Raw genomic sequence first — 576716 nt, forward strand, 5'->3', positions numbered from 1 at the left:
GCCTCGAGGTCTGACTGCACAAATTATTATCTATAAAGCCTATTAAGTAAACCTTTAATTTTAGCTGCAGGAAACCCAGGTCGTTGTTTTATACATCTTTATGCCTTCTAAACTTTAAACCTTGTGCCTTTAAAAAAAAAAATACTACTGCATTACTACATGGTGGGTGTTTGATTTAAAGTGACTCAACTATAAACAAATATGAGGTAATGGCTGGAAAGGTTAGCTGGCTCCATACGTTCCAGCATCGTGGTAGGTCCCAACACACATATGCCAACTCCTAAACCCTGAGCGTTCTGGAATAAATATATGCATTAACCATGATCATGCCTGGCAATGGTTCCAGATGGTCAATTAGATGCTAATAATTCAGGCTTACATGCAGGGCCGGAATTCTGGAAAAGCCACAAAGGCCATGGCCTTAGGCGGCTACGGTTTAAGGGGGCGGCTGGAGAAAAGGGGTTGCTCAATGTGGAAAAATGGAAGGCTGCAAATGGGCAGTAATAAATGGTAGAGGGATGCTGCTGCCCAAAGAATTTATACATGAGGGAGGGGCTGCTGCACAGGAATCTTACACATAGAAGAGGGGGCTGCCCATGGAAAGGTAGAGGGGCTGCTGCAAATGGGTGGATGAAAAGATCAAGGGCCTAGTGGCCTCCCTGCAGTCCTTTGTACAGGACTCATGGGACGTTCTACGCCTCCTGGATGGCCTAAAGATTGACCCTGGAGATCTCCTTGTGGGAATCAATGTGGAGAGTCTCTACACGTCGATTTCCCCATGGGTTGGGTGTGGAAGCAATGGAATTCTTTTTGTTTGACACTAGCCCAGACACCCCGGTACACAATGAGTTTGTTGTGAGGGCTATGAAATTCATCCTTGAGCACAACAGTTTCTTGTTCAGTGATACCCACTATAGGCAGGTGTGCGCACCTGCCTATGCCTGCCTCCATTTGGGCAAGTGGGAGCCGTGTGATGTATACCCGAGGCGCAACTTTGAGAAGTTTGTTCGATTGTGGCTATGTTTTATTGACGATGTGCTGGTGGTGTGGAGGGGGAGTGAAGCGGAACTGGACCAGCTAAACTTAAATCAGAGGAATATTCACCTTACCTATATGCACAGTACAAGTGAGATTTCTTTTCTCAATTTGCGTATAGCTAAGTGTGACGATGGGATGCACATGACTACCTTTCGCAAACCGACTACTGAGAACATCCTCCTCCACGCCACCAGCCGTCATCCACGGTACCTCAAGAATGGAATTCCGACGGGACAGTTCCTGCGAATTTGCAGGAACTGTTCTAGAGAAGCGGATTTTGTACAATCAATGTACAACAGATTTCGCGATCGGGGCTACCGACATGAAACCCTGTGCTCGAGTGCTGAGAGGGCGTTACAGACCACCCGCAGTTAACTGTTACATGAGGGAGAGAGAGGCACAAGAAAACAAAGCGGAAATGGCCAGGCCAGATATGTCTCCCCCTTTAACTCAAACTGGCAGAAAATTTATGAAGTGTTACGCCATTGGTCGGTGTTATCAATTGACTCGCGGATTGTGCCAATCGTTGGAAAATTTCCACGGATGGTGGCACGACGGGCGCCCAATCTGCGGGATCACTTGGTACACTCAGACTTGGCCCCAAAACCAACTTTGTTGCAAAATAGAATACCAAATGGAATGCATAAGTGCCGTGGCTGCTCTGTGTGTAAAACTTTCAGTACTCCCAATGTAAAAGAATGGGAGATCCGCAGCTTCATAAACTGCAACTCTGAATGGACAGTGTATGTTATCCAATGCCCATGTCCACTACTATATGTGGGGATGACAACGAGAAAGTTAAAGCTCCCATTGGTGAACACATAAGCAACACAATTGTGGAGCAAAACCAAATGGCGAATATCGCAGTGCACTAGCAGAACACTTTTGCGTAAACCATAATGGGTCAACAAGGGAACTAAGCTTCAAAGGCATCTATAAATTGAGTGGAAATAGGAGGGCAGGAGACAAGGAGAAAGTATTGCTGCAGCAAGAATGCAGATGGATTTATCTGCTGGACTCAGTAACTCCAAATGGTCTAAATCAAGAAATTGATTACACACCGTTTCTCTGAATGAAGATACAGGTGGCGAGGGGAGAGAGGAGAAAGCATCTTGAACACTCGGAAAAATAGTTTTTGTGCTGTGGAATTAATTGTCTGCATTTGACTTATTCATTTATGAATGCTGTGCATAGAGGTGGATAACCATATGACGAACACACATAGCAAACAGCAAGGCTGAGTGACTAACCAACCAGGAAGTGCAGCTACCGTGCATTCAGTGCCGCAATGAAAAAGGTATGCAGGAAGCCCTCAGAGTGCATAATAAATAGGAGGCGGGTCTGAATCCTGGTGTAAGGCGTGTTGACATGGCAACCGAGGAGGGACCTGAGCTTAGCAAAAAGCCTACCGAAGCTGTATAAAGGAGAATCCTACCCCCCTGTCATTCATCCTGACGAAGCTCACGGTGGGAGGGCACAACACGTCGATGGGCGAGGTCATGTCCCGTCCTGTGTTCTAAGCTTCTCACTCCACGCTGATCTGTGCTGGGGAGGATCGGGAAGTTGCTAAATTGCCGCTTCCCGCTATTGCCTTTAGCGTGGTAGAGCCTAGCGATCCTAAGCAGCATTGGGCATCCAGCTGAAAACGGAGAGCGGAGGAAAACACTGTGCACCCTTGGATTGGTGAGATTACTGGACTGCCAGCGCTGTCTCTGTGTACCTCCGGTTTGGGCAGCATAATATGGGCCTATCGGAAACTCTCATCACTGCAATATCAGTATACCACCATATATGTTACCTGCATCACTCTCCTCCCCTGTCACTCTGAAGAAAATCCGGAGTATGTGGTACCGGTACCAGTGTGGGTGAGTTATGGGTGATGTGTGTTAGGTCATGTATGAGGAGCGCTCCACAGGCTGTTTTTAAGTGGTTTTATGGTAAAAGGAATATCTTTTTGCAGCGAAAATTTTGATACTGAATAAAGGCTAATTTAATTGGGTAATCCTTGAGCAATTGCTTTATTTTTGTAATTGCTAATCAGCGTTGCACCGCAACATCCCGACGACACGCCGCAGGCCATTCAACGCGTGCAGGAGATAGTCTCCTGCGCGCATTTCCTGATGTGAAAGAAGCCTTAGCTTAACCAATGTTTTGCTGGGCAGGCCCACTGTCTTTAAGTTACATCGCTGCTAGATTCATGTACATTTGACCACGACCACTTTTCCCACTACTTGGCCACGCCCATGGCCTGGTGCCATGAATCTCCCAGGATCCTAGCAACGCCCCTGCACCAGACAGTGTAAACTCCAACAGAAGTGCATAGAACAAGCAACATAGAACAAGTATTCACCATGTTGTGCCGTCAAATCTGAAACATAGGATAACGATCCTAAAGGAGCACTGTTCCAAGTCTCAAATTAATAGACCTCCCAGCACTGTGCAAAAAAAAAAAAAAGACACTGACTGATGAGATTGAATGAAGCCCACGTGCAGCACCTTGTGGCCTGCTCTGAGATTGCACATTTAGCAGTGTAATCTGTTCTGGATATTTTTGCCAGAGATTTTTCCAAAATGCTTTGCTTCCTAGCTACGCTAGAGTTTTGGGTGCTTTACTAATAGGGGTTATCTTTATACTAAACCTGTGGGGGATGGAAAGTCAGATATTGGCCTTGAGAGAGCTTCCTCCTCCAAGCCATTCAGCCACAACAAAGCACAATTTCGCAGTAGCTTATGCTGGGCATACACGGCGCAATAGTTCTTATCAATCGAGCCGCTGATGGCGCGATTGATAATATCCGACGTGCCCGATCACCGCGGCGGATCGATACCGCACTCGATCCCCGCGGGCGGACAATGCAGAAAAGGAAGCGCGAGCGGCCGGGGACGCGCCAGCACCGAGCTCGATTCCGGCGCATTCTCTCACCGTGTATGCCCAGCATTAGACTCACTTAGGCTTTATCAGTAAAGGCAAGCCTGATTGCTACTGCACAAGTGGATCACACCTGCACAGTAGCATGGACCGACCAGGCTCAGCTTTTGCCACCAAAGACTAAGTGGGTCCTTGCTAATGCGCACGCATTCAACAAACTGTTTTGCAAAGGGGACAACCACTGTGTGACAGAGGTGCAAGCAGAGGAAAAGGAATGGTTTTGTTAATGATTACCAATATTGAAAACAAATATAGAGGTGGCTATTACCACTATAGTACCAATAAAGAGCTAAAGCCTGGTACACCCATCCAATTTTGATTGGCCAGTGAGTGGCCAATTTTAGCACTTTGATATAGTATGAGATTTGATCATAGTATTGTCAATATGTTGACCGTCATACCACATGGTGGTGGTAAAATTTGGTCAGCGATTGGCCAAACAAAACTGGATGTATGTACACCCTAATGCAGTGACTGGTGCAATTTGAACCTTAGCATCCCCTACTGCTATGCCTGTGTATCATAGCTGATAGAAGCTGCAGAAGTACAGGCATAGTCACATTTATGGTCTCCAGCAGGAAGCTCTGTTTGATGGTCTTTATTGGTAGAGGCGCAATTCAGTAGAAAACACACATATATTTTACAGGTGGTTTTTTTTTATACATTTGAATTGTCCTTCAAAACTAAGTTCTCAATATGTCATTCAGTTCTGTAAGAACAGCCTTGAAATACCAGTGCAGCTAAAGGATAACGTCAGACCTGCCACATATATGTATTTGCTTTGTTTTCCAAGGCCACTTATCATCATGCTTATCCAAGTGCCTTTTGTGTAACAATATGCATTATATCCATTTTAATACACAACCCGAAGAGCTGTCATCTGTGATATAACTCGTATGCAGAGCGCAGGTGGATGTGCCCCAGCTAACTAACAGCATTTCCGTTAAGTAAAATCTACCGCATTTCACGTGTGCTATTAGAATGTAATTATTTTTTAATTCATTGACCCAAACTGACCCACTGGAGAGACAGATTGCAAAAGGGGCATTTCTAATATGTCAGATGATCCCAGAGCACCTTAAAGGACCACTATAGTTAAAACCGTAATCAGATGAAATCTAACAGAACCGACAGGTTTTGGACTAGTCCATCTCTTCTTGGGGGATTCTAAGGGTTTTCTTTGTTTTCAAAAGCATTACCTGAACGACAGTTGCTATATCTAACTGCCAAAATAGCAAGATACCGGCCAGCCTTTTTACTCGCTTGTGCACTATTTTGGCAGTTAGATTTAGCAACTGCTGTTCAGGAAACACTTTTGAAAACAAAGGAAACCTTGAGAATCCCCCAGGAGGAGATGGACTCGTCCAAAGCCTGTTGGTTCTGTCAGATTTTAACTGATATATTTGCTGTAGTGGTGCTTTAATGACTTAAAGGGAACCTGAAGCGAGGGAAATTATTTAAAATAAACACATGACGTAGCTTCAAATGAATATTACATACTAACCTCACTGTCAGTTCCTCTCAGAAGCTCGCCATTTTCTTCTTACAGTGATCCCTTCCAGCTCTGACAATATTTTGTCAAAACTGAAATATACCAGTTGCTATCAGTTATATATCAGCAGCTGTCAGTTACAACAGAATGTGCAAGGTAATGTCCATGTTTCCCTATGGCTCAAGTGGGTGATATTACAGTTTAATAGTGTGCTGACCAGGAAGCTGTTAAGGGGTAATAGCCATTTTTGAAATAGAGGACAGAGAATTCCATTGATCACAGTGGACAAATGGGACGCAGGAGAGGAGAAAGAGATTGAGTCGTAGACTACTCAGGAGGTAAGACTTTATTTACTTTACTTATTTTCAGTTCAGGTTCTCTTTAAGGAAAGGTCTGAGCCACTGCTACCAGTAACAACTGATCAGTGGCTCCTTCTAAACTTCGTATATTTTCTGCAGAAGTCATGTAAACTGTAGCCTTGGACTGGTGTTGTACGGGGTGGGGTGGGTGGGGGGGGGGCATGCTGCAGATGAATGGGGGCTGCTGATTAGATGTGTGGGCAGGGACAGGCTTTTGCCACATCTCCATATATTTTGTAATGGATCCAAAATAAAAGAGGGGGGGGGGGGAGGGGGAATCTAAGGCTAGACTTATACTTTTGGTGCCCCTAAGCCAGTGGTATGCAAACTTGGCTCTCCAGCTGTTAAGCAACTACAAGTCCCACAATGCTTTTGCCTTTATGAATTATGACTGTGGCTGTCAGACTCCCGCAATGCATTGTAGGACTTTTAGTTCATTAACAGCTGGAGAGCCAAGTTTATAAATCACTGGCCTAAGCCAACTTTCTTGTGGTGGTTCCCTAAACATTTGCAGCAGCCCCCCAATTCCTTGTGCAGCTCCCTCATCAATATGTAACATCCATGCACAGCCGTCCCTGTCTTTCATGTTCAGCTCTCCTGGACAGCAGAATCCTTCTTCTATGTGTTGTTCCCCTTTTGCAAACTCAAATTTCAATTTGCTGCTTCCTCCTATCTATGCAGTAACCTCTCTTCCTGCTCTTCTTTAATTTCCAGCCAGCCCCTAGGGCTTCAGCCACCCAAGGCTCGGGCCCTTGTGGCCTTTCCAGAAATCCGTCCCTGGGGAGGGCAGGATGGTGCAATTCCCTGTCCCTGGGCACACCTCTACTGCATATGGTTTGGGAAGCATGTGCATGCAGAAGGGATGCTGCTGCACATGGAGAAATGAAGTTACTGTACACATAGCTCCCTCCCAACTGTCCCTCTTTTGGAGGAACAGTCCCTCTTTGGGAGCCCTGTCCCTCTGTCCCTCTTTCCTCCTCCTTTGTCCCTCTTTCAGGACTTTGTCCCTCTTTCTATGTAAATATATATATTTATCTACTAAAAATGTGTTTGATTGACTCTAAACCTTATTCCCATCCTTTAAATTGATATATATTACACATTTTAAACTGTTAATTTGAAGGAAAATGAACCAGGATAGAGAGGACCAGTGTGGTTTGAATTATAAAATAACATTTCTTTCTTATGGAATCCTTACGGTATGCGTGACTAGGGTTGTGATGGGGCGTGGTAAGGGGTGTGGCAGGGGTGTGGCTTAAGTGTCCCTCTTTCTCATCTCAAAATGTTGGGAGGTATGACTGTACAGCCAATGGAGGAGGGGTATACAAGAAAGCTGGTCTGGGGGGAATATATCCAACTCTGCTACTGTCATGAAAGGAATAAGCTGATTGGCTGCTTTGTAGATGACAATGTGCTCTTCTTATGATGAAGCCCAGTGACAGACATGGACTGCTTTCTACTGTACTGAGGGCAAACGATAGAGCTGAAAGAAATACTTTCAAAGTCACACATAGAAAATATCAGTAACGGCTATCTTTCACCTGTGTAAGCTGCTGTGTGCAGGTGAAATTTACGTGCCACACTGTGCTTAAAGAGAACCTGTACTGAGTAAAATTAAAATAAACACGTGAGGTAACTTCAAATGAACATTACATAGTCACCTTGCCATCAATTCCTCTCAGAAGCTCACCATTTTCTTCTTACAGTTATCCCTTCCAGTTCTGACAACATTTTGTCAGAACTGAAATATATCAGTTGCTGTCAGATATATATCAGTTGCTGTCAGTTACAGCTGAGAGGAGAACTGATGTGTCGATGTTTCCCTATGGCTCAAGCAGGCTATGTTATGCTAGGTACACACCATACAATTTTCTGTTAGATTTTCTCTTATGCTGGGTACACACAATGAGATTTCCCGTTCGATTCCCGGATCGATTCGATTAAATCAAACATGTTCGATTGGATTTCGATCGTTTTTTCCGTCGATTTTGCATACCTATCATGAAAAAATCGATCGAAATCCAATCGAACATGTTTGATTTAATCGAATCGATCCGGGAATCGAACGGGAAATCTCATCGTGTGTACCCAGCATAAGATTTACCTGACATATGGCTTTTTTCCATGTTGTAAGTATATCTAACAGAAGAATCTAACAGAAAATTGTATGGTGTGTACCTAGCATTACAGTTTAACAGTGTGCTGATCAGGAAGCTGTTATGGGGTAATAGCCATTTTCAAAATGGAGGACGGAGAATTCCATTGATCACAGTGTACAAACAGGATGCAGGAGAGGAAATATAGATTGATGAGTAGACTACACAGGAGTAGTGTTGGGCGAACAGTGTTCGCCACTGTTCGGGTTCTGCAGAACATCACCCTGTTCGGGTGATGTTCGAGTTCGGCCACATGGCCGAACTAAGAGCGCATGGCCGAACGTTCGGCTAGCGCTGTGATTGGCCGAACGGGTCACATGGTTCGGACCCGAATGCGCTCTGATTGGCCGAACTGTCACGTGGTTCGGGTAAATAAATACCCGAACCACGTCATATCTCCGCCATTTGTCTGTGGGTTTAGCTTTGGGTAGGCAGGCAGGGTAGTTCACGCTCCAGCCACGCTAGCCAGGGTCCCCCCAGTCATTGTGTCGCTGCTGGGAATAGTAGTACACCGCTCGTTCAGCCACACTATATAGCATTGTGTTTACTGCCACTCTGTGTACCTCGCTCAGCCACACTATATAGCATTTTGTTTACTGCCACTCTGTGTCTGCTAGGAATAGTAGTACACCGCTCGCTCAGCCACACTATATAGCATTGTGTTTACTGCCACTCTGTGTACCTCGCTCAGCCACACTATATAGCATTCTGTTTACTGCCACTCTGTGTCTGCTGGGAATAGTAGTACACCGCTCGCTCAGCCACACTATATAGCATTGTGTTTACTGCCACTCTGTGTACCTCGCTCAGCCACACTATATAGCATTCTGTTTACTGCCACTCTGTGTCTGCTGGGAATAGTAGTACACCGCTCGCTCAGCCACACTATATACCATTCTGTTTACTGCCACTCTGTGTACCTCGCTCAGCCACACTATATAGCATTCTGTTTACTGCCACTCTGTGTCTGCTGGGAATAGTAGTACACCGCTCGTTCAGCCACACTATATAGCATTGTGTTTACTGCCACTCTGTGTACCTCGCTCAGCCACACTATATAGCATTTTGTTTACTGCCACTCTGTGTCTGCTAGGAATAGTAGTACACCGCTCGCTCAGCCACACTATATAGCATTGTGTTTACTGCCACTCTGTGTACCTCGCTCAGCCACACTATATAGCATTCTGTTTACTGCCACTCTGTGTCTGCTGGGAATAGTAGTACACCGCTCGCTCAGCCACACTATATAGCATTGTGTTTACTGCCACTCTGTGTACCTCGCTCAGCCACACTATATAGCATTCTGTTTACTGCCACTCTGTGTCTGCTGGGAATAGTAGTACACCGCTCGCTCAGCCACACTATATAGCATTCTGTTTACTGCCACTCTGTGTACCTCGCTCAGCCACACTATATAGCATTCTGTTTACTGCCACTCTGTGTCTGCTGGGAATAGTAGTACACTGCTCGCTCAACCACACTATATAGCATTGTGTTTACTGCCACTCTGTGTACCTCGCTCAGCCACACTATATAGCATTCTGTTTACTGCCACTCTGTGTCTGCTGGGAATAGTAGTACACCGCTCGCTCAGCCACACTATATAGCATTGTGTTTACTGCCACTCTGTGTCTGCTGGGAATAGTAGTACACCGCTCGCTCAGCCACACTATATAGCATTGTGTTTACTGCCACTCTGTGTACCTCGCTCAGCCACACTATATAGCATTCTGTTTACTGCCACTCTGTGTCTGCTGGGAATAGTAGTACACCGCTCGCTCAGCCACACTATATACCATTCTGTTTACTGCCACTCTGTGTACCTCGCTCAGCCACACTATATAGCATTCTGTTTACTGCCACTCTGTGTCTGCTGGGAATAGTAGTACACCGCTCGTTCAGCCACACTATATAGCATTGTGTTTACTGCCACTCTGTGTACCTCGCTCAGCCACACTATATAGCATTTTGTTTACTGCCACTCTGTGTCTGCTAGGAATAGTAGTACACCGCTCGCTCAGCCACACTATATAGCATTGTGTTTACTGCCACTCTGTGTACCTCGCTCAGCCACACTATATAGCATTCTGTTTACTGCCACTCTGTGTCTGCTGGGAATAGTAGTACACCGCTCGCTCAGCCACACTATATAGCATTGTGTTTACTGCCACTCTGTGTACCTCGCTCAGCCACACTATATAGCATTCTGTTTACTGCCACTCTGTGTCTGCTGGGAATAGTAGTACACCGCTCGCTCAGCCACACTATATAGCATTCTGTTTACTGCCACTCTGTGTACCTCGCTCAGCCACACTATATAGCATTCTGTTTACTGCCACTCTGTGTCTGCTGGGAATAGTAGTACACTGCTCGCTCAACCACACTATATAGCATTGTGTTTACTGCCACTCTGTGTACCTCGCTCAGCCACACTATATAGCATTCTGTTTACTGCCACTCTGTGTCTGCTGGGAATAGTAGTACACCGCTCGCTCAGCCACACTATATAGCATTGTGTTTACTGCCACTCTGTGTACCTCGCTCAGCCACACTATATAGCATTCTGTTTACTGCCACTCTGTGTCTGCTGGGAATAGTAGTACACCGCTCGCTCAGCCACACTATATACCATTCTGTTTACTGCCACTCTGTCTACCTCGCTCAGCCACACTATATAGCATTCTGTTTACTGCCACTCTGTGTCTGCTGGGAATAGTAGTACACCGCTCGCTCAGCCACACTATATAGCATTCTGTTTACTGCCACTCTGTGTACCTCGCTCAGCCACACTATATAGCATTGTGTTTACTGCCACTCTGTGTACCTTGCTCAGCCACACTATATAGCATTGTGTTTACTGCCACTCTGTGTCTGCTGGGAACAGTAGTACACCGCTCGCTCAGCCACACTATATCGCATTGTGTTTACTGCCACTCTGTGTCTGCTGGGAACAGTAGTACACTGCCGCTCACTCAGTCACCCCATTACTATATAGCATTGCTGGGATCTGTAGTACTCTGCTCACCCACCCATACCATTGTACTGCCAGTCACTGTGTATATTGCTGGGATCTGTAGTACTTCACTCACCGTCAACCACTATATAGCATTGCGTACTCTGCCAGTCAGTGTGTATATTGCTGGGATCAGTAATACTCCACTCAACGTCAACCACTATATGAGCTCACCATGAGTTCCTCAGAGACCTCCGCTGTGAGCAGCACTCCCAACAACAGCAACAGCCAACGCCCCACGCAAGCTATAACATCCACCCCAGCAGCCAGTGGTCAGCAGCAGCCCTCCCCGGAGGAGAACGTTGTGTCCATCGGTCCGGCGCCAGAGCGATTATTGAGGGCTGCCATTGAGGAGATGATGGGGCTTGATGTGGAGGAGGAGGTCGGGCTCAGGCCAGCATCCCAAGTTAATGTTGAGGACGATGAGGGGTCTGTGTCTGGGGATGTTGGGGTGGCAGAGGTGGTGGGTGGGTCAGACTCAGGAGAAGAGTTGTATGATGAGGATGATGATCGGGACCATCTGTATGTGCCTCAGAGTCCGACGCCGGAAAACATGTTGTATCGTGTGTTTAGGTACTAAAATCTGCGTTCCCACTTCCCAGTACTGCCCGGGTCCACGGATCCATATCATTTTTTGGGCAGCACTATCAAACTGTGGTACTATGAGTGAGTTGCCATGGTCCTTCTGTGCTGTCACACTCACCGTCTGTCTGCAGATGGATTGTTCAACACAGCTACGCCATCTGACATGTAGTCCTTGACCATCTTCTACAGGCGATTGGTGTTGGAGGACGTGGAACTGCCCGATTGCTGTTCTGTGGGCTGCTGCATGGGTGTCAGAAAATGTTCCCACTCCAAGGACACTGCCAATACCATTCCCTTTTGGGCACTAGCAGCAGCTTGTGTTCTTTGCTGCCCTCCTGGTCCTCCTGGGTTTGCTGAAGTCAGTCTGTTGGCGTACAACTGGCTAGAGAAGGAGGAGGATGTGTCAATCTCCTCTCTAAAGTCTCCATCCTCAAGGGCCTGCTGGAATTGTTCCATTTTTGACGTGTCTGACACTTTCTTCAATCAGTTTTTTAACATTGTGTTTGTATAAACTGGGTATAAACCCAGTAATTGGTGTTGTCCAGAATAATGAATAATAATGAATAGTGAATAATGCGCGGGCCGCGTTCAATGCAGTCTAGCATGAATTGAGCCATGTGTGCCAGAGAATCCTGCCAGACTCCTCTGTCTTCATGTTCTTGTGAGCGTTGTGATTGTTGTGATGCACCATATTCGTCACCACTCACCAGCATCACTTTATTCCTCTTCTGCTGTCCATTCCCGCTAAATTGTGGAAGTCCAACGTGCACCGCTCTGTCCCTCGGCAGTGGGGGCATCCAATTCCTGCTCCAACTCCAGCTGTTCCTCGTCCTGTTCTTTGTCATAGCTGGGACCAGCGTTTCCTGAGGCAGGTTGCCTGATGTTGGTATCATCACGCTGATCGTTTTCATCTTCAGATTCCCCCACTTGCATCATGCCAGCGGTTTCCATCTTCAACATTGATTTCTTCAGTAAACACAGCAGTGGTATTGTAATGCTGACTGTAGAGTTGTCACTGCTCAGTCACAAGCAACGTGGATTGCTCAAAATTTTGGAGGACTTGGCAGAGATCCAACATGGTGGCCCAATCAGATCCACAGAAGCTTGGTAGCTAGCTGCTGGAATGCGCCTCGGCACTGCGCAAAAGCGTGCTAGCATGTGCAGCGTAGAATTCCAGCGCGTAGGGAGGGACATCACCCAGCGAGCGATGGTGCGCTAGATTGAAGCGCTCCTGCATCTCTTGGTGAGTCCTTCAGAAGCGGTACTGGACTTTAAAAAATGTTTTTTTTTTTTCCTTCAACAGAAGATCTGCCACGTTGGAGTGAGGAGGACGCCGTCGACCCCGACACCAAGCTGAAACCCGGCGAACTCCAAGCAGAGGATCTTCAGGAACCCTCAAGGCTTTGAGCAAGCTGAGGAGGATCAGCAGTCCCGACGAGACCTCTCCTCATATGTGACTGTGTGCAGTGCAGTGGAGTAGAGCTCCCCAGAACAACCTCTCACTTGTCACTTTGTCACTGGTCACTTTGTCACTTTGTCATTTTGTCACTGGTCACTTTGTCACTTTGTCACTGTCACTGGTCACTTTGTCACTTTTCACTTTGTCACTTGGTCACTTGTCCAGATGATCTTGGTACACCTCCTGCGATTCAAATTCCTGCACACATTGCTCTGGGATTTGGGTGTGATGAATGATGCATCTAACTGGCCACCGGAGGCAATTAAGGCCTTCAAAACATTGAAAGCAGCTTTCTGTTCCGCCCCCATTTTGCGTCATGTTGAGTTGTTGACGTCATGTTCATCCTCGGCCTCGCCTTGCATTTCAGTGCGAGGTGCATTTTCCACAGAAAAAGGTTGTGAATCCGGGCACAAAATTTGTGGATGTTCCATTGACCTGTCACAGGTAGAAGATTGTGGGGGTGGGAATAGCTCCTCCGAATAGCCCATTGTGTCCTGAAAACTACTCCTTGCATTGCTTTGCGCACGCATTTTTTTGTCCTCATGCAAGGCCTGAGTTGCGCCTGAAAGCGTGGCCTTCTCCTCCTGCGCCTCCTCCTGTTCCATCACGTCTGCTGCTGCTGGGTTAGCGTTGCCGCCCGGTCCCTGTTTATTGAACCTCTTATCTTTATTACATTTATGACTGCATGGCGGTACAAAGCATGCTATCCGCACGCTTCTTGTCCTCAGGCAAGGCCTGGGTTGTTGTGTCTCAAAGCGTGGCCTTCTCCTCCTGCGCCTCCTCCTGTTCCATTACGTGTGCTGCTGCTGCTGGGTTAGCGTTGCCGGTCCCTGTTTATGGAACCTCTCATCTTTATTACATTTATGACTGCATGGCGGTAAAAAGCATGCTATCCGCACGCTTCTTGTCCTCATGCAAGGCCTGGGTTGTTGTGTCTCAAAAAGCGTGGCCTTCTCCTCCTGCGCCTCCTCCTCCTGTTCCATCACGTGTGCTGCTGCTGGTGCTGGGTTAGCATTACCGGTCCCTTTTCCTGGAACCTCTTCTCTGTATTACATTTATGACTGCATGGCGACAAAAAGCATGTTACCTGTGCAAAGAAACATGACATTTTCCACATTTAAAAGACAGTTTTTCCTTTGAAACTTTACAATCAATTTTCTCAAAAACTATAAGCTCTTTTTCAAATATTTTTTTTCCTCTTGTACCCACTCCCAAGGTGCACATACCCTGCAAAGTTGGGGTATGTAGCATGTAAGGAAGCTTTACAAAGCACGAAAGTTCAGGTCCCCATTGACTTCCAGTATGTTCGGAGTTCGGCGCGAACATCGCGGCGATGTTCGGCGAACGTTTGCGAACCCGAACATCTAGGTGTTCGCCCAACACTACACAGGAGGCAAGTATGACTTGTGTATGTTTATTTTGACTTTTAATGTTCAGTTCAGATTTTCTTTAAATGTCAGGATGTGCTGATGACAGTGACAGTTATGATGTTTGTCAGGTATATATCTCCGTGTCTGCAGAAGAAATGACTGACTCTTTGACCCACACCAGGCGGGAAGCTTTGTCTAGACTGATAAAAACACACATTCATCAGAAGGTTAATGCTAATTCTGCAGATTATTGCACTGTTTGTATAAAGAGTCATAGCGAGTGCACGCTAAGCAAAATTGTTGAACCTCTTACCAGGGTCATTGTCATAAAAGGTTACAAGAAACAGGTTCATGTGAAGGACACCAATGGGACAAATGTAAAAAAGACAGTTGTATGTGACCATGGAAATCTTTAAAGGAAAACTGAAGCGCGAGGGATATTGAGGCTGCCATATTTGTTTCCTTTTAAATATTACCAGTTGCCTGGCAGTCCATAATTTCAATGTTTTGTTATTTATTATTATTTCCTCTCTTTAAGTAATGAGAAAAGCTGTGAACAGTACACAGGATGTTTAGCGTGTGTGCTTTCACTTTAATTTTATTTCTGATCACCAGCATCTCATTGATGCCAATGATCATTGATCACTGGCATCAATGAGATGCCATTGCGTGGTGGTAACATCAAACAATATTGGGACAAGCGACGAAACCTCTGGTGCTGTATCCTTTAGTGTTTAAATGTGCCCCCCGTGTGTGCATTTATACATTACCTGTCCTATGTCACCCACCGCGGAGTACCCATCTGTCTTGGAATGCCTCTCCTCCACTAGCGATATACACGCTTCCGGCGTATAGCAAGTGCCGCATGTGTAACGTCATACACGTGCCACACATGCTATACGCCGGCTGCGTGTATAGCGCTAATGGAGGATCTGGATTATGAAGATGGATGGGCGACATAGGACAGGTAATGCATAAATGCTTACACGGGGGGGCACATTTATACAGTAAAGGGCAGCAGCGAGGCGGCGGACTTGGCCAATTCCCGAGACATTTCAGATTGAAATCGATTGGGAATTGGCATGCAGTTTGTAGGCAGCCGACCGTTTTCTCTTTAATCAGATTCAATCAGAGAGAGATTTGTCTCTTGGTCGATCTCCATATCATCATTAGATATATGGGAACTTTTAGGCTAAAAGTATTAGAGGCAGTGGATCAGGTGGACAGCTAAAAGAAAATAATGTCAGCTTCCATATGTCACCCACCTCAGGTTCTCTGTAACCTACAACAGGATAGATCAGAGATTTTCCAGTCCAATCAATTGTAATGGTGACACAGTGGTTAATGCTCATCTGCTGGGTGACATCCACCCAATCTGATGAACAGAACTTGGTACAGACAGCAGCTAATGAGTTAACTGCTTAAATGGAAACTTTCCAGCCTCTGCGCCCTCTTCATTACGTTCTATATTGTGTCAAATAATCGTCACCTTCCATTGTTCTGTATGCAAGCAGAAATCTTCAGTATCTATGGAGAGCTTTGAAGAAGGATTGTGCAAAGCAAACTGAATGCATTAACTGATGCCTCGGAGTTTATGACTCACAGAACGCATTAACGAGGCAAAATACAACATGATACGTCAAGTCCGGCTCTTCGAAATGAGGCTTAAAGTTTATTTGTTCTGTGTTTTATTGCATGCATGAAAGGTTTTCACTGCTCAAATATTCCTTTGTGCTGAATACAAAGTAAAGGAAAATTGTGAAAAGTCAAACGAATTACTTGGTGAAATAGTTACTCTATGTGGAGGATTGGACCTTTACTCCCATTGATTGGAATCTAGTAGGACTACACTACCCAGTACAGCTCCTGCCAAAAAAAAGAGATATAATCCTGGCTAAGACTCAGACCATTGTCTCAAGTGCAAAGCATGATTCCTCAACCATTATGGCTCGAATACCATATGAAAATGCTGCGTAGCCTGAACAAGCATGCTGGTCCCTCTGTATGGAAAGCGGAGGGAGGAGGCCAGGAACCTATCACTGCAGGGGTTCCTTGCCTGCCCTGTCTCCCCCCCCCCCCCACACACACACACACACCCCATGCAACCATCTCTACCCCACTGAAACCCAGAATGATAGGAGAATTGCTTCCTCTACAGCAGGGGACATTTCTAGGACCTGAGACAATCCGGGGACACACACACACCACACCACACACACACACACCCCTCTGGCCTTATTGCTCCCACGTCACGGTCCTCTGCCCTCTCAGTAAAAGTCTTGTAAGTTTGGCGAGTACTACTGCACAGAGATGGGGGTGCGCGCAGCCGCACTGCACATGCACTAACTGCCCAAACCTACAGGACTTATTTACCGATGATCCAGAAGGCGGAGGACAGCGGCGTGGGAGCGATCAGGATAGAGGGGGCTGAAGGAAGCCCCAGGTATGTATAAATCTTTTATAATATTTAGTCTCTGGTACACTTTAAGTGTCAGGCAGCCCCTACTTTAAAGTGTACCAGAGCTGACAAAAGGAAAAAGATTTATATATAACTGGGGCTTCCTCCAGCCCCATCCGCTTGAATCGCTCCCACCCCACCGTCCTCCGCTTCCCGCAGCTTCTGAAACCTGGTCCCATTTGTGGAGAGATATTGGGGTGCTGATGATGTTAGGAATAAAGGAATATATTCTTTCATTTTTCTGCCTGTGTTCCGTGTAAGTCTGCCAGAAGGGAGCTGTTACCTTGAGTTGCTTGGGGCCAGGAAATGGGTGATTGTCTTGACCATGAGGTGCTTTGAGTCTGTATGCAGTTCCTCTGAGAGTGCTAATGGGATTATCTGCCTGGCTGTTTGAACTCAGGAGATGGCCCATTGTCTCAATACACTAAGCCAGAGGACCAGTGTCTGGAGACTAACACAGGAACCTCTGAAATGTACATGACAGGCTATTAGAAATGGGTGAAGTCCTTTTGATACCATTTTTTACCTGTGGAAATTGAATATCTCTGGAAGCAGGGGGCTGGGACATTAGCATACAGTTCCTCTGGACAGCCAGAAAACAGGTAATTAGGAAACACTTAATCAGACAGTTGCTTTGAAGCAGATCACACAGGACATCCTGCTGCAATGTGAAAGCCTTAATCAATTGTCACCTGTAACCTGGGGAGATGGGAGGTTAACAAAGTCTTTTGTTGTATAGGACACTGTTCACATGTGGATGTCAGATCTCTGGGAAATCAAATTATGTCTGAGGATGTTATTAAATCTAGCTTCCCCCCGTCCACACAGGCTTACAGCCTCCAGGCGTATTTCATAGTATAAAACCGCAGCTAGGATAGCCACAACTTGTAGTTCTTGGAGGTAGCTCACACGGCTAGAACTAACCTGGTTCCTGACCAGAAGTGCGTACCGCCCGCAACAACACCAGATCGATACGCTGGTACGTTTATTTCCCGTTTATTTTGGTAAGCAAAATCGCTTTGTGTGTTATCTTTGTACATTTTATCTTGTAACTATTTTTACTTTGTTTTTTTGTAATCTTTTTGTATATATTCAGTTCTGCACTGTTTTATGTTTTTTCTGAAATATTAAATTATTATTTAATAAGTTTGACTTCTGCCGTACTAAACTAACACTCATAGCCTAGAAGAGACTGAAGTGTAACCGTGTATAAGTTCATGCCTAATTGTACGCTTGAGCAACACTACCGTAGGAAATTGTAATTGCATTGTGTGTGGGGGCGTTTGTCATACGTTGGCCTAAGCGCGCAGCTGACCCAACGTACGAACAACGCCAGTGCGAGTAGCTAACAGTATCGTTCGGAACGACTGTTAGTGGGTCTTTGCTTCACGACAGTGTAAGATTGCAACTGTGTGTGTGTGTGGGTGCGTGGCGTTCCCGTATTTGGCCTAAGCGCAAAGCTGACCCAAATACGAAAACGCAGAGTGCGCGCTGAGGACTCGACAGCAGAGTGGAAGTGTCTAGCAACGCTAGTGGTGGCAGTGAGAGGTGTTTTGAGGGGTTCCAGCCTTGTTTGTAGCTTAAATAAGGCTGTTCCCCGCTTAATCTGGTCAAACCCGCAGTCGGGAACCGTATACGCAGGCGTGCCGCGGGCCGGTTCTTGACATAATTGGCTGGCAGTGGTGGCATCGTTTAGTACATTAGTACGCAGTTTAGCTCGCTATTCTGAGTACTAAAGGCTGGAAGCTTGCTAGAAGCAACTAGCCTACAGAAGTCTACTCAGTGCAGAATATATATACGTTTTTTTTTTTTGTTCAAAGATACACACTTGGTGTTTGCTTTCCCTCCCCCCCTTTTTTTTTCTTTTTATTTTGTGCAACACGATGGCTCAGAAAGCATCCAGCTATGCAAGGCAAAACAAAGAGATACTACTCAACCTGTGTGAGCACAAAGGCATCGAGACGGTGAGCGGCCAGACTAAGGAGCAGTTAGTTCGTGCGCTCGAGGAGCATGATGAGGCAGAACGAGCCCGTGCTTCAACGTCAGCAGATGCAGCTCACGACACGCCAGAGGAGGAATCGCTCCCGCCACAGGATGCGAGTGGAGACGATGTCCTGGATGATCCACCTAACACGGAGATGACATCTCTGGAAGCCGACCTACAGCTACTAGGTTCGGCTGAGCCCGAACTGCGCCTAAAGCTGATTCTGGAACATCGGCAAGCAGAGAGGGAACAAGCTGCCCAGCGACTCCAGGCCGAGAGGGACAGACTCCGGGCAGAGGAGGGAAGAGCTGAACGGCAACACCAGCTGGAGCTGGCTAAACTTCAGCAGCAGAACCGGTCTGCTGGACCCGCAGAACGCGAAGGTGAGCGAGTCCACAGAATCCCCCTGGATAAGTTCCCCGCTATGGACAAGGACTCTGACATAGACACTTTCCTACAGGGGTTTGAAAGGACTTGTCGGCAGTATGGGGTGCCCCGTGAGCAGTGGGCAAGATACCTCACCCCAGGGCTGAGAGGCAAGGCCCTGGAGGCGTTTGTGAGTCTCCCCCAGGAGGAAGAAACAGACTTTGAGGCAATTAAGAAAGCCATCATTGCACGATACCACCTCACGCCAGAGGTGTATCGAAAACGTTTCAGGACAGTGCAGCGAGGTCCTAATGACAGTTACCTGGATCACGCGTGCAACCTGCGCACTGCCTTCCAGCAGTGGCTAAAAGGACTGTCAGTTGAAACCTTGGATGCCCTGAAGGAGCTGATGATAAAAGACCAGTTCCTACACACCTGTCCTGTTGAGGTCCGGCTGTTTGTGCTGGATCGAGAACCAAAGACAGTGGATGAGGCTGCGGAAATGGCCGATGCCTACACCGCCCATAGAGCACCTGAGTCCCGGAGGACTACTACACCCAGCTGGAGAGGAGAACAGATGGCTAAACCGGTTTCACCCAGCACCCAGAGGAGGCAAGCACCGCTGTCTCCTGGATTCAAGCAACCTGACACTCGGAAATGCTTTGTATGTGACAGGGTGGGTCATATCCGCACGACTTGCCCAGAGAGGAAGAGGGAGGCCCCAAAATCCAGTGAGGCCTCAAACCCCAGTGAAGTCCCAACGGCTTTGTGTGCTACCAGGAATGCTACTGGCTATGCAGAGAATCTGCAGCTTGTCACGGTTGGGGGTACAGTTGCCACTGGGCTGAGAGACACTGGAGCAGAAGTGACTCTCATACATCCCCAGCTTGTGAACCCGGAGCAGTACATACCTGGGAAAATGATTGCTGTCAGAGGAATTGGGGGTGTCACCCCAGCCATACCCACCGCCTTGGTCCACCTGAATTGGGGGGCCGGCAGCGGACTGAAAGAAGTTGGGGTAACTGACAAAATCCCCACCAACGTTTTGCTGGGTACTGACCTGGGACGGTTAGTGGCCCGGTATGAGCCTACTCCAAACCCTGTGGAGCCTGCATCCCCAGCAGAAGTTCTGGACTCTTGCAAGGTACTGTTTGATAATGCTGTGCAAGTGGGGAGTGCTGGAGAGGCCCCAGGGGCTATGGACTGTGTACTAGGAGCCAGCCCTAGTGAGTCTCCAGTGCCTAGGCCTGGAGTGGGACCTGTTGACACAGAGAATGCAGAAACTGATGATGTCATTTATGACGCACGGACTATCGAGGCGATCGATGCAGGAACTGTTGATGATAATTGTGAAGTGCTGAGTAGCAATGTGTGTAATGATACAGATAATGTGGAGGTTTTATGTGATGTCCCAAATGACAATATATGTAGGGATGATAATGCTGATGGCATATGTGTTGTGCTACATAATGCTGTGTGTCATGTGGACACTCCGTCAGCTGCCGGAGTAACCAGCGGCGCTCGCTGGGCTGCAGCAGATGGACTGTCCACTGAAGGGGCAGACGGCACCAGGCCAGATCTTTCCCCTTCAGATGGTTTTAAGACAAAATGTGACGTGATTTATGATGTGTGTAAGGTGGGCACTCCCTCAGCTGCAGTGGTAACCCGCAGTGCTAGCGGGTCTACAGCAGAGGGACTGTCCACCGAAGTGGCAAATGTTGCTGGGTCAGCCACATCCAATTCGGAACCTGGCCCGGATGGCCCAGGAGCCTCTCCGTCTGCAGCCTTCCTAGAATGTGTGACAGGCAGCACTGAGCTCTCTGGGGCTGTTCGATTTGACAGCAGCCTGGAAGAGCTCAGGGGGCTAGCCAGCAGGTCACCAGCTGGGAGGGGCAGGTTGAGAGGGTTCTGGGAAGTTATTCCCTCGGAGCTGTCCGAAGTGGAGGAGGCAGACCGGCAGATACTCGTTCCCCAAAGGGACCGAGAGATAGCTCCTGCCACTATAGAGAGAGTGCGTGTAGCGACGGTTGGAACCCTTCCCCAGTTGCAGCACAGTCTCTATGGTTGCGAATTCACGGTCGCCACTGACCCACATTCCCCTGGTTGGTTACGTCAGGTTGCCAAGGGCAACGACACATTGCAGCAACCTGACCTAGCTTTCCAGTCGTGTAGCTTGGAGCTAACTGACAGGTGGGGAACCCTCCTGAGGATGCTAAAGGGTTTCCCCACCCGGCCAGGCCGTCAATGTAGGCTTTGGCAGGATGATGCGTTAGATTCACCTGCCAGCGCCATCTGGAAGGGGAGCAATCATGGGAATGCGGACGGGCTGTCCCGTCAAGCAGAACCAACAGTGTAGGTGCTGGCAGGATGATCTGGGAAGATCGTCTGCCTTGCACCAAGTTAACGGCGGAGGTGTGGAGAGATATTGGGGTGCTGATGATGTTAGGAATAAAGGAATATATTCTTTCATTTTTCTGCCTGTGTTCCGTGTAAGTCTGCCAGAAGGGAGCTGTTACCTTGAGTTGCTTGGGGCCAGGAAATGGGTGATTGTCTTGACCATGAGGTGCTTTGAGTCTGTATGCAGTTCCTCTGAGAGTGCTAATGGGATTATCTGCCTGGCTGTTTGAACTCAGGAGATGGCCCATTGTCTCAATACACTAAGCCAGAGGACCAGTGTCTGGAGACTAACACAGGAACCTCTGAAATGTACATGCCAGGCTATTAGAAATGGGTGAAGTCCTTTTGATACCATTTTTTACCTGTGGAAATTGAATATCTCTGGAAGCAGGGGGCTGGGACATTAGCATACAGTTCCTCTGGACAGCCAGAAAACAGGTAATTAGGAAACACTTAATCAGACAGTTGCTTTGAAGCAGATCACACAGGACATCCTGCTGCAATGTGAAAGCCTTAATCAATTGTCACCTGTAACCTGGGGAGATGGGAGGTTAACAAAGTCTTTTGTTGTATAGGACACTGTTCACATGTGGATGTCAGATCTCTGGGAAATCAAATTATGTCTGAGGATGTTATTAAATCTAGCTTCCCCCCGTCCACACAGGCTTACAGCCTCCAGGCGTATTTCATAGTATAAAACCGCAGCTAGGATAGCCACAACTTGTAGTTCTTGGAGGTAGCTCACACGGCTAGAACTAACCTGGTTCCTGACCAGAAGTGCGTACCGCCCGCAACAACACCAGATCGATACGCTGGTACGTTTATTTCCCGTTTATTTTGGTAAGCAAAATCGCTTTGTGTGTTATCTTTGTACATTTTATCTTGTAACTATTTTTACTTTGTTTTTTTTGTAATCTTTTTGTATATATTCAGTTCTGCACTGTTTTATGTTTTTTCTGAAATATTAAATTATTATTTAATAAGTTTGACTTCTGCCGTACTAAACTAACACTCATAGCCTAGAAGAGACTGAAGTGTAACCGTGTATAAGTTCATGCCTAATTGTACGCTTGAGCAACACTACCGTAGGAAATTGTAATTGCATTGTGTGTGGGGGCGTTTGTCATACGTTGGCCTAAGCGCGCAGCTGACCCAACGTACGAACAACGCCAGTGCGAGTAGCTAACAGTATCGTTCGGAACGACTGTTAGTGGGTCTTTGCTTCACGACAGTGTAAGATTGCAACTGTGTGTGTGTGTGGGTGCGTGGCGTTCCCGTATTTGGCCTAAGCGCAAAGCTGACCCAAATACGAAAACGCGGAGTGCGCGCTGAGGACTCGACAGCAGAGTGGAAGTGTCTAGCAATGCTAGTGGTGGCAGTGAGAGGTGTTTTGAGGGGTTCCAGCCTTGTTTGTAGCTTAAATAAGGCTGTTCCCCGCTTAATCTGGTCAAACCCGCAGTCGGGAACCGTATACGCAGGCGTGCCGCGGGCCGGTTCTTGACACCATTACTTATGTCAGTCGGCTCTAGTCTACACAGGAGAAGTGCGCCCTCTACGTAGAGATGGAGCTGTCCTGATCTGCAGAGGGAAGGAGTTCCATAATGTAGGAGTGGCATGACAGAAGGCTCTGGGACCAAAAGTTTTCAGGTGTACTCTTGCTATGACTAGATTATTAGAACCTGTGGATCTGAGATTGCAGGGATTGACATGCAGCTGCAACATTACCTTCATGTATCCAGGGCCCTAATTATGTAGTGATTTATGTGTCAGTAGGCCGATCTTGAATAGGATCCTCCTTTTTTTAACCACTTAACGACCGCCTAACGGCGATAGGCGTCGGCGAGTCGTTAGTGGTTTCCCATGGAAACGGCCGCTCGATCGAGCGGCCTTTCCATGCTAGTTCACGGAGGGTGTCTCCGTGAACAGTGTGCGAGCCGCCGATCGCGGCTCGCACGCGTAATGTAAACACGCGGGGAAGAAATCCCCGCTGTTTACATCATACGGCGCTGCTGCGCAGCAGCGCCGTAAAGGAGATCGGCGATCCCCGGCCTCTGATTGGCCGGGGATCGCCGCATTCTGATAGGCTGAAGCCTATACTACACGGCGCAGGACGGATATCCGTCCTGCGCAGCCCACAAGCCACGGGAGAGGTAGGGAAGTAGAGGGAGGGCGGAAATCGCTGCGGAGGGGGGCTTTGAGGAGCCCCCCCGCTGAACCATAATAGCCGGCGGTGATCAGACCCCCCCTGCAGGACATCCCCCTAGTGGGGAAAAAAGGGGGGAAGTCTGGTCGCCCTGGCTCAATTACGATCTGTGCTGTGGGCTGTAGAGTCCACTCAGCACAGAAAGCTGAAAGTGAGCCCGGTCCTTAAGTGGGTTAAGGTAACCCATGAAGGGAGTGCAGGACTGGTATGTGGCAGTGCTGGGGTTGGTTAGTCTGGCAGCAGTATTCTGTATCAGCTGTAAGCGGTACAAGTTTTTTTTTTTTTGGAAGGCCGGTGTAGAGAGCATTACAGTAGTCCAGTCGGGATGTAAAGAAGGTATGGACTAAGGTTGGCAGATCTGGGGAGATGAGGTGCTTGATTTTTGCGATGTTCTTCAGGTGAACATAGCATGATTTCCCCACAGCAGAGATGTGAGTTCTGAAGTTTAAATCCCCATCAATTAGAACTCCCAAGCTATGCTCATGCTCAGAGCTGTGTAGATCTGTGCCTCCTATTCCCAGTGGTGAAGACTGCAGGTGAAGTTGTTTTGTTGTAACGCGCTGCCGTCCGATCAGAAGGACTTCAGTTTAATCTGCATTTAGTCTCAGCCAGCTGTCACTTATCCATTGCTGTAGTTTTCCTAAGCAGATGTTAATAGTTGGAGTTGGGTCTGTCACGCCAGACTTGAAGGAAAGATATTTTTGGGTGTCGTCAGCATATCAGTGCTATGCCAGGCAGTAATATGTAAATTGTAAAAACCAGGGGAGAAAGTATTGAGCCCTGGGGCACTCCATACTAGGTGGACAGGAAGGGCCCAATTGACACTTTTTGGGGTTTGCCACTAAAGTAGGATTGGAACCACTGGATAATAATGCAATCAATGCCACAGTATTCATGTAGCCTGCTTATCAAGATGTCATGGTCAACTGTATCAATGGTCTAGCAGTAAGAGGATGGAGCACTCTCCTTTGTCTCTAGCCATGAGCAGGTGGTTGCAGATTTGGATGAGGGCAGTTTCAGTGCTGTGGTGTTTCCTGAAGCCAGACTGGAATGGGTCATAAATGTTGTTTTGTAAGATTTTGGCTTCTATCTGGAGGTACATATCTTTTTCAATTACGTTCCCCAGAAAGAGAAGGTTAGAGACATGTCTGTAGCTGGTCATTGCATCTGGGTCCAGGGAAGGTTTTTTTTTTTTTAGCAGAGTTCTGATGAATGCTTCCTTCAGTAAAGCAGGATATATCCCTGATTGTAATGAATCCAGCGCAGGAGACTTGGGCACACAGGGAGTAACTTCGGCGCCTTCAGAAGACGGAGCTGAAGTTACTTTAAAAACACAATAATTCGGCTTCCAGCAATTGCTGAAAGTCAAATTATTTCATTCCCCACCATCCATGGCAGCCTGGAGGGGGAATAGTATTTAACACGGCCGGGACTGGTGCAGCAGCAGGATCAGCCATATACCGGCTGTATCCTGCGCCCAAGTCTTCCGCACCAATTCCTCTTGTACGCAATTGTAAGCAACAGTTTATAATTTTGAGGAATGCATTCCTTTAAACATCTACAACAGCAAATCCAAGATAACTGCCTCTGTACACCCCTTTTCCCACCCTCAGAAGTCCTAACACCTTACACCCAAAACCGAGGAGAACTTCCTCTGTGTCTCCCTCCTTCACCTCTTTCACACATGCAATCCTGAATATCCTCTCTGCACATCAGCCCTTGTTAGTCTTCTGTCTCAGTAAATCCATGTTAGTAACACACAAGGTAAATCAATATCAAACCATGTCTTAAACATCTTTGACTGATGTCGCCCATCAGGGATCGAGACCCAATCCTCTTGGGTGACATTGCATGGCCAAGCTGCACACACGCGTGAGTAGCTGATGACACGTACTGCTGTTATGCAGAGGGATGGCACGTTTGTGACGTCACGTGGTGGGCGGGGGAGTGATGTGAATAATGGGATTGGCAGTCGCTGGGGGTGTGTTCATCTGACGGACAGATTGCTTGCAGATTGGGGTCGGGGGTCACGAGCTTGAGTACACATGCCTGATTATTGGCTGAGGTGGTCATTGTCGGCTGCCTCAGCTGACTTAAGTCAGGCGTGTGTACGAGCCTTTACACTTTGTACATCAGGCCCTCAATTTATATAACCCAGGAGCCATATTCGCTAATCACCGTCAGTAAAAGAACTACATAGGTGGTCTCCCGGTAACTGCTGCCAAGCTGATATTGTTTTAACAACCATGTCATATTAATGACTGGAAGTATGTAATCACCGGATATACACTATAGATTCCCTAGTGAACACCACAATGCAGGTAACTTCTACAAGTACTAGCACAGAGGAAAGAGGGTTTGTAGAAAATAACAAATGGACCTTTTTACTCAATAAATAATTGTAGCTTGACTAGTATTCTGCTGCCTTGATAATGAATGTAACTGAATGCTCTCTTGCGGCTCAGTATAGTTTAGTGGGAGACCCTTGGAAGTACAGCTAATGGAATGAATACAAAGCCCCCAGCAGAAGGGAAGTGTGCGGCTCCCACTGCCATTGTATCGGACAAGCTATTTTTTTATATGTCCCTTCTTGTTATATGGTGCACATGGGCAGCGGCGCAGCGTGGTGGGAGGGGAACTTAATGAAGGCCCTGCGGCTAACTGCTGTTTTAATTTAAGAAACAGCCACAACAAAATCTCATTGTTTAGAGCAAGAGCCGTGCAGCCAAAAAAACATCTGCTGCGGTGTATTTAATTAAATGGTTCTTTGTTCTTTACCCCCCTTTAATCCTCACAAATGCATTTAAATGATATGCATACATAAATACCGGGGTAATGGGGCACTAAAAAAGCGAGAGTGTCTGTGAAATCACTCCCCAGCTGAAGAGCTTGGCATTGTCCTGACAGCCTTCAGCTTAAAGGGACTCCGAGCAGTGCAGAAACTATGGAAAGATGCACATCATTTTAAAGCTCTCTTTCTCCTCTTTCCAATGATATATAAACCGCCACCCTACGCCTTTTAGTTTTCGCTATTTTCGCGATTGAAATTGCCGCGGCCGCGATTTCGATCGCAAAAATAGAGAAAACTAAAAGGCGTAGGGCAACGATTTAGGTGTCGTCAGAAAGAGGAGAAAGAGAGCTTTAAAATGATATCCATCAAGCCATAGTTATATTGTATTACACAGGGCGACTTTTTGTCAAAGTCAGCAGCTGCATTCAGCAAAATGGAGCTGCTGACACTGGGGAAAGTGTCGTCCTGTGTAATACAATATAACTATGGCTTGATGGATATCATTTTAAAGCTCTCTTTCTCCTCTTTCTGACGACACCTAAATCGTTGCCCTACGCCTTTTAGTTTTCTCTATTTTCGTGATCGAAATCGCAGCCGCGGCAATTTCAATCGCGAAAATAGCGAAAACTAAAAGACGTAGGGTGGTGGTTTATATATCATTGGAAAGAGGAGAAAGAGCGCTTTAAAATGATATGCATCTTTCCATAGTTTCTGCACTGCTCGGAGTCCCTTTAAGTGGGTTTAAGGGGAACTGCTGTGTGCAGCCAATAAGTCCAGATAGCCATCAGAAGACAGGGGATAGATTAGGACTTATTGTGATGGTGCCAACGCCTCCTGGCACTTACAGCTTGACTGCAATAGTGTGTTTCTGCCCTTCCCTGATTGTGGATGGGACAAATGTTGTGTGACAGACAAATTCCCAATCCTGCGGTATACTGGTTTTTAGTGTTGTGTGAACTTTGTGCAAGATATCACCATTCAACAGTTAGGCCTCTTTTCCACAGACTGTTGATCTGTGTGCTCAGCAAGCAGTTACCAGGCAGCAATAAGCAGTTAGTAGGCAGCAGTGAGAAGTTGTGAGCGTTTGAGAGGTATTTCTCTGCCTATCAGCAGTCTGTGGAAATGAGGCCTAAACCAACCAATATGATGACATTCCACTACCTCTGTAGCTTTTTCATATACAGTATACCAACAGCAGGAGAATAAAATCCTCAGTATATACTTGGTGACTTTTAACCTACCAGCAGCTTCAAAATAATTATCTCATTTAAGATAAGTGCAGTGCTATGTTGGCCAGCAGAAGTCGTGCTGTAAATTCTTGGACTGCTTTGATGTCTCTCTGCTAGCAGAGGATATAGAAACTGAACGCAGAAGTCCTCTGCTATTGTCTCACACTGCCCCCTAGTGACAAATGGCTATAAATACACATTACAGCAGTACTAATTAGTAACAAGGAAAAGTAACAACAAATAAATAAGAAATTTGCTAAAATAAATTGGCCTGGAGTACTTCCTAGCCTCTTAATAAATTGGCTGCTAAAAGGTTAAGTCAGGTGGAAGAAACCAAGGTTCTGATTCAATATTAAGTGCAAAAAAGTGAATAAAAAGTCATATACATGATTAAAAAAAACATTCTTTCCTTCAATTACTCTTCCATAAAAATGTTGAGAACATGATGCGATGTTACAGGTAAAGAAAGTGTGAATGTACAGCAACCTGGCTGTATATACATCTGACTGTTAGTATGTATGTAGGAAAAACATTGAAACTGGGCCCAAGGTGATGTGAGGATAAGGATGCGCATCATTTAAACATTTTATGGTATACTTTCAACTTGAACTAGGTGTGTCCAAGTTAAAGTGAAACACACCTGTGAGAATGAAGTATGGCAAATCGTCAGAATATGCATGTTCCCAAATGACAACTATGTAACTTGCCCCCAAAAAATGTAAACCGGCAGCAGCACGTCCCTGAAATAACCAGGAAGCAGCATGGCAACATAATAACAAGATTGGCAGGTTTTTCTCACAGATAACATAATTAGGCAGAATGCATGTCCCCAGTAAAGGACTAGGGTCCATATGAAATTCACTTTTTCTTCTGCGTTCTGTCCTAGGTGGTATTTCAAAAACTTTAAACCACCAGCAAGCGGGAAAGCAAAAACATTTTTTCACCTGTTTTTGGTACTTTTTCAATTGCAAAAAGTTGTAAAAAACATGAAAAAAATATCTCCTAAGAGAACTCATGAGAAAAAGTGAATTGAATAAGGGCTAGATCTCTTAATTGCCCTAGTAACAGATAGTGCCTGTGACAGACAGGGTCTGGCATGGGCACGTTATGTTACAACAAAAATACCAAATGAACACTCCACTAAGTTTTAGTGAACAGTGTATAGCCAGAAGTCAGGCCAGCATCAGTAACAAGCAGAGTAGGTAAGCAGGGCCGGATTTACCATAAAGCACTGTAGGCATGTGCTTACAGGCGCCTGATGATGGAAAGGTGGCCCATTCCCCTCCCCGATCGCCTCCCTCTCTCCTTCCCTATGCAGATCCTGCTGAGAGTATAAATGAGAGGTTACTCATCCTGCTTTTTCCACTGATGGGATCTCCCTTCTGTCAGTGGCATCTCTAACTAGTTAACACTGAGGTTCCTCTATCTACCTTATACTTTGGGGCACCTCTTGCAACCTAATATACAGGGCCGGAGCTACCATAGGAAAAAATAGGCAACTGCCCCAGGGCCCCAGAGCCTGTAGGGGCCCCCAAGTTGTTCATCCCCATGTTAACTGTTGCTCCCCAGGGTCTCTGCAGAGTCTGTTAAGTTGGGAGGTGATTGGGGGAGGGTCAGCAGCCAGCTCAGGGGCCCAGGAGGGAAGTTTGGCTGCAACAAAGGGCCTCTAATGACGCTTTTTGGTCGGGGGGTGTCTGTTGGGGGGCCCCCAGGCTAATTTTGCCCTAGGGCCCAACTGTTACTTGAACCGGCCCTGCTAATATAGAGGGTACTCTGGGTGCCTAATACTAAGAGGCACAGTCCCTATGACAGGCTAGGGAAGTGAGGGAGAAGTGACAGCACACTTGAAGGGCAGTTTGGTGGGGTTTGTAGGGCGAAGTCTAAGGTGCCAGAACATCTGTGCCTATAGGCTCCTGTGAGGTACATCTGGGCCTGTAGAATAAGTAGAGTAATTAACATAAGCCTTGACAGAAACTATACACACATTTGGAAGTGATCTGAGCTTCTTTATTTATATAAAGCATATATCCAGGTGAAAGGGCAGAGCAGGCATCTCTGACTGCAGTTCTAATAAGTCACCACTAGATAGGACACACACCTCCTGTGGGATAGAATGGGTTGGAAGATATAAAGGTAGCCAGATCAGAAAGATGCGAGGACTTGGAGGCAGGCTCTGGATGAGATAATGATTGGGCTCTGCAGGGAAAAAATGGGCAAAGACAGTTAGATAGCTCTATCTAACCAGAGAAGCTGGAATTGGAACTGCAGCAGGAAGAGGGTCGTTGGACCAAGTTGCACAGTCAGAGGTTGGTCCATGAGTCAATATATCATAAATTGTCACTCACTAGCAGAAATTATCCATTTTTTCCAATCATCTCATGTCAGTGGCCAGGTTTAGACAGCTCAAGCAAAAGAATCCTATTATTGAAATTATTGCTAAATTAATAAAATAAATTGATCCAACAAATATCTTTTTTTTTAATCCAGTCAGGATCAGAAAATGTAATTTGGAGTCTTTGTCTTCTCTGAGCTGTTTGCGTGACAGGTAATTTATTCTGAAATGCAATATATTTCACAGCTGAGACATAATTCATTTTCTTGGCAAAACTTCAATTGTGTCAGTGCTAATATTAAAATCCATTAACAAATCTTTTGCTCTGGCATCAGTCGTCATCCCTCACATTTCTGCAGCTTACTCACTGCAGAGCGCTTGGACAATGCCAGCCAAGAAAGCAGTGTATCGAGTTACCCAACCACTAGTGTTCCGCATGCTAGCAATATGAGCTTGCGCCAATATACAAGTCCAACTCAGGTCCTTCACGGCTTCAGGTGGAACTTATGGCACTGGGCCATGCATCTCCAGTCATCTAAGGTGAAACTACATTTCAGTGGACCATGGGGGATGGTAATGGAGGACCATACATATCCACAGGTAGGAGGAACACAAGGAAATAGCAATCATGAAAGTCTCAGCAGATCTAGTAGTTCTCATATAAAAAATATTACAAATGAGAAGAGGAGAAAATGGGACCTTTGAAGAAAGTCAAACCTCATTTATCGAAAATAATACAATATTATACAGTAGAATAACAATTGTAAAGCGCTTTTCTCCCATAGGACTCAACATGCATAGATATGTCTCAGATCAATACAGGGTTGCAGGCTGGACTGTGTTACAGAGGAAATAGTGTTCATAAATACCAGACTAAACAAATGGCGTCTTTCAGTTTGGAATTCAATAATTCCAGGGATGGTGATGTCCTGATTGGGTGTGGCAGGCAGTTCCAAAGGGTAGGGGCAGCATGACAGAAGACTCTGTCTCCAAAGGTTTTGAGGTGGACTCTGGGGGTGACCAAGTTATTAGATCCCTTTGATCTAAGATTGTGGGGAGGATGATGCAGTTGCAACAAGTCCTTCAGGTATCCAGTGCCCAGATTGTACAAGGATTTGAATGTCAGAAAATAGAACCTGAGACTAGGCTTTGTTTAAATAATGAAGGTGGCCATACACAATTCAACCAAAATATTCGATTCCTGCATCTTTTTTTAATCAGTTGTGAAGTTTTCAATGACTAGCAAGAATGTAGAAAAATGGATATACAGTAGTATATGGTGGATTAGTTTGACCTTTCAGCCAATAAAATCAATCAAAAGGCTGATTTGAATTTAAAGGATTTAAAGAAAGGGAAAATATGTATGGTGACCTTCAGAGTACAAAAATCTATACAGCGTATATTTTCACTACACAAGCCATTTTGTAATTCAATGTTATCTTTCAACTTCACTTTACATCTGTAATAACATTTTTAGGAAACTTGCTGGAAACCATGGCAACAGTATATGGCTTAATGTAAAAAATAACCAGAATTCTTCTCTGTTTGTCTCTTTGGAGTTGTAAAAACCTTGATGTACAGTAACAGTGGCTATATCCTTACAAATGTAGCTAAAACCATTATTCCTAGAAGCTGGAGGGACACAGAAGCTGCTGGGTTAGCAAAATGGTTCAGAGAGATGGATTTTATGAAGGATATGGAAGATCTCGCACTCCCGTTTCAAGGATGGGATGAGTAACTCTGTAGAGGATGAAACACTTGAATGGACTCTAGATTCAAATGAGTAGAAAGGCATTATAAATAAAATATTAAGCCACATTGACAGAACTTTCAAGCTGTTTAATCTCATAAAAATGTAAAGCTTCTCGGTTAGATTCTGGATTCAGGAGATTATCTCGCGTTTTCTCCTTGGAAAACTTTCAGCAATCGGAGACGGTTTCCCTGGTCACGCCTCTTCCCATCAATTCTTTCTGCTCTTATTTTCTTATTTCTCCTCCATGCCAGTCTAGAACAACTTCCCACTTTAATGTGAATGTCAATAAGCATCGTTTAGGAGTTGGACTTTTAGGGTCCTTCCTGAACCTTTCGGACCCTAAAACTCGGAAAAAATCATGCTGCCAGAAAGCCAGGAGCAGCCCCTGCACTTACCTCCCTGGGCTCCAGCGCTGCAGTTTTCCCTCCGTCCTCCAGGTAGTGCTGTAACTCTGTAGTGAGATCACTGATAGCGATCTCACCAGAGTGATTCAGAGCCTCTGTGGAGAGGAAGTAGAATGGCTTCCTGCATCTGGATCCCCCGGGAGGTGAGTAGAAACCGCCTGCTGCGCTCCGTTTGATCTGCATTGAGCTCTCGGGGGCTAGACTAAGCGCTCAGGGTTACCGCCAGGGAGGTTAAAGGGAACCTAAAGTCAATATAAAAAAGTGTTTCACTTACCTGAGGCTTCTATCAGACCTCTGTGCCTGCGCCATGACAGAATGATCCTCCGGCCCGCCGCAGTGACTACGTTTCTATTTCCGCGACAGAGCCAGTCGCTAGTCTCTGCACCTGTGTGGCCCTGATCACGCTTCTGTCATCAGGAGCGTTCTGTGCATACACAGTACGATATTTTCTTGCTCCCGGCGCTGATATATTTTGTAACTAAAGGTGGCCACACACACCATACAATTTTTAAAAATTTATTTTCAATTCAAGAATTATAAAGTTATAAAAAAAAATATTGAAAACTACCCTACACCATTCAATTTCATAAAAATTGCTTAGAATAGTCCACCTCTCCCAATGGACTTATATAGAAAAAAAGTGAAATTCAATCAGATTTCTTGAACAAATTTAAAAAAAAGAGCGTTTGATTTTTTTTCTGTACAACTGATAATTTTTATCGAATAGAAATTGGATAATTTTATTGTACCGTGTGTGGCCATCTTTAGGGAGCTTTTTCCTCCCTCTCTCTCCACATCCGCAAGTTCAGCCAATTAGCAAAAAAACCCTCTCCGTTCGCTGACAGAAACTGTCTATTGCTGCTTCACACAGCAGAACACACTCTCTGCCATTTGCTGGCTCTTGATCACATGACCCGCATAGGGTTTGATGACCAAGGGAGCCCCATGCTATCATTTTTACAGGGGACCCTGTTAAGTCTAGTTACAGCTCTGCATTGCCGGATTGCTGGGATGTACTGTATATTCCTGCGTACAAGACTACTTTTTAACCCTTGAAAATCTTCTGAAAAGTTGGGGGTCGTCTTATACGCCGGGTATCATTGATGCTGGGTGATACCCCCTATCCTGTTACCGTCTCTCAGATCTTGCTGCTGAGGACTGTAGTGAAGCGGCGCAGGCACACATGTGTGAGATCTGAGAGGCAGAGAAGGAGGTAAATAGGATACAAGGGTGGGCCAGAGGTGTGAAAGAGGCATATTTTATGGGCACAGCGCGATCTATTCTTCCATACCGCTCTGATAAACAGGTAGACAAGGAGAGTTGACCAATCCAACCAGTCAATTGACTATATACTGTTATATACTGGGTACCACATACAGTACAGCACCAGTATAAGATTATTATTTTTTTTATTTGGTGTACGTTGGAAGAGGGGTAGTCTTATACGGTGAGTATATCACAAACTCTATATTTTAACTGAAAAAGTTGGGGGGTCGTCTTATACACCCAGTCGTCTTATACGCCGGAATATACGGTATGTTTAATAAAATACATTTTCTCTAGAGAAGCTTTTTTTACAAAATCTTTTTACAGATTTTTTTTCCCTTTGTTTCAACATTCTATCAAAATGTCATAACATTACAATTTCTCAAGGAGAAGCTAAGCCTTTATACACTGTCATTATCTTTACAATTATAATTCTACAGTAATAATATTTATTAATACAATAAAAATGCAATCTAACTGATGATTATCAGAGCCTGTTCTCAATGCTGTTCAATGCTTAGTTTCACTACACATTATGTATTGGCCAATAAGGTAGCTATTTAAATGCTGTGTGGGAGGATATGAAAGAATTGACATAACAATGTAAGCTGTTAAAGAGACTCCGTAACAAAAATTGCATCCTGTTTTTTATCATCCTACAAGTTCCAAAAGCTATTCTAATGTGTTCTGGCTTACTGCAGCACGTTCTACTATCACAGTCTCTAATAAATCAATGTATCTTTCACCTGTCAGACTTGTCGGCCTGTGTCTGGAAGGCTGCCAAGTTCTTCAGTGTTGTGGTTCTGCTATGAACTCCCCCTTCCAGGCCCCTCTATGCACACTGCCTGTGTGTTATTTAGATTAGAGCAGCTTCTCTCTTCTCTCTTATCTTTTACAAGCTGGATAAATCGTCCTCTGAGCTGGCTGGGCTTTCACATACTGAAGAATTACAGACACAGGCAGAGCTGTTTGCAGGAAGAAACGAGCAGCCTGAAACTTCAGTGCATGAGAACAGGGGGAAAGAAACACACAAATGATCTCTTGAAATTCAAAAGGAAGGCTGTATACAGCCTGATTGTGTATGGATGTATTTTCTATGTGTGGACATACTGTACATCAACCTACTTCCTGTTTTGGTGGCCATTTTGTTTGTTTATAAACAAACTTTTTAAAACTGTTTTTAACCACTTTTAATGTGGCGGGGAGCGGCGAAATTGTGTCAGAGGGGAATAGGAGATGTCCCCTAACGCACTGGTATGTTTACTTTTGTGCGATTTTAACAATACAGATTCTCTTTAATACTTAAAGAGGAACTTTAACCAAAGATTAAACTTCATTCCAATCAGTAGCTGAGTGATACCCCCTTTCCCATGAGAAATCTTTTCCTTTTCTTGAATACATCATAAGGGTGTTCTGTGTGGCTGATATTGACGTGGAACCTCTCCCACAGTGTGATGTTATGACAGTTTGCTGTCAGTGAACTTCATTGCATTGTGGGAAATAATGGCTTTTTCCAACTGCTAAGCAAGCAATATCACTGTGCACAGAGTTCTCACTAACAAACATTCTGCACAGATCACCCGGCAGAATTAAGGCTGTGACCACCTGTGGTAAATTTCAGAAAGTAAATCAGGGAGAGGAAAGGTTTTACAATGGGCAAATACTGACTAAATCTGTAAATGAATATTGTAAAAAAGAAGCTATTTTATTTGTTATTTTCACTACAGTTCCTCTTTAAGTATTTTTTTCTTTCTAATTTGATAGTTACCATATGCCCAGGCCCGGATTTACCTCACAGCAGCCTATAGGCTCAGATGTCCCTGCACCCTAGACTTTGCCCTCCATGAACCTACAAACACCTGCCGAACTGCAACACAAGTGTGCTGGTTGGCCCAGCTGTCACTTCTCCCTTACTTCCCTTGCACATCATAGGTAGCTACAGATGTCTCTTAGCATTAGGTAGCCAGAAGTACCCTCAGTATTAGGTAGCTAGAGGTTTCCCCAACTGAAGGGAGCTCTGGTCAGTAGAGACCCGGGTGAATAACCTTTCATTTACACTCCGCTCAAGACTGCATAGGTAAGGCAGCAGGCAGGCATTTTAAGAGGGAAGTGAGCCACCTTTCCATCATCAGCCGCCTGTAGGCACGTGCATTGTGTTGTAAATATTGCATTATGGTAATGCACTGTTGCAGTACAATACCTCTAAACACACATGTTAATATATACAGGTAAACATACTTTTCATTGCCTGTATGCTTCACTGTATCTACCTTATGCGACATTGACAGAGTGTTAATGTGCATTACTACTTTCTTGTTGTATTGCATTGTAATTTTGTGTTGCAACTTTAACATCGCATCACAACGCAATGTCTCACTGTGAACTTAGCCTTAATGTTTTAGAATGTATTAGTGTCACCTCAGTGTTAATATGCCTGTATTCCTGTTTTAGGAGATTCTGTGCTGCCAGTGTCCATTCTTTGGTTTTAAGTTATACTCAGGGTCAATTCTAACATTTTTGCTGCCTGATGCCACCCCACTTCAAAGCCGCCATCCCCCTCCCTGCCAGACAAGAAGTAAAGAAGAGCGGCCAGTATCTGTTTGTCCCCCCATCTGTGTTAGGAAGGAGAATCTGACACCCCCCCCCCCCCACCCCCCTTCCTAACTACATATGCTGAGCGGCCACAGCAAAAGTACAATTACCTGGTCCATCGCCGGTTCCTCTCCTCTTCCACAGTGTACCTCTCCTTTCACAGTGCAACAGCATCTCCCCATATAGGCACTCAATGTCACATGACCTGCATCGGGAGCCTACAGGGAGATGTTGCTGCATGGTGATAGGAGAAATAACATGCATAAGAGGAGAGCAGGTAATTGTGCTTCTGCTGTAGCTGCTCTGCATATTGACGTTTCTGGTGCCACTCCCTAGATTTTTCCATCTGAATTTCGTTGTTGTAGAGATAATTAATCATAACTATAGATGGTCAATGAAGTGCAAATAATTACAAGCTGATGCAGACCTATGCAAAATTAATATGCAAATTTATGAACATTGAAAATGGACCAATTAAATGAAACCCAGGTGAAATCCAACTGGTCAATTTTCAAGCTGCAATCATTTGCATTAAAAATGACATAATTTTGCATCAATTCAGAATTATTTGCATCTCATTGACCATCCCTAATCATAACATAATCCACTATCTAACCTGACATGAATCTCTTATTGCGTTTTTTGTTTTTTTTTAACAATTTGAACAGTAGCAAGGCGTTTAGTACAGCAGTTCATACATCTCAGAGGCAAAATACCATTGGCATTAGAACACAGGTTCAGCATCAAATTTGTGAAAATATGGTATTTTAACAAAGCCATCTATGAACTGTAATTTAGAGAAGAACACTCTGACCATTTTGGAAGCATTATTCGGTCTATATAATCTCAAGCTAGTTTCTCCCCTGCGCTTTGCGTTCCGGCTCCGATGATTGGTTTTTATGGAACGTTTATAGAGGAGTGACTCCATTAGCTCTAAGCACCTTTTCCATGTCTCATCCTCAACTGATCATCAAGGTAGGATGGTGGAGTACTACATTTGAACTTGCTAGGTCGTCGTGCCTCGGTCTATCTGGCAGCACTGCAGACAATAGCATGCAAGACTTGAGCCTGGTACACACACCAAATATTGATTGGTCAATTATTTACCAATTTTAACACCTCCGTGTACTATGAGAGTTTACCTACACAATCTGTTCAAAGTATACAAAATCTGTTAGTCCTCATGTTTCATAGAGGTGTTAAAATTGGCCACTTGGATGTGTGTACCAGGCATCAGACTGGCACCATCTAAAATAATGCTCAGTTTGGAGCATTGCACTCCTTTTTTAAGCTTTGCTGCGTAACACAAGCTAGATCAGTATAAAATAGTGTAACTTGAGGTATAAGGAGGATGATTAAAAATCTTTTTCAATTTTTTTTTTTTATGGGAGTCTAAAACTGTGCTAGTCATTTTCTCTTGGATCCCATTCTAGATGTGTAACACATAAAACATGAATCAGGTAAAAAGGGTGCCTCCATAGGAGCCTATGATATAAGTGCGGCAGAAAAGGGAAATGCGGGTGCATGGCGGCCGCCGTAATCAGACACCTGCCGGCGCTGAAATTACGTTGTTTGCCGCAAATCACGGCTTTTACTTTGCGGCTAAGATTTTGAATTTAGGAGCCGGGAAGCGCCCAATCAGCAACAAGCCTTGAAAATGTCTGCACCTGGAGGCACCCAGTAGAGCACTGGGGGTTTGTGGAAATGCAAATTGTGCCATTGCGCTTACATTGGGGAGGTTATGGGCTAGGAGAAGGGGTAGGCTTAGGTACTGGGGGGAGGGGGGTTAGGGTGGGGCACCACCAGCAGTGGGTCTAAGGGTTAGGCACCATGGAGGGGTCTTAGGGTTAGGCACCATGGAGGGATCTTAGGGTTAGGCACCACCAGGGGGAACCTTAGTGTTAGTAATCACCAGGGGGGATCTTAGGGTTAGGCACCACCGTGTGTGGGGAGGTAGGGTTAGGTACCACCAGGGCAGGGTTCTGTGTGGCGAGTAGGGTTAGGTTTAGCTATAGTAAAATATCATTAAACAGTACCAATATTTTACTATGGAATTCAGCAGTAGAATATTGCTAATTGTAGCGATATTCTGCTAGCGGCAATCTCCTGCACCCTTTTTTCCAGGCGCCTTTATTTCATGCATGCCATCAAATATGGCCATGTCACATCAAACACTCTAACACTGAAACAAAGCAATGAAACAACAAATATCAGTGATACAGAGATATCTTTGGAGGGTAACAGATTTGAGTGCCAATCCATAAACTGCTGTTCCAATCAGACATAAAAATTCCTTATATTTTAAGATATGTTTTTACTACTTTACAGTTAAAAAGCCACAAGAACAATACAAAAAAAATTAACAACCAAATTTTCCAAACTCAGATTTGAATAGCACAGTACAATATGCTCATTAGGGTATGTAAAACGTGGTACAAATTAGGTTTTTAGAACATTCATTGACGCATTCTAGGTTTTATTACATTTGTTGAGACCACCTCTTGCTTCACAGGTGATTTTCAAACCAAGGTATATTTTTATTGATCATTTCAGACTATACATTTAGGGTGGGAGGGCCATGCAAAGCAGGTCATCTGGGCGCACTCACGGAGGTGAGTAGCGCAGCTATAGCTGCAATGCTGTAATCTGCGGTCCGCGTAAGGGTAATTCTGGGTTCCGGCAATCCCCAGACCCCAAAGATCCAGGTTGCTACGACGTACAGCGTATTAATACGTATGTGGTCCATGGTCTGTCCACACATTATAATTCCTAGTGTGCTGTGATATTATATGGCCATTCAGCACAATGGGCACAGAAGAACAACTGTACAGCAAGCATTCTAGTGTACTAAATGCAGTATGTCATTGCTTGCTGATAACTATTCACATGTTTCACCAAGTTGAATCAGCAGAAATCCCATCTAATCTCAGTTGCACTATTGCTGGCATCTTTGTATTCCCTGATTCAGTGCAAAGATATGCAGCTGTCAATTCCATAATGCCCTCAGCCATACAGGATTAGGGGCACCCTTATTTTTAATAGCTTTTTGTTAGATTTGATTTTTTTTTTATTGAAACAGTAAATATTGTACAGTCTGCCTAAAGATATAAATTTACACACTAGCCAAAGGAGGAGTATAGAGCATAGAGCTTCTAACTGTTTGTTAATTGATAATGAACTTTATCAGTGTTTGCCCATTTTAAAATTATTCCTCTCCCTGATTTACATAATTCAGTTTATAACTGTTGGTGACATCTTTACTGCTGGTGCATCGCTGTGGATTGTTTGTTTACTGTGTGTTCTGAAGTCAGTAGAAACAACACCTGGTCTTCCAGTATGCTCTTGTAGGGAAATTCTGCATAATAAACAGCCTAGGTTGTCACGGGAAGGGTGGGGCTACATACCAATATACAGCTACTGTATCTAGAGATATAGGAAGGGTCTCTAAAGCTCACAACAGGATAATTTATGTATACGTGGGTAATGCAGAATTTACTACATTTTACTATACAGTATCACACAATATGGAGTATACCTCTCACTTTTTTGTAACTATTTAATATATGTTTTCATAGAACAACACTGAAGATATGACATTCTGACATAATGTAAAGAAGTCAGTGTACTGCTTGTATAACAGTATACATATTCTGTCCCATCAAAATAACACATAGCCATTAATGTCCAAATCATTGGCAACAATATTGAGTACACCCCTAAGTAAAGAAATTCAAAATTATGCCCAAAGTGTCAATATTTTTTATGCCCACCATTATTTTCCAGCACTAACTTTCTTGGGTATGATCACAGGTGGCCACTGAAACAGCAAATTTACACTGTTAACCACTTCAGCCTTCAGTCATTTTCACTTTATGCATCCTAGCAATGTTCACCTCCCATTCATTAGCCGATAACTTTATCACTACTTATCACAATGAACTGATCTACAGTATATCTTGTTTGTTTTTTCCACCACCAATTAGGCTTTCTTTGGGTGGTACATTTTGCTAAGAGCCACTTTACTGTAAATGCATTTTAACAGGAAAAAATTCATTATTTCTCAGTTTTCAGACATTATAGTTTTAAAATAATACATGCCTCCATAATTAAAACTTACGTATTGTATTTGCCCATTTGTCCCGGTTATTACACCATTCAAATTATGTCCCTATCACCATGTATGGCGACAATATTTTATTTGGAAATAAAGGTGCATTTTTTTCCATGTTGCATCCATCACTATTTACAAGCTTATAATTAAAAAAAAATAGAAATATTTCATTGATATTTAAAAAGTTTAGACCCTTAGGTAAATATTTACGTGTTTTTTTTTTTATTGGAATTTTTTTTTTTATTAAACTTTTTTGGGGGTATTTTTGGGAGGGTGGGATGTAAATAATATTTTTTTTAGGTAAATATGTGTTGATTTGTATTTTTTTTTACATTTAGATTTAGTTTTACTTTTTGTCCACAAGATGGCAGCCGTGAGTTTGTTTACATGACGTTACTCTAAGCGTAACATGTACGCAAGAGACAGAAAAAAAGCGAGGCTTCCAAGAGAAGCCGTCGCTTTTTCTGCAGGGGAGAGGAATCAATCATCGGGCTTCATGGCCGATTGATTGATTCCTGGCCTAACGATCCGCGGCCGGGAGTGCGCGTGCACGCGTGTGATCAGCCGCGGGAGCGCACATGGCCTCCTGGACGTAGCTGCTACATCATCCAGGAAGCTTAAATGGTTAAAGGATACCCGAAGTGACATATGACATGATGAGATACAGGAAGTGACTACAGTGTGACCCTCACTGATAAGAAATTCCCCTTTTTATCTCTTTCTTGCTCTCAGAAGCCATTTTCTGCTAGGAAAGTGTTTTATAGTTGGAATTTCTTATCAGTGAAGGTCACACTGTAGTCACTTCCTGTATCTCTGAGTCAGCCACTTATATAACGGATATTTAACTCTTTCAGACAGAGGAAGAAAAAAAGGAACACAGGATAGTTATTTGTGTGCTATGCACTGTACATACACATCTATCTTATCATGTCACATGTCACTTCGGGTATGCTTTAAGCTGTATACTGGCTACTTTACATTGGGCCAAAGTGTCATATCTTCAGTAAGAGCTGTCACAGCCGGACACTTCTGTGCCTGATTATCTTGACCAGCCCTGCTGAATGCTGCACAGGAGTTTGGACCCACCACAGAAATTAACAGTATTGCACCTTTTGAACTGGAACACCTTGGCAAGCACTGCCAGATGTCAGCAGTCGGTATCCTCAGCAGGGTCAGCCATCACCGCCGGGTTTCTTTCATGAAGAACTGGACCATCACTGCGGAACCTTCACCCTCCTCTGTTCCCCCCCTTCTTGATGTCTCCTTAGGGATAACAGATGATTGCAAAGTTCGACTGGTGGCGCCGTAGCATGGCAGCGTCAGCTCTTGGCTTTTGGGCATTGTACCCCTTACTCTCACCATCCATCCCCCTCTCTATCCACAACCAGTATGAGCCAAAACTATTTCTGGGTAAAAGTCCTTTGTACTTTGCAAAATAAATGGTCCCGACCCAATTCTATTATATTGTAGCTCTACCCATAATATCGCATGGATATACCCACTTAACATCAGGGGCATTACTTTGTTACTAGACAATCTTTAAATAAGAAGGACCTGACTTGGTGGCCACCATGCAATAAACTAGTCCACCACCCACTAGGCGTGACCACCTATGATCCTTTGTGGGATGTTATGGTGAAGATCCATTGTCGCTTTGACTCCACACCCTGGCAACGCCCACATTAACCATCAATGCCAAAATCAACAAGGCCGTGACTGACAAGATTCCTCAGCTGAGGAAATACTCTTATTTACAGCATTGCCAGCTAATGTGAGCCCCTGAGGATGGTGAGAGGGCGTCATGAAAGGTACAGCTCTGAGCTGAGTGCTCACTCTCTCATCTTCTCTATGTCATTTGAAATATCTTAATCCAGCAGTTCATTAACTAGTTATCTTTTAGCAGCAATGTTTACCTTTGCCACTAATTTATTAGAATATGTAAAATCATTTCTGTTGTTAACAATGTGACTTTTCATCAGGAGATGTATGGCCGCCCACTGAAGAGACAACATTATGGCTTCTCCGTGTCATCACCGTCTTCTGCTGTCTTACATAATTCAGCTTTTTCCATCCTAGAAAGAGTGACATGCATTCGTTTGAGGATTATGCCTGACATGTTTAGCAGGAGCCAAAGTCTTTCACAATAGAGTAAATTCCACCAATAGGCTGGATAAATTGGAGGATTTAAATTCATATTAGCTTGACGTCAACTTCATGTGAGACTTGAATGAATTGCAGGCAGGAGATTTACGGTCAATCTCTAGGCACCGATGTGTATTATACCTCCTCTCATAGCTAAGGCTGCACTCATGCTTGTTAACATGTTCACGTATGTGTTTTCTGACACAACATCTGCATCCCCTATTGCTACGCCACGGGATGTGAGCGAGCCCATTGATTATTACTGACTATCAGTTTTTAAAGGAATCTGAGGTGAGAGACATATGGAGGCTGCCATATTTATGTCCTTTAAATATGTTAATATCAGTTGCCTAGCAGTTCTGCCTATCTTTCTGGCTCCAGTAATGGCAGAATTACACACCTGGAATATGCATGTGCCTAATCTAGTCAGACTTCAGTTGAAAACACATGATCAGCATGCTTGTTCAGGGTCTATGGCTGAAAGGCAGTGGATTAGCAAGACAGCCAGGCAATCTGCATTGTTTAAAAGGAAATACTTATATCAGCCTCTGTATCATACCTCCCAACGTTTTGAGATATGAAAGACGGACACTTTAAGATACACCCCTGCCAAACCCTAGTTACTAATACCAGGAAGAATTCAGAACAGAACAGTTCAATTGGAAATCAGTTCATTTCAGCAACCGGCACTGGTCGCCAAAGCTAGACGCCGTCATAATAGCAATGCAATGCAGCAAGCCCCACGTAAGAGTAATTTGGGGGTCCGGCAATCGCCAGACTCCAAATTACATCTCCCTCTGAATTGCTACAACTCGGAGGGTAAATAGTGTTTAACCACTTGACGACCGCAGTGTTAACCCCCCTAACGACCAGGCTCTGTTTGGCTGCACTGGGCTATGCAGGCTTTTCAGCCTCCTGACGGGGACCGCAGCACTGTACGCTTGTATCAAAGGCCATTTCTTTCCCCTTTCGTTTACAAACAGCCTGCTAGCCACGATCAGCGGCTAGCAGGCTGATCACGGAACTACGTTCCATGACGTGGCCGGGAACAATTGCGCATGCGCGCGGCCATTCCCTGGGAAACTGCAACCCCAGGACTTGATGCCAATTGGCGTTAGGTGGTCCTGGGGCTGCCGCCGCGTTCACGCCCATTGGCGTGACGCGGTCGTTAGATAGTTAATGTGGCTGGGGAGTTTAGCGGCAGCAGAGAGAGCCGTAATTCGGCTCGCTCTGTGCCCAACTGTTCGGCGCCGAGATAATATGCACCTGTTAAATTGGGCGCAAGACTCGTCATATTTAAGAGTATGCCCGCTATAATAGCGGCAGCAGGGGCAGTCTGTTATGCGAACTGTGGCTACAAAGGTGCGTGGGAGGGGGTTAAGGTTAGTTGTTGAGGTTAAGGTTAGTTGCAGGATGTTAAGGTTAGGCACCAATGTGCTATCCCCACAGCTAAAGGTAAAAGCCGGGGTCTTTGTTACAAGGATACAGTCTCTTGTGTAGTCACATACACCGCATAGAGGTTTCCCATGTTAGTATTTCGAATTTCAACTTGGCCGAAGAGATAGCGTTGGTTCGTGCATAACTCATGTGAAACAATTTGCATGTGGGTGTGCGGAGGGTTAATTGCCACACAAGTAAGCATTAAAGCATGACAGCAAACTAGTCAAGTACTGGTGAGTCGAAACTGGGCACCCCATAGCAGCAATGCTATGCCACGTGGGGCGCGTAGCGGTAATTCGGGGCTCTGGCGGCTGGCAGACCCCGAATTACATCTCCCTCCGAGTTGCGACAACTCAGAGAGGGAAAAGTATTTAACGCCGCCTTAGAGTTTAGCGGCAGCGGTGAGAGCCGCCATTCAGCTCTCACTTTGCCAAACTGAGCGGCGCGGAATTAATATGCACCCCTAGTGAGTAGCTCTGCAATTTAGTGAATATCAGCTTCAACAGAAGCTTTATAAAACAGGATATACTAAGGAGGGGGCGGGACATGGGACGAGGTAATGGAGTCCAGGACTGTCCTAACCAAATCAGGACTGTTGGGCCCTATGTCTATATGTCTCTCACCAGGGGTTCCCTTTAATGTGCTTCCGCATTACATAAATAAATACAATATATCGATGTAAATGATAGAAATATTATTTAGAGTATATTAGACACTTTTGTTTTCAATAGAAAAAACAACAACATATATTTCCATAAATCTGTATGAGTTCTGAAAGAGAGACAGAGAAAGAAAGAAGGACCATCCCCCTAAAAAGGGATAGCTGGGAGCTATGCCATTTGTGATAATTATCATCACTTCCTGTCCAGACAGGAAGTTGAGAAACCTGTCCAGCAAAGAGAAAGACAGCATCCAATAAAGTACAGATCGGTTAGAAACCCCGACTTTCTTTTTGGGGGCCAGCCTTCATTTTCTGTTCCTGGGACTAAGAGTTTTTTTTTTTAAACCCTCAAAATTCTACAGAGATCAAAAGTTAAGTGAAGGAAAATCTCTCAATGAAAATACAGAATAGCAATAAAAACTGGAAAACCCTCCTTTGCACTCAACTCTAAAGCAATTAGAACTTAGCTAGCAGAGGTATCTATACTTCTCATGCTCCTTCAGGAACACCTGCACGGTAATGTTCATTGTTTGTGCGTCTTCAAATAAGAACAAGAGGATTGGTAAACATTAAGTCTAGGCAGGAGGTCACATTTCAGGTTACCGTGCAAATAACACCACTCATAGGACTCAATGATGCAACTTGTCAGCCTGGGAATGCTTTGTCATAACTCAACTTTCTCACATGACAGAGAGGGAAAGTTTGTAGTACAAATATACCTGAGCTAAAGACATGCCCCCAGCACACCTTCTGCCACACCTTCCTCCACCTCCAATCAGGCACGCCACAGAGAACACATGAGAAAATTACATTTTGCTATTTCCAGCATTATGCTGGTCCTTTCTTCCATCGCTTATCTTTCTGTACTATTTGAAGATAAGCAAGGCAATCATTCACAGATTAGACATTACATTTAGCACAATGGGCCTGATGCACTAAAAGTAGCCATACAGCTAACGATGATGGGCAGATTTGACCAAGAGACAAATATCTCTCTAATCAAATCTGATTAGATTTCCCATAGCTTCTCACCTCAGGGACAGCCATAGAGCTTTGCAGCATTAATATATAAATTGGCAGACTTGGGGATGGGAAATGAGGTACAGCAGTGAAAAACTATTTGTGAATTCCATCTCTGCACCTCTACACATTTTTTTTAAATTTCCTGTCTGTGCCACAATTTTAGAGAGTTATATACTTTTGTCACCAGGCGCTGATGGGCTCCTATCTATATATGCAGCGTAGTAAGACAAGGGATCCCTTAAAAACCCAAAAAGTGTATTACAATGGTATATTCAGTCTAACACGCGCTAAAAAGTATAAGCAATATTTTATTTGAATATATTCAATGTTACTTCATTCCCCACTCAATAAAACTCACCTCACACTTCATCCAATTCATTCCATATACATATAACCTAATAGAAGGGCCCTTCTCCCTATGCTCCTCTCTATGTGTGCACACAAGAGTTAAAAAGAAAGAAAAAAGCTAAAAAACATATGTAAAATGTGTAAAAATTCTCACATCAATAGAGATAATGTGGATTATAATATATGCAGACAGGGTAATATCTACCAGCGTCCATAGGGTGCAATCCTCACACACTCAAGGTTCCAACCTACGGTACCGTAGAGTCTATATCACCAGTGTATTTCCACATTAGACACCGCTGTCAATCTCCCCAGAACTTCCTGGCAGTCTAAGTTACCGCCACAAGGTCCGGCGTGTTTCCACGTTAGAGGCAGCTCTCAATCTCCCCGTCCTTCCTAGCGGTGATACCGCTTCAGCGCGTGTTAGACTGAATATACCAATTTTAGAGAGTTCCCCACATCCTGTGTGGACAGGAAGTGATGGAAATTCTTGTAGACACCACATACTGTATATTGCACCTGTCTAATGTAAGAAAGTGGCACACTGTGTAGTAAACATATATGGGTAAAATATGTATTCCCATCACACCTCTATCATACCAGCAGTCACAACTCTATCACACCTTCATCACACCTCTCACCCTCCAGTCACACCTCTAGTCACACCTTCATCACACCTCTCACCCTCCAGTTACACCCCCAATCACACCTCTATCAACCGCCAGTCACACCTCTACCACACCTCCACTCACACCTCCATTACACCTTTAGGCCCACCTCTATCACACCTCTCACCCTCCAGTCACACCACCAATTACACCTTTAGGCCCACCACTATCACACCTCTCACCCTCCAGTCACACCTCCAATCACACCTTTATTAACTGCCAGTCACACTTCTAGTCACACCTCTACCACACCTCCAGTCACACCACTGCCATACCTCCAGTCTCACCTCTATCACACCTCTAGTGACACCTTCAGTCACACCTCTACTACACATCCAGTCTCACCTCTATCATACCTCCAGTCACACTTTTAGTCACACCTCTACCACACCTCCAGTCTCACCTCTATCACACCTCCAATCTCACCTCAATCACACCTCCAGTCACACTTCTAATCACACTTCTACCACACCTCCAGTCACACCTTTATCACACCTCCATCACACCTTCAGGCCCACCTCTGTCACACCTCTAGTCACCCCTCTATCACACCTCTAGTGACACCTCCAGTCACACCTCTACCACACCTCCAGTCTCACCTCTATCACACCTCTAGTGACACCTCCAGTCACACCTCTACCACACATCCAGTCTCACCTCTATCATACCTCCAGTCACACTTTTAGTCACACCTCTACCACACCTCCAGTCTCACCTCTATCGCACCTCCAATCTCACCTCTATCGCACATCCAGTCACACTTCTAATCGCACTTCTACCACACCTCCAGTCAGATCTTTATCACACCTCCATCACACATTTAGGCCCACCTCTGTCACACCTCCAGTCACACCTCCAGTGTCGCTTCTGTCACACCTCCAGTCACACCTCTACCACACCCCCAGTTTCACCTCAATCACACCTCCAGTCACACCTCTATCACACCTTCAGGCCCACCTCTGTCACACCTCCAGTAACACCTCTACCACACCTCCAGTCTCACCTCTATCACACCTCCAGTCACACCTCTACCACACCTTTAGTCTCACCTCTACCACACCTCCAGTCACACTTATACCACGCCTCCAGTCACACCTTTATCACAGCTCTATCACACCTTCAGGCCCACCTCTGTCTCACCTCCAGTCACACCTCTACCACACCACCAGTCTCACTTCTATCACACCTCCAGTTACACCTCTATCACACCTCTATCACACCTTCAGTCCCACCTCTACCACACCTCCAGTCTCAACTCTATCACACCTCCAGTCACACCTCAAGCACACCGCCAGTCAAACCTGGATGTTACACCTAATCACATGTTAATGTGATTTAACATGTGAGTTAACATGTTAAATCACATGTTAATGTTACACCTCTATCACATTTTTACCACACCTCCAACCAGCACTGATTAGATAAAAAAATATTGCTGCATCCTGCCTTCTTGGTGCATTGCAGAGATTTCTCATATCTTCTCACCTCGGGGACAACCATGGAGCTTTGCAGCATTAATATATAAATTGGCAGACTTGGGGATGGGAAATGAGGTACAGCAATGAAAACTATTTGTGAGTTCCATCTCTGCACCTCTACATATTTTTTTAATTTGCTGTTTGTGCCACACTTTGAGAGAGTTCCCCACATCCTGTGTGGACAGGATGTGATGGAAATTCTTATGGACAACACACACTTTATCTTCCTCCAATCCACCTGTCTAATGTAAGAAAGTGGGACACTGTGTAGTAAACATATATAGGTAAAAAATGTATTCCCAGCACACCTCTATCATTCCATCAGTCACACCTTTATCATACCTCTAGTCACACCTTCATCACACCTCTCACCTTCCAATCACACCTCTATCACACCTTCATCACACCTCTCACCCTCCAGTCACACCTACAATCACACCTCTATCAACCTCCAGTCACACTTCCAGTCGCACCTCTACCACACCTCCCGTCACAGTCACACTTCCGTCACTCCTTCAGGCCCACCTCTATCACACCTCTCACCCTCCAGTCACACCTCTATCACACCTGCATCACACCTTCAGGCCCACCTCCATCACACCTCTATCACCAGGTCCGGTCTACCCATGATGCCAAGTGAGGCGACTTCCTCAGGCAGCAGAAGTCTGGGGACAGCACCAGGCAGAAAGAAGAAGTGAAGAGAGTGCCTGGCCAACCTATACTGGGGGCAACTGTACCTTGCTAACCTATACCGGGGGCAATTGTATCTAGCTACCAATACTGGGGGCACCTATACCTGGCTACCTGCCTATACTGAGGGTGTTTTTTTGGGGGGGCTCACCACAGTTATAACGTGCGGTGCAAATTGTCAGGTGCTGTGTGATCATTCCAATTCGGGGGGGGCTGCATCTTCACAGTCTCTATCACTATCACACCTCCAGTCACACCTCTATCACACCTTTACTACACCTCCAGTCACACTTACGGTACGTACACACGCACAATGGCCGTCAACGATGGGTCCGTCAGACCCTCCCGCTTGGCGGACTTTCAGCCGACAGTAGCGCATGTGTATGCGCTGTCGACGGACTGATAAGGCTGTTTCTGAGCGATCCAAAGCGGATCGCTCAGAAACAGCCTTATCAGTCCGCCGGCAGCGCGTACACACGCGCTACTGTCACTTGAAAGTCCGCCAATCGGGAGGTTCTGACAGACCCATCGTTTGCGGCTGTTGTGCGTGTGTGCGCACCTTTATATCACTCCTCCAGTCTCGCCTCTATCACACCTCCATTCTTACCTCTATCACACCTCTACCACACCTCCAGTCACACCTCTACCACACCTCCAATCACACCTCTATCACACCTCCAGTCACACCTCCAATCTCACCTCTACCACACCTCCAGTCACACCTCTATCACACCTTTACACACATCCAGTCACACCTCCTACCACACCTCTAGTCACACCTCTACTCACACCTCCAGTCACACCTCTACACACATCCAGTCACACCTCCTAACACATCTCTATCACACCTTTGCAACACCTCTAGTCACACCTCTACCACACCTCCAGTCACACATCTACCACACCTCCAGTCACACCTCTATCACACCTTTACCACACCTCAGTGGCGTAGCTAAGGTGCTGTGGGCCCTGATGCAAGTTTTACAGTGGGGCCCCCCAAGCACTCTATACATAACAATTGCCACTGCGCACCAAAACCTGCCAATGGCAACTACAGTGTCAGAGGTGCAAGAAGGGGATGGGGAGCAGTTTGTTAGCGATTACCACCATTCAAAGTATCTAGAGAAGTGATAATTATGAGAACAGGACTAATAGAGAGCTAATACTGTAGTTGAGGGGGGGCCCCTCTGGCCCAAGGGCCCCGATGCGGTCGCTACCTCTGCACCCCCTATTGCTACGCCCCTGCCACACCTCTATCACACCTTTACTTTACCACACCTCCAGTCACACCTCTACAGACCTTTACCACACCTCCAGTCACACCTCTATCACAGGACACTTATTCACACATTCGAATTAAAATGTAGCACACCCTAACCATTTTTTTTTAGGTAAATACATTATTGTGTACATATCTAACATGGGGTTAAAAAGAGGGACATCTGAGGAAGATAGAGGGACAGTAATATTTGCTTATAAAATAATAACAATTGGCAGTTATGGATGTGGATAAAGGACGCGGATAAAATCCTTCCCAGTGCACTGACTATTCAGTACTATGACTAGGATCTTCCACTTCCAGTAACGTTGCGTTTTATCCTCCACATTATGACAGTGTAGTGTTGCACTTTTGTCCTGCGGCCACTAGAAGGCGCCGTAAATAACATGATAAAGATCCTCTATCTATTTATATTAGTGATGATTTCCATTCTACAAATAACACGTGAAATGCGCGCCCAGCGTAGGCTCGGCTGCGTTATAACAATTTGCGTTGTGTTCCTTGAATACAATTTAACAACTGCTGGCGTATCAATAACCCTATAGTGGCCAGAGGACTGGAAGCACAGTGCAGCTGCGTGTAGTACCGCAGGGCGCCACTAGGCGACCGCTACCTGTATGCAGCTGCCGTGCGCCGTTCTCTGCTCGGTCGGAGCTAAGCACTTCCCAGCAGCGGGCTGTCCTTGTGAGTCCGGAGGAACCTGCGTACATCCTAATAGTCAGGCGGCATCTGCCAGGCGTTGTTAGGGGGCACAGGCAGGATTACTGGCATCCAGTGACCGGGGCATATCTGTGCTGAGGACGTAGCTGGGAGCTTCCTGCACCGCACGGTAAGGACAGGTTACTCTGGCCAGGTGGAACATAGGGGGAGGGGTATGACTGACTTGTGCTATTAGCATACTCCTGTGCCCATTGCATCCTGTGCCCCACATTCCCTGGCCACTCACTGCTTCTTACAGAGAGAGATAGAGGGGTGTACCTGGCTGTGCTGTAACCCATTGCTGGCTGTGAGCATGTGAATGATCAGGCTCTGGGGTTACCTGCTGTACATACATATGTATATTGTATATAGGCATTGTGCTAAGCACTCTCTATCTCAGACCTGTATGTGGGTAAGCTGAGCACAAATGAGTGATGTGTTCTCCTGCCTTGCATCATTCCCCAGTGCTGCACAGGTGACCCTTATGGGGGCTGTGGAATATATTATCTGTTCTCTTTCACTTCAGCAATGGATGGTAGAGGCATACATGACTATGATAAATGTAAAATGTTTCTGTAGTATATTCCCACAAGATGCATTGCACAACTCGGTGAAAGTTAACCCCGCTAAAGCGATGTATTGGCTTGTGACACACTGTGCAACCTTTCCTCCTTAACCCCTCACTCTCCAGGAACGACTGTGCGTTCTAACAGTGGTGATAGTGATATCTGTAGTCAGAGACTCTTTTTATTTGGAGTACTTCTTCTCAAGTGTGTTGAAGATTAGTTAATGGGGCGCTCATCAATAATGCAAACATTAATTATTGCATTTTTTAAAGCTGTGGCTAGTTTTTGCGTATTTTGTGGTGCGCACCTTGTTAACACGGAATCGCAGCGGAGGGGAAAAGTTAAATTGTGCGTTATGCAACGCATGTTGTGCATACAATGTATGATTCACTGAAACTGCTAGCGTGCATGTTATGCGTTACCACACAGCATGCATCGCATTACTTCAACAGGTTTTGTCACAACGCACTGTAACGCATCAATGTGAACGTACCGTTACAATAGCATTGCATCGCGTTGGCATGTGATTATATTATCCAATGTGACGCACTGCAGCGTGTCGCTGTGAGCGTAGCCTTAGGGCCTGTACACACTGAAAATCGCATGCACTATTGTGTTTTAATCAAATTTCTACTTATGATTTTTGTGCACTTATGATTTTGCTGAGGCTATTTTTTCCTGGTTTCTTGGTTGTTACCTTTTATAAAGCAATGAAATTGCATTTTTCGTGCATTTTTTTTTCAAACGCTGAGCTTAAAATGCATTTTTTCATAATGCATAGCCCAAAAAGTGCAGGCAAAACTATTAATGTTATAACATTGCCCTACTCAAATCGCATGCAGGGAAACACTGCATATTCCACATCAGTGTAAATGAGCCCTTAAAGGACAGGTGCAAACAAAAACAAACAAACCAAGATCTACTTACCTGGGGCTTCCTCCAGCCCCTGGCAGGGCAGCCTATCTGTCCCTCGCCGCAGCTCCGGTGTACCGGGATCTCCGCCATTGCAGATGCCAACTTCGATGGGCATTTTCTATGCCTGCACAAAAGATGTATGTTTTTTTTTTTTTTTGCTTGCACCTGTCCTTTAAAGTACAGGCAAGCCATCTAAAATATGCACAGTATAAGCGGTTACACTGTACCTGTACTGGTAGAAAATAAGCTTCAATCTCTTCAGTAATTTGCTTTGGAGCTATTCTATCTGCTTCTACAGGGTAAAACTGATGCTGTAAACTCAATAACATAACTCTCATAGATGATGTCGTCAGAAAACAGGAGTGCACTGGCTGCTAATTTTTGTAATGCCAGAATTGGAAGAGAGAAGTTTGTATTTTAGCACCTAAAGCAAAATGCATAATAAAATACATTGTATTATTGATCAGAGCTTCATTGAACATTATGTGAAGTACAGCCTACCTCCTTGCATTGATATCAGATCTAATATTGATCCCTCCATCACTATTAGCTTTGTACTACTCAATGCAGTTGAAAATTTTGCATCCGATGATTAAACGCCCGTGTTTCCTCCACATTCTGTCTGTGTTTGATCAATAATCGATCAAGAGTGCCTTTGTTTAACTTTTCAACTTTTCAAAATGTACCTGAGATGGGGCCACAGCAATAAAATACACATACTTGGGGCATCCTCCAGCCCCCTCTTGCCTGATTGATCCCACGGCTTCCTCTTCTGACTTCCTGTTCGTCCTGCAACTGTCCCTGGAGCGTCCTCCAGTCGTCCCAGGCGCAGTCCGGCCAGGTGCACTCCCCTGTCTCACTCCCAACGCTGGGAACATTCTGTGCCTGTGCAATAGTACTGCGCAGGCCCAGAACGCTCCCGGTGACGTGAGCGTGGCGGGAGCGTGCGCCTACTGTGCTGCACATGCTTAGTTGGCCCCAGACCGGAAAACCTTCCAGGGCCAATTGCAGGCAAACGGGGAGTCAGAAGAGGAAGGCGTGGGAGTGATTAGGCTGGAGGTAGCCCCAGGTATGTAGATTTTATTGCTGTGGCCCCATCTCAGGTTCCCTTTAAATCAAATCTAGAATCGAATCTAATAAAGATGTGGAATAGTGTTGAGGTACTTTACATAATTTAGCCAATAAGATGGTATAGTGAGGAAAAACATCAGAGTTGATAGAGGCCCTATGGGTGTGTACAGTTGTACACCCATTCAATTTTCATTGACCAATGAGTAGCCAAACTTACCACCTCCATGTAGTAAGAGGGTCAACAAATTTGGAATACTATGAATAGATCTTGTAGATACGCTCCCAGCTACAAGGACGTGATACAATTATTCAATTAAAATTGGATGTGTGTTCACATGCTAAAGCCTGGTACACACCTTCAACTTTGGCCAATCACTGACTCATTTTGACACCTCTTATCGTAGTATTCAAAATCTGTTGTCCCTCATACTACATAGAGGTGGTAAAACTTGTCATTGATTGACCAATGGCCATTCACATTTCAAGGAACGTACCAGGCATAAATGCACGTTAAAAACAAAAATCATCTGCAGAAACCCACACCCATTTCCGTAAACCCAAGTGTGATCTCTCCCTGAGTTCATTGGGCCCCGGTCCGTTTTGAGTATTTATGGGCTCAGAGCTGACATCCTTTTGAGGCCATTGAGAAGTAAGAAGAAGGAATCCTATTCATGGCTATTCATCTTTCTGTTACTTGCTAGGACCAAAAAGCATCACTTGATGCTGAGAATAATTGTGTATCCCATAATGGTTGGAGAGTACAGATGAGCAGTCATTGTCAGTATTGCATCCATTGGACAGTTAAAAAAATCACCTTAATGCCTGAGTATTCACTTTGAGTCCTTTTGTAGAAAAGGGCTTTACAAATGTTTTGTTGCAGCTGATTGGTGGTGGATGCCTCAGTCAAAATGCTTCTTGGTATTTTAATTCTCAATATTTGGTGTTCTTGCAAAGTAGTACTACTTCCTGCCCCTTCTTCAGGCAAAGGAAAAATTGGTGGTTGTTCAACATTTAGAAAGTGTAATAACTTATGTGAATGCTGTGATATAATGTGCCAAAGTTGCGAGCCATTGGTGAAGGTGGTTTTGATGAATGGGGGATTCCATGTTGAATGAGCCCTAAGCCTTGCTACTCTGTAACTGTACTGTACAGTCTGTACAGGCATGCAGAACTGCAATGTACAGTCTGCATGCCTAGCTTCCAAGGGGTTAGAGCCCAGTGCTGTTATAGGTGGGTTGTGAATTAACATTAGTCATTGTATGAAAGGACTCCGGCGTTTGCTTTATGCTAGTCTAGTAATTATAGTACATGTATTCACACCTCCTAATTTTCATTTACTATAAACAGTTATTATGAATTGTGTTCTGATCTGTTTCATAGAGGTGTAATTGCTTGGTTATTTGCTGCAGCGTACTTAAGCTGTTGTTAAAGAGACTCTGTAACAAAAATTGCATCCTGTTTTTTATCATCCTACAAGTTCCAAAAGCTATTCTAATGTGTTCTGGCTTACTGCAGCACTTTGTACTATCACAGTCTCTGTAATAAATCAACTTATCTCTCTCTTGTCAGACTTGTCAGCCTGTGTCTGGAAGGCTGCCAAGTTCTTCAGTGTTGTGGTTCTGCTATGAACTCCCCCTTCCAGGCCCCTCTATGCACACTGCCTGTGTATTATTTAGATTGGGGCAGCTTCTCTCTTCTCTCTTATCTTTTACAAGCTGGATAAATCGTCCTCTGAGCTGGCTGGGCTTTCACATAGTGAGGAATTACAGACAAGGGCAAAGCTGTTTGCAGGAAGAAAAGAGCAGCCTGAAACTTCAGTGCATGAGAGATGCAAGGGGAAAGAAACACACAAATGATCTCTTGAGATTCAAAAGGAAGGCTGTATACAGCCTGCTTGTGTATGGATGTATTTTCTATGTGTGGACATACTGTACATCAACCTACTTCCTGTTTTGGTGGCCATTTTGTTTGTTTATAAACAAACTTTTTAAAACTGTTTTTAACCACTTTTAACCACTTCTCTACCACGGGGTTTTTCACCTAAAAACCACAGCAATTTTCACATTTAAAGGAGGCAAGGGTTTATGGGCTTAATGGGGGTATAATTTATTTAAAAAAAAACTCACTGATGCTGATCAGTCATAATGCTGTGTTAGTTATCTGAGATCCTCTCACGAGTGATCTCAGTAACTGTAACAGCATAGTGACTGATACAATGTTTACACACATTCTGCATGAATAAGCACTGTCATTGGCTTTGTGAACACATGTTCACATCAGCCAATCACAGACCAGCGGGTGCCCGACGCTTATGCACGTCCGCGTGCATGCGGACGCGAACGCGATCGCGCACAGCAGGAAAATAAACAGGAGTTGCCTATCTACGCCCCTGTGACTCAGGTGAATTTTAAAGGGGCGTAGATAAGCGTGGCAGAGGTTGTTAAGTGGTTAATGTGGCGGGGAGCGGCGAAATTGTGACAGAGGGTAATAGGAGATGTCCCCTAACGCACTGGTATGTTTACTTTTGTGCGATTTTTAACAATACAGATTCTCTTTAAAGGACAATTGTAGTGAGATGAATATGGAGGCTGCCATATTTATTTCCTTTTAAACAATATCAGTTGCCCGGTAGCCTTTGCTGATCTATTTGGCTGCAGTAGTGTTTGAATAGCACCAGAAACAAGCATGCATCTAATCTTGTCATATCTGACACTATTGTCAGAAACACCTGATCTGCTGCATGCTTGTTCAGGGTCTATGGCTAAAAGTATTAGAGGCAGAGGATCAGCAGTATAACCCAGTGCTGGGCTGAAATTACGCATTAGCGTAATTACGCATCGTAATTCACGACAAATGCACCGTAAGCGTTACGTGTAAGGTTACGGTATTACGCGTAATTAATTACGCGTAGACCGTAGGGTTACGTTTTACGCGTAACAAATTACGCGTAAGACAGTAAACTCCCATTGAAATTACACAGTCTGCCGTAATCGCGTAATATTACGCTCCCGTATAATATAAAAAAGCCGCCGACTTTAAGGGTTAATAGCAAAGCCCCCTTAAGTGCTAAGAGCCTCAAATTTGGAGAATATATTAAGGAGATCAGAAGGAATAAGAGGAAAAAATTTTTTTTCAAAAAGACCTTATAGTTTTTGAGAAAATCGATGTTAAAATTTCAAAGGAAAAATATATACATTTAAAAACCCGCCGACTTTAACGGTTAATAGCAAAGCCTGCTTAAAATTTAGGAACACCAAATTCACAGGGTATATTAAGGGGATCAGTGGGAATAAGAGGAAATTTTTTTTTTCAAAAAGACCTTATAGTTTTTGAGAAAATCGATTTTTAAGTTTCAAGGGCGAAAATGTCTTTTAAATGCGGAAAATGTCAGTTTTTTTTGCACAGGTAACAATAGTGTTTTATTTTCATACATTCCCCCAAGTGGGAAGAGTTTTACTTACTTCGTTCTGAGTGTGGGAAATATAAAAAAAAAACGACGTGGGGTCCCCCCTCCCAGACCTCTTTAACCCCTTGTCCCCCATGCAGACTGGGATAGCCAGAATGCGGAGCACCGGCCGCGTGGGGCTCCGCACCCTGACTATACCAGCCCGCATGGTCCATGGATTGGGGGGTCTCGGAAGGGGAGGGGCAGCCAAGCTTTCCCCTCCCCCTCCGAGCCCTTGTCCAATCCAAGGACAAGGGGCTCTTCTCCACCTCCGATGGGCGGTGGAGGTGGAGGCCGCGATTTCCTGGGGAGGGGTTCATGGTGGCATCTGGGAGTCCCCTTTAAAAAGGGGTCCCCCAGATGCCCACCCCCCTCCCAGGAGAAATGAGTATAGAGGTACTTGTACCCCTTACCCATTTCCTTTAAGAGTTAAAAGTAAATAAACACACAAACACATAGAAAAAGTATTTTAATTGAACAAAAAACATAACCACGAAAAAAGTCCTTTAATATTCTTAATTAACCATTAATACTTACCTGTCCCTTTAAAAGCCAGTTCCCACGCAATATCCTCGGAAATATACTAATCAGTTACAATGTAACAAAGTTATTACAATGTAACAACTTTGTTACATTGTAACTACGCCGCACCCGACGTCACTCGCCGCTCACCCGCCGGCCGCTACATGATTTAAAAAATTAAAAAAATTAGTGCTGCGCCACCTCCTGCCCAGGGCTCGCTACATGATAGCCGCTGCTCAGCGGCATCCCCCCGCCCGCTTCGATCGCCTTCGGCGATCTCCGATCAGGAAATCCCGTTCAAAGAACGGGATTTCCTGGAGGGCTTCCCCTGTTGCCATGGCGACGGGGCAGGATGACGTCACTGATGTCGGGACGTCATTGGGAGTCCCGATCCACCCCTCAGCGCTGCCTGGCACTGATTGGCCAGGCAGCGCACGGGGTCTGGAAGGGGGCCGCCCGGCGCGACGGATAGCGGTGATCGAGCGCGGGGCGGCGGCGATCGAGCGCGGGGAGGCGGCGATCGGTGTGCTGACGCAACTAGCAAAGTGCTAGCTGCGTGCAGCAAAAAAAAAATTAAATCGGCTGAGCAGGGCCAGAGAAAACCTCCTGCGCGGCTTACCCCGAACTACGTTCGGGGTTACCGACAAGGTTGAAAATGAAGGCTAGAACCTTTCAGGAATATTAATAAAAACAATCAGTGGGACAGTTAGCTTCCCCCCCCTCCCCCCTCCCCATTTAGAATGATAGCACAGCACCGACAATTCGTACCACGCATTATAGCCGCAGTGCACCCCCCAAAAATAGTGCCCTCAAACTCAGTATAGGTAGGTAGCCAGGTATAGGTGCCCCCAGTATAGGATCTCATGTGTAGGTGCCCTCAGTATAGGAAGTCAGTTGAAGGTCTCGATTCCCCCCCCCCCCCCATAGGTAGCCAGGCGTAGGTGCCTCCAGTATAGGTAGCCAGTTGTTGGTGCCCTCAGTAAAGGTAGTCAGCTATAGGTGCCCCCAATATAGGAAATCAGGTGTAGGTGCCCTCAGTATAGGCAACCAGCTATAGGCGCCCCCTAGGAAGCTGGCGTCCTGAGCGACCGCTCCGGTCACTCAGGTCAAAGGCCAGCTATGCAGCCTCATATACCTCTCACTTCACTACTCTAAGACCGCTCCACGCCAATGGGCGTGGCTGTGGCGGCAGCCCCAGGAACTCCTAATTGGCGTCAGGTCCTGGAGCCGGCTAATGAAGGAGATCGCGTACAGGGTGCATGCACATCTCCTTCTTGGGGGGTGGGGCTCCGCCCCCTCTTCAGTCTCCGAGCGGCTATAACCGCTCGGGAGACTGTTAGACGACGTGATCGCCGTCTATTTACATAGTACAGCGTTGCGATCAGCAGCAACGCTGTGACACGGCTGTCCCTCTGGGGCACAAAAGAGTGATAGGCTGAAGCCTATCACAGCCGATCGCTGTGATAGGCTGGCTGGGGGAGGGAGGGAGGCTGGCTGGGGGAGGCATGAAAAACTTTTTTTTTTTTATTATTAAATAACCAGGCTGTATAAATATTTATATAAAAAAACAACAACTTGGGGGCGATCAGACCCCACCAACAGAGAGCTCTGTTGTTGTGGAGAAAGGGGGGGGGGATCACTAGTGTGCTCTTTTGTGCGGCCCTGCAGCTTGGCCTTAAAGCTGCAGTGGCCCTTTTAGTAAAAAATAGCCTGGTCTTTAGGGGAGTTTAGCACTGTGGTCCTGAAGTGGTTAAAGTGAACCAGAGATGAAGCGCCCTCATGTATTTTACCATATATATCAGTGGGAACATTAGAGAAAACACCTACCCTGCTTTCTGTTTTATTCTTCACTGCTCAGCCTGCTTGTTTTCAGTCCCGATAAAATCCCTGACTGAGCATTCAGTCTGGCTTTGCTCAGGAATCATTATAGCTGAGTCATTATAGCAGAGCCAGAAGGGGGCAGGCTTGGGCTTGAAAAGACATCAGAGAAGACAGACCCAGCTATAATGATTCCAGAACAAAGCCAGACTGAATGCTCAGTCAGGGATTTTATCGGGACTGAAAACAAGCAGGCTGAGCAGTGAAGAATAAAACAGAAAGCAGGGTAGGTGTTTTCTCTAATGTTCCCACTGATATATCTGGTAAAATACATGAGGGTGCTTATCTCTGGTTCACTTTAAGTTGTCCTTTTAACATATGATTTTGTTACTTTCTCACATAGCACAGCAGTCCGTTTGCTCCCATTGTTTTAATAGATTCCTTTTTGACTCTGCTGTAGAGTATGTTCAGATTTCCAGCTCTCTCAAGCAATATACCGTACATAGGAGCTTGTACATCAACTCATTTATATTTAATGTTGTTTGTCAGTAAGGTCAGAAACGCCTGATCTGCATATGCTCGTTCAGGGTCTATGGCTAAAGGATTAGAGGCAGAGGATGATCAGCAGGACAGCCAGGCGACTGGAAACAAATATGACAGCTTACACATCCTTCTTGTTACAGTTGTCCTTTAATGCCCCAAGGTATCAGATATCCCATCATTTCTCTGCCACTGAAAAGAGGAAATGGCAGTTTATTGTAAAAGCCAAAGTTTTGTTAGGTCAGCACCATAAGATGGGAAGGTCAGTGTTAATTCCTACTGCTAGTTTAGCCATAGAAGATCTAAGGGTCTGTGGTCCAATTACAATGCAGAGAAGTGTCAGCTTCTATCCTCCCCTCTGCACAGAGCACTGTATTTGGGAGGACTGTCAGAACACAGCCGTCAGATGGACTTTAACTTCCTCCAGCAGTGAAAGCGTTACGCTTCACACACGCTCGCATCCTGAATAGGCCTTATAATTAGATCCTGGATTTCATGGTATAATTAGATTGGTGGAAATTGGAGGGATTTATTTTAATTTCCCCCCCCCTGATGAAGATATCCTTTGGAGAAGGATTTATGCTTTTCAATCGAAGGACAGTAAATGTTTGGGGTAGGTGAGGTTATCCAGATATCTTGTCTGTCATTCCTTTTCAGGTTATGTATTATGCTAGTTCTATGTTATACTGGACTGGTAAAATGCATAATTTGTGCTAGGATGCCATCCTATATACAAGTCTCTTTTGCACTGTTACACTGTACATGTATGTTTTGTCTTGTGCCGGACAGTGCTTTAGTTTTCTGTACAGAGAGGGAGTTCACAGTTTCTGTAATGATTGTGTTCTGAAACATATAGAGTACTGATGGGGATCAGCTGATGCTTGATAACTGTGCTTTCTGGTTGTTTGAGGCTCAATGTTAAAGGACAACTGAACTGAGAGGAATATGGAGGCTGCCATGTTTTTTTGTTTTGTTTTTTAACAATAAACATTACCTGGCATACCTGCTGATCCTCTGCCTATAGTGATTTTAGCCATAGAATCCCGAACAAGCATGCAGATATGTTTTTGACTGGATTAGGCCTCTTTCACAGTAGGACGTTAAAGTCGCACATTAGAAAATGTTTTAACGTGGACTAACGCACAGCAATAGTAAGTCTGTGCGACATTCACAGTGCACACGATGTGTTGTGTGTAATGTGTAGCAATATTTAGAAAGTGCTGCATGCTGTGTGTTTAGCAATAAATCTGCTGCGTTGTGTGTGTTGCACATGCTCAGTAATGTTTTTTTTTTTTTTTTTTTAATGTAAAGCATGCGCCGTTTTTGTTCCATCACTGTGCGACGAATACTGCGCACCAGACGCAGGGCTCAAGAATGTACTATAACGTCCAAGCTATAGTCTTTCAATGCGTTGCATTAGGGGCACGTTATGCGACCTTAACGTCTCATCAAACACACCGTCCCACTGTGAAAGAGGTCTTAGTCACGTTTGTTTCAGGTGTGTGATTCAGCCACTACTGTTGCATGGAAGATCAGCAGGTCTGCCAGGCAACTGGTGTTATTTACAAGGAAATACATATGGCAGTCTCCATATCCCTTGGTTTTCTTTAAAAATAGGCCTAGATAATACAGATATATATTGTGAACTCTGTATTAAATGTTAACAATAATTAAAATATATTAACCTTGGTAATTAAAGTGATACTTAAGCCTAGAATTCAAAGTCAGTTTTTCTCACCTTGGGCTTCTACCAGCCCCCTGCAGCCATCCCATGCCCTCGCAGTCACTCTCGGATCCTCCTGTCACCCGCTGCCAGCTAGTTTTGTTTCACCGACAGACCTGGCCACGCGTAGCCTTCTTCACGTTCCCTTCCTCAATATTGACCTGTGCCTGCGCAGGACGCTATTGTGAATGGGAACGTGAAAAAGGAGACGCGTGGCCAGGCCCGCGCAGGAGCAGTGAGCCTGTCGGCCAAAAACAACACTGGCGGCGGGGGACTGGAGGATCCGCGAGTGACTGCGAGGGCACGTGACGGCTGCAGGAGGCTGGTAGACGCCCCAGGTGAGTAAAACTGATTTTTTTTTTTATGTAAAGCTTAAAGAAAACCTAAACTGAACTTTAAAAGTCAAAATAAACATACACAAGTCATACTTCCCTCCTGTGTAGTCTACTCCTCAATCTATTTTTCCTCTCCTGCGTCCTGTGTGTCCACTGTGATCAATGGAATTCTCTGTCCTCCATTTTGAAAATGGCTATTACTCCATAACAGCTTCCTGGTCAGCACACTGTTAAACTGTAACATCGCCCACTTGAGCCATAGGGAAACATGGACACATCAGTTCTCCTTTCAGCTGTAACTGACAGCAACTGATATATAATTGACAGCAACTGATATATTTCAGTTCTGACAAAATGTTGTCAGAACTGGAAGGGATCACTGTAAGAAGAAAATGGTGAGCTTCTGAGAGGAACTGATGGCAAGGTAACTATGTAATGTTCATTTGAAGTTACCTCATGTGTTTATTTTAAATAATTTTACTCAGTACAGGTTCTCTTTAAGTATCCCTTTAAGCACAGCAGAGCCCACAAGCAGCCTAAGAAGTTGGTCTTCACCGCTCTGAGTACTGCTGGTGGCGATTTGTGCTGGTTGGATGAGACTGCTGATTAGTTGAATTCCGGATAACCTGCACTCTACTGTATGTAATTCGGAGTTTACATAATTAAAAACAAAACATTTCCATTGCAGTCAATGGACACATCTAAAAGTTTTGCTCCATGTTCAAAGTGAATGATGAGTTTTTTACACCAGTTACATAGGCCACTTTATCACAACCAATGATTTCAGGTTACAATCTGTTGTTGGAGCCGATGTCTACTGATGTCAGCGGACCCCCTTCGTGGATCCAGAGTCAGTACATCCTCATCAAAGCATTGTTTTAGTTCCCTCTGAGAACTGCAGGTGGACACCTTCTGCTTATTCTTCCTCTCCAAGAAAAGAATGAGCTGCTCATATGTTCACTGAAACCGTCACCCAGAGAAATCATGAAATATTGTTTTGTACAACATTTCCCACATGTGTTTAGATGACAAATGACAGTATTGTGCTAACAATACAGGCCTAACTAGAGGGCAGATCTCAGTAGAGTACTAAATCTCAGGGAATCTCTGTGAGCTGTGCTTCTTTCATGGATGTATAAATGCTTTGTACCCTAATCTATAAATTGATCTTCCTCCCTGGTGTTCCTTGGTTGCAGCATGTTGTGCATCCTGGCACTCTCCTCCTCTCCAATAATGTTGCACAACATATCAACATATTTTTTAATTAGTCAAATAACCAAAGATTTTGTAAACAGCAGTTATAGGTTTATGTAGTGTACTTGTGCTTTAGCGAGGTTAAAACTTTTTTTTTAAAATATGTCTCTGATGACGGATGTAATATACAGTAGAGTCCCAGTTAACCAGAACTGGGGCATTTTGCATTTTCAACTAACCACAATGCCTGGTTGAGGAGAATGTTCCTACCTCAGTTTGCAGAGTATTGCACAATGGTAGCAACTTAGAGAGAAACCGTAACCAAGAATTGCACTTCATCCCAATCAGTAGCTGATACCCACTTTCCCACAAAAAATCTTTTCCATTTCTCAAACGGATCATCAGGGGGCTCTGTATGGCTGATATTGTGGTGAAACCCCTCCCACAGTGTGATGTCAGGACCTTGGTCCTCACATTACACTGTGTGAGCCTTGTTGCATTGTGGGAAATAACAGCTGTTTCCACCTGCCAAAAAAGCAAGCAGCATCTCCTTCAGCTGACATCACCTGCCAGCAGTATAAATGTCACCATGTAGTACATTTTAGAATGTAAATTAGGGAGAGGGAAGATTTTACAATGGGCAAAACAATGGGCAAACACTGACTAAATCATTTTATACATAATTATTGTACAAATTAAGCACTTTTTTCATTATGTTATTTTCACTGGAATTCCTCTTTAAGAATTCTCCCGGCACTGGTCGTCTTCTCTCCTGTAGCTCCCAGAGGCTTTGCAATGTTCTCTGGTCACGTGATGCATTGGAGCTGTGCATGGAGGATGCCGCAAAGCCTATGGGAGAGAAGACAGGTCCCCAGAGCATTTGTAAGTCACTGCCGCTGAGCAATACTAGTCAACGGAGGGGAAGTTAGTGTATTTAACGCCAGCTGATTATCTTTTCAAGCAACAGGCAAGCTTGCATATCCGGCATCAGGCAATCAGGCCTGTACCGGATAAATAAGACTCTACTGTACTTGCATTACTGATTTTAGTCCTGTTTAAAATACTAGCATGATGCATTGCTAGTCTGTATTATGTACTGTATGTTCAAGTGCTGGTAAGAACTGCACAAGGATGATGAACAGTGTAGACAGTAGAAATGGAGAAAAGAAAGGAGAAGTAGAGTGTTTGCTATCAATGTAAGCACAGAGTAACCACTTGTACATGTTGGAAGTGACACGCCAGTTTTTTTTAAACAGAGCTTAATGCTGGGAATACACCGGGAGTTTTTTTTTTTTTGGGCAGATAGATGGCACGATAATTTCCGTCAGATCCGATTTGATTTTGATAGTTTTTCTGATGGATTTTCTCATAGAAGTGAATGAAAATCAATCGGAAAACGGATCGGAAAATCGATTGGCGGTAGATCTGCTGAAAAAAACTGTGTATTCCTAGCATTAAGGACACCTGAACTGAGAGGGCTGTTGAGGCTGCAATTGAGGCTGCAATTTATTTATTTCCTCTTAAACAATATTGGTTGCCTGGCTGTAGGTGTCCTTTAATTTAGTAATGTAAGTATATTGCCTTCTTGATCAGATCCTCATTTGAAGACATATTTAGGATATGAATTTTGTAAAAAGATATACTGTCACACCTTATCAATAAAATACCCTTGTACCCAAGCAAAAAACTTCTCTAAACGAATTGTCCTAAATTCTCTTGAGTTTGATATGGCTGGTCTTGCCTCGTCTTTTAGCACTTGTTCACTTGCTAATCCTGAAAAGGTTTGTTGTAGATATGATGAAAAATTCATCCCTTTGAGAAAATGGGGAGATGAGCTTATTGAATTTGGGCCAAAGAGATGCTCTACTTTAGTACTGGCAACCCTGGTACAAAAATCTATAAGAACTATATGTCATTGCTCCTGAGCCGCTTTGTAACTGAATGCCATTAAGTATTAAATTCAATCTACAACTGCTAAAATTTCTGTATTAGGCTAGAAGCACACTGGGCAGAAAAATGTAGACACACAAAATGCAGAAACCGCACTGAGAACCATGACAACAGTATGTGGCGTGCTGCTACAGATGCCCAGAATCTGTTTGCATCATAATAACGATAATTCTAGCATTTGTATACAGTGAGTACAAGTATACCTCAAGTTCTATTAAAGATCCAGGATGGTGACTCATTAAACAATATTGAACCCAACACACATTATTTCCTCCCTTGCCCCTCCTGCCAAAAGTCGACCTCTGTGTTTTGTCCCTCTCCCCCCCCCCCCCCTCCTTATCAACAGACAGCAGATCGACACGTGTACAGGACTTAAAGAGAAACCGAGGTGTGTATGAAGAATGTGATCTGAATACAGAGGCTGGATCTGCCTATACAGCCCAGCCTCTGTTGGTATTCCAAACCCCCCTAATGTCCCCCTGCACTCTGATATCAGACATAGATCACAGCCGCGCTGTGCGGCTGTGTTTACATTTGTAGTGTCAGTCTCGGCTGCTCCCCCGCCTCCTGCAGAGCTCCGGTCCCTGCCCCCTCCTCCCTTCCCTCTAATCAGCGAGGAGGGAAGGGAGGCAGGCGGGGACCGAAGTTCTGCAAGAGGTGGGGAGAGCAGCAGACTGACACTATAGAGAAAAACACAGCCGCTGCGACACGCTGTGTGTCGACAGCACGGCTGTGATTTTATGAGGGATAGCAGAGTGCAGGGGGACCTTAGGGGGGTTTGGAATACCAACAGAGGCTGGGCTGTATAGGCAGATCCAGCCTCACTATGCAGATCACATTCTTCAAACCCACCTCGGGTTCTCTTTAAGTCCCCAAACTGTTGCCTGAGGGATCAAGTTTGGACTCCCTTTGGCCAACAAGCAATGAAGGTGCGTACACACCTTGAGTGTAATAAAGCTTGTTAAAATACTAGAGATGTTTAGATAAGATGTGTTTTTCTTTTTAGGAAAGTGTATATACGCTTTACGACCTTTTGCACAATGCTCCTGGATTTCATATACTAGTCACAAGATCTACACACGCTATCAGATGGTACTTCCTAGAACAGCAGGAAATGTAGCTCCTCACTAAACTTTTAAGATCAAAGTGACATCAGCAAATCTCATTTTTTATTTTGTGAAAAACACTTCCTTGTGAATTAAAACGTTTCTCGTAAGTTCTGACCTTCTCTGTATACAGGCATAAGATCAGTGGTATGAGGACTCTCAGGACCGGTGTATTTCTCAATACTGGGGAGTGAAGTGACCCCTCCTACTTAAAATTTGTTGTTATTAAACCAACTTTTAGGAATTAAAACCTGGACATAAGATGATAAATGTATGTTTGCTTTCAGTGAAAACTGTAAGACAAACACCATATTTTATCTACAGGGATATACACAAGTGCAGTGCTACATTTCTTAGGAGTGTCGGGATGAAGTACTTCAGTGTCAGGAGAAAGTCCCTCCTCCTTTTAACTTTCTCTCTTAAATGGATCGTTGTTATTGACCAATATGGAAACTCAGTGGTTGAGCTCATTTTGTTCAGTGCCCCTTGCATGTGCTCACATCTCTTGAACTGCTTGAAGTGAGATTATACGCTCAAAGCTAAAATTTCAGTAACTACCCTTAGGACCCATTCACACTCGTAACCACGAATCGTGATTGCAATCACTAGGCTGTGTTCCGCAATTTTTCAGTGATTACGTTTTGCGATTATCATTCCAGTGGCTGAGAATTATGAGACATTTGCTGGGGAAATGCTACATGCAGCAAGTTTGGGTTCATCGGAAATCACAAATGCCCCCCAATCCCTGCAGTGTGAGTAATCCCATAGAATTACTTGTGCTGCAGCAGCGATCAGCAAAGGACAAGTGCCCAAGTATGAATGAGGCCTAAGTTACAGAAAAGAACATTTAAAAGCATTCCCACAAATTCCTTGGGGGAGAGCAGTACAAGCTTATCACTTCTTGTGCCGGTGCCCATGACTTCACTCCACCCCCTCTTTTTCTGCTGAATAGTGTTATTGCCCTGGCAACAGCTGAGCCACTTTAGCAGAGGGAGGGGAGCAGAGTGAAGACACAAGCATAGGAAAATTCTTGCCTTTGCCGATGGCCAGAGCAATTTTCTACTGCTTTCTGCAGTGAGGGTAAGTGATTGTACACATGGAATACTTAGGAATGCTTTCAAATGTTCTTTATGTAACTAAGAGTAGTTACTGCAACTGTTTATGAGCAAGGTCGCACTGTGCACACGCGGGTACGGCCATGCTTGCGCAGTACCACAAATCATAATGCTACAGTGGGGTCAACCTTAGAGGGTTACTCTGTAGTAGTACTTTGCCGATAGCTGGCTTATCACTGTTGATCAGCAAGCACCCTGAAAGCACTACTAGTGTCAACTAACCTTATATGTTGTTCCAACTTACCGTAAAGAGCGTAGCTACTCTTAAAGGACACCCGAAGCGAAAATAAACGAATGAAATAAACAATTGTATCTATCTTAAAAATGACTTTTTAAGATGTTCCACAGTTATTTTTTATGTTTAAATCTACTTTTTAAGTTTTTACTGTTGTTTTTGCTCAATGACACATTCATTAAAGTATGCCAAAGCTAAAATCTATGAACTATTGACCTTTTTTATCTCTTTCCTGCTCTCAGAAACCATTTTCTGCTAGGAAAGTGTTTTATAGTTGGAATTTCTTATCAGTGAAGGCCACACTGTAGCTACTTCCTGTCTGAGTCAGGACTGCGTCAGCCACTTACATACCTGATATTTAACTCTTTCAGGCAGAGAAAGAAAAAAAGGAACCCAGCATAGTTATTAGTGTGCTTGGAACTACACATACCCATGTCTATCTCATCTTGTTACACGTCACTTCGGTTATCCTTCAAGGTTACATTAGTTGATCTACCATCAGATCGATCACTAGATAGATTCATTTCTGATCAGAGATCGATTTGTTTTGCCTGCCCATACACTGCACACCAATTTCCAACAGATTTCAGCATGACATATATAGATCAATCTCCAATCCAAAATCGATTGATTATATGGGCACGCTTAGAGTCAATTTTAGAATTATGGGTAACATTTAAAACAAAAGAAACGTAACTGGACTTGAATAGGTTGAATGGCCATAATGTCTTTACTAAACTTTTTTTCATTTTTTTTTTTGTAGTTTTGAGAAAGCTTTTACTTTATTTAAAGGACAACTGCAGTGAGAGGGATATGGATATTTATTTATTTTTAGGCTATACTAGTTGCCTGGCAGTCCTGCTTGTCAATTTATCTGTTCAGCTAATCAGCTAATCTTATCAGATCTGACAATGAAGTCAAAAACACCTGATCTGCTTGCATGCTTGTTCAGGGTCTACAGCTAGAAGTACAATAGTCAGAGGATCAGCAGGATAACCAGTCCACTTGCGTTGCTTAAAAGAACTTAGGGAGTTAAATAAGTGGCTGAGAAATTGGTGTAGGAAGGAAGGGTTTGGGTTCCTGGAGAACTGGGCAGACTTTGCAGTCGGCTACAGGTTCTACAGCAGGGATGGGCTGCACCTTAATGGGGAGGGTGCAGCTGCATTGGGGGAGAAGATGGCTAAACGGTTGGAGGAGATTTTAAACTAGGATCTGGGGGGAGGCGGGAGGATAAAGTCTCAATATGTAGACAAGATAAGGTAAAAAGACAGTGGGAGCCTAACATTATGGGGGGTGGAGAGGGGGGTGGGGACAGTGTAAAGATTAAGGAGGTTGGTAAAACTTCAAGTAGCCCATTTCGTGTAAACAAAATTGGTAAATGTGTTGGTAAAAATATAAAGTGCATGGTAACCAATGCTCGGAGCCTTGCAAATAAAATAGACGAACTAGAGCTCATTCTGAATGACAAAGGCTATGACATTGTGGGAATAACCGAGACATGGATGGATGAAAGCCATGACTGGATAGTAGTGTTGGGCGAACAGTGTTCGCCACTGTTCGGGTTCTGCAGAACATCACCCTGTTCGGGTGATGTTCGAGTTCGGCCGAACACCTGACGGTGCTCGGCCAAACCGTTCGGCCATATGGCCGAACTAAGAGCGCATGGCCGAACGTTCCCCGAACGTTCGGCTAGCGCTGTGATTGGCCGAACGGGTCACGTGGTTCGGACCCGAACGCGCTCTGATTGGCCGAACTGTCACGTGGTTCGGGTAAATAAATACCCGAACCACGTCATATCTCCGCCATTTGTCTGTGGGTTTAGCTTTGGGTAGGCAGGCAGGGTAGTTCGCGCTCCAGCCACGCTAGCCAGGGTCCCCCCCAGTCATTGTGTGTCGCTGCTGGGAATAGTAGTACACCGCTCGCTCAGCATTCTGTTTACTGCCACTCTGTGTACCTCGCTCAGCCACACTATATAGCATTCTGTTTACTGCCACTCTGTGTCTGCTGGGAATAGTAGTACACCGCTTGCACAGCCACACTATATAGCATTCTGTTTACTGCCACTCTGTGTACCTCGCTCAGCCACACTATATAGCATTCTGTTTACTGCCACTCTGTGTCTGCTGGGAATAGTGGTACACCGCTCGCTCAGCCACACTATATAGCATTCTGTTCACTGTTCTGTGTCTGCTTGGAATAGTGGTACACCGCTCGTTCAGCCACACTATATAGCATTCTGTGTACTGTTCTGTGTCTGCTGGGAACAGTAGTACACCGCTCGTTCAGCCACACTATATAGCATTCTGTGTACTGTTCTGTGTCTGCTGGGAACAGTAGTACACCGCTCGCTCAGCCACACTATATAGCATTCTGTTCACTGTTCTGTGTCTGCTGGGAATAGTGGTACACCGCTCGCTCAGCCACACTATATAGCATTCTGTTCACTGTTCTGTGTCTGCTGGGAATAGTGGTACACCGCTCGCTCAGCCACACTATATAGCATTCTGTTCACTGTTCTGTGTCTGCTGGGAATAGTGGTACACCGCTCGCTCAGCCACACTATATAGCATTCTGTTCACTGTTCTGTGTCTGCTGGGAATAGTGGTACACCGCTCGCTCAGCCACACTATATAGCATTCTGTTTACTGTTCTGTGTCTGCTGGGAATAGTGGTACACCGCTCGCTCAGCCACACTATATAGCATTCTGTTCACTGTTCTGTGTCTGCTGGGAATAGTGGTACACCGCTCGCTCAGCCACACTATATAGCATTCTGTTCACTGTTCTGTGTCTGCTGGGAACAGTAGTACACCGCTCGTTCAGCCACACTATATAGCATTCTGTGTACTGTTCTGTGTCTGCTGGGAACAGTAGTACACCGCTCGTTCAGCCACACTATATAGCATTCTGTGTACTGTTCTGTGTCTGCTGGGAACAGTAGTACACCGCTCGTTCAGCCACACTATATAGCATTCTGTTCACTGTTCTGTGTCTGCTGGGAATAGTGGTACACCGCTCGCTCAGCCACACTATATAGCATTCTGTTCACTGTTCTGTGTCTGCTGGGAATAGTGGTACACCGCTCACCCGTCACTGTATAGCATTGTGCTCTGTGTCGCTGCTGGGAATAGTGGTACTGTATAGCATTTCTGTACTGCCACTGTACTGCTGCCAGTCAGCGTGTACTGTAAGGATAAGTGAAATGAGGAAGAAATCCGGTGAAAGAGGGAGGGGCAAGGGAAGAGGTGTTTCCCCTGACGGTTCACGTACAGGCCACAGGGGAGCACCCAAGAAAACCCACTCAATACCACCCATGTTGTCCAGGACAACAACCCTCACAAATCCAAAAGAACAGGACCAGATAATTACTTGGATGACCTCTCAAGCGTCCAGCAGTGGGTTAAGCAGCACCAGCACATCACGCACGAGGTCCGAGTCCTCAGCCAGTTACAAGGAGCCAGTGGGCACAAAGCTGACACAACCGGCAGCGACACCACGCACACAACTGCCAGATAACCAGTCCGATGAATTACCTCAGGACACAATGGGGTATTCGCAGGAGCTATTCCCAGCCCAACAAACTTCCACCTTTCAAAGGTCAATGGAGGAACAGCCAGAAATGTTGTGCCTGGATTCACAACCGTTAACTGTGGGAAATGTACCGCGCACTGAAATACGAGGCGAGTCCGAAGAGGACTCGGAAACCCAAATCCCAGAGCAATTTGGGCAGGAGGGGTTGCAATTGCAGGAGGTCGGCCGACAAGATCTGGAAGACGACGTTGGAGTGTGCTGCGCAGAGGTTGTTGTGGGGAGCTCTACTCCACGGCGGTGGCCCACAATGACATATGACGAGTTTGAGGAGATGGAAGAGGAGGGTATGGACAATGTGGACAGAGACCCAGATTTTGTTTGTGAACGAGAACATCGCCGTCGTAGCAGCAGCACAGATGAGTCTGTTGAAGAACACACTGCTGCACGAGTTCGCCTTGTGCCACAAGGTAGGCGGCGCGCAATTTCAGGCACCACAAGCGTGGAAGTTCAAGTGAGAGGCAAAAGAGGAGCAAACAGAAATCGCCAGCAAGGAGGCAGGTGCTCCAAAGTCTGGGCTTTCTTTGAAGACTGCACTGAGGATGTTACCATGGCGATTTGCAAGGTGTGCAAGACCCGCCTGAGCAGGGGGAAAAATATTAACAACCTCTCCACCACCAGCATGAGCCGTCACATGCTATCCAAACATCCCACTCTTTGGGCAAACGCGTCAGGACAGGGTACCAGAAACAACACTGCCTCCCTTGGGTTCACCAGACCCGCCTCAGCAGCAGCAGTAGCCCAGCCATTGCGTGGTTCACAACATTCACAAACATCAGACGACGCTGACACTGTCACTTTCCGGAGTAGTGCTCTTGAGGTCTCCCAGTGTTCATCAAACACAACAACCAACAGCCCTTCCGTGTGCAGCGCTACGGTTCAGTTGTCTGTGTCGGAGATGTTTGAGCGCAAGAGGAAATTGCCAGCAAATGACCCCCGGGCCGTGGCAGTAACAGCCAGCATAGCCAAGCTTCTGGCCTGCGAAATGCTGCCATATCGATTGGTGGAGACAAACAGCTTCAAGGGCATGATGTCAGTGGCCATCCCACGTTACGTGGTTCCCAGCCGCTACCACTTTGCACGCTCTGCAGTGCCTGAGTTGCATGAGCACGTGGTCAGCAAAATAACCCGAAGCTTGAAGAATGCCGTTGCCTGCAAGGTTCACCTCACCACTGACACCTGGACGAGTGCGTTCGGCCAGGGTCGATACATCTCCCTTACCGCGCACTGGGTGAACCTTGTGGAGCCTGGCAGCGATTCCTCACCTGCTACGGCACGGGTGTTGCCCACGCCACAAACAGCTGCACCGCCGTCCCTCCCACTGGATAACAGCAGCACCTACCTCTCTGACTCCTTCTCCTCCAACGCATCTCAAAGCTGTACCTCATCCGGAAACGCTAACCCAGCAGCAGTAGGATCGTGGAAGCAGTGCAGCACAGCTGTTGGCATGCGTCAGCAAGCGTTGCTGAAGCTAATCTGCCTTGGGGATAAGCAGCACACAGGGGAGGAAATTTGGAGGGGAATAAAGGAACAGACGGATTTGTGGCTGGCACCGCTGGACCTGAAACCGGGCATGGTTGTGTGTGATAATGGGAGTAATCTCATTCGCGCTTTAAGGTTGGCTAAGCTGACACACATCCCTTGCCTGGCGCACGTGATGAACCTAGTAGTTCAGCGGTTCCTGAGGACATACCCAGGCGTGCCCGATCTGCTGTTGAAGGTGCGTCGAGTGTCCAAACATTGTAGAAATTCCAGTACTGCTTCGGGGGCACTCGCCAAGATGCAGGAGCGCTTCAATCTCCCCCACCATCGCTTGCTGTGTGATGTCCCTACGCGCTGGAATTCTACGCTGCACATGCTAGCCCGCTTTTGCGAGCAGAAGAGTGCAGTGGTCCAGTACATGACGGCGCAGTACCGAGGCGCATCCGGCCAGCTGCCAAGCTTCTGTGGATCCGATTGGGCCAACATGTTGGACCTCTGCCAAGTCCTCCAAAATTTTGAGCAATCCACGTTGCTTGTGAGCAGTGACAACTCTTCAGTCAGCATTACCATACCACTGCTGTGTTTACTGAAGAGGTCGATGTTAAAAATCAAGGAAACAGCTGTCATGATGCAACTGGGGGAATCTGAAGGAGAAAACGATCAGCGTGATGGTACCAACATCAGGCCATCCGCCTCAGGGAACGCTGGCCCCAGCAGCTATGACGAAGAAGAGGAGGAGGAACAGCTGGAGTTGGAGCAGGAATTTCATGCCACCACTGACGAGGGCCAGAGCGGTGCACGTTGGACTTCCACAATTCAACGCGAATGGTCAGCAGAAGCAGACCAGGAGGAAGGTGACGACTATGATGCATCACAACAACTATCACAACGCTCACAAGAGGATGATGAGGATTCTGGTAGGACTCTGGCACACATGGCTCAATTCATGCTAGACTGCATTGAACGTGACCCACGCATTGTGCGCATTCTGGACAACACCAATTACTGGGTTTATACCCTTCTGGATCCACGGTACAAACACAATGTTCCAAAACTGCTTGAAGAAAGAGTCAGACAGGTCAAAATGGAAGAATACCAGCAGGCCCTTGTGGAGACTTTAGAGAGGAGATTGACATCCTCCCCCTCCTCTAGCCAGTTGTACGCAGACAGACTGACTTCCGCAAACCCAGGACGACCAGGAGGGCAGCAAACAACGCAAGCCGCAGCTAGTACCCAAAAGGGAATGGTATCGGCAGTGTCCTTGGAGTGGGAAAATTTTCTGACACCCATGCAGCCGCAGCCCACTGAACAGCAAGCGTGCAGATCCACCTCCAACACCGATCGCCTGGAGAAGATGGTCAAGGACTACATGTCAGATGGCGTAGCTGTGTCGAACCATCCATCTGCACCCTTCAACTATTGGGTATCGAAGCTAGACACCTGGCACGAACTGGCAATGTACGCAATAGAGGTGCTGGCTTGCCCGGCAGCCAGCGTTATGTCGGAACGCTGTTTCAGTGCTGCCGGAGGCATCGTCACAGATCGGCGTATCCGCCTCTCTACAGACAATGCAGACCGTCTGACTCAAATTAAAATGAATCAATCCTGGATTGGAAATGACTACGCAACACTCCAGGACCCCAACCAAGTAACATGACCAATCAACATCTGGGATGGTGTTGCGTTTCCGGGCCCTGTTTATTGAACCTCTCATCTGTATTACATTTATGACTGCATGGCGGCAAAAAGCATTGCTGCTATATCCGCACGCTTTTTGTCCACATGCAAGGCCTGGGTTGTTGTGTCTCACAAAGCGTGGCCTTCTCCTCCTGCGCCTGCTCCTGTTCCATCACGTCTGCTGCTGCTGGGTTAGCGTTGCCGCGTGGTCCCTGTTTATTGAACCACTTATCTTTATTACATTTATGACTGCATGGCGGTACAAAGCATGCTATCCGCACGCTTCTTGCCCTCATGCAAGGCCTGGGTTGTTGTGTCTCACAAAGCGTGGCCTTCTCCTCCTGCGCCTCCTCCTGTTCCATCACGTCTGCTGCTGCTGGGTTAGCGTTGCCGCGTGGTCCCTGTTTATTGAACCACTTATCTTTATTACATTTATGACTGCATGGCCGTACAAAGCCTGCTATCCGCACGCTTCTTGCCCTCATGCAAGGCCTGGGTTGTTGTGTCTCACAAAGCGTGGCCTTCTCCTCCTGCGCCTGCTCCTGTTCCATCAAGTCTGCTGCTGCTGGGTTAGCGTTGCCGCGTGGTCCCTGTTTATTGAACCACTTATCTTTATTACATTTATGACTGCATGGCGGTACAAAGCCTGCTATCCGCACGCTTCTTGCCCTCATGCAAGGCCTGGGTTGTTGTGTCTCACAAAGCGTGGCCTTCTCCTCCTGCGCCTGCTCCTGTTCCATCACGTCTGCTGCTGCTGGGTTAGCGTTGCCGCGTGGTCCCTGTTTATTGAACCACTTATCTTTATTACATTTATGACTGCATGGCGGTACAAAGCCTGCTATCCGCACGCTTCTTGCCCTCATGCAAGGCCGGGGTTGTTGTGTCTCACAAAGCGTGGCCTTCTTCTCCTCCTGCGCCACCCTCCTCCTGTTCCATCACGTGTGCTGCTGCTGGGTTAGCGTTACCGGTCCCTTTTCCTGGAACCTCTTATATGTATTACATTTATGACTGCATGCCGACAAAAAACATGTTACCTGTGCAAAGAAAACAGACATTTCCCGCATTTAAAAGACAGTTTTCCCTTTGAAACTTTAAAATCGATTTTCTCAAAAACTATAAGCTCTTTTTGCTAATTTTTTTTTCCTCTTGTACCCACTCCCAAGGTGCACATACCCTGCAAATTTGGGGTATGTAGCATGTAAGGAGGCTTTACAAACCACAAAAGTTCGGGTCCCCATTGACTTCCATTATGTTCGGAGTTCGGGTCGAACACCCGAACATCGCGGCCATGTTCGGCCTGTTCGGCCCGAACCCGAACATCTAGATGTTCGCCCAACACTACTGGATAGCTAATTTAAAAGGATACAATGTGTTTAGGAGGGATAGAACAGGGAAAAAAGGTGGAGGGGTTTGTCTCTTTGTTAAGAATTCTTTTACAGCTGTCCTCAACGATGAGATGGAGGAAGATTGCCAAGATGTGGAGTCCGTTTGGGTAAATATTCATGGTGGAAATAAAAGTTGCCAATTGCTTATTGGGGTATGCTACAGACCACCTCTTATTAATGAAGCTGCAGAACTGCGATTACTACAGCAGATTGAAAAAGCTGCAAGTAAAAACGAGGTCATAATTATGGGCGACTTCAACTTTCCAGACATTGACTGGGGTATTGAGGCTACCCATTCTGGTAAAAGCAGCAGATTTCTGGCAGCACTACAGGACAATTACTTGACTCAAATGGTAACGGAACCAACTAGGGGGAATGCGTTACTGGATCTGATCATTTCTAATAGACCAGATAATGTATCAAATGTGCAGGTTCAAGAACATTTGGGAAATAGTGATCACAACATGATAACGTTTGATCTGGTGACTGATAGGCCACGGGGCAGCGGGACCACTAAAACTATGAATTTTAGAAAAGCAAAGTTCAATCAAATTAGGCAGGCACTAAGTTTGGTGAACTGGGATAATGTACTACAAGGGGACGACACTGAAGGGAAATGGCAAGCTTTTAAACGTATTCTCAATCAATATTGTAGTATGTATATCCCATATGGAAACAAAATGTCTAGGAATAAAAAAAGGCCTCTATGGATGAATAGAAAGGTTAGGGATAAAATGAAGAGGAAAAAGAATGCCTATAAGGTCCTAAAACAGGAGGGGACTGAGGCTGCACTAAGCAATTATAAGGAGTGCAATAAAAATTGTAAAAAAGAAATTAGGCTGGCAAAGATCGAAGCTGAAAATCAAATCGCTAGGGATATCAAATCTAACCCAAAAAAGTTTTACAAGTACATCAACTCTAAAAAAAGAAAGGTTGACTGTATAGGAATCCTAAAGGATGAGGGTGGGAACTCAATGGTGGATGACCAAGGTAAGGCAGAGTTATTAAATGCTTTCCTTGCTTCTGTCTTCACAAAGGAAACAGCACTGTTGCAAATTACAGAGGCAGAAGAGTCTCAATCTTCTAACTGTAATATTAAATACTTAACGCAGGAAGAAGTAAAGGCAAGACTAAATAAATTAAAAATAGACAAGGCACCTGGCCCGGATGGCATGCATCCTCGGGTCCTAAGAGAATTAAGTTCAGTTATAGCTAAGCCCCTTTATCTTATCTTTTGTGACTCTCTTGCAACTAGCAGAGTCCCAGTGGATTGGCGTACAGCCCACGTTTTCCCATTATTTAAGAAGGGCAAAAAATCTGATCCAGGAAATTATAGACCTGTAAGCTTAACATCAGTTGTATGCAAACTATTTGAGGGGTTACTAAGAGATACTATACATGACTTCATAGTAGAAAATAATCTTATTTCTCAGCATCAACATGGGTTTACTAAAGACAGGTCCTGTTTGACTAACATGCTCAGCTTTTATGAGGTAGTGAATGCTAATATGGATATTGGGAATGCTGTAGATGTGATATACTTGGACTTTGCAAAGGCCTTCGACACTGTTCCCCACAGAAGTCTGGTGCAAAAGTTGAGGATGCAAGGACTGGGGAAGAGTTTGTGTGCATGGATAGGGAACTGGCTAATGGACAGAAAACAAAGAGTTGTGGTCAATGGATCGTACTCAAAATGGGAGACTGTTAGCAGTGGGGTCCCACAGGGGTCTGTACTGGGTCCAGTGCTCTTCAATTTATTTATTAATGACCTAGTAGATGCAGTAGTGAGCAATGTTGCTATTTTTGCAGATGATACAAAATTGTGCAGAATCATCAACTCTCAGGAAGATAGTGTCATATTGCAACAGGATCTGGATAGGATGGCTATATGGGCACATACATGGCAGATGAAATTCAATGTTGAAAAATGTAAAGTCATGCATTTTGGTCGTACCAATGGTCTAGCACCATACAAAATAAATGGGATACAGTTGGGAACATCAAACTTGGAGAAGGACTTAGGAGTACTCATCGACAACAAGTTAAATAATCGTACTCAATGCCAAGCCGCTGCAGCTAAAGCGAACAAAATTTTGGGATGCATTAAAAGGGAAATAAAAACTCGAGATGCTAGCATAATATTGCCCCTGTTTAACTCTCTAGTAAGGCCACATCTGGAATATGGAATTCAGTTCTGGGCACCACATTACAAAAAAGATATTGCAGTTTTAGAGCAGGTGCAGAGACGAGCTACAAAATTGATACGTGGGATGGAAGGTCTCGCTTACCAAGAAAGGTTAGATAAACTGGGTTTATTTAGTCTAGAGAAAAGACGCCTTAGAGGAGATCTAATTAACATGTATAAATACATTAGAGGGCAATATAATAGCTTGGCGGATGAGCTTTTTGTCCCTAGGCCTTCTCAAAGGACTAGAGGACATGAGCTGCGCATGGAGGAAAAACGTTTTAGTCATTTATTTAGGAAAGGGTTCTTTACAGTAAGAGTGGTTAAGATGTGGAATGCATTGCCACAGGAAGTCGTTATGGCAAACTCTATACCTGCATTTAAAGGGGGCTTAGATGCTTTCCTTGCGTTGAAAGACATCCATGGCTACAATTACTAGGTTATGCCTAATGATGTTGATCCAGGGATTTTATCTGATTGCCATCTGGAGTCAGGAAGGAATTTTTCCCATTTGGGGCTAATTGGACCATGCCTGGTGGGGGTTTTTTCGCCTTCCTCTGGATCAACAGGGGTATGTGGGGGACGGGCTGGAGTTGTACTTTGTACTGGTTGAACTCGATGGACGTATGTCTTTTTTCAACCAAAATAACTATGTAACTATGTAACTATGGCAGCCTCCATATTCCTCTCACTTAAGTTGTCCTTTAACATAAGGATTTTGTTACTTTCTCACATAGCACAGCAGGCTTTTTGCTTCTGTTGTTTGATTAGATTCCATCCTGACTCTGCTGTGTATACTGTTGTGCATGTTCAGATTTCCAGCGCTTTCAAGCAATATACCGTACATAGGAGTTGTACACTTCATCACTCATTTATATTTAATGTTGTTTGTCATCTGATCTTGTAATGTGACTCACCAAGGTTTCCATGCATGATATTTACTTGACTCCTTTAAAGTGTACCTGTGTTTATGCTATACCCTCACACACTAGAATTCTGCAGTTTGACACCATTTTATTTTATTTTTTTTAAATTGTGGGTGTAATTCCAGCTCTGCACGTGCATGTGTGGTGCAGAAAAATGTTGCGCTGAAACATAAGTAGCCCCTAGTCACTTAGTGCTGATTGTTTTGTGAGCTTATGCATGTGTTGCCTGTTTGGCCTGCCCTTCTGTGCCTGACTGTTACTTCTGCCCTTAACTCTCTTGTCTGACTATTCTTTATTTGCTCCTCTGATTTGACCTTGGCCTGTGACTTTGACCTGTCTGTTTGCTTCCTGCCCTGACGTGGACTTATGATTTTTGCCGAAGAAAGTTCTCCGCTTGCACCGACTTTGGCTTGTGACTCTGAATACGCCTGCCTTCCTCCTAGCCAGACTTGACCTGTACTTGGACTGCATCTTCACAAAGTTATCCATATCTTGGTGTCACCTGTTTTCCCTGCCACCAGTGGGGTGACTTCAGGCCACAACCTGGTGGTTACCATTAGGGATGGTCAATGAGATGCAAATAATTTTGAGTTGATGCGGCATTATGCAATGTTTGTAAGCAAATTTATGCAGCTTGAACATGAACCAATAAAATCCTGCTGAGGTGAAATTAGATTAGTCCATTTTCAAGCTGCATACATTTGCATTGAAAAATGTACATAATCCTGCATCAACTTAAAATTATTTGCATGTCATTGACCATCCATAGTCACCAGCAGAAAATGATTTGTTGCCACTAAGGCCACAGTCTATTATTCTTTATAGAGAGTGGGTAAAAACTTAGATTTCATACCTTGAGGAAGTCCTCACCAACTGCTGGTGGGAAAGTCAACAGTGCTCCATGCAACAGAAGCCAGTAGCCTAATACAGTGGGTAAAGGGTAGTGATGTTCATGTCTAAGAGAACTCATGGAGAAGCATCTGATTTGCAGTGATCACATCTTGACATGCATACCGCTCACCTGACCAAACTGATCACATGCTTCTCCATGAGTTCTCCTAGACCTGACCATCACTAGTGAAAGGTCATCAATCATGAGAAAAAAAAGTTTTCTAACAAACATTTCCAATTATACATAAAGGAAGGGAACTGAGCCTATCAAAACCAGTGGTTACTGATAATTTAGCTGGCAGCTGGATATTTTTTTTATTATTATTATTTGATTGGCTTAGTTTTATTTATTCTGTGGATCGGTGGAGAATTCCATGTTTGGAGAACTTTTGCTCATCAGTACTGAGTCACGATCACCCAAAAGGCAAGCTGGATAAGATCCCAACAACTTGTACAAACAAACCTGTATATTTGCTGGTTGATCATTAAGGTGACATTTCTGGGAATGAGAACTGTACAGGTATGCTGTTTGGCTATACTCTAGCATCATGTTCTGTGCTATATAGAAGGGAGGCGGAATGATGAGTGGCACACAAGCCAGCCATTTGGTGCATGTTTAGTGATCTATTGTAGCCACTCTTCCTACCTAAATAGCAACTCAGGTAGGGTATTGATTGGTTTCTGCATATTATATATGAATATATACTTTTAGGAACCCTGTGGTGTGATGAATATGTCTGTTGTATTGATCCACCACCTCGTATTTAATCAATCACTGGCCCAAAACAATTGAGCAGATTCAGATTTCTCTGATTGCATGCCAGATGGTCATAAGAGCCAAGCAGTTATGAATGAAGATGGCTCCCTCCTCAGTACTCTTTTTACAGTTTTCCTTTAACCTAACAGACTTCTTTTTCTCAGCACAACACAAGGAGGTTTCCAGAAGGAAAGCAGTTTTTAATTGATAATTTCCTGTTGACATTGCAACTTTATAAATTAAAAAGGCACTTTGTTGGCTATGCTTTTTGTGCAGTAAGCAGATAACAAAGAGTGACTTGGCCCTGGGTCAGCAAATCACTGATTACAGATCACTTTTAATAACCGTTTATTCTGCATACAATTGAAATAGACTGTGCGGGTGCGGTTTGCCTCTGGCTGCAAAACACGCTAGAGGATGACTCCTTTTTGAGGATGACTGGTCTTACACTACATAATATAGACATATGGCAATGGTAGGGATTAGATTGTGAGCTCCTTTGAGGGACAGTTAGTGACAAGATATATATATACACTGAACAGCGCTGCGTAATATGTCGGCGCTATATAAATAATAATCATAACATTTTATGAGCTCTCCAAGTCATTTATTCTGCACCTCCAACCAGCAGCTCTTGGGCTCGTTCCCCCTGTTGCGACGCGATTTCGGCCGCATTCCGACGCTTGTAAAAACGCATGCGGATGCGTTTCCGCATGCGTTTTTACCCGCGATTTCGCATGCGATTTCGCATGGCAGGGTGCCATGCGAAATTAACCATGACACTGCCAGGGCAAAATAAAATTGAAAAAGGTGCGAAATCGCACGCGAAATCGCGGGTAAAAACGCATGTAACAAACGCATGCGTTTTTACTATTAAATACATTAGCGGCGATTCGCACAGATTCCCGACGCAGGCGAAATCGTTGGCTCTTTTGTGCGTTTTTTTACCGCTGAAAAAAACGCACCTCAACAACGCTACAGTGGAAACAGGCCCATCCACTTGCATTACATGTGCAGATCTGCATGCGTTGGACGCATGCAGATTCGCGATAGTGGGAACGAGCCCTTTTACTTTTTTCTTGGGGGGGGGGGGATGTTAATACCGTATATTCCGGCGTATAAGACGACTGGGCGTATAAGACGACTGGGCATATATGACGACCCCCAACTTTTACAGTTAAAATATAAAATTTGGGATATACTCGCCATATACTACCCCTCTTCCAACGCACACCACATTAAAATAAAAAAAAAACATATTCTGGTGCTGTACTGTATGTGGTACCCAGTATATAACAGTATAAAGTCAATTGACTGGTTGGATTGGTCAATTCTCCCTCTCCATAAGTGGATTGGTCAGCTCTCCTTGTCTACTGGTTTATCAGAGCGGTATGGAAGAATAGATCGCGCTGTGCCCATAAAACACACCTCTTTCACCTGTCTGGCCCACCCTTGTATCCTATTTACCTCCTTCTCTGCCTCTTAGATCTCGCATATATGCGCCTGCGCCGCTTCACTACAGTCCTCAGCAGCGAGATCTGAGAGGCGGTAACAGGATAGGGCGTATTACCCGGCATCACTGACACCCGGCGTATAAGACGACCCCTGACTTTTCAGAAGATTTTCAAGTGTTAAAAAGTAGTCTTATACGCAGGAATATACAGTACTTCTCCTTACCTGGCATGAAATAATACTGTGTGGAAACAAGATGCATGTGGGCTAAATAATCAACCCCTTAGGCCCCATTCACACTTGCGTTTTGGCAAGTAAACGGACCGGATCCTGATCGGATCCTGACCTGATCCTGATCAGAACCGTACGGTTCCGATCCGGATCCGATCCGTTTGCATCAGGCATGCATCAGGGTGCCATCCGGATCCGTGGGCAAAAAATAGCGAAATTTAAGAAAAAAATGTTGGGGTCAGCAGACGGTGCACCTGGTGCACCTGTAGAATCAGGTTCCTCCGCTGTAGGCCTCACCTCTGACATTCTGCCAAACAGCTCCAGCACGTCTGTCACTGCTGCTCCACTCCACATATGCTGGGCCCATGTGTCCCCATCCGAAATGGCCGCTTGGATACGCATAGGAAGTGGGGTAGAACGTCAGGTTTCTGTAGGCAGTGTGTTCTGTGCCTTCCGTTTCCCATTGGTTTCTGTGTTCTGGATGGTGCTGTCAGGCTCAGGTCCGGCTCCGGTCCGGGTGCGTGGGCCGGAGACCTGGACCCAAAAAATAGCGCATGTTGGAAAAGAGTCCGGAGTCCGGATCCGATCCGGCTCCGGTACGGAACGGAAGCGTGTGAACGTCCGCATAGACTTTACATTGCTATGCGGAACGTACGTTCCATTTGTACAGTATGCGGTCCGGATCAGAACCGGAAAATCCGGATAGCGAACGTTAATGTGAACCGGGCCTTATTCTACCCTAATTCATTAGGTATTGACTATTATTATTGATTTATAAAGTGCTAACCTGTTCTGTGGTGTTGTGCAAAGTAAGAAACAAACATGGGGTACTTACGGTGATAATTCAGACAATAGTTTACACCAACATACAAAATACAGAGTTGGTCATTACAATAACAAAAGTAACATGATGTATTAAAATAATAATAAATAAAATTCAAAGAAACAAAAGGGTGAGAGAGCTCTGCCCTTGCAAGCTTAAAATCTAAAGGAGTAAGGAGAGGGGGAACAAGAGGTGGAGTAGTATTCAATATTTATACCTAAAGGAAATGTGTTTTTAGGTTATTTAGTCAGGAGTACAACTTGGAAAAAGTGAGTTTCGAGGAAGCACCTAAATATATCAAAGGTTGGAGAGTGAGAGATATATTGTGGAAGGGGATTCCAGAGGAAGGGTGAAGCATGTGAGAAATGTTGTCTACATCAGTACGAAGAGGTAATTCTAGAGGAGGACAAAATAAGATCACGTGCAGATCTCAAATTGCTGTTGGGTTGGTATCTAGAAACTAGAGAGTAGATGTACAGGGGGGAGAGAGATTGTAGAGAGCTTTGTAGGTTAGGATTAAGGGTTTAAAAGGGATCCTCTGGTTATTTGGCAGCCAGTGAAGAGCTTGACACAGAGGAGCAGCAGAGGAAGAGCGTGAAGAAAGATGAATGAGATGAGCAGCTGAGTTCAGTGCAGATTAGAGCGGTACAGTTGTGTATCATCTGCATATAAGTGGTATTGAAACCCAAAATAAGTTGCCAAGACCGTGCATGTAGATGGGGGGAAAAAAAGGTCAGAGCCTTGAGGCACCCCACAGACAAAGGATATGGAAAAGATATCTGATCCGAGTAAGAGACTGTAAAAGACCTTCCAAAGAGTTAGCAAGATAACCAGGAGACAGCGAGGCCCTTTAAACCTACAGATGGAAGTATCTATAGGATTAAGGTGTGGTCAACAGTATCAAATGCTGATGCGAGATCAAGAAGGATGATGAGTATGGAATAATGGCCTTTGGATTTAGCTGTAAGGCCCAGTGCACACCAAAACCACTAGCAGATCCGCAATTCTCTCTCCATACAGCAGAATGCACTTCTCATCACTTAGCAAAGGAAAATTTAACCATGGGTATAATAAAGGATAAAATAACAGTTTTACCTCTAAAAGAAGGGGTAAGCCAATAATCAAAAATAAGGTTTATTAGTCAGTGATTATTTTCGATTATTGGCCTTGCCCCTTCTTTTAGTAGTAAGCCTGTTATTTTATCCTTTATTTATTATACCCATGGTTAAATTGAACTTTGGGGCACCTTCTTCCTCTATTGTTGCTCACATAGCCAGTGTCGTAACTAAGGAGCTGTGGGCCCTGATGCAAGTTTTAAATTTGGGGCCCCCCAAACACTCTATACTTAACAATTGATACGGCACAACAAAACCTGCCAATGGCAACTACAGTGTCAGAGGTGCAAGTAGAGGATGGGGAGCAGTTTGTTAATGATTACCACTATTCAAAGGCTCTATAGAAGTAATTATTATGAGCACAAGACCAATATAGAGCTAATACTGTGGTTGAAAGGGGGCCCCTCTGGCCCAAGAGCCCCGATGCGGTCGCAACCTCTGCACCCCCTATTGCCCCTGCACATAGCCCCCCATTTCTGTGTGTGTGGGGGAGGGGTGGATCTCGTTTTCATTCTTTTGAGTCGGAACAATTGTCTTCATTGGAGTGCGACTCATTCTTTTGAAGAACATAGAGAACTTGAGTGGGGACTGGATTTCCTCCCCTGTTTTTACACTGTAGTTTCTGTTTTTGCAACCCACACTTGTGAGTACCTTCTCGCTATTCTAATTTACTTCAAGAATTGATCCTACTACACCATAGGGGGCTCCTGGTTTCTTTGTGTTTTTTCTTCTGTCTTCCACTAGAATGTCCTTTGGATTCCTCTTGGATAATGATCCCCCTTTCTACTTGGCAGAGCATCATGTTTTCATGGGAAAAAAAGCCACCTGTAATGATAAATGATAGTTTGCACAATTGTTGTGCCGATGTGTACGGGCCTATATTCTCTTGGTGCTGGATATCTGAAATTAAGGCTTTCGTTTATGTCTGGAGATGCATTAATGCTTAGAAACCCAGTGGTGGAAGGTGTGCAGGGAAGAGGGGGAGGTAAGGAAAGCTGGCAGCAGCCACAGCATGGGGCACAGCAGACTACACTATTACCACTGTAGTGAGAGGTATACAGAGGCTGCCATATTTATTTCCTTTTAAACAAAACCAGTTGCCTGGCAGGCCTGCTGATCTATTTGGCTTCAGTACTGTCTGAATAACACCAGAAACAAGCTTGTTCAGGGTCTATGGCTTAATTTATTAGAGGCAGATGATCAGCTTGATAGCCAGGCAACTGGTATTGATTAAAAGGAAGTAAATATGGCAGGGTACATATACTTCTCACTACAGTTGTCCTTTAATCTCTTCGGAGAAACAAAATGGGTAATGGATTATCACTATATTTATTGATCAGAGGAGTGTGGTGTTGTGTGGAATTAGTACATATTCTTTACATTTTCAACTAAAATATATACTCTTATCAGAATGGATATGATTGCATGGAAGATAGATACAGTGTGTGTGTGTATATGTATATATATATATATATATATATATATATATATATATATATATATATATATATATATATATATATATATATATATATATATATATATATATATATATATATAATTTTTTTTTTTTTTTTTTCAGTAGACCGCCACAAAGGTCACTCGGCCATGCGTCTCTGGGGATCCATAGGCGAGTCTGTGTGGTGCTGCTCGGTCAGGATGCAGCATGCTTGCTTATGCTGTAATTATGGAGAGTGCAGGATTTATTGGGTAATGTTAATTTGCTGGAAGCAGAGACACCAGTAACTTCTCTTATAAACTGTGACTGTTTATTACGAGGACTTGCAGCATGCGGAATAACCTGAAAAACCAGCCCGTTTGCCCTCTTTTTCTACGTTTATATTTGATCTGCCTTGTGAGTTACAATTTACAAGCTTTTTTGCAAGTGTAACAGAATTATTGCTTACAGAAGTCTACTGCAGGCAATTTAAGCCGAGTGTGATATTTGAAGTCGTTAGCTGTGCTTTGAGCCTTGTGCATGGTATAGGAAATGCAGCTGAAGCCTCTGTTTGGCACCATCTTGGCTGAGAATCTAGCATGTGTGTAGGTGACGATTAAAGAAACACTGGCGAACAAGCAATGGGCAAGTGCATTGTTCTATCCCTATCCCGACCTACAGGATGCCGCTTTATCATGCACTGCCCCATTGTCCCTCCTCTCTCCATTGTTCAGTACATGATGCCCAGCTAGACCCAAGCAGTGTGTGTGTAGCACCCACTCCCTGTGCATAGTCATATTAAGAGAACTTCTACTGCTCTTTATAGTGAAAGTAAAAGTTTTTACACACAGTGATTGCTTGGGAATGCTTTCACGTGTTCTTTTATGTACCTGAAATTTTAGTTTTGGGAGTATAATCACACTTTGTATTAAAAACTCACTTCAAGCAAATGTGCTTTGTCTGAGCTTGAATAAACAATTATTCTACCACAGTATGTTTCACAGTTAGTTTGAGTGCTTAGCAACTGCCATCTTGCCGGTCGTGTCAGTACTGTGCACACAAGAAGAATTCACAACATTTTTTAACCCTGCTGTGCATGGTCTCCTCAGCCCGTCATCTAAAGTTTAGGCCTGGAACCCACTAGAAAGCGCGAAACGCTATTGCAATCGCTAGAGACTTGTGATAGTGTATTGCAAGCGATTTTGGGGGCAATTTCCCTGCTCCTATGCAATTCATTACAATTGAAACGCTTCCAAAATGCTGCATGTCCTGCGATTGCGATTTGCTTAATTGCAATCGCTGTGGTGGAATCTGCTCCATCCATTTACATTGGCAGAGCGTTTAGAGGAATTGCTAGTGATTGAAAGCGCTCCCTAAACATTCAAAAAAAGGTCTAGTGGGTTCCAGGCTTTAAACTATTGTTTTAAAAAATGATATAATGTATTGGTGCTACATAAGGCATTTTAAAGTAAGATTTATTAAAAAAAAAGTCCCATATTTCAGTAAGCATTGCAAATTATTCATAATATGATTCTTGCAATTTTGTTTCCATTGTTTGTGGTGTATATATATATATAAAGATTGAGCTGTGGTAAGTTTGGGGGTGTGGTTGGTGGTAACGATCACTCCCTGTAGAGGAATTATTGACCATTTTCAGAACCAGTTACTATTGACCCGTATATAGCAAGGTTTAAACTTAAAAATATGTCATTACAACAGTCTGCTATAAGCTTTGGGTGCTTACATTTCATATTTGCATTAAATGTTCAGAGGTTTACATTGTTTGTAATTTGCACTCAGCCGTAGCAGATTTGTTTAATCCAATTTTTCTTTGGAGATCTATTGTGTACTTAGGGTTTGTTCCCAGCATAAAACAAGTGGCTGTACCTTATACCATTATATACGACCATCGCATGTTGCTATTTCATAGCATTGTTTACCACTTATAATTACAATGGTGCAACAGCACTGTGCTACATGCAGAAATGGGTACAGCTTTGCCGTAATGCATCACACAGCAAAACGTGGTGTCTTGTTGGTAACATCAGAATAGCCCATCTATGTTTAATGTCCTTGCAGATCGCAGTGTAATGTACTGTCTTGGACAGCTCTGCACATGGTGTGAACAAGCTCCTAATCTCAGTTCCTGTCTGTTTGTGATCAGTTAGATTTGCCAGCCTTCTGTGCTGAGTATCTGTAAATCCTATTGGTTACAGACTGCTGGAAGTCGGCAGAGGAGGATTGAGACAGGTTACATGCTAGGAGATGGCAGCAAGCAGCAAGAAATCAAAACTCTTCACATGGGGTTTGTGTTTATCCTCTCTAGATGGGCTGACTGTAGTTGCTGGATGAAAACTGTCAAGTGATATTTATACTGACTTCTACAAGCGATGGGAGCGCTTTTGAAACACTGTACAGTTGGTAGATTATTGTAAAAAAATTAAATCCGATTGTGTGTAATTTATTCTTCCAATAGCCATTATTGCAGTTTTTGAAAGGACTTCATTTACAAAGGTTGGACAATCTGTGGTGCAGCAAACCTGGATCAGGTTCTCTTAAAATGTTTGTGGTTACATAGCCCAGCTTGCAGTACTCACTTGGGTCAAATCGGATCACAGTAAAGATCGCTACAGGATAAGTGGTAATTGAGCACTACATAGTATATTGGCAGTAGCGTAACTAAGGAGCTGTGTGCCCCGATGCAAGTTTTACAATGGGGCCCTCCAAGCACGCTATACATAACAATTGATACAGCGCACCAAAACCTGCCAATGGCAACTACAGTGTCAGAGCTGCAAGAAGGGGATGGGGAACCGTTTGTTAATGATTACCACTATTCAAAGTATCTACTGTATAAAAGTGATTATTACCAGCACAGGGCCAATAGAGAGCTAATACTGCAGTTGAGGGAGGGCCCCGATGCAGTTGCAACCTTTGCAACCCCTATTGCTACACCCCTGTTATTGGTGAACTATTGGTGCTGCCTGGACTACGGGGAAGAACACGAGACACTTGGAGTAGGTAAATATTACACTGATCTGCCACACTATGTGTATATGTGTGTGTGTGTGTGTGTGTGTGTGTGTGTGTGTGTGTGTGTGTCTGGAGGGGGGGTTGTTTGTGTTTTGTCAGCCACCAGGAGGGTTGGGAGTTTGGATCCCAGGAAGGGACCCCATACTAATTTTATTGGGGGGGTGCCCCATGGGTTATTGCTGCACCTCGGCTCAAATTGACAATGACCTCAATTCACTAAGCTCATCTTTAATAATGTTTCTATAGTTAACACCATGGTGATGAGGCATGTAGTATTTCGGAAACCTTTTACCTCAGGCAAACCTAAAGTTAACTCTTCTGTCTTTAAGTTAACACTTCAATCGCTGGTGTGCTCCTCTGGATGGGGCGGCAGTGTGTTGCCAATCAGTTACTGCTTACAGTGATGGACATTTGAAGCTCTTGAGGATGGCAAAGGAGGGACACATTTAGAACACAGGCCTTAAAGGGGAACTGAAGAGAGAGGTATATGGAGGCTGTCATGTTTATTTCCTTTTAGACAATACCAGTTGCCTGGCAGCCCTGCTGATCCTCTGCCTCTAATACTATTAGCCATAGCCCCTGAACAAGCATGCAGCAGATCAGGTGTTTCAGTGGTTCAGACTTATAAGTCTGATCTGACAAGACTAGCTGCATGCTTGTTTCTGGTTTTAATCAGATACTACTGCAGAGAAATAGACCAGCAGGGCTGCCAGGCAACTGGTATTGATTAAAAGGAAATAAACATGACAGCCTCCATATACCTCTCTCTTCAGTTCCCCTTTAAGTTTGACACCTGTACTCCAGAGTATTAAACTTTATACGGTATAGTTCAGGTTGGCGGCTTGGAATAATTTTAGCCTGAAGTGTGGGCAGCATTAAAATACTAGACTGGTCTGTGATGAAGAAAACATTTGCTAACACAACCCATAAACAACAGCTTGTGTTGAGTGAAAATTCAAATGTGAAGTTTTTTTTTTTTATCCAACTGGCTGTGTTGTCTGACAGACTCCATGTGGCCGAGTAACCAGAAGCACTAAACGATTGTGTCAGGGGCTAAAAGAAACATAAACTCCTTTCTACTAAAGAAAAGCTATATTAAATATAAACAGATGGTATTTACAATCATTCAGCTTAATGCAAGTGAGATCTCCCATGATGCCTCAGTGAGTGAATATAGAAATCATTCCTTTATGTCCATGAAACTTCAAGCATGCAGCCAAAACTGCTGGTGTCTAGTGTGGTTATAGCCTATTAATGTCACAGAGCCATCCTAATATAATTTGCAGGCAGCTGTTTCAAGCAGAAACTGGCCTTCATCAGGGCAAATAATGGATCAGTATGGCTTTATGGGCAGGACTTGAAGACATAGGAGTCTTACAGTGTACTCAGTTCAGTTATGGTGAAACACTCCCTTACAAAGTCCCTACTGTGGCTTATGGCCCACAGTAGGATATGAAAAACTCTTGCTAATGTACTGCTATGGGGGATTTAAAAAAAAAAATCACATTCCTCAAGTGGCATCACACACATAGCATTAACAAGAGCTTTTCAAATCACAAGCACTTAGAAAAGCGCTGCTAGTGGGTCCCAGGCCTGTTTCTGATTTCTGATTCACCATGACTTAACTTTCTATTCTGTAAAACTCCTAAAAATGCCCATTTCCCAGTTCATGCCCATAGAGTCTTATTAAATCCATGTCTTTAGCCTGAGGTCACGGTGACCATATAGGGCAGGAGTTAATCTTGCAGCTGGCACTCACCGCAGGATTTTTAGAACTGGCATACCATCAGGTGGATACATCAGGGTCTCTGCCAATGGCGCCACTACCCTAGAACCTCCAAGTATAAACCATTATACAGAAACTCATTTCTTCCAGAGTTTCTCTTTAATGCAGCATAATAAAAACAAACTTGGCACTTTTCTTAAATTACTTTTTGATAAGCTTAACTTGCGTTTAACAACGGCTTGTTTACTTTCATTTAATATTTATGATTATAGTGATACAGACTGCGCCCACCGTTAAATGACAACCACAAAAACCTTTTAAAACGTCCTCTATCATCCGCATCCAGAGTATTCGCTATCAAAAAATCCACCAAATTGTCTTTATAAGATATGTATGCAGTGACAGCGCTCCTCTTCCTTCATAATACAACCTGCAGGGTTAAAACGCTCAACATAGTGCATTACTGTTAATTTAAACAATTTTCACACAAACACCCAGTGCAAATCGTGTGTCACTCGTGTTACAATTCTTGTGCGACCAATCATGCGACTCTTTTAAAATACAGGCTCACCAGATGTTAACAACCTCAGTTTCCAGGTGGGTCTTGCGCATAATTCAATGTTACCACTCAGGCACTTGTAAATTTTCCAATGGCTTTAATCCGCTTTTCCACTTAAAAAATCACAATAAAACACACATAGTGTAAATCCATAAAAACAATTGCCAGTGCCCTGCGCTATATAGCACTCACATCAGTATATAGTTAAAAGGCATGTCAGGCTTAGAAAGCCTTGCGGTGTCACCTCCACTGTGGTTCCGGCGTCCCGTCTCCACTACGGCGCATCCGCTATATACGATACTCCCGGCCGACTGTTTAAATGCTAGACTCTGCTGCAGCATACAGAGAAGTGGGAGCAATTCACTCTGCTTTCTGTTATGTCATTCCAAACAACACTATGAGCGATTGCGCTCAGTTTGATGATTTGCCAAAATCAAAAACCTGCTGCCTGTAACATTTTTAGTGCGGTTTTTCTTAAAGAAATGTGCAAAAATGTGAAAATCGCTTTGCAAAATCACATTCGCTAAGTGCTTAGCAGTTGCATTTGGTATTGTGAACTAGGCCTTAGAGAGCACCCAAATGGAGTAGAATGGTGTCCCCCTCCCCAACACCACCACATGACCACACTTATGCCTGTTGATTGACTAAGTCACTCATTGAGGGATGTAGGTCTTTGATAGAGGGGAATTATTGTGGTGGCTAGAAGAAACCTGAAGTGAAATGAATGTGGAGGATGTTATTGCTGAGTAACAGGGACCCTGTAGTGTCTAGATTCTCATGGAAGGCATGGAACATTAGTTCTCTGCTGCTTTATAGATAGCCCCCTATACTAGCCATACACTGCACACTGTTTGTTTTTAATTACATTCCTGCAGAAATCTGTAGGAAAATCTATGATGGCAAGTTGGCAACAGAAGCGTTGCACCAGTCATTGGTAAATTAAGCTATGCGGTCTTTGGACCTCCCTTTCTATTATATAATTTAGAAAACCAAAATAGTGCTTTTCCACATTGACAGTACTTGTTTTATGGACCCTTGTTATAAAGAGATCACCAATCCTGTATGTGTATCGCGGATACTCTTTTGTGTGTGTATCGCGGATACTCTTGTATGTGTATCGCGGATACTCTTGTATGTGTATCACGGATACTCTTGTATGTGTATCGCGGATACTCCTGTGTGTGTATTGTGGAAACTCCTGTGTGTGTATCGCGGATACTCCTGTGTGTGTATCGCGGATACTCCTGTGTGTGTATCGCGGATACTCCTGTGTGTGTATCGCGGATACTCCTGTGTGTGTATCGCGGATACTCCTGTGTGTGTATCGCGGATACTCCTGTGTGTGTATCGCGGATACTCCTGTGTGTGTATCGCGGATACTCCTGTGTGTGTATCGCGGATACTCCTGTGTGTGTATCGCGGATACTCCTGTGTGTGTATCGCGGATACTCCTGTGTGTGTATCGCGGATACTCCTGTGTGTGTATCGCGGATACTCCTGTGTGTGTATCGCGGATACTCCTGTGTGTGTATCGCGGATACTCCTGTGTGTGTATCGCGGATACTCCTGTGTGTGTATCGCGGATACTCCTGTACGTGTATCGCGGCAGGTTACCTTTGAGTCTATTTTAGCCACACATAACCAGTCATCCCAGCTTGTTGCAGAAGGTTTGTAGCTGTTTTATATGAAATGAGTGTCTAGCTATAAAACGACAGTGCGTAGCCTGAATAAACCCATAAAGCGACTATTTCCATTACTCAGCATTATTATTATTATTATTATATATTATAGTTACCTTCCCAAGCAAACAACTGTTGGAAATGGAATTTGAGGATAATAAATGCCTGTAACTTTTCCCAACTTAGCAGGAGATAATGGTGTGGTTGTGGAGGAAGACCTTTTACTGCACACAGGCCATTTCTTGTTCATCATCCAGAACATTTAATACAAAGTTGGTGCAGTTTTTGTATAAGTATGTAGTATGAAAACCCCCGCTAACACAAAAGTGTCATGTTTAATTGTTTGTTCAAACCCCCAAAACTGCAGAAAATTGGCTGGCACTTTTCATGTTACCTGTATTTTGCCAAAGGACGTTTCCCAAGATTTGCCTATCCCTGCCTCCATCCTTCACTCCAAAGGGCAAGCCCCATACATCTCAAATAAAAAATGCATTTAAATTCTCATTTTGTAGCTCCAAAATCTGAAATTTATTGCCATTGACACCAAGCAGTTTCTTATGCATTTTGGAGCAATTTTTATGTGAATGTTTGGATTCCCATTGTGATTGCATGTATGTTTTTCCAACGATTTCGTCTAAAAAAAACAAAACAAAAATGAAACAGGAAAAATGCACAAAACTTGCTTAACAATCTTTTTGTATGTGATTTTTCTTGTGCTACTTTTTATTTAAATCCAAACACAAATGCGAGAGATTGCAACATGCACTGTGATTGGATAAAAGTCACATGGGCCCATATTCAATTAACCTTTTCTCCTGAGTTTTCTCCTAGGAGATAATTTTTCATATTCTCTTTTTTCAGCATTTTCCAATTTTTAAAAAAAGCACCAAAAATAAGTGGAAAAGTACTATGGAAATTATTTTGAGTATTTTCTTGATTGTTGGTGGTTCAGAATGCATTTAATTGAGAATGTGTGAAAATATCCCCAAGTAGAAACCTCGGGTGAAAAAGTGAATTTCATATAGCCCAGACAAATAACATGCAATCTATTTTTGGGTTAGAAATGTGGTCAGTGGAAAAGGGCCCTAAAGCCCCATCTACACGATACGATTCTTTGTACGATTCAATTACGATTCTATTTACGATCCGATTAAATCCGACATGTCCGATCATGATTCGATTCGATTCAATTCGATTTGCCTTTGCAAAACAATGGCAAATCGAATTGAATCGAATCGAATCATGATCGGACATGTCGGATTTAATCGGATCGTAAATAGAATCGTAATTGAATCGTACAAAGAATCGTATCGTGTAGATGGGGCTTTAGACAATCAGTAAAGTTAGGTGTGCATCTCTCTGACACAGTCTTTTCGACAGAGAAGAATGGTGTCGCCCACAAGGAAAGCGGACATTCATACAGTGTGAGGACCCAAAGTTCCAGGATATAATAAACACTGTATTTAGTAATGATAGACTGCTTGGATTTTAGTCTGGCCACATGGAAAGCAATGCTTCCTTATGGCTGTGCCCAGAGATACCACTTCATGTATTATTTGCAGTTTGTTATATAGTATAGCTCATGTTGTTCAGGGATTGTGTGTATTACAGTGATCTGATCCAAGCAGCAGTTCCGCAAAATAGAAATGCTACTTATAAAATGGAAGTATAAAAGCTGATATCGTTTCATAATTGTTATTGGACATCTACTCAAGTAGACTGAAAGCCGCATGTTACTCGATGCACTATTTAAATGCAAATTTCCTTTTGCTGGGTCTCGCAGGGCCTCTGGAATAGAGCATGGAACTGTTGGCTGAGTCCCAGCATCTAATGCGGAGTCATTCTGTGTGTCAGCCTTCTGCAGGATGCACTTCTGTATGGTAAAACCTGTTAGGCTACTTTTGGATTTTATTTTTCAGGGTGTTTATACAACCATCCAGTGTTTATTAAACATGTACAGTCTTTTCACAGGATTTCAGAGTATCTTTTCCACTAGCCTGCTGGATAAACTGTGAGACAAGCTCCATACACAGTTTATTAGTTACATTACAAATTACTACAATTTCAGCCCTGTGAACTATGCAGGAATTGCCACTGCCACATTACTGTATTTTTTAAAGGGAAGATCCTTATTTAATTTAACAGGAAGCTCCCAGTTTCATTTAAAAAAATGTCCATGAGCACTATGCATGCTAGTCTGAAGTTAAGTATTTACAGACAGCTATGATATTCTAAAAGTGACAGGATGTTCAGTTTTCCTTTATTTGAATCCATAATTAAAGCAAACTTTTTGGACTTCCTTTTGCTCTTTTTGGAGTACAGATTGGCCACAAATTACCATCTTACTGCAGAAATGGTTTGTTACAAAGAGAAGAACGTAAATTCTTAAAGCACACTTGCAGTGAGAGGGCTATAGAGGCTGACATATTTATTTCTTTTAAATAGCGCAAATTGCCTAGCTGTCCCACTGTTCATCTGCAATACTGTTATCCATGGACCCCGAACAAGCATACAGAACACGTGCTTTGAGCCAAGTCTGACCAGATGAGCCGTATATTCCGGCGTATAAGACGACTGGGCGTATAAGACGACCCCCCAACTTCTCCAGTTAAAATATAGAGTTTGGGATATACTCGCCGTATAAGACTACCCCTCTTCCAATGCACACCAAATGAAAAAATCATGTACTGGTGCTGTGTATGAACAGATACTGGTGCTGTACTGTATGTCTTACCCAGTATATAACAGTATATAGTCAATTGACTTGTTGCATTGGTCAACTCTCGTTAAGTAGACTGGTCAGCTCTCCTTGTCTACCTGTTTGTCAGAGCGGTATGGAAGAAAAGATTGTGCTCCCTTAGCAGGGAGATCTGAGAGGCGGTAACAGGATAGGGTGTATCACCCGGCGTATAAGACGACCCCCAACTTTTCAGAAGATTTTGAAGGGTTAAAAAGTAGTCTTATACGCAGGAATATACAGTATATGTTTCTTTCAGGTGTGTGATTCAGACACTTGTGCATCCAAAGAGATCAGCAGGACAGCCAGGCAACTGGTATTGTTTAAAAGGAAACCATTATGGCTGCAATCACATGCCTGTGAAAGTGGAGTTTGACATGCATTCATAAATGGCCATTGATGTGGAATGAGCCACTGTTTACATACAAAAATGCATATTCGGTTTACCATAAATCTCTTCTTACCATTCTTCCTCCACCTACATGCTGCCATAGAAGTCCTTGATCATGGTTGTCTGCTTGGCCTCACCCACATCCCATCACATAGAAAGCTCCTCCCTCATAACTGTGCCCCACCCACTTTATTTAATTCCTCCTTCTTCCCCTTTGTTCCCCATGTTGTTGCATGAACATGAAGGAGGATTCAAGCAGACATAGAGAATGCTGAGGAAGGGGGATGGGGGGGGGGGGGGGGTGTTGTTGGGTTCTCCATAACACTGTTCTAATGCCCCCTTTCGCATCATTTGTAGGTTCAGTTCCATTTCAAGGTAGCTGCACATGGGCCAAATGTATTTATTTTTATTTTGGGGGCAGCATTAATCATTTTGAAATGTATTCCTTCTCACCTCTCCAACCAGTTAGTAGCTTTGTCTCAGTTTTGAACAGTTTGATTGAAACTGTCATAGGAAACATCAGTAGATTTTTGACAGGTGAATGAGGGTTGAAAGACCACATTAGTATCACAGTTGGCATTAACTTTGTACTTTATCAGGCAGTGGAACAGCCACAGCAGTGCAAATAATATTACATCAAAGTGAGGACTCCACGTACCAGAAGACCTCAAAAGGGCACTTTTACTTTTTTTTAAATGTACTGTATAATTCTGCGTATAAGACTAGTTTTTAACCCTTGAAAATCTTCTGAAAAGTTGGGGGTCGTCTTATACGCCAGGTGTCATTGATGCGGGGTGATACGCCCTATCCTGTTACCGCCTCTCAGATCTCCCTGCTGAGGGAGCGCAATCTATTCTTCCATACCGCTCTGATAAACCGGTAGACAAGGAGAGCTGACCAGTCTACTTAAGGAGAGTTGACCAATGCAACAAGTCAATTGACTATATACTGTTATATACTGGGAAACCCATACAGTACAGCACCAGTATCTGTTCATACACAGCACCAGTACATGATTTTTTAAATTTGTATTTTAATTTGGTGTGCGTTGGAAGAGGGGTAGTCTTATACGGCGAGTATATCCCAAACTCTATATTTTAACTGGAAAAGTTGGGGGGTCGTCTTATACGCCCAGTCGTCTTATACGCTGGAATATACGGTATTATCATATACATTTTATTATATTTTACAGAAGATATGAAAGATAATCTGTTTTAACAAGCATACTTGCTTTGGCCACGTATCAGGTTCACGTCTTGGGAGAGGAGCAGTTAAACCCCCACAATGGCTGCGTTTTCTTATTACTGCAAGAGGGCTCTGTAGAGATGGTTTGTTAGATGCCAATGCCAATTTTGATTGGTCATTCCAAGGAGTTCCAAGCTTGATACAGGTGTATTCAATTTGCACACAAATCAGAATTATTAGCATCCTGTTGACCATCTCTTCCTTAGTTGGGCCAGTCCAACTAGGCTGACTATCCTCTTCCTTCCCATTTCTTCAACTCCACAAAAGGGTTAGAGGAGAGAATGGGCTTGATTCACAAAATGGTGCTAACTGTTAGCACGGCTTTTTGCGCGTTTTAGCGCGTTTTTGCATGAAAAAACTTTTCGTGCAAAAATTCACGTTTGTGTGTTAATGCAAATTTATCATGCAATAAAGCGAATTTATTGCGCGAACGTTAACGTGTGACAAATTCCGTTAAGGCGGGAACGCATTTTTTTTGCGAGCGAAAACCGTTATCACACGAAATTTTGCACAAACCACTTTTCACAGCGTGCTAAGTGAATCAAGCCCACTGTCTGCTTTCATGTTTTGAGACCGTAGCAACACCCTTCATATAATCTGCTGCTTGTCTGCAGGAGATATTATTTTTGAAACTAAAGATTTAAAAAGAGAAGGCTTTGAGCAAGGAGGTCACTTCTGGTTGATACTTTAGATTTTGTGTTTTGCTTCCTGTATTTCCTTATTGAACTGAAAAAACCTCTTCAAGTCTGCAGATAAGATATAAATGCTCTCACTTACTTTACCTCTAATCAAAGAGCAGTTGAATCCCCCCAAAAAAGTTCTTTACACACTTTCTTTACTTAGCATCTCTTCATGATGTTGCCTGGTAGCACAGTTAAGTGGACCTGAACTCTTGCACAGAAAAATAGAAATGCACCCTGTAGGAATTTAGAGAGTTTAGCCCTATGTAATTCCCACTCATTTGTGTCTAATCACAAGCTGCAATTTGATCTCTCCCCATGTCACATGACTGCCATGGCAGAGATGGTAGATGAGCTCATTTAAAATCACCGGATGTTAACAATATGTCTGCTTCCATGAAAACAGGAAGTAGAAACAGCGCAGATTTATTGCAGGATTTGAATCAGCTGCAGCAAAGAAATGTTTTTCTTTAAAGGTTATTATGCTGTTGTGTATCTTTTAGAGCAAAGAGGAAGTTCTGCGTTCAGATCTGCTTTAAACGCACACTTGAATTGGGGGAAAAGTTGAGTTTTACTTACCTGGGGCTTCCTCCAGCTACCCGTAGTATTTGAGGCCCCTTTGTCCTCCGGATCCCCTGCATTGTGCCATTGCCATTCTAATTAAAGTCTCTGACCCGTCTGGTTTGCGTTCTATAGCAAATGTGATGTCCCAGCCACACGCCTCCTAGATAGCACTCCTGTAGCCATGAGTGTTCTGCGTATGCACGCTTCATAAAGACTTGTAACCAGCAAATGCCCCTGGCAAACCTGAACTAAAAATAAACTAGCTATGCACAGGTGCGTTCTGCACAAAAATGCAGCCGGTATAATTGCACCTCTGAGCAGAGATGTACATTTAGAAAAATAAATTAGTGTTCTTGAATCTGTTTAGATGAATATTAATATGCCTTTGCTACCCAAAAGTACAGCATTGTCATCACAGCTTTGAACTGGTATTGCACCACCTGCAAACTTGGGACGTTGTATTAAGCAAAAGGCAGCGCTTTCTGATCATTTTAAAAACAGTCTGCTAATTTTGGACTTTTGGAGAAAGCAATGTGTGTTCTGAAAAAAAAAATCATTAGAATTCCAGCTCATACTGTGAACTGTTACCTGTTGCGTTAAGCCTGACCTTCCCTCTTACTGACAGCAGGGTGGAGGAGATTCTTTACTTGTGATTGGTCAGCGGTTTGTATCACATGATGTAACTTTTGGCACTGCTGAACAAAAAACAGCTTTAGAAATATAATTTGGCCTTCATATGTTTGATTTTTCACCATAGGCCTTTACTCGTAACTAGTCGAAAGGAAAGCTTAGTGTGAGGTGATCTAAGTTTGTTGTTGTTTTTTTTTTGTTTGTTTTTTTCATAAAGTTTTATCTTTATGTAGGTGTTTAAGGTTGTTGTTGTTCTGCTGTGTAAGTGCTACGTGTTTTTTTGCACACAGCAAAGGTTAACCATTGAGGTGGAGATTATTATGTACATTGTTTTGCCTACAGACAGGTGTTTAAACTGTGAAAGTGAAAATAAGTTTAGCTATACAAAATACATTCCGGTATGTCTTCTAAAAGTAATATGTACCGTATATTAAACCTTGAGGGTTTAAGCCTTATTCTCCTCGGAATAAATATTTTTTTTTCCCTGGTTGGAAGCCCTTTCCCACATCTGCTGTACTCACCCTGGTGCTGGGTAGGCCAGATTTTCTGCCCTCAGCTTCAGCTGCTCCACACCAACATCACCTGTTTTGTTTCTGTATCCCCCAATTGTTTTTGCTGAAGTACAGTATATGTACAACTTACCATGTGTTTTCCACTTCTGCCTTCCTCCTCTCTGCATACATTAAGTAGAATACATCATAGAAATGGTACAGATTTCAAATCTATGTTTTGATCATCCAAAATCATCTATTTCATGAAGCCTCCTGTCTTCTGTGGCCTCCTCTCCCATCTCAGCAAAGGCTTCATTTGAGACACCACTCCTTACCGGTGCTCCAGAAATTGTTTACTTTTTTCAGTTTGCCCTTTTGTAGCAGGTAATTTTTTAAACAGGCTCCGCGGACTTAAAATGCTCAAATGGAATAAGAATACGCAGACGTGAATTTAACTGGATTTTTTTCTCCAATGACAATTCAGAAAGGATTCTCACAGGAATTGGGGTAAAGCAGTGTTGGCTTGGAACTATGTGTTAAAGATGCAATGAAAACAATTTCTAATACTAATTAAGACACTCATTTTACACTAGTCTCGTAGGGAATGGTACAGTTTCACTTCTGTTACTGGAATTACACTTTAAAGCCTACCTGAGCTGACATGATGAGGTGAACATGGACAAATATAGCACCAGTCCTACCTAGAACTTGTTTTCCATCATATTTTGAATTTCAAAAATAAGGATGTGAGACTCTCTAGGGAAGTTCTATATACTATTATTACTAAACATTCAATTCATTGTCTTGTATACGGTAAGTTTACGGTATTGTCAATTCAAGTTTGCTTTTAAACAGCAAAATCACTTTATTCAGTCATAGAACATGTCCTTTCAAGTGACATGATGCTGTGGCTGCATATGGCATACCTGAGGCCATTAAAGTCGCAAAAAGAAGTCGGCACACCATCCACTTGTTTATGGGTGCTTGACGAGGTGACATGGGCAGTGTCACAATCAAAGTCCAAAATTGCAAAAATCGTCAGCACACCATTAGTCAAAAGCACATCAAATTTATTGTGCCAGTTTCCACAAGATGGACCAACAATTGTTTCGGGGCCACGCAGGGTCCCCCTTTATCAACCACATGCCTTGATAAAGGGGGACCCTGCGTGGCCCCGAAACAAATGTTGGTCCATCTTGTGGAAACTGGCACAATAAATTTGATGTGCTTTTGACTAATGGTGTACTGACGATTTTTGCAATTGAGGCCATTAAAGGTCTCCTCACCGGTCTGCCTACTATGGGGTAGTATAAACAGCAAGTAATTTATACATAAATTGAGGGTTTAGCAGGTCTGTGGCAGATCCAATACAGTGCGATTTGTAAAATGTAACTTTTAATCGTCCGCTTAAAATAGGTCAATGTATTTAACAAATATCATAAAAAGTCCATATGTGAACACATTGGATATCAAAATTGTGCCTAACATGCATTTTGCGGCCTTTAAACCAGTTGCTTCTGTAGAGGCAAAGCATTGAAATTTCAATAGTTGTGACAGGTTGATATAAACATAGTATTGCACATCCAAGTTAGACATGCATCGACGAGCATCCTTTTCGTCTACTCTAACCAGTAGACAGACTGATAAATCCTGGACCAGTGCTGGTCACTGGGTAAGTGCTGAACCAATCTCTCAAATGAGCATGTGTTTAGAATGGTTGGGGGTGACAGTCAGTAAAAGGACATTGTGACCTGTCTCCATGTCTGGCTTGGCTAGAAAAGTACCATGCCTACTATGGGGTAGGAAGGAACAGTGCAAGAAATAGGGAATCTGGGCAGCTTACCAGCAGGGCCCACTCAAACCATGTTTTGTGGAAGCACTGCCTCAGACTAAGATGCATGTATAGTATAATCTCTGAGGAGCATTCCCTTTACTGATATTGCTATGGAACCTCAGTGCACATTGTTACTTCCTTGTAGTGATGTCTTTTCTGTATGAACAAGGAGAAACTGTGATGCAGTGTTCCTCAAGCCTGTTCTCATTTCTCCCATATGGTGCATATTTTGCAGGCAACCTCACCTATGCTCAGTGGGGTAATTAGTGTCTCAGCTGCGTGGATTCCATATAGCTGAGACACTAATTACCCCACCTGTGCATAGGTGAGACTGCCTGCAAAACATGCACCGTTGGTGAGTAACAAGGACAGGCTTGAGAAACACTGCTGTAATGCATCAGTGTCCAATAGGATTTCACCTTTCAGCAGGTTAATGTTTTAGCTGATATGAAGGGTGACCAGTTTATACACTGGCGTTCCCAAATGAAATGAGTACGTTTGTGTTTATAAATATGGCTGTTCGAGAAATGAGAAATGAGGAAGCCCATGCATTATTGATGCAGTAATATCTGTGTGCTGTACACAGGTGGGGGGAGGGGTGTTCACCTGTAACTATTGCTGTGAAATTGAATTGTCTGATAGTTAAAGTCTTACCGTTGGAACACTAAGAAGATTAGAGTCATGAAAGTTTGATTGGCATGCTGCATGCAGCGGCCGGCTCTGTTGACGCAATCTAGATGTTAAAATCTGTTTATTAGCAGCACAGAGTGTGAAGCTGCGTGTTGCTTGCTCAGTCAGTGGAAAATCTTCATTTTACTTGCAGATTATTATTCAATTACATATGTCCAGCTACCGCTTTCCCGAAGAAGGCGGTAATCTCTTATTAATTCATTCCTCTCATTGACCCCTGTTATACCTTTGGATGGCAATAAAGGTTGTTACCATTAAGATCATTAAAGCTTCAAGTGGTCTTTAGAATATGAATTGATAGCTCATCCGTTCAGTTGTGTATCTGGACTCAGCTAATTGACCTTCTGGTAAAGACTGTTACTGCTAGAATACATTGGCAGAACAATAGCGCTTTGTGTTGGTACACTACGCCATTGATCACAGTTCATTAACGCAGGTGATTGCTGCTTCCATTTTTTTTATTTTTTTTTTAGGATTATTACCTCCATTGTTATAGTAATTGCAGATGACCACTTACCAGATATTACTGTTGTCTCTCAGTGGTGTAAAAAGCATCCCCTCACATTTATTTCATATAGTACAAATCCGTAACTATAAGAGATTTGTTGTCGTCTTCCATCAGGGCAGTCTGGCCCACAGCCCAACTTCTGTGTAATTCCATTACTTATAAGATGTGACCTGAATAGCATATCTGTGATCTGTTATCTGCTTGTTTGGTCTGAGAGGACAGGAAGAGGTGATCAGACCAGCTATGCAGATAACATATCACTGATACAGAAGTCAGATTAGGTTACAATAAAGCCATGGGCAGAAGTGAGGGAAGCGGATTACAGAAACAATGCAGATTACTTGGCTGTTCTGCTGATCCTCTACCTCTAATGCCTTTAGCCATAGCCCCTGAACAAGCATGCAGATCAGATGTTTCTGACTGGATTAGCCATCGCAGGGGGGCCCAGAGGCTTTGTGGGCCCCTCCGCCATCTCCCCAACCGCAAGTGCAGCCAATTAGCAAAAAAAACCCTCCCCATTCACTTACATAAACTGTATGCAGGAGCGTGTGTAATTATTTTCCTGCTTCCAGACGCTGCATCACAGCAGAACACTCTCTACTGCCATTAATCAGATCCCGATCACATGACCCGCATGGTGTTTGGGGAGCAAGGGGGCCCCATACTATCATTTTTGCAGGGGGGCCCAATTATATCTAGTTATGCCCCTGGTTCTATTCATTATCTGTATACAAGTACAATTCATTATATCCTACTTTTTTTCGCCTTAGGTTTGCTTTTTAGACCGGGTTTTGGGAAAGTAGAGCCCACAGCAAAGCTACAGGAAAGTAAAGCCAAAACACAGCTTGTAGTGCTCAACTCTGTCTCTACCGGTCTTCTTAGCTGAGCTATAGGTGTCACCAGAGTTCCCCTACATACCTTTGGTTGATTCTGCTCCACATTATCAAACCTTGCACTGGTAGTTGGTGTTGCTATTTTAATAAACTGATCATGTGCCTTCAAAAATTCTCTGGGTTTCTAATTAAATTAGAAAAACGATTAAAGATGTTTGCTCCTTGCTCCACTTCACTAATCTTCTCATTAAACATGGGAGATGATGTATAAAGAAAATGTTACATCTAATTGCATTATAAAGACAATTTAATGACTGAAACGTGTATTATGTTCCCAAATTCGACTTAAATAAGAATATACAAAATGAAAATTCAGATTCTGCTTCAACATTCTGGCATTTAAAATTTAGCTTGGCTGAGATTTAAGGCTGAAACCCACTAGAGCGATTTCCCTAACGCTCTGCCAATGTAAATGGATGGAGCAGATTCCACTAGACTAGAGCGATTGGGATTAAAGGGAAATCGCAATCGCAGGACATGCAGCATTTTGGAAGCTTTTTCATTCTAATGAATTGTGCACTAGATTGTTACTAAAAATGACCATAAACACAATCATTTGGTACTTCAAAAATGTAGCATCTATGTGTAGTGTTCTGCTACTTCTGAAAGGTTCTTTCTGCCAGTAATTCTTGACAGTCAGCAGTATTTGCCCTTCCCTAATTATCAGTGGGCGAGCTGTTCACAGGCTGTTTCCATGCTGTGTAGTTTGGGGCTTTCCAGTAGTATTTTACGTGTGACAGAAATGATGGCAGTTGTAGTGTAATGATAGCATATTAGGTTTCCAAAATCCAGGTAACAGATATTGCGCTATAAAAAGAAACCTCAAAAAAAGTATCAAACAATATACCGGTACAATAGACTGCTAGGTTTAATAATCGTCAGCTTCGAAAGCCACAAATCAAATAAATGTCTCGATTGACTGATTTTAATGATTTGATTCATTTAATTTTTATGTTGTATGTTATGGTGTATACTCGTGTCACCCACAACTTACAGGTGTACACATGGCCAGTACTTAATTAACCCCGCCCCCTCCAGCATAATGTTTTTTCCATATGGAAGATTTGCTACATTAATTATACCAATTGTGCAAAATGTGTTACTGAAGATTCTGAAATAAGTTGCAATTTGGAGTGTTTTAGGCTAAGTTCACAGTGGGACGTTAAAGTTGCGCGTTAAAACAGCATTTAACGCAGAATAACTCACTGCAATGAAAAATCAATGCCCTGTTCACAGTGCACACGTTGCGTTGGTGACTAAAGCTGCACGTTAAGTAAAAGTACTGCATGCAGTGCGTTATACATGTTATTAGCTGCGTTGGACTGTTTGCACATGCTCAGTAATGACTTGGAAGCATACTTTTCATTGCCTGTATTTTTTACTGTATTTGCTGTATGCGACGGTAATGCTGCGTTGCCACTTTTTGGGCGCGTTGCGTTGTAAGCTTGCGGTGCGACTTTAACGTGGCATCAAAACGCAACGGCCCACTGTGAATCTAGCCTTATAGCTAAATTGAGGCCTGGGGCACACTAGAGCGCTTTTTCTTTGAGTGATTTTGGGGTTTTGAGAATCGCCAGCGCTTTTAAAAACTCTTTGCTAATGAAAGTGTATGGAGGAGAGCCCACTAGTGCGATTGCAATTTTGAAAATAGCAGGACATGCAGCATTTTGTGAGCACTTTTGCTCCAATGCATAGTATAGGAGTGCTGGCAAAGTGCACATAAATTGTAAATGTAAGCGATTTGCATGTGATTTTTTTTTTTTTTAAAGTGCTGAAACTACCCAGAAGCACAGTGCATTTGAATCCACCAATCAAATTGAGAATCATTAATTGCAAACCCTATGAAATCGCTGACAAGTCACTGATACTCTTTACATATACACTACCTTAATCGCCGGAAATCGCAGTTTCAATCACCTGCAAAGCGCTTACACAAAGCGCTAGCAATTACGGCAGCGTTTTGTGATATCTAGTATGGCCCAGCCCTCAAGATGTTTTAAAATTGACTATGGGCTCTTTCACACTAGAGGCTGCGGTAGCAAAGGCTGAAAGTCAGCCTTTTTCTTAACGCCAATACATAGCGCTTTCAAAACGTTTTCAAAGCGTTTTGAAAGCGTTTTACAGCTCATATGAAAACGTCCTTTTTTTTTTTTTCTATAAAAAGCTGTAAAACGCTTTGAAAACGCTGAAGTTGGCGTTTTCCATTGACTATCATTGAAACGCCAACAGCCAATTTCGGCTGTAAACAGCCCTGAAAAAGCTCCTGGGAGCGTTGAAACACAACGCTCCAAAACGCAGAGTTAGATGTGAAAGGTAAAATGAAAGTCTATGGACTTTCATTTTACCTTAGAAAACGCCAACTTCGGCTGTGGCGTTTAAAACGCCGAAAAAGTCCTCTGGTGTGAAAGGGCCCTATCTGAGTCTCATTCCTGGAGGTAAGTCCATCACTACACCCATTTGTAACCGGATTCTAGTGTATTATATTCTGTTGGTGCCTCGGTTTACCTGCAAGTTAGCATAGTGTTCCTGTACGCCTTTCCTCATATCTTTTGGCCTGATTTACCAGTGTATCTGTAGAGATCCCTGATATTCCCTGTTGGAGGGATCCTGGTAGTCATGCAACAAACGTGGACTAGAATGGCTGCTATTGCAGTGGTATCACTGCTCTCCATATCCCCTGTCAGTGCATCAATGTAAAGTAAAGATAACCTGCAGCACTACAAGATGACTAGTCGGCCTGGAGACTGTCCACGCTTGCCTTTGTGTCTTTTCCATGGGAAAGTGCTCCATACAGGACGTAGAGCCATGTTATGCTCCATGTGAGACTCTTCCAGTTTAAGTATCATTTCAGCTGCCAGAGGTGTAAGAGAAAGTTGCCTTCTGCTACAACATAAATGTTTTCTTTTTTTATTTACAGGCTGATATTTATGGAGGATTGACTACCTTGGGATCAGTCTCCCGTGGGAGGTTTAGCTCTGCATGAAGTTCTGCTGAGAACATGGGGAACCTGTAGGCCTCCTGGTCATCCTCTGCTGCTGTTAATGGGTTTCTGCATGATTTTCTGGTCATCTACCAAGTAAAGATCATTTTGGTGTCTTGGTATGTATCCGTTGCATTTTTCATTTGACAGCTGTTTATGCTGTTCATGTATTACTTTGTACGTAGATGTATGTTATAGATTTCATGCTGCTGATTTGGTGTTGGATTTTGTGAGCTGCCACAAGTCAGGGTGACCTGTCAGTGTCTTTCAGTGCTTTCATTTGCATGTGTGTATTGTGCTTCTTAATGGTAACATTAGAAGTCAGGTCACAATGACCTAATCTGATGCCATACTTAAATCGGTTTCATCTCTGCAAGCACAAAAAACAAAATACGTAGTCAGCATGAAATTTAGACACAAACAATTGCTGGACATCAACTGTGGAAAGTTTTATCAGAACTTTCTGCACTGCCTGGTAATACGCTGCGAGTTTCATTCCAGTGCAGTGAATGAGAATTGGAGATTGCAGGTTGGGTTTAATACAGCTAAGTAATTGAACATACACAAAAAAAAAAAAAAAAAAAAACCCGACAAACTATAAATGGCCAGATGACATACATAAATGCATGTTTAACTTTTGTAACTTTCTTCTCTGCGCAGAGCTTTATTGGGTACAGAGCAACTAGGTTATACATAAGAAAGCTTTCAGCAGGCACCACAGTCATCATTTGTGTTGTTTTATTTATGTTTTGCTTTTTTTTTTATTGTGCTATTGTTGCACTAAAACAAAACAAGTTTATTGCATATGGCTCATACCATTGTGTGAATTTGATTTCAACTTTACAAGAGGGACACTTTGGTGGTGTAATGGTCTCTTTTTAATTTATGTTGGCACTAGCACTTAGATTGTAAACACTTTTAGTGTCAAAACACCAATGTCAGTCCCTGTACTATCTTAATTAACTTACTATACTGTACTCGTTTTATGATGGTTGGTTATAATGTTTTGGCTTGTTTTCTGTGACTGGCCTGCAAAAAACGTCCAGCCAGTGGGGTCGCTTGTTATAGGTCAGTAATTCAGATGGTATTTAATGCCGGGCATAAGTACAAAAGCCAGCTAAGTTGCAATTTCAAAAGGCAACGATGCACTTACCGTAGTTCCCACAATTCCGAGTTTATTGACAGTTCATAGACAGTTAACACGTTTTTACTACTACTGGTTAACCACAATCTACATTTATGAGATGTTAAAAAAGTGGAGAGAAAAAATGCAGAGCTGTTTTGATTTCTCCTATCTGTCATTTCATGGTTTCACAAAGGCCTCAATTCACTAAACTTATCTCCTGTCTTTAATAACTCTTCTAGAGTTGTTACCATGGTGATAAGGCGTGTATTATTCAGGAAACATTTTACCTCAGGCAAGCCTAAAGTTAACTCTTCTGTCTTTAAATTAACTCTCCAATCCTTAAAATAACTCCAGAGTTAAAGACAGGCTGTTAATTAGCTGCATGTGAAAATAACTACAGAGGAGGTAAATTAACTACAGAGGAGGTAAATTAACTACAGAGGAGGTAAATTAACTACAGGAGAGGTAACTTAAGGAATGAAGAGGTAAGATAACTCTCTCACGTGTGGAGGTAAGTTTTCTCTTGCCTTATTATCTCTAGCATGATCTTAGTGAATTGAGGCCATTAAGTCAGCACAACTGTGTGAGAACTGCCATACCAGACACTGAACACTACGGACGTTCAGGGGCAGCTGGAAGGCAAGTCCAGCACCAGCTTCAACATGGGCTTGACACGCACGCACTCTCACACACACACACACACACACACACACACTTTTTATTTTTATAACCAGCACAATTGTTCATGATTGTCTGAAGTAAAAATATGCAGTGTGTACAGATGTCCCCTGACATTGTTGACAAGGTCATTAGTGGTCCATGGTGTTGGGTCCTAATGACAACCTCTTGCGGGAGCTTCTATTTATGTACATGTGGTGAGTTGTCTCCTGCTCACCCCCCTCTACTTTACATAGAATAGATAGAACACCTTACTAATGCTGGGCATACACAGCTCGATTTTGCTGCTTGATTCTCCCGCTCGATTACGCAGGTATACTCTTATCTTCGCTTGTTTTTCCTATCTTTTTGCATTGTGTTCATTGAGGAATCGAGTGGCGAAACAATCGGGCGGGAGATCGAACATGCTGGAAATTATCTATCGAGCCATCGAAATGGCTCAGAATCAAGCTGTTTATTCCCAGAATTAGATAGGAGTCAAGTTTTATGTCTGTACAGTGTTCATTGCTAAAGAATCATGACTGTTTAGGAAAGTAAGGTGGTGCCGCTAGTTAGGCCGAACTATTCTGCTACATGGGGTCACCATCTCTTCTTGCTGACATACAGTATAAGTGAATCACTGTGTTAGGCACATGCTGTACTCTCAGTATATTCCACACCTGATTACATTTTACCCTGGTGTGGAGCTGACACTTTCTTCCCTGCTTGATGGAATGCTTCATGCTAGAATCCCTTCATCAGTGCATTCCTCAGCTAATCCTCTGTCAGAGCGGCCATGTCTATGGGATGGAGATCTGAGAATTGTCATCACAGCGGGGAGAGGGGGGACTGCGCAATGTTTTGTATTTGTCTGGTCTTGCTCTTCATGGGGAAGCGTCAGCTTTGGCAAGATGAAATGTAATTACAGCCGCACCGGGTGCTTAGACATTACTACATGACCTTTTACGCTGTGCGCTTTTATATGTGCTTGTGGCAGTCCTGCTGGGCAGAACAGATTGCGCAGTATTGTCTGTTCCATAACAATGTTGATATGTGATAATGATGTGTAACATTGGAAGTGAAGCACACCATTGGTGATTGCTCTTCTGCAACTTGGAGAAGGTTGTTAGACTCAGTGACTCGGTGGGAACTGTAACGGAAGACAATCTGTAAGAGGTTTTAAGTGGATGCGATGAGAGGGCATTGGATTGTCTCTACACTGCTTCAGGTAAGTAGAGCATTTCCTCATGCTCTCAGGGGATGATGATCTAAGGTTAGATAATAGTGAGGAACTGCAAACCTGCACTGGATTTTTATTTAAAAGTTGTCTCTTTTAAGCCCCATACTTACATGCTCAACGGCAGTCTTTTATGCAGCACAATTATTGAATAACTTTTGTTGTGAAACAAGTTGAACAACCAAAAAAAGTTGCTTGCTATTGTTCAAGGAACTGATAAGACTGATAAGCCGTCAATCCAACAGTTGGATTGACGTCTTTTTTGGCTGTTTAACTTGTTCCACAGCAAAAGTTGTTCAATAATTGTGCTGCATAAAAGACCGCTGTTGGGTGTGTTTGGGGCTTTACTTGGGTCATCAGAATTTACTGGATCTGCAGAAACTTGAGCAGTTCTTGAGTAGTCATGTCTGTTTTCAAAGGGTTATCTGATTTTGCTGTTTTGTTGGCCATGCCCCATTTGGCACCTCCCTAATAACTTACTTAAATGCCCTAACTTGAGGAGATAAGCCTGGATTCTGTGTTTTGTTTTACATGTAACTTATCGTGGCCAGGGTTGAATCCAGTGCTCTACCTTTCCCTGTCTGTGACCATTGTTTGTCCGCTTGCACACAGCTTATGCGGGTGTATGTATGGTGCAATGCACACGGATGTATTTTGTTAGCTCCCTTTTGGTCTTAAGGCGCCCATACACTGGTCGATTTCAGCCATCAATCAATCGATTGATCGATTCTATAGAATCGATCGATGAGAAATCGATTCTTTTAAATTCCCAAATCGATTGACTGGCAGGGTGGAAAATCTAGGTCGATCTGTTGAGATTGCTTATCATTTTGCATTGGCCCTAATGGAAATCTGATGGCAAAAAATGCCATCAGATCGATTTTCAATAGATTTCAAACTGAAATCTATTGGAAATTTGTTCCTATTAAAAAAATGTTCCTAAACACATCAGATAGATCAAAAATCTATCTGATGATCTATCTGCTGCTAATCTAGGAGTGTATGGCCACCTTTAGTTTGATGCACTATCTGTCCCAAGAGAGGACATTAAGATATCTGCTGCTAATATTTAGATATGTTGCATTGCATGCATGCTTGCACTAAGCATGTTATAGGGCCAGAGTTAGGACCCATATGAATTATGGGAAACCTCTGACTATGTGACTGTGCAAAAGCATGTATTCTTTTGTAACAAAGACCCTGGCTTTTACCTTAGCTACAGGGATAACTGTGGTTCCTGGATTATTTATTTGCAGGAAAGTATCTGCATGTGAGTGTGCAAAGGGTTAACTGATTTTCATATTTTGATATGGCCTGGGCAATGGTTGTCAAGTTTTGCAAATTTGTTGCAAACACATTTTTTAAAAATCCAGTTCAGATTTGTTCAGTAAAGCAATCTCAGCCGGACTTCACAAGTTGATTGAGAGCTTTGGGTATAGGCTTTAAAGTAGACCTGAACACTTGCACAGGGCAAAAGAGAAATAGAGAAAGGCACGTTGTATGTATTTAGAGTTTAGCCTGTATAATTTCCCCTTATCTGTGATTAATCACAAGTTGTAATTTGGTCCATCAGCTGACTGCCACAATAGTCTAATTTGAAAGCACATGATGTTAACAATATGTCTGCTTCCATGAAAGCAGGAAGTATAAGCACTGCAGATTTACTGCAGGATTTGTATCAGCTGTAACAAAGAAATGTTTTTCTTTAAAGGTTAGTATGCTGTTGCGTCTCTTTTAGAGCAGAGAGGAAGTTCTGAGTTAAAGTCCCGACTAATGCTACGTACACACATGCGACAACGATCGTTCGTTGAGAACGACAAACGAACTTTTAATTGATGAAAGAACGACCTAAGTAAAGTTAGTTTTAAAAGGTGTGTAACGATCTGATCGTTAGAACGAACGTTACATCACGTAAAGCAACTATTGCGCCTGCGCATACAAATGAGAAGTTCCATGGAGAAATAGTGAAATGCGCATGTCAAGCCTAGTACGAACGACCGTTTCCAACGATGTACTACTTTTGCAAACGATCGTCGTTGGTTAAAATCCGCCGAGACAGAACTTTCTTTTGTAGCGATTTGGCTCGTTCGTCGTTTGCCTTAATAGTCGGTGGTTCGTTTTTTGTAACGATCGTCGTTGGTAAAGATCGGGGTGTGTTTGCACCTTAAGGTGACCCTGACATGAGTGATGTATGCAAACTGCCATTCCTGCCTTTTTAAAAAAAAAAAAATGCTGCTTGCCCGGCTATTGCGCTGATCAACCTCCTCTAATGCTCCCTGGGTCACTGAACCAGAATGAGAGCGCAGATCACACCTGTAACTCCACCCTGCCTCTAGTGGATCGCTTGTTCCAGGTGTGTCACTGAGAAACGATTACAGGTGTATTTCCACTTTCTCTAGGGAGAAAATACAAACATCAAATCAGCTCAATATATATGATATACCTTGACAAGCTTTATTACCCAGACATACCTGTGTGCTGGAGTTCTCCATGTGCTGGAGTTCTCCATGCTCCAATTCGAAAACTGCTTTACATAGTTCTTGGCTGTTACTGAGATGGGTCTGATTACATCCAGCTGTCGCTTACGTGTGCAGAGCCATTGTTGGTGTGAGTGCTTGTTTTGCGCACCCGTTTGTAACTACTGTCCAAATTTTTTTTTGTAAACATACATTTTATTGATTTTTAGCACTGTACAAACCATACACATATACAATTTATACAACACATTACCCTACAAATCCTCCCCCCCCCCCCCATGCCCACCACCCTAACCTTCATGGTCTGTCTCCTCCCAGTGGAGCATATACAACAAATCTGGACAATGATCAATACAAGTACATTCCATTCTTTTTAGATGGTGGCGGGTTTACAAGCTCACTTTGATGCTCCATTTCATACTTCTACATGCTTTTAATTGGATATTATTTCAAAATAATTATGCATGCAAGTGTTTTTTTTAAAGTTTTTTTTAATCAACCCTCCCCCCCCCCCCCCCCCCCCCAAAAAAAAGAGTATACATGCCGCAACAGTTCACAGATCCTCATTTCCTCCTTCTCCCCAGCCACTCTGAAGCGATGTTTCCCTATTAGAAGCTGATAGCCATGATAGGCCATCAGTCAGCGAGGGGGAATGACTTTAGCTGACAGAGCAATGGTTATATTGCCCTGCATGACCATGTGACCACAGGAGGAGACTAACTGGGAGTGAGCAGGCAGCTGACGGTCGCTGAAAAAGAGATGAGGATTGGTAATATAGCACTTCAGTACCACCTTTCCCCAGGCTCGCTGCCTAGGTGTAATACTGGACTCCAGTCTCTCATTCAAACCACACATTGACAAACTATACTCCTCTTGTCAACTACACCTAAAAAACATCTACTGCATCCACCCTTTTCTCACACAAGACACTACCAAACTTCTGGTGCATGCCCTGATTTCGCCACTAGACTATTGTAAATTTCTGCTGTGCATCCTCCCAGCCAACTGCCTAGCCCCGCTACAGTCCATCATGAACTCTGCTGCATGACTCATCCACCTCTCCTCCAGCTTCTCCAGCCCAATCCCCCCTCTGTCAGTCCCTTCACTGGCTGCCAGTCACACAAAGGACACAATATAAAACCCTTACCCTCATCTACAAAGCTCTCCACAACCTAGCTCCTTCCTATCTAAATAAACTTTTTTCCAGATACTATCCTACACGCAGTCTCTGTTCTACTACCGTCTGTAACAATATTCTCCTGTCTTCTTCACTGGTCACCTCTTCTCACTCCAGCTTACACGACTTCTCTCCTCCTCTCCCTTTCTCTTGAACACTCTCCCTCAACACATCATTAACATTGCCACTCACCCACACTTACCCTTTTTAGGCACAATCTGAAAACTCACCTCTTCAGGCAAGCATACACGCCTACCTAGGACACTTCGGCCACTGACCACTATTTCTACCATCCTATACATTCCTTTACCTACTCTCGTATCCTTTAAACCGTTATGCCTGGTAGAACACATGCAATTTCCCATGAGATTGACGGTCAAATTGATTTCCAAGAGGTCTGATCTGATTTCCGATCATTTTTCTGATCACCTAAATCAGATTGGAACTGTTGGAAATAATCTATTTTACTGTGTGTGTGTGTGTCTGTGTCTGGGTCTGTATCCATATATCTATATCTCTCATATGAGTGATTATTTACTAGTAATATTCAGTCGAATGCAGGCTGCATCGGGGCTTTGATTTAAAAGGACAGGGTTTTTGTTGTCCTGAACATTTCATCAGGGACCACAATCCCACTTAACCCCCCCCCCCCCAGTTTCAAATTTGTGCCTGATTGTGGCCATAAGGAAGCTGAGCCATTCCTTTACCTTTCCCTGAATGAGCTGGTTGTTTGTGAGATTTTTCTTTCTCACTTTAAGTAGATAGGTAACTGTATCTTCTCCAGCTGCCCCCATTCCATGTAGGACAGGTGATACTGGCCCTCTGTGGCTAACTATCATGTTTTATCTGCTTAATCCTCCGGTTAAGCCGCATACTACACGAGTAGATGCGGCTCGATTGATAAGATCTGACAGGACGGATCTCCGCACCGCCGATTCCCTGCTCGCTCCCCGCGAGGGGACAATGGCAGGGAATCGAGCGGAAGATAAGCGGCGCCGGCGGGGATGAGCGGGGAATCGAATGTGGCACGCGAGCGGGGACGCGGCGGGCACGCGGAAGAGGCGATCCGGCGGCTAATCGAGCCGCCGGATCGCTGCAATGTCCCATAGTGTAGATGGGGCTTAAAATGTATTGAGAAATGTAATTTGTTGTGGCATTGGGATTCAGAACTCAGCCTTTTTTCTTTCTCACATCAACACGATTTTAATTAAAACTTGTCTAGACTATTGCAGAAGGTGAGACCTTTGTGTTTCATAACATGCTTCCAGTAAATACAGTGAGAGGAATCTTTGACAAGGGTTTTATGAATTAGGTGCTCTCATTGGCACTTTAATAAAGGACTGATGTTTCTTCAGAGGAACGGTCATCAAAGCATGCTAGTGTATTAAACAATACCCCTTAAAGTGTAATGCAATGAAAGATGTAGATTGACATATAGAGAGTTATTGATTGTGTAGCAGAAGCCTTTATATTTGCTGCATGGGCTACTTCTGGGCACTCCTGTTTCCTCCCACATACCCAAAACATACAGATAAGTTATTTGGCTTCCCCCTAAATTGGCCCTAGACTACAATAGATAAACTACATGATATAGACATGTGACTATGGTAGGGATTAGCTTGTGAGCCCCTCTGAGGGACAGTTAGTGACAACACAATATACTCTGTACAGAGCTGTGGAAGGTGTTGGTGCTATATAAATACTAATAATAATTATTTGCTAGGATTTCAGTTCTTTCCCTGAGATGTTGGGGATTGTTGAGTTTCTTTGCAAATCAGCCCTTTTTATTTTTAAGACCTTATTTATAAAGCTGTATCTGTGCAGAATTGTGTGCATTGGCTTCTTCCATGGCTTCCATTTCTGTCTCAGAGAAACAACACAGTAACCAAGCAGCTCGGGGTGACCCATACCACTAGGAAAGTATAGGGACTAAACGAGACCAAAAAGTCCTCCTACTAAAGAGCAATGCTTTGTGTGATTTGCCTTCTTAAAACAGAAGGTACTTGCAATAATTCAGCTTTAAGTGAACATCTATGGTTACCCACAATGCACCGCTACTGAATATGCAAATGATCTCTTTTTGCCCCTTGAGCCAGGCTTACATCCAGAACCGCTAGTGTACAGCACACTCAGAAAACAAATATCAGCAAATAGAAAAGAAAGTGCTGAATGTATCTGAAGGTGTAACAATCTTCAACTAGACATTTAAGGTTTACAAAGGATGAAAGTAATTACAATATAAAAACAGTAATCCAATATCTGCTAAAACTTAACTTTTACTTGATTTTCAATAAGCCTGTAAATGGGTCCAGGTGAATTTACAATCCATATACCTCATTAAAAACTACATAGCTTATTGTTCCAGGATACAATAATGTGATCTTTTTCTTATGCCTAACGTGTTTCGTGGCTCACAGGCTGCTTCTTTCGAGGCAAAACAGTGGTACAAATACAGTGAAAAGGCATACACAGTAGACATTGGACTGGTAAAGATGATGAACCAGACCCTCTAATAAACATGCACCAGTATTGGTGATGTCTCCAACCACACATCAATTACCAGTATGTATGTATTTGTATTGCTGGATGTCCTGATTGTACACAGCTTTTAACGTCTTGTGTGCCTATGCTACTCACTATTCGTTTTGTACGATATACAGCGCTATGGAAGATGTTGGCACTATATAAATAAAAAAATAAGGGAAATAGTTTGTGAAGGGTAGAGGGCAAGGTTAAGTGAATGACAGGGAGACACCTGGCCTAAACATCACACGAACCTGATCTATAGCATAAATGATGCTGGCGATTAAACAATTAGTGCTTAATCCAGACGTATGTCGGTGAATTACCCTTCATAGTTTTGCTTCCAAGAAAGGTTTTGGTAACACCCAAAATACATTGTTCGGTACTTATCCGTTAGCCGGGCGCATCCGGCAGGTGGCGCTGTTGTTGCTAATTTCAATCACAAAACTGAATGTAAACGCCGGATGCGCCCGGAGCACCGGCTAACTGAATGTAATACGCCCGGCTAACTGAATGTAAACGCCGTAGGTGGTAACAATATGTATATTAAAGAAGAGAGTTAATTAAATGACAAATAAGCCGGCGGCAATGTGACAGATCAAGCTGCCGGGTTGCTTCGTGTCTCGCTCTCCTCCCCCCTTGCCCTTTCTCGTATAGAGCCCTGGGGGGCGGGGACATGCGTGTCCCCCCAGAGTCGTTCGTCGCGGCAGGGAATCCTGCTTTTTTTTATTGCGACGAACGACTCTGGGGGGACACGAGTCCCCTCCCCAGGGCTCTATACGAGAGAGGGCAAGGGGGGAGGAGAGCGAGACACGAAGCAAGCCGGAGGCTTGACCTGTCACATTGCCGCCGGCTTATTTGTCATTTAATTAACTCTCTTCTTTAATATACATATTGTTACCACCTACGGCGTTTACATTCAGTTAGCCGGGCGCATTACATACAGTTTAGCCGGGCGCATCCGACGTTTACATTCACAGTTCTGTGATTGAAATTAGCAACAACAGCGCCACCTGCCGGATGCGCCCGGCTAACGGATAAGTACCCCTTGTTCTTACTGCTGATAGCTTTCGGGTTGTATTTATGTTCTGTTGTTTGTTTTTTATTATTTTTATTATTATTGTGTTTTTGTTTTGTTTTTTGTTTAAATTTGATCAGTGTCTTTTTGTAGCTTGGAAGTTCTGAACTGATGATTCTGACTTTTTTTTTTTTTCATCCTGTGGCAAAGAGATTGTGCCTCAGCGCTGATTAGATATGTGTGAACGCTATTATTTGTGTTGATGTGCAGGCTAAACATTTGTACAAATGGCGGATACGATCATCACTGATGCAGAAATTCTTCCACACAGATGCAGAAGAAAAAAAAAACAGGAGGATCAGCAGCTGAAAACGTGCTATTAGACTGAAAGAAAAAAACACAGGATACTGCCAGTGGCAAACCATTACAGTAAAAACAGAGGGGTTTTTCCTGCAGCGCCCAGGGCCAGATTTAACTCTATTTTAAACCGCTTATATGGCAGCTGCGACACTGCACACAGTTTAGCTTTCGGATATCGCTTCTGTGATCATCTACGAAGACCTTTTCCTTTTTTCCCCTTTCTTACGACCTAATTATTTACATATTAACCCAATTAGCTTAATTTGCATCCATCAGAAATCTTGGTCCTGTGAAACCCTCACCTGGTGCCGTTATAAATGCCAGCACCTTTTTCCTGGCAGTGCTAGACTTTATAAATAGAGCCCTTTTATCTGCGTAGAAGGAAAGTAAACTTGTAAATGTGGCAGGATTGTTCATTAGGCAGCCTGTTCTTGTGACGACTGACCTAGAACAGACACGGGTTATTAAGCCTGAACTGGAAAATGTTCACCATCAAAGCCAAGGCTTAAAATGGTCTCTGAACTCACCAGTGTTGTAGCAACCAACTCCATCCCTGTTTTATATCTTAACCTTCATAATGTGTATGAGAAAGTTGGCCTAAATCCAAACTGACAGATAAATGTCACTGATCTCATTTCATCTTGTTTATATTTTTACTAAAATTAATGTCCTGATTGGCCAGCAAATTGCTTTGTTCTCCTTTTCTCTTGATATGAAATGCCGTGGAACTCACCTGCCATTTTCATTGTGTTTCATTATTGACATAAGGGTTCAATAGGGGTGCAAAATGAATGAACAGAGACTGTGAAGACCAATTCCATAGGTTTCCCACTCCTGGTTAATTTTTTTTCCCCCAAATTTCATTATGGCATCAAGATTACCAACTTGCACGGCAGTAATGGCATTCAATATTGCGACTACTGACTTACAAGACAAACCCCCGGCCAGTGTCCCCCCACCCCCCCCCACCCCCACCCCCATGCCCATGTGTAGTGTAAAAGTGTATGCAGCTGTGACTTCACACCTCCTCCACTGCATGTGTGACGCCAGTACATGCGCCTGTTGCCATACGGTACTGGCACTCACCGTGACAGCCAAGACTGGAGATGGCTAGGAGTCCAGCTAGTGGACAGGTGAGACTTTACTGAGCACTGGCACCTGGGATCAGCGGATCTTTCAGAAACAGTCTTATCAGTCTGCCGACAGCATGTACACACGTGCTGCTGTCGGCAGAAAGTCCGCCCAGCGGGAGGGTCTCATGGACCCATCGTTTGCTACAGTATGGCATGTGTACGTGCCTTAAGGGCAGGCAACAGATCACTCTCTGATCAGATTCCACTAAAGAGGGATCTATTTAATTGTCGATCTGCCCATAATGTCCTGTGGGCGATGTTGTCTTTTCTATATTTAAGTCTCATAACCATGCCTGGCAACTTTTAACTTTACATTTTAATTTTTAATAGTTTGGACATTGCATTCTGTAAAAATCTAATCTAATACATTGAAAATCTATTGAAATCTAATGTTCTTTTGATTGATTTTTGATCAGAAACAAATGTGGATGGGGAGAATTGTCATGTGACATGACATGTTAATGATCATGTGATCAAAATCCGTTGAGGTCAGCAAAAAGAGGAAGATCACTTTTCTAATCGCAATATAAACTACAGCCTTTTGTAAATCGGGCAGAGTTTACATTTCACACGATAGTAATAGCCATGGATTTCCACTACTTTTTTTAAAATTAAATAGGCACCTTTGCTTTTATTATAAATAGTAAATGTTTGTTATATCAGTAGCTAACCTCTTAAGCACACAGAACTTTACCGGCCAAACCAAAAGGTGATGTACCAAAAAAGTAATATTTCATTTTTTGCAAACAAAAGTTATAGGTGAGTTTCACTTCAGAAAGATGCTGTGACGTGTATTTTGTGATTGCACCTGTGACACTGTTTTCAGATAATGCCTGTGTAGGGAAAAGCCGTGGCTGTGGCTTACTACTTCCTCTTGCGCACTCTAGCCGAAACACTTAGGTTAGAGGCTGAGATAACGCTTTAGTGCCTCAAGCAAGTGTCAAATATTAGTTGGAATTATGAGCTCCTCCGATTATTTTTTTTAAATTTTCAGGAAGTACAATGGCAGCCGCCATGAAACCGGACATTATGCAGCTGGTTTAAGCATGGTGAGATGACACTGCACACTGATAACATTTAATGTACATGATATTAATAATGTGAATATTATTGAGGTATGTAGATGGCAGAGATGAGTTGAAGTGAAGGGAATGCTTTGCGTTCAGTGTTGCTTATCTTATGGCGGTTATCATATTATACCCAGAAGTCTCCGTGAAGAAGATTTGTGACTTGTTCACTTCTCTTCTATGGAAAGATAATAATCTCATACCCCAGAGGAAAACATGCTGTGTCTTGAGAAAATGTATTAGTAGGAAGTATATCTTTTATCTCACCAGACACATAATCATAAGCTACATTCTGAGCCCCTTTTTTACCCTCCCCATCTGATCACTCTGAAATCTGCAAGCTCTGCTGAAGGGGAGCTGCAGCTAAACATTTGACTGGCTCTGAAAAGTGTAGTGTCTGGGCTTCTGTCAAATGTTATCGCTGTTTAAGTAACTTTAAAGTGGGCCTGAACTCTTGCACAGGACACAGGGAAACCAGAGCGAAATACACCCTGTGTATTTTTAGAGAGAAGAGCCTGTCTGATTCCTCCTCATCTGTAAGTAATCACAAGTGTCATTTTATCTCTCAGCTGTCTGCACAGACTGTGTCGGCAGTCCTTGGCAGACACAGCTGCTATGTAAACACAGGATATTAACCATTGGTCTGCCTACATGAAAGCAGGAAAGAGACACACCGCAGATTTATTTTAGGATTTGTATCAGCTGTAACATAGAAATGCATTTCTTTAAAGGTTATTATGCGGTTGCGTATCTTTTAGAGCAGAGAGGACGTTCCTTCAAAATAAATGGGCTACTAACATTTTCCTGCTGGCTCTTGTATTGGGCAGACTGGTACTTGAATTCCATTTCAATTTATCCACTTCAGCTTTAAATGGTTAAGTAAGCTCTGCACCTTCCTGAGGAAGTGGGATGCGCCACTGAAACGCTTTGTATTTGAGTCAAATGAAGTCTAGCTACAGCAAATTGCGTGTTTGTCGTGTTTCATCTCCAGTGGTGAGAGCTTTCCCCCGGGAATTAGTGTATTCACTGTAAATCTTTTATCGGTTTGATGCTTCTGAACGGCGTTAGATAGGAATAAGAATGTTCTTTTCATAACGCAGATGACATCCATATTTGATAGGTTAAACTATATTTTTGCCTAGAGTTCCAGGTTAATGATCTGTCAGCGCTAGCTGCAAACATTTTGTAACCAGGTGATGCTGAATAGAGCGAGAAGCATTCTATAATGGTAGAGCCGCATGAATACTGATGTGACAGCCACAGAATCAGGCGCTGGCAGGATGACATTACATGTCCCATGTTAACACAAGTTCACCTTGGATCTCTGTAGATCAAAATACATCTACCAGATAAAAGGCCTCAGTCTCTGTTTGTGTGTCTTTCACAGCAGGGTTTTGTCATAATAACCTTTGGTAGCGTTACCTGGCTACACTCCACACAAAATAGATAGAATTAACCAGTTCAGTTCTAGAATCACTAGTGACAATTAGTGTATGGATTATGCTGCATTCAGACCTGTGGTTGGCCGTGAATTGCTTGAAATTATCTGATGAATAATGTTCAGCTGGGCCAATTTTTTAGAGCAGAAGCAGAGAATACTGCAGCAAAAGCATCCCTGTTTTGTTTGATGACTGAAAATGGATTGGTTTCTCTTGGCAACGGTGGCAACTTGCTGCGATTGTCTTTGTACCTGTCTCAGTGAATTTGTGTGTTCCATTTTCTGCACACAAAAAAAAACAAACATTTGCATCATGCAGGCTTTACTTTTAATATTGGCATTTATTTGTAAGAGTTAAAGCACACCTGACCTGAGGCAAAGCTACCTAAGGTAGGCACAACGGTATGTTCATGCTAGTTTTACTTACCCTCTGTTTCAGACAGGAAGAGGCCGGCTTGCTGCAATGTTCCCTCCTATCATCCGTCCATTTCCTCTTCAAGACCACTCTGCTCACTCCCCTTAAAGGGAATCTTAAGTCAAATAAAAAAAAAAGATTTTAACTTACCTGGGGCTTCTTCCAGTCCCCTGGACTCCTACTTTGCCCACGATATCTTCCTGATCCCCTCCGGCCAGCGGCAGTGACCCTCGCAAATCTGGGCTGTCGCTACCAGTCGGGCGCCTGAGAGAGTTCTGCGCATGCACAGTAGCAAATTGCATGTACCGTGCAGGTATGTAGATCCAGCATGAATGTGCATACCTTACATAGATTTTCTTTGGGTCAGCTATCCTTTAACCTGTTCCAATCCTGTTTTCAGATCACAGATATGTCTCTCCACCACTTACTTTTACAACCGAGATGTGTGTGTGTGTGGGAATCTGCCTGTGCTGGTGGGGTATCAACCTCCTCGCACTAGAGGGTACCCGTCCATCTGCGGGGGCTGCACCAGCTCTTGCTGTTGCTCTATCCTGCATTGCACGTGCGCCAGTCTAATATGTAATTATGCAGCAAAGCGTGATGCCAAAGGGGAGCAAGGTGTCGGACTTAGCTGTAGTCTGATGCTGGCACAACCATCTGGGAGCCCACACGCACCCACCTATTATTTATATTATGCGGTGCAGCAGGGGGCCAGCAGTGATCAAAATGTTTGACTCAGTCCGACACTTTGATCTGATGGGGCTAATGCCGTATTGGATTAATTACAACAGCAGCACCCCTAGCGACGGCTTTTCTGCTCTTTGTCAGACTATGTCCAGTGTCGGAGTTGGAGAGAACCAACCCAATGTCGTACTAAGTACAACATTGGATTGGAAAGGGTTGAGGTTATTGGGGTATGGCTAGTATTCTTATATGTGCACATGTTAGACTAGTGTTGCTCGGCAGAATTGAGCTCTCTCCTGCTAGTCATACTGCGGTGTATGGGTTTCATACAGACGCATCGTGCTGCTACTTCCAAGTAACATGTTTCTATGGATGCTTGGTAGGTGATGATATAAGCTCTGAACTAGATAAACAGCTGCCTGAGGTTAGCACTCCACAATGGATAAACACCACAGAATATGTGGCCACCACCAATGTACAAAAACCACAGTCAGGCTATACGTAATTGCACAGGGAGGTATGCGTTAATAAAACCACATAACATAAATTAAAACAACAGTTCACATTGAGGGTCCATGCACACTGGACCTTGTTGCATGAACTCGCATATAAGGTATTGCACTAACCAAAGTGAAGTGCACCTTGAAGTGCACCTTAAAACCACTGCCACTATTGGCATATCAGGATAGATTGCCCACTCTCCATCTCCAACCAAGGTTTCGGCCTTCCGCCGTCATCGGGGAATGTTTCTATCGTTGAGGTGCACGATGGAGCGGCTTCCTGCACAAATCGTAAGGAGGGAAACTACACTCTTGGAGATTGCTATCATTTCAAGATCCAGCATGTCAAATTGAGCAACTTTGAGAAACACTTGTACGTATGTTAGATTATAGGCTGAGATGGTCTGAACAGGAGCCTGAGTTTAGTCTCTTACACTTGTACATATGTTAAATTATAGGCTGAGATGGTCTGAACAGGAGCCTGAGTTTAGTCTCTTATCTGTTTGTAGCTCTAGTGTTAGTTTGATGCCTGTTTTTTAATTTACTTTTCACAATAATGTCATATGTGCTCAGCACTCATATTTCTATGCTGCAAGTTACTGTGCTATGATTACCACAACATGGTAAGGCTGGGTTCAAACTGCTATTGAAATTGTTCAGTATATCGGATCGATAGTAAGCGGATCAGCATACCTGTAAACAGATCCCATGCTAAGCAACAGGATCTGTCCATATATGTGTGTTGTGAATGGATCAGTTCCTTCAATTCCGATGAGCTGAACTGAAGACTGTGGTAGACAACAATTGTAGACATGGAGATGGATCATCAAATGTAGTGGATGCCGACGGAATCAATCAAAGACTGAGGACAGACAGTGTCCTGTCTCACTAGGCTTTCTTCTGCCTTCTTTTGTCACCTTTTCATGTCACCTTTAGCCTTCTTCTGTCAGCTTTAGCCCTCTTCTATCATCTTCTGCCTCCATCTTTTCACTTGAGTCGCTGCTTCCGCTGGGGGCAAGAGCCTCAATTTTGATGGGAGCCCCGGCAGAAGCATACTGCTGGGGATCCTCATTGGACTGAAAGAAACCAATAAAAATCCTACCTCCTTAGGGAGGATTCTATTTGGTCCACCTGAGAGGTGGCAGAGAAACCTGAGCCGTGTGGGACAATAGTTCTAGTCTGACCTTCTGCGATGGACCCAGCATATCATTGGGTTCAGTTTCTCATCCTCTTGAGTGGTGTCTGTCTATTCAAAACGTAGAATCAAGCAATAAACCGCATTGTGCATCACTTCAGTTAGCTTTCTGTGGCTGTTATGACTTTGGGCTTGCTACAGAGAAAGGAAATGGAGACAGAATCTGTAGCCTGTCAGTTTATATACTACTGTACTACAAACAAGTCAGACGAGGATGTAACGTTTATGGTTTTGTTTTCTTTGTAATCAGAGAAGGCTTACTTAAAGTTAGAGTTACACAAGAAGATCAGACCAGCTCTGTCATCCCTCTATAGGTTCAAATAAAATATTGCTCTTATTAAATAGCTTTCAGAAAGGAACTGATGTTGTGCAATTAATTCTTCAGTACTGCCAAGTCACATAATAAGCTATTTGGCCACAGCATTGTTTATGCTGCATGGATATGATTTTATCTGCTGGTTTTCTGTGTGCATACAGAGTACGCAGGGGAGCAGAGGAGGACATGTGCAGGGACAGCCAGGAGGCCTATGCACACAGGCTGCAGATGCTGCTCTGGGGCATCACTGAGCACCATGGGGAGATGCTGTTGCCATGGCAGCCTGCATCCAGAGCATGACATCAGTGGGATTCTATATTCGGAACTTTGGCACAGCCATTACTTTTCTCCCGAGATTGCAGGCCTTTAAATTGTCATTAAAACATTATTAAAAAAAAAAAATGAACTGCAGGCTTCTGTTTTGTTCTCAAAAATGAAAAGTGCCTTGTTGCAGCATCTGAATGACTCCTCCCAGCTAATAAGATATGATTCCTTATATGTGCCTTGAGCTCCATCTGGGCATACACCTCATATGTGTTACAGCAAAATCTGTATCTGTACGTACAAGTGGCTCATGAGATACACATTAACCTGCTTTGCTGCAATGTGTGCCTTTCTTCTGTTGTCAACAGTTTCTTTCTTTTTTTTTTTTTTTTTAAGTTAATTAAATTTAGACCTAAAGATTTTTTCATAGATACTAACTAATGGACTGGCACAGTGGATGGGACACCTCACACCCTGGGACCAGGTAGGCTTCATCCCTGACAGAGAAGCCAGGGATAACACCAGTAGGACCTGAATGTAGTTCAGTCTGCCCGGTCTTGTGGCGTAACTTGTATTTATTATTATTATTATTATTATTTAGTATTTTATATAGTGCCGGCCTCTTCTACAGCGCTGTGCATAGTATATTGTCTTGTCACTTAACTGTCCCTCAAAGAGGCTCACAGTCTAATCCCTCCCATAGTAACATGTCTATGTATGTATCATGTAGTGCATATATCATAGTCTATACTCGATCCTCTCCCCTCCTCTCCTCTGGAATACTCTCCCTCAACACATCCGCCACTTATCTACACTTACTATTTTTAGGCGCAATCTGAAAACTCACCTCTTCAGACAAGCATACTCTCCTACCCAGGACACTTCGCCCACTGACCACTATTTCTACCACTCCACCCACAGCTTCCCTCACCCACTGTCCTATACCTTAAACATTTAGACTGCAAGGCCTTTTGACAAGGGCTCTCTTCCCCTTTTGTCTCACAATGCTGTGTAATGGGTGTACATACCTCCCACCCCTTGTAAAATTTGTAGTTCATTTGTTCACTGCTTTAGCTGTTACACCCTCTTGCCTTGTATCAACTGTTATGTTGTATACTTTGTATTGTTATACCCTGTGTGCTATTGTACAGCACCACGGAAGATGCTGGCGCTATATAAATCAATAATAACAATAATAATTATAGTCTAGGGTCAATTTAGGGGAAGCCAATTAACGTATCTGTATGGTTTTGGAAGCCAGGAGAAAACCCACACAGACACAAGGAGAACATACAAACTCTGTGCCAGTGCCTTGGATGGTAATTGAACCAGGGACCCAGCGCTGCAAGGCTAACCACTACTCCACCGTGCTACCCACCTTGTATTCCTCTCTCCACAGACTTGGAGAAGGCCTTTGACCTGGTAGACTGGAGCTGGTTAATGGTAGTTCTGGCGCATGTGGGACTGGGCCACAGAATGATGTCATGTGTTGGGGCCTTATACTGCGGTGTGCATCAGGGTGAACGAATTTAGAAGTTTTACAGATTTCTAACAACACTTGCCAAGAATGCCCAAATGAACTGATCATTGGCAGATTTGGTCCTGTATTTAGCCACTAGATATGCAAATGATTGCAACTTCTGCCACTGGTCCAAGCTGCAAATCATATGCAGCTTGGATCTGGCAGTCTAAGGGCCTTTTTCCACTAGCCTGCGATTTGCGATTTGCTTCTGATCGCAAATCGCAAGGTACATTAAACGAATGGAAACTGCAGCAGCATTTTCCATTAGTGCGATCCGATTGCGATGCGATTTTGGTCAAAGCGCAATCGTCGTCCTGCCGCGTTTTGTATGCGATTGAGCTGGACTATAATGAATATAGTAGCTCAATCGCAATCGCATGGTGGAAATTGCCCTAAGGGTCCTTTTACACTTAATCAGTTGCTCTCAGTTATAACTGAAAGAAAACTGATTTTCAAAGTAATGCCCATGTTTTCCTATGGCCTCTTTTACACTTAACGCATTTTAACTAAAATCTTCTTCCCAAAGCACTGCTATAGAAAAAACGTGCACCAACGCGCACTAACGCGTACTAACGCGCACTAACGCATACCAACTGATTAAGTGTAAACGGGGCCTAATGCATCCTTTCCTGCCATTTATGAGTGGCCCGGTTCAAAGCTGCCAACAATTTGTTTGCATGCAAGCTAGAGTTAGCTGGAATAACATTGCTTATCTCTAAAGCCTCATCTACACGGTACAATTTTCTTTCAGATTGGATCCATTAGATAATTTCCAACCGGTTCAATTGGATTGCGTTAGATTTTGCAATAGATTTTGGGTACTTATGAAAGCAAAATCTATTGCAAAATTGATCTGAAAAAATGTGAATGTCTACACACGATGCAATTTCTTATTAAATCTATCTAAATCTATCTAATAGATACGTCTATCTGATGGAAAATTGTACAGTGTAGATCAGGCTTAATAGTCACTTTGCTTTGTGCCACCTCCACCTGTCCACAGGAAAGCATAATCTGTCTGTAATGACTGCTTTGTATTTCTAGTCTACACAGGAAGTGCCCATCAAACTGATTCATTCTTCACATCCGCACAGACTGTACATTAATGAGATAATGGCCAAATGTGAATTTAGTGTATTGGGTTATTTAAAAGTTTGTATTTTTCCCGGGCACAAGATATACTGTAACTGAGAAATAGTCCTGGTATTGGGCTTCAGGTGCAGAAGAGCCAGATCCTACTTTTGGGCACCAAGGTGGCACACATTATTTTTTTTCTTTCCGATTCACCCAATTTGATCCAATTTTTCAGTGGATTGGACGTTTTGAAGAATTTGCTCAATGAAACATTCGCGTACTCCAAATTTGACGCAATTTCATAAACGGCGTAAATATTTAGTTGGATTGAAAAAGATTTAACTCATCAACTTTTGATATTTTTGATTTAATTGATTAGTATAAATACGTTGTTTTTTTTATATGGATTTTCGAAATGCAACATCTCTTTACATCTATATCAATTTCTCATGCCCTCGTCTTTCTCTGTTTAGCATTACAATGGCCTCTGAACACCACATTGCTACTTAAATAAATCAAGTACAATGCAGCAAGGCTACGTTTACAGTGTTGCATTACGATGCGGTATAATGGGTGCATTGTAAAGCGGCTTTCCTCACTGCAATGCACCACCTATAATGATGTTCACAGTACCATGGGGGCAGTATAATGGCGTGCTGAACCCAAACACACTACATGCAGCGCATTAACGCAAAACCTGTCAAGTGACAGTGAAGCATACTTTTCCTTGACTGTATGCTTCACTGTCTGCAACGGGTGTATAATGTGCCGCTCAATCTTCCTGATCCGTCACATTGTGTCCCTGCTGCCACAACGCAAAGGCCACTGTGAACATGGCACTACATTCTATTATAATTCTACCTGACAATCACGTGTGTGTGTGTGTATATATATATATATATATATATATATATATATATATATATATATATATATATATATATATATATATATATTTCTTTAGACATATCCACCCACTTCTTTTTTTATTACTACATTTCCATCCTTTTTGTTGTTTATACAGCAATACATACAATTTGGTATGTACTGAATAGTTACATACCATTTATTCAGGTTGAATACAATTTGACAATCTTTCACATAACATACAATTGGTCTGAATTTTCCAACAAGTCCAATCTCAGAAAATAAAAAAGGGGGAATTAAGATTAGATTTCTTGGTCAAATTTAAAAAAAATTGGGATTTTTCTGTGCAACCAAACATTTTCCTCTGACTGCAGTAAAATAGTAACGTGGGCGGCTGCCTTAAGAATACTGAGGTGACATGTAACATGATGAGATAGCCATGTGTATGTACAGTGCCAAGCATACAAATAAATATGCTGTGTCCCTTTTTTTTTTTCTTTCTTTGCCTGAAAGAGTTAAAAATTAGGTATGCAAATGACAGTTTGAGTCCAGTCAGGACCTGGTCGGACTGTGGTGTAACTGTCACTCATAAGGAATTACAGCCATAAAATACTTTCCTTGCAGAAAATGGCTTCTGAGAGCAGGAAAGAAATAAAAAAGGGTCAATAATTCATCAATTTTAGCTCTTGCATACTTCAATGAATGTGTCATTGTGCAGAGACAATGAAACAGTAAAAACGTAAAATGTAGATTCAAATATAAAATAAAACTGTGGGATGTTTTAACAACTTAAGGACCGGCTGAATTTTCAATGATCTGTGCTGCATGGGCTCTTCAGCTCTCAGCAAAGATCAGGTGGCAGGCAGGGCGATCAGACTCCCCCCCCCCCCCCCTCCCCACTAGGGGGATGTCCTGCTGGGGGGGTCGTCTGATCGCGCGAGCTAGTTTGCCTAGCGGGGGACGCTTCAAAGCCCCCCTCCGCATCGCTATTCCCCCTCCCTCTCCTTCCCTTTCTCCCCTCCTCACTATGGGCGGTACAGGACAGCGATCCGTCCTGTACCGCCTCAGATAGGCTTCAGCCCATCAGATGCCGGCGATCCCTGGCCAATCAGAGGCCGGGGATCGCCGATCTCCTTTACGTCGCTGCTGTGACAGCAGCGCCGTACGATGTAAACACTGGGGATTACTTCCCTGGGTGTTTACATTTAGCCTGCTTCACAGTCTCTTCACGGAGCCTGCCGGCCCCATCGTTCGAGCGGCCGTTTATAGAAACCCACATGCAACCAGCCGCCGCCTATCGGCGTTGGCTGGTCGTTAAGTAATTTGTAGGAGGATAGAAACAATTGTTTATCAGTTTATTTTCACCTCGTATTTGATTTAAAACTAAGATATACTTTATATATGTTTCTTAACCATCATAGAACCACAGAACATAAAACCTCTGCCAGCCAATCAGTGCCAATGTTCAATGGATTGCTGTGCATTACTACTCTTTGCTGTAGTTTGCCTTTTAACAGGAAAATCACTAAAGCAAGTGCAACATGTGTTATCCAAGTGTCACACTGATTCTAGCACTGTCTCATGTGTGAATTACTCAGTCTACCACTGTTACTTCTCTGCTGCTACATTCCATGTTTCCAGCAACACATTATACATGAGCTGTACACTGCAGCTGTGTGTGCTGCTCTTATCTAGACGGGCAGTATCAGATGAAGAATCCTAGAAAGAATCCTAACAGGTGGCTGCAGATGACATGCAATAACTTGAAATAACTTGTATAGATCAGTCAGACCATACACGCTGGAAACTCCCCCGCTTGCTACCATCTGTTTATTATGCAATTGTTGTACTTTCTAGTCTAGTGCTGTATTAGATGCTTTCTGGACTTTACTGTCTGATATCCTAGTCAGTCTGCTAGCATGCAAATGACAGGTCCATATAGACTATAGGTGTTAATTACTTGTATTTAAAGCAAACCTGAAGTGAAAATAAACTGAAGAGATAAACCATTGGCCCAATACGCAATTCACTTTTTTACCTTTACTTTTTTATTGTGTACTCTTAATCCTAAATAGGATTTTCTGGTATTCCACTGTATTAATTAGGTTTAGCTGTCTTTACATTTGACTGTTTCAGGTAGGAGGGTATATAATTTTTTATGTTTATTAGCTACTATGCAGAAAACTCTTGATACATGAAACTTCCATTTCATGTACTCAGATGAGTTTTTCTCAGCCACACACAGTTTAGTAACCCTTATTATTTATCAGTCTAGAGTTGCACTCCGGTCCTTCTGCAGCTCACTGCACATGTACTGTCATCTCAAGCCCTTGCTTCTTTAATACAGTGAGGACAAAAACATCTCAGGAATGTCACTGGTTCCTAGTGTCAGTACAGGTGACTTTCCTGGTAATGTTATTGATTCTTTTGTACAGGCTACAACTGCAGCAATGTCTCTGGTTCCTCAAAATCTCTACAAGTTAAATCTCCAAAGATGTCACTTGTTCCCTATATCAACAGATGTATTTGGTTTCCTAGCACGTTTATTGGCTACCTCTTCAGTGATGTCACTCGTTCCTACGGAGAGGGATATGGATGTTTATCTTTAAACAATACCAGTTGCCTGGCAGTCCTGCTGATCTCTTTGGCTGCAGTAGTGGCTGAATCACACACGTGAAACAAGCATGCAGCTAATCCAGTCTGACTTCAGTCAGAGCACTTGATCTGCATGCTTGTTGAGGGGCTGTGGCTAAAAGTATTAGAAACATAGGATCAGCAGGAGAGTCAGGCAACTGGTATTATTTTAAAAGGAAAAATCCATATCCTTCTCAGTTCAGGTTCCCTTTAAAGGCCACATGTTCATAGACACCACTGGATCCTATTGTATGAGCAGGCCACATCCCTAGTGATGTTAGAGCATCTACAGGTCACATTCCCAGTGATGTCATTGGATCTTATGGATTGTACAGACTGTGTCCTCATTGATGTTACTGGCTCTTGGAATCTGTATAGGCTACAGGACTGGTCCCCAGAACATGCATCCTCAGTGATATCTCAGATCACAAGTTCCTCTATAGGGTACATCAGCTGTGTCACTGGTCTGTGGCATGTTTACTGGCTGTTTCTATTCCTTTGTGTTCTCTATATACCATAGGTCATGTATAATCTTCATTCTCAGTGATGTTACTGCCCCTTCATCCCTCATCCACATCAGTCATATTAAAATATCAGCTCTCACTATGGATATCCTATGTCTGTTTTACCTGCATTGTGCAGATGTGAAGTAATTGGGCCATGCTCTGGTGCATTCAGTAATGCAACACGTGTAGTGTTGTTGATATACACAGAGCTGTAATGGTACACCGGAGAGCTCTTTGTCTCCATCAGCGGTACACTATGTACATGCTGTTATTGCAGAGATGTCTCCTGCCTGTACTGACATCAATTGACATGCCAAGTTATTCAGGAGTAATGCTTATTCCACTGCACCTCTATGGATGAATTACTAACTTGGAGAAGGCAGATAGTGTATATTCTGCATTTATCTATTTATAAAGCATTCTATGTTTTCATTCTCCAGCTTAACAACTTATTATTCATGCATCATATTGGCTTTCATAGCTAGCAGATCAGGGATACACATTAGGTGATAGTTGCCCAAACAGACCATTTACCTTTTGTAATTAGAACCACAGGGCCATTTTCGGGCGTAAGTGGGGAAAAATGGCAAGTGATATGTTTGAGGGTGCCACATTGCTGATAAGGGCACATCATTGTCTTCCCAATGCCACTATCTGCTGTAGAGGGTGGCAAGAAGAACATTAGTTTTTGCTTATGCCCCTTGCCTTTTGGATTGGAAGAAATTGACATGTTTGGTGAGCTGTTCATAGCAGATTGGCCAGCACTCATCAGCTGCATTAACTGGAGAGTTATCAGATTGAGGGAGCATTCCTACAAAATACTACCTGGAGAGGAAGAATTCAACCATACAGTGCTGTTTACAGAGCAGCTGTTGCTATGGATACATGACAATCTTCTATACCTTGCTGTGCATTTAACACCATGGATGGCCATATGTATGCAATCTGACTGAGCATTCTACCCAACATCCCCATGGTGTGAGGAGCTACCTAAATAATCTCTGCACTACACAGCTGATGAAGAATAACTTTTATACTTGCATTTCCAGTTCATCTTTAAATATCTGTGTAGTGCATGTAACGTAGTCTAGGGCTAATTTGGGGGGAGGGGGGGGGGAGGATTTTTATTCCCAAAAAAAAGTGTTTTTTTTTAATTAATTGAAAAAAATTAAAAAATTTGCAACTCTGCAAACAAATACCACCAAAAGAAAGCTCTATTAGTGAGAAGAAAGAAAAGAGGTGTGTGCAGTCATTATCACTTTGTGTCAAAATGGGCTCGCATACAAGGACGTTGCTGCTAGGAGTATTGAAGCTGATAGAACCATTTATCAGATCATCAAGAACTGAGTGATGAGAAGTGTAATTGCAGTAAAGAAGGCTTCAAGACATCCAAGTGTGTCTAGCAAGAGCTTGACAAGTCTCCTACAGAATCGTGTTACTACCAGTGATGAGCGGTCTTCACACTGACAAGTGTGAGCCCTATAGCCTCCATATTCCTATATCCATATTGCCTTCCATATTCCTCTTAGTTTTTGTTTTTTTTAAATTTTCCTTTTAAAAGTGATTTTTTTTATGACAATAGTTAAGCAGGAACCTTATACACAGATGAAAACAAGATCTGCCGCTGAGAACTAGGAAACCGTGTGACCATAGCTGGGCTTTAATACTGAATACATCAAAACTCCATTGGGGGGAGTGGAATCCCCACTGTAATGGCATTAACAGGCGGGGTGACCTAGAAAATGAAGCACAGAGATCTCACCACCTGTATCTCTGTCACATAAAGAGCCATAGGTACTTTTCAGTCTGTAATCTGTTCTTACAATTAGATCTTATTTTATGGGCTTAGTAATAGGTTTTATTACAATGTAAAGCTGTACTGAGAAAACAGATGCTAGTTTACCAACCTTCTAAAAAAGACATGACAAATAACTGTCTGCCTTGCTGATCACAGTGTATGGGGATGGGTGATTTCAGAATGCTCCATAAAGTTGTGTATGCCAAAAAAAGTTGTGTATTTACTGAGCAAAAATGGGCAGAGATACACATTGGAATAAAAGAAGGAAAACCAAGAGAAATGCATCCTGTATGTATTGAGAGGGTTTAGCCTGTCTGATTTCCCCCTCATATGTGACTATCCACAAGTGTAATAAGATCTCTCAGCTTTGTCAGATTCTGAATCTTGGCCTGGTCGGCAGAGCAGCTAATTTGTAAACACAGGACGATAACCCTATGTCTGCTTCCATGAAAGCAGGAAGTAGACACACTGTAGTTACATAGTTATTTGGGTTGAAATAAGCCATGTGAGTTCTACCTGATCAACCAGAAAAGACATACTTCTACGAGTCCAACCAGATTTAATATTCAAGTTTTTATTGCATGATTTATATCAGCTGTAACAATTAAAATGTTTTATTGAAAGGACCACTATTGCAAAAAACTGTACAATTTAAAATACATGTATACACATACAAATAAGAAGTATATTTCTTCCAGTGTAAAATGAGCCATAAATTACTTTTGTCCTATATTGCTGTCACTTACAGTAGTTAGTATAAATCTGACAGAACCGACAGGTTTTAGACTAGTTCATCTCTTCACAGGGGATTCTCAGTATTTCATTTATTCTTAACAAAAGCACTCCCTGGAAAGGATCTATAAAAAGATGCAGGCCGCTCCACCAACCTGTTTGCACACTATTCTGACAGTTGGACTTGGCAAATGCCATTCACTAAATTCTTTTGAAAATAAAGAAAACCCTGAGAATCCCCCATGAGGAGATGGGCTAGTCCAAAACCTGTCCGTTCTGTCACATTTCTACTACGTACTGTAAGTGACAGCAGCATAGGAGAAACGTAATTTATAGCTCATTTTACTCTGGGAGAAATGTACTTTTTATTTATGTGCTTTCATGTATTTTCAATTTTACAATTTTTTGCTACAGTGGTCCATTCAAGGTTATTGTGCTGTTGCTTATCTTTTAGAACAGAGATGAAGAACGGAGTTCAGTTCCGTTTTAACTGAAACTAACAGCCTTGCATTGACAGGATATTGGTCCAGAGGAGGTAGATATGATGATACGATATTATGCAGTACTTGGCAAATGACAGCTTCCACAAGAGTCTTTTCAAGCATCTCTCTTGTTTCACATCCCTGTGTTTGTGGAGACTTGCAGTTATATGAGGTGTTACTTGTATCAGTGACAGTTTGTGATGGTTATAAAGCAGGCGCTTACATGGAGATTTTTCCACGTTCTGGTATGTAAGCGTGTGATTATTGTTCCTAGAGAATTCCGGCGTCTTCTGCTTCTTGTCACGAGTGTCTTATGCCTCTAGCTGTGTACTTGGTTTCTGCAATACTGTTTGTTTATGTGTGTTTGTGTTTATACACTTGCATGACTATTAAACTGGACTTTCCAGACTCTGAACATTGGAAATTGAAATTGTCGCTGTTCTGTTTTTTTTGTTTTTCCTCTGCCATTCTTCTTACTTGAAAACATCCATATTTGCTGCTTTTATATGCAGACTGTACTTTTTAATTGACGACTTTACCGGTTAAAGAGCTGTGAATCTCTGATAAAATACAATTGCCTTACCTTCAGTACTTATATATTATTCAATACATTAGAGTAGACGAAAGAGTCCAACATAATCTGCCAAATTTGCAGCCTCATGCAGTGGCTGCCGCCCCACCTCTCTCCAATCACTTCAGAAGAACTTGTTTCCCAATTTATTTTAGCATTTGTGTTTTGTTCCCCAGCCTCTCTTCCACAGGAAGTGGAATTGCATGTTTGTCGATCAGCTCAGCCTCCCAGCTGCTGGCAACAAGCACCTGTCAGCTGCAATTCCATGCAGCCCGAATGGCAGCTATTGGTAACACTGCACGTGTCATGTATGCGGCGGCATTACCTGGTGGCCAAAAACCATCTGAGGACAGCCACTACCATGCTCACATGCAGCTTCATGGGGAGTCGCTTGTCCACCCCCTTGCCAAGCTCTAGCAAGCACCCTTTTATTTTTTGACAAATCACATTCCTGTATTTTGTTTTCTTTTTATGTTTTTGCTTTGTTATAAGTCGTTTGATATGTTCCATCTTTAGTAGTGCTGTTTATGCGTGAGTTAGTCTTTGCCTGCTCTGAATGGGTTTACACCTATGAAGAGGGAGTGGTGGCTATTGTATGTAAAATCTCTGTGCAACTGTTATGAGTAGTCTGTGTTTGAATCTGTAAATATCTTATATGCATTAGTCCTCATATCTCCTCTTTATTCAGTGCCCTGACCCATACCTGGTACAGGATAAGCAATATGTAAACAATATGTTTTTCCACTTACTGTCAATGAAAAGTATGCTTCACTGTCGCTGTTAACGCCCGTGTTTTGTGGCAACGTACTGCATGTATGCAGTGCATTATGATACCACACAATGTTATGCCACAATGGATCTGTCCCACTGTGAATGTCAGTGGTGCATTGCAGTGGGAAAAGTTGCAATACAAAGCGGCCATTACACCGCACCACTCCACTGTGAACGTAGCCTTGATCTAATACTTCAGTGAAAAGGTGGTGCTTTGTAGAACGGTACACAAATATTTTCATGTATTCGAGATTGTATGTGTATGGAAAATCTCATCCGATGCATAGGGTATGTTTTGGAGGAATCATGAAGCAGAACACAAGTGTTGCAGGAGGCAGTAATTGCCAATAGTGATGATGAGAGGAAAGATTTGACTTAAAGTGGTCTGAAACTCCGCATTTCTTCTTTGCTCTAAAAGATTCCTTACAGCTTTAAAGCTACTATTACCCAAAAAAATTGTAGTAGAACAACATTCAAACAGTTAAACACAGCACTTTGTCCTGCCATGCAAAGCCCCTTCAGCTTAGGTTCTGATCCGAAGTGGAGATAACTGTATCTTTTGTTTACATTCCTCAATTGTTACATTGTGTGTAATAACTCAAAACAAGCTCTCTGTGAAGCAGGGGCAACTCTAGCCCTATTTTAGGGGGGCCTGTGCCTCCAACATGTCTGCGGTTGCCCCTAATCTATTTATTGGGGTGCCCTGCTGTCTACCCCGGCCACCGCTGCTCAGCAGCATTTACTTAAACAGCCCAGCATTACCGCCAGCCAGGTCACAGCATCACCGCCAGCCAACCCAGCCACAGCATCGGCCACAGCATCACCGCCAGCCAGGCCACAGCAACACTGCCTGGCCTTTCAGCCCACACATCATCCCCAATCCAGACAAAAAATTGTATTGCTAGGCACATCAGCCAGTAGAAGAGAATTCAGAAGCCAGGTGAGAGGTGTCTACCATATTAAGGGGGCATTCTGCCTATTTATGTGAAATGCTGTCTATTTATGTGCCTCATGACTGCTGAATTTGTCTTGTTGGGGGCCTCATGAATTGTTGGGGGGCCTCATAATTTGTTGGGGGCCTCATGATTGCTGAATTTGTCTTGTTGGGGGCCTCATGATTGCTGAATTTATCTTGTTGGGTGCCTCATGATTGCTGAATTTGTCTTGATAGGGGCCTCACGATTGCTGAATTTGTCTTGATAGGGGCCTCACGATTGCTGAATTTGTCTTGATGGGGAGCCTCGTGATTGTTGAATTTGTCTTATTGGGGGTCACATGATTGCTAACTGCGAGGGAAAAGCTGAATCATCATCATATGAGACCATAGCATTAAACCTACTTTTTTAGCTTTTTGAAACAGAAAATAAAACTGGGAGGTTCTAAAAAAAATGAATACATTTTTCCGGAGTAGGTTGGATGAAATTGTTTATCTTCACAGTTTTATTTTCAACTTGGATTTTCCATAATGTTCATGTATGAGTTAAAATGTTTGTACAGTATTTAGTTTAAATTGCTGTTGTCACTTTGCGATAAATAAGTGACTTTTGGGTTGCAGTTTGGGCACTCAGACTCCAAAAGGTTCGCCACCCCTGTCCTAATCTAATATCCCACCATTGCTAAGTTCATGTAAATTTGTCTCCCATCAAAAAAACTCAATAAAAATTATTTGTTAAAAAATTTTTTTGTCTCCACCCGTTACCACACCCACTTTCTGGTCCATGGCCCACCCATTTTTCGGCGCGGCGCGCCAAGAGTGCCGCACAACGTAACCCTCATGTTTTTCGGCATGCTAGCTGCAGTGTGCTGAATTCTGCTGCCTATAAGTATGTACAGTATAAGCTGTTCTCTAGTGCCTGCACTGTGTGCTGATCTTCCTCCAGTGTGTACAGTATAAGGTGTTACTCTGTGCCTTTACTGATTGTAAACCAGCTGTATTGTATGCTGGTCCCTGCTACTTTCAGTATGTGCAGTATTAGCTGTAAAGCCTGGTACACACATACAATTTTTGATTAGCCAATTTTAGCTCTGTTAATCAAATTCATTTTCTGTTGGCCCACTTACTGCATGGGGTTGGTAAAATTGGTTAGTGATTGACCAATCAAAATTGTATTTGCGTATACATCTTTGATATATGCCTATACTGATTGTAAATTATCTAAATAAAGGACTTATTAATATTTCGATGGGCAGGCCCGTTATCTGTAGCTTATACCGCTGCTAAGTTCATGTACATTTGGCCACACCCACTCGGCACATGGCCATGCCCATTTTTGCCACGGCACGCGCCCCCACCTAGTGCCCACAGGTGCCCCCTGTCTCCGAGGACCCTAGGAACGCCCCTGTTGTGAACCTTTCTTTGCTTCAAGTATGCACACAGTTCACAACAGTTCACTAAAAGATTATTTTAATATATAATAAAAAGCAACTTGAATATAATGCAGTGGAAGCTTTCAGAGCAGATAAACTGTACTTTAGGAACTTGTAATTTGTAAACAGACAATAGTATTTGTGCTCAAAAGCAAATATGGTTACTATATGGGTGATAAAAAGTAGCAAAACACATTTTTACTGAATGTTATGTCAGAGTTTCAGACCACTTTAAAGGCAACATCTGGTTCAAGTGCGGTTGGAATTTATGGGGGCTGAACTCCATAATAAGGATAATCTGATTTAGGAGCAGACAGTTAATTGATTGACTGCAGGATAGTTCATCTGCAGTTTCAAAGTCGGATAATTTCTCACAAAGTTCTATCTCATCACTGCATATTCCAGCATCTCTCAAGCTAGAATTTGCATATTTAGACAAATTCACCTGCTCATCGCTAGAGTTGGGCCGAACCTCCGATTTTCGGTTCGCGAACCCTGTTCGCGAACCTCCGCGAAAGGTTCGGTTCGCGAAAAAGTTCGCGAACCGCAATAGACTTCAATGGGGAGGCGAACTTTCAAAGTTTTAAAAAATTCTATACACTGCAAAAATGATAGAAAACATGTTTCAAAAGCTCTAATGCCTGGAGTCACACCTAATTGAGTGAAATACACTTCACTGCTCGAGGACCCACCCTCCCTCCCTCCTCCAAGCAAGGTCCTTTATACCATTTGCCTACCTACACTAATTAGTTATGGAACAGCTGCTACACACTCTGCTAGGGAGTTTTTACTCTCCCTCCTCCCACCTCCCTCCTCCCACCTCCCTCCTCCCACCTCCCTCCTCCCTCCTCCCACCTCCCTCCTCCCTCCTCCCACCTCCCTCCTCCCTCCTCCCACCTCCCCCCTCCCTCCTCCCACCTCCCCCCTCCCTCCTCCCACCTCCCCCCACCTCCCACCTCCCACCTCCCTCCTCCCTCCACCTCCCACCTCCCACCTCCCTCCTCCCTCCTCCCTCCTCCCTCCTCCCTCCTCCCTCCTCCCACCTCCCTCCTCCCACCTCCCACCTCCCACCTCCCACCTCCCTCCAACCCTTCAACCCTTCAACCCTTCAACCCTTCAACCTATTCCCTCCTCCCTCCGGGAGGAGGGTGTCTTCTGGCAGGGAATTATACTTTTTTAAAAGCCAGTATATATCATACCATAGCTGGGAATCGAACCCAGATCACACTGCATGGTGGACACGTCAGTGCATCACCCTAAGCACTGTACCACTACAGTAGTAAGTGAAGCTACCGTAAAATGTACCATTAATGCTCAATGCAATAGAACCATTAGGTTGCTTAAAGGAGAACTGTAGTGAGAGGTATATGGAGGCTGCCATATTGATTTCCTTTTAAGCTATACCAGTTGCCTGGCAGCCCTGCTGATCTATTTGGCTGCAGTAATAATAATAATTATAATCCAAACATTTGTATAGCACTTTTCTCCTGTCAGACTCAAAGCGCTCAAGAGCTGCAGCCACAGGGACGCACTCAAGAGGCCACCCTGCAGTGTTAGGGAGTCTTGCTTTGAACTCCTTACTGAATAGGTACTTGACCTAGCCAGGATTCGAACCCTGGTCTCCCATGTCAAAGGCAGAACCCTTAACCAGTACACTATCCAGCCACTGTCGTGTGAATCCCACCAGAAACAAGCATGCAGCTAATCTTGTCAGATCTTACAAAAATGTCAAACACCAGATCTGCTGCATGCTTGTTCAGGGTCTAGGGCTAAAAGTATTGGAGGCAGAGGATCTGCAGGATAGCCAGGTAACTGGTATTGCTTAAAAGGAAATCAATATGGTAGCCTCCATATACCTTTCACTACAGTTCTCCTTTAAAGGGAACCTTAACTGAGAGTGATATGGCTGTTTCCTGTAAACAATACCAGTTGCCTGGCAGTCCAGCTGATCTTTGTGACTGCAATAGTGGCTGAATCACACCCTGAAACAAGCATGCAGCTAATCCAGTCTGACTTCAGTCAGAGCACCTGATCTGCATGCTTGTTCAGGGGCTGTGGCTAAAAGTATTAGAGACACAGGATCAGCAGGCGATTCAGGCAACTGGTATTATTTTAAAAGGAAAAATCCATATCCTTCTCCGTTTAGGTTCCCTTTAAGGATTTGTAGCATAAAAGCCAACTCACATTGGCTGGGATTCGAACCTGGGTCTCTCTGTATGGTGGACAAGCACACTATCCACTATACCAACTGAAGCTGGCCTGAAAATGCTGGCCTGAAAATGCTGGCCTGAAAATGCTGGCCTGAAATTGCTGGCCTGAAAACAAGCTGCATGCTTGTTTCAGGGTGTGATGCAGCTTGTTTTCAGGCCAGCAATTTCAGGCCAGCAATTTCAGGCCAGCAATTTCAGGCCAGCTTCAGTTGGTATAGTGGATAGTGTGCTTGTCCACCATACAGTGAGACCCAGGTTCGAATCCCAGCCAATGTGAGTTGGCTTTTATGCTACAAATCCTTAAAGGGAACCTAAACGGAGAAGGATATGGATTTTTCCTTTTAAAATAATACCAGTTGCCTGAATCGCCTGCTGATCCTGTGTCTCTAATACTTTTAGCCACAGCCCCTGAACAAGCATGCAGATCAGGTGCTCTGACTGAAGTCAGACTGGATTAGCTGCATGCTTGTTTCAGGGTGTGATTCAGCCACTATTGCAGTCACAAAGATCAGCTGGACTGCCAGGCAACTGGTATTGTTTACAGGAAACAGCCATATCACTCTCAGTTAAGGTTCCCTTTAAAGGAGAACTGTAGTGAAAGGTATATGGAGGCTACCATATTGATTTCCTTTTAAGCAATACCAGTTACCTGGCTATCCTGCAGATCCTCTGCCTCCAATACTTTTAGCCCTAGACCCTGAACAAGCATGCAGCAGATCTGGTGTTTGACATTTTTGTAAGATCTGACAAGATTAGCTGCATGCTTGTTTCTGGTGGGATTCACACAACAGTGGCTGGATAGTGTACTGGTTAAGGGTTCTGCCTTTGACATGGGAGACCAGGGTTCGAATCCTGGCTAGGTCAAGTACCTATTCAGTAAGGAGTTCAAAGCAAGACTCCCTAACACTGCAGGGTGGCCTCTTGAGTGCGTCCCTGTGGCTGCAGCTCTTGAGCGCTTTGAGTCTGACAGGAGAAAAGTGCTATACAAATGTTTGGATTATAATTATTATTATTACTGCAGCCAAATAGATCAGCAGGGCTGCCAGGCAACTGGTATAGCTTAAAAGGAAATCAATATGGCAGCCTCCATATACCTCTCACTACAGTTCTCCTTTAAGCAACCTAATGGTTCTATTGCATTGAGCATTAATGGTACATTTTACGGTAGCTTCACTTACTACTGTAGTGGTACAGTGCTTAGGGTGATGCACTGACGTGTCCACCATGCAGTGTGATCTGGGTTCGATTCCCAGCTATGGTATGATATATACTGGCTTTTAAAAAAGTATAATTCCCTGCCAGAAGACACCCTCCTCCCGGAGGGAGGAGGGAATAGGTTGAAGGGTTGAAGGGTTGAAGGGTTGGAGGGTTGGAGGAGGGAGGAGGGAGGAGGGAGGAGGGAGGTGGGAGGAGGGAGGTGGGAGGTGGGAGGTGGGAGGTGGGAGGAGGGAGGAGGGAGGAGGGAGGTGGGAGGAGGGAGGTGGGAGGTGGGAGGTGGGAGGTGGGAGGAGGGAGGTGGGAGGTGGGAGGTGGGAGGAGGGAGGTGGGAGGTGGGAGGAGGGAGGTGGGAGGAGGGAGGTGGGAGGAGGGAGGTGGGAGGTGGGAGGAGGGAGGTGGGAGGAGGGAGGTGGGAGGAGGGAGGAGGGAGGCCAATTAAAATCTCACTAGCAGAGAGTGTAGCAGCTGTCCCATAACTAATTAGTGTAGGCAGACAACTGAGTCAAATGGTATAAAGGACCTAGCTTGAAGGGAGGGTGGGCGGGTCCTCAAGCAGTGTGTTTGACCATAACATGTCTGCTGACAGTGAAATGGAGGGTAAAAATTTTGTTTTTTGATGCGAACTGGGCGAAGCGAACTTCCGCAAACGTTCGCCTGCGGGAGGCGAACGCGAACCACCGAAGTTCGCCAGGAACCGTTCGCCGGCGAACCGTTCGGCCCAACTCTACTCATCGCTAGATCCTGCTGAGCCAAAGAAATATTTATAATTGTAGTCTGTACATATCTTTTACAGTGCTTTATGATAAATTCACTTCTTAATTATTTTTACGCAGATATATCAGTAAGTTGAGATTACTGTTGACCTATAAAATCCGGTACATCAACATGTTTTTGTAAGTCACTATTTCACCTAATGACATTCCTTCCTTTAGCGTGACGCCCAAATCTCTCTGTGCTGCTTATTGCTGTTTTTTTGTATGCCTGCTGTGAGCTCATATCTGACCTTCAGTGTAAGCTTTTCTGGAGTTCACGTTATAATGGAATTCCATATCAAGAGTAGAAGGATTTGAAAGGACTAGTTCCACGCTGGTCACCAAGACTGCAAATCCATAACATAATATAACCTCTATAGAGTATCTATCAGTGATTGAAATGAATATGCTATAAACATGACTATTATTAAATATTTATAATTAATTAATAATATGTGGACAACTCTTACTCCAGTAAGTCAAATAGTAGTTGTAGATAAAAACTGAATTTATTATTTTTGCCGGTTTCACCTCAATCTCTAATTTTAATGGGGAAAAAAAACGAAAGTGGCCCCTACTTAAAATGTCTGGAAAAATATCTGACCACGGTGGCTTACTAATCCATGGGATCGTTTGCTTCTGATGTTGGGAGGGGCAATGACAGTCTTAAGCTGTGATGTTGGGTTGAAAGCCCCTCTCTATACTCTCTACTACAAAACCCACCTCCTGCCCCAAATGACCACTACTGTGACTAATTGTAAAATGTTAAAATATATGTAACTAAATACAAATAAGAAGCACATTTGTTCCAGAGTAAAATGGACCATATATTACTTTTCTCCTATGTTGCTGTCACCTATAGTAGGTAGTAGATATCTGACAGAACTGAAAGGTTTTGGCCTAGTCCATCTTTTCATGGGGCATTCTCAGTATGGCCTTTACTATTTATAAAGACACTTCCAGAAAAGGATTTATACAAAGATGCTGGTCAGCCTCCCTGCTTGCTGCACACTATTTTGTCAGTAGGACAGAGCAATTGCCCATCGCTAAGTGTTTTTGAAAATAAATAAAATCGTAAGAACCCCTCATAAGGAGATGGGATAGCCCAAAACCTGTCAGTTCTGTCAGATGTGTACTGCCTGCTATAAGTTACAAGAAGATAAGAGAAAGGTAAATTATATCTTATATAACACTGGAAGAAATGTAGTTCTTATTTGTATATGTGTATATGTATAATTTTTTTATTTTTTTTTTACAATTTTCATGATGGTGGACCTTTTCATATAGTTTGGTGTGATTTGCCTTCTTAAAACAGAAGAAAACTTGCAATAATTCAGCTTTAAGTGAACATCTGTGGTTACCCACAATGCACCACTACTGAATATGCAAATTATCTCTTTATGCCCCTGTAGCCAGGCTAGCATCCAGAACCGCTGGTATGCTGGTATATAGCAAGCCTATAGCTTTAAACATTACACAGCCAAATCAACACCACATGTAGACAGCCTGTTTCAGCCATATCAATCCCTGCCATGTACTGATAAGGACCAAAAGTCCAAAACAGGCTGTCTACTTGTGGGGTTGATGTCGCTGTGTAAAATGTAAAGCTTTAGGCTTGCTATATACCAGCGGTTCTGGATGCTAGCCTGACTACAGGGGAAAAAAGAAATAATTTGCATATTCATTAGTGGTGCATTGTGGGTAACCACAGATATTCACTTAAAGCTGAATTATTGCAAGTTTCCCTCTGTTCTAAGAAGGCAAATCACACCAAGCATTGCTTTTTAGTAGGGGGCTTTTCGGTCTCTTTTTGACCCCTATACCTTCCTAGTGGTTTGGGTCACCCTAAACTGCTTGGTTACTCTCTTTAATATAGTTTATAACTACCAAAGTGAATTAAAGAGTCATTAAACCACAGTGTCCATATCTCTGTACTCAGACATCCTAGATAAGGGTCCAGTTTAATTTTAGATGCTCTTTGTGGGGACATGCAGATAACTACAGCATGTAAGTAGGATTATACTTGAAGTACGAGGCATCAGTCCGTCTTGTATTTCTTAATCTTTTTTCAAGCACAAAGGATCATACAGGTATAGGTATAACAAATAAAATTGTCCGGCAAAGTGCAAGTGTAGAAACTTGGGAACAAATTAAAAAACTGTAATTCTTAAGCTATATCTACACGGAGCGATCCGGCGGCTCGATTAGCTGGCGGAACGACTCTTCCGCATCCCCACGCGTCTCGCATTCGATACCCACTCGTCCCCGCCGGCGCCGCTTATCTTCTGCACGATTCCCCGCTATTGTCCGCTCGCGGGGGTCGAGCGGGGAATCGCCGAGATCGGGCCTGTCGGATCTTATCAATCGAGCCGCAGTAGCGGCTCGATTGATCAGCCAAATCGGGACGTGTAGACTAGGCTTTAGAAATGGACTAGTTTTGCAAATTTGTAATGCTTTGAGTCTGCTGTGGTTAATCTGGTACATAAATTGTCTGCCACTAGAAGACTGCACATGTTTGGGTCATAATCTATTTCTGTCCCTGTCAGTGCCTACGGCCACACCAGCCTGAATTTCGCCGATCTCGTCCTTGTCAGTGGATGGGAATGAACTAGTTTACACGTCCATGTGTCAGGGTCTTGGGGATTAGAAATGAATTGTACTGAATTGAACTGGATGTAACTAGAGGGCTACAAAAAAAAAAAAAAAAGCACAAGGACGTTAGGAAAACACCTGCTCACTTGTTTGCATCATGTGTGCCAGGCCTTGGACCTTCTAACACTGTCCTGTCTGCTTTCTGATAGTTTGCATTGCAGTCGTATGACTACTCCCTTATTTTTCTGCAGATATACATTTGAAACTCTGTTGATCTGCTGTAACTGTTGTCTGATACATGCAGTAAATCTACCTTTTTTAATGTAAATTTGTTTAATTTCATGTTTTGGTTTGAACAGAACAACCATTATCTTAGAGAGCAAGCATTTGCATTGTCCTATTATTATTTTTTATTTATTTATATAGCACCAACCTCTTCTGTAGTGCTGTACACACAGTACAACACAAATAGTGGGAAGCATAGATACATGAGATGTTCAAAACAGTGTACAATCAGTGCATACAGCAAAACAAATACATACATAGTTGATGTTTGGTTTGAGACATCAACAATACTGGTATATGTTCATATGATAAATTACAGCAGAAGCACTAGAAGTAGGTCCCTGCCCTTGCGAGCTTATCCAGAGGGTAGTGGGTAAAAGACCTAATGGGAGACATGGGGGTTAGCGAATGAGGCAGTGAACCTCCATTGCTACTTATAGCAAATGTCCTACAGCAAGGGTAAGCATTGCCGGAGTTCTTGTTAAAGTATAACACTAGCTAATTGTTATTTTTATGGTTTACATAAAATGGACAAAGTGCAGACCCCAACGGGATTGGTGGGAGTAGAAACGGCTACTGTGGAGCTAAATGTTGTCCACAACCTATGGAAAGTCAGCACTAGTGGAAGAGATATAGAGAAATGCTGAACTCCATTATCTCAGTTGGGATTATGAGGTTTCTGAGCCATTTTTTCCTTTTGTATATTGCTTCTGAACAAGTAACTGGGTAACTTATGCCACACAAAATATAAAGCAAGGTCTGAAATGCAAAGTAGATAGATGTCAGTCTTGCTTGCATTTTACCTATTTAAAGATATTTTTATATTTATAAAAGTAAACTAAATGAAAATAGTGTACATTTTCTTCATGATAGTACTTATTTTTAATAATTTTTAATTTATCCTTTCAGGATGAACTTGGCAGCGCTGTGAGTCCATTTCAGATCTCTTTAATGGTGACCAGTGAATGCGGGACACAAGTGTTTTCTAAGATGAAGAAGAATTGGTCGTGTTACTTAGTGGCACTCTGTGCAATAACTATTGGATATACGTCAAAGAGGACAGCTGCCGATTTGGATACGACTCCCAGGCTAACCATAACATATAACGGTAACGCCACATTTTTCTTTCCTTCTGTGAGGAGAATCTTTCAGCCAGGGAAATGTAGCTTTATGCTTGCAGTACAGATAGCTGACTGATGCACTGATTATAGATAGACTCCTATCAGTGGCTTTCATCAGATGTTATTGACTGCTCTAATGAGCGTAGGGTGATGGTACTTGCTGGAAACAGCAGCTTGTGTTTGCAGTAGGAGAATTAATGCTGCTAATGATGATGAGGAGTTCCTCTATGCAGATTACTTAGGTAGAGATGAGCTGTGATGAGACTCCTGTGAAAAAGAGAAGGGGGGTGGGGGGAGTGTTGTGTGTGCTTCTTATGCCTTGTTAATGATGCGTTAACTGCCGATACATGACTGATTTCTATTGGGAGAAGCATTGCATTGATTGCTGGGTGTTCAGTGAGTGAAGTACACCTGTCATATGTAAAGAATGATAAGGTAGTTTCAACTGGATACTTTTTATGTGTGCTGGAAGACATTTTGCTACTACAACAATTGACTTCTTTAGTTTAAATGAATTGAAGGGAATACAGTATAGTCTTGGTTATCCGGCACTGACCGGGAATGGGTGATGCCAGATAAGCATGCTTTCTGGTTGCTTGAGGCCCCTTTCACACTTACTGTGTCGCTCTGCCTTGCGGTCAGCTCCCCTGCTGCTCACCGCTCACAATTGTCATTGGTCTGAATAATCAGAGCGATAGTAAACCAGTGACGTACTTCCTGTCAAGCAAGGAGTGCGTCACTGAACCAAGGGCGGGGCTATGAATATTAACCTGTTGGCGGATTTTGCTCTCCTGCCACAAGACGATCACACCGCACAAAGTGTAAATGTACTGAGGCCTGAGAATCCATGTTAAAAACAGGCTTAGCGTATACAGTACTCTACCCTACTCTATAAACATACCATGAACTCTGTATTAAATGTTAAAATACAATACATTAAAATATAATATTCTTGGGAGAGCCATGGAGCCTTAAAGCGAACCTGAAGTATGTCCCCCCCAAAAAAAGTTTCACTTACCTGGGGCTACTGCCAGCCCCCTGCAGCCTCCCTTTGCCCGCGCCGTCTGTAACGATCCACTGGTCCTCCGACACGGCTCCGTTTTGTTTCAGCTGACTTACAAGTTGACATCCACTGCGCCTGCGCAGCCCTGGCTGCCTGCATCCTCATTTGCACTCCAGCCGCCGGGAGCATCCTGCGCAGGCGCAGTACAAGAAAATCTCTACTTCTTCTACGCAGGACACTCCTGTCGATGGGAGCGCGACTGAGGGGTGCAGTGGATAGCAACTGAAGAAAGTGAAACGGAGCCACGCTGGGGGATCGGAGAATCGTTTGGTAACGGCCTGGGTACAGGGCGGCTGCAGGGGGCTGGCAGAAGCCCTGAGTATGTGAAACGTAAACCAAGCACAGAGCTAAACATGCTATTTGCTTACAAATCAAAATGTGGTAAAAAAAATGTTTCCTCTGTGAAATGAGAGTTCTGCATGTCCTAAAAATGGGATCACGTGGTCAGAAGTGGCCAATTTGAGACAATGATCAGCACTCTGCTTAAAGAGCTAATACTGTTAGTTGGGTTCCATGATCCTGTTGTCCAGACTGCAAAAAGGGTGGCACAGACTGAATCTCTCTGAGAAGCCTTCAGCCTGTAGCACTGACAGTCTGCAGTTAAGGAAGTCACCCGTGTCTGGGCTCCCCATTCTAGCCTACTTTAAAGAGGAGCTGTCAGCCATAATATCTCAGAAAAAAAACACATTTATAAGTAGAGAAATACTTGCTTTACTTACGGTACATAACATATGTATCGCACTGTCCACGTTTTGATTTTAGTGATTTTTATATAGTAAAAATGGATAGTGTAATGGTTAAGGGCTCTGCCTCTGACACAGGAGACTAGGGTTCAAATCTCAGCTCTGCCTGTTCAGTAAGCCAGCACCTATTTCAGTAAGGAGTTTCTTGGGCAAGTCTCCTTAACACTGCTACTGCCTACTGAGTGCGCTCTAGTGGCTGCCTCGCAAGCGCTTTGAGTCCGATAGGAGAAAGGCGCTATACAAATACTGCAATTATTATTATTATTATTATTATTATTATTATAAAAAAGGAGAAAATCCTTCTTAGGAATCTTCCATTTTAACTGTGTCTCTCTTGAAGCCAATCCTGATGTCGTTTCCTCCCTTACTCTCCTCTGCCTGATTGTGTATGCATTGCCTGCCCTCTTCCCAGTCTTCAGGTACTCCCACCTAGCTCTGCAATAGAAATTGCATTGTCTCATCATTAGAAATATTGGCCAATCAGAGAGGAACAGAGGTGTGGAAGGGGAAACCGGGAGGGAAAGCAGCTTCAGCCAAAAAAAGAAAACCCAGCATGCCCTGCAACTTCATTTGTGCTGCAATGTACCAAATAAGAGTCAGGTAAACTGAGAATTGATCATTTATCAACACAAAAAGTAATAGTTATTTTTAACTTTTGGATTGCCTGGTTAACATCCTTATTACTTGTTTACCAGATAAAAATAAAGAATTGATTTTTGATTTTATGCCAGACAGTTAAACTTTAAAAATGTTTGATTTGTTGTAATTTGCACAGGAAGTGGAGCTTTCAAAGAAATTGTGCTGTGGCGGGAAGACGGGTAGCATAAATGACTTTGCCTGGTTGTTGTGTTGATGATCATCTGCATGTAAGATATGTTAACTCTGTGACCCAGAGCAGGTGTATAAATAACATGTTTCTACTTGACAGTAACCAACAAACAAGTGTTGGTTTTTTAAAAGGTGATGACCGTTTGTAGCCAAGGAAAGGTTTCCAATTGTGATCTTGTGGTAATCCTAGCCAAAATTCTCCATATTGGCTGCAAAAGATGCAATTGCTTTCAGCTAAACAAGTTAGTAAGCAGCTTACCTGAACTGAAGGATTGACAACTGATGAAGCCAGCAGTGATGGGTGAAACCTGTTGTGTGTACCATTAAACATTTTATATTTATCCTAGCTGTGTTCATAATGAGAAGGTAAACTCACCTTCACCTGACACGGCCCTTGGGGCACCTCCTATCCTTTATTTGTGATGGTGCTGCCCTCTCTTGTAGTAATTTGCAGCCATCTCACCCCATATCTGACTGTACCCAATGTGAAAGCCAGCTGTGAAATGTCTACTGGTGGTCAAGAGAGAAACCAAAGTCCCAAAGGTTTAGCAAACTAGAAGAGGCAGTACCTGGTAAGCTGAATAAATAGTTGCCTAATTCTGGCAGGCTGTGTATGTGAGTTTCCACTTTTACACTCTGTATTATCCATTTGTTTTAAAGATTTTGTACAAGAAACAAGTCCAAATCATTGGATATCTCTATTTATGTGTGCTCTATTTTGTATGGGTTGCGCTTACTAATTTTGACTACCTGTTAAAAATATTCTTGTATAGCAGAAGAAGGAAGCACAATGCTCAACACATCTTCTTTGTGTGTCTTTACTGACATAGCCTGAAGTTTTTGGGATTCCCAGCCAGGGTGCATCCATAATTCTAATTCATTATTCATCACCATTTTATCAACAGGCCCCTTTTTTGTTTCTTGTTAAATTTTACTTTGAGATCTTTAGATAGTATTGTTCCCCCCAGTATAGGTAGCCAGTACAGTTGCTCGCAGAGTAGGTAGCCATTTTAGTTGCCCCCCCAGTATAGGTAGCCAGTATAGTTGCCCCCCCCAGTATAGGTAGCCAGTATAGTTGCCCCCCAGTATAGGTAGCCAATATAGTTGCCCCCAGTATAGGTTAGCCAGTATAGCTGCCCCAGTATAGTTGTCCCCAGTATAGGTTAGTCATATATGTGCCCCCAGTAGCCTGCTCCCCATGACCGCTGCTTATTTTACCTTGTGAGTGAGTCAGTGGCTGCCTCCTCAATGACAGTCCTGGGCCTCTTCTCGCTAATAGACCTCAGATTAGCTGCAACCCGCAGCGCCGCAGTGATGAAGAAATCAGAGCTGTGGAGTCGGTATAAAAATCATCTGACTCCGACTCCTCAGTTTATGAAACCACCGACCACCAGTAGATCAGAACTGCTAGTAAAGCTATGTACACACTATGGATAATTATTGCTTGAGGGCATATTCACAGTGGGACGTTGTCATAATGTGACGTTAAAGTCGCAACGCAGCATTACAACACAACAAAAAAGGTAAAGCACAATAATGCTGCATTACCGTGGCATACAGTAGATACAGTGGAGCATACAGGAAATTAAAAGTATGCCTCTCTGTATCTGTTTAACGTCTGCAAACAGTGAGTTATAATAACGCAACATTCACAACTCGACTTTAGCCTCGCACTGTGCATGCTGCTTAGGCTTAACATTACAGTGTGTTAACCTGTGTTATGACTTTATAACTCAGGACAATAATGCCCCACTGTGAATGCGCCCTAAAACTCCTCTATACAGGCAACAGATTATGAAAGAGCGCTGTACATGTAGCCTTTTTGCTATGGAGAATGGCGGGGGGGGGGGGGGGGGGTAAAGGGGTAGGGATAGAGAAGGAAGCTGTAGTTTCCCTGTAGCACTGACAACAATTGAAGTAAGCCAGGATGATGAATTGTGGACAATGATGTCCGGGAACAACTCTACACAGTTAAAGTGGTATGAAATTCAGCACTTCCTCTTTGTTCTACAAGATTATTTACAGTATAAAATCTACTAACACAAAAAAAATTATAGCAGAACAGCATTCAAACAGTTAAACAGCACTTAGTTGTTCAGTGGAAACTCCTTGCTTCAGTGGAAAGCTTCTGGCTGCATCCTAGAAGGTGATAACAGCATCTTTGTTTACATTCCTTTGTCAGATACATTTAGTAAACATTAGCAAAATACAGAAACTGAGCTGTACTGAGCTGGGAAGCAAAAAGAGCTGAGAAGTGATCACTAGATGGATTTTAATATATAAATACAGCAGCTTTGCAATAAAATCCAATGGCAGCTTTCAGGGCAGATACACTGTACTTTGGGACTTTGTAAACAGACTATATAAGTTGTGAACAAAAGCAAGTTTTATCCCACTTTAAAGATAATCTGTACTCTAAAATTCTTAAAATAAAAAGCATACCATTCTATTCATTATGTTCTTCTGGGCCTCTCTGTGCTGTTTCTGCCACTCCTTGCTGCAATCCTGGCTTGTAATTGTCAGTTTTAGGCAGTGTTTACAAACAAAAGATATGGCTGCTAACCTGCTTGTGATGGGCTGAGAGGAGCTCAGTCTGTGACTCATACAGAGCCTGCAGGGGGCGTGAAGAGGGTGTGTATAGCTTCTTCCTATCACAAGCAGAGCAGCACATTCCAGCCTGAGTGCCTGAGCCCGACAAAGCCGTCAGAGGAAAGAAGATTAGATTATATAACAGGAGATAATACAGCCACTGTGCAACTAGGAAGACTGCAGTTAGACAGACCATATTAGAACAGGTATAGGAACTTATAGGATAGAAGAAATAAGGCTGAAAAATTTGTTACAGAGTCTCTTTAGGTTTCATTCATGAATGATTGTTTTAGGTGACCAAACTATGAAGTCTGGAAATAGCTTTCCTCCCCTTGGCTTGCTTGATTACGGATTGATTGCCCCATGTTATCTTTTGTAATGCATCAAAGAACACCTGACTGATTGGAACAGAGGATTGTGTGTACAAGGTCCATATATTTTTGGCACACTTATTGCTTTTTGTTCTGTCAGTGGCAGCAGGCGTATGTACGTATTTCCATATGTCATTGGAAGGATTAAATGGATGTCATCTGCAATCAAACCTATACATATCTGTGTAGAAGCTTATCAAGCCAAAGTGTTCTAAGCTTTTCTGACACAACTCCAATATGATAATGATGACATACTGCATATGGGGACTTTCATGCCTGTTCATGTATGAGTGTGTGTAATAAAGTTATTCTCATCTAGTATGTTGCATATGGCGTACCAAACATTAATCTGGGGCCTGCATTGGGGTAGCTTGTGCACAGTATTGATGTATGTAGACTTAATGTGTCCATACACAGTACAATTAAATGGTCCGATTTTCTTATTTATTCAACCAAAAAAAATTAATAAGCATTATTTTTTAGATCGATGATCAATTATTCAGTTTCTTTTCAATAAAAATCTGATCAGATATGTTGAAAAAAATCAGTTTGATTGCTTTGAAAATCGAATGGTGTATGGTAGGTTTGATAAAATAATTGAATAGATCAAAGTGTTATTAAAAAAAAAAAAATATTGTGTATGGCCATCTTTAGCTAAATGTTATATTAGCGATTTTATGTTTTATATCCTTGTCCATGATTCTCAGCAGACAATTAACAAATGTGTGTGACCGAATGCCAAGAAACAGGACGGAAATTCATGTTTGTGCTTTACACGTAAAATGATAACTCCAGTATCAGTGGGGTTGACACTTTCTGTTCTGTCCAGGCTGCTATTTTCCATGCAGCTCTTTTTATTTGTTTCTCTAGTTGTTGCTCAAAAACTGCTGTAAATAAGTTTTTGTTTTTTTTTCTATATTGATGTATGACCTTGAAGCCCCAATTCAGGTTCAGATTTGTATTTAGTGTATAAATATGTATTGTGTAAATATTGTATACATATTGTATGTATTTATTTATTGTTTTCGATTAATTTTGCACATATGTTTATGTAAATACGCAATGTAGTTTTTGCAAAACATAAAAAGAAAGTACCAGCTGTATTCATTTATAGATTTTCGGCATTATGGATGCTCCATAATATGCAAATAATTCCAAGTGGATGCAGGATTATGTATATTTTTAATGCAAATGTATGCAACTTGAAAATGGACCAGTCAGATTCCACCTTGGTCGGATACGATTGGTTAATTTTCAAGCTGCATATGTTTGCATAAAAAATCTCATAAATTCTGCATCATCTCAGAATAATTTGACTATCCAAACTTGGCACCCTACAGCTGCCTGCTCACTCCAGTCATGGGCATGAAGTGGGGTGAATGATAGTTTTGTCAGTTGAATCCACACCTCCCTGCTGAGACCCTATCACGGCTGCTGGTCTCTAGTAGGGAAGCTATTGAGGATCTATGAATTTGTGAAACGGGCATCTTACATTACTTTGAAAACCTGCAGCATTTTTCCTTTCACAAATTTCTATGTGTATAAATGAACATAATCTTCTTTTAGAGGCATATATAAATGTTGAGCCTGATCTGGTGCTTTAATTACGGCATGCATTGCTTCTGAACAGTTTTGGTTAGAGGAATGCTCCTCTAGCTTTATCTGATGTCTAATCTACAGTATATGCTTTATCAGATATTTTATCACTTTATTTCACATTTCTGGGAGCACAGAAAGGGTTAAGCCTGTGTTTATTTATGAGCAGAGAGCGTGGCAGAGCTCACAGCTCTGATTCGAAGCTGATCATAGGATCCAATTGGACATTGGACACGTTGATCTGGCTAACCAAACACGGAACACACAGCAGTGAATTGTTTCAGCAACTGTATGTGAAATAAGGACTTTTTATTGTGTCCTGTGCAAAAAATTCAGGTCCACTTTAATTCTGTAGTGAACAGGGCTAATCACAATGCCCAAGTTACCCTCCCCTGTCCATAAACACTCACATTGGTAGACAGACACAGCAGCATGTAGGTCGGGGAAGGGCAAAAGGGAAATGGGCGCAGCATACACTACCATATGCCGCAATACGTATTACGGCTATAGCAGCAATCAGACAGTAATTTGGGCATTTTATAAGGTGATTTTCTGGAGCTAAATAAATATTTGATCATGGTGTCATTTACCTACTATATGTATAGTGCGTGTAGTGGATTGAGCAGATGTGCAAATATATTTGGAAACCGTGCATTAGTTCTGCTGATGGTGTGTGACAGAGCTGTCTGATAGTTCAGTCAGGTGTGCGATATGTATTGGTGCTGTTGCTTGAAGGAGGATGTTTTCATTTTGTTTCCCTCAGATCTGTCTAAGATTGCAGTTACAGGAGTCCATGTCTCCAGCTCTGCTCAGAAATGGCAGCTTTCTTGCATGTTTTTCCCATCATTAAACACTCTGACTTGCTCAATCTCCTTGGCAGTGATTTCCATAGACTTTCGGTAATGTGAAGATGTGATTTCACGAGGACACCTGTGGCAAACGTGGGATGGAAAATCCCCCACAGATGGTTTTATTGACCTTGGAAAGGTGCAAATAATTAGATGATACATTTCTAAGCCTCTTTTTACTCTAGTCAACGCTGAGGTAACTGTTATTTCCGTATAGCAGAAATCTCTCCCCCACCTTAGACAATAATTCTTTCTGAAGTCTTAACTTTATGAATTCATTTCCTGGAAACCTAATCTAAAATGTGGTGAGTTGCAGTGTCTAATTTTAGTTATACTTTTTGACTCAGCTTTACTGTATGCCCAACCCTCATCTCACCCACCTCTTAATTGTCCTCAGTGTATCCCCCTCAGCACAACCCTTCGTGTCTAGTATCTCGCAGAATACACTCAAACAGCCCTCTCTAAAACATTTACATGACACCTTCTTCTTTACTCTACTCTGCAGGTAGTCCTTGGTTAACGGTCGAGATAGTGACTTCTTAACTTGTATATGTCCAAACACTGTGCCATCTCTGTCCCCTGTACCCTCTCTATGCCTCCCTGTGCCTCCAGTGTTTTCCTTCTGTGTCACCTGTTCCCCGGTGCTTTCAGTAGCCCCCCCCCCCCCCCCCACTCCACCACCACCACAGTGTGTCACCTCTGTCCTCATGTGTCCTCAGTGTACTGCAGCAAAATGTAATTTTACAGGTTCGAAAAACACCTTTTTTTTTTTTTCTTACATTTTTAACTGATTTTCTCAAAAACTACAAGGTGTTTTTTTTTTTTTTTATGTTTTCACTTGTTCCCACAGAATCACATTTCAAATTTCAAACTGTTGTTTTGGGTGGGTCATTCATAAGTTGGTTGTTCTTAAGTTGGGGAAATTACCTGTATTTTATAAAACATAATGAGCACTGTACATTCAATCCACGGCCTCGCTATCCTCTATAAAAATCCCTAAGTGTCTCTGCGTCCCATGTCCCTGTGTGTGTCCCTTTTACGCTCTGTGCATGTGCAGGGACGCAGAGACACTGAGGGGGAGTGACGCGCGGCAAAGGACGGCGTGCCAAGGGGCGGACGGGCGTGAGCGCAGGCGTGTGTGGCGGCGCAGTGACAGACCTAGCTCGTTTATAAAGGGGCTAAGGTCACTAGTGGTGACATAATACAGTAGAACCTTTAGAGCCTTGCTACCCTATGGGTACATGACAGAACACTGCTGAATTGTCCAAAAGGCACAATATAGTTTAATTCATTTATGCACATTTTTGACAATATTTTTAACAGTCACTTTGAAAGGAAATTTGTAGTATTACGGAAGGAAAGGTGCAATGGTTTAAATGGAGAAGCCATACTAAGTCTGTGCTACAGAATGCAACAGGACTCCTACGTACTGCCACAGTGGGTGAAGTAGACACTCATAATCTTGTGGACCAATGCCTGACGTGCCACCTTTTTCCAGCCCACGTATATAGACTTTTTTTGGACACAAGAAATTGATTGATCTGACATGTTGGGCATAGATATGGCCCAGCTTTGGAGAACTCATGGAGAAGCACATGATCAGTTTGACCAGCTGACAGATTTGTAAGCCTCTGATTTGCTGAGATGACTTCCTGGTTTAACACATGATCATGACCAGCAAATCAGAGGCTTACAAATCTATCAGCTGATCAAACTGATCATGTGCTTCTCCATGAGTTTTCCAAGGCTGGGCCATCTCTAGTTGGGCAATAGAGTCATGGTAGATTAGATCAGTGTTATCAACTTGGCTGGAAATAGAACAGGAATATCTGTGTGCATGGCCTGTCTAACCATAACTCCCAACTTTTTGAGTTATGAAAAAGTGACACATTCAGACATGCCCCTGCCACGCCTCTAATCAAGCCTAGTCACACACCTAGTCACAAATATCACTCAGAATTCATATTATAAGCAAAAGATGTAGTTTTATCATTTAAACTACAGTGGTCATCATTACCATAGTTTTATTTCACAATAACATTTACAATTAAAGTTTAGAATCAATTAAAATTAGGTGCTCAATGACACATGCATTGAAGTATACCATAGCTAAAATCTATGAACTATTGACCCTTTTTATTGCGTTCCTGCTCTTAGAAGCCATTTTCTGCCAGGAAAGTGGTGTATGGTTGTAATTCCTTATCAGTGAAGGTTATGCTATAGTCCGACCCAGACAGAAACTGTCACTTGCATACCTAATTTTTAACTCTTTCAGTAAGAGAAAGAAAAAAAGTAAAACAGTATAGTTATCTTTGTGATTGTCACTGTACATGCACGTCTATCTCATTATGTCACATGCCAACTCATGTATCCTATAAGGATCAGATTAGTTTTATGCTAAATCTATTTTATACAGACCTTTTGAAATAGAGCATTGAACATAGGAAATAATTCCTCTGCTATTATGAATACAGTCATCTCAGTCTTTAGGCGTGTTTTTTTTTTTTTATATATCATTGCCTATTGGAAACGCTCTAGAGATCTACAAAAATACCTGTTTACCTTTCCAGAGATTACAAGAACTCCTTGCAGATGTAATTATCTTTCACAGATAAAGCTGTCAGAGTAAGATACAATATTGTGATAGCTTCCACTTACAGCCATCACTGCAGCATCCTGCCCACATACTATAAAATTGCTGCTTAGCACTACGGAGATGTCTCAGTACCTGGAACATATGACAATTGCTTTAATACATATCCATATTACAGCACATTATGCCAGCTATCCTAGAAAGATTGGAGCACTGAGGACTATATCAGCCCAGGAAGAATGAAAGAGATCATACTCTGTAAAATACAACATACGTATACTGTATGTGACGGACAAATGGTATACTATACACTGTACAATTTATGGCTGATTCTTTGTACTATTGATATTTCCCAGACCAAGAATTGATCCAGAAATATTTTATGTTTTAGCACCTTGCACTACTCAATCAATCAGATTTTAGTAGAAATCCCACTGAATATTGATGGCATGACTTGCTTTGTACAGTTTCATGCAGCACAAAACTATGGGACTGACTGTTGGTCAAGCACTGTTTCCCCAGCCTCTTCCCATAAACCCTTGCTTTTGGGATGCAATAAAAAAATTAACATGTTGGAAGAATATTTGATCGATAAAGTGACCAAATTGATGTCTTTATTTGCAAAAATGTGCAGCTATTTAAAAATGACACTGACCATGTTAGGAACACTATGGCATTATTGAATAATACCTCCTCTTACCCACTCAACACTCTCAGTTCTTTATGGCAATGGGGTCCACAAGATGTTGGAATGTGATACAATCAAATCAACATAGAACAGAATCTTAATTTCTGCAGGACTATCAGCTATACGTTTGGGCTACCCTTTTGGTCCCATAGCCTAAACCACCTCCAGCCTGGACTGTTGACAATAGGCAGAATGTGTAAATTGGTATGAGTCAGCAGAAATTCAGATTGATGAGATCAGACTATTCATCAGACCAGCTGTTTTTTGTTGAGTCTGTGCCCATTAAAGTCTCAGCTTTCTGTTTTTGCCTGGCAGGAACAGAACCAGAGAAGGCTCAATATGTTCATTCTGACACCTTTTTGTGCCCAACACACTTATGAAGAGTGTTTGTTTGAGTAACTGTAGTCTTTCTGTTTTCTTGAGCCAAACTGACGTTTTCCAGTGTCCTCAGGAGAACTGTCGCAATTTTCTATGGACCAATTCATACTGACCTGTTCCATTTGATCCATTGCAATCCACTTTAGGAAAATCTGACCCACATGCATTATTTCAGATGGGATTGCTTTGACGTTCATCTGATAAATAGCTACCCTCGTCCCTGGAGTAGCAGTGGTCCATGCCAGTGATGCAGCAAATTTGTCAATATGGATATAGTTCCATTCCAGCATAGCATGAACACAGTTTTATTTAGAGGTAAACGCACATCTTATTGTTATGTGTACACATGTATTTTAAATCTTACTGTTTCATCAACGTAATGGTTCTTTGAATCTGCATTGAGTAAAAAAAATCTATAAAATATAGATAGCAAAAGCAAATATCGGAAAATGTTAAAATTGTTACTCTTCTGGGCTTTTAACTGGTAGTGTTGGTGTCATGCAGCGTGTACCTCCCAGGTGGAGAGTTCATTGATAATTCCTCTAAGGAGACAGAAGAAACGGGAGGAAAAACTAATAATTTACCTGGGAGTAGACAGATTTATTCCAGAACCTCCTTGAAGCAAAACAGATGGAACAATTAATGGAGGTGCTAATGAGGACATTGAACTTGCCGTCAATCATGCAATCAGCACTGTACGTTTGCTCTCAGATGCTTAGTGAAGAGGTAATTACGAGCTTCACAAATCTTTTTTTTTTTATGTAGAACAAATGATACAGCTGTAGACTCCTATTTAGCACTGTGGATAATTGGAGTGGCGCCAGCAAGTTGTACCAATCATGGTGTACAAAGATGGATAACCCTTCATGTTTGTATAATTTTGTGCTGTGCTTATAAGATCTCTTTGGTCACTACTGCCCTGGTGCCAGGTTGTGAGGGACACCTGTGCTCTTTGGCATTGTTGGTGCTGTGTTTTGGTCATCTGTAGTCTTCTGGATTTTTAGTTTTTTGTTGTGGGGGACACCTGTTTAAAATTGTTTGTCACATGTTGTATGGGACTCGTGTGCCTTTGAAATTGTAGTTGGCATTTTTTGTAGGACACCTGTAACTTTATAAATGTCGGTGACAATGTGGGGCATCTGTGCCCTTGTGACTGTTGATGCCATGTTGTGTGGGATGCGTGTTTACTTCAGGTTTGTTGGTGCCATGTTGTGTGGGACACCTGTGCATTTGACATGTCCTGCGCTAGTTGGGATTGTTGGTGCTATATTGTGGAGAACGCCTGTGCACTTTGGAATTGCTGGTACTACGTTATATTGTGTGAAAAACTGTGCACTTTGGGATTGTTGGTGCTTTATTGTTCAGGGCACCTAGGCTCGCCAATAAAACTGGTTCACGAATGTTGACCAGGATTAGAGAATACTGGGGGAAATAAGTAACACAACCCTGTACTGTATTTTTAAACTAGCCCTATAGTGGTTTACAATGTGCTGAAATGGTGATGTGCAATCTTACCACCTCAGGAAGCTCCTGTCACTAACTCTCTTTTGAGGCCAAGCCAGTCCCTATAGTAAGAGAAGAATCTGACTATGGATTTGACTTCCTGCCCCTTTCCATGTGACTGCTGCTTGACCTTTGCATTGTTTTCAAGGCCAGGCTATGATTTGGAGGGAGAGAGATGGCTGGGGATGCCAAAAACATGGCAGGTCACAAGGAATCCAGCAAACCTCTGGAAACCATTGTGGCTTCTCAGAGCTCCGTTTAACAGTATTTACAAAGGAGGATAGGCAGTATAAAGGAGGTAAGGCTGCATTGTACACAGACCCTTGTCCCATTGACTGTGCTTCCTTTAGGGATGGTCAGTGACATGCAAATAGTTCCAAATTGATGCCAGTTGCACCCAATAAATAGTGGTTACAGGCTGCACAGATATCGCCGGAGGGTGTGATTAGTGGCAAAAAAGTAGTGCTAATGTTGCTGGAGATTGCGGAAGGGGGTGGGGCTAGGTTAGTGTTAGGTTTCAAGAAAAAGAGGGGTAGTGTGAGAAGAGCAAGGCAATAGTAAAATATATTCTACAAGCGGCTTTCCCCAGCGCCCAAATTATCACGGTACCTTTTTTATATACAGTAATTGCAGGTATGCAGAATAGCTATTCAGTTTTTATAGTCACTTCCTGTTTACATAAAAGCAGTCAAGAGAATTTAAGCTTCTTTGATGTAAAACAGTCATAAGAAATTGGTTAATTTTTATGTTTAATTGTAAGAGCAAGCTAAAAGTGGTTTGAAGTATCTCAACTTTTTGCATAGTCATGATGAAGACCTTGGTAATCTATGCTTTGTGGCCACTATTTTACTTAGGAACCACAAATTCTATGCTGTATGGAACTACTGTGAAACCTCTAGACCTGCACTATGTGATATCACTGGCACAGTGTCGTTGTCTTCCCCAGTTCCCTAGGCACTGCCTTGTATTAGATCCTCTCTCTCTCTTTGTAGCAGCAAGCTGGGTGATAGAATGTTATCTTGCATTTCTTGCAGTTGTCTTTAACTTGGGCCAATAAATGTGACTTACAGCCTCAAACCAGGAACTAAATTTATCCAAGCAGCGTACGTGGCTGTATTGGAAATGATTGTTCAAGGAGGAGGACTGCCAGGGGCACCTGAGAAAAATATTAGCTGTGTGCTTGTAACAGAGAGAAAAGGGTCATATTCATAGTTCTCCTGTTCTGTATTGAATAAATTCTTTATGAGGGTGTCACAGGAGCCCTCAGTGGCTGACCGCACTTAGCCTTCTAAACGGTGCCAGCGCACAGATCGTGCGAACTCTGGTCGCAGTCAATGCGCAGGAACCGTTAAGAATTAGCCGCAGACAACTCAGAAGGGAGCCTGTGAGACACGGGTAATTACAACGTCACCTACTGGTTCAGAGTAAACTGCCACCACCGCGGTTACTATGGGACCGTGGGGCCCACTAACTGACTGACTAATCCTGCGAATAAAACGGTTAAACACACGATATTCTGTCTAGCCAACAACAGACAAACAGTAGCGTATCTTCAGAGACCCGGGATCATTTCTGTGTGTGCTGATAAGCAGGGTAGCGAAACAGTGAATGACTTGGGGAAAGTCGTTTATTCACGCAATATAAATAATTAATATATACAGACAATTATGAAAATCAACAACTATTAAAACCGTAATAGCCAGTATGAAAAATAAAAGAAGGGAGAAAAATACTTAGTTCCTGGAAAGATGTCCTTATTGTGGGAAGAATCATAAAGTTCTTGGTTTCAAAGTCCAGAGTTCAGACCAGGTGGATGCCAGCATATCCTCAAGCTGGCATCTGATGAGTGCAAGATGGTTCAGTGTGGAGGACACTGAGTTTGGGTCCTCAGCCATTCTTATGCCCCTGCTTCAGTAGGAGGGAGTGAGGGCGGGGAGCCATACACCCCCTTCAAAGATGAGATGAGCCCTCCCCTTGTACTGGGGCTAGAAATCATATCTACCCATATATGGGCTCTATCTCACAGAACCGTACAGGTCAGGGCAGATTTATTAACATTTTCAGGTCTGTCTCGATTTACCCAGCGCCCTGATACCAGACATGAGGGGTGGGACCCCTGTGGTATCATCAGGGCACTTTGAAACTGCCTAGCTGGCAGTCCTTACCTCCGAAGGTTCTGAAACTTCCTCAGAACCAGCACCGGGGCTCATGCTACACTTCCCCCACGTTTGGTGAAGCTGCCATCTCAGGAACCCCAGAAATATGACAGATCTGGGAAGTTATGGATTATGCCATGAGACTGAGGTTGTGTTCTATCTGCTAACAGCTGACTTTCCTTTGATCTTTAGCAGAGAGCAGAGTGTCCAGACCTCCCGTGGATTCGTAGCCTGCTTGGCTGCACCTAGGCATCCTTTGGTTAATTAACATCTCCATGAGATCAGCTAAGTGTCACCTGGTTCCCAGAGCCAAAAGGGAAATTGTGCCTTCCACAGGGAATATGTCCAAGCTAATTAACACCTTCCCCCCAGGCTGTCATTTCAGCTAAGACAGATTTCCCAGCTGTTCCTAAGCAGAGGGATACTGCACATCAGATCTTGGTTTTATTGATCTGAGGCGCAATCGATGCAGGAATCGAGTGCGATCGTTCTTTTCTTCACGGGCGGTTCCAGGACGCGCCTGCGTCCCCGCAATTGTCCGTGACAGCCCTCCCCCTTGTCCGTGGCTTAGCCATTCATCCGCAAGATGTGTGGCGGCGCCGCTAACCTGGCTGACGGGCCTCGAGTTGCCGGTACGGCGGGAAAACCTATTGGAGCCTGTGGCTCGGTTCCCCTGGACCGGTCGCGGTCTGCTACCCTCAGGGTTGACCCAACATGGACCGTTCTGGACAGGGCGTTTGCGCCACTGCAGTCGGACGTGGTGTCTGCCGGGACTGCTGACAACGGGCAGTGGGTTGGTTAGGTCAACAGCCAGCCCACGCAGGGTTCCCCTGCTGAGTGGCTGTGGACCTAAGGGAACCCCGCGGGAATCCCTGGACCTTCCCAGCTCCTGACAGACGGCACATGCCCTGCAGTAGTTTGCTACATCCCTGTTCATCCGAGGCCAATAAAACTGGTTCCGAATACCGGCGAGTGTCTTGCGGACACCCGAGTGCCCTGTCAGAGGATTACCATGTGCGGATTTCAGCACATGTCCCCTGAACGCACTCGGGACCACAAGCCACTTGGTATTCGCGTGGGATCTACCTGTAGGGGGCTGTACAGACTCACTGTACAGTCTCCCACCTTCCCAGTACACCTTGAAAGCGGCCCCGTCCGCGAGGGGCTCAGCGGCTTGCTGCCTGAGCACCTCCAGGCTTGGGTCACTTTGTAGTGCGGCTGAGAATACGGCGCTGTCAGTTTCAGCCAACTGGCTCATGTCACACGAGGCCAGCGGCTGAAAGGTCTCATCCCTGCGGTCAGAGGAGGGGGAGGAGGCCGGAACCCCCTCCACCTGTTCTGAGCTCGGGTTCTGAGCAGTGCAGCTGCGCGGTACTGCTAGCACAGGTACACTGTCAGAATGGCACAGACGGACATTACTCAAATCATCATTGCATGCAGTAATGACATTGACAGGTATAGACATTTTTTCATTACAGACAGGTTGTACAGTAAACTCAGGTACAGTTACAGCATCATCACAACAGACAGTCTGTACATCAAACTCAGGTGCCTTTGAAGCAGGCACTGTTGAACCTGGTACCCTTGAACTGGGCACATTCAACCCACCTCCCCCTGGTGCTCCCCCAAGTGTATAAAGTACCTGGTGGTGGGTGGAGAGTCCGTCTCCTTCCGTGAGCGACAAGGCGGTCGTGGCAGGTTCATAGTAGGACACAAGCTTGCCCAAATCAGTCCCCAGCAACACAGGGACTGGGAGATCCTTCATAACCCCAACAACCCTTTCGCGGATCCCTAATCCCCAATCCAGCTTCACTGTCGCGTGGGCTATGTGAAAAAGGGTGCCCTCTACTCCAGTAAGGGCAAGGGATCGGCTGGAGCTGATGCTCTCCTTTGGCACAAGGTGTGAGTGAACTAACGTGATGTCAGCTCCGGTGTCTCGAAATCCGGTGACAACTTTGCCGTTCACTATAACAAGTTGCTGCTGGTCGGTTCGGTCGCGGATTTCCTTTCCGCGGGCAAACAGGACAAAATCTGATGATCCAGGCTGTGGTTCGCTGGCGGGTTGCCTCTGCTGTGGGTGAGGTGCAGGTGATGCAGATGATCCAGGTGCTGGTGGTGTCTGTCTCCGCTCCGGACAGTCGAATTTCATGTGTCCGGGCTGGCGGCAGTAGTGACAGGTGACCTCTCCAGGCGCTGCAGGCCTGGGTGCAGCAGCTGCGCTGGGTGGCCTCTGTGGCGGACGGCTCACAGGGGCAGGAGGGTCTGCCGAGGTATTGGGCTGACCTCCTCTCCAGCTGGATGGGACAGTTCTGCGGGTATCAGCCACCCGGGTAGTTGCAAAGGTCTCAGCAAGGTCTGCAGCGACAGTGGCTGAAGCCGGCCTGCGTTCTAACACAAACTGTCGTACATCAGCAGGGCAAATGTTCAGAAATTGTTCGAGGACTATCAAGTCCTCCAGGACGCCATAAGACCCTTTGGTGAGGCCTAGCGTCCACTGGCGGAGTGTGGTGAGCAAGCTGCTGGCCACATCTCGGTACGAATCAGAAGGCTTTTTCTGCCAGGCCCTGAACTTTTTCAGATAGGCTTCTGGCGTCAGCTGGTACTTAGTAATGATAGCGTCTTTTATAGCAGCATAATCATTATCCTTCTCCGCCGGCAATTCTGCGAAGGCATCAAGCGCTTTGTAGCGCAGCAAAGGTGTCAGATGTCTGGCCCACTGGTCTTGGGACAGACGATACTGACGGCATGCTTTTTCAAAAGACCGCAAAAACAAGTCAATGTCTGTGTCTTTTTCAATATTAGCAAATTTAAATTTTGCACTTACGGGTGGTGCAGCTCCTTCAGCAGGGAGGCTGGGCGGTGAACTCCGGCTGGCCTGTTGAACCTTTGCCATGTTGAGCTCATGCTGTCGTCTCTCCCGCGCCTCTGCAGATTGGCGCTCCCGTTCTCGCTCAGCGGCATCCCTCTCTGCGTGGCGTTCAGCAGCAGCAGCAGCTTGCCGCTCCCGTTCCTCCCGCATTTGGCGCTCTTCACGCATGTACTGCAGGTACTTGTCCAGGTCAGTGTCCATCAGCTTTTGTAACGCCTGCTGCATTAGCGGATCAGTACAAACGGACAGTCCAGTACTGGCCGGTTCCAGGCGAGTACTTTCAGAAACGCTGGGATTGGGGTCCACACTGACATTCTCCGGCGTAACTGTTGATGCAGGGCCCTCAGGATGCACAACCTCTGTACGGTCAGGAGTCTCAGTCTCTGGTTCCCCTCGATTGTCAGATGGGCTGGTATCCACTTCAGCGGACACTCCCGGCTCCCGCAGTTGCTGGGTATCCCATTGAAACAATTCCGTTACCAGGTCCTGTTGTTTCTTGCGGCCGACATCAATGCCTCTCTCTTGGCAAAGATTTTGCAGGTCCGCCAGGCCCATTTTCTTGTAGTTCCCGGACATTTCCATGCCAAATAAAATAAAACTTTTGGGGAGGGGTACTGGCTTCACAGTCTCTCTGTATATGTATAAAAAATATATTGCCTTCCAGCTACACCAACGAATTAGTTCGTTTCTCGATAGCGCTAGCGCTATCGCAGATACTTTCAGCACAACACAGGTCCCAACCGCTGCCTAACACTGTCACAGGAGCCCTCAGTGGCTGACCGCACTTCGCCTTCTAAACTTTGCCAGCGCACAGATCGTGCGAACTCTGGTCGCAGTCAATGCGCAGGAACCGTTAAGAGTTAGCCGCAGACAACTCAGAAGTGAGCCTGTGAGACATGGGTAATTACAACGTCACCTACTGGTTCAGAGTAAACTGCCACCACCGCGGTTACTATGGGACCGTGGGGCCCACTAACTGACTAACTAATCCTGCGAATAAAACGGTTAAACACACGATATTCTGTCTAGCCAACAACAAACAGTAGCGTATCTTCAGAGACCCGGGATCAGTTCTGTGTGTGCTGATAAGCAGGGTAGCGGAAAGTGAATGACTTAGAGAAAGTCGTTTATTCACGCAATATAAATAATTAACATATACAGACAATTATTAAAAATCACAATTATTAAGACAGTAATAGCCAGTATGAAAAATAAAAGAAGGGAGAAAAATACTTAGTTCCTGGAAAGATGTCCTTATTGTGGGAAGAATCATAAAGTTCTTGGTTTCAAAGTCCAGAGTTCAGAGTTCAGACCAGGTGGATGCCAGCATATCCTCAAGCTGGCATCTGATGAGTGCAAGATGGTTCAGTGTGGAGGACACTGAGTTTGGGTCCTCAGCCATTCTTATGCCCCTGCTTCAGTAGGAGGGAGTGAGGGCGGGGAGCCATACACCCCCTTCAAAGATGAGATGAGCCCTCCCCTTGTACTGGGGCTAGAAATCATATCTACCCATATATGGGCTCTATCTCACAGAACCGTACAGGTCAGGGCAGATTTATTAACATTTTCAGGTCTGTCTCGATTTACCCAGCGCCCTGATACCAGACATGAGGGGTGGGACCCCTGTGGTATCATCAGGGCACTTTGAAACTGCCTAGCTGGCAGTCCTTACCTCCGAAGGTTCTGAAACTTCCTCAGAACCAGCACCGGGGCTCATGCTACACTTCCCCCACGTTTGGCGAAGCTGCCATCTCAGGAACCCCAGAAATATGACAGATCTGGGAAGTTATGGATTATGCCATGAGACTGAGGTTGTATTCTATCTGCTAACAGCTGACTTTCCTTTGATCTTTAGCAGAGAGCAGAGTGTCCAGACCTCCCGTGGATTCGTAGCCTGCTTGGCTGCACCTAGGCATCCTTTGGTTAATTAACATCTCCATGAGATCAGCTAAGTGTCACCTGGTTCCCAGAGCCAAAAGGGAAATTGTGCCTTCCACAGGGAATATGTCCAAGCTAATTAACACCTTCCCCCCAGGCTGTCATTTCAGCTAAGACAGATTTCCCAGCTGTTCCTAAGCAGAGGGATACTGCACATCAGATCTTGGTTTTATTGATCTGAGGCGCAATCGATGCAGGAATCGAGTGCGATCGTTCTTTTCTTCACGGGCGGTTCCAGGACGCGCCTGCGTCCCCGCAATCGTCCGTGACAGAGGGCATTTGAAAATGAAAGGAAATAAAATTTGGTGACTGTTTTGGTACTTACGAGGATATACAAAATGTATGCAGGTACAACGGATAAACAAAAGACCATGGGCATAAATACAGGGGAAACCAGAACTGTAGGGGGCTCCAAATACTACTTCACTTCCACCGATAAAAGGATCCAGCCTTTCGATCAGGGTTTCTTAAAGTGATCCTCCGGACTAAAAATTGACTCAGCAGCACTAGAAAGGCCTGGTGTTTCTTTAACAGTTTTACAGCATCAGAACTTTTTTTCTCTTATACAAGCCTTATTTTTAGCTGCACAGAAGAAAACTGCCCGGGCTTTTTTCCCCTGATGCTGTGCAAAGCATGATGGGATTTCTGATGTTGTTCTCGTTCTGCTGTTTTGGTGCAATTTTTTTTTTTACATTTTGAATTTGACATTTGAAGCCTAGCACGGGCAGCTGGGAGGGGTTATCAGGACACAGGACAGTTGGAACTGTGTCTCCTGCTCCTTGTCACCTCCTTTCAACCAAAAAGATGGCTGCCCCCATGACAAAGATGGCAGCCACCATGAATCACAAACATTTGCCTGTTCATTTAAAACAGGGTGGGTAAGAGATTATATTACCTATCTATTCTAATTAACATAACTAATGTAACTTAATGACAGTATGTTTGTTTAGGCTGAAGTTCCCCTTTAACTCAGTACCCCCAACAGTGCATGTTTTGTGGAAATCCACAGAGGTAGTTAATCAGCTCTGCTGAGACGCTAATTACCTCACCTGGGAATGTTTGTGGTTTTCTGCAAAACATGTACTGTTGTGGGTATTTGAGGACTGAGTTGAGAAACCCTTCTTTATGCTGGGGATACACGGTACGTTTCTGTACCGTGTATCGAGCAGCTGATCCTGCCAGCTGATAATATTCAGCTGGTCCGATCACGCTGCTCGACCCGCGCACGCTCGATCCCCGCCGGTGGACAATGGCAGGGAATCGAGCGGCTGATAAGGAGCGCCGGCGGGGACGAGCGGTAATCGATCCGCGGGGACGCAGCTGGGGCTGATCCGGCGGCTAATCGGCCGCCGGATCGACTCGTGTATTCCCAGCATAAGATCAGGTGTTTTTGTGGCTACACTTGTTATGGGTTTAAAGATTAAGATGTCCAACTTGTTTTATTGCCCTTGTAAGACGGGCCCCCAGGCTGAGAGGGTCAACAGAGGAAGGCAATGACGGGTGTGAACGTGGGGGGGGGGGCATCAAAATGTTGCTGGGGGGGCCTCATGATTTGTAGTTACACCCCTGAAGAAGACCTATATCTATACCCAATCATAGTACAAAGGAAGCTGATACCACATCATGTCACATCAGTACACATGCTTCAGCCATTGTTAACCCTGGAATTCAGGATTTGCAGTACATGTCCCTCCCCCCTTCAAACGCACATGTGTGCATGCCTTGGGAAAACCAACTTTAAAGGCTAAAGTCTTGTACACACAATAGACGAATCTCAGCATGGTCCTTACTTGCTGGCTAAAGAAGGTAATGGCAGTGCATGAATGTCTGGCAGCAGGAGCTAACAGCAGGCTTCCACCAGCCAGTCTAGCTAACTCATGGAAGGACAGTCTTGATCAGGAAAGATCCCTCAAGGAAACGGCACCATCAGATAACTGGCTAACAATTCCCCTCTCTATAGCATAGAAAATTAGGAATCATACCTACACAACTGCAGAACAATATGATCCGGGATATCAGCACAGCTCAGAAGGGCATTGGAAACAACACAGAGCGGTGGCTCAAGACTCAAGATCTTGTTAGACCAGTCAAGGTCACGCACCTGTATTTGTGAATGCCTAATGCTTCGCAAAGTCAACAGGACATCAAGAACCCTCCTCAAAACCTCAATGGGATGATGGAAGGGAACACTTTAAGAAGCCATACAAGTGGTAAGTATGGCATATACCAAAGTGATGCACTGTCCCCATTGCTGTTTTGCACCCCATCAGTCAGGTAAAAACAAGGACTCGGTTGAGATTAAAGAGCAGAGAATGCCAGGGACAGTAGCAAACTTACACGAAGGCCAACCTAACAAAAAGAATCAACTGTATATCGATTTACAATTTATGACCATGATAGTGCATTCAATGAACATAAACTCTAAAGACTCATATATATGCTAGACTGTTCTTTGCCAAAGTGGCATTCCGGATCTTTAACCAACGATCGGCATTGTTCACCTCATTACCCAGCCCACAGAAGCCATTCCATCGTCTCTATCTTCTTTGTAGACGTAAAACATGTCTAGGCTGAACAGCATTAGGGGGCTGCAGTGTTAACTCCAGAATAAAGATAAATCGTGGTGGGTGTCACAAATTAAAGGGCAGTTGTGTTTGTACACACCTTAACTGTGCCCTAGGGATTCATCATATTCAGTAAGTAGTAGTTTAGGTGTGTAGTTGACTTAAAATGGACGTCTTTTTGTTCTGTCTCCATATGTATTGACAATAATGTGTGGTTTTTTTTTTAAGTTTTTCTTTTAGCGCACTAGACAAAATCTTGATGTTTCTTCTGAACCATAGCCAATCAAGAAAGTGGTCACAAAGAATAGATTTCCAAGTAAGAAGAAATGAGGTTATAGAGTGAATCACAGAGATTTTCAAAATTCCGAAGGAGACACATTGGTCTTGACTGCTTGGCAGCTGTTGGTGACCAGCAGGTCTTGGTCCATTTGCTGAAACCAGTAGTGGTGGATACACAAGCTGTTCAGAATGCTTGTGTTTTTGTGCCAGTTAGAAACTGAAAGTCAATATCTGAATAACTCCATGCAGCAGGCATGTAATGCATTTAGTTCCAGCTCTTAGCACTGTCCACTGTGACCACATTCCCACATTGCAAACCTTTACAGATGGCTGCCATCACAGAAACTGTGTTGACAGTCTTGACATGTCCCCTTTAATTGTGACAAGCTCACAGTCCTTAAACCATTGATTTATCAGTAACACCAATCCTCCTTCATAAAGGCCTGACAGCGCACTTTTCCATATTTAAGTTTGAGTCTTGCTGAAATTGACCAGTTGGGCTGCAAATTGAAATAAAAGTCCCACTGAAGCAAAAGGTGGATATTTATTTTCGTGCCCAGAACCTCATAATTCTGCTGTGCTGTGCTTTCCCAGCCTGATGGATAGCTCAGACTGAGAAGCTTTCATTATAATGGTGCGGGTGTGATCTGCCGGCCAAGTGCGTTTCTCAGAACCTGGCAGTGCAGTCAGACTAGGGATTGATGCATGGTGTTTGGGAAGTCGGACAGTTTATCATTCTGTGTAATAAATATACTGTGAGACAGGGTAGGTCAACAGCAAGTTTAACCCCCTCCCCTTGTAATACATAATATTGAAGACTGAAGCCAAAATGTAGGTTGCATTCCCCTCCTACTGTCATTGCCAATCACGTAATAGGAAGTTAGAGGAAGCTTCCCAGATCATAACAACACTAAAACTATAACACATTTAAAACAATTTTACATATTATATATATTTATATTTTGGAGAATACTCAACAAAATATTGAATTAAAGTGGATCCGAGGTGAACTTTTGCTCATTGCATAATTGTGTTCCTTTCCTATTGTTTATAGGGCATTCCTCAAGCCAAATACTTTTTTGTTTTTGTTTTAATACTCTTAATTCCCTATAAACTAAATAAACCATGCCCACAGGTTTTCAGAGAGCCTTGGCAGTAGCAAGGGCTCATGGGAGCTCAGTCTGCGCAGGAGGAGGAGGTGTTACTAGCCATTGATTTCAAAGGCTTTAAATAAGATATATAGACAAGTTACTTGTTATAGTTAGTTTTTCATCTCGGATCCGCTTTAAAGAGACTCCGTAACAAAAACTGCATCCTGTTTTTTATCATCCTACAAGTTCCAAAAGCTATTCTAATGTGCTCTGACTTACTGCAGCACTTTCTGCTATCACAGTCTCTGTAATAAATCAATGTATCTTTCCCCTGTCAGACTTGTCGGCCTGTGTCTGGAAGGCTGCCAAGTTCTTCAGTGTTGTGGTTCTGCTATGAACTCCCCCTTCCAGGCCCCTCTAGGCACACTGCCTGTGTGTTATTTAGATTAGTGCAGCTTCTCTCTTCTCTATTATCTTTTACAAGCTGGATAAATCGTCCTCTGAGCTGGCTGGGCTTTCACATACTGAGGAATTAAATACAGGCAGAGCTGTCTGCACTCTGCAGGAAGAAACAGCCTGACACTTCAGTGGAAGATAGCTGCAGGGGGAAAGAAACACACAAATGATCTCTTGAGATTAAAAAGGAAGGCTGTATACAGCCTGCTTGTGTATGAATGTATTTTCTATGTGTGGACATACTGTACATCAACCTACTTCCTGTTTTGGTGGCCATTTTGTTTGTTTATAAACAAACTTTTTAAAACTGTTTTTAACCACTTTTAATGCGGCGAGGAGCGGCGAAATTGTGACAGAGGGTAATTGGAGATGTCCCCTAACGCACTGGTATGTTTACTTTTGTGCGATTTTAACAATACAGATTCTCTTTAAGCATGTTTTTTTAAAGGCCTGTTCTAGGATTTGTTTTTAATAGTTTGGGACAGAGACAGAAACAAATTAAATAATTTAATAGAGTGGGGTAGAGTTCCTGACTAGATTTTATTGTTGTCTGTTATTTCCTGTCTCCAGAACTAAAATGGTGTAAAGGCACAAAGTTCCATGGTGTTCCTATTGACTAAAAGAAAGACTCTCCAGTGGATTTTTTTGTTTGTTTTTTGTGTGCAAAAGTTTTATCCTACAGCTGAAAACCTACAGATACATACATTGTATCACCTCTAATTGTTAAAGTGTGGTGATGTCATCATTGAGGGACAGTGGTTCTATGTTCTTTGTTAAGTGCTGTAGAAATGATGCCTGCTTTATGTAAGAATGAAGAAATACATTAATTAAACTATGACTTAGTTGATTACGCAAATATAGGCAATATGGGAACAGTTGCTGCTTGTAATGGTGTACAACATTGTTAAATTTTCCTAAAGGGTCTTTTTTCCATCCATAATAATTGAATGAATGGCTTGCATTAACTCAATGTCAAATTGCAATGACAGCCCTGTCTTTATAAATCTGTGATGTCCTAATAACCTACCCTATGGCAGTTTATATATCATTACTTGCCAGGCAATTATGAAGGATAAAAAAATGTGTGTTTGGTTTATTTAAGCGGAGTTGATGGCTGCTGTTTTGACATGACTCCAGATGGCAGTATATACGGTTATTGTGTGTGTGCCAGGCCAGAATTACCAACTACCTCTCCAAACAAGGCAACAAGTATAATAAAACACTGTATGGTCCAGGACTGCGAAAGCAGAGGAAGAAAATCTTGTTCTCTGATTAGGAGAGGGAAAACCAGATCCTGTACAAAACAATGGACCATTTCAGTCACCCACTTGTAGGAAATGCTTTCTAATCTGCATGGGCCTGCTAACATGCCTTTTGGACATTTTTTAGGCATGGTACATAATCATTAGTCATTTATACAAACACCATACATTCTTCTAAAGTATTGTTTAAATTGTTCTTGCCTAAGGGTCCATGGGATTAGTTCTGTAATTCAGTGGGGAATTTTAGGCAAGAAGAAACGTTAACGCCACCTTTTGAATGATAATAACAATCCTTGACTCTCATGCTTAAAGAAAACCTGAACTGAAAATTAAAAGTCAAAATAAGCATACACAAGTCATACTTGCCTTCCATGTAGTCTACTCCTCGGTGTCTTTCTCCTGTCCAGCGTCCTGTTTGTTCACTGTGATAAAGGGAATTTTCCGTCCTCCATTTTGAAAATGGCCATTACCCATAACAGCTTTCTGGTCAGCACACAGTTAAACTGTAACATCACCCACTTCAGCCATAGGGAAACATGGACATTACCTGGTACATCAGTTTTCCTCTCAGCTATAACTGACAGCAACTGATATTTTATTGACAGCAACTGATATATTTCAAATCTGACAAAATATTGTCAGAACTGGAAGGGATTATTGTCAGAAGAAAATGATGAGCTTCTGAAAGGAACTGAGGACAAGGTAACTATGTAATGTTCATTTGAAGTTACCTCATGTGTTTATTTTAAATATTTTTACTCAGTACAGGTTCTCTTTAAAGCGGATCTGAACTCAGGACTTCCTCTGTTTAAAGAGACACTGAAGCGAAAAAAATGATGATATAATGAATTGTATGTGTAGTACAGCTAACAAATAAAACATTAGGAGCAGAGACAAAAGTCTAACAATGTTTCCAGTACAGGAAGAGTAAGGGCTGGTTCAGACGGACGTTTGCAGAGCGTTTACTGCCAGCGTTCGGAGCTTGGCGTTAAACGCTCCCATTCAAGTGAATGGGAGCGTTTGTACCAAGCTTTTATGCGCGTTTGCACAAACGCGGCGTTCGGGTCCCGATTTTCACTGGCGTTCAAGGAGCCCCTGGAAGCTACATGTTGCTTCAAGGGGTGGTTAACCGCGACGAGTAATGTCCCCCTAGGGGAAGAAAAAACGCGACCGCATCCGAACGCAATGCGAACGCTGCTGAAAGCCTGAACGCATCACGAACGCAACGCCAACGAACGCGACGCCTCCAAACGTCCGTCTGAACCAGCCCTTAAGAAGCTCCAGTTGTTTTCTATGCAAAAGAGTCATTGAGCTCCACGACTTTCAAAGTCGCAGAGAGCTCTGTCTTCTAAAGCTTGTTATCTCAACTGTCAGTCACTGTATTTTTCTTTTTCTCTCCAGAGGACAGTTCAAAAGTTCAGAAGCCTGCTCTGTAAAATCATTTAGAGTACTGAGTAGTGTGTAAACTGCAAATATTAGAGAATGATGCAATGTTATAATAAACACTATATAACTGAAAATAAAAATATGAGAATATTTTCTTTGCTACTAATTTTCTAGTAATTATCCGTACTACACAACCAATTCATTATATCATGATTTTTTTTCCGCTTCAGTGTCTCTTTAAAGAAAAATATTTATTTTTTTACAGCTGATACAAATCCTGCAATAAAGCTGCAGTGTGTCTACTTCCTGCTTTCAGGAAGCAAACCTATTGTTAACATCCTTTGCTTTCAAATTAGCCTCTCTGCCATGGCAGTCAAGTGACTTAGGGGAGAATTGTTCTAAGAGGAGATTGATTGCATGATACAACAAAGGGCACATAATTAAATTTAGCGCTATGTCCAGTTCACTATAGAGGAGGTGCAGGACAATGCATATCACTTTGCACCACCCTCACACCATCAAAGTTGTACCTCCTATAACAAATGCAATGTGGAGTGTGAATTAATGTCCAGCTGGTAGCATTTTCATGTTCTGGATGGTGTGCACTTCCTGCACTGCTTTAAAGAAAGCAAACCTAAGTGAAAATAAACTTATGATTGTTTTACTAAAGGTAAATAGAACATAGAACTGAGGCTCATATTTTTATTTTTAATCAAAAGAATTGGTTTTTAAGACTGAATTCTAAATGGCTATGACAAATCTGCCCTGCTGAACTGAAAAACAAACAGAAGTAGTTATCCTTTGAAGTTTCCAGCACTAAAAACTTATCAGAAGCCTTTTCTCAGTCAGGTAATCTGAATTTGTGGCTTCTATTTAGGGGCTGAAAGCTCATTTGCTTAGACAACACTTGCTTTGCTGAAAAACAGAAATGGGCGTCAGACAATTTCTTAGTAGGGCTAGTACTATATATACATATGTATATCTCGTGCCACATGTCACTGATTTTACATTGGATGTCTAATTTTTATCTCTCATCAGAAGACTTCTGCTTAAAGCGGAGTTGTCAGCCATACTATCTCAGAAAAAACAGCAACACATATATAAGAAGATAAATACTTGCTCTACTTTCATAACATATGTATTGCACTGTCCACATTTTGATTTTAGTGATTTTTCTATAATAATAAAAAAAAGAGAACATCCTGCTTGGGATTTTCCATTTTGTCTGTGTCTATCTTGAAGCCAATCCTAACATCATTTCCTGCCTTTCTCTGTCATTGCCCGCCCCCCCTCTCAGTCTTCAGATACTCCCACCAAGGTCTGCAGTAGATGGTGCATTGAGAAATATTGGCCAATCAGAGAGGAACAGAGGCGTGGAAAGGTAAAACGGGAGGGAAAGAGGCTTCAGCCAATCAGGCTGCATTAGTTAAGTCTAGTAAACCCAGCATGCCCTGCAACTTCCATTGTGCAGCAGATGTACCAAATAAGAGCCAGGGAAACTGAGGAATGCTGTTTTGTGGAGAAGAAAAATAAGTGATTTTTAACTTTTGCATTGCCTGGTTAGCATCCTTATTACTTGTTTACCAGATAAAAATAAATAATTGATTTTTGATTTTATGCCCGACAGTTAACTGATGTAAATTAACAACACTGTTGGTTTCAGGCGTTTTAAATGTGTTTCCAAACGTTTGACAGGCAGAAAGCAGTCCCGCAGTGGTTTGCTGTAATTAGAATTGGTGGCAAGGCTGCATGCTGTGCAGCTACTAGTCACCAGAGAATCGTGGCCCTGCCAGATCCTTGCATTCTGTGATGCGGTTCACTTGCTGCCTTCATGCTAGCCAGTCTTATTATATACTTATTATAGCAACACAAAACAATAGATCAGGGTTATTGATTTGCGTGGTTTCAAAGAATGAGACATTTATTAGATTAAATATGAAGTCCTCTTCATCTCTACTCCACACGTACATTTCAGAGCTCTACACAAAAGCACTTACTGATAATACAGTGCCTTGCCTCCCACAGTCCGTTCTTCTAGTTTATCAAATGTAGTAATTTGCTATAATAGCTCTGGACTAATCTCTAGCTTGTGCATCTGTATTAAATTGTATATTTTCAGTGTTTGTGTTCTAGTAGCGAGTACAAATGGCTATTTTTATTTTAAAACTGTCCCGCCTACAGTTGTCACCGCGTGTTGGAACAGAGCCCCTATTCATAAACGAATGATCTGTTGCCTGTTACTGTATGACAATTGACAATTGTAGCATGAGCTGTAGGCTATAGACCGCAGCTGCATCTCCTGCATTGACATAGAACAATAACTTATGACCGCTTCACTTAATGAGCATAATTACATTTGTCTGTACCCCAGAGGTGCAACGTTCCCGGCTTTCTAGGACAGGAACATAGTTATGTAGTTATAGCGTAGGGCAGGGGTAGGGCCTGGAGGGGCAATTTGTCCGTAATCAGTTAACCGTCATTTTACACTTGTAACTAAAGTTTAGTATGTACATACAAGGATATTTGTCCACAAGGGTCAGGGCTGAGTGCTGTACAGATGTGTCGCTAGCCTGCAGGTGTAACCCGATTTAAACGTTAGTGCCAGGACACCGGCTGAGGGGAATCCACCAGACACTGACTCTCAGATGAAATTATCAAAGTTTTATTTGCGACCTAATGGTGGTCACGGTACGCTTCAATCAACCCGTAACACTTCAACAACACAATACACCTTCCATGCACATCACATTTCAAAAGGCACGATCCCCAAGTCTTCACAGCCGGTGCACCAGTAAATGCTGCGGAATAAAAAGGTTAAGTTACATACAAATTATTATATAAGATATTTGAGCTACAAAGGTCTTCTGGTACAATAATCACTTTACAGCATGTTTGTATCACAGTACTTCAGTTCCTAAACAGTTCTCAGTCCCTTGTAATCAAGTCCAAGCTATATTGCTCAGCAAAACCTTGGGGGAACTCGTGACAGTTTGCAATATGGTACTGTATAGTTGCACAGTTAGTTGGTTGATCCCTATAGTATGTTCACCTTGTTCAAAGATCTCTGACTCTTTACCCTTGATAATCTACCACAAACCCACTTTACACTTAACACACCTCTCTGGACAGGGCCTCCCCAAAATAACAAACAAAATAAAATATAAATCGAATAAACAAAAATGTTAGGAAAATAAAAGTAAACAAAATAAAACAGAAAAGTGACCAATGCACCCAGCTATACCACCAAAATCACCCTCCTACAATATAACTCTCTTTTAGTGCACTTTGACGTTTAGGCTGAATAAGCTCTAATTTACAGTTGATGCAGAACTTGTAATCCAAGTAATGCTGCATACACACTTGAGATAACAGTCTTTGGAAAATGAAAGATCACAGACCAATTTTACCCCCTTCCATGTAGTATGAGAGCCATACCTACACAGTCTATTCTATGGAGCTGCACTCCCCAACAAATAAAATCTTTGCAGGATGCTGCACACACAGATGCCCGTACACACTCAAAAGATCATTATCTGCAAAAGATCTGTTCCTGCAAAAGATCCATTCCATGCAAAATGCATTTTAGTCTATGAGATCTGCAGATCATCATACACACTTGGTTTAACAGACTTCATCTGCATATCTGGCAATCATCTGCAGATCTGAAAATCCACCCTGTTGAATCTGATCTGCAGATGATCTGCAGATGATTGTCTGTTAAACCAAGTGTGTATGATGATCTGCAGATCTCATAGACTATAATGCATTTTGCATGGAATGGATCTTTTGCAGGAACAGATCTTTTGCAGATAATGATCTTTTGAGTGTGTACGGGCATCTGTGTGTGCAGCATCCTGCAAAGATATTATTTGTTGGGGAGTGCAGCTCCATAGAATAGACTGTGTAGGTATGGCTCTCATACTACATGGAAGGGGGTAAAATTGGTCTGTGATCTTTCATTTTCCAAAGACTTTTATCTCAAGTGTGTATGAAGCATAAGTTAACTCTGTATCTCGATCAGATAACTGTTCTCTTCTTAGTTCTTACTGTAGCACACTTCAGTCTCTCAAGAGGCAATGCAACTCCTCCTTTTCACTTATCTTCTTTTAATACTGACAGGTTCTCTATATTCTCACGGCCTCAGTAATTTCCATTTTTTTTAGGATCGTGTACTTAAGTAATATGCATAAATTACACTTTGGTTCACTTCTTAGATGAAGCTCTCAGTAACACTTAAGAACATAGCACAGAAGAATACTTGAACTTTTAACTCTTGACTTGAAACGGACTTGACAGGAACAATGTCTCTATAACAGGACTTAATGCAAGCGGGGGGCTGTATCGGCTTTGCGGGGCACCTGTGGAGGCTGTTAATGTCTCTTAGTGACAGCAAGGCCTTTATTTTCAATACACTTTATATAAGCGGCAGAATATTTCTTCACTTTAGTTGGGCAGCTCTATCTTGCATCAACAACTGTATCATCAACACAAAGGTCTCTGTATCTTTAAAGCTTTTGCACACAAACAGTCTCTAGTAACAGCACTTGGAACAGAACTGGCCTCTCCAGGTTCTGGGTTGCTATATTTCTATCTCAGCAAGCCTCCGCTGGACACTGGCTACTAACTGAACACACACTGTACTTGAAGTTGGCTCTCAGGCCTAATACTCATCTGGCTGCCGGGATCCTTTCTGTCTGGAATAGCTCGGTTGGACTCTGTGCAAGCTGCCTCTGATCTCCACTCACTGTCTGGTCGGGTTGCCACTGCCTTACTTGCTCCACTGTAGTCTCTGCGTGGCCGCCGGGTCCCCTCTTAGTCTCCGGGGTGACTGCTGCGGCCTTCCTCTACTTGTGGTCTCCTTTCCTGCTCCTCACTGCTGCTCCTGTCCTAAGTTCTGCTCTGTTCTCCTCGCTCTCTGGCGCGTTCTGGCTAGTTTCAGCCAGTTCCCTCCGACTACACCCTTCTAGCTCTGCTCCTCCACACCGCTTACGACAGGCCTCGTGGGGCTTCTGGAAAGTCCCACTGCTCTGTGTGCTTTGGTCGCTTAGCAATAAACTATATGATCATTACCGCGCCTCCTCTCCCATGCGCCGTTTTGGTTCCAAAGGCGAACATCCAAGGCAAAACTTAGCCTTAGATGCTAAAGTTACCTCACGCTGAAATACATTAGCAAAACTTTTTTTTTGGGGGGGGGGGAGGAAGATGATAGCCCGGTGCACGGCAGAGTGCAAGGGCTAAAGAGGAGAATAGTAGCCTCAGCTGACGCATAGGGTCTGCCATACAAAGCCCAATCAGCAGTGTTCACGGTAGGGATGTGGGATAGACACAGTGAATGAGTAGGATGCAGCTCTTCCAGGGCAGAAAGTGACCTATTGCTCATGGAATGTTGCTGGAGTGATACATGTATTTCCCAATGCGTAGGCAGACGTGCTGTCTAACACAGGTTTCCTGCAAGCTCCACCACTATATGTTTCAAGCATGCCTAGGAATCTTTATTATTATTATTATTATTATTCATTTATGTAAGGGTGATGTTTTCCACAGCATTTCACAAGATACATCAAATACTGTGATACAAGTCCAAATTTAAGTCACTCTCCCTTGGAGGAGCTTTTAGACTAATTTCTGCCGTGGTTATAGTCTATGATCCCAATTTTGAGTGGCACAAATTAAAGAGGAACTTTAACCAAGGATTGGACTTCATCCCAACCAGTAGCCGATACCCCCTTTTCCATGAGAAATCTTTTCCTTTTCTCCTTTGAATAAATAATCAGGTGTGTGTGTATGGGGGGGGGGGGGGGGGGGGGCGGCTGTGTGGCTGATATTGTGGCGAAACCCCTCCCACAGTTTGATGTCATGATAATGGTCCTGACAGTTTCCTGTCTGTGAACCTTGTTGCATTGTGGGAAATAGTGGCTTTATGCACGTTTGTGCATAGAGCTCTTATAGTGCATAGAGCTCTTAGTAACGGACATTCTGACATTCTGTACAGGTCACCTGACAGGACTAAAGATGTCACCTCCTGTGATAAATTTCTCAATGTAAATCAGAGAGAGGAAAGATTTTACAATGGGCAAACACCGACTAAATAATCTCAAAAAGAATATTGTAAAAGAAATAAGCAATTTTATTAATTGTTATTTTCATAGAGTTCTTCTTTCAGTTGTGCAGATATGCAGGTTACAGTGGCTAATTCAGTGTCCTATAAATGCCCCACAGATACGGAGAACCGTAAGCTAGATAGATAAAAGCAAGTCATTCAATTGCATATTCACCACTGGAAACATTCAGACTCCACATTCTCATGTCAAGTGGCTGCTCCAAAAACAGCCACTTTAATTGGTATAGCTCTATGTGTGCTTTTTGGGTTAATCAATGAAGAATTTGCTGTAACCATATCCTGTGGAGAATGTTAATAAGTAATCAGTTGGTTTCTGGGATGTGAGGAAGTCCAAACAAACATGAGGAGAAAATACAAAATCCACGCAGATAGCGTCCTGATCAGCATTCAAACCTGGGACCTAGCAGCCCAAAGCGAAATTGCTATTCTATATATAAAGATATGGAAGGTGGGAAGGGTCAGGGAGAAGGAAGTTTGACCTGCATGAGAAAATGTTATAGTTGCGCATTATTCAGCAATGATTATCATTAGAAAGTAACTCTTAGCTTAGTATATTTTTCATCTCATGCTCAGGTTCTGTTAGCTGCTGGTGTGATTTGTGTGTTTTGAAGACCATCTCCATGCGTAAATGTTTCCCATAATCCTGTGTAGGCACTTTGTGGCAAAGGCTGCCCTTTATATCTAAAGTTGCAGAGGAAGGAGCACTCACAAAGGGAAAGGTGATGCAAGCTTTGTGTGCCATGACCCACACCCCAGTACCAATGGGGTCACAAGTCTATCCAGCCAAGTAGGGTGGACACCATGCTAAAGTATTTTTACGAATGGTGCCAACCCTACTTGGCTGGCTTCCTTTTCTCTATGTAGAAGCTGCTTGTTTAGCTCTTGTCAAAAAGGATGACTGGCCGTTGAGTTGGTGGAAAGCTATGTGGAGAAGAGTTAAAGTGAACCTTAAAGCGGATCCGAGATGAAAAACTAAATATAACAAGTGACTTGTCTATATATCTTATCTAAAGTTTAGATAGTTTACACAGCAAATCTATCTTCAAACAGCTTCAACGGTATATTAATATTTTTTCCTGTGATACAATGGGAGCAGACATGTTTTCTGCTTGTCACTATTACACAATTACACACACAGGCAAGCTTATCTGTATCTAGGCATGCTAATCTGCATATTCTGTGAAAACTCCACTCTTATCTCCTCCATTACACAGGCAACTGATCTGTATCTGCACTGCAGCTCTCAGATTGTGAAAACTCTGCCTCTGAAATCTATAGCTAGTAACACCTTTTTCACCTGCCCAGACTAAAATCCCACAATCCCTTGCAAGCGCCAAGGCACTCTGGAGAAGCTGTGGGTGTGGCTTGTTTAGTTTATAGGAAATTAGGGTATTAAAACAAAACAAAACAAGTATTTGGCTTGAGGAATGCCCTATAAACTATATGTAAGGAACACAAAGAAAGTTTCACTTACCTGGGGCTTCCACAAGCCCTGTGCAGACATTTTGTGCCCGCTCCGGTACAAACCGATCCTCAGGTCCCCCACAGGCAGCCCGTTTCGTTTTCAGCAGTGCGTCTGGTCGTGCACGTCCCTCAATCGCGCTCCTGTCACTGTGTCTGTCCTGCACATGCACAGTACTCCTGCACAGGATGGCCAAGGAGACGGGCACATGATTAAGTGAGGCTTGCGGCGACTGGCCAGTCAATGAAAAAGAAACTGGCTGGTGGAAGCCCCAGGTAAGTGAAACTTTTTTTTTTTCCCTCAGTTAGGTTCACTTTAAACTTTTAAAGTAATGAATTTACAACATGTTTCCACTGCTACAGCTCTTTTGGCCTCTTTTTCCTTAATTTAAGTAAATATTTGGCTTAATCAGCCCTTTGCACAGTAGTTTGTAATATGCGAGGTTCTTTTACTTCAAGTCAATTATTGCAAGTATATCTGGTTCTAAAACATGATGACATTCTAGCTAAGGTCTACTGCTACTGTTGCCGATTAACCCAGTGACGGCCGGTTTTTTTGTTTTTATTTTGTGTGCACGCTGCTCCCCTGCCTGCCGCGTGACGTCACGCACTGGGTGCTCTGTCGCCCCTCTGTCGTCCTTGCATAGCAACAGAGCGCATTGTCAGCTACACAGCTGACTTCACGTCTGTGGAGCCAGGCCCAGCGATGTCGCCCAAGGGGATCGGATTCTGATCCCCAATGGATGACATCAAACAAAGGTGTGTACACACCTTTAAAAACCTGGGTTTTATCACTCTATCTATGCAAAAAAGCTTATCTAAGCTAGTTGATCAACTTGGTTGAACTTGGTCCCCTTTTCTGAACAGCTTAAAGTGGGATTAATTTTTATTCTGAGATTAATTTTTATTCATTACATAATTGTGTTCCTTACATATAGTTTATAGGGCATTCCGCAAGCCAAATACTTTTTTGTTTTTGTTTTAATACCCTATAAACTAAACAAGCCTCGTCCACAGCTTCTCCAAAACGCCAAGGCACTCAGACCCATGTAGCACGGGCTTATGGGAGCTCAGTCTGGGCAGGAGGAGGAGGTTACTAGCCAGAGATTTCAGAGGCAGAGGGGAGGGGGGAGTGAATTTTTCATAGGCTGAGGGGTGGAGATGCAGTTGCAGATTACCTGTGTAATGATGACAAACAGAATATGGCTGCCCTCATTGTATCACAGGAATAAATCATCATAAACTATTGAAGCTGTATGCAGTCAGATTTGCTGTGTAAACGATCTAAACTTTAGATAAGTTAGTTTTTCATCTCGGATCCGCTTTAAACAGCTCAGAAACCATAAGAGACAGCCTGAGATAAGGTTTCACTGTAGGAAAGGGTTATAACTTCTGTTTTGTTTTACAGCTTAAAATACAGAGTGTGGATTCTAAACTGCAACTGTGACAGTCTGATGCAATGTTAGAAAAAAAAAAGCTATACAAGTGAAAATAAAAATATAAGACCTTTTTTGTTTTTGTTGTTGCTAATATTTTCTTTATAACCCTTACTACACATACAATTCGTCATCTCATACGTTTGTTTTCACTTCATATTTGCTGTCAAATAAATGTGACACTGTTTTTATCTTGAACTAACAGACAGGCTTACCACAGTAAGTTTTCACTGTTACTGATTGCCCAAAGCTGATGTTAGAGAATATCAATAAAATGCTTATTTTCTAAATTGATGGAAATAAAACAATTTGCAACAGAATTGGCACAAACTCTGAAAATTATTACCTCATTGATAATCTATAGCTGATTTATTTTGCCTTTTTACCTGCAGGAGTGCTGCCATCAGCATTCACTGAATTAAGGCCTCTTTCACATTACATAACGCATGCACAAACCCCATTTCACGCACGTGTTATGACCTACGGGCTTAACGCTGGGAAGTTGCAGTTCAACGCTACTAAGCAGCACTAGTTCAAATTCACCCAATGGCAAAACGCTGGTGCTGGACGATTAAAAGTTCCAAGATGCGTTACAATGTAACGCTCTGGAACACTTTGTCTAATGTGAAAGCTAACATGAAAGTCAAATAGACTTTCATGTTACTTTTGTAAACGCATCCTAGGAGCAATCCGTCAAAACGCATGGATCAACTCCTAGGGCCTGATTCACAAAGTGGTGCTAACAGTTAGCACACTGGCGAAAAGCCCTTTATCACGCCTAAACTCAGTTTAGGCATGATTAGTTTAGATGTGATTAGTTTAGGAATGATAAGTTTAAGCACCAACTGCGTTAGCACCGCAGTGCACAGCTGATCAAAAGTTTTGCGCTAGCAAAGTCTGGTGCACTTCTCATAGAGTTTAATGGCGCTGCTTTGCGTGCGGGACTTTGCACGCTATCTACACTTATCTAAACTTAGCATGCCTAAACTTATCACGCCTAAACTGGCTTTTCACCAGCGTGGTGCAATGGTTATCACGCCTAAAGTCTCTAACTGGGTTAGCACCGCTTTGTGAATCGAGCCCCTAGTGTGAAAGAACTCTAACTCAGCTCTCCTCTGCAGTATCCTAAGCTTGCCAGCAGAAACGGTTAACTATCCAACAGAAGATGTTTCTTTTCTTAACTAATTTGCTCTTTATGTTTGGACAGGACGTGGGCAGGTGTTAATTTCTATTGTTGAATATGTATTCTACTTGAAAAAATATTATATATAGTTTTATATTTTTTTTGGTACAAAGTGTACTTTAAAGTGTACATGTTAGGTTGAATCAGATAAGATGTGGATTTTGAGAGAGCCATTGATGTTGGTTATTTTCATGGGAAATGTATAATGAATATATGTTGCTTTAAAAAAGGTTAGGCGTAAGCATTTGAAAGCATTGTGCTGTGTACTGAAGTCTGTGAGGTTACCATAAGTATTAGCAGTGGAATGTTCTTTCTGATGCTTATAACTTTATTGCCATGGTGATTTAAGTGCTCAGGGCTTTTATTCTGGCCTGAAACCCAAACATGGATGATTAGGCTGTGCAATTATCACATCTGTTATCAGATTATGCACACCATACCAAACCAGTCCTCAAAGCTACTGATTGCTGGTTGTTCCCATTAACAAATAGGTATTCCTGTACTCCAAACTGCCTACAGCAAACTGCTGTAGTTACACCTCCATGGAGAATACTTTCTTCAGAGAACACAGGTCAGCATACTGCACAGCCATCATTTTTACAGCTTTTTTTCATAGCATGCTGTTTGCTACCGTAAATATTGTTTATAAATATGTTTGAATGCATGCCTGTTGCAGTGTAGATGCATTAAACCGTGACCTCCATTCGAAGTAGTTTGTGTGATGTTGGGGGTCATTGTGTGTGTGTGTAGGTGTGTGTAGGTGTGTGTAGGTGTGTAGGTGTAGTTCGGAGTTCCACCACAGTGTCAGCCATATAGATGTTTCTGATGATCTATTTGGGAAAAAAAGGTAAAGATTTCTCTCATGGGAAAGGTGCCATCAGCTACTGATAAAATGCAATCCTTGGTTAAAGTTCCCCTTAAAGCAATAGACCCTGAACAAGCATGCAGGTCAGGTCATTGAAGTCTGACTGGATTTGCCACATGCTTGTTTCAGGTGTGTGATCCAGACACTGCTGCAGCCAAAGAGATCAGCAGGACTGCCAGGCAACTGGTATTGTTTAAAAGTAAATATGTATAGCAGGCTCCATATCCCTCTCACTTATGTTGGCTTTTAAAAAAACAACAGACTTTTTTTTTTTCCCCTCTTGCAGTCACTCTAGCCCAGCCTTTCTCAACCTTTTTACCCTGGAGGAAACCTGCAAATAACTTTTGTATCTCAAGGAACCCCTGCAAACAATTTTTTGATCTCGAGTTCATGGCTGGCCAAAGGAAGCTGGCAATCACATTAAAATGAATTAAGCTCCTGAGAGCACTTTAATTGCTGCCGATTTAAAATAAAAAAAAAATTGGAGCTGTTGTCAAGGTGGCTGATGTCCATTTCATCTTCTCTGGAGTGAGGTAATTAAAGACACAAATCTGCTCCTCGCTGGGATAAGCGATCGTCCCTCTTATTCCTCATTACACGGCAGGAGGGGGCCAGAGCGAGATGACTTATCATTTTCAGTGTTGAAATGGACGTCTGGAATACCAGCGTTGCGGCACAATAGTGGAGTAATGTGGACCTGGCCACCATCCAAAGTAGCAGAACGCTTCGGAGACCTGTAATTTGCTTGCAGATCTGCTTTATTATAGGGGAACTTTCCAACAGTTCAGTTTCTGAGTGCTAATCAAGATGTAATGTTTGTAACCGATTGGGTAGAGTAAAGAAAAACAGTCTATCGCTAATAGAGGAGGGAAAGAAACAGCCATGTGGCTGAACTAGTCTAGAGCTTTTTATGGCTTGTTAAAAGGAATGCAAAGTGAGTTTTTTATGTTTGTTTTTATTTTTTAGCGTATGGTTTGTTTTTTCGCTCTTAAAATGTATTTTTTCTATTTAAATTGATGTTTTCTTGTTGCTACGTGTTTTGATGAGAAGGGTTTAACCACCTGTTAGGTCTTCTCCAGAGCCTCTTATTGTGAGGATGTTGTACTGGTGATAGGTACCACAGTGTTGCCCAAATGTTATGAGACATGAGAGTGGTCAGAATAGCAAGCGCATAGTCAGAATGTAGAAGGAATCTAGGGTGTGGTAAGAATCAAGATTCGAGGTCCCATGATTACCATCATTTCATGTGAGGGAATTTTCTAGAGTACTTAAATGGCTCACAGATCTGCATGTGCCATGCAGAGTACTAGGCCCGGAATCATAGCCTTCCCTACCTTTGCATGCCACCCACCCCCTGTGTGATAATAGTGTGCAATAGTGGGGGTTAGCTACCAGGATATGAAGATCTGCAGCTGCCACTGGGACTCAGAAGAATGGGTGAGCCATGATATGTTTCTTCACTAGGATTCTGCGCAAAGAACTGCGATCGCTTGACTTTCCATTCGCGCCCGTTGTGTAATGACGTGTGACTTTGCGCATACCCACCGGCTGGAAGATGGATCGTGGAGCACTCGTCCTGAGGGAGACATCATCGGGTGGTGAGTATGTAGCTTAAGGCAGTGGCTTCTCTCAGCATAAACAGGAACCAACAACACACAGCACTACAGATTATCTTGTCAGCAATGCAAGTAGCACAGTGCCATCTATAGGCCAGATGTATCAACATCATACCTAAGATCTCCAAATGTAAATCCACAGCGCTAGGCGATCACACTGTTATCTGTAAACACCACAGTGCATATCCTCAGACAGTGACCATCACCAGGATAAAAATCATCAACAGGTCACTCACTGTCATTAAAAGCAATATACTTTAATAAACTTCAAATGATACCACATATACAATATCTTACTTTAGGGGTCCTTTTGACAGGGACCCTTAGTAGTAATAAGCATATAGTGTATATAGATACACAAAAACAGTCTCACGATCTCTTTGTACAATTGCCCAGTCTCCAGTTACCGTTCCGACCGGTTTTGGCCTTCCGCCATCGTCAGGGAACACTCACACTCACACGTGTTCCCTGACGACGGCGGAAGGCCGAAACCGGTGGTGTTTACAGATAACAGTGTGATCGCCTAGCGCTGTGGATTTACATTTGGAGTTCTATTAAAACCTATTGTGGATATGGTTATCCTGAGCAGCTGGTGAAAAAGACATTTATAGAGGAAATTTCAAGTTGGAGCAGCGCCTGTATTTGCATCTTTCAAACGTGATCATACCTAAGATATTTTAATTGCTGTCACTATACCCTATGAGATAATAGGCTTCATTTTCAGTGATGTCACTATACCCTATGAGATAATAGGCTTCATTTTCAGTGATGTCACTATACCCTATGAGATAATAGGCTTCATTTTCAGTGATGTCACTATACCCTATGAGATAATAGGCTTCATTTTCAGTGATGTCACTATACCCTATGAGATAATAGGCTTCATTTTCAGTGATGTCACTATACCCTATGAGATAATAGGCTTCATTTTCATTGATGTTACTATACCCTTTGAGATAATATGCTTCATTTTCAGTGATGTCACTATACCCTATGAGATAATAGGCTTCATTTTCAGTGATGTCAATATACCCTATGAGATAATAGGCTTCATTTTTAGTGATGTCACTATACCCTATGAGATAATAGGCTTCATTTTCAGTGATATCACTATACCCTATGAGATAATAGGCTTCATTTTCAGTGCTGTCACTTTACCCTAAGACAGGGGTCTCAAACTCAATTTACCATGGGGCCGCAGGAGGCAAAGTCAGGATGAGGCTGGGCCGCATAAGGGATTTCACAATCAGCAGCACCCCGCCCCCCTCCCCCCCCCCTCCCCCCCCCCTCCCCCCCCCCCCCTACCCCTTGCATTGATTTTTATTTCAAAATCAAATTCACACTGAAGCGAACTATTTTACCTTCTAGTTCGCTTCAGTGCTCCCATTGCAAGTAATCCGCCGTGTCCCCGCCGCAAAACAAGGGCTGCAGAGCCCCCGAATCGCCCAAGGGGCAATCCGCCGGCATTTCCTGGAAGGGGCAGAGCTTTCAGCTTCAGCTCTGCCCCTCCTGACGTCAATCGCGGCGCATCGCCGCCTCTGCCCGCCCCTCTCACTCTTCCTTCACAGAGAGGGGCGGGGAGAGGCGGCGATCCGTGCGGCGATTGACGTCAGGAGGGGCAGAGCTGAAGCTGAAAGCTCTGCCCCTTCCAACAAATGCCGGCGGATTGCCCCCCGGGCGATTTGGGGGCTCTGCAGCCCCCGTTTAGCGGCGGGGATGCGGCGGATTACTTGGGAGAACTGAAGCGAACTATAAGGAAGCTTTTGCAGGTAAGGGCCACAAAATATTGTATCGAGGGCCACGAGTTTGAGACCCCTGCCCTAAGACAAAGGTGCAAAAACGTTTTCGGCTTGTGAGCTACTCTAAAAGTTAGCAAATCAAAATAATCTACCTATGTACAATTTTAGGAGCACAATTGTATTATACAGAATGGAAAATGTAGTGCGGTTGGGATCTACCATGAAGTCCTTTGTGATATACTGCTACATCGTGATCTACCCAATGGACACTCCTGCCCTATGAGATAATAGACTTCATTTTCAGTGCTTTCACTATAACCTATGAGATAACGGGCTCCTTTTTAAGTGTTGCCACTATACCCTATGAGATAACAGGCTTCATTTTCAGTGATGTCACTATACTGTATGAGATAACAGGCTTCATTTTCAATGATGTCACTATACCGTATGAGATTATTAGCTTCATTTTCAGTGATATCACTATGCCTGTGAGTTAATAGGCTTCATTATCAGAGATGTCACTATTCCATATGAGAACTTGGGCTTCATTTTCAGTGATATCACTAAAAAAATAGATCTAACAGGCTTCATTTTCAGTGATGTAACTATACCGTATGAGATAACGGGCTTCATTTTCAGTGATGTCACTACACCGTATGAGATTATTCGATTCATTTTCAGTTATATCACTATTCATGTGAGTTAAAAGGCTTCATTTTCAGTGATATCACTATGCCTGTGAGTTAATGGGCTTCATTATCAGAGATGTCACTATTCCATATGAGAACTTGGGCTTCATTGTCAGTGATATCACTAAAAAAATAGGTTTAATTTTAGTGATGTTGGTATGCATTTGAGAAGTCATAGGCTCAGTTTTTAGGAATGTCACTGTTTACTCCTGTGAAATAATAGGTGTTCTATTAGTTGTTACTATACACTTGTAAAATTATACGTGCCCATGTGAAATAATAGGCTTATATTTTACTGATGTCACCCTGTGCCCTGGTGAAATAATAGACTTAATATTCGCTAATATCACTTTACCCAGTTAGGTGATAGGATGAGTCACTTTGCCTCACTGAAATAACAGGCTGGAATATAAGTGATGTCATTGTACTATGGTGAAATAATAATAGGCCAAATTTTCAGTGATGTCACTACATGGAGTATAAGTAACTAATGTTTGACCTTTGTTTAAGCGTTTGGGTGACTTATAAACCAGTAAATACATTTATTACACACCTCTGGTGCTACTGCACTGTGCTTGAGAGGAACACTATGTATACAGAGGCCGAACCGCAATAAAATCATATGTAATCACTTTATTGCGTGTTCTCATATGAGTGTTATTGTGCTGCAGTATCTCTCACAGGTATTATTATACTTGTAACTGTATCCTCTGTGGGAATAGTAAACATGATGAGAATGTAAAGTAGGTGTGATTTCATTATAAAGTAAACGTTTAGTTAGGACGCATATCCTAGACCAGTAGAGCAGTAAATTCTACTGTCAATACAGTGAAAGGACCACATGCATAAGAAGGATGGTGCATTGCAACTGGCATGGTAGGAAATGGGCCGTCTATTCACATTTATTATCACTGTACCACATGGGTGACTCATTATACTGAGTCTAAACGTGCAATTTAAAAACTGTGCCATTTTCCAGACGTTCTGGATGCCAACTTGTTTGAGCTGTTGTGATGTCCTGTGTGCTGCCAGTTACAGAATCTGGCTTGTATAGGAATATGAGTACCGTGATTAAAATTGTAAGTGTGCAAGGCCGTATTTATGCTTTTTCCTCCCCTAGGCCAAGTATATTGGGGCTCCCCTTCCATGTGCATCAGTGCCCCTCGCATTCCAAGTACAGCCCCCTCTTCCATGTGTATCATCAATGTATTGCTGCCCCTCTTATTCATGTACAGCTCCCTTGGGCATCAGCTTCCATGTTCAAGTGTTGCTCCCCTTTGGAAGTCTTCTCTTTCTTAAATAGCAACCTTGATGTCCAGGTGCCACTCTGGGCTGCAGCCGCCAAAGGCCCGGGCCTTTGTGCCCATATAAGTGTGGAGCCCCTTCCTCACTAATGCAGTTTGACTTTTCCCAGATTATAGTGCATGCAGCATTATTCCTGTTTCACGGTTATTTTTTTCCTATAAAATGTGGAGATCAGCAATCACATGAATATTAATAAAACGATTGATGTACAACAGAAAAATCATGATCACATGGCATCGCAATTGGGAATCACAATTTTCACTGTAAAAGAAAGATAAAGGGATTTAACAGGAGACAAAATGCTTAAAGAAAACCTATACTGAAAATTAAAAGTCAAAATAAACATACACAAGTCATACTTGCCTCCCGTGCAGTCTACTCCTCAATCTATTTTTCCTCTCCTGCGTCCTGTTTGTCCACTGTGATCAAGGGAATTCTCCGTCCTCCATTTTGAAAATGGCTATTACCCCATAACAGCTTCCTGGTCAGCACACTGTTAAACTGTAACATCGCCCACTTGAGCCATAGGGAAACATGGACACATCAGTTCTCCTCTCAGCTGTAACTGACAGCAACTGATATATAATTGGCAGAAACTGATATATTTCAGTTCTGACAAAATGTTGTCAGAACTGGAAGGGATCACTGTAAGAAGAAAATGGTGAGCTTCTGAGAGGAACTGATGGCAAGGTAACTATGTAATGTTCATTTGAAGTTACCTCATATGTTTATTTTAAATAATTTTACTCAGTACAGGTTCTCTTTAAACATTGCAAATAAACAACAACAACAACAAAACATTTGTAAAGCATCCCCCCACCCCATAAGACCAAAGTGCAAATAAAGCACAAATAATCATAAATGGAAGGGAATCGGCAAAATATGCTGTATACAAGAAGCACTGTTTGTATTTAAAACCTATGCTATGGCCTGGCACGTGTTTCATGGTTCAACAAGAGCTCCTTCATCAGAGCATAACTCAGATTTCACACATAATCTTGCAGTTAATATAACTATATAGGAACAGGAACCATTAGATCCAGTTATGCAGCCAATACTGGAACTCATAATGAACTGTAATCAGCATCTCTAACCTGTGTTGCAACAGTATTTTGGCTTTCTGGCTTAAAAGTCTGTTCTTTATCTATCCTGGACTCCTGGTAAGTGACAAACTGCTCTTATTGACACCTGAACATTATCAGTCCATGCTCTGGCATATTATTTAGATTATTTATTCTGATAGGTATCTACCAGTAGTTTGGGGGATTAAGAAGCCCAGTGCCGGTTTGGTGCAGGTTTGTATTTGGGTCAGGTTCCATTGGTGGCTTTTGTTATTTGTGAATACTGTGAGTAGCCAATGAAACCAGTATCCACACATACAACTGCTCACTAATAATAGATTTACATTTAGAGAGGCCATGGCCAAAATCCAGCAGCTACATCTAGTCTCCCCGTGTGTAAAACTGTACGCGCATAGGAACATACGGTAGCCATCCATGGCAACAGTCGCTCCTAATGCAAGTCAATGGCTAACAGCTGATGTGACATGGACCTTGTCGTTCAGTCTGCGTGATCAGGTGCTGAGTTCTTTCCGTGCTGGATTACCCAGCATTCAGTGCATTCTTCACCCCATTATATTTGATGGAGGCATTGGGTGATCTGGGCACTAGGGATTTTGACCTGGATAGTGTGAATAGGCGAATATTTTAGATTTTTAAGAGATGTTTTGATTTTATTGTCTTTGTTTTTCTTGTCTGACAAACTAGTAACATTTGTGTACTCTTACTAAGCTATCGGATGGAACAGATTGATATTTCCCTGCTGGAGCAAGGCTTTAACATGAGATTCAATGTTATAGTTGTGAATATGCATGAATACAGAGAAAATAAACCGTGAATAATGCATAAATCTCAATTGGTAGAATGCGTCAAGGCTAACAGAATGGAGGTGGGAGGGAGAAATCTACTGGGAGAAACGTACTACTATACACACAACGTAAACATGAATGAACTGTATTATAAATATGACGCATTCATTTTTAAAATTTCACCCATTGGTAGAGTTCTGTTTCTATAAAGCACAGAGTATACTTTACTCTATCCATGCCAGAGGGCTACAGCATTGTTTCAGTGTTACTTAGTGAATGACTCATTTTATTTGTTCTTATCATTGCTTTATTTTTATCACCTGTAATTGAATCTAGAGAAATTAAAGATAGCTCTGGCTGAATCATCCGATTCCCAGTGAAGCAGTCCCTATTGTACAAGTGTATCACAATGACCTATGTAAATATAGGACGCGTCCTTGAGGGTGCCGATCAGGGGAAAATAGGTTGGCAGCAGTCTCCTTGTGCCATGCTGATGCGTTTATAATTAAAACCTTTCCTAGTTTTACATGTGCTGTAATCTCTTATATATCTAATTGTACCATCAGTGAACATGTGAATACATTACTTTTTTATTTCTAACACTGCTCTGTTATATTAAGCAGTCATTCTGTATTGTGAAGCCATACACTACTATGTACAGTGGAATATAGGCTCAGCCACGCTATTTTATGAAAGCTGAAATAGAAGGAAAAAAAGAGATTTATTACCAAGTCAAAATAACCAAACACGTGTGATTGTTGTGACCTTATGTTTCCTATCCTGTTGTGAATATCAGCTGCAGCAGTGATGATGTGGGTGGCAGTCCAACCTTGCAATTCCCCTTACAAATCTCACCCACAGTTAATGGAGTTTGTACATCCTTCCAGGGTTGTTATAGGGCATTCAGTGAAACTTTAATGACCCCTCTCCTTCCCCACATTAAATCTTCTACCCCCTCCTTTTTCTTCCCCTGACAGGTGTGGCCACCTTTCTCCCATAATGCAGTGGCCATTTTCCCCCCCACAGCAAATGCAGCCATCTATAGCCATGGCTACTTGATACTTTATGGAAGGACTTCAAGCAGTATCTAATAATTGGGGATACATTTGGCTACTTAATAATAATAATAATAATAATAATAATATATACGGGGACACCTGGCTACCTAATACTGCTATCTGGGAGCCTCTCACATTCATTGCTCTGCCTAGTGCCCTGGATGGTCTTAATCCAACTCTTAATCCTAATGCATTTTAGTGGCCCCCAGGGCCGAGCTCCGTACAACTCTGGTCATCAGCTTGATAATGAGATTTTGGCCTGGATGCTGTGGCCATCAGTTCGATAATGGGAACTTGACCTGAATGCAATGGCCAATCTCCACCCACCTTTTAATGTCACCCCTCCCTCACCTTCCATTCTCCAGCTTCTCTGTTCATGCTCCCTATGGAGATGGTAGTTTTGGAGTAATGTCACAATTAAAGCAGACAGGTTTGAAGGTGGTCACTGCATTCTAGTCAAGCAGTGGTGACCATACTGATGGTCAGATATTTACAGAGCATAAAAGGATACCTCACTGTAATAATGAGAATGAAGTGGTGCTGACTGTACATATAGGGCTTGATTCACTATGCGGTGCTAACCTACCTTCCTCTGGATCAACAGGGATATGTGAGGGAGCAGGCTGGAGTTGTACTTTGTACTGGTTGAACTCGATGGACGTATGTCTTTTTTCAACCAAAATAACTATGTAACTATGTACTAAGCACGTCTAAAGTCTTTAGTCACGCTAACCAGGGTGCTAAGTAGGTTAGCACCGGTTTTCTCAATCAGATTGTGCGCTAAGTACCGCGCGCAAAGTCCTATAGGCTTTAATGGGCATTTCGCGCGGAGCGCCCTGCGCTCTGTGCAGTGCGTGCGTAAAGTTTTACGCGCGAAAAGCTTGTTTAGACGTGCTAAGGGGGTTTTCACAGGTGTGCTAACAGTCAGCACCGCTTTGTGACTCAAGCCCATAGTGCTCTACAGAGGCTTTATTTAGTTTATTTTCTTTAGGGTCACCTTTTAATGTAAAATATTCTATTTACAAAATGTAGTTTAAACTGGGTTTGTAATAAACCTATTCCAATTTTCCAGGATCCCCTATGTATTGCTAACATCTTCAGATATAAAGAAATCAGGCCTGTTCTGTGTGTTGTCTGTTGTAGTATGAGTGGCTATCACCTGCAGCAATCACATAACTGCTGTGGTGTGTAATCCATTGATGGAAGGCTGAACCTTCCAGTAATGGTAATTCTCTTCCATGAAGCTGAGTGGCAGATGTGAAAGCTTTTGACAGGTGAGCACATTTTGGTAAAGAACGGTAGGAGAGCAATGAAATCAGTAGAGGCCTCAAGTCTGCAGGACAAAATCCAGGCCTTCCATAAATATATTGATGACTAAAGCTGCTACATTTATGACTTGGTCAGCTGAGATGTATAGTGATTTTAGCATATTTGGATTTAGAATTTTCTAGAAGAAGATATCATTTTTCACACTCATTTGCGTAGTTTTTTTTTCAAGCTATGCTATGAATATTTTCTTGCACATTCATCCTATTTCAAGTAAACTAGATCTTCACCTTAAACTCTTAATGAATTTACTGAAGTACTTTTGGTCATTGACATGGTGCATGTTTGCTTTGGCTATTTTCTAAGGGCCAATTTACAACTGATCTTTCAGACGGTGAATTTTTATTGGGCATCAGTTTCTCATTCCTCCATTCCATTAGTGTGCAGTCAGTGCAACGCATCCGTTGATCTGAGTACTGTAAGAAGGGTAGGGAGGAGAAAGAGTTGAACTCACCTGGGGTTTCTAACGGTCCCCTGCAGACGTCCTGTGCCCACACCAGGACAAAATGATCCTCCGGTCCCCGACACTGGCTCACTTCCAGAATTTGCGACTTTGTTGCAAACCATTGTGCCTGTGTGGCCACGTCCTCATTCCCGCTGATATCACCGAGTACAGACTGTACTGGGCCTGCGCAGGATGCTCCTGGTGACGTCAGCGGGAGCAAAGATGTGACAATTGACTTCCATTCGGATCCGGTCCATTTAGTTCTGCTAAATGGAACATTTATTTATGCAGAAAGGGGAAACCAAGAGCCCGATATAGTGTAGTATGTATAATCAAAGGTAAATGAATGTAAGTAAATGGTAATACTCACAAACCAGGGTCACCGTATAGGCAACCACTGTAAATGCAGGTGGGAAAATTAAGACCTGTCCCCACTCAGGATTAAGAAGTCGCTCTCTGTAGATCGGAAGATATAGGATATAGCACCTCTCCACCCGGGGCAGTGGTGGATTTACCTCCCCTGAAGCAGACATAAAACTGTCGATTTTCAAACACATACACATTTATTCACATACTCAATAACAGAGTTGCCACGCGACTATACTGTTATATACACTTACACATGAGAGAGCATATCAAACTAAATATTTGAGGTTTAAAGGTGCATACCCACACACAATTTGTCACCTGCAGGTATTTGGACTTGGCAGTTCATAAGCAGAGTTCTGTACAGTTGCCATTAGGTTAGGAATGTGCTGTTGCTATGGAGGAGAGTAATGGGATGATGGCACAGGATGGAAGAAGCATGGCGTAGTGGGGGTAGAGAGGGGAACAGTGCTCTCAGCCTGTACTCTACCCAGACGATTCAGCACTCTGGATTGATTGGAGAGGTGTCCGGGGAATGGTCGGGGGCCGTTGTACACAGCCTAGATTCTCAGCAGAGGTGTCTTAATTTGCCACCTCAGATCATTTGCACCTGATTCCTATTTGAAGTAGAGATAAACTTAGGTACAGTGTATACTTGCGTTTTTACAAGCAATATTTACATTCTTACTTATAACACCCCTCACCTTTACCAATCAGCGTTGTAGAAGTAAAGGACCTCAAGTGAATATATTTTGGAATATGCTGACATTCAAACATTTTCAGAGGGGGTATGTACAATTTAGCTCAACTGAAAACATGTTTGTTTGAATTTTGTCACATGCTCCAAATAAACATATAGTCACGCTGGATAAATATTTAATTTATGAACAATACCAAATGCTACTATATGTCCATGATGTTCTCACATCCCACGTGTCTTCCTCTTTTATAGTTATTGTATATGGACAGTTACTCCCCACTGCATAAAGTGAACATGTATGAGTGTGTGTGAGATTTACAACAAAATTTTAAAAAAAAAATGTAGATTGTATCTTGCTGCCCCAGAACCACAATTACAGTATCTCAGCAGAGTTTAGAAAACTTGTGTGGGACTGTACTCCCTTTTCTCCCCTCGCCCAACTGCAGATTCTTTTTCATTTTTTTCTGGTTACTGTAAGGTCAGCCACACACATTAGGTGACACTTGGACATGTTTCTGCTGGGAATCTACCGTGTGTACAGAAGTTCCGCAACACAACATAATGATCTGGCATGTTGGGTTCCTTCCAAGCTCATTGCTCATCAACCTGCCCACCACTAGCCGCTCTGCCATGCCCTCTACATCATCCCTCCTTTCCTCTCCATAACAACAGGGATGTTGCTAGTCTGTAATCTAGCAGTGATTCTGTACACCACTGGGGCCCGAACTGTCGCTTGAGGGACTTATTCACCATCGCTGTGGGCAACAATAATTGTGTGTGTGTATATATTTACCATATGATCAAAAGACTTATCATTTACAGCAAATGAGGGCTAGAGAAACGATATAGATGAAGCTAGCAGTGGGTTCCTTTAAAGGTGTGCACACGCACTAATGCTTAATAATAATACTAATAATAATATTTGTATAGCGCTTTTCTCCTGTTGGACTCTAAGCACTCAAGAGCTGCAGCCACTAAGGGTGTGCTCAAAGGGACACCCTGCAGTGTTAGGAAGTCTTGCCCAAGGACTTCTTACTGAATAGGTACTGACCCTAGCCAGGTTTCGAACTTTGGTCTCCCATCTCAAAGGCAGAGCCCTTAAAGCAGTAGGATCAGCCATACTATGCCAGTGAAAAAAACACATATATAAGTAGATAAATACTTGATCTACTTACATAAGACATGTATTATACTGTCCACGTTTTGATTTCAGTGAATGTTATATAGTAAATGACGAGAATTCTGTTCCTGGTGGGGGCCATGTCTTTTGCCCACAGTTAAGGGTAACTCGTTATGTCATTTCTGCCCTTTACTTTTTTTCTCGTTTCCTCCAATCGTTGAGTCGCCTCAGCCTTGCTTGTAAACACAAATGAGTAGGGGGTTAGGTTTCAGATAAGAAGCTGGCAGGGAAATAAAGGGAAGAGGAGGAATAGATTATTGATAAAAAGAACCCCCAGCATGCAATTCTTTGGCACGACTACTAAAGGGCCAGTGTTCCTTAAGTATGTGATAACTCCAAATCATAACAGCAGAAAAAGTTTTGAAAGTTTTGAATGCAGGATTAGCATCTTTATCACTTAATACACTCAGACCAGTTGCTGTTGAAATTTGATTTTTATGGTGACGATACCGCTTTAAAGAGACACTGAAGCGAAAAAAAAAATTATGATATAATGAATTGGTTGTGTAGTACAGCTAAGAAATAAAACATAAGAAGCAGAGACATAAGTCTAATAATTGTTTCCAGTACAGGAAGAGTTAAGAAACTCCAGTTGTTATCTATGCAAATAGCCATTAAGCTCCACCACTTTCAAAGTGGCAGAGAGCTCTGATTTCTGAAGGTTTTTATCTCAACTGTATTTTTTTTCTTTTGCAGAGAAAAGTTCAGGACAGGTCATAAGTTAACTGCCTGTTCTGTAAAAACATTTAGTATGTTGAGTAGTGTGTAAATTGTAAGTATTAGAGAATGATGCAATGTTATAAAAAAAAAAAAAAAAAAAAAAAAAAGCTGTAAAACTGAAAATAAAAATGAGAATATTTATTTTTGCCACCAATGTTCTAGTAATTATCTGTACTACACAACCAATTCATTATATCATAATTTTTTTTTCGCTTCAGCGTCTCTTCAACCATTACACTATGCAGCCTCTACTTGTTGCCCATAGAGATTCCTCTGTGACAGTTCATCAGCTGAATGCTGTACAGATGCCTTGCTCCACTGTAATGGAGCAACATGTTTGTTGCTATGGAGGGAAGATGACGTGGCACACGAGGGAGTGTCTTTAACCACTTGCCGACCGCACGCTTATACCGTGCGTCGGCAAAGTGGCAGCTGCAGGACCAGCGACGCAGTACTGCGTCGCCAGCTGCAGGCTGATTAATCAGGAAGCAGCCGCTCGCGCGAGCGGCTGCTTCCTGTCAAATCACGGCGGGGGCTCCGTGAATAGCCTGCGGGCCGCCGATGGCGGCTCGCAGGCTAAATGTAAACACAAGCGGAAATAATCCGCTTTGTTTACATTTGTACGGCGCTGCTGCGCAGCAGTGCCGTAAGACAGATCGGCGATCCCCGGCCAATCAGCGGCCGGGGATCGCCGCCATGTGACAGGGGACGTCCTGTCACTGGCTGCACAGGACGGATAGCGTCCTGTGCAGCCCGGATCACCGGGGAGGGGACAGGTAGGAGAGGGAGGGGGGAATTTCGCTGCGGAGGGGGGCTTTGAGGTGCCCCCCCCCCGCCAAGAGATCAGACCCCCCCTGCACATCATCCCCATAGGGGGGAAAAAAAGGGGGGCAATCTGATCTCTCTGCCTGCACCCTGATCTGTGCTGGGGGCTGTAGAGCCCACCCAGCACAGATCACTAATAACCACGCTGGTCCTTAAGGGGGGGTAAAGGGTGGGTCTTCAAGTGGTTAAGCAGGAAGGGAGTAATGGACCCAGCTGCCGATTGTCACTTAAAGGACAACTGAAGCAAGGGCGATATGGATGCTGCCATGTTTATTTCCTTTTAAGCAATACCAGTTTCCTGGTTATCCTGCTGGTCCTCTGACTCTAATACTTTTAGCCATGGACCCCGAACAAACATGTCAATCAGGTGTTTCTGACATTGTCAGATCTGATAAGACTAGCTGCATGCTTGTTTCTGGTGCACTTCAGACTACTGTAGCCAAATGGAATTGCTTAAAAGGAAATAAATATGGCAGCCTCCATATTCTGCTCACTTCCGTTGTCATTTAAACATGTGGCTTGCCTCTGTTGGGAGACGAATTACTAGATTGTTAACTGAGGTCAAAGCAGGATCATCCACCAGGCAACCCAGGCAGGTGCCTGGGGCCTGGTGGCTGTCGAGGGGCCCACCTGTCACATTCTCTGACCTCTGCTCACAACTGCTTACCAAAAGGATCATGGGGAGGGGGGGTGCCAAATCTACTACCTTGCCTAGGGTCCCATTACATCTTAATCCATCTCTGACTGAGGTGACTTGGACCGGCTGGGTTGACTAAGAATAGTCTAGTGTGTGTACAAGGCTGAACTCCGCCATTTTTTAAAGGAGTATAGTCATAAATTGGTGTTAGGCCAGAGGAGAGAAAGTATGTGTAACCAATTTTAGGATCAAATGGGGGTAATGAAATAACTAGAATTACAATTAATGGCTTTTAGCATGACCACACGGAAAGCGATATGGTGTCCTTTTTCTGTAAGCAATGATATACTGTAAATGAGAATGGAAGGCTATTCAGAAAATAATTATGTGACCAAAAACTGCAGTCATACTGTGAAAAGTCTACAGTTTTCCATTATATTATATTGTAATACAGATGCAATCACGTGCAGTTTACGCAGGGGCGCCTCCCTTTGTGCCTCCTTCTGTCTCCATGTGCTTTCTCTGTCCCCTGCACCTTCCTTTGTCCCCCTGTGCCTCCTTCTGTGCCCCTTTGTGCCCTCTTCTGTCTCCCTGTGGCTCTTTCTGTCCCCCTCTGCCTCCTTCTGTCTCCCTGTGCCTCCTTACATCCCCCCTCTGCAATCTTTTGTCCCCCTTTTGTACCACCTTCTGTCCCCCTTTTGTACCACCTTCTGTCCCCCTTTGTTCATACTTCTGTCCCCCTTTGTGCCTCTGTCTACCTGTGCTTCCTTCTGCCCCCTTTTGTGTTTTTTTTTTTTCTGTCCCACATTGTGCCTCCTTCTGTCCCCTTTGTGCCTCCTTCGATCACCTGTGTGCCTCCTTCAGTCCCCCTGTGCCTCCTTCTTTTCTCCTGTGCCTCCTTTTGCCCCCCTTTGTGCCTCAATCTGTCCCTATTGTGCCTCCTTCTGCCAGGGCTGTGGAGTCGGAGTAATTTGGGTACCCGAAGTTGGTCGGTGATTTCATAAACTGAGGAGTCGGAGTCAGATGATTTTGTACAAAATCCACAGCCCTGGTAAGTATTAGACTAAGATGGCAGAGTCTGAGCCATTTTGGGTAGTCCGAGTTGGTGGCTTCATAAACTGAGAAGTCTGAGTTGGAGTCGGAAGATTTTTGTTCCGACTCCACAGCCCTGCCTTCTGCCCCACTTTGTGCCTCCTTCGGTCCCCCTGTGCCTCCTTCTGTCCTCTTTTGTGCCTCCTTCTGGCCCTCATCCCTACTTCTGCCCCCCTGTACCTCCCACTCCCCCTCTGTGTACCTCCTCCTGTCCTCCTTTGTGTCTCATTCTGCCCCCCGTTGTGCCTCCATTTCAGAATCTGAATCCTCTTTATTGTCGCCAAGCACACTGAGCGGTGCGCCCGGAATTGCTTGGGGTTCACATGGCAAGAGTAGATCAGGGACATATAACAACACATGGCAAACATAGCAAAGGCAAGCAGGGCGTACAAACATACATTGTGAGCATCTCAGTCTCAATAAGAGTCCTGGGGGGGGGGGATTCAGAGTTTACAGCTGAGAGGAAGGGGATGCCTGGGGCTAGAGTGTCCCTGGGATTTAGGCCGGGGGGGGGGGGGGGGGGTGAGTTCAGTGAGTTCAACAGCAGAACTGCTTGGGGGAAGAAGGTGTTCATGCACCTGGTGGTCTTGGCGGCGATGGATCTGAGACCGCGGCCCAATGGAAGGGTCTCAAAGTATCGTCTGCCCGGGTGGGAGGGGTCAAGTAAGATCTTGGAGGCCCTCGTCTTCATTCTCGTGGAGTAGAGGAGATCTAGCAAGGGCAGGTAGGCGCCGATGATCTTTTCTGCTGCTTTTATCACTCTGTGGAGTTTGTATTTGTCTTTGGCGGTTGCTCCTGTGTACCAGACGATGATGGAGCAGCAGAGGATGGATTCGATGGTCGCGGAGTAAAAGCTGGCGAGCAGATCCCATGACATTCCAAATTTTTTTCAATTGGCGTAGGAAGAAAAGCCGCTGCTGAGCTTTCTTCTGGGTTCTGGTGGTGTTCTGCCCCCATTTGAGTTCGCTTGTTAGGGTTGAGCCTAGGAACCGCACGCTTTGAACTCTGGAGACCTCGGATCCATCGATGAACACAGGTAGGGGGGCCGGAGGGAGTTTCCGGAAGTCCACAATAAGTTCCACGGTCTTAGCGTATTGAGAACAAGATTGTTGTCCTTGCACCAATTACAGATCCTCGCAACTTCGTTTCGGTAAGCGTCCTCCCCATTTCGGTCGATGAGGCCGATAAGCCTATTGTGCCTCATTCTGTCCCCATGTGCCTCCTTCTGTCCTCATTTGTGACTTCTTCTGACCCTCGTGCCGCCTCCTGTCCCCCTGTGCCTCCCTGTGTCCCCCTGTGTGCCTTCTTCCTTACATGTATTTTCTTTCTTACGTGTATTTTCTAGGGAAACGCTGTGGCAATAAGTGTAATTTCTGGTGAAATGCTCCCGCATTATAATTATTTTCTGGTGAAACATTGCCGCATTACGGTTATTTCCTGGTGAAACGCTGCCACATTACGGTTATTTTCATGGGGATGGGGGCGGGGCACCACAAGTTTTCTTGCCTGGAGTGACAAAATGGCTAGAGGTGCCCCTGGATTTACGCAAAAGAACACCTTCAGCGTGCAGAAAAGCATGCACGCAAAAACTGTTTTTCTTAGTTGGCAACTGTGAATATAGCTTAGAGGAAATCATTGTGTAATTTATCTTCTTTCTTGCCTAAAATCTGTAATGACAGAAACATGACTGATTGGATGTTATAGTAGTTTATTCTACAGAATTTTGGAACAAGGTATAACACTAGTGCAGTTACACGATTTCTGCAGTGTGTGGAGACTGTGATAAATGAATCCTTTCTTATTAAAGCCAGGACTGCTCACTGTAGATCAGCTTGTATTTTGGCTCTTCTGCTGCACTGCTCTCTAGAGTAATTGTTGCAATAAAAGCTGGAGGCACAAGTTTGCCCTACAAATGTCTCCTATCAGTCTTCCCTCTCCCGCTGATGCTAATAGGACAATAGATATTACTTAAACGCAGGTCAAATGATTCCAGGAGAAAGGCTGTTGGCACATAAAGGAAAGAAATTGAGAAGGTTATTCAGATTATATATCAATCGAATGAGACATCCACAGAGGTTTTCACTACTCTTTCATTCTGGCCATCATAAAGGAGAATTCAGTTTATATTCTGGTATTAGCAGATGGTACCTATGCGTTAAAGCTACAGCACAGTAATGGATACCCGGATAAGCAGATTAAGCTGTTGAGAGAATTTTGAGGATTTCATGGATCCTAGAAAATTCTCAAACTCCTTTCAAACCCTCCAATAAGGAGCACTACCAAGCTTTGAACAGCCAATGTTAATGGATCTTTAGTAAAATTGAATTAACGTTCTTTACGCATTGGAGGTGTTAAAAAACAGTGCTGTTATCTATGCAACAGCAAGTGGAATTCAGCTCCTCTTCTCAAAAAAATAGAAGCCAAAACACTTTTGTCTGGCTGTGAAAACAAGGCTGATAGATGGCAAGAAAGTGTTCTGGAGCTCAAATCTAATTATTTATCTTTGTTTGGAAGTAAATTAACCAGGTTTTATCTTACACTGAAATGGTAGCTGTGCACACTTCACAGTCAAAATGTAACACCTTACACTGAAAATAATATGAGAAGCCATGATGGTTCCATCCACTTTAAGATATGCCCCTAACACACCTCTAATCACACCTCTGTCACACCCCTAGCTGTGCATACCACTAAAAATTCACAAGAAAAAGATTTTATAATTCAAACCACACTGATCCTTTCTATCATCAATGTCTTCTGTGTGAAGCAAGCACCCAGGTAGGGAATTAGTGACATGCTATGACTCCCAGTACCTCTATCATCAATAGTTTATTTTTTTTATATATATATATATATATATATATATTAACATTTGAAATTAAGAAATAAATCAATTTTAAGGATGAGGAATAAAGTTTGGTGTCAATTAAACATGTTTCAGCAGAATAATTGTGATTTGTGTATTTGCAGAATAAGCCACATCCAGGTTTGAGAAGGCGGTGCTTCATGATCAGGGGTGTGGCATACTGACAGGCTTCATTTCTTCCATTTTAAAATGCTCTAGAGGACTTCTTGCATGTCAGGCTGTGAAAGCAGCTCAGATTTGCCATCAGGAGTGTGACTGTGGGTGTTTATAGTTGCTAATGCAGGTCTGTTTATACTTTGACCTGAGCATTAAGCTTTCAAGTTATTAACTCAGCTAAATATCTTGTCATTGAGCACAAAAGGCTCAGCATGCCAGTAAAAAGTATTGCAGGACTCCAGCCATTACTATATGATGTCATACGTGGAATGACATTCACCTCCCTCAAGTCTCTCATCATATTGTTTTAGAAAATACTGCCGTTTGGTGTCACGCATGTGCGCGTTTCTCTGCCTGCCTCCTCTAGTCATTACACTTCCTATACAGATTTTTACACAGCTACAGACATCCCATAGATGTATTTTGTATTTAGAAGTGCTGCAGGCAGAAAAGTGGGGCAGAGCAGCATACACACGCACATAAATAAGGACAACCATAGTGCCAGAGGTGCATGAAGCGGAACAGTTTCATGACTACTATTCAAAGCATCTATAGAAGTAATCATTACCAGTACAGAACCAATAAAGAGCTAATACTGCGGTTGAGGGAGGGCCCCTCTGGTCCAAGGCCTCTGCATCCCCTATGTATCCATCTTGATAAGGTCTTTGGAAAGTGTCAATCTCCCACCTTCACATACCTCCACATTTCAACATGATTATGATTATGATTAGAATTTGCATCAATGTTTTACTTGGGATTTAATTAACCACCTCCAAGTCCCATTATTTTCAGTCAGTTACTGACCACCTTTGCCACTAAGCACAGTGACAAAAGTATGCTAGGTACACACGATACGTTTTTGCATTCAATAGATCATTTCCGACTTTCTATAGTTTTACTGCTCGATTTCTCAAAGAAGTGAATGGAAATTGATGAGAAAGGATAAGAGAATCAAACAGAAAAACACATAAAAAATTGATCGAACGGAAAATCGACCGAAAAAACGGCATCGTGTGTACCTAGCATTAGACTGCTAGCAGCGGGACCAGCAAAGCTGCACCACTGTACTACTGTACATGTAATAAGTGCAGGAGTAATTATGTATAGCGTCTGTTATCATGTACAGCTTCTGTTTCTTGAATTACGCTGATATGTTTATGTGCCCTGGACTCCACAAGAGAACAATGAGCTTCCACGGGCCACTGCAAAAAACAGAACTCAGCCCATAGGAACCACCAGGGACTTCCTTGTGTGAGAAGGCTTCTGTGCTCTCTAGAACCGGATGAGAGCCTGCTTGATATTCCCCAAGTGCAAATCAAAAATGAGGTCAACTACTAGGTCAGAACAATGAAGCGCTCTCAGAAGCAGTTTGGTTTAATATGATTGTTTTAGCTTAATAATCAGGTTCTAAAGATGATGGAAAATCACAGCCCTATTTCCTGTGCTGAAGAAATTGCAGGAGATGCCTGCTTCAGTATTGTGAATATATAGCAGATGAGATCACAGTTTACATGTGCTCTGAGATTGTGTTCCCAGATATAAAGATTACCTGATGATGATAATAATAATGCCTGAAGAAGTAAAATAAATGTATGGTGTTTATGTATATTACATCTATTGACAATTTTTTGTACAAAAATTAATTTGAAGAAACTTTTTGTATAAAACAATATTAAAAAAGTTGTACGTCTGCACCTCCACCTGCTGGTATCTCTGGCAGGATTTGCAGAAATGTCTTGGTTTACCACAGGACTGTGTTTAGGCATAGGCAAAACAGGCAGATGCCTGGAGTGACAACTGGAGGTGGGGGCACCAGGGAGCTGCTCTTAGCACACTTGTACACAATTGCTAGCTCCATTAAGAAATGGATGCATGGTCATTTTAACCCCTAAATAGGCACTCCAATTAGCATAACACATGAGGCCTAAATACCATAACCATAAATGAGCTAAATAGGGGGTAATAATCTTGAATTTGGTCTATGCTGATTGTTGAAACTCTTTTGTATTTCTGTGACAATATTGCCATCTGTTAAAGGATACCCGAACTGAAATGTGACATAATGAGATAGACATGTGTATGTACAGTGCTTAGCACACTAATAACTATGCTGTGTTCCTTTTTTTCTTTTTCTGTCTGAAAGAGTTAAATATCAGGTATGTAAGTGGCTGACTCAGTCCTGACTCAGACAGGAAGTGACTACAGTGTGACCCTCACTGATGAGAAATTCCCCTTTTTATCTCTTTCTTGCTCTCAGAAGCCATTTTCTGCTAGGAAAGTGTTTTATAGTTGGAATTTCTTATCAGTGATGGTCACACTGTAGTCACTTCCTGTCTGAGTCAGAACTGAGTCAGCCACTTACATACCTGATATTTAACTCTTTCAGGCAGAGAAAGAAAAAAAGGAACACCGCATAGTTATTTGTGTGCTAGGCACTGTACATACACATGTCTATCTCATCATGTCACATGTCAGTTGAGGTATCCTTTAAGGCTAGGCCAGGCATGGGAAAACTTGGCCCTCCAGCTGTTGAGGAACTACAAGTTCCACAATGCATTGCAGGAGTCTGACAACCACAGTCATGACTCATAAAGGCAAATGCATTGTGGGATTTGTAGTTTCTTATCCTCCTTAGCGATAACCCCTTGCATAATTTTTTCTTTTTTTATACACGCAGCTAGCACTTTGCTAGCTGCGTGTTACTAACGATTGCCGTTGATTCGCCGCTACCAGCCGCGTCAGAGGGTGCCCCCCCCCGAGACCCATGCGCTGCCTGGCCAATCAGTGCCAGGAAGCGCTGAGGGGTGGATCGGGACTCCCTCTGACGTCGATGACGTCATCGCGGCGGGGGAAGCCCTCATGGAAATCCCGTTCAGAACGGTATTTCCGGATGGGCATACGCGCCGGCGGCGATCGCTGCGTATGGGGGGACGCCGCAGGGAGGGGGGAAGCATGTAGCTAGCGCTGGCTAGCTACATGTTAAAAAAAAACCCTCCCGCGGCCGCAAGGACGTGGGAATAATACCGCCAGGAAGGTTAACAGCTGGAGGGCAAAGTTTTCCCATGCCTGGGCTAGGCTGTACATAAGCAGTACAGACAGTCCTCTATTTACAATCGACTCTTGTTACAATGTTTCAGAGATCCAAACACAGTTACTTACATGTACAAAATATACAATACTGCTTTTATTACATATTTTTGTTGTTAAATGTTACAGTATTGTATAAATTGTTATAAGTAGTTTAAGGAAACCAGAGCTCACTAAAAGCAAAAGATTTATACATACCTGAGGCTTCCTCCAGCCCCATCCACTCGGATTGCTCCCACACCGCCGTCCTCCGATGTCTGCAGCTCTGGTACCGGGTCCTCGCACTTCCGTCAGTCAGAGCCAGTCTACGCAGGAGAAGTACACTCTTTGTGTATCTCTCCAGCAGCTGCTGGAGAGATATGTAGAGGGCGCACTTCTCTTATGCCAGACTGGCTCCGACTGACGGAAGTAATGGCAATGGCACGCCTGTGGCACTGCTATCAAGCAATGACACTGCTGTGTGAATCTGGGTGGCATGCTGCAGATTTCTGCAGCACACACCTGAATCCCTATAGCCATGCATGGTATGGCTTAGCAATTTGGGCTGTGTCTTTGCAGTACAACAGGAGCTGCGGCCGTATCAGAAATGGCTACGGCTCCTTGTGGAAACTTGCCCTTGCAGATGTAAGACGCTTCCAAGCATTCAGACATGCCCTTATGCTGTGTGTCACACTGGCATGCTTTCATTGTGCGATGACCATTTTTAACGCAAGGTGATACTAAAGCAATGAAAGTCTATGGGATATTTCAGATTGGATGCGATGCCATGTACCGGAAGCATCCGATCTGACGCAACGGCAACAGCGCGTTATGGGACAGCATCTGCAGTAATGCACATTGACCCATAGGTCATGTAAGTCAATAGTGCCACAGATATTTTAAGCTGTTTAGCATTAGTGTTGTGGTGCGCATGCGTGGGCGCAAAATTTTTCAGCACACTTGCTTCTAAGCCTATTCCCGCCACAGGAAGTGAGCGGTAGAGAGCCTCGTTTATAGTGTATTTTGCAGCCAATATTTAAATTAATGCTCATTAATGCAGGTTACTACCAAGCTCCTTTTTTTTGCGGTGGGGTGCGATGCATCCGATCACACTGCAATAACAGCGCTGGTTGCCGATGTGAAACCAGCTTCACTCAACTGCACAGCATGGAGGGTCGCATGAACTGTGGATGGCATAAGCAACTAGTCCCTGCCCACAAAGACAGAATTGTTGAAGATGATGAGCAGGAAGCATAGATCATGTGATTACTATTTTCATATCAAAATTCAGGTGGTTTAAAAAATAAATAAATAAATTTTTATAACGAGACACTGCTACAGTAAATCATCTGTCAGTGATGCATTTACCTCTACCCAGAGTACTTCTTTAAGGACTCGTTCATACTACAAGAGCTTTTCTAAGCACTTTGTGATTTTAATGTTATCCTATGTGAGTAATGTGATTTTGTAAAAATCCCCATAGCATTGCATTAGCAAGAGCTTTTAAAATCTCTAATGCTTAAAAAGCTCTTGTGGTGTGAATCGGCCCTAAAAAAATTTACTTTTGAAAAGTGACAGAAGTTGCACCAAATAGATAGCATTTGCCTTTTATCATGCTTTACTTTTTTCCAGAGTAAAAAAAAAGTGTAGTGCATTTTAAGTGCAATAAATGAACAAAACATTTGTGATTTTAGCTTAATCCTATAGCGGCGTAGCTTTTGATTTGTCGTCCCTAGCCTCTTCTGTTAAATCTATTAGTTTTCTGGTACAATTTGTATTGGTTAGACCTGTCTGTCCTGGAGCGTTCTCTACTTCCTAATCCTCTGTAGCTGCCTTAATAAGACTTGCTTTTATACGGAGTCATTTCTTAGAAATCACAGAGCATTTCTCTGCTCGCTGTGTACATTCCAGTGGATTACAGGAGTAATGAGAAATAAAGTCTTCATGAATCTATAATTCAGGACATTGGAAAGTGTTTACATTATCCTAATTGTTTTGTACCGAAGCCCTAAGTCTTAATACACCTCCCACTGCCTGTCTGCACTGCGCTCAGAAATCGCTCATGTGTTCCTATGTTGATTGTTGCAGATGAGCAGACCTTGAGTACTGGCTTTCATAAAATTATATTGAGAAAAGAGACGTGATTGGCATATTTTTTATGTTTGTGGAGGGGCTACGATGATTGTGCTGGGTTAGCAGCCTTTTCCTTCAGAGTATCAAAGCCACACCTTTTACGTATTAAAGCAACTTAGGATATTAAAGGGAATCTAAACAGAGGAGGATCCTGTGTCTCTAATACTTTTAGCTACAGCCCCTCAACAAGCATGCAGATCAGGTGCTCTGACTGAAGTCAGACTGGATTAGCTACATGCTTGTTTCAGGTTTGTGATTCAGACACTACTGCAACCAAAGAGATCAGCAGGACTGCCAGGCAACTGGTATTGTGTAAAAGGAAACATCCATATCCCTCTCAGTTTAGGTTCCCTTTAAAGCAAACTTGGAGTGAAAATAAACTTGTGAGTTAATGAATTGTATGCGTACTACAGCTAAGAAATAGAACATTAGTAGCCAAGAAAATAGTCTCATATTTTCCTCCAGTACAGGAAGAGTTAAGAAACTTCAGTTATTATCTATACAAAAGTGTTTTGCTACTGATGTTCTATTTCTTAGCTGTATTACACATACAATGAATTGCCTCATAAAGTTATCTTCGCTTTAGGTTAAGGCCCAACTCCTGAAGAATACATTATGTTGGCTTTGGAGAATGCAGAGAAGGGGGGGGGGGGGGAGGTTTATGTTGAGGCCTCTGTGCCTACCTGTGACATGAGGAAGATGGACTCCCATGCACGACTACAGGACTTCACTAGAGCTGCCCCCATCCTCTGGAACTCTCTCCCATTGCCCATCAGCCATGCCCCCTCTATTAACACCTTCAAAGAAGCCCTCAAAGCTCACCTCCTTACCGATGCCCTTTCTCTGACGAGAACCTCTAAATGCAGCTTCAGCCCCCCCAGTGTCGCCATCCCCTCCCTTTAGCTTGTAAGCCTTTGGCAGAGGTCTCCCTCCTTGTGTAACATCCAGTACATGATCTGGCATTATGTGTCTTACTGCTTATTACCTGTGTTGTGTTATCCGTTACTCCTATTATCATTGTCTAAAACCTTATTTACTGTACAGCGCTGCGTAACATTTTGGCACAATATGAATCCAATAAATAATAATAATGAGAAAAGTCATAGGCTTCCCACTACTGAGGTAAGCAATTGTAACTTTTTTTGTGTCAGGTACCATTTAAAGCTATCTATCTATCTATCTATCTATCTATCTATCTATCTATCTATATATATATATATATATATATATATATATATATATATATATATATTTATATATATATAAAGGATTAATGGCAAACAAGCCAGCAGTACTGCACATACGACTCATAATGCCAATGGAAATTCTTAGCTGGCTGCAAACAGAAATAGCAAGATCATTTTTAATAGCCTGAAACTGTGAAAATAGATTAGTGCGCTACCCATCTATGTAACAAAAGTAAGGCAACAAAGACAAGAGAGCATAGCACAGGTCCATGTTTTATCACTAAGGGATATGATAGACCTCAAATTATTCATCTTATTATTATTAATTATTATTATTAATAATCTTTCTTATTATTGATCTTCCATCAGGAACACCTGGTCTGCCATACCCATGTAAGTGTTTTATTTACAGTAGTTTTAATTTGTATTTAACCACTTCTGTGCCAGGGGGGTATTTTTCTGATCAGTGCTGCGTGGGCTCTCCAACCCACAGCACCGATCAGATAGCAGCCAGGGCGATCAGACTTCCCCCCTTTTTTCCCCACTAGGAGGATGTCCTGCTGGGGAAGTCTGATCGCCGCCGGCTGCTTGCGCTTGCGGGGGGGGGGCTCTTCAAAGCCCCCCTCCGCAGCGCTTCCTGGCCTCCTTCCCCTTCCCTCCCTCTCCCTCCCCCTGTGAGCGGCGCAGGACGGATTTCCGTCCTGCGCCTGATGGGATAGGCTTTAGCCCTTCAGATGCCGGCGATCCCCGGCCAATCAGAGGCTGGGGATCGCCGATCTCCTCTACGGCGCTGCTGCGCAGCAGCGCCGTATATATGTAAACACCGGGGAAGATCTTCCCCGTGTTTTTACATTTACCCTGCGAGCCGCGATCGGCAGCTCGCAGGGTGTTCACGGAGACACCCTCCGTGAACTTTCCATGGAATCCACTTCAGGATTCAGGGGCGTACTTAAGCGTACGCAGAATCCTGAAGTGGTTAAAGTAAATTTGAAGCGAGAATAAACTTATAAGATGATGAATTGTATGTGTAGTACAGCCAAGAAATAGAGCAGAAGTAGCAAAGAAAAGAGTCTCACATTGTTTTCCAGTACAGGAAGAGTTCAGAAACTTCAGTTATTATCTATGCAAAAGAGCTACTATGAGCTATTCGATCCAACTTGGGTCGCATACAGTCCTGTTTTCTGAAGCACTCAAACAGCCAAGAAACAGTGAGAGGCAGCTTGAGATAAGGTTTTACTGCAAGAAAGTTCAAAGGGTCATCATCTCTACTTTGTTTTATAGCTTAAAATACAGAGTGCAGTTTGTATTGCAAATATAACAGAATAATGCAATGTTATTAAAATAAGTTATATAACTGAAAATAATAAAAATACTTCTTTGTTACTAATGTTCTATTCATTATCTGTACTACACATACAATTCTATTCAGGGTTGTGTTTAACCTCCATTAAAATATTTACATTGTGAAATGTCCATAGCTCCTGTTATTATTCCTGGCGCTGCTGGTTGCTTGGAGGGAAACTGTGTAGAGCAGCTCAGCTTCCAGCGTGTAATCCTTCATGAGGATTTGATTACAGAGTCAGCAGATGAGCTGAATCCATGAACCATCTTGCATCCCCCGGCTACGCTATGGCGACCGTCAGGCAGCATAAAGAGCATCGCAGCTCCCCCTTCAGCTATGTGCCAGTGGAGGCTGTTGCTTAGCAACCACAATCATGCAAGCCGCTGGGAGGTGAAGGGAGCAATGAACTGCACCTTTCTGCTGGCTACACAAACAGATCTGCCCCCATTCTTTAATGTCACATTTGCTGGAAATCATTTTGTTATACACAAAGAGTGATCCACGCATCTAATCATTTGCTGCAGTTGTTTGTTTTTGTTCTGCCTTATTTATAGCATGATAGATGGTCTATAAACTAACATGAGGAGTATCATTATTGCACTGCAAATACTGATCTCAGAATTAAGTAGGGATGTCAGTGAAACACTATTAATTCCAAGATAAAAAGTTTGTCAATTTTATGCAGAAGTATGCTGCCTGGAAATTACCAGCAGCATTTGAGCACAGAGGCTGAATTTAAGGCTGTGCCTCACTCCTGCTGCTTGGATTGCATCATCCCACTGCTCAGTGCGCAAGGAGGAAGGCAGAGACTGTATCTCTCTTAAGCTGAATACTCACCTGAAAACGCCGGAAGATGGATCGGGGAACCTCACAGCGACGCCTCCCGATGAAAGAGCGTTCCCTGATCCATCCTTCCACCCGCGGCAACACGTGACGGCACACAACAGGTCAAACGATCACTGTGCTTTGCACTGGAGCTGTTAGAGATCTTAAAGATCCACCGTGACAGTAGTAATGGTGCTCATTGCGCAAAAATTGAAAAAAATGGTGCAAAAAGTTGTGATGTAAGTACGAGCCTTTAGAGGACATCAGCCTGTAGCCGTGACAATCTGTGGTGCAAATGGTGACCTGTGTCTGAGCTCCTGACTAGGTACTCTAAACTCTAAAATTGATTAATTTGTCATGTACTGATGAAGGCCACTTTCAGCCCATGGGCCTTGAGCTTGACACCTGTGCTGTAGAGCTTCTACTGCTATCTCCTGAAACAGAGATGTTAAGTAAAAGTGGAAATGCGGCTTCTCACCTTGAAAACTTCTCTTCTTTGTTATCCAGCCGCATAAAAATAAAATCTTGCTGCTCAGTTCAACTCCCAGTGATCACTCCTCCCTTCTGACAATTCATGCTTTCTTCTCTCCTCAAAATGTAGAGATTAAGCTAAATACCCACCAGCTTATTTGACCTTATCGGTCAGGGATTTCCAACGTCAAACGATCGTTTTCCTGATCCATCTGGCCGAATCTGCAATCTTCATTTGTGGATGCGGAAATGAACGCTTGTGTAAATCAAAATCAGAATGATCCTCAACGACTTAATAAGACATGTTTTCCAAAAACGAACTAACTCTGCGGGTGTCGTGCGTCAAACGTTGTTTAAGGAATTTAGCTAAACAATGTTACACAATATTGCAAAAAATCGTTCGTCACACAAAATTGTTCGAAAAATTGTTTAGTGGGTATGGGCCTTTAGAATTATTTGCATCTGATTGACCATCCCTAGTGAGGCGTGATCATGTGGAGTCAGCAACTTAAACTGCAAATGTGACTACTTCGTGATGGATTTGAACTTCTCTTTTCATGTGGCTGAATGAGAAAGAAGAAAAGGATTTTCATGGTGAGAAACAACATCTGTGCTTTTATTAAACCCTTCTGCTTTAGGCTATAACAGTGGAGTCATAGTCCTTGATCATCAATGGAGTTAACTTGTCCTCCTAGTTCCGTGAGTCAGTTATTGCAGTTCATTTTTGCATACAGTTTTCCTACTGTTTAGACTGAAAATGGAATGTCTGCTTTAGAGAACACCGTGTTTCATGGAGTAGGTTTAAATGGACTTCCAAAATATGTTTTTACACTCCGTTCTGTGTCAATTAGTTAAGCTGAGAACGTTCAGTTCTCATAAGTTTAAAGGGAACCTAAAGTGAAAGACATGAAGGCTGCCATGTTCATTTCCTTTTAAAGAAAACTAGTTGCCTGGCAGTCCTGCTCAAATTCTGCCTCTAATAATTGTATCCATAGACCCTTAACAAGCATGCAGATCAGGTGCTCAGATCAACCCATGTTTGTGCATTAGATAGAGGAAGAGAGACTGAGAAAAAACTCTAATAGGGCAAATGTTTCAGGTCTGTGGACATCTCTGAGTGCTGATTCAGCACATTGACCATCTTTCCTCACAGGCTGCCTTTTTTTTTTTTTAACAAACAACCAAGTTTCAGGAAAATGTTACATAATTATTTAGACGCAGCGGCCCGTATGCAATTACCTTTTTCTCCTGAGTTTTCTCCTGAGAGATCATTTTTCAATTTCTTTTTAAAATAACTTTTTAGCACTTTGCAAATGGAAAAGTAACAAAAAGTAGATGAAACTGTACTATCAAAATTATTTTGAATAGTTTCACACTTGCTGGTGGTTTAAAAGCCATTTTATTGACAAGTTGTGCAAATATCACCCATGAGAAAACTCAGGAGAAAAAGTGAATTCCAAATGGGCCAGCATGTCAAAGCAATGCACTTTGTTGAATAAAATTGCTTATTTTACAACATTTCTTTATAAATTATGTAGTCAGTGGTTGACCATAGTAAAATCTTACCTATGCCTGGTTTTCATTCCTAAATGTATCATAGGTGGTGACCTCTTTACTGCTGGCAAGGTGCATCACTGTGGAATGTAATTCCTGGGCCCATATGCAATTCATTTTTTTTTCTCCTGACTTATCTCCTAGGAGATAATTTTAATCTTTTCTTTAAAATAACTTTTCAGCAATTTGCAATTGAAAAAGTATCAAAAAATAGGTGAAGAGGCACTGTCAAAATTATTCTGAGTATGGTCTTGCTTGTTGGTGGCTTAACAGGCATTTTATTGACAAGTTGTGAAAATATCATTTAGAGGAAAAAGTGAATTGCATGTGGGTCCTGGTCTCCCAGAGTGCACTGGGAGAAGAAGGCTTTGTGACCGCAAAGCCAAGGCTAAACATCATTGTATGGGTGGGGCTACATACCAATTTACAGCACTATATGGAAGTGTTTCTGATGATGAAACCAGTGAAATGAACATAAAATTGGGTATCCTAAATAATGTACTTTATTCTCCTATATGTTGCTATAGTGCCTCTTTAAGTACTATTTTGTGCGTGTAAATGCCTGAATAGACACTGATGTGCAGCCTCACACACTTACTGGCATATCGTTTTCTTATTTTCATAATAATTTAGGACCGGCAGGCTCTGGCAACCTTTTTATTCTTTTATTGTGATCACAGTGACCACCTGGTAAGGCGCTAATGACATTGGCTCCTTAGATAGGAAAGAAGCTCAGCTGTCACGTGACAGCCGAATCAGCGGCCGCAGAGAGCAACCAATCAGCTTTGGACCACGAGAAACTGGCAGTGTAGATTCTACGCTGCATCAGAGCAGAGGTGGGGAGCAGCAACTGTGGTGTAGAATCTGCCATACCCGGTCTTGAGACGCCCCCCCTTCATTTATTTACCTGAATGCAATCGAACTGCTTGCTGCTGTTATCCTGCAAATGTGTTTAGGTAGTAGTCTATGAGTGGACAAAATTGCATATCATATGCGGTAACGTGATTTTCATGTGATCCACCTATGCAGCATGAAGCTTCATGTCCTTATCTCTCTAAATTGCAATCACACCATGCATAGCAAGGATCCCATGTAAAACTGTGTTGCATCATATGGGAATTCGCATTTGGAAGGCAGTGCAAATTTCTATCAGAATCATAGCTGGTTTACGAATGTGATCACAATTTGCAGTTGAAACTCACTATAACAGGGTGAACTTTAACTCGTAAACGCTACTGTAACCCCAGGATCTTCAGCTTGATTCTACATCATGTAAACAAGACCTGACTTTCTACTGTGCATGCGCCTGCTGTGTTATAATACTGAAGAGAATTGATAGAGAGTGGGCTTGTCTACATGCGCAGCATGTTGCAGGGGATTGAACTGGGGATCTCAGTGCCACAGTGACTATTGTCATTTATCAGCATCTAGTCAGGTACTCCAATGAGTTCTGGGTCACAATGAGCTTGCTGGTTAGTCTGTACCTCTCGGTGTCACAAGCCCTACAGCATAGAGCCAAATTAATCCATGCCATGCACTGATGAGGATCAAGCAATCCGAAACAGTCTGTATGCATGTTGGATTATTATGGCTCTGTACAAATTAACAAGCTGACACATCATTGCATTCCAGCGGTTCTGGAGGTGTGTTTAGCTTCTAAGGGTACAATGGTTAATTTGCATATATTCAGCAGTGTTGCTCTGGAGACATCTCAAGCTCACTCCAACCTGAATTATCGCAAATTCTTTCTGTTTTAGGAAAGCAAACTTTTGTTTTTCTAGTCAGGTAAAGTCATTAATAATATATCTGGGGGAGGAGGTATTAGATAATTCATTCATTGGTGGCCACTTTAAATTCACAGTTATTCTTCAATAGGAATCCCACACAGAAAGCTTGTCACTGAGAGCGCTGACGTGTGTGAAGCGTCTGCTGGGTCCCTTGTTAATACTCTGTGCATGTCTGTGATCAGCACAACCTAATTGTAAACATATGCTGTCTTCCCTCCACAGAACTTTCTGATGTCAAGCGATTTAGTGACAAAGTGAAGAATTACACCACCTTACTGCTGGAGGACGAGAATGGAATAATCTATGTGGGGGCACGAGGAGCCGTATTCGCCCTGAACGCCACTGACATCTCCCACAAACGCTATAAAACTGTAAGTTGGATGAGCTGTGCAGTATTGTTTTCCAGTGCGTCTGTCATGTGACAGCTGTTGGTGGGGGAGGCGCTTTTATTACTATTTATTTCCTGTATTTTATTTTTATAGCGCTGACATATTATGCTTTACTTTACGGAGGACATGGGGCAAGTCGCATCTGTCCTCAGTTACTCTCACAGTTTGATATCCGTATAACACTCTAGGGTCAGTTTAGGTAAAAGCCAATTAACCTACTAGTATGTTGCTGGATTGTGGGAGGTCATCTATTAAATATGTGAAGAACATGCTAACCTCATACATGCAACGGCAGATATACTAGCAGTGGAAAACACTGGAGAACATCAGGCCTCTTTTTCAAGAATGATTGGACTGCTTGTTTGTCGAGCAGTTGAGCTGCCTGGCTGCTGACCAGTTTTGCCAACTCATCCCTTTAAAGAAAACCTGAACTGAAAATTAAAAGTCAAAATAAGCATACACAAGTCATACTTACCTTACATGTAGTCTACCCCTCAGTGTCTTTCTCCTGTCCCGCGTCCTGTTTGTTCACTGTGATCAAGGGAATTTTCCGTCCTCCATTTTGAAAATGGCCATTTCCCATAACAACTTTCTGGTCAGCACACAGTTAAACTGTAACATCGCCCACTTGAGCCATAGGGAAACATGGACATTACCGGGTACATCAGTTTTCCTCTCAGCTATAACTGACAGCAACTGATATTTTGCTGACAGCAACTGATATATTTCAGATCTGACAAAATGTTGTCAGAACTGGAAGGGATCACTGTAAGAAGAAAATGGTGAGCTTCTGAGAGGAACTGATGGCAAGATAACTATGTAATGTTCATTTGAAGTTACCTCATGTGTTTATTTTAAATATTTTTACTCAGTGCAGGCTCTCTTTAAAGAGAAACTGTAACCAAAAATATAACTTCATCCCAATCAGTAGCTGAAACCCCCTTTCCCATGAGAAATCTATTCCTTTTCACAAACGGTTCATCAGGGGGCTCTGTAAGTCTGAAATTGATGTGAAACCCTTCCCACAGTGTGATGTCAGGACCATGGCCATGTGGGAAATAACAGCTGTTTGCAGCTGTTTCCAACTGCCAAAAAAGCAAGCAATGTCTCCTTTCACTGACCTCACCTGCCAGCAGTAAAAATGTCAACATGTGATAAATGTCAGAATGTAAATCAGGGAGAGGTATAATATTACAATGGGAAAACACTGACTAAATCATTAAGGGCCCGTTTCCACTAGGGCGAATTCGCATGCGTGGCCTGCATGCGAATTCGCATAGGCAATGAAAGTGGATGGGACTGTTTCCACTTGTCATTCTTTCCGTGCGTTTTTCTGTGCAGGATTTTTCTGCACAGTAGGGCCTGCAGAATTCGCCTGCGTGAGGAATGCAGGCGAATCGCAGCCCATGTATTTAATAGGGAAAACGCGCGTGCGTTTTTTGCCGCGATTTCGCGTGCGAATTCGCATGAAAAGTAATACAAATTGGACCAGGCAGTGACATGGTTAAATTCGCATAGACCCTGCCTATGCGAATTCGCACGCGAAATCGCGGCAAAAAACGCACGCGGAATCGCATCCGCGTGCGTTTTCGTCAGCGGTGGAATCCTGGTGATTCGCACCGCACTAGTGGAAACGGGCCCTTATACATAATTATTGTACTTTATCCAAATAACCGGCACCACACTTTAATGTAGTTAAAGCTCTTTTACTGCATCAGTGACAGCAAGACAGACGCTGTTTCAGACTGAGCCCTATTTCCTCTTCCAAATGATTGGCCCGCGACAGGTCTTGTGACCAGTGATGTTGAGGGAGCCTCCGTCCGTCTCATTGTATAAGGATGAGAGGCTGGACTGTGCACGTCCCTGGCGGCAGGGCTATGCGTGTATTAGGTTGCGTGTTGGGTCGCTTGCAGTGATTGGCGCTGTAGGCACCTGACTTTTTTTCTATGGCCGGCTGCGATTGGTTGAGGCTTTACTGTGCGGGGGTCGGTGACATGTTCGCAGCCCAATCATCACACTGAGAGGACGTGCTGCATGAGCACATTGGATTTGGCCCACGGCAGAGGCCGATTGATAGTTTTGACGGGTAAATGGCTGTTACCATTCGTTTTTGTAAATTTGCATATTAGTGCTACCTGTTCCCCATCAGGTCTGCCATTGGTCCCGCCCAGCAGAGCAGGGACAAGGTCCTCCAGCACCCAAGGCTGAGACACCAAAGTGCGCCCCCCCCCCCCCCATCCCTCCCACCCGCAGCTGTCACACACTGATTGCTATTAGACTAAGAGGGCCACAGGGCCCACAACCTCCCCAACACCTTAATATCTAGTTCTCTGTCTTGCAGTCACTGCTATGTATCCCCTTTTCTTATTTCTTTCTGCTTCATACACAATTAGGAATGACAGCTGAATGAATTGTGCGCCCCCTCCTACACTGCGCCCTGAGGCTGGAGCCTCTCCAGCCTATGCCTCGGCCCGGCCCTGCCGCCCAGACTACCACCTGATAGGTGTTTTTATTGGGGGTGGGGTATTTAAGGCACTTGGTGTGTGTGTGTGTGTGATATTTTGTGGCTTGTGCAATTTGAAGAAAGGCTCAGCCCGAAACAGCGTCTGTCTTGCTGTCGCTTTTTGATGGAATAAAAGAGCTTTAACTACATTGAAGTGTGGTGCCGGTCCTTTGGAGAAAATATCGTTGGTGGGTCTCTGGGGACACAGAGGCTGAGACCGTGGCACACCTTCCTTATCCTTGGAGTGGTGCTCCTCCTACTCTAAAAAATACATACATAATTATTGTAAAAATGAAGCACTTTTTATTACATTATTTTCACTGGAGTTCCTCTTTAAATACGGACACATTTGAATTACGCAGGATTTGTGGCTAGTTAGATACAATTTAGGCATTAAATATGCGTAAAAAGCCCTGGAACCTGCATACCTTAGAATTTTCAGTATTTAAAGGGAGGATTTGGCAACCCTACTGCCAGCTACAAGTGCCATTCAGCTGCAGTTACATGCAGCCGAATAGCAGCGTTCACTAATACCGCACATGTGACATGGGACAGCGATACCTGGCCGTGAAAAAAAGTCTCCTGTCACATCTTAGCATGGCAACCGCAATGCTCAGATGCAACTCCATGGGGGGTCTGCCCATGCACTGCCTGTGCCAAGTGCTGGCAATCCCCAGGCCGGTGGATGGAAGCAACAGGTGGCAAATTTACTGTCTTCAGCTTTTTATGGAAAAGAGGCCTAAGGGATCCTGAAGACTGGGCTGGATTTTTGTAAATAACGGTTTGCTGTTAGGTGGGAAAGGTTTGCAGCATTCCCCTGGGTCATATCAAAATATAGTGAGGATTACTGATAGATGGGTAAATTAGAGTACATACAATCAAATGGACACCGTCAGAGCAAGAATGTCTCCTCCATAAATATATAGAACACAGTAAGAATGTATTTGAAATTGAACTAGCTCTTGATAATTCTAGGGGCTTAGCTCCGCACTCAAAGAAATTGTAGCGAAATACACTGATTTGTGTACAGTCCTATAGATAGATAAGCCCCTATATATAGAGAAGTCAAATGCAGAAGTACATTCCCTTTAAGGGGTGCCTGATGTGGGACAAAGTGAAACGTTAGATACTTACCTCAGTGGATGAACCCTACACCCACAAAACAACAGATGGACCAGTAGCACACCTTTTTCCTTTTATGCTACTGTGCAGGCGTGAACCCTACTGGCACCTGCACAGTGTTGCGGTGCTCATGCACATTGGGGAGCACTGCTGTGAAAAGGAAGAGGGTCCTGGCTGGCAGCAGAACAGTTGTAGAGATCGGGGAAGTCTCTGAAGCATCCAGAGGCTTCCCTCTACTGTGGTAAGTATGTAACTTTTGTATGCCTTCAGGTTTGCTATAAATGAGAAAACACTAGCAAGTAGCGATATGTGGGTGTAGTTACTACAGCTTGTTTTCTAATTGAGTAAAAGCCTTAAGCAAGTCAGTGAGTCACCAGCCTAGACAGTAATATCAGTTCTATTGTCAGCAAGATATTTAATGTTTGACAAAAGTAATGACACGTTTGATCTTTGACCCGGGCATGTTAATGACTAAGCAGATGATCTTCAGACACTCCTTGTGTCCTCAGGCCATATGGAACGGCAGCTCTTGCTTTTCTGTGCCAACTACTGAGGCATGTAAGGTGACTTGCGTCTCCACAGTCCACTCGGCTGCCCAAGCTGCCATTTTCTTCCACTTCTTCTGTTTTTGCTCTGTGAAGGGAGATCACACTGTGCAAATTTAGTGTGTTACTTCTGCAAGTCATTTAACCACAAATAGAAAAAAAATGTTTTGACAGGTTGTACAATGTGACTCATTGAAGAGCAGTACATGTACTATAGGAACCGGGGATGGATTTTGCTTAGCAAGAAATGGAGACTAGGAGGGATACCTCAGTAGATTTTTGTTGAGTGCTAATGGTTATTGCACTTAGTTTTTTGTAAGCTGGAATGTTATCTGAATTCCCTCATGGTAGTGGATAGGGGTGGCACGCTTGGATTAGCGGCAATGTCTTTTCGCTAATCTTCAGGGGTGCCGCGTTAGGATTAGCGGCAATGCCTTGTCGATAATCTTTGGGGCTGCCGTGCTCAGTGACGGGGGACAGCAGAGCACTGAGGGGAGCCTCAGTACCATCCTGAGGCTCCCGCTCTTTAGGTAAGTGTCTGATATTGTACCTGATCTTTAGCTCGGGTACACTTTAAGACTAGAGCGTTGTCTCACGCACAGTTATGGAAGCCAAGGAATTTTAAGGTGCCTGTTTTGGCCCATGTTGCTGTCTGCGATATCTTGACCTAGGTCCACCAGAGAACACCGAGGCTCATCCAATGACTGGCGAGGCCAGGAGGAGTCAGTTTTTTTTTACCTCTTGGGTCTACTCCTCTGCTGCAGAGGACATCCGGGTCTGATTGTGGTCGGATTCCCCCTTGGGGTTGTCTCTGTCAAGGTCATCATCTAGAATAGATGTCCTGCCTAACCCTGTATAATCCTCCTGTTTTCTGACACAATTGTGATCATCCATGGAAACAGAAAAAATAATTTGTGAGGAAAGACGCTTTTCATATTTTTCTCTCCCTTGTATCCATGCCTCTTTTAATACAAGAGGAACTTTCCCCCCCAGGCCTCAGTTACCCTGTACATTGGAAACTGCATCAATGGATTATATTACACTGCAAATATTTGCATCATCCACAAGGCCAAAGACTGTTCATTTAAATCAAGCTTCTTAAAGCCGTATAAAACAATGACATAATATTCAATAAAAACATGTTTTCCTACATTTTATATGCCATATAGTTATCATATTTGCATTTGTGCATAAGTATTATTATTCATTTAGAAATTACAAGTTCCCAAAAGTACAGTTTTTTTGCTTTGAGAGCTGCCTTTGCATTTTATTCATAACTGGCTTTATTCATGTTGTAATGAAGGCAGAGATGCTTTCAGTGTCTTTCTTTGTCCAGGAGCTTCTGCACAGTCAGAGAATGTGTCACATTCCTCACTTGATACAATTAAGTAAACACATTATCTCCACTTTGGATGTGTCCAGATTTCTCTGTACTGAGCTTTCAAGGCCTGTGTTTAACTAATTGAATGCTGTTCTAGTAAAAAAAAAAAATGGTGGTAGTATATAATATGCTGTAAATATTTTTTTAGAGCAAAGAAGAAATGCTAGGTTTCATTCTGCTTTAAAGGACAACTGAAGCGAGATGGATATGGAGACTGCCATTTTTTAAGCAATACCATTTTCATGGCTATCCTAATGATCCTCTTCCTTTAATACTTTTAGCCATAGACCCCGAGCAAGCATATGCAGATCAGGAGTTTCTGTCAAATCTGACAAGATTAGCTGCATGCTTGTTTCTGGTGTGATTCAGAAAGGAAATGCAGTAAATATGGCAGCCTCCATATACCTTTCACTTTAATTGTCCTTTAAGAAGTTAGATTTAAATGAATAGTCTTTGGCCTTGCGGATGACGCAAATGTTTGCAGAGTGGGAATAATAATAGTGTGAATAATAATTAGTTATGTACAGATTTAAAAGTTATGGTCCCTAGACCACACCATGTGTGAGACATTGATCACAACTGTCTAAACAGAGTCTGTGCACCATTTCCCCTTTACGTACCTTATTTTTCTAAAGTCATAGTCTGTTATGTGTTCAATGGTGGTTTATGTATTTCTACACTACTTCCCTTGGTTAAAATAATGTAAAAAATATGAACAATTGGATGAAGAATGTTTCATAAGCTAATGTACAAAAAACACCGCTGTTATGAAGTTGGCTGCAGACCTTGGGCCATTTAGCATGCGCACATGGCAGTTTTGCCAGTCTTTGTATCACCCAGCAGCACTGTTAACAAACAAGGCTACTGGAACAATTGAGCAAAGCTGTGCAGCTCACTGTATATAGTACAGTATTTCTATTCTACAAATTGATGTTGACCGGAGACGTTAGCAGGAGATCCAAAGATATATTTTTCTCTGATCCAACTAAAGCTGATCAGTTTAAGCAGCTGTCTTATCTTTGTTTGTTGCCTAAAGCCACATACACACACTAGAGAAAACTTGGGCAAGACAATTGTTCAAGGCAGACTCGGCCAAGAATTCAGCATGTGTACAGCTCATCGACAAACCAGCAGAGATTTTTTCTTTGCTTCCTGCTGCGTGCTTTTTTCTGGTCCACCTTCCCTCTTCCCCTCTCTATAGAAGAGCAGGCACGGTTTTCTGCAGCAGAGCAGGATCCCCCAGACTCCCAAATAGTCCTTTAAGAATGCTGTGCCACAAGTAAAGTTTACCATTTAGATCAGATTTCCAGAGTGGATAATAACATGTCTACAGACATCACATACTGCATTCTGCTAGTCTGCTCAGGAGAGTGGCATTTATTGGGTTCTTTTGGTCATGATCCTTCACATCGTTACAGAAACTGCATGTGGGCTTTGCCAATATACTGTGCTATGCTCCCATCTTCAGTCAGAGGGTGCATGTGTGGTGTAGAAGCTCTCAAGCATCTGTGCTTACCATAGGCTTAATACAAACAGTACAATTTTGCATCAGATCCACGGTTCTGTTAAGAAGTTGCATCGTGTGTAGACGTCCAAGTGGCTCATGATCGATAATGCAGTCGATTTTGCGTTGATAACTACCCAAAATCAATTGTGTTATCGATAGCGATCCAATTGGAACGGTCCGAAATTATTGGATCGATCCGTCAATTGTATGGAAAATTGTACAGTGTGTACCCAGCTTTAGAGAGATTCAGTCATATGCAAATGTTTCCCAGTTGATGTAGATTTGTGCTAATGTTTTTGAAAATTCATGCAGCTTGAAAACGGCCCAATCTAATACAGCAGCAGCCTAATTCTATTGGTCTGTTTTCAGCAAAAACGTACATAAAAGTAGCACAAAATTTGGATCAACACAGAATGAACTGCATCTCATTGACCATCTCTTTCCCAGTCTGCAGATCACATGTTGCTTTATAAATGTTTTATAATAGTGTGCAAAATACATAAGTGTATGTTTTATTTCTTTACTGGAATTAACCAGTGAGTTAATTTTTTTTCATGTTTTTATGGTTCTGACATGCACAAAAAAATTAGAATTTAAATCTAAGTGCCTGAGTTGTAGTAGAATCAATTACAGGTTGCAACTGGCTCCTGAGTTGCACTATGTGGGGAAACAAATATTATTGGAAGATATACCTTCCTTTCCTTATAATTGGGATTTTACTAATATCTTGCTTCATAATTTTATAAAGTCTGCAAAGTACTTACGTGTGTGTTTTATTGCTTCGCTGAATTTAGTATAATTTTGTTTTAAATCTCTGCTTGTTAGATCCACTGGGAAGTCACCCGCAACCAGACTATTGACTGCCAGATAAAAGGAAAAAACAATCAGGTATTGTCTATGTCTACTTACTGTTTGTATTTTAACTATTTTGGGCGTGTAATGGAATAATGAGCACATCCTGAAAAAAAAGAAATTAAATGGACAGAGCAAAGGTCTGGAATCCTCAGGTTAAACGTCATAATTCTTTTTATGCTCCCAGTCCTGTCAGTATCGGGTTCAGTTTTTTTTTCTATAAAAAGCTTCAATGTACCGTAATAAGTATCAGTTCATATATTCCAGATAACAAATTAAGTCCAACTACAGACATGGGGAAAAAGATATTGCAAGCTCTAATAAGGTTTTCTGTTCATGCCATGACTGATGGCTTAATTCTACTCGATACACTTAATGGGGGGAGTGAACACTCTACCTACTAATAGATTGATGTTTAGGTTTAGGAGAAACTATAAGCCATATCCTATTCAAGGTGATAAGTAGCTTGCAGATGCGAGCTACTTATCACCTTGCCATCGCGCGAGGATTACCGGCAAATCCTATTGCACATATCCTTCGCGCGATGGCCGATCGTTAGGGAGCATTACTCAGGTGAAAGCCTGAGCGATGCTCCCTTTTACCGAGCGATGGAGAGTGAGGTTTACTCTGTGGTGCTGTCCATCAGCACCACGGCCTCACTCCCCACACATGCGCACTTGCCTGCTGAACATCGCCGCCATCTTCCGAAGCAGCATCTGGGGGTCTCCTTTAATAAGGAGACCCCCAGAGCTCCCCGTTGGGTCGCCGCACAGTTTAGAAGCCCCCGCGCAGCTCTGCAAAGGCTCCCCTGTCATATGTACCGCCGCCGATCACCCGACGCCTCTCGCCGCAAAATCCATCACGTAATTACAGTGTATCTAACACTGCAATTACTGTCCGCATAGAAGGAGCCCAGGCAAAGCATCTTTGAATCTGCAGCCTGGGCTCCCCATTGGTCCGCTGTCTGAACCAATAAAATGGCTCAGACAGCGGACCAATGGGGAGCCCGGCTGCAGATTCAAAGATGCTTTGCCCGGGCTCCTTCTATGCGGACAGTAATTACAGTGTTATACACTGTAATTACGTGATGGATTTTGCGGCGAGAGGCGTCGGGTGATCGGCGGCAGTACGTATGACAGGGGGGCCTTTGCAGAGCTGCGTGGGGGCTTCTAAACTGTGCGGCGACCCGACGGGGAGCTCTGGGGGTCTCCTTATTAAAGGAGACCCCCAGATGCTGCGGCGATGACGTGCGTTAGCTAGTTTAGACCTGCTTTTTGCAGGTCTAAGCGAACGCTCATGTCTGCCGGGAAGCATCGCTTCCCGGAGACATGATAAGGGTAATTGGATTCCGTGGTAAGAACTCGCTGGGCAATTATATTGCCCAAGCGAGTTCTTTTCCGCCTGGGGGGGTCTAAAGTTTAATTAGATTAGGCGATGCCCCCATCGCCTAAGTTAAGAACTCGCCAGTGCTTAGCGCTGGCGAGTTCAGCAATAGAATATGGCCCTATGTGTCCTATATGAGGATCTCATTCATTGGTCAGAGTGTGTTCATACCTGCTACTCATCTGGGCTGGAACAATATAGTTCTCCAGAGGAAGGCAACATTTATTCACGAAACAGGTAAAGTATGAATTATTTGGTGGTTGGCCTATGTGGAAAAAGTTTCATTTTCCTTTTGGATGTCTAATTGTGTGAACTTTTATAGGAAATGTGTGAATATATAACTGAAACACAGAATATTATAATACATTGGAATGCTTTGCTGCTGGTTGTAGATGTCAACTATGAACACAGTTGGTTTTTCACATCTTCTGCTGGGTTATAGCCATACTGTTTCCCAAGGTAGAGAGTGTGACCATATATTCTCATAGGCATGCTGTCTAATCTAAGTGCTGGCAGAGCCGAAGCCAGAATCACCCAAAGGCGAAGTAGGGAAATGTCTGCAGTCATGTGTAGGGATTATGGTGTATGTGATCATTCTTTAACATTTCACATCTCTACTTTAACATGTTCACATCTTATGTCCTTCAACTTGGATGTTTGTATGCACCTACTGATGTAACTTTGCTTTCATTATCTATTTCTCAGTCAGAAGCACAGCTTACCGACTCCCTTTACCTTATGCTTCATTCCTTTATTCTTTTTGGTTGCCACCCCTCCAGAATTGGTTTAGTTACACATTTCCTAACCTTTTCTTTTTTATATCTCCTGCTAGGATCACTATATGACTGTGGATTATTTGGCTTACTCATGTTTAATTGTATTTATAGTTTTGCCAGTTATGTTGCAATTGTAAGGTTGAAAAGCCCCACAGATTGTGCTGTTGGCAGTATATTAATCTGTATTAATAATAAGAGTCACTTTTTCTGACTCTCAAGTTCTATATTTTGCTTTATAAGCTCTGCCTTCTAATAAGATTCCCAAATGGCCTTGCTGCTGGAACATAGATTTTTATTTTAAGTGCTGCACTCAGTTGTGTGTGTTTAATAAAGGCTGTCTTTGAAGGGCGGCTGTGATCTACAACGGTTTATATTTGAAAGATTAGAGTAGAGTTTGTCAGGGAAATGTAACTTTTAGGAGACATGCTTCCCTCTGGGGTTAATTTACAAGAAGAGACAAAGAAAAGTGGAACAGCTGTCCAAAGCAGCAAATCGGGATGTAATTGATAAATGAAACAGTATTTCTGATTGGTTGCCTTGCACGACTGATCTGGTTTTTGTTCTTCCATATGTTTATACATGTTTTATATATTTTATCGCTGGGTGTGATTTATGGAGACCAGCTCAATGAAATGAACATTGAGCTGTTGCACACCACTACCAATCAGAATTCTTCTTCATTAAGTTAAAAGGCCCTTCTACCTAAAACTGTTATGGAGTGGGGGGGTTCTGTTTTTGCTTTTTAAGTGGCTGAGTAAAATACATTTTAGCCTAATTATTAATTTATTTTGCTGGCATCCTCTCCCCAAAATCTAAGCACACCCCATTCCTATCATGAAACTTATGTATGTTAAGCCCATGGTATATGCCCAGTGCTGACATTAATTACACACAGTGCTTCTGGACTAGGCCACTAAGTCATGGCAGTAGCTTGGAATCCTGCAGAATTTTCTGCAAGAGCTTGTGGCACATGAGCCACTCACCTACACTATCGGACAGCTGGTGTGAATATGACAGCCACTAACTTTCTCTGTGTTCTTTACTATAGGAGGAGGTGTGGTTTCAACTTGAAGGTTTTTTTGTGGGTGTATCTCAGTGCATTGTGGGATGTGACGCTGGAGATTGTGGGAGGAGTTGGGTGCAGCTAAACTGCCTCTAGGTTTTGAAACCTGGGGTATGGGTTGAAGGGTGGGGCTACTCAACCCTTAAAATGGAGTGTCCTGTAGGTGAGGGCGTTTAGTTGAAAGATTTGGGTGAGTTAGCAGCATACTCTGGTGGGGGTAAGGAAAGTTAGAGCAAGAGGGAGGGAGCCAAATTAAAACTTCCTGGTATCGGGCTTTATAGGACAACTGAAGTTAGAGGTATATGAAGGCTGCCATATTTATTTCCTTTTACACAATACCATTTGCCTGGCAGTCCTGCTGATCATTCAAGCATAAGTAGTGTATGAATCATGCAGCTTAAACAAGTAATTAGCAAATAGTCAAACATCTGATCTGCTTGCATGTTCAGGGTCTATGACTTAAATGCCCGTACACGCGCCTGAATAAGGCAGCTGCCGTCCACGCGCCTGAATAAGGCAGCTGGCGTACACGCGCCTGAATAAGGCAGCTGCCGTCCACGCGCCTGAATAAGGCAGCTGCCGTCCACGCGCCTGAATAAGGCAGCTGCCGTCCACGCGCCTGAATAAGGCAGCTGCCGTCCACGCGCCTGAATAAGGCAGCTGCCGTCCACGCGCCTGAATAAGGCAGCTGCCGTCCACGCGCCTGAATAAGGCAGCTGCCGTCCACGCGCCTGAATAAGGCAGCTGCCGTCCACGCGCCTGAATAAGGCAGCTGCCGTCCACGCGCCTGAATAAGGCAGCTGCCGTCCACGCGCCTGAATAAGGCAGCTGCCGTCCACGCGCCTGAATAAGGCAGCTGCCCTACACGCGCCTGAATAAGGAAGCTGCCGTCCATGCGCCTGAATAAGGCAGCTGCCGTCCACGCGCCTGAATAAGGCAGCTGCCGTCCACACGCCTTAATAAGGCAGCTGCCGTCCACACGCCTGAATAAGGCAGCTGCCGTCCACGCGCCTGAATAAGGCAGCTGCCCTACACGCGCCTGAATAAGGAAGCTGCCGTCCATGCGCCTGAATAAGGCAGCTGCCGTCCACGCGCCTGAATAAGGCAGCTGCCGTCCACACGCCTTAATAAGGCAGCTGCCGTCCACGCGCCTTAATAAGGCAGCTGCCGTCCACGCGCCTGAATAAGGCAGCTGCCGTACACGCGCCTGAATAAGGAAACTGCCGTCCACGCGCCTGAATAAGGCAGCTGCCGTCCACGCGCCTTAATAAGGCAGCTGCCGTACACGCGCCTGAATAAGGCAGCTGCCGTACACGCGCCTGAATAAGGCAGCTGCCGTCCACGCGCCTGAATAAGGCAGCTGCCGTCCACGCGCCTTAATAAGGCAGCTGCCGTCCACACGCCTTAATAAGGCAGCTGCCGTCCACGCGCCTGAATAAGGCAGCTGCCATACACGCGCCTGAATAAGGAAGCTGCCGTACACGCGCCTGAATAAGGCAGCTGATAACGACCACCTGAGCCTGTAGTCAGGCATGTGTAAGGGTGGCCATACAGTTAAAGATGTGCAGCAGATTCGACCATCAGATAGATTTGTCAGATGCCTGTCAAGTCGAATTTATCTGATCTGTGCCAAACACCAGGAACAGTTCTCCAATAAATTTCAGAATTCCAATAGATTTCATTCTGAAACCTATTGGAAATCGATCTAAATGCATTATTGCACCATTAGATCCATTGCAACTCTATGGGCCATCGATCTGCTGCCAGCAGCAGATCGACCTAGATTTTCCATCCTGTCAGATATATCAAATCGATCGAAATCGCCCACAAATTGATCAATCAATCAATAGATTTGATAAGTTAATTGGCTACCCCTAAAATTGGCCCTAGACTACAGTACTTACACTACATACTGTAATATAGACATATGGCAATGGTAGGGATTAGATTGTGAGCTCCTTTGAGGGACAGTTAGTGACAAGACAATATATATATATATATATGCACTGTACAGCGCTGCGTAATATGTCGGCGCTATATAAATACTAAATAATAATAATAATAATAGACTTGATTTCCGATCGATCAATCGATTTCATAGAATGGCCGAAATCGACCAGTGTATGGGACCCTTAAAACGACCTCCAACCCGCCAGCGATCCACCCGGTGGATCAACTCACCCTGCGACGGCCAATCGCATTGTCTGTGCCACTCCCCCACCCGTCATGTGACATCATGCATATACCGCTCCATTGTCGCTTTGCCCCCTCTGCATAGCAAGAGAACGTGTCGTTAGCTACTTAGCTAAGATGGGTCTGTACAGGCCAGCCAGCGATGTTGCCCTAGGGGATCGGGTCCCAATCCCCAATGGGTGACATAAAATCAAGAGGGGTGTACGCCCCTTTAGAGGCAGAAGATCAGCAGAACAGCCAGGCAATTTGCATTGTTTAAAAGGAAATAAATGTGGCAGCCTCTTTATCCCTCTAACTTCAGTTGTCCTTTAAATAAAAAATCCAGTGGGTGACCAAGTACTTGAGTTGTTGTTGTTAATTTACCACCCCTAACCTTTTCATTTTCCTTAGTGTTGCTATATTATATGTACTGTTGGGAATAAAGCGATGCATTAATGTGTGCCTGTGCTCACTGGTTTGAGGAGGGGTTGGTTGCTCAGTTCACCGTGTGAGTTAGTCACTGTTTAATGTAACGTTAGTTTGTCTCTTTAGTGGAATTTAGTGCTCTGCTTCTAGAACATAATAATTTTTATTTTTTACTCTCCCTGCAGACTGAGTGCTTCAACCATATAAGGATCTTGCTGAGATTTAATGAAACCCATCTGTATGTGTGTGGGACGCACGCCTTCGCTCCCAATTGTACCTACATTGTAAGTACACACTGACCTCTCTGCTTATCAGCTATTCCTGGGTAGAAAGGAATTACATCTATTTGTAGGACTAATATGTTTTATAGGCATATGCGGCGCACTAAATTATTCCGCAGGGTTACTGAAGATCTGAAAATGACTGTAGAATAAACCGAAGCAATATAATCTGAGCGTATGAGGATAAAGCAAGTTACCTTCAGTTAAAGTGATAGTGTAGTTGTACTTAAAGTGAACCCAAGGTGAAAATAAACTGATAAGATAAACAATGATATTTATCCTCCTACTCTGAAAAATTACTTGTTTAAAGGAAATGTCAAGCAAATAAACCTAGGCAAACGCTACTTACCTGGGACTTCCTCCAGCCCCTTGCAGCCGATATGTTCCTCGCCGCAGCTCCACTCCCAGCAGCCAGCCCGGGGTCCCCGCCATTGCAGAGGCCAACCTCGCAAGGTCGTCCTCTACTGCGCCTGCGCCGATGTCAATCACTCGCACGTGGGCTGGAGTGTTCTGCGCAGGTGCAGTAGTTCCTGACATTTCCTTTAAAGAGGAACTCCAGTGAAAATAATGTAATAAAAAAAGTGCTTCATTTTTACAATAATTATGTATAAATGATTTAGTCAGTGTTTGCCCATTGTAAAATCTTTTAAATCCCTGATTTACATTCTGACATTTATTACATGGTGACATTTTTACTTTTGGCAGGTGATGTAGCTGCTGCATGGTTTTTTGGCAGTTGGAAACAGCTGTAAACAGCTATTTCCCAGAATGCAACAAGGTTCACAGACCGGAAACTGCCAGGAGTACCACAGTCCTTAGAGTTTCTTGTGGGAGGGGTTTCACCACAATATCAGTCATACAGTGCCCCCTGATGGTCTGTTTGTGAAAAGGAATAGATTTCTCATGTAAAAGGGGGTATCAGCTACTGATTGGGATAAAGTTCAATTCTTGGTCAGAGTTTCTCTTTAAGTATCCCAGGGCTTTCTTTTATATTTAAACATTTACAAAGTAGTCTATAATCAGCCTATTAAGTGTCCCAGAGTTAGAAAAAGGTCAATAGTTCATGTATTTTATCTCTTCCTGCCCTCAGGAGGTTTATTCTGCCAGGAAAACTTGTATGGCCGTAAACAGCCTGGTTATTAATGTTTTGTACTGTACATGTTTATCTCATCATGTCACATATCACCTCTGGTACACTTCAAGTGTGCTTACAATAACTCTGATCAATAATTCTGTATATTTTTACCACTGATTTTTTTTTTTTTTTAGCTTTGTTTTAAATTGCAAGCATTTTACTGTTTACATTGCAAAAATGACTAACAAATCCTGCATAGACACGTGGAGATGGACAATTTGCAACCAGATTGGGGAATGATTACTAAACCGTGAGATATACTTAGTGAGATATACTCAAATATGGATCAGAACACCGTGTAGCTAGTTTACTATCAGCATTACTACTCATGTTGTTAGAATTAAAGCATTGGGTTGTGCACCAGACCCTGATAGGCACCTTTTTATTTGTTTGATTATTTATTTATATAGCACCGACATATTGCGCAGCGCTGTACAGAGTATTTTGCCTTGTCACTAACTGTCCCTCAGAGTGGCTCACAATCTAATCCCTACCATAGTCATATGTCTATGTATGTATTGTGTAGTGCATGTATCATAGTCTAGAGCCAATTTAGGGGGAAGCCAATTAACTTATCTGTATGTTTTTGGGATGTGGGAGGAAACTGGAGTGCCCGGAGGAAACCTAGCAGACACGGGAAGAACATACAAACTCCTTGCAGATGTTGACCTGGCTGGGATTAGAACCGGGGACCCAGCACTGCAAGGCGAGAGCGTTAACCGCTACGCCCCTGTGCTGCCCAATGTGGGGAAATATAGAGACAGCACATTAGTTGTTAATACTTAGAAAACACTTAATTATTCTCTGCTGAATAAATTACTGGATTAAAACATCCGGATTTAAAGAGAACCCGAGGTGTGTTTAAAGAATGTTATCTGCATACAGAGGCTGGATCTGCCTATACAGCCCAGCCTCTGTTGCTATCCTAAACCCCCCTAAGGTCCCCCTGCACTCTGCAAACCCCCATAAATCACAGCAGTGCTGTGAGGCTGTGTTTACATCTGTAGTGTCAGTCTCAGCTGCTCCCCCGCCTCCTGCATAGCTTCGGTCCCTGCCCCCGTCCCTTCCCTCCAATCAGCAGGGAGGGAAGGGATGCAGGCGGGGACTGGAGTTCTGCAGGAGGCGGGGAGAGCAGCAGACTGACACTATAGAGATAAACACAGCCAGCTCTGACAAGCTGTTTGTCAGCAGCGTGGCTGCGATTTATGAGGGATTGCAGAATGCAGGGGGACCTTAGGGGGGTTTGGGATAGCAACAGAGGCTGGGCTGTATAGGCAGATCCTGCCTCTGTATGCAGATAATATTCTTCAAACCCACCTCGGGTTCTCTTTAAAGGGTATGCGTGGTGAACCTCAGGTCAAAAATCAAATACCTAATGAGAGGGAAAAGCCCCTGGATCCTGGAGAGGCTCCACACATGGTCCTGCGCCTCTCTGCCGCTGCTTGGGACCCTCCTGTACATCGGAACCGGGACAGTAGAACAGAGTAGTACAGCTGTGCCCATGTTTGAAGAGAAGCGCGGTTGTGAGCTTGGGATCTGACAAGAGCTTGTTGGATTCCTTTGGGGGGGGGGGGGAGGGGAGGGTTAATGGTGGACTGGAGGAGAGCATGGGAAGCCTCTATAAGATCCAGAGGTTTCTTTCTCTTTTGGTAAGAATTAATGTTTGACCCAAGGTTCGCCTCCAATCCCAGGCCTTCTTCTCTGCTCGAAAAGGTAAGCAACAGCATAGTAACCTTTACAGAGCAACATTTCCTTGTTACAGCTTACAGAACTCCTGCAATAAATCTGCAGTGTCTACTTCCTGGTTCATTGGAGCGCAGGAATGGTTAACCCCGTGTTGACATCTAGCCTGTCGGCACAGATCAGACGGCACAGATCAGACAGAGATGACAGCTCAAATTACAGTGGCTTATTACTTCCAGATAAGGGAGAATTAGACAGGCTGTTATCGGGTGGGCTTCTCTGTTTTCCTTCTCTCCTGTAGAAGAGTTTAGGTCCTCTTTAAAGTTTCCTTGTGTTAGTAATGAGATAAAATGATTCCTAACATGCATAAACCTAGTTACCCAGAAAGGGAAGTACAGCCTACCTGCATTTCGTAGCTTAGTTTTCCTCCTCTCACCCACCCTAACTAAAGCATCATGCACACATTAGATGAAAGTAGACACCCAAGGCAGCTGATGACAACCGCCACTACTGAGGATCTAGCGTATGTACAGCCCCCATCCCAGATGCCTCGGCCAGGTATGGCCAAGAGATGCCTCGTACCTGTAGTGTTCCATGCCTCGTACCTGTAGTGTTCCACTAGTCGTTTGTCTGCCTCCCCAGAAAGTAATTAGCCGTAAATGCTTGAATGACCGCTTTAGATACAATGGACTGAGCAGATTTATGCTTGACTAGGAGCTATAAACATTAAAAGTTCACAAGCAAAAAATCTTTTTAAAAGTTATCAATATTAATCCTTTTGAATACTTATTCCAAAGGGTTTGATTGAAAGCTTCTACAGTTCAGCTTTGAAATGGACATCCTTTAAAGTTTTTCTTTTGTTCTGCAGTGTTTTCTGAGGCCTGGGAACCACCAGAGCATTTTCAACAGTGATTTATGCTTTCTAGGAATCATTGGTGATTCCAAAAGCGATTCGCTGCTGAATGTGAATGGCCGTTATCCCACAGGAGCTATTGCTGTTTGCCGCAGTTGCTCTGCATGCAGCAATTTCAGGACGATTTCATGAGGGAAAAACTGCCCAAAATTACTTTCTCTGAAATGGCTTCACTTTTAAGTGGTAAAATCGCTCTCAAAAACACTTTTTGCTTTTTCCTTTTCCTCTTTTCTTTCACTTCCATGTTTCCTTCCTCACCTTTTCTTTCTCCTTCCTATAACTCCTCTTTTTTTCTAGTTGACTTGAGTGTGATTCATCTACATTTCCTTTGTCTAAAGACTACTGTTCCTTATAAGTATGCTATATCTGCATTGGATAATACCATGTTAAAGGTATCTGGTTCTATAATAATGTTTGTATATTACGCATCTGATAGTATTTAACAGTGATACTTTATATACACTATGGCTATCATTCATAAAGCATTTCCGCATGCGGAAATGCTAAAAACAGCTGACTTTACCGACCACTCGGCAAAGTCAGCATTCATAAAGGCTCTTTCCGCATGAAAAAATGACACTAACGAGCAGAGTGATAAATCACCGCCTTGTGCGGTGATTATCGGAACAAATGTAGCAAAATGTTCATTCATGAAGAACACCGCAAGCGGTGTCAGGTCGGGAAGTCCCGCTCCCTCTGATGTGGCGATACCAATGCAAGTGAATGGAGACACACAGACCTCCCAGGCAGCTGCAGCAGAGCGGAACACGGAGAAATGTATCAACTCTGCAGCTTCCGTGTCTCCACCTGCCTACCGCCTGCCTATCGCCAGCCTAGTTCGGGGAATCTCCGCAGTGCTTCCGCACATGGATACTTTTTTATGAATGCCCACCCAGAAGTCTAAAACACCGCCAGCGGTGTTTTCCCGCACTGATTCCCCTTACCGACAGCCTCTTTATGAATGATACCCTATCACACTCTACTTTGTTCTGCTCTACTATCTACTTTGGTATGTTAATGTTATTGTTGGCCTTCTGGCCTATGTTAAATTCAATAATCAATAAAATCATTTGGTTAAAAAAAAAGGTCCCGAGCATTAGGATGTTTTGCTTTGTGCAATATAATACCTCAATGTATTAACCCAATACAGAATAGCAACATTGTAAAAAATGGATACATATTTCTCATGTTTCTGCTTCTGATCATCAGTAAATTTTGATTCAAAATAATCTTGTTGACCATTTCCTCTGCAGAAAGGAAATTGTTACACATAAAAATCACCTTGTAGGACCTTTGTTTAAACTCTTTGCTGTTTCAATACCTCAGTGACAGTTACTGTATTTGTTGGAGCAACAGTCAGATCATTTGCAGTAATATATTCTGTTCCTATTTTAATCTCTTGTCCATATTTTGGGTCAGAAGAATTTTAACAGCATTCTAAGCTGTAGACTCACCTTTGTTTGAAATGGCTGACTACAGCCTTGTGTAAATGAAAGCGAAAAAGACACTAAAAGCTTTAAGTAACACCGTCAAAATAAAGAGAGTTTTACTTAAACAGTCTATAAATAATGGTTACAGGCGCGACAGGCGGGCAGCTTGTAGACAGAATGCCCACATATCCTTATCCCATAACCACGAGGAGTCCATAGTATGACATTTATCTGCACTTAGATTTCATCTCTTGACGCCTTCTAGATCAGCACATGAACTATAAACTTTATATTCTGGGCAGCGCAAAGAGAACTCCTATCTCTAGCTCCAGTACTGACTCTATTTTATGATCCTTTGTTTTTTTTTCTTTACTTCAGTAAAATAAAAGCTGTGAAAAATATTTGGGGAAAACAACACGTACATCAAGGTCTTAATTCTCTGGAAAAACTCAATGTACCACCATTGTAAAAGACAGGTAGATTAACGCTAAATAAGCTTGACTTTTGAAGCAGAACTTTAGAACTCCTGAAAATCAGAAGCACGTAAAGGTCTCTCCCTAAACAGTAATACACAAAGTAGACGTTTGTTGCATGAAACGAACATTCATGATTGTTTCAGGTGATAATTTGTTGTTAGTGTGCCCTGATGTTGGTGGTCTGCAAACAAATGCAGCGGTTCTTCTCCTGCAGAGACTTTTAAGTAGAGGAAGGGCAGGTGCTAAGGGATATGGTCAAATTAAATACATACTAATATTAATCCTTGGCACTACACTTACACAGCAAAGTGTGACAGTGATAAAAACAATGAACGCCTTTAAAATGGAAAGTATTAGTCTTATTATTTATTGTATTTATAAGGCGCCAACATATTGTGCAGCGCTGGACAATAAATATATACAATGATACAAGGATGACAGACTTAGGAAGGTTATACAACATAGGAGATAGCTATCCAAGGCAAACAGAGTACAAGATACATGATCATGCGATTTTGGGCTGGTTAGGTAGGCCCAGTAATACAAGTACAGGCTGTCATAGGAAAGGAGCACACTAGAACATTAGCATTGTGAGCCGGGGGGGGGGGAGTGCGGCCTGCACCAGGTGGGGTAGAGATGGGCGGGGGCGATATAGCCCCGGATAGCCGCGCTGAGGGAGGGGGCGCTGTAATGGAGGGGAGAGTCAGCCGCGGGAAGGGCAGCCGGACCTCTCCCTACCTTCCTCTCCCCGGCCGCCCTCCGTGCTCCCCCCTTTAGACTGCAGAGGTCTCCTGCTCTGCATAGACGCTGATACACACGCTGCTTCCTGCTAAACAGGAAATATAGTGTGTATAAGCGTCTATGCAGAGGAGAAGACCAGCGGCTAGTGAGCAGCGATTGGAACCAGGGAGGTGAGTTACTGACTATTTACAGCGCTTCCCTGCGCTAACTCAGCAGTCGGAGGGGGAGCACGGAAGGCGGCTGGGGAGAGAAAGGTAGGGAGAGGTCCGGCTGCCCTCCCCGCAGCTGACTCCCCCCTCCATTATGGGTGGGCACCACCTACCTACCCTAACCTATACTGGGGGTCAGCTACCGATCTAACCTATACTGGGGGGCAGCTACCTAATCTAACCTATACTGGGGGCACCTACTTAATCTAACCTATACTGGGGGGCACCTACCTATCTAACCTATGCTGGGGCAGCTAGCAATCTAACCTATACTGGGGGGCAGCCACCAATCTAACCTATACTGGGGGGGGGGGGGGGCAGCTACCTATCTAACCTATACTGGGCGGGGCAGCTACCTATCTAACCTATACTGGAGGCACCTACCTATCTAACCTATACTGGAGGGCAGCTACCTATGTAATCTATACTGGGGGCACCTACCTATCTAACCTATACTGGGTGAAACTACTTATCTAACCTGTATTGGGGGTACCTACCTACCTTGCTAGCCTATACTGATGGCAACTATACTGGCTACCTATATTGGAGGCACCTACCTAACTAACCTATACTGGGGGCACCTACCTATCTAACCAATGCTGGGGGCAACTATTTTGGCTAGCTATAATAGCCCACTGCCTTACTGTTACACAGTTACATTACAGCTAGCTCCGCCCATTTGATGTCTGGCCACACCCATTTTTTGCTGCAGCGCACTTCCCTCTTCTTTCTTGGGGGGGGGGGGGGTGTCGGTCAATTATCCGCACCGGGTGTCAAATACCATAGCTATGCCACTGGCATACGATCATGTAGACTACACCAGGGTAGGGAGGAACCTGCCAAAGGCTTACAGTCTAAGGGATTGTAAGTCTCCACAAAAAAACTGCAGTGCTTTTGCACTGAGCTAGTTCACAGTGACAAGTCTTCCTCTATCAGCACACAGGTAGACACTTCACGCATCTAGACCTGAATTGGGAACAATTAACTTAACCCTCAAGTAATGGTAACATGCATATTGGTGTCCTCCATTTCAGTGGTCAGTTGACTTGAATGACAGCTGCTGTAATACATTGGATGCCTCCTGCTCCTTCTTAGTTTAATTTGGGATAGTGTGGAAAGGGGGTTGAATCAATGAGGCTTTTACTGCTTTCTGTATGTGCATGGTTTTATTATGCACCCTGGTGGTCTCCAGGGTGAGAAATAACTGACCACAATCAAAGCTTGAGGGGTTGCAACTCATCCCCATTCTTTTACCAGAAAAGCTTTATTTTCAGCTGTAAAAAAAAAAACAATCATATTTTTGTTCTAGGCTGAATTTTTATCAAGTTGCTAGAAGCAATAAGACTAGTACCGTATGCAGGGACCTTTGAATTACATTCCCATTCGGTTTAGTTTAAGTTTATACACCGGCTATAGTAGTAAATAGAAAACTGGGGTCAACTTGAATTCACACTAAACAAAGACCTGGATAAACCTGACCAAAATTATTAGTTTATTGCTGAACTGTAGTTTCACATTTGAACCGCAGACTCTAATCAATCTGACACTTTACTGAACTCAGCGGCCTAAATGAAGCGCATGCTGGTGTTTTAACTGCTAAAAAAGTCATGAAGATTCCCCAGCTGCACTGTCATGAAGGTACCCCACTTTTATGTAAGGTATATGTCACTCAAAAGCTATGAAAGCTGCCATTTTGAGGTACTTTAAAACAAGCTGCTTTCTAGGTGTAATGTCTGTAATACTCCCACGCTATCAACAGTTACACACATCATGTGTTCTTATGCTTCTAGTCTGCATGTTTCATGCAGTGAAGAAACATTATAAAGGGCATTTTTTAGGATGCGCAGTATAGCAGACTCCATATGTCTATAGACAGATGTACTTAACAATAAACCTATATGTTCGTGAAGATAACATGCATGCAACGCTGTGGTTTCACGACAGGGGCGGCTCCAGGAAAATTTATTAGGGGGTGCTATGCCAGTGCTGGATTTCTTCTAGGGGTAGCTGTTTACTAAAAAAACAGGGGGCGTGGCCCAACACATGGGGCGTGGCCAAAAAGAACGTGTCTGTACACTGAAAAGTGGGCGTGTATAGGTAATATAGTTGCCCTAGTATAGGTAGTATAGTTCCCCAGTATAAATAGTATAGCTGCCCCAGTATAGGTAGTATAGATGTGCCATTATAGGTAGTATAGATGCCCCAGTGTAGGTAGTATATCTGCCCCAGTGTAGGTAGTATATCTGCCCCAGTATGGGTAGTATAACTTCCCCAGTGTAGGTAGTATAGCTGCCCCAGTATGGGTAGTATAGCTGCCCCAGTATGGGTAGTATAGCTGCCCCAGCATAGGTAGTATAGCTGCCCCAGCATAGGTAGTATAGCTGCCCCAGCCTAGGTAGTATAGCTACCCCAGTATGGGTAGTATAGATGCCCCAGTATAGGTAGTAGATCTGCCCCAGTGTAGGTAGTAGAGCTGCCCCAGTATGAGTAGTATAGATGCCCCAGTATAGGTAGTACAGCTGCCCCAGTATAGGTAGTACAGCTGCCCCAGTATAGGTAGTACAGCTGCCCCAGCATAGGTAGTATAGCTGCCCCAGTGTAGGTAGTATACCTACCCCAGCGTAGGTAGTTTAGCTGCCCCAGCGTAGGTAGTATAGCTACCCCCAGTATGGGTAGTATAGATGCCCCAGTATAGGTAGTATAGATGCCCCAGTATAGGTAGTATAGATGCCCCAGTGTAGGTAGTAGTGCTGCCCCAGTGTAGGTAGTAGTGCTGCCCCAGTATGAGTAGTAGAACTGCCCCAGTATAGGTAGTAGAGCTGCCCCAGTATGGGTAGTAGAGGTGCCCCAAGCTCCCCCCTCCATTCCCACGGCCGCCGCTCATGTATCCTTCTGAGCTGACAGCCACTACCTTCATGAACGTTCCCACCGCTGCCTCCTCTCCTGCGTCACAGGCGCTCCCCGCCTCCTCTCCCTCTGTAGTTAGATAGCTACAAGAAAATGGCCACTGATGTCCGCATTTGTGGACACCGGTGGCCATTTTCTTGTAGCACTGCTCTAATTACAGAGCAGGGCGGCGACACAGGGGTGCTAAGGGGGTGCTTGGACTTCAGCACCCCCCTGGCGCCACCCATGGGTGTCGAGGCACACCAGTTTATAATTGCCATAGAGGCACCAGATCTCTAGCGCTTTTATAAACAAATCTTTTCCGTAGGAAAACAGCACTAAGCCACACCTCGAGTTGCCTGTCGTAAAGGTAGTGGCTCATAATGCTGATGAGTATTGACTTGTCAGTGGCTAATATTCAGGTAAAGTTGAACTTTAAACCCATTGGTGCAGTTATGCATCTTTTTGAGAGTTCTATTCTATACTGTACTGTGTATTTTTGTTGTTCAATAATTTGTGTTCTTGAAACTGATATTGTGCTATGGAGTTATTACAGTTCAGGCACGTTATATGTATTTAATAGAACATTTCATATAGAAATTATGCACCAAAATGTTTAGTAAAAAAAAAAAAGAAAAAAAAAAGTTGTTGTTGTTTCCTGACCTCATAATCTTCTCGGAGAACTACTACTATATCCCCCTTCTCAGTAGGTCCGAAACACTAAGGAGGACATAAAGATCTGTGAATTGGTGCAGCAAGTATTTTATTTTTATTTTGCAAAAAGAATTTTACAAACTCTTATTATTAAACGTTTACAGAACTTGGGCCTGAAAGATGGAGTCAGTCAGAGTCTTTTTAACTGTATGAAGTTAAAAATATCTCACAGCACTGCCATGTAGGGGTGGCTGCACCTCGAAGTCACAACAAATACCTGCTAAGTAAGTTCAAAGAAGCATGGCCTGAGGGTAGGAGCAGACCACTGTGGGGCACGTCATATGGGTGTGCGTGTCAGTCTGAGTAAATGACAAAGTCTGAGATAGCACTGCTCTTCTTGATGCTGTTCCACAGTTCACATGACTATTAACTCTTTAAACCTGTCTTTATTAATAACAGTGCTACCCTGGGACACTGTAGGAATGTGACAGGTCCAATGAAGCATGGTTAGAGACTGTGGTGTGAGATTAGCCCTGGGATTTCTATGCTGCAAACACTGTGTCAGAGCAATGTGTATATTTGCCTTTGCTTGGTCTGGATTTTGTATGTGTGGGTGTGTGTGTGGGTGCGCATACTCGTGCGTACATTTGTGTGTGTGACAGTAAGCGTGTCTGTGTGTCTCTTGTTTAGAATTAATGTCCACTTTAGACCTTTCTTAACTGGAACTATTTTATATTCCTCTAAGTGATGCAAACACTGCAGTGCCTAGATTAACTTGTTCCCCGGGAACATTGATCATCAGCTGTTTTCTTTCATTTCTCTGACACAATTTTGTTGGCAGTGATATTTATCATCCAGACATATCTGTGAATGTACTGTTTCTTGTCACAAAATCTCACATACCATCACCAATATGGAATTTGGGTTTTTACATGATCTCTAAACAAGCCTGTGTGCATGCAGCAATGACTTTGGCTCTATGGATAAATGTACTTGGGTGGCCACTGCTGTAAAATAAAGCACAGTAAATTCTGCTATTTCCTCTTCATTTATCTAGGTAGAAAAGATACAATTTTGTATAAGTAATACCTTTTAATGGCTCACTGATAAAGTTAAATTATGAAAGCTTTCTGGGGTCTAGTTTTCCTCTTCAGGCATATTTCCAGATGTTAGCTGAAGGGAAACACCGATGCAGGTAAATAGCAAACATGAAGATCTGTGTGTTTACTGTTTACCTGCATCAGTGTTTTACTAACAGCTAACATCTGGAGATATGCCTGAAGAAGAGGACTAGACACCAGAAAGCGTGCATCATTTATCAGTTAGCCATTAAAAGGCATTACTTTTACAAAACGTTTTTTTCTACCTACATAATTTTTTGCCTAACACGGTACAGAATCTTTTTTGCTAATTTCTTAATGTACCAAATAATTCAGATGAGTATCTAAATTGGGTCACTTTACATCTTGTTACCATATGGGACTACCTGACTTTGTCAAGGACAGTTAACCCATTAGCAGCTTCCGTTGAGATATCTCGTTTGAGAGAAGTGCACTGCTTTTGACCTCAGTCGGCAGAACTCGTTGTGCTGTAAATTCCTGGAATGCTTTGACTTCTCTCTGCTAGCAGAACATATAGAAATTGAAAGCAGAAGTCCTCTATTGTTGTCTCATACTGCCCCCTAGTGACAAGTTGTCATAAATACACATTACAGCAGTGCTCATTAGAAGCAAGGAAATGTAACAAATAAGAAAAAAAATGTGCTAAAATAAATTAGCCTGGAGCACTTCCAAGCCTCTAAATAAATTGATGCTAAAGGGTTAAAGCCCAAACGTGAACACCGCAAATTCAGAAAGCAATCTTATTAGTTAATGTACATTCTAGAGTATTGGCTTTGGAAATAAACTTTTTCAAACTGAAAACTCCTTTGTAAAGCTGTGCTTACTTGCAGCTGTGCAGCTATACATGCAGCCCAAGACCCATGTGGGTTATCACTAAAGATGGCCCGGACGATTCCAGTCGAATTTCGGTGGTTCGCGTTCGCCCACGAATGCGAACTTTATGGCGGTTCGATTCGCCTCCTATACTTCATCATTAGGGTCAACTTTGACCCCCTACATCAGCAGGCACATTGTAGCCAATAAGGCTACACTCACCCCCTTATAAAAGGCAAGCAGCGTCAGGCATTGGACTCACTCGTGTGTCTGCATTAATTGGCGAAGGGAAAGCTGCTGCAGACTCTCATAGGGAAAGCTTAGTTAGGCTCTTTTAGGCTTGTTAGCTTGCTCCTTGCTGACTCTTATTGCTAAAAAAAAGCACCCCTCAACAGCTCTTTTGAGAGCCAATCTTTTTCTTGTGATCCAATTTTTTTTTTTGCTGTGTGTGTCCCACTGACACTTGTGTTGCATAGACAGCCTTGGTAATTCCTATTGCCAGGCCCAGTACATTCAGTGACTACCTGTGCGTGTGACAGGTGCACATTGTAATACCCATCACTGCATATACCTACCTGCTGTTGATCACTTCAGTGCACCCACCTACCTACGTGAGCGCACGCAGTGTCACTGTTCCTGTCCGGTACCTGTCTGTGTGTGACAGGTGCACATTGTAATACCCATCACTGCATATACCTACCTACCTACCTACCTGTTGTTCACAGTGCATCCACCTACCTACGTGAGTGCACGCAATGCACCACTCCGTGCATATCTGTTAACTACACCAGTGTGACTGCACATAGTATTAGTCAAGTCAGTGCATACCTTTCACTTCATCCCCCCCAATATGGACAAAACAAAAGGCAGAGGCAAGTCACCTGGCAGGTCTGTTCGAGGTTGCGCTGTCGTGATTTTGTGCGGCCCGCGACCAAAGTACAGTGTTCAGAAGAAGGCATATGCCATTAACCCCCAATATTTTCAGGACATAGTTGACTATTTAACACAGAACACCTCATCTTCCTCAGCTTCCACACGGAAGCGTGACATATCATCCTCCTCCTGCTCTGATTCTGGCATCCCACTTAACACTCAGTCGGCCGCTACCACTAAAGTGCCATCACCCCAGGGCTCAGCGTTGTGGAAATTTGTGTGTGTGTCTGCCTCAGATGAGAGCAATGCCTTTTGTACTCTCTGCCATCAAAAATTGAGCCGTGGAAAGACCAAGACCCGCGTAGGTACAACTACCTTACGAAGGCACATGATTACAAAGCACAAACTGCAATGGGATGACCACCTGAGGAAAAGCAGCACACAAAAGCAAAGCCACACACCACAGTGGAAGATACCAGGCCGCAATTTTTTCTAACAAAAGGCGATACCTAAACTGTACCGTGATGTTGAAAGGCAAGTGGTGACATCTCTGGCACACAGCTTTGGGTCAAGGGTCCATCTGACCACGGATGCCTGGTCTGCAAAGCGCGCTCAGGCCTGCCCGAAGACTAAGTCAGTCCCCACACACAGCATCTCTGCCTGCACACCGTGTGACTGCCTGCCCCAAGACCAAGTTGCTCCCCACACAGCACCTCTTCCCGCAGGCCGCTTGACTGCCTTTTCCGCCTCCACCAACAGGGTCCAGGACTCCAGGCGGATTCCTGAATTTTTAAGGCCGCTGCTAGCAGCGGCCGCTATACTAAGTTTTCTGGTGCGTGTACATGCCTGCCTAATTTTTCTGTCTGCAGTGCAGCTGCAACAAAACAAAAGGCATGTACATGTGCCAATTCCCTTTCGTGATCATTACCTTGCCGCGGTGAAGGGGCTTGCGTATCACAATGACGCAATGACCGCCGGCTATATGAGTGTCTCAGGGGGGGGGGGCACACCCAGGATAATAAGGTCGTTGCTTCATTGTGGACAGACCAAATTTGATCAGCTGGACAGTCACTGTTGTTCTATCATTGAGCTACCACAGCCCAGCGACCATATGGGCTTGAAAACCACTACGGCCTGCACTCTCGCCATGGTGCGCACCAGTCCAGCACGGCCGTCACTACACAAACAGCTGTTTGCGGTGCATTACACAGTGAGTTTGGTGTGTCAGTATGAATAAGTACTCTAATTACACTCCCTGATTGATGTATACACATGGAATATGTTTTAAAGCACTTTAGGCCTGCAATTTAGCATTCAATGTGATCTCTGCCCTTAAAACGTTGCTTTGCGTCAAATCCAGATTTTTCCCCGGGACTTTTTGCGTGTATCCCACTCATCCATGCAAAAACTCAGATGTTAGACCCCTTGAAAGATCTTCTCCATCACTTTTGTGGCCAGCATAAGTGTTTCTAGTTTTTAAAGTTCGCTTTCCCATTGAAGTCTATTGCGGTTTGCGGAAGTTCGCGGTTCGCAAACCGAAAAACGGAGGTTCGGGCCATCTCTAGTTATCACTTCCTGTTGGCAGAGGTTGGGGTCTTGATATCGAAATATACCACATGGTACATTTTGCTGAGAGATATAATACAGTCCAGAAGATCCACATAAGTATATAGAAAACAACCAAGGCACAGGGTTTCCTCATGTGCCTAGGCACAAATGAACAACATCATCTATATATAGGAGGTGGGCACAAAATATTTACCCATCCACAAACAGTGGCTACAACCATGACAATACTTTGTATAGTGCTGCAGATGTCAACACTATATAAATTCATAATATAAAATAACTGTCTGTTGAACGTAATACTTCACTTCCCATAATTCCTTGTGGTGACTGTTCACCTCTAATACCCATCTGACACAGCAATCCCTCTGAAGATGTCTGGCCTCAACCTGTCCTGAGCAGAACTACAAGTACAGACATGGGGCATGTTCACGCTCAGCATAAGGTAAACTATGGCCAAGTGTGCTTGTGCCCATATAAGGCCGAACACTACTCTTTAGGCATAATGCTACAATATATAGAACCTATTGGCCATAGAGTTATTACTGCAGCTTGTCCATATCATTGTCAGCATGCATGGGTATAGTTTGTGTTTCTCTTTCTGGATTATATCACAGTCCAGATGAAAACAAAGCTGCTTGATAGGCAGACTGGTCCCTGTTCCCCAAGTGCACATGAATCCTATAGCTGCTGCCACACTGCTCTCTGCTACAAGCATGGCTAACACAAATGTAAACTTTTGTTAGAAATGAAATCAAAGTATTGAAATCTAAATTGTTAAAAATGTAAACCCGTTTTATTTTGTAGAGATATTAAAACTGTTTAACACTCCTCATCTATTTCCCTGGGAATCTTTATTTCAAAAGAAAAACAAAAAGTTGCCTACTGTTGCATTACACTGACAGGAAGTACTTCATGGACCACTTCCGCCATGTTGTATTTATCACATTATAGCCACTGACTTTTTGCACTGCTTTTTATTCTGAAGTGATCACACCGGACAACTGTCTGTACTCATTACCCAATGAAAATAATAAATGTGTATCTATAGTACTTCTCTTTATTAGGGCTTTCCTAGAAAAGTCTTATTTTAGCTTTAAGCTGGGTACACTGTGCAAGGAGAGGGGGAGATCCCTGGGCCGCACCTGTTGCTGTTAGTTCCTTTGTGACCATGAAGGAAAGTGAATGATCTTAAAGAATCTCTGAAGAGGCAGCCAGCAATGTCAGGGGACACCTGTGCACAATTAACAATTACAGGCAAAATGAACAGGAAACATTGTTTTGGTCTAGGGAACTCTAAAGTGTGCATAGAGCTTTAAAGTGTAACTGTCAGGCATAAATTAAAAAAATCAATTCTTTATTTTTATCTGGTAAACACGTAATAATGGTGCTAACCAGGCAATGCAAAAGTTAAAAATCACTTACTTTTCTTCTCCATAAAACATCATTCCCCAGTTTCCCTGGCTCTTATTTGGTACATCTCCTGCACAAAGGAAGTTGTAGGGCATGCTGGGTTTTATTTTTTTCTTCTTTACTTTCCCCTCAGACATAACTAATACATCCTAATTGGCTGAAGCCTCTTTCCCTCCCGTTTTCCCCTCCCACGCCTCTATTCCTCTCTGATTGGCCATTATTTCTCATGCTGAGACAATGCACTTTCTACTGCAGAGCTGGATGGGAGTGTCTGAATAATTGGAGGAGGGCTGGCAATGATACAGAGTAAGGGAGGAAATGTCAGGAATCCTTTTAAGATGGACACAGTTAAAATGGTGAATCCTAAGAAGAATTTTCTCTTTTTTTACTATAGAAAAATCAAAATGTGGACAGTGCAATACATATGTAAGTAGTGCAAGTATTTATCTACTTATATATGTGTTTTTTTCTGAGATAGTATTGCTGACAGCTCCTTTTTAAAGTGGACCTGGACTCATGCATGGGACACAAAGAAAACCGGTTCATCCAACCTGTTTGTGTTTCGAGTGAAGAGCCTGTCTAATTCCCCTTCAGCTAGTAATCAAGTAATAACAATTGTAATTTGATCTCTCCAATGTGTCAACACAGGAATCTTGGCAGCCTAAACTAATTTGTAAACACAGGATGTTAACCCTTTGTCTGCTCCCATGAAAGCTGGAAGTAGACGCTGCAGATTTATTGCAGGAGTTCTGTGGGCTGTAACAACTAAATGTTTTTTCTTTAAAGATTATTATGCTGTTGCTGCTCTTTTAGAGCAGAGATGAAGTTCTTAATTCAGGTCTGCTTTAAGACGTTGTTTCTCACAGTCACACTCACGTGGGCATGTTAGGACATAATAAAAGAATAAAGAATGAATATCACCAAAGTAGGCTGGTATTTGAAGCACTGGGCAACTAAAATAAGGAGAAGTAGAACATTTCAAAGTACTGGCCATTTACATGTTTATCTAATCATGCTACATGTCACTTCCGGGTCACTGCTGAGGATGTAAGAGAGTCTTATTTTCTAGTTTGTTATTGCAACACTATGAAGAAGTTCAGCCTGAAATAAACCTGACCAATAAAAATAGAGCGTATTATTAAGTACATAATGAATGGTTGCCTTGAGTGAGAACTGCATGACAAAACATTTCTGTTTCAAAGCTACACCTAGAAGAAATACCATTCTTGCTATAAGTGTCAGAAGTTAGTCCTCCGGTGTCGGGAGGAAACCCCTCTCTTTTTGACCTTTTAAGGCCCAGTGCACACCGGGCGGATCAGCCAGCCAAATCCGCCTGAAAATCCGCGTGGCTAATGTATCTCTATGGGCTGGTGCACACTGGCGGTTAGAGGTTTTTAGCAAGCCGCAAACGTGCCTCTTGCTGCACATTTGCGGTTTGCTTAAAACCTCAAACCGCCCATGTGCACCAGCCCATAGAGATACATTAGCCACGCGGATGCTGATGCGGATGTGGCCGGCGGATCACATACAAAATCTGCTCGGTGTGCACCCGGCAAATATCGTCTCTCTGCTCCCAAAACCACTAGCGTTTTGACAATCTGCTAGCGGTTTTGGTGTGCACTGGGCCTCAAGCAGCCTTTTAGAGCTTGCAATATAATTGTGGTGGGATCACTTTAGTTTGACTAATAGTCAATTTAACTCACACGTTTATGTAACCTAAGGGCCCGTTTGAAATACGCGCAAGTCGTGGCTGTTTTCCACAGGCGATTTCGGATGCAGAAACACCTGAATCACGTGGGGGGGGGAAATGCTGCCTGCTAAAAATGTTTACAGACTGCATCCAAATCCCCATAGCCATGCATGGCACGGCTAGAACGCTTTGGATTTAATTTGAATCGGTGCAGCAGGTGCCATGTCTGCTTTGAAAATGGTCATTTTAACTAAAGCAAGACAGAAGTCGTAATGTTTTGGTAAGTGCATTGGTTTCAGAAACCACTGTGTTCTGTAAGCCACATTACACTGATGAGGTGTAAATGACTAACGTTATAGCACAAGCTAGAAGCTATGGTAATGGTATTTATACTTGGTGGATTTATTTTCCAAAAGCAAATGTGAAGAGAGAGACACTGGTGAATTACATCGATGGTGATTACTGATGCCTCCTCTCAGCTCTAATCCTACTGCCATACATGATTTGTAAGAGGATGGACTGACCTGTTTGCTGACACTTCTCCACAGGGGAGGGATGACAAGGGAAGGCCTACTGCAGACAGTACTCCTCTGCTTCATAAAGTGTGGTGATGACATTACATGGCAAATGTTAGCAATCATTTATAATCCTCACATGACAATAAGCACTGAGATCCAGTTCTGGGTTAGATTACAGTTTGGCTTCATTTCAAGGGTGTTGAGTAACATCAGATTTACTTGAAAACGTAGGTTAAGTTAGAGTTGTTGATAATGGAGAGATTGGAAGTCCATTTAACATCAGGAAGTGTTCAAGTGTCCATCAATGATACAATCTTACCAAATCTATGTAGTAGAAGGGTAAACTGAGCTAATATATTTTGTATGGATATTTTAGGTAGTCCCTCATATTACGTAAAAGTGGTAAGATTGTACAATCAAGATTGTACTGTATCATTAGTGGGCACCTTTGGGTAGAGGAAAGGGTTTGGGGAAGGCCCTGCTTAGGACAGTGTGTGGTTTGGATGAGGCAATGTTGGGGAGCTGACCACAAATCAGTCTGAGGTTGGGGGGAAGGCGGGAGGAGTTCAGGAAGTCAGACTATTGGGTTTGCAATAGCTCATCAGATTTTTTTGCCTGCAGTAATATGTACACATGCCATTAGGCTATGCTGTGTGGTAGAATCACATTTTTAATTTATCGCTGACCATGCACAAACTTTATTATTTTTTTCCACTGTAGTATGCTTTTAAATTCATCTTCTGAAGCCTATATAGCAGAGAGAATCTGGTTAGCTCTCTGTGTATGTTGGCTTTGCACAGCTGATGATGAGCATCCTCCTGTGCACTTCAAAGTTGTGTAGATCCAGGAGCTTAGCTTGTGGGAAGCGAGCATGTTATTAATTCTGCACCAGGAACCACAAAGCACAGGTGGAGCAACCAGACACCTGGCAGGTGAAATCTGCTGCTTTCTTCTCGGAATTTAGCAAATACTTGTTGATGTGACATTTCGCTGCAGGACACTCATTATGCATGCCATAAGCTACTTGTTTAAAGTTTCTATTGTTCCCTGACTGCAGGATAATTATATTATTGATGTCTTTTTATTAATAATATTGTGTGAGGAAACAAACAGCAGACTGCTGTGCGGAAATCTTGCTGCCTCCTGCAGGTCTGAGGAGAGTCGCATTATCAGCTGGGTAACCGCGAGAAGCACAAAGGGTCAGAGTGCAGCATTTAATTAGCTGGAGACTTTCAAAATGACAAGACAGACAGTTTACATAACCAGAAATATCTGGGGACTGGCTGCTATTATTAAAACAAGAAGCACGTCTGCAATAAGTCTATACCGTATAGCACAAAGTTTTCTTTATTGGTATGAAGGAAGTGGCAGGCTTCCTTTATGATGATCTTTATTTCATGTATATTGCTAGTATAAATAGTGTTTATTAAATTCTACAGTTATTTGTGGAAAACTCTAACATCTACAGTATACTGCTGATTTTCATCAATAATAACGTGGACAGGGGAATCGAGCGCATTGGACTTGGGACCCTTCCAGACAGAAGTGCTGCTGAGCTATGCTACAGACAAATAATGGTTATATACGCGAATATAAACTGAGACCCCCATTTCTACCTTAAAAGGAATACAACTTATTGACTTGAAAATAAATCAGCATAGCGTTATCCACCATGCTGGTTTCCTAATCAGTGCTGTTGCCAATATGGCTCTGTTGTTCCCCTCCTTAGCCCACCTCCAAAACCCCAACTGCCAACCCACCCTGCCGGTCTTACTGCACTGGTTTTCCTTCTATGTGGCTGAGGATGCCTCCATTGTGTTGAAGCTGAACCCTCTTTAATGCAATGCATACGTATGAAAGTGCATTTCCTATAAGTCTAAGGAGATGGTAATATGGTGACATCACCACAACTGTTTGGCTTCACTGGTATACAAGGGATAGACAAAGGCTTGACCTAAGGCAAATAACAGCACTGAAAAAACAGCATTCTCCAGACTGACAAACCCTCCTCACATGAAACTGAATGCTTCTCATATGACACTCTAGCATTTATTCTTTGTGTATGCACTATACCTAACCTACATCTGTGTATTTCTCTATAGAGGGACTTAGTCAAACACGTTATTTATGCCATGGGGGGTGAGAAAAGAGAAAAAAAATTACTGGAGCAAAGCAGACGCATTAGTGGAGCAAGTGCGTAAAGGAACCAATCAGAATCCTTTATCTTGGCATCTGCACTGGGCTTGTGACACTTTTGCTCCAAGTTTCCTTGCAGTGGTTTTAGTCAATGTTCAGTGTCCCCAAGTACAATGTTTAGTTGTCCCTAAGTACTGTATCTCATCTTCTAGGCTGAAGAAATCTGTTCCTGTGATAACGTCTTGCACTGATGATGGCTAGCACATGTTAAAGTGGAGAGCAGTGTTTAGAACATTCACTGTTCCATCCCTTTTATATGAAGTTTCCAGTATCGGAAAGATGGTGCTTCAGAAACTTTTATTTTAATGAGGCAGACATATAAAACATACACACATGGCGACAATTGTAGATTAATGTGCAGTTAGTGGCCCGGAGTGTCATTTTCAGCACTATTTTTCTTGTCCATGGTGGAAAAAAAGAAGCTTGGGACTTTAGAGTCTCTCCGTCATGTGACAATGTAAGTATGAGTCACAGAGTCACGTGGCGTGATCATAATTGTGTTCCAAGTCCTGCAGCCAAGCTACGTGGTCACATTCTCAGCTTGTTCATATAATTGGTCATTAGTTTCACAGTGACAGCACTGGCCACATCAGAGTTTGCAGAACTTACTTGAAATGACCTTTCATTATTTGGGCTGACAAAAGATAACACTGAGGATTTGTGAGAAAAATGACTTCCCATGTATGACAAATAGCAGTTAGTGTTTAAAATGATTCACGGTAGGCTTCATATGAAAAGGCTGCAGTCAGTGAGTTTTTATCAAAGCTGACACAGGGAAGTGTGGGATAAATTTACCACAGCAGAACAGTTTGATTCATTAAAGGACAACCGAGGTGACGTGTGTATGTATATTGCCAAGCACACAAATAACTAGGCTGTGTTCCTTTTTTTCTGCCTGAAAGAGTTAAGCATCAGGTATGCAAGTGACAGTTTCTGTCCGGGTCAAACTGGGTCAGACCATGGCATAACCCTCACTGATAAGTAATTACAGCCATAAAATACTTTCCTGTCAGTAAATGGCTTCTGAGAGCTGGAAAGATAAAAAAAGGGGTCAATAATTCATAGATGTGAGCTCTAGCAGAGACAATGAAACAGTAAAAACTTAAAAACTAGATTTAAATATAAAATAAAACTGTGGCATATGTAAAAAAAGTCATTTTTAGGAGGAGGATAGATACAATAGTTTTTCTCGTCAGATTATTTGCTCCTTTAAACGGAAACTGAAGCAAGATGGATATGGTCTGGAGGCTGACATATATTTCTTTTATTTTAAACAATGCAGGTTGCCTGGCTATCCTGCTGATTCTCTAATACTTTTAGCCATAGACTTGCAAAAAGCATACAGATCCAGATGTTCGACTGATGTCGGACTGGATTAGCTGCATGCTTGTTTCAGCTGTGTGGTTCAGACACTACTGCAGCCAATGAGATCAGCAGGACTACCATGCAAATGTTATTGTTTTAAAGGAAATAAATAGGGCAGCCTCCAAATCTTCTCGCTACAGGTTCCCTTTAAAGTACAGGTAGTGTCCGACCTACGAACGACCCGCCGATACGAATGGCATGGATTCTGTGTTTCCATGGGAACAAGTCAAAACATTTCTTTTTTACAAATTGGACTTCGATTTAAAAAAATTCAAAGAAAAATGGCTTTTAAACTTGTATAAGCAGGTGCAGAGAGCAGAGGTGACGCAGAGGGGGACACTGGAGGCACAGGGGGGCACAGAGGAGGTACAGGGGACAGAGATGGCACAATGTTCCGACTTAAGAACAGATTCAGGTTAAGAAAGAAGCTACAGTCCCTATATCGTTCGTTAACCAGGGACTACCTGTACAACTGAAGTGAGTGAAATGTGGAGGCTGTTTTTCCTTTTAAACCATACCATTTGCCTGAAAGTCAAGGTGATCTATTTGGTCAGTAGTGTCCGAGTCACACACCTGTAACAAGAATGCAGCTAATCTTGTCAGAAACACCTGATATGCCTGCCTGTTCAGGGTCTATGGCTAAAAGTATTAGAAGCAGTGGGTCAGCAAGGAAGCCAGGCTATGTGCATTGAAAGGAAATAAATATGACAGCCTCCATATCCCTCTTCTTTCAGTTTTCTCTTAAAGAGAAACTCCAGGGTCTGAGAAATCTTTCCCAACACATTACTGAACACGCCCTTAGTCAGGTTCACTTTAGGGCCTTTTCCACTAGCAGTCGCTAGCGTTCGCGCTGAACGCTAGCAATTGCTGAATCGCAATTCCGTCGTTTTCCCGACGCTTGCGGGCGCGATTTTGCTATGCACTGCATAGCAAAATCGCGGCAAAAGTCGCTCCGCGGCGCGATCGCGATCAAGTAAAAAACGAATCGCGGTAGTGGAAATGACCTACCGCGATTCCTATGTTAAAAAGCAAACCGTAGCGATTGTAAAATCGCTAGCGGTTTGCGGTTTTGCGATTCAGCTAGCGCAAACGCGCTAGTGGAAAAGGGCCCTAAGGCTTAATTCACGGAAGGTCTGCTGCCCTGTATTTTTGATGGAACAGATCACAGTCAAAAATGGATTGGATTGTTCTAGCAATGTTTTCACAATAATCCATTTTCAAGATGTCCATTTGCATTTCCACAGTGAGCAAGTCTGACAGATTTGATTTTTTTTGCCCAGCGGATTGTGTTGCCATACAGTCTACATGCATGCATCTGCTCCAAAGTGGCAGAAGACTTTGCAAAGGATTCCCAAAGCAGGACAGCATATCTGTACAACAGATACAGTGCTCCTTCCACTGAATCTGCTGCAGTGTGAAACAAGCCATTACTTTTACTTTTGCAAAATAAAACTTGTAGGTACCTTAAAGTGTACCTACTTACATGGGGCTTCCTCCAGCCCAATGTGGTGCACTCCTTCGCTGTTCTCTTGTCTTGTAATCCCCCCCGCCCCCGGTAAACTGGCCAGTCGCGTGCCTCTGCTCATGTACGGCCCGTCCTCGGCGCTCCCTTTCCCGGAAGTGTTCTGCGCAGGTGCAGAGCTCTCCCCACTGTGGGGGCATGACGGAGTGTGCGCGGCCGAGCTGCGAATGTGCAGAAAAAGTGCGACAAGATTACTGCGGGGCATTCCCTGCCTAGTGCTTTCAAATTTTTACAACCTACTGTAAGTGACAGCAGCATAGCGAAAAGTAATTTATGGTGGATCTTACTCTAGGACAGGTGTACATTTATTATGCATGCATACGTGAGTATTTCAAATTGTACAGTTTTGGGCAGTAGTGGTCCTTTAACACACATTGCGATAGTAAGGAATAGGAATAGATGCTGGAATAGCAACTGTGAAATGTGGTTATTAAGTGCAAACAATGATTTTATCTGTGCCTAGCTTTACAATTCATGTAAATTAACTAAAGACCAGTTCCACCAGCACTGAAAAGCCCCTTTTAAAATCTCATTCAAGGCTGTTCCTATTTAAAATTGGATAGAATGTAAACGATTGTATCAGCTGTGTGTCTGCCGAGGTCATTCATCTTCCCTGATGGTCATTTATTGGTTGTCTGGTTACATTATCCTTCCAAATCTGAGGATGCTGTAAGGATTGTATTGCTAAGCTAGCTGTGCAGCCAGTGTGTGAAGACCAAGCTATTCAGAGCATTGTTGGTACTGCACGGATCTCTGACTCATTAGATTAGAGGTATTATTCACTCAGATTGTTGAATAACATGTTACGCAGATATATGAGTGAGCAGAATGGACCAGGCAGATGCTGTGCAGTTGTGTTTTTCTGAACTTCTACCTATGACAGGAAAGTCCATCAAGTTTAACCCATTCTTTTAAATTCAAAAAAACGCTTAGCCTTCACATCTCCCCTTAACATAAACTCCTCCCTAATGCATATCCTTAACCTCCCCCATACAGTAAACCCCTTCGTGATGCTGCACCCTATCCTTCCCCTGTTGTTTAATGTTAACACCTTCCTAATTCCTATCTTTAACCTCTGCCATAACGTTCACTCCTTTGTGATGCTTAGCTCTATGCCCTCCACCCTAAATTGTAATCTTTTGATGGTACCTCACCCTAAACTCCTGTCTCTTCATGATGGATCTAACTTCTCCCTACTCTTACCCCTAAAACAGTAATCCTCCTAAATGACACCTTACCCCAAGAGATACTTATTTTTGTAGTCTTCACCCCTGCATCTAATTCACACACCAGTGTCTAAAAGTTTCACAACTGGTCCTCTGCTACGCTAAAGCTAAACAGTGCTGCCAAAATGAACCCCAGGCCACAGAAACCCTCCAATCACAGGCTTTCGTAGCCAGATACTCTCGCCAAAAATGTCCTCCAATCACCAGTACTTTGGCAGTGTAACAGCTAAGTGTCAGTGGTTCAAATAATGCTGTGGAGTCCAACCACATCTTGTTACAACTGTTGAAATGACAATGACACGTCTACTGTGCATGCCGCTTCAGCAGTCGCTGGTTGCATCAGAAAAACTGTTGCAATTTTCAGGTTTATGTGACTTTTTCAAAGTCCCCGTACTTGTTGTCTATAACCTACTTTGCATTTGTATCTCACAACTGTTTGTCGCTGCAGCATGCTGGGATTTTACTTCTTCAGTTGTACCATGTCTCTGGAGGGCAGGCTGCCTATAGTCCAGGCACCATATCCGTCCATGTACGTGATGAGTAACTTACATTTCAATTAATGGAAACTTTTCTCCATGTCGGGAAGCACTGTGAAGTATTTGGCATTAGATTTGGTATGAACCAGTCAAATCAATTAGCATGTGCAAAGAAAATACTTTGCTTTATTCACCAGCTCTACAACAAACTCAAATTGTCCCCTTCCTAATTTGACTTGGTCTATTGAATTCCATAATGACACATGTCCATTGTCAGTCCTCTACTTGTGTAATCCCAGGAGGAATATAGTGTGCATAAACATATAAAATCTAAATTAAAAGTGTTTGCTTTAACCTGCTGCCGTTTAAAGAGAAACTCCAACCTAGAATTGAACTTTATCCCAATCAGTAGCTGATACCCCCTTTTACATGAGAAATATAATTCTTTTCACAAACAGACCATCAGGGGGCGCTGTAAGACTGATTTTGTGCTGAAACCCCTCCCACAAGAAGCTCTGAGTACCGCGGTACTCTGGGCAAACTGCTACAATGTAACAATGTTCACACACAGGAATTAGCTGTTTACAGCTGTCTCTAACAGCCAAAACAGCTAGGAGCAGCTACATAACCTGCCCACAGTAAAAATGTCACCATGTAATAAATGTCAGAATGTGAATCTGGGAGAGGAAAGATTTTACAATGAGCAAACACTGACTAAATCATTTATCCATAATTATGGTAAAAAATGAAGCACTTTTTTTTACTACATTATTTTCACTGGAGTTCCTCTTTAACATAAAACCGCATCAGATCTCCCAGTTACACTTGCGCAGTCTTGAAGCTTTTGCATGCATAAGATTGCATACACACATCCAGTTTTACCACTTCCATGTATTATATGGGCCAATAGATTTTGAATACTATGAAGAGATTGTGTAGGTAAGTTCTCATACTGCATGGACTTGGTGAAATTGGCCAGTTAAAGTGGATGTGTGTATGCACTCTAACTTTGTTTCATGATCTATTTCCCAGTCAGAACCACAGCTTACCATCCCCTTTATCTTTTGTTTCATCCTTTTATTCTTTTTGGGTGCCACCTCTCTATGGCCTTTATTCATGAAGCTGTGCTGCTGTAGCAGCGCAAGCTCCATAATAGCAGCACAACCTAAATCCAGGTCATGCAGCATAGCGTGTCTTCCTTAGTTACTCATGTTGCTTGCATAGCAACGTGCACTCCTTTAAATACTAGGTGCTGCTGCTGTGAAGATAGCATAGTAGCGGCCACGCTAGTGAAGTATCGTGGTCGCGGCTCTTCACAGCAGCAGCACCCGGTCTTTAAAGCAATGCACGTAACTAAGGAAGGCACCCTACAATATAGCAGCGCAGCTTCATGAATCAAGACCTATATGTGTTTTTATACATTACCTTATCTTTTCTATTTGTATCTCTTGCGATAAACCAACCCCACCATTGCCACCACATAACATCGATCCTTCGATCCTTCACTAACTCCACTGCCTACCTATAAAATTGAGAATCCTTTTCAAGATTAGCCTATTAACATTAAAATATTTACACTATTTACACAGTAATGCACAATTACATAATTATACCAAACAGGTGCTAATTTGATCTGTAAGATTTTGAGAAAGTTTAGAAACAATTGTTTAACTAAACAAAATCCTTCATCTAGGAGAAATTTCACTGGGTGAGAAAAAGCCATGCTCTACCAACAAACTTAAAGAGAACCCGAGACGAACAATAGGCAAAAAATTGGATAGTTCCCGAGAAGAAGGAATCCTCTGGGTCTTGCAGAGACTTTCCACGTCCTTCTCCTATCCACTGTGGTTTCCTGGGACTCTTCTAAAGATTACGACCACGCTCCTTTTCATGCACAAGTCCGGCCGTGCTGCACCCGCATGAACACTGCCAACAAAGCGGTTCTGTGCTACTGTGCAGGCGCGGCCGTACTTGCACAGGCGCAGTACTTCAAACTCATTCATAAAGAAGTGTGTGGTCAAACCCGACAACCTCTTGTTGGATTTATTTCAGGGGTCTGCACGTGGCAACGGTGGGTGCCAGGAGGATCCAGTGGCTTCCTCCTTCTTAGGTATGCATCTTATTTTTTACATGATGTTTGCCTTGAGTACACTTTGAGTTGTTAAAGACAATTCATTGTAGAACAAAGTTCAGTCTGTGGCTAGGTCCAGTCCACATCAATGCACTGTCAACAGCCTAATGCAGTCCAAGCAGGACCAGCCTCACCCAGCCTGGTCACATACATACTGCCCACAAATTCTCATCTTCCTCCTTGAATTACTAACTACACACAGTTCAAAGCCAACTGAGACTGTTCAAGTCATGGCAGTAGGGTAGCTCTTCCATTTGGATGCCTCTGCTTGGAACTTTTTGCAATGGTTGCTGCTTGTTTGTGTACATAAAAATCAAGGTAATACATTGACAAAAAGTTAAATCTGTGATTTAATTTATATACGCTAATTGAAAAATAAGGCCAATAAAATCAAGCTAAGCCACAAAGCTAAAGAGAGATTTCACGGGACTACAGATACACTAAGCAAGAATGTCACCCAAAAATAATACTCCACCTTGCAGATTCTCCATTTTTATATAACGATAGCTCCCTGCTGTGAGCGTACTCAGCCCTATGGAGAGGGGAGGGGAAGGATGAGTAGGAGTAATTCCACTGCAGCTTGCAGCTAGAACTACAATGGCAGTTAGCGAAGTTTATCTGTCTAGCTTGGTGGATCAATGAAGAGGAATGATGTGACATTGACTGACACCTCTACACACTAGACTGTCACTTGGAAGCATCATGATACATAGTTTTGTGCATTGAAAGTCTATCTTTACAAAACAATTGTGCCTGCAGTTAGGATTTAAATTTAAGGCCTGGGCTACATGAGCAAGATTAATCACTTGGGATCAGGATCCTTGTTGACAACTACCTCATTTAAAAACTGTTTTCCAAATGAAGCAGATGCGTACAGAAAGGCACATTTTATGATCTCAAGTGATATATTTCAGTCAGGCCAAGTCTGAAAGCATTACGCTCGTATTGTGGGAGCTTAACACAATGTAAATTGCAGAAGTGAAAATTAATTTTCTGCGGTCTGAAGTGCAATTGTGTAATGTTCAGACACCAGTTTATTTTTTAGTTTTGCTCTTTGTTCTGTTTCATTTTACAACAAGTAGTTAGGGGAGATCTAAAATCAGATGAAGGTAACAGTTAAGGGGTGTACCAATGTCATAGTAATAACAATGGTTAGTCGTATTTTCTAAAATAAAATTGCAGAAAATATATTATGCATAATTTTTGGGTGGTGAGCATGCTTTTGCTGCATTCACATCTCTGTCTTTGTAACTGTCCTCGGATCCTTGAAAGACTTTAAGAACATACCGCTGGTACAAAAATAACTTTCTTTATTGGTAACATCATCAGGATAGGGAATCAGGAATAAAGATGATCACAGTTTTAGTAATATTGGTGGCTGAACATGGTAAAATGCGATCCTAGCAGTTTCAAGCGAGCGTAAGTGCGATTTCAAGCGGTAGAACTAGGGGCAATCATACAAAAACAGTATTCAGTATAGACTCTAACATATAACCACTAACATTGTCATTAGCAGCATGAATCAGTACATATAAACCAAGATAGCTCGCCTATTTTGGCCTCATAGGATCTTAAGGGCAGTTTCTCTGCTCTGTCTCTCTCATAAGCTCTGAAGATTCTGTCTGTAAGATGGCTGCTGGCATGTCTGGATAGAAGATTCTAGAAGATCTCAGAGTGAGGCTGGGTTCTGATTGGACTAGAGTGTCAGGTGACTGGAGTACTCAGATTAACCCTGTAATGTCCTGTGCTTAGCTAGCTATATTATAGCTGATGCTGCAGGCTGTTACTCTACACACAAATAAACTTTAACAGCAGGCTAACTTTTCTGCTTATCATACAACAGACCTATATAGGTATATATATATATATATTGTTCTGTACAGAAAACTAGCACTAAATTGCTATAAACCTCTCTTATTAGCAGTGACTATGAATTATGCTGTTCAGATGTTTGATTGGCTTGGGCGGGCAGCTACAGTCTTCCTGGACCTTTCTGTGCTCAACTGGCTTGATAGTCCAAGATCACAGCTGCAAAGTAGCTTCTGTTTTCTGGGACTCTCTTCCTTGACAGGCTTGCCTCCCACCTGAAACCAGATTTAGGGCTATAGCCCACTAGAGCACTTTTAGGTAAAGTGATAGGCTAATTAAAGTCAATTTTCAAACTGCACAAATCTAAGTACAGTTACCATACAATTTGTATCAGCTTGGAACTATTTGCAACTCATTGGCCATCCCAAGTCCTTTCCTAATTCTCTCCATCTCCATATAATGCTAGCTTTGTCCAGCTTTGAGTGGCAAGGCTGAAGCCCCTTACAAGGATGGTAAATGAATCAACAGTTATTTTCAACACTAATAAGGTTCAGATATTCTGCTTCCTCACAAAAACTGTCAACTATGTTCAATTGATTTTTGAAAAATCCCTGAGAACAGCGATTCCAGCTGGTGAGAAAATACAGATCTGTGGGCAGAGTGATGCAGGGGTGGTTTAATGTGGCATGAGGTTCTACAAAACTAGTGCAGTGATTAACTTTATTCCAGTCAGATGTCTATTTGAAATAACACAACACTGTAGTATCTAGTGGTATTCTGCTATCAGCATGGAGAAGAAAGATGAGAGTATAGATCGGGAGCAGCATTAGTCTATTCTTGGACCTTCAATGCGTGCGGCTGAGTAGTGGTCCATGCCAACATTAGTCATAGACTTCATTACATCCCAACTGTACTATTGTAATGCTCTCTACACCGGCCTTTGAAACAAGGACTTGTCGCCTACAACTTATACAGAATACTGCTGCCAGACTGTTAACTAACCAACCTCATCACTGCCACATAAAACCGGTCCTGCACTCCTTTCACCCACTGCCTATAAAATGGAGGATCAAGATCGGCCTACTGACCTTTAAATCACTACATAATCTGGGCCCTGCATACATGAAATAAATGTTACAGCTGTGTAGCAATCCCTGCAATCTCAGATCTGCAAGTTCTAATAATCTAGTCCACCTGAAAACTTTTGGTCCCAGAACCTTCTGTCATGTCACTGCTACATTATGGAACTCCTTACCTCAGTAGATCAGGACAGCTCCATCTCTGGACGTGTTTAAATCCAGACTGAAAAACCCACAGTTTGGCATTTGCAGAAATATAATTTTATCCTCTGTGTTAATACTTCATCTCAGAGAGCCTAAGAGCTTTGACTCCTATGGGAGAAAAGCGCTATAGAAATGTTATTGTTGTTGCTGTTATTGCTAGGAATCAGCCATTAAGACACGTACAAACCTTTTCATTGCTGTCCCACTCTAGATTATGGTGGCCTTGTCTAGCAATAATGTATATATAGTGAAGCGAATGAATGTCTCTCTACCAATGGGACTTGTTGCCACCTTACACATATACAGACATACGGCAGATGCTGGACACTCATGGACTGAACTGGTGAGGACCAGAAATAAAGTCCCCTGGATCCATATGCAATTAACTTTTTCACCTGAGTTGTCTCCTAGGAGATAACCTTCATCTTCTCTTTAAACTAACTTTTCAGCATTTTACAATTGAAAAAGAACCCAAAAGTTGGTGAAAAAGTAATAATCAAATTTATTTTGAGTTATTTCTTGCTTGCTGGTGGCTTAAAAGGCATTTTATGACAAGTTGTGAAATATTACCTAGGAGAAAACTCAAGAGAAATAGTGAATTGCATATGGGCCGTGGTGGCCACAAGTCTTTTGGTGAATAGTAAAAATCTACTGCAGCCAGTTTTTTTTAACTGAAAAGATATATTTAGATCAGATGAACAATGCATGACAGTGTTTAGATTAGATGAGCTGAAGGCATTATGAGAGAGTTTCTGTGATCATGTGATTGTATAAGACAGTGCGAGGGTGTCCAACAGAGAATTCAAGTGAAATTAGGGACAGCGCAGCCGGTATGTGCTGGAGCTGTGAGAGTCTGTGTGTGTTGCTGCAGATGCTACACCCAGATCCTCCAGGCATGGCAACTACAAGGCTGCTTTGTTCCCCACAGAATGATATTAGTAAGTGAAATCCTCATAATTCATTGTACACTTGCAGAAAAGAGCATGGCATTTTTCTTGCATGGCTTGAATATTTGGCCTATTGAGCAACCTCTAGATGTTGTAATTTGATCTCTCAGCTGTGTCAGCTGACTGGCACAGCATAGCAGCTAATTTTTAAACACAGGATGTTAACGATATGTCTACTTTCATGAAAGCAAGTAGACACACTGCAGATTTATTGCAGGATTTGTATCTGCTGACATTTTTTTGGGGAGGCTGGTTTCACACTGCAGACTGGCAGTAATGGTGCCCAGGAGCCACACTGTCAAAAACAGGCCTTTGAGGATTACCACATTTTGGTACGGTAATCCCCGTCTGGCAGCTGGCCAAGCAGGATCACTTCCTGTGGCCGAATCGATAACATGCGCAGAAGTATAGTGCTAAAATACACTTCCGCGCATGGACGACGCGTAAAACTTGCAGCAGGCATTTTAACAAACACGCGTTGCCATAAACTTACATGACTTCCAGACGCCGCAGAGCCGCACGGTAACGTAGATTTGCTCTCACGTTGGGGATACGGCGCAAAGGTCACTTCTGTTGCATCGCACTGAACCGCGTCGGTACGAAACGCCCCATAGACTAACATTGGCCTGCAGTGGGATGTGGTAAAAATGCTGCACCGCACTACCCCAGTGTGAAAGGGCCCTAAAGGTTATTATGCTGTTTCTTATCGTTTAGAGCATATAGGAAGTTCCGAGCTCAGGTCCACTTGAAGTTGGAATCATAAAGTTTTGCAATTGCTAGACTGTTTCTTCGTGTCAAACCCAGTCTCTGTATTACATTGTAATGCCCGCATAGTATGACCCCGCCTCTGTCTGCACTATATCACACATTACAAGACTGCGGGCTCAGTAACCTCCGGCCCTTGTGCTAGCATTGCCTAATGTGTCTCGTGGCTAAACAGCAAAACGTTTCACAATTTCAGAAATGAGCCGAGGTTTTGAAGTCGGCATCAGGGAGGCGACCTGCAGAGCGCAGGAGCCTCAGTGCTATACAGCGGCACAAACACATCAGGAGCTGCCTATGATACAACTTATTAATTAAATGTTCTTGGAATTCTTTGCTTTGTGATTTATATTCCCCCTAATCAGAGCTGCAATGTAATTAGCAGCTTCTCTTTCACACACTGGAAATTATTTCACAGTTCAGTTTCCCACTGATCACAGCTGTTCACTTGAATAATGTATCTTCAGACAAAACACTCACTAAGGAGAAGGTAAGGAAGGCATGGCGCGAATTGCTGTAAGAAAATTAAATAAACCTCCTAAAGCAGATCTTACAAGTCGCGTGTCATCTGAGCTTTGGGAAGCTGGCTTTTCCCTTTGTACCTTGAGTCACAGTGAATGTCGCACAGCAGTATTGGCTGTGCCCGGCTCTCTAGCGTAGAAACAGTTTGGCCTGGTGCCCGGTTATGTGGGAAAGGGCATCCAAGGCACAAATTATAGAGACTTCTCATTCTGGTAGGTAAGTATTGTTAGCATAAGGAAAGTCTGTGAGAGAGAATGTGAAGCTTTGTCCAAATCCTGTAAATCAAAGCAAGCTTCTAACCTTTTCTCTGGTTGTCTTATGATTGTTCCATATTATTTTCCCTGCTCTCATTTTTTTTTGGTTTATACATGGGAAGTGAGACTTCAGCCTGAGTAGTAATTAGTGCCCATCCCTTCCTCCCATTGGCTACTCAACTTGAGTCTCCCTGACCATCTCCATTACCACCTCACACTCTCCCTATCTCTTCTGTAATGGAGTCTGACAGGTAAGCGCACAGCTACAGTCACACTTAGACTGATACATGCATTGTAGCCTGATTGGAGCAAGGCGGCACAGCTACACATATCAGCAGCCTAGCTGCACCTGCTTACCCCTGGAAACTGTCTGCATTACAGAACAGGCAGGGAGCAGGTGAGGCAGCCATAGAGAAGGTGGCAGGTGTGCATGTGTGTGAAGCATTCAGAAGTATCAGGATTTGATCCCTTAGCTGTGTCAGCTGCCTGCTAGGGCAGAGAGGTAATTAGTAAACACAGGATGTTAACCGTATGTCTGCTTCCAAGAAAGAAGGAAGTAGACACACTGCAGATGTATTTCAGGATTTGTATCAGCTGTAACATAGAAAGGTTTTTCTTTAAAGGTTATTATGCTGTTGCTTAAGCAGAGAGGAAGTTCTGAGTTGAGGTCCGCTGGCACTTATCAGTTTTCCAATTTGATTCCCAGCAGATTGAATTACTCTGATCTGCCAGAAATCCATTGTCCCTAACATGACCAATTGATCAAATTATGTTAACTTAACCTAAAAACTATTGATTGGACAGGATGGAAGATTTTGGGGTAGGGCAAGCTAAGCTGCATGCTCTGTTGCTATGCAGTGATTAGGGCCATCAGAGCGTGTAGTAATTACATCACCTGGCAGAGAGTTGAGTGGGGAGAACAATGCTCTACGTAGGCAGTTGGACAATTTGATACACCAAGCTAATTGCTGGCCAAGGTGTTGGGAAGGGGGGGTGCATTGGGCGGTGATGTACACATGCTATATGCTAAGCAGAGGCAGTCGCTATAGGCTGCCTTGGCCATGTTTCATCTAGCATATGTATAAAGCTTACGTTTACAATGAAAACCGGCACACTTTACCGTAAATGTTGTCATTTTTTGTATGTACACGACAGTGGTGGCTCCAGCTTCAAAGTTTGGGGGGGGGGGGGAGGCATAAGGGGGGCATGATGGCTAGCTAGTGGGACCCATTTGGGTGATAAAAATCAATGTTTGTATGGGGAGGTTCAGATATTTTTTGTTGAACGCAGGTTATAAAATGAATAGCAATGATAGGAATCAAATGTAAACACCACAAACGGAAGCTTTTGAGCAGGGCAGATTGTCCAAATGCTGGTGCTATTATTGAAGAAAAGTTACCAACAGATGTACTTGGCTAGTTTGCTGGCATGCTTTAATCCTTACTTGCTAGAAGAAAGCTGCTCCTGTGTGGACAGATATCAGACAAATCATTTCAGCTCCCAGCCTGTGTCTCACGACTCTACAAGCAAGGGGTGGGGGAAGCAGCAAGAGGGAGAGAAACACTGTGTGTGTAATTCCTTATCTTCGTAGCTAATCATTGCTGGAGAGTAGAGCTTATATTTTACAGACAGGAAGTTTTGAATCGGGATTATTATTCTGGTTCAAAACTTCCTGTCTGTAAAATACAATCTCTACTTAACTGGCTAATGTAAAGGAAAACAGTAATTCCGCTTGTAAGCCTTCTTCAGACTCTATTCCTGTTGATTTACAATGTTAGAACACACAGTCAGAAGGAGGTAGAGAGAATTTGTTTTACAAATATACGGTAAGTGTCATCCAGATACATTAATTACAAGGGATCTTGTAAGGATTGCGAGGTATTTTTGGTAAATAGATAAAAACCCTTGGTTTACCTACATAGACAGGCTGACATGGAGAATTTTACAGACCCTATCCTGATCACTGTACACTGCTGGAGCCTGGAAATAGTTAACTGTTTGTAACTGAGCAAGTTGGGGCACTCAGGGGGGCACAGTGATTGCCAGGGGGGGCAGTGCCCCAGCATGCCCCGGTGTAGCGCCGCCTATGTATAGCGATGTATTGGATCTGCAGCTTTGTGCTATAACCAATATGTGTGAACAGACAGAAACGGACCTATAGGAAAACGTGAAAACCTTCTTCACCTGCACCATACATCACTTCTGTGTTGTAGTAAAGGTCATTGCAACATTTTCTGTGTAAACTGGCCCTGAATGTCATGCTCAAGTTTCTTTAGTGGAACTTAAACTTAGATTGTAAGCCTTTGGGCAGGGTCCTCCTCCATTTGTGTCCTACCTGATCATGCACCTCCATTACTGTGCACCCATGCTATGCATCTGAGTGAACCTAACTTGCCTAATCTCCATGCTCCATCCAGTGACAAAGCATTACCTTGTACTCCTACTGTGCTGCATGATCTGGTCTTTATTGTATTCAGGTGTTGTCATTTTGCTGTATGTCACCCCTAAATATTGTCTGTAACCTAAACTAATGTCCAGCACTGCGTAATATGTTGGCGCTTTATAAATACAATAAATAAATAAATAAGTACCAGGTGCTGAGGGGGCAGGAGTATTCATTCACTGTGGGGTTTTTTAGTATTTAATTAGAAGGGGAAGTACCACATCAAAGTGCACAGAAAACAAACATTTGTTCATGTATTTATGATGAAGAAGCCCATTTAGTAAAGTGTTTTTATTAATGGAAATTAAGTTTGAATGTATTTGTTTTCAGAGCACATGAAAGTGTTTATTTGTCTCTGTAATCTCTAACGCTCATTAATACATCGTTGTCATCTATTAAAGCAAATTGTATAGCATTTCAGTTCAGAGTTCTGCTTTAATAAAGAACAATTTTCCAGTTTGTTGAAAACATTTAGATTTATTTAGATTTTTTTTCCCCTTTTTTACTAGGATATCAGAAGGTTTGTTTTGGGGTCTACTACTGAAGATGCAAGAGAGAAGTGCCCATATGACCCGGCTTTTGGGTACACGGGACTTATCATAGGTAAGACCCACTGGGCCCGATTTACTAAGACATTTCCAGAGATCACCATTGTGGATATTATAAGTTATGCAGCAGAACTGGAGTCCTTGACCATTCTCTGTTATAAAGAGCCAGGATTTGCAATCCTTCATTTGGTCCTATGTGATCCTAGTGAGGGTTGCTGAGAGGTTTGTGAATTGGTGGTGTGATTGCAGTTGCATGTACAGCTAGAGGTTTTTTTTTTTGTTTTTTTTTAAACCAGGCACAGATTGAGTTTATTAAATTTAGGTTCCCACTGTTGGTGCTTGCATTGCATGGGCAAACTTGGCCCTCCAGCATGGCCGGATTTAGGCCTAGGCCACGTAGGCCATGACCTAGGGCACCATAGGAGGAGGGGCACCAAAGCAGCAGCCTAAACTGCTGAAGCATTTGCAAGCTTGCAAAAGCTGCAATGCTGGGAGATCAGGCTAGCTCCTGACCGTGGTACTCTGCTGCTAGCCGCCTGTGCAGCAGCCACCTTGCTCTCTGTGCACGTTTGCATTGTGGCCTACGGCTATGGACTTGGGCAGCATTGGAGACAGAAAGGAAGAGGAGGCTTCTGCACTAGAAACGAGCTAAGAAATGAGTGACACTGATGGCTGCTGCAGTGTGAAGGCGAGCTGGCTACTTATACTAGAGGGAAGGGGGAGGGGTCATCTGGCTACCTATACTGGAGGGGTCATCAGGCTACCTATATTAGAGGGAATGGGGGAGGGGTCATCTCGCTACCTATACTAAAGGGGGGGCGGCTGGTGACAGTGGCCTAGGGCGGTAAAGAATACAAATCCGGCCCTGCCCTCCAGATGTTAAAGAACTACAAGTCCCACAATGCATTTGCCTTTATGAGTCATGACTGTGGATGTCAGACTCCCTGATGACGGCGCAAGGCCGAAACCGGTAGGAACTGGAGACTGGGCAACTTATATGAGATCGTTTTTTGGATTTTAAATGTGTACTGGGTTACACTATAAGCTTTTAACTACTAAGGGTCCCTGTCAAAAGGACCCTGGAAGTAAGTCATTGTATATGTGATGTAGATTCAGCTTCTAATAAATGTCTATGTGATTCTTGGATGGAGAAGTGAACTTTCTCAATTTATTTCTGGTGATGGTCACTGTGGAAATATGCTTTTGAGCACTGTGGGGTTACTGCAGATGCCGATTTGAGTACCAAGCGCTGTGGATTTGTATGCAGACTCCTGCAATGCATTGTGGGACTTGTAGTTCTTTAACATCTGGAGGGCCAAGTTTGCCCATGCCTGCATTAGACTAAAGGCACACAGCGGATAATTTACTATTGTGGTGGCTGCAGCGTTTTACCACAACATAACCGACTACTCCATAGCAGTGAATATTGGTGACTCATGCTAGTTACGCAGGGGTGAGTTGATCCGCTGGGCAGATTGCTCACGGGATGGGGGTCGGTGGCCGCTGTACACACGCCCTGACTACGGCTGAGACGGTCCTTATAGGTGTGTGTACAGGCCTTTACCGGCTGTTCAGGAATGAGCTGTATGCTGGCACTGCTCCTGCCTGAGCAGCATCTACTGCCCTATGAAGAGAGTAGAGGGCTACATGCACTTGCAGGACCCTGCTGAAGGAAATACCTTTGAGATTTTCACAGAAGCTAAGAGCTGTCATGTGAGGCACTGTGTCCTAGCAGATTGCTAATGGTGAGTCCAGAGATGTGCAGAGACACCTGTGCACAGTTTAGCTTTCTGGCCAAAGCAATCAGAAACAATCTTTTCAGTCAAGGAATATCTAACATGTGTAAATAGTTCAATTCACAGTCATTAGTCTGACTGTTGACCAAAGATAGCGTGTCAGTGCTGCTCATGCATTTTACTGCTGCTAATTTTTGAAGGGCGAAAAGCAGTTATAAATGATCCATGTTGTTACTACGCAATTCCCAGTGCATGGACATCTGGTGAAGTCCTCATTTACTTTCTAGACAGGTACTCCATTTATTTAGAAACTCTAGACAGACATGATCATTTTGTGATTGTGTATCCATAATGTATGCGTAGTAACTTGAATCTTAGATCATATTAATGTATTGTGTTGGTGTTTTCAGATGGAAGCCTGTATACTGCGTCTCGCTATGGGTTCCAGGGAGCCCCAGATATAATGAGACATACGGGGTCACAGGTGCTGAGAACAGAGGCATCTACACTGCACTGGCTAATGGGTAAGATATTTATATGTAAAAACAGGTTTGTATAACAGTTCTCAGTAAAGGGAAAACCTGCCTTTAGCAACTATTGCAGTTTAAATATGGGCAATTCAACAATTCCCTGAGACTCCACGACCAGATTATTGCCACGATAGGGTTATCTAGAAGTTTGAATGTTAATGTCTCTTAATGTCTGTATGATCAGTTTTATAGCTTGGTACTGCTGTTTAGTGGTTGTATGTAACTTGACATGCCTTTTTTACTGTTTGCACTCTTTTTTTTTTCATGTGACCTCAATAAACTGTTTTTGTTGTTAAAAAAAAAATAGGCAATTCTGCCACCAGATCAGTGGTGTAGCTACAATTCATGGGCCCCTCCAGCAAACCTTTGATGCCCTCTTGCCCCCCCCCCCCCATTATTCACCCCCCCCCCTTCTTTTGCTTCCCCTTGGTGCCCTTCACAGCATTGGGGCCATTTTACCAGGGTTACCATGGGCTACACCCGTAACGAGTGTAGCCACAAAATCACCAGATCTGAAGTATAGTCCCTGTATCAGAGGAAGGGAAGGTCAGTAGTTGCCCCCCCCCAGCTCCGGGGCCCCCTGCAGGGGATGCTCTCCTGTAGTTACACACCTCTGCACCAGAATCAAACTTGCCTCCATTCCTACACAAATTCCTCCTGACCCTAGACACAAAATCCATGTCTTAGATTCACAGCAAGAAAGGCATACCTGTACTTTTATTAGTAAATGTGGTTTATTCTAAAATGTACCCTACTAATTCATGTGTTGCGTAATTTGGTGATAGGCCATTTATGTGCCTCTAATAGAACATAGTGTTATATTAATTATGTATACAGTATCAACATTTTGTAAAAGAGGAAAAAAAATAGTTTTTGCTAAAGAGAAAGGGAAAATACACCAGTTTATAGATCCTGAGGGACCTACACCTGCCTGCCCACGCCCAGTCATTCTGAGCATGTAGCTGAGGAGGTGTGAATTAGTGACGCAGGTACCATATTTTTTCTCTTTTTTTGCTTTTCTTTTAACCTCCTGAGCGGTCTGGACGAGCTCAGCTCGTCCATCACCGCCGGAGGCTGCCGCTCAGGCCCTGCTGGGCCGATTTTTATCAAATAAAGTGCAGCACACGCAGCCGGCACTTTGCCAGCCGCGTGTGCTGCCTGATCGCCGCCGCTCTGTGGCGATTCGCTGCGAGCAGCGGCGAAAGAGGGCCCCCCTAGCCGCCTGAGCCCTGCGCAGCCGGAACAAAAAGTTCCGGCCAGCGCTAAGGGCTGGATCGGAGGCGGCTGACGTCAGGACGTCGGCTGACGTCGATGACGTCACTCCGCTCGTCGCTATGGCGACGATATAAGCAAAACAAGGAAGGCCGCTCATTGCGGCCTTCCTTGTTTATTCTGGGCGCCGGAGGCGATCGGAAGATCGCCTCCGGAGCGCCCTCTAGTGGGCTTTCATGCAGCCAACTTTCAGTTGGCTGCATGAAATAGTTTTTTTTTTATTTAAAAAAAACCCTCCCGCAGCCACCCTGGCGATTTAATCAGAACGCCAGGGTGGTTAATTACCTATATGTATAGTCCATTTAATTTGTTTTATTAAGTGCATGTAATAGTGCTTGTTCTCAGGCTATAATCATGTATATCTTAGGACACACTAAGGTTGTTTCACTTGAAGTTAAAGCAATTTGAACAAAAACAGTTCAGGTGAATCAGGTCTACATCATTGGGTAGCTTAAATCACCTCTGTGCATAAATCACATCTATGGTGAACGAAGAAGACATTTTATGTAAAGGTGATGCAGAAGGCAGACAGCCCAACACACAATGATCTGTACAGCAGCATTAGCTGTGTATAGGTAACATTATTCCATATAAGCATGGCTGTCGTGCTTGTCCACTGGCCCGTCATGCCTCTCCCCCATTATGTTTGCTTTTATTACACCACTGTAGTCTCACTTGTGCTTTTATTTTTTTTAGATAGATTCTGCTTTTTACAGTTTGGTCCTGTGCATTTTGCCAGCACACAATGTCCTGCAAGCATCCTGGTCTCCATGGTGCATTGTTTCCTACCATGTTTATTAAAAACAGTCTGTCAGACAAGTTTTCATCCCTTGCCTGTGACTTAGGGCCGGTTCACACTTGCGGTTCCCTGCCAAACGGACCGGATGACCTGACCGGATCCGGATCGGAACCGTACGGTTCTGATCCGGATCCGGTCAGGTTGCATCAGGTGTTCATCAGGATGCGATCCGGATCCGTTTGGCAAAAGATAGTAGAAACCGAATAAAAATGTTGGGGTCTGGGAGGTCAGCAGAAGGTGGACCTGTGGAATCAGGCCCTCCGCTGTTTAGCACTCACCTCCACCTCCGACATACTGCCAACATCTCCAGCACGTTTAAAGTCACTGCTGCTCCACTCCAAAATTCTTGCCCATGTGTCCCCATCCAAAATCGCCGCTACAATACGCATAGGAAGTGGGGTAGAACATCCGGATTTTTAGCCAGTGTGTTGTGCGCTCTCCGGTTCTCATTGGTTTGTATTGGCCGGATGGTGCAGTCCGGCTCCGCTCCGAATACGGCTGCCGGAGGAGCCGGACCAAAAAATAGCGCATGTTGGGTCTTATGGCGGAGTCCGGATCCGGTCCGGACGAAACGGACGCATGTGAACGGACGCATAGGCTTTCATTGCTATGCCGTGCGTCCGTTCCGTCCGTTCTGCATGCGGTCCGGCTCCGGCACGGCGATTCCGGACGGCGACCGCTAATGTGGACCGGGCCTTAGCTGATCGCAGTGAAGGTTGTAGTCACATGGCTGCACCAGCAGGAGGATTTTTTTTTTGTTAATAAACAGAGGCTGTTCTGGCTTTCTTTTAATGTGTATGTAAAGTTATGTGCATGAGTACTGTACACTGTCCTTTTCCACCCCAGAGCCTACTAAATAGTGAATGTCACCTTCTAGCTGGTAGATGCATCAGAGATTATGCATTCCCCCTGTAATGCTGGGGAGGCATACTCTGAGTTAGCGTGTGTGCTCCAGACTATGTAGCTGGTTAATGGAAGCGGCTCCACAGATGGACACAGGAGTAATGAACAAGGGAGCAAGATTGCCCAGAGCAACTGCAGCTCTGGGCCGCCTATCAGGGTAGGTGCTATGTGATACAATACACAACAGACGTAGTCGGTAACAGGCATGAGTCATACACGATAGATCAGATGGCAGTAATACAGAAGGGCTAGGCAAATTCGTAGTCAAGAGGCAGGCAAGGGTCGGAACACAAAACCATATACAATATTACAATAATACAAAACTGACTGACTAGAGTACATATATATCGTGCTGATTCGCAATATATGAAATGTAGCTCTCAAATAACTCTCTAGCTAAAGCACAAATAATGACAATTAACCACTTCGCGTCCCTGGGGTTTTCCCCCTAAAAAACCAGAACAATTTTCTACATTTCACACTCTTCCCATTCATTAGCCAACAACTTTATCACTACTTATCACACATAAATGATCTATACCTTGTTTTTTCCGCCACCAATTAGGCTTTTTTTGGGTGGTACATTTTGCTTAGAATTATTTAATTTTGTACAGATTTTAATGGTAATAAGGGGGGAAAATGAAAAAAGGAATTATTTCTCATTTTTCAGCAATTATAATTTGAAAATAATAAGTGGTACTGTAGATTAAACCTACACATTTGATTTGCCTGCTTGTCCTGGTTATTACAGGGTTTAAAGTATGATCCTAGTACAATGTATGGCGACAATATATTATTTTTTTCCATTTTGCGGCTTTGGATTTTTCTTTAATTGTTGTGGCACTTTTTAATCCTCCCCGCTCCCTAGTTAGCAAGATGTGCTCCTTTTTACCCCCCCCCCTCCCCCATACTTGGACAGATGTGCCCGTTACTCTTCCCCAGCCCCTGATGTGCCTCTGTAACCCCCCCCCCCCCCCCCCCCCACACACACACACACACACACACACACTTCAGTAAACCAAATGTGCCTGTTTATCTCACCCCCCCCCCATATTTAGCCACATGTGTTTTTTATTACCCCCCTCCCCCCATTTATAGCCAGGTATACCTTTTATGCCTCCCCTCCCACATTTATAGCCAGCTGTGCCCCTTTTAATTTGTATCCCCCCCCCCCCCCCCATGGATAGCCAGGTGTTGGCCCTTTAAGATATTGCCAGGTGTCCCCTCCACCCCCTCTGCAGAGCTAGGCGCAGGGAAGCATTAGGAGTAAGAATCTCTCACCTGACCCTGTTCCACCGGCGATCACGATCTCCTCCCTGCAGTACCGCTGGCAGCCTCACTATGCTGACCGGATCGGGTCCCGGCTTGATGACGTCATCAAGCTGGGACCCGGTTCACTCAGCATAGTGAGGCTGACAGCGGGACTACAGGAAGAGGATCGTGATCGGCGCTGGAACAAGGTCAGGTAAATATTGTTGCATTGTAATCCTCCATGCTGCCCGATCGCAGCATGGAGGGGGAGGGGGTATTACAGAGGATCGGGTGGGGGGATCGGAGAACCGGGAAGGGATGCCAGAGTAGTGTAGTTAGGGGGAGGGGGGTTAATGAGCCCAGGAGCGTGCTAGCACGCCCGCTGTGCTCATTAAATGACAGCAACTTATAATCACGTCATGTGGCTTTCAGGAGCCACTTGCAGTGACGTGATTATACTGTATGCGGGATGTAAACTGGTTAACAAGACAGATAGACAGACAGACAGAATGCTCAGCCAAACTAGTCGCTGTTCCAGCGACGGCAACATTCACACTGCGATAGACAAGACTAACAGGTAGGAGCGTAACTAATGGCAACCGCTGCTATAGTTCGTCCTCAAGAACAAGGCTAGAAGGAATACTACCAGTCACCAACATGGTGCTGGCATAATCCAAACTATCAGGATCAGACGGACTTCACTGACCCCCGTAGGTCAGCAGACGTCCAGCAGACATGAAAATACAGAGCAAGGCATTATACATTTTTACAATAACAACTTTCATAGCATAGATCCAACGACAACTCAGAGAGCTGAACGCTATATTGGGTGGGGTCTGAAATGGGAGGCAGACTTTTTTATGTCTGCATCAGCCAATGGATGCAGACATGCAAATTCCCACAAAGCTGAATGGTAATTATGCAATTCTGAGCCAGCTTGATCACAAGCTGTCAGATAAAAGACTCTCATAACAAATACATACAATACTATGCAACGACATGCATGTAGAAAAACCAGGGATATCGGGCTGCAGTTCAATTGCAGCAAGCAAAAGGAGGAGTTATGACAGCATCCTAAGCTGTTCTGAACTGCAGAGTGACTGCAAATGACGAGACTTATTACGAATGCGCAACTGAATGCAAGCAGTTAAGTCAGAACTACCTGGTTGCAGTTCCACTGCAACCGACAGAACATGCTACAGGAGAAATCCTGACACGCCCCCTCCACTGCTCCATTAATGTGCAATGGAGGCCGTTTAGCCCCATCTATTGCTAAGGACTTTAATATAGAGGAGGTTTTGGGGATGGGGGCAGGGTGGGGCACTGGATTAGTTTTTCAGAAACCCATATACTCTTCACTGATCCCCCAGCAGAGCTGTGCCAATAAAAAAAATTGGGTTTGTCTTCCCCTTGACTTGTTTTCATATAGAGGAACCCTTCGGTAACCTTTGGTCGGTCAAAATTTTACATAAAATTATTATTATTATTACTGTTGCGTATTTATAAACAGCTGACATCTTCCACAGCCATACCACTAACTGTCCCTCGGAGGAGCACACAATATAATCCCTACATACCTACCTATGATTGTAGCCCTAGTCACTATCTAATGTCCCCATCATAGTCTAAGGTGATCACACACCATACAATCTGACTGTACAATCAATCACTCATTTTACCACTTTCATGTAGTATAAGAGACTAACTGAAAAATATATCCAAGTCACATTGAATCTATTGCTGTTATACTACATGGATGTTGGTAAGATTGTATACAAATTGTACAGTCAGATTTCATAGTTTTTTTGGAGAGACTAATTATTTTAATAGTATGTTTTTGGGTTGTGGGGAAAAAACTGATATACCAAGAGCAAATCCATGTAAACATGGAGAGAACATACAAACTCAATGTGGATGGTGTTCTGGATATGATTTGATCCCAAGACCCTAGTTAGGGATGGAGTTAGCAAACATGTTAAGATTTGAATGCTTGCCAATTATTGTACTTTGCTAACGGTGAACTTTTGTTGCATAATGACTATTAAACTAAGGTTAGGGATGACCAATTGGGTGGAGTTTGCCAAATGTGAACACATTCGTGAACTTTTCTAAAGGTTTGGCCTTTTCCTGGCCCTAGCATGTCAAATGTAGTAACCTATCTGTTGCCCTAGAAACTGCTATAAAACCCAGGGCCATGGGTATATTATTCCAGGTCTCTTTACCACTTCTATGTTTAGTTGCTCAGGGATACTGTGCAGTACCTTCCACAACTTCCCTGCTACATAATACATTGTTGCCTGATCCCAGTGCATTTCCTCCACAAAGTGACTGCTGATAAATGCAGTAAGTTGAGCCGATAAGCCATGATCATCATATCTATTAATGACTATCTTTAGCAATGAAATGCTGAGAGTAGGACCTCCCTCCTTTAGTTGTGTATACACCGAAAGATAAATTGTACAGAACATCCAATAAATGATCGTTCCTGATCTATCAATAATGATATTCAGACAATGTAATGTAAACAGCAGAAAACTGCATACGAAATGCAGGGCTGTGGAGTCGGTACAAAATACTTCAGACTCCAACTCTGACTCCTCAGTTTATGAAACCTCCGACTCCGACTCCTTAGTCTAATACTTACCAGGGCTGTGGATTTTGTACAAAATCATCCGACTCCTCAGTTTATGAAATAAACGACTCCGGGTACCCAAAATTGCTCCAACTCCTACTCCACAGCCCTGGCGAAATGCCAAATAATCAGATCCTTAAATGATGATAAAACTAGGTAAGGTGTCATAGACTTATCAGACACATTGTTTAATAATACTTTATACGTCTGTACACAATACACACTGCTGACTATAAACTATTATCTGCCAAAGAGATGCATCATGACGGCCGTCTTTAACCAGAACATTTTCCAGCCAGTCTGGACTCCCATAACAGGTTTCTGGTTGGGTACCATATTATGTAGAGACATCTCACTTTTACGGAGGGTTGGGGAATTTATACATCTTTATATACAATATTAGATATTCCAAGTAAATAACATATTTGTTCTAGACATCAAAGTCTTACAGACTTGACTTTGATTATACAAATAATCAGACATTGAAATGAATTCCTAAATATTATGTCTAATAATAAAAGCAAAGTTGGGAGTGTTGCCAGAGTGTGTTCATTTCTCCCCTATAAATCTTTCATGTGCTTTGCAGCGTGCTGGCAATGCTCAGGGGAGCTCTTTATTTCTCATGATGTTCAATCACTCTGCCCCTCTGTTATGTGAGCAGATTTTCACTGCCTCAGAATTGTTTACAACTTAAGACAAAACCGCTCTCAGCTGCCCATTTCTGTACGCCGCGTCTGCACTCCGCTTTCTGTGAGTTGTGACAGATCACTCCAGTATGTTCATTATTGCATCTGTCCCTGTCAGGGTATGACTGGTTCTCAAAGAGACACTGACTCTAATCAGCATACAAATATATATATATATATATATATATATATATATATATATATATATATATATACACATATATGTGTATATGTGTGTATATATATATATATATGTATTTTTTTTTTTTCTATCTGTGCCTGAGTGATCATTTTATTTTCAGAGGAGAACAGATCTCAATAATTCAGTGCAGGTGTATGACATGCCTTCTGCTCATTGTCTGACATACCATGCTATGACATACTACAAACAAAACTGGAAGCGGCTCAATCAGGCATCTCACAAGACAGCAGCCAGAGTTATCAATTACTTCAATTCACTTTATTGTCATTGTGTAACACAACGAAATTACTTTTCATGACAACCCCACAGTGCATATAGGGAACATAGTGATAGTAACAAGGAAGAGAAGAAATTATACAAGTATGCCAGGTATGCCAGGTATTACAGATGTTTAAACAATTTGTACACAGTGTTAATTATTTCAGAGAGGATTCAGAGTTCATCAAGTTTATGGCGGATGGGAAAAAGCTGTTTTTCAGTCTGTTTGTGTGTGTGCGGATTGATCTAAAACGTTTACCTGATGGAAGGAGCTCAAACAAGGCATTTCCAGGGTGAGTGTTGTCCTTGATAATGTTTTTGGCCCTTCTCACGCTGCGAGTATTATACAAAAGTTCCAGTGATGGTAGTTCAGTGCCAATAATGGCTTCTGCTGTTTTAACAACTCGCTGCAGGGATTCTCTAGTAGCCTTCGTGCAGCTGTTGTACCAGGCCGTCATGCAATTGGTCAATACGCTTTCTATAGTGCATCTGTAGAAATTAACCAGCAGCTTCTGTGGGAGGTTAGCGCTCCTTAGTTTTCTCAGAAAGTAGAGGCGTTGTTGTGCTTTGCCAGTTAGAGCTAAAGCATTGTCAGCCCAGGACAGGTTCTCTGCAATGGTGACTCCCGAAAATTTGAAGCTGGAAACTCTCTCCACAGCCTCTGCATTGATCATTAGCGGTAGGTGAGTGGTCTTTTTGGTGGTCCTAAAGTCCAGAATAATTTCTTTGCTCTTCTTTGTACTTAATAACAGGTTGTTAATGTCGCACCATGCAGTCAGGATCCTAACTTCTTCTCTGTATGCAGTTTCCTCATTGTCTGATATAAGCCCAATGACAGTCGTATCATCTGCAAACTTAACAATTATGTTTGAGGTATGGATAGGCTGGCAGTCATGGGTGAAAAGTGCATAGAGGAGAGAGCTTAATACACAGCCCTGTGGCACGCCAGTGCTCAGGGTAAGGGTGGAGGATGTCTGTTTTCCTAGTCTGACAGTTTGAGGGTGATTAGTAAGGAAGTCCAATAACCAAGTACATATGGAGGGAGCAAGACCTAGTGCATGGAGTTTATTGGTCAGCTGGCTAGGTACAATGGTGTTAAATGCTGAGCTGTAGTCAACAAAGAGCATCCTAACATAGGAGTTGGGCTTTTCCAGGTGTGAGAGGGCAGCATGGAGAGCTACACAGATGGCATCCTCAGTCGATCTATTTGTTCGGTAAGCAAACTGGTGTTGATCTAGATTTGCTGGGATGGAGGCCTTGATGTGTGTGGCTACCAGTCGTTCAAAGCACTTGGCGATGACAGGGGTTAGAGCAACTGGTCGATAATCATTAACACAGGTTATCCTAGGATTTTTTGGGACTGGCACAATGGTTGTAGATTTAAGGCATGATGGGACTACACCCAAGAACAGAGAGAGGTTGAATATTTGTGTAAAAACTTTCGCTAGTTGACCAGCACAGGCCTGGAGCACACGTCCTTGCACACCATCAGGACCTGCAGCTTTCCTGGTGTTGATATTTGTGAGTGCTTGCTGCACTTCATGTATGTGAAGGATTAAAGGCTGTGAGTCTGTAGTGGGCCCAAAGTTGACTGGAGGCCGATTGTTTGTCTTTTTCAAATCTAGCAAAGAAGTTGTTAAGTTCTTCTGCTAGGCTGTGGATGTTATTGTCCAGTGTATATTGAGTGCTATTCTTCTTTTTGTAATCTGTGAATAGTTGAATGCTTTGCCACATCCTCTTTGGGTTTGAGTCATTTTCAAAGTTTTCCTCAATCCTTTGTATTTAAATATTGCATTTCGTATGCCTTTTTTCAGACTTGCTCTGGCTGAAGAATATGCTTCTTTGTCCTGTATTTTAAAAGCTTTGTTTCTATTCTTTAGAAGTTCCTTGAGTTCTTTTGTTATCCATGGTTTATGATTTGGGTGAACCGTAATTCTTTTGTTGACAGTGATGGTGTCCACACAGAAATTAACATATGACAATACAGAGGAAGTACTCGTCTCCAGGTCTGTTTCATGAAAGAAAATATCCCAATCTGTATTTTCAAAGCAATCTTGGAGCTGAGAGACGGCAGTCTCAGGCCAGACTTTAACTGACTTGCTAATTGGTTTAGCAGTGTTGATAATGGCTTTGTATGCGGGAATAAGAAACAAAGATAGATGGTCAGACTGTCCCAGTGGGGGCCTGGGGTGATCTTATAGGCACTTTTTATGTTTGTATAGACATGATTCAAGGTGTTTTCTCCTCTGGTTTTACAGTCCACATGCTGATAAAATCTGGGAAATACCTTTTTGATATTTGCTTGGTTAAAATCTCCAGCAATGATGAAAATTGCATCAGGGTGTAAGTTCTGTTGCCTACTAATGACATCAAACAGTTGTTCATTTGCTGACTTAGTATTGGCATGAGGTGGAATGTACACTGCCATAATTATAATAACTGTATGTTCCCTGGGTAGGTAAAACGGTCGACATCTCAGCATTCGATATTCCACATCAGGTGAACAAGACTTGTTGATTATGGTTACGCTACTGCACCAAGCATTGTTGATATAAACACATAGTCCTCCACGTGTTTTCTTGCCAGAATCATGCGTTCGATCAGCACGGTGAAGCGTGTGACCTGCAAGCTCAACTGCAGCGTCTGGTATGGAGGGGTCCAGCCATGTCTCAGGAAAAAAATCAAAAGGCAACAGTCTCTCATAGTTTTATACGTGGAGATATCCAGTCGGAGCTCATCCATTTTAATTGCGAGGGATCTCACATTTGCAAGAAGTGCGCTAGAAAGAGGGGTTTTATGTGGAGTAGCTCTCAGTCTAGTTAGCAGTCCTGATCGCTTACCTCTCTTTTGTTTCCTCTTGCTTTGCTTTCTGCCCCGTCTATTTCCAAGGATAACAGTGGTTAACGAAAGACCCGGTGATCTAAGAATCTCTTGCGGTATTGATTCCGTGTTAGAGTAATCTCCTGTGCTGCTTGATCCGATCTGTAGAAGCTCCTGGCGATTGTAGTGGATGCTTGCCTTTGCTTGTGAGGCGGTGAAGGTCAGTAGGAAGAAAATTAATAGAAGAGAGCACCAACGTGGGTAGCATAAAGCCGTTGCGTCTGTGCGCGCCGCCATCGTACTTGGTCTCTGCTGCAGATGATGGTTCTTGTGCTGCAGATGATGGTTTGTGCTGCAGATGATGCTGATCTCCAGAAGGGAGAGAGAGCAGAGAGATGTTACCTGCTTCACAGCCAGACTACAAACTTATTGGTCTGTTGTTTCCAAGACTAGCAGTTTACTAGCTTGCTTACAAGAGCAGAGTTAGTCGCACACCCTTTCCGAGTTGCTGGACCATAGTAATTGCAATCCAAGCAAACCAGAACGTTGACATGCTCAATTTTGCAGAATAAAGCTTGGTGTATTCTCGTATTGTGACAACAGTCCATTAACAAACCCACGGCGGGTCCCCTTTGTCAAGATTTCAGAACAGAATAGTTACCACTCTGTTCTGATACCTTGACAAAGGGGACTCGCCGTGGCCCCGAAACAGTCGTTGGTTTAGTGAATGGTTTCGTGAATGGATATATGAATAAATCAACCTTTACTCTGCAAAATTGAGTGTCCAGACATTCTGGATTGTTTAGACTATTAGTTTACGTAAACATTTCTACCCTACTCTGATAAAAGTCGTACTCTACTTGAATCCGTAGGATGTGTATATTGGTATTACCAATTACCTTTTTTAAACAAAAATAAAAAGCAGCTTATTATTAGCTCTGCCATGTGACCTATAGCCTAGAGTCTAGACAAAATATCACAAAGTGGGCCTTGTTATAGTAATTTAGTAGTAATCAAAAATTAGCAGATAAAAAGCTACTATTTAGCATGTATCGTACTAGCCAACATAGATGTAGCTATAACAAGGTATAAGAAAAAGTGAGAGAATGCAATGGTCCATTTTACACTTAGGACCCTTTTACACTTAATTCTTTGGTGTGCATTAGTGTATGTTAGCATGCGTCAATACGCGTTAGTACGTGTTTTTTCCATCGCAGTGAATTGTTGTAAAAAAGATTTCAGTTAAAATGCAAATAGTGGGAACCGGGGCATAGGAAAACATGGACATAACTTAAAAAAATCTTTTTTCTTTCAGCTATAACTGAGAACAAATGATTAAAGGGGCACTAAGGCCCCGTTCACACTTGCGGTTCTCTGCCAAACGGACCGGATGACCTGACCGGATCCGGATCGGAACCGTACGGTTCTGATCCGGATCCGGTCAGTTTGCATCAGGTGTTCATCAGGATGCGATCCGGATCCGTTTGGCAAAAGATAGTAGAAAAGGAATAAAAATGTTGGGGTCTGGGAGGTCAGCAGAAGGTGGACCTGTGGAATCAGGCCCTCCGCTGTTTAGCACTCACCTCCACCTCCGACATACTGCCAACATCTCCAGCACGTTTAAAATCACTGCTGCTCCACTCCAAAATGCTTGCCCATGTGTCCCCATCCAAAATCGCCGCTTCAATACGCATAGGAAGTGGGGTAGAACATCCGGATTTTTAGCCAGTGTGTTATGCGCTCTCCGGTTCTCATTGGTTTGTATTGGCCGGATGGTGCAGTCCGGCTCCGCCCCGGATACGGCTGCCGGAGGAGCCGGACCAAAAAATAGCGCATGTTGGGTCTTATGCCGGAGTCCGGATCCGGTCCGGACGAAACGGACGCATGTGAACGGACGCATAGGCTTTCATTGCTATGCCGTGCGTCCGTTCCGTCCGTTCTGCATGCGGTCCGGCTCCGGCACGGCGATTCACAGTTTTCTGCTGCTGTGTAATGCCATTCCTTGTCAAATGATGAAACATGAGGTTATAAACGCTGCCGTTTGACTCCATGTAATTGCAGGGGAAAGGTGATTGTGGAAGGCAACTGATAGGCTTGAATTACCGGACAAGCTTGTAGTTTAGCCTCTTGCATAGAAGGGGCCTTAGGCGAAACATGCAGCTTGGATGAGGAAGGGTGTGCATGGGGTATCACTGCCAACCAGAGAACACTGATATCTGTATGGGGATTTATTCAGTGATCCTGGTCTGCCACTTTTATGAGGATCGTTGTTCCTGTGTAGATTTCTCTGACCGCTGTGTTTTTCTGTCTTGTAGTGGATGCTGATTTTGTGTCCTCCACTCTAATACCAGAGAGTGTGAATAGTACAACCGGAGATGATGATAAAATCTACTACTTCTTCAATGAACGGGTCATGGAAGAAAGTTCTGAAGTTCTGGAGCAAACCAAAGTAGCAAGAGTAGCTCGTGTGTGCAAGGTAAGCCAGTTCTCTTTAACCACTTTGCATCCAGACCTTGTTTCCCCCTTATGGACCAGAGCCGTTTTGACGTTTTAGCCATGACCCTAGTTAATCAGCAATAACTTTATCCCTACTCATGACACTTAAAGAGAATCTGTATTGTTAAAATCGCTCAAAAGTAAACATACCAGTGCGTTAGGGGACATCTCCTATTACCCTCTGACACAATTTCGCCGCTCCTCGCCGCATTAAAAGTGGTTAAAAACAGTTTTAAAAAGTTTGTTTGTAAACAAACAAAATGGCCACCAAAACAGGAAGTAGGTTGATGTACAGTATGTCCACACATAGAAAATACATCCATACACAAGCAGGCTGTATACAGCCTTCCTTTTGAATCTCAAGAGATCATTTATGTGTTCTTTCCCCCATGCACAGAAGTTTCAGGCTGCTCTTTTCTTCCTGCAAACAGCTTTGCCCTTGTTTGTAATTCCTCAGTATGTGAAAGCCCAGCCAGCTCAGAGGACGATTTATCCAGCTTGTAAAAGATAAGAGAGAAGAGAGAAGCTGCTCTAATCTAAATAACACACAGGCAGTGTGCAGAGAGGGGCCTGGAAGGGTGAGTTCATAGCAGAACCACAACACTGAAGAACTTGGCAGCCTTCCAGACACAGGCCGACAAGTCTGACAGGGGAAAGATACATTGATTTATTACAGAGACTGTGATAGCAGAAAGTGCTGCAGTAAGCCAGAACACATTAGAATAGCTTTTGGAACTTGTAGGATGATAAAAAACAGGATGCAATTTTTGTTACGGAATCTCTTTAAATGATCTATATACCGTTTTTTTCAAGACAAACTAAGCTTTCATTGGGGGATATTTTGTACTAAGAAAATAGTTGTTTTCTATTCATTTTAATGGGAAAAAAGAGGGAAAAAATAAAAAATGCATGATTACTCAGTTTTTACCGTTCCCAGCTTAAAAATAAAAAGTGCTACTGTCATAAAAACCATGCCACTAGTATTATGTCCCCCAGAATAGATAGCCAGATGTGTCCCCAGTATCAGCCCCCCCCCCCCCCCCGGATAGTCAGATATGTCCCCAATATAAGACCCCCAGTATAGTCAGATGTGTCCCCCGCATTTGCCACCCCCAGCATAGATCGTCAGATGCGCCCCTAAGAATAGTGCTCTTAACTATAGCCAGATGTGCCCCTGGGATGAGCATTCCCCTATTTTAGCCAGATATGCCCCCAGCATTAGCACCGGCCCCCCATCATCGCCAAATGTGCCCCTGGTATTAGGTTATCCCCCCCCACCAGGGTAACCAGATGTGCCTTACTATTAGACACCCCCCAGTTAGCCAGATGTCTCCAGTGATCTTAACATCCCCCCCCCCTTTTAAATACCTCCTCCCCCCAGGATCGATAGCCAGATGCCTCCCCCCCCCCCCCCCCCATCAGGCAGCCCCCTCTGTGCACAAATTATTTAAAAAAATCCTCCAGCAAGTAGCCTCACTCACCTTACCTCGTTCCTGCGCCTATCCTGAAGCCCGAGCCACCAATCCCCGCTCTGCAGTCAGCCCCGCTATGCAGAATATCCGGTCCCGGCTTGATGACGTCATCAAGCCGGGACCCGGATATTCGGCATAGCGGGGCTGAATGCAGAGCGGGGATTTTGTTTTCGTGCTCAAGTTATCACTAGAACACAAAGCAGTTTTAACGTTTTTATAGGGTATTTACTGTATAGTGTTTTTTTTCTTTTATGTATGGCCTTTATCACTTATTATTTTTAGAACAAGAAAAACAATATTTTATCTTGGAAATTAAATGATGACATTCTGGGATATTTGATTGAAGTTTCATCTGCTGAGTTTAGAAGTTTTCTAAATGCAAAAATATTCTTGTTTCATTTCTGTATAATCATGACCAATGACCTCATAGAAACAAGCCAACAAATCAATAGCAACAAATTCCCAGTCTTAGTGATTTCTTCCATTAGTTTGGCACATGGGAGTTATGGGCCATACACTGACAACGATCAGATCTGGCTGAGCGATCAGTCATTCTCTGACCAGAAATCGATCGTGTAGTAGTGATCCATGTCCTATCTTGTTCCTCACAATCTCTGGTAGATCTGAGCATTGGTTAAACTGGTAGCATTGAAGTGCTCATTCAGGACAACACCATGCTTCTGTAAGTCCCCCGCAGCTTCTGTCCCACCTGCTCAGCAAAAATTCACTGCAGTGCCCCATTACACTGTCAATCGTCACTTTCTAAAACTGATCAGATGTTAAGCAAATAATTAGATTAGGGGTAGTACAGGTAGTCCCCGGTTAACGAACAAGATAGGGACTGTAGGTTCGTTCTTAACCTTAATCTGTTCTTAAGTCAGAACATTGTGCCATCTCTGTCCCCTGTACCTCCTCTGTGCCCCCCGGTGCCTCCACTGTCCCCCTCTGTGCCTCCTCTGTGTCACCTCTGCCCTCTGTACCTGCTTATACAAGTTTAAAAGCCATTTTTTCTTTGAATTTTTTTTAATTGATTTTTTTTTTTTAAAAACTACAAGTCCAATTTGAAAAAAAAATGTTTGACTTCTTCCCATGGAAACACAGAATCCATGCCGTTTGTATCGGTGGGTCGTTCATAAGTCAGGATGAAAAAAATTCAGATGAAAAAAATGATCAGCTGGTCTCCTATTGCCTCCTAGGGCATACATGAGAAAAGGGCAGCGGGAAGTTTGGGCTCCAGGTAAAGCCGCTTGTAGAATATTGGCCTACCTAACTCCTTACATAACCTACTTATCACACTAGCCCTACCCCAACCCTACACCAAACACTACCTGTCCCCTCCTGCGCTTTATCTCCTATTGATTATAGGTCTGGCACCCAGGTTATAGGCTGGGCGTCACTATAGCTGCGTTAACATTGCAGTCTATTGCGACATCCATATTACGTGGCACCCAAATTATCTGCCTTGCTAGGTGGGGTCAACATTAGAGGTTTTCATCCTGGTGACTTATGTAAACATCAGATCAATCAAAGTTCAATTGATTTTGACCTAAATATTGATCAGGCAGCAGGGAAAATCTAGGTCAGTTGGGGGCAGTGCTGGAGGAGCAGTAGTCGATCAATATGCATAGCATTGAACTGCATTGAACAGTGCAATGCTGCAGATTGATCGATTTTCTATATATTCCCAACTGGAATCTATTGAAACTTGATGTGCTGTGTGTAGTAGGAATCCATTCCAGTTAGAGATGAATCCATCTTTTTGCCAAATGAAGTGGTAATCTAGAAGTGCATTGCCAGCTTAACCTTTAACCCCATGCTTTTCACATTTTTTTCACTCTCCGCTGTGTGAACAATGATAAGGAGTTTCTGCTAGACATTATAGCATGTTTATTGGTGATAATGGTGTCCTTGAAGCTACAATGTAAATAATCTGCTTCTGTGCTTATCTCCTGGCTCATTCCAATAGGTGAGTCAACCAGCCAGCTAGAGCTAGGGTTGTGCAGCTCATAACTTGCGAAGTATACATTGTTGTTTTTTTAAGTATAAACTACAAGTGTTATTCGGAATGAAAATCCAGTCCATTAAAAATTCATAGAGATCCCCTTAAAATGATCCCTAAACTTGGCATATAACCTGAACCAATATTCATCCTAACGTATTACTTCCAGCTGACCCTAATCAGTTATTGAAATCTAACCCAAACTAACGCCTACCATTAACCACCGCAAAGGCAAACGCAGCATGGACGTGGTTTTTATTTGTGGGTGTATCTTTAAAAGGGGGTGGGGTTTCAGCATTTATTGTCTTCTCAAGGTTATAACAGGCTATCAATATATGTATAGATAACAAGACATGACGCTATATTTCCCCTATAACACAAGCTGTCATTGTGCCCATTCATAAAATCAGTAGCTGATCTTCTGTGTTTCCATAAAGCCAGTACCATGCATACTTCCAATCCCTCTTGCCCTACATATACTAAGCACAGCCAACATGTCTAACATAATAACAAGTGATGGCCTCCTTCCTGTCAGCAGTTAGTATCTCCCTCAGATACTGTAACCATTGTGGCCCGTAGCCAGGGCAAAACTGGAACCAACAACGTAAGACAGGATACACAATGTTGTGTATTAAGTGTAACAGTTCCATCTATAGGCCAGAGGTATGAACACCACACTGCCCAACATTGAACAAGTATCTCCAACCAGTCCCTGACATAAACCGTGTTTGCACTCCCTTCACTTACATAGTGAGTTGTTACACATGTACCTTATACCAATGCTGCTATTCTGCTCCAACATATAGCAAGTCCTGCCTTCCTTCTGCCCATCTACCCATATTAAGGCTCCCTGGCCCTGCACACTGCAAATCTGTTTTGCAATTCCAATTTTCCCTTAATACAATCAACAGAAAAATGGAGGAAAAAACGCAGCATGCAGTAACGATTAAAAATCGGAATCGGATGTAAAAAAATGATTAAAAATCGGAATCGCATGCAGTGTGCAGGGAGCCTTAACCACTTCCGGATTCTCGGTGCGTATATATACGCCCCTGAATCCTGAAGTGTATTCCATGGAAACCGTTCCATGTCAGTTCACGGAGGGTGTCTCCGTGAACTCCCTGCGAGCCGATCGGCTGCTCGCAGGGTAAATGTAAACACGGGGAAGACCTTCCCCGGTGTTTACATGTATACGGCGCTGCTGCTAAAGCCTATCCCATCAGGCGCAGGACGGAAATCCGTCCTGCGCCGCTCACAGGGGGAGGGAGATGGAGGGAAGGGGAAGGAGGCCAGGAAGCGCTGCGGAGGGGGGCTTTGAAGAGCCCCCCCCGCAAGCGCAAGCAGCCGGCGGCGATCAGACCCCCCCAGCAGGACTTCCTCCTAGTGGGGAAAAAAGGGGGGAAGTCTGATCGGCCTGGCTGCTATCTGATCTGTGCTGTGGGCTGGAGAGCCCACGCAGCACAGATCAGCACAAAATTTAATGGTATAGAAGTGGTTAAGGTGGTCCATAATAATTTCCTTCCACATACAGAAAGATACCAAGCGCTGATTATAACTACCTGCCTGTTGTGCCTCCACCTTTTCTTCAGTTGCCAATACAGTCTGGTGTCAGCTCATATTATGTATTATTGGGGGCGGGGGGGATTGTGGCTGTATATGTTGCGGGGAAATGGGGATTGGCCACACTTGTTTATGGGTGCCATGCTTTGTAATTAGGCCCCATTTCTAATCCCCAATTCTAGAAATAGCATGAAACATTATGATAAAGTGTAATAGCTGCTTTTGGTGCAGATGTCTCCCAGAATGGCAGTGGGGTAAAACTCAGCTTCCACGACTAGCTTTTATTCTTTCCCGTTTTACACTTGTCCCCTGATCAGTCACCTGAAAACCAGAGCTGGATACACAGACCCACTGCTTAACGAGTCTGTTGTGAAATCCATTTTCAGCAATAGGAAATGTTGGAGAAATTGATAAGAAATGAAGCCGTTTACCATCTGTCTGCATTGTAAAGCCTTGCGTCTGATGGCTTGTAACAGAGAAAGGAATGAGATTACAAGGAAAGCATGCTTTTTTCAGATAATGCTAACACATTTATGGCTTGTTTTTATATTGGGCAAAGGTGCAGAGTTTTGTAATGTTTCAGAACAGCGGAGAGACAGGCGTGTTTATTGTCTGGTGTTAACACAAGAAGCAAGTCTGATAAAGTTATCTTGAGAGACCATTTTACACCATGAGGAAGAGAAGGCTGCCAACAACTCATGGAGAAACAAAATCAGTGTTTGCTGAAATAATGAAAATGAAAGATTGAGGGGGGGGGGGGGGGGGGGATAATACTTCCCAGCACAGCAGGTCAAATTTCAAACTCTTACCTACATCAAGGGAGCAGCCCCTGCATTTGGGGGGCAGAGATGTAAGGGGGTCTCAACCTCTACTCTCCGATAAAGGGGTCCATCCTTTAGATCAGGGGATTTTGTGGCTACACTTGTTATCGGTGTAAAGTTTATGATCTCCACACTTGTTTTATGACCCTTACAAGGGGCCCGGGCTGTCATGGTCACCAGGGGTAAGCGAGGGAAAAGGTGTGAGCATTGGAGGCCCTGTCAAAGTTGTGCTGGGGGCCCCATGATTTGTTTTTATGCCCCTGGTTTATACTGTGTATGTTGGGTTCTGTAACATTTCAGCAACTGAGATTTGGGCATCTCAAAATGAATTGGGAAAGTCCCTCAAGTATCATATTAAGACCCCTCTGACTTACTAAGCTATCCCTTACCTTACATAGCCTAATCCTAGTACACTAGAGAGTTCAGAAAGTGCAGCTCAGCAATCAATGTTCTCAGCTTCACTTAATGTTCCACCAATACTTCACAACCGGTGACAGATTGATCTCTTCCACTGCACCGGATCATATGGAACTCACCATCCACCCATGATACAGGTCTGCTTGTGCTTTGGGGATATTCCCTGGTCACCCTGACCTTACGATCTCCAACCACTTTCACATCACTTAAAACTCCCATTATCAGGCTTGTGCACAAAATAACCTCAAAACAAAAAGTTTTCCATAGCATAATACTGTATGGTTTTTAATAGGGTATAAAACTTACAACAGACTAGTAAAAGCATAGAGCTAAAAATACAGTCTCTCCCCCATCTAGTGGCTTTTTCTGGTGTGGTGTAGGCTAGTCTTATCTTGCACTGATTGTGAAAAAGAACCACAGTCTTGCTGTCTTTGTTGAAGTATTGGTGGAACATTAAGTGAAGCTGAGGAGATTGATTGCTGAGTTGCGGTTTCTGAACTCTCTAGTGAACAACTCTTTATTACAAATATAAGTAAGCACCACCAGTTTGAATCCGGGTGTTCTCTTGCCAGCACCATTTGAAAATGTTGTTTATTGTATAGCCTATTCCTATCCTCACACTTACGTCCTTTTTATAACCCAAACGACCCAACACCACTCTGCCTACAGCTGGCCATACACTGCAAACTTGAGGGGGGTGACAGGCCAAAATGAGCCTTCGTGGATATTGCAGCTATCAGTGTGATGTCTGTATAGGCGTATCCAGTTTCTGCACCTGATTTAACATGGGTGACAAGCAGTCAGCCGTGTCCCATATTGTCAGCCCATTGCTTTGTCACCCAGCACCTCTTGTCTTTCCAGCCCCTCCACTCTCCATCACTTTAGAGCTGAATGTGCATGATCTTTTACCACCTTGATACACTCTGTTGTTTCAGCTGGCATAAGCTTTATGTGCGTATGTAGGTGATGGACCAGCAAGGGCATGTAGCTAGCCTGCTATCTGCAGAATGAACCCCAGATGTTGCAGAGTAATTTCAGCATAGACCAGGTCCTGTTCCAGCCAATAACCTTCAGTTGGGAGTATGCTAGAGAAGAGCAGTGGTGAGCTGCTTTTCTTCATTCACCACCTGGTGGGTTGCCATAGTTACATGATGCTTCTATACTTACTCAAAAGGAAATCTTCCCCCGGCAATATGTTTTCAACTAAGGAAGACATTTGTCTCTGATAGCAAAATATCTTTTGTGCAGAAAGTTGTGACTGGCTGCATTGGGTGATATTTCAGCAGATGAAAGTACATTTATGAGTACCTTAACTAAAACCTTTTGTGTTGCTCTAAAGCTACATAGACACGCTAGATTAAACTCCTCCAAGGCTGTGTATAATTGCCACTGCTGCCAAGAATCTAGCGTGTGTATGAAGGTCCTTGATCTGCCTGATGGATTGACTTGGTCTAGTCCTGGCCAAGGGCATTATTCTTCCCACGCACTCCTCAGACTCTGTGACACTCATTGTGCATTGCACCATTGGCCCTCTTCCACCCGCATAGCAACAGAACAGGCTAGCGATGGGTCTGTACAACCTTGTGCTCTCACTATAGCCCAGGGAATTGAGTCCTGATCCCTGCCAGGCATCAGTCCTTGTGCATGTTTACGAAGTCGTAAGACAAACCCTAAGGTGCATGCATTCGTTATACTAAACTCAGCTGAGGTGGCCGTCAAGAGGGTGTATAGGTATTCCCTAAGCTCTCTTTAAGCCAGAATGCCAGATCTTGTAATGACAGTGACCCTTGAGCACATAGCTCACCTTCTAAGCCCTACCGCCAGAAACCACTCCGCTGTGCGCCGCACCATCATCCAACCCCCCTCCCCCCTACCTTTCCATGCAGTAACAACCTTGATGAATTGACACTTTCCTAAATGCTCCGAAAAAATCAGCTGTTTTTAGCATTACCGAATGTGGTAATGCTTGATGAATTGAGGGCAAAGTCTAGGACACAAGTCTCTGCAGAAGCCCCTGCACCATTGAACAGCCATATTGTTGTTCTGTCGTCTAAAGTCTCTGTGATAGTTTTGCAGTAACAAAAATTCTGTCACTGATAAAAGAAGTCTTTGTAAAGTAGCCTGGTTACTTTGCCGAGTTTTCATCCTAGCAGATTCACCCTGTCCAATTCAGTTAACTTTTCTCCTGAGTTTTCTCAAAGGAGATGTTTTCACACTGCCAATAAAAGCTTTCGGCAAGCAAGGAAATACTCTAAATAAGTTTGCTATAACTCAATACTTACTTTTTTAATATGTTTGCAGTTGTTAGGTGCTGAAAAGTTATTTTGTAGACAAGATGAAAAATGGTTTCCTGAGAGAAAACTCAGGATAGGAGTTAATTGAATAGCGGCCACAGACTGCCAACACCGAACACCGCAGCACAGGATTTGCCACCTTTTCCCTGAAAAATTGAATAAGCCATTTAAAATCAGCCTAAATGATGATAAAAATGTTTGTGCAAAGACTGATTATCTGAAGTCAAATAATGCATGGACTTTGCTATCTGTCTTTGACTTGGTAAACTCTGTTAAAATAGTTTTTTCCTCCTAATTATTAAACTTGGTCAGAGGTCAGCTTCATTAGGTAGTATATGGGGAGGTGACTGGATGTAGACCTATCCCTGACAATTGCAGCATAAAGCCATTTGCCACCTGTCCAGTCTGTAACGTATTTAAGAGATAGGAGCTGTTTCACAATTGGCCATCTCCTGTAGATACAATGTCCAGATAGTGGCTTGTTTACCTAGTAAGAAATGTGATTGTGCAGCAGGTGCATCACAAGGAAAGTTCAGAGAAACGGGGCAGAATTGTCTTACGTGTGGCCAAAAATCCAATAACCTAATTATTTCCATTATGATCTAAAAATGTTGTTGCACAAATTGTTGCATGAGTGCCCTCTCTGCCTGACCTACATTCATCTTTCTTCAGCCTGATGCAGGAATGGATATCTGAACTGCCCACCAAGTGTTATTGCTTGTCTTAACAATTCTCTTTACTACTCATCACATGTGTCTGCTAAATCCTCTGTTTATACATAATTAACTTAATGTGGCCATACGCTTATAGATGGTCACCAGATTCGATCATCAGATAGATTTCTATCAGATCAAATCTTATAGGGATCTATCTGATGTGTGACACACTAGGAACACATTTTCAATATATTTCAGAATGACATCTGTTCAATTCAGGGCAACGCTATGTGCCCTTGATCTGCCTTTGCCACACGATCTAGATTTTCCATATGGCCCGATCAATTTCATTAACCGATTTCATGTGCCAAAAATTTACTAAAGGATCGATTAACCAGGCCACCTGCTGCATCACTTTCTAGCTGCTTCGAACAGAGTAATCAAATCAGCTGGATCTCAATGGGAAAAATCAATAACTGTATGGCCATCTTTAGTGTGTATAGCCATGTAAAATTAAAAAAAATTGAGAATAAGAGAGGTCAGGTCACTTCAGGTTCAGTTTAGCTGAGTTGTGTTTTGTTGAACATTGCTGAGCCTAAAACAGTATATATTAGAGATGTTTCCATTTTTAGATATGTTGTATTTAACTCATGCGAAGGGAGGGTAACTGAAGTAGAAAAATGAAAAACCCTCCATAGTACACCAAAAATACGGAGGCTGGTGTCTTTTCCATTTTAAAAATGCCAGTGTCTTGGCTTTCATGCTGATCATTTGGCTTCAGTAGAGTGAGCCACACACCTGCAATACCATACAAAACACCTGACCTGCTTAATCTTTCTACTCAGTCAGGCTAGGAAGTACCAAAGCGAACATGGGGCTTGATTCACTGAAGCGTGATAACTGCTATCACAGCAGTTATCGCACGGTCTGATGTGTGCAACGGTTTGCAAGCGCACAGCATTACTTTGCGTGGTAAGCGAAGGTTTGTGCACAATCAGGTGCAGTTTTCATGTTAAAAAATGCACGTGATTGTGCACAAACCTTTGCTTATCATGTGAAAGTAACGCTGTGCACATGCAAACCTTTGCACGTGTCAGATCGCGTGATAACTGCTATGATAGCAGTTATCACGCATTACTGAATCAAGCCCATGAAGTGAAAATAAACTTATCAGATAAGTTGTTGTATCCTAAATAAAAATGTATTTATTTTGACTTTAAGCATTGAAAATAAAAGACTAAAGTTTGAGCCATATTTAATATTACACTTGAATTCCTATTGTTGATTCAGCTCCCACAGAAGGTATTGGCGATTATATATTTAACGTTTAATCACTGCTGTCAGGAATGCTTCTACAGCCATGCAGGAGTTGTGTGGTCTCCGGTTATCAGGATTATTAAATCTTGTAATTCAAAAAGTGAACACAGACAAGTTCCTAGTAGAATTGGTACTATATGCTCTAATGTTTTCATACCACATATCACTTTAGGTATTAAAGTCAGAGGAGTAGCATTTTCCTGTCTCTTCAGCATCCACTTCAGTGGCAAAGAGGTTTGTTAAAATAAGATGTGTCCATTTGTTAAAGGAACAAATTGCACAATTAAATCTCTATAAAATACATGATTAGGCCATAGACCAGCAGAACCTTGTCCATAAGGTGGGCAGGAACATGCACGGACAGTGGATCATGTTAACACAGTTTGTCCACCAGAGGGGTGGATGTCTGTTGGCTTGTGTGGTCCTAAAAATGTATGGTGAAAGGCTGTTGCTCATATACAATTTGGATTAGCTTTAATGGATCTGCAGGCGTTTATTTGGTCTTCTAATTGATCTTAACCATTTTAAGGCACTGACATTTCAAGTGCTTATTAAAACACAACCTCCTATGTTACAAGCAAAATTCACAAAATAAGTTGTAGGCCTGTTTACCTTTAGGCTAGTTAACTATGACTGTTTGGACCTCTGACACAATTGTTTCAAATCTAGACATTGGTATACATGAAGATCTGTGTAAATTGATCTAATGTATGATGATAACTCTGTATGTTTTACTGTCTTTTGTAGTGATCTCAATCATATCTTTTGACTTATTGATAACCTATGCCTTTCTGTAATCATTTGTGTACAGATATTCATGCCTGCACAATCTGTAATGTGAACTTTTTTGGGTTTGTTTGTGCTGTTTCTCAATGAAAAACAAAGACAGCCTTTTTGGCCTTACTGGTTGATCTCCCTGGAACTGCTGTCTAATCTGTTTTTTTTCTGAACTGGTTCTGGCCAGGTCTTTGTGCTTGTACTAGCCTGGCTGAGCTGGCATGGCATGGGTAGGCTGGTGCTGACTGCTATTGTCAGCTGCTCATGTTGGGCTTGTACTGGAGTGGCCTGACGTTGAAGACCTGGTGCTGGCTGGTGCTGGGAGTAAGATGATATAGAAAACGTATGTGCTTGGTACGCAGTAATGTATCAAGGAACATATAGTGGTTTGCAAAAGTATTCGGCCCCCTTGAAGTTTTCCACATTTTGTCACATTACTGCCACAAACATGAATCAATTTTATTGGAATTCCACGTGAAAGACCAATACAAAGTGGTGTACACGTGAGAAGTGGAATAAAATCATACATGATTCCAAACATTTAAAAAAAAAACTGCAAAGTGGGGTGTGCGTAATTATTCAGCCCCCTGAGTCAATGCTTAGTAGAACCACCTTTTTGCTGCAATTACAGCTGCCAGTCTTTTAGGGTATGTTTCTACCAGCTTTGCACATCTAGAGACTGAAATCCTTGCACATTCTTCTTTGTAAAACAGCTCCAGCTCAGTCAGATTAGATGGACAGTGTTTATGAACAGTCGTTTTCAGATCTTGCCACAGATTTTCGAATGGATTTAGATCTGGACTTTGACTCTGCCATTCTAACACATAGATATGTTTTGTTTTAAACCATTCCATTGTTGCCCTGGCTTTATGTTTAGGGTTGTTGAGACTGGGGCAGAGGTTCACCTTCCAGCAGGACACGTCTTTTGCAGACTCCAAGATGTTTTCTTCCAAGATTGCCTTGTATTTGGCTCCATCCATCTTCCCATCAACTCTGACCAGCTTCCCTGTCCCTGCTGAAGAGAAGCACCCCCAGAGCATGATGCTGCCACCACCATATTTGACAGTGGGGATGGTGTGTTCAGAGTGATGTGCAGTGTTAGTTTTCCGCCACACACAGCGTTTTGCATTTTGGCCAAAAAGTTCCATTTTGGTCTCATCTGTCCAGAGCACCTTCTTCCACATGTTTGCTGTGCCCCCCACATTACTTGTGGCAAACTGCAAACGGGACTTCTTATGCTTTTGTATTAACAATGGCTTTCTTCTTGCCACTCTTCCATAAAGGCCAACTTTGTGCAGTGCACGACTAATAGTTGTCCTATGGACAGATTCCTCCACCTGAGCTGTAGATCTCTGCAGCCCTTTCAGAGTCACCATGGGCCTCTTGACTGCATTTCTGATCGGCGCTCTTCTTGTTTGGCCAGTGAGTTTAGGTTGACGGCCTTGTCTTGGTAGGTTTACAGTTGTGCCATACACCTTCCATTTCTGAATGATCGCTTGAACTCTGTGGGATGTTCAAGGCTTTTGAAATCTTTTTGTAGCCTAAGCCTGCTTTAAATTTCTCAATAACTTTATTCCTGACCTGTCTGGTGTGTTCTTTGGACTTCATGGTGTTGTTGCTCCCAATATTCTCTTAGACAACCTCTGAGGCCGTCACAGAGCAGCTGTATTTGTACTGACATTAGATTACACACAGGTGCACTCTATTTAGTCATTAGCACTCATCAGGCAATGTCTATGGGCAACTGACTGCACTAAAACCAAAGGGGGTTGAATAATTACGCACACCCCACTTTGCAGTTATTGATTTGTAAAAAATGTTTGGAATCATGTATGATTTTCGTTCCACTTCTCACATGTACAACACTTTGTATTGGTCTTTCACGTAGAATTCTAATAAAATTGATTCATGTTTGTGGCAGTAATATAAAAAAATGTGGAAAACATCAAGGGGGTCAAATACTTTTGCAAACCACTGTAGGCGGAGAAGCAATGAGTGAATATCACTATCTACTTTCAAAAAATAGTAAATCGGAGCTACTAGAGAAGACAGAGTAGCTATCCAATGCTCTTAACGGTTTCAAAGCAATATTGTCATTTGTCACCATAAAAATCTAATTTCAACTAAAAAAAGTTAAGGGAAGAAATGACATCAGCATTTAGCCTCAAACTGTGGGCAAAAGACATGGTTCCCACCAGGAACAGAATTCTCCTAATTTACTATATAACATTCACTGAAATCAAAACGTGGACAGTACAATACATGTGTTATGTAAGTAGATCAAGTATTTATCTACTTCTATATGTTTTTTTCCCTGGAGAAGTATGGCTAATCCTTCTGCTTTAAACTTTATTTTATTATTATTAAACTCAACATTTCTAGTTTATAGTACCTTAGGTATTTTTTGACTACTTTGTTGCTATAATGCCATTTAGTTGTCAGTAACTGATGTGATATCTCCTACTTTTCTGTCAATATTCATTATTTTATACTTTTTTTGAAATCCTAGGGGGATATGGGAGGAAGGAAGATCCTGCAGAGGAAGTGGACATCTTTCTTGAAGGCACGGCTGGTCTGCTCTATGCCCTACTATGAAACACTGAAGAGCATATATACCTTGGATGTAGGGAACTGGGACAAGACTCTCTTCTATGGAGTCTTTATATTACAGTGGTAAGTATTCTTCTTCTTTTTTCTTATTTTATTTTTTTTATCAACAAAAACTCTGTTTATTGATGGAAAAACACGACAATAAAATAAATTGAACAGCAGTTAAAGTAGTACATAGTACAGGTAGTCCCCATTTAACAAACAACATAGGGACTGTAGGTTCATTCCTAACCTAAATCCATTTTTAAGTCAGAACACCGTGTCATCTCTGTCCCCTGTACCTCCTCAGTGCCCCGCTGTGCCTCCAGTCAGTGTCCCCCTCTGTGTCACCTCCTTTCCATTGTGCCTTCAATGTCTCCCTCTCTGCCACCCCTGCTTCCCTGTTCCCTCGGTGTTCCTCTGCATAATTCACGTAGACTTCCACAGGGTTCCAGCGTTGGATCACTGGTTTGCTTTAAAATGTATACCGTGTATGCAGAACTCCAAACTCTCTATATAGTACAATGTACTGCAACAAAAATGTCGTTTTACAGAGTTTAAAAAACATTTTTTTTCTTGAATTTTTAACATATATTTACTCAAACACTTTCAAGGTTTTCTTGAAAAAATGTTTTCGACCTGTTCCCATTTTCATGCTGTTCGTGGCTAGTGTTGCTCAAATACCCCTTTTTAAAATTCGAGTTTGGTCGAATTCGAATAGTAAATTATTCGAGGTCAGTCGAATATTCGAGTCGAATAATTTTTACTATTCGATTCGACCTCGGACTTCGAGCTCACTATTCGAGTCGGTATTCGAGCTAACTATTCGAGCTGACTATTCGAATTGGCCTTAAATAGCTTCCAACACTTGTTTTGAGGGTGAATGATGCAAGAAACCTCTTTTTTTCCAAGTAACAACAGCAAGTGATTATGTGGGGATGTTCCTTTAAAAAAAAAATGTGGAAAGAGAAGTTGTGTCCTTAATTTTGTTCAGTAGTGTTACTGTATATTCTTCTTCATCTTCTCCTTCCTTTTCAATATCGTCTTCTTCTTCTTCACGTATTTCTCTTTTCAATTTTTTTTTTAAAGAAATGCAGCTATTTTTGAGCGTAACAAATAGCTGGTGGGCGCACGCATGTTGGAAGCGCCATTGTATGTGCTCCCTGGCAGTGGAAACACAAAGACAGCAGGAGGTAAATTCAGCAGCAGGAGGAGGAGGATGAGTGTGTGGCAGCAGGCAGTCAATGAGGCAGGCAGCTCGCCGTGACATAATAGCCCTGGTACCTAGCGGTGATACCAGGGCTGTAAATAAACACAGCAGGCAGGAGGTCCCAGACAGCGGTCGTGCAGCCCACATTGTGTCCAATACACAACTGGGACAACACAGTTTTCAACCCGGGCACCTCAGAAAAATTAAACCTTTTTTTTTTTTTTAATGGTTTGTTTGGTTTTTGGTTTTGCAACCAATATAGCTATTGTTTGACGTAATAGCTGGTGGCAGAGTGGCAGCAGAAGGTAAATCATCTGTGTACCCTGGCAGTGGGAAACACAGACAGACAGCAGCAGCAGCAGCAGCAGGAGGAGGTATGGAGGAGCAGTGTGAGTGTGGCAGCAGGTAGGCAGCGTGACATAATAGCCCTGGTACCTAGCGGTGATACCAGGGCTGTAAATAAACACAACAGGAGGTCCCAGACAGCGGTCGTGCAGCCCACATTGTGTCCAATACACAACTGGGACAACACAGTTTTCAACCCGGGCACCTCAGAAAAATTAAACCTTTTTTTTTTTTTTAATGGTTTGTTTGGTTTTTGGTTTTGCAACCAATATAGCTATTGTTTGACGTAATAGCTGGTGGCAGAGTGGCAGCAGAAGGTAAATCATCTGTGTACCCTGGCAGTGGGAAACACAGACAGACAGCAGCAGCAGCAGCAGCAGGAGGAGGTATGGAGGAGCAGTGTGAGTGTGGCAGCAGGTAGGCAGCGTGACATAATAGCCCTGGTACCTAGCGGTGATACCAGGGCTGTAAATAAACACAACAGGAGGTCCCAGACAGCGGTCGTGCAGCCCACATTGTGTCCAATACACAACTGGGACAACACAGTTTTCAACCCGGGCACCTCAGAAAAATTAAACCTTTTTTTTTTTTGTAATGGTTTGTTTGGTTTTTGGTTTTGCAACCAATATAGCTATTGTTTGACGTAATAGCTGGTGGCAGAGTGGCAGCAGAAGGTAAATCATCTGTGTACCCTGGCAGTGGGAAACACAGACAGACAGCAGCAGCAGCAGCAGCAGGAGGAGGTATGGAGGAGCAGTGTGAGTGTGGCAGCAGGTAGGCAGCGTGACATAATAGCCCTGGTACCTAGCGGTGATACCAGGGCTGTAAATAAACACAACAGGAGGTCCCAGACAGCGGTCGTGCAGCCCACATTGTGTCCAATACACAACTGGGACAACACAGTTTTCAACCCGGGCACCTCAGAAAAATTAAACCTTTTTTTTTTTTTTTAATGGTTTGTTTGGTTTTTGGTTTTGCAACCAATATAGCTATTGTTTGACGTAATAGCTGGTGGCAGAGTGGCAGCAGAAGGTAAATCATCTGTGTACCCTGGCAGTGGGAAACACAGACAGACAGCAGCAGCAGCAGGAGGAGGTATGGAGGAGCAGTGTGAGTGTGGCAGCAGGTAGGCAGCGTGACATAATAGCCCTGGTACCTAGCGGTGATACCAGGGCTGTAAATAAACACAACAGGAGGTCCCAGACAGCGGTCGTGCAGCCCACATTGTGTCCAATACACAACTGGGACAACACAGTTTTCAACCCGGGCACCTCAGAAAAATTAAACCTTTTTTTTTTTTTTAATGGTTTGTTTGGTTTTTGGTTTTGCAACCAATATAGCTATTGTTTGACGTAATAGCTGGTGGCAGAGTGGCAGCAGAAGGTAAATCATCTGTGTACCCTGGCAGTGGGAAACACAGACAGACAGCAGAAGGGCAGTACACAGCAGCCCACTGTAGGTGTAAAATGTGTGGCTGCAGGCGACGTAATAGTCAAAGTGAACCAGGCTGGCTTAGCGAGCAGGAGCCAGGAGGTGGTAAAGGGTGGTAAGGCACATTAACGATGGTTCCGGCAGCCAGTTCATGTCCCCCTCTCGCCGACAACAGGGGCCAGGAACTCGCCTTCCACCCACGCCTGGTTCATCTTGAGAAACGTCAGTCTGTCCACAGACTTGTGAGACAGACGTGAGCGTTTCTCGGTGACCACGCCACCAGCTGCACTGAAGCAGCGCTCGGACAGCACGCTGGAAGGGGGGCAGGACAGCACTTCCAGGGCGTACTGCGCCAGCTCGCTCCAGATCTCCATGCGCTTGACCCAATACTCCATGGGATCAACAGGGGCATCGCTGTCAAGCCCGCTGTACGACCCCATGTAGTCAGCCACCATGCTGGTCAGGCGTTGGCTGTGACCGGAGGAGGATGCTGCTGCATGCATCTCCTCTCTAGTCACTGCTGCCGGAGCCTCTACAGTCCTGTAGAGCTCGTGGCTGAGAGACAGCAGGTCTGTGGGGCGCTTGCTGCTGCTGGATGCAGGCACCTGCTGCTGCCTCTGTGCTGGCTGCTGGACAGTGGGGGTGGAAGGCTGGGGGAAGGCTTCCTCCAAGCGCTCAACAAGGGCCTGCTGCAAGCTCCTTATTTGTTGCGCTGGGTCTCCTCCTGCAGGCGGCAGGAACTGGCTCAACTTCCCCTTGAGGCGTGGGTCCAACATCATGCTGATCCAGATGTCCTCCCTCTGCTTCATCTGGATCACCCTGGGATCCCTGCGCAGGCACGTCAGCATGTGCGCTGCCATTGGGAAGAGGCGGGCCACGTCTGCTGGCACATCGACGTCAGTGCTGTCCTCATCCTCCTCCTCTGCCGCCTCATCCTCTCTCCACCCCCGCACCAACTCAGCTGCGCTGTGCTGATCCCCCTCATCAGCAGCCAGGTCAGGGACCTCCACCAAGTCCTCCTCCTCCTCCCCCTCAGAGGTGGACTGCGCAGCTGGTTGCCGCTCCTGCTGGTCCAAGGCTGCCGCTCCCTGTTCCAGCAAAGCATCGAGGGCCCTGTTCAGCAGAGAAACCAGGGGCACCCACTCGCAGACCATAGCATGGTCCCTGCTCACCATGTTTGTGGCCTGCAGGAAGGGAGCCAGCACTAAGCACACCTGCTGCATGTGCCTCCAGTCATCATCGGGGACGATGGACGGTAAGTTGCTGGTCTTGTCCCTTCTCAGAGCTGCGGAAATAGTGGCCAGGGCAAGGTACTCTTTGACAGCGCGCCTCTGTTCAACCAGACGCTCCAACATCGCCAGGGTGGAGTTCCAGCGAGTCGGAACGTCAAGGATCAGCCGATGGCGTGGCAGATCCAGCTCCTTTTGCACGTCTTCCAGGCTCGCACAGGCTGCAGCCGAGCGCCGGAAGTGACGCACAACATTCCTTGCCGTTTCCAGCAGTTCGCCCATCCCCTGGTAGGTGCGCAGGAACTTCTGCACCACCAGGTTCAGCACGTGGGCAAGACAGGGGATGTGGGTCAGGTTTCCCCTGTCTATTGCGGCAACCAGATTGGCCCCATTGTCGGCCACCACCTCTCCGACTCTGAGGCCTCTGGGGGTCAGCCAAATCCTCTCCTGCTCCTGGAGTTTGGCCAACACATGGGTTGCCGTCAGCTTGGTCTTCCCAAGGCTGACCAAGTGCAGCAGCGCTTGGCAGTGGCGGGCCTTCACGCTGCTGCTGAGGCGGGGGGTTTGGCCAGGTGTGCCGGAGGATGGCAGAGGATCGGAGGAACCTGCTGCAGTTCCCCTGAGCCTGCGGGGTGGCACCACCCACTGTGTTGCTGCTGCTGCTGTGCCCGCTGCTGCTCTCCCATCCTCACCCCCTTCCACCAAGCTGACCCAGTGGACAGTGAAGGACAGGTAGCGGCCTGTCCCGAAGCGGCTGCTCCAGGAGTCCATGGTGACGTGGACCCTTTCACCAACCGCGTGCTCCAGCCCTCGCTCCACATTGGCCATCACAAAGCGGTGCAGTGCAGGAATGGCCTTGCGGGAGAAAAAGTGTCTGCTGGGGAGCTGCCAGTCTGGGGCTGCGCAAGCAAGCAGCGCACGAATGTCGCTCCCCTCCTGCACGAGCGTGTACGGCAGGAGTTGGGAGCACATGGCCCGTGCCAGCAAGCCGTTCAGCTGCCGCACGCGACGGCTGCTGGGAGGCAGAGCCCTAACCACCCCCTGGAAGGACTCGCTCAAAAGGCTCTGGCGTGGCCTTTTGCTGACACGGGAATCAGCAGACACAGCAGAGGAGGCCACTGAGGACTGGCTGCCAGAACAGGCCTCAGTGTCGGCGGCAGGAGTTGCAGAGGGGGGAGGAGCAGTGCGTTTCCGCACTCCTGCTGGTGCTGCTGGAGGAGCAGGAGGGCGGGTGGCTGCTGTTGCTGCTGCTGCTGCTGAAGGCTGTGCAGTGATGGGTGTGGTGCCACTGCCAGCACCAGATGCCTTCAGCCTCTGGAACTCCTCATGCTGGTGGAAATGTTTAGCCGCAAGGTGGTTGATGAGCGAGCTGGTGCAGAACTTTAAGGGGTCTGCACCTCTGCTCAACTTCCGCTGACAGTGGTTGCAAGTGGCGTACTTGCTGTACACAGTGGGCATGGTGAAATATCGCCAGATTGGTGACTTAAACATCCCCCTACGGCATGGAAGCGCTGCTGCCTGTCTCCCTGTGGTGGTTGGGGGGGGGGCTTGGGGGGCTTGGGTGCGGCTGGTGGTGGTACTGGCTGATGCTGCTGCTGCTGCTGCTGCTGAGCCTGAGACACCAGCAGGGTGTGGGACGCTGCCAATGCTTGCAATGATGCGCCTCCTTGCAAGGCCCACAAGCGCATCCTCCTCCTCCTCCTCAGAGCTGCTGAGGACGACATCCCCTGGAGGTGGTGGCACCCAGTCTCTGTCTGTCACCGGGTCATCATCATCCTCCCCCTCCTGAAACATGTCCTGCTGGGATGAGGACCCCCCAAACTCCTCTCCTGATGCATGGATGGGCTGCTTGACTGTCGCCACAGTCTTGCTGTCCAATCCCTCATCCCCCAAAGTGCCCATCAGCATCTCCTCCTCAAGATCGCCAACAACAGCAGACAATTTACTCATGATGCCTGGGGTCAAAAGACTGCTGAATGACAGGTCGGCGAGTGACGGTGAACTGGCCTCCTCCCCAGACCCTGCTGGGCGGCTGCTGCGAACAGGGGTGGTGGTGGTGGTGGTGGTGGTGGTGGTGGTGGTGGTGGTGAGGGTGGAGGCCTCGGATGCAGAGCTGATGGCGGGCTGCTCATCCTCCGTCATGAGTTGCACCACAGTGTCTGCATCCTTTTCCTCAATGGGACGTTTCCGACCCGGCTGGAGGAAAATGGGAGCAGGTGCTACACGCTGCTGCTGCGTCTCTGCAGCGTGAGTTGCAGATGCTCCTGCTGGGCGGCGCCCAAGGCGTCCACGGCCAGTGGCTATGGGAGGAATGTTAGCCACTGACGCTGCTGCTGCTGCTGCGGAACTGTGCATGGTGGCGCGCCCGCGGCCGCGGCCGCGGCTTGCCACAATGCTGCTCCCTCTCCTCCTGATTCCCTTGCTGCCCTTCCCCTTGCCCAAACCGCGCTGGCTGCCACTTCCAGACATCTTCAATGTTTTGGGCGTATAGACAAAAGTTTTTTAAAAGGGCGGGTGAAAAGTGGGGTACTTTAATGGAGTGGGTTGGTTGGTGAGGTGACTGAGTGAGTGTCCCCTAGTACAGTAAGTAAGTAGTAACAGTCAGGAAGTACAACTAGCAGTTACAATAATCAGTAGTAATCACAAGTAAATTTAGTGTGTGTACACTCAGACAGTGAGTGCACGCACGCAGGAGCTAGTAGCCTATGAACACAGTGACTGAGTGTCCTAGACTCCTAGTACAGTAAGAGTAAGTAGTAACAGTAAGTAGAACTAACTAATTACAATAATCAATCAGCGATCAGAAGGAAATAGAGTGTGGGTGGTGTGTGTACACTCAGACAGTGAGTGACCGCACGCAGGAGCTAGTAGCCTATGGACAGTGACTGAGTGTCCTAGACTCCTAGTACAGTAAGAGTAAGTAGTAACAGTAAGTAGAACTAACTAATTACAATAATCAATCAGCGATCAGAAGGAAATGGAGTGTGGGTGTGTGTACACTCAGACAGTGAGTGCACGCACGCAGGAGCTAGTAGCCTATGAACACAGTGACTGAGTGTCCTAGACTCCTAGTACAGTAAGAGTAAGTAGTAACAGTAAGTACAACTAACTAATTACAATAATCAATCAGCGATCAGAAGGAAATAGAGTGTGGGTGGTGTGTGTACACTCAGACAGTGAGTGACCGCACGCAGGAGCTAGTAGCCTATGGACAGTGACTGAGTGTCCTAGACTCCTAGTACAGTAAGAGTAAGTAGTAACAGTAAGTAGAACTAACTAATTACAATAATCAATCAGCGATCAGAAGGAAATGGAGTGTGGGTGGTGTGTGTACACTCAGACAGTGAGTGACCGCACGCAGGAGCTAGTAGCCTATGAACACAGTGACTGAGTGTCCTAGACTCCTAGTACAGTAAGAGTAAGTAGTAACAGTAAGTAGAACTAACTAATTACAATAATCAATCAGCGATCAGAAGGAAATGGAGTGTGGGTGGTGTGTGTACACTCAGACAGTGAGTGACCGCACGCAGGAGCTAGTAGCCTATGAACACAGTGACTGAGTGTCCTAGACTCCTAGTACAGTAAGAGTAAGTAGTAACAGTAAGTAGAACTAACTAATTACAATAATCAATCAGCGATCAGAAGGAAATGGAGTGTGGGTGTGTGTACACTCAGACAGTGAGTGCACGCACGCAGGAGCTAGTAGCCTATGAACACAGTGACTGAGTGTCCTAGACTCCTAGTACAGTAAGAGTAAGTAGTAACAGTAAGTACAACTAACTAATTACAATAATCAATCAGCGATCAGAAGGAAATAGAGTGTGGGTGGTGTGTGTACACTCAGACAGTGAGTGACCGCACGCAGGAGCTAGTAGCCTATGGACAGTGACTGAGTGTCCTAGACTCCTAGTACAGTAAGAGTAAGTAGTAACAGTAAGTAGAACTAACTAATTACAATAATCAATCAGCGATCAGAAGGAAATGGAGTGTGGGTGGTGTGTGTACACTCAGACAGTGAGTGACCGCACGCAGGAGCTAGTAGCCTATGAACACAGTGACTGAGTGTCCTAGACTCCTAGTACAGTAAGAGTAAGTAGTAACAGTAAGTAGAACTAACTAATTACAATAATCAATCAGCGATCAGAAGGAAATGGAGTGTGGGTGTGTGTACACTCAGACAGTGAGTGCACGCACGCAGGAGCTAGTAGCCTATGAACACAGTGACTGAGTGTCCTAGACTCCTAGTACAGTAAGAGTAAGTAGTAACAGTAAGTACAACTAACTAATTACAATAATCAATCAGCGATCAGAAGGAAATAGAGTGTGGGTGGTGTGTGTACACTCAGACAGTGAGTGACCGCACGCAGGAGCTAGTAGCCTATGAACACAGTGACTGAGTGTCCTAGACTCCTAGTACAGTAAGAGTAAGTAGTAACAGTAAGTAGAACTAACTAATTACAATAATCAATCAGCGATCAGAAGGAAATGGAGTGTGGGTGGTGTGTGTACACTCAGACAGTGAGTGACCGCACGCAGGAGCTAGTAGCCTATATGAACAGTGACACTGAGTGTCCCTACGGGTACAGTAAGAGTAAGTAGTAAGTAAGTACAAATAACTAACAATAATCTATCAGTAATCAGAAGGAAATAGAGTGTGTGTACACACACAGACAGTGAGTGAGTGCACACACGCAGGAGCTAGCTAGTAGCCTATAAACAGTGACAGTCAGTGAGTGTCCTACTCCTAGTACAGTATAACTACAATACTATTAGTAAAGGACAGCAGAAATACTGGTATAGATGAGAGAAATAAACAGAGGACAGCTGCCCACAGAGGCAAGGCCCCCCTGAGGCCTAAACCTGTAAGCTTGCAGCAGCTGCCTGTCTCTAATGTAACACACAAGCTACTAACTAAAATACAATGTCTATCTAACTAACAACAATATAGGTGTATATGGCAGGTGTAGGTGAGCAAAAACGCTAGGTAAATGATCACAATAGAGCACTTGCTAAGCCAAAGCACAAAGGAGCAACTCTCTCTCTGTACAAGTCTCAGGCAAGCATGGAGAAACGGAACATGGCGGCCGCTATTTATAGGGTAGGGGCTGGCCAGGGTCCCCCTCTGTGATTGGCTGCCGTCAGAGGGCCTGGGAGCCCTCTGATTGGCTCTAAGGACATCAATCTGGGCTATGACGCTATTCGAGCTCGGTACCGAGCTCGAATAGCGCCGGGTTGCTCGAATAGCTCGAATAGTGAATGGGCTATTCGAGTGTACTCGGATAGCCCATTCGAATAGCTACAGCTATTCGGAGCTCGAATACCGAGCTCGAATAGCTGAAAAAGAGCTCGAATATTCGAGCTACTCGAATATTCGAGCTCTGCTGAGCACCACTGTTCGTGGCAGGTTGTTCGTAAATTGGGGACTACCTGTACAAAGCTTATCAACAATATTTCTTCTGGCAAGTGTTCTTTACATGATGAACTGATATTTAAATAACTGGCACAGTTTCACTTTAATGTGCTTTAACAGTCCTTCTTTTTTTAAAAGGGTCTCAAGAGGGTAGATCTGCTAAATACCTAAGCTGGTCAACAAGGAACACACAGTTGTCTGAGTATGGATAGTCTACAGTATTTTCACCATGGTGAATAATACAGTATTAGATGCTATAACATTTCCATGGCCACTAACGATACAATTTACTGAACAATCGGAAATTAGCGTATGGGAAATCTCCTAACTAATACGATCAGATTTATGAAATGTAATCGGATTGGTAAGAAGAGTTTTGTCTATCAGCGGTTCCAAATGATCGTTTCGGATCGTTCATACGAATCGTTTGTAAACAATCGTTCGGCAAATTGTATCATTAGTGGCCACCATTACACCTCAGACTCGCTATACTGAAAATTGCTCCTTCATTTTTCCAATAATTAACTGTCCTTAACTTTTTCTATTGTAGCTTTGATTTGATACTTTACAGTATATCCCAAAAGAAGGCTTCTGTCAGCATGCTGCCACCACAGTGCATTTCTCTTAAAAATTAATGAAAAATGAAATGACCATAAAAGTGTGGCCCTAGGGCACAATGCGAGCCCATGGTTCAATCTCGGCAGTCATCAGTATTCAGCACATTGTCTGATCACTGGGACATGATGGCTTCCTGACTATGCAGATTGTTCTTTACATGCTGTTTGCCTCACAGTCTGCGTCTCACAGCTCTGCTTCCACTTTACATATTCCAGATGCTTGACTTGTCACAGCAGAGAAAATGAAGTAAATAAATTGAATTTAAGCAAAGAGTACAATGTTTATCACGTTGCAAAACTTGCCTGAGAAATGCACTTGCTTCTTTGTAATTTCTAATTAGACGTGAGCAAAATTGTCCGTTTTCACAACATAAGCTTTAAAAAAAAAAAAAAAAAAAAAAAAAAAAAGGGGGGGGGGGGGGGGGCTCAACATTGACAGCTTTTGCAAAATTTAAATGGCATGGAAAATACATTTATTGGATCAATTTACACTCCTTTGGACTCCCACCTAAACTCTTTGGGACACCAGCACTCCCCGATCACTCTAAGGGCTGAGATCCACTAGAAACCATGAATCAATATCAAATTCACAGGACACTTTTGGTAGCGATTTTTGTGGAGTGATTCACGACATTTATGAAGCAATTGTGAATTTAATACAAGTGATCTGTACAGCGATTTAGATTTGCAATTTCCGATTTGGGTTTTTTCATAGGTTTGGTAGTAAAAGCACTGCAAAATCGCTTTGTACAGCAATTGCAAGGCGATTTTGCAGTGATCCTGTACTTTGTATCGAAGCACAAACTTTCCAAACATGCTGCAGGCACCATGATTGTGACTTGTCGAAATCCCAATCGCTACTGTGGGATCATCTCCATTGATTTTCATTAAACTAGTGCTTTTGGAATTGCTGGGGATTCCAAAAATGCTGCTGAAAGCACTATAGTGGTTTCCAGCCCTAAAAGCAGGAAGTAACTGCTTATCTGTGGTGTTTTTATTTTAAAAAAATTCAGTGACTTACCTGTGGAGAGGGAAGGCACTGTGTCCTATAGAGCCTTCCCTTTCACAGTCCCCATTTTCCAGCACTGCCACCTCCTGTTAGCTGTCTTCAACCATCTGGTTGAAAAGCGCTCCATCAGCCTCTGGGAGCCCTTGGAAGCACTTCTTTCCGTGCTGCGCAAGCATGCTATTGCGCACACTCTTGCCGGTGCATTATGTAGCAGCCCATCTTCAGGAGCACTTGGAGATACGAGTGCTTCCGAAGCCCCCTGTAGCAGCAAATTTGAATGGGGGTGACAGCATTGGAATGCAGAGACTGTCATAGAAACTGGAAGGCTCTATAGGACTCAGATCCTTCCTTCTCTAGAGTATCAGATTTTTAATGACAAAAGGCTGAAGGATTAGTGACAGCTTGGTCTAACAATACATTTGGAGACATTTAATCATTAACATTACAAGCTCAACTAATTTATATGTTTACTACCAATACATTGCTTCTGAACTTTTAGGAGTGTCACACGCTACTCATACTAGTATTGACAGGTTTTTTACCATTTTTTTGCATTGCAATGAGGCAGTGCTTGTGGTAGAGTGGGTGTGACTGGTCTATTTAGGTCATATTATATTATTATTCTCTATAATAAAACCCCTGTGTCTCCGCGTCCCGTGTCCGTGTGTGTGTCCCTGTGTTTGCGCTACTGCGCATGTGCTGCAGGGATACCCCTTGGACAGAAAGCAGGACAGCCAGGGGGCGGATGGCCGGGCATGTCCGCGGCAGATGCGGGCGCGCACGCTGGCAGCGGTGACGGACCTAGCCCGTTTTAAAACGGGCTAAGGTCACTAGTTAATTTATAAACCGCCAATATTTTCTGTCGTGCTGTACAAAGTAAGAAACAAACATGGGGTGCATAATATAGACAATGGTATTCACCAATATACAAAATTAAATAACACAGAAGTGGTACAAAATACAGAATTGGTAATTACAGTGACAAAATTAACACGGTGAATAAAATGTATAACAAATTACAAGATACAAAAGGGTGAGAGAGCCATGCCCTTGCGAGTGTACTACCGTATTAAAAGGTATTTATATTTTTGCAAAGTAAAATTGACCTGTGTAACATGTATTAAGGATGAGGGGCCGTTTCCACTAGGGCTGAATCCACAGCAATTCCCTGCAGGCGAGACGCACATTGGAAACACTGCCTATTGGGCCATTGACTCGCCGTCCGAATCGCAGTTCTGTATGATTCTGGATGGTGGTATGCTGTAGGAAACTGCCGAATACCTGAATCCCTATAGCCGTCCATGGTTAATCGATTCTAATGCATACTCGCATCACTGCATGTGCACGCCGGCTCAGTGGAAATTAGGGTCGCTCGTTCAGATTCCGCGGAAATGCAGCTTCCGAATTTCCGATCTGAAATTGCATTTCTGCATCGGAATTTGAAAATCGGTAATGCAAGTGCGGTTGGCGGATCTTCACGGAAATCGCAGAAATTTCCGCAGATTTTAACATCAATTTCCTCAAAAACTGCAAGGTCTTTTTGAAAGATTTTTTGTCCTCTTCCTACCTCTACTGATTAATATACCCTAAAGATTTGGTGTTTCTAGTATTTATGGGAGCTTTGCTATTAACCGCTAAAGTCGGTGGCTATTGACTGTAATGGAAAATGAGGAAAATCCACATTACCGATATGCGGTATGATGCCGACTTTAGAGGTTAATAGCAAAGCCCCCATAGGAGCTAGAAACACCAAATTGTCAGGGAATGTTAAGCAGAAGAGTGGGAACAAAAGGAAAAAAAATCTTTTAAAAAGACCTTGTAGTTTTTGAGAAAATTGATGTTAAAGTCGGCGGAAATTACTGCGAAAATCCGCATTGGAATGCAGAAATTGGTAGCTGTAATCGGCAATGGCGGAAAGCGGATTTGCATTTCTGACCATCTCTAGTGGAAATTGGCCCTAAGATTGTCAGTATTGAGCTGCTCTTCTCCAAACCAAGAGGGATTACAGAATACTTATTCAGGTACTTCTAACAAAAAGTACAAAAGAAACCTTTTAATATTTGTGAATGGATTTACAACTGGATGAAATGCTGGCTTTTATATTTGCCCAGAGCGAAGCGTTTTTAGCTGACCTTACATAGGCCTTTCCTTTGAACTATCTCTGTATTAGGCCATCATCAATAGGCTGCATTAAGCTGGTAATGTGCCAAGTGCAAGTCACATTTTCAGGCTGCCCTGGTGAATAATGGAGTCTTGGCTGGCACCATTAGGTTATACTAATAACATTATCAGAAATGTTATCTAGCTCAATTTATAGGCTAGGTTTGCATTGTATTCCCAATGTTGCTGTTCCAGGTATGGCTGCCTGTGGTTACATCCAGCAGATTATGTGGATTTACAGTTTGTGAACTGACTGAATGAATGTAGTATCTTCAAATCAGTGGCGTAGCTAAGGAGCTGTGGGCCCCGATGCAAGTTTTACAATGGGGCCCCCCAAGCACTCTATAAATAACAATTGATATGGCGCACCAAAACCTGCCAATGGCAACTACAGTGTCAGAGGTGCAAGAAGGGGATGGGGAACAGCTTGTTAATGATTACCACTATTCAAAGCATCTATAGAAGTGATTTTTATGAACACAGGACCAATAGAGAGCTAATGCTGCAGTTGAGGGAGGGCCCTTCGGGGGCCCCTCTGGCCCAAGGGCCGCGATGCGATCGCTACCTCTGAACCCCTATATTGCTACGCCCCTGCTTCAAATAGAATCTTGTTCCAAATGGACACAGTTATCTTTTCCATCTGTGCTGCAATGAGGGTGTTGCCTGTCAAAAATATGTATTTTAGGTTTTATGTACTTTGCTTCTTCATATCTATGCATTGTGTCGGCTTAAAGGGAACCTGAACTGAGTAAAATTATTTAAAATAAACACATGAGGGTAACTTAAAATGAACATTACATAGTAAACTTGCCATCAGTTCCTCTCAGAAGATCCCCATTTTCTTCTGACAATGATCCCTTCCAGTTCTGACAACATTTTGTCAGAACTGAAATATATCCGTTGCTGTCTGTTATATATCAGTTGCTGTCGGTTATAGCTGAGAGGACAACTGATGTGCCAGGTAATGTCCATGTTTCCCTATGCCTCAAGTGGGCAATGTTACAGTTTAACAGTGTGCTGACCAGAAAGCTGTTATAAGGTAATGGCCATTTTCAAAATGGAGGACGGAGAATTCCCTTAATCACAATGGACAAAGAGGACGCGGGACAGGAGAAAGAGTTGAGGAGTAGACTACACGGGAGGTAAGTATGACCTGTGTATGGTTATTTTGACTTTTAATTTTCAGTTCAGGTTTTCTTTTAGGCTCGTACAAACGTGAAACTTTTCCGCATGATCATCTCAACGACATGACAGACTGCACGACCAAGTGATTGCATAACTTGTATTTTCAGCGTACCAACCAACTGAACGAACAATTCATTTGCATACTGTACACCTTAGTTAACGACGGACTGCAGGATATGGCCCACATTGAAAACAAGTATGGGGTGCCCCAGGGCTCAATCTTTTCTCCTCTGCTTTTCACAATTTATTTGTTACCGCTTGGAAAACTAATCCAAAAACATGGCCTGGCATACCACTGCTATGCTGACGACACCCAACTATATCTTTCCTTCAAGTCTGGTGTGACAGTCTCAACTCCAACTATAAACGCCTGCTTAGCCGAACTACAGCAATGGATGAGTGACAACTGGCTGAGACTAAATGGTGATAAAACTGAAATCCTTCTGATCAGAGGGCAGTGCATGACAACAAAACATCTTAACTTGCAGTAACCACTAGGAATAGGAGGCACTGATCTACACAGCTCTGAGCATTTGCATAGCCTGGGAGTTCCAGTTGATGGGGATTTAAACTTCAGAACTCACATCTCTGCTGTGGTGAAATTATCTTATTTTTCACCTGAAGAACATCGCAAGAATCAAGCACCTTATCCCCCCAGAAGATCTGCCAACCTTAGTTCATGCCTTCATTACATCCCGACTAGACTATTGTAATGCTCTCTACACTGGTCTTCCAAAAAAGGACTTGTATCACCTACAGCTGATACAGAATACTGCTGCCAGACTGTTAACCAACCAACTATTTCACTGCCACATAACACCAGTCCTGCACTCCCTTCACTGGCTACCTATAAAATGGAGGGTCCTATTCAAGATCGGCCTACTGACATTTAAATCGTTACATAATCTGGGCCAAGGATACATGAAAGAAATGTTACAGCTGTGTAGCTGTAACATTTTACAGCTACACAGTAATCTCAGATCCACAGGTTCTAATAATCTAGTCATACCCAGAGTCCTCCTGAAAACTTTTGGTCCCAGAGCCTTCTGTCATGCTGCTTCTACGTTATGTAACTCCTTACCTCAGCAGATCGGGACAGCTCCATCTCTGGACGTGTTTAAATCCAGACTGAAATCCCACCTGTTCAGTTTGGCCATTGCAGAAATGTAATTTTTGTTGTGTGAATATTTCATCCTACAACCAACTACTGAATCTGAGAGAGCCTAAGTGCTTTGAGCCCTATGGGAGAAAAGACCTATAGAAATGTTGTTGTTAAGTACAAGTCATTCAAACATCTTGTACACACACAGCAAACTGAATTATGTCCAGACCAACAGTCGTGTAATCGAACCGGGGCCGTTTCTTGGGCAGGGCGACCGCCTTGGGCGCAGACCAGATAGTAAAAGAAGGGGGGCGCAGGCAGAAGGACATAACCGCTAGGGAGCTGGTGACGTGCGGTGCAGCCAAATGGAAGAAATTACTAGGGTCATCAGCTTCCTTGACTCCTCCTGGGCTGCCTGCATCAGACGATAAGTCATCATAACGTCACCCCCGCATGATGACACCTGATGTCCTGTAGCGGTACTGCAGGCTGTCAGTGCGCAGCGCACATGGAGGAGTCGGCTTTCCGGGCTCTCTTCGCCTGTGTGTTCTCCTGGTCCCTGTTTCCTCCTGGATGAGCGGCTAGTCACTAGTAAGTAGGCAGATCTACTTGTGACCTGTGGCTGTGTGACTGTCCCTAAAGAATAAGAGTTCGCGAGTCCACGGGGGTGGGGGAAGGAGGCGCAATTTTTACACACATTTACATGCCCAACTATCATCCAAAAGACCGCACACCACCGACGTGCAGTAAAAATGCATGGAGACTTTCATACTGCGATGTCACGGCGTGACTCACCGGAAGTGGCGGTTTCAACGCATCCCTGATGCAGGGCCAGAATTACGTTACTGTGCGGATTCTGCAGGCAAACCGCGTCCCAGAAGTCATGTTAGTCTATGGTGGTGCGTACATTTTTTTAAAAACCGACGCACTATAAAAACATGAATATTTGTTTCAAACTCTAGATACTGCTTTTACTGATAAACTTCATCCAAAAAACAACACTTTTGTTTTACTTCTGCTTGGCAGGGATCAGGTAGTCAAATTCTTGCCTACCAGGAAACAAAACTGACAATGGACAAATGTTAAGCCAGGAGCTATCAGTTAAAGCGGACCTGAGCTCAGAACTTCCTCTCTGCTCTTAAAGATTAAAAAAACATTTCATTGTTACAGCTGATACAAATGCTGCAATAAATCTTTAGTGTGTCTACTTCCTGCTTTCATGGAAGCAGACATAGGTTTAACATCCTGTGTTTACAAATTGACTGCTCTGTCGAGGCAGCCAGCTGACACAGCTGAGAGATTAAATTACACTGTGATCAGTCACAGATGAGGAGGAATTAGTGGAAAGAAGTAGTAGGAAGTACATACAGAGTGCCTTTCTCTGTTTTCCTTCTGTCCTGCAAGAGTTCAGGTCCACTTTAACTAGAGGTGTGTTCATTTCTTAGCTGCTAATGGATGGCTCACCAACTCACGATCTAAGATGCATACACACCCATAAAAATTGTTGCCCACAGGGATCGGAACTTGATCGCTCAGGTGACAGTTTGGGGCTGAGTGCTGTACAGACACATCGCTGAACTACAGGCACAGTGACACAGTCTGTTGCTATTGAAGGAGGGGGAGAGACAATAGTGTGGCGCACAATGAATCAGCTTCCAGTGGGAGAGGAACAATATTCTCGCCTGTGATGATGCTACTCTCTGAATCATCTATCGCTGTCTACATGCTGGTTTCTTTTTCAAAAAACGTTCCAAACTGGCCACCCAAGTTTACACGTGTGTGTCTGGGGCTTTAGTGCATGGCCATGTTAGCTGTTGCATGTGTGCCAAATTTGCTGCCCAACATTGCTGTTCACTGAGTTATGAGACCTCTTACATTGAAATTTGTAATGTACCAAGTTGAAAAAAATGAAAAATTAATTTTTCATACTAAACAAAACAAATATATTCTCTTTAAATTGAATGAACAGAGATTTTCATTTTTGCATTTTCTTTTTAATAAAACACACTGCATGTCACAAACAAAAGTATGATATTCAGTGGCGGCTCCATCTTCTTCTTCTTTTTTTGTGTGGAGGGGGGGGGGGGGGTCTTAGTAACTAAGCATTGCTGGAGACTAATAGATAGGACCCTTGGTTTACTTAGGGCCTACATAGACATGGAGAGTTTTTTTACAGACCCTATCCTGTTCACTGTATGCTGCTGGAGCCTGGAAACCGATAACTGTATGTTACTGAGCAGGGAGGCACTCTGGTACAGTGATTCTCAAGGGGTGGGAGGAAGGGGGGTTAGCAGTGCCCCAGTGTAGTTTAGTGCTTCATCGGCTGACTTATCTGCCAATTTTACTCAGTATAGAAGTGCATGCACATGTACAGTAACTGTCGCCCTACGCAATCTTGCATTGATTGTTAAGGCTACAGTTTGGGGCACAAACATTATGAAGACCTCCTCAGCTGTAACTGGGCAGCATGTACTGGTCAGTTGAGAGAGGATGAGGGAGAACAGATGGCTCACAAGCGAGCAGCTCCCAGAATGGGTGAAGTCCTTTGATGCAGAAGCAAAGGGAGATACTGCGCATTCTTCAGGGCCAGATTTACCACACGAGCAGAGCGTAAATGAGAGGTTACTCACCTGGCTCTCGGCATTTCACTGATGAGATCTCCCTTCAGTCAGGGGCACCACTAGCTACTTAAAGTGTACCTGAAATCAACGATTATGCTGTATTTATACTTACCTGGGGCTTCCTCCTGCCCCATGAGGTCCGTGGAGGCTGTCGCCGTTCTCTCCAGCGGCTCCATTTTGCCGCTATCTAGGTAAGTATAAATACAGGATAATGGTTGATCTCAGGTTCACTTTAATGCTAAGGAACACCTTTAGCTACCTCTGATGGGCAAGGGAAGTAAGAGAGAAGTGACAGTTGGGACACCCAGCAAACTTGCAGTGCAGTTCAGCAGGGGTTTGTAGGTTCATGGAGGGCGGCGTCTAGGGTGCCAGGACATCTGTAAATTCAAGCCTGGCATTTTTAATTCGTTCTTAACAATCTGCAATGAAGTCGTATAGCAAGCTAAACTCTTTTCCGATAACGATCAGAACAATCTTCTCAACCGAGTGTTCTCAAGCATGTGTATCAGATCTGAGACTTATTAAGTACAACAACTCAGCAGCAACATTCTCTCTCTGCTCAATGTCACAAGGTGATGGTGCAGGCAGAGTACCGAAACAGTAACATTTCAGGTCTCTACTTTAAAAATATATATATATATATACATATTAATATGTATTTATTTATATTGTTTTTAGTTCTTCTGGGCATAAACTGTATATTCCCTTTCATTTTTAATTGGGCATAATTTAGCTAATGAATGAGATGAAATGATAACTGCACCCAGATACGGTTACAGTATTTATTATGCAGATGTGGCACCTGCTGGATAAGCTGCCTGGCACAATATATTTAGATAGTAAAAGGCTTATTTATTCTCAGGGAGTTGGAGATGCTGGAGGCATGGTTCATATTCATTGAGTAGGAGCTGTCGCTGATAATAACAGATGCTTATAATTATTGGCAGGGAAATCTCATCTCCAGTCTTGCCAAGGTTTGGAAGAATGAGGTCTTCCCAGAAAGGGGTTGTTTGCTAATATCTTACAATTAATCAAGTCAATATTGATGAAAAATGGTTTACTCACCCGTTCACTGCTTGAGAGAAATGCTGTTCTCTGTGATTGGCATTATCAGCCCGCTGTGTTAAAAGTTCTAACAGCTGAAGTGCGGTATACAATATATTACATAGTCACTGGTGGTCCAAAGTAGTGTGACCACCAGCATAGTATATGATCGTGTTCTGACTTATCCAACCTTGTTCCTCAGATGATGTGTACTCGCTACCAGGAGTCCCTCCAGTCAGGTTTAAGTGGCATGGATGGAGCCTCCTGGCCATAGGTAACTTGGGGGTCCCTCCCAGCCCTGGGTTCCTGAGCCCGGCTGCCCCCTCCCCTGCTTGGTTTCCCCCACTGCTCCCCGGGACTGCATTGTAATGGCCCACCTTTCCCGGCAGCTGCTCCATTCGTGTTCCATATTCAGCCTCGTTGCCTGCCTCTTCTGCCTGTGTAAATGGAGAAGAGGCAGGCATTGGGGATGAAGATGGAGCAAGGATGGAGTAGCCGCTGGGACATTTTTAAAGTGCAGCTACACAACATGTAGGGGAAGCAGTCAAGATAGACCACCTGGGGGGGGGGTCCGGTGGGGTGGGAGGGCGGAGGGAAGGCAGCAGAGGACGTGGGTCCTGGGGCAATTGCCCCCTTTGCCTCAATGGCAGCTCCGGGCCTGCCTCCAGTTCACGTTTACCTGTGAACTGTGATACATAGAACTTCCCCATAGCTTTGAAATAGTCCAAGATTAAACTCAAGATTATATTAATTCCAATAACAATTTGCATAAAATTTGCATTCGAAACAATAAAAAATAGCATTTCATTACAGGATATCCGAAGTGAAATGTGACATTATGCGATATACATGTGTATGTACAGTGCCTAGCACACAAATAACTTTGCTGTATTCCCTTTTTTGTTTCTCTGCCTGAAAGAGTGAAATATCAGGTATGTAAGTGGCTGACTCAGTCCTGACTCAGACAGGAAGTGACTACAATGTGACCCTCACTGATAAGAAATTCCACTTTTTATCTCTTTCTTGCTCACAGAAGCCATTTTCTGCTAAGAAAGTGTTCTATAGTTGGAATTTCTTATCAGTAAGGGTCACACTGTAGTCACTTCCTGTCTGAGTCAGGACTGAGTCAGCCACTTACATACCTGATATTTAACTCTTTCAGACAGAGAAAGAAAAAAAGGAACACATCATAGTTATTTGTGTACTAGGCACTGTACATACACATGTCTATCTCATCATATCACATGTCACTTCGGGTATCCTTTAACCATCATCTCTAGTCCCTACCAGTGTTTTTAGGGGAAAACCAAATAAATTAGGAAATGGGGGAAACTGGAGTGCTTAAAGGAAATCCACACAAACGCAGGAGAGCAAACTCCATGCAGATGGTATCCTGTCCCCCTATACACCCATGGGACCCCAGCATTGAAAGGCAGCAGTGCTAGCTATGCAGCTAACATAGTGTTCTTTATATACATTTTGTCTTCAGTTACTTTTTTTTAGATCTTCCAAGCATTCAAGTGAAATACTACATACAAATAATAATTACTATGTTTATGCAGCACTTGTATATTATAAGTTACAAGTATAAAGGCGCACCTTAAAAAAAACGGGCGCTAGGTCATAGCCGCTACCCCCCGCAATACGATCACATACGCGTCCCACTTGCTCGTTCCCCACCACTGTCTGAAGTATATGCACACAGGGAGCTGCTTGCAGTTGGAAAAAGCTGTTATTTCCCACAATGCAATGAGAACCTCTGTGAACCACACACAATAAAACTGTCAGATCCGGCTCCTAACTGCCCTGACTGCGCACATGCTCAGTACAAAAAAACCAGGGACACACAACCATTCAGGTGATGATGCAGGGACACTTGCCTTTTATTGTATAGGATAATATTATCATTAATGCCTGTTCTTGCCCCAAAGAAACTCAACATGTCATGTCCCCTATTCGCCTGAAGACCCATCTGAACAGTTATCAGCTATATTAAATTCATAATTTTGCTTGTTCATCTTTATAAATATTAAATAAAAAGTATTTGAGCTTCGTTTTTAATCAGGAAAATATGAAATATTATGTGTTAATGTTTTTTTTAACTGTTTTAGTCCCACCTATTAGCTTGACTGGTAACTTAAATTTGCTACCTAGGAAACATATTTGAACTGCATAACTGCATTGTGATGATAAGTCAGTATTAATCAACAGTCGTACTTGGCTTGCAGAACTTTGGCTTCTGCAATGCTGAGACTTTCTTTGCTACAGCAGTAGAGGGAGACATTTTCACCTCGATAGCTAAACCAGTTTATTTTCCTGCACAACATACAAAAATAAATATATAATTTCAAATGAATTTATTTCAAAATATACATTTCCCTTGTTTGTATTTAGGCTGTGGAAGGCAGCTTGAATGCTTAGGTATATGGACACCATGTACGGTATATCATTTCCCAGCAGGGATTGTACAGACCAAACCACTTAGCCAACATTGCCCCATATTAAGTTGCCCTTTTTCCTGAGTTTTCTCACAGGAGATTTTTTCAAACCTTATCAATTTTTAGGGCTGGTTCAGACAGACGTGTGAGCCAGCCACCTGCAGCACCCCGGCGTCAAGCTTGCAGCAAAACCTGTCAGCTTTTGGCAGGGCTTTCTGGGGTGCGTTTTACATCCTCGCAGGGGGACAAGGATGTGTGGCGGTAAACAAAGCTGGAAGCAACATGCTGCTTCCAGGATCAGCTAAGCATCGGTCAGACGACAGCAAAAATCAGGATCGAAACGTGGCGGTTGCACAAACGACGGTAAGCGATAGTACTGATGGCTGTCCATACACTTGTGCTGCAGCTATCATTTAGCGTCACAGAACTGTCTGTGTGAACCTGCCCTTCAGCTCCCAAGAAGTATGAACAACTCAAAATAAGTTTGGTATTAATGTTTAGCCTGTAATTTAGTACTTTTTCAGTCACTAGGTGCTGAAAAAATATTTTTTAGGTAAGATTAAAAAAAAAAAAATGTCTCCTGGAAGAAAACTCAGGAGAAGAGTTAACTGAATAAGGAGTCAGGACCATGGTGTCCGTTCACCTTTTTTAGCTTGAAAAGTAAGATCCCTTTCCTTAATACCAACTGTACTTCAATGGCCCCAAATCACTAAGAGCAGTTTGGTAACATAATTTAGGTTGGTAAAATACCGCATTCTGTATTTTACACTTTTTTTTCCCCCCAAATTCAGTAAGATTTCCCTCATGTGATAGAAGTTTGGTAATATACCGAAAAAGCATGCTTCAATTCACTAAACCATGCTTTGTAAGTCCCACCAGCTTGTGGAGCAGGTCAGGCAGGAAGAGGAAGTGAATCTTCCTACAAGTAGTGTGCATGAGTCGGGGTTTTTCCTGTCCAGTGCATCCCTGACATCGTTTTCGATGTGCTGCAGCCACCAGGGGGAGCTCTTCTGCATGCCAGTATATAGATATGCACATCTAAAGGAATACAGAAAATCCTGCGTACATCAAAAAAGGGCGTCGGGGAAAAAAAGGGTGCGGGGTGTAAACAATAAGCGGTAATACCGTTTATAAAAATTTTGTGTTGTATTTCGTTTACAAATAATGTTTTTCAAATTTAGAAATCATTAAATAATGTGTATGAGATCGCAAATTGTGAAAACGTTAATCTTCCCTGTTTTAAAAGTGAACCTTTGTAAAAAAAAAACGATAATATATGTTTAATCTTTATACTTGTATATTATTGTGAATAACCTTCATTTATCGTTTCTTCTTATAATAAAATCTAAAAATATTGTTTATAACGGTGATATAAATATAACTACGTTCGTAATAAGTGTTGTAGGACATTAGTAAGTATTACTAAAATTTTACTAAAACTAAACATAATCCTACTCTCACACAGAACCCTCCCTGTACCTATCCCTAAGACCCCCCTGGTGGTGCCTAACCCTAAGACCCTCCTGGTGGTGCCTAACCCTAAGACCCCCCCTGGTGGTGCCTAACCCTAACCACCCCCCTGGTGGTGCCTAACCTTAAGACACCCCTGGTGGTGCCTAAGCACCCCCCTGGTGGTGCCTAACCATAACCACCCCCCTTACTGTTCGCTTTATTATGTGGATAATAATGTTTTACAAATAGTGACTGTAAAAAATATATTGTAATTTACATTACGTACTAATCGCTTTATTTTGTGAATAATACTGTTTTACAAACAGTAAGGGATGGAACTTTAATGTTTTAGTTAAATACGATAAATATGTTTCGTATTTTTATAAACGTTATTCGTCACGGGCGCATTTTCTAAACTTAACCTTCCTGGCGTTCTATTAAGATCGCCAGGGCGGCTGCGGGAGGGGTTTTTTTAAATTAAAAAAAACTGTTTCATGCAGCCAACTGAAAGTTGGCTGCATGAAAGCCCATTAGAGGGCGCTCCGGAAGCGTCATTCTGATCGCCTCCGGTGACCAGAATAAACAAGGAAGGCCGCAATGAGCAGCCTTCCTTGTTTTGCTTACATCGTCGCCATAGCGACGAGCGGAGTGACGTCATGGACGTCAGCCGACGTCTTGACGTCAGCCGCCTCCGATCCAGCCCTTAGCGCTGGCTGGAACTTGTGTTCCGGCTGCGCAGGGCTCGGGCGGCTGGGGGGACCCTCTTTCGCCACTGCTCACGGCGGATCGCCGCAGAGCGGCGGCGATCAGGCAGCACACGCGGCTGGCAAAGTGCCGGCTGCGTGTGCTGCTTTTTATTTTGCAAAAATCGGCCCAGCAGGGCCTGAGCGGCGACCTCCGGCGGTGATGGACGGATATATTCGTCCATACCGCTGAGGAGGTTAAGGCTACTTTCCCACCAGGACGTTGCGTTTTAGGGGACGTTATGGTCGCATAACGTGCCCCTAACGCAACGCCTGGTGGTGCTGGATGTGGACGTCAGACTGAGCCGCGTTGTGTAGCTCACTTTGGCGTCCGTGATGCGTACTCTTGGACGCATGTGGCATCACGTAGTCCCGCCAGCCAATCGCCGCACAGAACGGCCGCTCCAGGAAGTAAACACTGCACGTCACACCGTGCAGTGAATAATAATTAGCCATGTGCCTGGCCGCTCTCCCCTCCTCCCCAACATTACTGAGCATGTGCAAACAGTCTAACGCGGCTTAGCATGCAGTACATTATCTTGAGGTGCAGCGATACAATGTAATGCAACGTGGGCACTGTGAACAGCCCATTGATTTTTCATTACTGTGCGGTGGGGTGCGTTACAGGCTGCTCTAACGTGCGCCTGTAACGTCCCACTGAGAAACAAGCCTAAATCATCACAAGCACAGTTATAAAACATTAAAAATCTCTGGGCATGGTTTGTAAAACGTTAATAATCTCCAGCGCCCTTTTTTCCTGTTCGGCGCCAATTAAACAATATTTATTATGAGAGTGAATGGCGGCGCCCTTTCCACTAGCTGTCGGCGCCCTTTTTTCCTTTTACCGAAAATCCTAGCCTGTTCATTTGTTTAAAGCCTTGTACACATGGGCTAGAGGATTCTTGATCAAGTCGCCTGGTCTGCCAAGAATGTAGTGTGTGTACAGCAGTCCTGATACATCGCCAGGGGATATGGAGTGTTGTATTGTTGTTGGAGCGCATTGTTCTCCTACTCCCCCTCCCTAGCTCAAAGCCACTCATCATATGCTACACTGTCTTTCCTCCTCCCTTTCCATAGCAACAGAACATATTGCTTGTCTCTAGGCAAGCAGTGCATCTGTACAATAGTTAGGCCCATACTGTCTCCCAAGGGATCTATTCCAAATCACTGCTGGCGACAGTAATTGTATGTGTGTACGCTCATTAATACAGAAGCTCAATCTCCCTACCAGCCTTGCAGATGACCTTAGACTGTCCTGTTACGGTATCAGAGATCGTGTCCCAGGCGTTCAAGCAGTGCAGGGCTTAAAATCCTTCTTTGCATTTTCACACTAAGGAGGTATTTCTGTTCAGTACTAGTTTGTCCGGTTACTTTAATTCTGCTTTAAGACCGTATACTAAAAAACAATTCTCTGAATTGCCAGTACTTTTACCTCCTAATCGGCACCAGCAAACTGGTCTGTGGCGACGTAAGAGTTAAGTGTGGTGCTATGCCGACAAACGGAGTTATTTTCTAGGCTGTCAGAGAGCTGTTGGGCCGTGCAATGTCACACAATAATGCAGAATTTCAAACCTTCCCTTGTAATTCTTCCTGGCGTTTCTCTCCGTGTATGAGCACAAGCTGCCTCGCTCTAATATAAATTGTTTATAATAAGGACTGGAGATGCCGCACAGAAATATCACTCAAAGGACTTGCTTGTTTTCCACAACCTCCCTAATCTGAATTAATTCATGTATGTTATTTTAGCAGGGTGTAAAAATACATTTATGGCACTGCACGGATTGAGCTGGTTAAAGTGAGCTGGTAACCAATAGTTAGTGAAGTTAGACTCATTAAAGGACCTCTATTGCGAACAATTGTAAAATTTCAAATACATGTAAACACATACAAATAAGAAGCATGCTTCTTCCAAAGTAAAATGAGCTATAAATTACGTTTCTCCTATGTTTGTGTCACTTACAGTACTTAGTAGAAATCTGATGGAACCAACAAGTTTTTGACTCCTCCATCTCTTCATAGGGGATTCTTAGTGTTTCATTTACTCCAAAGTACTCCCTGGAAAAGATCTATACAAAGATACAGGCCGCCCTCCTTACCTGTTTGCACACTATTCTGGCACTTGGACTGACTGGGCAACTGCTGTTCACGAAGTACTTTTGAAGATAAAGAAAACCATTAGAATCACCCATGAGCAGATAGATGGGCTAGTCCAAAACCTGTCAGTTCTGACAGATTTGTACTATCTACCGTAAGTGACAGCAACATAGGGAAAAAAGTAATTTATAGCACATTTTACTCTGGAAGAAATGTACTTTTTACTTAAGTGTTTTTCATATAGTTAAAAATGTTTTCCGATAGTGATCCTTTAAGCTGCTCCTACTCCACATTTGTCACTAGAACAGTGCCCATTGGTCCATAACAGTCTGATATTGTACGCCAATCAATGCCTCCTTTGTGATTGGTTCCCTCCCCAGTGCACATACAATCTTGGGTAGAGTTCAGCAGAAATCTGTTGAGCATCAATCGAGCCACTAATACTGTATTGTTCTATGCTGTGCAGTGCTATGCAGCCAGTAAATTACTACCACAACTTCCTCACCCACTTGCATGGAGATTTTCCAGCATGTCCAGTTACATTTCAGTTTATAAACTTCCCAAAACTGATGTGGGAATTGATTAGATATGGTAGAGGCAATAGATCTCCAGGAGATCCAGTTGGTGATGGTCAAATTGGCTGAAGAAATGAATGTGTATGTCTGGCACAATGCTGTCTCCAATATCACACGAATTGAGGTGGCAAGTGGGAGCTCCATGGTGACAGAGCAACCTCTGTCACCTCTAAGTGCATAATTCACATTTCAATATATATAAGTTCTAAGCCTTTTGTGGGTGCTAAGGCTTAAGGCCCATACACACGTCGGATTTTCCAGAACGACAGGCCGTTTGAACATTCAGTCGTCCGCACGCCAAATCCGGCGTGTGTACAGTCCATCGTTCGGGTGAGAAGACTGGTCTTGAGCGCTCAAAATCAGTCTTATCACCCGAACGACGGACTGTACACACGCCCGATATGGCGTGCGGACGACTGAACGACGGGACGTTCAAACGACCCGTCCGGGAAAATCCGACGTGTGTATGGGCCTTTAGTGTGATAGGCAGGCACTGTATATGCTGAGCACACATCTGTTGACGGCTGGATGCACAATTCTTTCTGTTGTAGCGTTATGGCATTGCAGTTTTGAGTATTTGCCGACGATGTAATGCCATCTGGTTGGCTATCAATGTATGTTGTGCATCTTGCCCTATAAAAATACAGGTATCTCGGCCATCCCTGGATTATTGGTGTTGACTTTTAAATGATTGCTGCATTATCAGTACCAGAGCAGTTGTAGCTTATTTTCCACACTTGCAATAATCCATTGGCTGGCAACGAACACTCGAGGTGCCAGTTTCTTTATTTGACATATGAATGTATAAACAAGGAAAGTAAACTAACGCTATGTTTATCATCTATCCATGCAATACATTCAGCTGTATTTCTGTGAAAAGCTGTTTTTTTTTGTACATGAATAATAGTGGAAATTCTCTAATCACTATTGTTTAGCATGTTTTGATAAATGTGATACCCATTAGGTTTAGTGCTAATAATGTGCTGTCTTTCTCTCAGGAGAAACATGGAGGCTTCAGCCATTTGCCAGTACAGCATAACTGATATTCAAAAGGTTTTTGATGGATACTACATGCACTATCAAGATACTTCCCCAAAATGGTCTCAATATAGAGAAAATGTTCCAAAACCAAGGCCAGGTTCGGTAAGTGTCTGCTGTCAGTGTACCAGTTATGTTAACTGTATTTGAACCTTGTGCACGCCATGTACAGGCAGTTCCGACAAGGGATGAGCAAGCAAGAGTACAAAGTTCAATCTTGCAGCACAGGAATTGAATCATTTGCTCCCAGGATGCACAGCAAGGCCCAGCAGCCAATCAAAATAGATCCCACCATAGGCAGATAAAAAAAATCTCTTTCCACTTCATTTCCCAGCCAGCTAAGAAATTGAAAAAAATTGCATTACGCTCAAGTTTCACTTTTTGCAAACGTGGCATTAGTACTGTATTTGAAATATTGTTACCATGAACTGTACAGAACCTCCCACCTTGGTACAGGAGTAAATGACTGCACAGGGAGTTGGGAATCTTTGTTACTTAATTTTCACTGCTGTGCCAATTCACTGACTGGCAGCAAACTAGGACACTCCTATCTAACAGTTTCTGTTAGAAACATTATGGAATGGCTGTGTTTTATATGCCTATAAAACTAAGAGAGCAAACTAAAATAATCCTAGGAATATATACAGTATATCCAATCTCAAACCATGTCATGTTTTCTCAACCAAAGTTAAATTCAATTGTTTATTAAATCCTTCTAAAATCAACCCGTTATGACCCTTATTAGTTTAAACAGTTAAAGATTCTCTGGTTGGTTACTTCTGAGTTGGCACGTGCTTATCAAACTATTGTTTCCAAACCCTTAAAGCTTTATAGCAGGACTTTCCTCTGGTATTGAGTTGATCATGTTTCATGTAATGGGACTGTTGAGTTGAGTGCTACTGTAGTGATTTCTGTGAAACTTCTGAGGGAGCCATGTGCAGGAGGACCAAACTACCCACCCTACCTCTGATACAAGCCCACAGCAGTTATAGCTGTTGCCACTCTTGTTATGGTTGTTAAGGAAGGTAGGAGCCATGGTTTTTGCGCTGTCATGGTAGGGTCATGGTGGCCAAACTTGTTATGGAAGGAAGGAGCCATGGTGGCTGTGCTGTTGTGGTGAGGTTCTAGTGGCCAGAGCCGGTTCAAGTGGCCCTGGGGCAAACTTCATTGTTGCCCCCCCCATTACCCCTCTGCTCCCCGGGGCCCTGCTGCAATTATATTAGCAGCCATAATCACCTTATCTCCGTCGGGTGAGCGGGCAGACAGCGGCTGCACTCGGAGACACTCGGACTCCCTCCCACTCTATGATCTGGCACGCCATGTGTAAACACACGCCGGATCATAGAGTGAGAGGGAGACAGAGTGTCTCCGAGTGCTGCCGCCCGCTCACCCGATTGGGATAAGGTGATTATGGTTGCTAATATACTTGCAGCAGGGCCCCGGGGAGCAGTGCGAGCAGGAAGGGGGGTCGGGGGGGGGAAGAAAGTATCGCAGGGTCGGCGCTGCTGGGGCCCAAGCAGAAGGTCGGGGCATCGGGGAACATGTCCCTTTTGCCTCTATGGTAGCGCCGACCCTGCTAGTGGCCACACTTGTTATGGAAGGAGGGAGCCATGGTGGCTGCGCTGTTGTGGTTAGGCCATGGTGACCAAACTTGTATGGAAGGAGGGAGCCATGGTGGCTGCGCTTTTGTGGTGGTGTTATAGTGGCCACACTTGCTATGGGAGAAGACAGCCATGGTGGCTGCGCTGTTGTGGGGAATTTATGGTGGACACACTTGTTATGGGAGGAGTGAGCAATAGTGGTTGCACTGTTGTGTCAAGGTTATGGTGGACTTGTTATAGGAGGAGGGATCTGTGGTGGTTGACTGTTGTGGTGTGGTTATGGTCACCACACTTGTTATGGGAGGAGGGCGCCATGGTGGCTGCGCTGTTGTGAGGAGTCATGGTAGCTACACCTGTTATGGGAGAAGGGAACCATGATGGCTGCACTGTTGTGGTGGCATTATGGTGGCCACACTTGTTATGGGAGGAAAGAGCCATGGTGGCTTTGCAGTTGTGATGGGGTCATGGTGGCCACACCTGTTACGGGAGAAGGGAACCATGCGGGCTGTACTGTAATGGCCACACTTGTTATTTGACCCTTGGCAGACAAGGCTGTAGGCATCACCACTGAGCGATGTGGAAAGGTATTTGAACAAGGGGGAAACAAAGTTTGGGCTGGGGGAGCCCTAATGATTTCTAGTTACACCCCCTGGGTGGAAGGATTTATATTTTTGGGGGGATAAATCATACTCCAATGTTCTTCTAATAGATCTCTTCTTTGATTTAGTGTATTACAGACGACATACGAGCCAGCAATTACAACTCTTCCCAGGATCTCCCCACTAGCGTGCTGGACTTTGTGAGGCTTCATCCTCTCATGTATGAGCAAGTGAAGCCTGTTGGTAACCAGGCAATTCTGATGAAAAAGAACACCATCTACACACGAATTGCAGTTGACAGAGTCACAGCTTTGGATAACAAGCAGTATGACGTGATGTTTCTCGGCACAGGTCTGTATACTGAACACATAATCTACATGATCTTCTCTTGGTTTCAATCTTCTTATGTTATGTATAAGCTAGCTCATTGTGCTTTTATGTGTTCCTGAAGTTAATTTGCATTTGACAATAATCTTTATAATCACAGGTCAGCTGCAGTGAAAAATGAATGCATACGTTTTCATCAGTTCCGGACATAGGAGTAGATGGAACTAGAACTAGTAGTAAAGTTAGCTGAGCATTTTTATTTGAATCTAGGGGAGTAGGCGTAGCAATAGCCATAGCAGCCATCGCAACTGCTATGGGGCCCTGAAAAAGAGGGCTCAGGTGGTATTTGATGTGTTCTCTGTCAACTTTCCTTTGTTTCTCTACCCTCTGACTTTGTCTCAGTGTCCATGGACTATACACATTGTATGGAAATGTAAATTGCCCAGTCAACATATATCCAGAGGGTAGGGGCAGGAGGCATTGCTCAAGAGTACCTAAACCTGATGGCCCTATGAAAATGTTGCTATGGGGCCCCATAGTCTCTAGCCACGCCACTGTTTGAATCCATTCATTACATTATCATTTTTTTGCCTTCATAATGAAGTGAGTTTTGAGATTATTTTTGAAGAAATTGAGAGTTGGCAAGTGCTAAATGGAATGTAAAAGGGTGTTCTAAAGTAGAAGAGAAACTTGTGAGAAGTTACTGTATACGGTACATCCTTATGGGTAGGCCTGCCCATCAATAAGTCCTTTTCTCTCAAATACTGAAGAAAATGTGTGATCCTTGGATAATCTCACCTCCCGATGTCTGAGCCTGCTGATTAGTTTGATACGCAGATTGCGTGACAGGTTTGCTTGACCTCAGTTGTCACCAGAACAGTCAGGAGTGGGGAGGAGACATCATCTCAGCATGCATCTGTGGCTGTAATTGGAGGAGGGTTTTTGACTTATCTCTTAGATTGTTAGTTTCATTGGCTAACCATTTTTCAGCAGAATATCACCCAGAGTTCAACTAAAAACCTTTAGAGCCAGAGCTTTCTGTCATGCTCCCCCTACCCCGTGGAGTGCCTTGCCAACATAATCAAGACAGCTCCAACCCTGAACTTTTTTTAAATCAAAACTGAAAAGCCGACAGTTAGTCTGACATTTATGTTGACATAACTTCCCCCCCGTACACATCTCTATGTACTGGTCTGAGACCAGCTTATGCGCTTTGGGTCTTATGGGAGAAAAGCGCTTTAGAAATGTTTCCTTGTTGTTGATTGTAGCCCGCATGCAGCCACACTTCTCCTATGTGACAGTTTTCCTTACACTTTCTCATAGAAATGTATTGATTTAACATTTTTACATTTGTTATTTGATAAAATGCTGTTGACATGTCTGACGTTCCCCATGTTTTACTGCTGCAGATAATGGCTGGATTCACAAGGCTTTAGTTATAAATTCTCCACATCAGAGAGGAGAAATCCACATCATAGAGGAGAAGCAAGTCTTCAAGATGCTGCAGCCGGTGGAGAATCTGGTGATCTCCAAGAAGCAGGTACCTTTCTCACCTAGCTTCAGTTTCCAGATCAAGTCAAAAATTGCTTAGGCCTCGTTTCCATGTGCGCGATTTTAGCAGCAAACGCAGGGGGGATTACAGCTGCCCAGAATCCCCCCTCAGACCAGGGCTGGTGCAGTGTCTGGGGACAGGCACAAGTTGAGACACCAAAATATCTGCAGACATCCAGCAGCTCACAGCACTGCCCCCTTTCTTTCCCTGCTACAGTTGACTTTACATGTAGCAGCAGTGTGTGTACAGAGCATGGAGCAGCAGTGTTTGTACAAGCATGGAGCAGCTCTGGGGAACAGAGCACATAGGCCTCAATTCACTAAGCTTATCTCCTGTCTTTAATAACGTTTCTGGAGTGGTCACCATGGTGATGAGGCATGTCATATTCAGGAAACATTTTACCTCAGGCAAACCTAAAGTTAACTCTTCTGTCTTTAAAGGGATACTGTAGGGGGGTCGGGGGAAAATGAGTTGAACTTACCCGGGGCTTCTAATGGTCCCCTGCAGGCATCCTGTGCCCGCGCAGCCGCTCACCGATGCTCCGGCCCCGCCTCCGGTTTACTTCTGTAATTTCTGACTTTAAAGTCAGAAAACCCCTGCGCCTGCGTTGCCGTGTCCTCGCTTCCCCTGATGTCACCAGGAGCGTACTGCGCAGGCACAGACCATACTGGGCTTGTGCTATACACTCCTGGTGACATCAGCGGGAACAAGGACACGGCAATGCAAGCGCAGGGGTTTTCTGACTTTAAAGTCGGAAATTCCAGAAGTGAGCCAGAGGCGGGGCCGGAGCATCGGTGAGTGGCTGCGCGGGCACAGGATGTCTGCGGGGGACCATTACAAGCCACGGGTAAGTTCAACTCATTTTCCCCCGACCCCCCTACAGTATTCCTTTAAGTTAACTCTTCAATCCTTAAAATAACTCCACAGTTATGGACAGGCTGTTTATTAACTGCGTGTGAAAATAACTACAGAGGAGGTAAATTAACTACAGAGGAGGTAACTTAAGGAATGAAGAGATAAAATAACTTACTGTGTGGAGGTAAGTTTTCTCTTGCCTTATTATCTCCAGCATGATCTTAGTAAATTGAGGGCAGTCAGGTATGAGCACAGCCCTGTGCCCTGCTGTGTGAATGCTTCACTTTCCCCTTCATTAGCAATGTCGGCTGTCCTCATGATTATCTGTATCCAAACTGCTTCTGATCGATCCTGTTGTTGGTCGGTCAGTCGTACGAGAAATTGCATTATGTGTACCCAGCATGATGTCCTACCATATTATTATACTGTATTGTGTGTGGCTGAGGGAGACCTTTCAGGAATCTCCCCCCTGAAAATCCTGGGTTTTTTCCTGGCCGGGATAGCAGAAAGTGCATAGACTGCACTTTCTGATGTTTCCAATCATGCAGCTATGGTTGTCTGCAGTTACAAATGAATGGGATGACAGCCGCATCGGGTACCATCACTGAACAACGCAGTGCCCTGTGTTGCGGCGGCCACCTGCATTGCTCACACCATTATCAAAAGTAAGGCACTAGACAACTTTTGGGGTACATTGTGACCTCGCTGAATGAAATCTTTCATAGTCATTCTTTTAAATCCCTAACTTTTTGTTTTCAATATTTTCTATTGAATTATAAAAACGTATATAACAATTATAGAGATCAACAGTATAAGTCATTTTTCATAACAGTATATGTTTCCCATGCAAGGGAAAAGTAGTACTTGTGCTTTGTGGGGTTGCACCGTGCCCCAGGACCAGTTATCAATATTTTTATTGGATTACAGAAAGGTGAAGAACATTTGTGATAATAGTTGAGGTCATCTTCGTTAAAGGACATCCGAGGTGAAAATAAACTGTTGAGATAAACAATTGTATCTATCCTCCTCCTCCTAAAATGACTTTTTAAGATATCCTGCAGCTTTATTTTATATTTATAATCTAGTTTTTACTGTTTTATTGTCTCTGCTCAATGACAACTTCATTGAAGTATGCCAGAGCTCAAATCTATGAACTATTTACCCTCTATTATCTCTTTCCTGCTCTCATAAGCGATTTAGTGACAGGAAAGTGTTTTATGGCTGTAATTACTTATGAGTGAGGGCTATGCTATAGTCCGACTCAGACAGAATCTGGTACTTGCATATCTGATTTTTAACTTTTTCAAGCAGAGAAAGAAGAAAGGAACACAACATAGTCATTTGTGTGCTTGACACTGTACATACACATGTCTATCTCATCATGTCACATGTCACCTCGGTTGTCCTTTAAAGGATACCAGAGCCAAAGGACTCTAGTCAATTCGGCATATGTTGTGGGTGGGGTGCTATAAGTAGATACTTACTGCGCCTTCTGTTCCCCTCCGTCACTCGCCATTGTCCTGCAGCAAGCCCTGTTCTGACAGGCCGACCCGGGCAACTCACGTAACCTCTGACCTGGACATACTGCGCTGCGCATGCACAGTAACTCCATTCAGCACCCTTGTAGCTGAACTCAATGACATCGGCATACAGGCGCAAGCTCATACCAGATAGGGCTTCCCTTTACTCTCCAGACAGCCTTATAGGAGTTCTGTGGAGTCCTTCAATAAACATAAACAGACACTTACCTGGAGCTTCTATCACCCCCCTTGTAGCTGTAATGTTCTGCGCCGCCCTCCTCCGATCACTTCTGTCCTGACGCCGGACCCGGTCTAATTACACGTCTGCGCGGCGCGCATGCATGTTCCCGCTCGCGTCTCCGGGAGCTTACTGCACTGGCACAGTACAAGAAAACTTCCCAGAGACGTGAGCGGGAAGGCGCCTTTTTTTGTCTTGTTAGACGAATAATTGCCCAGTGCCGGCGGCGGGGAACGAGTGATTGGAGGAGGACGGCGCGGGACATTACAGCTACAGGGGGCTGATAGAAGCCCCAGGTAAGTGTCTGTTTATGTTTATTGAAGGACTCCACAGAACCCCTTTAATTCTTCATGGCTTGGGCTCCTGAAGAATTATGTTCTGTTCCATGTTGACATTATGTGTGAAGTCTACCATTCTGCCACTTTCCACACCATAGCCAAAATGAATGTGTTCCGCAAGCCTGAGTGGGCCCATGGATTTATGCTGCTGATGTCAAATCTAATAAGCCCTCAGTGTTTCATGTAGATGTGGCAGTGTTCAGTGACACACAACATACAGTACATGGGCACGGATGTATAGTTCTCACTTCACACGAGACAGAATGGCTGCTGGTACACCCCAGTGTATGGCCACCCTTATTTTTTGATTTACGTCTCTAAATAAAGTAAAAAAAGGTAAATATTTTAAACTTGCTGACTGTGTTTGATTGTACGGCAAACCGTAATCTATGTCCGATAGTGATGTGCCAGGAATTCCAGCATTTATCTCTTTAATGATTTAATCTTTCTGGCACCATGCTTCAAATTCCTCCACAATCAGCAGGTAGGAGTTCATTTGCTGCAGAGTAACCCTTCCCATTCTGCTGCTGATAATGTCTGGGGTATAACACAGCAGCCACTCAATTATAAGACTTGCACAGCACCGCTTTCAGGAAATTGTGTGAAGTATGTTTAGTGATTGCCTGACAATACTGAAACTTATTTATCTACCAGTAACACAACAAATAATGATACTGTACAGGGTGCAGCAATCAGCCAACAAGGTTTCAACTAATAGGAAGTGTGTACATAAGCTTAACGTGGATTGGGTACACAGGTGATGTAATCGTTTGAATAAGAGATAAATGCAATATAAATACAGTATGATTGATAACCAAGTAAATATTGAAGCCTTGTACAGATGCTAGACTGAGGTGGTACTCCAGATCTCTTAAGTGAACCTGAGGTGAGGACACACTTCATCTTAAATGCTTACCAAAGTAGGGGGAAGGCTCTGGATACCATATAACCATCCTGGGATCCTATGTCCTGTAGTTCCTGTGCCGTCCCCCGTTGAAGTTATTGGAGCCTTCCCTCCAATAGGAATGGAGGAATGGATCAGCAGGACTGCCAATGAAATAAATATGGCAACTTACATATACCTCTCGCTTCAGCTTCCCTTTAAGCCCCATACACAGTTTAACTAAATGTTGCACTTGATCATTGTTCAATCATTAAGGTGACCTGTCCTTGCATGGGCACTGTACATGCATGCAGTTTGGCTGTAGCTGAGCAATATGTACTGTTCTATGCAGAGTGGAGGAGGGATGATGGGTGATACATGATTAAGTGGTTTCATGCAGAGTGGAAGACAAACAAACATTTCTCCTCTGGGTTTTTCCAATGTGTGTTTATTGTAGTTCTTTCCCAATGTTATCCTAGGTCAGCCTATATCGGTGAGAAAAAAAGGAGCAAGATAATGTTAACGTTCAGTCCAAGGACTGATAACCGGGCAGTGATATATAATGACTAAGTCTGGGGAAGGTGAAAAGAAGAAACACTCCATGATATAATGTAACTCAGTTTATTTATGGTTTTCTCCAAGACACTGGAGATGGCTGGCAGCCATTGCATTGCACAGGGGTATAACGTGATATTTATGGCAAGATCTATTAGCAATTTATGTATCAGAACCAAATTCAGGGAAGCAAGAGAGAGGCTGTGGAAACAAAGGATTGGAAAATGTACCAAGACTTTTACAGCATACTGATGAGTCATAGGTTTTGGCTAATGGATGGTTTATCCGAGCATCTAGTGAAGGTCTGAGTTGCGAGGCCTGGCACTTGTACACAAGGCCAACTATGGCAGTACTGACATGTACCTTGCCTATTCATGTAATGTGGGTTTTTTATGATACAGGTCTGTTAACCATTTCCTGTATAGAGGGTTACCGTATGTACACATTATGGACCAGGGCAGCTTTGACAATTTTAGTCATGCCCCTATTGATTAAGTCCTTCAATCCTTAAGGATTCAGCACTATTAAACGAATGGCAACATTGTCAGTGTTCTGAATATACTGTACGTAACCTGTAATGCCTTCTTTGATTCAGCAGTGATCCAGTTGTTAGTATTGGTAATTCCAGTGGTTAGAATAGAGGCTATTTGTGGTCACATAGCGAGACTGACAGTGAACAGTGAATACATTATCTGTTTTTCCCACTTAGCAACAAATACAAGACCTCAGTGATGTGGAATAACGCTAGCATTAATTGCGGATTGCTTTCTGTCCATGAGCTTGATTCATCATTTGCTCATATTGATGAATGCGTATGTTTTTATTTCCTCTGAAGAAGAAATGTTGAGTTCCAATTGGAGAATACATTATTTATTATTTGGCTCCACTAGACTAGATTATATTTGGAATTCCAAGAAGTGGAATGAAAGAATAATTATTCTCACTTGTAGTGCCAGGAAATTATTTTAAGTTACTACACATAAGTCTGCTGAGCCTTATCTCTGGTCGCTACAGGCTAATTTGGAAGCAGAGTTGGGCCGATGACATCATGGCTTGCACTCTAGTTCCCAGGTTGTGGATCATTGGAAGGCTTTATTTGAGACCACAAAACTGACCACAAGAAACACTGCAGCCTCATGGGATAATTAGGTTTTGTTTTGAGGAGAAGAGGTTTACTTCTGGTCTGCTGTGTTTGCATCCTGAGGCTCATTTATTTGAGGTATCTGAGGGAAGAGATGTCTGAGCGGTACGTGTGCTTGAGCTGCAGCTAGTCAAGGCCAGCGAGTGTGACCTTCTGCTACAGGGATAAACCTCACATGGTTCCTAATGCTAGACCACATAATTGGGCAATTATTATTTTCCACTACACACTTATTACTCCATACATAGTGCATGGGTTTCCTACCGGAACGCCGGTTTCCTCCCACATGCCTGGTTCTAGACATTTGTTGTGAGGATGCGCTCTCCGTCCCTTTAATGGTTAACTGATAAAGTTAAATTATGCAAGCTTTCAGGGATCTAGTCCTCTTCTTCAGGCATATTTCCAAATGTTAGCTGAAGTAAAACACTGATGCAGGTAAATTTACCTGCAACAGTGGCTAACTTTATCAATGGCTAACAGTATCAGTTAGCTATGAAAAGGTATTACTTTTACAAGACTTTGTTTTTCCTACCTACATAATTTGTTTGGCTAACTCGGTACAGAAAATTTTTTGCTACTCCCACATCACAAAAACATACAGATAGGTTAATTGGCTTCAACAATGGCCATATGACTGTGGTAGGTATTAGGTTGTAAGCACCTCTGAGGGACAGTGACAAGACTAAATTATCTGTATAGCGCTGCAGAAGCTGTTGCCGCTATGTAAATACTAAATAATAATAAAAAGTAGGACACCTTTCTTAAGGTAACAAGACAATAAGTAACAGTAAGCCTTCTTTCAGATTTTGTCAACCAAAATGGTCTTTACCGTTTCAGGCCTCAGATTTTTATTGATTGGTGGATAGACACGCTGTACTGCTCAATGGACATATTTCATTCATGACATACCCATTGTAGAATAAAAACGTTTAAAAACCGTCTAAAAGAGGGGGATGTTCAGGTGGACTTACCTCCCTCAAAATATAAAACTCAATTGAGTCTGTCTGAGGCGCTCACTTCTGCATCTAGACCCATTGAGTTATACTCCTGTTTGCATGATGAAGCAGGACCACACCTGCGAAACGCGTTGCACTAAGTGGAGTTCAATAAACATTTTTGTATTGATATATTGTGACTCAATTGAGTTTTATATTTTGAGGGAGGTAAGTCCACCTGAACATCCCCCTCTTTTAGACGGTTTTTAAACGTTTTTATTCTACTCTGGCGCCTCTGTACACCCAGCCTTGCTGAAATCTTGAGTCCACCCTCGGTGGAGGGGTGCTACCCCGTTTCCTATCTACAGAGAGCGACATCTTAAAAACCTGAGTGGGGTCAGGTTCTACTACTCCCCACCTGCACTTGAAGTGGTTGCCTATGGGTAACCCATGTTTGTGAGTATATCTAAAATATTTTGCTTTTAACCACAACCAACTTAACAATACTACACCATATCGGGCTCTCGATTTCTCTTTGTTTTTCCAAGCATGACATATCCATGTACAAGATGTAAAACTCTAACCAATAAAAATTCTGTAGAGAGTTTATGTCAAAGTATTTACTAGTTGTTGGTTATTCAAGTAAAAATGTAAAAATGAATCAGCCGAAGCTAGGGAAAATAGATTATTGTCCAGCAGACAACTCAAGGTACTGTAGACCAAGTGTCAGGTGTGACAGAGGGGATTCATGGTGAGGGGCAGATAATAATTAAATTATATATGTACAGTAAATTATATGAACAGAATCCACTCTCACAATGATACATGATAGCACCAGGTTCCCTAAGCTTTGCCAAAAGTGAAAGATATCTAAACGGTAATTAGAATCCAGGAACCACGATGTTAGGTAAGACATGTAACCAGATTTGCAATCTGTCCGTGATACAGTGCATATTAAATCAATTTATGCACATAACCACAATAAATAGCAGCAGCAAAGTATATGTATGTACCGGTAATTAATAACTGCATTTTATTCTTGAATGTATGCTTAGAATTGCACTTTCAAATTTTTTTGTTTAATGCCTATTGGTCTTGGGTTGCACACATGTGACATTTAGTGACATCTCCTATTGGTACTGCTCAATGGAGGGTTGAGATGTGTAAGTAGCATCATGCTGAAGTTATTACATGGCCCCAGAAGAAATTGTGTGACAGAGACACCACGCAATGGGGGGGGGGTGATTAAAACCTAGTGGGAACTCCTCTTGAATGTCCAGATGCTGCATTGAACCAGTAACGCGTAAAAGGGTATGTGTTAATGCTCCTGCACTAGCGGGAAAGCGTAAAAATGTACGCAATGCGTCCCGCCGACCTCCGAGGTCGGCAAGCTGCCAGCGGGGGACTGGAGCAGCAGTGAGTGACTACGAGGCCACAGGATGGCTGCATGGGGCTGGTAGAAGCCCCAGGTAAGTGAAACTCATTTATTTATTTTGCTTGGACATTCCCAATTTTCACCCTAGTTCAGGGGGTATTTAGTCAGTTGTACTGAAAGTCCGTTATTTTGTGACCTGGCACGGAAATGATCTAATGCAAAAAGACACCTTTTTGTCTCCTGCATAGTGTTGCTATGCCAACTTCATTTGTTTGGTAAGAGAATGTCCGATTCCTCTGTGTACTTCATGTCTTTTACATCTCACTGAATTTGCTGAATTGTTCTGGTTTCCTACCAAATTGTCATTTCTGCAACCATCTCTCTGAGCTTGTTTACTGCTTATGTTTTTCCAGTTTACGTGAGTTCCAAGCTGGTCTTGGAAAGCAGTCAGCTCATTTCTTTGTACGATTTTATTCAGCCTGTGTTGTCAGCTCATTGAACCCATGTTGAGATGTGGACAAGCACAGCAATTCCAAGAGTCTCTAATGATATTAAATTATCAGGCAGAGTCAATTAAATGCTAGTTACAAACAAAATTCTTGTTCCAACAAGTGTTTAATTGGAAATCAAATTTCACGTAGTAAATAGAACGTGTGTACCCTGTCCTTGTCTTCCAGAATAGTCTGTATATTGGAGCACAGAGTGGACTCCTGCAGATGCCGCTATCTGGATGTAACCAGTACGCCACGTGCTATGAATGTATTCTGGCCAGGAACCCATATTGTGGTTGGGATGGTGTTTCATGCCGAGAACCTCGTACAATACGGGACAGGTAAGTAATCATTTGTTGTAGTGAAAGTCTTTCCAGAGATGAATGGATTTCTCATTCTGTAGCCAACAACCTGGTTTAAGGCCTTCCTGTCACACAGCCATTTCCAGCCTGTTCTAGGCACTCAGTGCAGGCAGGTGCAGCAGCCGGGAAGGGAATATGAGGGTGGGAAGGAAGATTGTTGCTTCAAGCAGACACATTTTCCTGTTGGTATTGAAGACTGCAATGGCATCAGGAATGTAGTTAGTTCTACAGGGTTCAATGCTGAAGGTTACAGCACAGTTAGGTTTCCATTCAATGGGGTTGATTCATTAAGCTGCGCTGCTAAAGCAGTGCAGCTTAATATGAGGAGCGTGAGTGGTGTGCACATTACTCGCAGTAACGCAGCATTGCGTGCGCTGGTAACTTAATCGTGCCCCATTCACATAACGGTCGCTCCACTCATCCCGCCCTGAGCCCGTCGGGTCCTGTGGCCTCATAGGATGTGATCCCCACACTTTAATTGGTCCAATAGGCTGCTTGTCTGGCAAGAGACAAGCAGCCTATTTGGGCCAAGTGACAGGTGAAAGCTCCCTCGACGTCCTCCCACGCTGCCTGGATCCTCTGCTATTTGACTGCAAGATGGGGGCGCGTGGGGGCTGGCCGCACATGCGCAGTATGGCCTTGACTAGAAGAATTACTGAGCTGAATAGCGGTGGATCCAGGGGGTGCTGGAGGACAGCAAGGGAGCTATCAGGTTTCCTTTAAAGTGTACCAGAGCTGATTAAAAGAAAGTTTTATACATACCTGGGGCTTCCTCCAGCCCCATCTGCTCGGATCGCTCCTACACCACTATCCTCCCGTCTGCAGCTCCAATTCCAGGTTCCGTCACTTCTGCCAGTCGGGGTCAGTCTACGCAGGAGAAGTGCGCCCTCTATGTGTCTCTCCAGCGGCTGCTGGAGAGACATGCAGAGCCCACTTCTCTTACATCAGACTGGCCCCGACTGACAGAAGTGACGGGACCCATTTTAGGAGCTTCAGACAGCGGAGGGCGGCGGCGTGGAAGCGATCTGAGCAGTTGGGGCTGGAGGAAGCCCCAGGTATGTATAAAACTTTTTCTCTTTTAATCAGCTCTGGTTTCCTTTTAAGGGCCATGTCACATGGGGTGACTGGCTTACCATGACTAAGTACATTTTCATGCAGTCACTAGCAGCTGGTTGCCACAATTAGCCCATGTGGCTTGTGTGACATACTCCTTATGTTGACCACAAATGTTTCAATTGCAGTATAAGGTGGTAAATGAGATGCTAATAATAATTTGAAGTTCTTACAACAACTTGCCTGCATAATGTAATTTGCTCCAGATGTGCAGTTACCATTTAGGGGCTCCTTAGGGCCCTTTCACACCAGGTCAGTTGCAGAAAAGACAGTGCCATACAGTGAGACATACAGTACAATAAAAGTATGCCTCACTGCCTCTGTAAACGCATGCGTTGCTCAGTTAATGGGCGGCCTTCCATGCGCCACTGCACTGGAACCGTCTGCGCCCTCGATGTGGAATGCCCATAGGAATACCATTGCATTGTGTTGCAGTGATAGTGTTGCGACACAACTTAATGGACTCTGTGTGTAATGCTAGGTACACACGTTATAATTTTCTGGCAGATTTACCTGCCCAATCGACTGTTTTCAACATGTCCAATCTGAATTTCGAACGATTTTTCCATTCATTTCTATGGAAATCGATTGGAAAATCGATCAAAATTCAGATCGGACATGTTGGAAATAGTTTATCTGCCAGGTAAATCTGCCAGAAAATGGTATCGTTTGTACCTAGCATACATAAAGACTTGAATCTGATGCTTTGATGTGTTTTATTTGACACTGCCTAACAAAGAGCTCATGCACTGATAAAAAGAAACAACATCTGCCACTCCGTGCTTACACTGGAAAATATTCGGGATTAGTGTTGGCATTTAGTGTACTTATTTTTTAAGACGTGAGAATCTTGGAACACCTTTCAAGACCATAATTGGCTGGATGTACTGTGTTTACATTTTTCATTATCTGTTATTGTGTTTGCAGTTCGAGTGATTTAACACTGGCAAAGAAAAACAAAGTCTAATTAAAATTGGAATGTTAAATGTGAAACTGGCACCTTCCAAAGCATATGAATTGCACAAATCATATTGTTTGCTGCGAAAAGAAATTGTTATTCTGTTTTTTATGTTTATCACAAACTGTTAACTCCTTTATTGGTTTCTTCTTTGTTTATGAAGTTTTAAAAGTCTGATTTACTTTTTGGAGTGCGATTCTCATCACACTTTACTGCATGACTTGTTGTCTTTGGCTGCTTGCAGGGCACAGATGACGCAAGATATGCAGAATGGTAACCGAGGATGTTTAAACAACACAGACGAGGGTAAATGCTCTGTTTATTTTACAACATCAGCATTGCATGCTAGCAAGAAAGTGGTACTTAATGAGCATACAGCCAGAGAGAGAGAGAATGGAGGGAGAGGGGGAGACTCTGGTTCTGTGCTATAGGAGGAAGATATGAATGAAAGGAAAAGTCTTCACTTTAGATGCATTTTTTTTAAAGTGTTGGCTATAAAATTTCTAGGGTAACCATAATGAGATCTCTTCCGGAGATGTGTGGTGGTTTGGACTGGTCTCTTTTCGCTTGTGGCCCAGCTATTGAGGTATGCTGTCTTGGAGTACTGTTACCCAATGCCCACATTATTATTATTATTACAGAATTATTTCAAGTTTGAAAATGTAAAGCTTACACATATGCAGTAGACTTTAATTGTTTGTTCAGTGTTCCCCAACCCTGTCCTCAGGTCTCACCAACAGTACATGTTTTGCAAAAACCCACAGAGGTAAACCTGTGCATGTTTGTGGTTTCCTGCTAAACATGTACTGTTGGTGGGCTTTGAGGACAGGGTTGGGGAACTGTGTTTATGATCATTTTGGACTATGATCGTTGTGTACAGAGGTGCCACCCATCCAATGTTGTTTTGTCCTCTTCAGCAATCTGCCATGTTGAAAAATCCTTTCTTCCTCTCCTCTTCTTTCTCTCCCCTCCTTCTTCCTTTTGTTCACTCTCACTCTCCTCCCTTCGCATTCTATCCCTCTCCCCTCTCTTGCAACCCAAATGGGTAGTCACTTTGGGAGAAGGAAGCCTCTCAATCCTCAAACGGGCTTCCCTGTCATCCTCTATGGAGCCATTCCAGTGCTGTACCCTCCACAAAACCATCAACAAGGGCTTGTCGACAGCTTGCTCATGCGCAGGTCAAACAAGCTTTCTGCTTGATCACAGATGCTGGCTAATCATATGAGGGTAACATTATCGGAGACCTCTATGATTAGTCTTGAGTTACTATGTGGGGCGTGATGTAACATGACTATGGAGACAGCTGTGTGCACAAGCCGCACAGAGCTGGGAACATTCAAAGCTTTATAAATCCTGTTATAACCTTGCTCTGAACTATGCCTTGCTATCATAGAAATGCCCAAACAGTTCCTTAAGTTCCTAGAATTACTTTTTTTCCGTCAGTGCTTTGTAAATTAGTTAGTTTTAACTATGATTAAGGGCGGATTGTAAGCCCGACACGCTTTAGTTGATTCTGTGTGTTTTTTATTGCACTGTATTGTGGAATTTTTCAGCTTTTTTCTTCTACCTGGTCTGGCTTGCGGATCCCTCTTTGCTTGCATCTTTGTAAATTATCAGCTTTTATACGTCCAACTTTGCACCTTCCAATTCACTTTGCAGCAGGTGTCCTCCAGCTGAGTCTTAACCCTTTTTCAATGATAATATAAGCTACCAGCATACAGAGTTTGGGCCCTTTTCCACTGCAAACGCATTTTTCCCAATTTTGATGTGCCTTTTTTTGTGCGTTTTTTATGCATTTGCGCTTCCGTTTTTTTGATTGGCAAGTGCCAAGTGTTGTCTTGAAAATAGATACTAGTGGTTAAAGCAATACAAAACGCAAAAACGCATTTCTATGCATTTTTCATGCGTTTTTCATGCGTTCCTATACTTTACATTGAAATGCAAAACGCATCATAATCGCACAGACATGCGTTTGCGTTTTTTAAAGAATTAGAACGCAGCAGTGGAAAAGGCCACACAAGATTCTTGTTTCAAACAGGATGCACTCAGAATCAGCAAGCACATGCATTTTTGGTAAAAATGCAGCAAGTGGAAAAGGGCCCTTCCCCAGTTTTGTAGCGTCAAAGGCTCAGGATATGTGTTAATACAAGATGCGAGTTTCTGATTTGTATATATTTCCTTAACCACCCTGGCGTTCTATTTAGATTGCCAGGGTGGCGGCGCAGCGCTATTTTTTGATTTATTTTTTTCAAAATCATGTAGCTAGCCTAGTGCTAGCTACATGATTCCTCCCTACCTGCGGCATCCCTCCCTCCCCTCCGATCGCCGCCGGTGCGTAAGCCCGTCCGGAAATCCCGGATCGTGATGACGTCATCGACGTCGTGACGTCATCGGGAGTCCCGATCCACCCCTCAGCGCTGCTTGGCATTGATTGGCCAGGCTGCATGCGGGGGGCCCTCTTTCGCGTCGGGTAGCGGCGGATCGGCGGGGATCGAATCCCCCATGCAGCTAGCAAAGTGCTAGCTGCATGATTTAAAAAAAAAATTAGCAAGCGTGGCCTGAGCGGCGCCCTCCAGCGGTCATTGACTAGCTGAGCTCGTCAATACCGCCAAGGAGGTTAAAGGACCACTATCATGAAAAAAGTATTAAGTTAAAATCTGACAGAACCTACAGATTTTGGGCCAGTCTATCTCCTCATGGGGGATTCTAAGGGGTTTTTTTTGTTTGTTTTCAACAGCATTTCCTGAAAAGCATTTGCAAGGTCAAACTGACAAAATAGTGTGCAAGTGAGTGGAGGGGCTGACTGGTATCTTACTATTTTGGCAGTTAAACTGCTGTTCGGGAAATGCTATTGAAAACAAAGAAAACCCTGAGCATCTCCCATGAGCAAATGGACTGGCCCAAAACCTGTCGGTCCTGTCAGATTTGAACTGCCTACTTTTTTCATGATAGTGGTCCTTTAAATGCCACTGTCTCACAATGGATTATTAAGTGCTGATTAATGGGCAATAATGGCCACTGACTTGAAGAGAATCACAACACATTAATGCGTGCAGAAAGTAGATGGGTCTGAATACTCTGTGAACCTGGCTGCTGTATATGTATTGGATGCTGTGTTGATGATCTGTAGAGACTCAGCCAGAACAATGTCAGATGTATAGAAAGCAACAACAGATGCGGTTTTAACACATGTTCACCAGGGAGCTATTACCTAAAACTTCCTTCCTCAGGAAATCTCATTGCTGTCCAAGTTTTCTAATGAGGATCACCAGCTGTAGGTGCTGCCGACCATGAGACAGCACTAAGATAGGAAGTCCAAGTCACATTACAGCAGAGGTGCTTGGTGGACTCAGTTAATCATGTGCAATGGTGCTCGGATACCCCCAATCACAAATTAAATTTAACGGTTAATAGCGAAGCCCCCTTACATGCTAGAAACACCAAATTTGCCAGATATGTTAAGAAGACCAGTGGGAACAAGAGGGAAAAACTTTTTTTTAAAAAAAAAACCTTCGTTTTTGAGAAAAATGATTTTTAAAGTTTTAAAGGAAAAATTATACATTTAAATGCGGTAAATAAATTAACTGTCAATTACCTCATTTACATGTATACTTTTTTCCTTTGAAACTTTAAAATCGATTTTCTCAAAAACTATAAGGTCTTTTTGAAAAAATGTATTCCTCTTGTTCCCACTGGTCTTCTTAACATATCTGGCAAATTTGGTGTTTCTAGCATGTAACGGGGCTTCGCTATTAACCGCTAAATTCGGCAAGTTTTAAATCACAATTACCGACTAGCGATCACGAGTCGGGTAACGAGTGCATTCGTGATCAGCATTCGTGATCAAGAACCGATTACTACTGCCGATTACTACCTCGTGATTGCAAAAAACGGCTCGTGCTCACGACCCTGTGATGAGCATCCCTGATCATGTGCGCCAGGACAAATGCCAGACCTACTCAGATGCAGAGTGTCAATTGGCCTGCATATGTAACTGTGATATTTATTCTGCTCTGAAGACCTTTTCACACCAGAAGCGATTGCAATGCGTGTGACGATGGGCAAATTGTCAGTGCAGTGTCCCCCAATGAGGTTGTTCCCACAGCAGCGTTGTGATTTGGCTAAAATCACAGCACTATTCGTAGCAATTCAGCTTAAAGGAATGTGCAAAATGCACATCTCTTCAAACATCACTCTGAAAACCACATTGCAAAATGTGGTTTGCACTTGTGCGTGCGTTTTTGCAGTGTGAACCAGGCATTAAAAGGTTAACATTAAAGATTGTTTTCGATAGCTGTATAGGAGTTTTTCATATTTTCAGTATCACATACAGTAATTGGCCTGATGCGCTAACTAGCTGTAATATTGCTGTGCAGAGACAGCGCATTTAAGGCATTTGCATTTAAAGTTGTAGTTTAGGTACAGCTTTTTGTATGATTCCCTCTTTTTAAATTTGCATTAACATTTTGTACAAGACATTTTTTTTTTTTTTACTAAATAAAGAAGCAAGGACCTGCTGTGCCAGTTCATAAAACCACATCTCCATCTCAGTAGTGTACAGATTTATGTTCCTTCCCTCTCAGTCAGTCTAAAACACAACCCCATAAGTCACATAGACACGAGGCAGACAGGGGATAGCGATTGCTCCATTAGCTGAGGTCAGGCATTGGCATGAGGGGAGGGGAGCAGGCAGCAGGAGGTCACTGAGAAGGAAATAAGATCTATAAATTGCTGCAGGAGATACAGAGGCTGCCATCTTCCCTACCTTATAAACAATGCTAGTTGCCTGGCTGTTGAAGATTTGGCTTTAGTTGTTTTTGAGTCATGTACCTGCAACAACCATGCAGCCAGTGGAGTAAAACCAGACTCAAAGCATCTGATCTGCATGCTCGATCTGGACCTAACTTAAAGGACGAGTGAACTAAGAGGTATATGGCAGCTTCCATATTTATTTCCTTTTAAGCAATACCAGTTGCTTGGCAGTCCTGCTGATTATTCCAGAATCAGTAGTGAGACAAGCATGCAGCTAATTTTGTCTGAGTATTGTCAGAAACATCTGATCTGCATGCTTGTTCAGGGTCTGTGGCTAAAAGTATTAGAGGCAGAGCATCAGCGGGATGCCAGGCAACTGGTATTGCTTAAAATGAAGTAAATGTGGCAGCCTCCATATCCCTCTCGCTTCAGTTGTCCTTTATTAAAGTGTTAGAGGCAAAACATCACCACAGAAGTCCGGCAACTGACATTGTTTATAAGGGAATGAAGGTGGCATCCTCTATGTTCCTCTCCCTTACGCTTCCCTTTTAGATCTCTGTACACGTTGTCAGATCACATTTCATAAAACACCTGTACAGGTAGTCAAAATGAATAATTAAAATAATTAGAAATCCCCATTGTGTTTTTTTTGTGTGTGCATATAATTATTAAACAATTCAGCCCGTTGCATATCAAACTTTTATCTTGTGGGGGGGGGGGGGGGGGGGGGTGCCAGCATTCATTGTGTGGTAAATGATCAGTTTTTGTTTTGTGTTTTGCCAGGGTATGCTTTATTTATCAGCGACATGTCACCATTGTTATTCATTGCTAGTCGCTGCCAAATTTTACCATCTGTAACTTTCTGCATCATATCTGATAAATCAATATGAGGCCAAGACTTGGGAAGGTTAAAAACGGAGGGGGGGATAAAAGACAGGCCTTGCGCTTCATTGAGCAGTAAATATATGTAGCCTCTCTAGACCTCTTATTGATTATTTTCCATCTGAAGTCATTTAATACAGTATGACATTTTTCTATTCTTCTGCAGACATCTAGATGAGCCTGTGCTGTTCCACTGTACTAATGCTTGCATTTTGTTTGTAGCCCCAGTGAAAAAGAGAGCTGTTTTGAAGGGAGATGATGTCCTTCTCCAGTGTGACCTACGGTCTAACCAGGCTAAACCTTATTGGCTTGTGAATGGCACAGACCCATTAGAAGAGGATGACCATCTTAGGGTTGGGGTGGATGGACTCCTTTTATCAGATGCTTTTCTGGAACACAGTGGTGAATATAACTGCTACGCTGAAGAACGTGGTCTCCAGTCCATAGTTGTATCGTATAACGTCAGTGTTCTGCCTAAGCTGCCCCTTCCTGTACCTTCTGTCCCGGCCCAAATGCCAACAGCTGTACCTCATTATTCTTCCAAGCTGGAGTTTGTCTATATTTCTGTCATCACAGTTCTTGGTGGGCTTTGCTTGGTCCTCTCCATAGTCTTATTGTATGTTTCTTGCCAGCAGAAGAGAAAGGGTAAATACGCAATGAGCAATCCTCGGATTACCAGTGTAGAGCTTCAGACGGTGTCCTCAAACTTCAAAGACAAGTCTGAGGAGCTCAACAATTATTCTGACGGCTGCCTTCAGATCATACCTGGAGAGGCACCAACTGCTTCACCGACCAGAACAAATCCTCCTCCTCCACCGCCACCACCTCCTTTACCATCAGAGTTCACCAATGGGATCAGCACCCTGCCTAACATGTTGAGGAAAATGAATGGTAACAGTTACATGCTTTTAAGACAGAATGAGGAGGCCAGTTCTCCTCTGTACAATTCATTCACAGAGGAGTTAAGCAAGATCTTGGAAAAGAGAAAACATACGCAGTTGGTTGAAAAATTGGATGAAAGTTCTGTTTAGCAAAAACTGATAAAAGACAGTAAAAATGAACATAAATCTACCTCAATTATTTTTTTACCAAATAACCTTTTATGATATTTTCATTCTGCTTTGCCATATTGTTTTCTTTATAAATGAAAAATGCAAGAGGTTCACCGCTCTTTCACATGATACACCTTTATATGTGGAGGTCCAGGGTTCTCTCCTACCGTAAAAAGGACACGTTTCAGGAGGCCCTGTCCTCTTAAAGGAGAATCCCCGCTCCGCCATGTTTTGGAAATACTATGACAGAAGGAAAACAGGTAGGTTTGCAAGTTTGCCATATCTTCCTTTGTTTGTCTCTGTGAGTAATCAGGATGCTTAGTAAAGGTGGCACTTGAGTATTTGTGGGGTTTTTTAGGTTGACCGACCACATTCATCTGCTATAGAATGCTTTTTTTCAAGCCTCTTTCTTATGCAACTGTATGTTCTTAATGTGCGTTCATACTAAAACTGCTGCCCAAGGAAGATTTATCAAAACCTGCACAAGGAGATTTGGTTAAAAACAGGCACAGAATTGGAGCAGCTGCTGAGAGCAACCAATCAGAATCTTGGATGTGGGAATTTGCTCCATTGTTGCACAAGTTCTGCTCTAATTTTCCTTGCACTGATTTTGATAAGTGTCCCAAATGTTTATGTTGTATTTATAAAAGTCATGTCATGCCTGATCTTAGAATCTGTATAAGCACTTCTGTGTCATGGTTGATAGAAGCAGACAGAGCAAATTATACTTGGGTGTTTTATCCATTGTCGCATCATTACGTAGAAGATACATGGGGGTGGATTAGGAGAATCAGCACGTTTATGAACAATAGAAAAACACAAAATAATAATGAACATGCTGGCAGTGACATGCCGGGATATAGAACAGGCAACATGTGGTATTATTGATCAGGGAATCATTTTAAGCACACTTAAATATATGTACACTGGCATTTAAAATAATCCAGTGAGGAGAAAAAATGTTTTAGATAGTCCAGAGGCTTCCTGGACCCGCTTGGTGCCCACCACTGCTGCTCGGGACCCTCTTTGTGGCCGTACTCTGTCTATGTATGATCTTTTCCATACTGTGCTTGAGCCAGTACAGGCGACACGTGCTCAATAGCAGAAAGCTGCATTGAGGAAGAAGGCACGGATGGGGGGGGGGGGGGGGCATGGCCATAAGAACATATTGGACAAGCTCTTTATGGATACATTCCGAGGGACCCAATGCTGGAATGGTGGGCACCAGGATTAGCCAGGAAGCTTGTGGATTATCCAGAGGCTTCCCTCCAATGAAGTATCTCATTTCATTTTTTCTCCCAGTTTCAGGAGCGCGTTAAAACACAGATGGAAAAAAAAAATCACTGTTTATGTTTAATTTATTTATTAGGTTATGTACTAAAATATATATTTTTTTAAATATGTTTTAATCATAAAAATATTATTTCAGATTATTATTTCAGCTCACAATTGTATGTGTGTAGTTCTGCTTGACACTTTGACGGACAAGCTTTGTAAATCTTATAATTTTTGTTTTTGTTTTACTGCTATGCAGTAAAGATAGACCAAAACAGACAACATGGCTTGAAGCCCATATACACAGATAATGTGCTATTCCCCACATATCATTATTATCATGGACCCCACATACTTCAGCCTGCCCCGTTCCCTCAAATACTAGATCATCCCTAAGGCTCCAGTGATGTCATGCTGGGGTTCTTCATCACAGTGGGCCCATCCTATACTGGGCAAATGAGAACACAATTACTACTGTGTATTGGAAATAATGCAAAGAGGGGGCACAGCATTGTAGAATCAGAATGAGGCCTTCTGGGTTCTTTTACAGGAGTTGGTAGAAGGGGTGTGGCCTGCCTCCTGCTCAACCTTCCTCACATTCTTCCCTATGGGAGGGAGATGTGGTATAGGGGTGGTGTCTGTACACTGCAATTCCAGTGCAGAAGTCCACTTGAAGGATTCGGTCATGTGAGTCTAGAGGTTTAAAACCTTTGTAGGTGAGTGCATAGGGTGTGTGGGGAATGGAGTACATACGTAGGTTTGCTAGGTGGGCGGGAAGATTAATTTAATTAAAAATCTTGGGCTTGGACTATAAATCTGTCAGAAGAAATGGCTTTTGTTGTGTAACAGACTGCTGCAGTAAAGTAAAACACACTCTGACATACAAAACTACTAGTCAGTCCAGTAGGTGCAGTACAGAACAATGCAGAGCTCATAATGGGCTTGATTCACTAAGACAAATAGCATGCCTTATCCCAGTTAATACACCTTATCAGAGATAACACGCCTTATCAAAGTTAACACGCCTTATCAGAGTAGCATAGCGAGCGCTACAAACCCGCAAGGGGTCGGGGTAGGACGAGTGGAGCTCTCATCATTGCCAATTAGCAGGCATAAGTTTGTAGCACTTGCTATGCTACTCTGACAAGGTGTGTTATCTCTGATAAGGCGTGTTAACTCGGATAAGGCATGCTATTTGTCTTAGTGAATCAAGCCCATTATGTCAAATGCTTGTCTGAAAGGAAATTAAAAGATCTAAAAAAAAAAAAGCACAAAGACTAAAATAACTGAATGAAAAAAAAGTAAAATAAATATTTTTGTTAAAGGGACTGCGAGCACCTTGCAATGCCCATGCGTGTCACTTTCTTTTCCTGCTTCATTCATTGATGCACTTCTCTAACAGAGAAGGCAGGGGTGACCCGGAAATAATAGCATAGCCAAGATGGCAGCCGCAATTTTTAAATTGAAATACAACGAAAACTATTTGGTGTAGAACGGCATCAAATAAGAGGAGAGCACAAGCTACAAAAAGATATGCAGTACTTTGCAGTACTTTGCAGTACTGGTCGGAGTCTTAAAGGCATGCCCATGAGAGGTACTCGGAGTCCCTTTAAGGCCCAACATATGGAACAGTCAAAGCCAATCCTCTTGATGTTTCAGCTTGAGGGCCTGTTACATTTTGTAACTATAGAGCACAAAAGTCTACATTAAACAAATTGAATAAAAACACTAGTTTGGTAACCATGCAACCAATTTTGTGCAGAAGCAGTATTTGGGGATCACATATTAACAGAACCGAAATGTATTGTGATGTAAAGGGAAATGTACATTTTTTGTAAAGAAAAAATATGGATGAGGGGGAGGGGGGAGGTCTCCACAAAGACAAAAAAAATTCTGGAGATTAGCAAAATGTTATTTTAATATTTTATTTTGTTGCGCATCAATTTGTCAATAAAAATATTAATATGGAATGAAATGTCTCTTCTCTGTAATCTAGTAAATAATAAGCATTTAAAGGTGAATTGCACAAGTGCAAAACACACATTAGATTCACCAGTACATTTCTGTTCCAAATTCCTTGTTAAAGAGGAACTGTAGTGAAAATAACATAATGAATAAAATTGCTTAAAGAGGAATTGTTTAAATTTAAAACACATACAAATAAGAAGTACATTTCTCCCAGAGTAAAATGAGCCACACATTACTTTTCTCCTATGTTGCTGTCACTTACAGTAGGTAGTAGAAATCTGGCATTACCAACAGATTTTGGACTAGATGCTGCTTCTCATAGGGGGGTTTTCAAGGTTTTTCTTCATTTTTAAAAGCATCTAGTGAATGGCAGTTGCTCCGTCCAACTGCCAAAATAGTGTGCAGCGAGCAGAGAGGTTGGCCAGCATCTTTGTATAAATCTTTTTCAGGGAATGTCTTTATAAAAAATAAAGGCCATGCCGAGAATCCCCTATGGAGATGGACTAGCCCAAAACCTGTCGGTATTGTCAGATTTCAACTACTTACTGTAAGTGACAGCAACATAAGAGAAAAGTAATGTGTGGCTCATTTTGCTCTGGGAGAAATGTACTTCTTATTTGTATGTTTTAAATTTTAAGATTTTCGCGTCACTTCCTCTTTAATGTTTACAGTATTATTTTGTGATTATGTAGTCAGTGTTTTCCCATTGTAAAATATTTCCTCTCCCCGATTTACATTCTGAAATTTATCACAGGTGGTGACCTCTTTAGTTCTGCCAGGTGATCTGTACGAAATGTTTGTTACTGAGAGTTTTATGCACAGAGGGAGATATTGCTTGCTTGGCAGTTGGAAACTGCTGTTATTTCCCACAATGCAACGAGGTTCAGGCCTGGTCGCAGTGCTCAGTTGCGTTCCAGAATAATTCAGCATGACAACTCAGTAGAGATGGGCCGAACCTCCGATTTTAGGTTCGCGAAAGGTTCGGTTCGCGAAAAAGTTCGCGAACCGCAATAGACTTCAATGGGGAGGCGAACTTTCAAAGTTTTAAAAAATTCTATCAACTGGAAAAATGATAGAAAACATGTTTCAAAAGCTCTAATACCTGGAGCCACACCTAATTGAGTGAAATACACATCACTGCTGGAGGACCCGCCCACCCTCCCTCCTCCAAGCAAGGTCCTTTATACCATTTGCCTACCTACACTAATTAGTTATGGGACAGCTGCTACACACTCTGCTAGGGAAATTTTAATTGGCCTCCTCCCTCCTCCCACCTCCCCTGATTTGCATGCTTGTTCAGGGGCTGTGGCTAAAAGTATTAGAGACACAGGATCAGCAGGCGATTCAGGCAACTGGTATTATTTTAAAAGGAAAAATCCATATCCTTCTCCGTTTAGGTTCCCTTTAAGGATTTGTAGCATAAAAGCCAACTCACATTGGCTAGGATTTGAACCTGGGTCTCACTGTATGGTGGACAAGCACACTAACCACTATACCAACTGAAGCTGGCCTGAAATTGCTGGCCTAAAATTTACTATTTATGCTCAATACAAGAGAAAAAGTAGACAAGACAAATAACATTTATATCACACTTTTCTCCTGGCGGACTCAAAGGACCAGAGCTGCAGCCACTAGGGCATGCCTTTATAGGCAGTAGCAGTGTTAGGAAGACTTGCCTAAGGTCTCCTACTGAATAGGTGCTGGCTTACTGAACAGACAGAGCTGAGATTTGAACTCTGGTCTCCTTTGTCAGAGGCAGCGCCCTTATCCATTACACCATGCAGCCACTGCTTACAGATATTTAGCCAGACATGGCCTTCTCTTTTGTGTTATTTGTCTTGTCTACTTTTTCTCTTGTATTGAGCATAAATAGTAAATTTTAGGCCAGCAATTTCAGGCCAGCTTCAGTTGGTATAGTGGTTAGTGTGCTTGTCCACCATACAGTGAGACCCAGGTTCAAATCCCAGCCAATGTGAGTTGGCTTTTATGCTACAAATCCTTAAAGGGAACCTAAACGGAGAAGGATATGGATTTTTCCTTTTAAAATAATACCAGTTGCCTGAATCGCCTGCTGATCCTGTGTCTCTAATACTTTTAGCCACAGCCCCTGAACAAGCATGCAGATCAGGTGCTCTGACTGAAGTCAGACTGGATTAGCTGCATGCTTGTTTCAGGGTGTGATTCAGCCACTATTGCAGTCACAAAGATCAGCTGGACTGCCAGGCAACTGGTATTGTTTACAGGAAACATCCATATCATTCTCAGTTAAGGTTCCCTTTAAAGGAGAACTGTAGTGAAAGGTATATGGAGGCTACCATGATGATTTCCTTTTAAGCAATACCAGTTACCTGGCTATCCTGCAGATCCTCTGCCTCCAATACTTTTAGCCCTAGACCCTGAACAAGCATGCAGCAGATCTGGTGTTTGACATTTTTGTAAGATCTGACAAGATTAGCTGCATGCTTGTTTCTGGTGTGATTCACACTACAGTGGCTGGATAGTGTACTGGTTAAGGGCTCTGCCTTTGACATGGGAGACCAGGGTTTGAATCCTGGCTAGGTCAAGTACCTATTCAGTAAGGAGTTCAAGGCAAGACTCCCTAACACTGCAGGGTGGCCTCTTGAGCGCGTCCCTGTGGCTTGCAGCTCTTGAGCGCTTTGGGTCTGACAGGAGAAAAGCACTATACAAATGTTTGGATTATTATTATTACTGCAGCCAAATAGATCAGCAGGGCTGCCAGGCAACTGGTATAGCTTAAAAGGAAATCAATATGGCAGCCTCCATATACCTCTCACTACAGTTCTCCTTTAAGCAACCTAATGGTTCTATTGCATTGAGCATAAATGTTAAATTTTAGGCTAGCTTCACTTACTTCTGTAGTGGTACAGTGCTTAGGGTGACGTGCCCACCACACAGTGAGATCTGGGTTCGATTCCCAGCTATGGTATGATGTATACTAATGTATGTATCCCCAGCTATGGTATGATGTATACTCATGTATGTATTCCCAGCTATGGTATGATGTACCAGCTATGGTATGATGTATACTGGTTTTTAAAATAGTATAATTCCCTGGCAGAAGAGACCCTCCTCCCTCCGGTAGGAGGGAGGAGGGAATAGGTAGAAGGGAGGAGGGAGGAGGGAGGTGGGAGGAGGCCAATTAAAATCTCCCTAGCAGAGTGTGTAGCAGCTGTCCCATAACTAATTAGTGTAGGCAGACAACTGAGTCAAATGGTATAAAGGACCTAGCTTGAAGGGAGGGTGGGCGGGTTCTCTAGCACTGAAAGCAGTGTGTTTGACAATAACATGTCTGCTGACAGTGAAATGGAGGGTAAAAATTTTGCTCAATACAGCATTATGGGGCGAATCGAACTTCCGCAAAAGTTCGCCTGATGCAGGCGAACGCGAACGCCCAAAGTTCGCCTGGAACCGTTCGCAGGCGAACCATTCGGCCCATCTCTACAACTCAGTGCCCATACAATTCTTTGGGGCTGTTCACAGTACTGTGCTGTAACTGATCATGTAACTGGTTATTCTAACTCGCTGCATACAGGCTTTGCATTAAAGTCTATGTCCAGTCTCCATTGCAGTTCACACTCATAACACACAACGCATGCGTTATACAAATGACTGCTGTGAACCTAGCCTCACAGGCAGCAACCACACTGTGGTAGGGGTTTTACCACAATATCCACATTATAGACTCCCCTGATGATCTGTTTGAGAAAAGGTTTAGATTTCTTCTGGGAAAATGGGTATCGGCTACTGATGAGGATGAAGTTCAATCCTTGGTTACAGTTCATCTTTAAACCAAACGGACAGTAAAACAGATTGTTTCCTACCTCTGCTTCCCTTCCCACTGTATAAGGCAATTTTTTTTTTCACTTTGGCACACTAAAATAGCGTGTGCAAAGTCTTACTGCACGAAGAGTAGAGCAGAATGCCATTCATTACATGCAGTGTATTACGCTCTGCTCGTCATGCGGATGGAAGACTTTACACACGTTATTCTGTAGAACGCATTTTAGTGCATACGCCCCCTAGGCACTCGATCTTTTGAAACAAGAGAGTTCAACACAGGGACTTATAGGGCTCAGAACAAAAAATGATATAAATTCTGTATAAGTACCCCAAATGTTTGGTGGCAATCCAGGGAAATGAGTGGAAATGAGTTTTTTTTTTTTTTTTGAACAAAATAACCATATTGTACAAAGTTTTGGGCTGGTAAAATATGGATTCTTCTATTAGACAAAAAATATACTGTACATTTATTAAATCAAAACTATATTTCTAAGCAATCCAAAATAATAATATACAATATGTACAATAAGATCTTAAATGCATCAACTCAGTGAAAATAGGTAGAGTAAGCACAAAAACATCAACAATACAGTCTGTTCATCTGGTTACAGAACTTCACACTACGGAAACCTAACACATTCCATACATCACATACCCTGTAGTTATAGCATCATTTAGTGAATATTACAGTACATGGATGGTTGGCAATTACTGCATATAAAGGCAAAAAAGTCACAATCTGAATAAATCCAAAGTGGGCTTTACAGGTAGGCTTGACTCCTGTTTTGCAAACATTAGATCACTTCTTCAGGAGCAAGTGAAGGTTTGTCAGAGCTACATGATCAAGGATTTAGTAACGAAAATACAAAAATAAAAAAATGAACTACCAGTACTTAAAAGCTCAAACCACAGCATGTATACGTAAGCTTATGTTATTCTATTCCATGTGCTTCATCACCAACTTAGAGTGGGAATCTAGGTAGCTGTCACTTGTTTATTTTTGTGGTTTTGTCTTTTTATTAGAAACATCAAACATGCTTGATAACATATACATGACAAACATTAACTTGTTGGGAAATGTGAATCAGGCTATCACATGAAGGTAGCTCTAAATTCTTACAAAAGCAGCATTTTTTAATATGACATAGTTACCAGTCTTCTGTATATTAACATATTCACTGTATAATGCTGTTAATCAGCTGTACATGATTGAGGTTAGTTAGACAAGACAGCCACTCCACTATATTTGCTGCCTTTGTGTTACTTGCTTGCAGAGGGATGGTGTATTTATAATTTTGCTGTGTATGTATTTAATTATTTGTTATGTTGTTTTGTTAAGGGAATCCTGTTGGATTTTTTGTGTGACATTTTGGCTAGCACATCCCATTTGGTGGTCTGGCCCTTTCCTGTGCCTGTGCTTCCTCCCCTTGCATGCATAATTTACATGTTAAACATAGCATCACCATCATACAATGCTCATGCTGTCTGGTAGACACAGAGTTTCTTTGCCTAGGCAAAATGTATCAATGGAAACTCCAGGCCTGCATTTTTAAAAAACAAATGTTCTCTGACTTGGGCTTTCTTGTTCACAGTATTTCCTTTATTTTGTTTTGTGGGCTTTGTTTGTGTGCCACCCTGCTGCACAGTATATAGTATGTACCCCTGACAGAGCCCTAGTTGAGGAGTGAAACATGTTGGACTTGGTGTGTAGGGGGGTATCTGTGTGTACGTTAAAAAAGGACGTCGGGAAAAAAGGGCGCAGGGTTTTAAACGATAAGCATGAATAACGTTTAAAAAAAATTGTGCTATATTTCGTTTAAAAATAATGTTTTATAAAGTTATAAATCATTAAATAATGTGTATAAAATAGGCAATTGTAAAAGCGTTAATCTTCCCTGTTTAAAAAGTGAAATGTATAATAACGTTTTATAAAAGATTAATAAGAATTTTACTAAAGCTATACCTAACCCTACTCTCATACAGAACCCTCCCTGTACCTACCCCTAACCCCCCCTGGTGGTGCCTAAACCTAAGACCCCCCTGGTGGTGCCTAAACCTAAGACCCCCCTGGTGGTGCCTAACCCCAAGACCCCCCTGGTGGTGCCTAAACCTAATACCCCCCTGGTGGTACCTAAACCTAAGACCCCCCTGGTGGTGCCTAAACCTAAGACCCCCCTGGTGGTGCCTAAACCTAAGACCCCCCTGGTGGTGCCTAACCCTAAGACCCCCCTGGTGGTACCTAAACCTAAGACCCCCCTGGTGGTGCCTAAACCTAAGACCCCCCTGGTGGTGCCTAAACCTAAGACCCCCCTGGTGGTGCCTAACCCTAAGACCCCCCTGGTGGTGCCTAAACCTAAGACCCCCCTGTGATAAGCATTAATAACGTTTGAAAAAAATATTGTGCTGTTTTTCGTTTAAAAATAATGTTTTAAAAAAGATTGTACTGGTTTTCGTTTAAAAATGTTTAAAAAATTATAAATCATTAAATAATGTGTAATCATGAGAAGCAGTTATAAAACAGTAAAAGTCTCCGGGCGCCGCTTGTAAAACGTTATTTTTCTCCGGCGCCCTTTTTTCCTGTTGGGCGCCCATTAAACGATATTTATTATGGGAGTGAATGGCGGCGCCCTTTTTGTCCAATTGCCTCAGGCGCCCGAATTTACTGTTTCCGGTATCTGTAGCTCTGGCACACCTGTTATTGTCCACATGTGAGACCTGTGTAGGGCTTCTTCACCTCTAGTACTGTTTTTGTAGTGTTTGGTTTGGTATATACTTGGGTTAGGTATTTTGCACCCTAATGTGTCTGTTTTTATCCAACCAATGTTACTTGTTAATGTGTTGTGAGATCCCTAGGTGCAGCCTACTCTAGTTAGACATTGCTCTCTCTTGCCATCACCATGTCTTTGATCGGTTGACTTTGGATCAATTTTGGGAAGTTTATGGGTCCAAAGTCTGATTTGGACATGTTGTTGAAAACCCCCTGTATGATGGGGCTGGGATTGATGGCCATAGTGTTGCAGTGCATCAAGCAGTAGAACACATGCGGTTCAATCACTGTTTAACAGATTTCTGCTGTGTAGGGTAGGAAAGAATCTCCAACCATAAATAAGGAAAGTTTAAACCGCAATCATGATGTATATTTCTCCCCCTATAAGGATGGATGCACCTACTGATTACATATGCAATAAATCGGAAAAAATAGTGTCTCCTGCATCAATGATTCATTAATCAAAATTCTCTAATACAAGGTCATTGTAATGACGTCAGAAGTTTTAATTGGTTAAAATGTCAGACAAGGTCGTCAATACAAAAACACGCACTCATCTGCATGTGCCGCCTGCCACCACCATCAATCAGTGTATTGGGAGCCCCCCGAGGGGAAAGTAAAAGTCAGATTTGGCCAGGTAAACTGAAGTAGTCTGGCTTTCAGATTCATTGGTTTCATTCTCTTCCTCCTGCGGTGGGCAAATGGTACCGAAAGTCCACTATCCAGTGACTCCACATAGAAAGACAGAATGCTACTCTCAGTAGATTCAACTCCGATACACAGATCTTCCTGCTGGCATATGTACAGCAATCATAGACTGGACTCTGCCCAAGAGCTGAGCCCAGAGTATAATCACAGTAGTCTAATACTGACAGTCAGCTCCTAGCCAGATCCTACACCTTTCTTTCACGACCTGCGGCATACTGAGCCAATAGGGCAGAGGGCACTACGTATGAACAAAGATTTTTTTTTTAGTGCAAACGGGATAAAATCTGAAAGTAAGAGGTGCCCCCACATACTTATAGCAGTGAGTGGGAGGAACAGGAGTGCTAGAATCCCTGGAAGCTGTCCACAAACATGAGGTGTTGTTTCAGATGTCAGTATCTATTTGTTGTATTGATTTGTATGCTCCTGACAGATTGCTCAGCACTTCACAGACCACACTGACAGTTCACAGAGTGTACAATACCTTTACCACAGTTTTCATACAAACTAGTTTGATTTTGTTTTAAGGTGTGAAAAACAGCCTCCAGTAGCAGCCTGCACAAGGCAGGGGAAACGTACAAATTCTATGCATTATGTACTTTGGGGGGGATTAAGAACCCAGTGCTGCAAAATACGAGCCACCACGCTGCCCATTTTTACATAAGGCTTTGGCACAAGCCCCTTCTTAATTACCCTGTATGTTAAATTTACCACTTAGTGGGAAGGATTACTGCATCCCAAGGACAGTGCGGAGATGGCTTCCTGTATAATTAGTCTTTTACAGATATAACGAGTGCTGCAGCTGAAAATCCCATTCTGTTTAAGAAACTGCCATATTTTTTTCTGTCTATCTTTGAAGCCGTGATTAGTATACTATATTTGTGTTATCAATTTTCCTACATAATTTCAATTGTAGATAAAGCCACAGAGAAGTGTCATTGATTTGATCGCTAGATGGATTAGCCTTTTTTTTACTGTATGGTAAATCATGTATGTCATTCTGCACTTCTGTACTGCTAGCATCTTGACCGTGTCTCGGCCAGCAGCTCCGTGCCAAGTGTCCTTGAAGTCGGCCATCTTGGAGGCCCTGTCAGATTGATCGGTCCAGAGCCTCGGAGGTGTGGGAATTAAGCTTGGGATCTCTGAGGGTTCAGCCGGTGTTTAGTGTAGTGTAGCTGGGGGGTTCAGCAGGGGTTAGTGTAGTTTAGTGCAGTGCTGCTGAAAGGTTAGTGTAGTGTAGCTGGGGGGCGGGGTCAGCAGGGGTTAGTGTAGTGTTGCTGGGGGGTCAGCAGGTGCTAGTGTAGTTTAGTGCAGTGCTGCTGAAAGGTTAGTGTAGTGTAGCTGGGGGGGGGGGGGTCAGCAGGGGTTAGTGTAGTGTTGCTGGGGGGTCAGCAGGGGTTAGTGTATTTTTAGTGCAGTGTAGCTGAAGGGTTAGTGTAGTGAAGCTGCTGGGGGCTCATCAGGGGTTAGTGTAGTGTACCTGGGGGTCGGCAGGGGGCTAGTATAGTGTAGCTGGGGGGTCAGCCAGAGGTTAGTGTAGTGTACCTGGGGTCAGCAGGGGCTAGTATAGTGTAGCTGGGTGGGGTCATCAGAGGTTAGTGTAGTTTAGTGCAGTGTAGCTGGGGGTTCAGCAGGGATTAGCGTAGTGTAGGAAGCCCTGTCAAACACATTTATGTACAACTTCCTTTTACATACAGAGGATGTAACAAAACCCTTGCTACCAAACCACACTGCCTCCCTGTGGTTATAATACATTTTACCTAATAGATGAATGCATAACAGACTTGCTGCTAAATACACATTCCAACAAATAGGGCAGCCCTTTCTCTTCCAGTTCCCTGTAATGGAAAACTGACTATGCACAGTCTAACCAATGTACAATCTAACCAATATTGGATATGTTGAATGCTAAACAAAATGTGAGGGCTTAAACTTTGTGCAGTTTTACTGTGCGGGGGTCTGTGTGCAGTCAGATTGTACTGACAGTGGTCAGATTTATTTTGACCCTCCCCCAGTATATACAGTACTATTGCAGGTCTTGGGTGATATATTCCTCCTCAACAGTTTAGGATAATTGAAAAATGTATGGTGAGGCATAAGATGGATATGTGCTGCATATGCTTGTGAATCTATCGATCAAGTACGAAGGAGTTACTTGGACTTAACTGCTTGTATAGCCAGAAGCCAGAACTGAATTCAATTGTCCTCTTTCCATTGAAGATTTTAATGAGCTAGCACATCGATTTGTTGGATTAGACGGGAGAGCTGGAATAAGCAATCACTGGGGATGTAAGCAGAAATGACTTAACTAAATCACAGTGTAATCATTCTGAAGGTTGCTTCAAGTGGAAGATATTTCACTGTAGACCTTTTCCCCCTGTTTTTGGCAAAGAGATGGCTGTGAAAATAAATTCTGATAAGAAAAAAAATCTTAGAGTAAGTGTGCTTGGGCTTCAGACTTGCAGGGATATTACAGGATACAAAGTCCACTTCTGCAACTCTGCTCAAAGGAAGTGCTAAAAGTACCCATGTTCAACAATCTGTACCATGTTTCTAAGAAAATAAGACAGGGTCTTCTATTAATTTTTGCTGCAAAAGATGCAGTAGGGCTTGTTTTCAGGGGTTGTCTTATTTTTCAATGTACAACGATCTATATGTATTATTCAACAACAATAAAAATCTATATTTATTCAAATATAGGCATGTCTTCACATTCCGGAACTTCATCTTAACTTTCCAAACCCTGAATTACATCATGACTTTCTCATAACTGATCTATGTTTCTTTTTTCTATATACAACAATCTACATTTACCGAGAGACTGGCACTCACCAATTATTATGGTATTGTTTTCGGTCTTGTGGGCTCTTTTGAGTGTGATTCTTGCTAGACACTATTTAACCACTTAAGGACCGGACGAGTTTTGTTTTGTGTGATAGCTTGTATGGTAGGCAGGGCGATCAGACTTCCCCCCCCCTTTTTCCCCACTAGGGGGATGTCCTGCTGGGGGGGTCTGATCGCCGTCGGCTGTTTGTGTGTAGCGGGGTGGGGCTCCTCAAAGCCCCCCTCCGCAGCGCTTTTCCCCCCTCCCTCTCCTCCTCACTGTGGGCGGCACAGGACGGCGATCCGTCCTTTACCGCCTCTGATAGGCTTCAGCCTATCAAACGGTGGTGATCCCCAGCCAATCAGAGGCCGGGGATCGCCGATCTCCTTTACGGCGCTGCTGTGAGAAGTAAACACCGGGGATTTCTTCCCCGGTGTTTACATTTCGCCTGGGAGCCGCGATCCACGGCTCGCAGGCTGTTCACGGAAACTCCCTCCGTGAACTGACATGGAACGGCCGCTCGACCGAGCGGACGTTTCCATGGAAATACCACGGCGACCAGCAGCCGCCTATCGGCGTTGGCTGGTTGTTAAGTGGTTAAACTGACGGTTTGTGAACTGTACCTAGGGATTACCGTATTTTTCGGACCATAAGACGCACCAGACCATAAAACTCACTTAGGTTTTGAGGACAAAAATCAGTAAAAAAATATATAACTAAACCTAGGTGCATCTAAGGTGCAGGGGCATCTTATGGACCTTTTACCCTCTAAAACTGTCTCTAAGCTACACGACACTAATCCCTGCTGTACACTACCACTTACACTACACTACACACTGCACTGCACTACACTACGCATTGGACTATACACTGCACTATTCTACACACTGCACACTATACTACACTACACTACACACTGGACTATGCACTGCACTACACACTGGACTATACACTGCACACTATATTACACTGCACACTATACTAAACTGCACTGCACTACACTACACACTGCACTCTATACCACACTGCATTACACACTAGACTATATACTACAAACGAAACTATACACTACACTAACCCCCTCTTCCCCAACCACACGCCTTGATGAAGGGGGACCCTGCGAGTCCCCCAAAACAATTGTCGGTATTTTTGTGGATATAATGGCTCAATAAAAGTGTTTTGCTTGGAAGAAGGAATGCTGGTATACTTGATGTTTATTGCATTACACACTAGACTATATACTACAAACTAAACTATACACTACACTAACCCCCTCCTGCCCTCCCAACTAAGCTACACTACGCTAACAGCACCAGTTTAGCTCTCACTTGATCCTTCTGCCACGCTCCTCCCATCTCTGTCTGTCTTGTCCAGGTGCCCCTCTTGTCCACCCACATCTTCTGAGGCGTCCTTAACCTCCCTCTTCTCCTCCGCCATGGGTGTCATCTCCTGGCATAGCTGTACACATCAGCCGCCTGCCACGCTGTACAGCTACGGGTCCCATGCGCTGGGGCTACTCTGACGTCAGCATGACCCCAGCACACGTGCGCCTCTCGTGTAACCAATGTGGAAGACAATGCAGAAGAAGACAGAGGATGCCACGTGGACGGAGACCCGTAGCTGTACAGGGGCCGTACATGCCACCCACACCGGAGGAGAAGAGGGAGGAGACACCTAAGAAGATGCTGGTGGACAAGAGGGGCGCCTGGACAAGCCAGACCGAGAGAGGAGTGTGGTGCTGGATAGGTAAGAGTCGCTCCCTGCGCACCTCTGCATTTTTTTTTTAACCTATGGACAATAAGACGCACCAAAGTGTGTGTTATGGTCCCAAAAATACGGTATATTTCGAGCATACTGAAAAATCATAGTAGGTCTTATTTCAGGTAAACAGGTTATATATGTGTGTGTGTGTGTGTGTGTGTGTGTGTGTGTGTGTGTGTGTGTGTGTGTATACATCTGCCAGCCGAGCCCTCCTTCTCAGTGTAGCCTATCGCATTAGGGCTCTTGTCTCTGCATGTCATCTGACAGGCAATGAGAGCTACAAGGTGAGAAGCTGTACAGTGGCTACATTGAAGGTAAATTTATGACGCTGCTGCTTTGTATGCAGGAGTGGGCCCCCTTAGCCCCTCACCTTGTGGTGGTGGGGGTCACGGGAGCTATTTTTACGCCCTTGCCATCACCTCTATATTAATGATGAAATACCATAATTAAATGTTATACTTCCAGTTGCTTTTACAGTATTGGTAAACAGTAGACTGGGTAGACTTTGCATCAGGATCTAATGATGTAGCTGGGACAGGATCGGGAGAAGTGGATGCCTTTTGCATGATACACGCACACACACATTCACAACAAGGTTGCAGAAGGAAATAGATCAGTTTGCAAATAGAACACAAGGCCTGATATACACCCCAGGCCCTTGATTTGCTAAAAATAGATACTACACCAAGAGTGGCCATAATGGGTAATATTTCCAGCAAATATGATCATTTTGATTGAATTTGCCAATGATTTGTTGACTTTCAATATATGATAAACTTCTAATTGACTTTGTGCAATGTCTCAATGGAAACTATGTTCAGTTTGGTGTTAAATCTTTTTTGAGCAGATGGGCATTGATGCACACACAGGGCTCGATTCGCAAAGTGGCGGTATGGCAGTTTGGACGTCTTAAAGGTTAAGACGTCCAAACGACTTTGTGTGCCGAAAACGTTGCACTGCACGCAGTACCAGTCGCTCGGTGTGATAACATGGCATGCTGTGCGACGAAAACGGCGCATGCGACGTTATAGTCGCACTGCGCTTTGCGCGAAGTGTGACATTTTTGGCGCGATGTAGCCTTGCGCGACTATTAGTGCGCACAAAGCTACTTTACATGCGCTAATGGGCTTTTCACTGCGGCGCTAACACTCAGTGAATCGAGCCCATAGTGTTGTACGTCATCAAATCACAATTCACTAATAAATGGTAAAATGTACTTTGATTTAATACAGCATTTGCAGAAACTGGTACAGTATAAGGGTTCATTTCCACTATATGAGATTTTATGAGTATGTGTTGCTTTTTTTTTAAAACACAATTGCACTACATGCTACATTTTGATGCAATTTTTTTTTCATTATTGTCAATGGAAACACATAAAAAGGCTATGAAACGCACCAAAACTCAATAGCAGCACAGGGGGCGATATACAGGCTGGGAACGCGAAGAATCACTCGCGTTCCCATGCCTGTCGGCCGGTGACGGCCAAACCGGAAGTGTTCGCCGGCAGGTCCTGGAGCGTCAGAGCGGGGCTGCGAGGGCACCGATCGGCTGCTGGGGGCTGATGGGAGCCCCAGGTGAGTAAATCTCATTTTTTATAGTTCACTTAAATTTTCCTTTAATGTTTTAGTGGAAAAAGAAAGTTGATGACGATACCACTTTAAGCATTCTCAGTAAGAACATAACTCTCCACATTTGTATTTGTGAGAGGTACATTTTAGGGTAGGAAAATTCCAGCTCAAGGACAATGACTTCTAAAGTTCTCCTAATCTTTCATTAGGGACAAGAACAGAGGAAACAAGAATGGTTATTGCGTCTCTAAATAAGGGCAATTTGTCACTCTTAAAATCTAAGCAATCTATTTCTTGCACATTTGTTTCCCCAGGGGAAGTCTACAGTAGAACTGGAGACCCTGGCAGAATAGGGGAACAGATTCTCTGTAAGGCCCAGGCAGGCTCAAGGAGATGGAAGAAAGCATTTAACACATTTGGCATTCACAATGCAGCGTAAAGTTCCTGTTTACTGACTCGATGGGTTCATTTCTATGGAATCGCAATTTGTTTTCCCGGCTTGAACCGTCAACAGATAAATGGCATTGAAATGTAGGGGACTGTTGCTGAGAGGCATTCAGCAGATTTGTGAATAGAAGAAAAATTGAGCAGCATGCTGATGAAGACTGCGACTGAGCTGCAGGCCAGCAGCTGAAAATATAGTTATTTATCTATAAATACATATGTATTTACCGTATACTGAAAAACAGTATGTATGAAATGCTGCCAACATATTTGAATTATGTTCAGTGAGTCCTGTGTACAACCAGCACAGCCAAGTACAACCAGCTCTATGCCCTCTCCTTTTCCCTATCATGCATTCAGCAGCACAGCCTGGGCAAAGTTCCTCCCCCTGACAGATTACAGCAGCAGCACACTGATGAGTCATAATTCTGCTTTCCCTTTCATTATCCAAAAACAGCCTAGTTTCAGGATTCTTTTTACTTTACTTTAATAGATAGTGTATAAAAAAGGGTTAAAACTTTTAGGGCTGGTTCATACTGAAGGTGATTGGTTGCGATGCCCTTGCAATCTCTGCAGGAAGTGATATAAATTGTAACACATGAAGACACAATAAATATATAACCCCTTGTCGCACCAAACATTTTTCTTGGAGTTGGACCATCAGCTATGTATAGATTTTAGATTTGTTCCTCCTACAATTTAATTTTATGACACTTTTTGGTGAAAATCAAGTGTGAGTCCCTGATGTTGGAGCAGAGTGGTCTGTACACACAGATAGGCACCCGGTATAACAAGTTATAACTCTATACTTAAGAAAAGCATGCAGAGATAAATCATGAACCACCCTCAGGCAATGCAGCTTACAGAGAGGAACACAGGGAGCATACAGGAAAACAATACCATAGAGATCATTGCAGCACTTTACATTTTACAGTGACATCGTCTGGTTGCTTTACTATACTGCAGTTTAGGTAAGTCTGTTGATATTGCCAACACCCGAAGTGTCAGAGGCCCCCTATTTGGCAATCTTCTTGGTTAGATCCTATTAGGCTGATTACTATTGTAGTTCTGGCTGTGAGTTACCATGGGACATCTCTATTAGGTCCACCTTCCACAGAGCAGAATGAGTAGCTCTGCCGTAACTTATCACCCATGAAGTCTTAATAGACATTCAGTCAGAAATGTTATTTTCCACTACCTCACAGCTCCTCTTCTGTTAGCAGAACTGGGCACTATGTAACTATGTGATGATGGTAATCCTCCTCTTCACATGGATTTGTGCCTTTGACAAATATTTCACTCTCTCCGCATAGTCAGTTACTGCACTCCTGTATTGGACTTGTCAGACAGAAATGTTCATTTGAAGAGAGGGATTCCACATAAACCTGACATCTCTACTGGCAGCAGATGATATGTGAAGTAGTGAAAAATAATATTTCTGAGGCTGTTTCGTATACTTAGTCTAGTGTGGATTTTTCTACTACTGCTATTACATGACTGTCAACAGGGGCACCAAAATGGGACAATGTTAAATAATGCTTATTGCATGGGTCTCTGTATACACTTACAGTGGGTTGCAAAAGTATTCGGCCCCCTTGAAGTTTTCCACATTTTGTCACATTACTGCCACAAACATGCATCAATTTTATTGGAATTCCACGTGAAAGACCAATACAAAGTGGTGTGCATGTGAGAAGTGGATCGAAAATCATACATCATTCTAAACATTTTTTTTACAAATAAATAACTGCAAAGTGGGGTGTGCGTAATTATTCGGCCCCCTGAGTCAATACTTTGTAGAACCACCTTTTGCTGCAATTACAGCTGCCAGTATTTTAGAGTATGTCTCTACCAGCTTTGCACATCTAGAGACTGAAATCCTTGCATATTCTTCTTTGCAAAACAGCTCCAGCTCAGTCAGATTAGATGGACAGTGTTTGTGAACAGCAGTTTTCAGATCTTGCCACATATTCTCGATTGGATTTAGATCTGGGCTTTGACTGGGCCATTCTAACACATAGATATGTTTTGTTTTAAACCATTCCATTGTTGCCCTGGCTTTATGTTTAGGGTCATTGTCTTGCTGGAAGGTGAACCTTCGCCCCAGTCTCAAGTCTTTTGCAGTCTCCAAGAGGTTTTTTTCCAAGTTTGCACTGTATTTGGCTCCATCCATCTTCCCATCAACTCTGACCAGCTTCCCTGTCCCTGCTGAAGAGATGCACCCCCCGAGCATGATGCTGCCACCGCCATATTTGACAGTGGGGATGGTGTGTTCAGAGTGATGTGCAGTGTTTTCTGGCACACATAGCGTTTTGCATTGTGGCCAAAAAGTTCCATTTTGGTCTCATCTGACCAGAGCACCTTCTTCCACATGGTTGCTGTGTCCCCCACATGGCTTGTGGCAAGCTGCAAACGGGACTTCTTATGCTTTCTGTTAACAATGCCTTTCTTCTTGCCACTCTTCCATAAAGGCCAACTTTGTACAGTGCATGATTAATAGTTGTCCTATGGACAGAGTCTTCCACCTGAGCTGTAGATCTCTGCAGCTCGTCCAGAGTCACCATGGGCCTCTTGACTGCATTTCTGATCAGCGCTCTCCTTGTTCGGTCTGTGAGTTTAGGTGGATGCCCTTGTCTTGGTAGGTTTACAGTTGTGCCATACTCCTTCCATTTCTGAATGATCGCTTGAACAGTGCTCCGTGGCATGTTCAAGGCTTTGGAAATCTTTTTGTAGCCTAAGCCTGCTTTAAATTTCTCAATAACTTGATCCCTGACCTGTCTTGTGTGTTCTTTGGACTTCACGGTGTTATTGCTCCCAATATTCTCTTAGACAACCTCTGAGGCCGTCACAAAGCAGCTGTATTTGTACATTTACAGGTGCACTCTATTTAGTCATTAGCACTCATCAGACAATATCTATAGGCAACTGACTGCACTCAGATCAAAGGGGGCCAAATAATTATGGACACACCACTTTGCAGTTATTTATTTGTAAAAAATATTTGGAATCATGTATGATTTTCGTTCTACTTCTCATGTGTACACTACTTTGTGTTGGTCTTTCATGTGGAATTCCAATAAAATTGATTCATGTTTGTGGCAGTAATATGACAAAATGTGGAAAAGTTCAAGGGGGCCGAATACTTTTGCAACCCACTGTATTAAAATCTTCCATTTGCTCCTCAGAAACATTGGTAGTCAGCGTGTTTCTATAGGCCTCATGCATTGGAGATCAGTGTGCCACACAAATAAGGCCCACTTAGATGAGTGGGCCTTCCTTATAAATGCCACACTTACACTTGATGGTAAGTGTGCTTGCACTAATATTTAGTTTCTTTCCCTCAATAATGTTTCCATTGACATTGCTGGTCAGGCCTTTCATTAAAGTGGATCTGAGATAAACTTTTACTCATTGCATAATTGTGTTCCTTACATATAGTTTATAGGGCATTCCTCAAGCCAAATACTTTTTTATTTGTTTTAATACTCTAATTCGCTATAAACAAAACAAGCCTCGCCCACAGCTTTTTTTAGAGTGCCTTGGCACTGTAGCAAGGGCTTACGGGAGCTGAATCTGGGCAGGAGGAGGTTACTAGCCAGAGATTTCAGAGGCGGAGGGAGGAGGAGAGGGTACTGAATTTGTCACAGGCTGAGGACTGGAGATGCTATCAGCTTGCCTGTGTGTAATGTGACTAACAAAACATGGCTGCTGTCGTATCACAGGAATAAATAATCATAAACTGTTGAAGCTGTTTGCAGCTAGATTTGCTGTGTAAACTATCTAAACTTTAGATAAGATATATAGACAAGTTACTTGTTATAGTTAGTTTTTCATCTCAGATCCGCTTTAAAGCCCCATCTATACATAGAAGATCAGGGTAGGGTAATTCCCTCAGTAGGTGTCCCACGTACACTGGTGGTCAGTGTGCCTCATTCCTGTCAAGGAAGTCCCAATCACTTTGACTGTGATGCCCTTTACTCTCCAATAAAAACTCACACTTGTAGTTCGTGTCACTAGCAGAGCGCCACAACCTAAACTGCATAGGCAGGGGCTTAGCAATAGGGGTTGCAGAGGCAGTGACTGCATCGGGGCCCTTTGGCCAGAGGGGCCCCAAAGGACCCTCCCTCAACTGCAGTATTAGCTCTCTATTGGCCCTGTGCTGGTAATAATCACTTTTATACAGTAGATACTTTGAATAGTGGTAATCATTAGCAAACTGTTCTCCATCCCCTTCTTGCACCTCTGACACTGTAGTTGCAATTAGTAGGTTTTAGTGTGCTATATCAATTGTTATATATAGAGTGCTTGGGGGGCCCCAATGTAAAACTTGCATCGGGGCCCACTGCTCCTTAGCTACGCCACTGTGCATAGGATGTGTAGTGCCTGAAAGTTGTAACACAGACAAGGCCCCACCAGCTCAACTCGGACAACACCGTTTTCAACCTAGACACCCCCAGCATGACAGTAGGTTAACAAATTTGTGGTGACAAGTCAGGTAGACAGACACCTGTTGCAGCAGCAGGATCCAGGCAGCAGTTGTTGGGCCCAGTCACAGCTCAGACGGCACAATTTTCAACACGGACAATACCAACATAAAAGAAGGTGCCTAAGTGGCCTACCAAGTGGTCCTTTCACTGCCTCATAGCTTACCCAGAAATGGGCATTCTGTTGTACTCATTTAGCTAAAACAGTGTCGTAAACATACATACCTGTATCTTGGCATGAGTGGTAATGTATTTCTTCTCATCTCTTTCCCAGTAAAGGACACACATTCAGTATTCCTGGTACAAGAGGAGGCATCTGAAGAATGGAGATGGCAGCAGAACAAGGAGCATGTGGCATTTTATTATGCGGAGGTGATTATAAAATCATTCAGACTTAAATGGAGAGCAAGTGACTGCATCTGCCGGCTAGAAGCTAATTATTCAAGATGGTGTGCTAATAGCTCCAGCTGTCCTCTCAAAACCTCTGGGGTGGCTGCACACTCTTATGTGAGGATATTTAAGTAACAATCGCAAAGAAGAAAAATGGTCACTGGCTGGCTGACACTTTATTCCCAGAATGCTCCTGGGCCAAAAAACATCCACAATTCTCCTGGCCTAACTGAAGCTTTCATGTATGCTGAGTTAATGGATACATGGATTTTCAAATGAGCTTTGCACCTTTCAGCAGAGCACAGAGGAAAAAATGTCACAGAACTTGTGTCTCCATACTGCTGATGAAGAGATTACTTTGTCCGATTGTGACCCAGTGCCACTAATGCCTGCTTTATCATTCCGGAATACTTACTTCTCACACAAGGGCTCTGGCACTCATTCTAAAGGGAGATCTCTACCTATCTGCTGTTGCACGTTGTAATGGTTTTATATGCAGTTTTCTGTGTTCAATCACCAGATAGCTTTATTTAATGAACAGCCCAAACAGTGTATATTAGGGAGTCCCTGTTATAAATGTTCTGTTCCAATTAGAGTGATGTAGTCCAAAGCAGCCAATCCGATTTCAGCTGTCATTTTGCAAAGCTAGAAAATTAGAGGGGAGGTCACTGTAGACAACACCATCATTCTAGTCTACTCTTTCTAGAAATGAACCCAGTTTAGGGCTTAGACGTGTATACTACACCAGAATATATGTGTATTTCTGTGCAGCCAGTATACATCTCCAATCTCTTGGCATGTCTTGTTCAGCATATGATTGGCCATAGTTGGCAGACCTCCCCACGTATTGTCTCAGAAATATTAATGTCACCTAAACCAATGTTTTATAATCTGATTTGATTGCATACTAATGTCTTTATATGCGTTTGCCACCATTCAGAGCAGCAGCAATCCATTGCATTGGAATTTTTCATTTGATTGTTATTGTATGTTGCTGCAGTGAGAAGCTTCCTGCCTGTGGTCTTCCTGTCACCAGCACAGTGCAGCTCATGCTCCTTGTTTGTATAGGGCTAGCTGTGCAGAGTGGAAGGGCAATTTCTGTCAATTTTAGTGCCAGAAGCATGTCCACTTCCTCCTCCCCCATGTCTCCTTAGTGATGACAGATGATTGCCAAGTGCGACTGGTGGCGCCGTAGTGTGGCAACCTTGGCTCTTGGCTTTCTGACATTATCCCCCCACCTTTCCAGAACTTGTACGAGTCAAAACCAATTCCGGGGGACAACCCCTCGTTTGTACTTGGCAAAATCAATTATTCTGATGACCTCTTTCACAATCCCCTTCCCCTAGTACAGTCTTTATAGTAAAGTATTCTCCCCATGATCCCTCACTGCCCCATTACTAACATGGGCAGCCATGATGTCCTTATAAAACAAGTGCATCCATCATGTCCTGTAACCATTAAGTGAAGACTCCACCCCCTTTTTCCCCACCCAGATATGGGACAGGGAGGGAAGCATTGGGAATCTGGCACATATATCAAGAATATGCCAAAATCAGTGTGTTTCATTGTCGACCTCTGGTGTGCAATCACAGGAGAGCAGTAGGAACTGGGCTATATTTATATTTTATGTCCCACTGACCAACTTTCTTGTGCCACCTACATGCCCCTTTTAGGTTTTGTCACACTCGTCACCCTGCCATATGCAGCAGCCTCTTTATTTTCCATATACAGACTTTCTACATGCATTAACCACCCTCTCCCGTACCCTTGGGCAGTAACTCCCCTCACCCATGTGCATTCTTCCTTTCGCATTGTCAGCTTGGTCTCCCATATGCAGCAGCCACCCTCATTCACTTACCACCTTTCTTCCAATGCTGCGCACTATGTGGTCTTTGCAGAAATCTGGCCCTAAACAGATAAGAGCTAAGTGTTGGAGCAACAAAGCAGCTCTCCTGCTGACAAATGTAAATGATCAAACCTAGTGGCACTGCTGTGGCTGGCTGCTTATACAGTCTATGCCCAGAAACGGCCCTGCCTTCAGAAACCAGATTTTCTTAGTCAAACTGCATCAAAGCATGAAAGCTGATGTGTGATTCATTATTGCGAATTACAGATATTCTCTGTGCTTAGCTGTATTCTGTTAAACTACTCTTAGAACTTCTTACTTTGTTTTTATTTTCGTTATTAGTCAAATGAAACTAAGAAGACTTGCCAACTGAAATTAAGCAGCTGGCAGCCTGTATGGGCAGAGTTATTTGCATGTGCCAGTGCTGAGGAAAATAATCTGTCACTCTGCAGCTGCTGTAGGAACTCATCATGGAGATGCCGATTGTTTGTTCCACTTAATGTTGTTTTAAAACAACGTGAACTCGTTTAAACTCCTGGGCTGCATAATGCAGACTTTAGAGAGGCGTGTTGTAAACTGTTATAAATCACCTTTAGATCCGGCACCAGCAACTTCTTACAGTTGCGTCTCACAGACTGTGAGATAACTTGACTCTCAACACAGCAAGCAGGAGATAGACTTTTCTCAGGCTTCTTCAGTCTTTAAAGAGAATCTGTATTGTTAAAATCGCACAAAAGTAAACATACCAGTGCGTTAAGGGACATCTCCTATTACCCTCTGTCACAATTTCGCCGCTCCCCGCCGCATTAAAAGTGGTTAAAAACAGTTTTAAAAAGTTTGTTTATAAACAAACAAAATGGCCACCAAAACAGGAAGTAGGTTGATGTACAGTATGTCCACACATAGAAAATACATCCATACACAAGCAGGCTGTATACAGCATTCCTTTTGAATCTCAAGAGATCATTTGTGTGTTTCTTTCCCCCCTGAGGGGGGAGTGCATAGCAGAACCACAACACTGAAGAACTTGGCAGCCTTCCAGACACAGGCTGACAAGTCTGACAAGGGAAAGATACATTGATTTATTACAGAGACTGTGATAGTACAAAGTGCTGCAGTAAGCCAGAACACATTAGAATAGCTTTTGGAACTTGTAGGATGATAAAAAACAGGATGCAATTTTTGTTACGGAGTCTCTTTAAGGAGTTTATTCACTACACAAATATACAGATATAGTTCATCATATCCTAGCAAAGCAGATCCGCATGTTTAAGGTCTTGGCGTTACAGCTCTTGACTAACCTTCCTCCTGAATATTAGTCAGTTATCTTCTTTCTACACTACGTTACTCTAGACTACCTATGTACAACATACATTAGATCAGATTACATATAGAATGGAAATACTTAGAGGTCCCAGTCAGCATCTAGGTAGCATGAAGTAGGAAGCAGAGCAGGAATCAGAGAGAGCTCTTTCCGCTCGTCCGCCTCTTTAATACCGACTAGGAAAGAGGTAAATGTGACCTCATCTTCGCCATCCCTCAGACCCGACTATTGGCTGAGCCCCCTCGTGGTGTCATAATACCCACCTACTCGATTAATATTTAATGTCCCTTTTCCCTTACTTACTGGAATGTGGTATTTTGGTAAACATGGCCTATGTTGATTGTTCTTGTGGTGTACATGTTGAGGTCAGTGCAGGCCTGTGGCCTTCTTTCAGGAACATGTTCTCGGTATCTGCGTGTATCATCTCCTACACGCAGACACCGAGATGCTTCTGCCTGCATCACAAGAAACTCTATTTATTTTAAAGGCATACTCTGCGAACAAGCCTTTTACATAAAACTCAGGCCAAATAACCGAGGCCTACTTAAATTATAACAAGGCGTATTGTACACCTGTCTGTCTGTAGTGCTAGCACATTAACCTCTGGGAGACATTATTACATCTTCTGTCATTTGTGCATTTTACATTTTGGCAGAGGAGAAAACTTGTAGCTGGTCTTTCACTGGCAAGGAATGCTGGGACTGGCAGTTACTATGGAGGTCTGAGGTCCTCCAGTCTCCAGTTGTTATAATGCTTGGGTCAAGCATCAGCTTTTTAATCTGACCACTTATCTAATGTGTGTATGTGCTGAGCTCATGGGCAGACTCTGATTTTGGGAAGAAGGAAATAAGAAGCATGCACATTTTTTCTCTGCTGATACCGAATCTATTTCCCAATAAAGAGCTTTGCTATTCATAGCCCTTGTTTGTCACCCTCCCTGCTCCATAGCAATGAATAAGCAGGCAGCTTGTCATAATATTATAATTGCTGCAGAATGGCAACTGCATGTTGCACAGCCCTCCTATGTCTGTACACACCTGAAAGCCTAATTCTAGCCATACTGTTTCATAATGGACAGAACAGAGAACGGTAGGGTAAGAACTTCCATCAGGTTGTATCCTGCAGCCTATGTCTGCTTCAGCCAGATTTTCCTTCACTTTCTGCACCATGTAGACCTCCATAGCTTTACCACAAATCTTTGAGATCCTGGGCCTAAGAAATAAGGGATAGCAGTGAAACTAAAGCAGAGGTCGTACTCTTCCTTACTCTATAATTCTAATTGCCTTTACTGCAGACTATCTGCCTATTAGAGTTACCTGATAGGTCAGGAGGAGATGAACATTCTCTCAAGTGGGTCACAATAAGAAAAGAATACCCTAATGCCTTGCCTTACAGTCAAGAAAATCCATAAATTCGATTCTACCCATTTACTACAGTAACTACACCATCTAAAACAAAAAATCAACGCTGGGTGTTCACAATGTATAAGGCCAGAATGGTGATGTGGCAAGTCTGGCAATTGCTGCTGGTATGACTGTGTCCCAAGAAAGAGAAGACCATAAGGTTCTGTTTTGACTCTTCTGTGCATGTGGATAATAACGGTAGTCAGTGAATTTATGGAGATTGCAAGGGAAAAAATTATTTAATGTAAATATTATTGCACCATTGGGTACATGCCTTCTTACACACCAGCTTGACATTTTATTCATGTGCAATACTTGAATAGGACATGTACTATTCTATGGTGAGGAGAGGAATAGGAAGCACTGGAGTTGTCACACTGGCAGTGTTTGATTTGAAACATAGTGGTAGCCACAGGTTTTTCAAATCTTTGGACTGCTAAGGCGTTGCTCTTGTGTAGCAGGACTCACGGAAGAACCATGTAATAAGGGCCAGCTGGATAGTGTACTGACTAAAGACACCACATTTGACACAGGAGACCAGGGTTTGAATGAATCCTGCCTGAAGCCAGTTGGCTATTCAATACTCCTTGGGCAAGACTTCACAACACTGCAGGGTGGACCCTTAAGGGCGCTATTTGTGGCTGCAGCTTTCAAGCGCTTTGAGTCCAACATAAGAAAAACGCTATATAAATGTCTAACATTATTATTCAGTTTTATAACATTGTAGCTTTGTGAGGTGCTGATTTGTTGGTCACTGCTGCTTTTGCTTCCTGTGTAACAAATCACAGCAAATCACCGAGCTACAAATCTATCATCTGACCAAATGCTTCTCAGTACATCTACTGAAGGGAGATTGCCTGACATTGGGGAACATTTGTACACATGCTTAATTATCACAGTTACAGTATTTCAGATGACAAAAGTGTACTATTAATATATATATAAAGCCTCTCGTATGCATGTTACCTGTCAGGGATCGCTACTCAATCCCTCAGGCGACATGGCTGGGTCGAGGCTGACAGACGCATCGTTAGCCGCAGACCAGTAATGTGTTCTGTTTCTATGCTGGGGCGGGGCAGCCCAAGAATGATGTCACATAGCGGATGGATTAAGTGGAGAGAATAATGCTCTCGACCATCAGTTGGCAGAAGCATCCACCAGGTGCAGAGGGGTTGCGAGCTGCTATAAACATGCTGGATTCTTGTCTGAAGCATTCATTGGCTGCCTCGGTTTCATCTAGCATGTTTACACGGGGGCTTTAGGCCTAGAGTTCTGTATCTTCTTCCAGCTTTGCACACTCCGTAAGATCTAAAGTAACACTACAGCTGCACAAGCCTTCAGGATATCAGTAGTATATTTTTAGGATAGATAGTGGTGGGACATGTTTTAAACACAATTTAGATGGCTGCTTGCACAAACAATAGCAAGTGACTAGAGCAGGCATGGGCAAACTCGGCCCTCCAGCTGTTAAGGAACTACAAATCCCACAATGCATTTGTCTTTATGAGTCATGACTGTGGCTGTCAGACTCCTGCAATGTATTGTGGGACCTGTAGTTCCTAAACAGCTGGAGGGCCAAGTTTGCCCATGCCTGGACTAGAGTTTCATGGCTCATGAGGTAACTTGTACTGGTGTGCCTTACTGGTATGTATTACTTAATTGGGTCCTTATATGTTTGTCAAAGTGAACTAGCTGCATTCTGGTCTATAATCTGTCAGGCCTGATGTCATACTGCACTGTATATGTGGGAAGTCAGGAGAGTCCCATGTAGGTGGTTACTTGAAGAGATTCCGCAATCCCCCCAAATATCAGACCAGGCTGCAGCCACTTAGAATGGGCAGCCTTCTTCCCACACCACTGAATTGGACCAACACTGTAACCACTTGAGAAAATCTAATATAAAATATTAACAGGAGCTTTAGATAATGAACCTTTTATCAAAAATAGAACACACACTGCTGAGGGCGAGGCAGAGGAAACGGGAACACCAGGAAGGTTTACAATCCTCACTTACTAAAAGGTGAAGGGCCAATGAATTGTATGCGGGGGCTAGGATGTTTTGTAGAGCACACTGAGGTGAATCATTGACTTACATTAATTTATTTTATTTCGCTTTTTGTTCTACTGTACACAATATTTATACTTTGATAAGGGTTCAAATCCTAGCTCAAGCCAGTACATAAAGCAGTAAGGAGTCTTGGGGCGAGGCTCCCTAATGTTTAGGTGCCCGTGGAGCATGCTCGATGCTTTGGGTCCGCCAGGAGAAAAGAACGATATAAATGTTCAGTGTCTACTCATAGCTTCTGTGTTCATACTTCTAGGAGAGTAGGTCGCTTTAGTTCTGTCCACTCTCTTGGTCCAACCCCCCCCCCCCCCCCCCCCCCACCCCCCACCTCCACCACCCTTTCAACTGACCAAGCATTGTCTCTCAAAGGGTGGAAGCAACAGAAGTCTGCAACTGTTACCTAGGTCATAACAGATCATAGCAATCATATCAATGATTGCTAGGAGGTTGGTGAAACAGCCGTTTGCCATTGTGGTCATCTGCAGTGAGTATTTTGTATGTTATTGCAACAATAATCACACAACAATTGACTCCCAATTTTTGCCATCTAACAGCAGATAATGGTATTTTTTTTTAAACTAAAGTCATGTTGATGTTTGCAGCATCACTTGTGCACTCCAGGCCTGTAAATCGGGCTAGAGCTTGATCATCCACCAGGAAACATATACAGGTGCCTAGGGCCCAATGGATGCCAAGAGGTTTGGATGTCATCTCCGGTGATCCCCTGCCCCCCACCTCACCTCACCCTACCAAAAAGGCCTGGTGCAAAGCATGGAAGTCAGTGAAGCAACCTTGCCTGGGGCCCTTTTAATATTAATCAACCTTTGAAACCAGCCCAGTGTGTGTTACTTTCACTATATCCAGCAATATAATTCTGCACTGAGGCATGGCTTGTGCTGTGTTTAGCTGTTGGCACAGAGCACACTGATAATGGGTACGTCAGAAACTGGCGTGGGTGATACCCTTGTTTAATAAATACCAGCCATTGCTTGGCTTGAAACATTTCCAGTGTGTTGATGGAGAATAGAGAACAATTGAAGATATTTTCTTTTTGGTCCACAGCAGTAGTGATAAATTCAACCCGACAGTATTCATCCATAAAAGGTCACAATACAAATAACATTGGCTGGATACATTCCTGTTGCCTAAAGCCAAAGAGCAGACACGGCCTCAAAGGGTTCTCTGTGTTTGGAATATACAGCTTCATTACAAGTTATTATACTACGATGGCTGTAACTAGCTGATCTGCCAGTGATGTCCTGATTGTTTGCAAAGATGGCTGTGAGAGAGTGTATTCTGTGTATTCTGTGCATGCGGGTGTGAATGCCATACAAAAGGCCTGGGAGCTCAACAAAGACATTTAAAGTACTAGTCGCCCGTGAGTATGAGGCATTGCACGGGCGCGAACCCAAGAATCGTTGCTGCTGTCGCCATGCGATTGGCGCGTGAGTATGCGGACTAGCGACAGCAACAAGCAGGGAATACATTGAGCTTCTGGCGGGGGGAGGAACAACAGCGACAGCTTCCGCCGCATCAGTTGCCAGGTCCCTCCGCCGTGTGTATGCGGAGGGACCTGGCGACGAGCTGTCGCGCACACGCTCCCGTGTGCTAGCGACAGGCCTGAAAAGTTGCCCGTGAGTATGGGCCATTTACTGAAGTTTGGTTACAATCTCTCTAGATACTGCCGGCATCCTAATCCTATTGTTAATATTAAAATTTGACATTTGGCTAGTCAATACTTCATATTTGCTTGTTTTTAATAATGGAGGACATTTTAAATCAAAGGATATATCCCTGCAGAAGAAGTGGAGACACAATGTTCAGACTGAGACCAACACACAGCTAATTTGCTATCAGCACTCACAGAGTTAGCAGCTCTTACTGAACATGTCAGTATCTTAAAGCGGACCTTAACTCGGAACTTCTTCTATGCTCTAAAAGATAAAGATAACCAACAGCATAAAAACCTTTAAAGAAAAATATTTCTTTGTTACAGCTGTTACAAATCCTGCATTAAATCTGCAGTGTGTCTACTTCCTGCTTTCATGGAAGCAGACATAGGGTTAACGATCCTGTGTTGTCATATTAGCAGCTCTGCCATGGCAGCCACGTTTGGCTGTCACATTTTGTGCAATAAAAGCATCTTATGTTACAGCCATAGCAAATGTTGCTGGGAGATGTTGCCAGTGGGGGACAGGCAGTGGTCATTCAGAATGCTCCAATATAAGAAACAGAGAGGCTTGCATGGGCAGAATATGGTATAGTGCAATTGAAATGGGTTCACCAGCTAATAAAAGACCATAATCTGTTCAACAACAACAAGAAGCGGAGAGCCATTTTAGTCAAACACTGGTTACAGCAAGCATCAAAACTACTTTGGCCCAACAGCTGTTTTGCAGATTCCCTTGCCTGGTCAGAGGCCAATGTGTATTGACCTCTGAGGAAGTGGGGGAACTCATGAACCGTTTGTCAGGCCGAAGTACTTGCACCCTTTCCCTTTGATGCTTTAACTGGTGGTTGCTTCTTATTGTTGATTAGGGTATACAGAATGCTCTTTGGGCTTGACCCTTGGCAGCAAGGACTTGTGTAGCCCACAGTGTAGAATGTGGAGCCATGTGATTTTGAAGGGTGTAGGGCAGTGTCTGATCACATGACTGAGATGGGAAGAAAAGACATGCAATATGCACATTTTCAGCGCCTACACACAAGGATACAGCCTTGTAATATGGATTGGCCATAGGTGAGTGCTTCAAAGGGAACCAGAGACGAAGCACCCTCATGTATTTTACCATATATATCAGTGGGATCATGACCGTAAACACCTACCCTGCTCTCTGTTTCATTCTCCCCTGCTAAATCTGCCAGTTATCAGCTCTGATAAGAATTCCCGACTGAGCATTCAGTCTAGATTTCACCTGAATGCCCCCTAGTGGCTCTGCTTTGCTGCTTTGAGGATAAATAGCAGCAAAGCAAAGCCACAAGGGGGCAGACTTGGGTTTGAAAAGACATTACAGATGACTGACTCAGCTATAATCATTCCGGGAAAAGCTAGACTGAATGCTCAGGGGGGGATTCTTATAATGGTTACTAATGGACCAAATCCTTTGCAGACAGACCCTCTTAGATTTTGATAATTAGGTTTTTCTGATTTGTTGGTACCATGGCCACATGAAGCCTTACCAAGATTTAACTCACTAAACTGTTTTTTTTTCTTCTTGTTTTTTTTTGGGGGGGGGGGGGGGGGGGGGGGCATTTCAAAATATCCATGAAATAGCATAAATCAGTTTTATTTTGTTTGACAATGCCTGGCTCAAAACTAACATAGAGCCCACGTTCCCAAATGCCCAGATTCAATTAACTTTTCTTACAGGGCATATATTTTAATCTCCTCTGCAAAATAAATTTTCAGCTTCTATTAACTGAAAAAAAATAGTAATAAAACTAAAAAGCAAGTAATAATGCAGCAATCATCTTTTGAATATTTTCTTGATTGCTGGGGGCTTAAAGAACAAGCGGCACCCATGCTAACCTAGAAATAAAAAGCACATATATAAGTAGATAAATACTACTTCTACAGATGTATTGTGCTATCCACATAATGATTCCTGTGAATTTTATAAAGGAAAAGCAGAAAATCCTATTCTAGGCAGTGGCCATCTTGCCAAGCTAATGCTGACATCATATCCTCCCTGACTCTTGTTTTCCCTCCTCCCTTCTCTTGCTCATTGTGTATTCATTAGCTGCCCTCCTCCCAGAGTCTTCAGGCACTCCCACTGAGGTGTATACTAGCAACTGCACTGTCTATTTTTTATTTACACATCCAATCACTGAGTAACCTCTGCCTTGCTTGTAAACACAAGTAATCAGAGGGTGTGTCTGATAAGCAGCTAGACAGGGAAATAAATGGAAGAGGAGGAATAAATTATAGATAAAAAAAACTCCCAACATTCAACTCTTTGGCACTGTTGGGCACTTTGGCACTAGGGCCAGTGCTCCTAAAGTATGTAATAACTACAAACCAAAAAAAGTTTTGCAAGGTTTTAAATGCAGGTTTAGCATCTTTATCACTTAATACACTCAGACCAGTTGCTATTGAGATTTGATTTTTATGGTGACAATACCGCTTTAAATTGTATTTTATTGATAAGGCCCATATTCAATTAACTTTTTCTCCTAGTTGATATTTTCACAACTTGCCCCCAACAAGTGGGAAAATACTGAAAATAATTTTGATAGTACGTTTTTAATGAAAAGGGCTGAAAAGTTATTTTAAAGAGAAGATGAAAAATGAGATGACTCAGGAGGAAAAGTAAATTGAATAGGGGCCACTAACAAGCATCACCATATCAACACCCGTGGCACTCTGATACCATGGTTCAGGCTAATAGCGTAACTCACAATACACTGCTGGCGGTAGAGACTGTAATATTGCCGTGTACTCTCCACACACCGCAACACTACCACTGTTTTGTGCATCAAACCCAACCCTCCGCCCCCCCCAGTAAATAAGTAAACAAAAAGTCATTGAATAAGGGCTAATGTGTGGTACAGGTATCCCTGGGATAATTCTGATGTGTATCAAATCTGGAAGTAGATGGCTGCCGGCACTCCGGGATTCACGGCCGTATCACTGGGAGTGAGGATCGACAGATAATCAAACGCCGCCTTGACAATGCTACAGATACTGTGTGCTCATGATAAATTAGCGAAATTAAACATTAAGGATCAGCATCACAAAAGAAAAGACTGTTGAATCAGGCACTGCAGTTAATTCTGTTTACTAGTGTTTTCAGTGTGAATGAAATCACCACTTGTATAAAAATTCTTGCATTCAGAGAGGTAGTACGAAAAAAATCATGTGCAAACATCTTGTGTATTCAAACAACTGCATGAAGAGGATGTCCTACCATATCAGAGGGTGGCAGAGGTGGGTGCAGGGCAAAAGCAGTAGCCTAACAGCCGATTCGCACGGCGGTGCTTCTTCCGAGGCTGATCCACCAGCTGATCAGCCTCGGAAGAAGCACCGCCATGCGAAACGGCTGTTAGGCTACTGTTTTTGCCCTGCACCCACCTCTGCCACCCTCTGATATGGTAGGACATCCTCTTCATGCAGTTGTTTGAATACACAAGATGTTTGCACATGATTTTTTTTGTACTACCTCTCTGAATGCAAGAATTTTTATACAAGTGGTGATTTCATTCACACTGAAAATACTATTAAAACAGAATTAACTGCAGTGCCTGATTCAACAGTCTTTTTTTTTCTTTTTTTGATGCTTATTCTGATGTCTCCAGGAGGTAATTAAGCTTGACATAGTTAAAGAGAACCTACCTAAACTGAGGACATGGATTTTTATTTTTCAATTAATGCCAGTTGCCTGACTCTCCTGCTGATCCTGTGTCTCTACTACTTTTAGCCACAGCCCCTCAACAAGTATGCAGATCAAGTGCTCTGACTGAAGTCAGACTGGATTAGCTGCATGCTTGTTTCATGTGTGTGATTCAGCCACTACTGCAGCCAAAGATATCAACAGGACTGCTGGGAAACTGGTATTGTTTAAAAGGAAACATCCATATCCCTCTCAGTTAAGGTTCTCTTTAAATGAGTGCAGTAAGGGGGGTAGGGGGAGAAAGCGTTGAACTTACTTGGGGCTGCAAATGGTCTCCCAATGACCAGAGCCAGTCACCGATGCTCCGGTCCCCGCTGAGCGGATATGGAAGCCTCAATATGCCTCTAACTTCCATATCTCTTTAATATGCTTTGAAATAATACGTGAAAGCATACCTGAGTGTTATATGACAAAAAAAAATCTGTCACTGAAAAGCTGTGCATCATAGAATAAGTTCAAAAGAGTGTTCTAAAGGTATTTTTTCAAACCTCTTGCTGTGTTAACAGTGATCCTCTCATTTCTTACACACAAAGCCCGGCCATTCTTTTGTGTTTAGCAATAACACTATTGTCATTGGAACTCTATACAAACTAATCTATTTCTCCTGACTCATTTTAATAAGTGAGTCAACTAGCTAGCTGCATGAAATATTCTACAGTTAATTTTGGAGGACACATTTTTGTGAAGGTATAAATTACAAATATTATTTGAATATGCCCAGTCCAATGACAATTCACGGAATTGTCCTTTAATTGCAGACCCCAAAGCTACATATTTAAAAGTATCTGTGTTGGTCTATCAGTGTGCACAGAAAAAGCATACGTATATGTACACCACTGGTGAGCTGGGCACAGGGTGAATGGAATGACAGCTCACCCTGCTGCTGCTCAAATTCCCAATGGCGTTAAATACTATTCCCCCTCTGAGTCGTGGCAACTCGGAGGGAGGACTACTTCGGGGTCCAGCGAATTACAGCACTACTGCTATAGCACTGCCCAACTCACGTGCTATGCGGCCTGCGCACGGCCAGAAACCACCTGATTCACAGATAAAAGCCAGTGTTGGGATAATTCTTACTGCTAAGCTACATTGTGAAACCATTCATTTATGTATTACTTTTAGCACACCGTTTAGTTAGCTTCCTGCTGCAGTAGGCTCCTTTTAAATAGAAAATTAGTTGTTGGCTGTTTTGCTAAAAATATATTCTCATTGATTTCTGCCTATGGACAAGCGTATATTATGTACTGGATGTTTTCCTCACGTGTAACAGATGTTTCCACATACAGCATATACAGTATTCATTATGCACTGCATTGCATTCTGTGAACTGTATCAGAATATCTCCATCACCATTGTGAAGTGGCATATGTACAGTTTAACTGATAAATATATTTATATTTTTATGTAACAACTTACCTTTTAGTGTTTTTGTTTTCTTCCCATTTTCTTCTTATACTACTGCATGCCTACAAATCAGAGTATTTACTTATTGTATAGCATAATAAAAAACTGAAGGTTGGAATCCTGGATACAGCCTACAGTAAGGACGGGATGCCCTATGTACAAGCCCTCTCCTGTAGACTTTCAATGCTAACTGTGTGTTCCCCACACTGCCATTTACCCTATGAGAAAACAATGTACGCCATAGCAGGGATGCTCATTACATCCTCGTAATTACAACCCAATTCTGCATTTTCGACCTCTTGATCATAATTTTTGAAAAATGTGTGGAAAAAGAAAAAAAAATGTAGGGTCCCACCTCTAGAGCCCCTTTAACCCCTTTTCCTCCATGCAGGCTGGTATAGCCAGAATGCGGAGCCCCGGCAGAATGGAGCTTCACAACCTGAGCTATACCAGCCTGCATGGTCCATGGTATGGGGTTGCAGGCTCTGGAGGAAAGGGGCGGCCAAGCCTTCCCCTCTCCCTGAAGCGCTATATCCTCTAATTTTGTGACCTTGATGGAAGATCTCTGCTGGTCACCGCCACACTCCGCTAATCTGTGCAGCTCATCTGTGCAGCTCTCAGCTATACTAAATATAGCTGAGAGCAGAAGTATCTTCAAAAAGCCCTCCAAGGCTCCCCATTGGTCTATTAACAGAACAATGGTAATCCTCCTGAGGCCAATGAGAAAGCTTTTTTCATTGGTTGTAAAGGTGAATTGGGGACTATGGCATATAATTACTCATACAATATTCATATTTGATGCAGTAAGTACTCATGGTTTCTGTAAACACACTGCTGTTTTCTCAATAGACTGTCCTGTCGCCTATTAATAAAAAAAAAAAAAAAACTTCACATGCTTTTATGCAACTCTTTTATAAAGGTAGGGAGAGGAAAGAGTTAAAGAACCACTGTCGCAAAAATCGAACATGCATGTGTTTGCATGAGTGTAAAATGTACTTTTTTGCCAGAGTAAAATGCACTGTACATTTCCTTTTTCCTATGTGGCTGTCACTTGCAGTAGATTGTAAAAATCTGTCACACTTTGGACTAGTCCATCGCCTTGTGGTGGATTCTAAGCATTTTCTTGATTTCCAAAATCACTTAATGAAAGGCGGTCGCTCAGTGCAGCTGCCAAAATAGTGTACAAAGGAGCAAAGAGGCTGGCCAGTAACTTTGTATATATGCTTTTGTACAAAATAAGGAAAACCTTGAGGATCCTCCTGAGGAGACCGACTAGTCCAAAACCTGTCAGATCTGGCAGGGTTTTTTTTTACTGCCTACTGTAAGCGACAGCAACATAGGAAAAAGGTAATTTATAGTGCATTTACTCTGCGAAAAATGTATATCGTATAATGTATGTATTTTAAATTTTTACATTTTTCACAATAGTGGTCCTTTAAGTACTTTTTTTGCACACTGCAGGGGTTAAATGAAGTGTTTAGACTCTGCTAGCCAGCAAGATCTAAAGCAAAAGGACAAAAAGTTTAACAATGTGATACTTGCAAAGATGTGTGAAGCCTCTAGATGCTGAAGAGGCTTCTCCAATCCACCTCAAGCTAACCTACTGCTGCTGCCGGCAGGGACCAGGCCCGGATTTACCTAACAGGAGCCTATAGGCACAGATGTCCTGGCACCTTAGACTTCACCCTCTTTGAACCTTCAAGCCCCCCCACAAGTGTGCTGGCTACCCTGGGCTGTCACTTCTTCCTTTGCCCATCATAGGTAGCTACAGGTGCCCCTTAGTATTAGGTAGCCAGAAATACCCTCAGTATTAAGTAGCTAGAGGTGCCCCAAAAAAGGTAACTAGAGAAACCTCAGTATTAGGTAGCTAGAGGTGTCCCTGAGTGCACGGAGTTCTCATCAGTGGAATGCTGAGAGCTGGGGGTGTAACCTCTCATTTACACTCTCACCAGGACTCTGCATAGAGAAGGAGGGAGGCGCTGGGGCAGGGGAGTGAGCTGCCTTTCCATCACCAGGTGCCTGTAGGCATGTGCCTACAGTGCCTTATGGTAAATCCGGCCCTGGCAGGGACCCTCTTCTTTTTCGTTGCCACGCTCCCCACTCCAAAACGATCTTCTCCATGCAGGCAATTGTGTGTGAGTATGGTCTGCACATGCCCAGTAGAACAAAGCCGCTCATGCACAGAGGAAAAAGCTGCTACGGTCTACTGGCCATGCACAGACCGTACTCTCACATTCCCAGTACAGAGGAGTTCAAACTCGGGTAGCGCGGCCACAACAGCATATTCGAGATAGCCCTTGTCAGATATGCTCAGAGGGACTGCGCTGCGCTGGATCTGTTATGAACTTTGAGAAACTGTTGATCATGCCACCATTGGTAGGTGTGGGCTCTCCCAAGGCTTGGAGTCTAACTGGCTATAGGTCTTCACCAGAGCACCCTGCAATCAGGGCCAGTTTTAGCCACAATGGGGCCCTGGACAAAAATTACATGGGGGGGCCCCCTGACCTGCAACTGACCCTTCCTTCCCTTTGGATGAGGCATTAGGTGGTCTCTTTTGCCTGAAACCCTCCTCCTCCCAGAAACTATTAGGTGTTCCCCCAGGTCCCAGAGCCATCTAGCGAACCCCCTGGGTCCCCACCCCAGTGAACCGTGATCCCCAGAACTCTGCAGAGTTTGTACATTGCTGGCAGTGTAGCAAACTCACCTATCCAGCCAGTGCGCTCCTCCTTCAGACTGTGTGCTTTCATCTTCATCCTCGCGGGATGCCTCTTCTTGGTGAACCGGGGGCATGTACGTACTCCTGTACAGGGGCATAACGATCACCCCTGCAAGGGATACAGCTGCTGGAGAAGCCTGGGGGGGGGGGAGGTAGCAGGCTCTGGGGCCCTCCAGGGCCAATTTTAGTAGCAGGAGAGGGCGCAGTAGGCACACACAGGACTCCTTTTACTTCCTGATTAGTGGAAGTACAGTGAGCTGTGTTGCAAACTGAGAAGACCGAAGGCACGCAAAGCTGTGTTGCATAGAACCCGGAAGGTGAGTCCTGTGTTCACTGACCACAATTTCTGGAAGGGGGAGCAGTGAAGGAGGGGGGGGGGTGTAGGAGAGGTGGAGTTTAGCTCACCTCCATGCCACTGTGTGCCCACTGCTCCCCTCTCCAGGCTACTTATGCTGGGGGCACCTACAGTGCTGCCCAAAATCATTCATACCCCTGGCAAATTTTGACTTAAAGTTACTTTTATTCAACCAGCAAGTAATTTTTTAAGGGGAAATTACAAAGGTGTCTCCCAAAAGATAATAAGAAGATTTGCAAGAGGCATTATTGTAGGAAAAAAAACATTTCTCAGCTTTTATTTACATTTGAGCAAAAAGTGTCCAGGCCAAATGTATTCATACCCTTCTCAATAATCAATACAAAATCCTTTATTGGCTATTACAGCAATCAAATTCCCTGGTCCATTGGCTGAAAAACACCCCAAAGCATTAGGTTCCCACCACCATGTTTGACAGTGGGGATGGTGTTCTTTGGGTTGAAGGCTTCTCCTTTTTTACGCCAAATGAAGTAAACATCATTGTGACCAAACAATTCAATTTTGTTTCATCTGACCATAACACAGAAAACCAGAAGTCTTCTTTGTCCAGATGAGCATTTGCAAAGGCCAAGCGAGCTTTTGTGTACCTTATCTGGAGAATTGGTGTCCTCCTCGGTCCAGATTCACCAGGATGGCCTTGGTGGTGATCCTTGGATCCTTTTTCACCTCTCCCACTATCCTCCTGGCCACCACAGTTGTCACTTTTGGCTTCCGACCACGTCCTCTGAGATATTCCACAGTGCGTAACATCTTGTATTTTTAAATAATACTTTGCACTGTAGCCACTGGAACTTTTAAAACATTTAGAAATGGCCTTGTAGCCCTTTCCAGACGTGTGAGCAGCCACAATGCACAGCCCCAGGTCCTCACTGAGCTCCTTTGTCTAAAGGCTCATACACACATCAGACTATAGTCTTTGGAAAATGAAAGATCACAGACCAATCTTACCACCCTTCATGTAGTATGAGAGCCATACTCTACACAGCCTTTTCTATGGAGCTGAACTCCACATCAGAAAAAAATCTTTGCAAGATGCTGCACACACAGCTGCTGTACAGACACAAAAGATCAGTATCTGCAAAAGATCTGTTCCTGCCAAAAATACATTCCTGCAAATTGCAATGATAGTCTATGAGATCTGCAGATCATCATACACACGATTTAACTGACATTCATCTGCAGATCAAGCAATCATCTGCAGATCTGAAAATCCACCCTGGTGGAACTGATCTGCAGATGAATGTGAGTTAAATCGTGTGTATGATGATCTGCAGACCTCATAGACTATCATTGCAATTTGCAGGAATGGATTTTTGGCAGGAACAGATCTTTTGCAGATACTGATCTTTTGTGTCTGTACAGCATCTGTGTGTGCAGCATCTTGCAAAGATTTTTTTCTGATGGGGAGTGCAGCTCCATAGAATAGACTGTGTAGAGTATGGCTCTCATACTACATGAAGGGTGGTAAGATTGGTCTGTGATCTTTCATTTTCCTAATCCTGCAAGGGAGCTGCTAGTACTTACATGTGTACCATGCAAACACTCCAGCAAGCTAAGATCACTAATAGGGGAAGAGGGAGAGCATTAGATAAAATCCTAGCCACAAGGATCAAATACAATGTAAAGAACACAAAATCCAGGCTCCTCACCTCGAGCTAGAACATTTAAACACTCGCATGATTGCTGCATGATTTTTGTGAATGGATTAGCATGAGTATACGGAAGTTCATTTTCACTTTGCTGTTTTGCTTGCCACACCCCTTCCATCACCTCCCTATTAAATCTGCAAGTCTTTAAATGTCCTTGCTCAAGGTGACTCGACAAATTGATAAAGAATCGCACACCACTGTAGAGGTGCTGGACCGGTGTGCAATACAAAAGAATCCAAAAGGTCCGCACACTCGATGAACCAAATTCAGGATTTTATTCAAATATCGTGACACAAATCCACTCCATACACCGAGTCATTTCGGGGCCCCATGGAGCCCCCATTGTCAAGGTAACAAGATACTGTACAGATCCATTTTGTATCTTGTTACCGTGACAAAGGGGACCCCATGGGGCCCCGAAACGACTCGTTGGTGTATGGAGTGGATTTGTGTCAAGATATTTGAATAAAATCCTGAACTTGGTTCATCGAGTGTGTGGACCTTTTGGATTCTTTTATCTAGCTCAAGGTGAGAAGCCTAGATTTTGTGTTCTTTATATTGCCACTGTAAACACATGTGTTGCCTGGTTAATGCACAGCATGATGTGCATTACTAGGTCAGATCCCGCCACGAGGCAATCTATGTGAATGCCTATAGCAATAAAATAACATTGTGTTGCAATGTAATTTTATTGTCTGTTGTGACGCAATGGACTTAGTTTAAAATGAGCCTTATTGTTCAATTTGAAGATTACATTTTAATTTGAACATCTTATGGTTAGTTCAAGTTTTTTGCACAGGGCTATGCATGCTACTTTAGTACCACAAACAAAATTGTCAGTCAGTCAGCCACCACTGCATGGTCTGATATGACACAGGAGAAGGCTGTCCTTTATCAGTCCAAGTTTGTTGGATCACTTACTTTCTCCAGTGTTGTCTAGGAGGTCTTTAGCGAGCCAATTGTGATGTGTAGCCTTTCTTTGAACAGATCTGGAGTTGAGAAACTTACACAAGCTGTTTATTGTCTTGAATCAGTGCATTCATTGACATGGCGAAGTGGACAAATGAGAGTATGTCAGGGTGATACAATCCTTCCATAACCCTACATATAATAAACAACACACTGTTTATTTAGAAAACAGCTAAGACTTTGGCACTAATCACAAAAGAATGAATGATATCAGTCCTTGGACAGACATTCTATTTCAAATCTCCTGTTACCATTCACAAAGTTGTCTGTGTGCCATTAGCAGATGTAGTACCAGTACCGTGCAGCCCAATTCAAGCAAACTTTCTGATTTAAATAATTAGATTATCTGCTGATCAGAAGTGAATTCTTCTGTCAAAAAGAAAAAATGTTTCCTGTAAATACATATCACAGATCCCAATGTATGTTTGTGCAGGAACAGAGCTGGATTGTGCAGGAGCAGAGCTGGATTAACTACAGCGGCAGCCCCAGGACTGCCTAACGCCAACTCGCGTGCAGTCCTGGGGGCGTGTTTTGCAGGAGATCGCGCACGCCGCTCTGCGCGCGTCTCCACTTGAATGACAGAACTCCGTTCCGTCATCAGTCTCGCAGTGACGAAACCGCTGTCTGTTAACAATGTAAAGCACTGCGATCTACGACAGCGATGTACTGGGGACAGCCGTGTAACACGGCTGTCCCCCTGGGAGACACAGGAGCGATCGGCTGTCATAGGCTGATGCTATGATTGGCAGGCGGGGGGAGAGTGGGGGGGGGGGCATAAACATAAAAAAAAATACAAATATTTATAAAAAAAATGCAAATATATACAAAAAAATAAACAAACATCCCAGCAGTGATCACAGAAAAGGGGAGGGGGGGGAAATCACTTGTGTGCTGAGTTGTACGGCCCTGCAGCGAGCCCTTAAAGCTGCAGTGGCCTAAATTGTAAAAAATAGCCTGGTCACTAGGGGGGTGTAAGCCTACGGTCTTTAAGTTGTTAAGATCACGCTGGGCCCCAAGCAAAGCAATGAATTTAGGCCCCTTCCCCAGCCTCTGCCTCCTGTTATTGGTTGAAAGGGTGCCCAAGCAAGTTGGAAGATGTCAGTATAACAGGCAATAGAGGACATTCATTGTACTGCCGCAGCTGCAGCTGGGTGAGCACGCCTGCTTAGTAGCATTGTTTCTGCTTATTGCCCTGGCACAGCTGTACTCATGCAGGAACTGTACGGCCGTGCTCGAGACAGAAGAGGAGCGCAGTCCTGATGTGATTGACGACAAGCAGGGCCGGCCTTTGCTATGAGCGACCTGTGCGGTCGCTCAGGGCGCCGTGCTCTCAAGGGCGCATGTGCCCTGTCGCCCCTTGCCGCCCCTCGCCGCCCCTCGCCGCCCCGCTGTCTCCCGGTGTCCTCTCAGTCTGTCTTTAGAGCAGGACTACAAGAAAATGGCCGCCGACGTCCACAAATGCAGACAAACGGCGGCCATTTTCTTGTAGCCTGCTCTAACTACAGATGGAGCAGGGAGAGAAGAGTGACGTCGGCGCTGGAGCTGGATGTCAGGTGAGTCAGTCTCTGCCCGGCCCGCTGCCACATAAAGGAGGGGGCATACTGGGGCAAGCTACCTACGCTGGGGGCAAGCTACTTACACTGGGGGCATACTGGGGCAAGCTACCTACGCTGGGGGCAAGCTACTTACACTGGGGGCATACTGGGGCAAGCTACCTACGCTGGGGGCATACTGGGGCAAGCTACCTACACTGGGGGCATACTGGGGCAAGCTACCTATGCTGGGGGTATACTGGGGCAAGCTACCTACGCTGGGGGCAAGCTACCTACGCTGGGGTCATACTGGGGCAAGCTACCTACATTGGGGGCATACTGGGGCAAGCTACCTACGCTGGGGGCATACTGGGGCAAGCTACCTACGTTGGGGGCATACTGGGGCAAGCTACCTACGCTGGGGGCATACTGGGGCAAGCTACCTACGCTGGGGGCATACTGGGGCAAGCTACCTACGCTGGGGGCAAGCTACCTACGCTGGGGGCAAGCTACCTACACTGCTGGGGGCAAACTACCTACACTGGGGGCATACTGGGGCAAACTACCTACACTGGGGGAAACCATGCTACTACACTAGGGGAAACTGTACTAGCTACACTGAGGGCAGCTATGCTACCTATATGGGGCAACTATACTACCTACACTGGCGGCAACTATGCTACCTATATGGGGACAACTATGCTACTTATGGGGGGGGGGGGCAACAAAATCCGGTTTCGCTCAGGGCGCTGTGAAACCTAAGGCCGGCAGCAATCACCTGGGGGTCTGCGCTCAGTGATGGGGTACAGGTGGACAGTGAGGGAAGCCTCATTAGGATCCAGAAGCTTCCATTTCTTTAGGTATTAGTTTTTGGAGTTGATTCACTATCAGTACTGCGCATAAGCACTAGTTAATGAAGGTAGTAGTGGCCGTGCTAGTGAAATATCGTGGATGAGCTACTTCACGCCGCACAGCAATTGCAAGCAGCACGGGTAACTGAAGAGCGCACGATATGCAGCAATACCGCACGTAGTAGGCACGCTCAGTTTTTCTCGTGCTGCTCAATTTATCTTGCGCTGCTTGTGCTCAGTACTGGTAGTGAATCGACCCCATTGAACCCGAGCTTCGGCTGGGTTCCCTGGAAACCAGAATTTAATAACACTACGCCCCCAGATGTATAAATGTAAGAAAATCTGTAGCAAAAATTAAAACAAGAAACCTATGGGGAGGGAAGGCTTTGGTCCCTATAGAGCCTTTCCGTTCTCATGGTTCCCGCGCTCAAGTAGTGCTTTATCAAGTGTACTGAAATCTGTTTGCTGCCCGTTAAGGCCTTTGGCATCTATAAGATAAGTTACTCCACAGCAGGTTTTGTATTTTATTTTGTTATACAGGCCAGGGCACCTGTACACCATTCATTATTTGTGTTCCGAACTCATCATCTGGTGACCATGGCTCTATCAAGGGTGGTTCTTTCTTAGGTGTGACCTACCTCTGACAAAGAGGGGTCAGACTACAACTTTTAGGAGGGGGCCCACTCCCTCAAGAGTTTTTGGCCTCAGTTCACTAAGCTTATCTCCTGTCTTTAATAACGTTTCTAGAGTTATCACAATGGTGATAAGGCATGTAAATTTTTACACGTTGAGCTAGTAACGCGTAAAAACGTATGTGTTAATGTTCCTGCACCAGCGGGAATGTGTAAAAATGTACGTAATGCGGCCCGCTTACCCCAAAGTCAGCATAAACTAAACTAGCTGGCGGAGGGGAACTGGAGCAGCAGTGAGTGACTACAAGGTAAGTGAAACTCATTTTTTTTTTTTTTTTTTTTGCTGGACAATTCCTTTAAAGAGAAACTCCAACCAAGAATTGAACTTTATCCCAATCAGTAGCTGATACCCCCTTTTACATGAGAAATCTATTCCTTTTTACAAACAGACCATCAGGGGCGCTGTATGGCTGATATTGTGAAGCCCCTCCCACAAAGAAATTTTGAGTACATACTCTTGGCAGTTTCCTGTCTGTGAACCCTGTTGCATTGTGGGAAATAGCTGTTTACAGCTGTTTACAACTGCCAAAACAGCAAGCAGCAGCTACATCACTTGCCAGCAGTAAAAATGTCACCATGTAATAAATGTCAGAATATAAATCAGGGATTTAAAATATTTTATAATGGGCAAACACTGACTAAATCATTTATACATAATTATTGTAAAAATGAAGCACTTTTTTTATTACATTATTTTCACTGGAGTTCCTCTTTAAGGAATGGAGAGAGATAAGATAACTCTCTCACTGTGTGGAGGTAAGTTTTCTCTTGCCTTATTATCTCCAGCATGATCTTAGTGAATTGAGGCCATTGTGTCCTTAACCCCTAGCCCTCTCTTGGAGTATTGGGTAATGACTTCTAATTGGAACATCTGAACACTTCCAGTTACAGTGTGCTCCCAGTCCCAGCCGAAGGCTTGCCTATGCACACAGCTATGGCGGAAACTACTTGTACACCAGACCAGATCAGCAATATAGATGCAGTTGTGATCCTTGGTAAGGACTGTCTGCTCCCATTGTCTTGCTCTGGGACAAGGTGACCCAAAGCTTTAGAACACAGTACATTACTAAAGTTTTTTAGTGCGCATTAGCACATTTGTTTAACCTTCGGCGGCAGCCCCAGGACCGCCTAACGCCGATTGGCGTAAAGTCCTGGGGCTCTGTTTAGCAGGAGATCGCGCGCAGGCTGCGCGCGCATCTCGTGCTTGGGGGACGGAGCTCTGCCCCCTCTTCAGTCTCCGAGCGGCGATTGCTGCTCGGGAGACTGTTAGACGGCGATCACGCCGTCTATTTACTCTGTGCAGCGCTGCGATCAGCAGCAGCGCTGCACTGGGGACAGCCGTGTGACACAGCTGTCCCCCTGGGGGACAAGAGAGCGATCGGCTCTCATAGGCTGAAGCCTATGACAGCCGATCGCCATAATTGGCTGGCTGTGGGGAGGGAGGGATGTTAATGAAAGAAACAGGGTTTTTTTTAAAATAAAAACAACAACAATAATATTTATTTAAAAAAAATAAACATGGGGGAGCGATCAGACCCCACCAACAGAGAGCTCTGTTGGTGGGGAGGAAAGGGGGGGGGGGGAATCACTTGTGTGCTGTGTTGTGCGGATCTGCAACTTAGTCTTAAAGCTGTAGTGGCACATATTACTAAAAATGGCCTGGTCACTAAGGGGGTTTAGCACTGCAGTCCTCAAGTGGTTAACCATTTATTACTAAGTGCTGCATAAAATTATTTACAGAAAAGGACTTTTAAAATAAACAGTAAACCGTGCACAGCAGGGGCTTTGCTAGGATGCTAGGAGATCCGGGGCACTCACGGGCACAAGTTAGGGACAACTTGCGCCGCAGCAAAAAGTGGGCGTGGTCATGCAGTGAGTGGGCGTGGCTATGGGTGGGTCCAAATGTACATGAACTTAGGAGCGGTGTAACCTAAAGATAATGGGCCTGCCCAACAAAATGGATGGAGCCTCCTATGCTTTAATTAGTTTACTATCAGTATAGGCATAAAAATGCATACACACATTCAATTTTGATTGGTCAATCATTGACAAATTTTACTGCCCCCATGTAGCATGAGGGCCAACAAACTTTGAATACTGTGAACAGAGCTGAGCTTTCATAATACCTAGAAGTAGAAAAATTGGCTAATCAAAATTGTATGTGTGTACTTATCTTTACAGCTAATACTGTACATACTGAAGGTAGCAAGGATAAGCACTTAGCTGGTTTACAATAGTAAAGGCACAGAGTAACTGTTTATAATGGGGTACAAATGAACAGCGCACATAGTACAGTGAATTAACTATCAGAACAGGCACAGAGTAACAGCTTATAATGCACATACTGGAGGTAGCAGAGATCAGCACACACTGCAGCTAGTTTACTATCAATACAGACACAGAGTAACAGCTTATACTGTACATATTGGGGATAGAAATGAACAGCACACTACGGCAAGTTTACTATCAGTATAGATAAAGAGTAACAGCTTATACTGTACATACTGGAGGTAGCTGGTATCAACACACACTGCAGATAGTTTACTATCAGTACAGGCACAGAGTAACAGCTTATACTGAGCATAATGGAGGTAGCAGATATCAGCACACTCTGCAGCTAGTTTACTATCAGTACAGGCACAGAGTAACAGCTTATACTGAGCATAATGGAGGTAGCAGATATCAGCACACTCTGCAGCTAGTTTACTATCAGTACAGATAGAAAGTAACAGATGGACAGAGGATGGGGCACAGAGTGAAACACGCACGCACGCACGCACGCACGCACGCACGCACGCACGCACACACACACACACACACACACACACACACACACCTCCCAGCATGCGTTGTGGCATCATGCATCTCTCAGCACGCATTGCAGCCAGAAGCACACTCTACAGCTGGATTCTTTGAAGTGTATCTAGCTGCAGCTAGCAACCATCACAGGGACAAGGGAGCTACATGTGTAGCAGCCTGCTAGATAAGCAAATTGCACCCCTCCAACCCCATACAGCATACTGGTGGTAACCTTTCTTATAGGGAGATGCGTTAAATTTGAGATTACAAAAAAATGACACTGGTTCACTTAAAGGAAACCTGAAAAAAAAAGTGTTTCACTTACCTGGGCCTCTGCCCGCTCCCTGCAGCCTTCCTGGGCACGAGCTGTCACAGAACGATCCTCCGGTCACCCGCCACGCCCACGGCTAAGTTTCGGTATTGCTGACTTGCAAGTTGGTGGCCAATGTGCTCGTGCAGCCCTGTTTGCCCGATTAGGCAAATTGCAATCGCAGGACATGCAGCATTTTGGGAGCGCTTCCATTCTAATGTATTGAATAGGAGCAGGGCAATCACTCCCAAAAGTTTTTTGCAAAGCGCCACCCAGGGCCAGATTCACCCTAAGGCACATGCCTACAGGCGCCTGATGATGGAAAGACGGCTCACTTGCCTCCCTGAATGCCTCTCTTCCTCCTTCCCTATGCAGAGTCCCGAGCAGAGTGTAAATGAGAGTTTACTCACCCAGGTCTCAACATTCCATTGACGAAATCTCCCTTCAGCCGGGACACTGAGGGTACCTCTGGCTCCCTAATACTAAGGGGCACATGTAGCTACCTATGACGGGCAAGGGAAATATGACAGAAGTGGCAGCTGGGGCAGTCAGCACACTTGCAATGTGGTTCGGAGGGAGTTTGTAGGGTCATGAAGGATGAAGACTAGGGTGCCAGGACATCTATCTGCTCCTGTGATATAAATCCGGGCCTGGCGCTACCACAAATCGCTAGTGACTGTGATGGCGCATTGTACTTTGTAGTGGGTCCCAGGCCATAGAGATGATCAATGAAATGCAGATATTTCTGAGTTAATGCAAATATAGGTACATTTTAATGCAAATCTATGCAGCTTGAAAATGGACGAATCAAGTCCCATCCATGTTCTACATTGATTGGTCCATTTCAAAGTTGCTTATATTTGCATAAAAATGTACATATATTTGCATAAACTTGGAAATATTTGCATCCCATTGATCATCCCTAATCTGGATATGCCTTTATGGGCTTCCAGATTCCACATATTTTGCCTCTATGAATTACTCCAAAATGTGTGGCATACAACCCCTTTTTCCTGGTCATTGGAAGTGAGGATGACATGGACAAGGGGATTCTGCAAATATAAGGTTAGTTTTCAGATGCCTCCAGTCTCTCCAGAAATCAGTCCCCACATCAAGAATCATCCAGTGCTGGTATTGTTCAGGTGGGGGACGTCCATGCTGGCCAGCAATACCTGAATTTTTAAATGTACAAAAAAAAAACATGAAGGGTAAAACTTATGTTAGTGCAAAATGCCCACCATGCTAGATAATGGCCTCAATTCATAAAAGGCTTTGCGGTAAAAAAATCTGGGAGAGAAAATACCGCATTCTGTATTTTAAACCTTTGTCTGCTAATTCATAAATATTTTCACAGCTGCCTTTGAAGTTCGGTAAATTACCGCAGCACATTGAGCGGTACAGCTGCAGAGTGGCGATATCTCTCTTTTGTTACAAGCTGAAATTATGGCTCCCTGCACAGATGACTCACACAGACTTCCCTGCACAGATGACTCACACAGACTTCGGCTCCCTGCACAGATGACTCACACAGACGGCTCCCTGCACAGATGACTCACACAGACTTCCCTGCACAGATGACTCAGACTTCGGCTCCCTGCACAGACTTTCAGCTCCCTGCACTTTGCATTGTTAAGACCTCACCAGAGCTGTCGTTAACTTGCTAAGACCTCACCAGAGGTGTCAGTAATTATCGTCTGGCTTACCGCTTGTTGAAGGCTTTATGAATTGACATTTGCTGACAATTTACTTACAAGTCGGTAATTTTCCTCACTGCTCGGTAATTACATTTTTTCATGCGGTAACAGCCTTTATGAATTGACACTTTGCCAAGTGCAGGCATCTGGGCTCCCCTTCTTAAAGGGGACTCTCAGATGCCACCATGAACCCCCCCAGGGAGTCATCACCCCCACCTCCTCCTGGGGCACTGGAGGTGGGGAAGAGCCCCTTGTCCATGGATTGGACAAGGGCTCCAGGGGGGAGGGGAGGCTTGGCTGGTATAGCTCAGGGTGCGAAGCCCCAGTCGGCCGGGGCTCCGCATTCTGGCTATCCTAGCCTGCATGGGAGACAAGGGGTTACAGAGGCTCGGGAGGGGGGACCCCACATCATTTTTTTCAAAAAATTTCCCACACTCAGAACAGAACATAAAACGTAATAAAAAGTTAAAGTTTTAAAAAAAAATAAATACAATTTTTTAAAAAGTTTTTAAATATTGTTTCCCAGTATCTTTTTAACATATCCTGCAAATTAGGTGTTTCTAGGATTTAAGGGGACTTTGCTATTAACTGCTAAAGTCGGTGGGAATTGTTTCCCGCAGAAATGTCATTACGGGATTTAAATGGATACTTTTTTCCTTTGAACATTTAAAATCAATTTTCTCAAAAAGTATAAGGTCTTTTTCAAAAAATATTTTTTCTTCTTGTTCCCACTGTTCTTCTTAACATTCCCTACACATTTGGTGTTTCTGGCATTTAAAGGGGCTTTGCTATTAACCGCTAAAGTCGGTGTGCGTTTATTTTTCCCAGAAGAAGAAAATTCAAAATCGATTTTCTCAAAAACTATAAGGTCTTTAAAAAAAAAAAAAAAAAATGTTTCCTCTTGTTCACAAATTTCTTCTGAACATTCCCTGAAAATTTGGTGTTTTTAGCTTTTAAGGGGGCTGTGCTATTAAACGTTAAAGTCGGCAGGCAGACATTTTCCAAACGGCAGCAAAGCAGGGCTTAAAACGATAAATATCGTTCAGGCAGGACAAAAAAAAAACAAGTTTTAAAACTATAAATTTCGTTCAAAAGGTCGGCGCCATTTTTTAACATTTGAAATGATAAATATAGTTTTATAATGTAAGTGAATGGGGCGCCGTTTTTATCTATCGGCACTGGGCGCCATTTTTCACTGACCCGGATTTTTTAATATATTAATTATAAGTGGCTCATTTAAAACATTTGTAAGCGTTACCACACAATACAAATACACCACCTCTCCATAGCTTTAACTCAGCAACACACACCTGAAAAAAAACTGCATTGACATCATGATCATTGTCATCGATGAGCATCTCCAAAAGGTTATACTATATAATAAAGGCAACCCTGGCTTACTTTTTTTTTTGCTATTTTACCTGTAAAAGATTCTTAACTCCAAATAGTATAAAGGAATCAAATACTTGGTGATTTATTAATAAGGTGTGGTGGTTAAGTAGCCTGACCTAGTGGTTCATTGAAGATGGAATTTTGAATTCTAGCACTGGTTGATGTGATTAATCTTTTAATAGCAAGTATATTAAAGGCTATGGTTTGAACTCACAAACTAGTGAGATACCTGAGATCACTGCTAGCCTCTGCTCTACTAGGCCTAATCAATCTCATGTAAGTGCATATTGCCAAGATAAGTTCATCTTCCAACATATATACTATACAGCCACAGCGGGCGACAGTGTCTAGAAGATTCTTAAAATGATGGTATCGCCATCACAATTCATAACCTTTCCTGCCACCATAAGTTTATCTTATTTGTTTATTTTCTTACTATAATTTTCTTGCCATTGCAAGTTAATCTACTGCCATGAAGCATCCCAAGCCAGGGATGTTGTGAAGCATGCACTGAGATCTTGCTTTTGAATTCCAGAGCTTTACCGCCATGCTATCACTTTAGCTGACTTTAGAGCCTGTTGATTCTGCTATTAAAGTTGAATGTGCTTTTGCCACCAGTCAGTACATAGTTTAACAGTGGCTGTTAATAAGAGGTTGAGAGAGTCATGAACCAGAAATAATAACATACTCACTGGTGATCCAGCCATAGCTTGCAGGTTAAGTACTCTGAAGGCCAGTGCAGCCAGTGAGACTTCCTGAACGACGTGGGTTCTAATCCCATGTTGGCTATCACCGGTGAAGGAGCCACTCCTCGCAGGTCAAGTACTCTGACGGCCAGTGTAGCCTGAAAGACTTCCTGAAAGATGTGCGGTCTGAGCCTCATGTTGCGCTCCTTGTGACCTTGGACAAGTCACTTTATCACCTTCTGTCCCAGCCACTGCTCTACTAGGCCTCATCAAGCTGTACTCCTATAAGTGCATATTGCCAAGCATATGTTAATCTTCAGACATATATAAAATACAGCCGCGAGGTGTGGCTGGATACAGAAGATTCTTAAAAGGTTTCAGACTTGACGATACACTATCCTTTCTTGCCACCACCTGTTTATTTTCTTGCTTTTTTTTACATTTCTTGCATTCACTGTTTTGTTTTACTTACCGCCTTGCCACCATGGAAGCATCCCAAGCCAGGGTTCGAACCAGGGATGTTGTGAAGCATGCATTGAGGTCTTGCTCTTTAATCCCAGAGCCTTACCACCATGCTACCACTTTAGCTGCCTTTGAAGCTTGTTGATTGCGCTATTAAGGTTGATTGTTTTTTTTCTTCAGGTAATACATATCCAACCTTCCAAAATTCTTGCTGCCTCACTTGCACAATTGCCTTGAAAGATCCCAAGGGAGGAATTGAAACCAGATACCAAGCAAGCACCTTGAGGTCCTGCTACGTAATATGAGAACCTACCTCCATAATAACCCATTGGCTGATTTATTTTGTTTTTGTTTTGACTTTTTTACTCTGTCATCTGTTTGCAACACCACAGTATAATTCAATCAGTACATGGATTGAATAAATAAACATTTTTTTCTTCAGGTAATACATATTGAACCTCCTTGCTGCCTCACTAGCACAACTGCTTTGAAAGATCCCAAGGCAGGAATTGAACCAAGGTACATAGCAAGCTTCCCGAGGTCCAACTCCATAATTAGAGAGCATTTCCTCCATGCTAACCCGGCTGTATCTATAAGATTCTCAAAATGCTTGCATCAGCCATCTCAACACTTACCCTTTCTTGACAGTACTGGCTTATATTCTTGCTTTCCTTATACGTTTACTTTCTTGCCATGAAGCATCCCAAGCCAGGGTTCGAACCAGGGATGTTGTGAAGCATGCATTGAGGTCTTGTTCTTTAATCTTTGAGCTTTACCTCCATGCTATCACCTTGGCTGAATTTGGGGAAGGTTGATTATGCTATTAAGGTTGAATGTGCTTTTGCTCCCATATCAGTACATGGATTGAATTAATATTTTTTTTTCTTCAGGTAATACATATCCAGCCTTCCAAAGTTCTTCCTGCCTCAATAGCACAACTGCCTTGAAATATTTTGAAGTAGGAATTGAATCTAGGTACCAAGCAAGCACCCTGAGGACCTGCTCCATTTTCTGAGAGCATTTCCTCCATACTAACCCTTTGCTTATTTGCTTTACTGCCCTTTAACTTAGTAAGTAAGGTATGACAACATCAAATTACAGAAAGGCATAGAGCTTTACCCACCAGCCCACCACTCCTGCTAACAACCAGCTTTCTCTTTTAGTTTATGAACTGTAGGTTCTTCTCTGCTAGCAGAAGGCCCAAGCATTCATGTCTCAGACACAAGAGTGACCTTATTAGTGAGGGGTTTAACCACTTGCCGACCGCACGCTTATACCGTGCGTCGGCAAAGTGGCAGCTGCAGGACCAGCGACGCAGTACTGCGTCGCCAGCTGCAGGCTGATCAATCAGGAAGCAGCCGCTCGCGCGAGCGGCTGCTTCCTGTCAATTCACGGCGGGGGGCTCCGTGAATAGCCTGCGGGCCGCCGATGGCGGCTCGCAGGCTAAATGTAAACACAAGCGGAAATAAACCGCTTTGTTTACATTGAACGGCGCTGCTGCGCAGCAGCGCCGTAAGGCAGATCGGCGATCCCTGGCCAATCAGCGGCCGGGGATCGCCGCCATGTGACAGGGGACGTCCTGTCACTGGCTGCACAGGACGGATAGCGTCCTGTGCAGCCCCGATCCCCAGAGGAGACAGATAGGAGAGGGAGGGGGAGAATGTCGCCGCGGAGGGGGGCTTTGAGGTGCTCCCCCCGCAACATGCCTGCAGGCAGGAGCGATCAGACCCCCCCTGCACATCATCCCCATAGGGGGGAAAAAAGGGGGGCGATCTGATCGCTCTGCGTGCACCCTGATCTGTGCTGGGGGCTGCAGAGCCCACCCAGCACAGATCCCAACAAACAGCGCTGGTCCTTAAGGGGGGGTAAAGGGTGGGTCCTCAAGTGGTTAAGCAGTCTGATGGCTATCGTAGGCAGGTCATTTTGAGGCATTTGTTTTCTAGACTACTCCTCACGGTTTAGGGCCCCTAAAATGCCAGGGCAGTATAGGAACCCCACAAGTGACCCCATTTTAGAAAGAAGACACCCCAAGGTATTCCGTTAGGTGTATGGTGAGTTCATAGAAGATTTTATTTTTTGTCACAAGTTAGTGAAAAATGACAATAAAAACAATAAAAATCAATTTCCGCTAACTTTTGACAAAAAATTAAATCTTCTATGAACTCGTCATACACCTAACAGAATACCTTGGGGTGTCTTCTTTCTAAAATGGGGTCACTTGTGGGGTTCCTATACCGCCCTGGCATTTTACGGGCCCAAAACCGTGAGTAGTCTGGAAACCAAATGTCTCAAAATGACTGTTCAGGGGTATAAGCATCTGCAAATTTTGATGACAGGTGATCTATGAGAGGGCGAATTTTATGGAACCGGTCATAAGCAGGGTGGCCTTTTAGATGACAGGTTGTATTGGGCCTGATCTGATGGATAGGAGTGCTAGGGGGGTGACAGGAGGTGATTGATGGGTGTCTCAGGGGGTGGTTAGAGGGGAAAATAGATGCAATCAATGCACTGGGGAGGTGATCAGAAGGGGGTCTGAGGGGGATCTGAGGGTTTGGCCGAGTGATCAGGAGCCCACACGGGGCAAATTAGGGCCTGATCTGATGGGTAGGTGTGCTAGGGGGTGACAGGAGGTGATTGATGGGTGTCTCAAGGTGTGATTAGAGGGGGGAATAGATGCAAGCAATGCACTGACGAGGTGATCAGGGCTGGGGTCTGAGGGCATTCTGAGGGTGTGGGCGGGTGATTGAGTGCCCTAGGGGCAGATAAGGGTCTAACCTGATAGGTAGCAGTGACAGGGGGTGATTGATGGGTAATTAGTGGGTGTTTAGGGTAGAGAACAGATGTAAACAATGCACTTGGGAGGTGATCTGACGTCGGATCTGCGGGCGATCTATTGGTGTGGGTGGGTGATCAGATTGCCCGCAAGGGGCAGGTTAGGGGCTGATTGATGGGTGGCAGTGACAGGGGTTGATTGATGGGTGGCAGTGACAGGGGGTGATTGATGGGTGATTGACAGGTGATCAGTGGGTTATTACAGGGAAGAACATAGGGCAATCTGAGCGTGTAGGTGGGTGATTGGGTGCCCGCAAGGGGCCAATTAGGGTCTGATCTGATGGGTAACAGTGACAGGTGGTGATAGGGGGTGATTGATGGGGCAGGTTAGGGGCTGATTGATGGGTGGCAGTGACAGGGGGTGATTGACAGGTGATCAGGGGGATAGATGCATACAGTACACAGGGGGGGGGGGGGGTCTGGGGAGAATCTGAGGGGTGGGGGTGATCAGGAGGGAGCAGGGGGCAGTTTAGGGCATAAAAAAAAAATAGCGTTGACAGATCGTGACAGGGAGTGATTGATGGGTGATTAGGGGGGTGATTGGGTGCAAACAGTGGTCTGGGGGTGGGCAGGGGGGGTCTGAGGGGTGCTGTGGGCGATCAGGGGGCAGGGGGGGGGGAAATCAGTGTGCTTGGGTGCAGACTAGGGTGGCTGCAGCCTGCCCTGGTGGTCCCTTGGACACTGGGACCACCAGGGCAGGAGGCAGCCTGTATAATACACTTTGTATACATTACAAAGTGTATTATACACTTTGTATGCAGCGATCCGGGTGCTAGTAACCCGGGTTACAGCGCGAGAGGGGCGGAGCCAGTCCCCGGCGGAGGATCGCGTCACGAATGACGCGATCGCTCCGCCCATGCCCGTACAAGGACCGCCGCCATTTGTACATGCGGCGGTTGGGAAGTGGTTAAGCAGTCTGACAGCCATTGTAGGTTTGGAAACCATTTGAAAAGCAGTGACATCTCTTTCAGGCAGCTTATACATACAATGTAGAGTTGTAGGGTTACTCAGGTGTTGTGAAACCCCGCTCACTCCCTTAATAATGGTAGTATATCGTGTATTTGAGCGTGTAGAGCCATGTACATATTTTGATTTTAACGTTTGTATGTTAGATAATAAAGCAAGATATATTTCCACATTTATATAAGCTAAAGTTTGTGGTGTTTCATTGTTCTGCATGTTCCTTTTCAATATTATAGTTAATGAGATGCTAATAATTCTGGCAAATGTAAAGCATAATATACATCCGTGAGGGACGGCTTTATCTATAAGATTCTCAAAATGCTTGCATCAGCCATCACAACACTTTTCTTGACAACACAGGTTTGTATTCTGGCTTTCCTAATTCTTTTACTCTCTTACTTTACTTGCCATGGAGCATCCCAAGCCAGAGATGTTGTGAAACATGCACTGAGGTCTTGCTTTTCAATCCTTGAGCTTTAACTCCATGCTATCACAACAAGATGTTAATAATTCTGGCAAATCTAATACAGCTGCTTAAATCACCATCACAGTTCTTACCCTTTCCTTGCAACTGTTTATATTCCTGCTGTCCTTATCTGTTTAGCTTCTTGCAGTCTTACCTTACTTTCTCGCCACCACAAGTCTATCTAGGGCCATAAAGCATCCCAAGCCAGGGTTCGAGCCAGGGATGTGGTGAAACATGCACTGAGGTCTTGCTCTTGAATCCCAGAGCTTTACCACAATGCTATCACTTTGGCTGACTTTTGTGCTTGTTGATTACGCTCAGGCCTGCATTTACATCACAGGATTTACATCACAGGAGCCCATAGGCATAAATGTCCTGGCACCCTAGACCTCGCCCTCCATGAACCTAAAACCCCCCACCAAACTGCTCCGCAAGTGTGCTGGCTGGCCCAGTTGTCACTTCTACCTTACTTCCCTTGCCCATCATAGGTAGCTACATGCCCCTTAATACTGAGGGTACCTTTGGCTACTGTATACTAAGTAGCTAGTAGTGCCCCTGACTGAAGGGAGATCTCATCAGAGGAATTCAGAAATAACCTCCTATTTATGATCTGCTCAGGACTCTGCATACGGAAGGAGAGAGGGAGGCACTAGGGGAGGGAAGGGAGCCGCTATTAAGGTTGAATGTGCTCTTGCAACCAATCAGTAAATGGATTGAATTAATAAAAATGTGTTGTTCAGGTAATACATATCCAATCTCATTGCTGCCTCACTAGCACAACTGCCTTGAAAGATCCCAAGGCAGAAATTGAACCCAGGTACCAAGTAGGCTCCGTGAGGTCTAGCTACTGTACATAATCTGACAGCATTACCTGCATGCTAACCCTTTGGCTGATTTTCTTTGCTGTTTTTAATTTAGTAGATTAAAGTATGACAACATCAAATTACAGTAAAGCATAGAGCTTTACCCACCAGCCCACCACTCCAGCTAACAGCCAGCTTTCTCTTTCTCTTTTAGTTTATGAACTGTAGGTTTTACAGATTCCCTTTTCACAATTTTGATTGCCTGGCTGTCTTGTTGTTCCTCTGCCTCTGTAATCACTGGCCATTATACAGATTTTATAATGGATAGTGGGTGTATGATTTGAATACTACTGCAACAACAGATAAATGTGGAAGACAAACAGCTGGAAAATAAAGATGGCAGCCTCCACATTGCTCTCTCTTCAAGCGTTCTCTATGAAATATTTCACTGATGACCCCCTCGAAAAATTAAAACTGGATAAGAATCTACAATAAACAGGACATGTATTCTGACGGTCAATGCAAAGATTATGTGAAAATGTTGAATGCTTGCCACAGTTTCACTCCCTGGATAAGTCAATTTTTAAAACAACAGTCCACCTTTTTTAATCATCAGCATTTTGAAGAATTTACTGTCATGTTGCCAACATGCAGGCCTGGGCCGCCCATGATGCCAGGTAACGCTCAGGCTGCACCATGCATCAGGCGGCATCCCGCCCATCCCCATCCCTCCCAGCCACGCTGCACCATTTTTTTTCCAATAAAAGTAGAGACCTTGTTCACATTTTAAATTGCCAGCGCTGAGTGATTTATTGAGAGTTTTTCAAAGCGCTTTTCCCTGCTCTTTGCTCTTAGAAAAGCGGTTTTCTAAGAGCTTTTGCAGAGCAATTTGTTTTTTTCACTTCCTGACGTTAGTTAGTCAGGAAGTGAATGCTTTCTTGCATTAACTGCAGAAACTGATCACTAGTGTATTCACTGTGTTTAGCGACAGCTTTGGACAGCAGAGTATCAATACACATTGATAAATGCCTAGCAGCTGCCAGGTGGGAAGGGTATGGTTAGTGCTTGGACAAGGGGCCCCTTTCTATGACCACCAGACCTATGGTATATCAAAAAATCAGTAGGCAAATTCAAAAGTGACTCTCAGAGGAATTCAGGAGGAACCATCCATCATACCAGTTAATTATGCCAAGAACCTTATAAACTACTTGTGAATATAGTATGTGGCTTTTGACTGCCCAAATGACTTGACAGCTAGGGTTGGTCGGAAATGCCAATTTCCGATTCCGCGGTAAATCCGCATTCCGCCATTGCCAATTACCGATTCCGCTTTCCGCTACCAATTTCCGCATTCCAATGCGGAATTTCCGCCGAAAATCGCGGAAATTCCGCCCGACTTTAACATCGATTTTCTCAAAAACTATAAGGTCTTTTTGAAAACTTTTTTGCATCTTGTTCACAAGTTTCTTTTTAATAAACCCTGAGAATTTGGTGTTTCTAGGACTTACGGGGGCTTTGCTATTAACCGCTAAAGTCGGCGGATTTTTACTGTAATGTAAATGCAGAAAATAGGCAGATGCAGATTTTCTGCATTTTACATTACAGTAAAAATCCGCCGACTTTAGCATTTAATTGCAAAGCCCCCGTAAGTCCTAGAAACACCAAATTTTCAGGGTTTATTAAACGGAATCTTGTGAACAAGATGCAAAAAAAAGTTTTGAAAAAGACCTTATAGTTTTTGAGAAAATCGATGTTAAATTCGGGCAGAATGTCTGCGATTTCTGGCGGAAATTTCCGTACTTGCATTACCGATTTCCGCATTCCGATGCGGAAATGCAGTTTCTGATCGGAATTTCGGAAATTGCATTTCCGCGGAATCCGAATGAGCATCCCTATTGACAGCAAACATCAACAAATACAAAGATCACGTTCCCGCACTCTATGCACCTGTCGATTCACGTCGACTCGATTATTTCGACATGCCCAATTCGATGGATTGTTAGGTCGATTTACATGTAAAGTATGCCAAATCGACCTAACAATCATCGAAATGCGTTCAGAAATAATCGAGTCGACGGGCGCATCGAGTGCAGGAACATGTAACATCAGTGTATATCCAGCATTATACCGCTCGTTTCAGGTTACCTTTAAATATTGACTTTTCAGTATAGGCTGGTCTATTGCTTTCCGGAGTCTGCGTTTGGCATCCCAACCCCAGCCTGGAAACACACAACTTCTCCTACGTCTGCATTTCTCTCTAATGAAATCTAAATTAGCGTACTGAATGTTTCATAGGCCGTTATTTAATGTATGAAATATTAATAAAGTAATGATTACATAAATCAGATTGAAGAGTGGGAAGCAGCGTTCTGATAAATGAAATTACTAGTGCCTGGCTGGTCGCAATTACTACATGGGGACAGGATACAGAGCAAAGCACTTCTACTAGCTTAGCAATAAAAGGAACAAATTAGTGACATAGTAGGCAAAGTGCGTCAGGCAGCTACAAACATTGTTCTTAATATAAATCCTTAGTTTGTTATGGGGAAAATAAATTCTTTCTACCTCAATTTTTAAATATAGCAAGGACTTTAGTGACCTTCCCCACATAATCTTACCTGCTTCTGCCAATACAATGTTCCCAACAGGAAGTACCATAAGTCTGCCTGATATAATCACATGATCAGTCCCAGGATCATGAAACAACCATACATAAAATCCCTTTAGATATGTACCTATCTATCAACATCCTAAAAATCACATTAAAAAAATAACAATCACATCAGTATTTTCAGCGACTATGTTTTGTCTTAAAACTGCAACAATTCTTGCATGTAGAATGGCACAGAGGTTTTCAAGGACCTTATCAGGTAGGTTGCCACAAGCATTGGGAGCCATCCACAGAACTTCTGTTGATTAAGCTGTCTTCTTTGTTTCTGTCTCTTCATGGAATCCCAGACACAACGATGTTGAGCTCAGGGCTCTTAAAATCTACCATTTTTACTGAAGTTAATGTTTATGCCTTTGGCTGTATGTTTGGGGTATTGATCAGTTGCTACCCTGATTGTATTGCATGATGGAGTGGTCATTGTTCTGCTTGCTGGGTAGTTGGTAAACAAAATGCCTTTTGTTACAGTAAAATATTTCAATTTTGGACTTATCGGTGTAGTGCCCCTGCTGCCATCTTTCTGTACAATAATGCTTGAGCTTCATGCATAGGTGAGCTTGGCTGTGTTTCCAGATTGGTGGAAGGGCTTTTTAGCTGCACGGCTCCAAGAAAACCACCTTTGATCAGAGCTCTGATCTCCAGACTGTAGATGGGTGATCAGGGATCCCATTATGCACTGGCCAATGGGATTCCTCAACAAGAGGAACACAACATATACAGATGAAAAAAGAGGGAGCACAGAAGAACAAAGAAAAATACAGATGAAAAGGTTAATTTAATTTTTTTAATATACAGTATATTAAAACCAATAGATTTGGGTGAAATTGCACTGGTCATGGTAGCAGGATTTGATTGCAAAATAATTGTTTTAAAGAGACACTGAAGCGAAAAAAAAATTATGATATTATGATTTGTATGTGTAGTACAGCTAAGAAATAAAACATTAAGATCAGATACATCAGTCTAATTGTTTACAGTACAGGAAGAGTTAAGAAACTCCAGTTGTTATCTCTATGCAAAAAAGCCATTAAGCTCTACGACTTTCAAAGTCGTGGAGAGGGCTGTTTTCTGATTTTTATTATCTCAACTGTTCCTGAACTATTTACTTTTTCTCTGCCAGAGGAGAGGTCATTAATTCACAGACTGCTCTGAAAGAATCATTTTGAATGCTGAGTGTTGTGTAATCTGCACATATTATAGAATGATGCAATGTTAAAAAAAACCACTATATACCTGAAAATAAAAATATGAGAATATTTTCTTCACTGCTAATCTTCTATTAATTACGGTATTCATAGTACACAACCAATTAATTATATCATATTTTTTTTTCCGCTTCAGTGTCTCTTTAAGGGATTATTTCAATGATTATATTGTATTATACTAGGCCTAATGCTGCGTACACACTGGCGACTACGGTCGTTTGAAACAGCTAATTAACGATCGTTCCGCCGACAATCGGGGGAAAGAACTTTACCAAACGATCATTAACACGAACGACAAAAGAACGACATCGGGAAGATGGAAATATCCAACCTGACGGATCATATCTACCGACAATCGTTACAAAACTATAGTGTGTACAGACATCGGCCGAGAACGATCGTTACAAGGGCCAAAGCGCCTGCGTTGAATTCTGCCCAGCTTCAGTACTTCCTTTGTAGCGCGGCCGTAAAGATTGTTACATTGCTCATTTCAATTAAACTTTGTTTTCAAGTTAACAATCATATATTTGTATCTATTGTAACTCCATGTCAGTGTTCTTTTTTAATTTTATATAAATATGTACGCAACATATCCTTCTGATCGTTCTTTTCTGCGAGAACGATCGTTAAAATGTGTATGATGATCGCTGCATCCCATCGTTGCATTCCAATCTTTCCAATATCGTTCGTCTGGTAACTATCGTTCCTTGCAAACGATAGTTATCGCAAGTGTGTACGTAGCATAAGGCCCGTTTAAAAACGGGCGCTAGGCTGTGGCCGCCCTTTCCACGCACCGCTCATGCGCACGCACCCGCACAGGCCTGCCCCCCTTCGGGACCTGTCCTCCTCTGCCGTGCGTCATTCCCCCCCAGCTCTCTGCAGTGTCTCTGTGTCCCTCCCTGCAAATGTGCAGTGCAAAAAAGCACTGACACACGGACATGGGACGCAGGGACACTTGCTCTTTATCAGGCAGGATAGTTATATTTCAGTCTAGCCTCTGTCTAGTAATTAAACTGCAACTTTCCATACCTTTGATACAAAAATTACTTAAAGAGAATATGAAGTTAAAATTAAAACAAAAAACAGAACAGGGTTCTTTCACATCACTGATCACTTTACTGTATTCTATTGCCGATTTTGCACCCCTGTTTTTGTATATAGTATGGACTGTTCTGCACTTTTTGTCTCTGCATGTTTGTAATTTTGTACTTTCTGTGTTTACTATGAGCAAGTGTAAGGTGCCAAACCCAATTCCGGGCATAACCCAGTCGTGCTTGGCGAATAAATTCATTCTGATTCTGATCTGTGAACGCGTGCAGGAGCCGTTCTCCTGCACTCGTTATGGCCTGCAGAGTGTCGTCGGGATGTTCCGATGTGACGCAATCAGAGGAGGTAGTTATTAACTCACCTGACGGGAAAACGCCGGCTCCTGTAAACTGACTCAGATGTGAAAGAGCCCTGAGAAGAGGTAGCGGTTCTAGGTCCTATAGAGCCTTCCCGTTTTCCTCATTCCCTTGCAGGCTTCTCGGTTTAAATTTCTTGCCGCAGGGGGAGAGAGAGGGTGCTCACGCATGCGCAACACAGAGCAGCCAGTCTTCGGAAGCCCAAGTGCTTCTGAAGACTGCTAAGGCCCCACTGAAGTGGAAGAGAGCAGTCTCCGACTAATTTTTTTGTATCAGAGGTACGGTAAGTTGCAGTTTAATTACTGGTCAAAGGCTAGCCTGAAATATAATTATATAATATAATCATTGAAATAATCCCTTAAAACAATTATTTTGCAGTCAAATCCTGCTACCATGGCCATTGTAATTTCACCCAAATCTATTAAGCTTCAGACTCCCTTTAAAGCACACCTTAAGTGAGAGATATGAAGGCTACCATATTTACCGGTATTTCCTTCAAAACAATGCAAATTGTCTGGCTGTCCTGCTGATCCCCTGCCTCAAATACTATTCACCACAGACCCTGAACAAGCATCAGGTACTCTGACTGAAGTTTGAGTGGATTAGCTGCATGCTTGTTTCAGGTGTGTGGTTCAGAAACTACCGGTACTAGCAGGGTAGCTAGGCAACTGGTATTGCTTAAAAGGAAATAAATATGGCAGCCTCCATATCCCTCAATTCAGGTGTACTTTAAACAGGGCCGGCCTAGACTTTTTGCCGCCCGTGGGGGGCCGCCGAGCCGGAGGGGTAGCAGGCAGGACGGGGGTATTGGGCCTAGCGGTGGGGAGGGGGGTCGGACCCCCCCCCTCCCTCGCCTGGGTCCCCCGATCTGCGCTCCCCTCCAGCTGTAATAGGAAGCTGCCGATGCCCAATAGTAAGAGGCACGGGCGGGGAGGACTCACCTTATCCATGTTCCAGCGTGCGCTCCACTGACGTCACCTCCTGCATCACCATCATTGTCCGGTACTCGGGGGCAAATACAAAAGACAAGCATAAACTTCAGAGGGTAATCAGCGCCGCTAAGAAGATAATCTGGTCACCTCTGCCTCCCCAGGACCTCCTCCACACATCTAGAATGAGGTCCAGGGCCAACAGGATTATGGACGACCAATCCCACCCTGGCAGTCGCTTCTTCGACCCCCTGCCCTCAGGCCGCCGCTACAGGACCATCCCCACCAAAATCACCAGGCACAGAAGCACTTTCTTTCCCCAGGCAGTCCTCCTACTCAACGAATGAGAGCATGCCTGCATGTCTGTAGTCCACGCTGCTCCACATGTTACAATCATATCACGTTGCTCTTGCACAGTGGGGTTGTTTATCCGCACTATGTTTTAGTTATAGTTATTATTATCGATGCTATTATATTGTCGCTGTTATACTGTTGTATTCCTATGTAGCTACTACTGTTATCTGCACTGTGTTGATGCTGTCAACTCGCACTAACATCCCTGTCTGCCATGTGTCCACAAATAATTCCAAGAGCGGCACCTGTTGGGGCTCGTTTCCACTAGTGCGGTGCGGAATCGCCTGCATTCCACCGCGGACGAAATCGCATGCGGGTGCGATTCCGCATGCGTTTTTGCCGCGATTTCGCATGCGATTCCGCATAGGTAAGGTATATGCGAATTTAACCATGTCACTGCCTGTGTAAATTAACATTAATACCTATGCGAAATCGCATGCGATTTCGCGGCAACAAACGCATGGTCACCCCGCATGCGATTTCCCTATTAGATACATTAGCTGCGATTCGCGCACATTCCTTCTGCACGCGAAATCTGACGGCTCTGCCGTGCAGATTTCTGCCGCACAAAAAACTCTCCCGCAGCCGCACAAGTGGAAACGACCCCATCCACTTACATTGCCTATGCGAATCCGCGTGCAGTGCCCGCATGCGGATTCGCTATAGTGGAAACGAGCCCTTACACTTGGCGAATAAAGCTGATTCTGATTTCCATTTTATCCAAATCTTCCTACCAAGCTAGTTTTAATAACAAAAATACCGTAAGCTTTACGGCCCTTTTCCATGGACAGCTGAACTGTGAAGCGCCTTTTGGTTGCGCTCAGATGTGACTCTATACGCCTGTAATGAGTGCTGCCCGGCCGGTGCAAGTGAGCAGCTGACAGACAGTGAATTTGCGAGTCCATTCATTATCAGCGTGGGTCACTTCGACAAAGGGTGAAACCGAAACACAGCGCACCCTGCGCTCCTGCCCAAACGCCGGGCCTATGTTGATTACTATTCAACTTGGGGGACACGTAATTCGGGCAGCGACTATTGCAGACAGCCCAACTACCCCCCTTTTTTGTTTCCTTTTACAAATATGTGTGGCACCCTTTTACAAATATGTGTGGCACCTGGCTGTTGCTTCGGGAGCCCAAAATCAGAAAAACAGAGCTGGCGCCAAAACGTTCAGAGCTGTGATGAAATCAGCTACCTTATGAATCTACAGCCTTCAGCCTCCAATGGAAAAGGGGCATAATGGTGCACAGACATTGTACAATTGTTTCATTTTTTTTTTTTTATTAGATAATTTTGTTCGATTATGCTGTTACAATGATTAAAAAGATTTTTCCTACATGTCCGATTAGATTTTTATAAAAAAAAAACGGGATAATTGTTTTTTTTTTCTTTATCAAAAAAAAAATAATCTTTTCGACTTTCATTCAATTCGATCGTTTTGGTCAAATAAACGGTAAAATCAAACCTTTTTATTGTACCATGTATGGGCACCATTAATGTGACTGACGTTCCAGAGAATGTTAAAACCGAGCTTTGGTAAAAACGGCTATGAAGTTAATGAGTTATCTAGATTTTTTTTTCTGAACTTGTTCACATTATGTTGTTGCTTTTTGCTAGAACAGTGGAGAGAATAAGAAATGATAAAAAGGTTAACAAGCCAGAGCAACAGGAAACTCGTGTTAATTGTTAATTCCTCTTACTCATAGGCATTTGCAAATTACATAACATTTGCCATTTATAAGTAGCCTATTGATATTAATGTCCTTTTCTTGGCATAGAGATTTTTCCCCAATAGAGAAAGCTTTGGGAAAAATCCTCTTCGGGCACTTTTTAATTGCCATAGTTGGTCTGAAATATTTCTCTTTTATAAACGTTTATGTTCAGTCACTTGAAAGGGAAATTGGCTCTTGAGTGTGCTATAAAAATCCAATGATATTATAGTGATGGGAGACATCTTATTCTGAGTTCTTCCAGGACAGGAAATGGCTGAGAAAGTGTTCTGAAATTTAAAGGGACCCCATCATCAATATATTTTTAGGTCAGAATTTGCTACTTCTATTGATTACTTTTTAATTTTTATGGTCTTGTATTCCATATATCTATATATGGTTATTGCTGTGTGCCTCCTGCTTCTACATACGTTTTCAACCTCTGGAACTAGACTACTACAATAAAATCACCTGTGTGGTTAAGGACCAAAATCACTGCAAAGGCTCCTGCTACCAAAATGACACAATGGTAAATAATGCTATAATGTAATTGTGTTACTAAAATGTGTTATTTTATTATATTCTGTAGCACTATTATCTACTATAGATGTGTTCAGAGAACAGAATAGCCACTAGTGGGTAACAAATACATACACAGATTTTGCATACAATAATACCGTTGAAACACTCAACAATACAAGTGCATTTCTGGTAGTACTAATTAAAAGAAACAAAAAACATTCAGGCCCCTTTCACACAAGAGCGTTTTCATAGCATTGCGTTACCCAGATTCAATCAATAAATTGACTATGTAACACACACCATACAATCTTTAGAGAAATTGAAGAAAAATATCTGGCATTCCGGATAGATAAAAATCGAAAAAAACTGAAAATCCGAACGGATTTTTCAGTCGAATGAAAAAAAGCGTTTGATTTTCTTGGGAGATCCGATCGTTTTTATCGAATTGCCGTAAAATCGGATCATTTTATTGTATCGTATGTGGCCACCTTAAAGGTGGCCACACACCATACAATTTTTTAAATATCTGTTCAATTTAAGAATTGCAATAAATTTTTCTGACTGATTGTAACATTTCAAAAATATGACCAATGTACCACACACGTATGTTCATTTTTTCCCCAATTATGATAAAAATGATTGGAAACTGACAAAATTGCTAGGGTGTGTGTGTGTGTATTAATAAATTGACAATCTAACACACACCATACAATCTTTAGAGAGGTTGAAGAAAAATATCTGGCATTCCGGATCGATAAAAATCGAAGAAAACGGGAAATCTGATTGGATTTTTCAGTCGAAAAAAAAGCTTTCGATTTTTTCGGGAGATCCAATCGGTTTTATCGAATTGCCGTAAAATCAGATCATTTTATTGTATCATGTGTGGCCACCTTTAGGCTGTCTAATAAATTATCAGAGGTTAACTGGTTTGGATATGCTGGGTCGCACTGGCGGGATGAGAGGTGGGTGCTTTGTCAACATAAATTTACCTTTAAAAAAGTGCTTGATGGTTTTGAGGCCAAAGAAACTTGTGCATTAGATTTTCATTGCCTGGGGTGATTGTTTGCAATTGCCTCAGGTGAACGCATGGTTGCCGGCCTCTCCAGGGTACGGCCATACCAGATCATATTTAGGCCTCTTTCAGACGGACATGTGACCTGTCAGCTGCTGCTCCTGCACTGGTCAGGCGCTTGCTGGTGCTGGACACGCACCCCCATGCACACACACACGGAGTCACATCTGAGCGCGGCCGCAACTGTGCTCAGATGTGACATGCAGTTCAGATGTAATGCCACCGCACGTGATGTTACAACCCCGTGGTGGCGTTACACCTGAATTGCCATCCTGGGTGGAAGATGGGACACTACTCTGCACGTCTGAAAGAGACACCGACAGGTAAAGTATACTGCATGGGGCACATTTCACACTAGAAAGGACAGTGTCGGGGGTTCCCTCACATTCATCGCTAAAACCAAATACAAACCGTTACTGCTGCGCACCCAATCGAGCATGTCACCCCTACATCTTGAAGCATGTCCAATCGATACATGCAACCAATTTCTTTGTTGATCGGGCATGCTCTTGGCAGCACCAATTTTATTCTGATACAATTATAATAATCGGATGGTCGATTGGCCGCCAAGTCGCCTGATGTATGGCCACCTTTACTGTCACATTTGCAATTTAGAATCCAAACTCTACTTCTGCTATGTTTTATAGCTTAAAAGACAATGACCCTTTCAACTTTCCTGCAGTAAAACCTCAAGCTACTTCTCACTGATTCTTGGCTGTTTAAGATCTTCAGAAAACAGGACTGAGTTTTACTAGGTTGGTGGACCATCTCAGAGAAGCTCTTTTGCATAGATAACAACTCAAGAATTTTTTTTGTACTCTTCTGCTCCTGTACTGGAAAATAAAGAGACTCTTTTCTTTGCTACTAATGTTCTATTTATTAGCTAGATTACACATACAATTAATTATGTCATAAGTTTATTTTTGCTTCAGTTTGGCTTTAATCAATACAAAATGGTGAAAGTCTGCAACATTAACATAGATCATTCTCATACTATACAAGTGAGATTAGAGTATGGCTAGTCTCTGGGGATTGCAAAGAAGTCTGGGATGCAAGCAGAACAAAATGGTGCAAGGGACTGGAGGAAGCTATCTCACGCCTAGGGCCGGGCCGAGGCAGAGGCGAGAGAGGCTCCAGCCTCAGTGTAGGAGGGGGGCTCACAACTCACTCAGCTAACATTCTCCTATTGTGTTTGAAGCAGAGAGAAATAAGAAAAGGGGATACATAGCAGTGACCGCAAGCCAGATAACTAGACATTAAGGTGTTGGGGGCCCTGGGGCGCTTCTTAGTCTAATAGCAATCAGTGTGTGATGGCTGGAGTGGGAGGGATGGAGCGGCGCACTTTGGTGTCTCAGCCTTAGGTGCTGGAGGACCTTGTCCTGGCTCTGCTCACGCCCTACAGTTCCCAACTCCACTTCTATCCAAGCACACAAGCCACTTACTGATGGCTAACCTTGGCATTCCAGCTGTGACAAAACTGCAAATCCTATCATGCCTCTGTCTCACCGAGTTATGCTTAGAGCTGTCAGAGTATTGCAATGCCTCATGGGACTTGTAGTTCCACCACAGCTGGAGTGCCAAGGTTAGCCATCACTGGCTTAAGCCATACAGTACAGAAATGGCTGCAACTTAGTGTGACTGTTCTCTAGTTCAAGCATCACGATGAAAATCTGGAAGTAGTAATTTTGGCTACATTCAGCTTCTGTCCATTGGCATTCCACATTCACTGCATAGCTGCATCAAAACTTTCCACTTGATTTCTGTCTCTACGCTCCCAAAATCATACCTGGTGATTGTCAGAAATGTATCACCATTCCTGATTGCACTTTAATCAAAGTATCCAACATGATTTGAAAGTCCTTCAGTTGCCAGCATGGTTACCGGATAGATTGTAGCCAGATTCAATCAGTGTGATTTAATCTGCCAGAAAAACCAGCCCATTTATAACCAGTTACAAGCAAATGAAATGCTGGCCAGGAAAAGCAGAATGTCAGGGAGAAAATGTGCTGCTTTTATCATATTTACGAGTGATGTTTTTACCATCCATTCCCAGGGATAGCAGCTCAGAGACACACAGATGAAACCCATCAGAACTGGAAATGCTGTGTTTCCAGAAAGGCAAAGAATGAACAAAACATCAATAAGCAAGTTTACTCCGCTACGAAACATCCCATCCCAAATCAAAACACTTCCGATTCCAAACATTAAAGGGGGCAAACAACACATTGGGCCCGATCCAGTCTACTTTTTCTCCTAATGCTAGGTACACACGATTTCTGTTCGCTTCTATGGAAATCGGTCTGGGAAATCGATCGAAATTCAAAACAGACATGTTGGAAAAAAAACGATCTGGCAGGTACATCTGCCAGAAAATTGTATCGTGTGTACCTAGCATAAGTGTTCTCCTGTGTGAGATTTTTACACCTTATCAATAAAAAAGCTAGCAAGCAAGAAAATACTCAAAATATTTCTGACAGTACTTTTTTTTATCTACTTTTTGGTACTTTTTCAATTGCAGAGTGCTGAAAAGTTATTTTAAAAGGAACCTGAGACCTATGGAAGCTGCCATATTTATTACCTTGCATGCAGCTCATCTTGTCAGATTTGTCATAGACATCTGATCTGCATGCTTGTTCAGCAGGGCCGGCCCGCTCATGAGGCGGGGTGAAACTTTTGCCTCAGGCGGCACATTTCTAGGGGCGGCATCCGCCCGTCGGTGGGTGCGGGGAGCCGGCCGCCGAGCTGGAGGGGTAGCGGGCAGGACGGGGGTATTGGGCCTAGCGGCGGGAAGGGGGGTCGGACGATCTGCGCTCCCCTCCAGCCTTAAATAGATCAGAAGCAGCCGCTACTCGTAAGAGGCACGGGCGGGGAGGACTCACCTCTTCCTCGATCCAGCGTGCGCTCCACTGACGTCACTTCCTGCAACGCCGCCCACTGTATTGTAAGTGGATGGCATTGCAGGAAGTGACGTCAGTGGAGCGCACGCTGGATCGACCCCCCTCCCCGCCGCTAGGCCCAATACCCCCGTCCTGCCTGCTACCCCTCCAGCTCGGCGGCCCCCGGCGGGAGGGGGGGGGGGGGGGTCCTCAGCAATAATTTTTTCAAAATTTGCCTCAGGCGGCAAAAAGTCTAGGGCCGGCCCTGTTGTTCAGGGTCTATGGCTTAAAGTATTGGAGGCAGAGAATCAGCAGGACAGCCAGGTAATGTGCATTATTTAAAATGAAATAAACATGTCAGCCTCCATATCCCTCTCACCTCAAGTTCCCTTTAAAACAGAAGGTGAAAAACTATTTCCCAGTTAATTGGATAAGGGCCGTTCAAAGAAAAGGATCTGTGCAGACAAGTCAGTGCAATTCACGCAGCAGCCAAAGAAACTATGGTGCAATAATGAATAATGCAGGAACTGCTGAAGCCCTGAGAGTATCCAGTCCCAGAGAACAGGGCTCATCTGCAACTGAAAGGGGGAAAATCAGATCATTCCATTCCTGAGGAATCACAAACCCACAAAGAGACTTAAGGTGCCCATACACTCGTCAGATTGGCAGCAGATAGATAAAAAATGCATCTGATGATCTATCTGATGCGTTTTTAGAACATTTTTTACCAGGATAGAATTCCAATCGATTTCAGTTTGAAATCCATTGAAATTCGATCTGATGGCATTTTTTTGCCATCAGATTTCCATTAAGGCCAATGCAAACTGATAAGCAATCTCATCAGATCGACCTAAATTTTCCACCCTGCCGGTTCGATGGAAATCCATCGAAATCAATCGAAATCGGCCATCGATCGGTCGATTGGCCAACCGATTTGCACACGATCAATCGATCGGGATCGATCGGTCGGCCAGAAAATCGGCTGAGTGTATGGGCCCCTTTACTGGTAACGGTATTCATTGGACCTCAGAAATGAATAAGATGACAAAAGCAGCAAGGAGAAAAGGTGCAAACATGTTAAAGGGGCACCGCGGTACATTGGGCACCGGAAATATCCGCTAGTACAATATATGTAAAATTATCAATATTTGACTATGTAATTACAACAGTAAAACATCTGTAATTTTTACCGGTATTTTACTATTGCCCAACCCTGATCCCATTCTCGTTTTAACCCTCCCTCTATCACTGCCTAACCCTTATCAACCCATCGGAATTTTCGGCGCCACCACAGGCTCCCATGTTAACAGTCGCGATGCATTGTCCCCCCCCCCCCCCCCCTTCCCCAGAGAAATATACAAACTGCAGCTACAAATAGTGGGCGCAAGCCCAGATGACAACTTATAGCCGATAATCGTGGCTGTTAACATGTAAGCCTATAGTGGCTCCCAAACTACAGAAGCAACTTTATCGCCCAAATTCCCTGCTTCGGAAAAACACACCCCAAATGGAAAATAATGAAAACTATAACAAAAAAATGGAAACCAGGAATGTTGTTCTGTTGGACTCCTAGTTCACCTGTTTTTTCCTCATGGCTGTGTTAGCAGTGCGGTGCGATGTATCCATTGCCATAACGTGAGGCATGCTGTGCGGAACAGACTAAGGCCTCTTGCACACCACATGCAATTCCGATTTCTAATCGATTTTCACATGCAATTCCGCTTTCCGTTTTTTTAATCGGTACTGCATGCTGCGGTTTTCTTTTGATAGCATCCAGGGAAAATCGGAATTGCAAATCGGATTTGCAGTGTGCAGGGAGCCTTAGTGCGGGTGTGAAGCTTCAGTGAAGCATACTTTTCATGCACTTTATGCTTCACCGTGTGCATTGCACCACTCGTGTAAAACACAATGTGACTTTTCCCCTTTCGTTATCCTCCTGTTTTTACAATGCCTCAGTGTGGACCTAGCCTTATTCTAACTTTGTTCTTGGAGGCATTATCACCCTTACATAACTTCAACTGAAGTGCTTTCATAGCCATAATGCAAGAGGAGGATTCAAACGCATCATCCGCTGAGCTGTCAATACTTTTTGCAATGGTTGGGAGAGAGGTTAAGATATCTTCTGGTGAGGTAGAGAACTGTAAATGTTCTTGTAAATTGTGAATGCAGACATCAAGATTTCTGAAACGGGGGCCTCTTTTTAGCATGGTATCAACATTTTTAGCTGTATGGTCTTGCCCCTGAATCCTCAAAGGAGTATTTGGATAACGATTCAAGAAATCTGGGGTATTTATTTATTGTATTTATAAAGCGCCAACATATTACGCAGTGCAATGGGTATTTGCCCAGCTGGCTTGATCTTTTCCTTAAAAGGGAATTGTGTTTTAGGATTCAAATTGCTTCCTTACGGGCAGTTTCAACTGGTTATAAATACTTTATCTTGAATAGATAGACTGAGGTCCTTTCTGGATAAGCGCAGTTTCAGAAATGGGGTTCTGCATGCCTTTTCTCTGAATCTCTTGAAGAGGGTGTTTGATTTAGCATTTGGGGGATCCTGTTCCTCCTCAGCCTCTTGAAGGGCAAAGTTCCCTGTACTGGAAAGACAAGGGTTTTTTAAATCAGGGTCACACTGGGGATGCATCCCTTAATGAAAGCCTAAGGATTCATATGTGGTCTTCACCTGATGCTAAAAAGACCCTACAAAAGAAATAATCAATAATACTATCAACACAATCTGGCATACAGGCTTACCCCAAGAGTTTAGTTATGCATTACATTTAGGTTTACAGTGGAGGAAATAATTATTTGACCCCTCACTGATTTTGTAAGTTTGTCCAATGACAAAGAAATGAAAAGTCTCAGAACAGTATCATTTCAATGGTAGGTTTATTTTAACAGTGGCAGATAGCACATCAAAAGGAAAATCGAAAAAATAACCTTAAATAAAAGATAGCAACTGATTTGCATTTCATTGAGTGAAATAAGTTTTTGAATCCCTACCAACCATTAAAGGTGCCCATACACTCGTCAGATTGGCAGCAGATAGATAAGAAATGCATCTGATGGTCTATCTGATGCGTTTTTAGAACATTTTTTACCAGGATAGAATTCCAACAGATTTCAGTTTGAAATCTATTGAAATTCGATCTGATGGCATTTTTTTGCCATCAGATTTCCATTAAGGCCAATGCAAACTGATAAGCAATCTCTTCAGATCGACCTAAATTTTCCACCCTGCAAGTTCGATGGAAATCCATCGAAATCGGCCATCGATCGGTCGATTGGCCAACCGATTTGCAATCGATCAATCGATCGATCGATCGGGATCGATCGGTCGGCCAGAAAATCGGCTGAGTGTATGGGCTGCTTAAGAGTTCTGGCTCCCACAGAGTGGTTAGACACTTCTACTCAATTAGTCACCCTCATTAAGGACACCTGTCTTAACTAATCACCTGTATAAAAGACACCTGTCCACAGAATCAATCAATCAAGCAGACTCCAAACTCTCCAACATGGGAAAGACCAAAGAGCTGTCCAAGGATGTCAGAGACAAAATTGTAGACCTGCACAAGGCTGGAATGGGCTACAAAACCATTAGCAAGAAGCTGGGAGAGAAGGTGACAACTGTTGGTGCGATTGTTCGAAGATGGAAGGAGCACAAAATGACCATCAATCGACCTCGCTCTGGGGCTCCACGCAAGATCTCACCTCGTGGGGTGTCAATGGTTCTGAGAAAGGTGAAAAAGCATCCTAGAACTATACGGGAGGAGTTAGTGAATGACCTCAAATTAGCAGGGACCACAGTCACCAAGAAAACCATTGGAAACACATTACACCGCAATGGATTAAAATCCTGCAGGGCTCGCAAGGTCCCCCTGCTCAAGAAGGCACATGTGCAGGCCCGTCTGAAGTTTGCCAATGAACACCTGAATGATTCTGTGAGTGACTGGGAGAAGGTGCTGTGGTCTGATGAGACCAAAATAGAGCTCTTTGGCATTAACTCAACTCGCTGTGTTTGGAGGAAGAAAAAAGCTGCCTATGACCTCCAAAACACCGTCCCCACCGTCAAGCATGGGGGTGGAAACATTTTGCTTTGGGGGTGTTTTTCTGCTAAGGGCACAGGACAACTTAATTGCATTAACGGGAAAATGGACGGAGCCATGTATCGTGAAATCCTAAACGACAACCTCCTTTTTTTTTTTTAACTGTCCAGAGAAGGAGCCTCTCATACTGATTGTGGAAGCGTGTTCCATAGAGTAGGGGCTGCATAGGAAAAGGCCCAAGCACCAAATGTTAAGTGTATCATGGGAATAACCAGCTTCATCTTGTTGGCAGAGCGGAGGGTGCGTAGAGGGGCATAAAGTTCTAATAGATTCCCTATGTATTTGGGTCCCATGTGGTGTATAGCCTAGAATGTCAGCAGGCAGATCTTAAAATTGATTCTCCATTTTACTGGCAGCCAGTGAAGAGTTTGCAGTACTGGGGTGATGTGTGAACTGCGGGGGACATTGGCTAGGAGTTTGGCTGTAGCATTCTGTACTAGCTGTAAGGGGCGCAGAACCTTATCTGTAGATCCGATGAACAGGGCGTTGCAGTAGTCTAGGCGGGAGGAGAGAGAGAGAAGAAGAAGAGGAGAAGAGTGAGTGAGTGAGTGAGTGAGTGAGTGCGTGCGTGCGTGCGTGTGTGTAAAAATCTGGATAATCCTGCACCAACTCAGAATTATTTGAACCTTCTGTTCAATGACTAGATTAGTTTAGAATAGAAATACTAGATCTTTAATATAAAATAAAACTGTGGGATATCTAAAAAAAAAAAAAGTCATTTGTAGGAGAAGGAGGATAGATACAATTATTTTCCTCATCCATTTATTTTCACCTCGGATGTCCTTTAAAGACCAGTATGAGGTGAAAGCTGGAGGTCGAGGGTAAACAGTAAGTTTGGTAGAGCGGATAGTTTTTCATCTCGGATCCACTTTGAGGGCCCGTTTCCACTGGTGCGGTGAGAATCGCTGGGATTCCACCGCTGACAAAATCGCATGCGGATGCGATTCCGCATGCGATTTTTGCCGCGATTTCGCATGCGATTTTGCATAGGCAGGCTATGAGCGATTTTAACCATGTCACTGCCTGGTTCAATTTGCATTAGTTTTCGTGCGAATTCGCACGCGAAATCGCGGCAAAAAACGCATGTGCGTTTTCCCTATTAAATACATAGCCTGCGAATCGCCTGCATTCCTCACGCAGGCGAATTCTGCAGGCCCTACCGTGCAGAAAAATCCTGCACAGAAAAACGCACCAAAAAACTGACAAGTGGAAACAGTCTCATCCACTTGTATTGGTTATGCGAATCCGCATGCAGACAACGCATGCGGATTCGCTCTAGTGGAAACGGGCCCTAAGCTATCACTTCTAACTATAACAAGTAACTTGTCTATATATCTTCCCTAAAGTTTAGATAGTTTACACAAATCTAGCTGCAAACAGCTTCAACAGAATATGATTATTTCTTCCTGTAATACAATGACAGCAGCCATGCTGTTTGTAGACATTAAATACAGGCAAGCTTATCTGCATCTTTAGCACTCAGCCTGTGAAAAAAAACCTAATCTCCCCTCCTCCTCTCTGCCTCTGAAATCTCTGGCAAGTAATACCTCCCCCTCCTCCTGCCCAGACTGAGCTCCCATGAGCCCTTGCTACTGTCTGAACATGCCAAGGCACTGTGAAAAGCTGTGGGCGAGGATTGTTTAGTTTATAGGGAAATTGGAGTATTAAAACAAAAAAGTATTTGTGAGAAAACGCGGAAAAGCCGCCGCGAGTACTCAGAGTAAGGCGGCTAATTCCGCGTCCAATATGGCATCCACTAGCCTGACGGAGCGCGGAGAAACCGCCGCATGCCAGTGAACAAGGCGGCGGATACTGTGTCCGACGCGGCGGTTTGCACGCATGGGCCTACCACTAGCAGTATGGCTGAACGCGGGGAAACCGCCGCATGCTCTGACAGCGGTGCGGCTGGCCCCGCGTTCAAACCAGCAGATACATTACAACACATGTCTGGTGTGGCTGGGACTGATAGTCCACAAAGGTTCAGAAGGACGCTGAGAGGCAGAGCCTTTATGACAGTCAGCAGGGTGTCAGCTGATCCAGCCGATCAGCTGACAATTCTATCAGGTTTCATTGGACCAGCACTTAGGGGAGGCGCCGGAGAGCGCTTGTGTATATATACTGGGTGCTGGTCATTTCTCTGGTGTCTGGCGTTGCGATCACTACGTGGTAGCACTCAGACCTTGTCAGTATCTGTGATATTTTCTGTTATTACTTCAGGCTAGTTCCAGGGTGTTGATGATCAAGGAACTCACACCCAAGACTAGGGAACTGTATTATCACTCTGTTATATATCAGACTAGTTCCAGGGTGTTGATGATCACGGAGCTCACACCTAAGACTAGGCATTGTTATTATCTGTTATGACTTTCTGCTTTCCTGACCACTCTCTTGATCTCTGATTTGGCACTTCGCTATATCTGATACTCTGTTGCTGAACCCTGCTTGTCTTTAGATTCCGTATCTGTCTCTGTACCTGATCTGTCTGTCTGTTGCCGACCTGGCCTGTCCGACCTCGAGAACTATCTTCCCTGTTTGGAGATAGTTCACAGACCTGTCAGTGACATTTCACCATTGGTGTCACTCACTCTCTGGTCCTTCCCACTCTCAGCCTGGCCCCGCCCCTTGGGGAGCATCAGACCATTGGAAGGAACCTGTTCTCTGAGCAGTATCTCTTACTGCCTGGCACCCTCTATACGGGTGCTTTCCTCAAAGTATTACTGTTGCACAAACACTCATATTACTCAGGTGTCCAGAGGTTAGAAATATATCTGATTATCGGTGATACTGCAGATCATCAATAATCGGGTATATGTCTGTATTTTCGGTGATACTGCAGATCAACGATAATCAGATCCTCTCTGTGTTACACCGATCGTTACAGTATTAGGCTTGAGGAATGCCCTACAAACAATAGGAAAGGAACACAATTATGCAATGAGTAAAAATTCATCTTCGATCCACTTTAAGGGGAAAAAAACTGAAATAGGCCTTTAAAAAATGTGATTTCTATTCAACTTAATAAAATTATTAAAATGAACTGACTTGAAAATGAATGTTCGAATTGCCATGTGTGAGGTCAACTTTACAACAGAGGATGATTCCAAAATCCTGGGAATGAGCATTTTCAGAAAGGATTCAGCGACTGCTCCTTCCATGTTCTTCTCAGGTTTCTTTTAAGCACTGTTGTTATACTTACATTTTTACAGTAATTACTTCAGAAGGCTTATGTAATTACAGCAGCGCCTAACTGTACACCGCAGCAAGTCATTAAAAGGTACTCGCATAGGAACTGACAAGCTTCACTTTCTCACAAGCCACTTACCCTCGAACAATCCGCACTCGCAGCCACAGAGCTGGTGACATTTGCGGATCAGAGGATACAGTCACTTAAACGGATTAGCTGTTTAAACTTTAGAAACGTTCTTCAATCTCCATCAGATTTTACGCCATTGGTCAGAGTAAAACCACTTGTCCAATTCAAGAATAATAAACTGCTTCGATTACAGCAGAGACAGGAGGGGAGTTATGGGGCTTGGTGGAACAGGCTTGTGGGTGACCCAGCTTGGAGGTGATGTCTGAGTAGATCTGCCTACACATGGCTGTGGCATTTTTCCAGCAATAATTTTTTTTTTCTTCCCCCGGTAATGCTAGTCTTTGTGCTTTTCTTTTAATGAGGCTTATCTGTTGCTGATTTAAGCCATGTGCCCCAGGCTTCTCTTGAACCAATAAACATCCTGTTTTTTTTGTTCTTACTGCCATTTGCAACACAGAAATGGATTGGAGTTTGGGACACGGGTTGTTTTGTGTGTACCTTGTAACCACATTGTGCTGAAGTCTACGGTTACTAGATCTCCGGATAACATTCCACTAGTTTAAAATCCATTTTGTCATTGTGTGCTGAGCTCAGGCTGTTTATTTTAAGAAGGGAAGACAAAGGAAAACTAGACTGCAATGTTTCTAATCCGTGTTATTCTGGATGAAAAAAAGCATGTATAAAACTTACACACATTGATGATAATGTAATTGCTGATGTTTTCAATAAATCTACAATTTGCAATTCATTTACCTCCTTAGACTATGTCAATTAGGGGAAAAAGCAAGTTATTATATAAATGCACTTAAAGTTTTTATATAAGGTGAGCACGTCTCAATATCACAGATGTAACTGGCTGTATATTTCTTGCTTCCGTCAATAGGTAGTCTGCCTATCTTGAACTAGCCCCCCCACCCAGGCACTGCCAAAATGTGCTGCTGTACCATTCCCCTCCTCCATACTCACAGGGAGCTTCCCAATGCTATGCGCATCAACCCCTATTCTTTGTACAGCCATCATGTATAAAGAACAGTCCCCTATTTCATGTACAGCCCATAGGAGCAGCTAGTGGCATAGCTTTTCAGGGCATATGTACTGTAGATGATGATTATAGCATCACTAAAGAGCTGATACTGTAGTTGAGGGAGCGCTTCTAGTAGGCTCCTCTGGTCTAGGGGTACTAGCGCAGTCGCAACATCTGCATCCCCTATTGCTAGGCCACTGGAAGCAGCTCTACTCTTCACTGTACCGCTCCCACCTCCCCATTGTAACTTTATTGCATTTGCAGCACCTATTCAAGTGCAGAAGACCCCCCCTTCCACTACCTCATGGCCAAACCTATGTAGTCTTTACAGAAAGTGGACCCTGATAGCTAAGGGCCAATTCACATGGATGTTTGACCCACACAGTTGCTGAGTGGTATTTCACTGAACAATCACTCCCTACCTCATGAACACCGTGGTTAAGCTCAGGGTCTGCTCAGGGTTTCAAAATCTGTGCAGTTGAAATGTCTTTAAAGACTCTTGTAATGCCCCGATAGAGTGTACTTACTTGTTTTGACAAAGTCTTACTGACCAACTGTACAAAACACCCCCTCACAGACACATACAGACACATACAATGCTGAGAGGGCGAGGTATACTTTCTGTCACATTTACCATACTGCCGGAGGTGATAGCAGCAGGCCTACCCCATCGGGTTAGTTATGAGGTGAAGGATGGGATGCTCGTGTGTTCAAGGCCAACTTCGGAAACATATTCAGCCCTACCTATCAGAACCCAAACAGCCTGTTATTTAAAAAGCTATTTTTAAACATTAGCTGTATATTATGTACTGTATTTTAATGATACGCAGGATATTTAAGAGACAGACATGGCTAAGCTGCCACTCACACACCCTGTGTTTATGGTAAAACAAAAGACAAAAGGGCACAAGGAACCAGGCCCGGATTTCTGGAAAGGCCGAGGCCTTGGGCGGCTGCAACCCCAGGGGGAACCTAGGTGTCAAACAGGGGTTGCTACATATGAAAGAGAAGGCTGCAAATGGGGAGCAACACGTGAAAAGGAAGCTGATGCCCAAGGGAGTTGTACATAAAAGAGAGGGGCTGCAGTACATGGATGTAACACATGGATGAGGGGGCTACACGTGGAGTGGGAGGGGCACATGGAAGGAGAGCCTATTTATACATGGCGTATGGGAGGAAAAAGTATAAATCCGGCCTTACCAGGAGCCCTGTATAGTGTAGTATGTTGAAATTAGAGTAAAAAAGTGTGTGAAATTGCGCACCACTTCAGCTCTGAGGACAGCCACAGCGTCAGCTGAGCAGCCAAGTCTGTGGAAGTTGTCAGAAGAGCTTTTCCTCACAACGCAGAGAAAAATGACTGACAGATTATGCAATAACAGGAACCAGTGCCCAGATATTGTTACTAATGAATATACATACGTAATACATATGTTCAGTTGGTACAAGTCTGTATTTTATTGACGCAACTGGCAGGTCTACTTTAAAAATGCCCTGTACAAGGTGGAACCCTATAACAGCCATGCTTCTGGAAAGAGTGATTATCATCCATCGTAAAGTGCGTGTGCGTGTGCGCGCGCGTGTGTGTAATCCCTGCATTCTTCTAAGTATCTTGAAGGGATTTTTTTTATAGGAGCAAAAGCAATAAAACACAAGACATTTTCCTACAGGTATTTTTTAAGGCACAGCCATTGATTTTATTGTAATACATTATTCTGGGAAACTGCAAGATAGGTGCAGCAAGCCGTTTTGCCATGCACGCCTCAGTGAACTGCACATATGGAAACTGTGCCACTGAGAAGAGTTTCACTGCAGGCTGTGTTACAAAGCTGACAAAACAAATGGAACCCCAAGGCTCGGAACCAATCAACAGTCATTCCAACCGCTCACCAGATGCCTGTAGCACTTTCTGCTGTTCGATGGACAGTTGGCAAATATAAGCAGTCAGACATCAGTGATGATATCAGCAACAAGCAATGCAGCACCCACCAGCAAATGCTGACACTTATATGCAATAAATGGCAGCCTCGCTCAGTGGGGTACCTAGGGAAGTTGGCACCCGGTGCTGATTATTTACAGACACCCTGCTAACCCCATCCCAAAAAAAAAAAAAAAAAAAAAAAAAAAAAAATTCGATGGGAGGGTTGACGGGTCGGGCGCTGAGTGTGTCGCTGCAAATTTTGGGATTTTGGGGAAAGGAGTTGTCAGGATGTGGACAGAGCTAACCATTATGAAACTCTGTACTCTATACAGTGGTGCAGGGGATGTCAGTGCTATATAAATACACAATAATATTATGGTAGGACATTAGACTATGACTATGGTATGATTGGATTGTGCGCTCCTCCGAGGACAGTCAGAAAAGGGGGACATACAAAAGAGGGGGGATAAAGAGGTAGAGACACAAGACAAAGTGGTGGGTGGGAAAGAAGAAAAGGCAGAAAGATCTCTTACCAGGACTACAGACAACACCAGTGCTGTTTGACAGGGACATTCTGTTAAAGGAAGCCACTAAAATCTGAAAAGAGGGAAGGGTCATGGTGGAAGACAACAGGGTGGGAGGGGGAGCTGGGAAAAGAGATAAGATTACCTGCAAATCAAGGTAACCTAAATTGCCTGGAGCTTGCTTCTCTGCTCGCTACAGAAGTCAGCTGTCAGCACCTGTATCACTGGCTTCTGCAACAGCAGACTGTGCTGCATTATTGATTAATTACTCTGTTCAGGATAAATAGTCCAGGGCACTCTGTTATGGGTAGTGAGTTGACATGCAGAATTATTCTGCAACACAACTGAGCACTGTAAACTAGCCCTAAAAGTCATGTAATTTAAAGAGAAACTATAGTGAAAATAACAACGAAGAATTTTTTTTACAGTATTATTTTATAGATTATTTAGTCAGTTTTGCCCAATCTATTTTTTTTTTTCTGTCCCTGATTTACATTCTGAAACTTATCACTGGTGGTGACATCTTTAGTTCTGCCAGGTGATCTGTATGGAATGTTCATTACTGAGCATTCTATGCACAGATATTGCTTGCATGGCAAAAGCCGTTATTTCCCACAATGCAACAAGGTTCACAGACAGCAAACTGTAAGGACCATTTCCTTGACATCACACTGTGGGAAGGGTTTCACCACAATATCAGCCATACAGACGCCCTGATAATCTATTTGAGAAAAGGTAAAGATTTATCGTGGGAAAGGCGGTCTCAGCTACTGATTGGAATGAAGTTCAAACCTTGGTAAAAGTTCCCCTCTAAAGTGGACCTGAACTCTTGCACAGGTCAGAAGGAAAACAGAGAAATGCACCCTTAATGTATTTAGAGAGTTTAGCCTGTTTAATTCCCCCTCATTTGTGCCTAATCACAAGTTGTAATTTGATTCTCCCGTGTCACATGACTGCCTATGGCAGATATGCAGATAAGCCCATTTGAAAGCACAGACTGTAAACAATATGTCTGCTTCCATGAATCAGGAAGTAGAAACTGTGCAGATTTATTTTAGGGTTTGTATCAGCTGTAACAAGAAATTATTTTTGTTTAAAGGTTATTAAGCCTAAGTTCACCATTGAAATTCACAGAAATGAACAAGAGACGGTGCAGACGTCACAATGACTGCTTTGTAATCTTGTATCTGATATTTCAGTGATGTTAAAGGTCTGGTGCCCAGTATGGTTTTGTGAAGATGTCTTTGGAGCTCCAATAAGTAAAATGGGACATCTGATGCTGATAACAGATTCAGTGCCTCTAGTACAGCAGTAGTAAGTAGACCAACCCGCATAGGCACCTACAACACACACAGTCAGGACCTTGGGTTGTAGACTACCACATGCTCGCATTCCCTGCTATCACTGCACCAGGACTCTCTCACTCTGCTGTGCAAACCTACACAGCTTAGGATTTATATATTTTGCATCACCATACTTGCCTTTTCATGACTAAGCTGCCAGGGACTGGTTATCAAGGCAACTCACATCATAAACTGCTGGGGCTGTTGGATTGAAACAGACCAATAAGAATCCTCTCTCTCCAGTGGTGAGTGGTGGAACAATGAGAATCCTCCCTGGGGAAAGAGGCATTCTTTTGGATTGTTTCAATACCATGTGGAGCCCCAGTGATTAATTATGCTTTTGCCGGGGCTTCCATTAGCATTTTGGGGCTTGTCTCCAGTGGCGTACTGGAGCGGTGTGCAGTGATGGATGCAGAACGGTGCTAGCCTGAGGGTAGGAACACACTAGCAGAATCGCATAGGCGTTTTCAGTGGCGTAGCTAGAGATCATGGGGCCCCATAGCAAAACTTGCGTGGAGTCCTCAGATGGAGGCACTTTTATGCAATGCAACCTGCCCCTACCCTACGGATATGAGTTAACCTCTTGAGAGGACTGCTGTGTTAAATCCCCCTAAAGACCAGGCACATTTTCATTAAATTGCCCACTGCAGCTTTAAGGCCAAGCTGCAGGACCGCAAAACACAGCACACAAGTAATTCCTCCCCCCTTTTCTCCCCACCAACAGAGCTCTCTGTTGGTGGAGTCTGATCGCCCCCCCCCCCCCCCCCCCAGTGTTTGTTTGTTTATTTGTGTTTGTTTTTTTGTTTTGTTTTTTTAATAAAAAGTTTTTTTCCTTCTGTTGTATAGCCCCCTCCCTCCCTCCCCCTGCCAGCCAATCCCTGTGATCAGCTGATCACCTCTGTGGCTCAGGAGGGGACAGCCGTGTCACACGGCTGTCCCCAGTACAGCGCTGCTGCTGATCGCAGCGCTGTACGGGTAATTAGACGGCGATTACGCCGTCTAACAGGAGACTGAAGAGGGGGCGGAGCTCCGCCCTCCGAGAACGAGATGCGCGTGCAGCCTGCGCGCAATCTCATTCAAAACAGAGCCCCAGGACTTTACGCCAATCGGCGTTAGGCGGTCCTGGGGCTGCCGCCTCAGCCACGCCTGTTGGCGTGACGCGGTCGGCAAAAGGTTAATTGGGCAATTTACATACTCATGCAATTAAAGGGGCCCATACACTCAGCCGATTTTCTGGCTGATCGATCAAAATCGATCGATTGCAAATCGGTTGGCCAATCGACCGATCAACGGCCGATTTTGATCGATTTCGATGGATTTTAATCGAAGTGGCAGGGTGGAAAATCTAGGTCGATCTCATGAGATTGCTTATCATTTTGCATTGGCCCTAATGGAAATCTGATGGTAAAAAAATGCCATCAGATCGAATTTCAATAGATTTCAAACTGAAATATATTGGAATTCTATCCTAGTAAAAAATGTTCTAAAACACATCAGATAGATAAGAAATCCATCTGTTGATCTATCTGCTGCTAATCTGACGAGTGTATGGTCACCTTAACACTGCACATAGTTCATAGGCACTGAGCAGGCCCGGATTTACATCACAGGAGCTCTAGGCACAGATGCTCTGGCACCCCTATACTTCGCCCTCCAGAAACCCACAAACCCCCATTGAACTGCACCGCAAGTGTGCTGGCTGAGCCAGCTGTGACATCTCCATTACCAGTCATAGCTAGCTACAGGTGTCCCTTAGCATTAGGTAGACAGCTAGTGGTGCCCCGACTGAAGGGAGATCTTGTCAGTGGAATGCCGAGAGCCAAGCGGCTAAACTCTCATTTAAGCTCTGCTCAGGACTCTGCACAGGGAAGGAGGGAGGCGCTGAAGAGGGGAGCGAGCCACCTTTCCATCATCAGGCACCTGTAGGCGCATGCCTACAGTGCCTTATGGTAAATCTGGCCCTGGCACTGAGACAAAGTCAAAGGGCAGAAGAACACAAAAAAGTTAATGGTGAATACATTAAGTACCGCCTGGGCCCCCTATGCTCCAGGGCCCTACAGTATAGCAGCTGCTATGGCTATTGCTACGCCCCTGTGTGTTTTCCACTATGTGCTATGGAAAACGCATATGCGATTCTGCCTAGTGTGTTCCTACCCTGACTGAAGCACAGACACAGCGAATTCACACAGAATGTGCCGTAATGCACCACTGTGCATCTGTGGACAGTGTGAATCTAAAAAGTGCTGTGTACACACAAAGGAAAACTCGGTGAAAGTGATTGTCCGGCACAGTCTCGTCTGAGAACCAAGAGTGTGTACAGCTAACCACAGGGGATTGCTAAATGATGAGTGACCCCATTGTGCTCGTACTTACCCGCTTTTCTTGCCTGCGTGGCATCCCCAGGAGAGGGCAGCACTTGTTACCTGAAATATCAACAAAAGGATTGATTAACTATTGTTAAAAGTGACATCAATAATGCATGTGTACAAAGCTTAAAACAAATCTGTAGTAAAGAAAAAAAAAAAAGAAAAATACTTACATCTTTAGAGCCTTCTAAGCCTCTCTACTGCCGGGCGGGGTCCTCTTCTTTGCGGCTACTCTCCCCTCCATGTACAAGCGTTGCCACACTATAGGGTTTACAGCTGTACAGGAGCATGAAGATGCATGGAGGAAAAAGCCATGCTGAGCAGCTCCGATACTGAGCAGGAGCAGGCTATACTTTGTGCGGCTGCGAGAACCATATAATATTCAACAACATTGTAGAATATTTTAGAAGGGTCACAACTCAGGATCGGAGGGGGGTAAGAAGATTGGGGAAGTCTCTGTCTGACCTGTCCAGAGGCTTCCCAAAATCAGTCGGCCCTTTGAGAACCCCATCATCACTCGCTCATAGCTATACCTCCCACCACATTTGCAACCCCTCAGGCAATTCAAATACAGAAATACAGGGGAGGGGGAGAGGTCTGTGGCAATAACAGCTATAATTGCCCTCCAATGACCTGTAAAAAGAAGTGATGAGGGTTGCAACTGTCACTCCCTTCTTGTATATCATTACCGGAGGTCGGGCACTACATGAATAAGGCATTCCACTTCCAGAAGATGACCGAGGCTTGAACAACATCTTCAGTTGAACATTCAGAAGTCACAGTGAATATTCAGATAAAATTAGGATATAAAGGAAGCTTTTCTGCAATGTTCACTCTGCAAATACAGCTCAACACAATCTGATCATTTTGTCTATGGAAAAGGCAATCTCATCAGTTAACTTCTGAGTGAAATGGATGTTTGAGTAGTAACCCTTCCAGTAACTTGAAAACCAGTCATATATGGTTCTCCTATTTGTTTTATGTTATGTGTAAATTTTTACTCAAGAGATGTAATTTGAGTTTCATACCACTTTAACCTCCCTGGCGGTCAATTGTTCTGCGGCTGCGCGGCCGCGGGAGGTTTTTTTAAGCCTAATTTTTTTTGTATCATCTAGCTAGCCTAGCGCTAGCTACATGATTCTCCCCTCCCTGCGGCCTCCCTCCCACCCCTCCGATCGCCGGCGATCAAGCCCACCTGAAAATCCTGTTCTAAACGGGATTTCCTTCAGGGCTTCCCCGTCGCCATGGCGCCGAACGGAGTGACGTCACAGGGAGTCCTGATTCACCCCATAGCACAGCCTGGGGGCGATTGGCCAGGCTGCGCAAGGGGTATGAGGGGGGCCCTGTATCGCGGCGGGTAGCGGCGGGGATCGACCCGAACACACAGCAAGCAAAGTGCTTGCTGCGTGTTCTAAAAAAAAAAAAAAATTATGAATATCGGCCCAGCAGGGCCTGAGAAATCCTCTGCGGCGGCTTACCCCGAGATCAGCTCGGGGTTACCGCCAAGGAGGTAAGACGTGTTTCTTCTTTGCAACTGAAGCGGACCTGAGGGGTGGCTATACATGATGAGTTAGGGCCTGTACACACTGAAAAACGCAGGCAAAAATGCAAGCGCATGCGTTTTTAAAATGCCTGTAGTTTTAAAAACGCATGCGCTTTTGCCTGCGTTTTTTGTGCGTTTGCGTTTTTCTTGTAATTGCTGATTGGCTAAAGAATCCTTTGTTTTTTTTCTAGTTTACATTTCAACAGGAATCAGGAGATTGCAGAGTCTTCTGGGATACTGACTTCTGAAAAACGCAGGCAAAAACGCAAGCGCATGCGTTTTTAATGCGTTTTTCATGCGCTGCGCTTAAAAAAGCGCAGCAGGCACTGCGTTTGCGTTTTTTTAAAAACGCATCGCACCAGTGTGTACAAGTCATCACGATTTTCATTCTTTTTCAAAAGACCTTGCGTTTTTAAAAACGCATGCGTTTTTAAAAACGCAACGCAAGCGCAGCAGTGTGTACAGGCCCTTAGTTAATATGATGGACAACAAAAAAAGCAACAATGTTTTTCCAGGCAGCACTAGAGGGCTCATCTGGAAGATGAACAAACAGGCTGACATTCAGAATGATGTCCTGGACATGGTGGGGTCTGCAATAAACATGAATGCAAAAAAAAAAAAAGGCATCAGTAAAACAATCTGTTGGCAACAATATTTGGACAAGTAAAACCAAAACAGACAGTGATAGTCATGTAACAGCAGAATCTGCAAATTATGCTGCTTAACTTTTGTTTGACAATCTCAGTACTGGACTTCATCATGTGCAGAACAGATCTAGTGGGTGGAAATGAACGGAAAGTACATAGAGTCATAAGAACAGCTAATGTAGTTTTCCAAATTCCAGGCATGATGTATGGTAATCTACTGCACAGCCTGAGGCAGTGTTCTTCTAATAACCTGTAAAGTAAAGCAAAGTTACATCAATCTTCAACCAGTGGTAACAGCTATTAAACTAACACTCCCAATAGAGAAATAGAGAAGAGTCTTCCTGCCTCCCCATACATGATCTGAGTCACTTTAAGGTGTGCTTTAAAGTGGATCCAAGATTAACTTTTACTCATTGCATAATTGTGTTCCTTTCCTATTGTTTATAGTGCATTCCTCAAGCCAAATACTTTTTTGTTTTTTTCTTGATTCCCTATAAACTAAACAAGCCACGCCCACAGGTTTTCAGAGAGCCAAGGCACTTTCAGACAGTAGCAAGGGCTCATGGGAGCTCAGTATGGGCAGGAGGAGGGGGAGGTATTACTAGCCAGAGATTTCAGAGGCAGAGGGGAGGAGGGAGGAGGGGGGTATTAGGTTTTTTTGCTCAAGATGTAGATAAGTCTGCCTCTGTGTAATGTTTACAAACAACACGGCTGCTGTCATTGTATCACAGGAAGAAATAATCATATTCTATTAAAGCTGTTTGCAGCTAGATTTGCTGTGTAAACTATCTAAACTTTAGATAAGATATATAGACAAGTTACTTGTTATAGTTAGGATTCTTAAAGCAGATCCGAGATGAAAAACTAGCAGGATAAGTTAAAGGGGAACTGAAGAGAAAGGTATATGGAGGCTGTCATGTTTATTTCCTTTTAAGCAATACCAGTTGCCTGGCAGCCCTGCTGATCCTCTGCCTCTAATACTATTAGTCATAGCCCCTGAACAAGCATGCAGCAGATCAGGTGTTTCAGTGGTTCAGACTTTAAAGTCAGATCTGACAAGACTAGCTGCATGCTTGTTTCTGGTTTTATTCAGATACTACTGCAGAGAAATAGACCAGCAGGGCTGCCAGGCAACTGGTATTGATTAAAAGGAAATAAATATGGCAGCCTCTGTGTACCTCTTACTTCAGTTCCCCTTTAAATGGTAGTATGTCTGCTATAATAAGTAAATCAGCCCCAGGCTGAAGGAAGAAAGGCACCCCTTTACATATATTTCCAGATACAATGTACAGATATGTACAAATTCACTTAAAATTAGACATGCAGGGGTTCACATTGTAGAATTATGAAAGTTCCACTATCGGCACAAAGGTTTACCTAAAACAAGCCCGACAGTTTGTTTTTATCTGTCACTGCTAATGTCACTTGTACAACATCTAAAGGTTCGTACACACGTTGGACTTTTACAAGTTACTAGTCGTCAGACCCGCCCGCGGGGGGCTGTCGTTCTGATGGCAGTTTGCCAGTGTGTACAGTGTCGTCAGGCTGGAAAGGCTGGATTTGACTGATCTGCTCGGTGGATTGGTCAAAAACAGCCATAACAGCCTGACAACAGACTGTACACACTGGCAAACTGTCGTCAGAACAACCGCCCCACGAGCGGGTCTGATGACTGATAGCTTGTAAAAGTCCGACTTGTGTATGTAGCTCTAGAGGAGATCCAATTAACATGTATAAATACACCAGAGGGCAATATAAACGCTTGGCATATTAGTTTTTTGTCCCTAGGCCTGTGCATAGGACTAGGTGATATGATCTGCATATTGAGGAAAACATTTTTTTTTTTGAAATTTAAGAATGTGTTTTTTACAGTAAAAGTGGTTCATCATTAACTATCTTACAGCAAGAAGTAGTTAAAGCGGAACTGAATATTGCTAAAAAAAACAGTTTCACTTACCTGAGGCTTCCCCGAGCCCCCAGCAGCCGTCCTGTTCTGCACCGGTCCTGCCCGATCCTCCGTTCTCCCGCCACCAGCAAGTTTTGTTACCGTCGACTTGTACTTTGACGGCAACTGCACCTGAGTGCCCTGGGCTAAGCAAAGCTTTCTTCGCGTTCCCGCTTGCTGTAGCATCCTATTAGCGCAGGGCGCTATAGTGGGCTGAAACGCGAAGAAAGCCCAGGCGCCGTTTGCCGTCACCGTACAAGTCGACGGTATCAAAACTAGCCGGCAGGAGAACGAAGGATCGGACAGGACACAGGCCACTACAAACATGACAAAATACCTGTGCTGCAGGCTGCAATCATTGCAGACAGATTTAGGATGTGCTGCCCCCCCCCCCCCCCTCCCCCCTCCCAAGCAGACTGAACAGTGTGAATAATGCTATCTAGGAAGCTGCAGCATCCACACTTAAATTTCACGAAACAGGTAACATCTGAGACTAGTAGTTTGTCAGTGAGATGCACATAATTCTGAGATGATATAAGATTATGGAAATTTTTAAGGCAAATTTACCCAGCTTGAAAGTGGACCATTTGAATCTCCCCTCATTTGATCCATTTTTAAACTACATAAAATTACATAAACACTTGCATTATTCTACATCAACACAGAATTATTTGCATCTGACGGACCATCCCTACATCTGGAGTAATTTCAGCTTCCACTTCAGCCTTGTACACACCTTCAATTTTGATTGGCCTATTTTACCACCTCCATGTATCATGAGGGTCAACAGATTTAGAGTTCTATGAACAGATTGTGTAGGTAAACTCTCATACTATTATTATTATTTATTGTATTTATAAAGCGCCAACATATTACGCAGCGCTGCACAATAGATAAATGGGTTAACATACAGGTAGAACATACGGAAACTCACAACAAAACAAGATCATGCAAATGATTTGATAACAATACAGTGTCATAGGTCAAAATAGAGACTGTTCGAGTCTACAAGAGGGGTGGTTGCAGGGCCGGCCCTAGACTTTTTGCCGCCTAAGGCAAATTTAGGAGAGAGCTGCTGCCGCCGAAACGCCCCCCTCCGTGGGTGCGGGGGGGCCGGCCGCCGAGCCGGAGGGGTAGCGGGCAGGTGGGGGGTATTGGGCCTAGCGGTGGGGAGGGGGGTCGGACCCCCCCTCCCTCGCCTGGGTCCTCCGATCTGCGCTCCCCTCCAGCCTGTAATTAGGAAGCCGCTGCCAGATCGTAAGAGGCACGGGCGGGGAGGACTCGCCTTATCCGCGTTCCAGCGAGCGCTCCACTGACGTCACTTCCTGCATCGCCGTCCACTTACAATACAGTGGGCGGCGATGCAGGAAGTGACGTCAGTGGAGCACTCGCTGGAACGCGGATAAGGCGAGTCCTCCCCGCCCGTGCCTCTTACGATCTGGCAGCGGCTTCCTAATTACAGGCTGGAGGGGAGCGCAGATCGGGGGACCCAGGCGAGGGAGGGGGGTCCGACCCCCCCTCCCCACCGCTAGGCCCAATACCCCCGACCTGCCCGCTATCCCTCCGGCTCGGCAGCCGCCCCTAGAAGTTTGCCGCCTGAGGCAAATGTTTCACCCCGCCTCATGAGCGGGCCGGCCCTGGGTGGTTGTAAGATTGCATAATCAAGCTGGATACATTAGGGAGGAGGGCCCTGCCAGAGGCTTACAATCTAAAGGGTGGGGTGGAGACAATAGGTGCATCTTTTGAGAGGGTGTCTAACAGAACATATTATGGTGCTGGTGTAGGGGAGTATGCGAGCGTGAAGAGGTGAGTCTTGAGAGCTTGTTTGAAGGTATTAAAGGTGGGGGCGAGTCTGACGGCTGGTGGGAGTGAGTTCCAGAGAGTTGGGGCAGCCCTGGTGAAGTCCTGCAATCGTGCATGTGACTGAGTTATGCGTGGTGCGACTAGGCGCAGGTCTTTGGAGGATCGGAGGGTGCGGGCTGGTATGTGCCTGTGGACCAGATCAGAGATGTAGGTCGGGCAGGTCTTGTGCACGGATTTGTAGGCCAAGCACAGGATTTTGAAATTGATCCTAAAGCTGATGGGGAGCCAGTGTAGTGCTTTACAGAGCGGAGTTGTAGAGGCGCTGCGGTGAGAAGAATTTATCACTCTGGCTGCCGCATTCATTGCCAATTGAAGTGGGGCAGTATGGTTAGAGGGGAGGCCAGACAAAAGCGAATTGCAGTAGTCTAGGCAGGAGATGACAAGGGCGTGGATAAGGAGTTTAGTGGTGTCAGGGGACAGGTAGAAGCGGATCTTGGAGATGTTGTGGAGGTGGAAGTTGCAGGATCTGGCAATACCTTGGATGTGGGCTGTAAAGGAAAGTTCAGAGTCCAGAGTAACGCCTAGACAGCGGGCTTGGGAGGTAGGGCGGATGGTAGTATTTTCGATAGTGACGTGCAGATCTGGGAGGGGTGCAGCTGTGCGGGGTGGGAATATTAGAAGCTCAGTCTTGTCCAAATTAAGCTTCAGGTACCTGGCAGCCATCCAGGAGGAAATGGATGTGAGGCAGGCAGAGACTTTGTCCATGGTAGAGGAGGAGAGATCTGGGGTGTGGAGATATATCTGGGTGTCATCGGCATACAGGTGGTAATTGAAACCCATGGAGGAGATGATTTTGCCAATTGAGGCAGTATAGAGTGAGAACAGTAGTGGTCCTAGGACGGAACCTTGAGGAACACCAACTGAGAGGGTTGTAGGAGTGGATGAGGAGCCATTGAAAAAGGTTGTGAAGGAGCGGTTGGAGAGGTAGGAGGAGATCCAGGCTAAGGCTAGGTCCTTTATGCCCATTAGCTGCAGGGAGTGGAGGAGGAGGGAGTGGTCGACAGTGTCAAATGCTGAGAAGAGGTCCAGGAGGAGCAGGATGGAGTATTTACCTTCGGCTTTGGCAAGGTCGTTTACCACTTTGGTGAGGGCTGTTTCTGTAGAATGGGCTGTGCGAAAACCAGATTGCAGGGGATCAAGAAGAGTTGAAGTTAAAGAAGTTGGTCAGGTGTTGGTGGGCCAGGCGTTCAAGATTTTTTGAGGCAAAAGGGAGGAGAGAGATTGGGCGGTAGTTGGATGGCAGAGCAGGGTCAAGTGAAGATTTTTTTAGCAGGGGAAGCACAGTGGCCTGTTTGAATATGGAGGGTAAGATGCCGGTGGAGAAGGAGAGGTTGAAGAGGTGGGTGAGGACAGGGGCCAGATCAGAAAAATGTGGGCGCAGAGAATCAGATGGGACTGGATCTAGGTGGCAGGAAGTGGCTGGTGAAGTTGCCAGCAGCTGGTTGACTTCCTCCACCGTGACAGAATTGAAGGAGGTAAGGGATGAGAAAGAGGCAGGAGTCGGATGTGGTGGGGAGGTGGGGGCAATAGAGTGGAGGAGAGAAATATCCCTCCGGATGGTTGTAATTTTGATGATAAAGTAGTTAGATAGGTCAGTGGCTGAGAGGGTGGAGGTTGGGGGGGGGGGGGGAGGGGGGGTTAAGTAGGGCATTGAAGGTGGCAAAAAGACGACGTGGGTTGGAGGTTTGGGTAGCGATCAAGCGAGTGAAGTATATCTGTTTGCTATCAGCGAGGGCAGTATGGTACGTCTGCAACTTGGTCTTGTATCCCAGGAAATCATTGTTGTGGCTGGATTTCCTCCATTTGCGTTCTGCAGCTCGTGTCTCATTTTGTAGTTTTTTTGTGAGGGCAGTGTGCCAAGGTTGGGGGTTGGGGCGACTGTTGGTACGAAATGTCAGGGGAGCAGCATGATCTAAGGCTGCGGAGAGGTTACTGTTGTATTGAGCTGCCGCTTCGTTGGGGCAGGTTAGGCTGGGGAGGGAGGAGAGTGGAGGGGTGTGGCTAGTACATTGGGGTCAAGGTTGCGCAGATCTCTCTGCCAACGTCCAGTTTGGGGAGGGTGACCGGGGGTGCTGGATGGAGTGAGGGTGATGAGGTGGTGGTCAGAGATGGGGACTGGTGTAATGTCCAGGTTTGTAAGTGCGATGGCTTTGGAGAAAATTAGGTCCAAAGTATTACCAACACTGTGGGTTGTGGAGTTAGCTTCTTACGCTCACCAACTCCCATGGCCTCACTCAGCATACTGAGTGGCAGCAGAGGTGGTAGGCTCATCAATTGGAATGTTAAAGTCTCCGAGGATGGTTGTTGAGAGGTCGGAGGACAGGATGTGTGGGAGCCAGGAGGCAAGGTTTTCTAGGAAGTGTGATATTGTACTGGAGGGGGGGCGGTATAGGACTGCAATAATGGCTGGGAGGGGATGGTAGAGGCGGATAACATGGGCCTCAAGGGAGGTAAAGTAAAGAGAAGGGGGAGGGGTAAGGACACGGAAGGTGCAGGAAGGGGAGAGGAGTAGGGCCACCCATCCCCCAGGCCTGTTATCTGGTCTTGGGGTATGGCTGAGGTGTAGACCCCTGTAGGATAGGGCTGCAGCTGCAGGCAGGTCAGAGGGGGTGAGCCAGGTCTCAGTAAGGGCAAGAAAGGTGAGGGTTTTTGAGATAAAGAGGTCATGGATAGTTATAAGCTTGTTGCGGATAGATCTGGCATTCCAGAGAGCGCCGCATAGAGGAAGAGATTGAGTATGGGGCGGATAGGAATGAGATCGGGGCGAGAATGTTCGTGGGTATGGGGAGGGTGGGAGGTGCAGCAAGGAGAGGGGCTTGGTGGATGAATTTGGTTGTGGTGGGTGAGGGGGGGGGGGGGGGGGGCTGGGAGACCGGAGCGGGCCTGGGGTTAGGATGTGTGGTGAGCAGTGGACAAGGGACCAGGGGGAGGAGCAGATGGAGCCAGAACATGAGGCACCAATAGGGCGGGTGATCAAGCGGAGGAGGAGGAGGTATGAGGGGGGTACGCATAATGATGTGTTGGGGATACATACTGTTGCACTGGGAGTGGTGGTGAAAATAGGTAGGGAAAATGGTGTAGCAAAGGTTGGAGGATACTTGGTGGTGGGCTTAACTAGGGCAATGGAGCAGCGTTTAGTCGTTTATCAGTTCAGTTTGTTTTTATTTGGTGGGGTGGCTTGTACGCTGTGCAGTTCAGATTCAAAGGCAGAGATTATCTAGTTAGACAGCAATAGTGTTCAGCAATACAAGTAAGTTACAACAAAGTTAATGTTACCTTGATGTGGTGCTTATTTCTGCTAAATTACTGGTGAATTCTGGTAAATTCATTTTTTGCCCTTTGAAAGCTGCCCTTAGAAAGCGAACCTAATTGTCGCAAACCGACAAGGTGCTTCTCCTTATATACACATAGCTATAGCAATGTGTAATCAGGAAGGAAGGCCTAGTCAGCTGGCAGACAATATGCAAATTAAGTAATAGGGGTGGTCTTATTTCCTGCAGCTTTAAACAGATCCGTATGTGATACAGGCTTTGATGGAAATTGCAGACCAGCCACCAAAAAACAAAGTGAACAAACAAAGCCAGAATTCAATAGCAATTACAATACTGTCTTTAATGTAACTCAGGTTCTAACACTATTACAGAGGAAGATGAAGAAAGCAAAAAGTTAAAAAAATACAAAAGATGGAAGAGATCAGACATACACAGCAGATGCAGGATGAAATTAAGCGTTTGCTTGCAGATATTTCAGACCAGTTCAGATTCAAACATGGAAGAGATCAGACATACACAGCAGATGCAGGGAGATGAGAACATTGGTCAGTAATTTGGCCAAGCAAACTTGGATGTGCACTAGGCATAAGTACACTGAATTATTCTGGACATGACCCAGCAGTAGCATTGCATTGATAAAAAACTGTATCATTGCTTTACGTGTTGCCGCAAGAAAGATGGGTCCATGACCTTGCAGGAAGTCAACTAGCATTTAATGTTATAGCAAACCTGTGATTAGAGGAGGGGGAAGAGTTTGATACTCACCTAGTTAGTGGGAAGCCTCTGGATAGTCCTGAGACTTCCCAGATCCTCCTCAAGCCCACCATTGCTGCCCAGGACACTCTTCTTCATGGCCATGCTCTCGTCCGTGTACGAGCAAATCAGTACTGAGTATGGTCCATGCATGCCCAGTAGAACAAAGCTGCTCATGCACAAAAGGAAAAAGCAGTGCCCAGTATGTATGCACTTGTACACGGATGGGAGCACAGCCACAAGAGCATATTCAACAAGCTGTTGTCAAATATGTTCAGAGACACCCAGCGCTGGACCGTAGGGCTCAAGGAGGATCTCAAAAGCCTCTAGACCAGTGATGGCTAACCTTTCAGAGGCCAAGTGCCCAAACTGCGACCTAACATCGACTTTTTTATCTCCGAGTGCCACTGGGGGGGGGGGATGGGGGGATTGTTAGGCGTCGAAAAATGGGCATGGCCATGATATTGTATGGGCGGAGCTAACATAATGATGTAACAGCGAGGCATAAGAAAGCAGTGTTTTCCGCCATGATGTGGTGAAACGAGGATTCGCATCATGGGTGTGCAGAAACTGTATGATGCTATTTATACCCGCCGTAACCCCAAAGCAGCAAATATAGCCAACTATGACCATTAAGGGCTCATTCACACTATTTGCTACACTGTCAGTTTTGACGCAAAACACATAATGTAAGATTCATATGGTAACATGAAAGTCAATAGACTTCCATGTTACCATTCACACTACAGGTATGCGTCCCCATGCATTACGTTGTAACGCATCTGGGAACATTTTAACACACAACGCATACGTTTCCCCGATGGGTACAGCTGCCGACGTCCATGCTTTAGCGCACCACAACGTGCATTCCGTGCGATCACTGTGCGTTGGCAGCGCATGCATGAAATCGTATTCGTGCATACGTTCTGTAGTGTGAATGAGCCCTTAATAATAAATGCAGCAAGTTACCCCAGACACCAGAAAATAAAGGCAATGTGTGCAACATTTCAGCAGAAAATCATGCAATGTGGGCCACATTGCACCAGGAAACAAACGCAGTGGGCCACATTGCACCAGAAAACAAACGCAGCGGGCCACATTTCACCAGAAAACAAACGCAGAGGGTAGCATTTCACCAGCAAACAAACGCATGGGGCCACATTTTACCAGAAAATAAAAGCAGTGGGCAGCATTTCACCAGAAAACAAAAAGCGGACAGCATTTCACTAGAAAACAAACAGTGGGCCACATTTCACCAGCAAACAAACGCAGTGGGCCACATTTCACCAGAAAACAAACGCAGCGGGCAGCATTTCACCAGAAAACAAACGCAGAGGGTAGCATTTCACCAGCAAACAAACGCAGTGGGCCACATTTCACCAGAAAACAAACGCAGAGGGTAGCATTTCACCAGCAAACAAACGCAGTGGGCCACATTTCACCAGAAAACAAACGCAGCAGGCAGCATTTCACCAGAAAACAAACGCAGTGGGCCACATTTCACCAGAAAACAAATGCAGTGGGCCACATTTCACCAGAAAAACGCAGTGGGCCACATTTCACCAGAAAACAAACACAGTGGGCAGCATGTCACAGGACATAAACACAATGTGACAAAACATTTTACCAGAAAATAACACAGTGGGCCGCATTTTACCTGAAAAAAAAAAAGTAATGTACTCACCTGACAGAAGTCTTCTCTCTCGGCTGGGCTCATCTCCCCCGAACACTCCTCCTGCAGTCTCCCGCGCTGCCGCTGACAGGCAGAGTGCAGGGCTACGGGAAGATGGCGCCCGATGCCCTGTACTGGAGACACAAATAGTCTCCAGTACAGGGCTTCGGCAGCCATCTTGCCGTAGCCCTGGTCTGCCTCCCGGGAGACTGCGGGGCTGCGGGATATGAACTGGTGCGGCGGTGTCTAGTAGACGCTGCGGCCAGTTCATAAGCAGTGGTGGCGTGCCAGCAGATTAGGCTACGCGTGCTGGGCCCGGCACGGGTGCCATAGGTTCGCCACCGCTGCTCTAGACTATCCAGAGGATTCCCACCACTGAGGTAAGTATATATCATATCATTAAAAACAATCACAGGTACACTTCAATGTATTAGTGCCTTGGCTTTTGATGCAACCCTAAAAACCATTGGTTGATTACAAAGAAACGATTTTTATTAAAAAGAAAAAAAACAAACACTACACATACTGACATTTAAGACCGTACAAAAGTGAGTAATTTAGTATAGTTGGTTCTCCTGGCCGGTGAAATGAGCCAACAGCACCATTTCATTGTTATGTGCAATATGGCCAAAATCAGTTTAACTTACCCGGGCTTCTTTCAGCCCCTTGGAGTCATCCTGGGCCCGAACCGTCCTGAGACCTCTGCAAAGCTGGCCAGCCACGCGCGAACTTCATGAAAAAAATCGATGCTGTGCACGTGCTCCCAGTAACACATATGCAGTAGCCTCCGACTGGCCAGCTTTGAGGGTGGCGCTGCTGCTCGCTGGAAGGTCTCCGAAGGATGACCCGGGCACAGAATGACTCCAGGGGGCTGCAAGAAGCCCCAAGTAAGTTAAACTGATTTATTTTTACTTTAATAATACTTAAAGTGGCTGCAGTTCTGGCGCTTTAAGTCCGCCAGGAGAAAAACCCAATACAAATGATGTTCTGTGCCTCGTCTTGTCATTGGATACTTTGAATTCTAGTCCTGCTCCATGTGAGTTCCAAATATACTAAAACACAATACGGGGCTTACTCAATGCGGGAAGAACATTAATAGCAATACCATTAAGCTTTACCTATAGAAAGACAATAGATGATCATAGAAGGATCAGACCAATCACAGCTAGATAGAGCTCTAGCTGACATCTGAAGTTCCACCCGATGGCTTTTTTTGGAAGAAAGGGCAAGTCAGTCGGGTTAAATATTCCTGGTTAATTGCCATTGTTTTCTCCCACAACTACAGATCTTCTCTTCCACTGCCACCTGCATTGCAAGGAACAAATGCTGATCTTTCACAATAAATTACAAAACATTTGCTTAAAGAAACACATACAGAATATTTTTATATCAAAGTTTTATTCAGGCAGATGGAACAACAAACTTCAAAAACATGAAATTACACTTGATAGTTCAGTAAATGTATATCAACAACTTCTTAGGCTGTTCAAAAGCAGGCAGAAAACGTTTATGGAGGAGGATCAGAGAGACATACCTACTGCATAATGAAAGACGGCTGTAATCAGTTTCCTGACTTGGCTATAAGTGGCACAGAAAAAAGATCAATGGGCGCCCAAGCAATGTCCAGATGCTCGAAGAAGCAGATTTATTCAGACAAGTGCAAAGAAGTCTGTAACAAAAATGAAACAGCTGCCCATCTCAACCAGTCCATCCATGGCCCATATATCAGCTGAAATCCAGGCACCTGATCCATGTTTGCTCCAATGTTCAGTTCACTTGTGCTGAAGACCCATACAGAAGCTCTGTAACGCTCAATCCATACACAATTATTGCATGAATCAATTATTTGTAGTGATGGACCCACATCTAGAAGTCAACACACAAAGGATATAGAGGACACAAAGTAGCTCATTGTATGGAGCCACCTATCATTGCTGAGATTTAGTCTCTGAGTTTGTGAGATGAAACATGTTATTATTTGGGGAAGATGGTTGGTTGATGAAGGGGTGCCACTGTCCCTGAATGCTGGTGTTGTCTGAGTGTTGAGGTTTCCTGATTCGGATGATCTCCAGACCAGATTGGTTAGCCATTTTCTGCACCAGTTCTGCAATCTCCTCAGCAGTTTTGCGGTTGATGGCTTCTTCTCGGACGGACCCGTTCACTGAAGAAACAATATACATACAGGTATTCAGTATTCACTCTGAAATAAGCCCCTACATCTGATTAGCAGGACTGGATTACTTAACCACTTCAGGATGAGAGAATTTTCACATATCAGCACTGCTCCCATTTATTCGTCTATAACTTTACTACTACTAATCACACCTAAATTATCTATATATTGTTTTTTCAGGACAAATTAGGCTTTTAGTGTGTGAAAAATTTATTTAGTAATTACCTTATTTTCTATGCATTTTAAACCCACACATTGTATTTGCTCATCTATCCTGGTTATTACAACATTTAGATTATGTTCCTAGTGTTTTTTTGCTTTCTCATTGTGCACTATCAATGATTATGAGACCTTATTTGCAAAAATAATAGTAATATACCCTCATGGCATGCATATTTAAAAAAGCCAAGTTCCTAAGGTAACAATACATGTTTTTTCTCTTATATTCTGTCACTTTTTTTTCATTTTACAAGTCTTTTATTTTGATACAGAATACGCAGAAATTTAATTGCTTTTGATTCAGTTTGTGACTAAAAAGAATACACAAAACATGGGCCTCAAGCCTAAAACTGCCTAAACTCCATTCTACAACTTATCACAGTTAAAATGTTACCACATAGGTCTCTTGTAGTTTTTCTAAGTCTTTCCCAAGTTTGATCATAGTTTTTAAAATTACTTTTTTATGTTGGATTGAGTTTGCCGCTACCTATTTTTTATTTGACCTGCGCCCGAGCTTTAAGACACACCAAAATGTATTCCACAACTTTTCATGGTTAAAATGATACCACATATGCCTCCTTTGGATATATTTGTCCAGTGTAGTTGTGGAGACTGCACCACCAGTTTAGTACTAACCAGTTAGGCTTAACTGGTTAAAGTAGAAGAGGTTTGGGTACCCTGACTGTAGATCTAATATCACTGTGGGCCTTAATTGTGTAAATTCAGGGACACAAAGCTAAGTTTTTGCCAGGACCTACATACACAAACAAAATACATGACCTTTTGTGATTGCTTTAGGTGACAATATACTTTCAATTAGTGTGCAGCAAGCTGCATGGCTCTCTCCGAGGCAGCCCATTCTGTTCTATAGAAAGGGACAAAATTGCAGTTGGCCAAGTAATAACTAACATAGCAGGTCATTGAGGGGAAGAATGCAAACATTAGGGCCTCCTGTACACATTTGATCCTTGCCACCAATGCCAGACCAAAGGGGGAGGTCCTGAACTGGCAAATCGCTACTCCTGTCTTTACTGCAAAACACAGAAAATGTCCATGGTCTGGGTGAATAGACATGAAACTATGTATTCTGAACGGGCAGGGACAACATTCTAAAGATGCTTTGCACAGGTCCTTTAGTAGACCTGTGACAAGCTTTCTGGGAAAACACCATTTTGTAGCACTTCCCAATAATCGGAAGTGTAAAAAACAAAAACAAAACTGTTCTCCTGTCATCCTATGTGCTAAACGAAGCTTGTAAGTACTCATGGGACCTGTGAACCGTAGCATAGTGTGGGCGGCGGCTTAGGAGGTGAAGGAACGGCACACTAATGCTGGCCTGCACCACTCTGCAAGCATAGATATGAAACTGCCCCTGGAAGATTTGAGTGCAGAGCTAAGCCATTAAAGGGAACCTAAACTGAGAGGGATATGGATGTTTCCTTTTAAACAATAACAGTTGCCCTGCAGCCCTCTTTGGCTGCAGCAGTGGCTGAATCACACACCTGAAACAAGCATACAGATAATGCAGTCTGACTTCAGTCAGAGCACCTGATCTGCATGCTTGTTGAGTGGCTGTGGCTGAAAGTATTAGAGACACAAGATAAGCAGGAGAGTCAGGCAAATGGTATTATTTTTAAAGGAAACGTCCATGTCCTTCTTAGTTTAGGCTCACCCTGCTCCTGCACAAGTATTACTATTCCCCCTCCAGGCCGCAATGGATAGTGGGAGAAAGACATCATTTGGCTTCCAGTTATTGCTGGGGCATGAATTACAGCGTTTTTAGAATAATTTGTGCTCCGTCTTTTGACTGTGCCCAAATCACTCACTGAGCGCTGCTATAACCGTAATTCCTATTGCGGCCTATGGTGGCACCAGCTGCGCCCAAATCTCCTGCGCTGTTTTTACAGTGCTCGCTCTGCAATAGAGAAAACTGAGTGATGTATTTTAGACATGGGTTTACTCAAGAAAATGGGGACTACCATGTGCACACTTATCTTACATCTTCTCAAAATTAGGTAAAAACTCCTGAACAAAGGACTTCCTTTCAAGTGCATTCAGTATCTAGTAATATATAGTATTAAGAGTAATGCCTACGATTGAGTGCTCACAACCTCAAAATAGAGTCTGGGAGACACAGACAGACGTACAAACCCAGGGAGGAGAGACTTTGCCAACACTGTGAGCAGAAGACCCTTGAGGATGAAAGCCACTTCCTGCTGCACTGCCCCAAATATACTGCAACCAGGGACACTTACTTTAAGAAATTGTTGGAACTATTCCCAGACTTTCTCACACTAGAAGATGAGAGAAAAACATATATCCTACTAGGAGAAGAGGAATCCACAGTGACAATCACTGCACACTATGTCACAGCATGCCACAGACTGAGAGGAGCATAATGGAACTGTAAACCTAAAAAAATGTCCACAGACTGCTTAGCCACGGTCCCCCTACCCCACCCCCTCCCATGTCCCCTATTTCCCCTTGCTTTGGCAATACCTGTAATGAATCTTGGTCATGCCAATAAAGATATCTTTGATTTGATTTGACTTTGATTTGATTTATTATTGATCAAAGCCTCAATCTAAGACATTTTACCCACACTAAAATATACTTATAATAGCAATGTAAACCACTTTGATAAACAAGGCTTAATGTTTAAAGACGACTAAAACATCAAATAAAATCATAAACGACTAGTTAAAAAGCATTGGTAGCTCATTGTTTAGCTTTACTTGTTGCCAGGAGTTGCATTTTGATTGTAGTTTATCCAGCCAGGAAGGAGGATGTGGGCTTGTATGAAATCGGTAGAATATCAAGTTCTATAATCATGCAAGGCTAATGTGGGTTGGCATAAACAGCTTTGTTTTCCCCATAAACTTAGGTTTTTCATAGAAACTTATCTACATCACAGTGAAAATCAATAACCGCCCTCTGAACTGTACACATATAGAGTATGCCAAACACCACGAGTGCCTCCATCTGAGGCCATACATCATGCGCACCTGAAGTAAGTAAAATGGCTACGGTAAGTTCATTACCATTTCAGAGGTTTAAAATAATCACATGCATAACAGTTCCCATTTGCAAATTTCCCTTTAAAAATTAGATGATATTAGTGGTGAACATAGGTTCACTTCACGGCCCAATTCACATTGGCATTGAAAGCGTTCCGATCTATTCACCCCGTTCCACTGGATTGACAAATGCGTCGCATTGACTACACGCTAAGGGAATGGAGGGTCACGAATAAAAAGCTGATCTGTTTGACGGATCAGTTTTTGACCTGTGCAGTGTGAGTCGGCCCTTAGATGATCTATCCTGAATGTTATTAAAAAGGTAAATGTAGTATTAGGGTAATGCCTACGAGAAACACATTTACCTACAGTACTAAAAGCAGGAAAACAGCTCCTCTCCGTAGCAGCCGCCGATCGTGGTCACGCTACCGTAGCCGGGAGCATACTGCCCAGGCACAGAAGTACTGAGCAGAATCCTCCCAGGAACGGTAGTGCAACTGCGAGATCACGTATGCACAGAGGCTGCAGACCTACTGTGAATGGGACCACGGGACACATAGCCTTACAGCGGCTGGAGGAGGAAGCCCCAGGTAAATACGTTTGTTTGTTTTTTAAATTTCCAGATGTATCCTTGAAGTTTAATGCATCTAGGTTGTTTACCATTCATATAATCTTTTCTGTAAAAAGAACCACATTTTTAGGGGCTTTATCAGAAAGTTATGCCATTGCTTTTTAGAGGCATGCTGGGAGTGATGTCAATGCAGGCAGCAGAAAGAATTGGTCAGACTTTTTTTTAGTGAAATGATGCAGTGTTTGTGGAACTTGGATAATTCAAAGAAAGAAAATCTCCTGTTCCCCTTAAATAAAATGGCAATAGTGTTTTGACTAAAGAACATTCAGAAATCAGTACCTGGTGGAATTGGCGATATCCCATAGGGAAACCTGGCATGCAAATCGCACATAAAATTGCATGCTGCAGATTCTCAGATCGCTTTGCACGCAATCAAAACTGTTCCATTGCCCTGCATTGGTTTCAGGACACCCACGGTGCGATGCGGCTATGTAGCCGCATTGCACCACATATAATGGAAACGGGCCCAAAAGCTCACAGAAATCGGACAGAAATGAAGCAAGCTGTGCACTGCGTAGCTACACATTAAAGTGAACCTGAAGTGAAAATAAACTTATGATATAATGATTTGTATGTGTAGTACAGCTAAGAAATAAAACATTAGGAGCAGAGACATGAGTCTAATATTGTTTCCAGTACCGAAAGAGTTAAGGAACTCCAGTTATCTATGCAAAAGAGCCATTGAGCTCCACAACTTTCAATGTCGCAGAGGGCTCTGTCTTCTGAAGCTTATTATCTCAAGTGTCTGGCACTTTATTCTTTTTTTTCTGCAGAGGACAGTTCAAAAGTTCACTAGCCTGCTTTGTAAAATCATTTAGGATGCTGATTAGTGTGTAAACTGCAAATATTAGACAATGATGCAATGTTATTAAAAAAAAAAAAAAAAAGATATAACTCAAAATAAAAATATGAGAATATTTTATTTTCTACTAGCGTTGTAGTAATTATCCATACTACACAACCAATTCATTATATCATAATTTTTTTCTCGCTTCAGTGTCTCTCTACGCCATAGCAGTGATATTGTTGCAGAATGCGAATAGTGCATGAGCATGCTCTGACAATTGCTTCTGGTAACAGTCCTGCTAGCTCTTCTGACAAACCTACTATGCATGTGAGATTACTTTTTTCTCAGAACTTTCTTTCTCATTCCTCAGAACTCAGTATGAGAAGTGTGTTGCTACAAACATCCTCAGTCAGATAGCCCTGGTATAAAGCTGAATTGTTAGGACAGCCTGAGGCGCTTCAGGCCATCACCAGAAACCAGACAAAATGTCAAGCGGTTTTGCTGCCAGTGACGGATAGCGCTGTCCAAAGTGTTTGGGAACTGCAAAAGACAACTTTACTTACGGTAACGTCTTTTCCAGTAGTCAGAAGGACAGCACCCCTGGTGAGAGACTTGTCTCCCTCCCAATCGTGGACAGGAACTGCAAAAGAAAAGATTTGCATAACAAATTGGCAGCCATACATAAGCCACTATCTTACCACCAGTAACTCAGTTAATATAATAGATGACACGGACCGCATAGATGCTCACTTACATAATTATTATTCCACCCAAAAGAAGGGCGGGTTGCAGGGGTGCTGTCCTTCTGACTACTGGAAAAGACGTTACCGTAAGTAAAGTTGTCTTTCCCAGAACGTCATTGGACAGCACCCCTGGTGAGACGATGTACAAGATATAGGATCTAGGGAGGGACCACTGCCTGCAGCATCTTCCTTCCAAATGATAAGTCTGCTGCAGCCGAGATGTTTAGGCGATAATGTTTCACAAAAGTGTTCTGACTTGACCAGGTAGCAGCTCTGCATATCTGTTCTATAGATGCCCCTGCCCTCTCTGCCCAGGAGGTTGATATTGCTCTTGTAGAATGAGCTCTGATTGGAGAGATTAAATGCTTTCCTTGAACCTGATATGCTGATGTGATAGCCTGTTTTATCCATCGTGCCAGCGTTGCTTTGGAAGCTTTGTTGCCTCTTTGTTTTCCAGCAAAAAGGGTGAACATTGCGTCAGTTTTCCTCCAGGAACTTGTTCTTTCCATGTAGTGTATAAGACATCTCCTTACGTCAAGGGAATGGAGTCTCCTTTCCTTTTCATTACTAGGATTCTCGCAAAAGGAGGGTAGGAAGATCTCCTGATTTCTGTGAAAAGAGGAAACTACCTTGGGTAGAAAGGCTGCATCAGGACGTAATGTTATTCTATCCTCTGAAATGGTGCAATAAGGCTCTCTAATGGATAGTGATTGCAATTCACCAATTCTCCTGGCTGAAGTAATTGCCAGCAGGAAAATGGTCTTTAAGGTAAGAAATTTTTCCGAAATTTGCGCTAATGGCTCAAACGGAGCCTCACACAAACCCTGTAAAACAATGTTTAAATCCCAAGCAGGTACTTTTGTTTTAATTGCTGGCTTAAGTCTCTTTAAAGCCTGAAAAAAACGTACAATTAGATTTTCTTCTGCCAGTCGTTTTTCTAAAAACACACTAAGAGCAGATACCTGTACTTTCAGGGTGCTGATACTAAGACCTTTCTTATAACCACACTGAAGAAATTCCAATACGGATTTGAGAGATGAATTGTTAAAGGATCTTTCCCTACACCAATCGTTAAATATTCTCCAGGCTTTCTGGTATATTTCTCGAGTCACTTTTTTTCTACTCTGTATCAAAGTTTCTGATAGTTCATCTGAAAACCCTTTGGACTTCAGGATGCCCCATTCAGGTTCCAAGCTGAAAGGTGAAGCATGTGTAAGTTCGGATGCCATACTGGACCCTGAGATAGCAAGTGTGGCAGAGGAGGAAATATTATCGGATCTGTTACTGCTAGTGCCCTCAGTGACGTGAACCATGGTTTTTTTGGCCACAGTGGAGCTATTAAGATTACTCGAGCCTTGTCCTGTATAATCTTCTTTATCACTCGTGCTAGCAACGGAACTGGAGGAAATGCATACATCATTACTTCCCCCCAATTGATCGAGAAGGCATCTACTTTCCATGGTAGATCTTCTGGAAACAGGGCACAAAATTGTTGGCATTTCGTATTCACTTTCCTTGCAAACAAGTCTATTTTTGGGCAGCCCCATTGTAACGTCACCTGCTGGAATATTTCCTGATCTAATGACCATTCGTTCGCATCCAACCTCTTCCTGCTGAGGTAGTCTGCCAGTTGGTTTGAGGTTCCTTTTAAGTGTGTCGCTGTTAAGGATGAGAGATTCCTTTCTGACCAAAATAGGATCCTCTTCGTCTTTTCCCATAAGGATTGACTCCTCGTACCCCCTTGCCTGTTTAGGAAAGCCACCACACTCTGATTGTCTGTCCTTATCCTCACATGAGACTTCTTGATTTGGGGCCCGAAATGTAGTAAAGCTTGCCACACTGCTTGCAGTTCTCTGTTGTTTGATGACTGTGAACTGATCGTCATACTCCAGGCTCCCTGGGCCGGTTGAGAATTGAAGTGGGCTCCCCAACCCCATAAACTGGCGTCGGTTGTAATTGTATTCTGATGAGGAAAACTCCACAGACGACCTGGAGATAGATGATCCAGCTGTTTCCACCAAAGCAGAGAAGCCTTTATACTCTGTGGAATGACGATTTTCTTGTCCAGTGACGTCATAGACCTGTTCCAAGATTTTAGTATCCACATCTGTAAGAATCTTGCATGGAACTGCCCCCACTGGATTGCCGGAAAGGAAGAAGTTAGAAGACCTAGAAGTGCCATGGCCTTTCTTAGCGATATGCTTCTCAATTTCTGAAACGAGAGAACATTGTCAATAATAGCACTGATCTTCCTATCAGGTAACAACAATTTTTCATTTCTAGTAGAAATAATGAAACCCAAAAACTCTAAGGATTGGAAAGGAACTAGGGCAGACTTTTCCCAATTAATCAACCAACCCAAATCCTGGAAGAAGCTCAAAGTTGTAGTTATCTGATCAAAAACGGATTTCTCAGAAGACCCCCATAATAAAAAATCATCAAGGTAACCGACAATATTAATCTGTTTTAACCTGAGAAGGGCTAGTACCTCAGACATAACCTTGGTGAATAGCCATGGAGCTGAAGATAATCCGAAAGGTAAGGCATTAAACTGAAAATGTCTCACCTCTCCTTCCATCCACACGGCGAACCTTAGGTATTGTTGGCAGGACAAATGGATTGGCAGATGAAGATATGCATCCTTCAGGTCTAGAGATGCCAAGAAGTCGTCTTTCTGTAAGAGATGAACTACAGATCGGATATTGTCCATCCTGAACTTTCTGTATTTGACCCTCAGATTTAGTTTCTTTAGATTTAGAATAAATCGATAGGTTCCCTGAGGTTTCCTCACCAGGAAGACTGGAGAGTAGAATCCCTGTTCTTTTTGGCATGCTGGAACCCGGCGAATTACCCTTTTCTGAAGAAGTGACCTTATTTCTGATTGAAGGGCTATTCTTAAAGATGGGTCTTTTGGACAAGGGGTTAGGACAAAATTTTGAGGGGGAGGCTGCTCGAACTCTATTTTGTAACCTTCTAATATTATATTCAGTAACCACTGATTGCTGAAGAGTTGTTGCCATTTTTCGAAATAGTTGGTGACTCTCCCCCCCACTGGAATGATGGCGTCATTGCTTGTTTGTCTTTTTGGTATTAGTAGAGGTATTGGGGGGTCTTTGTTGTCTATAAGGGGCCCATCTTCTACCCCTGGAAGATTTGTTATCCGCTTCATTTTTGGCGGGGGCCCGAAATGGCCGCTTATTTTGAAAAGGGCGCTTCCTTGGGAAATTCTTATTATTATCCGCCGTACGATCTAGTGTATCGTCCAGCTTTGAACCGAACAGCAGATTACCTTCACAGGGGATACCACAAAGCTTAGATTTTGAGGAAGTATCCCCATTCCAGGTCTTAACCCATACTCCCCTTCTAGCCGAGTTGACTAGCGCCGTGGTTCGGGCTGCCAACTTTACTGTATCATCTGCCGCATCAACTATGTAATTTGAGGCATTCGTAATTTTTGGGAAGTCATTCAGAATTTCTTCCCTAGAAACTCCATTAGCAATCTTAAATTGCAGGTCTGATAGCCAAGTTTTCAGAGAACGACTAACTGCTGTTGATGCCACAGCCGGTTTGAAAGTTAATGAAGCCGACTCCCAAGCCCTACGCAAAACATTATCCATTTTTTTGTCTATTGGATCTTTTAGGTTACCAAAATCTTCAAACAACAGGTCTGATTTTCTTGACACCCTGGAAAAGGAAGGATCCAGCTTTGGCGGAGGACCCCAACAAGCCTGATCATCCGGGGCAAAAGGGTAGCGCTTAGATAAAGATTTGGGCCAAAAGGCCCTTTTCTCAGGATTTTCCCATTCCTTCTTAATCATAGATTTAAGAGTAGAATGGACCGGAATGAATCTAGATTGGGGGTCCGCCAAACTTTCATACATCTGATCCAGGGGTGTCAGGGGTTTTTGCTCTGATCTAATACCCATTGTTTCATGCATGGAGGTTAGGAGATCTTTCATTAAATCTGGGGAAAAAGCAAATTTCTGTGATTTCTCAGCTTTTTCTATTTCTTCACCCTCAGATATCTCTTCTAATGCAGATATTTCCCCCTCAGAGAGTTCCGAGCCCTCTATATCACTCTCCCTACTTCTCCTAGCCTGCACAGGAATACGTGCCGCCGGAGTAGGAGAAGACCCAGTATTGATAGGTATAACAGCAGCGTCACTGCTAGGGCCAGGAACATCAGCAGGGTTGGGGGCTACAGCTTGAGAAGAAATAGCAGAATCCTTAATTTCTTTGATTGCTGAAGACATTTCCGCCCGCATCCAACCCATCAGATCTTTAAATATGACAGGGGATTCATCTCTAACCAGTTTATTTGTGCAATCCTGGCACAACTTTTTAGAGGATGAGGATGACAAGCGAGTGGAGCAAATGGCACATTTCTTCGCAGATTTGCTAGATCCACTTGATGCATGCTGACCCTTGTCAGTTTTATCATGTTTTTCAGGCTTTTCATGTTTTTCAGGCTAAAAAACATAATAATAAGCCAACCATTAGCACCCTCTCTAGTACACACATATATATATATATACACACTGCATATCTATATTTCCATTGTACTTGCCAGAGAGGTATCTTGGGCTGGCCTGGCAGACTGCGCAGGAGCTGACCCAGAAGCGTCCTCCATGCTCACATAAACCACCAGAGTGAGACAGGGAAAAGGATTAAATCCAGAATCACATGAACAATAGGGCTCAGCTGACTAGCCCATTAGCATAATTAATTTGCATAGTCCCCCGTCGCGGCACCTGCCGCTTAATAGATATGCATAATTACCTCGTATTTCCGCAGCCCCTGCCGCGCTATTCGCTAATTACCTCAGCGAATCAGCTGATGCTGATTCGCAATCACCTCCGCGGCCCCTGCCGCCCGATCAGAGTCACGCCGGACGCCGTGCGTGACAACTTCCGGGTTGACCCGGAAGTATCTTGGTCTGAAAGCGCGCCTGCGCTATATCTCTGCTGCCTCATACGGAGAAGCCTCCTCCACGCTGCAGGGCTCCGACTGTCCACTGTACAGCATGCCTGGAGCCCTGAAAGACGTTGCCCCCGACCATCTGTCATGGATAGCATCCTGGAGACCTCTCCTCTGCATTCCCGTCCGGGACAGGAAACTGAACTGAGTTACTGGTGGTAAGATAGTGGCTTATGTATGGCTGCCAATTTGTTATGCAAATCTTTTCTTTTGCAGTTCCTGTCCACGATTGGGAGGGAGACAAGTCTCTCACCAGGGGTGCTGTCCAATGACGTTCTGGGAAAGCAACCACTAATCCCATCAGTGTGCAATCACCCAGAACACCAGACAGCACAGAAATCTCATGCAGGTTTCATGACACTATCACAACTGTCTGCAATACAGGGAATCTCTACTGGAGGAAGGGCTATGTCTGCTCTCTCAGATATAGAACTCTTTGCACAAAATTAAAGAGTAACTGTCGGGCATAAAATCAATTCTTTATTTTTAATCTGGTAAACAAGTAATAAGGATGCTAACCAGGCAATGCAAAAGTTAAAAATCACTATTACTTTTCTTGTTGATAAACGATCATTCCCCAGTTTACCTGACTCTTATTTGGTACATCTGCCGCACAAAGGAAGTTGCAGGGCATGCTGGGCTGTCTTTTTTTGCTTCTTTACTTTCCCCTTAGACTTAACTAATGCAGCCTGATTGGCTGAAGGCTCTTTCCCTCCTGTTTTCCCCTCCCACACCTCTATTACTCTCTGATTGGCCAATATTTCTCATGCGAGGCAATGCACTTTCTATTGCGGAGCTGAGTGGGAACGCCTGAAGTCTGGGAGGAGGGTGGGCAATGCATACACAATCAGGCAGAGGAGAGTAAGGGAGGAAATAACATCAGGATTGGCTTCAAGATAGAGACAGTTAAAATGGAGAATCCTAAGAAGGATTTTCTCTTCTTTTACTATAGAAAAATAATCACTAAAATCAAAACGTGGACAGCGCAATACATATGTTATGTAAGTAGAGCAAGTATTTATCTGCTTATACATGTGTTGTTTTTTTCTGAGATAGTATGGCTGAAAGCTCCTCTTTAAGCCACAAACTTTAAGCAGACCTAGAGTAAAAACTGATCATGCCTTGCACAATAAGTAACATTACATTTTGAAACCACTTTCCTACCAAAGGTTATTTCTCCCTAAAGGGAAGGTTCACGGTCCTGTATAAAAAAATAAAAATACAAAACCACTTACCTGGGGCTTCCTCCAGCCCGTGGCAGGCAGAATGTGCCCTCGGCGCCGCTCGAGGCTCCCGGTCTTCTCCTGTGGCACACCCGACCTGTCCAGGCCGGCTGCCAGGTCAGGCTCTTCTGTGCTCCAAGGTGCGCCTCACGCGGCCGCGCTGACGTCATCGGACATCCTCCGGGCTGTACTGTGCAGGCACAGAACTACTGCGCCTGCGCCGTACAGCCCGGAGGATGTCCAATGACGTCAGCGCGCCCGCGTGAGGCGCACTTTGGAGCGCAGAGGAGCCCGACCTGGCAAGGTCAGGTGCGCCACCGGAGAAGACGGAGCGGCGCCGAGGGCACGTCCTGCCTGCCACGGGCTGGAGGATGCCCCAGGTAAGTGGATATGTATTTTTATTTTTTTTTATGCAGGACCGCGGATCTTCCCTTTAAAAACCCCAGCACTTTTCACATATCACGCTTCTCCCATTTATTTGCTAATAACTTTATTGCTACTTATCACACCAAAATGATTTATATATTGTTTTTTTGGCCCACAATTAGGCTTTCTTTGGGTGGTATTTATTGCTAAGAAATATTTTATATGCATTTTAAGGTATGTAGAAGGTATGTAAAAAAGCAGTCGGCACCGTCTTCAATTGCTATTATTTATACAGCTTAGTCATGTAAATACACAATTATTTACATGACTAAGCTGTATAAATAATAGCAATTGAAGACGGTGCCGACTGCTTTTCTACATATCTGATGGGATTGGTCGTCCTTCCAGCCTGGCACGTCGTCCTCTAACTTGTCAGGGTGCATCACTACACTTGAAGAAGATATGCATTTTAAGGGGAATATGAAGGGAAAAAAAATGATGAGCTACTGTAGATAAAACCTATGCATTTTATATGTCCTGGTCATTACACCATTTAAATTATGTCTCTAAAACAATGTATGGCGACAATATTTTATTTTTATTTGGAAATAAAGGTGTATTTTTTTTCTATATTTTTACTATATTAATAATTACAAGTGCTTATTTGCAAAAATAGCAGTAATATACCCCTCATAAAAATACGTATGAAAAAAAAAAAAAAAACTAACTTCCTAAGAATTTTTTTTTAATGTTTTTACATTTTTACTTTTTGACCGCTAGATCTTATCAATCTTACCATTTAAACACCTTTAAAGATCTGACCATGCAAGAAAATACAGGTAGTCCTCGGTTAACAAACGAGATAGGGACTGTAGGTTAGTTCTTAACCTGAATCTGTTCTTAAGTCGGAACACTAAGCCCTCTCTGTCCCCTGTACCTCTGTGCCCCCCTGTGCCTCCAGTGCCCCCCCCCCCCCCCTCTGTGTCACCTCTGCCCTTTGTACATGCTTATACAAGTTTAAAAGCCATTATTTCTTAGATTTTTTTTTATCGATTTTCTCAAAAACTACAAGTCCAATTTGAAAAAAAAATGTTTGGCTTGCTCACATGGTACTCAAAATAAGTTTGATATTGCTTTACCACATACTTTTTCAATTTTTAAGTCCTGAAAAGTAATTTTTTTAGATAAGATACAAAATTACCTCCAGGGAGAAATCGCAGGAGAAAAGGTTAATTGGATAAGGTCCACTTAAGCTGAGTACACACGTACGATAACGATCGTTCGAAAACAAACGATAACGACAATCGGACCGATAATCGTGCGTTCCAAATTTTCCAACCATCGTTTTTTTTGGACGATAACGACCGTTATCATTCAATCCGACCGATGCAACCCGGCGGATTTTTTCGAAAGATAATCGTTCAATCGTTGCAGTGTGTACAAAGATCGTCCGATAATGATTATCTGTGGAGTAGTACGCATGTTCTTATTGCCTGTCATAACGTTACTTCCGTTTGCGTACGCATTTTTTTATCGTTCGTCGTTCAGTACTTTATACTTATATCGTTCATGTGTGTACACAATCGTTCATTAAGAACGATCTTTTCGGTCTAATTTGAATATCGTGTAAACGTCACGAATCGTTCGTAACGAACGATCTTTATCGGACGTGTACGATAAAGATCGTTCGTTACGAACGATTCATGACGTTTACACGATATTCAAATTAGTCGGAAAAGATCGTTCGTAATGAACGATTGTGTACACACGTGAACGATATAAGTATAAAGTACTGAACGACGAACGATTAAAAAATGCGTGCAGAAACGGAAGTGACGTTATGACAGGCAATAAGAACATGCGTTATCGGACGATCTTTGTACACACTGCAACGATTGAACGATTATCTTTCGAAAAAATCCGCCGGGTTGGATCGGTCGGATTGAACGATAACGGTCGTTATCGTCCCAAAAAACGATCGTTGGAAAATTTGGAGCGCACAATTATCGGTCCAATTGTCGTTATCGTTCGTTTTTGAACGATCGTTATCGTACGTGTGTACTCAGCTTAAGCCAGTGTTCCCCAACCCTGTCCTCAAGGCCCACCAACAGTGCATGTTTTGTGGAAATCCACAGAGGTAGATAATCAGCTCTGCTGGGACACTAATTACTTCACCTGTGCATGTTTGTGGTTTCCTGCATGTACTGTTTGTGGGCCTTGAGGACAGGGTTGGGGAACTCTGCACTAAGTGACTGGAGCAATTAATGGTTATTTCCACAAACAAAACATTACTTTGGGTCAAAAGCAGGAATGATCTCGATATAGTCTGAACCCAGTTGGGAGGACAGTTTTTTTGGTATGTTATGCCAGTAATTCTGCTTAAAATAATGAGTGTCCTAATAATTAAGTGTACCTAAATGAAAATACCTCAGATAGTAATGCAATATATCCACATTAATGATTTCTTATCTCGGCTTGAATGTTATACTTTTACAATCTTCCCACTCTCCTGCCCACTTGTAAATTCTCGATCTGTGTTGCTCATCCTCCCTGTGCAGATTGTCATCAGCACCCATTGAGGACAAAGATCAGGCTAGCTACGAGTCATTTTGTACTGTAAGCCATGGGATTGGCATGATAGCAACTAATCTTAAACCATTTTTGTACACAATTAAAAGTGGTAAAGAAGGTATATTGAAAGAGAATGAAGGAAGGTGGAAGGGAGAACACACTAAATCTGATGTTAACCATGGTAAGTTTTGAAAGTTATCAGTGTTTTACTGCTTTCTGCGCCCACTCAGAACCACGCCTACGCTTTTCCTGACGTTTTACGGGTATAGAAGTGAGGTCTTCAAAGAGGATCATGAACTACAATAAGTAGTTCAATCTTAAAGTGTACCAGAGCCGAGCTGTGTTAAAAGTTTTATACATACCTGGGGCTTCCTCCATCCCAATGCACGTGGATCGCTCCCACACCCGCGTCCTCCGTCTTCGCCAGCTCCGGCACCAGGTCCCGTAAGTTCTGCCAGTCTGCGCAAGAGAAGTGCGCTCTCTACATATCACTCCAGCAGGTGCCAGAGAGATACGTAGACAGCGCACTTCTCTTGCGTCAAACTGGTTGTAACTGGCAGAACTTACTGGACCCGGTACTGGAGCTGGAGAAGACGGAGGACGCGGGTGTGGGAGCGATCCACAGGCAATGGGCTGGAGAAAGCCCCAGGTATGTATAAAAAAAAACACACAAAAAAAAAACTTTTATTACAGCTCGGCTCTGGTCAATCCTAATCATTATATTAACATTGCAGAGAAAATAAATCTGTTTAAGTGAGAAAAAAACAAAACAGTTTAGACAAAAGGAAACTTATTCTAAAAAGAATAATAAATGTTACAATTATCTCATTCTATAATTATTCACCCAAAAAATGAATTCAGTATATGCCATTTGCGAGTGAGGATGCAGTGCCACTTTCTGGAAATTAACGCAACTGCAACTTTACTAAAGAAAACATTCTTCACTTGGAACAGAAAGTATTTGCAATAATTCAGGTTGGAGTTAGCTCTGAAATGTCTCCCAGAGCATCACTGCTGAAATATGCAAATTAACCATTGTTGTCCTTAGAAGCTAAACACACCTCCAGAACCGCTGGAATGCAATGATGTGTCAGCTTTTAATTGTACAGAGTCACAATAATCCAACATGCATACAGACTGTTTCAGACCGGTTGGTCTTCATCAGTGCACAGCATGGTTGAAGATGGATACCTAAGGGCAAACGGGGCATGCTTAGTGGGCTCATCTCATGCCGATCCCCCCGTTGTCCTACATCCCCCTCTGGTACAGCCTACCGACCCCTGGACTTACTTCCTGGTTGGGTGGTCACAGCTGACTGTGCAGGCGCTGCCCGACGGTGCACATCCTTGTTCACAATGCGTAGTGTGCCTATGCAAACCAATCCCAGCTGCCGGATCAAGGAGGATTGCCGCCAGGCAGCGCCGGCACAGTCAGCTGCGACAACCCCGAACAGGAATTAAGTTGGGGGGGGGGGGGGGGTCCTTAGGCAGTACCGAAGAGGGACAAAAGAGGAATTTGGGGGGGGGGAGGGGGCGGGCATGAGGAGAGCCCACTAAACATTCCCGTTTTCAATTTAATTTTGCGCTTAGGGAATCCTTTAAGCAATACCAGTTGCCTGGCTGTCCTGTTGATCCTCTGCCTTTAATACTTTCAGCCATAGATTCTGAACAAGCATATTCAGATGAAGTGTTTCTGACATTGACAGATCTGACAGGATCAGCTGCATGCTTGTTTCTGGTGTGATTCAGACACTACTGCAGCCAAAGAGATTAGCAGTACTACCAGCAAACTGGTATTGTTTAAGAGGAAACAAATATGGCAGCTTCCAGATCACTCTCACCTTGGGTTCACTTTAAACGAGTGTTGGGTAGGCACGGGCAAAATTTCTGCCAGTAGAATTAGGCCACTTTTGCGCAGACCCAAAAGCAGTGGACACGCGGCTTCGTTCTAATGGAAATTCACAAACTTTACTCAAGCATGCCCAGTACAGATGCATAGCAGGAGCAGAGCCATGAGTAAAGCTCAACACACACCATACAATCTTGGTATGGGGGGGGGGGGGGGGGGGGTGTTGTTTAATCTGCAGCATATGTTTGGGATACATGAGGAAACCAGCACCTTTTAAGAAATCTAACCCGAACATAAGAGAAAATATATAAACTCTATGCAGATTATGTCCTGGCTGGGATACACTAAACCTGTGTGGTGAGAGTGCCACCTGCTGAGCCAATGTGCTGGCCATATATACTACAAGCATGCTGCCTTCTCTGATATGGTCTCTGCCATCCAGCTACTTACAATATTCTGCCACCAGTTTGGGCACTCTGCACGGCTTGGGATTCACATACATTACAACACTGGGGTTCTGCTTGGCAAGGTCAACTATCTTCTCTTCAATAAATTCTCTGAAATTAGAAAAAAACAGCACACATTAAGCTACTACTGCCCTCTCCAGGACAACTATGAGCATGGCAAAGATTTTACAGAGAGATGTACACAGACTGGAAGTCTCAGATGGGTCTTACGTGTACACAGCTTGGCAGTCTCAGATGGGTCTTACGTGTACACAGCTTGGTAGTCTCAGATGGGTCTTACGTGTACACAGATTGGCAGTCTCAGATGGGTCTTACGTGTACACAGATTGCCAGTCTCAGATGGGTCTTACGTGTACACAGATTGGCAGTCTCAGATGGGTCTCGTGTGTACATAAAACTGGAAGTCTCAGATAGGTAAAGCCCTGTGTGTACAGAGGCTAGCAATCTCAGGTGGGTTCTGTGTGAACACAGACTTGCAGTCTCAGGTGGTAAGGCCCTGTGTACACAGACGGGCAGTCTGGGGGGAGGGGAGCTCTGCAATAACATGCACCAGGAAAAGGGGGAAGTTTGAAGCTGCTCCTTAAAACTTTCCCCACGTGGAAATTACGTTATCATGACAAGATGAGGCTGTTTGCATCAGCGAGTCATTTGTATGCCGGGCATTTGCAACTCGGGGCCTAACTTATCTCAGAATGTTACCTAACTGATCTCAGAATGTTATTAAAGGAATACTGAAGGGGGGGGGGGTCGGGGGAAAATGAGTTGAATTTACTCAGGGCTTCTAATTGTCCCCACAGACATCCTTTGCCCACGCAGCCACTCCCCTATGCTCCGGCCCGCCTCCAGTTCACTTCTGGAATTTCAGACTTTAAAGTCTGAAAACCACTGCGCATGCGTTGCCGTGTCCTCGCTCCCACTGATGTCACCAGGAGCGTACTGCGCAGGCCCAGTATGATCTGTCCCTGCGCAGTACGCTCCACAACAGCGGGAGCAAGGACACGGCAACGCAGGCACAGTGGTTTTCAGACTTTAAAGTCTGAAATTACAGAAGTGAGCCGGAGCATCGGTGAGTGGCTGCGTGGGCATAGGATGTCTGCAGGGGACCATTAGAAGCCCCGGGTAAGTTCAACTCATTTTCCCCGACTCCCCTACAGTATTCCTTTAAGCGTTTCAGATAATTTACCAAGGCCTTATTTGCCATGAACATAATCCCATAAAAATCTAATTCAGCCCAGCCACTTAAGCTGGGAATACACAAGTTTTTTTGGCAAATTCACTGGCCGATCATTTTTTCCGAGCGATTTCCATTAACTTCTATGGGAAAATCAATCAGAAAAACTATCGAAATCAGATTGGACCTGTTGAAAGTTATCTAACGAGCCATCTATCTGCCAAAAAAACTCATGGTATATTCCCAGCATAAAGGACCTGCTGAGATCATTTCTGTTCACTCGCTAACACAGATCAGAATAGCAGACTGGATGGGAACCTTAACTCTAAAAAAATAAAATAAATAATTAATATGAGTTTCACTTACCTGGGGCATCTACCAACCCCCTGCAGTCACTCACAGCTCCTCCGGTCCGCCACCGCCAGCTAGTTCCTTTTTTGCTGACTCTGAGTCGGCGGGCCAGCATGCATGCCTTTGCACGCATTCCCGCTGATGCAGGAAGCTATCGCAGACATTAACGCATACATTTTTACATATTGCACCTGCAATGCGTGAGAGCTTCCTGCACCAGCGGGAATGCGTGCAAAGGTACACGAGTCGGCAAAAACGAAACCAGATGGCGGCGGGGGACCGGAGGAGCTGTGTGTGACTGTGAGGGAACAGGATGGCTGCAGGGGGGTTGGTAGATGCCCCAGGTAAGTGAAACTCAATTATTTTTTTTTAGAGTTAAAGGGAACCTTAACTGAACAGGGGGTAAAGAGTTTCAATTACCTGGGACTATTACCATCCCCCTGCTGCAATCCTGTGCCCTCGGAGCCGCTCTGGAATCCTCAGGTCCCCCGCTGTCACTTAGTTTCATTTTTTGACGACTCACCAGTCGGCCGTCCGCCATGCGTATTATTGGACGCATTCCCTACTGCAATTAGCGCGGTTGCGGACTTTTACTTGTATTTTTGTACGTGTTGCAGTCCGCAACAGCGCTAATTCCAGTCGGGAATGTGTCCAATAATACGCATGGCGGCCGGCCGACTGGTGAGTCGTCAAAAACGAAACTAAGTGACAGCGGGGGCCCGGAGGATTCCAGAGCGGCTCCGAGGGCACAGGACTGCTGCAGGGGGCTGGTAATAGCCCCAGGTAAGTGAAACTCTTTACCCCCCGTTCAGTTAAGGTTCCCTATAAAAAAGGAGGGTGATGCTTTAAATCATTGTTCTTCCTCTGTAAACCATGGTTACCTGCAAGGAAATATGTGCAGTCATCATTGTGTTGCATAAAAAAGGACTACACAGGCAGGGATAATGCTGTTACTGTGATGATCCGCTCAGCTGGCTGCACAGGCAGACAGCCGTTTGTCCATTCCTCTAGTCTGTGGGCTGCAGGTCTCTGGAACAGAGACCTGTCTTTCCATTGCAAGTTTCTGGTCTGTTCTCTTGCTGGGGAATTTGCATACATTCGTTATGCAAATCCCCTACCTGCCTTCTTTGATGACTGGCACTATAAGAGCTTTATGTTTCCCAGAAGGCTTTGCTGGTCATTTCCTTTCCATGGTCTGTTCCTGATGGACACTGCTGGAGTGTCAGCCATTGCTATCTAGTATAGTTAATTCCTGGGGGTTGCTTTAGGCTCCCCTTCTAGCCCAGTCAGGTTGTATTATCTGTATTGCCTGTTCTGTCTTGTCTTGCCTGTTGCCATTGTCCTGTCCAAATGGTGGTCGACAGGAAATGGTTCTGATCTCTGTTCTTGGAGTATAGCTGGTGCAGCGGTTGCTACCAGCTATCTCTTCTGTTCTGTCTCCTGGGATCGTGCTAGCTACTTTTCGCTAGTGCTGTGGATCCTATCTCTCGTTTGTCCCTGTTTTCGTGTGTCTGTCTTGTCCGCTACGCTTGCTGGAGGCTCGGTGAGGTAACCGTTAAGCAAGCGCTCGCGTCCTCTGTTTCATGTTTGTCTGTTAATGGTTAGTTAGGCGTGCTTGTCTCTATTGTGCTTATCACGTGGAGATCGCGCATAACCGCGTGCACTGTTGCGAATGAGTGCGGTGTTCGCGGTTAGCTAGCGTTCGTTATTTTCCGTATCTCCTTATTGTATTATTTGCTGTGCCTTTGCTACCCTCGTATTCTATTCTGATCTGCCTTGTGTCACGTCTGGCGATCGCACCTCTCGCGATCGTGTTCCTATTTCGTATCTGCTGTTGCGCGGTCGCGGGGTGGCGACTGGATTGGCGCACACACATACAACCTGTCCCTTTGCTCAATCTCATTCGCCTCTCTTGCGATTGCGTTCTGCGCTTCGTACAATTCCTGTCTGGCACTTGTGGAGGTACAGAGGATTGGTTCCTCTGCCATCCCCAGCGCCATCTGCCGACAGGAATTTCCCTCTACAGGTGCGTAGCACCTTTTGCTGGGTGCCTGCAAATATACGCTTGTGGAGGATTTCCGCCGTGTCAGCGCACGCGTTGTGCGCTGATCACGGAGAAAGTTCCACAATCGTTACAGAATGACCAGCCTAACCCAAAACCCCAGTGTAGACGGAATTTCCGATTTGTACAATTTTGTCGAATATGGCTCTTGTACCTTTAAGAGCTTTAAAAAACTTGAACCTGAATCAGCAGACGAATTTTTGTCTGAGTGTACGAAACTGTTAGCGAACCCTGAATTCCAATGCACCCCAGTGTCTACCTGGGCCCCCCAAATGGTTTACATTTTGTTGGGGGGCGAAATGTCAATGTGGGGTTATGATGTGTTAGATCATACCACCCTGAGTCAAAGACCCCTGGAATTCTTGGCCTTTTTAATTCACAATTGGCTGAGATTACCTCAATTACCATACCCCCTTAATGAGTTGTTGTCAGCAGCTCAATCAGCTGTTCCATCTACTCTTTCATCCATAAAGCAGCCATCCAAAGCCTCTAAGTCTAAACGTAAAAGATCTAGGAAGGCTTCCCAGCGGAAAGATCCGTTACCCATGGCAACCACAGATAGAGAGGTTATTTCTGTCAAGTCTGAAATGGGCAAAACCATGCAGTATGATAATGATGTTTATAATGCATCTGCTGATCAGTTTCCAGGTTTTTTGCCCCAATCCAAAGCTTATGTGGATCCTGCTATAGGTAGGATCGCACACTACATTAAAGCAGTTAAAAAATCTGTTCTTGTTCCTGAACTCCACCCCTATGGAGATTATCTGGATACTGGCCTGTTTGAACCCCCATTTGCTTACTGGGATGTTGAGGCCTTGCTGGAGGAATTCGATTTTGATTGGAAAGCCTTTTGCGATTTTTACATCGCAAAAAGCGAAGATGTCTTGAATGCTTGTCTTGATTCTATGTACCTTCTGATTGATTCCGATGAATGTGACAAGGATGATGTGGATCTGGTGATCTATGTATGGCAAACGATTCTGGATGAGTTGCACACACACCAACCAATTGATTCCAATAAAGAGACATCGTTGTCGGATGATTGTTCCTGCCTTTCTGGGGTAAAGCATGAGAGTCTTGACTTTGTGCAATCTGAAATGAATGAGTGTGCCGCTGTGGTTGATTCCTGTGCGAATCCTGAAGGATTCTCTCCTGACAGTGTGCAGTTTGAATCTGTGCGATCTGATGCCTGTCTCTCGGATGTTCCTGTAGATTGTGATCGGCATGAGTCTGCCGGTTTTCTCAAGGATGTGTGGGATCCTTTGTCATTTAGTAACAGATCTTTGAGATCTTCCGTCTGTGACCCTGCTATGGGGAAAAGTTCTCGACTATGCAGCGTCAAAAGTAAAATTAATATGCCTAATAAAGTTTGTCCTGTTGATGTCACTATTTCTTCTGCAGATGAGTCTCTGTCTCACCCTGTTCACACCTGTAAGGGCAGGTTGCCTGGGGACAGTTGCTCCAGTGTTTCGGTCCTAGATGCCTTGCAGTCTGCTCCGCAGATCGCGGAGGTTTGCGCTATAGAAGCGTCAGTTTCACAACCTAAAGTGAATTTTGATTCGCAGGTTTTGCGTTCTGATACCTCAGATTCGACATTGTTAGCCGAATCTAAGAGTGAGACAGCGCTTCGGTTTTGGGAATCTGATGCTGAACCCTCTTTGCCTTATTCAGAGATGCTTTCTCTGAACTTGCCCTGTACCATGAATAAAAACATGTTTTCCTTTCACACTGACGTTTGTGAGCCCCTTTCTTGCTCTGAGGGAAGTTTTGACTCTCCACCCTGTACTCTGGATGAGTCAATATTGCCTTGTACAATATCTCCTGCCCTGCCCCTAGAGGCTCGTCTAGGTATTGCTGCTATTTTTACCTGTTTTTCTGCAGTTTTGGAGTTGCAAGCTAGTTTGACTGCTACGCAGAATTCAGGGTGCAGTAAGATTGAAGTTAGGAAGTCAGTGTGTGTTTCAATAAATATACCTGTACATTCCCCTCATGATGATGTGATCCAGTCTCAGTTTGTGGTGGAATCTTCCCTGGGACATCTGCCCTGTTCACAAAATAAAGTTTCAGTTTTGCCCTGTAACATGGATAGTACAGAATCCTTCTTAGAAAACTTGAAAAATGATGTTCTGGAGGTCTCCGAGTTCCTCCCAAAGGGTGCAGAACTTGTAGGAGATGTCTCCTGCCCCCCAGGTCCTTCTGAGGTGTTGCCACTTCAGTAGGCATTGCTGCCTTGCTGACTACTTTTGCAGCTCTTGTGGAGCTTCATTCATGTGTAGTCAATGATGATATTACAGTTACAGAAAGTTCTGAATTTGAGTCCGAGTCTTCTTTTGAAAGACCAGTGCTTGTGACCACTACTCGTGATGATTTTCTGCCCGGTACTGGTTTTGGTCTTGTCGTGTTGGACTCTGAGGTTGGCAGTTCCCCGACATGTCCTGAGGTTTCTTCTGTACTAGTGTACCCCGATGTGCTCTGTGACCCAGAAAGCCCAAGTGTGCCTCAGTTACCAGCGTACTCAGATGCTTCCTCAGTGGAGACATGTTCCGATATTGCCTGCCTGCTTGCATGCCCAGAAGTGGTCCCTGAAAGTTCTGATCTTGATGGGTGTCCTGCTAGTTTTGAGTCTGGAATGATCATAGGTTCCATAGGGGTTCTTGGTGGTTCTCCATGTGAGCCTGGTGAGCGTTCTGGCTTCTTGGGATCTCTGCGGAGCTTCAAGGCGTTCTGGGAGATTCCGGGAAAGGTTTTGCTTGGTGCCCTGAATACGATCAGCAATGGCTTTGGTGTTGTAAGGGACACTTCGAACAGGTATTGCGGCAGGTTTGGTATTCTTGGACGCTCCTTGGAAGGTGGTGGGTATTGTCTGGAGGGTGTCGATGGCTTCTTCTCTGGTGTCCACAGTCCTGATGGGTGTTACGCTGAGACTTGTAGTGCTGATGGGCATGTTTCGGTGGCTTCTGCTTCCGATGAGGTCGGTTTCGGATGGACTGACTCTGGAATTGGGCCTTGTCGGGCTGCCCCGACCTTCATGAGTCTTCAGTTAGAGTTTTGTGATGATACCAGTTTTGAGGGATGTCTGGAATCCATCCCTAGAGGGGGGGGGGGGGGGTACTGTGATGATCCGCTCAGCTGGCTGCACAGGCAGACAGCTGTTTGTCCATTCCTCTAGTCTGTGGGCTGCAGGTCTCTGGAACAGAGACCTGTCTTTCCATTGCAAGTTTCTGGTCTGTTCTCTTGCTGGGGAATTTGCATACATTCGTTATGCAAATCCCCTACCTGCCTTCTTTGATGACTGGCACTATAAGAGCTTTATGTTTCCCAGAAGGCTTTGCTGGTCATTTCCTTTCCATGGTCTGTTCCTGATGGACACTGCTGGAGTGTCAGCCATTGCTATCTAGTATAGTTAATTCCTGGGGGTTGCTTTAGGCTCCCCTTCTAGCCCAGTCAGGTTGTATTATCTGTATTGCCTGTTCTGTCTTGTCTTGCCTGTTGCCATTGTCCTGTCCCAATGGTGGTCGACAGGAAATGGTTCTGATCTCTGTTCTTGGAGTATAGCTGGTGCAGCGGTTGCTACCAGCTATCTCTTCTGTTCTGTCTCCTGGGATCGCGCTAGCTACTTTTCGCTAGCGCTGGGGATCCTTCTGTTCTGTCTTCTGGGATCGCGCCAGCTACTTTTCGCTAGCGCTGGGGATCCTTCTGTTCCGTCTTCTGGGATCGCACCAGCTACTTTTCGCTAGCGCTGGGGATCCTTCTGTTCCGTCTTCTGGGATCGCGCCAGCTACTTTTCGCTAGCGCTGGGGATCCTTCTGTTCTGTCTTCTGGGATCGCGCTAGCTACTTTTCGCTAGTGCTGGGGATCCTTCTGTTCTGCTACTCTGTACCTGGATCACGCTAGCCACTTTTCGCTAGTGCTGTGAATCCTATCTCTCGTTTGTCCCTGTTTTCGTGTGTCTGTCTTGTCCGCTACGCTTGCTGGAGGCTCGGTGAGGTAACCGTTAAGCAAGCGCTCGCGTCCTCTGTTTCATGTTTGTCTGTTAATGGTTAGTTAGGCGTGCTTGTCTCTATTGTGCTTATCACGTGGAGATCGCGCATAACCGCGTGCACTGTTGCGAATGAGTGCGGTGTTCGCGGTTAGCAAGCGTTCGTTATTTTCCGTATCTCCTTATTGTATTATTTGATGTGCCTTTGCTACCCTCGTATTCTATTCTGATCCTACTTGTGTCACGTCTGGCGATCGCACCTCTCGCGATCGCGTTCCTATTTCGTATCTGCTGTTGTGTGTGCGCGGTCGCGGGGTGGCGACTGGATTGGCGCACACACATACAGCCTGTCCCTTTGCTCAATCTCATTCGCAATCGCCTCTCTTGCGATTGCGTTCTGCGCTTCGTACAATTCCTGTCTGGCACTTGTGGAGGTACAGAGGATTGGTTCCTCTGCACTCCCCAGCGCCATCTGCCGACAGTAATTTCCCTCTACAGGTGCGTAGCACCTTTTGCTGGGTGCCTGCAAATATACGCTTGTGGAGGATTTCCGCCATGTCAGCGCACGCGTTGTGCGCTGATCACGGAGAAAGTTCCACAATCGTTACAGTTACTAAGATTGCATGTAAATCAATCATTTATTCATGTAAATCAATCATTCATTCATCAAATACTTCAATGAGAGGTTCAAATATTGCAAAGAAGGCTTCAGTGCACCAAAGAAAGTCCAGCAAGTGCCAGACCCTTCTCCTAAAGATATCTCATAGGGGTGGCAATTCTTAGAAGAACTCATGGAGAAGCATGTGATCAGTTTTATCAGCTCACAAGATTTGTAAGCTTCTGATTTGCTGTGATAACTTCCTGGTTTAACACATGGTTATAACCAGCAAATCAGAGCCTTACAAATCAATCAGCTGATCAAACTGAACACATGCTTCTCCACGAGTTATCCTAAGCATTGCCATCCCTAATGACTCAACTGCAAGCTAAGGGTGCCACCAATGCAGAGCTTTCTCAGGATTGGCAACAGGCAGGTATGAGTGCATCTGCACTGCTTTTTTAAAACGCATGCATTTTTCAAAAGTTTTTTTAAATGCGTTTGAGGCATTTAAACACACTAAAATGGCTTAAAACGCATTTTGCTCTTGAAAAACCTATGCGTTGTTATAACACAGCAGTGGGCTTATGGGCTCAGGCCCTGAGGCAAAGACTTTGGAAGGATGGCCTATTGTTAAAACCTTTGGGAGTTTATACAAAAAAAAAAAAAAAAAACAAGAAAAATAGGAAAGGGAAAGCTAACCTAATGAGCCTTCTTTCTCCTCTCCCGATGCCCTCTTCGCAGCGGCAGCTCCTCCGTTCAAATCCGCCGCCGTGGAGGACTTTGGAAGTCTTCAGGAGCCGAGTCCTCCCGAAGACAAGCGGCTCGAGCATGCGCAGTATGGTGCAGCCCATCTTCAGGAGCACTCGGGCTCCCGAAGACTTCCGAAGCCTCCCTTCCGCGGCGGAGACAACAGCATTTGACCAAATTAGTCGAATGCTACTTAGGGGGGAGCCAGTGCTGTAACAGGAACCAGTAGAGGAGAGGGAAGGCTGATGTAGGACCCAGAGCCTTCCCTCTCCTTTAGGTAAGTATCTGGCTTTTTTTTTCTGGAAGCAAGCACTTGCTTCCAGGAAGTATAGGGAGGACGGGAAACTTTTTTTTTTTTCTTCAGAAAGACTGCGGCTTCTCAAAGAAGCCATCGGTCTTTCTACCGTTACTTAGACCAATGAATGGGAGCCATGTTCCCATTCATTGATCTCTGGGCTAACGGGCAGCGACACAGGAGCAGGATCGCACGCAGCACCGTAACAGCCTTTTGGACATAGTAGAAACGTCCAAAAGGCTAAAGTAGTTAAGTACCCCTTTAAGGTTGGGCATGGGGGGGGGGGGGGAATGGGGGAGGGAGGGTTAAGGTTAGCTGTGTGTGGCGGGGTGGTGGTTAAGGTTAGCCTTGGGGGGTAGGTAGGTTAAGGTTAGCCGTAGGGGATTAGGGCTGGTTCACATGGAAGTTTTGCTGTCATTAAACGCAGAGTTTTAAAAGTAACGTTTTAGGGATCTACTGCTGTCCCATGCAAGTGAATGGGAGCATTTAGTACAAGCTTTTGCAGGCTTTCATGAAAGCCTGGCAGTTGATCTGGTCTCGTCTCAAAAGCAACATGCAGCTTCTATAAGGCGTCTGAAAGCCAGCAAATGCCACTAAAAAAAAACAATGAAAGCCCATAAAAGCTATGCTTCCTGCAAAAGCCACCAAAAGCCCAGAAAACTAAACGCTCTCCTGAAAGCCACTGAAAGCCTTCGAAAGACATTAAAAGCTTAGCAAACACTGGTATTCCTGGTAGTACTGGGAAGCCAAATTTCCGGCCACCCTTTTTTGACATGCATCTCCTAGGTTCTCAACATGTGGCATGCATACCCCTATTCTACTCCTGACGGGTGCAGGCCCAGGGGGTAATTGGGCTTAAATAAAGTTAAAAAGCTTTATAATTTAGGAAATTTATAAATAATACATAATCAAATCTGACTGTATAGTTTATGATCACCAGCAGCAGCAGCAGGGTTACCTGACTCCACGGGAGGGCTGGGCGTCCTTGCTGAATGTGAGGGTGACCCGCTTGAGCTGGCACACGTACCTCCCCACCCCATTCTGCAGCACACTCTGCAAGAAGCGGCTGGGGGACCCTCGAGCTGTCATAACTACCGAACTTCACCACTATCTTCCCCTGACCAGCTCCAGGGTGACCCCGAACAGGACCCGGAAGACGTAAAACTGCTGTGCCATCACACCGCTGCCATCTTTACTGAGGGCAGATAACCCTTTACACAACACTAGCTATTTAGCTAAGAGACAGCTATAAGAGTTACACTATGAATATAATATGACAGCAGGCAGTGCGCGTAAATGTCGCTATCATCACTACAAGCTGAATTTACAAACTAGTATATCGGCATGGTTGCACTGCTGTGTAACTGTTTACGTTCCGGGGTGAAGTGCAGAGCGCCGATGAGTTTTGTAGGACGTGTCATGGCGGCGCCCAGGCAGGACATGTGCCTCGTTGTCCGATCTTGATCGGTATCGCAGTTAGTAGAGGGTGATGGTGTGAGCCTGGTGGATGAAGATGATGCTGTCATCCAGACTGATGAGATGTGTGCTCTACAGACTGCCTGCAGCCCGGCGATCAGAGCATCAGATCTTCTGTGCAAGGGAGAAAGTCAAGCTGAAATGTTTTGCTGTCTGGAAAAGTTCGCAGGCTTCTATTGGGGTTTCTAGCAGAACGTTTAAGAAAATGTTAACGGTTCTGGATGGCTCCATTATGCCAGCATCTGGCACAGAAATCAAACAGTACCTCCGGGCCAATAGTATCTCCTTTCATGATGGCTACAGCTGCTTTCTTATCCCCAGCCCCTTTACTCCCAACAAGGACAACAGCCTTTTCATTGACAAGACCACAGGTCGCTTTCTCTGCAAAGAAACATTATTGGAAGGTTCTTGGGAGAACTTCAAGGACGTTATGGAACTGCACATCAAAAAGGGTGGCTCCTTTCTCAGTCCAGATAAGATAGCCAGCTACTTGGAGGGCAGTGATGCTGAGAACAGGGAAAGACTACTAAATGATATGGAGCTCTCTAGGATCTGGAAAAGAGCTGTTTGGTTTCATGACCTGGAAGAAGAGGATGCTAGGCTCATTAAAGCGATGTTTAGCATCTCTAATATCAACAACACTACACTGAACAAGTTTGGAGTAAAGTGTTTCCAACCCACCAAGAGTCTGGTGTTTCCCTGGTTTAGTCCAAGGGATTCTACTTTGAAAGGTCTAAAGCTGCTTTCTGCTGTGTGTCGGGGGGACGTTGTGAATTATATTGAGACTACTTACCCCCAGCCTTCAGGTTACCAAAATTTATTTGGCCTACCTGTACTGGGCAAGAAAGAAACAGAAGTTGTGATAACCAGCAGGGAAGTAGATAGCTTAGCCGTGTATCAGGAAACTGGTGCTACCACAATATCTCTACCTCGAGGAATAAGCTGTTTGCCTCCTGCTCTCTTACCATATCTTGAACAGTTTAAACGGATTATTCTGTGGCTTGGTGATGATCTGCGTGCCTGGGAAGCATCCAAATCGTTTTCTAAAAAGCTAAATGTCAAGAGGTGCTCAATGATCCAACCAGGAGATCAGCAGCCCAGCCCTATGCGAGCACTTAACCTTGGAATGAATTTAAGTAAAATGCTGAAAAAGCCTCTCCCAGCCAGCCACAAGTCAATCATCTCATTCCAACATCTTAGGGATGAGGTGTTTGGACAGTTGGAAAACGTAGAGCAAATCGCTGGAATCAAGTGGTCCAGATTCCCTGAATTAAATAAGCTTCTAAAGGGGCACAGGAAAGGGGAATTGACAGTGTTTACAGGTAAAATATAGTGGCTTACGAGTTGGGAGTGGTCTATGGAGGGATTTCTTACCTTAATTACATTATATTTTTGCTCTTTTGGAATTTAAACCAGTAACACAGAAAAGGTGAAAAGAGGAAAACAGGTGAAAAAGCTTTGTGAATCATGCCCATTATAGGCTATTAGCAGTCTCCACATTTTAAAGATAACATATTGGCCCCTATTCAATTAACTTTTCTCCTGAGTTTTCTCTCAGGAGATTTTTTCACACCTTATCAATATAACACCTGTAAAGCTTTCACATTAAATAAAATACACAAAATTAGTTTATTCCTTGTTTACTGCATCATGAGTACTTTTTAATTGCTAAGTGCTGAAGAGTTGTTATGTAGAGATAAAAAATTACCTAATGGGTGATAACTCTGGAGAAAAGATGGCACTAGTTTAGGGGACCCAGCTGGAAACCTTGTAGGAAACCGTTCTCCAATCGCACCACCCTGTTTGGCACAAAGCGTTGTAATTGGCCGAATGGTGTGGGCGTAGTTTACTACAGCCTTTCTGAAAACCTAGTAGTTCGGGAGGGTGCTGTCCACCCAATCACTTTAGCAAAATTTTCCTGTGAAGTTTACTGCTGGGTCCCCTAAAGTAGAGACTGGGGCTGCTTTGCTGTTGAGCCCTGGCCCTCGATAACAAGAACCTCAGTTTTGTCAGCATTAAGTTTTAGCCAATTATTATTCATCCACTCCTGAAGCTCAGCTAAGCATGCGTTTATTTGTGGAGTAGGGTCTGTGACGCCAGGTTTGAATGACAAATATAGCTGGGTGTCATCAGCATAGCAATGATATGTCAGGCCATGTTTTTGTATGATTTTTCCAAGTGGCAGCATGTATATGGTGAAAAGTAAAGGGGATAATATTGCGCCATGAGGTACACCGTATTTTAGTGGTACAGGGTTGGAGAGGAAGGGCCCTAAGGCTACTCTTTGTGTTCTGCCAGCCAGGAAGGAGTTGAACCACCGGAGAACAATGCCATCTATGCCACTGTACTCTTGTAGCCTGTTGATCAAGATTTCATGATCGACTGTGTCAAAAGCCGCTGAGAGGTCGAGCAAAATCAGGATGGAACATTGACCCTTGTCTCTTGCAATGAGCAGATCATTGCAAATCTGGGTGAGGGCTGTTTCACAGCTGTGATATTTCCTGAAGCCAGATTGAAGAGGGTCAAGGATGTTGTTTCTGGAGAGCCTGGCTTCAAGTTGGAGGTAGACAGCCTTTTCAATAACTTTTCCCAGAAAGGGGAGGTTTGAGACAGGTCTTTAGCTGTTAAGAGCATCTGGATCTAAGGATGGTTTCTTGAGTAGAGGCCTGACGATTGCTTCTTTCAGAGTAGAGGGAAACCACCCTTCTTGTAAGGAACCGTTGACTATTTTGTGGAATGCTGGTGTAAATAGTTCAGGGCATTTCAACATGAACTTAGTGGGGCCAGGGTCCAGATCGCAGGTAGTGTGGCGAAGGTTTGAGAGGATATCCAAGATGTCTTTTTTCAGTGATTACCTTAAAATCAGACCATGGTGGTAGGCTATTTTTACACCTGTTATATGGCTCTGCATGGGTTTCTGGGGCTGTGAATTGAATGGCAGATCGTAGGGAGGAGACTTTGTCTGAGAAGAAGTGGACACATTTCTCGCACAGTTCCTGTGAAGGTCTAATGCTGGATTTCCTGCAAGATGGATTGCAGAGACTGCCAACCGTGCGGAAGAGTTGGGCAGGTCTGTTGGCTGCATTTGCAATTTCGTGAGACAGGAGTAAGGACTTCTTTTTGTTAATCATCGTTAGATATTTTTTCAGGTGAGCAATTAGGGAGAGTTTGTCATCTGGGGACTGATGTTTGCGCCACCTTCATTCCAGTCAGCGTCCCTGTTTCTTTAGTTCCTTTATAGAGTTGTCAAACCAGCGAGCGTGATGTAATGGTGCGGAACGTTTAACCTTTAAGGGAGCTATGGCGTCAAAAGCGGCTGAGACATCGTGGTTATAGTTAAGGACCATGGATTCAAGGCCTAAGTTGTGATCTGTCAGTCCGCCTAGATTGAGGCTGTTCTGAAGGTGTTGGGGTGTCAAACCTTTCAAGGAACGATATTTTATTAGTTCTTTCACTTGGTGTTTTGTAGCCGGTGCTGTAAAGGAGAAGTGGACAGTGTGGTGGTCTGATCAAACTACTGGATCAATTTCCACATTGGATATTAGGAGTTCTGAATGAAAAATGAGGTCCAAAGTGTGTCCTTTTTTGTGGGTAGGGAGGTTGACGGCTTGAGAGAAGCCCAGTTCATTCATGGAGAGAAGTAGCTCAGTTCCTAATTGGGAAGAGTGTGTATCGACCCATGCGTTAAAGTCTCCCAGAATTATCCACCTAGGGTGTTTCAGTGTTATGCAAGATACAAGTTCTGCTATTTCCTTGAGAAAAGCTGAGCCAGCATCAGGGGTCGGTAGACAAGCAGTATGTTTATTTTTGTCTCAGCTGAGAGCTGGGCTGCCAGACATTCAAAGGAGTGGGTGGGGGCTACAGCAAGGGGTTTAATATTCAAACTGGATTTGAAGCACAGAGCTAATCCTCCTCACTTGCGGTTTTGTCTTTCGCAGTGTAAAACTGAGTAATTGTCTGGTACCGCAGCCGCGAGAGTGGGTCCTGAGTTCTGATCCAACCATGTCTCTGTAATTAAAGCTAGATCTGAAGCCTCTATTAGATCGTGAATAACTGCTGTTTTGTTGTTTATGGATCTGGCATTGCAGAGTACTGCTTTAATGTTGTTTGCCTTAACTTTGAGGCCTGTGTTCCTAGCTCCTTGCTGGGGGTTGTAATCAGGAGTGTGGCAGCTATCTCTGTTATTTGGGTCCCTTACTGGTACAGCTGATTTGCAGATATGTGATTGCTTTGGCTTTGAGTTATGGGTGCCTGCACGTCTTCCCCCGCCTTGTTTTCTTGAGAATCCCAAGGGATTTTAGAGGGGTAATCAAAGCAGAATCTAAAGCCTCATCTACACGGTTAGATGAGGCTGCGATCCAGCGGCTCGATTAGCCGTCGGATCGCCTCTTCCGCGTGCCCCGCATTCGATTCCCCGCCGGCGCCGCTTATCTTCCGCTCGATTCCCTGCCATTGTCCCCTCGCGGGGAGCGAGCAGGGAATCGGCGGTGCGGAGATCCGTCCTGTCAGATCTTATCAATCGAGCCGCATCAGCGGCTCGATTGATAAGGAGCATCGCGGCCGCATCTACTCGTGTAGATGCAGCTTAAGAGTTTCTTGGGAACGGAGGTTGCAATATAGATAAGCATCTCAGCTGAGTATTTTAGTGGTGACATTTGGACAGCTGATAGACATCCTGCTGAGATCAAAGGGAAGGGGTCTTTTGCAAGCTGTACTTCTCAGAAAAAAGGAGATGCTCAAGTTTTGAAAACAATTTAAAACAGTTCCTTGTTTCAATTTAAAAAGTTTGGAATAAATGTAGAAAGAAGGATAGTCATATAACATAGAAAGCTCACAAGGTGTTTTTTTTGCCATTCCCGTTACTTACAGAAAGGATCAGGAGCTGAGGGTTGAAGAATTTCAAAATTTGAGGTCAGCTCCTAGCAGGCTAGGCATTTTCAGTCGAAGTCCAATTTTAATCCAGTTTAAATCTCAGCCATCCAAAGTGATCCATAGAGGTGATGAATAGGATTCCTCTGTATTTTGGGTCCTGTCCGTGCCCAAATGTATTTAAATAGTCAAATTTCTGAGACAAGATGTGGAGCAGCTTGAGAGAGCTGCAGCCCAGCTTGGGCGCGCTCAGGACACCTTGCCCAAAGACTCCTTACTGTTTTACATACTGACTTGAGCCAGGTTTCATACTCTGGTCAAGGCTTCAAATCATACACCAAAGGCCTTGCCCAAAGTTCTTGGCTCAAGTCAGTACGTAAAATCGACTGCGGCATAAGTTTTTAGCACTTTTCCATACTATCCAAAACAAAATAAAAAAAATTGAGAAAATGGCCTTAGTTTCATTTGTACTCAACAGTTATGTTTCCTGGATAGCGTACTAGTAAGGAAGATAAATGTTGAGTACAAATGAAATGAAAGGCCATTTTCTTGTTTTGGTTTTTTTTTATTTTGATTTGGATAATATGGAAAAGTGGTAAAAACTTGTTTGATTTTCTGCCTCAGTCTGCTTCCCCACTAGAGTTATTTTAACTCACTTCCTGTCCCTGCGATTTCCACTCACTTCCTGTCCCTGCAATTTCCACTCACTTCCGGTCCCCGCGCTTTCCATAGAATTGGTGTTGTTGGGAACAGAAAGGTATGCACAGGAGTTGTTCCTCACTCTACAAAAAGAAAGCCTTTTATTTGTTGTCAGGGCTGTTCCTGTTGAAGGTATTGATCCATTTCCTTTATTGTTTTCTGAGTGTAGCTGAATTGGTGTGGAAGCTGATTAGCCCATAGATTTCTAAGGCTCAAATTTGCTTTTTATCACCATGTCTTTAAAGGGAATGTCCAAGCAAAATAAAAAAAATGAGTTTCACTTACCTGGGGCTTCTACCAGCCCCATGCAGCCATCCTGTGCCCTTATTGTCACTCACTGCTGCTCCAGTCCCCCGCTGGCAGCTTGCCAACCTCGGAGGTCGGCGGGACGCATTGCGTACATTTTTACGCATTCCTGCTAGTGCAGGAACATTAACATATACATTTTTACGCGTTACTGGTTCAATGCGTAAAAATGTACGCATTAAACCAGTAACGCGTAAAAATGTATGCGTTAATGTACCTGCACTAGCGGGAATGTGTAAAAATTTACGCAATGCGTCCCGCCGACCTCCGAGGTCGGCAAGCTGCCAGCGGGGGACTGGAGCAGCAGTGAGTGACTACGAGGCCACAGGATGGCTGCATGGGGCTGGTAGAAGCCCCAGGTAAGTGAAACTCATTTTTTTATTTTGCTTGAACCTTCCCTTTAAAGGGAGTCTGAAGTGAGAGGAATACGGAGGCTGCCATGTTCATTCTCTAATAAATAATGCCAGCTGCCTGACTTCTGTCCTAAAGCATGCTGACAGTGGAGTCAGACTAGAGTACAAACATCTGATCTGCATGCTCATTCTGGGCCGGTGACTTAAAATCTAGAGGCAGGATTTTAAGTCACCGGCCCAGAATGAGCATGCAGATCAGATGCTTGTACTCTGGTGTGACTCCACTGTCAGCATGCTTCTTGCAGGTGCAAAACAAATGTACCCTTTACCCAAGTCCTTCAGCTAATCACGTTTTCTCCATGAATTCTCCTACGCACAAGCTGTTGCCAGTAAAAGGTGGCACTGGCCTCCCTAGGAAGACCTCTGATTCCCTCTGCTCCTCCTCTCTGTCCTCCTCCTCTACTCTTCCAGATCTGTTGCTGCCAAGGTGCTTTCTTAGCAGTTAGAGTACTTTCACATTTAGTGAGATTCAAAATCTGTGAACAGTTCACACCTCATCAGTTGCTATGCAATGCAATGGATTTACAATGCAGAACATGCAGTGTGAACTAGAATTGCACACCTTTGCACGCACAATGTTATTCAATTAAGGCACACATTGGTCAGGTGCTTCTTTGTGTGCATCACATCACATACCACTGCAAATGTTGTTTTTAGCGGTGTTAAATGTACTTTATAACGCAGTGTATTGCCCCAGTGTGAAGCTAGCCAGGTGGCAGCGGATTGGTAATCTGAGTGGCAGCGGGAAAACCCAAGTGGTTGCAATAACTGATGCACAATGGCGTCCGTTTGACCGTCTGCAACAGACACTGCATCAAACCCAGCATTTCCGCAAATAATACGCTGGGAACACAATTGTGCATCCATCATAGTATGGACCTAGTCCTAAAAAAACACTAATAAATACCGTTATTTGGCTGTAAACAGGAGTGGTTGTTGGAGCCTTGTTCATCTCCCTGGTGTGAGGAGTGGTGCATACCTTCATAGGGCTGGTGCACACCAGGGCGGTTCTGGAGCGTTTCTAAAACCCTTGCAGGGGGAAAACCGCTTGGCTAATGAAAGTGAATGGGACGGTGCACACTAGAGAGGTTCATTTTTTCCACAAACGCAAACTCGGGGGCTGCAACGTTAGATTTCTGAGGCGTTTCTGCCCCAATGTTAAAGTATAGGAAAGTGGGAAACTGCTCTGAAAAACGCTAGATCACAGCGGTTTTCCAGGCGTTTTTGTTACAGAAGCTGTTCAGTAACAGCTGTACTGTAACAATATTTGTAATCTGATACACAAAAACACTCCAAAAAACGCTAGGCATGTTTAGAAAATCTCTCTAAGGGCCCATTCACACTAGAAATCGCTAAACGCTAATGCAAAACGCTGGGCGTTTGTTCCTAGCGATTTTTCACTGTATAGTAGGGCTGCACGGTTTTTCGGTTCAAAACCGAAACCGCGGTTCGAGGCAAGACGATCTGCTGATAGTCAGTGCCTTCGGTTTTTCGGTCCGCTGTCTAACTTGCTTCTGGCCCCGCTGTGCGCTGATTGGCCAGAAGCAGTGAATATGCATAAGTGTTAATGAGCGGGCGGAGGGGGCGGATCCACTCGAGCGAGCGGCGGGCACATGCAGCATTACTAATCACTGGCTAGCGATGGAATGACGGCAGCGGTAGGCGGAGCTGTATGCTCTGTACAGCTCCGCCTACCGCTGCCATCATTCCATCGCTAGCCAGTGATTAGTAATGCTGTATGTGCCCGGCCGCTCTCTCGAGTGGATCCGCCCCCCGCTCATTAACACTTATGCATATTCACTGCTTCTGGCCAATCCGCGCACAGCGGGGCCAGAAGCAGTGATCCTCAACACTAGCGGCTTAACTAACAACATTAAGCTCGACTGAGATTTTCAGCTTGTGCTGCAAGGAGGGCACGTCTGAGTCAAGCGCAGATAGTACCGTACTATCTGCGCTTGACTCAGACGTGCCCTCCTTGCAGCACAAGCTGAAAATCTCAGTCGAGCTTAATGTTGTTAGTTAAGCCGCTAGTGTTGAGGATCACTGCTTCTGGCCCCGCTGTGCGCGGATTGGCCAGAAGCAGTGAATATGCATAAGTGTTAATGAGCGGGGGGCGGATCCACTCGAGAGAGTGGCCGGGCACATACAGCATTACTAATCACTGGCAGTGGCTAGCGATGGAATGATGGCAGCGGTAGGCGGAGCTGTACAGAGCATACAGCTCCGCCTACCGCTGCCGTCATTCCATCGCTAGCCAGTGATTAGTAATGCTGCATGTGCCCGCCGCTCGCTCGAGTGGATCCGCCCCCCCGCCCGCTCATTAACACTTATGCATATTCACTGCTTCTGGCCAATCAGCGCACCAGCGGGGCCAGAAGCAAGTTACAGACAGCGGACCGGGCATTGCGGACCGTGAACAACCCCCCCCCCCCCCCTCAAGTGCAAAAAGCAGTATTTGAAAAAATCGGGGGAAAATCGAAATTGCGATTTCTGAGAGAAAAATCGCAATTTCGATTTTCCCCTAAAATCGTGCAGCCCTACTGTATAGAGAGCGTTTTTCCAGCGATTAGCGTTTTGCGATTTCTAGTTCAATTCAAATACTTTTATTGAATCGCTAACCGCTCCAGAATCGCTCAGAAAACGCTGCATGCAACGCATTTACGTTTCAATAAATCGCTAAACGCTTAGATGAGAACACTTCCATACACTTTCATTGTGCACACGTTTTTCAAATCGCTAGCAATTTTCAGCTGAGCTGAAATCGCTCTGAAAATGCACAAGTGTGAATGGGCCTTAAACATGCCTAGAATATCTCTAAAATCTGCTTCACAAACCTCTAGCGTTTTGTTGATCTGCTAAAGGTTTTTGGAGTGCACTGGGCCTCATTCAGAGTGTGGGGAGAGGGAAAACTCAATCTGCCTGTGAATGTGGTGTAGCCAGCGAGGGAGGAGGAGGTGTGGTTTGGACAGCAGGCACTGCACCACAGACTATGGGGCGTTATTTGAAAATAGCAAGGAGCAGTGGTGTTTACATGTAAATCTCCAGTCACCGCTTCTGCTGCTACCAAACAGAAGTGCCCCCAATACTGTTTTGAAGCCCCAGCAGAAGCTGTTGCTCCCAATTGGGTTGAGACAAATAGGAATTCTCCCTCCGTAGGGTGGATTCTCATTGGTTTACTGAGTGGTGGACTAATGAGATCCTCCCTGGGAAGGCAGGGTTCCTATTGGTCTGCTTCAGTCTAATGGGGAAGCCCAAGCAGTATGTTTCTGGCAGGGCTCATAATGGTATTGCAGTGCTAGTCCCCGGCAGCAAGAAGGTGACAGAATGCAAAAACATGAATGACAAACAACCCAGTGAGGATAGATACTGTCCTTACCATAGGCTTTCAGCGATTTCTGTCAGCATCTGTAGTATTTACGGTGGCTGGAATCAGCGTGTTCTGCACAGGCCTGCAGACTACTCATCGGAACTGAAGCAACTGAATCGCTGGCAACAGACATGTTTGAACAGATCCTGTACTCAGAGTAGGATCCTTTAACCTGTCCACTAGTCTGTTGGTTTCCCATCTAATAGACAGATTTTATTGCCAGTGTGAAGCCAGCAAAAGACATTTCTTGCCTGGATTGGGGATTTAAAGGACCACTACAGTGAAAAGTAAGCAGTTAAAATCTGACAGAACCGATAGGACTAGTCCATCTCCTCATGGGGAATCTCAGGGTTTTCTTTGTTTTTTTTTAAAAGCATTTCCTGAAGAGAAGTTGCTTAGTCCAACTGCCAAAATAGTGTTCAAGTGAATAGGGAGGCTGGCTGATACCTGACTATTTTGGCACTTGGGCTTAGCAACTGACGTTCAGGAAATGCTTTTGAAAACAAAAAAAAAACACCCAGAGAATTCCCCATGAGGAGATTGACTAGTCCAAACTCTGTCGGTTCTGTTGGATTTTAACTGATCACTTATTTCGCTATGTTCCTTTAAGTCATTTGAGATGAACAGATTTGCTGATCAGTTATTTTGACAAAGGAATATCCAGCTAGCTTATGGTGACCCAGAACTACCAGGAATGTATAAATGGCTAAAAGTGACCAAAAAGCTCTCTATATGCATGTTGGATTGATGTAGCTCTGTAAAATGTATAAGCTATATGCTCACTATAAACCAGCGGTTCTAGATGTGAAGCCTTGCTTCCTGGGGCATAAAAAGATGATTTGCATATTCAGTAGCTGTGCATTGTGGGAAACCACAGTTGCTCATTAAGGGCTGGAACCCACAGGAGCGCTTTTGGCAGCGTTTTGGCAGCACTGCGATACGCTAGCAGTTTGCCAAAACGCTGGGCTAATGTTAATGGATGGGGCAACTTCCACAGGAGCGTTTGCGTTTCCCAGAAACGCAAACGCAGGACCTGCAGCATTTTGGGAGCGTTAGCGCTTCAATGTAAAGTATTGAAACGCTAGCAGAAACGCTCAGCAAAACCTAAACTGAGCGGTTTTGCTAGCGTTTTGCGGTTCAGCACACTGTAACAAAATGAAAAATAATTCACAGGACCAATCAGGATAAAAACGCAAAACGCTAGGCACCCGCTGGGGAAAAAAATACAATGTTGCAAAACACGACCAAAAACGCGCATGAATCCGCTTGCAAACCGCTCAGACAAAACGCTAGCGGTTGCGTTTTGCGTTTGCGGTTTTCAGTGGGTTCCAGGCCTTAAAGAGGATCCGAGGTGGGTTTGTGAAATCATAGTAGGACACAGAGGCATGTTCTGTATACAATCACCTGCCTCTGTCTCCTTTCAGTGTGCCTCCAGCCACCCCTCCCCCTACCGCTCTCTACTGTCCCCCATTATAAAAAGCGCCAGGCTAGCAATACGCAGATTGTCACTAGCCTGCTATTTACCTCAGGCTGCCACTAGCCACCGCTCCCCCGGCTCCTGTATAGCGTGGCTCCCCGCCTGTGTCCCTTCCCTCCCCGCCTCTGTAAGCTTCCTCCAATCAGCTTACGGAAGTGGGGAGGGAAGGGACACAGGCGGGGAGCCGCACTGTACAGGAGGCGGGGTAGTGGTGGCGAGTGGCAGCCTGAAGTAAACAGCCGGCTACCAGCAGTCTGCGTGTCGCTAGCCAGGCGCTTTTTGTAATGGGGGGCTGGAGGCACACTGAAAGGACACAGAGGCAGGTGATTGTGTACATGACGTGCCTCTGTGTCCTAATATGATTTCACAAACCCACCTCGGGTTCTCTTTAAAGCTGAATTATTGCAAATACCTTCTGTTTTAAAAATGGCAAAATTACATTTAGCTTTTACTAGGAAGTGACTCATAAAATAGGATCACCATTATTTTAAGGTAATTGTGTAAACAGGTCATGGTGACAATCTCCATAGTCCAATGACGTGTACAATAAGCAAATACAAGCTGTAATACAGTAATTATATACGGTAATTGTACAAACGAAATTAGAGGCATGCTACTTTTTCTACCATTTTGCCACTAGATGGTGCCAGACAAATATATTTTTTATTTGCAGAGGCTGGTTTTAACAGACATTAATCTGTTTTGTTTTTTTTCTCTAGGCCCCACTGGTAGTGGGAAAACAACATTCATCAGTGAATATGCTCTGGATTTATGTATGCAGGGAGTTAATACCTTGTGGGGGAGTTTTGAACTGAACAATGTGCGGCTGGCCAGAATCATGCTGACCCAATTCTCTCAGCTGCGCCTGGAGGAGCAGCTGGACACATATGACCAATGGGCAGACAAATTTGAAGAACTGCCTTTATATTTTATGACCTTTCACGGACAGCAAAACATCAAGTAAGACCCCACATAAGGATGTTATTAAAGTGGAAAAACTAAAATCCCTCAGCAATCAGTACTGTACTGTAAAGTATACATGTGGCAGAATTTGGAATCCAGCCGCAAAAGACACATTTTCCCGTTTTCTTCCCACCTTATGTATGAAGCAAATGACTCATGATGGCAATCCTAGGTTTCTGGTCACTGAAGCAGCAGTTAGAAATGCAAAGTTCAGTAAAAGCAGGACCCTATAGGCTGATATAACTCCTAATGCATACCTCAGCATGGTGTGTATAGGGCAAGGCTTCACTGCTGCTTTAATAGCATTTCACAAACCTCACAGCTCTGTCAGTGGACGTGAATATGAGAAAGTCACTTGCTTCAGACATGATTTGCAGAAGAAAGCTAACTCTTTTTCTGCTGTAAATCATGTATAGTTTACTTGATGTGCAGGATTACTGACTGCTGAAGGAGTATCATTTTGCCACATAGTGTGTTCTATCCAAAGATGTTTTGTTTAAAACTGGTCGTATGTGGGTTGAGTTATGGTGCAATATGCCAATTTGTTTGAACCTTATCCAATGGGAAGTCAATCGGATCCTACATGACATACTTATTCTCGATAGATGTCAGCAGAAATCTATTGAGCATTGATCAAACCACAAGCATAGTGCTCAATGTAGTGCTATGGGCCATCCATCCCCCCACAGCACTTGCCTTCCCTCCCCCGCTCAAAGACTTTCAATCTATAAACTGCACAAAACTGATTAAAAGTGAATCGATTGGATGTGTTGTAGCAGTAGATAACTGGCAGATTTGATCAACTTGATAGACTTGATTGGAAGAATCGATGCATGTATGGCCTGCTTAAAGGTGGCCATTAATGATACAATTCATCAGACGATCAATCATCCAATTTGATCTTAATATAAATTGGAAATGATCATTTGGGGCAACTAATATAAGGAAAGCTGTTAACCGATCCTATCAGATTGATGGAATCAATCCGAAAAATGGTTAGTTTCCAATAATCTGGTCGAATTGCATAGAAGCTTACCTTCTGTTAGTGGGCCTGGATGATTATTTCTGAACGATATTAGGATTGGGCGATCAATCGTCTGGAGAATTGTATTGTCAATGGGCACCATTAGTGTGATCTGCGAGATTGGCATCATTTACTGACAGCTGTGCGTTAAACTTGAACAACTGGGGGCAAGTGTCAAACTGAAACAGCTAAGATCTGTTAAGTCTCCTATCGCCCTTAATCCGCCTGCCTGCACTTTCACCTATCCATGGGACTTAACCCGCCTGCCTGCACTTTCACCTATCCATGGGACTTAACCCGCCTGCCTGCCTGCCTGCCCTTTCACCTATCCATGGGACTTAACCTGCCTGCCTGCACTTTCACCTATCCATGGGACTTAACCTGCCTGCCTGCCTGCCCTTTCACCTATCCATGTGACTTAACCCGCCTGCCTTCACTTTCACCTGTCCATGGGACTTAACCTGCCTGCCTGCACTTTCACCTATCCATGTGACCTAACCCGCCTGCCTGCACTTTCACCTGTCCATGGGACTTAACCCACTTGCCTGCACTTTCACCTTTCCATGGGACTTAACCCGCTTGCCTGCACTTTCACCTATCCATGGGACTTAACCCGCTTGCCTGCAATTTCACCTATCCATGTGACCTAACCCGCCTGCCTGCACTTTCACCTGTCCATGGGACTTAACCCGCTTGCCTGCAATTTCACCTATCCATGGGACTTAACTCGCCTGCCTGCACTTTCACCTTTCCATGGGACTTAACCCGCTTGCCTGCACTTTCACCTATCCATGGGACTTAACCCGCTTGCCTGCACTTTCACCTATCCATGGGACTTAACCCGCCTGCCTGCACTTTCACCTATCCATGGGACTTAACCCGCTTGCCTGCACTTTCACCTATCCATGGGATTTAACCTGCCTGCCTGCCCTTTCACCTATCCATGGGACTTAACCTGCCTGCCTTCACTTTCACCTGTCCATGGGACTTAACCTGCCTGCCTGCACTTTCACTTATCCATGAGACTTAACCCGCCTGCCTGCACTTTCACCTATCTGCAGATTCTCTTCCTCTAATACTTTAGCATGCAAATCAGATGCTTGTCTCTGGACTGACTCCACTGGCTGCATGCTTGTTACAGGTGTGTGACTCACACATGAAAAAAGCCAAAAGCTCCGTATGACAGCCAGTCAACCAGCATTGTTTATTAGAGACTGAAGAAGGCAGCCTCCATATACCTCTCGCTCCAGATTCCCTTTTTATACATTTAAAGGTTTGCTTCCACATCTAACCACAACACCTAGATAATCCATAGGTGATTTTCATGCAGTAAAGCCCACTGCATAAACATCCTGGGTAGTGCCAGGCTTTCTGCCTACTTGAGAGGCAGAGATATGCCTCCAGTGTCTTTGAGCAGCTATCAGCTGTCAGTTCTCCAGGCAAAGGTAACTGCATGAGAATCTCGAAAAAGCAAGTAGGCATCCCCCATGAAACAAAGGGCACAGATACTGCAGAACTGTCCAGCAAGGTGATATGATGCAGTGCACTAATAATGCAATGTTATTTAGGTATGTAGAACGTAGCAATGAAGACAAGTTTAGGTCTGCTTCAAGGCACTGACCCAGAATAAGTTTGCAATCTTATTACAGCCAGGCAATTGGTATTTTTAAATGGAAGTATAGATGGAGGATACCATTAACCACTTCAGGACCACAGTCTTTTCGCCCCTTAAGGACCAGAGCCTTTTTCTCCATTCAGACCACTGCAGCTTTCACGGTTTATTGCTCGGTCATACAACCTACCACCTAAATGAATTTTACCTCCTTTTCTTGTCACTAATACAGCTTTCTTTTGCTGCTATTTGATTGCTGCTGCGAGTTTTAGTTTTTATTATATTCATCAAAAAGACATGAATTTTGGCAAAAAAATGACTTTTTTAACTTGCTGTGCTGACATTTTTCAAATAAAGTAACATTTCCTATACATTTGAGCGCGAAAGTTATTCTGCTACATGTCTTTGATAAAAAAAAAAAACATTCAGTGTATATTTATTGGATTGGGTAAAAGTTATAGCGTTTACAAACTATGGTGCCAAAAGTGAATTTTCCCATTTTCAAGCATCTCTGACTTTTCTGCGCACCTGTCAGGTTTCATGAGGGGCTAAAATTCCAGGATAGTACAAATACCCCCCAAATGACCCCATTTTGGAAAGAAGACATCCCAAAGTATTCAGTGAGAGGCATGGTGAGTTCATAGAAGATTTTATTTTTTGTCACAAGTTAGCGGAAAATGACACTTTCTGACAAAAAAAAGAAAAAGAAAAAGTTTCCATTTCTTCTAACTTGCGACAAAAAAAAATGAAATCTGCCACGGACTCACTATGCTCCTCTCTGAATACCTTGAAGTGTCTACTTTCCAAAATGGGGTCATTTGTGGGGTGTGTTCACTGTCCTGGCATTTTGGAGGGTGCCTAATTGTAAGCACCCCTGTAAAGCCTAAAGATGCTCATTGGACTTTTGGCCCCTTAGCGCAGTTAGGCTGCAAAAAAGTGCCACACATGTGGTATTGCCGTACTCAGGAGAAGTAGTATAATGTGTTTTGGGGTGTATTTTTACACATACCCATGCTGGGTAGGAGAAATATCTCCGTAAATGACAATTGTTTTATTTTTTTTACACACAATTGTCTATTTATAGAGATATTTCTCCCACTCAGCATGGGTATGTGGAAAAATACACCCCAAAACACATTATACTACTTCTCCTGAGTACGGCGATACTACATGTGTGGCACTTTTTTGCCTCCTAACTGCGCTAAGGGGCCCAAAGTTCAATGAGTACCTTTAGGATTTCACAGGTCATTTTGAGAAATTTCGTTTCAAGACTACTCCTCACGCTTTAGGGCCCCTAAAATGCCAGGACAGTATAGGAACCCCACAAATTACCCCATTTTAGAAAGAAGACACCCCAAGGTATTCCGTTAGGAGGATGGTGAGTTCATAGAAGATTTGGTTTTTTTTGTCACAAGTTAGCGGAAATTGATTTTAATTGTTTTTTTTCACAAAGTGTCATTTTCCGCTAACTTGTGACAAAAAATAAAATCTTCTATGAACTCACCATACTACTAACGGAATACCTTGGGGTGTCTTCTTTCTAAAATGGGGTCATTTGTAGGGTTCCTATACTGCCCTGGCATTTTAGGGGCCCTAAACCGTGAGGAGTAGTCTTGAAACCAAATGTCGCAAAATGACCTGTGAAATCCTAAAGGTACTCATTGGACTTTGGGCCTCTTAGCGCACTTAGGGTGCAAAAAAGTGCCACACATGTGGTACCGCCGTACTCAGGAGAAGTAGTATAATGTGTTTTGGGGTGTATTTTTACACATACCCATGCTGGGTGGGAGAAATATCTCTGTAAATGACAATTGTTTGATTTTTTTTACACACAATTGTCCTTTTACAGAGATATTTCTCCCACCCAGCATGGGTATGTGTAAAAATACACCCCAAAACACAATATACTACTTCTTCTGAGTACGGCGATACCACATGTGACACTTTTTTGCAACCTAGGTGCGCTAAGGGGCCTAACGTCCTATTCACAGGTCATTTTGAGGCATTTGGATTCTAGACTACTGCTCACGGTTTAGGGCCCCTAAAATGCCAGGGCAGTATAGGAACCCCACAAGTGACCCCATTTTAGAAAGAAGACACCCCAAGGTATTCTGTTAGGAGTATGGTAAGTTCATAGAAGATTTTTTTTTTTGTCACAAGTTAGCGGAAAATGACACTTTGTGAAAAAAAAAAACCAATACATATCAATTTCCGCTAACTTGTGACAAAAAATAAAATCTTCTATGAACTCATCATACACCTAACAGAATACCTTGGGGTGTCTTCTTTCTAAAATGGGGTCACTTGTGGGGTTCCTATACTGCCCTGGCATTTTAGGGGCCCTAAACCGTGAGGAGTAGTCTTGAACCCAAATGTCTCAAAATGACCTGTGAAATCCTAAAGGTACTCATTGGACTTTGGGCCCCTTAGCACAGTTAGGCTGCAAAAAAGTGTCACACATGTGGTATCGCCGTACTCAGAAGAAGTAGTATAATGTGTTTTGTGGTGTATTTTTACATATAACCATGCTGGGTGGGAGAAATATCTCTGTAAATGACACATTTTTGATTTTTTTTTTACACACAATTGTCCATTTACAGAGAGATTTCTCCCACCCAGCATGGGTATGTGTAAAAATACACCACAAAACACATTATACTACTTCTCCTGAGTATGGCGATACCACATGTGTGACACTTTTTTGCAGCCTAGGTGCGCTAAGGGGCCCAACGTCCTATTCACAGGTCATTTTGAGGCATTTGTTTTCTAGACTACTCCTCACGGTTTAGGGCCCCTAAAATGCCAGGGCAGTATAGGAACCCCACAAGTGACCCCATTTTAGAAAGAAGACACCCCAAGGTATTCCGTTAGCGGTATGGTGAGTTCATAGAAGATTTTATTTTTTGTCACAAGTTAGTGAAAAATGACACTTTGTGAAAAAAATCAATAAAAATCCAATTTCCACTAACTTTTGACAAAAAATAAAATCTTCTATGAACTCATCATACACCTAACAGAATACCTTGGGGTGTCTTCTTTCTAAAATGGGGTGACTTGTGGGGTTCCTATACTGCCCTGGCATTTTACGGGCCCAAAACTGTGAGTAGTCTGGAAACCAAATTTCTCAAAATGACTGATCAGGGGTATAAGCATCTGCAAATTTTGATGACAGGTGGTCTATGAGGGGGCAAATTTTGTGGAACCGGTCATAAGCAGGGTGGCCTCTTAGATGACAGGATGTTTTGGGCCTGATCTGATGGATAGGAGTGCTAGGGGGGTGACAGGAGGTGATTGATGGGTGTCTCAGGGGGCGGTTAGAGGGGAAAATAGATGCAATCAATGCACTGGGGAGGTGATCGGAAGGGGGTCTGAGGGGGATCTGAGGGTTTGGCCGAGTGATCAGGAGCCCACACGGGGCAAATTTGGGCCTGATCTGATGGGTAGGTGTGCTAGGGGGTGACAGGAGGTGATTGATGGGTGTCTCAAGGTGTGATTAGAGGGGGAAAATAGATGCAAGCAATGCACTAGCGAGGTGATCAGGGCTGGGGTCTGAGGACGTTCTGAGGTGTGGGCGGGTGATTGGGTGCCCGCAAGGGGCAGATTAGGGTCTAATCTGATGGGTAACCGTGACAGGTGGTGATAGGGGGTGATTGATGGGTAATTAGTGGGTGTTTAGAGGAGAGAAGAGATGTAAACACTGCACTTGGGAGGTGATCTGATGTCGGATCTGCGGGCGATCTATTGGTGTGGGTGGGTGATCAGATTGCCCGCAAGGGGCAAATTAGGGGCTGATTGATGGGTGGCAGTGACAGGGGGTGATTGATAGGTGATTGACAGGTGATCAGTGGGTTATTACAGGGAATAACAGATGTAAATATTGCACTGGCGAATTGATAAAGGGGGGTCTGAGGGCAATCTGAGCGTGTGGGCGGGTGATTGGGTGCCCGCAAGGGGCAGATCAGGGTCTAATCTGATGGGTAACAGTGACAGGTAGTGATAGGGGGTGATTGATGGGTAATTAGTGGGTGTTTAGAGAAGAGAAGAGATGTAAACACTGCACTTGGGAGGTGATCTGATGTCGGATCTGCAGGCGATCTATTGATGCGGGTGGGTGATCAGATTGCCCGCAAGGGGCAGGTTAGGGGCTGATTGATGGGTAGCAGTGACAGGGGGTGATTGACGGGTGATTGACGGGTGATTGACAGGTGATCAGGGGGGATAGATGCATACAGTACACGGGGGGGGGGGGGGGGTCTGGGGAGAATCTGAGGGGTGGGGGGTGATCAGGAGGGGGCAGTGGGCAGGGGGGAGGGATAAAAAAAAATAGCGTTGACAGATAGTGACAGGGAGTGATTGATGGGTGATTAGGGGGGTGACTGGGTGCAAACAGTGGTCTGGGGGGTGGGCAGGGGGGGTCTGAGGGGTGCTGTGGGCGATCAGGGGGCAGGGGGGGGGGAAATCAGTGTGCTTTGGTGCAGACTAGGGTGGCTGCAGCCTGCCCTGGTGGTCCCTCGGACACTGGGACCACCAGGGCAGGAGGCAGCCAGTATAATAGGCTTTGTATACATTACAAAGCCTATTATACTATGTACATGCGGCGATCCGGGTGCTAGTAACCCGCCGGCGCTTCCGAACGGCCGGCGGGTTACTACGAGCGGTGGGCGGAGCCAGTCCCCGGCGGCTGATCGCGTCACGAATGACGCGATCGCCGCATAGCCACTCCCGCAGCCGCCCCCGCCGATGGGCGTATTGCGTTCGTTTGGGCCCAGTCTTTGCCGCTGCCCATCGGCTGGGGGCGGTCCTCAAGTGGTTAACTAGAGTGGTCATACTATGTGTACGGGTCAAACATCCAAAGTGGGGGCTGAATATCCCTGTGATGGGGGATGTACAAAAACGTCTGTGTGTGCATACCGGGCCTAGTTATACTCCCAACCCATGATGTGTGCAGTATGTAGTCCAAAAGTGGTGCATTGAGTCCCACGTGACACTGAACACCTGCAAAATCTATTTTAGAAAGGCAAAATATTACTAAGCCTGGTTTTTGCACTGTGGGGGCTTTTTGGGGCTCTTTATGACCTGCTATAAATATTATAGTGGTTCACGTTCTCCTCTTTACTCCATAACTTTGAGAATGATCTGGGCTACTTTCAATGCTGCAGATTATATTTGGCTCTTTGGCGTCTTGGTGGGCTTCCCAGCACATTATTATTATTATTATTATTATTATTATTATTATTTAGTATTTATATAGCGCCGACATCTTCCGCAGCGCTGTACAGAGTATATGGTCATGTCACTCAACTGACCCTCAGAGGGGCTCACAATCTAATCCCTACCATAGTCATATGTCTATGTATGTATTGTGTAGTGTATGTATCATAGTCTAGGGCCAATTTAGGCAGAAGCCAATGAATGTGTCTGTCTGTTTTTGGGATGTGGGAGGAAACCAGTGCCCAGAGAAAACCCATGCAGACACGGAGAGAACATACAAACTTTGTGCAGATAGTGCCTTGGCTGGGATTCAAACCAGTGACCGGGTAGAGCGCTTACCACAAAGCAACCGCTCTTCCTGTATGGGTTTTGGTGACCAGCATTAGCGTATGGAATGTCAGAAAGCAGCACTATAATATGTTAATACAGTTCAGTTACCTTTTGTGAGGAGGTGCAGAATGCATGTGTCATATTTATGTGCAGCATTTTACAGGAACCCAGAATAGTCAGATTGTCATATTTGGAGTTCTTAAATTCTTATATTAATAATATTATGCACTTCCTTTTTAATTACATGAAAGTATAATTAAAATAATAAAAATAGTGTTGGTTTACTTACACACAGTGTTTATTTTTTACAGGCCTTTATATGCATTTTACCCTACTAGCCTATTGCTTTGGCTCTGTTGCGATTACTCAAATTATATATGTCTGGTTCATTGCCTGTCTAGAAAAATTTTATATAAAAGATAGCGAGTCATACCTGCAGGTGCCTCTGTGCGATCAGCTCAGGCTTATGGTATGCAGTAGATGAGAGGAAAAAAATAGGGAAAAAAATAAAAATCAATATATTGCAAAGTGAGAATTAAAAAAAAAAAATAGAGATCAAGAAATGATTGATATTCACCATGTAATTTGTTCATGTTGTTTGAGCCACAATTAGCCTGCACTTAATCATCTTTACTACTGGCAGACATGAAAAAACAGGCAGCACCAACTGCCATTCTCTACAACCACACCCCCTCACAATGCAATAGACTAAAAGGTTTTTTTTCTTATAGATACAGTAGAATCTCATTATAGTAAACTGATATGATGTAAACTCAGTCTTCAGGTTCCAGCAAATGCATCTTAATAAATCTACAATATATGACCAATTCTGATACATTAAATTACTTTTCCTGGTTCCTTGGAGTTTACTATAAAGGGATTCTACTTAGACATATGCACATAGGGAAATACTGGTTGCTTGGCAGTTGGAAACTGCTGTTATTTCCCACAATGCAACAAGGCTTACAGACAGGAAACTGTCAGGACCTAGGTCCTGGCATCACAGTGTGGGGGTGGTTTTACCACAACATCAGCCTTACAGGGCCTCTGATGATCTATTAAAAAAAAAGTAAAGATTTTTCATGGTAAAAGGGATATCCGCTACTGATTGGGATGAAGATCAATCCTAGCTTACAGTTCTTCTTTAAATTGCAGCAGATTGTGTAATATTCTATTTCTCCTGTTTGACTGTTCTCTTTTTCTCTCCAGGGCTGTGATTGATACTATGCAGCATGCAGTGTATATGCATGACGTATCCCATGTGATTATTGATAATTTGCAGTTCATGATGGGACAGGAGAACCTGAGTTATGACAAGTAAGAACGCCTCCATTGCAATCATTTGTTCTTCTTCTTCTATGTTGCCTATGTCGGGGGGAAGAAGGAAAGGGATGGTTAGAACCATGGGACAGATGTATTAAGAAAGGAGCAAACCTAGATCCGTTACGGTGCCCATATATCAGACAATGTATGGGCAGATCGACCAAGAGACAGACCTCTCTCTGATTGATTCTGATTGGAGAGAGATCTGTTTCCTACCCATACACTACAGGCCGAATCCCAATCGATTTCAGGCTGAAAACGATCCGGAATCAGCCATGTGATGCCACATCCGCTGGCCCAACGCTATCTCCCTAATTTGCTTCCCCCCCCCCCCCTTGGTAGTGCACTATACATTACCTGTCAGCGTCCGCCGCTGCCTCCGAGCTGGGTCCTTTTATTATTATTATTGATTTATAAAGCGCCAACATAGTCTGTCCTTTGTCCATACACAACACCCACGTGGTTGCTGGAGTAACATGGGTGCGTGTGGAATGTCACAACACTCCCACTTGTACGCCGGCAACCACGTGGGGTGCGTGAAAGGATGGATCCCAGGGCCAGCGGCGAACGCTGAGCAGTAATGTATAGTGCACTGGACACGGGTGGGGGGCACATTAACCACTAGGAGGATAACGTCGGGGGTTCCGTCACCTAAAGCAGGAATTCATTACAGCAAATCAAAGCCTTAAAATCTTGTTACCTATAATAGTAATAATCCTAACATTTGTATAGCACTTTTCTCCTGTTGGACTCAAAGCGCACAACAGCTGCAGCCACTACGGGCGTGCTCAATGGGTCACCCTGCAGTGTTAGGGAGTCTTGCCCAAGGACTCTTTACTGAATAGGTACTGACCCTAGCCAGGATTCGAACTCTGGTCTCCCATGTCAAAGGCAGTGCCCTTAACCAGTACCCTATCCAGCCACTAACCTGATCAGGTTGATCTCATGCCTCTTTATGAGCAAAAAGGTGTGTGGACAATATGTATGTCTGCAGGAGTGTGCTATTAAACTTGGGTGGGGGAGCAATATGCGTAACACTTGGAAACTCTCCATTCTCTGTAAATACCTGACCACTGAACTAGATTCAGCTGTATGCAGTTGTGCAGAGTATACGTGACACTGCAGCCTTTTCACAGGTTTTGGAACAACATACATTTTTTTTTTATCATTCCTTCCTACTTGTTTTCCAGATTTGCGGTCCAGGATTTCATAGTTGGAGCTTTCAGGCAATTCGCCACAGATAATTGCTGTCATGTGACCCTGGTCATTCACCCCCGGAAAGAAGATGATGAAAAGGATTTACAAACGGCATCTATTTTTGGCTCAGCAAAAGTAGGCTGTTTATCCGTTTAAGTCAGAGACTGTAAACTTTATGTGAAGATGCAAGTGCTGTACACAAACCTATTTCTGTACAACAGGATTTGATGGCCAAGAAATAGCAGTCATGTGACGGCTCCTAGGAACTTCCTGTTCTTGAGGCTAGGGGCTTGCTGTGTTAGTGATGGAGATTTAGCCCCCATTGACTCATAAACACCTGGAGAAAGGGCTATTGACTCACACTGTCACAGCAATTGCTGAGAACTGGCTGTCCAGAACACAGGAGTCTGTAGGAGGAGAGGTCATGTGACAGCCACTTCTACTGTACAGTGCATAGTGGGTGGTTGGCTTTGTTCATAAAAGGTTTACTCCACAGAAAGGTTGGGATAGATGCAACTTTGCTGCTGCCCTAAACTAAAGGGGAAGATTTTGGCACAAGTCACTGTATAGACATGCTGCTGGGCTGCTACCAATTAGCCTTTTATGTTCTATGGAGAAAGGAGGAGAAGGGTAAAGCAAGGGGGTGCCCCACTGCAGTGATTACAGTAAGTTACCGGAGTTTAAACCATTGAGGCAGATTAGTGGAGGGGGAGCAACACTGGCTTTTCACCTGAACTGATCATTAATGTTCATCTTGGGCCATGAACATCTTGTCTGTGTGGCTTAACATTTTAAAATGTAAGGCTCTGCTCCCATTTGTTGTGTTGTGTATGTTTTTGCGAATTCCGCTCAGGACAGGAAGTGGATCCTAATGTTGAAAATACACTGCATAATAAATGGTAGTCGCCCAATCAGGCTATAATATGAGGCACTCCTCAGGCTGGGCGAATACACAAAGCAAAATTTAAAGGGACCTGGGTTCAAAACACACAGCCAGCGGCAAACACAACATCCCAAAATAAGAGATTGCTGGTGCCACATATCCAACAGGCATGTGGGTTAGGTACCTTTTCCAGCGTTAAGGCTCTTAGAGGGGTCCCTATGCTAACGGTGGATGCATCCGCATCCTACACATACAATGAGCATAACCAGGTTTGGGAACGTATGTCACATGACCAATAAAACACCATAGTTGCTGCAGAGTCTCTGTTTCTACCAATTTACTACTGCAAATGCTTTCTGTAGGCAGTGAAAGCCACCAATTAATTTCAGTTTCTTCTAAAGCCCAATTTACACCTTTTTTTTATTTTTTCTTGCTCTCTTCCTCCTCATGTTACCTAAAGATATATCCTACGCTCTCCCCCTCTCCTGGCAACAGCTTAGGACGGGCCTAATGCTGGATACACACGGTGCGTTCCCGCACTCGACTCCCCGCACGATTCCCGTCGATTTCCGGCCGCTCTATTATTTCCGACATGTCCGATTCCCGTTTCGATGGCTCGTTAGGTCGATTTGGCATACTTTGCATGAGAATCGACCTAACAATCATTGAAATGCGCTCGGAAATGCTCGGAAATAATCGAGCGGCCGGGAATCGAGCGGGGCATCGAGTGTGGGAATGCACCGTGTGTACCCACCATTAGAATGGGATGGAGTGGCCGTTACAGTCTGCCAGAGGACAGGGTAAGTAGTATACTGCTGGGTACACACGGTGCGTTCCCGCACTCGATGCCCCGCTCGATTCCCGGCCACTCGATCATTTCCGAGAATTTCCGAGCGCATTTCGATGGTTGTTAGGTCGATTCTCATGCAAAGTATGCCAAATCAACGATCCATCGAAACAGGAATCGGACATGTCAGAAATAATCGAGCGGCTGGGAATCGAGCGGGGAATCGAGTGCGGGAATGCACCATGTGTATCCAGCATAAGAGAGACCCTACTGCAGAAGACAATGGAAGCCAGCTGGGAGCCTTTTTGTGTGACATCATCCTATGAGGATTTACTGAGGAGTTTTGAGAGTGAGGTATATTACTTTGAGAGGTGGAGGGGGAACCCCCTAGAGATCACGAAGACTAAAAAGGGAAAAAAAAATCTGCTTGTCAGCTGGAAGAGAATAATTTGTAGCTGACTGTGACTCACCATAGAAAAGCCTGTACAGCAGAAAACACTGGGAACACGTAATGTGTAGGGTGATTTATCTGCGGTGCTATGCTGCTTGTGACAGAAATGCTAGAGATTCTTCGCTGCCTTATTCCCAGCCATTTCCTGTAAAAATGGCTTTTTTTATATGGAATGATAGTTACCCGGTTTTTCAGCTTCACTATCATAAATAAATATACATAACATTTATATTGCACTTTTCTCCTGGAGGACTCAAAGCACTGCAGTCACTAGGACAGGCTCTATAGCAGTGTTAGGGGGTCTTGCCCAAGGTCTCCTACTGAATAGGTGCTGGCTTACTGAACATATTTATTAGAGCAAGTTCTAGCTGTTATTGCTTGTAGATCAGTGGTCTCAACATTGTTACAGCATGTACCCCTTTATGAGTGACATTACTTACTTCCTGTTGGAACTGAAAGGGTGAAATGACTAACAAGACAGGACTTTCCCTGCACTGTACATTCTATATGTTCCTGTTTCTTCCAGACAGACATCCACTGTGAACCGAATCGTACATTGTGATGATCCGAATGATTCGACTCACAAAAAAGATCCGGATCAAATGAACGATTCGTTCATGATCCAGACAACACTACAGTCACACCATGAGTCACCACAGTGCAGTAAATATTAATTAGCCATGTGGCTGGCCGCTGAGGAGAAGGGGAGACCTCCTCCTCCTCCAACATTACTGAGCATGTGCAAACAGTCTAAAGTGGCTTAGCCCAGTATAACGTACAGCATACAGCACTTTGTTTAAACATGCTGCGTTACTATGTAACGCAACGTGTGCACTGTGAACAGCACATTGATTTTACAGTGCTGTGAGTTAGGCTGCGTTACTGGCTGCTGTAACGTTGGACTTTAACGTCCCACTGTGAAACCAGCCTAAAGGTATACCGGAGGCAGTGGGTGCAGATGGGACACAGAAGCATGCTCTCTGCTCCATAACATGCCTCTGTGTCCCCTATGCGCCAAACCCAGACCCCCACCTGAAATTAGCGACAAGCTACGTGCCGGCAATTTTGAGGAGGAAGGGCGTCCCTTGCAGGAGAAGCACTCCTGCAAAACGCCCACTTTAACGTTAGGAACATCCCTTTCCCAGCTCTGGGCAGCTCTGCCTCTCCCCCGCCTCCCTGCTCTGTGTTGAAACACACAGAGCTGTAGCATCATGACCCCAGGGGTCAGGCCATGTTTTTAGTTTTTTTTTTTTTTCCAAAATTCGTCAATTGCAGGAGCGGCGGTAATTGACCAATTTGGTTCTCTGTAAGTTTATTCCCTGAGCCTAATATAATTACACCCTGGGTATAGAAAACCATTTGCAGCAGATAATCGCTGGAAAAAAAAAGTTGTCACTTGAGTGCTGTTATTCATGCGACATGGACTATTTAGGTAAGTCTTATGCTGAATCTGCGTAGTTTAAAAAACAGTACAAGCTTTCTCCGCCAGATTGCTTGTATTTTCCCAACACAGTGACATTTGGAAGCTGACCTGTTATTATGGGGAATAAATTATACATTTTACTACAGTATGAGAATTTCTCTAGCAATAAGTGTTCATGGAGGAGCATACATTTCCATTATCAGGTGACTGGTTTGAACTTCTCTGAGTGGCTGGTTATAAATAGGTGATCATGTCTCACTTTAGCTTCCTGTGTGGACACTGGACAGATTGTGAAAAGCCAATCCACATACACATGATAACTGACACATACACACCTACACATTCATAACTCACAAATCATTCATGTGCTCTTTAGTGAGTTCTCCTCCAATGAGAAATTATCTCTAATGGGGAGCAAAGCATTCTCCTTAAAGCGGATTTAAACTCTGACATAACATTAAATAAAAACATGTTTTCCTACTTTTTATTACCCATATTTCCTTTTGTGCACAAGTATCATCATCATCTATTTACAAAGTTCTCTAAGTACAGTTTATGTGTTCTGAAAGCTGCCATTGTAATTTATTGCATAGCTACAGTATTTATATATTATAATGTACCCAGTGAGAATTTGTCTTCTGTGTACACTTTCTGCTTGTGTTTAGTTGAAGCACAGCTAGCAATGTTTACTAGTAGTGGCTGATAAGAAAACAAACGAGATAATGTAATCAATTCCTCAATTTCGGCATCGGATATAAGCTTCCCACTGAAGAAGAAACTGTTGTGTTTAAAGGGATACTGTAGGGGGGTCAGGGGAAAATGAGTTGAACTTACCCGGGGCTTCTAACGGTCCCCCGCAGACATCCTGTGTTGGCGCAGCCACTCACCGATGCTCCAGCCCCGCCTCCGGTTCACTTCTGAAATTTCAGACTTTAAAGTCAGAAAACCACTGCGCCTGCCTTGCCGTGTCCTCGATCCCACTGATGTCATCAAGAGCGCACAGCGCAGGCCCAGTATGGTCTGTGTCTGCGCAGTACACTCCTGGTGACATCAACGGGAGCGAGGACACGGGCGTGCAGGCGCAGTGGTTTTCTGACTTTAAAGTCAGAAATTCCAGAAGTGAACCGGAGGCGGGGCCGGAGCATCGGTGAGTGGCTGCGCCAACACAGGATGTCTGCGGGGGACCATTAGAAGCCCCGGGTAAGTTCAACTCATTTTCCCCCGACCCCCCTACAGTATCCCTTTAACTGAATACTCTACTGCTACCATTTTTTTTCCTGGTAGTAGGTTTTAGCACAAAAAGCAAATGCTGAGTTTTATACCACCAGTGTGGCTTTAGGTATTGTGCTGTGTTTTAGGGCCCATTTCCACGGCCACATTGCCACTGTGTGATCACCGCATACACTCGCATTTACTTCAGGTTGTGCCGCAGTGCAATACAATCCCTATGGGACCCACATGTGAACTGCGGAAAACTGCAGCATGCTATACATAAATTTAGCCGCACCACATCTTATTGTGACCGGAAATTTGCGTCAATGGAAAGGGTACCATTGATTAACATTGACTGCAGTTTGGATGCTGTGCAGTAATCGCACCGCACCGTGTGTAGTGGAAACGGGCCCTTAACCACTTCCCGACCGCCTAACGCACAGAGGCGGCCGGGAAGTGGAGCCCTTAAGGACCGGCTCACCCACAGAGGCGGCGGTCCATTTAAGGGCATGGGCGGAGCGATCGCGTCATCCGTGACGCGATCCTCCGCCGGCGCCTGTCACCGCTCGCTCGCCGCAACATCCCGCCGGCTATACGGAAGCGCCGGCGGGATGTTAACCCCGCGATCGCCGCATACAAAGTGTATAATACACTTTGTAATGTTTACAAAGTGTATTATACAGGCTGCCTCCTGCCCTGGTGGTCCCAGTGTCCGAGGGACCACCAGGGCAGGCTGCAGCCACCCTAGTCTGCACCCAAGCACACTGATTTCTCCCCCCCCTGCCCCAGATCGCCCACAGCACCCATCAGACCCCCCCCTGCCCACCCCCCAGACCCCTGTTTGCACCCAATCACCCCCCTAATCACCCATCAATCACTCCCTGTCACTATCTGTCAACGCTATTTTTTTTTTATCCCCCCCCCCCTGCTCCCTGCCCCCTCCTGATCACCCCCACCCCTCAGATTCTCCCCAGACCCCCCCCCCCCCCCCCAGACCACCCCCCTCCCCTGTTTACTGTATGCATCTATCCCCCTGATCACCTGTCAATCACCCGTCAATCACCCATCAATCACCCCCTGTCACTGCCACCCATCAATCAGCCCCTAACCTGCCCCTTGCGGGCAATCTGATCACCCCCCCACACCAATAGATCGCCCACAGATCCGACATCAGATCACCTCCCAAATCCATTGTTTACATCTATTCTCTCCTCTAAACACCCACTAATTACCCATCAATCACCCCCTATCACCACCTGTCACTTTTACCTATCAGATCAGACCCTAATCTGCCCCTTGCGGGCACCCAATCACCCGCCCACACGCTCAGATTGCCCTCTGACCCCCCCTTATCAATTCACCAGTGCATTAATTACATCTGTTCTTCCCTGTAATAACCCACTGATCACCTGTCAATCACCTGCCAATCACCTATCACCCATCAATCACCCCCTGTCACCCCCTGTCACTGCCACCCATCAATCAGCCCCTAACCTGCCCCTTGCGGGCAATCTGATCACCCACCCACACCATTAGATCGCCCGCAAACCCGCCGTCAGATTACCTCCCAAATGTATTGTTTACATCTGTTATCTTCTCTAAACACCCACTAATTACCCATCAATCACCCATCAATCACCCCCTATCACCACCTGTCACTGTTACCTATCATATCAGACCCTAATCTGCCCCTTGCGGGCACCCAATCACCCGCCCACACGCTCAGATTGCCCTCAGACCCCCCCCCCCCTTATAAATTCGCCAGTGCATTAATTACATCTGTCCTTCCCTGTAATAACCCACTGATCACCTGTCAATCACCTGCCAATCACCTATCACCCATCAATCACCCCCTGTCACTGCCACCCAACAATCAGCCCCTAACCTGCCCCTTGCGGGCAATCTGATCACCCACCCACACCAATAGATCGCCCGCAGATCCGACATCAGATCACCACCCAAGCGCAGTGTTTCCATCTATTCTCTCCTCTAAACACCCACTAATTACCCATCAATCACCCATCAATCACTCCCTATCACCACCTGTCACTGTTACCTATCAGATCAGACCCTAATCTGCCCCTTGCGGGCACCCAATCGCCCGCCTACACGCTCAGATTGCCCTCAGACCCCCCCTTATCAATTCGCCAGTGCAATATTTACATCTGTTCTCCCCTGTAATAACCCACTGATTACCTGTCAATCACCCATCAATCACCCCCTGTCACTGCCACCCATCAATCACCCCCTGTCACTGCCACCCATCAATCACCCGCTGTCACTGCCACCCATCAATCAGCCCCTAACCTGCCCCTTGCGGGCAAACTGATCACCCACCCACACCAATAGATCGCCCGCAGATCCGACATCAGATCACCACCCAAGCGCAGTGTTTCCATCTATTCTCTACCCTAAACACCCACTAATTACCCATCAATCACCCCCTGTCACTGCTACCTATCAGATTAGACCCCTATCTGCCCCTAGGGCACTCAATCACCCGCCCACACCCTCAGAATGCCCTCAGACCCCAGCCCTGATCACCTCGCCAGTGCATTGCTTGCATCTATTCCCCCCTCTAATCACACCTTGAGACACCCATCAATCACCTCCTGTCACCCCCTAGCACACCTACCCATCAGATCAGGCCCCAATTTGCCCCGTGTGGGCTCCTGATCACTCGGCCAAACCCTCAGACCCCCTTCCGATCACCTCCCCAGTGCATGGATTGCATCTATTTTCCCCTCTAACCACCCCCTGAGACACCCATCAATCACCTCCTGTCACCCCCCTAGCACTCCTATCCATCAGATCAGGCCCAATACAACCTGTCATCTAAAAGGCCACCCTGCTTATGACCGGTTCCACAAAATTCGCCCCCTCATAGACCACCTGTCATCAAAATTTGCAGATGCTTATACCCCTGAACAGTCATTTTGAGACATTTGGTTTCCAGACTACTCACGGTTTTGGGCCTGTAAAATGCCAGTGCGGTATAGGAACCCCACAAGTGACCCCATTTTAGAAAAAAAAGACACCCCAAGGTATTATGTTAGGTGTATGACGAGTTCATAGAAGATTTTATTTTTTGTCAAGAGTTAGCGGAAATTAATTTTTATTGGTTTTTTTTAACAAAGTGTCATTTTTCACTAACTTGTGACAAAAAATAAAATCTTCTATGAACTCGCCATACACCTAACGGAATACCTTGGGGTGTCTTCTTTCTAAAATGGGGTCACTTGTGGGGTTCCTATACTGCCCTGGCATTTTAGGGGCCCTAAACCGCGAGGAGTAGTCTAGAAAACAAATGCTTCAAAATGACCTGTGAATAGGACTTTGGGCCCCTTAGCGCACCTAGGCTGCAAAAAAGTGTCACACATGTGGTACCGCCGTACTCAGGAAAAGTAGTATAATGTGTTTTGGGGTGTATTTTTACACATACCCATGCTGGGTGGGAGAAATTTCTATGTAAATGGACAATTGTGTGTAAAAAAATCAAACAATTGTCATTTACAGAGATATTTCTCCCACTTAGCATGGGTATGTGTAAAAATACACCCCAAAACGCATTATACTACTTCTCCTGAGTACAGCGGTACCACATGTGTGGCACTTTTTTACACCCTAAGTACGCTAAGGGGCCCAAAGTCCAATGAGTACCTTTAGGATTTCACAGGTCATTTTGCGACATTTGGTTTCAAGACTACTCCTCACGGTTTAGGGCCCCTAAAATGCCAGGGCAGTATAGGAACCCTACAAATGACCCCATTCTAGAAAGAAGACACCCAAAGGTATTCCGTACGGAGTATGGTGAGTTCATAGAAGATTTTATTTTTTGTCACAAGTTAGCGGAAAATGACACTTTGTGAAAAAAAACTATTAAAATCAATTTCCGCTAACTTGTGACAAAAAAATAAAAACTTCTATGAACTCACCATACTCCTAACGGAATACCTTGGGGTGTCTTCTTTCTAAAATGGGGTCATTAGTGGGGTTCCTATACTGCCCTGGCATTTTAGGGGCCCTAAACCGTGAGGAGTAGTCTTGAAACAAAAATGACCTGTGAAATCCTAAAGGTACTCATTGGACTTTGGGCCCCTTAGTGCAGTTAGGGTGCAAAAAAGTGCCACACATGTGGTATCGCCGTACTCGGGAGAAGTAGTACAATGTGTTTTGGGGTGTATTTTTACACATACCCATGCTGGGTGGGAGAAATACCTCTGTAAATGACAATCTTTTGATTTTTTTACACACAATTGTCCATTTACAGAGGTATTTCTCCCACCCAGCATGGGTATGTGTAAAAATACACCCCAAAACACATTGTACTACTTCTCCCGAGTATGGCGATACCACATGTGTGGCACTTTTTTGCACCCTAACTGCGCTAAAGGGCCCAAAGTCCAATGAGTACCTTTAGGATTTCACAGGTCATTTTGAGAAATTTCGTTTCAAGACTACTCCTCACGGTTTAGGGCCCTTAAAATGCCAGGGCAGTATAGGAACCCCACAAATGACCCCATTTTAGAAAGAAGACACCCCAAGGTATTCCGTTAGGAGTATGGTGAGTTCATAGAAGATTTTATTTTTTGTCAAAAGTTTGTGAAAAAACACAATTAAAATCAATTTCCGCTAAGTGTCATTTTCCGCTAACTTGTGACAAAAAATAAAATCTTCTATGAACTCGCCATACTACTAACGGAATACCTTGGGGTGTCTTCTTTCTAAAATGGGGTCATTTGTGGGGTTCCTATACTGCCCTGGCATTTTAGGGGCCCTAAACCGTGAGGAGTAGTCTTGAAACGAAATTTCTCAAAATGACCTGTGAAATCCTAAAGGTACTCATTGGACTTTGGGCCCTTTAGCGCAGTTAGGGTGCAAAAAAGTGCCACACATGTGGTATCGCCGTACTCAGGAGAAGTAGTATAATGTGTTTTGTGGTGTATTTTTACACATACCCATGCTGAGTGGGAGAAATATCTCTGTAAATGGACAATTGTGTGTAAAAAAAAATTAACAAATTGTCATTTACAGAGATATTTCTCCCACCCAGCATGGGTATGTGTAAAAATACACCCCAAAACACATTATACTACTTCTCCTGAGTACGGCAATACCACATGTGTGGCACTTTTTTGCAGCCTAACTGCGCTAAGGGGTCCAAAGTCCAATGAGCACCTTTAGGCTTTACAGGGGTGCTTACAATTTAGCACCCCCCAAAATGTCAGGACAGTAAACACACCCCACAAATGATCCCATTTTGGAAAGTAGACCCTTCAAGGTATTCAGAGAGGGGCATGGTGAGTCCGTGGCGGATTTCATTTTTTTTTGTCGCAAGTTAGAATAAATGGAAACTTTTTTTTTTTTTTTTTTTCTCACAAAGTGTCATTTTCCGCTTACTTGTGACAAAAAATAATATCTTCTATGAACTCACTATGCCTCTCAGTGAATACTTTGGGATGTCTTCTTTCCAAAATGGGGTCATTTGGGGGGTATTTATCCACTTAACGACCGCCCCCAGCCGATGGGCGGCGGCAAAGACCGGTCCCAAACGACCGCAATACGCCCATCGGCGGGGGCGGCTGCGGGAGTGGCTATGCGGCGATCGCGTCATTCGTGACGCGATCAGCCGCCGGGGACTGGCTCCGCCCCCCGTTCGCCGTAACCCGCCGGCCGTTCGGAAGCGCCGGCGGGTTACTGGCATCCGGATCGCCGCTGCAACAGTGTATAATAGGCTTTGTAATGTATACAAAGCCTATTATACTGGCTGCCTCCTGCCCTGGTGGTCCCAGTGTCCGAGGGACCACCAGGGCAGGCTGCAGCCACCCTAGTCTGCACCCAAGCACACTGATTTCCCCCCCCCTGCCCCCTGATCGCCCACAGCACCCCTCAGACCCCCCCCTGCCCACCCCCCAGACCACTGTTTGCACCCAGTCACCCCCCTAATCACCCATCAATCACTCCCTGTCACTATCTGTCAACGCTATTTTTTTTTTAAGTCCCTAATCTGCCCCCTACTCCCTCCTGATCACCCCCCCACCCCTCAGATTCTCCCCAGACCCCCCCCCAGACCCCCCCCCCCCCCGTGTACTGTATGCATCTATCTCACCTGTCAATCACCTGTCAATCACCTGTCAATCACCTGTCAATCACCTGTCAATCACCCGTCAATCACCCCCTGTCACTGCCACCCATCAATCAGCCCCTGATCTGCCCCTTGCGGGCAATCTGATCACCCCCCCACACCAATAGATCGCCCGCAGATCCGACATCAGATCACCTCCCAAATCCATTGTTTACATCTATTCTCTCCTCTAAACACCCACTAATTACCCATCAATAACCCCCATCACCACCTGTCACTGTTACCCATCAGATTAGACCCTAATCTGCCCCTTGCGGGCACCCAATCACCTGCCCACACGCTCAGATTGCCCTCAGACCCCCCCCCCTTATCAATTCGCCCGTGCAATATTTACATCTGTTCTCCCCTGTAATAACCCACTGATTACCTGTCAATCACCCATCAATCACCCCCTGTCACTGCCACCCATCAATCACCCCCTGTCACTGCCACCCATCAATCAGCCCCTAACCTGCCCCTTGCGGGCAATCTGATCACCCACCCACACCAATAGATCGCCCGCAGATCCGACATCAGATCACCTCCCAAATCCATTGTTTACATCTATTCTCTCCTCTAAACACCCACTAATTACCCATCAATCACCCCCTATCACCACCTGTCACTGTTACCCATCAGATTAGACCCTAATCTGCCCCTTGCGGGCACCCAATCACCTGCCCACACGCTCAGATTGCCCTCAGACCCCCCCCCCTTATCAATTCGCCCGTGCAATATTTACATCTGTTCTCCCCTGTAATAACCCACTGATTACCTGTCAATCACCCATCAATCACCCCCTGTCACTGCCACCCATCAATCACCCCCTGTCACTGCCACCCATCAATCAGCCCCTAACCTGCCCCTTGCGGGCAATCTGATCACCCACCCACACCAATAGATCGCCCGCAGATCCGACATCAGATCACCTCCCAAATCCATTGTTTACATCTATTCTCTCCTCTAAACACCCACTAATTACCCATCAATCACCCCCATCACCACCTGTCACTGTTACCCATCAGATTAGACCCTAATCTGCCCCTTGCGGGCACCCAATCACCCGCCCACACCTCAGAACGCCCTCAGACCCCAGCCCTGATCACCTCGCCAGTGCATTGCTTGCATCTATTTCCCCCCTCTAATCACACCTTGAGACACCCATCAATCACCTCCTGTCACCCCCTAGCACACCTACCCATCAGATCAGGCCCTAATTTGCCCCGTGTGGGCTCCTGATCACTCGGCCAAACCCTCAGTTCCCCCTCAGACCCCCTTCCGATCACCTCCCCAGTGCATTGATTGCATCTATTTTCCCCTCTAACCGCCCCCTGAGACACCCATCAATCACCTCCTGTCACCCCCCTAGCACTCCTATCCATCAGATCAGGCCCAATACATCCTGTCATCTAAGAGGCCACCCTGCTTATGACCGATTCCACAAAATTTGCCCCCTCATAGACCACCTGTCATCAAAATTTGCAGATGCTTATACCCCTGAACAGTCATTTTGAGAAATTTGGTTTCCAGACTACTCACAGTTTTGGGCCCGTAAAATGCCAGGGCAGTATAGGAACCCCACAAGTGACCCCATTTTAGAAAGAAGACACCCCAAGGTATTCTGTTAGGTGTATGATGAGTTCATAGAATATTTTATTTTTTGTCAAAAGTTAGCGGAAATTGGATTGTTATTGTTTTTTTCACAAAGTGTCATTTTTCACTAACTTGTGAGAAAAAATAAAATCTTCTATGAACTCACCATACCCCTAACGGAATACCTTGGGGTGTCTTCTTTCTAAAATGGGGTCACTTGTGGGGTTCCTATACTGCCCTGGCATTTTAGGGGCCCTAAACCGTGAGGAGTAGTCTAGAAAACAAATGCCTCAAAATGACCTGTGAATAGGACGTTGGGCCCCTTAGCGCACCTAGGCTGCAAAAAAGTGTCACACATGTGGTATCGCCATACTCAGGAGAAGTAGTATAATGTGTTTTGTGGTGTATTTTTACACATACCCATGCTGGGTGGGAGAAATCTCTCTGTAAATGGACAATTGTGTGTAAAACAAATAAAAAAATGTGTCATTTACAGAGATATTTCTCCCACCCAGCATGGTTATATGTAAAAATACACCACAAAACACATTATACTACTTCTTCTGAGTACGGCGATACCACATGTGTGGCACTTTTTTGCACCCTAAGTGCGCTAAGGGGCCCAAAGTCCAATGAGTACCTTTAGGATTTCACAGGTCATTTTGCCACATTTGGTTTCAAGACTACTCCTCACGGTTTAGGGCCCCTAAAATGCCAGGGCAGTATAGGAACCCCACAAATGACTCCATTTTAGAAAGAAGACACCCCAAGGTATTCCGTTAGGAGAATGGCGAGTTCATAGAAGATTTTATTTTTTGTCACAAGTTAGCGGAAAATGACACTTTGTGAAAAAAAACAATTAAAATCAATTTCCGCTAACTTGTGACAAAAAAAAAAAATCTTCTATGAACTCACCATACATCTAACGGAATACCTTGGGGTGTCTTCTTTCTAAAATGGGGTAATTTGTGGGGTTCCTATACTGTCCTGGCATTTTAGGGGCCCTAAACCGTGAGGAGTAGTCTTGAAACGAAATTTCTCAAAATGACCTGTGAAATCCTAAAGGTACTCATTGGACTTTGGGCCCCTTAGCGCAGTTAGGGTGCAAAAAAGTGCCACACATGTGGTATCGCCGTACTCAGGAGAAGTAGTATAATGTGTTTTGGGGTGTATTTTTCCACATACCCATGCTGAGTGGGAGAAATATCTCTATAAATAGACAATTGTGTGTAAAAAAAATAAAAAAATTGTCATTTACGGAGACATTTCTCCCACCCAGCATGTGTATGTGTAAAAATACACCCCAAAACACATTATACTACTTTTCCTGAGTACGGCAATACCACATGTGTGGCACTTTTTTGCGGCCTAACTGCGCTAAGGGGCCCAAAGTCCAATGAGCATCTTTAGGCTTTACAGGGGTGCTTACAATTAGGCACCCCCCAAATGCCAGGACAGTAAACACACCCCACAAATGACCCCATTCTGGAAAGTAGACACTTCAAGGTATTCAGAGAGGAGCATAGTGAGTCCGTGGCAGATTTCATTTTTTTTTGTCGCAAGTTAGAAGAAATGGAAACTTTTTTTTTTTTTTTTTTTTTGTCACAAACTGTCATTTTCCGCTAACTTGTGACAAAAAATAAAATCTTCTATGAACTCACCATGCCTCTCACTGAATACTTTGGGATGTCTTCTTTCCAAAATGGGGTCATTTGGGGGGTATTTGTACTATCCTGGAATTTTAGCCCCTCATGAAACATGACAGGTGCGCAGAAAAGTCAGAGATGCTTGAAAATGGGAAAATTCACTTTTGGCACCATAGTTTGTAAACGCTATAACTTTTACCCAATCCAATAAATATACACTGAATGTTTTTTTTTTTATCAAAGACATGTAGCAGAATAACTTTCGCGCTCAAATGTATAGGAAATTTTACTTTATTTGAAAAATGTCAGCACAGAAAGTTAAAAAAGTCATTTTTTTGACAAAATTCATGTCTTTTTTGATGAATATAATAAAAAGTAAAACTCGCAGCAGCAATCAAATAGCATCAAAAGAAAGCTGTATTAGTGACAAGAAAAGGAGGTAAAATTCATTTAGGTGGTAGGTTGTATGACCGAGCAATAAACCGTGAAAGCTGCAGTGGTCTGAATGGAGAAAAAGGCTCTGGTCCTTAAGGGGCGAAAAGACTGTGGTCCCGAAGTGGTTAAACTATCCTGGAATTCTAGCCCCTCATGAAACATGACAGGGGGTCAGAAAAGTCAGAGATGCTTGAAAATGGGAAAATTCACTTTTTGCACCATAGTTTGTAAACGCTATAACTTTTACCCAAACCAATAAATATACACTGAATGGGTTTTTTTTTATCAAAAACATGTTTGTCCACATTTTTCGCGCTGCATGTATACAGAAATTTTACTTTATTTGAAAAATGTCAGCACAGAGAGTTAAAAAAATCATTTTTTTGCCAAAATTCATGTCTTTTTTGATGAATATAATAAAAAGTAAAAATCGCAGGAGCAATCAAATAGCACCAAAAGAAAGCTTTATTAGTGACAAGAAAAGGAGCCAAAATTCATTTAGGTGGTAGGTTGTATGAGCGAGCAATAAACCGTGAAAGCTGCAGTGGTCTGAATGGAAAAAAAGTGGCCGGTCCTTAAGGGGTAGAAAGCCCTAGGTCCTCAAGTGGTTAAAGTCCTTCTTTATTTTTAGTATGTTAAAAAAAAATCCTCACCTTAGACTATGATTTCTGCTTGTTTCCTTGTCTCTAGGCCAGCCAGGAGTCAGACAATGTCTTGATTCTCCAGGACCGAAAGCTGGCCAGCGGTCCGGGCAAGAGATTCCTCCAAGTGACTAAAAACAGATTTGATGGAGATTTGGGGAAGATCGCCCTGGAATTCAACAAAACCTCCCTGACCTTCTCTTCCAGCAAAAGCAAGACTAAAACGAAGAAACCGAAGGAAGATGAGACTCCAGATGGTACACCAGCAGAGAAGCCTACAAATACTAAAACAAATAAGTAATTTATATGCCAATAGAAAATTCAAATACTTAATTGAATAGACTTTTCTGTTGGGCAGTTCACGTCTGTTCCAGGCGTCTCAGGACGTCCCAGGTCCATATCTCACAATGGTTCTGGCCTCCAAACTGCCACAAGACACTGGATTACTGCTTTTTTGAAAACTAAGCCAGAGCCAAGGCCCAAGGGTAGTCAAAGAAAGCAATTTCTACTGAAAAAGCCCTTCTGTGCAACCAAACTAGAATTCTTGATTTTTGATGTTAGGTATACTTACCAGGATTAAACTTCATCCCAGTCAGTTGCCTTGACAACTCCCCTCCCCCCTTTCCCATGAGAAATCTTTACCTTTTCCAGTGTAAATCAAGGGGGGGGGGGGAATGTTATGTATGACAGAAATTGTCATGGCTGAAATTGTGGTGAAACCCCTCCCACTGTATGATGTTATGCCCATGGTCCTGACAGTTGTCTGTGAACCTCTTTGCATTGTGGCAAATAATGGCTGTTTCCAGCTGCTTTGGAACTCCGTAAACTAACATTCTGCAGGGATCATCTGACAGAACTAAAGATGTCACCAGCAGTGACATTTCAGAATGTAAATCAGGGAGAGAAAAGGTATTACAATAGGCAAACACTGACTAAATAACCTATAAATTAATTCCTCTTTACCACCTAAGTTCCGGCACATTCTCATGCACATTAAAAAGAGCATCTATTTTAAATTATGTATAAATTAGTTTCATTTTTTTTTTTAAAAAGGGGCATTTTGCTAAATAAAAAATGAAACATGCTCCCCGGTTCATAGAGCTTCATCTCCCCCCCCCCCCCCCACCCACCCCATCCACCTCCAGCTGCCTGCTCACCACACTGCCTTCTAGTCAATGTGAAGACATATGTCCCTTCTAGAGAATGACAAGCCATCAGCTGACTGACCAATCGCAAATCTACATTTCTTGAATAGGAAAAGTTGTTTCATTAGTAAAAGCATCCTAGAAATGGCAAAAATAACATTCATAAGTGGAAATATGCAAGAATTTAACACAGTGTAGCGGATGCAAGACGGCATGGTAAGAGATTTGCTCCATCGCACGTCTGCGCCATCCTTTTGCATCTGATCGACAATACTTACCTGTCCCCTGGTACCACCGCTGCTGACTCCTCTTCTCTGTCCCAAAGCTCAGACCGGAGGCTGGCAGTAGCATGGGGCTCCCCTCAGGATTGCAATAGACCAATTCTCCCCAGCAACTGGGAAAATTTTCATCGATCCACCATGAACCAATAAGAATCCTCCCTGCTGCTGAGGACTCCCATTGGTCTTTTGCAACCTAATAGGGATCCCCATGCTTCTGCCCAGCACTGATCTGTTTACTGAGGCTGATCGGAGGAGTCGGCAGCAACGGTACCGGGGGACAAGTAAGTATTTGCATGGCGGCAAACAAACATGCAGATCGGATACTGTCCTTTTCTCAAAGGCTTTAATTGCGTCTGTGGACCCGTCCGTTTGGAAAATGCAGCAAGTTTTGATTCTGTGTTCCGTTTGCTGTGATCTGGGTTTTTTTGGATTTCTTTAACAAGTGGATCCGGATCCTATTTTTAACATTAGGATCCGCTTCCTTGAAACAAGTGGAAACCGAGCCATACAACACATATGCTTGTTAAAAATGTACATTTGCACTGATCCGTGTGTAATAAATCATGCCATGTCCCAGCTCCTTGTGTGTGCATAACAAAAACTAATAGCAGAGCACTGGGAGGAATGTAGTAAACCAGGCACACCCAGGATGTATGTGATTGTGTTTATTACTATCAAGTCAGGCATATGGAAGAGCATTGGCTGTTCTAACTGATAGGAGTCTGCAAGAAAAAAAGTTGTTTCATAAAATTCATCTTTTTATAGAAATTGTTGTTTTGTGGTTTGTATACCGTCTAATGTTCTGCTATATCTAAATATAGCTGTATTGTTTCGTTATTATTTGATACCGAACCATCATGTTCAATAGCCCTGTACATTGCCTTTAAAAGGACTCCGAGCACCTCTCATGGGCATGCCTTTTAGACAGACGACTTTCACCAAAGTCGTGCTATGACCCCTCTGGAGGAGCCTCTTGCAATGGCCATGCATGTCACTTTTTCTCCTCCTGCTTCATTTAGTGATGCACTGCTCTAACAGAGAAGACAGGGGTGACCCGGAAGTTATAACATAGCCAAGATGACAGTCACGATTTTTAAATTGAAATGGAACGAAAACTGTTTGTAGAATGGCGATTCAGGCATTAAATGAAAGAAGTTAGCACAAGCTACAGAAAAGTATGCATCTTTAATTACTTTGCAGTACTGGTCTTAAAGGCATACCCATGAGAGGTGCTCGGAGTCCCTTTAAACTGAAGCGAGAGGGATATGGAGGCTGCCATATTTATTTCCTTTTAAGCAATACCTGTTACCTGGCTATCCTGCTGATCCTCAGCCTCTAATATGTTTAGCCATAGACCCTGGACAAGCATACAGCAGATCAGGTGTTTATAACATTATTATCAGATCTGACAAGATTAGCTGCATGCTTGTTTCTAGTATGATTCAGACACTACTGCAGCCAAATAGATCAGCAGGGCTGCCAGGCAACCGGTATTGTTTAAAAGGAAATAAATATGGCAGCCTCCAAATACCTCACACTTCAGTTGTCCTTTAAAAGGAACCTGAAGCGAGAGGTACATGGAGGCTGCCATATTTATTTACTTTTTAAACAATACTGTTTGCTTGGCAATCTTACTTATCCTCTGCCTCTAATACTTTTAGCCATAGACCCTGAACAAGCATGCAGCAGATCAGATGTTTCTGACCAGATTAGCTGCATGCTTGTTTAAAGTGTATGATTCAGACACTACTGATGCCAGCATGATCAGCAGGACTGCCCAGAAGTTGGTATTGTTTAAAAGGAAACAAAATGGCAACCTCCATAATCCTCTTTCTTTAGGTTTCCTTTCAAAACAACTGTGGGTACCCAGTAAAAGCAAAATACATGCATACTACTGTAGGAACATCCAACAATATAAATCAATACAGAAAAGATATAAAAATGTATCTATTAGAAATAAAGCACATTGTTCCACCAGCAGGCTGCGGTGAAGTCCTTTGACCAGCTTGGTGGAATATGTCTTCAGTCCTCCTCGGGCAGCCTTCAGACATACTCATGTCCTTGAATACTTCTGAAGATGAGTGAATCCGTACTGCCCATGTGCGAGTCTGAGCCCACGCATGCGCAGTACAGATGTGCCCGTCTTCAGAAGCACTCAGGGTCACAAGTACTTACCAAGTTTGCTGAGAGGTCCCATTGCTCAGAAGTTCACTGGGGGACAGCGCAGAAGGACCAGGAAGGCTTTATGGGATCAGAGCCCTCACTTTCCATAGGCGAGTATCTCACTCATTTCTTTTGTGCCGCCTCAGCATTGCTTTTATTCACACAGTGAGGCGTTTTGCAAGTGTCACTCTCTCTCCCTACATAGGTTGGCCATCTTCAAACAAGGAAATCATACACTGCATATTAAAACGATCTCTAATGTTTCCGATAATGCAATGTGGTGGGATTTTAAAAGACTGATGCGTACATTTTTGTCTGATTCAATGTGCCACTCCATCCAGTGTAACTGAATGAGATCTGCACAAAATGTATTAAGCAGGGGCCATACATCGGCGTAAGTTGTGGTATTAACAGTTTTATAGTCACAACCAGTAAGCGCTGCCGAGGCCCTGCCGGAAAATACTATAACCGCCGCAGAGCCCCTGCCGCCTAAAGCCTGCGCGCGTGCAACCACAGTAGGCAGCAGTTGTAGTGTGCTTGCGCAGTCCGTGCATGCCTACAACTGTCAGTTAGGAATATGCATGAGCCTATTTTTTTTATTTATTTTTTAGTTATCAAAGATGGCGTACTTCATATCACTGTCACGGAAAGATCCATTATAATTACTATGATTGATTTATAAAGTACCAACAGATTATGTGGTGCTGTACAGAGTAAGAAACAAACATGGGGTACATAAAAATACAGACAATGGTAAACACAAATTATAGACATTGGTACAAAATACAGAATTGTTAGTTACAGTGACAAATGTAACATGAGAAACAAAATGTATAGCAAGTTACAAGATACAATAGGGTGAGAACCCTGTCCTTGCGAGCTTACAATCTAAAGGAGTAGGGAGGAAACTAGAGGTTGGGGTGTACCAGTAGTATACACAAAGCAGGTCACTTTTGGCACGCTCTTCCCTGCGCTGTGCCTGACCTGGGTGCCACCATAGACGTAATGTTAAAATGTCTGTGGCTGTGCAGCATTATTTGAAATGTAATTTGGGTGCTGGCGATAGCTGGGCCCTGAATTACTTCGCTCTCAGGGTTGCTATGACTGCAGCAGCAGGGTGAGCTGTCATTCAGCTCGCCCTGCTCCCAACTGACTGGGCGGCGTACTAATACAGATGCTACTATACTATGTGTACACACACACACACACACACACACTCTCTCTCTCTCTCTCTCTCTCTCTCTCTCTCTCTCTCTCTCTCTCTCTCTCTCTCTCTCTCTCTCTCTCTCTCTCTCTCTCTCTCTCTCTCTCTCTCTCTCTCTCTCTCTCTCTCTCTCTCTCTCTCTCTCTCTCTCTCTCTCTCTCTCTCTCTGTGTTTTTTAGGTATATGTTTACTAAGGAGCACAGATTGGCCAGAGGTTGAAGGGGAATGACCCAAGTTGGGTGCATGCTAGTTGGAAAAGGTTAGTTTTGAGAGAGTGCTTAAAGAGAAACTGAGGTGGGATTGTGAAATCATTTTAGGACACAGAGGCACGTTCTGTATACAAGGCCCAGCCTCCGTGTCCTTCCAGCGTTCTTTCAGACCCCCGCTGGGCTCTGCTGTCCCCCATTTAAAAAGCGCCAGGCTAGCGACACGCAGATGTTCGTTAGCCTGTTATTTACTTCTGCCCTGTCATTCAGTGCTGCTCCACTGCCTCCTGTATAGCGCAGCTCCCTGCCTCTGTCCCTTCCCGCCTCCGTAAGCTTCCTCCAATCGGCTTACGGAAGCAGGGAGGGAAGGTACAGAGGCGGGGAGGCAGGGGAGAGGCGGTGACTGACAGTCAAATGGAAATAACATGCTAACGACACAGACACACATAGTTTACAGAATGTGCCTCTGTGTCCTAATATGATTTCACAAACCAACCTCGGGTTCTCTTTAAAGGGGAACTGAAGTAAGAGGTATACGGAGGCTGCCATATTTATTTCCTTTTATTCAATACCAGTTGCCTGGCAGCCCTGCTGGTCTATTTCTCTGCAGTAGTATCTGAATAACACCAGAAATAAGCATGTAGCTAGTCTTGTCAGATCTGACTTTAAAGTCTGAAACACCTGATCTGCTGCATGCTTGTTCAGGGGCTATGGCTAATAGTATTAGAGGCAGAGGATCAGCAGGGATGCCAGGCAACTGGTATTTTTTAAAGGGAAATAAACATGGCAGCCTCCATATACCTCTCTCTTCAGTTCCCCTTTAAAGGTTGGAGAGTGATGGATGTGTTTTGGAAGGGGATCCCAGAGGAGAATTGAGGCTTGTGAGAAATCTTGTATGCGTGAATGCGAGTAGGTGATTCTAGAGGATGACAGGAGGTGGATGTTTGCAGATATATCAGGATTATCCTAGCCTACACAGAATAGAGACACCGAGAGCCCAATATAGTGTAGTATGGACTGGTATGTGGATATGATAAGTAAGAATATATTTATACTCAAACATGGGTTACCGTCCAGGTAACCACTATATCAGCAGGTGAGGAGATTAGACCTGTCCCCACTCAGGATTAAGAAGTCGCTCTCTGTAGATAGGAAATAAGGGGCAACACCCCTCCACCATGGGTGGACTCAGGAACTGTATAAGCAGACAGAGGCGCCAAAAGGATAAAATGTTTAAAATGAGGAGGCAGAGGTGGACTTGCCTCCCCCAAGCAGTCAGACGTTTAGTCTATAAAATATGAAGGCATGTTAAGAGACTTTATCAATGAAAGTGCATCTCCAATCACAGAAATTAGACTGTACAGCTTTCTGTGTGGGCCAGCTGGCTGAAATTCAGTAGCCTATTACTTACATTCATTATTTTAATTAGATCCAGCAACTGTTGTCTGATGCTTCATATGCTATGTCCTCTGACACCAAACTACAGCTTGCATAGTTCCAGCAAATTCAGGTCATAAACTCTTTTACTCACCTCTCTTTATGTACTTGTATTATACATGTCCCCCAGCAGGATGGTTGAAGAGAGGTAAGAAGCCCGGAACCTGGGGGGTGAGGTGAAGACACTAAAGGCTTGTACCCACGACACGAATTTTTGCATGATTTTTCCAATGACTTGAATTTTTTTTAGAGACTACTAGTGTTTAAATGAAAAAAAAAAAAAAAAAGTGTATAAATAAAGTACCTGAGTGCTGGAGTTGCAGAATGACAGAATAAGTGGAGGCCTCAGGCAGCAAGCTATGGCAAAACTTCTCTCTATATTCAGTATGTTTACTGTAGGATTCTACTGATCTGTTAAAGCATAAATCTGGGCATTACATAACATCCAGACATGTCTGCTGGGTACTCCCTCCCTGACCAGCTCCTCTGTCACATCTGTCTTCATCATGTGACATGTAATGGGCTGGGATGTCGTCTACTGAACAGACTGGCCAGTCAGTAAGTAGCCACCCAGTAATGTGCTTTATACGCCAAACAGAAGGCAAACAAGAATATTTCCACAAATACGGACATACAGGGATATTCCAAACAGCCGGACTTCCTGCTAATCTGCTGTTAGGATTCAGGGGGCTGTTGACCTCACCACTGAGATAGAACCACCCCAGCGCAGAGTCTAAGTGACCACGGGTCTTCACCAACACTCCCCTAAAGGGAATGCTGGAACACCCCCCTAGTGGGGATGCCACACTTCGCTGCCTAGTGCCCACCAGGTTGCGCTGGAAATAGCTCCACAGTGATTCAGAGAACAGGCGGATACTGCTGGGTGTAGGACTGATGTTGAGAGGCGTAATCCACAAGACCAGGCCAGAGGTCAGGGCAGGCAGAGATCAAGGATGGTCGGGGTCACAAGCTGAAGGTCAGGGCAGGCGGAGATCCAGGTTATCGAGGTCACAAGCCAAAGGTCAGGGCAGGCAGAGATCAAGGGTAGTCGAGGTCACAAGCCGGGTCACAACAGGAAATCAGATAATCAATAGGTAATGCACTGGGAAAACTTAGCCAAACTGTCAGAACAAGCAGCACTGTAGTGAAGGGCAGTGCTGCTTAAATACTGATGGCCATTGATTCTGGCGCCAGAATTAACGCTTGCGCATGCGCAGTGCGCAATGCTCCGCGCGCACACACTCCTGCGCAAGCGCAGTGCCGTGTGCGCGAACAACTCAGCGCATGCACGCGCTGCTACCGGCGCATGCGCGCGCAGCGCGCCACGCCGTGCGCCATCTTGAATCTGAGAGGAACTACAAGGCCCAGCGTTCCTCCGCGCGCACGCGTGGAGACCCCTGCCTGGGCAAGCTGAGAGCCCCGAACCCGGTGAGTATGACATCTGCTAATAGAAGTCTCACTGCTGTATTATTGAGAATAGTCATATGCTGGAGATATTCTATTGATGGCACATGTAGTGGTAAGAGACTGGGACATACACAGGCATGGAGAGAAAGGTTAAAGGGTCACTCCGCAGACAGCTAAGGGTTGTATACCTTTGCCACCTAATAGTCTGCTGTATCTCTTATGATCTCTGGTGATCACCAGCCCTATTATATGCAATGAAGTATTTTGATGTAATGGGCAGTACGGTGGTGGAGTGGTTAGCACCCACACCCTGCAGTGCTGGTTCCCCAGTTCACATCAGGACTATCTGTACAAAGTTTGTATGTTCTTCCCATGGCTGCATGAGTGGCTGGATAGTGTGATGGTTAAGGGCTCTGCCTCTTACACTGGAAACCTGGGTTCAACTCTTGACTCTTCCTGTTCAGTAAGCCAGCACCTATTCAGTAAGGAGTTCTTGGGGAAGACTCCCTAACATTGCTACTGCCTATTGAGTGCGCTCTAGTGGCTGCCTCGTAAGTGCTTTGAGTCCGACAGGAGAAAAGCGCTGCACAACTACTGAAATTATTTCCTCTGGGCACTCCGGTTTCCTCCCCATCCCAAAAACATACAGATAAGTTAATTGGCTTCCCCCTAAATTGGCCTTAGACTACAGTACATACATTACACAATACATACATAGACATATGACTAAATTTTTTTTCTTAATGTTTTACTGGTAATATTAGGGTTAGACTTATGTAAACATGAAGTGGTTAAAAAAGTGTTGTGTGATTGTAACTCAAAGTGCTGACTGCCATGTTCATGCGTGTGAATCGTTATATTTTGATGCTGTCACCTGGTATGCAATTGTAGGCTGTGACACTGCACATTGGTAGACATACGGGAGCCCTTGGGTGCCATAACTGGCACTAGATGTTGAGAGTAACTGTCGAGCATAAAATCAAAAATCCATTATTTTTATCTGGTAAACAAGTAATAAGGATGCTAGCCAGGCAATCCAAAAGTTAAAATCACGATTACTTTTCTTGTAGATTATCATTCCCCAGTTTACATGACTCTTATTTGGTACACAGAAAATTTGGTACACAAAAGAGAAGTTGCAGGGCATGCTGGGTTGTCATTTTTTTGCTTCTCTACTTCCCCTCAGACTTAACTAATGCAGCCTGATTGGCTGAAACCTCTTTCCCTCCTGTTTTCCCCTACACCTCTGTTCCTCTCTGATTGGCCAAAAACAATGCACTTATAGTGAAGGGCGGGCAAATCAGGCAGAGGAGACTAAGGGCGGATATTACATCAGGGCTGGCTTCAAAATAGCCACAGTAAATATGGAAACTGTCTAGAATAGGATTCTCTACTTTTCCATTATAAAATTCACAGGAATCATAACATGGACAGTGTAATACATATGTAAGTAGAGCAAGTATTTATCTACTTATATATATTTTTTTTCCTGAGATAGTATGGCTGACAGCTCCTCTTTAACTGCCAATATCATGTTTGTGAATTAGTGTGCCCCAATACCATCACTTGCTGTGCCTTTTTCTTGTTTATGTGAGACAGGCCATACCAAACCAGGTTATGCCAAACTAGGTGTCACTCAGTAGGTGGGTGGGAGTTCACAGCTCTGCCTTTGGAAACCGCCTATAATTCCGATGTGTCAGGTATGGATTAATTAGCCCTTTGGCTTTACCTTCCATGCTCTAAGGAGATTTTCGTATGAATAAGACATTTTGCCCTGTTGTAATGATCAAAAATGAAATTCAGTCAATGAAAAGCAGTTGCTGCCAATTTGGACTGGTCCAGTTTCAGTCTTCATACAAGCTTCAACACAATCTGCGTGAGCCTGGAAACATTAGCATCTAATTGCCTATCTCCAAAATGAATGGAGGAGTTTAGGGGCCAGAGGCAGCAGTGTTAATGGATGTAAACAGTCTCTGCTTTTCAGGTTACATGCCCCTCAATACTGCAGGTGCATGTGACTTGTATGTATTTTTCTCTTTGCTCTGAAAAGCATATATAGAGACTTCATCCGGAGTCCTCAATTGAGCCCGCCCCTTCCTGCCCCTCTCTCCGTTGTCCCAATTGGCTGATGTCATCTCTAGCAATGTGTGATATTGGCGACAGGATTACAAGCCACTGGTCCTCAATTAACATAGATCAACTGTGCTGTAATCGAGACCAATCTGCAGCCAGTCTGTCGCCCAGGGCCTCGTGTGTGGGAAATATTTGTGTTTGTTGCCTATAGCAGAGGCATATACCATGTTTATCTGCAAATCAGCTGTGTAAAATGTCAGGACTCTGGACATCTATTTCTGGTTGACCAACAGACATTGTTAAAAAGACCACTCCATGGCTGGTTGATGGTATCCAATCACCGTGGTAATAGTTCGGAAACGATCAGTCTTGCCCATTGACTGCCGAATTCCCACTAGCCAATTTGATCATGTTAATGGAATTGATCAGTTTTTTGGATCAATTGGATTGGTTAGCAGTAATTCTGCCGTTAATGGGCACAACCAATCATTCCCTAACAATTACAGCGTCAATTGGAAATGATCGATTGGCTGCAAAATTGTACTGGTAATAAGCAACTTAATGAGTACAGAGGAATGCAAAAAGCAGGGCACATAACTACTCTTCACCCATGAACGATTGAAAATATGAATTGAAAGATGTACAAACCACAAATAAAAAAAACAAATAGCGGGAAAGAACTTCTCTCTACCTGTTCAGTCTTCCATTATGTCTGTACACACTTCCAGCCTATTGACGAGGCACTGTAGTGACAAATACTAGAATGCTGTAAATTATTCAGGATACCCACTTTAATCGGAATTTTCCTGGTTTTAGCATCAGAAACATTTCCTATAGCTGTATATTGGTATGTAGCCCCACCCTCCCAGTGATGCTTAGCCTAGGCTGTTTAGCTGTGTGGATTCTCCTCCCAGAGCATTCTGGGGGGCCAAGTATATTTTGTACTGGCTTTGTAACAGTCAGTAAACAAACATTCTGCAGAGATAACCTGACTGGACTAAAGATGTCACCACCTGTGATAAATATCTCAATGTAAATCGGGGTGAGGAAAGAGTTTACAATGGGCAAAAACTGACTACATTTATAAATTACGTTTTTGTAGCAAATACGAGCGCTGATCCAATCTCAATCTTATGTATAGATGCTCCACCCAGGGCCGGATTACCGACCAGGCAACAAAAGCAGTTGCTTGGGGCCCCATTCAGAGTCAATGGGGCCCCATCAGCACATAAACCAGCCCTTGCCATCCTGTCAGCGGTGGCTGGATGGTATAATGGTTAAAAGGGCTCTGAGCAGTGCAGTAACTATGGAAAGATGCATATGATTTGAAAGCTCTCTTTCTCCTCTTTCCAATGATATATAAACCGCTGCCCTATGCCTTTTAGTTTTCGCTATTTTCGCGATCGAAATCATGGCCACAGCAGTGCTGAATCGAGCTGCCGACTTTGGAGAAAAGTCGTCCTGTGTAATACAATGTAACTATGGAAAGATGCATATCATTTTGAAGCTCTCTTTCTCCTCTTTCCAATGATAGATAAACTGCTACCTTACGTCTTTTAGTTTTCGCTATTTTCGCAATAGAAATTGCTGTGGCCGCGATTTCGATCGCGAAAATAGCGAAAACTAAAAGGCATAAGGTGGCAGTTTATCTATCATTGGAAAGAGGAGAAAGAGAGCTTCAAAATTATATGCATCTTTCCATAGTTACATTGTATTACACAGGACGACTTTTCTCCAAAGTCGGCAGCTCGATTCAGCACAATGCAATGAAATATAAGGAACCCAGGGGGATATAATTACAAACATCATGCTGGTAGGTGTGAGGATGTAATTAATTAGTTGTGGGTATGCTTAAAGGCATAGCCACAGGCATTGCTCGGAGTCCCTTTAAGGACTCTGCCTCTGACACAGGAGACCAGGGTTCGAATCTCGGCTCTGCCTGTTCAGTAAACCAGCACCTATTCAGTAGGAGACCTTAGGCAAGTCTCTCTAACACTGCTACTGCCTATAGGGTGCGTCCTAGTGGCTGCAGCTCTGGCGCTTTGAGTCCGCCAGGAGAAAAGCGCAATATAAATGTTATTTGTCTTGTCTTGTCTTGTCAAATGATGCCGTGCGCTGCTGATTGTCTTCAGAGCCGGGCTCTCCACCTGGGTCCCCCTCCTGCTACTGTGCGCTCTGCTGCTGCCCACTCCTCCCTCCCTTCCCACAGAGAACCACAGCTGCAGCAAGAATGATAGCAACAGATGGAAAACGCTCACTCACCTATCCATGATCCAAGCGATAGAGATCCCGTCATCTGAAACCCATCTGTCTCTTCTACAGTGCAGCAGCTTGCTCAGACCAGACAGGAAGTAGGAAGTAGTAATAGTAGTAGTAACAGAGCGGCAGCACTCTAGAGGAGACAGATGGGCTCCGGATGACGGGACCTCTATTGCTTGGATCGCAATAGGTGAACGTGAGTCATCTGGTGGTGTCATTCTCCCCGCTGCGGCTGCCTTCTCTGCTGGACTATCGTATTCACTGGGATGGAGGCTGCATGGTGGCTGTCTAGTTTGGGAGGAAATCGGTTGTTCGGTGGTGGGGGTGGTTATGAAATTCTGTCTGGGGAATGGCTTCCGGTTTGGCGGTGTCCAGAGCTTTCTGCTATTGCCAGGCTGGAGATGCAGGGAGAAAGTGCTGCTGCTGTGATATCTGGCGCCCTCTTCACAGGGGTGCCTCAGCCCCTGCGTGCAAATGTCCCAGCCATTCATCTCTCACTCTGCATTTTGCCGCTGCTATTCCCTGCATTGTGCACCGACAGAGGAAAGCGGGCTGTTGCCCATAGCAACCAGTAACTCGACTGCCCCGGTGTGTGCGGCATGTTGCTGTGCAGCTGCATCTTCTGATTCTATTAGGACATGATGGGGGGCCCAAATCAGTTACTTTGCTTAGGGCCCCATTTAGCCTTAATCCGGCTCTGGCTCCACCAGCAGCTCAGGATCAACCACATCCACAAACGGTCTCAGAAGCAAAAAGTACATAAATTCACAGCGCTTGGTGCTCAGAGCAGCATCTGTAGTTTCACCACAGTGCTCAAAAAACAATAGTTCACAGTGACCATCACCAAAACAAATCAACAGGTCACTTTTCCATTCAGTAAAGTAAGCATATTTATTTGCATTTAAAACATCACACATACAAGGACTTGCTTCCAGGGTCCTTTTCACAGGGACCCTAAGTAGATAAAAGCCTGTAGTGTATCACAATACACATATATCCAGAACGATCTCACAGATGTCAGATAGATTGCCCAGTCTCCAGTTCCGACTAGTTTCAGCCTTGCGCCGTCATCAGGGAACACTGGAGACTGAGCTTTGGGCAAAATATATAGGATAGCAAGATAATTACCTATATATTTTGCCCAAAGCTCAGTCTCCAGTGTTCCCTGATGATGGCGCAAGGCCGAAACTAGTCAAAACTGGAGACTGGGCAATCTATCTGACATCTGTGAGATCGTTCTGGATATATGTGTATTGTGATACACTACAGGCTTTAATCTACTTAGGGTCCCTGTGAAAAGGACCCTGGAAGTAAGTCCTTGTATATGTGATGTTTTAAATGCAAATAAATATGCTTATTTTACTGGATGGAAAAGTGACCTGTTGATTTGTTTTGGTGATGGTCACTGTGAACTATTGTTTTTTGAGCACTGTGGTGAAACTACAGATGCTGCTGTGAGCACCAAGCGCTGTGGATTTATGTACTTTTTACATTTATAAATTAATACTTTAAAACTAAACGATCGAATTGAATGAAAGTTGAAAAAAAAAATTCTCAATCAAGAAAGTTGAACGATTATTCAATTCTTTCGAGAAAAATCTGATCGGACATGCTGGAAAAATCTTAATATTCGATCTAACGGAATAATCGCACTAAATTATCTAATTGAAAAAAAGGAAAAATTGTACCATGTATGGGCACCTTTAAAAGCACCACCCTGTTGGGAAAAAGAAGTTCTTCAGCTATAAATGTTGCTGTGTCCCAGTGGTCCACTACTTACTGATAGGTTTACTACACATTGAATAACGGTTCTTTTAACTTTTCCCAGAAGCCATCTGACTTTTTCTACCCAGAGAGACAATTTCATATTTCATAGGCTGACCATCATACATTTCATTGAGGAAGGAAAGATTTGTACTTACATAGATGTTTTAGATCTATTTGCTTAGGGCTGTCTGTACAGTATTTTGTTTTTTATATCTCTGTATAATTTATGCTTTTGTCAATAAATAAATAATAAGTGATATGGAGTTTGCAGCTTCATGATGTTACTGCTTGAATATTCTGTGTGAAGGTTCTACAAGGAAATCAATACAGTGTGAATAATTGATCTGCTTGCCTTTTAGTTTCTGTTACCATCATAGCTGATTGTATACATGTGCTAGGAGACAGTTTACATTTAGAATGCTGGGTAAAAGGGTAGCAAATCTATACATTTTTCTTGATGGACAAAATAATCGTGGTGACAAGTTGCTGTGAACTACTGTTGTACTTTTACATATTCACCTGTCGCTCTACCTGTAGTGCCTTATGCAAATGTAAGCATGGAACTACATGCTGTGAGGATAGTGGCCTACTTGTGACATCACCACTAATGCTCTCTATAAGCAGAATTAGAATACTCGCTCAGGGCCTGAGCCCACTGATGCAGCTGTGTCCGCTTTTCAGTTACACATCAATGTTACAGATGCTGAAAAGCGGACAGAAGCGGATACAACTGCATCAGTGGGCTCAGGCCCTTACTGCTGCATGTCACCAATAGAGATGTCGCGAACCTCCGATTTTAGGTTCGCGAACCCTGTTCGCGAACCTCCGCGAAAGGCTCGGTTCGCTAAAAAGTTCGCAATACACATCAATGGGGAGGCGAACTTTGAAAATTTTAAAAACTTCTACCGGCTGGAAAAATGATAGAAAACATGTTTCAAGAGCTCTAATACCTGGAGGCACACCTGATTGAGTGAAATACACATCACTGCTGGAGGACCCGCCCTCCCTCCTCCAAGCAAGGTCCTTATACCATTTGACTCAGTTGTCTGCCTACACTAATTAGTTATGGGACAGCTGCTACACACTCTGCTAGGGAGATTTTAATTAGCCTCCACCTCCCTCCTTCTACCCAATACCTCCTACTGGAAGGAGGAGGGTCTCATCTGCCAGGGAATTATACTATTTCAAAAACCAGTTTACATCATACCATGGCTGGGAATCGAACGCAGCTCTCACTGTGTGGTGGGCAAGCCCACTAACCACTGTACCACAACAGTAGTAACTGAAGCTGGCCTAAAATGTACCATGTATGCTCAATGCAATAGAAACATTAGGTTGCTTAAAGGGAACCTTAACTGAGAGTGATATGGATGTTTCCTGTAAACAATACCAGTTGCCTGGCAGTCCAGCTGATCTTTGTGACTGCAATAGTGGCTGAATCACACCCTGAAACAAGCATGCAGCTAATCCAGTCTGACTTCAGTCAGAGCACCTGATCTGCATGCTTGTTCAGGGGCTGTGGCTAAAAGTATTAGAGACACAGGATCAGCAGGCAATTCAGGCAACTGGTATTATTTTAAAAGGAAAAATCCATATCCTTCTCCGTTTAGGTTCCCTTTAAGGATTTGTAGCATAAAAGCCAACTCACATTGGCTGGGATTTGAACCTGGGTCTCACTGTGTGGTGGGCAAGCACACTAACCACTGTACCACAACAGTAGTAACTGAAGCTGGCCTAAAATTTACCATTTATGCTCAATACAAGAGAAAACGTAGACAAGACAAATAACATTTATATCACACTTTTCTCCTGGCGGACTCAAAGCACCAGAGCTGCAGCCACTAGGGCATGCTCTATAGGCAGTAGTAGTGTTAGGAAGACTTGCCTAAGGTCTCCTACTGAATAGGTGCTGGCTTACTGAACAGACATAGCCGAGATTCGAACCCTGGTCTCCTGTGTCAGAGGCAGAGCACTTAAGCATTACACCATCCAGACATTACTTACTAGTGGCTGCAGCCCCGGACGCTTTGAGTTGGCTTTTATGCTACAAATCCTTAAAGGGAACCTAACCGGAGAAGGATATGGATTTTTCCTTTTAAAATAATACCAGTTGCCTGAATCGCCTGCTGATCCTGTGTCTCTAATACTTTTAGCCACAGCCCCTGAACAAGCATGCAGATCAGGTGCTCTGACTGAAGTCAGACTGGATTAGCTGCATGCTTGTTTCAGGGTGTGATTCAGCCACTATTGCAGTCACAAAGATCAGCTGGACTGCCAGGCAACTGGTATTGTTTACAGGAAACATCCATATCACTCTCAGTTAAGGTTCCCTTTAAGCAACCTAATGTTTCTATTGCATTGAGCATACATGGTAAATTTTAGGCCAGCTTCAGTTACTACTGTTGTGGTACAGTGGTTAGTGTGCTTGCCCACCACACAGTGAGAGCTGGGTTCGATTCCCAGCCATGGTATGATGTAAACTGTTTTTTGAAATAGTATAATTCCCTGGCAGATGAGACCCTCCTCCCTCCGGTAGGAGGGAATAGGTAGAAGGGTGTGAGGAGACCCACAAGAGGCTAATTAAAATCTCCCTAGCAAAGTGTGTAGCAGCTGTCCCATAACTAATTAGTGTAGGCAGACAACTGAGTCAAATGGTATAAGGACCTTGCTTGGAGGAGTGAGGGTGGGCGGGCTTACAGCAGTGAGACCAGTGTGTTTGGCAATAATGTGTCTGCTGACAGTGATATGGAAGGTCAAAGTTTTGCTCAATAGAGCATTATGGGGCGAATCGAACTTCCGCAAAAGTTCGCCTGATGCAGGCGAACGCGAACCCCCAAAGTTCGCCTGGAATCGTTCGCAGGCGAACCTTTCGCGACATCCCTAGTTACCAAATAAAATATAGGGCCTTGCCAAGTGGCCTCATTAGCAGCTATATGGTGTGCCTAGCTGGAGAGCAGAAGTGAGTTCATAGACAAGTTAATGAATGGCACCGATTGCTGTAAGTCAGTGTTCCCCAAACCAGTCCTCAGGACCCACCAACATGTTTTGTGGAAATCCACTGAGGTAGTTAATCGGCTCTGCTGAGACACTAATTACCCTACCTGTTGTCACGACTCCTGCTAGCAGGGTATTTTCTGATCACATTTAGTAGCATGTACAAAAGGTCAGGACACAGATATGCAATGAATTAGTATTTTTAATGAACAGTGATATATACATATGTACAATGGTAAACAATCGCAGCACAGAATCATAAGGCAGAATCAACATCAACACAGTCCAAGGTCAATACACGCTAGAATCAGTAACCCCAATGGTTTTACACACACATACACAGAGCTGCAACTAAGCTAGCCTATGTATGTTTAAACAGGAATAACTACTACACTCAAACTAATCTGGGACACAGAGGAGCAATAGAGCAGGGCAGAGCAGGATGCAAGCTGAAAGGCTCACACAGGCAGACAGACAGATTGGAAACAAGGCGAGATAGACTGTAAGCCAGAGACTTACACAGGCAGTCAGACAAGGTAGAAACACAGAGCAGAGGCAGAGAGTGGACCAGCAAACAGAAGTCACACTAACTCGAGGATCTGCAGAGTGTGAAGGGAGTGGCCAGCTTAACCTCCAGAGCAATAATCCCGCTCGGGGTATATCGCGCAGGAGGATTTCTCAGGCCCTGGTGGGCCAATTTGCATAATTTTTTTTTGTTACACGCAGCTAGCACTTTGCTAGCTGCGTGTAACTTCCGATCGCCGCCGATCCACCGCTACCCGCCGTGCCGCGCAGCCCACACCCCCCCCCCCCAGACCCCTTGCGCAGCCTGGCCAATCAGTGCCAAGCAGCGCTGAGGGGTGGATCGTGACTCCCTATGACGTCGGTGACGTCAACCCGCCCCGTCGCCATGGCGACCGGGGAAGCCCAGCAGGAAATCCCGTCTGAACGGGATTTCCTGCTTACTCTGATCGCCGAAGGTGATCGGAGTGGGTGGGGGGATGCCGCTGCGCAGCGGCTATCTGGCTCGCTACATGATTTAAAAAAGAAAAAATGTAAAAAAAAAAGTGCTGCGCCCCCTCCTGGGCGATGCATTTGTATCGCCCAGAGGGTTAAATAGGAACTAGCAGCCTGCCCGGACACCTGTGGAACAGAGACATGTATAACCCATGATACTCCATCTAGTGGTAAACCTGTAAACTGCAGGCAACCATGAAAAACAAACAGAGCCACCTGCTGGTGACTTGTGATGACACCAGCAGGTGAAGCAGAAAGCAACAGTGTTTCTGACACCTGTGCATGTTTGTAGTTTTCTGCAAAACTTGTACTGTTGGTGGGCCTTGAGGACAGGGTTGGGGAACTCTGCTGCAAGTGTATAGGTATAGGACAGTGTTTCTCACACCTGTCCTCGTGACTCCCCAGTGGTGCCTGCTTTTCAGGCAACCTCACCTAAGCAAAGGTGGAATAATTAGTGTCTTAGCTACAGGTAATCTATCTGGCTGAGACACTAATTACCCAACTTGTGCATAAGGGCTTGTTTGCAGTACACGCGGTGTGATGAAGCTACATAGCCACATCGGGAGATACGGAAGTAACGCGATTGCAAGCGGAAGCGATGCGCGAGGTAGCCGCATTCGCATCACTTAGCTAGTGGAATGGGCAGTTTTGATATTTGCTCAATGCAATTTGCATAACAAGTTATGCAAGTTCAGCAATTCACGTTAAAGTTTACAAGTGTGCACTATGAGCACAATGTAAATGCTAGTGAACCAGCCCCTATATTGTGCCCTACTTTTCTTTTGTACATTTTTCCTTACTGCCAGGTCAGGACTCTGAACAATAAACACCCCAGAAGAGGCTCTAATCTCTTTCTACAAGCAATGCCCAAAATGAAAATAACATTTTTCCCTGCGGCTGGACTTGAAGTCATGCGGATGATGCAATTTAGGAACATGTAACTAAAGCCAAAGTGCACTTTTTCATTTTTTAATAACAATACATGGTTCAGGACACTTCCAAACTGGACTCATGAAAGACTGAAAAGCCATAGCATAAAGAAGGTAAAATAAATACAATATGTGCCAGAAATCTCTGCTGTCTCAGCCAAAACATATGGGCTCTAGAGAGTCTTAGCTGAAGTGAACTTTCCCACAGAAAATTGGCAGAGGAGAGAGCATCACATTATCCCCACCAGCAGCCTGATCAGCCTGATAAAGGGAAGGAGAAGCCACAAGATGGACGTTTCACAATGTCTGTTTAACATTCCCAGCAGCCATCTCTCATCTATACATGTGGCCAGGCAGAAGCTTCCAGGATTCGCACACCTCATTTATCCTCACAGCTTCCACAGCGGGAACAAAATATTATTTACAACTTCAAGAGGTTCTTTTGTCATGACTTGATCACAGTGAAAGAGAAATATGTGTACAATGGGATTAAGAAAAGTATATTATTTGAACTTAAAAGGGAACACCAGTCATTGCTTCATTATGGATAGAGTAAGGCCGTGTACACATGAACAATGCATGTCGCTCCTCAGGACCTTATCTCCTTGGGCGACATCGCTGGGCCGCACACATGTCAGCTGTGTAGTTGATGACGCCCCCCATTGCCCCCGATGTAGCGCTTAAGCTTCCGTTTCCGGTCCACTGGGCTCAGTGATCCAGAAAAATTGGTGCTGTAGCAAAGTTGCAGTACGTTCAGTGGAACGTATGGAACGGACCCGTAAGAACGAAAGCATCTTTAACGGTTCCATAGGTCAACATAGGATCCGTTTCCATCCATTGCATTTGTACAGTATCTGTTCAGCTTATGGTCCGGTTTTTAACGCTCATGTGAACTGGGCCTAAGTTGTGTTCATCGTGATTTTCCTGATCCACCCTGATCGATGTCTCCCCCCCTTCCCTCACATTGGGGCTCCCCCTCTCCAGACATGAGCGGCGGGCTGGTGGCAGAAGACTTCCTCTCTTCCCAGCGGAGCTGATCTGGGCGCCGCTACTCTGGTCTAATCTAAACCAGAATAGTAGTGCACAGATCTTTTTCTCCTGCGCTGAGAAGAGAAGAAGTCTTCTGTCACCGGACCGCGGCTCGTATCTGGAGGGGGAGCCCCAAGGTGAGGGAAGGGGGAGGAGACGTTCCCCCTTCTCCACTGCTGTGCCCATTGCTCCCTCTTCTCTCTCTACTTCCACCCCACCTGGGGACACCTATACACCTGGCTGTACTGGGCCCTTGGGACACGGTAAGCCTGGCTACATATACTGGGGACAGCTATACGCCTGGCTACATATACTGGGGACAGCTATACACCTGGCTACCTATACTGGGGACACTGGCTGTCTTTCATTATGTGCATTTACTGGGGAAAGGCTGTCTGTCATTATGTGCATTAACTAGTGAAATGCTGTCTCTCATTACATGCATTTACTGGTGAAAGGCTGTCTGTCATTACGTGCATTTACTGGTGAAAAGCTGTCTCTCATTACATGCATTTACTGGGGAAACGCTGTCTGTCATTATGGGCATTAACTGGTGAAACGCTGTTTCTCATTACATGCATTTACTGGTGAAACGCTGTCTCTCATTACATGCATTTACTGGTGAAACGCTGTCTCTTATGTGCATTTAGTGGTGAAATGCTGTCTCCCATTATGTGAATTTACTGGTGAAACGCTGTCTCTCATTATGTGCATTTACTGGGGAAACGCTGTCTGTCATTACGTGCATTTACTGGGGAAACGCTGTCTGTCATTATGTGAATTTACTTCATATTTTTTATGTAACTACATTAACTTGTACAACTACATTACAGTTAGCCCCACTCACATGACATCGTGACCACGCAAATTTCCCCCGTGAGCCCCACCTGCTAGCCATTGTGCCCCTTTTGAGCCTCCCCAAAAACCTGAAGCTGGAGCCGCCGCTGGTGAGCCTTCTTGTGCATCACAAGGCTTTCTACTGGGACAATATCCAAGCAGACCAGTTTGATGCAGCTGAGCACTGACAGTCTGAACCCCACAACCCTTCAACCTCTGTAGCAAAGCTGCCAGCTCTTATAAGTCAACCTCTGGATATGATGCGGAGAACGTGCACTCAACTACTTTGATCGCCCATGGCAAGGCCTGTTCTGAGTGGAACCCGTCCTGTTAAACCGTTGTATGGTCTTGGCCACCATGCTGCAGCTCAGTTTGTGTGTTGGCAATCTTCTTACAGCCTGGCCTTCTTTATGTAAAGCAACACGTTTTGCCCCCCTGACCTTACTGGCATAAGTTTTGCCACTCAGTGATGCTGTTTTCATGTTTGTTTTTTACATATAAATATATTTTCTTCTTCCAATATTACCCCAGTCACGGCCATATTAGAAGAAAAGAGACGATTTGAAAATGGAAAAAAGAAACAAAACATGAAAATGGCGACGAGGAACAGCAGAACTCACGCCTATAAGGTCAGGGGGTCACACTGGACATATACATTTGTTTATTCATATGTATATGTAGGTACTTGCGTATTATGTTATCCAGACAGTTAGGGCCTGTACACACTGAAAAACGCAAGCAAAATCGCAAGCGCATGTGTTTTTAAAGTGCATGTAGTTTTAAAAACGCATGCGCTTTTGCCTGCGTTTTTTGTGCGTTTGCGTTTTTCTTGTAATTGCTGATTTGCTAAAGAATCCTTTGTTTTTTTTCTAGTTTACATTTCAACAGGAATCAGGAGATTGCAGAGTCTTCTGGGATACTGACTTCTGAAAAACGCAGGCAAAAACGCAAGCGCATGCGTTTTTAATGCGTTTTTCATGCGCTGCGCTTAAAAAAGCGCAGCAGGCACTGCGATTGCGTTTTTCTAAAAACGCATCGCAACAGTGTGTACAAGTCATCACGATTTTCATTCTTTTTCAAAAGACCTTGCGATTTTAAAAACGCATGCCTTTTTAAAAACGCAGCGCAAGCGCAGCAGTGTGTACAGGCCCTTACACATTCAGGAAAAGTTACAATGTTTCAATCCCCTCAGCATCAGCAAGCGTATACAATGTTTCAATCCCTTCATCGCCAGCAAGTGTATACAATGTTTCAATCCCTTCAGCATCAGCAAGCGTATACGTTTCAATCCCTTCAGGATCAGAAAGTGTATACAATGTTTCAATCCCTTCAGCACCAGCAAGTGTATACAATGGCCTCAATTCACTATGCTTATCTCTTGTCCTTAAAGTGAACCTCTGGACTAAAAATCTACTCAGCTGAACTGAAAAGGCTTGGTGTTTCTTTAACAGTTTCACAGCATCAGAACTTTGTTTTTCTTACCAAAACATCATTTTAGCTGCATTTTTAGCTAAGCTCCACCCATCAAAGAAAAAAAGCCCTGGCTTTTTTTCCCTGATGCTGTGTAGAGCATGATGAGATTTCCTATGTTGTTATTCATGTTGCCTAGCAACTGGGAGAGGTGCTCAGGACACAGGGCAGGTGGAACTGTGTCTCATGCTCCCTGTCACCTCCTTTCAACCAAAAAGATGGCTGCCATCATGAAATCAAACATTTGCCCGTTCTTTTAAAACAGGATGGGTAAAAGATTATATAACCTATCTATTTTAATTAACATAACTAATGTAACTTAATGACAGTATGTTTGTTTAGGCTGGAGTTCCTCTTTAATAACGTTTTTATAGTTATCACCATGGTGATGAGGCATGTAGTATTCAGGAAACATTTTACCTCAGGCAAACCTAAAGTTCTGCAACCCTGAGGGAGCTGCGGCGAGGGACAGGCTGGGAGCTTGGATCTGGAGGAAGCCCCAGGTAAGTAGCACTTATTTTGTTCATTTTGCCTTGATAACTCCTTTAAAGGTGCGTACACATGCACTATCAAATGCAACGACGGTTCCGCTGGACCCGCCCGCTGGGCGGTCTTTAGCCGACAGTATGCGCATGTGTAATCGCTGTCGTCACTTCCTGCTGTATTGTAAGTGGACGGCATTGCAGGAAGTGATAACAGTGGAATGCATGCTGGAACGCGGAAGAGGTGAGTCATCCCCACCCGCTGCCTCTTACTAGTAGCGGCTGATGCGCAGTTCGGGGGACCCAGGTGAGGGAGAGGGGGGTCTGACCCCCCCCCCCCTCCCCGCCGCTGTGCCCAATACCCCCTTTCTGCCCGCTACCCCCTCCAGTTCGGCGGCCCCCCACACCCACGGACAGTCGGGTGCTGCCCCCCCAGAAGTGCCGCCTGAGGCATTTCTTTCACCCCGCCTCATGGCTGCATAATACGTAAGTATCGGTTATAGTTGTCTTTTCATTTCTTGAATTACGGATAACTATTTGGGGGAATTTTCATTCCTTATGTAGAAAGGAGCAAGTTTTTTTCAGACCTTTACAGGAATTATATTCTGTGCAATTGTTTCCCTTGGTGTATGTGAGAATAACTGTTGAATCCTCTGAAATGCCTACATGTAAGGCCAGAAACCCACTAAAAGCGATTTCTAATCGCTAGTGATTTGAAAAAGCTCTTGCTAATGCAATGCTATGGGGGATTTTTATAAAATCACATTGCTTAAGTGGGATTACATCCATAGCATTACATTAGCAAGAGCTTTTCAAATCGCAAAGCGCTCAGAGAATCGCTCCTAGTGGGTTTCTGGCCTAACTGTCATTTCCAGTTCTGTCAGTTTTCGATCAGTTTTACCTGACTGGACCGGAAATGTACAACAAATTCAAGTGTGAACTTATCCGTAGAAACCCATACAAAACTGATGCCAACTGTCAAAAACTGACAGGACAGGACACCTTTTTATATGTGAAACCAGCCTAATTAGTAAATGAGGAACAAACGTTTCTGGTTGCTATGGGCAACAAGCCCAGAAGGGGTTGATTCACAAAGCACACTTATTTTTCACATTAACTGTGAAGAGAACTAATGCTAATTCATGAGATGAGATAAACAGATTAGGAGAGATAAATCATGAATATAGTCAAGTCAATTAAGGAAAAAAATTGTGAGTTAATTAGTTGTGTGAGATAACAACTGAAAAGCTTTGTGAATCAGCTCCAAGAAGAACCAGGCTACTTATAGCTCTGTGCCCACCAGTTCTGTCACCAGTATCACATAATGGGCTTGATTCACTAAACCGCCATATGACAAATATCACACCTTATCAAAGATAGCACACCTTATCAAAGTTAACATGCCTTTCCTTTTCAGAGTAGCATAGCGAGCACTACGAACCCGCAGGGGCTCAGGGCAGGACAAATGCCATTGCCAATTAGTAGGCATAAGTTCGTAGCGCTCGCTATGCTACTTTGATAAGGCGTGTTAACTTTGATAAGGTGTTCTATCTTTGATAAGGTGTGATATTTGTCATATCGCGGTTTAGTGAATCAAGCCCAATAATAGACAGCTGGCCAATAGGAGCAGCTCAGGGAGGAAGGAGTGGGCTTGACTAATGCTAGGTATACACGAAGCAATCTTCTGACAGATTTACTGTCAGATTGATTATTTGCAACAAGTCCGATCTGATTTCCAATGGATTTTCCAATCACTTCTATGGAAAACCGATCGGAAATCAGATCGGACCTTTCAGAAATAATCAATCTGATAGTAAATCTGTCAGAAAATTGCATTGTGTGTACCTAGCATCAAGCCTGCAATTCCAATGATCGGTTAGCACACCAAGCTTCTCTTGAGCATAGATAGTAACGATTTTATTCCAACAAAGTATGTGTCAAAATACCATCGCTGACAATTGTTTCGGGGCCACTGAGTCCCCTTCTTCAGAACAGTGCAGACATATAACAAACAGTGAGTGCACCACTATACACTATATACAAACAAGTGCTGTAGTAACACTCATGCTAATTAGGTACCTCCTCCTATTCAAGCATGCATATATACAATGTATCATCCAAGTGCATTGTCTCCTGGAAAGTCTGCAATCAACGTGATGCGATGCAACAGTCAAATGTACCACTTATAATATAACTGTATGTGTAAATACATCATAACCGCATTAGCCAAAATGGTCATATTTGTATATTGTCCTCCATGTCTCACCTGTCAATATGCCAACACTGAAAACTGATTGGCTGCTTGAATCGCGCCAAGATTGCTCGCTGAGCCGTTAGGGAATTCCGGTTATGGTGGACCACTACCGCTCGAAAGAGACCGTCTGGCCAATGAGAGTAAACCAGGAGTGTCATGCGCCGCGCTGACGTCTGCCACTCAAGCGGCATGTTACCATGGAGACGACGCTCCTGAGTGGGGACGCTCAGCCTATGGGGAAAAGAACAGGCATCAAGCCTGAGTACCACTCCATACATATTAGCAAAGAAAATTAATTTTGGATCAAAGAAAATATTTACACACCATACCACGTAAAATGCATAGGGCTGGTGCACACCAAGAGCACTTCTGATCGCTTTTAAAAACGCTAGCGCTTTGAACAGCGCTTGGCTAATGCATTTGAATGGGATGGATCACACCAGAGCGATGTGATTTTCTCCCAAAAGCAAATGCGGGTCCTGCAGCATTTATACACATTTTTGAGGCGATTCAGCCTCAATGCTAAGTATAGGAAAGTGGAAAATCGCTCGGAAAAGCGCTAGAACAGAGAGATTTTCCAGGCGTTTTTGTTACAGAAGCTTTTCAGTTCCAGCTCTACTGTAACAAAACATAAAAAAAATGCTACACAAGAAAAATGCTTCAGAAATTGCTAGGCATGATTATAAAATTGCTAGGCACATGCCTAGAATCGCCCTGACAAATCACTTCAAAAAGTGCTGAGCGTTTGCGATTATGCTAGCGCTTTTTGGTGTGCACTGGCCCTAAGTTTTACTTCACTTGATTTGGTCACAGGTTCACTTTAAGATTAAATGGAGTTTTAATTTAAGACATTCCCCCTTCCACACGTGCTGCTGGGAAGTCATTTGTAACTTTCAGTCATAAAATAAACATAAAGCACACATGACACTGTATATTTACTGAAGATTCTGTATCCTGATTGTACCTGTCCTTTTCTAGTCAAGCCTGTAGATATGACATGAATTATCATCTTTAGCTTAATGTCCTCATCATTATTATAGCATTTGAGAGGTCATTTGTCACTAAGTTGAATAATTCTAGATTTGCTTTTAAGATTTTAAAAATGAGCAATCTGCTAGGTGTTTCCGTGTGACAAATACTCAGTAATACAGCCTAAGTCAGGCTTGTTAAGTCACTTCTACATGCGGATGTCATCATTCTATTTTATTTCCTTCTATATACCATGCTAATGGCAGAACTGTCATTAAAGTGCTCTGCTGATTGGGAAGAAAGCATGTCATGGATGTAGGTTTACCCAAATCCTTCTCTTACGGACATCTAACCAGCAATAATTATGCGAACAATGGAGGAATTGAAGTGCTTTCTGATTCTGTCACTTTGCAGAATGGTGCAGCATTATGTATTATAGTCAAATTACACATCATACGTAAGCATGTTCTGTACATAAAGTCCCTAATTTTTATCTGTATGTCATTTATTCTTTGTAAAGTATAGTAGATGTTCTTTATGTGTTTACTGTCATATTTTTCTTTGTCCATTATTTGTGTGCTTTGTGATGAGCTACGGTTGTCCTTAAATGGTCGTATGGGTGTGGCTTCCTGCTTCTTTCAGGCATTATAGTCAGGATATGACTTCAGCTGATTTCAGGAGACATCCCTCATTAGTGGGTGTGCCCTAATGCTTGGTAGTTTGCTGGGTATTAGCACTCTGGGGGGTTGATTCAGCAATCTTCTCTGGTCCGTTTCAGCTTCTTTTCAAGGATTTTGCTACTTCAAATTCGAACTCAAAATTTTTGTGTTGTTTAGTGCTTAACCACTTAAGGACCGCAGTCTTTTCACCCTTAAGGACCAGAGCCTTTTTTCCATTCAGACCACTGCAGCTTAAATGGTTTATTGCTCAGTCATACAAGCTACCATCTAAATGAATTTTACCTCCTTTTCTTGTCACTAATACAGCTTTCTTTTGGTGCTATTTGATTGGTGCTGCGATTTTTACTTTTTATTCTATTCATCAAAAAAGACATGAATTTTGGCAAAAAAAATGATTTTTTTAACTTTCTGTGCTGACATTTTTCAAATAAAGTAAAATTTCTGTATACATGCAGCGCGAAAAATGTGGACAAACATGTTTTTGATTAAAAAAAACCCATTCAGTGTATATTTATTGGTTTGGGTAAAAGTTATAGCGTTTACAAACTATGGTGCAAAAATTGAATTTTCCTATTTTGAAGCATCTCTCTCATTTCTGAGCACCTGTCAGGTTTCATGAGGTGCTAGAATTCCAGGATAGTATAAATACCCCCCAAATGACCCCATTTTGGAAAGAAGACACCCCAAAGTATTCACTAAGAGGCATGGTGAGTTCATAGAAGATTTTATCTTTTGTCACAAGTTAGCGGAAAATGACACTTTGTGACAAAAAAAATAAATAAAAAAAAGTTTCCATTTCTGCTATCTGGTGACAAAAAAAATGAAATCTGCCACGGACTCACCATGCCCCTCTCTGAATACCTTGAAGTGTCTAGTTTCCAAAATGGGGTCATTTGTGGGGTGTGTTTATTGTCCTGGCATTTTGGGGGTGCTAAATTGTAAGCACCCCTGTAAAGCCTAAAGGTGCTCATAGGACTTTGGGCCCCTTAGCGCACCTAGGCTGCAAAAGAAATGTCACACATGTGGTATCGCCTTACTCAGGAGAAATAGTATAATGTGTTTTGGGGTGTATTTTTACACATACCCATGATGGGTGGGAGAAATATCTCTGTAAATGAGATTTCTTTTGATTTTTTTACACACAATTGTCCATTTACAGAGATATTTCTCCCACCCAGCATGGGTATGTGTAAAAATACACCCCAAAACACATTATACTACTTCTCCTGAGTACGGCGATACCACATGTGTGACACTTTTTTGCACCCTAACTGCGCTAAGGGGCCCAAAGTCCTATGAGTACCTTTAGGATTTCACAGGTCATTTTGAGGCATTTATTTTCTAGACTACTCCTCACGGTTTAGGGCCCCTAAAATGCCAGGACAGTATAGGAACCCTACAAGTGACCCCATTTTAGAAAGAAGACACCCCAAGGTATTCCGTTAGTAGTATGGGGAGTTCATAGAAGATTTCATTTTTTTTTCACAAGTTAGCGGAAATTGATTTTTATTGTTTTTTTCACAAAGTGTCATTTTCCACTAACTTGTGACAAAAAATAAAATCTTCTATGAATTCCCCATACACCTAATTGAATACCTTGGGGTGTCTTTTTTCTAAAATGGGGTCACTTGTGGGGTTCCTATAATGCCCTGGCATTTTAGGGGCCCTAAACCGTGAGGAGTAGTCTAGAAACCAAATGCCTCAAAATGACCTGTGAAATTCTAAAGGTACTCATAGGACGTTGGGCCTCTTAGCGCACCTAGGTTGCAAAAAAGTGTCACACATGTGGTATCGCCGTACTCAGGAGAAGTAGTATAATGTGTTTTGGGGTGTATTTTTACACATACCCATGCTGGGTGGGAGAAATATCTCTGTAAATTAAAATGTTTTGATTTTTTTTACACACAATTGTCCCTTTACAGAGAGATTTCTCCCACCCAGCATGGGTATGTGTAAAAATACACCCCAAAACACATTATACTACTTCTCCTGAGTACGGCGATATCACATGTGTGACACTTTTTTTGCAGCCTAGGTGCGCTATGGGGCCCAACGTCCTATTCACAGGTAATTTTGAGGCATTTGGTTTCTAGACTACTCCTCACGGTTTAGGGCCCCTAAAATGCCAGGGCAGTATAGAAACCCCACAAGTGACCCCATTTTAGAAAGAAGACACCCCAAGGTATTCTGTTAGGTGTATGGTGAGTTCATAGAAGATTTTATTTTTTGTCACAAGTTAGTGGAAAATGACACTTTGTGAAAAAAAAACAATACAAATCAATTTCCGCTAACTTTTAACAAAAAAATAAAATCTTCTATGAACTCGTCATACACCTAACGGAATACCTTGGGGTGTCTTCTTTCTAAAATGGGGTCACTTGTGGGGTTCCTATACTGCCCTGGCATTTTAGGGGCCCAAAACCACGAGGAGTAGTCTGGAAACCAAATGCCTCAAAATGACTGTTCAGGGGTATAAGCATCTGCAAATTTTGATGACAGGTGGTCTATGAGGGGCCGAATTTTGTGGAACCGGTCATAAGCAGGGTGGCTTCTTAGATGACAGGTTGTATTGGCACTGAAGTGCAGGAATGTTCTCAAATCATGACCTGGACATGGCAATTAAGTCGTACCAGCAGTGATCAGAAAAAAAATTTCTGTCACTGCGGTGGGGCGGGTGAGGGTTTGGCCGGGTGATCAGAAGCCCGCAGGGGGCATATTAGGGCCTGATCTGATGGGTAGCAGTGACAGGTGGTGACAGGGGGTGACGGGGTGGTTGATAGGTGATCAGTAGGTGATTACGGAGGAGAATATATGCAAGCAATGCACTGGCGAGTTGATCAGAGGGGGTCTGGGGGGCTAATTTAGGGTGTGGGCAGGTGATTGGGTGCCCGCAAGGGGCAGATTAGTGTCTGATCTGATGGGTAGCAGTGACAGGTGGTGACGGGGTGATTGATGGGTGATCAGTGGATGATTAGAGGGGAGAACAGATGTAAACAATGCACTTTCAGAGGTGATCTGAGGGTGGGTCTGCACGCAATCTGAGGGTGTGGGTGGGTGATCAGGTGCCCACAAAAGGCAGGTTAGGGTCTGATCTGATGGGTGGCAGTGACAGGTGGTGACAGGGGGTGATTGATGGGTGATTGACAGGTGATCAGTGGGTGATTAAAGGGAAGAATAGATGTATACAGTACACAGGGGGGAGGGTCTAGGGAGGATCTAAGGGTGTGGGGGGGGTGTGTTCAGGAGCCCCCAGGGGGCAGTTTAGGACCTAATCTAAAAAATAGCGTTGAGATAGTGACAGGGAGTGATTAATGGGTGATTAGGGGGGTGATTGGGTGCAAACAGGTGTCCCAGGGGTGGGCAGGGGGGGTCTGATGGGTGCAGTGGGCGATCAGGGGGCAGGATCAGTGTGCTTGGGTACTTACTAGGAGGGCTGCAACCTGCCCTGGTGGTCCCTCAATCACTGGGACCACCAGGGCAGGAGGCAGCCTGTATAATACGCTTTGTATACATTACAAAGCGTATTATCCGCTTTACATGCGGAAGATCGGGGGTTAACAACCCGCCGCCGCTGCTAATTGGCTGGCGGGTTGACGTCGCGGGTGGGCACATCCAGCGTGCGATCCCCGGCAGCTAGTCCGCAACGAGCCGCCGCCGATCGGCGTATTGCGCGGTCGTTGCGGGCTCCACTTTGCCGCCGGCAAGTGGTTAAAATCACAATCCAGTAATATATATATATATATATATATATATATATATATATATATATATATATATATATATATATATATAGATCTATATATATATAGATCTATATATATATAGATCTATATATATATAGATCTATATATATATAGATCTATATATATATATATATAGATCTATTTATAAATATAGATCTATATATATATATATATAGATCTATATATATATAGATCTATATATATATAGATCTATATATATATAGATCTATATATATATATATAGATCTATATATATATAGATCTATATATATATAGATCTATATATATATAGATCTATATATATAGATCTATATATATAGATCTATATATATATAGATCTATATATATATAGATCTATATATATATAGATCTATATATATATATATAGATCTATATATATATATAGATCTATATATATATAGATCTATATATATATATAGATCTATATATAGGTGGTTGGGAGGGGATCAAGGGATACATGGGGGGGGGGGAGAGCTGGAAAAAAGTTTATTTTTACACTAAAATCGCACAGCCTGTCACGGCTGCAGGCTGTGCGTCTCTCCCTGTCACACAAGATCCACAGTGACAGGGAGAGGGAGGCGGAGAGGGAGGCGGAACGGCAACTATGTTGCCTTTCGGAGGGTGATCGCTGTGATTGGCTCACAGCGATCACACGGCAGGGAGCCAATCAGTGACGGCTCCTGCCGATACCCGGAAGCCTTAGCTGTCATAAGACAGCTAAGTGCAGCCGGTTCGGTGCGCGCGATCGCGGCGGGGAGCGGCGGCGCCGGTGATAGAGATCTACGCCTTGCCAGCCAGGAGCCCATCAAAACAGGGCGTAGATCTCTATCACTGCGGTCCGGAAATGGTTAATTATTATAATTGTATTTTTTGACCTGCTGAGTGGTTTATCAAAAATGTCCATCCTGTGACCAGGTATGAGTAAGGACTGAAGCAGGCCATACACTACTCGATTTTACCTTCGATATACAGCAGATTAAATTACTGTGAACGAATCTGCTGTGAAATCGGTAATACAAGCGTTGCTCGAATGATTTCTATCTGAAATTTATCGTTTTGGTCGATCTGACTAGATGCAAAATTTTGCTCGATCATCAGCAGGTCAGGAGCTCGTTGCTAGTGGCTCTCGATTTGTTGATGGTCGACGCAGAATAGCGACAGTAGATAGGCAAGATTATTGCTGCCAGCCGGGGGAGCACAGATGGGGGGAGGCCTGGGGGCTGAAATTGATTCAAAATCTGTGTGCAGTGTGTGGGCAGCAGGTCCAAATTTCTGGAAAAGCCACCAAGGCCCGGGCCTTGGGCAGCTGCAGCCTAAGGGGGTACCTGGGCATGAAATAGGGGTTGCTACATAATGAACGAAGAGGCTGTGAATGAGGAGCAACACATGAAAATAGAAGCTAATGCCCAAGGTAGTTACTGACAAGGCGCTACTGACACTGCACATGGAAGGGAAGCCCAAACATAGGGGTGAGAAAAAATATAAATCCGGCCTTGGTGGGCAGCCAATAGATCGTTCTCTGATCAGAGATGGCTCTATTTGATGGTTGATATGGTGGCCATCTGTATGTGTATGGCCACTATTAGTTAAAGCTATCCTGAAGTGAACAATAAAAAAGTTAGATACTGGTCTCAGTAGTGGGAAGCCTCTACATTCTCCAGAGCCTTCCCAGATCCTCCTGCAGCCCACCGTTCCAACGCAGGGTTCCTCTATACCTTTTCAACTTGAGTCAAATTGGTGTCTTCTGGCCGTGAGTGCAGCTGTGGATGAGCACATTCAGACAGCGCATGCCTAGTATAGGGAAGCGCTTGTGCATGGAGGACAAAATTCCAAGCGCAAGAGTTTCCTTCTACTGGGCATTTGCACATGCCTTGTGTGGATTTGCTTGTCCACAAACTCATTCCCAGCTTCAAGAGAAAGACTGACCCAGTGCTGGAACAGTGGGCTAGAGGATTTTGAAGGCCTCTGGACAATCCAGAGGTTTCCTACTACTGAAGTATGTAACATTTTTTGGTACTTACGTATTATACCATCTGAGATGTCCCGAACCTCCGATTTTAGGATCGCGAACTTCCGCAAAAGTACGGTTCGCGCGAACTTTCGCGAACCGCCATAGATTTCAATGGGGAGGCGAACTTTAAACACTAGAAACATTTATGCTGGCCACAAAAGTGATGGAAAAGATGTTTCAAGGGGTCTAAAGCCTGGAGGGGGGCATGGCGGAGTGGGATAGACGCCAAAAGTCCCGGGGAAAAATCTGGATTTGACGCAAAGCAGCGTTTTAAGGGCAGAAATCACATTGAATGCTAAATTGCAGGCCTAAAGTGCTTTAAAACATCTTGCATGTGTATACATCAATCAGGGAGTGTAATTAGAGTACTGCTTCCCACTGCCACACCACACTCACTGTGTAAAGCACCGCAAACAGCTGTTTGTGTAGTGACGGCCGTGCTGGACTGGTGCACATCATGGTGAGATTGCTCTTCCTCAGTGATATCAGGTAATGTCTGACTGCCTTATCAACTTTCGATGGTCCTTTCTCTACCATTGTTAAAGCTTACATCTATTTTTTTTTAATTACATATTCTGTTGGCTGTTCAGTACTTGTAATGAGAATCTGTTATGGAGGGCAAGTTGAGTGACCACGGGTAATGGCCGGGGAATCAGGGTTCGATTACAGTCCGGAGTGGGAGCCTAAAAACCGGCTACCAGCACCACACATCCAAGTAAGGACCCATTTGCTGTATAAGTAATGTACCTGCCCTGACCGTGCTTTGCAGACCAGGCATCTGTGGTCAGATGGACCCTTGACCCAGCGCTGTGTGCCAGAGATCACACCACTTGCCTGTAACGAGAATTTGTTATGGAGGGCAAGTCTGCCATTCATTCATTCATGTGAAACTTTCGATGGTATTTTCTCAGTAGCATGGTGACCGCGGGTAATGGCCGGGGAATCCTGGTTCGATTCCGGTCCGGAGTGGGAGCCTAAGAAACGGTTACCACCACCACACATCCAAGGAAAGCAGCAGGCACGCTGTGGGCAAAGGAGCATAAATGGCTACCACACATCCAAGGAAGGCAGCGGGCATGGCATGCACGTTCCAAGGTAGTCACCAAAAATAACAATACAGGAGGACTTTCTAGGCCCACTGTATATGACACTGATCGACTTTACTACCTGTAACGAGAATCTGTTATGGAGGGCAAGTCTGCCATCCATTCAAGTGAAAGGTATGCACTGTCTGCCAGGTATAATACATTGTGCAGTCACAGATGCAGTGAAAGGTATGCAGTGAATGGTATTACAATACAATGTGCAGCTGTCACACAAGTGCAGTTAACAGGTATGCTCGAAGTGGTATATTACACAGCGTGTGGTCACACAGGTACTGTGAACAATTATGCAATGACTGGTATTACAATGTGCACCTGTCACACACAGACAGGTACCGGACAGGCACAGTGACACTGCGTGCACTCACGTTGGTAGGTGGGTGCACTGTGAACAACAGGTAGGTAGGTATATGCAGTGATGGGTATTACAATGTGCACCTGTTACACACACAGGTAGTCACTGAATGTGCTGGGCCTGGCAGTGGCACACACAGTAGGAATTACCAAGGCTGTCTATGCGACACACGTGTCAGTGGGACACGCACAGAAAAAAATATCTATATAGATCACAAGAACAAGATTAGCTCTAAATAGAGCTGTTGTGGGGTGCTTTTTTAGCAATAAGAATCAGCATGGAGCAAGCTAAGAAGCCTACAAGAGCCTAACTAAGCTTTCCCTATGAGAGTCTACAGCAGCTTTCCCATCTCTAATGAATGCAGGCACACGAGTGAGTGAAAAGCCTGACGCTGCCTGCCTTTTATAGGGGGGGGGGGGTGGCTCCAGGAGGGAGTGTAGCCTGATTGGCTACAATGTGCCTGCTGACTGTGATGTAGAGGGTCAAAGTTGACCCTCATGATGCACTATGGGGGCGAACCGAACTTCCGGAAAAGTTCGCATTCGATCGTGAAACCACCGAAATTTGCCGGGAACCGTTCGGCGGCGAACGATTCAGGCCATCTCTATTTGGCAATTCCTTGTTTGAAAGATACCCGAAGTGACATGTGACATGATAAGATAGACGTGTATGTACAGTGTCTAGCACACAAATAACTATGCTGTGTTCCTTTTTTTCTTTCTCTGCCTGAAAGAGTTAAATATCAGGTATGTAAGTGGCTGACTCAGTCCTGACTCAGACAGGAAGTGACTACAGTGTGACCCTCACTGATAAGAAATTCCCCTTTTTATCTGTTTCTTGCTCTCAGAAGCCATTTTCTGCTAGGAAAGTGTTTTATAGTTGGAATTTCTTATCAGTGAGGGTCACATTGTAGTCACTTCCTGTCTGAGTCAGGACTGAGTCAGCCACTTACATACCTGATATTTAACTCTTTCAGGCAGAGAAAGAAAAAAAGGAGCACAGCACAGTTGTGTGCTAGGCACTGTAAATACACATACAGTGGAGGAAATAATTATTTGACCCCTCACTGATTTTGTAAGTTTGTCCAATGACAAAGAAATGAAAAGTCTAAGAACAGTATCATTTCAATGGTAGGTTTATTTTAACAGTGGCAGATAGCACATCGAAAGGAAAATCGAAAAAATAACCTTAAATAAAAGATAGCAACTGATTTGCATTTCATTGAGTGAAAAACGTTTTTGAACCCTCTAACAATAAAAGACTTAATACTTAGTGGAAAAACCTTTGTTTGCAAGCACAGAGGTCAAACGTTTCTTGTAATTGATGACCAAGTTTGCACACATTTTAGGAGGAATGTTGGTCCACTCCTCTTTGCAGATCATCTCTAAATCCCTAAGGTTTTGAGGCTGTCTCTGTGCAACTCTGAGCTTGAGCTCCCTCCATAGGTTTTCTATTGGATTAAGGTCCGGAGACATGACCTTAATGTGCTTCTTCTTGAGCCACTCCTTTGTTGCCTTTGCTGTATGTTTTGGGTCATTGTCGTGCTGGAACACCCATCCACGACCCATTTTCAGTTTCCTGGCAGAGGGAAGGAGGTTGTCGTTCAGGATTTCACGATACATGGCTCCGTCCATTTTCCCGTTAATGCGATTAAGTTGTCCTGTGCCCTCAGCAGAAAAACACCCCCAAAGCAAAATGTTTCCACCCCCATGCTTGACGGTGGGGACGGTGTTTTGGGGGTCATAGGCAGCATTTTTCTTCCTCCAAACACAGCGAGTTGAGTTAATGCCAAAGAGCTCTATTTTGGTCTCATCAGACCACAGCACCTTCTTCCAGTCACTCACAGAATCATTCAGGTGTTCATTGGCAAACTTCAGACGGGCCTGCACATGTGCCTTCTTGAGCAGGGGGACGTTGCGAGCCCTGCAGGATTTTAATCCATTGCGGTGTAATGTGTTTCCAATGGTTTTCTTGGTGACTGTGGTCCCTGCTAATTTGAGGTCATTCACTAACTCCTCCCGTGTAGTTCTAGGATGCTTTTTCACCTTTCTTAGAACCATTGACACCCCACGAGGTGAGATCTTGCGTGGAGCCCCAGAGCGAGGTCGATTGATGGTCATTTTGTGCTCCTTCCATTTTCGAACAATCGCACCAACAGTTGTCACCTTCTCTCCCAGCTTCTTTCTAATGGTTTTGTAGCCCATTCCAGCCTTGTGCAGGTCTACAATTTTGTCTCTGACATCCTTGGACAGCTCTTTGATCTTTCCCATGTTGGAGAGTTTGGAGTCTGCTTGATTGATTGATTCTGTGGACAGGTGTCTTTTATACAGGTGATTAGTTAAGACAGGTGTCCTTAAAGAGGAACTGACCTCAGAATATCAAAGTAGAGCATTGCAATCCTTATTAAAAATTGTAGGCAAAAAAAGGACAATAAATGTACAAAAATATCTAAATACACTCTATAATATAGAATTAATGAATAAGCCCCACCCCCTGTGACTTAGCCTGTCGGCAATGCCCGGCAAACTCCCAAAGAGCATTGGGAGACCTTCTCCTGCAAATTCCCCCCTACACTCGCGAGAGTTCCTGCTGCTTTTGTTGTTTACACTGTGTGTCATCAAGAGGCGCACAGCGAAGAGAAAAATTCTGACAGGACAGCTACAGCGGGAGCTGAGAGCAGGCGCCTTACCGGCGAGAGGCGGCACCCCACGCACCCCAAGAATGTCCCCCTTGCCTGTGGCAACTAAAGATGCGCCTCACTTCTGTTCCTGTGCAGGAGTGCTGCTCCGCTCCTGTCCGGTCTGGTCCGCTCCTCTCCCTCAGATGCAGAGGCAGTGAAACTTACTTCCTCCCCGTCACGCTGTCGGCGGCTGTTTGCACTTTACCAGCAGTGTCCTTCTGTTCTGTGTCTTTAACCTGCTGAGCGGTCTGGACGAGCTCAGCTCGTCCAACACCGCCAGAGGCTGCCGCTCAGGCCCTGCTGGGCCGATTTTGATGAAATAAAAAGCAGCACACGCAGCCGGCACTTTGCCAGCCGCGTGTGCTGCCTGATCGCCGCCGCTCTGCGGCGATCCGCCGCGAGCAGCGGCGAAAGAGGGTCCCCCCAGCCGCCTGAGCCCAGCGTAGCCGGAACAAAAAGTTCCGGCCAGCGCTAAGGGCTGGATCGGAGGCGGCTGACGTCAGGACGTCGGCTGACGTCGATGACGTCACTCCGCTCGTCGCTATGGCGACGATGTAAGCAAAACAAGGAAGGCCGCTCATTGCGGCCTTCCTTGTTTATTCTGGGCGCCGGAGGCGATCGGAAGATCGCCTCCGGAGCGCCCTCTAGTGGGCTTTCATGCAGCCAACTTTCAGTTGGCTGCATGAAATAGTTTTTTTTTTATTTAAAAAAAACCCTCCCGCAGCCACCCTGGCGATTTAATCAGAACGCCAGGGTGGTTAAGGGCCCTCGCTTGATGAAGTCATCAAGAGAAGACCCTTTCAATACAGGAGGATGCTGCTGGTAAAATGCAGATCAAAGCCGCTGCCAGCGAATTGGGGAGGAAGTAAGTGCCGCTGCCCCTGCATCTTACATGATCTGAGGGAGGGAGGGAGGGAGAGGAGCAGAACACTTCACTACTACACTTCTGCATAGAACGGGGCCCTGCAATTTAGTAGACAGCACGGGCGGCAGTAATCTGAGCTGAGAGGGGGTCATTCTTGGGACACCTGGCTGCAACGAAATGGGGGAGGAGAAGGGCAGGGTACATGTGTATTGCAGGGTGGGTGGAAGCCACTGCCTGAAAAGCTGGAGCCAAAGAGGGAGTGTGATGCTGTCACTCACAGCTGTGGAGCACGGACATGACAATGCTGTGGTGAAGAAGTTTTTTTTCCCCTTTTACCTTGCTGCCTGAATGTCTGGTGGGGGAGAGGGGGAGTGAGGTGTGTGTGTCTTTGTGTGTGTGTGTATGTATGTGTACTGTGAGTGTGTGTAAGGAGTGTGTGTATGTATGTTTTTAGGCCTGTTTCCACTGGGGTGCCTCATCTGTCTCCAAATCATACACAGCACCCGTGCTACTGCAAAGCCGCTGCTGATTCACTTCGCCATGCAATAGCTTTAGGGATTCAGAGGCGTGCTGCAGGAAATTTCAGCATGCTGCCCAGAATCGCATCGGCATGCAATTCAGACAGCAAGCCCATTGATCGAATAGGCAGCTTTAATTGATGCAGCAGGTGTGCAGAGCTGGGAACTCAGGTGCACAGAGATCTCACCACCAGAGCCCCTGAGAGATAGAAGAATCCAGCAGGGGAGGGGAGCCTCTGGTAATGGGCACAGCAGGTGTGCAGAGCTCTCACCACCAGAGCCCCTGAGAGATAGAAGAATCCAGCAGGGGAGGGGAGCCTCTGGTAATGGCTGCAGCAGGTGTGCAGAGCTGGGAACTCCGGTGCACAGAGATCTCACCACCAGAGTCCCTGAGAGATAGAAGAATTCAGCAGGGGGAGGAGCCTCTGGTAATGGCTGCAGCATGTGGGCAGAGCTGGGAACTCAGGTGCACAGAGATCTCACCACTAGAGCCCCTGAGAGATAGGTGAATCCAGCAGGGGGAGGGGAGCCTCTGGTAATGGCTGCAGCAGGTGTGCAGAGCTGGGAACTCAGGTGCACAGAGATCTCACCACTAGAGCCCCTGAGAGATAGGTGAATCCAGCAGGGGAGGGGAGCCTCTGGTAATTGATGCAGCAGGTGTGCAGAGCTGGGAACTCAGGTGCACAGAGATCTCACCACCAGAGTCCCTGAGAGATAGAAGAATCCAGCAGGGGGAGGAGCCTCTGGTAATGGGTGCAGCAGGGGTGCAGAGCTGGGAACTCAGGAGCACAGAGATCTCCCCACCAGAGCCCCTGAGAGATAGAAGAATCCAGCAGGGGGAGGGGAGCTTCTGGTAATGGGTGCAGAAGGTGGGCAGAGCTGGGATGATCCTCATACACACTAAGATAGGTTTGGCGCTTCACAGTGTAAAAAAGACTGAACAGGGTTTTTTTTCCCCCCAAAAAAAATCATATATGCTTCACTGTTAATGCTTCACTCTTTATAAAAATGACCACAAATATCCACAAAAAAAGACAGGCTCGTATATGCTTCACTCTTGCTATTTTCAGGGAAAACATTTTTTTGCCAAAAAGCAACCCTTTGAGATACACAATCAGTTCACATACACACTGAGAGGTTTGGCGCTTCACAGTGTAAAAAGGACTGAACAAGTTTTTCCCAGAAAAAAACATGAATACATATATATGCTTCACTCTATATAAAACTAAACAAATGTCCACTAAAAACATAACAGTCCTTTTTACACTGTGTGAGTGAAGTAATATCAGTGAAGCATATACGAGCCTGTCATTTTTTTTTTTAGTGGACACTTTGACAGTTTTATAAAGTGAAGCATTAACAGTGAAGCTTATATATATATTTTTTTTGGGGGGGAGGGGAAATCTGCTCAGTCTTTTTTACACTGTGAAGCGCCAAACCTATCTTAGTGTGTATGTGAATTGATAACGAGAGGGGGCAATCGTGTATCAAAAAGGGTTGTTTTTTGGCAAAAAATTGTTTTTCTGAAATAAGCAAGAGTGAAGTAATATCAGTGAAGCATATGCGTGCCTGTCATTTTTTTTTTGTGGACTTTTGGTCAGTTTTTTTAAAGAGTGAAGCATTAACAGTGAAGCATATATATTTGATTTTTTGGGAAAAATCCTGTTCAGTCTTTTTTACACTGTGAAGCGCCAAACCTCTCTTAGTGTGTATGAGAGCTGGAATGATCACCGACCTGAATCACGAGTAATTACGAGTGATTCAAATGAGGCTTAATTAGCCCATGTACTGGGAGGAGAAGGGGGCTTGCAGGTGGTGGTGACATAAGAGGGGATTCCCTCAGTCAAGCTACCTACAGGGGAAGACAAGGGCGGCTGGATGATGTAAGAGGGGATTCCCCCTGCGTGACAACTACGAGGAGAAGGGTGGGTGGGGGTGTTTGACATAGGAGCGGATTCCCTCTGCAGTGTTACCCCCACCTCTGCCGGACAGGATACGAAAGGGGAGAGCTGCATGACTACAGGACATGATACGAGATCTGGCACAAAATGAATGGGGAGAGCTACATGACCACAGGACATGATACGAGATCTGGCACAAAATGAATGGGGAGAGCTACATGACTACAGGACATGATACGAGATCTGGCACAAAACGAATGGGGAGAGCTACGTGACTACAGGACATGATATGGGATCTGGCACAGCAGGAATGGGGAGAGCTGCATGACTACAGGACATTATACGAGATCTGGCACAAAACGAATGGGGAGAGCTACAGGATGACAAGCACAAGATCTCACACTGCAGGAGGCATAGTTAGAGAAAAAATAATAATACTTTATCAAGGCATGTGCCAGTACAGTGCAGGGCAGCAGCAGAAGCCACAGCTGTCACTTTCCTGTAACAGGGCGACTGATGATGACCTCATGACACTGGGCTGTAAATCTCATTCTGTGGGCGTGAATGGGCATGTCTAACTCCAACTGTAACACCGCCCACAGAATCAGACTCTGCACCTCCCATGGACTGAGAGCTGCAAAATGGAGGGATAGAGCTGCAAGATGGAGCCTGCCATTCTCTTTTATTCATAGTTGTATTGCACAAATATATCTACTTTTATATTGCCCTTCCCAAGTGTTTTGTGTCTAATCATTCATTTCAAAGGGATAAGGAGGCTCAATTTAGTGACTTTTTTTTGGTTCAGTTCCTCTTTAATGAGGGTGACTAATTGAGTAGAAGTGTCTAACCACTCTGTGGGAGCCAGAACTCTTAATGGTTGGTAGGGGTTCAAAAACTTATTTCACTCAATGAAATGCAAATCAGTTGCTATCTTTTATTTAAGGTTATTTTTTCGATTTTCCTTTTGATGTGCTATCTTCCACTGTTAAAATAAACCGACCATTGAAATGATACTGTTCTGAGACTTTTCATTTCTTTGTCATTGGACAAACTTACAAAATCAGTGAGGGGTCAAATAATTATTTCCTCCACTGTATCTATCTCATCATGTCACATGTCACTTCTGGTATCATTTAAGTTTTGTTTGCTCCACTACCAAGATTTAACCCTTTTTGAAAAGCTGAAAGTCCTGGCTTTCTTTACACCAGGTCCCGTGTCAGAGTAATGCTCCGTTGCCTAGTTAAAAGGTTTTGAAGGAGAGGAGTCCCCTCCATCTTGGCTGCACAAAGCGTGCAGAAGTACCGGACAAACCCTACATTGATGATCAGCAGCACTCCCGGGAGGTCGTCTTCTGTCGCGGGGGTCTCATTACAGAAGACGAAGGAGCAGACAAGCTATACACCCTCCTGACTACTCTCTGTGTGTTACTGGCTGGGGCTGGAGACTCTATTAAGACGAAGGAGCAGCCCAGCTATACACCCTCTTAAAGTGGACCTAAACTCTTGCACAAGACAGAAGGAGAACATAGAGAAATGCACCCTATATGTATTTAGAGAGTTTAGTCTGTCTCATTCCCCCCTTATCTGAGTCTAATCACAAATTGTAATTTGATCTCTCCCGTGTCACATGACTACCACAGCGCATAAGGCAGATAAGCTCATTGGAAAGCAAAGGATGTTAACAATATGTCTGCTTCCAGGAATCAGGAAGTAGAAACAGTGTATCTTTATTTTAGGATTTGTATCAGCTGTAACAAAGAAATGTTTTTGTTGAAAGGTTATGATGCTGTTGCTCATCTTTTAGAGCAGAGAGGAAATTCTAAGTTCAGGTCCGCTTTAAACCCTCAAGATGCAGGGGACACCCCTCCTTCAAAACCCTTTAACTTAGCAACGGAGCATTACACTGACCCGGGACCTGGTGTAATGGAAAGCCAGGACTTTCAGCTTTTCAAAAAGGGTTAAATCTTGGTAGTGGAGCAAACAGAACTTAAAGTGAACCTAAAGTCAATTTAAAAAATGAGATTAACTCACCTGGGGCTTCCCTCAGCCCCCTGCAGCCGATCGGTGCCCTCGCAGCCCCGCTCCGATGTCCCAGGACCCGCCGGCGAACACTTCCGGTGTAGCCGTCACCGGCCGACAGGCATGGGAACGCGAGTGATTGTTCGCGTTCCCAGCCTGTATATCGCCCCCTATGCTGCGATTGCGGCCTCCTTGACTTTAGGTTCACTTTAAACAAGGAACTGCCAAACTTTTCAGACGGTATAATACAGAAATACCCTTTTTTCTTTAACACTTTTTTTTATTTTTTAAAGAAGACCTGTAGAGAAAAAAACGCCCAATTTGGATACTTAAAACCAGTAAGGAAAAAGGTGCCCAATTTGGGTACTTACATCAGTAGAAGGAAGCCTCTGGAACAACTCACACTTGTGCAGTAGCATAGACCCATTTGGGCTCAGCTTTTCTGCTGTCCACCAGCACCATTCATGTGAAATGTAAATGCAGCAGAATGGCAGCGGTTGTAACACCATGCATGTCAGTGGGTGATACGTGGAGGTGTTACTTGGGGGCAGACAACCGCAACATGTTGCATCTGAGCACAGCCACATTTAGATGTAAATCTTTGGGGGGATGCCTGTCAGTACTGAGCACTAATAAGTTCCCAGCCGGTGCAGCTGACAGGCAGGGAATACAGTGCCTGTCAGTACTGAGCACTAATAAGTACCCAGCCGATGCAGCTGACAGGCAGTGAATACACCGCCTGTCAGCTTCCCATCTGAAAGAGGCCTTATGTTTGCAGGTTGTAATCCCTACACTCACCTTATTCTGGAGCCCAGATTGTTGTGGATTCCTTCTGCCTGCTTTATTTGTCTCAGATTTCTAAAAGGAGGTTCTGTTTCGCATGGCAACTAATCACTACCAACAATTAATTATTTCATTGTTTAGTAGGAAAATTGAGAATTGTACATGAAGGAGGAACAAATATATTCCAAATCTAAGAATATATGAAATAGATAATTAGCATGGGGAAGGGGGAGAGGGTGACTTATGTCTTGCTTAGTGCAATTTTCTTGGTGTTTTCTATGTCTCAGCAAATTACTGTTGAGCTTGTGAGTATGAGAAGCCATAAACCACTTTCCTGGGCTTATCTTTCACTTCACTGGACCAGTATAATATACTGCTGTGCTCAGACTCAATGAGTATAATGCATAAACACATAAATTATAGAGATATTAAAAGTCACAGAGGAAGCTAGCGGTGTAAATCGTCCTCTGAATAATAGAGATTTATATGCGCACTCAGCTTTGTCTCAGATCACTCCTGAACTTTAATATTATGAAAAAACGACTTGATGTATCAGTATCTGGTTTGCTGCCAACTTGCTCAAATGTTTTATGGCCTTCCAGAGAGATGCAGGAGGCTGCACCGGCCCATGGTACGTATCCTGGAGTGAGTACCTGGGATCAGTGTGTTTCAGTGTCTTCTCATGCAGCTAAATCATTTAATTTACTACTGTAATGTAAAGAAAAAGTGAAACAGGAACTGCTGTGCTATAGTTACTTTAAAGTGGACCTGAACTCTTCCACAAGACAGGAGGAAAACAGAAAAATGCCCCCTGCATGTATTTAGAGAGTTTTGCCTGTTTAATTCCCCCTCATTTGTGTCTAATCACAAGTTGTAATTTGATCTCTCCGATGTGTCAGCTCCGGAATCTCCTTTGCCATGGCAGAGCTGCTCATTTGTAAACACAGTATGTTAACCCTATGTCTGCTTCCATGAATGCTGGAAGTAGACACATTGCAGATTTATTGCAGGATTTGTATCAGTTGTAACAAATATCATAAAAGTTTTTTCTTTAAAGGTTGTTATGCTGTTGCTTATCTTTTAGAGCAGAGAGAAAGTTCTGAATTCAGGTCTGCTTTAAAGGGAACCTAAAACTAGTAAAATGATTTAACCACTTGACGTCTGCAGTGGTAACCCCCCCTAAAGACCAGGCTATTTGCTGCAGCGCTGGGCTGTGCAGGCTTTTCAGCCTCATGCACAGCCCAGCGATCTCCTCCTTTTTTTGTCCCTAAGGGGACATGCCGCCGGAGGGGTCCGATCGCTGCTGCCACTTTTTTTTTTTCAAGCCTCATCAAGACTGTTTCTCTCCCCCAGATTACACAGGAGATAAGTGCCATACCTGTGTTTGGTTATTTTGACTTTTTATTTTCTCTTTAAGGCCTAAGATCAGAATTATTCTTATACTCAATTACGAGAAGTATAGCAATAGGTGATTCAGAGGTTACGCCACACCCGTTCCCAGAGGGCTCACCTACAGCCCTCCATCAACTGTTAAATTAGGTCTTCATTAGGGTTATAGTGCTGACGATTACCTCTATATGTGCTTTGTTTAGCAGTAATCATTAACAAGCCCCCCCCCCCCCCCCGCTTACACCTCTGAACTTGGGAAACAGGTTTTGATGCTTCATATTATGTAATTATAAATTGTGTAGTGCTTGGGAAGGACCAGTGTCGAATTTGCCCTGGTGCATAATGCCTAATTCACACGGTACGATTTTCCGTGCGATAGATGGATCCAATAGATAAAATCCGTCATGTCCGATATTGCTCCTGATCGTTTCCGTGCTCAATTTCTCATAGCGGTGAATGGAAAAAGGTAAGATAAACGAATGAAGATAAGAGAATCGAGCACGGAATTGTGCGGGAAAAACAATCGGGTCGCAAAATCGCACGGAAAATCTTACCGTGTGTACCCAGCATAAGATCATGCTTTGGGGGAAGATCAGGTGATTTGGGAAAACAGCCTGTCTACTATATCTGGTGCTGCCATAGCCCACAATGTAGGTGCTGGTGATAGCATAACAGTTATGCAGCCTGGCTATGATTAGCCAAGGTTCAGATATCGATTCCAGAGTTTGGTTCTAAGCTCTTGATATCGGCAAATGGAATGGGGGAGGGGGAGAGGTTTTAATGTTAGGCGCAGATGGGTAGGGGTGGTTAATGATTGGCACAGGGTTGTGGGGGTTGGTGCGAGGTGTAGGTTGGGGGAGCTACTGTTTGGAATTATGGAATAGCACAATTACCAATATTCTATTTGCACCACCAGGCATTCAAATCAAGACGCTTGGTATATATGTATTCTTGTGGTACACCTGTACACATGCTAGTTCAGTCTAGATTTTGTAATTGGCTTTACTGTGGTGAAAAAAAAAAAGTAAAGTAAACGTTTGCAAGACCAAGTTTTGTAAAATCTTTGTACACAGCTACATTTTCTGCAGATGAAATAATCATTCATAAGGGCTCCACTAAAACTCTAGTGTGTGTACAGGTGCCCCCCAATGTCGCTAGCCTTTCTTCCACTGATCTTGTGGGATGGATTGCTCTGACAAAGGCTAGTGTTGCTGCCAGAACTTCCTTTAGGGTGGCCATACATCTGGGGATTTTGCAGCAGACTGACCATCCAATTAGATAATTATTATTGAATTGGATGAAAACCAGTGATGCAACAAGCATGCCAATGGCAATTGACAATACAACTGATTTTGGGCTGAAATCTATCGATCATACAGGCTGGGAAATCTCAGGCCGACTTGGTCGATCAGGTGCGGGGCAGTAACGACGTGCGATACCACAACCGAAGCAATGTTATGGAACCCCCGGCTGCTGTGCCCCCAATGTTATATGTGCCTCCTGGTGCCCGTGCATTGCAATACTTTACCTGTCCCCTGCCACTGAATATCTGCTATACTCCTGCATTGGTGTCCCATGTGACTACGGCATATATCCTGTGCTGTATTTGACATCACACAGGCGCCCAACGTGTCATGCGCCACCAGCCCGTGAGGCGCCAATGCGGAAGTACAGCGGACATTCTGCGGCAGCCAACAACTAAAGTATTTTAATGCACAGGCACTCGGGGCTCACATAATATTTGGGGAGACGTCAAAGAAGGTGGTGTCACAAGGCCAATTCTCGAAAGATGTCATGCTGAAATCGGGATTGGCCTGTTTTGTATAAGCAGCCAACAGATCTCTCTCTGATCAGATTCGATCAGAGAGAGAAAAATCTCTTGGTCGATCTTGCCCATACAAGATCACGTATATCGTTAGATGTATGGACATCTTTACAGTTCTTGCAGTGTGGTGCTGTCCTTATCCCTCCTATCTCCACAGAATGCACTCCTCAGCTGGGAACTGTGCAGTGTGCCTGTACAGCATTCTTTCCTTAACAGTCTTCAAAAATAACCTCTATCAATTCTTTTAGGTGACATTTAGTGTGTACATAGGTAAATACAAGATCTTTTAAATTGTCAATATTTCTGCATGCTTATGTTGTAAAGGTAGTAAATGACTCCAAAGCACCGTGCCTGTTCTTTAACCTCCTTAGTGGTAATCATGAGTCCAGTTCAGGGTGGAAGAAACAAGCCAGGAGCGGTAACCCTGAGCGTGACTCGTGGTTGCCGCCGGAGATATATGCGGAGCACTGCGCGCAACGGGTGTTTTCACTCACCTCCCGGGGAATCCCAACGTCGGTCGCCATTCTTCGTCCTCTCCACAGAGGCTCTGCATCCCCTTGGTGAGATCGCCGTCTGTCGTCATGATGACAGACGGCAATCTCACTACAGGGTTATCCGGAAGACAGAGGGAAAACTGCAGCGCTGGATCCTAGGGAGCTGAGTAAGTGCTGGGCTGCTGCAAATCTCCATAGCAGCATGAATATTTTCCAGGTTTAGGGTCTAAAAGCATGCAAAAAAATTGCACCACTTTTAGACCCGAAAATCCAGAAAGAATTATCCTGCCAAGGGGGTTGAAGGACAACTGTAGTTAGAGGTATATGGAGACTGTCACATTTAATCCCTTTTAAGCAATACCAGTTGCCTGGCTGCCCTGCTGATCAGTTGCCTAGCTGCTCTGCTAGTGATGATCTGCCTCTAATACTTTTAGCCATAGACCCTGAACAAGCCTGCATCAGATCAAATGTTTCTGACATTATTGTCAGATCTGACAAGATTAGCTGCATGCTTGTTTCTGGTGTTATTCAGACACTACTGCAGCCAAATAGATCAGCAGGGCTTCTAGGCAACTAATATTGCTTAAGAGGACATAAATATGGCAGCCTCCATATACCCCTCACTACAGTTGTCCTTTACCCCTTGCAAATTGGCTGCTTATAAACACCCCATTTGTGAATCATTAGTGCAAATCGGAGGTTTATATAAATAACCACCCTGCCAAAATGCACTGAAACCCTTCAGCCTATGGCATGAAGTGGTTAATGTTAAGGCTTCATGGCATGAGCATTGTGTAACGCACACATTACAACAATGGCATAACACTTTGCACATTATGTTTCATAGCATGTAGAATTGCCATGTAGGATATACATTATCCCACACATTATCCAGAAACACACTGTAAAAGTGAATTTGGATAACGTCATCCATTACAAATGCACTCAACCCCTGAGTTTATGAGTTCATTGGAAGGAAAAATTAGGAACAGGTGTTTAAATAAATGGGATGATAATCAGGTGCGAGTGTTGTTGGAGGCCCTGCCTAAAGCCTGGCACAAGTATCTAGCATGTGTACAAGCATCCCATCAGCAGGGCCGGTTCAATTAACAGTTGGGCCCTAGGGCAAAATTAGCCTGGGGGCCCCCCAACAGATACCACCGACCAAAAAGCATCATTAGAAGCCCTTTGTTGCAGTTACATTTCCCTCCTGGGCCCCTGAGCTGGCTGCTGACCATCCCCCAATCACCTCCTAACTTAACAGACTCTGCAGAGTCCCTGGGGAGCAACAGCTAAAATTGGGGAGGGACACCTTGGGGGCCCCTACAGGCTCTGGGGCCCTGGGGCAATTGCCCATTTTTTCCTATGGTAGCTCCCGCCCTGCCCATCAGTTTACTTAGAGATAATTGTATTACTCCCTCCTTACCCCACTCACCAGAAGCTTCTCCATCATGTGCCATGTAGTCATTCCTCCTTCCCTTCTCCATAGAAACAGAATAGGCCCCGTGGCTACACACGATTGTTGGGTCTGTGTAGCCCTCATTGCCTAGGATTTCCATCTGGTCCCCAGGTCACTGCTTTATTAACTGACCCCACTTATGCGAGAATACCACAATATCCCTACAGTGGTGCTGAGGTAAAAGAGTCCAGAACAAAGAAGAGGAGCAATGGAAAAAACAGAGCGACACACACATGGGATGGACGTTTCATATAGATGGGTTTTCAAATAGTATAAAAAATAATAATAATAAAAAAAAATACATAGAAGTACAGATTACCTGGTCAAGACCCAGTGAGACATTGATTAGGATTTATAGCTACTTTTATTTTACTTTTTATTAAAGTACATACAAGGGGGATATGCCATATTTACCTGTAAGCAATACACATTGCCTGGCAGATCTGCAAATCCTCTGCCATTAAAGTTTTTAGCCACAGACTCTGAACAAACATGCAGATCAGTTTCTGACTGAACTCTGACTGGATTAACTGCATGCCTTTTTTTCAGGTGTGCGATTTAGACACTACTGCAGCTAAGAGATTAACAGGACGCCAGGCAACTGGTGCTGTTTAAAAGGAAATAAATATGACAGCTTCCATATCCCTTCTTAGTTCAGGTGTCCTTGAGGGCTAGTTCTCACTACGGCGATTGGCCGGTGATTCCCGTTAATCGCCAAAGCACTAGCGCTTTTTAAAGCTATATGGCAGTGATCTCAATGCCGCAATTGCAGCCAATCACGGGCATTCTGCGATTAACGGCAATCCCGAAACTTGTTCCCTGCAGCATTTTACCGTGATTCTCAAGCAATCGTGGTATAGTGCTTAAACAAGTGCTGATCGCGATCGTTGGGAATTGCGAGAGTGTCCAGTAAATTTTACTGCACTAATCGCGGTAAAAATCACCTGTGCAAAACGGTTTTGCGCTTTTTAAGTGTGAATGGGCCCTTAGTCCATCCAGGAAAGAAAATCAAGCCTCCCTCCTACATACAAAGAGATGAGACAAACACAGCTTTTGGGACTAATAATTGTTTCAGATAACAAACTAAGGTAACTATACAGAGAAAAGAGAAGATATCCACAAATGTGTTTAGCAACATACTGTAGCAACAGTCCAGCCCCAGATATCCTCCAGCCGTTCTGGTTAGTTGTGGTTGTTGCGTTACCCTCCCTATGCTGGACATATACTATTTAAATTGTAGTAGACTAGGTCTACTATCAGTATTTTTTAGATTCTGATTATTTAACTTGGCACCAGTAAATATTAGACAAGATTTCAGCAAAATTCTTGTCTTATATTAAGATTGCTTCTGTAGCAGCAGCTAGTTTTGTACTGCTCTATGCTTGTCAGATGTGTTATACTGCACAGTACGAAGGGATCTGAGTGTCTGGAGAGCCATGAATATTGCCTTATGAGCCTAAGCTCAACAACTCCACTTAGGCCCAGTTCACACTTGCGTTTGCAGCCCAAACTGTCAGTTGAAACGGATCCGTTGAAGTCTGTTCCGGTCCGTTCCAGCTCCCTTCCGGTTCTGTTCCGTTTGTATCCGGTTTTTCATACGTTCTGCTTACGTTTTACATCAGTTTCTGTTTTTTAAAGAGATAAGATACTGTATATATACACCTATGGGTCTGGAAGGTGTGGAAATGCACTGTGGTCATTGTTGGAAAGAGCATGCTGTGTGGACGTCATCGTTGGAGACAGAGACTGCTGTGTGGACCATGGATCCAGGGTATTTATACAGCTTCTGGCTTGGAATAGCATAGTTCCTGATATCTACCTACTACTATGTGGGACGTAAGCATGCTACTTGCAGGAGATGGTGGGTGCACCCTCTACAAGTGAAAAGACAGAGGAAGGGACAGTTCCAGACGCTGTACTGGGACCTGAGACGACACCCAGAAAAGTTCTACAGCTACTGCCGGATGTCCATATCCCTGTAAGTATCCATACCTAAACACCCCACCTCCACAACCCCTTCATCCATACCTAAACACCCCACCCCAACCCCTTTATCCATACCTAAACTACACAACCCCCACAACACCTATACCCCTGTATACATAGATAAACACCCCACCCCCACCCTCCCCACAACACCTTGTCCCACAGCAAACTCTATTCTTCCTTTCCATCTCCTGTCATAAGTTTGATACCCTCCTGGACATGGTGAAGGATGACCTCAGGAAGAAAGATACCAGGATGCAGAGAGCTGTCACACCACAAGAACAACTATTGATTACTCTGAGGTTAGTAAAAACAATATTTTTTTTTATTACAAAACAAAAATTCCAACACTTCCAACATGGAAGTAAACAACATTCTTCCAACATGGAAGAGATCAAACAAAATTTAACAAATTGTAGATAAATGGTACAACAAATGGACACAATTATCCTCGGGTGCGGGTACAATGGGCCACAGAGCCCAACTAGTGCAAAGAAGGGACACTAGTCCCTGGATCATACAGTGTACAATGTGGGTACAGAGCCCCTTGGACATGGCCTTCTAAGCCTGGGCCAAAGGAAAGTCAACATGACATGACAAGGCCAAGGTACCGGTGGCCAAGCCATGTCATGTTGTGTGTTTCCTGCGTCACAGGTTCTGAAGGCCATGTCCAAGGGAGAGGACCAAGTGCTAAATATGTGCAGAGCAGCAGACGCAGGAGACAGTGGTTGCAAAATGGGCCACAGAGCTCAACACTACTAGTGCAAAGAAGGTACACTAGTCCCTGGATCATAAAGTGTACAAGGTGGGTACAGAGACCCTTGGACATGGCCTTCTAAACCTGGGATACAGGAATGTCAACATGACATGACAAGGCCAAGTGGCCAAGCCATGTCATGTTATGTTTCCTGCGTCACAGGTTCTGAAGGCCATGTCCAAGGGAAGGCCAAGACTAACAACTTCCTTTACAATTTGGGTTCTGCACCAGTTCCATGGAAAAGGTTTGGTGAACTTGCAAGGTCAGGAGTGTCAGGGGTACTAACCGTGGAAGTGCTTGAACTTGTTCCTAAGTACCTTCTTTCCTCGAAAGCACTCCCTCTATACCCTTGGTAGCTTTGGGAATTTGATTGCCAGGTGACAGGTGGAGGTGCTCTGTACATGGGCTGTTGGGTCTGAAATTGTGTGTCCATGTGAGATTTGACGGCCTCTAATAAACTGTACTGGCACGCGAGCATGCTGACACTTGGGACTTTGTCCACAAAAGGAAGAAGAGACATGAGGCTGTGGAAGGCTGGGTGAGATTGGTGTCGCATAAGGTCAGCACTTTGATTTTGCATCTGTTGCATCTGCTGCTGCAACTGTGAAACTTGTTGGTGGTGTTGCATTAGCAGTTGGTCAAACTGTGCTCGATATTGTTCGTGCAACAGTTTCAATTCGCCCTGGTAGTGCGCGTGCACTTTTTGTACTGACTCGATATGGGCACGATAACCCACCATCAAATGACTTCTGTCCCCATCCTGCAGCTGCCTAGTTAGGATGGTTTCCTGGCTTCTAAGTATGCCTAGTAGGCCTGATACTGCACCCGACATCTCTGCCTTGGTCTCCCTTCTTGTGGGTACAGGACCAGGAGCAGCTCCACGCCTACTTGCTGGAGGGGTGTCCTCACTTGGTTGGGAGAGACTTGGGTGGGAGTAGTGCGAGGGGGTGCGGGGGCCTGTGCCAATGGAATGTCCTGTGTGGGTGGTTCAGGGTCAGGAGTACCAGGGGGTACAGGGGCTGTAGTACCAGGGAGTAGAGGGGCTGGAGTATCAGGGAGTACAGGGGCTGGAGTATCAGGGAGTATCAAGTCCTCACTAGACCTCCTGGAGTCAGATGAGTCTCGTCTTGCTGGTGGAGTGTAGTCTTTGTCCAAGATAGAGTCATCAAGGATGTTATCCTCAAAATCTTCCTCACTGTCCTGTAGATAGACCTCATTTCTGTCCATGTCCACATCCTCCCTAAAACTATCTTCAGTCCTGTAGATAATACAGAGGAGAATGTTAACATCATATACCATGTGTTGTAGGTGAACATCATATACCACGTGTTGTCGGGGAATGGTCAAAGTAGTTGAACTTACTCTCTAGGGTCCACAGAAGATTTTAGGAAAGCCAGCTGTCTCGCGTAGCAGTAGGGTGGCCTTTTTGAGGAGCCACTTCCACTCCGCTGTTCTTTAGCCGAGATCCTCAGATCCTTGACGTAGGCGTCATGAACACTTCACCATCTGGTTTTGAATTTTTCAACTGTAAAGACAAAAAAAATTTATTTGATCATTTCTCTCCTAGGTTCATCGCAATTGGACAAACGTATGCATCACTACACATAACATTCAGGATAGGGAAGAGCACGGTGGCAGGCATCATTGTGAGGACCTCCAGAATCCTCTGGAGAAGGCTGAGGCCCACATATATGCCTGTTCCAGACACCCAAAAATGGGAGGAGATCGCAGACCTATTCTGGACGCAGTGCAAGTTTCCTAATTGTGTTGGTGCGATCGATGGAAAGCACATTAGGATTCATAAACCATTGAGGAGTGGCAGCCATTACTTCAATTATAAAAAGTACTTTAGCATTGTGCTAATGGCTGTGGCGTATGTGGACTACAAGTTTGTTTACGTGGATGTGGGGTCATACGGAAGAGCCAATGATTGCAGCATTTTCCAGCATACGACCGTGTACCAGCGGCTGGAGCAAGAACAACTACAGCTACCCCGTGACAAACCATGGCCTGGGATGAGGACACCCGCCTACCCCTTTGTGTTTGTGGGAGATGAGGCTTTTGCCTTGTCTACCCACGTGATGCGGCCATATCCGGACAGGGGCCTCAGTGAGAAGCAGACCCGTTTCAATGCTCGGCTCAGCCGTGTTCGGCGAATGGTGGAGTGTACATTTGGAATCCTGGCATCAAAATGGAGGATGTTCCTCACACCTTTGCTGCTGAAACCGGACAACGCTGTCCACGTTGTCAAGGCAGCAGGCATTCTCCACAATTTTGTGCTCCAGGAGGAAGTGGATGTTCCTGAACCTCCAAATGTACTTCCACTTCAGCCGATGCAGAGGTTTGCTACAAGGCCCAGAATAGTCTTCGATTATGTTTGTCAGGTGTCTTCGATTATGTTTGTCAGGTGTCCTGTACAGATCCCCTTTGTATAATATTTTGTTGCTGCCCAGAATAGTCTGCCTCCGAAACAGGGACAAATTGGCAGACTATTTCATGTCCTCTGCTGGACAACAATAAAAACTTTTTATTTTGTTCGTATACATTTGTTTAGTTGACCTGTTATGTTGTTTGTTTGGTTTTTTTGTATTTTTAATATTTTTCTATTGGTTTTTAATAAATTAGTGGTTCTACCTTTGAATGGACATCCTGTCGGTTGTGTGTGAACAGAGTATGCGTGTCTGGGCCGCAGGCCTTGGGCCTGTGGTCCAGACACACATGGGTGGGACACAGGTGGCACAGACACGCGGGGTGGGACACAAGTGGCACTGAACGTGGGTGGGACACGGGTACACACAGAGCGTGCGTGTCTGGGTCGTAGGCCTAGAGGCCTTGGGCCTGCGGCCCAGACACACATGGGTGGGACACAGGTGGCACTGAACATGGGTGGGACACAGGTACACACAGAGCGTGCATGTCTGGGCCGCAGGCCTATAGGCCTGAGGCCCAGACACATGTGCTACATATTCAATATAAAACCCACCCCAAACAACAAAACAGATGCAACACCACTAGCCCCCCAAATCAATTGTTGTAAACATACCTTGCACAGTTTTGCACTTCCGATTCAGTTCATCAAATCCCTCCACATAGATTTTGGCATTTTTCCTCCCACAACTTCCTGCACTTCCGGAGGTTACTGTGATCTGGGTGCCCCTTATCCCAAAGGGCAGGTTGAGCCTGCACTTGGACAATCAGGTCCTCTATGCTGTATGGTCTGATCTCCAAATCGAGCACAAACTGGGAGGAATCCCAGTCAAACCCTGCTGGGCACATGCGTCTGCAAACAAAGATGGCCACTGTACCATAGAAAGCATTCAGGAAGAAGGCTAAAAAGGTCAGTTTTTATAGGCAGTGTTTTGTCAACTTCCGTTTTCCATTAGTTCCTATTGAGCTGCAAAACCTTCCGGATCAGTTCCGCAGAGCACAACGTTCTGGAAAAATAGGGTCTGCAGCATTTTTCCGGACCGGCCGCCGGAACGTAAAATCCGGTAGGAAACGGATGTGTACGGACCCATAGGTTAACATTGGATCTCGTCCGTTCCGTTTGTACAGTATACGTTCCGGATCCGGTCCGGAAAAAAACACAAGTGTGAAACGGGCCTTAGATAGTGGTTGTTACTAACAATGTAAAGTAGTTTCAAATCCCACCCCATTCCCGGCCTATAGAAGATGCAGGTGCTATCTGTTGGCTACACATGCAGCTTGATAATCAGTATAGGTATGTAGTCATTTTAAGGATACCTGAACTGACCTGTGACATAATAAGAAAACGTGTATGCACACTGCCATTGTTGCATATAACTGGGCAGTGTTTTTTTTTCTCACAGAAAAGATTAAACATTCAGGTATGCAAATGTTTCTCTCTTGTCAGACCTAGTTCCTCACTAATAACTGATTACAGACATTACTCTCTTTCCCAGCAGAGAACAGCTCCTGAGTGCTGACATAGATACAAAAAGGTCAATAGTTCATTGATTGTAGCTCTCAGACACAAAAACTGTGTCATTCAGCTAAGTCAATAAAACATTAAACATACTTTTTAGCTTTTAAACACAAACTAAAAACTGTGGGATTCGCAAAAAATAAAAATAGGAGGATAGTTACATTTGTTTATCGCATCAGTTTATTTTCGGTTCAGGTTTGTGCTCAAAGCTGATGAAGTACTTTGTTTAATTAAGTAGCTGTGCTACTTTCTGTGACTTTAGTTCTACTTTAAATTATATAAAACTTGTAAAAAAACATGCTTGCCTGTGGGACAAAAAAGTGCTAGCGTAAATGGAACTTCTCTGTGAAATGCAGCTGTAAGAGACAAAATTACTTCAGGTAAAAGTAACAGCCTTGAATATAGCTATACCATGTAAATACGCTAAATGTCCTTTTAATGATTCTTTTCACTGTGCTCCAGTTACATCCTTCCTCAGTTAACTTTGTTTAAACTTTGTTTTCTATAATTGACTTCAGTAATTAGAGAAACTAATAGTATCTGAATAGGAGCTGCAGTTTTTCCTTGAATGTTCTGAATTCTCATGCGGAAGATATTACAGCTAATGAGATTTATATTATATTCTCATTTTTAGAAGGAAGTCAGGAAGTGTCTAGTAGTGTGTGTTGAATGTCAGTAAGATGTAGAATGGAAGGAGTATGGTTATCTTAATGCACACCTGTGAGGTTTGCTAAGCCCACATTTAGATACTTACCTCAGGAGGGGGAATCCTGTAGATCCTGGTGAGGCCGATCCAGCAGGGAGACCCTTGAAGCGCGGCTGCACTGTGCCTGCGCGCAGTAACACGGGCCCGCTCGAGCTCCAGCTGAAAAAGCCAAGCTCAAACAGGTCCGTGCGACTGTGCTGGTGCAGACGGCTCACGCATGCGCTATAGCCCAGGTAAGTTAAACTCATTGTTTATTTGACTTACGTCTCCCTTTAAATGTTGAACTCCAGGCAAAATTATTATTTCACTTTTCAAAATGTGACTACTGTATTAAAATTATTATTAAGGATTTAGATAGGACGGACATCTTCCACTGTGCTCTACAGAGTATATATTATTGTTTTGTCACTAACTGTCCCTCAGGGTTGCTTACAATCTAATCCCATCATAATATGCCCATCGCAATTTAGGGACAGAGTGCCCGGAGGAAACCCATGCAGACAAGGGGAGAACATACAAACTCTGTGCAGATACTGCCCTAGCTGGGATTTGAACCCGGGGACCCAGCGCTGCAAGGCAAAAGCGCTATCCACTACGCCACCATGCTGTATTAATATAATAAAACAAACCAAATATTGAGTGGGCACACTTTCTTATAAGAGTTCTAGTCAGGTCAGGAGACCACTGTTTTTCTAAAGCAAGCCTGTGAGTTTAAAAACCCCAAACATTAGATACTATAGAGGGAAGCCTCTAGCCCAGGTATGTCAAACTGGTCCTATGAGGGCCGAGGTCCTCACACATTTTTGACACAGCTCAAATTAATTGATGGGTCTGAATCAGGAATGGTGTGGTCCATTAGATAGAACAGATTCCTCTATTTCTCAGTCTATCCTAAACACTGGCATGTATCTGGCCCTCCAGGCCTGGAGTTCGACACCTGTTCTGTAGACGATCCAGAGGCTTATCCAATAATTTTTGAGCTCACTGCTGGTTCTCAGGACCATCTTCTTCATGGTCGTGCTGCCATCACCTTTGATCCAAAGGCTAAAATAAAAAAAATTACAATAACCCTGTTTTAGTGCTGAATAGTTACCACCTACACAGCATTCTTTGCCACTCCAGCAGCTGTTACAGATAGAAACAGCTGCAGCAGTCTGAGCACTAATTCCATGGTCCTCAACTCCCATAGACTAGGTAGTGTCCATATGCCCACACATCAACTTATGCTAGCCTATGGGAGCTCAATAGAAACAGAAGCAATGCAGTGGCCCTAAGCATAGTCACTATCTGGTACTATAGCAGCATAGATTGGGCTGTGGTGTCCACTACCTACAGAAAATTGCATTGGAGCTGTAACAGTTATGGGCTTGTAAAGAACAAGCAATCAATAACCTAGTGTTTTTAGGCTCATTGCTACTACTATGAGTGCTTTATAGTAAGCTGCTTTAGTTCTGTTTTAAAGGACCACAATTGCAAAGGTTTCACAGATTTAAACACATGCATATAAGATGTAATTTTAATACACTATAAATGTCTTTTTCTTATGTTGCTGTCACCTACAGTCAAGCTCCATAAATATTGGGACATCGACACAATTCTAGCATTTTTGGCTCTATACACAACCACAATGGATTTAAAATGAAATGGACACGATGTGCTTTAACTGCAGACTGTGAAAAGCACATCATGTTTGTTTCATTTCAAATCCATTGTGGTCGTGTATAGAGCCAACAATTTTAGAATTGTGTTGATGTCCAAATATTCATGAGCCTGACTGTATATTAGGTAACAAAAAATCTGACAGGTTTTGGACTAGTCCATCACCTCATGGAGGGGGTGTTCTTAGCATGTCCCTTATACTTTATAAAAGCACTCCCTGGAAAATATCTATATAAAGGAGCCCACTGATGATCTAATCTTTTTTTTCCAATCTTACCATTTATATGTAATATAAAGTTCCATTCAAGTCACCCAGTTTACTCTTCTGCTACATAGATTTTGTAAGATTGGACAAAAACAGATTGGATCATTAGTGGGCACTTTAAGGATGCCAGCTGGTCTCCATACTCACTTTCACACTGTTTTAGCAGTAGGACTGAGCAACTGCCATTCAGTAAGCGCTTTTAAAAATAAAGAAAACAAAGGATACCCTATGAAGAAATGGACTAGTCCAAAACCTGTCACATTTTATCTACCTACTACAGTAGAATACCTTTATAGTAAACTCCAAGGGACCACAAATATTAGTTTATTACATCAGAAGTTTATTAGAATTGGTCATACATGTATACTTGTATATTTATACAGACATTTTCTGGGACCTGAGGACTACTTATAGATACCTATACTGGTGAGGGTAGCCTTTGGATCCCAGTATAGGAGTCTACTCGGAGGGTACCTCTGCCAACCATTACTGAAGGGCTACTTAATGATGGGAGTCCTATACTTGCTATGTGGGGGAGAGGTGTCTCATAACATTTTTTTTCGGGGGGGGGGGGGGGGGGGGGGAAGCACCCAAAACTTTGCTATGTGACCCCCTGATTGCTAGCTATGCCCCTAATCAAATGTACATTTCATGTGTATAAAATTTTTCTCATTAGTGGTGCTTTAAATGAATAAAGTTAGAACTGCAATTTGTATCTGACAAGTGATCTATTTATTATGTAGGAAATAACTGTGTGATACTAAATATAGATGGACTTTTGGTGAACGAAGAAGTGTTGTTAGCCCTGCAGCACTAAAGATACTATCTGTTTTCCTCATAAGCTGCGGAGGATTCTTGGAAAGACAAGTAAACCAAACTGTAACACTGACTACAATCTGTCCAGATCTACTACACGCATGAAATACTGCCTCAAATAAAGCTTTTAAGGGTTGCTATTCCAGACAAAAAAAAAAAAAAAAAGGATAGAAAGGCGGAGAAGCTTGAAAAACTGGAATTGGAGAGAACTTTAAGAGCTGTAGAAAAATAACAGCTTGTAGCAATCTATTTTTAATGCTATCTGTCATACTTTACGGAATCCCTGTTGACATAATTGACCCCTTTTTTGTAAACTGAGGAAATACTGGAACATTTGCTTGTTACCACTTTCTGTAACTTTTCAGGTGGATCCAAGGCATTCTGTTCTGATGCTGGTACTGACTTCACCCAAGTGAGAAACAAAGCCTGAAAGTACATGAACAATGTCCAAAGCTTTCCCAGTTCTAATTTAGTCAGTGTTTGCCAATGGCAAAATCTTTCCTCTCCCCGATTTACATTCTGAAATTTATCACTGGTGGTGACCTCATTAGTTCTGCCAAGTTATCTGTACAGAATGTTGGTTACTAAGAGTGCTATGCAAAGAGGCAGATATTGCTTGCTTGGCAGTTGAAAAAAGCTGTTATTTCTCACAATGCAACAAGATTCACAGACAACAAACTGACATGACCATGGTTACCACATCACACTGTGGGAGGGGTTTCACCACAATATCAACCACACAGATCTTCAAATGAACTATTCAAGAAAAGGTAAAGATTTCTTGTGGGAATCAACTATTGATTGGAACGAGAGTCTGAAGCAAATAAAATTTTCTATTTTTATTGCCCACTCAGGTTAAGCAGTAAGAGAAAAGCTGATTTGTCGCAACAGCGTGGCAGAACAATCCGTATATCCCCCCGAAATCCCCGGGGCAACATTTGGGGACTGCTTCCTGGAGGGGGCAGAGATTTGCGCAGTAGCTCTGCCTCTGTCTGCCCCTCTCAGTCTTCTTTCACTGAGAGGGGCAGGGAGAGGCGGAGAACTGTGGAGATTGACTGCACTGGAGGCAGAGCTACAGCGCTAAGTTCTGCCTCCCCCGGGTAGCAAAATTCCCAACCAGGAAAGTCATGGAATTTTGCCCTGGGCTTTTGGGGGGATAAATACCTCATGCTGCCACGCTGTTGCGGCGAATAGGCTTTGCTCTTACTGCTTAACCATTTAAGGACCGCAGTGATTGAAATCTACGCCCTGTTTTGGTGGACTTTTGGCTGGTAGGGCGTAGATTTCAATCACTGTCCGCAGCATGCATCCGCCGTCTCCGCTGCTCCCTGCCGATCGCGCCGCTCAAACCCGACGATTCTCGCCGCATCTCACAGGCTCTGCATGTCTCTATGACAACAGAGTCATGTGAGCCGGTCAGGAGCCGATTTCATTGGCTCCTGGCCCTGTCTTTCAATGTAAGCTATTCCCATTGGCTTACATTAAAAACAGGGTCAGGAGCCAATGAAAGCGGCTCCTGACCGGCTCACATGACTCTGCCGTCATAGAGACAGGCAGAGTCTATGTCCTGGGGGTCCCGGTGAGCGGCGATGACGGCGGTTGCGACGGGTATGTGCTGCAATTCGTCGGGATTGGACCAGCGGTCTCTGGTCCTTAAGTGCCCAGAGACCGCTGGTCCTTAAGTGGGCAATAAGAAGAGAAATGTAATTAGCTTCAGAATCTCTTTAAGCCATGTACACATTTTTGTTTTTTTTCTCAGCTGAAATGGTCATTCCTGATTGTCTTGGCTGAAAATCTAGTGTGACTGGTTGCAGTGGCATAGATATCAGCCCAATTAAAAGTTCTACATTGGGCTTTCTCAAGCACTCTTTACATCAAGTATACATCAATGTGATGCAGATAATTCAGACCTGATACAATATTATGCAAATTCTGTATGCAAATGTATACAGCTTGAAAAATTATCCAATCGAATCCCACTAAGGTGGCATTCATATAGGGAATTTGAATAATCCTTTTCTAACTTAGAGTTATTTTCACCTCATTGACCATCCCAAGACTAGGGGCTTGGCAACCATTTCCATTGAGCGCTTTCCCAAACCTCCACTTACCACAATACCAAAGGTACCATGCTAGTGCCTTGCATAGGGCCCTAGTCCGGGACTGGGACACTGAGGACCCACCAGAAAAATTTCAGCCTGGGGTCCATGCCTCCGATGAATTGAAGTTCACATACCTATGTATTCTGTAAAATACTGCAGAAGAGGTCAGTGCTACATAAATAAATACAGTGCTAATCCTGTTCCTCCTTGCACAAAGGCAGAGGTCGCGGTCCTGCTGCTGGGTTGTTGTCCTCTTATGGCCTTCTCCACATCTCCTGATGTACTGGCCTTTCTTCTGATAGCGTTTTTATGCTCTGGACACTACACTGACAGACAAAGCAACCATCTTGCCAAAGCTCGAATTGATGTGCCATCCTGGATGAGCTGCAGTACCTGAGCCACTTGTGCGGGTTGTAGACTCTGAAAACAGAGAAGCTGAGAAGTGTTCTGTGGTTACCACCTGCAGAACCACTCCTTTATTGGGGATGTCTTGCTAATTGCCTATAATTTCCACCTGTGCAACTGGAATAGTCAGTCAGGATTGGTACCATGTCCTCCTGGTCCGATGCACTGTCCTGCTGTGAAGCTGGGTTGTGGGCTACTGTACATGCACTGGGATGTACTGTAAACCTGGAAGTCTACCCAGGGCAGATGCAGGAGAGGGGCAGAGCTACAAGGTGAGTTCAGAGGTTAGGAGTATTCTTCTTGGGGATAGTACAGTCCCAAGGGCTGTGGGGCTGCAGAAGGACCAGTCTGGCGGGGAGGGTCTAAGTTCAGTAGAAGGACTGCCTGGGGGGGGAGGTGCCCTTGTGCCTAGTGGTTCTGGAGGGGATGGCCCAGTAGCGGCGACCCAATGAGAGGAGCTCATAGAAGCAACTTCCAGGGTGGTTGGGATCATGGGAAATCCTGGTGGCCCTCGTCCTTAGTCTGGTGGTGTAAAGCAGATCTAGTGATGGCAGGAGGCACAAATTATCTTTTCTGCTGCATTAAGAGTAGAGGATGGATTCAATTGTAGCGGTGTAGGAAGGTGGTCAACAGTTCTCGTGGCATGCCAAATTTTTTCAGTTGGCGCAGAAAGAATAACCTCTGCTGTGAAGTCTTCTGAATTTTGGTGGTGTTCTGTCCCCATCTTAGGTTGCTAATGATAGTTGTACCCAACAAACGAACACATGGCACCCTAGAGACCTCAGTTCCCACAATGAGCACTGGGAGGAGGTTTAAGACACAAAAACTACAATAGGATGAAATGGAAGCATAAAAACAAGCACTTACATAAGTGGTCCAAGCACTGGGCACCCCAGTAAATTAAATGAAGGTGTATGCTGGCTAACAGACAGGGATAAGATAGAAGTGCTGCCTGTTTTGCAATCTTGCATCATCAGAGGATCAGGAGTACGGGTGGCCAGCACTTAAAAACCCCCCACAACTTTTATATGTCCGCATATTCACGCCCGCGCTCATGCCTTTTACATGTTTTACTTGGACATTGTTAACTCTAAGCAGCGGTTGTTTTAAAGTTCTGTTGGCGCAGATTATTTTACTTAGTAATACATTTTGGCTTATTTTCTGGTTGTGGCATCTATTGGGAAGTAAGCTGCCACTTAAGCTCACTTCTCATCAGTTTTAAATGATTTATATATCACTGGCTACCCTTATGTCTTAATTCCTGCCTCTTTTGACTTGTTGACAAGGGAATAGGAGTAGGGGGATGTCATTGCTCTTGGCGGGGCCCATATAGGACCCTGATGTACAGAGCTGGCAGCAGAGCATGGTGAAAAGAGGACTCACCTGTCCAGTTGGCACTTATTACTTACTCCTCAGCATGTCTGGTGTCCATGGCCGTGTCTCTGCTCACATGACCCATTAGAACGTGAGATAAATTTGTTCATTCAGTAGCACAGATCAAAAGGAAGAGAAACAACAGTGAGAGGAGAGGTGAGTGTCATCTTACCTTTTAAATCAAAATTGAATGAACTACTCATAAATAGGGCAGCACGGTGGCATAGTGGTTAGCGCGCTCACTTTGCAGCGCTGGGTCCCCGGTTCAAATCCCAGCCAGGTCAACATCTGCACGAAGTTTGTATGTTCTCCCCGTGTCTGCGTGGGTTTCCTCCGGACACTGCAGTTTCCTCCCCATCCCAAAAACATACGGATAACTTAATTGGCTTCCCCCTAAAATTGGCCATAGACTACAATACATACATAGACATAAGACTATGGTAGGGATTAGATTGTGAGCTCTTCCAAGGTACAGTTAGTGACAAGACTATATATACTGTGTACAGCGCTGCAGAAGATGTCCGTGCTATATAAATACTAAATAATAATAATAATAATAATAAATGTCTAGTGATTAAACAACATTATAGTAAAATCCTTATAGTCCCCTTTAACCACTTCGCCGCCCGGGTACAGTATATCTACGCTCCTTTGGACTTCAGTTCCCCGCCCGGAGCGTAGAAATACGCACCCCCCGCCGCTGCCGCCGCTGTCCGCGCTCCCGCTCGCACTTCCCGCGATCGTGCACGCCGCCACCCGCTCACCCGGAGATCAATGAACAGGAAAATCCATTCCCGTTCGTTGATCTCTGCCCCCGCAATGATCGGCATGCTTCCACGAGAAGCAGCGCGATCATTGTGAAAAAAATCAATTTCCCAGCCTCCCTTCCTGCAAGCGTCCTTCGGATGCTTACAGGACGCCTGAAAAAAAAATGTGGCCATCTTGTGGCCAAAAAGTAATACTACACCCAAACATTTTTTTCACATACAAATACATTATTTTCACTATTCATTTTAACTCAACTCCCACACTCCCCAATTGTTACCAATATTTTTTTTTTATAATATTAAAATTAAAAAAAATTACAATAAAAATAAATAAAAATTAAATAGTTACCTTAGGGACTGAAATCTTTAAATATTTATATCAAGAGGGTATAACACTGTTACTTTATAAATGATGGGCTTGTAATTAGGGATAGACACAAAACTGAAAAAAATGCACCTTTATTTGCAAATAAAATATTGGCGCCAAACATTGTGATAGGGACATAATTTAAATGGTGTAATAACTGGGACAAATGGGCATATAAGTTACATGGATTTTAATTACAGTAGCATGCATTATTTAAAGACTATAATGGCGGAAAACTGAAAAATAATGTTTTTTTTTCCAAATGTTTTCCTATTTTCCCATTAAAACACATTTAGAATAAAATAATTCTTGGCATAGTGTCCCACCTAAAGAAGCCTAATTGGTGGTGAAAAAAAACAAGATATAGTTCATTTTATTGTGATAAGTAATGATAAAGTTATAGGCGAATGAATGTAAGGAGCACTGAAAGGAGAAAATTGCTCGGATGCTGAAGGGGTAAAACCCCTCAGTTGTGAAGTGGTTAAAGTCCTTATTAGATCTGGTTCACACTGCAAGAGCTTTTTTTTAGAGCTAGTGATTTGAAAAGTTCTTGCTAATGCAATACTATGGGTTTTTATAAAATCACATTGCTGAAGTGAGAACAAACTCACTTACATTAGCATGAGCTTTTAAAATCACAAGTCACTTAGTGAATTTTCATCATACCTAGCTCTGTTGTGCTTACTCTGCATGGGGAATGACCCTATTGGAGGCAAGAAAAAACACTTATCATGCAAACCAGTAGGGATGAGCGAGCAGTTTTGTAGGAAGCAAAACTGTAACCGTGTGTGTTCGAGGAGGCAGACACAGCAGTGAGGGTTAAGTTACCTGCATGACCGCCTCTTGCCGCAGCGCTCCACTCCATCCTCCTGACACTTCCCCCTTCCCAGAGGAAAGTGACTATGATGCAGAAAGTATCAGGAGGATGGAGGTCCTGCCGGTTACTTAACCCTCTCGGTCGTGGCCCCACTCTTCAAACACATAGGTACACACACTCAAGACTGTTCTTGCTCATCCCTACAAACCAGACAGGCCAAAAAGATCACTTAAATTGGTAATTATACTTTTACAAGTTGTGATTTTGCCATGTTATTAATATAAATTAACAGGCTTCTACATTTTGAGGATTGTATTTGATTGTCAGGTGGGAAGCGGAGCTTTTTTTCTGAGCATAATTGAGGGGATGGTGTCACGGCCCATGCTGGATCAAGGCCCAAAGGGATGCAGCTATGCCACTGCTGGTTGACATTTTATGCTTAAATTACTTTTTTCTGGTAGACTCGCAATACTTTGAGAGAGACCACCACGAAATCATTTTCATCATCTACCTACTTCACTTATTGCGGTTGTGATAACCTTGGATTCTGAATGTTCTACCATACATGTTATTTCTTCTTTATATGAACCTACGAGTGTTTTGTGTACCAAGTACCGGTACTTAAAGAACCACAGTAATGTGCCTCCTCACTAGTTCAAACAGATAGGCTGGTTAGGGAAAGAGGTGGAATTCATATAACTACATATTCATAAAATTAGGGTTTCAAATGATTGTCCTTTTAAGCCACGAATGGAAAGATAGAAAGATATCAGAGCTGTACCTCAGAAAAATGAAGTAGTAAAATTGTTGAGATCTCAGTTAATTATAATTCTGAAAAGTAATCAGCTAATTATGACTGCTGATTGTCTCTGAATATGCTCCTAATGTTGCAATTTATGCTCTGTAGTTATCAGTTTTAATAATGTGATTGCAGTGAACTTAAACAATTAGTGGCTCACTGTATGCAGCTCCTTTGGTGCATGATTAAGCCTTTAATTGCTTAACAATTCAGCATCTACAACAAAGAGTTTTAATAGCAAGAAGCTTTCATGAAAAGGACTTAATTACATCCCTGGATATGGCCTGAGCTCCTTAACACTGAACATATGCTCCTCAATGTATGTCTCTGGCTCTTATTAGAAAAATATAGGAGCTCTAGATATAATATTTCAAAGGCTGTAGTGATAACAACAGAATATAAATGACTGTTCAGCTAGGAACAATTAGCTGTTGTCACTGAAACATTTTAGGAATAAAGCTGTGCCATTGCCAGGTTAGTGAGAATATACAGAGAAATATATAAACCATTGCATAGTTGAAGTTGTTATTCTAGATCTCAAAAGGGTATTCCAAGTTTCAAGCCCAGTTTCATGATTTTTTTTTTTTTTAACTTCAAATAATTAGGGGGTGTGGCCCAAACTTAATCAAGCCGCATGTACTCCCCCATCTGCATAATTAGGTAGCGTGTCTCCACCAAACATCATAAGTAGGCAGCTTGTCCACCCAAACAACATACTTAAGCAGCATTTGCTACCCAACACAGAGAATGCCTCCCCCAAGAGTGCCCTGTTAACTATTGATGTTCAGTGGTCCCCACAAAAGAAGAGACACCATACTCACTTGTAGGCTCACTTGTGAGCTGCGTCCGTCTCCTGCAGAAAGTAGAGGTGATCCTTCTGCATTCTTAACCTGGACTATAATGACATTGTAAATATCAATAGAAGGCCTGGCCACTGGGAGTGTGGAGATATATTGAGGTGCTGATGATATTAAGGACAACAGGAACATATTCTTTCATTTTTTTCTGCCAGAAGGGAGCAGGTTACCTTGAGTTGCTTGGGGCAAGGAAATGGGTGATTGTCTTGACCATATGAGGTGCTTTGAGTCTGTATGCAGTTCCTCTGAGAGTGCTAATGGGATTATCTGCCTGGCTTTTGAACTCAGGAGACGGCCCATTGTCTCAATACACAAAGCAAGAGGACCAGAGCCTGGAGACTAACACAGGAACGTTTGAAATGTACATGACAGGCTATTAGAAATGGGTGAAGTCCTGTTGATACCATTTTTTACCTGTGGAAATTAAATCATTAGTGGAGGTGCAAAACTATACCCTGTAAATGACATCTAATAAAACAGAGACAGGAAAAAGCCTTAATCAAGTTTTCACCTGGAGTTAAAAGACTCACTTCACAATCTTTGATGTATAGACTTTTACCTGGAAATGGAATATGTCTGAGATTTAATTAAAACCTAGTTCCTCCCCTCCCCAAGGAAGTTGCAGCCTCCAGGCGTAGCTCAGAGTATAAAAAGCAGAGGCAAATGCCTAGTGACCATCTGCTCTGGGAGTTAGCGCATAGCTAGAGTCGATCTCGACTTCCGGTCGAACAAGCGGCATGCTCCTGCCGACAACGTTGAGACCTTTAAGTTGGTAACGTTTTTTTTAATCCCCATTTTTATTTTACGCAAATATCCGTGTGTGTTATCTTTGTAACTTTTATCTTGTAACTATTTTTACTTTGTTTTTTGTAATCTTTTTGTATATATTAAGTTCTGCATTGTTCTATGTTTTTCTAGAATATTAAATTATTATTTAATAAGTTTGACTTCTGCCGTACTAAACTAACACTCATAGCCTAGAAGAGACTGAAGTGTAACCGTGTATAAGTTCATGCCTAATTGTACGCTTGAGCAACACTACCGTATGAAATTGTAATTGCATTGTGTGTGGGGGCGTTTGTCATACGTTGGCCTAAGCGCGCAGCTGACCCAATGTACGAACAACGCCAGTGCGAGTAGCGACAGCAGAGTGGCTAATAGTATCGTTCGGAACGACTGTTAGTGGGTCTTTGCTTCACGACAGTGTAAGATTGCAACTGTGTTTGTGTGTGGGTGCGTGGCGTTCCCGTATTTGGCCTAAGCGCAAAGCTGACCCAAATACGAAAACGCGGAGTGCGCGCTGAGGACTCGACAGCAGAGTGGAAGTGTCTAGCGAACCGCTAGTGGTGGCAGTGAGAGGTGTTCTGAGGGGTCCCAGCCTTGTTTTAGCTTGACTAAGGCTGCTTCCCCTCTCAGTCTGGTCAAACCCGCAGTCGGGAACCGTATACGCAGGCGCGCCGCGGGCCGGTTCCTGACATAATTGGCTGGCAGTGGTGGCATCGTTTAGTACATTAGTACGCAGTTTAGCTTGCTATTCTGAGTACTAAAGGCTGGAAGCTTGCTAGAAGCAACTAGCCTACAGAAGTCTACTCAGTGCAGAATCTATATACGTTTTTTTTTTTTTTTTTTTGTTCAAAGATACACACTTGGTGTTTGCTTTCCCCTCCCCCCTTTTTATTTTTTGCAACACGATGGCTCAGAAAGCATCCAGCTATGCAAGGCAAAACAAAGAGATACTACTCAACCTGTGTGAGCACAAAGGCATCGAGACGGTGAGCGGCCAGACTAAGGAGCAGTTAGTTCGTGCGCTCGAGGAGTATGATGAGGCAGAGCGAGCCCGTGCTTCAACGTCAGCGGATGCAGCTCACGACACGCCAGAGGAGGAATCGCTCCCGCCACAGAATGCGAGTGGAGACGATGTCCTGGACGATCCACCAAGCAGGGAGATGCCATCTCTGGAAGCTGATCTACAGCTACTGAACTCGGCTGATCCTGAACTGCGCCTAAAGCTGATCCTACTGCACCGACAGGCAGAGGAGGGAAGAGCTGAACGGCGACGCCAGGCCGAGAGTGAAAGACGCCAGGCCGAGAGGGACAGACTCCAGGCCGAGAGGGAACAAGCTGCACAGCGACACCAGGCCGAGAGGGAAAGTGCTGAACGGCAACACCAGCTGGAGCTGGCTAAACTTCAGCAGCAGAACCGGTCTGCTGGACCCGCAGAACGCGAAGGTGAGCGAGTCCACAGAATCCCCCTGGATAAGTTCCCCGCTATGGACAAGGACTCTGACATAGACACTTTCCTACAGGGGTTTGAAAGGACTTGTCGGCAGTATGGGGTGCCCCGTGAGCAGTGGGCAAGATACCTCACACCAGGGCTGAGAGGCAAGGCCCTGGAGGCGTTTGTGAGTCTCCCCCAGGAGTAAGAAACAGACTTTGAGGCAATTAAGAAAGCCATCATTGCACGATACCACCTCACGCCAGAGGTGTATCGCAAACGTTTCAGGACAGTGCAGCGAGGTCCTAATGACAGTTACCTGGATCATGCGTGCAACCTGCGCACTGCCTTCCAGCAGTGGGTAAAAGGACTGGCTGTTGAAACCTTTGATGCCCTGCAGGAACTGATAATAAAAGACCAGTTCCTCCACACTTGCCCTGTTGAGGTCCGGCAGTTTGTACGGGACCGAGAGCCAAAGACCGTGGATGAGGCCGCGAAAGTTGCTGATGCCTACACGTCCAATCGAGCATCTGATTTTCGGAGGACTACGGCGCCCAGCTGGAAGGGAGAAAAGCCCGCGAGACCTTCTCCTCTGAGCACCCAGCGAAGCCAAGTCCCGCAGCCGCCTGGAGGTAGAACAGCCACCGTTGACACTCGGAGATGTTTTGCCTGTAACAAACCGGGTCACATCAGTGCTACGTGCCCAGAAAAGAAGAAGGAAGCCCCAAACTCTGGCGGGGCCCGGAATGCGTTGTGTGCCACCAGGAATGCAGGTAGCTATGCAGAGAATCTGCAACCTGTCACGGTTGGGGATACAGTTACCACCGGTCTAAGAGACACTGGAGCAGAGGTGACTCTAGTGCACCCCCAGCTTGTGAACCCTGAGGAGTACATTCCTGGCAAGACTATGGCTGTCAAAGGAGTTGGGGGCGTCACCCCCGCCATACCCACCGCCTTGGTCCACCTGGATTGGGGGGCCGGCAGCGGAATGAAAGAAGTGGGGGTAACGGATGCCATCCCCACGAACGTTTTGTTGGGTACTGACCTGGGACGGTTAGTGGCCCGGTATGAGCCTACTCCACACCCCATGGAGCCTGCATCCCCCGCAGAAGTTCAGGACTCTTGCAAGGTACTGTGTGATAATGCTGTGCAAGCGGGGAGTGCTGGTGAGGCCCCAGGGGCTACGGACTGTGTACTAGGAGCCAGCCCTAGTGAGTCTCCAGTGCCCAGGCCTGGAGGAGGACACGTTGTTACCATGAATGCAGATAATGTTGATGTAATATGTGATGTGTTGCATGATGACATGTGTACAGTGAATGCTCCGTCAGCTGCAGTGGTGACCCGCAGTGCTCACCGGGCTGCAGCAGACGAATTGTCCACTGAAGGGGCTGATGTCACTGGGTCGGGCTCTTCCACCTCAGAGCCAGGCTCTGAGGACCCAGAGGCCTCTCAGTTTGCCACCTTCCTGGTGCCTGTGGCCGACAGCGCTGAGTTCTCCGAGGCTGTGCGACTTGATAGCAGCCTGGAAGAGCTCAGGAGTCTGGTGGACAGGGCACCGGTGGAGGGCGACAAAGTGAGGGTGTACTGGGAACATGGCAGACTGTACAGAGAGGTTATTCCCTCTGAGCCGTCTGAAGTGGAGGAGGCCGACCGGCAGTTGATTGTTCCCCACAGGTACAGGGAGCAGCTATTAAGAATAGCACATGAGGTGCCCCTGGCTGGTCACTTGGGGATCCGCAAGACCAAATCCCGGCTTGCCCACAATTTTTATTGGCCCCACATGGGGACAGATATTGCTGATTTTTGCCGGTCTTGTGTCGCCTGTCAGCGGGTCGGCAAAGCAGGTGACACCGACAAAGCCCCACTGAGGCCCTTACCCATAATAGAGGAGCCCTTCCAAAGGGTTGCTGTTGACATAATTGGGCCTCTAGCGATACCCAGCAGCACAGGGAAACGTTTCATTCTTACGGTGGTAGATTATGCCACTCGCTACCCTGAAGCTGTAGCCCTGAGCTCCATACGGGCAGACAAGGTTGCGGACGCATTGGTGCGCATTTTCTCACGGGTCGGTTTTCCCCGTGAAATGCTCACCGATCATGGCCCGCAATTCATGTCGCGCCTAATGGAATGCCTCTGTAAACAAATGCAGGTAGAACACATCATGGCCAGCCCTTACCACCCCCAGACAAATGGGTTATGTGAGCGGTTCAATGGTACTCTGAAACAGATGCTAAGGGTGTTTGTTGAATCGCAAGGGAGAGACTGGGAGCGATACCTGCCCCACTTACTGTTTGCTTATCGTGAGGTGCCCCAGGCATCCACCGGGTTCTCGCCCTTTGAGCTATTATATGGGAGGAGGGTACGCGGACCCCTCGATCTCATTCGAGAGGTCTGGGAGGGGCAGGACATGGGTCCCGGGGTCTCCATAGTGGAATACGTTCTAAAGTTCCAGGAAAAGATGGACACCCTGGTGGGGTTAGTGCGAGAGAATCTGACTCAAGCCCAGGCCACCCAGAAGCAGTGGTATGACCACGGGTGTGGTGATATATTGAAATGCAGGTAGAACACATCATGGCCAGCCCTTACCACCCCCAGACAAATGGGTTATGTGAGCGGTTCAATGGTACTCTGAAACAGATGCTAAGGGTGTTTGTTGAATCGCAAGGGAAAGACTGGGAGCGATACCTGCCCCACTTACTGTTTGCTTATCGTGAGGTGCCCCAGGCATCCACCGGGTTCTCGCCCTTTGAGCTATTATATGGGAAGAGGGTACGCGGACCCCTCGATCTCATTCGAGAGGTCTGGGAGGGGCAGGACATGGGTCCCGGGGTCTCCATAGTGGAATACGTTCTAAAGTTCCGGGAAAAGATGGACACCCTGGTGGGGTTAGTGCGAGAGAATCTGACTCAAGCCC

At 44.0% G+C, this 576716-nt stretch overlaps 3 protein-coding genes and 1 long non-coding RNA gene across 11 annotated transcripts; 3 read left to right on the forward strand and 1 right to left on the reverse strand.

The window, feature by feature from the left end:
* The first annotated feature begins 50654 nt into the window (after positions 1-50654).
* Positions 50655-367021, forward strand: SEMA4G (semaphorin 4G). Of its 8 annotated transcripts, none has more exons than XM_068255250.1 (16): positions 50655-50845; positions 105777-105958; positions 144717-144915; positions 214370-214518; positions 222420-222482; positions 228452-228550; positions 264114-264207; positions 266299-266412; positions 279557-279717; positions 293560-293723; positions 321303-321447; positions 323671-323893; positions 325279-325409; positions 333939-334093; positions 336430-336491; positions 342042-343999. In XM_068255250.1, the coding sequence occupies exons 3-16, from the start codon at positions 144759-144761 to the stop codon at positions 342848-342850; spliced, it is 2526 nt and encodes an 841-aa protein (XP_068111351.1). In that variant the 5' UTR covers positions 50655-50845; positions 105777-105958; positions 144717-144758; the 3' UTR covers positions 342851-343999. The 8 variants fall into 8 exon arrangements, 6 of the variants coding, with proteins under 6 accessions (XP_068111351.1, XP_068111352.1, XP_068111353.1 ...); XM_068255251.1 differs by lacking the exon at positions 50655-50845 and adding an exon at positions 60166-60205; XM_068255252.1 differs by lacking the exon at positions 50655-50845 and adding an exon at positions 87456-87504.
* LOC137533933 (uncharacterized) lies at positions 238887-245586 on the forward strand. Its single transcript, XR_011024254.1, has 2 exons — positions 238887-238958; positions 244935-245586. It is a non-coding gene; the product is annotated as an uncharacterized lncRNA (long non-coding RNA).
* Positions 367022-439887: 72866 nt separating the features above from the next.
* Positions 439888-467908, reverse strand: MRPL43 (mitochondrial ribosomal protein L43). Its single transcript, XM_068255291.1, has 3 exons — positions 467693-467908; positions 457512-457618; positions 439888-440667 (listed from the first exon to the last, which is right to left on the reverse strand). The coding sequence occupies exons 1-3, from the start codon at positions 467821-467823 to the stop codon at positions 440435-440437; spliced, it is 471 nt and encodes a 156-aa protein (XP_068111392.1). The 5' UTR covers positions 467824-467908; the 3' UTR covers positions 439888-440434.
* On the forward strand, positions 467707-508390 carry TWNK (twinkle mtDNA helicase). Its single transcript, XM_068255290.1, has 5 exons — positions 467707-469532; positions 480061-480301; positions 489691-489798; positions 490995-491136; positions 506246-508390. The coding sequence occupies exons 1-5, from the start codon at positions 468242-468244 to the stop codon at positions 506495-506497; spliced, it is 2034 nt and encodes a 677-aa protein (XP_068111391.1). The 5' UTR covers positions 467707-468241; the 3' UTR covers positions 506498-508390.
* Positions 508391-576716: the final 68326 nt, after the last annotated feature.

This window comes from Hyperolius riggenbachi, chromosome 10, assembly GCF_040937935.1.
Source record: "Hyperolius riggenbachi isolate aHypRig1 chromosome 10, aHypRig1.pri, whole genome shotgun sequence".
Taxonomy (NCBI): Eukaryota; Metazoa; Chordata; class Amphibia; order Anura; family Hyperoliidae; genus Hyperolius; species Hyperolius riggenbachi.

Excerpts from the sequence above, each read along its gene's own strand:
- MRPL43 (XM_068255291.1), bottom strand. The coding sequence starts at position 467,823 with ATGACAGCTCGAGGGTCCCCCAGCCGCTTCTTGCAGAGTGTGCTGCAG. Across the intron at positions 457,619-467,692 it reads CAGCCCTCCCGTGGAGTCAG|AGAATTTATTGAAGAGAAGA; the intron begins GTAACCCTGCTG and ends TTCTAATTTCAG. Across the intron at positions 440,668-457,511 it reads CAAACTGGTGGCAGAATATT|TGAACGGGTCCGTCCGAGAA; the intron begins GTAAGTAGCTGG and ends TTGTTTCTTCAG.
- TWNK (XM_068255290.1), top strand. The coding sequence starts at position 468,242 with ATGAAGATGATGCTGTCATCCAGACTGATGAGATGTGTGCTCTACAGA. Across the intron at positions 469,533-480,060 it reads GGAATTGACAGTGTTTACAG|GCCCCACTGGTAGTGGGAAA; the intron begins GTAAAATATAGT and ends TTTTTTCTCTAG. Across the intron at positions 489,799-490,994 it reads GAGAACCTGAGTTATGACAA|ATTTGCGGTCCAGGATTTCA; the intron begins GTAAGAACGCCT and ends CTTGTTTTCCAG.
- SEMA4G (XM_068255248.1), top strand. The coding sequence starts at position 108,815 with ATGAGAGGGCATTGGATTGTCTCTACACTGCTTCAG. Across the intron at positions 228,551-264,113 it reads CTCCCAATTGTACCTACATT|GATATCAGAAGGTTTGTTTT; the intron begins GTAAGTACACAC and ends CTTTTTTACTAG. Across the intron at positions 266,413-279,556 it reads TACACTGCACTGGCTAATGG|TGGATGCTGATTTTGTGTCC; the intron begins GTAAGATATTTA and ends TCTGTCTTGTAG.